Source organism: Caloenas nicobarica, chromosome 25, assembly GCF_036013445.1.
Source record: "Caloenas nicobarica isolate bCalNic1 chromosome 25, bCalNic1.hap1, whole genome shotgun sequence".
In the NCBI taxonomy this organism is placed as follows: Eukaryota; Metazoa; Chordata; class Aves; order Columbiformes; family Columbidae; genus Caloenas; species Caloenas nicobarica.
In genome coordinates this window covers 1,341,083-1,885,032 of record NC_088269.1, presented here as the reverse complement: position 1 = coordinate 1,885,032, position 543,950 = coordinate 1,341,083, and the positions used below count along the sequence as shown (strand labels likewise).

The 543,950-nt window shown below is 57.0% G+C and overlaps 35 protein-coding genes and 8 pseudogenes across 58 annotated transcripts in view; 13 read left to right on the top strand and 30 right to left on the bottom strand.

Moving 5' to 3' along the window:
- SFTPB (surfactant protein B) overlaps nt 1–4,983 on the top strand; it is a 5,707-nt gene extending 724 nt beyond the window's left edge. Inside the window, exons 2-8 of the mRNA XM_065651838.1 lie at nt 109–230; nt 931–999; nt 1,075–1,200; nt 2,192–2,290; nt 3,358–3,690; nt 4,715–4,822; nt 4,903–4,983. Coding sequence (XP_065507910.1) covers nt 109–230; nt 931–999; nt 1,075–1,200; nt 2,192–2,290; nt 3,358–3,690; nt 4,715–4,822; nt 4,903–4,938 — 893 coding nt within the window. The 3' untranslated portion in view covers nt 4,939–4,983. The remainder of the gene's footprint in view (nt 1–108; nt 231–930; nt 1,000–1,074; nt 1,201–2,191; nt 2,291–3,357; nt 3,691–4,714; nt 4,823–4,902) is intronic.
- A 190-nt stretch (nt 4,984–5,173) lies between these two features.
- USP39 (ubiquitin specific peptidase 39) lies at nt 5,174–11,079 on the bottom strand. The gene is made up of 12 exons (XM_065651590.1): nt 10,667–11,079; nt 10,036–10,105; nt 9,861–9,955; nt 9,228–9,364; nt 9,000–9,152; nt 7,628–7,853; nt 7,470–7,547; nt 7,299–7,366; nt 6,885–7,216; nt 5,613–5,748; nt 5,436–5,522; nt 5,174–5,336 (listed from the first exon to the last, which is right to left on the bottom strand). The coding sequence occupies exons 1-12, from the start codon at nt 11,007–11,009 to the stop codon at nt 5,289–5,291; spliced, it is 1,773 nt and encodes a 590-aa protein (XP_065507662.1). The 5' UTR covers nt 11,010–11,079; the 3' UTR covers nt 5,174–5,288.
- A 132-nt stretch (nt 11,080–11,211) lies between these two features.
- On the top strand, nt 11,212–12,818 carry C25H2orf68 (chromosome 25 C2orf68 homolog). 3 transcript variants are annotated; one of them, XM_065651769.1, is made up of 4 exons: nt 11,212–11,403; nt 11,477–11,592; nt 12,388–12,506; nt 12,587–12,818. In XM_065651769.1, the coding sequence occupies exons 1-4, from the start codon at nt 11,309–11,311 to the stop codon at nt 12,671–12,673; spliced, it is 417 nt and encodes a 138-aa protein (XP_065507841.1). In that variant the 5' UTR covers nt 11,212–11,308; the 3' UTR covers nt 12,674–12,818. The 3 variants fall into 3 exon arrangements, with proteins under 3 accessions (XP_065507841.1, XP_065507840.1, XP_065507839.1); XM_065651768.1 differs by having other exon boundaries at nt 12,579–12,818; XM_065651767.1 differs by having other exon boundaries at nt 12,388–12,818.
- A 2,269-nt stretch (nt 12,819–15,087) lies between these two features.
- On the bottom strand, nt 15,088–17,511 carry VAMP8 (vesicle associated membrane protein 8). The gene is made up of 3 exons (XM_065651827.1): nt 17,434–17,511; nt 16,327–16,518; nt 15,088–15,289 (listed from the first exon to the last, which is right to left on the bottom strand). The coding sequence occupies exons 1-3, from the start codon at nt 17,434–17,436 to the stop codon at nt 15,146–15,148; spliced, it is 339 nt and encodes a 112-aa protein (XP_065507899.1). The 5' UTR covers nt 17,437–17,511; the 3' UTR covers nt 15,088–15,145.
- A 128-nt stretch (nt 17,512–17,639) lies between these two features.
- Nucleotides 17,640–30,504, top strand: GGCX (gamma-glutamyl carboxylase). 2 transcript variants are annotated; one of them, XM_065651599.1, is made up of 15 exons: nt 17,640–17,678; nt 17,744–17,968; nt 18,544–18,702; nt 20,059–20,224; nt 21,407–21,485; nt 21,555–21,661; nt 23,135–23,298; nt 24,476–24,738; nt 25,757–25,888; nt 26,697–26,848; nt 28,060–28,248; nt 28,338–28,468; nt 29,216–29,363; nt 29,438–29,633; nt 29,710–30,504. In XM_065651599.1, exons 1-15 carry the CDS (start codon nt 17,663–17,665, stop codon nt 30,469–30,471), a joined length of 2,889 nt encoding a protein of 962 aa, XP_065507671.1. In that variant the 5' UTR covers nt 17,640–17,662; the 3' UTR covers nt 30,472–30,504. The 2 variants fall into 2 exon arrangements, with proteins under 2 accessions (XP_065507671.1, XP_065507672.1); XM_065651600.1 differs by having other exon boundaries at nt 28,079–28,248; nt 29,710–29,943.
- LOC135998607 (5S ribosomal RNA) lies at nt 27,314–27,432 on the top strand (annotated as a pseudogene).
- Nucleotides 30,344–34,483, bottom strand: MAT2A (methionine adenosyltransferase 2A). Its single transcript, XM_065651601.1, has 9 exons — nt 34,318–34,483; nt 32,836–32,913; nt 32,631–32,753; nt 32,443–32,555; nt 32,220–32,363; nt 31,925–32,143; nt 31,668–31,850; nt 31,456–31,589; nt 30,344–31,146 (listed from the first exon to the last, which is right to left on the bottom strand). The coding sequence occupies exons 1-9, from the start codon at nt 34,406–34,408 to the stop codon at nt 31,044–31,046; spliced, it is 1,188 nt and encodes a 395-aa protein (XP_065507673.1). The 5' UTR covers nt 34,409–34,483; the 3' UTR covers nt 30,344–31,043.
- A 1,606-nt stretch (nt 34,484–36,089) lies between these two features.
- On the bottom strand, nt 36,090–40,422 carry LOC135998360 (histone H2A.V). Its single transcript, XM_065651520.1, has 5 exons — nt 40,267–40,422; nt 37,376–37,453; nt 36,860–36,973; nt 36,645–36,774; nt 36,090–36,448 (listed from the first exon to the last, which is right to left on the bottom strand). The coding sequence occupies exons 1-5, from the start codon at nt 40,420–40,422 to the stop codon at nt 36,387–36,389; spliced, it is 540 nt and encodes a 179-aa protein (XP_065507592.1). The 3' UTR covers nt 36,090–36,386.
- Nucleotides 40,423–43,184: 2,762 nt separating this feature from the next.
- On the bottom strand, nt 43,185–46,911 carry PURB (purine rich element binding protein B). The gene has a single exon (XM_065651518.1). It carries the CDS (start codon nt 46,905–46,907, stop codon nt 45,888–45,890), a length of 1,020 nt encoding a protein of 339 aa, XP_065507590.1. The 5' UTR covers nt 46,908–46,911; the 3' UTR covers nt 43,185–45,887.
- Nucleotides 46,912–48,288: 1,377 nt separating this feature from the next.
- On the bottom strand, nt 48,289–50,188 carry LOC135998526 (cytochrome c oxidase subunit 5B, mitochondrial). The gene is made up of 4 exons (XM_065651733.1): nt 50,052–50,188; nt 49,903–49,976; nt 48,659–48,758; nt 48,289–48,579 (listed from the first exon to the last, which is right to left on the bottom strand). Exons 1-4 carry the CDS (start codon nt 50,143–50,145, stop codon nt 48,467–48,469), a joined length of 381 nt encoding a protein of 126 aa, XP_065507805.1. The 5' UTR covers nt 50,146–50,188; the 3' UTR covers nt 48,289–48,466.
- Nucleotides 50,189–51,797: 1,609 nt separating this feature from the next.
- On the top strand, nt 51,798–55,376 carry LOC135998379 (calsenilin-like). The gene is made up of 8 exons (XM_065651547.1): nt 51,798–51,894; nt 52,933–53,057; nt 53,151–53,220; nt 53,309–53,379; nt 54,249–54,356; nt 54,435–54,539; nt 54,624–54,686; nt 54,879–55,376. Exons 1-8 carry the CDS (start codon nt 51,798–51,800, stop codon nt 54,924–54,926), a joined length of 687 nt encoding a protein of 228 aa, XP_065507619.1. The 3' UTR covers nt 54,927–55,376.
- Nucleotides 55,377–55,623: 247 nt separating this feature from the next.
- On the top strand, nt 55,624–57,758 carry LOC135998509 (fumarylacetoacetate hydrolase domain-containing protein 2-like). Of its 6 annotated transcripts, none has more exons than XM_065651699.1 (8): nt 55,624–55,707; nt 56,226–56,412; nt 56,478–56,694; nt 56,774–56,833; nt 56,913–57,072; nt 57,248–57,356; nt 57,428–57,515; nt 57,617–57,758. In XM_065651699.1, exons 2-8 carry the CDS (start codon nt 56,228–56,230, stop codon nt 57,677–57,679), a joined length of 882 nt encoding a protein of 293 aa, XP_065507771.1. In that variant the 5' UTR covers nt 55,624–55,707; nt 56,226–56,227; the 3' UTR covers nt 57,680–57,758. The 6 variants fall into 6 exon arrangements, with proteins under 6 accessions (XP_065507771.1, XP_065507774.1, XP_065507775.1 ...); XM_065651702.1 differs by having other exon boundaries at nt 56,119–56,412; XM_065651703.1 differs by having other exon boundaries at nt 56,104–56,412.
- Nucleotides 57,759–57,814: 56 nt separating this feature from the next.
- LOC135998548 (glycerol-3-phosphate acyltransferase 2, mitochondrial-like) lies at nt 57,815–75,538 on the bottom strand. The gene is made up of 22 exons (XM_065651770.1): nt 75,463–75,538; nt 74,646–74,740; nt 72,156–72,219; nt 71,207–71,320; nt 71,028–71,101; nt 70,040–70,141; nt 69,412–69,540; nt 68,497–68,596; nt 68,282–68,418; nt 67,282–67,363; nt 65,987–66,181; nt 63,371–63,469; nt 62,615–62,688; nt 61,808–61,923; nt 61,598–61,668; nt 60,747–61,011; nt 59,964–60,112; nt 59,815–59,892; nt 59,625–59,735; nt 59,431–59,551; nt 58,007–58,194; nt 57,815–57,931 (listed from the first exon to the last, which is right to left on the bottom strand). The coding sequence occupies exons 3-22, from the start codon at nt 72,156–72,158 to the stop codon at nt 57,815–57,817; spliced, it is 2,325 nt and encodes a 774-aa protein (XP_065507842.1). The 5' UTR covers nt 72,159–72,219; nt 74,646–74,740; nt 75,463–75,538.
- Nucleotides 75,539–78,137: 2,599 nt separating this feature from the next.
- ADRA2B (adrenoceptor alpha 2B) lies at nt 78,138–80,080 on the bottom strand. Its single transcript, XM_065651681.1, has 2 exons — nt 80,016–80,080; nt 78,138–79,563 (listed from the first exon to the last, which is right to left on the bottom strand). The coding sequence occupies exon 2, from the start codon at nt 79,503–79,505 to the stop codon at nt 78,369–78,371; it is 1,137 nt and encodes a 378-aa protein (XP_065507753.1). The 5' UTR covers nt 79,506–79,563; nt 80,016–80,080; the 3' UTR covers nt 78,138–78,368.
- Nucleotides 80,081–81,019: 939 nt separating this feature from the next.
- Nucleotides 81,020–87,250, bottom strand: ELMOD3 (ELMO domain containing 3). 3 transcript variants are annotated; one of them, XM_065651821.1, is made up of 11 exons: nt 87,174–87,250; nt 86,897–87,001; nt 86,306–86,363; nt 85,980–86,045; nt 85,672–85,763; nt 85,401–85,524; nt 84,248–84,370; nt 83,381–83,511; nt 82,859–82,935; nt 82,639–82,766; nt 81,020–82,043 (listed from the first exon to the last, which is right to left on the bottom strand). In XM_065651821.1, exons 2-11 carry the CDS (start codon nt 86,996–86,998, stop codon nt 81,880–81,882), a joined length of 1,065 nt encoding a protein of 354 aa, XP_065507893.1. In that variant the 5' UTR covers nt 86,999–87,001; nt 87,174–87,250; the 3' UTR covers nt 81,020–81,879. The 3 variants fall into 3 exon arrangements, with proteins under 3 accessions (XP_065507893.1, XP_065507895.1, XP_065507894.1); XM_065651823.1 differs by having other exon boundaries at nt 85,980–86,042; XM_065651822.1 differs by having other exon boundaries at nt 87,145–87,204.
- Nucleotides 87,251–89,090: 1,840 nt separating this feature from the next.
- On the top strand, nt 89,091–97,650 carry RETSAT (retinol saturase). The gene is made up of 11 exons (XM_065651785.1): nt 89,091–89,319; nt 90,301–90,483; nt 91,076–91,317; nt 92,375–92,576; nt 92,985–93,182; nt 93,269–93,388; nt 94,366–94,504; nt 94,679–94,788; nt 95,064–95,230; nt 95,505–95,664; nt 96,390–97,650. Exons 1-11 carry the CDS (start codon nt 89,148–89,150, stop codon nt 96,533–96,535), a joined length of 1,839 nt encoding a protein of 612 aa, XP_065507857.1. The 5' UTR covers nt 89,091–89,147; the 3' UTR covers nt 96,536–97,650.
- Nucleotides 97,651–102,596: 4,946 nt separating this feature from the next.
- TGOLN2 (trans-golgi network protein 2) lies at nt 102,597–108,916 on the bottom strand. Its single transcript, XM_065651469.1, has 4 exons — nt 108,791–108,916; nt 106,527–107,695; nt 105,784–105,867; nt 102,597–105,131 (listed from the first exon to the last, which is right to left on the bottom strand). The coding sequence occupies exons 1-4, from the start codon at nt 108,852–108,854 to the stop codon at nt 105,126–105,128; spliced, it is 1,323 nt and encodes a 440-aa protein (XP_065507541.1). The 5' UTR covers nt 108,855–108,916; the 3' UTR covers nt 102,597–105,125.
- A 6,416-nt stretch (nt 108,917–115,332) lies between these two features.
- TCF7L1 (transcription factor 7 like 1) lies at nt 115,333–141,753 on the bottom strand. 3 transcript variants are annotated; one of them, XM_065651468.1, is made up of 12 exons: nt 141,495–141,717; nt 141,355–141,415; nt 140,397–140,527; nt 124,118–124,201; nt 123,862–123,994; nt 121,610–121,712; nt 121,270–121,353; nt 118,010–118,153; nt 117,757–117,916; nt 116,627–116,734; nt 116,288–116,348; nt 115,333–116,212 (listed from the first exon to the last, which is right to left on the bottom strand). In XM_065651468.1, exons 1-12 carry the CDS (start codon nt 141,696–141,698, stop codon nt 115,845–115,847), a joined length of 1,641 nt encoding a protein of 546 aa, XP_065507540.1. In that variant the 5' UTR covers nt 141,699–141,717; the 3' UTR covers nt 115,333–115,844. The 3 variants fall into 3 exon arrangements, with proteins under 3 accessions (XP_065507540.1, XP_065507538.1, XP_065507539.1); XM_065651466.1 differs by having other exon boundaries at nt 123,862–124,201; nt 141,495–141,753; XM_065651467.1 differs by having other exon boundaries at nt 115,333–116,348; nt 141,495–141,753.
- Nucleotides 118,830–118,948, bottom strand: LOC135998666 (5S ribosomal RNA; annotated as a pseudogene).
- Nucleotides 141,754–146,616: 4,863 nt separating the features above from the next.
- Nucleotides 146,617–160,108, top strand: DBNL (drebrin like). Its single transcript, XM_065651552.1, has 14 exons — nt 146,617–146,710; nt 147,725–147,780; nt 149,593–149,705; nt 150,081–150,155; nt 150,595–150,741; nt 151,883–151,960; nt 152,446–152,597; nt 153,270–153,324; nt 154,343–154,417; nt 154,500–154,602; nt 155,881–156,021; nt 156,792–156,898; nt 158,583–158,682; nt 159,069–160,108. The coding sequence occupies exons 1-14, from the start codon at nt 146,628–146,630 to the stop codon at nt 159,206–159,208; spliced, it is 1,425 nt and encodes a 474-aa protein (XP_065507624.1). The 5' UTR covers nt 146,617–146,627; the 3' UTR covers nt 159,209–160,108.
- Nucleotides 160,109–160,853: 745 nt separating this feature from the next.
- Nucleotides 160,854–165,641, bottom strand: CAPG (capping actin protein, gelsolin like). Its single transcript, XM_065651528.1, has 10 exons — nt 165,572–165,641; nt 164,575–164,644; nt 164,340–164,512; nt 164,112–164,266; nt 162,759–162,920; nt 162,028–162,177; nt 161,854–161,946; nt 161,341–161,473; nt 161,178–161,266; nt 160,854–161,106 (listed from the first exon to the last, which is right to left on the bottom strand). The coding sequence occupies exons 2-10, from the start codon at nt 164,595–164,597 to the stop codon at nt 161,041–161,043; spliced, it is 1,044 nt and encodes a 347-aa protein (XP_065507600.1). The 5' UTR covers nt 164,598–164,644; nt 165,572–165,641; the 3' UTR covers nt 160,854–161,040.
- A 1,474-nt stretch (nt 165,642–167,115) lies between these two features.
- Nucleotides 167,116–175,841, top strand: AEBP1 (AE binding protein 1). The gene is made up of 21 exons (XM_065651524.1): nt 167,116–167,367; nt 167,467–167,913; nt 168,150–168,212; nt 168,838–168,909; nt 169,010–169,096; nt 169,776–169,874; nt 170,033–170,119; nt 170,760–170,840; nt 170,919–170,993; nt 171,081–171,190; nt 171,276–171,418; nt 171,506–171,590; nt 171,680–171,824; nt 171,917–172,005; nt 172,464–172,587; nt 172,659–172,855; nt 173,635–173,814; nt 173,886–174,228; nt 174,441–174,580; nt 174,667–174,766; nt 174,843–175,841. The coding sequence occupies exons 1-21, from the start codon at nt 167,136–167,138 to the stop codon at nt 175,391–175,393; spliced, it is 3,450 nt and encodes a 1,149-aa protein (XP_065507596.1). The 5' UTR covers nt 167,116–167,135; the 3' UTR covers nt 175,394–175,841.
- On the bottom strand, nt 175,791–183,447 carry POLD2 (DNA polymerase delta 2, accessory subunit). Its single transcript, XM_065651526.1, has 11 exons — nt 183,367–183,447; nt 182,525–182,778; nt 178,881–179,002; nt 177,820–177,943; nt 177,635–177,749; nt 177,345–177,543; nt 177,170–177,250; nt 176,591–176,748; nt 176,347–176,474; nt 176,158–176,259; nt 175,791–176,080 (listed from the first exon to the last, which is right to left on the bottom strand). The coding sequence occupies exons 2-11, from the start codon at nt 182,742–182,744 to the stop codon at nt 175,923–175,925; spliced, it is 1,407 nt and encodes a 468-aa protein (XP_065507598.1). The 5' UTR covers nt 182,745–182,778; nt 183,367–183,447; the 3' UTR covers nt 175,791–175,922.
- Nucleotides 183,448–185,079: 1,632 nt separating this feature from the next.
- GCK (glucokinase) lies at nt 185,080–192,376 on the bottom strand. Its single transcript, XM_065651527.1, has 10 exons — nt 192,332–192,376; nt 189,660–189,822; nt 189,401–189,555; nt 189,068–189,187; nt 188,882–188,977; nt 188,514–188,613; nt 187,737–187,920; nt 187,355–187,510; nt 186,211–186,444; nt 185,080–185,224 (listed from the first exon to the last, which is right to left on the bottom strand). The coding sequence occupies exons 1-10, from the start codon at nt 192,374–192,376 to the stop codon at nt 185,080–185,082; spliced, it is 1,398 nt and encodes a 465-aa protein (XP_065507599.1).
- Nucleotides 192,377–193,855: 1,479 nt separating this feature from the next.
- YKT6 (YKT6 v-SNARE homolog) lies at nt 193,856–200,779 on the top strand. 3 transcript variants are annotated; one of them, XM_065651735.1, is made up of 8 exons: nt 193,856–194,015; nt 195,072–195,194; nt 197,065–197,147; nt 198,294–198,394; nt 199,307–199,411; nt 199,521–199,586; nt 200,004–200,105; nt 200,419–200,779. In XM_065651735.1, exons 2-8 carry the CDS (start codon nt 195,091–195,093, stop codon nt 200,452–200,454), a joined length of 597 nt encoding a protein of 198 aa, XP_065507807.1. In that variant the 5' UTR covers nt 193,856–194,015; nt 195,072–195,090; the 3' UTR covers nt 200,455–200,779. The 3 variants fall into 3 exon arrangements, with proteins under 3 accessions (XP_065507807.1, XP_065507806.1, XP_065507808.1); XM_065651734.1 differs by having other exon boundaries at nt 193,857–194,057; XM_065651736.1 differs by having other exon boundaries at nt 193,860–193,952.
- Nucleotides 200,780–202,219: 1,440 nt separating this feature from the next.
- Nucleotides 202,220–222,139, bottom strand: CAMK2B (calcium/calmodulin dependent protein kinase II beta). Of its 7 annotated transcripts, none has more exons than XM_065651725.1 (21): nt 222,019–222,139; nt 219,808–219,902; nt 216,381–216,440; nt 215,880–215,934; nt 215,719–215,784; nt 213,944–214,016; nt 213,319–213,421; nt 211,874–211,957; nt 211,194–211,288; nt 210,754–210,876; nt 210,583–210,666; nt 210,303–210,345; nt 209,711–209,785; nt 207,755–207,795; nt 207,597–207,668; nt 205,384–205,428; nt 205,008–205,056; nt 203,994–204,069; nt 203,755–203,849; nt 202,743–202,977; nt 202,220–202,662 (listed from the first exon to the last, which is right to left on the bottom strand). In XM_065651725.1, exons 1-20 carry the CDS (start codon nt 222,081–222,083, stop codon nt 202,745–202,747), a joined length of 1,632 nt encoding a protein of 543 aa, XP_065507797.1. In that variant the 5' UTR covers nt 222,084–222,139; the 3' UTR covers nt 202,220–202,662; nt 202,743–202,744. The 7 variants fall into 7 exon arrangements, with proteins under 7 accessions (XP_065507797.1, XP_065507798.1, XP_065507799.1 ...); XM_065651726.1 differs by having other exon boundaries at nt 207,755–207,792; XM_065651727.1 differs by lacking the exon at nt 205,384–205,428.
- Nucleotides 222,140–223,510: 1,371 nt separating this feature from the next.
- On the bottom strand, nt 223,511–253,003 carry NUDCD3 (NudC domain containing 3). The gene is made up of 6 exons (XM_065651820.1): nt 252,773–253,003; nt 250,269–250,555; nt 236,336–236,468; nt 230,916–231,059; nt 225,082–225,270; nt 223,511–224,539 (listed from the first exon to the last, which is right to left on the bottom strand). Exons 1-6 carry the CDS (start codon nt 252,968–252,970, stop codon nt 224,429–224,431), a joined length of 1,062 nt encoding a protein of 353 aa, XP_065507892.1. The 5' UTR covers nt 252,971–253,003; the 3' UTR covers nt 223,511–224,428.
- Nucleotides 253,004–258,992: 5,989 nt separating this feature from the next.
- NT5DC4 (5'-nucleotidase domain containing 4) lies at nt 258,993–262,932 on the bottom strand. Its single transcript, XM_065651541.1, is given in 19 exon segments — nt 258,993–259,563; nt 259,645–259,746; nt 259,884–260,060; nt 260,161–260,221; nt 260,312–260,363; nt 260,499–260,669; nt 260,738–260,804; nt 260,918–261,027; nt 261,030–261,060; nt 261,062–261,121; nt 261,249–261,332; nt 261,408–261,461; nt 261,585–261,678; nt 261,763–261,820; nt 261,915–262,006; nt 262,110–262,205; nt 262,290–262,407; nt 262,481–262,554; nt 262,868–262,932. Coding segments are annotated over 19 exon segments (1,617 nt in total). The 3' UTR covers nt 258,993–259,512.
- A 1,338-nt stretch (nt 262,933–264,270) lies between these two features.
- SLC20A1 (solute carrier family 20 member 1) lies at nt 264,271–273,027 on the bottom strand. The gene is made up of 11 exons (XM_065651786.1): nt 272,940–273,027; nt 272,301–272,784; nt 272,066–272,206; nt 271,881–271,966; nt 270,315–270,411; nt 268,559–268,678; nt 266,859–267,110; nt 265,996–266,545; nt 265,727–265,912; nt 265,322–265,406; nt 264,271–264,943 (listed from the first exon to the last, which is right to left on the bottom strand). Exons 2-11 carry the CDS (start codon nt 272,617–272,619, stop codon nt 264,782–264,784), a joined length of 1,998 nt encoding a protein of 665 aa, XP_065507858.1. The 5' UTR covers nt 272,620–272,784; nt 272,940–273,027; the 3' UTR covers nt 264,271–264,781.
- A 2,422-nt stretch (nt 273,028–275,449) lies between these two features.
- Nucleotides 275,450–281,261, bottom strand: CKAP2L (cytoskeleton associated protein 2 like). The gene is made up of 9 exons (XM_065651819.1): nt 281,161–281,261; nt 280,317–280,383; nt 279,669–279,735; nt 278,567–279,345; nt 277,949–278,159; nt 276,960–277,115; nt 276,179–276,242; nt 275,812–275,956; nt 275,450–275,727 (listed from the first exon to the last, which is right to left on the bottom strand). Exons 1-9 carry the CDS (start codon nt 281,180–281,182, stop codon nt 275,484–275,486), a joined length of 1,755 nt encoding a protein of 584 aa, XP_065507891.1. The 5' UTR covers nt 281,183–281,261; the 3' UTR covers nt 275,450–275,483.
- A 728-nt stretch (nt 281,262–281,989) lies between these two features.
- Nucleotides 281,990–283,286, bottom strand: LOC135998428 (interleukin-1 beta-like). The gene is made up of 6 exons (XM_065651614.1): nt 283,234–283,286; nt 283,101–283,149; nt 282,828–283,017; nt 282,549–282,719; nt 282,301–282,446; nt 281,990–282,210 (listed from the first exon to the last, which is right to left on the bottom strand). The coding sequence occupies exons 1-6, from the start codon at nt 283,272–283,274 to the stop codon at nt 281,998–282,000; spliced, it is 810 nt and encodes a 269-aa protein (XP_065507686.1). The 5' UTR covers nt 283,275–283,286; the 3' UTR covers nt 281,990–281,997.
- Nucleotides 283,287–285,192: 1,906 nt separating this feature from the next.
- Nucleotides 285,193–317,281, top strand: OGDH (oxoglutarate dehydrogenase). 2 transcript variants are annotated; one of them, XM_065651609.1, is made up of 24 exons: nt 285,193–285,279; nt 288,345–288,594; nt 293,939–294,127; nt 297,389–297,491; nt 301,778–301,822; nt 304,259–304,374; nt 306,006–306,160; nt 307,038–307,184; nt 307,530–307,620; nt 307,944–308,123; nt 309,582–309,710; nt 310,379–310,558; nt 310,993–311,145; nt 311,588–311,690; nt 311,841–311,969; nt 312,757–312,907; nt 313,121–313,248; nt 313,335–313,513; nt 313,640–313,711; nt 314,168–314,290; nt 314,745–314,817; nt 316,576–316,739; nt 316,818–316,972; nt 317,059–317,281. In XM_065651609.1, exons 2-24 carry the CDS (start codon nt 288,373–288,375, stop codon nt 317,177–317,179), a joined length of 3,108 nt encoding a protein of 1,035 aa, XP_065507681.1. In that variant the 5' UTR covers nt 285,193–285,279; nt 288,345–288,372; the 3' UTR covers nt 317,180–317,281. The 2 variants fall into 2 exon arrangements, with proteins under 2 accessions (XP_065507681.1, XP_065507682.1); XM_065651610.1 differs by lacking the exon at nt 301,778–301,822.
- An 886-nt stretch (nt 317,282–318,167) lies between these two features.
- On the top strand, nt 318,168–325,116 carry ZMIZ2 (zinc finger MIZ-type containing 2). 3 transcript variants are annotated; one of them, XM_065651613.1, is made up of 19 exons: nt 318,168–318,243; nt 318,940–319,037; nt 319,135–319,249; nt 319,338–319,540; nt 319,622–319,814; nt 319,896–320,147; nt 320,225–320,398; nt 320,491–320,556; nt 320,735–320,801; nt 321,466–321,610; nt 322,067–322,277; nt 322,362–322,467; nt 323,105–323,262; nt 323,348–323,415; nt 323,502–323,570; nt 323,678–323,922; nt 324,004–324,179; nt 324,286–324,489; nt 324,598–325,116. In XM_065651613.1, the coding sequence occupies exons 2-19, from the start codon at nt 319,006–319,008 to the stop codon at nt 324,703–324,705; spliced, it is 2,592 nt and encodes an 863-aa protein (XP_065507685.1). In that variant the 5' UTR covers nt 318,168–318,243; nt 318,940–319,005; the 3' UTR covers nt 324,706–325,116. The 3 variants fall into 3 exon arrangements, with proteins under 3 accessions (XP_065507685.1, XP_065507684.1, XP_065507683.1); XM_065651612.1 differs by having other exon boundaries at nt 320,630–320,801; nt 324,663–325,116; XM_065651611.1 differs by having other exon boundaries at nt 320,630–320,801.
- A 519-nt stretch (nt 325,117–325,635) lies between these two features.
- On the top strand, nt 325,636–327,928 carry PPIA (peptidylprolyl isomerase A). The gene is made up of 5 exons (XM_065651607.1): nt 325,636–325,786; nt 326,903–326,933; nt 327,062–327,150; nt 327,325–327,497; nt 327,611–327,928. The coding sequence occupies exons 1-5, from the start codon at nt 325,718–325,720 to the stop codon at nt 327,744–327,746; spliced, it is 498 nt and encodes a 165-aa protein (XP_065507679.1). The 5' UTR covers nt 325,636–325,717; the 3' UTR covers nt 327,747–327,928.
- Nucleotides 327,929–332,764: 4,836 nt separating this feature from the next.
- On the bottom strand, nt 332,765–348,713 carry LOC135998457 (ciliary microtubule associated protein 1A-like; annotated as a pseudogene).
- A 1,016-nt stretch (nt 348,714–349,729) lies between these two features.
- On the bottom strand, nt 349,730–363,963 carry LOC135998456 (uncharacterized). Its single transcript, XM_065651635.1, is given in 14 exon segments — nt 349,730–349,810; nt 350,009–350,130; nt 350,317–350,418; nt 350,666–350,802; nt 350,804–350,864; nt 350,951–351,049; nt 351,052–351,143; nt 354,828–354,904; nt 356,464–356,521; nt 357,875–358,013; nt 359,786–359,860; nt 362,444–362,506; nt 362,737–362,844; nt 363,894–363,963. Coding segments are annotated over 14 exon segments (1,284 nt in total).
- Nucleotides 363,964–364,605: 642 nt separating this feature from the next.
- Nucleotides 364,606–368,494, bottom strand: LOC135998454 (ciliary microtubule associated protein 1A-like; annotated as a pseudogene).
- Nucleotides 368,495–380,597: 12,103 nt separating this feature from the next.
- On the bottom strand, nt 380,598–384,574 carry LOC135998453 (ciliary microtubule associated protein 1A-like; annotated as a pseudogene).
- Nucleotides 384,575–397,574: 13,000 nt separating this feature from the next.
- On the bottom strand, nt 397,575–399,104 carry LOC135998452 (ciliary microtubule associated protein 1A-like; annotated as a pseudogene).
- Nucleotides 399,105–460,917: 61,813 nt separating this feature from the next.
- On the bottom strand, nt 460,918–475,217 carry LOC135998451 (uncharacterized). Its single transcript, XM_065651634.1, is given in 16 exon segments — nt 460,918–460,945; nt 460,991–461,052; nt 461,251–461,372; nt 461,559–461,660; nt 461,908–462,044; nt 462,046–462,106; nt 462,193–462,291; nt 462,294–462,385; nt 466,080–466,156; nt 467,716–467,773; nt 469,127–469,265; nt 471,038–471,112; nt 473,698–473,760; nt 473,991–474,098; nt 474,523–474,561; nt 475,148–475,217. Coding segments are annotated over 16 exon segments (1,332 nt in total).
- Nucleotides 475,218–492,395: 17,178 nt separating this feature from the next.
- On the bottom strand, nt 492,396–508,306 carry LOC135998450 (uncharacterized). The gene is given in 15 exon segments (XM_065651633.1): nt 492,396–492,533; nt 493,807–493,887; nt 494,788–494,925; nt 495,122–495,243; nt 495,430–495,531; nt 495,779–495,915; nt 495,917–495,977; nt 496,063–496,199; nt 499,941–500,017; nt 501,574–501,631; nt 502,985–503,123; nt 504,168–504,242; nt 506,800–506,862; nt 507,093–507,200; nt 508,237–508,306. Coding segments are annotated over 15 exon segments (1,506 nt in total).
- A 642-nt stretch (nt 508,307–508,948) lies between these two features.
- LOC135998449 (ciliary microtubule associated protein 1A-like) lies at nt 508,949–512,919 on the bottom strand (annotated as a pseudogene).
- Nucleotides 512,920–525,919: 13,000 nt separating this feature from the next.
- On the bottom strand, nt 525,920–527,449 carry LOC135998447 (ciliary microtubule associated protein 1A-like; annotated as a pseudogene).
- Between the last annotated feature and the right edge of the window lie 16,501 nt (nt 527,450–543,950).

The following is a 543,950-nucleotide window of genomic DNA, read 5'->3' as shown; positions in this document are numbered from 1 at the left end:
GGTTTTGGGGTGGGATGGGGCACCTGGGCGGGTTATTGGGTGGGTGTGCCCGGACGCCTGGGTCCCCGCACGGCCGGGGGGTGTGGCGGGTGCTGACGGTGGCCGCAGGGCTGGGGGCCCCGGGGGGGGGCTGCGGGCTGCCCCCCTCCGCCTGGTGCCAGAGCTGGGAGTCGGCGCTGCGCTGCGGGGCCCTGGGGCGCTGCGCCCTGGTCTGGGCACCCCCCGCCACGGTGAGCCCCACAACCCGTGTGGCCCCACGGCCCCTCCCTTTGTCCCCATAACCCTCCTGTATGTCCCCATACACCCTCCTGTTCTCCATGTCCCCACGTACCCATGTCCCGCATCTCCCAATGTCCCCATGTCCCCATTCCCTCATGTCACCATGTCACGATTCCCCCGTGGCCCCATGTCCCAAATCTCCCCATGTCCCAAAACTCCCCATGTCCCCTGTGTCCCCATGTCCTCATGTCCCCATTCCCCCATGTCCCTCACCTCCCAATGTCCCAGTGTCCCCAGTCCCCCATTTCCCAATGTCCCCATGTCCCCTTGTCCCCTCATTCCCCATGTCCCCATCTCCCAATGTCCCCCATGTCCTCATGTCCCCATTCTCCCATTTCCCCGTGTCCCCATGTCTCCTTGTCCCCTCATCCCCCACGTCCCCATCTTCCAATGTCCCCATTCCCCCATGTTCCCCATCTTCCAATGTCCCTCATGTCCTCATGTCCCCATTCACCCCCATGACCCCATGTCCCCCACCTGCCCATGTCCCCCATGTCCCCATGCCTCACATGTGTATGTCCCCACACTCCATGTCCCCATGTCCCCACCCCACCTCTCCCTCTGCCCCGGAGTTCACGTCCCCACATCCTGCGCCCCACGCTGTATGTCCCCACGTCACACATCCCCATGTCCCTGTGCCACCTCTCGCAGGACGTGTGCGCCGACTGCCAGCAGATCGTCACCCTCCTCATCCGCATGGCCAACGAGTCGGCCACCAAGGTGCCCAGGGGGACGGGGTGGGGACGGGGCGGGTGACGAGTGTCACCGCGGGTGCCACGGTGGCTGTGTGCGCAGGTGGCCGTGGAGGGGTTCCTGCGGCGGGAGTGCGCGGCGCTGCCCGTCCCCACCATGGTGACACCGTGCCAGAGCCTGGTGCACCAGTACCTCAGCCTCCTCCTTGCCGACATCGAGGGCCACCTCGTGAGTGACACCCGGGGGTGCTGGGGCGACTGGGGACATTGTGACAGCTGGGGACACCTTGGGGTCCTGGGGGACACTGTGCCAGCTGGGGACACCTTGGGGTGCTGGGAGGGGGGGTTTGGGGACACTGTGTTGGTTGGAGACACCTCAGGGTGCTGGGGACACTGGGGACATGGCACTGGACAGGGACACCTTGGAGTGCTTGGGGACACCATGCCAGCTAGGGACACTTCAGAGTGCTGGGGACACTGCACTGGCCAGAGACACCTTGGGGTCCTGGGGGACACTGTGCCAGCTGGGGACACCTTGGGGTGCTGGGAGGGGAGGTTTGGGGACACTGTATTTGTGGGAGACACCTCAGGGTGCTGGGGACACTGGGGACTTGGGGTGCTTGGGGACACCTTGGGATTCTGGGGGTTTGGGGACACTGTGCCAGCTGGGGACACCTTGGGGTGCTTGGGGCGGATCAGGGACACCTCAGGGGTGCTTGGGGACACCACACCAGCAGGGGACACCTTGGAGTGCTGGGAGGATTGGGGACACGGCACTGGCCAGGGAAAGCTTGGGGCGCTTGGGGACACTGTGCCAACTGGGGACACCTTGGGGTGCTGGGAGGGGAGGTTTGGGGACACCGTGTTGGTTGAGGACACCTCAGGGTGCTGGGGACATTGGGGACTTGGGGTGCTTGGGGAGACCATGCCAGCTGAGGGGCTGGGGACACTGTGGGGTTCTGGGGGGGTTGGGGACACCATGCCAGCTGGGGACAACTTGAGGTGTTGGGGGGCTCAGGGACACCTTCGGGGTGCCTGGGGACACCTCGGGGTGCTGGAGGGTTTGGGGATGCTGTGCCAGTGGGGGACACCTCAGGGCATTGTGGGGCTTTGGGGACATGTTGCCAGCTGGGGACACCTCAGGGTGCTGGGGCCACTGGGGTGTTGGGGACACCGTGCCCCAGGTCACCCCAGGGTCCCCACGCTGGGTGTCCCCCCAGAAGCCCTCAGCTGTCTGTGCCCGCCTGGAGCTGTGCCCAGGGCAGCTGGGGGGGGACCCGGCCCTGTCCCCGCTGGGGACACTCGGCACCCGCCTGCAGGTACGGGGGCGATGGGGACATCAGCACCGGGGCTGTGGGGCATCATGGGGACATGGCTGGGGACATGGCTGGGGACATGGGTGGTGACACGGGCAGGGATGTGGGCACAGATATGGGTGTCCCCATGGGCATCTCCATGGGCATCTCCACGGACATGGACAACTCTGTGGACACGGACACGGACATGGACACGGACATGGGTGTCTCTGTGGGGATCTACGTGGGAATCTCCACGGACATGGAAAACTCTGTGGGCATCTATGTGGGCATGGACATGGACATCTGTGTCTCTGTGGGGATCTACACGGGCATGGACATGGGTGTCTCTGTGGGCATCTACATGGGCATCTCTGGGCAACTACGTGGGCATGGACACGGCCATCACTGTGGGCATCTCTGTAGGCATGGGCATCTCCATGGGCACGTGCCTCTTGGTGGGCATCTCCATGGGTGTTTCTATGGTCATCTGCATGGGCGACTCCATGGGCTTCTCTATGAGCATCTACGTGGGCATGGGCATCTTCATGGGTGTCTTTGTGGCATCTCCATGGGCATGGGCATCTCTGTGGGCATCTACAAGGGCATGGACATGGGTGTCTCTGTGGGCATCTATGTGGGCATGGGCATCTCCATGGGCACATGGGTGTATCTGTGGGCATGGACATGGGCATCTCTGTGGTCATCCCTGTGGGCATGGACACGTGTGGACTTGGGCATCTCCATGGGAACAGGCATCTCTGTGGACATCTGTGAGGGTGTCTCTGTGGGCATCCACATGGGTGTTTCTGTGGACATGGGTGTCTCTATGGGCATCTCCATGGGCACGGACATAGGTGGCTCTGTGGGTGTCTCTGTGGGCATCTATGTGGGTGCTTCTGTGGGCATCTCCGTGGCACGGACTTCCTCGTGGGCATTGACATGGGCACGTACACGGTGTCTCTGTGGGCATCTCCATGGACATCTGTGTGGGCATCTACGTGAGCATGTGTATCTACGCGGGCGATTCTATGGGCATCTCCATGGGCATGGCCCCACCATTAGGCTCCAGAATGAACGCCCTCCCGCAGGTGTCCTCCCTGCCCATGCCGCTGTGCTGGCTGTGCCGTACGTTCCTGTCCCGCGTCCAGGCCGCCGTCCCCACGGAGCGGGTGGCGGCAGTGGCGACGGGGCTGTGCCGGGTGCTGCCGGTGGCGGTGGCGGGTGCGTGCCAGTGCCTGGCCCAGCGCTACGCGGCGCTGGCGCTGGAGGGGCTGCTGGGCCGCGTGGCCCCCCGGCTGCTGTGCCACGTGCTGCTGGCCTGTCGTGAAGGGGACAGCCCCATGTCACCCCCCCGGCTGGCACCTCCCCAGCAGCACCGCGAGGTCACCGTGGCCGCGCTGGCTGGTTGTGCCGGCAGCGAGGTGAGCGAGGGGACAGGGGACGGGGTGGCACTGGGGTGGCGCGGCAGGGTGAGGGCTGGGGATGTGGCGGGGGGTGATGGTCCCCAGGGGGGTGACAGGGCACCCAAGGGGACATGCTGGGGACCCAAAGGGTGTCACAGGCTCTGGGGACATGTCCTGGGGTGTCACAGACCCGAGGGGACATGCTGGGGATCCAAAGGGTGTCACAGGCCCTGGGGACACAATCTGGGGTGTCACAGACCCGAGGGGACATGCTGGGGACCCAAAAGGTGTCATAGGTTCAGGGGACACAATCTGGGGTGTCACAGCCCCCAGAAACACAGTCCAGATTGTCGCAGCCCCAAGGGACACATTCAGGACTGCCACAGTCTCAAAGGACATGCTGGGGATCTGAAGAGTGTCACAAGCCCTGGGGACACACCCTGGGGTGTCAAGCCCTGGGGACACACTCCAGGGTGTCACAGCCCCAAGGGACATGCTGGGGACACACTCCAGATTGTCACAACCCCAAGGGACACATTCGGGACTGTAACAACCCCAAGGGACATGGTGGGGACCCGAAGGGTGTGACAAGCTCAAGGGACAGGTCCTGGGGTGTCACAACCCCAGGGGACACATCCCCAGGTGTCACAGCCCTGAGGGACACAGTCCAGGCTGTCAAAGCCCCGAGGGACATGCTGGGGACCCAAAGGGTGTCACAGGCCCAAGGGACACATCCCAAGGTGTCACAGACCCAAGGGACATCGTGGGGACTCCAACAGTGTCATAGGCTCAGGGGACACAACCCCAGGTGTCACAGGCCTGAGGGGACATACTGGGGACCCAAAGCGTGTCACAGCCCTTGGGGACCCGTCCTGGGGTGTGACAGGCCCTGGGGACACATTCCAGATTGTCACAACCCCAAAGGACATGCTGGACACCCAACGGGTGTCACAGGCCCGGGGGACACACTGAGGCCACTCCAACCCTGGGCCGGGGGTTCCTGGCGGTGTCCCCACCCTGACCCTTGTGTCCCCCCCCGCAGGACCTGGGCCAAGGCCACCCCATCCCTGCACTGTCCCCAAACTGGGGACCCTGCGCCCTGGGCCCGACCTACTGGTGCTCCAGCCCCGCGGCTGCGCGCCGCTGCCAGGTCAGCTGGGGACACGGCGGGGGACAGAGGGGACACTGGGGGTGGCCGGTCACCCACCTGTCCCCTCCCACTGTCCCCAGGCCCTGCAGCACTGCCAGGAGCACGTCTGGGTGTAGGGGACAACGAGGACTCCCCCGCCCCCCAATAAAGCTTGGAAGCCGCCCTGCCTCAGTTTCCCCAAGTTTTGGGGAGTGCGGGGGGGTGACAGGGTGGGGGTGACAGGGTGGGGGTGACAGGGTGGGGGTGACAGGGTGGGGGTGACATTTTTCTCAGACAACAGGCGGGTTTTGGCACCTGCCGGAAACTGTGAAAACCACGACCCCCCCGCGCCCAAAAAGGAGCGGAAATGGGTGACAAAAATAGAGCGGGGGTTTAATTGGGGAGGTGGGGACACCGGGGGGGAGGTCTTGGTGTCCCCAGGCGGGGTTGGGTGTCCCCAGGGGGTTGGGTGTCCCCAGGGGTGTCCTTAAGCACCTTGTTGGTTCGTCTCGTCCTCCTCGCGGCGCTTCCAGATCTGCAGAATTGTTGGGGTGACAAGGGGACAATTGGGGGAGACAAGGGGACAACTGGGCGGAGGGACAAAGGGGCGATTTGGGAGGGGAACGCGTGTCACCTGGATGTAGGCCTCCGAGAGGGTGATCATCTGGGGCAGGATGTCGGTGACCTGCAGGTCCTGCAGCTCGTACCACTTCCCGGTGCCCTGCGCGGTGACAGCGGGGGTGACAGCGGGGGTGACAGCGGGGGTGACAGCGGGGCCACCCGCCCTGTCCCCGGGGCTGGGGACACTCACATGGTGCAGCACGTGGATGCGGTAGGAGCCCTCGGAGGGTTTCCCGTCGTGCACGATGTTGGCGATCAGGTCGTAGGTGGTGTTGGCGTGGGCGGCCTGCACCTCCTCCGACAGGTACTCGCGCAGGTCCACGTTCCTGGGGACACGGCACCTCAGCGGAACCACCCACACCCCCTCAAAATGCTTCCAAACCCCCCAGATGTTTCCGGCCCTTCCATAGATGCTTCCAACTCCTCCCCAGATGCCCACAACCCCCACAGATGCCTCCAAACTCCTCTAGATGCTCCTAAGCCCCCCCAGATGCTCCTAACCTCCCCCAGATACTTCCAACCCCCCCCAGATGCCTTCACCTCCCCAGGTGCTTCCAAATCCCTTCCTAGATGCTTCCAACCCCCCCCATAATGCTTCCAAAGTCCCCTAGATGCCCATGACCCCCCCAAATGCTTCCAACCCACCATATATGGTTCCAAGCCCCTCCCAGATGCTTCCAAACCCTCCCTAGATGCTCCAAACACCTAGATGCCTACAAACCCCATCCTAGATGCTTCCAAAGCCCCCCTAGATGCTTCCAAACCCCATCCTAGATGCTTCCCACACCTTCTAGATGCTTATAAACCCCTCCTAGATCCTTCCAACCACCCCCAGATTCTTCCACACCCCTCCTAGATGTTTTCAGTCTCTTCCCAGATGCTTCCAAACCCTCCCTAGACACTTCCAACACCTTCTAGATGCTTCCAAACCCCTCCTAGATGCCTTCAGCCTGCCACAGATGCTTCCAACACTTTCTAGATGCTTCCCAACTCCACCTAGATGCTTCCAATCCCGCCAGATTCTTCCAACTCTCTCCTAGATGCTTCCAAACCCCTCCCAGATATTCTCAATCTCTCCCTAGATGATTTCAATGCCCCCCCCCCCCCGATACTTTCAAACTCCTCTTGGGTGCTTTTAATACTCCCCCAAGATGCTTTCAACCCATGACAGATGGTTCCAAACCCTTCCTAGATGCTTCTAAACCCCTTCTAAATGCCTACAACCCCCGTCTAGATGCTTCCAAACACCTTCTAGATGCCTCCAAACCCCTCTTAGGTGCCTACAAACTCATCCTAGATGCCTAGAAACTCATCCTAGATGCCTACAAACCCCTTCTAGATGCTTCCATCCCCCTCCATGTGCTTCCAAACCGCTCCTAGATCCTTCCAGACCCCCAACGGGCTGCAGGGAAAGGGGACGCAGGGACCTCAAGCACCCGCCCCGATGTCCTTCAGCGCTCACGTGATGGGGAAGTTGACGATGGTGGGGTTCTTCTCCACAAAGAAGTTGTTCTTGGTGAAGCGCTTGATGCAGAAGATGAGGTAGGGCGGCAGCTTGGTGAGCTGGAAGCGCTTGAGGAAGTTCTCCTTGTAGGTCTTGTACTCCTTCTCGGTGACGCCGTTGAACTTGGCCAAGATGCTGAAGAGGGGGACCTGGGGGATGATGAGCTGCTCCTTCTCGTCCTTGTAGAGCGGGGCGGTGGGCAGGTCCAGCGTCAGGTACATGAAGGTGGATTCCACCATCATCTCCTGGTACTCGGCGTTCTGCAGGAGCTGCGCCTTCTCCTCGGCCGGCTGCGGGACACGCGGCTCAGGGGGGACCTTGGGGACACCCCCTTGGGGTCAGAACCCCGCCTTGACCCTTCCATGAACTCACCAGATCCGGGTGAGGCAGCTTCTTGGTGAAGATGCGCATGGAGCCCTGGAAGACGTCGGTGACGATGGCTGCGGGGACAGAATGACGTTGTGGGGGGGACACCAGGGGTGACAAGCGTCACTCCAGGGGGTGCCCCAAGGGAATTAGGGGCCTTCATCGCCTTCTGCTCACTCTTCTTCTTCCTCTTGGTGCCGCCCAGAGCCGAGTGCAGCGCGTTGAGGAACCAGGACAGGAATTCCACCCCATCCCCTGAAACCAGAAGGTCCATCAGAACCAGGCAGGGACAGACCCAGCGTGTCCCCCCACACAAATCCCACCCCATTCCACACCTTGCTTGGTGATCTGGAAGTTCTTCTTGCTGCAGAGCACCACGGCCTGCAGCATCTCGTGGGGCGAGACGTGGGCTTTGAAATTCCGCGGGTTCCAGAGCTTCCGCATGAGCTCCCCGAACCGCTGCACCAGCAGGAACATCACGTCCCCGGGCGGGCGCTGGATCTGCCCGTAATTCTCCTCCTCCAAAAAATAATTCCGCAGCGGCGGGACGTTGGACAAGGCCTGTGGGAGAGGAGCCGGGAGCACCCCGGGGTGAGGTTTTGGGGGGTTTTCACCCCAAAAATCAATCCCACAGCTGGGGCTGGTTCTGTTGAATCTCTCTATCAAGGATCTGGATGAGAGGATCGAGTGCACCCTCAGTAATGTTGCAGATGACACCAAGCTGGGTGGAGGGTTGATGTGCGGCAGGGTGGGAAGGTTCTGCAGAGGGATCTGGCCCGGCTGGATCGATGGGCTGAGGCCACTGTCTGAGGTTCAACAAGGCCAAGTGCCGGGTCCTGCACTTGGGCCACAACAACCCCACAAACGCTGCAGGCTGGGGAAGAGCGACTGGAAAAGGAGCTGGGGGTGTTGGTGACAGCGGCTGAACACGAGCCAGCGTGTGTCCAGGTGGCCAAGAGGCCACCAGCATCTGGCTGGTACCAGCACTGGTGTGGCCAGCAGGCCCAGGGCAGTGACCGTCCTGTGCTGGGCTCTGGGGAGGAAAAACCTCGAATCCTGGGGGCAGTTCTGGGCCCCTCAGCTCAGGGCTCAAGATGGCAGCACCAAAATCACCTCAGGGCTCAAGATGGCAGCACCAAAATCACCTCAGGGCTCAAAATGGCGGCACCAAAATCACCTCAGGGCTCAAAATGGCGGCACCAAAATCACCTCAGGGCACAAAATGGCGGCCAGAGCGGTGGCGGGATCACCTCATGAAAGCCCTTGAGGTGCTGGAGCGAGTTGAGAGAAGGGAACGGAGCTGGGGAAGGGGCTGGAGCACAAGTGTGATGGGAGCGGCTGAGGGAGCTGGGGGTTCAGCTGGAGAACAGGAGCTGAGGGGAGACCTTCTGATCTCTGACCTGCCTGAAAGGAGCTTGGAGCCAGGGGGGTCGGGCTCTGCTCCCCAGGAACAAGCGCCAGGACCAGAGGAAACGGCCTCAAGTTGCGCCAGGGGAGGTTGAGGTTGGATCTGGGGAACAATTTCTTCCCCAAAGGGCTGTGGGGCATTGGAACAGGCTGCCCAGGGCAGTGCTGGAGTCACCATCCCTGGAGGGGTTGGACAGACGGACATGAGGTTCTCAGGGACGGGGGGCAGTGCCGGGGGTCGGTTATGGGTGGACTCCATGATCCTGAGAGGCTTTTCCAGCCCCATTGGCCCCACGGTACCTGCAGCACAGCGTTGGCGTAGTCGTTGGCTTTGATGTTGTTGAGCCCCACGATGCCGGGCAGGTACGTGGTGCCGTCGTAGGCGCGGGACAGCTTGGCCTGCCGGTCCAGGTTGGCGATCTGCTGCGCCGTGAACGTCGGCTTCAGCACGTACTGCGGAGAGAACCGGCATCAGGACAACGGGGGGGACACCCGAACCCCCCGGGACACCTGTGTCACCCCCCACACCGTGATGTCCTCCAGCGAGGAGTCAATGATCTCGTAGTTGTCAGGCAGGCAGTAGAACTTGAGGGTGTGCAGGTTGAGGAAGACATGGTGGCTGAGCTGGACGCTGTGGATGTAGGCGTGGGACTTCAGCCCGCGGCCTGCGGGGACAGGGGACACATGGAGGGGAGGTTTGGGGGGCCAGGGGGAGCCCCCAGAAGGAGGGAAGGGGGACAGGGAAGGCACGAGAAGGTGGAGGTGGAACAGAAGTGAATCCCCCCCACCCAAAACTGGGGGTGGCTTATGACTCCCCGAGAGTCCCTGTGTCCCCCCCCAGCAGCACCCGTGTCCCCAGGTGTCCCCCCCAGCACCACCCCTGTCCCTGGGTGTCCCCCATGTCCTCCCCAGCAGCACCGCAGCCTCTGGCTGTACCCAAGTCCCACCCCCACCGGTGGCATCCCTGTCCCTTGGTGTCCCCCCCCCAGCAGCACTCCAGCCCCTAACTGTCCCTACGTCCCCCCCACACCACCCCTGTCCCTGGCTGTCCCCGCCAGCAGCACCCGTCCCTGCTCATCCCGTCCCCAGCACCACCCCAGCCCCTGGGTGTCCCCATGTCCCCCCACAACACCCCTGTCCCCAGATGTCCCCGGGGCTCACCCTGGAAGTACTTCCCGCAGACCAAGCAGGCGTAGACGTTGATGTGGGACAGCGAGATGGAGCAGAGCTTCTCAAAGTCGAAGTCCAGGACGCTCCTGGGGGGGGACACAGCTTGGGGGGGACCCTCGGGGACAGGGAGGACCCTCGGGGACCCCAACCCGCCCCCCACACTCACTTGTTGATGGTGTCCAGGTAGGGGCAGTGGCGGCTGCGCTGGTCCTCCGGGTCAAACCGCCCGTAGCGCACTGGGGGTGGTAATTAACGGGAGGCGTTAATGAACGGGGGCATCGTTAATGAAAAGGGGGTGTCATTAATTAAGAGGGGGAGTATTAGCAAAGAAGTGGGTCATTAATGAATGGGGGGACTGTTAATGAAGAAGGGGTTGTCAACAAATGGGGGGCTCGTTAGCAAGGGGGTGTTATTAACAAATTGGGGGGCATTAATGAAGGGGGGTTATTGGTGAAGAGGAGGGTCGTTACCAAAGAAGGAGATTGTTAATGAAGGGGGGTCATTAATGAAGGGGGTCTCATTAGCAAAGAGGGGATCATTAACGAATAGGGGGGCTCATTAGCAAAGGGGTTCGTTAACAAACGGGGGGGTGTTAATGAGGAGGGTTGGCATTAATGAAGGGGGATTGTTAATGAAGGGGGGGGGGAGGGCACAAGGGGCCCGTTAGCACGAGGCTGACGCCTCGTATCAGAGACAGAGCAAATGTTCCCCCGCCGGTAAGTCCCCCCAGTGCAGCCGCCTCCCCAGGCCGGGATCCCCCGGCTCAGCCCCGGTCCCCCCGCACTCCCGGTCCCCACCGGTGGGCTCGGGCTCCGGGTCGGAGTCGCCATCAGGCTCCCGCTCCCGTTTCACCCGCACGGGGCCGGCGGGGGCGGCGGAACCCCCGGAGGAGCCGGTCCCGGTCCCCGGCTCCCGCTTGATCCGCGCGGGATCCACCGGCAGCGGGAGGGCCTGGCCCGGCTCCGCCGCCTCCCGCCGCCCGCGCTCCCGCTCCGCCTCCCGCCGCCCCCGGGAACGCTCCGTGTCCCCGTCCCGGCGGCTCCGCGACGATCCCCGCGCTGCTGAGGAGGAGGAGGAGGAGGAGCCGCCGCCCCGCGGGGCCGCCCGGGGCTCCCGCTCCCGTTTCCCGCGGCTCGACATCCCGCACGGCGCGCGCCGGGGGCGGGGCCACGCCGGGGGGCGGGGTCAATCCGGGGGGGCGGGGGTCAGACTGCTCCGCGAGACGAAGTGCGCATGCGCTGTCGTCCAACCGGCAGCGCCGCCACTGCCTCCTCGTTAATGCGCATGCGCGCAACCGCCGGGCGGGACCGCGCCCCTCCCGCGCCTGCGCAGTGCGGCGCTCCCCCACCAGCGCGTGCGCGCGGGGCCGCGGCGGCCGGCGGGGCTTTTAAAGGGGCCGCGTCCCGTTTTCGGTGGGGCCGTTCCGGTGGCGGCGGCTGATGGAGGCGAGCGCGGGCTGGCGCTGCCGGCCGGGTGGGCGGCTCGATATGAGTCACGGCTTCGTGCGGCACATCCGCCGCAACCAGATCGCCAGGTACCGGCACGGGCGGGGCTTTCACCCGGTAACCCGGTAAATCCCCCCGTTAACCCTCCCCCGCGGTGCGCAGGGACGCGTACGAGCGGGCGGTGCGGCAGGCGCGGGGGCGGGCGAGGGGGAGGCTCATCCCAACGCCCCCCCGGCCCCGCCGCCCCGACCAGCAGGTGTACCGGCCGCGGCGGCCCGGTGAGCGGGGACCCACGGGCGGGGGTGGGGGGGGTCACTTCTGGGTGGGGGCACCCCAGGGTGGGGCCCCCGTGGGGGGTGGGGATGAGGGGGGCACCCCAGTAAGGGTGGGGGGCAGCCCGGGGGGTCGCCCATGGAGGATGGGAATGGGGGGGCACCCATGGGTGGGGGCACCCGAGGGAGGATGGAGAGGGGGGGTGGCACCCCAGGGTGGGGGGGAACCCTTGGCTGGAGCGGGGGGGCGCTCCCAAGGGGTGTTTGGGGCCTGGGGGGGTCACCCAAGGGTGGGGGAAAATGGGGGGGAACTCAGGGTCTGCTGGGACCTGGGGGGGGAGAGCGCTGGGGCGGGGGGGGGGGGCACCCAAGAGTTGGGGGGGGAAAATGGAGGGGGACTTTGGAGAGGGTGGGGGAGCCAGGACATGGGGGGCACCCTGGGGTAGGGTCCTAAGAGATGTTTGGGACTGGGGGGCCACCCAAGGGAGACCCAGGGGTGGGGAACACCCCGGGGGGGCACCCATGGGTGGGGGGAGAGTGCTGGGGCATGGAGGGGGCACCCATGGGTGGAGTGGGGTCCGAAGAGGTGTTTGGGGTCTGGGGGGGCACCTAAGTGTGAGGGAAAATGGGGGGGACCTTGGGGTGTGCTGGGACATGGGGGGGCACCCCAGGGTGGGCCGGGGCATAGGGGTCACCCAAGAGATGGAGGGCACCCCAGGGTGGGGCCCTAAGAGATGTTTGGAGCTGGCGGGGGGGGGGGGGGGGGGGGCGCTGTCCCCCCTGAGGGTTTGGGTGCCACAGGGGGTTCCGGGGGCGACGCCAGCCCGGGTCCCCCCCCCGGTGACCCGCGCGGGCCCCGGCTCTTCTGCCTGGAGTACGAGGGGGACGACGGGCACGTCACTGCGGTCATCGTGCACCAGGTGGGGACACCCCCACCCCGGGGGGCAGTGCGGGGGGGGCCCTGGGCACCCCCAGGTGACACGGTGTGGCAGGGGGACAGCGCGGAGGACGTGACACGGCGTGTCTGCGCCCGGAGCCCCCTGGAGCCCCCCCTGCGGCGGGCGCTGTGCCAGCGCGTGCAGGATGAGCTCAGCAAGCGCCGGGGGACGGGGTGACGCTGCCGCCCCCGCCCGGGGACAGCGTCACCCCCCTGGGATGCTGCCACCCACCTGGGGACAGTGTCACCCCCGGGGGACGGTGCCAGCCGCTGCCTGGTGACAATAAAGGTGCTGCGAGGCGCCGGTGTGTGGCTCTGCTTGGGGAAACTGAGGCACAGGTTGGGGACATGGGGGTGGGGGGGCCCTTGGGGACCCCAGTGTCACCCCAGGGTCCCCTCCCAGGTCCCCAGTCTTGGTGGCAGGGCCGCAGCCCCCACCTGTCCCCCCACAACCCTCAGGTTGGTGGCACCTGGGGACAAGGCCAAGTGTCCCCAGGACTGGTTGAGCTGGTTTATTATTGTAGGGTCTCCTAAAACAGATCCTGTTGGCCTGTTTTTGTAGAGTCTCTCCTAAAACAGATCCTGTTGGCTTGGTTTTGTAGGGTCTCTCCTAAGCTGATCCTGATGGTTTGTTATTGTAGAGTCTCCCAAAACAAGTCCAGGTGCTTATTTATTGTAGGGTCTCCTAAACAGATCCTGATGGGTTCTTATTGTAGGGTCTCCCCTGAGCTGATCCTGCTGATGTGTTATTGTAGCTTCTCCCTGAACAGATCACCTTGGCTTGTTATTGTAGGGTCTTTTCAAAACAAGTCCTACTGGTTTGTTATTGTAGGGTCTCCCAAAACAAGTCCTGGTGCTTATTTATTGTAGGGTCTCTCCAAAACAAATTCCAATGGGTCGTTGTTGTAGGATTTCCTCAAAGATGCTCCTGCTGGCTTGTTTATTGTAGGGTCTCCCAAAATGAGTCCTGGTGCTTGTTTATTGTAGGGTGTCCCCAAATGGTTCCTGCTGGTTTGTTATTGTAGGGTCTCCCCAGTCCTGTCGGGCTCCCTGTGGTTCGGTGTATGTCCCTATAGCAGCCCCCCAGATCTGCATGTCCCTATAGTGGCCCCCCCAGGGCTATATGTCTCTATAGTGCCCTCAGGGCTGTACCCCCTCTCCCTGGGGCTGTACATCCCTGTATTACCCCTATAGTGTGTGTGTGTGTCCCAGGGCTATATGTCCCTGCTGTGTGCCCCCATAGTATGTGTCCCCAGGGCTGTGTGTCCCTTGGGGTTGTATGTCCCTATAGTGTGCCCCCCTGGGACTGTGTGTCCCTATAGTATCCCTGGGGCTATATGTCCCTATACTGTGTTTCCCCAGGGCTGTGTGTCCCTATAGCTTGTGTCCCCAGGACTCTATGTCCCTATAGTATGTCCTCCCTGGCTATACATCCCCACAGGGACATTGGGGACACAGGGACTGTGGGGAAGGGCGATGGTGGGGACTATGGGGGACCTACAGGGACATGGGGACATGGGGGGCCATGGGGGACATAGGGACTGTAGGGAGGGTGGATGGTGGAGATGTGGGGACCACAGGGACACAGAGACTATGGGGACAGGGGAACTGTGGGGGGACCATGAGGACATAGGGATGTGGGGACTACAGGGATAAAGGGACCATGGGGCATCATGGGGACAATGAGGATATAGGGGACCAGGGGGACAATGGGGACACAGGGACCACAGAGGTATAAGGGGATCATGAGGACACAGGGACCGTGGGGACAAGGGCGCTGGAAGGGAGGGGACACAGGGGGACAATGGGGACAAGGAGACCAGGGGGATTGTGGCACGGTGAGGACATGGGGACACAGGCACCACAGGGAAGTGGGACCATGGGGACAGGGGGACACGAGCACCGTGGGGACATGGCATACAGGGGTGACAGCACTGGGACATTCGGGGACCCTCGGGCTGGCACACGGGGACACAGCAAGTCCTATGCAGGCCACCCCCCGTGACCGTGTCCCTCCCACCGAGGGGTGACGAGGGTGTCCCTTGTCCTCCCCACCCCCGGCGCTCCCCATGGTCCCGGTCCCATCCATGTCCCCTCCCACCCTGTCCCCGCCTGGTGTCCCCCGGGGCCACAGAGCGGGTCCCCATGTGCGTGTCCCCTCCCCGGGTCCGTGTTGCCAGGACCCCCCTGGTCCTCCCTGCTCAGGGTCCACAGGTCCCCATGCCCCCAGACGTTAGTCTCCCCGGGCCCACATGTCCCCCTGTCCCTGGGGACCCCTGTGTCCCCACAGCCCCCCTGCTGCAGTCCCTGCGAGGGTGGCAGTGCCACCACACTGCACCCTTTGTCCCCTGGCACCAGCACCCGCCTGGCACCGCTCCCCCCGGCACAGCACGTGTCTGTCCCCTCCCGTGTTCCCACTCATATCCCCACCATGTCCCCGCATGTGTCCCGCCACCTGTCCCCCTCTGTGTCCCCAGGCCTGTCCCCACTTGTATCCTCCCCTGTGTCCCCGCCGTGTTCCCACACCGCACACATGCAGCCCCACACATCTTGTCACCCCTGTATTCCCAGGGGACAGCGGTGACCGGGGGGGGGGGGTCTCGGCTGGGGGACAGGGTGGCTCTAGGTGGGGATGGTGCCGGTGGCCAGGAGGATGATGAGGACGAGGATGATGACGCCCACGACGCCGAGGATGATGAGCAGCTTCATGTTCTTCCACCAGTAGCGACGGGACACCTTCTGCGATGTCACCTTGAAGTGCTGTGACTGTGGGGACACCATTCAGGGGGACATGGGGACACCCCACTGCCACCCTGGGACACATGCTGTGACCTCAGGGACACCTGTTGTCACCCCAGGGGCACCCACTGCCATCCTGAGGACAATTTTGCCACCCTGGAGACTCCCATTGCCACCCTTGGGGACAGCCTGCTGCCACCCAAGTGTCCTGTGTCCCAACTCCCAGTGCCCAGCTGGACCTGGTGTCCCACAACCCCGTGTCCCCTCTCTGCGGTCCCAGCGCCAGCCTGGGGACCTGGTGCCGCCTCGGGGACCCTGTGCCCACCCTGAGGACACTGTGGCCACCTTGGGGACCTTGTACCCACCCCAAGGACCTTATGCCTGTGGAAGGACTTGGTGTCACCTCAAGGACCCTGTGCCCACCCTGAGGACCCTGTGCCCACCTTGGGGACCTTGTACCCAACTTGGACACCCAATACTCAGCGTGGGGACCCTGTGCACTCCTTAGGGGTACTGAGCCACCTTGAGGACCTTGTGTCCATCTTGGAGACCCTCTGTCACCTTGGGGACCCTGTGGCCACCCTGAGGACCTTGTACCCAACTTGGGGACCCTCTGTCACCTTGGGGACCCTGTGGCCACCCTGAGGACCTTGTACCCAACTTGGGGACCCTCTGTCACCTTGGGGACCACTCCAAGGACCTTATGCCCAAGCAGGGACTTGGTGCCACCTCAGGGACATTGTGCCCACCCTGAGGACCCTGTGGCCACCTTGGGGACCTTGTGTCCATCCATCTTGGAGACCCCGTGCCACTTTAGAGGCCCTGAGCCACCCTGGGGACCCTGTGGCACCTTCAGGACCTTGTACGCAACTTGGGGACCAAGTACCCACCCTGGGGACCCTGTGCCACTTTAGGGGTCCTGAGCCACCTTGAGGACCTTGTGTCCATCTTGGAGACCCTCTGTCACCTTGGGGACCCTGTGGCCACCCTGGGGACCCTGTGCCACCACGGGGTCCTTGTACCCAACCTGGGGACCCTGTGCCCCCCGGTGTCCCTGCACTCACGGTGGCCTCCAGGTCCTGGCTCTTGTCGTGCAGCCGCTCCAGGTTCTCCCCCCGCGCCAGGATCTGCTCCACGTTCCGTGTCATGATGGTGGTGACGCCCTCGACCTCGCGCTGCAGCGCCCGCACGCGCCCGCCAGTCCCGTCACCGCCGGCCCTGTCACCGCCCGTCCCGCTGCCTGCGCCGCTGCTCTCCTGGCAGCACAGGGCAGGTGTCAGGTGGGCACCCAGCCCCCTATAGGGACCCTGTGTATGCCCCATATATACCCCATAGACACCCTATAGAGACCCCATATACATCCTATAGATACCCCCTGGGAACCCCATATACACTCTGTAGGCACCCCATATACACCCTGCAGAGACACCATATACATCCTATAGAGACCGCCTATACGCCCTACAGACACCCCCTGGGAACCCCATATACACCCCATAGGCACCCCCTTGGCACCCCATATACACCCTATAGGCCCCCCATATGTCCCCCAAACCAACACCAAGCACCCAACAGTGCCTATATGCACCTGAGCACTTCCCCAAGCACCCCCAGCCACCCCATATGCACCCTATATGTACCCCAGACCCCCCATATGCCCCCTGGGCACCCCCTATACACCCCCTGACCACCCCATAGGTGCCTGGTGTCCACCCCACACACCCCATAGGCACTTCCTTGTGCACCCTATAGGTGCCATGGGCACCCCCCAGCACCCTATAGCTTCCCCATATGTCCCCCAGCCCCCCACATATGCACCCTGGACGACCCATATGTACCCTGGACCCCCCCAGAGGTGCCCCGTGTCCACCCCACACACCCCATAGGCACTTCCTTGAGCAACCTATAGGCTCCCCGGGCACCCTCCAGCACCCTATAGCCCCCCCCATATGTCCCCCAGGCCCACCATATGTACCCCAGCCCCTCCATATATATCCCAGCCTCCCCATATGCCCCTGGGCACCCCCTATACTCCCCTATACACCCCACGGACACGCCCCATCCGCCCCACAGGTGCCCGTGTCTGCCCCGGAGCCCCCAGGCCCCGCCCCCAGGCCCCGCCCCAGCCCCCCACAGTCCCCCCATGGCCCCCGCGGGTCCCCCGGTCCCACCATGGCCGCTCCCGCCGCCGCCGCCGCCCCCTGATCCCGCCCCCTCGGGGCTTCCGGGAGCGGCGGCACCGGCACGGGGCGGGGCCAGGAGGTGTGGGCGGGGTCAAGGTGTGACAGGGGCGGGGCCGGGGAGGAGTGGGCGGGGTCGGGGCGTGACAGGGGCGGGGCCGGGGAGGAGTGAGCGGGGCCGCTCGGCGTCACGTGATTCCCGGGGGGCGTGGCCGGAGCGATGGCGGCGGCGGAGGGTGCGGAGCGGGGCGGGGGGCTCGGGGCGGTGCGACCCCTGACCCCTGACCTTTGACCCCCGCAGGCTCGGCGCGGCGGAGGCGGCCGGAGCGGGAGGAGGCGGCGGGGCCGCCCCCGGGCCCTTCACCCCCCGGTACCGACCTCAAAACCGGCCCCGGTACCGAGTCTGGGCTGGCCCAGCGCCTCCTGGGCTTCGAGCTGCGGGACCTGACGCGCTGGGACCGGTTCGTGCGGCTGCTGCACCGGCCCACCGACCCCGCGGGGCTGGGGGCCTTCCGGGCCGCCTTCGGTGAGGGATCGGGGAATCGGGGCACCGGAGACACCGGGAAGCTTGTGGGGGGCACCGGGGGTTCCAGGCTCGGGGGGAGCTCAGGAGCCTTGGGAGGGGGGATGGGGATTCTGGGGGACCCAGGCGTCCGGGAGGGTGTCACTGGAGTGACCCTGGTGTTCAGAGGGGACCCAAGTGTCCAGGGGAGAACCCAGGCGTCCGGGGGGACCCAGGCGTCCGGGGAGGGTGTGACTGAGGGGACCCCGGTGTCTGGGAGGGACCCAGGAGTCCGGGGGGGGACTCGGGCATCTGGGGAGGACCCAGGCATCCGAGGGGGTGTCACCGGGGGGACCCAGGCGTCCAGGGGGGACCTTGGTGTTCAGAGGGGACCCAAATGTCCAGGGGAGAACCCAGACATCCAGGGGGGGACCCAGGCATCCGGTGGGACTTGGGCATCCAGAGGGGACCCAGGTGTCCAGGCCGTGACACGTCAGCAGCGGAGCAAAGGCCAAGACAGAGGCTGGGGGGTGGGGGTCGGTGTCCGGCCAGACGCCTGGGTCCCCGTGCGGGTCACCGACCCCCCGTCCCGTCCCCAGGGCTGCTGATGGCGCTGGACGTGCCGCAGGAGCGGGGGCTGGCGCAGCTGGACCGGCGCTTCCTGGACGGGCTGGAGGTTTGTCGGTTCCCGCTGCTGCCGTTCCTGCGGCCGCTGCCCCTCGACTGGATGTACCTGCTGTATGCGGTCATGTTCCTGGGTACGGACAGGGTCCCCAAGGTGACAGAGGGTCTCCAAGATGGACACAAGGTCCTCAAGGTGGCTCAGGACCCCTAAGGAGTGCACAGGGTCCCCAGGCTGGGCACAGGGGCCCCAAGTTGGGCACAGGCTCCCCACATTGGGCACAAGGTCCCCATGGTGACACAGGGGCCCTACATTGGGCACAGGGTCCCCAAGTTGGCCACAAGGTCCTCAAGGTGGCACAGGGTCCCCAGGGTGGCTCAGGGCCCCTAAAGTGGCACAGGGTCCCCAGGGTGGGTACTTGGTCCCCAAGTTGCGTACAAGGTCCTGAAGGTGCCACAGGGTCCCCAGGGTGGCTCAGGGCCTCTAAAGTGGCACGAGGTCTCCAAGATAGATGGACACAAGGTCCCCAAGGTGGTCACAAGGTCCTCAAGGTGGCCACAGGGTCCTCAGGGTGGACACAATGTCCCTGAGGTGGCACCAAGTCCCTGCTTGGGCATAAGGTCCTTGGAGTGGTCCCCAAGGTGGCACAGGGTCCCCAAGCTGGGCACAAGGTCCCCATGGTGGCTCAGGGCCCCTAAGGTGGCACAGGGTCCCCAGGCTGGGTACTGGGTCCCCAATCTGGGTACAAGGTCCTCAAGGTGGCCACAGGGGACACCGGGGGCACAGGGGACAGGAACGGGGGTGGGTACTGTGGTGGGGATAGGGAGTGGGATGGGGGACTGTGAAAGGATGGGGACACAGGTGGGGACAGGGACCAGGAGGGGAAGTGGGGAAGGATGGGGACAAGCAGGGGGTGGCACTGGGACAGAAATGGAGGTGGGATGGGGACACGAGCCGTGGTGGAGACCAGCAATGGGGTGGGAATGGGGAGAGGGATGGGCAGTGGGACTGGGATGGTGTTGGGGACAGGGACTGGGATGGGGACAGGGACATGTACCAGGAGGAGAAACAGGGAAGGGTGGGGACACAGATGGGGACAAGCAGGGGGTGGCATGGGCACAGAAATGGGGATGGGGTGGGGACAGGAGCCATGGTGGGGACCAGCACTGGGGAGAATGGGGACAGGAACTGCGGTGGGGACAGGGACAGGGACTGGGATGGGGACGGGGACTGGGATGGGGACAGGGACTGCGGTGGGGCTGTCACTGAGCTGGGGCACCAGGGCTAAGAGAGGAACCAAGGCAGGCTGGGGACAGGTGGAGGGTGGCACTGGGACAGGGACAGTCCCCATGGTCGGCGTGGGGACAGACACCACCATGGCACAGGGGACAGGGACCGGGAGGCTCTGGGATGGGGGTGGGCAAACCGGGGAGGGCTGGGGACGGGGCCAGGGCCAGGGGACGGTGACAGGGACAGGTGGCGGGTGCCGCAGGGGCGCTGGGCATCATGGCCGGGTGCTGGTACCGCCTGAGCTGCGCCGCCTTCCTGGGCCCCTACTGGTACGTGCTGCTGCTGGACAAGAGCTCCTGGAACAACCACTCGTACCTGTACGGGCTGCTGGGGACACAGCTGGCGCTGCTGGGCGCCGACCGATACGGGTGCGTGTGGCACTGCCGCCGCCGTGGCACCGGGTGGCACGGGGAGCTGGGGGGACACGGGGGGAGATGTTCCAGCTGGTGCTGACGGGCACCAAACAGTACGGGTGGGCACTGGCACCATGGGTGTCACCAGCGCTGCCACCCTGGGGTGTCACCAGAGTCCCCAGGGCACAGAGAGCTGGGGGGAACATGGGGGGACACGTTCCAGCTGGTGCTGATCGGCAGCAACTGATACAGGTGGGCACTGTCACCCAGGGTGGCATCGGCACTGCCACCAGCACCCCAGGGTGTCACTGGGATGTCCCCAGGGTCCCCCAGGGCACGGGGAGCTGGGGAGACACAGGGGGAATGTTCCAGCTGGTGCTGATGGGCACCAACTGATACAGGTGGGCGTTGGCACCATGGGTGTCACCAGCACTGCCACCCTGGGGTGTCACCAGAGTCCCCAGGGCACAGAGAACTCAGGGGGGACATGGGGCGACATGCTCCAGCTGGCGCTGCTGGGCGCGGACTGATAGAAGTGGCCATGGCACTGTCACCATGGGTGTCACCAGGACCACCACTGGCACCCCAGGGTGTCACTTGGATGTCACCAGGGTCCCCAGGGCACGGGGAGCTGGGGGGACATGGGGGGAGATGTTGCAGCTGGTGCTGATTGGCACCAACTGATAGAGGTGGGCACCGTCATCTGGGGTGTCACCAGCACTGCCACCAGCACCACAGGGTGTCCCCAGGGTCCCCCAGGACATGAGGAGCTGCGGGGGGACGTGGGGGGAGATGGTGTCACTGGGGCTGGTGGGTGGCACAGGCTGGGGGCACCGTGGGGTGGGTCACCCGGGGGGTGGCACAGGACCCGGTGTCCTTAAGGCCAGGGTCCCCTGGGTCTGTGTCCCCAGTGGGTGGCACAAGCCCTGGTGTCCCCTGTAGCACCAGGGTCCCCTGGCTGTGTGTCCCCATGGCGTGACAAAGACCCCATAGCACCAGGGTCCCCATGGGGTGGTGGCACAGACCCCAGTGTCCCCCACATCCCTGGGGTCCCCATGGGGTGGCCCCCGTGTCCCCCACATCCCCTGGGTCCCCATGGGGTGACCCCAGTGTCCCCCACAGCACCACAGTTTCCCTGGGACCCTGGTGTCGCTGGGGTGACTGTGTCCTGTCCCCGTGTCCCCCGTGTCCCCGCAGGTCCGTGGACGGGCTGTTCCGTCCCCAGAAGCGCAACGCGCACGTCCCGCTGTGGAACTACGCGCTGCTGCGCGCGCAGGTGGGTCCCCGTGTCCCCCTCCCCCGGACGCCGGGGTCCCCGTGCCCCCCTGACCCCTGTGCCCCCCAGATCTTCATCGTGTACTTCATCGCGGGGCTGAAGAAGCTGGACGCTGACTGGGTGGGCGGCTACTCCATGAACAGCCTGGCCCGGCACTGGCTCTTCACACCGTTCCGGTGAGGAGGAGGAGGAGGGTGGGGGGGATGAAGATGAGGAGGGTGATGGGGACAGAGTCGGGGAGAAGGGGGTGGGGGTGAGGAAGGTGAAGCTGAGGAGGGTGAGGCCAAGGAGGTGCTGAGGAGGGTGGTGGGGACAGGGTGAGGATGAGGAGGGCGACGGGTGAAGACAAGGAGGAAGAGGGTGAAGATGAGGAGGGTGACACGGTGAGGATGAGGAGGGTGATGGGGACAGGGTGAGGATGAGGAGGGTGACGGGGTGAGGATGAGGATGAAAAGGGTGAAGATAAGGGGGGTGGTGGGGACAAGGTGAGGATGAGGAGGGTGGGGGTGAGGAAGATGAAGCTGAGGAGGGTGAGGCTGAGGAAGGGGACGGTGAGGATGATGAGGGTGAGGAAGGTGCTGAGGGGTGAGGTGAGGAGGGTGGGGGTGAGGATGAGGAGGGTGCTGAGGAAGGTGAAGAGAGCAAGGGGTGAAGATGAGGAGGGTGATGGGGTGAGGATGAGGAAGGTGGGGGTGAGGAAGATGAAGCTGAAGAGGATGCTGAGGAAGGTGAGGATGAGGATGATGCTGAGGGCACTGCTGGAGGTGAGGACGATGAGGAGAGCGCTGAGGAAGATGATGATGCTGAGATACTGATGAGGAGAGTGAGGATGAGGGCACTGATGGAAGGTGACGATGCTGATGCTGAGGAGGATGAGGATGCTGATGCTGAGGCACTGGTGAAGGTGAGGATGAGGAAGATGAGGAGGAGGAGCACTGAGGAAGGTGGTGATGCTGATGCTGCTGAGGTACTGATAAGGGTGATGATGAGGAGGGCATTGACGAAGATGAGGATGATGAAGATCATGCTGAGCGCTGATGAAGGTGATGATGATGCTGAGGATGAGGGCACTGATGGTGAGGATGCTGAGCAGTGCTGAAGGTGATGATGACGAGGGTGAGGATGAGGAGCCCTGATGAAGGTGAGGATGATTATGCTGAGGATGAGAGCATGGATGAAGGTGAGGATGGGGATGGTGAGGATGAGGGCACTGATGAAGGTGGGGATGGTGAGGATGAGGGCACTGATGAAGGTGAGGATGAGGAGGGTGAGGAGCACTGGGGAAGGTGGTGATGATGATGATGCTGAGCGCGCTGGTGATGATGATGATGATGCTGAGGATGAGGGCACTGATGGTGAGGATGCTGAGCAGTGCTGAAGGTGATGATGATGAGGGTCAGGATGAGGAGCCCCGATGAAGGTGAGGATGATGATGCTGAGGATGCGAGCGTGGATGAAGGTGAGGATGATGCTGGTGCTGAAGGTGCTGTGAGGAGGGTGAGGATGATGATGCTGAGGTGCTGATGAAGGTGAGGATGCTGCTGTGGGCACTGAGGAGGGTGAGGATGATGAGGATGCTGCTGAGCCCCGCTGAGGGTGCTGTGAGGAGGGTGAGGGTGCGGGTGCTGACGAAGACCCCCCCGTTGCAGGCTGGTGCTGTCGGAGGCGCTGACCAGCCGGCTGGTGGTGCACGGCGGGGGGCTGGCGCTGGATCTCTCCGCCGGGTTCCTGCTCTTCTTCGACGCCTCCCGCCCGCTGGCGCTGCTGCTCACTGGGTACTTCCACGCCATGAACTCCCAGCTCTTCAGCATCGGTGAGACCCCCCCGAGCCCCCCAGACCCCCAAAAAACACCCTCGGACCCCCCCGAGCACCCCCAGACCCCCCAAAAACACCCTAGACCCCCCAGAGCACCCCCAGACCCTCCAAGAAACACCCCCGGGCCCCCAAAACAACTCCAGCCCCCCCAGAGCACCCCCAGACCCTCCAAAACACCCCCCAAACCCCCAGAGCACCCCCAGGCTGAGTAGGGGCACCCAGCCCCACCCAAAACCCCCATAATCTGCACAGAGACCCCCCTAAAACCGCCCTAATCTCCAAATGCCCTCCCCTTCACCCCACACCCCCCTGTGCTGGGGGATCCCTGCCGTGCCCCCCAGGGATGTTCTCGTACACCCCCCAAAAAAAGCCCCGCCACCCCTGGCAGAGCATTCTCGGACCCCCCAAAACTCCCATAACCTGGGCAGGGCACCCCCAGACCCCCCTAAAACAACCCTAATCTGGACAGGAACCCCCCCGAGCTCACTCCACCCTGGGTGGGGGCACCCGGGCACCCTTAAACCCCCCCCAAAAAAAGCCCCCCCCAAGACCCCACCAACACATCCCCAGCCAGTGTGGGGGCACCCAGACCCCCCCAAAACCCCCATAATCTGCACAGAGACCCCCCCAAAACACCCCCAGGCTGGGTGGGGGCACCCAGACACCCTTTAATCCCCCCAAAAGCCCCCCAGGCTGGGCAGGGCACCCCCAAACCCCCCCAAATCCCCCTAATCTGGGCATAGTTCCCCCCCCAAACACCCCTAGGCTGGGTGGGGGCACCCAGACACCCTTAAAGCCCCCCCCTCAGACCCCACTAAAATATCCTCAGCCTGCACAGGGGCACCCAGACCCCCCCAAAACCCCCATAATCTGCACAGAGATCCCCCCAGAACGCCTCTAGGCTGGGTGGGGGCACCCACAGACCCCCCCAAAACCCCCTAATCTGGGCATAGCCCCCTGCAAACACCCCCACCCTGAATGGGGTCACCCAGACACCCTTAAACCCCCCCAAAAAGAGCCCCCCCAAGACCCCACCAACACATCCCCAGCCTACACAGGGGCACCCAGACCCCCCCAAAACCCCCATAATCTCACAGAGACTCCCCCAAAAACCTCCCTAATCTCCAAACACCCCCCCCGCCCGGTGCTGGGGGGTCTCCGCCGTGCCCCCCAGGGATGTTCCCATACACGATGCTGCTGAGCAGCAGCCTGTTCTGCCAGCCCTGCTGGCCCCGCCGCCTGTGCCAGCGCTGCCCCCCCTGGCTGCGGGGGGGGCTCCCCAGCACCCGGCCCCCCCAGCGCAGCCCCGACTGCTGCTACGGCCCGCGGGGGGGGGCCCGGGGGGGCCTTCGGCCTCGCCAGCACCTCGCGGCCGCCTTCACCATCCTCTACGTGCTGGAGCAGCTGTTCCTGCCCTACTCGCACTTCGTCACCCCGGTGGGGGCTCAGGGGGGGTTGGGGACATGGTGGGGGGGCACTTTGGGGGTGGGGGGGTGTAATTTTGGGGACCCGAGGAGCATTTTTGGGGGCATTTTGGAGGATATGGGGGCATTTAAGGAATGTGGAGGGGGTAATTATTGGGGACATGGGGGCATTTAGGGGATGGGAAGGGTTATTTTGGGGACATGGGGGGGCACTTTGGGGGATGGGGGAGGCACTTTGGGGGATGCGGGGGGCATTTTGGGGACCTGAGGAGCATTTTGGGGGGAATTTTTGGAGACATGGGGGCATTTTGGGGACATGGGGGCATTTAGGGGATGGGGAAGGGTAATTTTGGGGACATGGGGGGGCACTTTGGGGGTCGGGGGGTAATTTTGGGGATGTGGGGGGTGCTTTTATGGACCTGAGGAGCATTTTGGGGGGCATTTTTGGGGACCTGGGAGCATTTTGGGGGGGACATGGGGGGGCACTTTGAGGACATGGGGGGGTAATTTTGGGGTATGTGGGGGGTGTTCTGGGGGACACGAGGAGCATTTTTGAGGGCATTTTTGGGGACATGGGGCATTTTTGGGGATGTGGGGGGGTAATTTTAGGGGACATGGGGCATTTGGGGGGGACAGGGCATTTTGGGGACATGGGGGGCTTTGAGGACAGGGGGGTAATTTTGGGGGCATTTTTGGGGGACAGGGGCATTTTAGGAAAGTGGAGGGTCATTTTGGGGCATGTGGGGGGGCATATTGGGAACATGGAGGGGTAATTGTGGGGGACATGGGGAGGGACTTTAGGGGACGTAGGGGACATTTGGGGGTTGGCGGGGGCATTTTGGGGACTTGGGGGGGCTCTTAGGACATGGGGTGGGGGCATTTTGGGGGTGTGGGGTGTAATTTTGGGGGGGGCACAGGGATGTTGGCACCCCCAGGGGTGGGAGGAGGGGGAACAGGGGGGTCCCCATCCCCTTGTCATCGCCGTCTCCCGGTGTCACCCCCCCCGCAATGTGTCCTGTCCCCCCGCCCAGGGCTACAACAACTGGACCAACGGACTCTACGGCTACTCCTGGGACATGATGGTTCATTCCCGCTCCCACCAGCACGTCAAGATCACCTATCGGGATGGGGTGACCGGAGAGCGGGGGTACCTGAAACCGGGGGTGAGCTGGGGGGGCCCCAAACATCCCCCCGAACCCCCCCCCCGAGCACCCCCCGGCTGAGCAGGGGCACCCAGACCCCCTTAAACCCCTCCCAAAACATCCCTGGCCTGGACAGGGGCACCCAGAGCCCCTAAAACCCCCCCAAAACACCCCCAGACTGAGTGGGGGCTCCAAGACCCCCCCCCACCAAAGCCCCCCCCCAATCTGGACAAGGCCCCCCCCAGAGCACCCCCACCCTGTGTGGGGGCACCCAGACCCCCCCCAAAATCATCCTGACCCTGCACACGGGCACCCCCAAAACCCCCCACCCTGGGCAGGGGCACCCAGGCACCCCCAGCTTGGACAGGGCCACCCAAACTCTACCCCCCCACCCCAAAAAAACCACCCCTGCTGTGTATGAAGGCCCCCCCAGACCTTCCCCCCAAAGCCCCCCCCAGTCTGGACAAAGCCCCCCCCAGATCACCCCCCCAAGCCAAACAGGGCACCCAGAGCCCCTTAAACCCCCCACAAAAGCCCCTCCACCCCAAGCAAGGCACCCTCAGACCCCCCAAGCCCCCCTAATCTGCACAAGGGCACCCCCAAAACACCCCCAGGCTGGGTGGGGGCACCCAAACCCCCCCCAGTCTGGACAAAGCCCCCCCCCAGATCACCCCCCAAGCCAAACAGGGCACCCAGAGCCCCTTAAACCCCCCACAAAAGCCCCTCCACCCCAAGCAAGGCACCCTCAGACCCCCCCAAACCCCCCTAATCTGGACAAAGGCCCCTTCCCAGACCCCGCCCTGGGCTCAGGCCCCCCCCGGCCCCCCAGGTGTTCACGCAGACGCGGCGCTGGAAGGACCACGCTGACATGCTCAAGCAATACGCGACCTGCCTGAGCCAGCTGCTCCCGCGCTACAACGTGTCCCAGCCCCGCATCTACTTCGACATCTGGGTGTCCATCAACGAGCGCTTCCAGCAGAGGTGCGGGGGGCCGGGGGGGCTCTGGGGGACTAGAGTGACTGTCAGCAAGTTTGCTGGTGACACCAAACTGGGAGGCGCGGCTGACACTGGGAGGCTGTGCTGCCATCCAGAGACCTGCACAGGCTGGAGAGCCGGGCGGGGAAAAATTGAATGGAATAGAACAAGGGCAAGTGCAGAGTCTTGAATCTGGGCAGGCACAACCTCAGGTTCCAGTATAAGTTGGGGAACGAGCTGTTGGAGAGCAGTGAAAAGGGAGCTGGGGGTCCTGGGGACAGCAGGGTGACCATGAGCCAGCACTGGGCCCTCGTGGCCAGGAAGGGCAATGGGACCTGGGGGGATTAGAAGTGGGTTGGTCAGTAGGTCAGAGAGGTTCTCCTGCCCCTCTCCTCTGCCCTTGGAAAAAGGGTTTAGTTCAGATACTATCAGCATATGCTTGGGGAACATATATATACATACATATATATTATACATAGCCATACCACCCTGAGAATGCCCGATTTCGTCTGATCTTGGAAGCTAAGCAGGGTCAGGCCCGGTTAGTACTTGGATGGGAGACCATCTGGGAATACCGGGTGCTGTGGGCTGGGCCAGCACTGGGCCCTTGTGGGCAGGAAGGCCAGTGGGACCTGACGGGGATTAGAAGGGGGGTGGTCAGTAGGTCAGAGAGGTTCTCCTGCCCCTCTACTCTGCCCTGGTGAGGCCGCATCTGGAATATTGTGTCCGGTTCTGGGCCCCTCAGTTCCAGCAGGACAGGGAACTGCTGCAGAGAGTCCAGCGCAGCCACGGAGATGCTGGAGGGAGTGGAGCATCTCCCGTGTGAGGAAAGGCTGAGGAGCTGGGGCTCTGAGCTGGAGAAGAGGAGACTGAGGGGTGACTCATTCATGGGGATCAATATGGAAAGGGGGAGTGTCAGGAGGATGGAGCCAGGCTCTTCTGGGTGACAACCAGTGACAGGACAAGGGGCAATGGGTGCAAACTGGAACACAGGAGGTTCCACTTGAATATGAGAAGAAACTTCTTCCCAGTGAGGGAGCCAGAGCCTGGCCCAGGCTGCCCAGGGAGGTTGTGGAGTCTCCTTCTCTGCAGACATTCCAACCCGCCTGGACACCTTCTGTGTAACCTCATCTGGGTGTTCCTGCTCCGGCGGGGGGATTGGGCTGGATGAGCTTTCGAGCTCCCTTCCAACCCCTGACACTCTGTGGTCCTGTGAGGTCCCACGCGTCCCCGCAGGCTGGTGGACCCGCGCGTGGACGTGGTGCGGGCGCCCTGGTCCCCGTGGGTGCCCACGCCGTGGGTGCTGCCGCTGCTGCTGGAGCTGTCGCCCTGGCGGGAGCGGCTGCAGGAGCTGGAGAGCCAGCTGGACGGACACACGGACGCCGTCTTCATCGCAGACTTCCCTGGTATGTGGTCATGGGGGGGGTACATACATGGATTTTTTTTTTGGGGGGGGGGGTTTGAACCCTGTTTTTTGTGTCTCCGTCCCCACCAGGGCTGCACCTGGAGAACTTTGTGAGCGAGGACCTGGGGAACACCAGCCTGCGGGTGCTGCGCGGGGAGGTGCTGGTGGAGCTGGTGGAGCAGAACGTCAACCGCTCCCTGCGCGAGGGGGACGGGATGCAGGTGACAGTGCGGGGGGGGGTCTCCAAAAGGTACTGCCAGGGTCCCCAAAGGGTTCTGGGGAGTGTTCCCAAAGGGTGATGTGAGGGAGGTGCTGGTGGAGCAGAACATCAACCACGCCCTGTGTGATGGGACATAGGGGACAAAGTGGGGCTGGGGTGGTCCCCAAAGGTGCTCTGGGGGGTCCCTAAAGTCTACTGACCCCCCCTGTGTCTGCAAAGGGTCCAGTGGGGGGTCCCCAAAAGCTGCTGGGGGTCACCAAAAGGGTGATGTGAGGGCAGAACAGAACCTCAACAATTCCCTGTGACGGGATGTAGGTGACACTGTGAGGGGGGACACAGGGAGGCTGGGGGGTCCCCAGATGGTGCTCTGAGGGTCCCCAGAGTCTACTGACCCCCCCCATGTCCCCAAAATGTGCTGGGGGGGGGGTCCCCAAAAGGTGATGTGAGGGAGGAGCTGGTGGAGCAGAACCTCAGCTGTTCCCTGCACAATGGGACATAGGTGACACCATGGAGGGGGGAACACGGCGGGGGTCCGCAAAACATGCTGTGAGGGTCCCCAAAGGCTTCTGTGTCCCACAAGGGTCCTGTGGCGTCCCCAGAGGGTGCTGCGGGATCCCAATGGGTGATGTGAGGGAGGAACAGAACATGAACTGCTCCCTGTACAAGGGGACACAGGTGACACCACAGGGGACACACAGAGGGCTCCGGGGGGTGGCCCCAAAGGCTGCTGACCCCTCCGTGTCCCCAGCTGCCCGCGGGCCAGTACCACAAGGTGCACACGGTGTCCCCGGAGCCCTCGTGCTACATGTACCTGTACATCAACACCACGGCCGTGACGCTGGAGCGGAACCTGACGCGGCTGCGGGAACTGCGGGACCGGCTGCGCAACGGCACCGGTGAGCGTGGGGGGAGCCGGGGACCCCCCCCCGAACCCCCAAAAACCCCCTGTGAGCCCCCACCATCCCCGCAGAGACGGAGCCGCTGCCCCCGGAGCTGCGGCCGCTGCTGGGGGAGCCCGTTCCCAACGGGGTGTCCGCGGACCCGCTGGTGACGACGTTTCTGCGCTGGGAGCAGCGGCTGGAGCAGCAGAACCGGCGGCGCGAGGCCGGGCTGGCCCCGCGGCTCCTGCGCTTCCTCCGCAGGAAATTCTACCTCTTCCGCCGCAGGTCAGCCCTAAAATCACCTCTTTTTTTTATTCCCCCCTAATTTCATCCCCGAATCATTAACCCGGTCCCCGCGCAGCGCCCTGATGACGATGATCTCCCTGCGCAACCTGGCGCTGGGGCGGCCGCCGCCGGAGCAGCTGGCGCAGGAGGTGACATTTGCCAACTGGCGCGGGGAGGAAGAGGAGGGACGGCCCGAGGACAGTGCCAGGGGGGACCCCGAGCTCTGAACGCCCCCAAAAAACCCCCGTTTTTTAAGCCAACCCACGTACAAACTCAGGCAGGTTTACAGTTAAACCCAGCAGTTTTATTAAGTTTTTTCAACTTTTTTTTTTTTTTTGGAATTGGTGAGATCGAAACGAAATGTAATAAAACCTTATTACAAGAAAGAAATTTAAAAAAAAAAAAAAAAGGAGAAAGCCCCTTGAACCATCACCCCCAAACCCCAACCGAGGCCGTTCTGGGGGCGCCGGCCCCCCCAGGACGGGCAGTAAACAAGCCGGCTTCTCTGTACCACACCGGCCAAATGCGCCACGTCCTGGGGCTGGCGGCCCCAAAAACCCGATTTCCCCCTTTTTTACCCCAATTCAGAGGCTTTTTGAGCCTCTTGGGGCAGGGGGGAAAGTGGGCTGGAGGGGGGTGGGGGTGCTGGGGGGGCTTTCTGGAAAATCCAGAGCTGCCGTCTGAGCCCGGGGGCTTCTCTGTACTCACACCCCTCGCCTCAGCACACAATAAATACACCGCTAGAAAACAAAACAAAACAAAAAGAACGTTCAAGTATGAAGGGCCCAAAAAAATCTCCCCTTTTTCCCCCAAAAATACATGGAGAAAACTCGGCTGAGCCCCCCCCCGCAGCGCTGAGGTGGGAATGGGGGGGGTTGTGCAGTTGTGGAGTCACTTCTGCTTTTTTAGAAAAAGAAAAAAAAAAAAAATAACCATAAAATATTTTTCCTCCGGTACCAAACCTGCACGGGGCAGGGAGGTGGTTTTAACACCACCCCCCCCTTAAAAAAACGTGCATCCTCCAAGAGGTTTAAAATGTGGGTTAAGAACAAAACCAGCACCAGCGAGATCCTGGGGGCAAAGAGGGGGACCCAAATGTATCCCCCCCCTCAGCGGTACAGTGGGGTCGGGGCGGGGAAGCGCTCGGGGGCTTTTTGTCGTCTCTGAGCTCAGACGTCGCACGAGGATTTTTGTTTAAAAAGAAGCCGGAGGGCTCGGCAGGGAGAGGCACGAGGCCGCGCGTGGTCCCCACGCAACCGAAATGATGGCGAGAGACAGAGAAAAGAGAGAAAAACCAGGGTGGGGGGACACGGGGGGGGCCGGGAGCTCTTTCCCCCAGAGCCCGCGAGCTTCTCTGTAGCCTACGCCCGCGGGAATGGGGGGAAAAAGCCTGAACAAGGCGGTTTTGTGTTAATATTTGAGTTTTTTGGGCACTTCCCAGGGGAAGCTGTCCCTGCCGAAGTGGCCGTAGGCAGCGGTTCGCTGGTACAGGGGCCGCTTCAGGTCCAGGTCCCTGCAACGCAACGGGGTGCGGGTCACAAATGGGGGGGCCAGCCGCGGACGCCCTGTCCCTGCTGCCCCCTCCCATCCCCAGGGGGTGGTTTTGGAGCTTCTCCCCCACCCCATAAATTCCAGAGAAGCTCCAATCGGATACTCACCCCCGTCCGCGCCCCAAAGTGCTTTATCCTCCGGCTTTTTTCTGCTCGTCGCGGGGCCGGTTCCAGTCGCACCGGGCGGTGACCGTGGGCTGGGGACCCCCAAATGCTGCCACCACCCTGGCGTCCCCCCAACTGTCTGTGCGTCCCCCCCTACACCCCATTACCTGACGATCACCCCGGGGCGAAGGTCGAAATTCTTCTTGACGATCTCCAGCAGCTCCCGCTCGCTCTTCTGGGAGGTGCCGTAGTGGAAGATGGAGATGGACAAGGGGTGCGACACCCCGATGGCGTACGAGACCTGGGTGGGGGGGCAGCGATTAACCCCAGAGAGCCCCCCTAGAACAGCACAGGGAAGGGGGAATCTCCCCACACCCACCTGCACCAGCACCCGGCGGCACAGACCAGCCTTGATGAGCGACTTGGCCACCCAGCGCGCGGCGTAGGCGGCCGAACGATCCACTTTGGTGTAATCTTTCCCCGAAAAGGCACCGCCGCCGTGGGCCCCCCAGCCCCCATACGTGTCCACGATGATCTTGCGGCCGGTCAAACCGGCGTCGCCCTGCGAAGGACAAGCGTCACGGCCGCGCCACTGGCACCGCGCTGGCCCCGCCACACTGGGAGCGGCACCGGTACCTGGGGGCCGCCGATGACGAAGCGGCCGCTGGGCTGCAGGTGGTAGATGGTGTCGTCGTCCAGGTACTTGGCCGGCACCACGGCCTTGATCACCTTCTCCTTGAGCGCATCCCGCATCTCGTCCAGCGACATCTCCTCGTCGTGCTGCACCGAGATGACGATGGTGTGCACGCGGATGGGGATGACGGCGCCGCGGTCCTGCATGTACTGCACCGTCACCTGCCGGGGACACGTGGGGTCAGGGGGCTCCCGGGAGCGGTTTTGGGGACACGACGAAGCGTCTCGGTGTCCTCACCTGCGTCTTGGAGTCAGGGCGCAGCCAGGGCAGGGTCCCATTCCGCCGCAGCTCGGCCAGTTTGGCATTGAGCTTGTGCGCCAGGACGATGGTGAGCGGCATACACTCCTCCGTCTCGTCCGTGGCGTAGCCGAACATCAGCCCCTGCGGCACAGGGAGGGGGGACGGTGACACCGCCGTTCCTGCGGCTGAATTCGGTGTCTCGGGGGCCGCGGGGACCCACCTGGTCGCCGGCACCAATGTCCTCCTCGCTGCGGTCCAGGTGGACGCCCTGGGCGATGTCGGGTGACTGCTGCTCCAGGGCCACCAGCACGTTGCACGTCTTGTAGTCAAAGCCTGGGGGGGACGGGGATGCGGTGAGCGCGGGTGACAAACCCCGCGGTGACAGTGGGTGACCCCCCCGGCACATACCTTTGGAAGAGTCGTCGTAACCGATGTGCTTGATGGTGTCCCGGACAACTTTCTGGTAGTCGACGGCGGCCCGCGAGGTGATCTCACCCGCCAGCAGGATCATCCCCGTCTTCGCCACCGTTTCTGACGGGAAAGGGGATGACGTCAGCGCCAGCGTCACCAGCCCGGCGCCACTGTCACCCCGTGTCCCCGGGGAGTCACTCACCACAGGCCACCTTGGCGTCGGGGTCCTGCTTGAGATGCGCGTCCAGGACGGCGTCGCTGATCTGGTCACAGATTTTATCTGGGGAGGGGACAGCGGCCGTCAGGGCAGCGCGGCACAGAATGGCACAGACCGGCACGGCCCTTCCTTCCTGCGCCCGGCCCTGGCACTGCCGGGTTGCACTAAGCCGGGATCCAGCACAAGCCTCCCCGGCACACACAGCGCTCGCCTTGTCCCCGCACCGGGTTATTAGCCTGGAATTCCAGGCATTTCCCAGTTAAGCTCCAGTTACAGCTGGGTCAGGGCTCGGGCTCAGCTACCTAAGGCATCGCCAACGGGCACCAGCACCCCTGGCAGCTCCCTCCACATCACCAGAGCCCCCCAGTACCGCGCTGGGTTATTCTGGGAGCAGCAGAGCCCCCTCCTGCTCCCGCACTCCCCAGGGGCCATCGTGGTGATCAGTGGCATCCCCGGCACCGCCGCCGTCCTTGGCCACGACCTTTCAGGCCGGATTTAGGGGAGGATGGGGAAGGCGGCTCCGCCGGCTGCGGCTCGGGGTGAAAGAGCGCGGGATCGGACCTTACACCCGCACGCGGCCGCTCAACTCCTGCTCCTCGCCCCAGCGCGTGATCTCAGGGACGGGGAGTCCTTCAGCGGGGTGGGGAGCTCCAAAGAGCAGCCGCAAGGCTTTGGTGACGCCAACGGGTGTCGTGGCGGGGGATGATGGGGCGGGATGGGGGGTCAGGGTGGGTGCGGGCAGCGGTCCACACGTCACGGGCTGCAGAGCGCTGAGCACAAAGGGATGGGGCTTGGACACAGCCCGGGGGTCCCCAACAGCCCCCATGGGGGTCCCCACCCTCCCGCTGTGGGGGGGGCACGTCTGGGGACCCCCGGGGTGGGGGAGCTCAGGGTGCCCAGCGCTGGGGGAGCACGGGAGATCCCCGTGGGGGGGTCGGGGTGCCCGGAGGGTGGCACCCCGCTGGTCCCTGGCCAGGCGGGGGGAGGGTGTCCCTTCTCCGGGGCTGTCACGGCCCCAGTGTCCCCGGGGGGGGAACCAGAGACAAACCACCACCACCACCACCCCCCACCCCCCCCCCGCCCCGTTCCCGCCGCCCTCAGGTTGCTGCTTAGTCACGGCTGAGTCACGGCGGTCCCCGGCCCGCCTCGTCCTTGCGTCACCCGGTGCGACCCCCCCGTCCCCGCCAGCCCCGGGTGCGCGTCGCGCCGTGTCCGCTCCCCCCCACCCCCCGCCCCCCTACGCGGGAAGCACGTGCGCGCCGGGGCCCGCAATGCGGCGCGCGCGGCCCCGCGCTGCGCGCGCGCCCGGTGGCATCACCGCCCCCCCCCAACCTGTCCGACCCCCCCACCCCCACCCTCCGGGCGCGCCCCCTCCCCTCCCCCCCCGCTCCTCCCCCCGCCCGCCCGGAGGCGGCCCCGCGCCGTCGGGCCGCGCCTGCGCGCTCGCCGCCGCGCCTCGGCCCGCACCTGGGTGCCCCTCGCCCACAGACTCGGAGGTGAAGAGGAAGGTGCCCTCCTCGATGAACACCTCATGGAAGCCGTTGAGTTGCCCGTTCATGGCTGAGGAGGCGGAGCGGCGACGGGCGGGAGTGCGGGCGGGAAGTGCGGCGGGCAACGGGACTCTGTGACGGCCGAAGCGGACTGAGTGGGGCGCCCGCTGCCCAGCCTCCATTTATAGTCTCCTTGCCCCGCCCCGCTGCCCCTTCCTACCAATAGCAGGCGCCGAACGGGCCGCGGGGGCGGGGCGACGGAACCACTGCAGGCCGGCGGGGGAGATGCGTTACGTAACGCCGAGCGAGGCCATCTCCGCCGTGAATGCCTGGTTCCCCCCGCGGCCAACCGGGAAGCGAGCGGGCCTCAGAGGGCGACTGAGCCGTGCTGCCTTCCCTCGGGGCGAGGCGAGGCGGGCGGGAACCGGCGCTTCCTGCCGCTCCCCCCCGGCACGGCCGTGTGGAGCTTCCCGCGCGGCCCGGCAGCGCGAGGCGGCGAGCGCACGCATGCGCAGTGCGTCGCCCGCGGGCGGCGAGGACGGCCCCTCCCTGCCGCCGCCATCTTGCGCGCGGAGCGGCCCGCCATTGTGCGGCGTCCGGGCCCCGGCGCCCCCGCCACCGGCTGCCCGCGCCCCGCCGCCCGCCCCGGGCCGCCCGCCCGGCCCCGCCGCCGCCGCCGCCCACCCCATCCCGCCGCCTTCTGCCCCATCCCGCCGCCTGCCGCCGCCATCTTGTGATAACGGGGCAGCTGCACAGCCGGAGGGCACCGGGCAGGCCCGGGCCCAGCAGCCGGTACCGGGGCTGCGGGTCCGCCCGGGCGCTGCGGCCGGCGGGCGGGGCTGAGGCCGCAGCGGGGCAGGGGCCGCACCCGGGCAGGGGCCGCACCCGGGCAGGCGGCCTGTCGCCCTTTGACACCTGACGCAACTGGGCGCTGGTGTTGCCAGCGCTGGAGCCGCCCCAGCTGCCCCGGGCACACCCGGTGTGGCTGATGGTCACCCCGCAGGGCCAGGACAGACGGACAGGACACATCCCTGTGCCCAGGACAGACAGACACCCAAAGCCGACAAGCACCCAGGACCCCCCTCACCAGGACAGACAGACAGCTGGGACCCACGTGCCCACAACAGATAGACACCCCGCACCCTAATACCCAGGACAGACAGACACCTGACACCCATATGCCCAGGACAGACAGACAACTGGGGACCCAAGTGCTCAGGACAGATGGACACCTAGGACCCACATGCCCAGATCAGCTGGGACACCTAAAACAGACACCCAGTTACCCAGGACAGATGCCCACAGCCAACAAGCACCCAGGACCCATACAGGCCCCACGTACTCAGGACAGACAGACTGACACCCAGCACCCCAGTACAGACAGACACCTGGCACCCATACACTCAGGACAGACAGACAACTGGGGCCCCAAGTGCCCAAGACGGATGGACACCCGTGTCCAGGACACGGGGGAGCCCCGGACATGCGGGGCCAGTGGGCGGAGCCCCGTCCCCTCCTCGCTCATTTGCATAGGGGCGGCACCGCCCGGGTACATTTGCATACGGGGCGGGGCCAAATTTGCATGTTGCGCGGGCCCGCGCTTGCGGACCCAGTCCCGGGCCGGGGGGTCCCCGTTATCACCTCCCCCGGCCCGCCAGGACCCTCCCGCTGCCCCGGGATCCGGTACAACCCTCCGGGGCCTTTCCCCTTCCCAATACCACAGAAGAGGTGGGTTGTTGGTTTTTTTTGTAAAAAATGGTTTATCCATTCCATTTTTGTATAAAACCCAGGGGAGCAGCCGAGCCCTCGACCACCAAAAACCAACCACTGCTGCCTGACAAGGTACAACTTTGTGTCAAAACTTGGAATCTAAACCCCATACCCACATTTTCTTCTCTCTACAGTCAATTGTCTATGCTCTTCCTTTGAACTATTCCTTAAAAAAAACCAAAAAATTTCCACGGATCCCCAAGATTTCTTCTGTCCTGGGTACAGTACGACGACGGGAGGGAGCAGGCCGCTTTTAATTTTTTTTTTTCCTCCTCTCTACGCCGTTTTTTGTTGTCCCTTCTTCCCAATCAGAGACTTGTGGATGTGAGGGATGACACCTGCAGAGAGAAAAGGAAGATTTGTGTCAGATCCTCACATATTTCCCAAAAAAAACACGTAAAAAATCCCCAAATCCCAGCGGAGTTTCACGATAACATTTCCTCCCGCTCCAGAGATCACACCCCGCTGCTCCAGTACCAAATTCCTGTATATTTTCCCTTATTTTTCCCCTTTTCTCACTAAAACTATACTCACCCCCCCCAGCGATGGTGGCTTTGATGAGCGAATCCAACTCTTCATCCCCACGGATTGCCAGCTGCAAGTGACGGGGAGTGATCCGCTTCACTTTGAGATCCTTCGAAGCGTTGCCCGCCAGCTCCAGCACCTGCCGAAAAATCAGGAAAACACTCAAAATCCTGAGAAAACCACATTTCTAGGGGTGTTTTTAGGGATGAAGATGCGGGACCCACCTCAGCAGTGAGGTACTCGAGGATGGCGGCGCTGTAAACGGCCGCGGTCGCTCCCACTCGCCCGTGGCTGGTGGTGCGAGTCTTCAAGTGTCTGTGGATCCGGCCCACGGGGAACTGGGAATAATTAACAGCACCTCATTAACACCTACAGCCCCCTGGATATTTGCATAATTAGGCCGCGTGCCGTTGATTTTGGCCCAAGCGATTCCCCGCCCTGCGTGGCTACGGCTTCGACATGAGACATAGAAGTGACTCAATCCACACGTGGAATTTCACTATATTATTATTAATTATCTAAATTAGTCCTTGCACCCTTTCTGGAGGAGAGATGGATCCTGCTCGAGTCAGGACAAACTGGGAACAAATAGCTCAGAGCTCCTCGTCACTCCAGAATAACAACACATACCCCAAAATATTCAGTTTTCACCCCAAAATCAGCGGTTTTGGGGCAACCCGCCTCCCACGAGGGGCCATTTGACTCCAAATTCACATTTTTACGGTGAAATTGGTGATTACCTGCAGCCCGGCTCTCTGCGAGCGTGACACGGCCTTGGCCTTGGCCTTCCCGCTGTCCTTCCCCGCCTTCCCGCCAGCCTGCGAGGGAGAAACGCGCCTGTTAATTAACCTTAATTAATCCAGAGAGACCTGCTGCACCGTAATCCAGGTGCAGACACGCTCTCTACTGCTGCGGGAAACTTTATGGCCTCTCAAATGACCCAAAATGAGGCGAATTTGAGGGGATTTCGAGGGGCGTGGCGGCGGCTTTATTACTTATTCTCATTTCCCGCTATCGTTATATTCCCGTTATTTTCTAGAAAACACCAAACAGCCCCAAAAAACGTGTTTTTTTGCACAGCAGTTGTGAGAAGTTTTATTCCAGAGGCGTTTTCTCCACTCTGAAGCAGGCGCGGACACAGACGCTTCTGTACGGGGGAATTTGTGGGATTCAAGGGCAATTCCCATCCTGCTGTGAGCAAAAATATCACCAGAAAGTCCAAAAAATGGTGAATTTACTGAAAATTGTGCTGCTGAAGCCCCAAAGTGTGAGAGTTCAGAAGCCACAGAGAAGTGAGGAAGCACCAAACGTGGGTTTGCCGAGATCTCTTGCATCCGCCTTAAAAAAATCGATTGGTTGAAGGGATATTGAAAGAAGCCATGACATCACTAATTAGCTAACGAGAGCCGCCTCTAACGAAGAGCAGCAGGGCAGTCAGAACGAGCCTGCACCTTCTACGCAAAAAATCGCGTCACCAACCCAAAAATCTGGTTCATTTAAGAAACAACAGCAAATATAACCCCTCAAATTGAGTAGCAAAGCCACAGTACAGCCCAAAAATATGCTGAAAACGTAGAATTCCCATTTTTACACCATGTATTGATCCCCAAATCCCCTTTTCCATCTAAAAAGAAGGAATTATGTCTTGCTGTGAGGGATCTGAAAGCTGCCACCAGCCCTTCCCACTCATTTGGAAGGAATCGCAGGATCCCAAGATCCCCAGGAGGCCGAGGTGACGCTAATTAAGTCAATTAATCCTTAAAATATGACACCAGCTTAACGCAAGGATGTCCAAGATCCGTGTCCTGCCCCAGCGAGGTGGGGGTTAACCCCATGGTCTTGCGCCAGCCCATTTCAAACTCAAACGCCGCAAAAAAATAAATCGCAAGAGGAAAATATTTAATTTAGAGGCAGTAAAAGGAGCGTCTTTAGGAGCAGTTTTTGGCAGGAAAGCAGCTGAGGGATGATTTGGAGCGTCCAGAAATACTTTAAAGCACTGACTCGACGGTGGCTTTGCCAGAGTGAAGCGTCAGGAATTATTCAGCAGAAGAAAATATCCCAAGGTAAAACTTGGAAGGGGGATTTGGGGATGTTTCTTTGCTCTAGAAAAAACAGACAGCAAGGGCTTTGATCCCCTAGCTGCGACCTTTCCCACTTCTCCATCAAGTTTTACAGCCAGCAGCTGCCGCTTGATGCTTCTTTATGCAATATTTCACTAAAAAGAGGGAAGAAAAGTCTCGCAGCAGAAGTCCCAAGGTGGTTTGTTTGTTTGGGTTTTTTTTCTATCTTCACCAACATCTAAACCCTCCGCGGGGTTTGCAGAGGAAACGCCACAACAGGTTCCACGGCTGAGCTGCTCCCGCCAGGATCAGGGTCCCTGATGACCAGCACCTTCCCAATGTGGGAATTTCCTTCTCTCACACTCGCAGGTCTCAGTCGGGTGACAGGCAGCAGCGATTTGCTTCTTCATCTGGAGGAGACGTGACGTCTCCTTCCCATCCCAAAACCTCGCTGGATTTAACACGCTGCATCTCTCGCAGCCTCTGAGCAGCTTTTTTTGACTCTTCTTATTGCTTCAAACAGGACTGAGACGCTTCAAAAAGCAACTTTTTTATCTCCTGCTCCAAATCACCGGATATCCTTGAGCGCAAGTTTTCTTTTGCATAATCTCACGGAGCATTTCCTCGTTAACCCTTAACGATCCAGGCCCTTATCCCCTGCTCCGGAACCTCCTAAATGAGTTACAGACCCTCCAGCTGACACTTCCACGAGTTTCAGGCCTCGGACCGAATGCACGAAGCACCAAGGAGGATTAAACTCCAGTTTTGTCCCCTCACGGGATCAGAATTTTCCTTGGGAACCCACCAGCGAGCTCTGCCAAGAGCCAAATGCAGCCAGAGATGTTGGTTAGAGCTGAAAACGTGGGAATCAAAGGCTCCTCGGGGCAGGCGACTGGTGCTTGACAGACGTCCCGGAGGCCGTTCGCTCCTCGTTCAGCGGCTTTTACACCCCTGACAATCGCTTCCTTACTCCACAATCAACTTTTAAAGTATATAAGCACACAAAGTAGCTGTTAAAGTGGCAGTCTCCCTCACAAAGCACCGCCGATGACATCGAGGCACCCACGGGAAAGCTCTGACAGCAAAGGGGAGTCGCTGAACCCTCGGGAAGCGCCACAAAGCCCATCCCGAGGGGCCTCGCACCGAGAGAAAATCGGCGAGAGGCTTCGGTTACACAACGGCGGCCGCCCCGGGGGTGGCGGGGGGTGAAGCGGTTTTGGGCGCGTTTCCAGGCGGCTCGTCCACCGGAGACCCCGGGGAAGCCCCTGGGGCCGGGCGGGAAGCGAGACGTGCCCAAGGTCACGGGTGGTGACAGAGCCCGGCCCGGAGCCGCCCGTTCCGCTCTCCCCGCCTGCCCAGCCTCTCTTGGAGCGGAGCGGCGGCGGTTGGTGACCCCAGGATGCGGCTCCACGCCCCCGCCGCCCCTGTCACCCCCGGGCCCGCGGCCGGAGGCCCCGGCCAGGCCAACCCGCCCAGCCCCAGCCCCCCAGCGGCTCCGGTACCGGTCCCAGAGCCCCCCCGCACCCCCCGGGGAGCCCGGACTGAGCCCGGCCGCCGCCCCCGCCCCTCACCATGGTGCCGCCGCCGCCTCCTGAGCTCCGGTCCCGAGTCCGCGCTGGAGCCGCCTCAGGAGCCGCCAGACAATAACCCGTCCGAGCGCGAGGAGGGAGCCCGGCCTGCCGCGGCCGGCCCGGGCCAATCAAGGCGTCCCATACTAGTTTGAACATCCGGCTGCCGCCAATCGCGGGGCCGTTTCTTACCCCCCTCGCTAGCTCCGCCCCGCGGCCCGTTTAACGGCTGTTTTTCCTTTGCACACGGCACGCAGGGGTGAGGGCGGGGGGCGTGCCCGGCGCTCGAGCCGGTGGGCGGTTGCGGAGGAGTGACGTGACCACCCACCAATAGAAAGATCCGAGCGTTCCGCGAGGGGCGGTGATGAGCAGACAGACAGCTCGCGCAGCCAATGGAAGGAGAGAAGCCTTTCCCGCCCATTCTCTCTCCCCGCCTCCCGTGTTGTTTGTTTGCGCGGAGCGGGGGAGGGGGGGATGCGGCGCTGAGGGGAGCGGCGGGGGTGGCGGTTCGTTCCAGGCGGGGCCCAGGCCGCTTTCCCCGGGCACCGCTGCTGTCAGGGCCGGTGGCCGGTCCCGTGGGTCGGGGCCTTCCCGGGGACCCGACAGGGCCCGGGGGCCACGGTCGCTGTTGGCCTCAGGGCCGCCCCGCACACCCCGGGTCACCCCGACTCCCCATCATCACGCCCCGGCCCACTGAGGGGCTTCGGCCTGAGGTGCAGCTTAGAAAGACTTAAACCCGGGTTACAAATGGACTTGGCCCAGCCGTGGGCAGCCCCGAGGTGAGAGGAACTCCCCCAGGTGCTGCTGAGGCCCGGTCGTGGCTCAAAGTGGTGCCTTTGAGCCCGTCCCTGTGCATTTTTCAGGGGGAAAAAAAACAAAAAAAAAAAGAAAAACAAAACCGAAAGGCTGGTCCTGTCCAATACAAGAAGGGCAGCGGCGGGGAGGTAACACAGATGGTCCCGGCAGCCCCTCGGGGGTTTGGGCTGGAGCTGAAAGGCAAAAAGGATTGTGAGTAACAGCTGGATAAAAAAGCCCCCAAAATTCCCAGTCTGGGCTGGGGTTGGCCCTGTGTTTGGGAAGAGCACATAATGGGAAATAAAAACTCCTAATTTCTCGTGGTGAGACGATTCCAGCATCAAATCAAACCCGATTTTCCGTGACAAGGGTAGTTTTAGAAGAGCAATTTTAGAGACCAAGGGTTGGTGATGAACAGGAGCAGCTCTGGGAGGCCCCAGGATGGTGAAGGAGCCCCCAGCCCCTGAAGTTCGGGGGGGGAGAGGACGGAGGAGGTACAGGAGGAGCAGGGAGGGGACAAGGGAGGCAGCTGGGCTCTGTCACCGTCCCCTCAGGCTCCCCCCGTGCCTCAGTTTTCCTCAGCACCCAGCAGGGGGTGGGGGGCACCCACCCCCCCGCCCCTCGCCTCAGCTGCCACGGGGGGTTTGGGTGACCCCACAGCTGCTCCCAACCCCCCGGGACGGCTGCTCCACCTGCCCCCACAGGCGCCTGCAGCATGGCTGGGCCCCCCCAGCTGTCCCCACAACCCCCAGCTCCCTCACAGCAGCTGCCACCCCGGCATCCAAAGGATGTGTGTGACAGGGTTCCCCCCACCAAGGGGCCAGGATTGCGGTTTGGGGGGATCTGTCCTCCCAGGAGGGGGGGTCTGGCTGCGGTGGCGGCTCGTGGCTCATGCGCAGCGGCTGCCGCCTGTGTCCTCAGATGAGCCCGTGCCCGCAGGGAGCCGCAGAGCTCAATGCGGCGCGGGGCTGCGGTGCCGGTGGCACTGCACGGAGCAGGGGGACGCGGAGGGGACGGTGGCACACGCACCAGCCCCAGCCATGACACACACCAAACTCTGTGCCCTCCCCATCCCCTGAACACCCATGTATCCCCAAACTCCCCGTGGTTACCTCCCCCCCCAGGCTCTGGGGACCCCACGTGTCCCCCCAACCCCTCAGGACACCCGTGTCCACATCCACACGGCAGTGACAACCCCTTCCCGAGCCAGTGACACTCCCTGAAACACCCCCAAGGAGCGAGCCGGGGCCGGGCGGGCTTTTTTCATTCACTTTTCCGCATACTTTTTATTTGTTACAAACATACAATTTTTTAAATATAGACCTTGTAAAACTCCATTTTGCAAAAATCTGCTACGGTGAGGAGTGCTCGGAGCATGAGGAGTTCGTCACATCGGGTGTTCATCTTCGCTAGTGGTCAAATCCAGGACCCGCCGGCGGCAACCGCTCCCCGGCGGCTCCCGAAACCGCCCCGCCGGCCGCAGAGGAAGGGACAGGGGGGACAGACCCCCCCCAGGCGCCGGCAGCCCCGTGCTGGGCCGCCTAAAGTGCATGGTTTGCTTGTATTTTTTCTTTTTCTTAAAAAAATAAGAGGAATAAAACTTTTTTTTTTCTTCTCTCTTCAAGGTACTTTCGGGGTGAAACGTTTGGGGCTCTCAGCAGATATTGGCCAACAACAGTTCTGGATCCAGCTTGTTCCTGCGCCAATGGCTTATTTACTGATGGTTTATTTACCGATATTTCCAGCGCGGAGCCGGGGATGCGAGAGCCGCTCTCGGCCGCTGCGTCGAATCCTCGTGGCCTCTCGTTTTGAGGCCGCAATGCCACTGGCGACGCCAAACGCCAGCACGGGGACTCTGAGGTCTCCACCGCCGCCGCAGTGCAAAGCCACCGCGCTCCTCACTGGCCGTTCCTCTCCCGGCTCTGTCGCAGCACCTGGATTATTTGGATCTCATGAGCAGCGCCGGCTCAACTGGCTCCACGAGAACCGCACCGAGCACCCGGAGCCGCCGCCACGCTGGTTCCGTTTCCCACCGGGAATATCCGCTGAGATCCCCCTGTGTCAGCTCAAGTACCGTCATCGCTCGCTCCCGCTTCTTCTTTTTTTTTTTTTTTTTTTTTTTTTCCATATTTTTTCTATTTTTGCCTTTTTTTTTTTAAAACTTTTTTCTTTTTTAAAAGAGAAGCCGGCAAGGGCTGGTGGGTTTTTTTTAATCACCAACACAAGAAACCGCCATCACCACGGCCCGGCAGCCCCGGGACCAGTTGCTTCCCCCCAAAACAGCTGAAACTACAGCAGGAAAATTCCCATTTTCTTCCAGATTTTTCTCCTGGGGGGGGGGGGGGGCGGAAAAAAAATTGCAGCAGTTTTAACTTTTCATGGAGCCGCCAACGGCTCCCGGCCCGGACGTTTTTTTTTTTAGGGGGGGTATTTACATCGATTTTGGGGCGCTATACAAGATTTACAAGATTTTCTTTTTGTACAGCGAGAAGTCGCGCTCTCAAACCGTCCCTTGTGGGGCAACAGAAATCTGGAAGCTCCAAGAATTTTGGGATTGTTTTTCCCCCTTCCGGTTCAAACCAAAACAAAAAAAAGAGCAATTTCCCCATTTTCTACAGAAAAAAACCCCAAATCTGATATATATACACACACGCACACATATGTGTATATACATATATATATATATATATATATGGGAAGAACCGAACCCGCCAACCCGCTGCCGAATTCCGGTTTTGGCGACGCCGAGACCCCCAAAACTCCCCAAAATCAAGCGTCTCCCCCCGCGCCTCGGCTGCCACTTGGTTCAAAGGTTCCAAAACCTTTTTTTTCGCGTTTTTATCTTATTTTTCGATGTTTTTTGTTGGTCTTCGCCCGACGCCTCCACTCTCCGCACCATGTGCCGCAGGTTTCTGTCCCAGATCCACGGCTCCCGTGGGACAAAGGGTCCGGTTGCGGCTCCGGCTCCGTGGTTTATTGGTTTTTCTTTTTTTTTTGGCGTATTTTGCCTTTTTTCATCTTCCATGTTATTTCCTAAGAGGCTCCCGAGAGCCAAACAGGGCCGGTGGCGACGGCGCCGCTACCCTAGAGTAGAAAATAAGGCTAAATTCTCGCAATTCAGCCAAAAAAAAAAAAAAAAAAAAAAAAGAATATATATATGTATTTTTTTTTAATATATATATGATCCTCTTCAAAAATAAAAGGAGAGGCGCTGCCTGCGTCGGTGCTCCCGGTGAGTCCATTGCGGCTGCGTCTTCCCCTGATCCGGAACCTTCCGCGGCTTTTTTGTTGTTTTTGTCAGGTTTTTTGGGTTGTTTTTTTTTTCCGCGGCAAAGAACCGAAGGTGCGAACGGAACCGTGGTGGGACCAGCAGGACGTCACGGAAAAAGAGCTGCCTGAGGGTACGAAATTACAGTACGGCCGCGGTCGGACATGGAGATCAAACTATTGCTCCCGTGGTGAGTGCGGAACCGCCGGTCCTGGCGACAGGGTTAAAAATGGGAGAAATGGAACAAGTAAAATTAAAAAATCACATTAAAAATCCCTTTAAAAACGAGCGACGGAGGCGGGATGGACGGATGGCGGCGCCCGCGGGTTCCTTGGGGAGACGGATCTGCGAGAATAAATTACGGAGATCAGCGGGCGCCGGCTCCCGAAAAAACAGCGGAAAGAGTTAATTTAAAAAATAAAAAAGTCCTAGAAGTGGAGGTGGTGTTGGAGAAGCTGCAAGTTTGGAATGACGAGCGACGAACCCCGATCGGTTCAGAGTTCCTGGCATAACGTGGCGGAAAAAATATGTTTCGGAAAGGGCAGCACTGACCTGGCTTGATTAAGGAACAAAAAAGCAAAAAATTAAAAAAAAAAAAAAAAACGACGATTTGAGAGCGGAAAAATCCATTTAATGCGAGAGGCAACGCTGAGGGACCCGCTGGCCGGGGCGGCAGAGCTGGAGTGGCCAGGTAGGAAAAAAAAAAGTGAAACAACGAAAAAACCCCAAATAACCTGAAAAAAATCAATTGGGGATGCAGATCCCGCCAGGGCGGCGAGGGGGGGTTAGTAAAGAAAAAAAAATAGAGGAAAAAGGGGCAAATTTGGAATCAATGATCGTAAGGGACCAAAGCAATTCGGTGATTTTGCCGGCGCCGCCTTATTTGGCGTGAAGGGGCAGCCGGTGCGTCCCGGCGGGTTCTCCTTGTGCTTCATGCCCGACCGGCCGCGCTGCCTGCCCCCCGGGGGAGAAAAATATATAGAGAGAGATACAAGAATAGAAGAAATCAGCAAAACCGAGAAAGTTTTCCTTAATTTGCAGGAACCTGGTTCCTGGCGGGGCTGGGGTGGGGGGGGGCACTTCTGGTTTGGGTGCCTGGAGTCGAGCGGTTTGCATCTCAAAAAATAATCTGGAAGGCGAAGGCGGGGGGGCGGGGGGCGGAGAGGAAAATAGAGGAGAAAAAGGAAAATAGAGGGGAAAAAAAAGGAGGAAAATAGAGGAAAAAAAATATAAGAGCGAGCGGCCGTTGGTCCAGGTGCGGCCCCCCCGCCCCAGCGCTCGCTGCCGAAGCCGCCGCTCGCGGCTCCGTCCCCTCCTCGCTCCGTCGCCCCCTGTGAGGGTTTGGTGGCCCCGGCGCGGTGCCGGATGCTGGTTTTTTGGTGGGGGGGGGCACCGCGTCGGAGAGATGGATCCGGGGTGTGAGTGCATGTGTCCCCCGAAGAGGGTGATGAGGGGACGCGCTCGGCGTCGTGGTCGAGCCGGTTTCTCTCTCTCCGGCAGCGGGTTTGGGGGGGATTTTGGGGCAATGGGGATGGGGGGGCCGGCGTCGGGGGTTCGGGGCTCAGTCGTCATCCACGTCGTCGCCGTCGGAGTCGTCGCCGGCACCGCTGCCACTGCCGGGTCCCGGGGGGCCGGCACGTCGGTCGTAGAGCTTGTCCCGCTGGCGCTCCTGGATGTCGCGCATCTCCTCGGCGTAGCGGCAGAAGGCGCCGCCGAACTTGGCCCAGGCCTTGTAGGGGACGGTGATGGCGTTGCGGTACGAGGGCTTCACCTCGCTCACCCGCAGGAAAACGCCGTATTTGTTGCACCCCACGTCGAAGAAAAAGCGTTTGGAGTCCACGGTGATGGAGGTGCCCTCGGGCAGCTCCCCGTAGAGCCCCCCGCCGCCCGGCCCCCCGCCCCCGGGGCCGCCCAGCTCGTCCTCCTCGCCCCCGTAGTCGTCGATGAGCTTGGCCAGGGCGTCGCGGAACTCGATCAGCCCCTGCGCCGGCAGCGCGATGGTTTGGCCGCTCTGCAACCCGGGGGGGCCCCCGGGGAACCCCCCCGGCCCCCCGGGCCCGCGGTTGACGGTCTGGCGGATGCGGAGGAAGCGCCCGCGCTGGTTTTCCTTCAGGTCCAGGTAATATTTGCGGTTCTCCCGCACCAGGAACTCGCTCTTGAGGGCGCGGCGGGGGCCGGGACCGGCGCCGTCCTCCCCGGGGGCCCCGGCGGCCTGGGCGAGCTGCTCGGGGCTGGACGGGCCCAGCTGCGCGTAGTGCTCGATGAAGTCGCCCAGGTAGTCGCGGAACTCGGCGGCCACGGCCATGGAGAGGGTGAGGCGGCTCTTGGAGCCGCCCGCGCCCACCTCGGCGATCTTGAGGAAGCGGCCCTTGGCGTTCTGCTTCACGTCCAGGTAGAAGCGCTTGTTCTGGATGTCCAGCCGCTTCGACGCCAGTTCCTGCGTCTCCTGCTCCGGGCCCGCCCCGCCGGACCCCCCTCCGGACCCGGCCCCGCCGCCGCTCCCTCCTCCGCCGCCTCCTCCGCGGGCGGTGCCGAACCCGCCGCTGCCGCCGCGCTCGCTGCCGCTGTCCCCGTCCGCCATCTTGTCCGCCCGCCCGCCCCGCGCCGGCCCTTCCGCGCGCGGCCGCCCCGCTTCCGGCGCGCGGCCCCGCGCGCCCCCGCCCCGCCCCTCTGCGACAGGGGTGACGTCACCGCCGCACTCCGCGCCGCGCCGCCGCTGGCGCCTTCGCCGCCGAGTCACGTGGGCCGGAGGAAGGCCCTGCCCGCCGCGTCCCCGCGCGCCCTCTGCCGCCGCCGGAGCCACGCCCCGTGGGCGGGGCGCGCCCCGGGATAAGCCCCGCCCCTATGCTAAGCCCCGCCTCTCGGCGAGTCCCGCCCCGCAGCCCCCCCCCCTCCGGGCGCGCGGTTCCCTGAAGCGCAGCGACGTCACCGGCCGCCTGTCAGTCACGGCCGCCGGCGGCTCCCATTGGCCGCGCGCGGGGAAGGCGGGCGAGGAGGCCCAGAGCCCCGCCCCCTCCTGCACGGGGTGAGTGACGTCATGGCCGGGCAGCCTGGCGTCATCGAGCGCGTCGGCGGCGGGAGGGGCCACGCGGGGGATCTGGCAACCTCAGGGGAACTTCCTGGGACCATCTGGGGACACTGCCGAGCGTCGTGGGACCTGCTGGGGACAGCGCGGGGCACCCAGGGACACCGTCTGGGACCCCCCGGCAGGTCCCAGGCCCACCCAGCCCCAGCCCACCGTCACCCAGGAGGTTCAGCCATCACGTGTGTGTGTGTGGCCACCACTGGTGCCACCTGCAGAGTGTCACAAGCCCCTCAGAGCCATGGGGTGTGTGTGTGGGGGGGGGGTCCCTATCTGTGTCACCCAGAGTCCCACGGGTGACCCAGGGGCTGTGCAGCCGGTGCCGGGGGTTTCTGGGACCACGGGGACCTTTGTGAAGGGGGGCAGGGGAAACGGGACCTGGTGGCCACTCAGCCCCACCCTGACTCTGGGGACAGGAGTGACCATGGGGGTGACACGTGAGCGACCCTGTCACCTGTGACAGTGACACATCAGTGACAGATGGGGGGGGGGGATGGGCAGATGTGGGTGCCAGGACCTCAGGGAGCCCCCGACACCCCCAAGGTCCCCACCCTGGAGGTTCCCCCCCCATATGGATGGACAGACCCCCCTGGGGTGCAGAGGGGTTTATTTTGGGGAGGGGGGTCCCCCAGGCCCAAGCAGGTCCCCCCCAACCAGGGGACCCCCCACACCCCCCAAGAGCTCCCCCCAGGGCACAGGGACAGTGAAAATGGGATCCCCTCACCCCAAATCCTGCTCCAAGGTCATGAGCACCCCCTGGGGCATCCCCCCATGTCCCCTCCCTGCTCACGATGCTTTAAATCCACCCCACACCCCTCTGCACCCATGGGTGCTGCTCCCCACCCCCCACCCCCCCCCCCCCGCACAGACAGACTCGGGGTGTCCACACAAACTCTTTATGGGGGGGACACACACAGCGGGGTGAGGGGAGGCAGCTCCTCTCAGCCCAAAAAATGCCCAGTGGGTGCTGGGGGGTTCGGTGTGACCCTGGGACCCCCAGTGGGTGCTAGGGAGGGGTCGGTGTGACCCTGGGACCCTCCACCAGTGCCAGGGGGGGCTCAGTGGGGCAGCTCGTGGGGGATGAGCTTGTAGTGGGCACCGCAGGAGGGGCAGCGCTGGGCCTCCCCCTTGTGCAGCCAGAACCAGATGACGTAGCTGTTGTCCTCTTCACCTGGGCGGGGGGAGAGGAGGGTGGGACGGATGGACGGACAGAGGGAAAGGGGGGTTGGCACGGGGTGGGGGGCACTTACAGACGCAGCCCACGATGCGCTTGTTGGTGATGGAGGGAACGAGGTTGGGGTCCTCCTTGGTCCCCGCGTAGCGCTTGGGCCGGAACATGCTGTAGGGGTCCTGGGGGGGCGGGGGGGTGAGTGGGGGGGGCACCCTCAAATCCCTCCTGTCCCTGAGCTCCCCCACCACCACACCCTGGGGTCTCCTCGAGTGGGGAGGCACCCCCAGACCCTGTCTGCCCCCCCAAGGACACCCTGTCCCTGAATCGGGGGACTCGGGGCCACCCTGGGGTCCCTCCAGCTGCCTGCCAAGTGGAGGGGACACCCCAAGACTCTGTGTCCCCCTCCTCAAGAGACCTTGCCCCTCAGACCTCCCCTACCCCCTTGGGGTCCCCCCAGCTGCCCCCCAAGCAAGAGAGGCACCCCAGACTCCTCCTCCTGTCCCTGACCCGCCCTCCCCACCCTGGGGTCCCCCAGCTGCACCCCGAGCTGGGGGGGGCACCCCCAGACTGTGGCCCCAGCCAGGACACCCTGTCCCTGAGCCTCCCCCCTCCCCTTGAAGTTCCCTCAGCTGCTCTCCAAATGGGGAGGCACTCCAAACCCCTCCTCCTGAGCCTCGCCCCCCCAATCATGGGGTCCCCCAGCTCCACCCCAACCTGGTGGGCGCCCCCAAACCCTGACTCCCTCTCCAAAGACACCCTGTCCCTGAGTGGGGGGGCTCAGGGACACCCTGGGGTCCCCCCAACTGCCCCTTAGTGGGGGGGCACCCCCAAACCCTGCCATCCCCTCAGGACACTTTGTCCCTGAGCCCCCCCTACCACATCCTGAGGTCCCCCAGCTGCTCCCCGACCCGGGGAGCACCCCAAACCCTGCCCCTCCAAGAAGACTCTGCCCCTCAGACCCCTCCACCGTCCTAGGGATCCCCCAGCTGCCCCCCAAGCGGGGACACCCCCCCACCCCCCCCAACCCCCTCCTCCTCCTATCCCTGAGCCCCTCCCACCACACACCCTGGGGTCCCCCCAGCTGCTCCCTGAACTGGGGGGGCGCCCCCAGACCCTGTCCCCACCAAGGACACCCTGTCCCAGAGCCCACCCACCCCGCTTGGGTCCCCCCAGCTGCTCTCCAAACGGGGGACACCCCGGACCCTGCCCCCCCCAGGACACCTTGTCCCTGAGCCCCCCAACTGCAATCCTGGTGTCCCCCAGCTGTCCCTGAGCAGGCGGGGTCACCCCCAGGCCCTGCCCCCGGGGTCCCCCCGCACTCACCAGGCCTTTGTTCATGGCCTCCAGCACCTTCCGCTCCAACCCCGTCGCCTGCTCCTCATCGCTGGCCAGGCCGCCTGCGGGGCAGCGCGGTCACCCCGGGAGGCCGCGGCCCCGTCCCCCCCGCCCCCCTCCCCGGTGTCCCCGCTCACCGGGCACGGCGAGGCCGCGGGCGGGCGCGGCGCGGGCGGAGGCCGCGGGCAGGAGCCGCAGGGCCGTGCTCACCCGCAGTAACCTTGAGGCCATGGCGGAGGCGGCGAGCGGCGCTTCCGGTGGCGGCGGCGGAAGTGGCTGCGCGCGAGGGTGCGGCTAAGCCACGCCCCTTGGGCGGTGGGCGCGCCTCGGCCCCAGCGACCGGGCCCCGCCCTTAGCAACAGGCCCCGCCCATTGGCAGCGACGCCCCGCCCACTGGCAGCTGGCCCCGCCCCTCTGTGCGGCCCTAGGGGTCACTGGGGGGTGATGGGGAGGGGACACCCTGGTGGGATAGGGACAATGTCCCCTGGGGCCTTGGGGACAGGGACACCCTGGGGGAACAGGGACAATGTCTCCTGGGGCCTTGGGAACAGGGACACCCCGGGGGGACACGGACAATATCTCCTGGGGCCTGGGGGACAAGGACACCCTGGGGGGATAGGGACAATGTCTCCTGGGGCCTTGGGAACAGGGACAGCCCGGGGGGACACGGACAATGTCTCCTGGGGCTTTGGGGACAAGGACACCCTGGGGGGATAGGGACAATGTCCCCTGGGGCCTTGGGGACAAGGACACCCTGAGGGGACAGGGACAATGTCCCCTGGGGCCTTGGGGACAGGGACATCTCTCAGGGCTCAGGACAGGCCCGGAGGGGGACAGGGCCAGTGTCCCAGGGACCAACAGGACCAGACAGTGACAGGGGGACAAGGACCCCCTGGCGGGACAAGGACCATGTCCCTAGGGCCTTGGGGACAGGGACACCCCCAGAGGGACAGGGTTGATGTCCCCAGGACCACTGGTGACAGAACACCCCTGGAGGGACAGGGACGGATGTCCCTGGGACCTTGGGGACAAGGCCACCCCTGGGGGGACAGGGACTATGTTCCTGGGGCCATGGGGACAGGACAGCCCCAAGGGGACAGAGACACCCCCAGAGGGACAGGGACAGATGCCTCTGGGGTCATGGGGACAAGGCCACCCCCGGGGGAGACAGGGGCAGTGTCCCCAGGGCCATTGGGGGCAGGACAGCTCCAAAGGCAAGGGGACAGATATCACCACAGGACACAAGGGACAGACGTCCCCAGGGTGATGGGGACAGAATGCCACAGGGCTGGGACACTCCTGGGGGACAGGGCCACCCCCAGGGGATGGGGACAGCCCCTCCGCCCCCCCTGTGCCTCAGTTTCCCCCACGTGTCCCCAGGGAGCCCTTCCTGCTGCTTACTCATCCCCATCGATCGAACCGCTCGTTAGCCGCTCCACGCTAATTAACCCTCGGCGCTAATTGCCCCCCCAGCACCAAACACCCCCCAGGGTGCAGCGGGGGGGGCTGTGACCCCCCCCTCCTCCCACGGAGGGGGCCAAAACAACCTTTTTTTCCCCCAATTTTAAGGCCGGTGCTGGGTTGTCACCCCCTGGTTGGGCTGTCAGGGGCACCCATGGGTGCTGCACCCGCTGTCCTTTGTGTGGGGGGGGTGAGACAAAGAAAAAAAAAAAAAGAGAAAATATAAAAACTAAAGAACTCGTGGTGAGGGTGTGGGGCGGGGGGGGCTGCGTGCCAAGGGGGGAGGGCAGGACGGATGGACAGACGGCCGGACGGCGCAGCCGCCCCTGCGCTGCCCGGGACGGCACCGGCGGTGACGGTGACACCCCCTGCGGTGCCACCCCCGGCGCAGGGGTCCCGCGGTGGGTGTTTTCGGGGGGGGGATGCAGGGCATGGAGCTGTGTGCCGGGGCCGTGCTCGTCCTGCTCTTCATCGCCGTCCTCAAGCAGTTCGGCATCCTGGAACCCATCTCCGCCGAAGGTAAAAGCCCCCAATTAACCTTCGTTAATTCAGTTCATTAATAACAGCTCCTTCCTCAACTTGGGGTGGCCCCATCCTCCCCCCCGCCCCCATTGGGTATGGGACCTGTTGGGCCTGGAAATGGGCACTGGGGGGGAAAAATGGGGGGTGGGGAGGAGGGTTTAGGGGTGCATGGGGGGGGTTGGGGTGCGGGGTGGGCAGGGATCCCCCCACTCCACCCCCCGCACTTGCAGCGTCACAGCCCAGCTTTGTTCTGACCTTCCTGGGGGGTCTGGGCCCCCCAAAAACACCCCAGGGAGGGAACCCCCGTCCATGCACCCCCAAACCCCCCCTCAGGGGGGGTCTCTGCATCCTCCTTAACCCCCAAGAGGAGTGATGGGGACACCCCATCCCAAATGACCCCCCCAAACCCTCCTGTGGGGCCTCCAATCCCCCCCTGACCCTCAAAGTCCCCCTGAGATGGGACACAGGGGGACCCCAAGTCCTGCATTGACCCCCAAACCCCCTCAAGACGCAACACCAGGGAGCCCCAATCTCCCCCATACCCCCAAAACTGAACACTGGGGTCCCCAAACCCCCCAAACAGGCCGCAGGTGCCCCCTCCCCCTCCCAGCCCCCCCCCCAGCAGCACCCCGAGGTTTTCAGGGGGTTCCCCAGTCCCAGATCCCCCATTCCCTCCCCATTTCCCCCCTCCTCAAGTTCCCGCTCGGTGCCGAGCGGCTCCGCAGGGGCTCCCCGAGCTGGAATTATTCATGAGACATCATTTATTAATTCTTAATTATTAATGAGGCATCATTTATTAATTACCTGCTGCACCATTAGCGGCTCCGGGATGTTCTGCACCCCGGGAAGGTGCTGCCGACAGCGGCTCCCGGGGAAACCCCCCCCAAAATCCCCTGGGACGGGGAACCCGGCGCTTTCCCTCCCTCCTCAGGGAATTTGGGGTTTGCTGCCGCATCGGGGGATTTGGGGGTGGGGATGATGCTGGGGGGTCTCTGGGGGGGGGGATCTTTGAGGGGGGGTTTCTGTGTCCCCCAGACGCTGGTGACACCGACCTGGAGCTCTCAGCTGCGCGGCACCAACCGGAGGAGCTGGAGAAGCTGCTGGCACGGACCAAATTCACCAAAGCGGAGCTGCAGGCACTTTATCGTGGCTTCAAAAGTGTGAGTGCAGCGGGGGGGACACAGCGGCCCCGGCCCCCCCGCTGCGGGGACAGGGGGGTTTCGGTGTCACCGGGCACCCAATGTCCCTGACAGGAGTGTCCCAGCGGCCTCGTGGACGAGGAAACCTTCACTGGGATTTATTCGCGGTTTTTCCCCCAAGGCGGTGAGTGGGGAAGGGGTGGGGGGCGGAAATGGTGAATTGTCCCCTGGGGGTGTCACCGGGTCTCGCTGTGTCCTCCCCGGCCCTGCAGACGCCAGTGCCTACGCGCACTTCTTGTTCGACGCCTTCGACGCCGACCGCGACGGGGCTCTGTGCTTCCAGGTGAGCAGAACAACGGGAAATGGGGGGAAACACTGGGGAAAACACCGGGAAAAACACAGGGATTGAGGGGAAAAACACCAGGAAAAACACCAGGAAATGAGGGGGAAAATGCCGGGAAATTAGGGGAAAAACAAAGAGAAATGAGGGGAAAAATGCCGGGAAAACCACTGGGAAACTCTATGAAAAACAATGGGAAAAACACTGGGAGAAACACTGGGAAATGTTGGGAAAAACACCGGGAAATGCTAGGGAAAATACTGGGAAATGACAGGAAAAATGCTGGGAAAAATACGGGGAAAAACACTGGGAAACTCACTGGGAAATGCTGAGAAAATTACTGGGAAATGAGGGGGAAAATGCCGGGAAACACTGGGAAAAACACCAGGAAATGCCAAGAAAAACAGTGGGAAATGCTGTGAAAACACCAGGAAATGCTGGGAAAAATACTGGGAAAAACATGGGGAAATGCTAGGAAAAAAACACCAGGAAAAATACTGGGAAATGCCAGGAAAAACAGCAGGAAGAACCCGGGGAACCACGCTGGGAAATGCGGCACCGGCACCGCACTCCCCGGCAGCTGATTCATCCCCCTCCTTGCCGAGGTAAAAACTCGGCGCATCCCAAACCTCCGGCGTCCTCAGGAGCCGGTGCTGGAGCGTTCCCGGCACTGCGGCAGAGCCGGCAACGCGCTCACCACGATTAAAAATAGTGCCGAGCCGGAATAGAAATGGGATCAATAGGGGAAAAAAAGATGAAACAAGCTCCTGGTCATCCCGCGGTCGATGGCGATGGTGGGGGGGACACGTGGGTTGGGGACACGCGGGTTGGGGACATGCGGGTTGGGGACACTCGTGGGTCTGTCCTGGCAGGACTTTGCCATGGGGCTCTCGGCGTTGCTGCGGGGGACAGTGCGGCAGCGGCTGGAGTGGGCGTTCAACCTCTACGACCTCAACAAGGACGGCTGCGTCACCAAGGAGGTGACAGCGCGGGGGACACGGTGGAGGTGGCGCCGGGGAGGGGGTTTGTCACCCTGCCCCTGCTCTGTCCCCTCCCAGGAGATGCTGCAGGTCATCAAGTCCATCTACGCCATGCTGGGGCGCAGCACCCGGCCCCCGCCGCGGGACAGCGCGCCCGCCGAGCACGTGGAGATCTTCTTCCAGGTGAGACCGGCCCCTCTGTCCCCCCAGCCGTCCCCAGCGCTGGGGACAAGGGCTGTCCCCGCGAGCCCCTGGCTGTCCCTGCAGAAGATGGACAGGGACGGGGACGGCGTGGTGACCCTGGATGAGTTCCTGGACACGTGTCAGCAGGTGATGAGCACAGGGGGGTCGGTGGCATTGTCAACCCCCTCCCCGCCACCCCCTGCGTCCCTTGTTCATCGTCCCGCCCCAAAGTGACACCCCAGGGGTGGCGGGAGAGCCGGGGACAACACCTGTGGTCACCCCGGGGCGCAGGGAACAGAGCGGGGACAGCGGGTGACCCGTCCCTGTGCCCCCGGGCAGGACGGGGATATCATGAGCTCCATGCGGATCTTCGAGAACGTCATTTAAACCGGGACCTCCCCAGGCGGGAGACGGATTTTCTACTATTTCCGAAAGAAGAACCAAATCCTGGTGACGCTGCCGGAGCCGTTTTGGGGACGCAGCCCCCCCAAGTGAGGGTCCCCCTGTCCCGGGGCCCGGCCCTGGGGCGGCGGTTTCGGCCCCACGTTCTGCATGAAGAGGGCGGGTTCATCTTCTCAATAAAACACCTGGCGATGATTTAGGGCCGGAAGGTGCCGCCCAGGGGACGAGCCCGGGGCCACAGCGGGTGACGCAGCTGGGACGGGGGGTTGGGTTATTTGGGTTATTTGGGTTATTTGGGTTATTTTTGCTTTTCTTCTCCTCATGAACAGGCCGGTGAGGCCTCGGCCAGGCCCGTCTCCCGGCCCCCGCCCCGGCGCGGCCCCTTCCCCTTCCTCCTGCTTCTCCGCCGCCTCTCGCTCGCTCACTCACTGCGTGTTTCTGTCAAATAAAAGGGACAAACACCGTCCCGGGCCCGGTTCTCTCCCCGGTTCTCCGGTCGCGGCCTCGGCGCTGTCATGGCGGCAGGGGCGCCATCATGGCGGCCGCTCCGCGTCTCCTGGCAACGCCGCTGCCCCGCCCCTTCCGGCGGCGTGGCTGCGCGCCGCGGGCTCCCATTGGTGGCTCCCTGGCTGTCATTAGCGGCGCGGCCCCGCCCCCTCCGCGTTCCCATTGGTCGGGCCGACGGGGGCGTGGCCTCGGCGCGGGGACCTTCGGGCCGGGGCCGCGGGGTCGGCGCGTGCGAGGGGGGAGTGACGCGGCACGTGACGTAGGTGGGAGCGGGGAATCCCCCCGGGCTGGGGGTTCCCCGGGATCGGGCTGAGCGGGCGCGGGGGGATCCCCGGGATCGGGCTGAGCGGGCGCGGGGGATGGGATCTGCTGGGATTCGAGGGACCCCTGGGATTGGGCTGAGCGGGATTGAGGGGGGGGGTAAATCCTCTGGAATCGGAGCTGTGCGAGATTGGGGGGGATCCCCTGGGGTTGGCGGGATCCTCGGGATCGGGACTGTGTGGGATCGGGGGGGAACCTCCGAGATTGGGGTTGTGCGGGATCGGGAGTTCCCTGAGATCAGGGCTGACCAGGATGGGGGAAGATCCCTAGGATCAGGGCTGTGTGGGATCAGGGGATCTGCCTCCCCCTTCTCCGCTGTGCCCCCTCACTCCAGGATCCCCCGTGCTAGGATCTGCCTCTTCCCCTCCCTCCCTGCTCCGAGATTCACTGGGGGGGTCCCCAGCACCCCCTGGCTGCAGGATCCCCACCAGATCCCCCCGGATCCGCTCCCCGCAGGGATGCACCTGGCAAGGGCCATGCGGCTGGTTCGGTTCCGGGGGCCCGGGGGGGCCGAGCCCCGGCTGGGGCTGGAGGAGGCGCCGGGGGGGGCCCTGGTTGACCTGAGCGCGGCCGAGCCGGCGCTGCCGGGATCCATGAGATCCCTCCTGGAGAGCGGCCCCCCCGCCCTGGCCGCCGCACACAGGTGGGTGTTGTGTCCCCCCCCCACCCCGTGTCCCCCGCGTCCCGTCGCTGAGCGCGGCCCCGCAGGGCGCTGCTGTCCGGCCAGTTCCGGGTGCCGCGGGACGGGGTTCAGCTGCTGGCGCCGCTGGGGGACCCCCAGAAGCTGATCTGCGTGGGGCTCAACTACCGCGACCACTGCGGCGAGCAGGGCGCCCGCGTCCCCACCGACCCCGTCATCTTCAACAAGTTCCCCAGCGCCATCGCCGGCCCCTTCGACGACATCGTGCTGCCCCAGGAGAGCAGCGTGAGGACCCCCCTGTCACCCCGCCCGTCACCGTGTCCCCCCCATACAGCCCAACCGAGTCCCCGTGTTGTCCCCGCAGCAGGTGGACTGGGAGGTGGAACTGGCTGCCGTCATCGGGAAGAAGGGGCGGCACATCGAGGTGACCCCCTGTCCCTGTCCTTTCCCCGCCCTGTGTCCCCCCAGCCCGGGTTAATCAGGTCCCCGTTGTCCCCCTGCAGGAGTCGGTGGCCCTGGACCACGTCGTGGGGTTCATGGTGGCCAACGACGTGAGCGCCCGGGACTGGCAGATGCGCAACGGGCGGCAGTGGCTGCTGGGGAAAACCTTTGACACCTTCTGTCCCCTGGGGCCGGCCCTTGTCACCAAAGAGGCCGTGACAGGTGGGGACACGACGGGGACAAGACAGGGACGTGACGGGGACTCTCAGCTGACACAGGAGGCAGCAGGCGCTGAATTCCCCCAGAATCACCCATGTTTTCCCAAAAGGGGGATGCTGAGGTGGCGCCGCTGTCCCCGTGGCCCCCCCGCTGTGACGTGTCCCCTCTGTCCCCCCAGACGTCCACAACCTGCGCATCCGCTGCAGCGTCAATGGGCAGGTGATGCAGGACAGCAGCACCAGCCAACTCATCTTCCCCCTCCCCAAACTCATCGCCTGGGTCTCCCGGTACGTGCAGGGGGGGCCGGGGGTGTCACTGCTCCCCAGGGGACACAGCTGACACCTCTGTCCCCCCCCAGCTTTGTCACATTGGTCCCCGGGGACATCTTGCTGACAGGAACCCCTGCTGGCGTGGGGTTTTTTCGGAAACCCCCCGTGTTTCTTAAGGTAGGGAAAGGCCTGGGGGGGGCAGAGTGGGGACATAAGGATCCTCCCTCGCTGGGGACAAGGTGGCAGGGTGGCTGCCATCGTGTCCCTGTCCCCCGCAGCACGGGGACGAGGTGCAGTGTGAGATCGAGCAGCTGGGCGTCATCTGCAACCGGGTGGTGTGAGGACGGAGACACCAAATCCCCCCGATTCGGCCGCTATTTCCCCCACCAGGGGTCAATAAAGCCACAAGCCGGGTCAGTACCTACCCCCCCACACTTTATTGTCCCCCCCAATTTATTGTCACCCCCCGGTGCGTGTCACATCTGCACGAACTGCCGCACGAAGGTCTCCAGCTCCGCGCGAGCCGCGGCGCAGCGGAACGGCTGGGTGAGCTGGATCTGTGGCCCCGCGGGGCCCCACAGCTCCTCCAGCACCTGTTTGGGGACACGGGTGTCACCGGGGGGGGACAGCTGGGGTTTATGGGGCTGCGAGACCCCTGTCACACTCACCCCCATGTCCTTGAAGGTCTGGAGCGCGCTGAGGGCCGCGCTGCGGCTGGGGGGCTCTGGGGGGAGAGAAACCCCGCGGGAGCACCTGCAGCCCCTTTGGGGATCTGTGTGTGTCCCCCCGACCCTCGACTCACCGACATCGTCCCCCTCGGCCAGGAACTGCAGCAGCGCCTCCAAACAAACCGCCTCTGGGGTTGGGGACAGAAATGGGGGTCAGATGCCACCACCCCCCAGTTCCTGCTCGTGTTGGTGCTGGGACGATTCAGTGTGAGGGGAAAGGAAGGGTTGAGTGGGGCAGGTCCCGTTACTTTTACAGGGATTTGCACCAAGATTAATGGCTCCTAAAACCAGTTAATTGCAATTATTGTTTAAAAGCAAAGGGGCTGAGGTTTTAGACTCAGGAATCAGCAGTTCTTGCTGGCTGAACTGCCCCCCCTGGCAGGTAAGAAGGGTTTAACTTCGATTTTTAGGCTCATGGTCTAACGTTTGCGTTAAACTCTACTCGCACGAGAGGATCCCAGAGATGAGCTCAGGTTTTAGGACAAGGAGGAGCACGGGGTGATGTGCAGGGCTGGGAGAAGATGTTCTTGTGTGGCTGAGTTTTGAATAGATGTGGGTTGGTAAAGTCCCTCGTTGGGTTATTAGCAGTATAAATAGGGTGTATGAAGGGGTTAACAGGGTGTATGAAGTGGTTAATAGGGTTGCTACTCCAATTAAAATGATCGTTAGGGGTAGATCAGTTGAACAGTGCAGTTATAATAGTCAGTTCTGCTGTTAGGTTAGTTGGCAATGAGATTTGAAATCAGACTGAGCTGGTTATTAGTGCCCCTCGTAGGACTGGGGTGATCAGGGGATGTAGATGGTTGGAAAAGGGGTTTATTAGGAGGGTGACTCGTTATAATCCCATATCTGCCAAGTTTTAGGAGCAGGGCAGCGAGTGGTCGATGCTGTGCTGGAGGTTTGGGTGGTCACAGGTGTGAACCAGACAGGGCTGCTGATGCTGTTAGTGAAGCCAGGGCTGAAATTGGGAAAAAATCCTTCCCCAAAGGGCTGTGGGGCATTGGAACAGGCTGCCCAGGGCAGTGCTGGAGTCACCATCCCTGGAGGGGTTGGACAGACGGACATGAGGTTCTCAGGGACATGGGGCAGTGCCAGGGTGGGTTATGGGTGGACTCAGTGATCTGAAAGGTCTTTTCCAACCAAAACAATTCTGTGATTCTCTGAAAGTTCAGGAATTGTTGCACGTGGGGTGGGTGAGTTTGAGTCTTGTGAGCTGTGAAGTGCCGGTTTGCAGGTGTGAGCGTTCAGACTGGAACCGGCAGCGGAGCCGAAGCGGGTGTAGAACAGCAAACAGAAGTTTGGTTTCCCCAGAAGCCCCGGGCGGGGGTTTGGAAGCGTTTTCCCACCCTGGTGGGGGGTCTCACCGGGCTGGGGCCATTGCGGTCGCTCCAGGAACGTCACTGCGCGGGCGAACGTCCCCAGGATGGGGCTGAGGAGGCGGCAGAGGAAGAGGAGGAAGCCGGGGCAGCCCTGGGGCTCGCTGAGCTGTGGGAGGAAGCACAGGCGGTGACACCAGCCTGTCCCCGTCACTGAGGCAGCTTGGGGACACCCCCGGTACCTTGAAGCAGCGTTTGGGGAGCTCGTCGGCGCTGTCGCTGTCGCTGTCACTGAAATCCATCCTGGCCCAGGGCCGCCGGGACACGTCGCAGGCCCAGCAATCGCCCTCGGGCTGCGGGGACAAAGGGGGGCCGTGTCACCTTGGGTGTCGCCCTGTCCCCGCGGGGTCCCCTCCCAGGGGTGTCACCCACCTCCTCGGCCTCCAGCAGCCCGCACAGGAGCAGCTTGTCCAGGACGTCCCGGCTGCGGCACTCGGGGGGCTGGCAGGGCTGGGAGGGAGGGGACGTTGGGGACGGGTGACCTCGGGGGTGCCGCTGCCACCCGCTGCCACCAGCCCCACCTGCAGCCCCAGCAGGTTTGGGGGCAGCAGCCGCAGCAGCTCCAGCGTCTTGCGCTGCAGCTCGTCCTGGCTCAGCACGATCCCGGGGCGGCCGGCGCTGGATCCCAGGAACGGCAGCAGCTCCAGCAGCAGCGCGCGGATGGCACAGGCTGTGGGGACGTCACCGAGCACCGGTGTCACCACGTCCCCAGCATCACCAGTCCCTGGTGTCAATGAGTCCCTGGTGTCACCGTCCCCCACATCACCAATCCCTTGTGTCAGCAATCGCTGGTGTCACTGAGTCCCCAGTGTCACCAAGTTCCTTGTGTCAATGAGCACCAGTGTCACTAATCCCTGGTGTGAGTCCCTGGTGTCACCAAGCCCTGGTGTCACCACACCCCTGCTGTCATCAGCCCCTGGTGCCACCATTCCCCAGTGTTGCCATGACCCTGGTGCCACCAAGCCCCCAGTGTCACTGATCCCTGGTGTCACTGAGCCCCGGTGTCACCATTTCCCAGTGTCACCATTCCCTGGCGTCACCATTGCCTGGTGTCATTGAGTCCCCGGTATCACCATTCCCTTGTGCCACTGAGCCCCAGTGTCACCGAGTCCCTGGTGTCACTGATCCCTGGTATCACCAATCCCCAGTGTCACCATCCCCTGGTGTCACCAAGTCCCCAGTGTCCCCATTCCCTGTCATCACCGACCCGCAGTGTGACCATCCCCTGGTGTCACTGAGTCCCCACGTCACTGACCCCCCAGTGCCACCGCTCCGCAGCGTCCCCGGTGTCCCCGTCCCCTCACCTCCCACGGCCTCGCAGGCGAACACGGGCAGCACGGCGGCGCTGAGCCGGCGCAGCTCCCCCCGCGCCTCCGCCGAGCCCCCAGGCACCACCAGCGCGTCCCCGCACGGCGCCAGGCGGTGCAGGGTGACACGAGGGGACAGCAGCGCCAGGCTGTGCCACACCAGCACCTGCAGCTGCCCCGAGAAGCCGACGTCGCGCTGGCGCAGCAGGATCTCCTCCAGCAGCCACGCAAAGTCCCGCAGCAGCCGCGACAGCAGCACCGCCTGCCAGGAGAGAGGAGGAGGAGGAAAGGAAGAAAGGAGGAGGAAAGAGGGGGAGAAAGGAAAGGAGGAAGAGGAGGAAGAAGGAAAGAGGAGGAGGAAAGGGGTGGAAAGAGGAGGAGAAAGGAAAGGAGGAAGAGGAGGAAGAAGGAAAGAGGAGGAGGAAGGAGGAAGAGAAAGGAGGGAGGGGGAGGAAAGAGGAGGGAAGAGGAAAGGAGAAGGAAGGAAGGAGGAGGAGGAAAGAGGAGGAGGAAAGAGGAGAAGGAAAGAGGAGGAGAGGGGAGGAAAGAGGAGGAGAGGGGAGGAAAAGGAGGAGGAAGAAGGAGGAAGGAAGAGTAAGGAGAAAGGAGGAGGAAGGAGGCTGAAGGGGGAAGAAGGATGAAGAGGAAAGGACAAGGAGGAGGAGGAGGAAGGAAGCAGGAGGAGGAGGAAGGGGGAGGAAGAAAGAAAAGGAAGAGGAGGAAGAGGAAAGGACAAGGAGGAGGAGGAGGAAAGAGAAGAAGGAAAGAGGAGGAAGGGGGAGGAAAGGAGGAGGAGGAGGAAAAATTCCTCCAAAAGGAAGGCAAATGTGGAAAATTCCCGGTCTCACCCCACGGTGCTTGTGCAGCAGCAGCGCCGACGTGATCTCCACGGCTGTGACGGCGGAGCAGGAGATGGTGTCTGTGGGAGAGGAGGAGGAGAAGAGGAGCTCAGGTATCGGGGATTCGCCCCCCGAGCCCCAGTGGTGCTGGTGACGTCCCAAGGGACCCGCAGCCCAGACAGACGGCCGGACAGACGGCCGGACAGACGGCCCCCTCACCGCTCAGCGCGTGCAGGCCCAGCCGCGTCGCCAGCGTCTCCTCTTCGGTCTCCGGACCAACGGCCACCGTGGGGCCGGGACCCCAAATCGCAGCTTTGTCACCCGGGGGGCTGGGGCTGGAGAAATGGGGGGAAAGGGGCGAGAAAATGGGGTGAGAAAAGGGGACCAAGAGATAATGGGGTGAGAAAAAGGGATGAAAAAAAAGGAGGAAAGGAGAAAACGGTGAGAACGTGGGGTGGAAAAAGGGGTGAGGAGAAAACAGGGTGAGAAAACGGGGGAAGAAAATGAGGTGAAAAAAGGGCACCAGGAGAAAACGGGGCAAGGAGAAAGCAGGGTGAGAAAATGGGGTAAGAAAATGGGGCCAGGAGAAAGTGGGGTGAGAAAAGGGGACCAGGACAAAACGGGGTGAGAAAATGAGGTCAAAAAAGGGGACCAGGAGTTTAAGGGGTAGAAAAAGGGGGTGAGAAAATGGGGAGTGAGGAAACAGGGTGAGAAAAGGGTCCAGGACAAAATGGGGTGAGGAAATGGGGACCAGGAGAAAACAGGGTGAGAAAAGGGGGTGGAAAAAGGGTGAGGAGAAAATGGGGTGAGAAAAGGGGACAAGAAAAGGGGACCAAGAGTAAACAGGGTGAGAAAAGGGGGTGAGGAGACAACAAGGTGAGAAAATGGGGCGAAAAAAGGAGGTGAAGAAAGGGGGTCAGGGCAGGTGTTGGGGTGAGAAATGGGGGTGAGGGCAAAACAGGGTGAGAAAAGGGGCTGAGAAAGGGGGTGAGGACGGGGTGAGCGGGGGGTCCCTGTGGTGCTCACGTGGTGCCCGGTGCCCCCGGCAGCTCCTCCGGACGCGGCTCCGCGCGGATCCACCCGCCCTGGGCCGCGAACTCCTGGGACCAACCGGGGGAGCTGAGCCCTTGGGGACCAGCACCCCCAGCATCCCGGAATGGGGATCCCTGGAGAGCCCCAGACCCCCTGGAGAACCCTGGAGAACCTCAGATCCCTGGAGAACCTGAGGTGCCCAGAGAACCCCACATCCTTGAAGAACCCTGGAGAACTCTGGATCCCCTTGGAGAACCTGAGATCCCCGGGAGATCCCCTGAGAACTCCAGATCCCCTGGATCCCTGGAGAACCCTGGAGAACCTTGGATCCCCTGGAGAGCCCCAGAGAAATCCAGATCCCCAGGAGAACCCAAGAGCCCTGGAGAACTCTGGATCCCCTGGAGAACCTCAGGAGAACCCAAGATCCCCAGGAGAACCCTGGAGAACCCCAAATCCCTGGAGAACCCCAGATCCCTGGAGAACCCTGGATCCCCTGGAGAGCCCCAGAGAACCCCAGACCCCCAGGAGAACCCGAGAGCCCTGGAGAACCCAAGATTCCCAGGAGATCCACTGAGAACTCCAGATCCCTTGGAAATCCCTGGAGAACCGCAAACCCCCAGGAGAACCCAAGATCCCCAGGAGATCCCCTGAGAACTCCGGATCCCTCAGAGAACCCTGGATCCCCCCCACCCCATCACGGACCACCCTGGGATTGGGTGGATCCCAGGATCCGGTGGGGATCCCCCGTACCTGCAGGGAGAAGGGTTGGCCAAAGTCCACGCGGGCGCAGCCGCGATTTCGGGGTCCGGCCCCAAGGGCCACGCGCAGGATCCCAACCAGGCCCAGCGCCTGCGGACACGTGGGACGCACCCCGACATTTGGGTGCTGCACCCCAAGAGCACCCGGGGGACCCCAAAACCCCAGGGCACCCCAAGAGCACTCACTGCACCCCCAAAAATCCCAAGGGCACCCATGTGAACCCCAAGAACACCCCCCATTTGGGTGCTGCACCTCAAAGCACCCAGGGGACCCCAGAATCCCTCTGGGCACCCCGAGGGCCCCAAAGGCACCCAGGGGAACCCCAAAATCTGAAGGGCACCCCAAGAGCACCCCAAAACCCCAAGAGCACCCTAAGGGCACTCATGTGAACCCCAAGAGCACCTCCCATTTGGGTGCTGCACTCCAAGGGCACCCGGGGCACCCCAAAACACCAGGGGCACCCATGAGCACCCCAAAATCCCAAGGGCACCTTAAGGGCACCCATGTGAACCCCAAGAGAACTCCCCATTTGGGTGCTGTACCCCAAGGGTACCCAGAGGACCCCAGAATCCCTTTGTGCACCCCAAGAGCACCCAAGGCACCCCAAAACCCCAGGGACACCCCAAAGCACCCAGGGGAACCCTAAAATCGCAAGGACACCCGAAGGCACCGAGGGGCGCTCATGAGCACCCCAAAAACCCCAGAGCACCCTAAGGGCACCCAAGTGAACCCCAAGAGCACTCCCCCATTTGTGTGCTGCAGCCCAAGAGCACCCAGGGGACCCCAAAATCCTTCTGTGCACCCCAAGAGCACCCATGAGCACCCCAAAATCCCAAGGGCACCCCAAGAACACCCAGGGGCACCATAATGGCACTCAGGGGACCCCAAAATCCCTCTGGGCACCCCAACACCCAGGGGAGCCCCAAACCCCCATGAGCACCCCAAGAGCACCCAAGGGAACCCCAAAATCCCTAGGGGCACCCCAAGAGCACCCATGAGCACCCCAAAAACCCCAAGAGCACCTTAAGGTCACCCATGTGAACCCCAAGAACACCTCCCAATTTGGGTGCCCCTAATGGCACCCAGGGGGCCCCAGAATTCCTCTGTCACCCTAAGAGCACCCAAGGCACCCCAAAACCCCAGGGGCACCCCAAAGCACCCAGGGGACCCCAAAATCCCAAAGGAACCCAGGGGCACCCATGAGCACCCCAAAACCCCATGAGCACCCCAAAGCACCCAGGTGAACCCCAAAATCATTCTACGCAACCCAAGAGTACCCCGAAAACCCAGGGGCACCCAAGGCACCCCAAAATCCCTAAGGACACCGCAAGAGCACCCCAAAAACCCCAAGAGCCCCTTAAGGGCAACCAGGTGAACCCCAAGAACATCCCCCTATTTGAGTGCTGTACCCCCCTGTTTGGGTCCTGCACCCCAAGAGCATGCAGGGGCACCCTAATGGCACCCACGGAACCCCAAACTCCCTCTGGGCACCCTCGGGGGACCTGGGGCACCCCAAAATCCCAGGGGCACCCCAAGAGCACCCCAAAACCCCACGAGCACCCATGTGAACCCCAAGAGCACCCCTCATTTGGGTGCTGCACCCCAAGGCCACCTAGTAGACCCCCAAATCCCAAGGGCACCCCAAGAGCACCCATGAGCACCTCAAAAACCCCAAGAGCACCCTACGAGCACCCGTTTGAACCCCAAGAACACCCCCCAATTTGGCTGCTGCACCCCAAGGACACCCAGGGGCACCCTAATGGCACCCTGGGAACCCCAAAATCCCTCTGGGCAACCTAAGAGCACCCAGGGGACCCCAATACCCCATGAGCACTCCACAATCCCAAGAGCACCCTAAGGGCACCTATGTGAATCCCAAGAGCATCCCCCCCATTTAGGTCCTGTATGTCCCATTTGGGTGCTGCACCCCAAGAACACCCAGGGCCACCCTAATAGCACCCAAGGGATCCCAAAATCACATGAGCACCCCAAAATCCCAATGGGACCCCGTGAGCACCCTAAGAGCACCCAGGGGTACCCCAAAACCCCAAGAGCACCCTAAGGCCACCCATGTGAACCCCCAAAAGCATCCTCTATTTGGGTGCTGACTCTCATTTGGGTGCTGTCCCCCCCATTTGGGTGCCATCGCCCCATTTAGGTGCCATCCCCCTATTTGGGTGCCATCCCCCCATTTGGGTGCCATCGCCCCATTTAGGTGCCATCCCCCTATTTGGGTGCCATCGCCCCATTTGGGTGCCATCGCCCCATTTAGGTGCCATCCCCCCATTTGGGTGCTGTCCCCCCATTTGGGTGCTGACCCCCATTTCAGTGCCATCCCCCCATTTGGGTGCTGTCTCCCCATTTCGGTGCTGACCCCCATTTTAGTGCCATCCCCCCCATTTGAGTGCTGTCTCCCGTTCAAGTGCCATCCCCACTTTGAATGCTGTCCCCCCATTTAGGCGCTGTCCTCCCCATTTGAGTACTGTCCCCCATTTGGGTGCCGTCCCCCCAATTTGGGTGCCGTCCCCCCCATTTGGGTGCTGTCCCTATTTGGGTGCCGTCCTCCCGTTTGGATGCCATCCCCCGCTTTGGATGCTGTCCCCTCACCTGTGTGTCCCCAGGGGTGACATCGTAGGCGATCCCCACGGGCACCACGGTCACGTCGGGCACGGCGCCCTGGCGCAGGGCGAGGCACACGGGGCGCAGCCAGCGCTGGGCGGCGGGCGCTACGACCCGGGGGAGCGCGGGCTCCTCCAGGAACAGCAGCAGCGGCTGCCGGCTGCGCAGCAGCTCCGCCACGTACTGGGGGGACTGGGTTAGACTGGGGAGACTGGGAGCGCCACGTACTGGGGGGACTGGGTTAGACTGGGGGCACTGGGAGCGCCACGTACTGGGGGGACTGGGTTAGACTGGGGAGACTGAGAGCGCCACGTACTGGGGGGACTGGGTTAGACTGGGGGCACTGGGAGCGCCACGTACTGGGGGGACTGGGCTAAACTGGGGAGACTGGGAGCGCCACGTACTGGGGGGACTGGGTTAAACTGGGGAGACTGGGAGTGCCACGTACTGGGGGGACTGGGCTAAACTGGGGAGACTGGGAGCGCCACGTACTGGGGGGACTGGGTTAAACTGGGGGCACTGGGAGCGCCCCAGGATACTGGGGGGACTGGGTCAGACTGAGAGCGCCACGTACTGGGGAGATTGGGGGGACTGGTTCAGACTGGGGGCACTGGGAGCACCCCTGGGGTACTGGGAGGGGAACCGGGTCAAAGTGGGGGTACTGGGAGTGCCCCTGAGGTACTGGGTGGGGGGTACTGGGCCAAACTGGGGGAACTGGGAGCACCCCCTTGATGTACTGGGGAGGGACTGGGTCAAACTGGGGGTACTGGGAGCACCACTTTGACATACTGGTGGGGAACTGGGTCAAACCGGGGGTACTGGGCCAAACTGGGGGTACAGGCAGCACCCCCTTGACGTACTGGTGGGGGAACTGGGAGCGCTCCTGAGGTACTAGGTGGGGGAACTGGGCCAAACTGGGGGAACTGAGCCAAACTGGGGGTACAGGCAGCACCCGACTGGTGTACTGGGAGGGGAAACTGGACCAAACTGGGGGTACTGGGCCAAACTGGGGGTACGGGCAGCACCCCCTTGGTGTACTGGTGGGGGAACTGGGCCAAACTGGGGGTACAGGCAGCATCCGATTGGTGTACTGGGAGGGGAAACTGGGCCAAACTGGGGGTACTGGGCCAAACCGGGGGTCCCGTGGCCGCAGCGGAGCCGCCGTGTCCCTCCCGCATCCACCCTGCGCAGCCCGGCCCCCCGTGTCCCCCCCACCGAGCACTGTCGGCTCTCGGGGGCCGTTCCGCCCCCCAGTACCCGCGCTGAACTGGTTCCAGTCGTACCGCGGCCAGCACGGCCCCCGCCAGCCCCTCGGCCTCGTCCTGCGGCGGCAGGAAAACCCCCCCGAGGCGGGCGAGCAGAGCCCTGCGGGGGGAAATCACAAAATAGCACCCGCCGGCACCCGCTGCGTCCCCTGTGTCCCCAGCACCTCTTACCGCAGGTACTGGGAGGGGTACTGGGTGAAACTGGGGGGACTGGGAGCACCACTTTGACATACTGGTGGGGAACTGAGTGAAACTAGGAGTACTGGGCCAAACTGGGGATACTGGGAGAACCTGTTGATGTACTGGCGGGGGAACTGACTCAAACTGGGGGAACTGGGCCAAACTGGGGGTACTGGGAGCAGCTGTTGATGTACTGGTGGGGGAACTGACTCAAACTGGGGGAACTGGGCCAAACTGGGGGTACTGGGAGCACCACTTTGACATACTGGTGGTGAACTGGGTCAAACTGGAGGTACTGGGAGCAGCCGTTGATGTACTGGCGGGGAACTGGGTCAAACTGGGGATACTGGGCCAAACTGGGGGTACTGGGAGCACCACTTTGACATACTGGTGGGGAACTGGGTCAAACTGGGGATACTGGACCAAACTGGGGGTACTGGGAGCACCACTGACATACTGGTGGGGAACTGGGCCAAACTGGGGGTACTGGGAGCATCCATTGATGTAATGGTGGGGGAACTGGCTCAAACTGGGGGTACAGGCAGCACCCCCTTGGTGTACTGGTGGGGGTACTGGGCCGAACTGGGGGAACTGGGCCAAAGTGGGGGTACTGGGCCAAAGTGGGGGTACTAGGAGCACCCGTTGATGTACTGGTGGGGAATTGGATCAAACTGGGGGTACTGGGCCAAACTGGGGGTACTGGAAGCACCTGTTGATGTACTGGTGGGGAACTGGGTCAAACTGGGGGTATTGGGAGCACCACTTAGACATACTGATGGGGGAACTGGGTCAAAATGGGGGTACTGGGCCAAACTGGGGGAACTGGGGGAGCTCTTACCGCAGCCGGGGGGTGCAGGTGTCACCCCCCAGTGCCACCCGGGGCGCCCCGAGTCCCTGTGAGAACAGCAGCAGCGCCAGCAGCGGCGCGTCCAGCGGCGATTTGTGGGCGCACAGGAAAAGCAGCGGCACGTCGGGCTGGGGGGACAGGGCGGGGGTCACGCTGGTGACACGAGCGGTTCGGGGGGCACACGAGCGGTTCGGGGGGGTCCCCACCGTTCCGGCCGCCCCCTGCACCGTCGCCAGCTGCCCGCGGTGGAGCTGGACGCTCAGGAACAGGCGGCTCAGGAGCTTGAGCAGAACCCAGGCGCAAAATCTGCAGGAAAAGAAGCAAATGAGAAGAGTGAGAACCCCCCAAAAAACCCCCGCCCTGCCTCAGTTTCCCCACCCAGGCAGCTCTTCAAATGTCACTAAACAGCTTTATCATCCATTAAGCTAAACCGCTAGTGCTGGATGTGACAAGACAACAAAAGCCGGAGTGATTTTCCTCCCGCGCTGGTTCCGGGAACGATCCAGCGCTCGGATCCCCTGGGGAATTTTTTCTTCCCTTTAAATACTTGAGGCTGCTCAGAAGGTTCTTTTATTCTGGCTCAATCTGCCGAGCAATTAGGCTGCGATGCGACCTCTAATTGCCAATTGCTCCATGACAGGAGGAGAAAAAGAAAAGCGGAGAGAGAAAGAGAGAAAAGTTCCCTTTGGCTTCGCTTTGATTTCCAGCCCCACCATGTTTGGGGATTTTTCCCCAAGGATCCTGGAATATCTCCCAAAGGATCCATGTGCATTCCCCAAAAGATCCCAGAATATACCCAAAATATCCATGTGCAGCCCCCAAAGGATCCAGGAATATGTTCCAAAGGATCCATGTGCAGCCCCCAAAGGATCCCAGAATATCCCTCCAAAGATCCCAGAATATCCCCCAAAGGATCCGTGTGCATCCCCCAAAGGATCCCAGAACACCCCCTGAAGGATCCATGTGCATACCCAAAGGATGCCAGAATATCCTCCAAAAGATCCCAGTACATGCCCCAAAGGATCCAGGAATATCCTCCAAAGGATCCATGTGCATCCCCCAAAGGATCCCAGAATATCCCCCAAGAGATCCTGGCACATCCCCCGCCGTGGGTCCCAGACCTGAGCAGGGGCCGTGCGAGCGGGGCCTGGATCCCCGCCAGGATCCGCAGGATCTCCTCCTTCCAGCGCCGCTGGGATCCGCTGTCCCCTCCGGATCGCTGGGGCTGCCCGGCAGCGACACCACACACTCTGTGGAGTGGGGCCAGGGGTTAAATCCATAATTACCCCGTAATTACCCCGTAATTACCGTGTACTGGCTTTGTGCCGGCTAATTAGCCGTGAGGAGGTGGGTGACAATTCCCTGACGCGGCCACGTCACCCACGGGACCCTCAGCAGCGCCGGTTCCCCCCACACCCCAAAATGTGGGTGCTGAGCCGGGGACCCCCCACAAAGCCCCTTCCTCGAGGAAGGCCCAGTGCCCCCAGTCTGACCCTGTCCCCCCACTATGTGGTGCTCCCAGTCCCCCCAGTTTCACCCAGTCCCCCCACTACGTGGTGCTCCCAGTCCCCCCAGTTTCACCCAGCCCGCCGCCGAGTACCCCAGGGGTGCTCCCAGTGCCCCCAGTCTGACCCGGTCCCCCCAGTACGTGGTGCTCCCAGTGCCCCCAGTCTGACCCAGTCCCCCCAGGACATCCCCTCGCTGCGGTGACAAAGGGGATGCGGGGACAGGGGTGATGGTGACACCCACCTGCAGCAGATCCTGGTGGCGAGGTCCCTGGGGGTGTCAGGGACGTCCCGGCCCCAAACCGCCAGGATCCCACACACCCTGCGCACCAGCCAGCCCCGGTACCTGCAGGGGACACAGGGACACCCCAGGAACCCCCCCAAAAAAACTGTAAATTTGCAAGAATTTTGAGATTTTCCTCCTCGTTTTACAGCTGGGAAAACGGAGGCGCCAGCAGAGCAACGCTCCGGGCCACCCTGCTCGCGGCATCACACCCGCGATGGCTAAAAACACATGCAAAGGTCCCCAAAATGGGGAATTTTTTCCAAGTCTGCCCCCGAATTAGAGCTAAAAATCACCCCAAAGGGACATAATTGAAGTTTTTGGTATCGTGGAGCGTGTGGTGACCCTGGCCCGAGGGCTGCAGGTGACCAGAGGGGACACAGTGACTTCAGAACTTCACTGGTGACCTCAGCCCCGCATCACTAAATAAATTTTTAAACCATCCTGCAACTCGCCGCTGAGTTATTGAAAGAGTCTGAAAACAAAGAGCTGGGATAATTCAAGCCAAATGGAGTAAAACGACTGGATTTGGGGGAAAAAAAAAATACATGGCCCAATAAAAGGCTAAACCACCAGGGAGCAAAAGGGAGAGAGGAACCGAAGGGCTCCGGCACCTCCGGAATGAAAAGTATATCAGATATTTGGCACGGAAACAGCCGGACTCTTCCCAGCAGCATCGAGATAGCAAAAAAATATAGAAATAACCCCAAATCCTCGATTTTGTGGCCAAATTCTCCAAGCTTGAGCGCAGCGGGAGGCAGAGGCCAAGCCCTCGTTCCTCTGAGTGCAGAGACGTAGCTTCCAGCCTTTCAATATCTAATGAATTTAACTCATCAAAATAATTATGGAGCGAGAGGCATCCCCGCGCTCCCACACAGCCAGGGAAAAGGGATTTGGATAAAACTTGGAGAAAAAAAGGTATTTTTTTCCAGCGTTTCGCCGGCCTCACCGCGTGTCCTCCTCAGTCAGCCGGACGGCGTCGCGGAAGCCGAGGGACGAGAATTTCGTCTGGTAGAAATTGTCCTGCGAGGAGAAGGGGGGGTCAGTCAGGTCCTGGGGGGGACACGAGACCCTCGGGATGGGGTTTGTCCCCTTGTCCCCAAACTCTCATCCCCCCCAGGCTCTTACCCAGCTCTTGGGGGTGCAGGTCTGGCAGCACCGCCCTGCCAAGGGCCGGTATTTGCCCAAAAAAGGGATGAAAATTTCCAGTTTCTGCCCCGAATCGCAGAGCCAGGTTTTCATCTGAGGAGGGAACCGAAGAGAAAAGGGTGGTAGAAACCCCACAAATACCAAACGTTGGGGAATGGTCCCCAAAATGCTGCCTCTGGAGAAAGGAAAGGGGTCGGGGAGAGGTGGGGGTGACATGGGATGGGACCCCAGGGGGCTGGGGGGGGCACCGAGCCCCTCTCCCCACTTTGGACCAGCTCCTCGGTGGGGAAACGGGTGGTTTAGCACAAAAAAGAGGCGAAAAAAATTGAAAAAATACAACAACCCGGCAACCAACGTGCCGAAAGCCCCTGGGATCTGAATTTATTCTCTGTCACGAGCTCCGGTGCTGCCACAATTGATTTTTCCGCCCACACCCCCCAGGCTCCCCCCAGCACAGAGATGCTGATTTGTACCTAAACCCCACAATTTGTATCCAAAAATCCCCAATTTGTACCTGAAAAACCCAATTTGTACCTCAAACCCTCAATTTGTACCCAAATACCCCACGGCCTGCCCCAAAATTCCCAGATCGGACCCCCCCTGCCAGCCTCAAACCCCAAAATCAAGCTGGGGGTACCCGGCGGTGCGGGGAGGGGGGCGGCTTGTACCTCCCCCAGTAAAATATCGGAGGGTTTTAAATCCCCCCCCTCCCTTTTGTGGGGTCGTTTTAAGGTGTTTATTAAGCCAAAAATAAGAGAGGCGGGAGGAAAACAAAAATAGTTTGTTTTTCAATTGTTGCTGGGGGGGGGTGAAGAAAAGGGAGGGAAACCCCAGCAAGGTTTGGGGACCCCACCCAGCGCAAAACCAGGGGGTCACCCCCTGTGTGGGGTGTCCCCTCGTGTCTGTCCCTGTCCCTGGTGTCACCAACCATGGCTGTCGGAGGGGACGCGCTGGGGACGTCAGCGGAGAAGAGAAAGTGGCTGCGCAGGGTCCTGGAAAAGAGACAGAAATGGGCAGAAAGTCGCGTTTTGGAGAGTTTGGGTGCCTGGGAGGGGCAGCTGGCAGGGGACACCCACCCCCTATGGGACCTATAGGGGCTGGGGGGGGGTCACACAGCCCATACAGGCCCCACACACCCTATAGATCCTATGTGGGGGTCACACAGCCCATACAGGCCCCACACACCCTATAGATCCTATGTGGGGGTCACACAGCCCATACAGGCCCTGCACACCCTACAGAGTCTATAGGGGGGTCACACAGCCCATACAGGCCCCGCACCCCCTATAGGGTCTATAGGGGATAACACACCCCATACACCCTATAGATTCGGGGCGGGGGGGGGTGGTACACAGCCCATACAGGCCCCATAACCCTATAGGATCTATAGGGGGTCACACAGCCCACACAGGCCCCACACCCCCTATAGATCCTATGTGAGGGTCACACAGCCCATACAGGTCCCACACACCCTATAGAGCCTATGGGGGGGTCCACACCCCACACACCCTATAGAGTCTATAGGGGGGTCACACACCCATACAGGCCCCACACACCCTATAGATTTTATAGGGGGGTCACACACCCATACAGGCCCCACACACCCTATAGATTTTATAGGGGGGGTCACACACCCATACAGGCCCCACACACCCTGTAGAGTCTATAGGGGGGTCACACACCCATACAGGCCCCACACACCCTATAGAGTCTATAGGGGGGTCACACATCCCATACAGGCCCCACACACCCTATAGAGTCTATAGGGGGGTCACACAGCCATACAGGCCCCACACACCCTATAGAGTCTATAGGGGGGTCACACACTCATACAGGCCCCACACACCCTGTAGAGTCTATAGGGGGGTCACACACCCATACAGGCCCCACACACCCTGTAGAGTCTATAGGGGGGTCACACACCCATACAGGCCCCACACACCCTATAGAGTCTATAGGGGGGTCACACACCCATACAGGCCCCGCACACCCTGTAGATCCTGAGGGGGGGTACAAACCCATAGAGGCCCCGCACCCTATAGGGGGGTCACACACACCCTACAGGGTCTATAGGGGGTCGCGCAGCCCCTCTATGTTCTATAGGGTCCCCCCGCTCACCGGTCCCGCTCCAGGCCCGGCCGGTCCCTCCCGCTCCGCCCCCGGATCCGCCCGCCCGGGGCCGGGCCTGGAGCGGGACCGTGTCCCCGGTGTCCCCCCGGTGTCCCCCCGGTGTCCCCCCGGTGTCCCCCCGGTGTCCCCGGACACCAGCACTCTGGTTCCCCCGCCCCGGCACCCCAGGGACTTCAGCTCCATCCCGGGGTCCCGGCCCCCCCGCAGGTCCCCGACACCTTTGGGGACATCACAGCCCTGTCATAGGGTCCCCTCCCGGGTCCCTGTCACCCCCGGGGCCACCAAACCCCCAGCCCTGGTCCCCAGTCTGGGTCCCCATCACCCTTGGGGACATCAGCCCCATCTCAGGGTCCCAGCCCTTCCCCAGGTCCCTGACACCCCCAGGGCCACCAACCCCCCATCTCAGGTCCCCGACACCTTGGGGACATCACAGCCCCATCATGGGGTCCCCTCTCATGTCCCTGTCACCCCCATGAGCGTCAGCCCCCCTATCCCTGGTCCCCAGCCCTGTCACCGCCAGGGACACCAGCCCCATTCTGGGGTCTCAGCCCCTTCCCAGGTCCCCCACAACCCCAGGGCCACCGGTCCCCCTTCCCAGGTCCCCAACACCTTTGGGGACACCAACCCCAGCCCCAGCCCCATCATGGGGTCCCCTCCCAGGTCCCTGTCATCCCCAGGGCCACCACCCCCATCCCTGGTCCCCAGTCTGGGTGCCCATCACCCTTGGGGACATCAAACCCAGCTCCATCATGGGGTCCCAGCTCCTTCCCAGGTCCCTGTCACCCCCATGAACATCACTCCCCCCATCCCTTGTCCCCAGCCCTGTCACCCCCAGGGCCATCAGCCCCCCATCCCTGGTCCCCATTACCCTTGGGGACATCAGCCCCAGGCCCTTCCCATGTCCCTGTCACCCCCATGGACACCAGCCCCAGCTCCTTCCCAGGTTCCCATCACCCTTGAGGACACCCCAGCCGCTTCCCATGTCCCTGTCACCCCCAGGGGCCATCAGCCCCCCATACCTGGTCCCCATCACCCTTGGGGACACCTGTCCCAGCCCCACCACGGGTTCCCAACCCCTTCCCATGTCCCCATCACCCTTGGGGACATCAACCCCCCCCCAAGTCCCCACCACCCCCAGGGCCATCACCCCCTCCCCTGCTCCCCATCCCTGTCACCCCCAGGGTGACATCGTCACCCCAAAAACCTCCAGGAACTAGCAATGAACTGGGGGGAGCCCCAAAGAGCTGAATCTGCCTGAAAGCGCCCCAAAAAAGGTGACATTTTTCACCTGCCTGCTGAGGCTGATGCTCCCTCACACCCCCGCGGGCTGGCACAGCAAATGTGGCTTTAAGTGCAGCTGAGAGCGTTTATCCCTTAATCGTCCTCCGGCAGGGAAATAATAAGGTGGGGGGGAAAAAAAAGACAAGAAAAAAATAATAAAAAGAAGAAAAAGGAAAAAAAAAATACAAGAAAAAAGGGGGAAAAAAGACAAGAAAAAAGGGGGAAAAAAGACAAGAAAAAAGACAAGAAAAAAGTAAAAAAGACAAGGAAAAAGGGGAAAAACAGACAGGAAAAAGGGGAAAAGCAGACAAGAAAAAGGGGGAAAAACAGACAAGAAAAAGGGGGAAAAACAGACAAGAAAAAAGAGGGGAAGAAAGAAAATACAAGAAAAAGAAAAAAGACAAGGAAAAAAGAAAAACGTAAGGAAAAAAAAAAGAAGAAACGTGTTTACTTGGCAGGGAAGAGGAGGCGGGAGAGCCGGGGGGGTGTGTTGTGATACCTGAGGGATTTGGGGGCTTTAGGGGGCAAGAAATGGGGGTCGGAGGCATTTTGGCCGGATCCCACCTGCCCCGCACCCGTCGTCTCCCAAAATATTCCCACTTACGCTTTTTCTCACTTGTTTTTCCCGACTTTATCTCGTTTTGGGGTTTTTTTTCCCTGCCTTTCTCCTGCTTTCCAGGGAACCCCGAAACCACCGAAGCGCCTTCACCCCTTGAATTATCACCCAAACGGGCCGATTTCAGCCCACCCAACCCGTTTTTTATTCCAATTTTTTCATATTTGAAGCAGAAACCCGCCGCCCCCCCCGCGGTGGCCATGGTTACCGTATCTCCCTTCCCGCCGCTTATCGCGCTGCCATTAAACCCAAAAAACAAATAAAACGCTTTCGCTGCCGTTCCCAGCTCCTCGTTTTTAAATATTTGAACGGGAACGCGCATTTTTACATTTTTACCCCCCGCCCGGGGGAAGAAATAATTTCCCGCTGCCTTCGCGCTTGACCTTTGTCCGCTGGCGAAAGTGGCCAAATTTTGTCAAAACTCTAAAAATAAAATAAAATCTCGCGGGAGGGACCATCCCGGGCGCCAGCGCCGAGGGGTTTTGGCGCATCTGTCGTGTTATTATGACATTTCATCTCATAATTAACCGGTGTTAATTAAAAGGCCCGAAGCCACAGGCTGAGGCCTGGCGGGAACTCGTCGCACCTCATGAGCTCCCGCCAGGTTTTCCTGCACCAGTTTGCGGTGACACCTTCATACTGGTCCCAGTTTGGGCCTTCGGCTCCAAACCGGAGCAGCACTCGGCGGGGAGGATGTCGACAATTAATATTTCGGCTTAATTAACTTCCCCCTCCTGCTGCTTCTCCGGCGCTAACGAGGGGATGGCAATTAATCCGGCGGTGACGACACCAGGCCCGGCGGGTCAGCGGCACCGCGGTGTCACCGGGAGGGTCACCCGAGGGGAAATGACCCCCCCGCCAACACATTTTTAACTTGTTTTAACCATTCTGACGTATTTTCTGGCAAAAATCTCATCCTGCTCGAATTTCTGCGGCCCTTTTTGTGCAGCAAACCTGAATATATGGGGGGGGGAGGAATGAAGGAATCACCATGGCAACGGGTTTGGGGGAATTAGGGGGAAATTCGTGGGGGGTGGGGGGTACCGGGGGGTTTCGGGTCCCACTGGGGACGGGCTGGTCCTGTGGGGCCATGCCCAGACCCACAGAAGTGTATCCAGCCCCATAGAACCATGCCCAGCCCCATAGAACTATGTCCAACCCCATAAGGCCGTGTTCAGCCCCGCAGGACTGTGCCCAGCTCCATAGAATCATATTCAGCCCCATAGAACTATGCTCAGCCCCACAGGACCATGCTCAGCCCCAAAGAACAGTATCCAGCCCCATAGGACCATACTCAGCCCCATAGGACCATGCCCAGCCCCATAGAACTGTATCCAGCCCCATAGGACCATACTCAGCCCCATAGAGCTGTATCTAGACCCATAGAACCATATCCAGCCCCATAGGACCATGCTCAGCCCCATAGAACCATTACCAGACCCGTAGAACTGTATCCAGCCCCACAGGACCATGCTCAGACCCTCATCCCCATGTCCAGCCCCATAGAACAATGCCCAGCCCCATAAGACTGTACCCAGGCCCATAGAACCATGCCCAGCCCCATAGGATCATCTTCAGCCCCACAGAACCATGTCCGGCCCCACAGAACCATTCTGAGTCCCCCAGCCCCGTGCCCAACCCCACAAGATCATTCCAAAACCCCCAGCCCCATGTCACCCCCCTGCGGTGGGTCGCACAGCAGCCGTGGGGCAGCGGCAGCTGCAGGGGGATGTGGGGCAGAGGCCAGAGCAGGTCCAGCCCCCCGGGGCCGCGCTGGCGGGGGGCCAGGGGCTCAGCGTGCGCAGCCCCACAGCCGCAGCCGCATTCGCACGACCTCTCTCACCCCGGTGTCCTCCCAGCGCGCCGGGACGGGCCAGCGGCCACAGGACAGACAGACAGACACGGGACAGTGCTCGGGGGGGACAGAGCAGCTGGGCTGGGAACCGGTGTCCCAAAAACTGGGGCGGTTTGGGGGTGGCGGGGGGTGAAGCCCCACAGGGGGGGTGGGAGGTGGGGCTGACTCTGCCACTGCGGGTGGGATGTCCCTGGGCATGTCCCTCGGCCAGGGGGACACTGTGGGGGTGGTACCGCAGGGTGGGGTGTAGTGTACCGGTGGGGTCACCATATACTGGTGTGGGTCACTGGATACTGGTGGGGGTCATTGTTTACTGGTGTGGTCACTGCGTGCTGGCGTGGGTTATTGCACACTGGTGTGGGTTATTGCACACTGGTGTGGATCACTGTGTACTGCTATGGGTCACCACGTACTGGTGTGGGTTACTGGCTGCTGGTGAGGGTCGCCATGCACCATCATGAGTCTCGGTGCACCAGTGTGGGTCGCAACACCCCAGTGTGGGTCACAACACCCCAGAGTGGGTAATGACCCCCCGGTGTGGGTCACCATGTGCCATCGTGAGTCACAGTGCAGCAGCGCAAGTCACGACACACCAGTGCGGGCCCCAACGCGCTGCCACGAGTCATGACACACCGGTGTGGGTCACGATACCCAGTGTGGGTCACCCTGGTGTGGGGCACAACACCCCAATATGGGGCACAACCCACAAATCCCCCCCATGGAGCTCCCTACCCCCCCAGGCTCTGTCCCCGTCCCCTGTCAGGTTCAACGTCCCCAGGGCCGCCAGCTGCTGAGATTTATTCTTTGGGGTCATTCGGGGCTTTTTTTCCTAATTATCGTTATTTATTCCTTCCCCGGCACTGCCATAAATAACCACCCCCTCCCAGACATCGTGTTCCCGCGCGTTCCTCCAGCCGCGCTGCCGCCCGTCCCGGGCCGCGGCTCCTGTCCCCAACGGTCCCCAGGGACACGGAAACCCCCCGTATCCCCCTCCTTGACAAAAAGTGACATTTCTTTCCTATTACAAAATATATTTTATTGTTAAAAGGCCATGGGGGGTGTGTGGGGAGGGTCTGCCGGGATGTCACCGGGGTGTCCCCGTGCCACGGTGCCATGTGGCCCTGGGTGTCCCCGTGGGAAATCTGGCAGCGAGCAGGCGGAGTGGGGAAAAAAAACCTGTTGTCCCTTTTGCGGGGGGGACTTCAAAACCTCCAAACCCACGGGATGCGGAGGAGGAGGAAGGGGGTGGCTGGAGCCCCTCACCAGGGCGTCGGGGCGCGGCGGCGGCAGAGCAGGCGGCGGAACGCCCGGCGGAAATCCTGGTTGAACACGGTGTAGATGACGGGGTTGAGGGAGCTGTTGCAGTAGCCGATCCAGAAGAAGAACTGGAAGACGCCGTCGGGGACCTTGCAGTGCTGGGGACAGAGCGCGCCCAGGCTGTAGAGGAAGAAGAAGGGGAACCAGCAGAGGACGAAGACGCCGATGACCACAGCCAGGACGAAGGTGAAGCGTTTCTCACGGTTCAGCTGCGTTTTCCTCCGCCACGCGTTCAACGCCGGCACCCGACGCGCCAACACCACCCGCCCCGTCCCGGTGGCCAAAGTGTCCCTGGGGCGTCCCCCGGGCTGCGGGGCCGTCCCCGCCGCGGCGGGCGCCGGGGGCTCCTCGGGGCTCAGCAGCGACGTCCTGTCCGCCGGCGGGCGGGTCCCTGGGGGCTCCGCGCCGGGTGCGGGGGTGACGTTCGGCGTCCCCGAGCGCGGCGGTTTGGTGGTTTGGCGGCGCGAGCGGCGCTTGGCGATCAGGTAGATGCGCAAATAGACGAGGATCATGATGAGACACGGGGCGAAGAAGGAGCCGACGCTGGAGGAGAGCACGTACCAGGCCTCCTCGTTGAGCTTGCACTGCGGCCGCCCCCCCGGCGCCGCCGCTTTCTCCCCCCCCTTGTAGACCAGCGGCGGGAGGGAGATGAGGGCAGCGATGGTCCAGACGGCCACGATGCCGCACTTGACGCGGCGCGGCGTGCGCTGGGCGCCGTACGGCACGGCGCGGCTCACGGCCCAGTACCGGTCCAGGCTGATGGCGCAGAGGTGCACGATGGACGAAGTGCAGAACAGCACGTCCAGCGCCAGGTAGATCTCGCACCACGTCTGCTCAAAGTACCAGTAGCCCAGGAGCTCGTTGGCCAGCGAGAAGGGGATGATGAGCGTGGCCACCAGGATGTCGGCGGCCGCCAGCGACACCAGGAACAGGTTCTGCGGCGCCTGCAGCGCGCGGCTGCTCAGCACGGCCAGGATCACCAGCGCGTTGCCCGCGATGGTGAACAGCACCAGGAAGGTGATGGTGGCGGCGATGGCGGCCGTGGCCGGGGCCGAGTACCCGCTCGCCGCGCCCCCCATGGCGCCACTGTCCCCACGGGGCTCAGGGCTGGCCGGGGGGGGACGAGGTCGGGGGGCGCTGGGGGACGGCGGGGTCACTTGTCATGTTGCCTGTGGGGATGGCTGCCCTGCCTGCAGCCCTGCCTGTGTCCCTGCCTGTGTGTCCCCTGCCTGTGTCCCTGCCTGTGTCCCTGCCTGTGTGTCCCTGCCTATGACCCTGCCTGTGTGTCCCTGCCTGCGTGTCCCTGCCTGTGTGTCCCCGCCTGCGTGTCCCTGCCTGTGTGTCCCTGCCTATGTCCCTGCCTGCATGTCCCTGCCTGCACCCCTGCCTGGGACTCTGCCTGTGCGTCCCTGCCTGTGCCGCTGTCCCGCCCGCACCCTTGTCCTGCCCGTCCCACACCTGCCGGTCCCCACTGCTGCCCGCACCTCTGCCCGCACCTCTGCCCGCACCCTCCCCTGCCCGCGCCGCTGCCCGCGCGTCCCCTCCCCTGCTCGCAGCCCCTTGTGCTGCCCGCCCCTGCCCGCCCGTACCTGCCGCTGCCGGTCCCCGCCCGTCCCCGTCCCCGTCCCCGTCCCGGTGCCGCCGGTCCCGTCGCTCTCGGTCTCTGCGCCGCCGGCGCCGCCTCCGCCGGGTTTTAAGCGGCGCGGGAGGGGCCGAACCGCCGCCCCGGGGCGGGACCGGGCGGCACCGGGGGGGACACGAACGAGGCCGTTGGTGGGGCCAGGATCCGCTCCGGGATCCGCTCCGGTCCCCCCAGTACCCGCGTCACCCCCCGGTACCCGCGTCACTCCCCGGTACCCTCGTCCCTCCTGTGTCCCTTTCCCCGGTAGCTGCATCCCCCCCGGTACCCACATCCCTTCCCCAGTACCTGCATCACCCCCGGCACCCACGTCCCCCCCGGCACTCGCATCACCCCCCAGGCATCCGTGTCCCTTCCCCGGTACCCGTGCCCCTCCTCAGGTACCGACATCCCCCTGGTACCCACATCTCTCTCTGGTACCTGCATCACCCTCTGGTACCCACATCCCTTCCCGGGCATCCGTGTCCCTTCCCTGGTAGCCGCATCCCCCCCGGTACCCAAATCCCGCCCCGATACCCACATCACTCCCTGGTACCCACATCCCCGCCCCAGGAATCCGTGTCCCTTCCCCGGTACCCGTGTCCCTCCCCGGTTTCAACATCAACCCCCGGTACCCGCATCCTTCCCCTGGTACCCACATCCCTCCTGGGCATCCGTGTCCCTTCCCCAGTACCTGCATCCCCCCGCTCCAGTACATGGGTGCCCCCCCAGCACCCACATCCTCCCCCAGCATCCCTACCCCTCCCTGGGACCCCCCAGCACCCAGATCCCACCTCCAGCACCCCCACTCCCCCAGCACCCCCATCCTCCCCGGGGACCCCATGGCCCGCTCCTCACCACAGCCCCAAAAACACCCCAAGGGAGTTTTATTCCCCCCACCCCACCCCTCCACATCATTTACATGATAATTCAGGATTAAAAGAGGGAAAAAAAAAAACATCACCAGCACCCTTTTTGCCCATTTATTCGGTGTTTTCAGCCGGGGGCGGCATTTTCCCACCCCGCTGAGACGGTGTCACCATTTCGGGGGGGTCACAGCCCCCAGCAGCTGCTCGGTGACACATCGTTCTGTTGTCCCCCAGCTCCTCACGTTCAAACGCACCTTTTAGCTCCAAATCGTGGCTTTTTTGCCTTTTTTCCTCTCTTTTTGAGGCCTGAAGGTGTTTTTGGAGCATTTCTAAGCACCCGCTGGCTGTCATGTCGGAGCCGGAGCCGCTGTCACCGCTGCCACTCGTCCCCGCGTGGCACCCAGGGATGGAACTGAGGTTTCACAAAGGGGGAAACTGAAGCACAGAGGGGCAGAAACCATCCCCCCCACCTCCCTGCAGGGATCGGCAACAAATCCAAGTCCAAAAGTCACCGTTGTGGCAAGAAAAGCCATTTTTTCCCTCCTTTTGATAACTTAGAGGTGGTGATGCGCACAGTGACACCCGAGGGGACGAGCAGCCCCCCTGCACAGCGATGGGATGAATTAAAGCTTTGACCCCCGCCCAGGTGCTGCCAGAGCCATGATTTGATTCAGGAGGTGCCACTGGGCTCTGAATTCGGGCTGAGGACAGACGGCAGCGTGGAGTCCGGACAGACAGATGCGCCAGCCTCAAAACCACCCGCTCGACCCCATTTTCTGCCTTCACTCCCGCAGATTCGCAGTGGGAAGGACTGAGCCAACATCTGGGGGGATTTCGAGCAAAATAAATCGACTTTGGGTGGTGTCCCGGGCTCCCAAACCCTTCTCCGCTCTGCACGGGCCACCTTGGCCCTTGCCACGTCCCCAGGGTGGGTGACAGTGGCTCCCGAGCGTCCCTCCATGTGTCTTAAACCAGTCGGGCATCTCCTTCCAGCTCAACATGCAGATCGCAGACACCCGTGAAGTCGATTTCCTCGGCCGAAGAGGGTGAGGAGCGAGGCCGAAGGCTCACGTAGGTCTGCAGGGCCCTCAGCAGCTGCTTCGGTTTCCTTTTGGTGGATAATTCCAGCTCTGGGGAGGAAAGAGCAGAAAAGAGGAGGGAGAGCGAGACCCGGACAGCGTCGGGGGTAAAATGCGCTCGCAGCGCGAGGTTTGGATCTGGGTTTTATTTCTGGCGTCGCGGGAAAGCGCCAAAGTCGCGATTGTTTCGCAAGCGTGAAAATCTCTGCATAAAACCAACCGGCTGAGCTCAGCACCGGCCCGAGCGCCCCAAAAACCACCCCCGGGAGGGAAAACCGCAGCCGAGCGGATTGACGGGGCCTGAGGGCGACAGCTGGAGAGGAGCCGTGAGAACAGCAGCGATGTCGACATCAGGAGGTAATAACCCCGTTGGTTAATTAACGATAAACATGCAGCTCCGCTACAAACCTTACGCAACCCGCCCGGGGAGTCAGAAACATTCCTGTTTGTCACTCAACACAATACAGGACGTTCCCAATGCCACGTGCTCGTCTTTGAGATGCAAAATTTGGGGAAAACCCACCCCACGGGGCATTAAGAGTTGAAGAACTTGGTGTGATGATGAAACAAGGAACGTTTCAGCATTTTCGGGGCGTCATCCCCCCCGGGGTTGGGGACAAAGGTGGCAAGGACGGGGAAATGTCACCTTGGAGGAGGAGAGCAGAGTCGGCGATGGTTTTGTGCTGCCGCTTCCAGACACGGTAGAGCTGCAGGAAGGCGGCGGCGTAGAGGTCGTTGAGCACAGCGATCACCTCCTGCCGCCGGTTGCACACCCTGCAAACCAGAAGAAAACAGCTCAGCCGCCAGAGACCCCGTTTGGAGACCCCAAAACTGGCAGAATTTCACCCAGGATGAGCAGATCTCACCTGGAGAGCCGATCCTCCCGCAGGGCCTGCATGACGATGCGGGTGATGTTGACGGACATGATGCAAAAAGGGAAATTCTGCAAGAGAAGGAGCGTTAGAGCAGCCAGGACGGATCCAGACGCCTCTGACCATTTTCTGCCGCTCAAACGTGTGGGATGGCGACGGATCCGCGTGGCAGAATAATAATACAACTGATCCAGGCTGCTGTGGGGCAAGCCGAGCTTAAATCCAGGCTTAAACCCAACTATATCTGAGACTAAAACACTAAATTTAAGGAAACAAGCTTCACTCGCTCACATTTTCACGTCACGCTTCGCCTGCTTCTCCAGAACTTTTAACCCATGCAAATTCAGCTCCAAGTCAAGAACCTGGAAATGAATCTCTAATCTCCACCGAGATGAGAGAATAAATCCAAGACTTGGAGCTGGGCTCCGGCCTTTGGGCAAAAAGGACTCTGAAGAGAAGGTTTTTGCACTTCTTTTTCCCCAAAAAAGGGTCGATCCTGCGCTAGGGAGGACGTGCCTGAGTTTCATGCTGTGATAGTTTGAAAATGTCGTGAGCCAGAGGCAGCGTCTGCGCGTCCAGGACGAAAAACAGCATCTGCATCAGGCCCAGCATCCCCGTCCCGCGCAGGTCGGTGCCAGGATCCGCACCTGGTGGGGCAGGACCAGCCGCTGTCACCCCCAGTCACCCCCCCCACGTCCCCAAGGGGTTCACACCCCCTTATTGTGGCTCGAAAGCGATGGGAGGGGAAAACTGGGGAGGAATTGGCCTCAGTGGGGACAAACAGGCGCGTCACTGAGCGCTCGCGCTCCCCGATGCGCCCGCTCCCGAAATTTCTCCAGGAATTGGGAATTCTGAGCTCTCCCCACCCCGGGGTGTGTAAATCGATGTTTAAAGCCAGTTCTGTGGGGCAGGATGGAGAAGCAGGAGCCGCTCCCCTCCCTGTGCGAGGTTTAGGCCTCATTAAAACCCGGCTTATTTATCTCGCTGGCCAAGCGGCCCGAAAACACCACGCCTGACGGCGTTAATTGTTAATCGCGCTGTTTTTCTCAACAGAGCCCCGACCAGTGTCTCGTTAATAAACCGTGGAGACGGCTCATTAGGCACAGAGAGCGCTCGCTAATGAGGGGTGTTAATGGGCTGAGCAAGGAACAAGTGACAGAAGAGGAAACGGCCTCAGGTTGAGCGAGGGGAGGTGGAGGTTGGAAATTTGGGAGAATTTCTTCCCCAAAGGGCTGTGGGGCATTGGAACAGGCTGCCCAGGGCAGTGGTGGAGTCACCATCCCTGGAGGGGTTGAACAGACGGACATGAGGTTCTCAGGGACGTGGGGCAGTGCCGGGGGTGGGTCATGGGTGGATTTGATGGTTTTTAAGGTGTTTTCCCACCCTGGAACCCCAGCTCCTCCCAGTGGGGGCCGTAGCGGGGGCAGCTCAGCCGGGAGCGCGTCAGCTGCCTGTAAATGGTCTGGAGGATCCGCATGTGAACCCGCTCGGTGTCATCCAGAGCACCTGGTAGGGAGAAAACAGCCCCCAGCAGGTAGATAACAGCTCTTGGCATCTAAAAAACACCCCTTGGCACCAAAAAACAGCCCTTAGCACCTACGAAACGCCCCTCGGAACCTAAAAACCAGCCCTCGGCATCTAAAAAACTTCCCTCGGCACCGAAAACCAGCACTTGGCACCTAGAAAATGCTTCTCGGCATCTAAACAACAGCCCTTGGCACATAAAAAACCACCCCTCAAGACCTAAAAAACGGCCCTTGGCTCCTAAAAATCTCCCTTGGCAGCTAAAACACACTCCTCGGCACCTAAAAAACACCCTTTGGCACCTAAAAACATCCTTTGGCATCTAAAAACCACCCCTCGGCACCTAAAAACCTCCCCTGGCATCTAAAAGACACTTCATGGCACCAAAAAACGCCCCTTGGCACCTAAAAAACATCATTTGGCGCCTGAAAAACACCCCTTGGCACTTGAAAATTGCCCCTTTGTATCTAAAAGACTCCCCTTGGCTTCTAAAAAACACCATTCAGCACCTAGAAAACACCTCTTGGCACCCAAAAATGGCCTTTGGCATCTAAAAAACACCCCTCGGAACAAAAAAAATGGCCCTTGCGGCCTCAAAATCAGCCTTTGGCATATGAAAAACATCCCTCCGCACCCAAAAAAAGGTCCTTGGTGCCTAAAAAACATCCCTTGGCACCTAGAAAATAGACCTTGGCGTCTAAAACCAACCCTTGGCACCTAAAAACACCCCTTGGCATCTAAAAAACACCCCTCAGCACCTAAAAAATGCTCCTCAGCATCTAAAAAACAGCCCTTGGCACCTAAAAAACAGCCCTTGATATCTAAAAACACCCCTTGCAACGAAAAAACCAGCCCTTTGGCGCCCAAAAAATGGTCCTTGGCGCCTAAAAATCATCCCTTGGATTCTAAAGAAACCCCCCTTGGCAGAAAAACCCACCCCCTGGTGCCAAACCGCACCCCCCAGGACACCCCGCGGTGTTCCCGGTGTTGCGGTGTCCCCAGTGTTACTCACAGTTTGCCATGGCCAGCACCAGCTCCCGCTCCTCCCGCAGCTGCCGCTGCAGCCGGGGGGGCCCCGCGAGGCACCGCAGCAGCGCAGCCAGGCCGTGCGCCCCCCCCGGCACCCGCACCTGCTGCTGCGGGGACAAACACACCAAAAACCACCCAAAATATGATTTGGGACAGTCCTGGCGGGGGGACGGGAGGGAAAGGGGGGAGCGCGGGGCTGTTTTGGGTGGCGCTGCCCCCTCCTACTTACGAAAAGGGCCCCCCCGGGGCCGTACCCTGCACTGGGAGAGGTCGGCGCTCTGGAAGAACTGCAGCGCTTCTTGGAAGGAGATCGGGGGGGGGGCAGTGCCCAACGGCCCCCCCAGCCCTGCGGGGAGGGAGAGAATGGTGCTAAACCCCCCTCCCGGTGTCACCCGTGCCCCCGTTGCAGCTTCTCAGTGCCCAAACGAGCTCCCACCCGACCCCAAAGTGGCCATTGCAGTGCAGGGGGGTCGCTCCCACTGTCACACGGCAATAGGGTGACTGTGGGTCTCCCACTCCCCCCAAAAAATGCCCCTCCACCCGCTGACCCCCAAAGTCGTACCCGCCTGGGTCTCTTCCACCGCCTCCCATTCCTCCTGCGCTCGCTGCAGCTCCTCACTGGTCTCTACTGGGACAGAACTGGAGGTCAGAGCCGGGGAGGGGGTTGTTCCCTCCCCGCAGGGCACAATTTCCCCTTTTTGGGGGAAAACTTCACTCCCAGAGTCCCCTGCGAGGGGAATTTGGGACAAAACGGAGTGAAGGCTTCACCAATTTGGAGCCAGATTTGCCCGTCGGCCCCGCACTGGGACCCTCGGGCTCAATTTGAGCCCCCCAGGGCTCCCCCCCAAGAACCGCCCCCCCGGGACCGGGGCCAAGGGAGTCGCTCACCCGCCGGGTCCCCCTGAACAAGCACCTGCAGGAGCCGGTTCTGTCCCACGGCCGAGACCTGAGCGGGGACAGACGGACACAACTGTCACCCACGGGGACAGAGGGACAGAACTGTCACCCGTGGGGACAGAGGGACAGAACTGTCACCCCCGGGGATAGAGGGACAGAACTATTACCCCAGGGACAGATAGACAGAACTGTCACCCATGGGGACAGACAGACAGAACTGTCACCCTCAGGGACAGATGGACAGAACTGTCACCCATGAGGACAGACGGACAGAACTGTCACCCCAGGGACAGACAGACAGAACTGCCACCCATGGGGACAGATGGACTAAACTGTCACCCCCAGGGACAGACCCCAAAGAGCCGCTCCCGGGGGTGACCCCGAACCCCTGAGCTCGTCCCTCAGGGCCCCCCCCACCCCAGGCACGTTTCGGTGGCATCACCAGCCCCGGTAACAGGAGGAGCGGGTTTGTTACCCCGAAAGAACCTTTTCTAGAGCCAGAAATGGAGAAATAAAGCGATAACGTGTGGGGGTGTTTGACACCGAGGGGCCGGGACACGGGGGTCCCGCAGTGACACGCACCGGGAGGGCCCCGCCGGGCGGGGGGACTCGCTGCTGCTGCTGCTGCTGCTGCTGCTGCTGCTGCTGCTGAGGCCGCTCCGCGCCCCCGGCGGCTCCGCTCATGCCCTGCGGGGAGAACGCAGCGGAGCCTCAGGCGGCGGGACCGGGGGGGGCCGGTCCCGCAGGCCTCACCCGCGGCCTGTCCCCCCGCAGGCCCCAGGCGCGCCGCGCCGCCGTTCCCGGTCACCGACCACCACCCCCCGCCTCACCGCGCCGCTCTGCCCTTTGACCCGCCGACCTTTGACCCCGCGGCCGCCGGAAGCGGCGCCGGCGCCTCCCGGTCCGTCCGCCGGCCCCGCTCCCCGGCGCGCAGTGCGCAGGCGCGGCCGCGCTGCATGCTGGGAGTTGTAGTCCGCGCCGCGGCCCCTCCCGGGACTACAGCTCCCGGCAGGCGCCGCGCTGCGAGATGACGGCGGCGCGGGAGGGTCAAGCCGCGGGGAACGCGGCCGCTCGCCGGGGCCGGGCGGGGCTGCTGGGTGCGGGGACCAGTGACGGCTCGAGTGTCCAGCGCTCGGTACCAGCTCCCGGTGCCCGGCACCAGCTCCCGGTGCCCGGCATCGGCTCCCGGTGCCCGGCATCAACTACCGGTGCCCGGCCTCGGCTCCCGGTGCCTGGCATCAGCTCCCGGTGCCCGGCATCAGCTCCCGGTGCCCGGCACCAGCTCCCGGTGCCCGGCATCAGCTCCCGGTGCCCGGCACCAGCTCCCGGTGCCCGGCATCAGCTCCCGGTGCCCGGCACCAGCTCCCGGTGCCCGGCATCAGCTCCCGGTGCCCGGCACCAGCTCCCAGTGCCCGGCATCAACTACCGGTGCCCGGCACCAGCTCCCAGTGCCCGGCATCAGCTCCCGGTGCCCGGCATCGGCTCCCGGTGCCCGGCACCAGCTCCGAGAGCCCAGTGTCACATATCACCTCCCAGCACTCAGTGCCACCTCCCAGTGTCATCTCCCCGTGCCCAGTGCCAGCTCCCAGCACCCAGCGCCAGCTCCCAGTGCCCGCTGCCAGCTCCCGGTATCAGCTATCGGCTCCCAGCACTCAGTGTCGCCTCCCAGTGTCACATATCACCTCCCAGTACTCAGTTCCAGCTCCCAGTGCTCGGTACCGGCTCCCATGGCCAGATATCAGCTCCCTGTACTCAGTTCCACGTCTCAATCTCGGTACCGGCTCCCAGTGCCACCTCCCAGTGTCATCTCCCCGTGCCCAGTGCCAGCTCCCAGCACTCAGCGCCACCTCCCAGTGCCCGCTGCCAGCTCCCAGTATCAGCTATCGGCTCCCAGTACTCAGTGTCGCCTCCCAGTGTCATCTCCCCGTGCCCAGTGCCACCTCCCAGCACTCAGTGCCAGCTCCCAGCACTCAGTGCCACCTCCCAGTGTCATCTCCCCGTGCCCAGTGCCACCTCCCAGCACTCAGTGCCAGCTCCCAGCACTCAGTGCCACCTCCCAGTGTCATCTCCCCGTGCCCAGTGCCAGCTGCCAGTACTCAGTGCCACCTCCCAGTACTCAGCGCCAGCTCCCAGTGCCCGCTGCCAGCTCCCGGTATCAGCTATCGGCTCCCAGTACTCAGTGTCGCCTCCCAGTGTCATCTCCCCGTGCCCAGTGCCACCTCCCAGCACTCAGTGCCACCTCCCAGTGTCATCTCCCCGTGCCCAGTGCCAGCTCCCAGTACTCAGCACCAGCTCCCAGTACGCAGTGCCAGCTCCCAGTGTCATCTCCCCGTGCCCAGTGCCAGCTGCCAGTACTCAGTGCCACCTCCCAGTGTCATCTCCCCGTGCCCAGTGCCAGCTCCCAGCACTCAGTGCCACCTCCCAGCACTCAGTGCCACCTCCCAGTGTCATCTCCCCGTGCCCAGTGCCAGCTCCCAGCACTCAGCACCAGCTCCCAGTACGCAGTGCCAGCTCCCAGTGTCATCTCCCCGTGCCCAGTGCCACCTCCCAGTACTCAGCGCCAGCTCCCAGCGCCAGATAACAGTTCCCAGTGCCCAGCGCCAGCTCCCAGCGCCAGCTCCCAGCACCCAGCATCAGCTCTTAGCACTCGGCAGCACCTCCCCGTGCCCGCTGCCCGCTCCCGGTGTCAGATATCGGCTCCCAGCGCCCGCTATCGGCTCCCAGCACTCGGCGCCACCTCCCGCCCCGTCCCGCCCCGTCCCGCCCGTTCCCGCGGTCCCGCCCCGCTGCCGAGGTGCCGAGTCCCCGCCGGTGCCGCCGCGGGCAGATCGCGATGCTGGGCCCGGGCGCGCTGCTGTTCCTGGCGCTGCTGCTGCTGCTGCTGTTCGTGCTGCGGCTGCTCTGGGGCCCCGGCAGCGGCCCCAGCCCCTTCGCCGCCGATGCCCGGCGCCCCCCGGCCCCCATCGTCACCGACAAGGCGCTGCGCAGGACGGTGGTGAAGACAGGTACGGGGAACGGGACCCCCGGGAACCGGACCCGCACCCCTGAGCTCTGCCGGAGGCAGCACCCACCGGGGAGCATCGATAACTGATGGGGGCAGCACCCACCGGGGGGCATCGATAACTGATGGGGGGCAGCACCCACCGGGGGGCATCGATAACTGATGGGGGCAGCACCCACCGGGGGGCATCGATAACTGATGGGGGGCAGCACCCACCGGGGGGCGTCACTAACTGATGGGGGGCAGCACCCACCGGGGGGCATCGATAACTGATGGGGGGCAGCACCCACCGGGGGGGCGTCACTAACTGATGGGGGGCAGCACCCACCGGGGGGCATCGATAACTGATGGGGGGCAGCACGCACCGGGGCTGTGTCACCCACCGAGGGGGCATCACTCACCCGGGGTGGCACCCACTGGAGGGGGGGGCATCAATCACTGGGGGGCCAGCACCCACTAGAGGGGGGCATCACCTACTGGGGCTGCGTCACCCACCGGGGAGCTCATCACTAACTGGGGCGGGGGGGCAGCACCCACTGGGGGTCGTCACCTGCTGGGGGGCAGCACCCATGGTGGGGAATCACTCACTGGGTGGGGGGCATCACCCACCAGGGCAGCGTCGCCCGCCCAGGGTGGCATCACCCCCCAGCACAGTGTAACCCCTTGGGGCAGCATGACCCCCCCAGAGTGACATCCCCCCCAGAGTAGCATTGCCCAGCGAGGTGGCATCACCCCCCCAGGGTGGCATCAGCTCCCCAGGGTGACATCCCCCCCGGGGTGACATCTCTTCCACCAGCACATCATCAGCCTCTGGGGCTCTATGACCCCCCCAGAGTGACATCCCCCCCAGGGTGGCATCCCCCAGCAAGGTGCCGTCACCCCCCGAGCGCCATCACCCCCCAGCAAGATTTTGGGGGTCCCACTCGGGGGGTGCCACATCCCACCGCTGACGCTCCCACCTCCCTGTTTCCCCCGCTCCCCGCAGTTTTCTCAGCAGATAAAGTCCCCGAGCGTCTCGATGCCATCGTGGTGGGCAGCGGCATCGGGGGGCTGGCGGCCGCCGCGCTGCTGGCCAAGGCGGGACGGCGCGTGCTGGTGCTGGAGCAGCACGGGAAGCTGGGCGGGTGCTGCCACACCTTCACCGAGAAAGGCTACGAGTTCGACACCGGTAACGGCCCCCCCGCCAGCCGCGCTCCCCGGGGCTTGGGGGCTCAGCCGTAGGGTGGGGGGACAGGGACAGGGGGGGATGCACGAGGTGGGAATCGCATCCGAAACCCAGCGTGGGTGTCGCCGGCACCCACCCCGGGTTGTGTTATACAAGCGCTTTTTCTGCACGACTGATGTTGTATCACACACCCACCCGCGCCCCGAAATCCGAGGTGCTGCCGGTCACACCTCGATAGAATCAGCCCGCACCTGTGGAACCCCCCCCGCCGTACAGGGGGTGCAATTCAGGGCACACCTCCCTTGGCAAATTCCTTCCGGAAACACAAAGTCCTGTTTTGTGCGTCTCTCGAGCTGGGGATTAATTATTTACAATGATATAAAAAAAGAAAAATATTACTAGGTAAGAAAACTCCTAAAAGCTGCTCTATAAGGCCCGAGCGAGCGCCCGGTTTCCCCTTTGACCTGAAGCGGGAGACGCGCGTGTCACGCTTTTCCCTCCTGGGGTGAGGGTGAAGAAATAAGAAGAGGGTCCCAAACACCCCGGGGGTGTAATAAAAGACAAAAAAATCCCGAACTACAAATCCATGTTTCAGGTATCCACTACGTGGGGCGGATGCACGAGGGCTCCATGACCCGGTTCATGGTGGACCAGCTGACCGAGGGGCAGCTCGAGTGGGCTCGGCTCCCCCACGTCTACGACGCCGTCGTTCTGGGGGAACCCGGCAGCAGCAAGACCTACCGCATTTATTCGGGAAAAAGGGAATTTTTCCAAGGTTTGAAGGAGCAGTTTCCCGGGGAGGAGGCGGCGATCGATGAGTTCCAGCAGCTGGTGAAGGTAAAGGGGGATGCGGGGAGGGGATGGGGAGGTTTTTTGGCTCTGCAGGGTCGTGTGGGGAGGAGAAATTCCACCCTACACACACCCCCAGACGCTGGGTAACTGCAGAGAATAACGGTGTTGTGCAGCCTGGCCCCAAAAGTGCTGAGAGACACCCAAGATCTCCCTTTTCTGCCTCAAAACCCCTCCCCCGGAGTTTTAACACCTGTCCCCACGAGACTCGTGGTCCCCCAGGATGTGCCGGGACCCCGCCGTGCTCCCGCTGCTCCCTGTGAGTGGCGGGGATCGTCATCAAACACTGCTCAATTAGCGTTAATTAATTTACGCTTTGGAACCGCCGCACAGTGCCAGCTCCCAGTGTCAGATACCAGCTCCCAGGGCTCTGTACCTGCTCCCAGTGCCCATTGTCATCTCCCAGTGCCCAGTATCAGCTCCCAGTGCTCTGTACCTGCTCCCAGTGCCCACCATCAGCTCCCAGTGCCAGCTCCAGGAGCCCAGTGGCCATTCCCAGTGCCAGCTCCCAGTGCCAGATATCAGTTCCCAGTACTCAGTACCAGCTCCCAGTGCCCATTGTCATCTCCCAGTGCCCAGTATCAGCTCCCAGTGCTCTGTACCTGCTCCCAGTGCCCACCATCAGCTCCCAGTGCCAGCTCCAGGAGCCCAGTGGCCATTCCCAGTGCCAGCTTCCAGTGCCAGATAACAGCTCCCAGTGTCAGTTCCCAGCACCCGGTACCAGTTCCCATTGCCGGTTTCCAATGCCAAACACCAGCTCCCAGTGTCACTTGTCAGCTCCCAGTACTCCGTGCCACCTCCCAGTGCCAGCTCCCAGTGCCCACTGGCACAGGCGCCTCCGCCGCAGGGGGTGTATTTTGGGGGGATCAGTTGCTCCCCTTGCCCGCAACCCCCCCAAGATGCAGCACTTCAGAGATGCCGCCGCCTCTCCGCAGTAAATTTAAGGCGGAAAAGCCACTTTTGAGCATTTTTTGAGCCCGCGCCGGGGTCGTCCACCTTCCTCCGGGGGGTGGCCGCCCGGTGACAGCCTCGTCCCCCCCCGCAGAGTGCCAGCCGCGGGGCCGCGGTGCTGAACGTGCTGAAGGTGCTGCCGCGCGCGCTGGCCGGGATGCTGTGCCGCTCGGGGCTGCTGCTGTGGCTCATCCCCTTCTGCCGCCTGGCCACGCGCAGCCTCCGCGACGTGGTGGACGGACTGACCGCCAACCCTGAGCTCCAAGCCGTCCTCTGCTACATCTTCCCCACCTACGGTAGGTCGCCCGGGGAGGTGATGTTAAAACTCTTTAGGGATGAACATGGAATCATTTTGGGGTCGGAAAAGCCCCTCGAGGTCGTGGAGGCCAAACGTGCACACAACGCTGGTCACGTCAGCGAGGCCATGTCAACCGTTAACCCAGCGCGTGTCCCTAAGAACCTCATCTCATGCCACTGGGCCACCACGTCTGACACCGTCCCTGCTCCTCCAAGTACCGATGACCCGTCGTTCCTCACCCACATGGTTGGACTCGATGATCCTGAGGGTCTCTTCCAACTGAAATGATTCTATGATTCTGTGATTGCAGCTCAGGACAGGCTGTTCTCCGCCCTAAAAACTTCAGTATAAGCCACGAAACCACAATTTGCCACAAATTCACCTTATTCTGCCCCTTTTTTCCCAGGCACGCTGCCCTCCAAGACGTCCTTCTCCATGCACAGCCTCCTGGTCCACCACTTTCTCCAAGGCGCCTGGTACCCTAAAGGGGGGAGCGGGGAAATCGCCTTCCACACCATCAACGTCATCCGCAAAACCGGCGGGAACGTCTTGGGCCGGGCGCCGGTGCAGAAGATCCTCCTGGACTCGCAGGGCAGGGCCTGCGGTGAGCGCCGGCGCGGGACGGGGTTGCCGCATCTTCTCCCAACCGTCGTGTTGCTTTTATAACCACCCCCCGCCTTTCCCTTCCAGGCGTGAGCGTCAAGAAAGGCCAAGATTTGGTGAATATCTACGCCCCCGTTATCATTTCGGATGCCGGGGTCTTCAACACCTACGAACGGCTCCTGCCGGCGGAGGCGCGGGCTCTACCCGGTAAAACGCGGCAGCGTTGGGTTTCGTTGGGGTTACGGCATGTCGAAAAATCAACTTCTTTATAATTATTTGCGAGAAATCAGCAAAACCCAGTGGCTTTTTTCACAACATTCCAAACGCCACACGTTTCTTCACAGGGTTTTCAATCAAAATGAAATTAGTTTGCTGAAACTGGATATAAAATTAGCAAATCACTGGTTTGCTGTGTGATTTCCCTAAACACCACAGTGTAGTGCCCCAAAAATGGTGGAAGTTGGTGAAATGTCCACTTAAAGTTGTGTTTAGTGGTGCCACGAAAGCTCCTTCCTGCTATGGAAGGGGCACGGTTGGGTTTAAGGGGACATAGTTGGTTGGGAAGGGGGCACGGTTGGTTGGGAAGGGGCATGGTTGGGTAGAAGGGGCACAGTTGGTTGGGAAGGGGACACAGTTGGTTGGGAAGGGGCATGGTTGGGTTTAAGGGGACATAGTTGGTTGAGAAGGGGCATGGTTGGGTAGAAGGGGCACAGTTGGTTGGGTAGAAGGGGCACAGTTGGTTGGGAAGGGGGCACGGTTGGTTGGGAAGGGGCACAGTTGGTTGGGAAGGGGGCACGGTTGGTTGGGAAGGGGCATGGTTGGGTAGAAGGGGGCATGGTTGGGTGGAAGGGGACGTGGTTGAGCGAGAGCTTTCTGGGCAATGATATGGTCTTGGTCTACAGTAATTTGACATTTGCATCACATTCAAAACCAAGAAAGTCATTGAATACAGCAAAATCTCAAGCCACACGTCCCCTAAAGCCCCTACAGGCAATCGCGGCACCGCTGCCATCCTTGTGGTTTGCAGGAGTTGCTGTCTCACCCCTTGAGCACACACACTGCAGGTTTCGAGATAAATCTGTTCTACAAGCCAATGTAGATATGAATGGGGCTTCTTCTAGGAGAAACTGCTACTCCGTAGCTGAGGACCCCAGAAAATACTGATTTTCCCCTTCATCTTGCAGGGATCCAGTCTCAGCTTCGCTTGGCAGCACATGGTGAAGGGGGTTTCTCCGTCTTCGTGGGTCTTAATGGCTCGAGGGAAGAGCTGGGGCTGGAGCCCACCAACTACTACCTGTACCTAGGAAATGACCTGGATGAAATGTAGGTTTGGCTTCAACTTAGCCGTGCTTCGTTAAGCGTAGGGAGATGAATTCCTGGGCGGTGACTCAGAAAATGCTCTGGGCAGGTCCTGGCCAGGTGGGCATTGGGCTGTGGCAATGATTCAGGGGAAGGTTTTCACCAAATCCCACCTCAAACCCTCGCATCTCTCTGCAGAATGAATCGCTACCTGAGCGCTTCCAGAGAAGAAGCTGCCAAGCTCATCCCTTTCATGTTTATCACCTGTCCGTCGGCCAAGGACCCCACCTGGGACATGAGGCACCCAGGTAAAGGCTGGAACCCAACCACACACGCTCAGGAGTGGCTTCAAAACTCTTGGGTTTTGGTTCTTTCGATGGCTGCAAATGAGGAGCTTCTCCTCAAAGCCACTGAGGAGGTTGCTCATGGGAAGTGCCCTTCAAGACAACTGGATGAAGGACATGGGACCACAAAGACCTGGGGCCACATGGGGGTTTGCATGGGGAGGTTTGGGTTTGTGGCAGCAAAACGGCGCCATGAGGGTGGGCAGAGGGACAACAGCCCCAACCTTGTCCTGCCGCAGGTAAATCCACCATTTCCGTCTTGACCTTCGCCAAATACGAGTGGTTCGAGGAGTGGAAGGACGAGCAGGTGAACAAGCGGGGAGATGATTACGAGGACCTGAAGAAGGCCTTTGTGGACGTCATCATGCAGGCCGTCTTCAAGCTCTACCCTCGCATCGAGGACAGGGTGAGGAAACCCGGGGTTCGCGGGGCCTCCAGCTCCTCTCCTGGGCCCCGTCTACTCAGGCCCGTCCCATCACCGCTGCCTCCTGACCAAGTGTGGTGCAAGGGGGTTCCGATGGTTCTCCAGGACCATCCTGGCACCAAGCTTGGCCAGAGCCACCAAGCAAAGGTCTTCAAGCAAACTTGGCCCAGCCTGTACCCCAGGAACTCAGCATTCTGGAGCATGAGACGCCCCACCCCACATGCCTGACCACTTTGTCCCCTTGTTACCCCGCCAGATCGAGTACATCTCCGGAGGGACACCCCTCACCAACCAGCACTACATCGCCAGCGCCAAGGGGGAGTTCTACGGTATGGACCACAACATCGCCCGCCTGCAGGCTGAAACCATCGTCACCCTGAGGCCACAGACAGATGTCCCCAACCTCTACCTGACAGGTACCACCATCCAGACACCACGTTCTCGCATGAGAACACCTCTGGGGCAGCAGGAGATGGGGGAGAAAACCTTCAGTCCTGCCATGAAATACAGGGACAAGCCACCACCATGCTATGGGGTGACGCAAGAGCCACTGCAGCACGTCTGAGTGGAATTGCTTGGCCCCAACAGGAGGAGGAAAAGGCTGGGCCTCCTCCGGCTCCTGAGTGTTGTCAGGATGGTCAGGATGAGGTTCTGTCCCTGCTGGGGACAAGGACGGGGTCAAACCAGGAGGGGTTTTGTGGGGCCAGACCCAAGGGTTTGTGTGGGAGCAGCTGGGAGGTGGCTGGTCATTGGGGGTGGTGAACAGTGGTTGGGGCTGGTCAACAGTGGTTGGGGACGGTGAACAGTGATTGGAGATGGTCAGTGGTGGCTGGGGATGGCCAACAGTGGTTGGGGATGGCCGACAGTGGTTGGGGATGGTCAACGGTGGTTGGGGATGGTCAATGGTGGTTGGGGCTGGTCAACGGTGGTTGGGGCTGATCAGCGGTCGTTGGGGATGGTCAGTGGTGGCTGGGGATGGTCAGTGGTGGTTGGGGATGGTGAACAGTGGTTGGGGATGGTCAGCGGTGGTTGGGGATGGTGACATCCAGCAGCGTTGAGGGTCAGCTGGGGACACAGACCATGGGCTGCTCACTGGTCCCCACCACGGCTGCAGCCATCGCCGCCTCCCGCTGTCTTCCAGGGCAGGACATAGGTGTGGCCGGCTTCATGGGCGCCCTGCATGGGGCCTTCATGTGCGCCAGTGCCGTCCTCAAGCGCAACCTCTACCTTGACCTGGTGTGGCTGAAAAGGCGCACGAAGGCCATCAAGTCTACAAAGAAGGACTAACGCCTGGCGTCCCACTGGCCAGGACCTCCCGCTCCCCCCAGATCAGCCCCAATGCCTTATTTTCCGCTCTCAATCACCCGTAGCGTGTCCTGCTCTAACGCAAAGCCAAGACGACAGCCCAGGAAGACGCTGTTCCCCTTTCCAGCTTGCTTGCCTTGGACCTTACCCACCTAGAGCTCCTTCCATTGCCATGTTCACCGCTGACCCCTGGACACCCTTTGGAGGGCAAACCCCTTCTCCTGGTGTAGGGATGAGGGGATCCAAGAGCTGCCATGGGCAGGAGAGAAGTCAAGGCAACCCCAGAACCACCAGAAGGCAAAACCCAACAGCTTCCAGCAGCAACACCCGCGGTCACTTGATCCCCACCAGTGTCCGAGGGCCACGTGGACCATCAGAAGAACATCAACCTCCACCTGCATCCCCCAGACCCGCTGGGCTGAGGGGACTGAGACCTCGGGGATGGTTTCCCCCTCTCAGATAGTGGTTTTCGCACCAAGTTGGGCTCGTAAACCTTCGTCAGGCTCATGAAGCTCCACGTGGGACTCGGCAGCCCCGGGGGTTGTGGCACCTCCCTGAGATGAGACCATGCACGGGCCTCTCCGGGCAGGTTTGGTAAAGCCCTGCCAGGCGCTGGGCGGGAACCAGCTGCATTTAATTGAGGGGAAATTATGCCCAAATCACCCCAATCTCAGCCCCATTGCTGTGTTTTAACAAAGGTGCCCATGGCCATGGTCCCTCGGGAAGGACCCGGCTTCCGGCTCAATGGGGTGGTGGAGTAAGTGGATCCCTACACCAAGGCCAGGCCTGAAGGGATTTAAGCCAGGTTTAAAGCTATTTTAAAGCGACTCAAGGTGCTTGCTAGCTGTGTGGTGCTCTCTAAGCCATGCCTTGTAGAGCAGCAGGACCGGGGTGCCCCGTGATGCTGACAATATTTCGGTGCCGCTTTACCCCCGCCAACACCCAGAGAGGTGTGATGGTGCAAACACTCCCTCCTTCAGCGATTAAAAAGAACAACCTTTCTGTCTGCGGGGATAAGCTTGCGAAAATGATCAAAGCTCTCTCCAAGGGAAGGGAACCGTGTGAAACTAGAAATCAATAAAATCAGAAGAATCGTCTGTGTTTTGGACCCTGTGGTGTGGGGTTGGGGAGCGGCGGGTGAGGAGGTTGGTTTTTGGCACACCAGGTCGGCACGGGAAGGGAAGGGAAGGGAAGGGAAGGGAAGGGAAGGGAAGGGAAGGGAAGGGAAGGGAAGGGAAGGGAAGGGAAGGGAAGGGAAGGGAAGGGAAAGAAGTGCCATAAATCAGAGAATCACAGAATCATTTTGGTTGGAAAAGCCCCTCGAGCTCATCGAGTCCACCCATAACCCACCCTGGCACTGCCCTCTGTCCCTCAGAACCTCATGTCCGTGTGTCCAACCCCTCCAGGGATGGTGACTCCAGCACTGCCCTGGGCAGCCTGTTCCAATGCCCCACAGCCCTTTGGGGAAGAAATTGTTCCCCAGATCCAACCTCAGCCTCCCCTGGTGCATTTTTTCCCACCTGTCAGTCTGGGCACCCCCCCTGACACCCTGAATCGATGCTCGAGGCCTTGTTTTGGCTGCTGGCACAGGGAGGACTTTGTGAGCATCATCTCCAGCCTCACACAGGAGTGGGTTGTGTTGGGCTGCAACTCAAAAGCCGGTTAAGCTGATCCGGATTATTCCAGATTTTATCCTCAGATAAGTGTCCGGTGCCCAAAATACCCCAAATCTTCTTTATCCAGGTAATAACAGCTGCTGGGTGATAATCTGAGCCCTTTTTTTGCCAACTTTGCACAGAACGAGACTGGCACAAGCACGAGGCTTAAAGTTGCAGCCAGTATAAATCTGGTTTAATTGTGAATTTTCCTACATCCATGTGGGAGCTCGATCCTTTTGTCACTCCCCAACTTCCCACCACAACCCTCCAGCTTTTTTTTTCACACTTTCACCAATTTTGTGGGGTTTTTTCTCGCCGCAAACACTCCTCTCACAGCCTTTCATCACCCACGTGCCCTTTCTTGAGGAAACGGCCCCGGATTTCTTCCAGTGTCTCCAACCAGGAGCGTTTCTCCTGATGGTTTGAACCCTCTGGAAAACGAAATTATTTGCCATGATACACAACATTATCGGGAACAAATATCCCCCCCAGACACCACCGGGATGTAGATAAACAAGTAAAAGCCGCCTTCAAATCCCATCGCCGAGACACTTGGGCACAGCAAACCCCTGGGGAAGGGCTGGGAGAAGCCCAGTTTGAACTGGGAGAAGCCCAGTTTGAACTGGTGATGGAGGAAGGGAAAAAAAATAACCCCCCTGAGCTGGTTCTCAAGCAGGGGCAGCGTGAAGGTGCCCGGCAGGGATGGAGCCCTGGAAGCGCGTCCGGATCTGCCGGGATTAGAGCCCTGAGCAAACAGCTAATCCAGCAGCTGGACGGGCACCAGCGTGAGCTCCGCAAATCTTGTGTAAATACACAAATCTTTTCAAGCAGGAATCACTCCCAGCATCGTTTCCTACCACTAAAGGGCTTGGCCGCTGTTCGGGGAGAGGTGACAGCGGGGGACATCCCCAGGACAAGCCGACAAACCCAAAGTCTGGTCTGGGCACCTCGATGAGCTCGAGGGGTTTTTCCGATCAAAACGATTCCATGATTCTAAATCCCTTGCCATGCACTGAGGAAAAAAAAGAGATGTTACAAGAAAACTGCTCTGGAGAGGTGACCGGGGCAGGCTTTAACACGCCAAGTGGCACAAAATCTCCCCCCGGGACCTTCTGCAGCGCAGGAACATTTGATTTCAGCACACGCTGGTGTAACGACACCCAAATGCTCGAGAGCAGCAGCCCCACAGCTCCGGGGGAACGTCAACCTGCTTCTCAACCCGATTTTCTTACATGAAAGGGCTCCGACCTTGCAAATGTATTTTGATTTTTTAAATCTAAACGAACCTCTATAGGCCATAGGCTTTTGTTGTACGGAGGCAAAGCCGGTGTGTTTGCTTGGACAGTGCCCTGCCCGCAGTGAAAACAACTCAAGTTCAAGCTGTTTGTTCATGAGGCTGTTGAAGAACTCAAAGCTTTGAAAAAAACAAAAAAGGGAAATCGCGGGTGATTTGGTGTGTTTGGAGGTTGGCAGGTTAACCCGGACCGGGAGTGGAGGTTGGGGAGCAGATGTGGAAGCGTTGGCTCCAGGTAGCTCAGAGTTCACGAGGGATCTGTGGAGTTCACTGGGTCGCTGTGAGCAAAGGGAGAGCGAAAAGCTGCGGCCGGGACGGGTGGGTTTGGACACCGCGGGGACCTGACGGATTCACTCCGGGTCCTTTCCTCCCGTCACCTCTTTGGTACCAAGAGCACAAAACCCATGTCGCTAAAAAAGCCTGAAGGGCAGAACGCGGGGACGTCCCTGGTCTGTGGGACAGGGGTGAACAAAGGAGTGAGTGCTTGAGAAGGCAAAGATCTCCCACAAAATGTGCTGAGCTTCACCCTTTGCCCGTGCGTAACCCCGTGCCACCCACAGGCTACCGGCCCTGCAGATAAACCCCGGCCATATCGCCGTTCCTCGGCATAGCCCCGAGCAATCTGGCTCCGATAAGCCGAGCCCAACCCAGCTGGCAGATAATTTTCATTGAAGCTTTTATTTTTTCGCTTCCTGGACTTTGGCTCACGGGAGATGTGTGGCACAGTCACCCTGGCACGGCTCGGGATGCTCAGGCTGCCGCTCGCCAGCGAGGGACCCGTGGGGTTTGTCCTTCCCTGGTTTGCTCTGCCTGGAGGAACAAGAGTTTTTGAGACCTTTATAGAACCCTCAAGCCAGGGTGGACATGGGCAAGGGGGTCAAAGAGCTCTCGGAGCAAAGTTCACCCTAAAAACCTGCAGCAGAGTGATGCTCTGATCTCCTCGTGGGAAGACTCAGACAAGGACTCAACCCAACAACCCCATGTGTGGAAAAATGGAGAATTTTCATTTTAATCACAGGATCATTTTGGTTGGAAAAGTCCCTCGAGCTCATGGAGTCCACCCATAACCCACCCCGGCACTGCCCCCTGTCCCTCAGAACCTCATGTCCGTGTGTCCAACCCCTCCAGGGATGGTGACTCCAGCACTGCCCTGGGCAGCCTGTTCCAATGCCCCACAGCCCTTTGGGGAAGAAATTGTTCCCCAGATCCAACCTCAACCTCCCCTGGCGCAACTTGAGGCCGTTTCCTCTGGTCCTGGCACTTGTTCCTGGGGAGCAGAGCCCGACCCCCCCTGGCTCCAAGCTCCTTTCAGGCAGGTCAGAGATCAGAAGGTCTCCCCTCAGCTCCTGTTCTCCAGCTGAACCCCCAGCTCCCTCAGCCGCTCCCATCACACTTGTGCTCCAGCCCCTTCCCCAGCTCCGTTCCCTTCTCTCAACTTGCTCCAGCCCCTCAAGGCCTTTCATGAGGTGATCCTGCCACCCCTCTGGCCACCGTTTTGTGTTTTGAGGTGATTTTGGTGCCCCTGGGGCCGCCATTTTGTGTGCTGAGGTGATTTTGGTGCTGCCATTTTGAGCCCTGAGGTGATTTTGGTGCCGCCATTTTGAGCCCTGAGGTGATTTTGGAGCCGTCATTTAGAGCCCTGAGCTGAGGGGCCCAGAACTGCCCCCAGGATTCGAGGTTTTTCCTCCCCAGAGCCCAGCACAGGACGGTCACTGCCCTGGGCCTGCTGGCCACACCAGTGCTGGTACCAGCCAGATGCTGGTGGCCTCTTGGCCACCTGGGCACACGCTGGCTCGTGTTCAGCCGCTGTCACCAACACCCCCAGCTCCTTTTCCAGCCGCTCTTCCCCAGCCTGCAGCGTTTGTGGGGTTGTTGTGGCCCAAGTGCAGGACCCGGCACTTGGCCTTGTTGAACCTCAGACAGTGGCCTCAGCCCATCGATCCAGCCGGGCCAGATCCCTCTGCAGAACCTTCCCACCCTGCCGCACATCAACCCTCCACCCAGCTTGGTGTCATCTGCAACATTACTGAGGGTGCACTCGATCCCCTCATCCAGATCCTTGATAAAGAGATTCAACAGAACCAGCCCCAGCTGTGGGATTGATTTTTGGGGTGAAAACCCCCCAAAACCTCACCCCGGGGTGCTCCCGGCTCCTCTCCCACAGGCCTCGTCCAACATCCCGCCACTGCGGAATTATTTTTTGGAGGAGGAGAATTACCATTTTGCGTTTTGGGGTGATTTTGGTGCCCCTGGGGCCGCCACGTTGAGCCCTGAGCTGGGGGGCCCAAACCCGACCCCACAGTTCCAGCTCTGCTCTCACCACCGCACCATTTCCAGCCTTTTTTTGCCTCCCCCTCCTCGGTCACCCCGGCCACAGAACAACAAGCGTCTCTGCCCTTCTCCCGTCCCCGCGCCGGCGGCCGCTGGTGCGCGGCCAAGTCGGAGGAGAGTTCACGAGGTTGGACTTTCGCCTTTTAGAGGAAAATGGGGGAAAGGCGAAAGTTTATTTTAGCGCAGGAAGCGGCAGACGCTGCCCAGCAGGGCCCCGGCATCTGCTGCTGATCACGCCACCTCCTCCTCCCCTTTCGCGCCCCGTCACAACGGCCCTAGCGCTTTCCCAGCCTGTCCCAGTTTCGCCCAGTTTGGCGCTCAGGGGTCACTGGGATCTGGGCCGCGTCCTCCTCAGAGCCTCCCTGTGGGTGGAAGGGGAAATACAGGAGAGATCCGGAGAAGAGAGGTTTAAACTCGGGTTTAATGTCAGGTCCTAAACAAACCCCGCTCGCTACCGTCTGGGCGAGGGGCCAAACTGGTCAGGAGGAACTGGGGGAGCGTGAAGCAAACTGGAAACCTCTCAAATCCGCTCCAACCTGCCTCGGCTCCTTCCGTTCGCAGCGTTAATCACGCGAGGACACAGTTTGCATGTGAAAACAGAGCAGAAAAAGCTCCACGCTCGGCTTAAACACAGCTGGTTTTGTTAAACCGTTGGTTTTTTACACAAAGAGGAATGAACCTGCGCCGTTGCTGCCGCGTTTCAAAGCAGATCGTGCAAAGAACACACACAAAATAAATAAAAGAAGTGAAAACTCAATGCTTTATTTATTTTTTAAATCCTTTTATTGACCTTACCACACATTAAAAAAAAAAAAACAACAAAGTACAAAGAAATATAAAAATGCTGATCCTTCAAAGCAAAGTTTGCATTGCACTGCAGCAGAAAACAATTTGCTGATTCAAACGGGCGAGGCAGCCGGTCTAAAAGTACAGACGTTTGGCAAAAAACCTGCGCGCCGACAGATCCTGTCCGCTGGAACACGTCCCGTGGCCAAAGGGAAAAGGTTACGCGCACCTTGACCCCTTCGAAATGCGTCGCGTGAATCGAAATCCCATAAAAATCAAACAACGCGTCGTCATCCCCCAAGGTTTCACCCAGTTGGGACAGTTCCAGCGAGCAGCGCCAGGAATGTGCTGCTGAGTAGGAGGAGATTTTTTGGGGGGAAATCCCCCAGATTTGGCTCTTTCTCTCCCCAAACCCCAACCTGAGGACGTCTGAGGTGCAAGGGTCCCGCTCTCCGGAGAACTTGCTCTGGCGCCATTCGCAGCCGATTCCCAACACACCGGGGGACGATAGAGACCGAAAAGCCTTTGAAAAACACCTCGTGATAGAAAAGCAAAATAATCTTTGTAAATTATTTTTCAATTAAAAAAAAAATAAAAAGGACAAAGCAGGAAAACGGTGCGTATGCTCTAAAAATTCCTGCGTGAGTGGCTCAGAAGCACATGGTGGAATTTGTTTTTATTCCACACCCCCCCCCACCCCGTCTGACATTAAATAAAGTCCGCCACCCGCGTCCCATCCGTAAATCAGTGCTGGATTTATCCTATGGGAGCCCTGAACCAACCAAGTCTGATTTCCCTTTCACAAGGCACATTTCAGCCCAAGGGTTTTGTTCCCCAACTTGTTTTCCTTTCTCTTTCCCCCTCCCGTTCTCCAAAATAGCTCCCGCGAGTAATTTTAGCATCGGAAAAGTTTATCTGTGGAAACAGTGAACACTATTTAAAGGCAGGAGAGATTTTTTTTTTTTTCTGCTTTGTGCTTGCTAACAGGAAAAAGGAAAAATTTTAAAAAAAAAGGATTTGTATTTATTTTTGTTTTAGGAGAGCATCAAGCTCCTTCTCTCCTCTTTTGTGTGGAATGAAATGTTAGGAAAAATAAAAATACAGCTGGAGCTTTGGTGTCCAGACAGGGAAACGTCTTTGTCCTTGTAAAAGATTCTTCCTGTCAGCAAGTCGGGGGAGGCGACTCGGGTGCCTGTGCCAAGAGCGCCGGAGGCCTTGTAACAACTTTTTTCTGCCCGTATTGGAAAAAAAAAACCAACAAAAAGCAGGAGGTGGGTGGTTATTTCAGAAACATCACGTCTCGAATCAACATCTTCGGAGTAGAATGACAAAAATCAAAACAATCTCACAGTCGTAACTTGTGAATCGATGTGTTTTGCAGGCGTAAATACAAGCGGGAAGTCCCAGCCCTGGCTAAGTGTGACATTTAACCACAAACTCTCAGAAATTGCAGCGGCCGAGCCGCGGGGAGCAGAACGAGGTCGTGTTGGTGGTAAAACAAGCCCTTGGTGTTGTCACCTGCTCGGGAGGTGCAGAAATTGTCCCGTGGGGACTCGTGGGCAGCAAACGCGGCGCCCGTGTCGCCGGCAGCGCTCACCGGGGCTTGGCCAGCGGTTCTGAATGCGCCAGAGCCTCGATTTTTGAGGAAAGCATTTTAAAAACTGCAATTTCTGTTCAGCCCAAGCGCTTCGGGGCCACTGCACATCTCACATCACCACAAAACGACGTTTCACAAGGGGCGGGGCAGCGATTTTTTAAGGCCAAGTCTGCGACAGCCGCGCTGCAGCAATTTGGCACAAGCTTTTTAAGCCTCCCTTGCCCTTCACAGCATCGGAACCGTCATCTCTAGTGCAAACCTCGGAATTTGGGGGGTTTGGGAGTGAAAAGAGACACGCAGAGCAGAAGATGCAGGCGAGGAAGGTTTAAGCTATAACCCAAGGGCAGCTCCAACGTGTCCAGAGAAAAAGACTCGATATGTTGACCTCAAGCGTCGCTGTCAGCACAGGGAGAGAGAAAAAGAAAATAAATCAAATTAAATCAGAGAGTCCTTGGCGGATCATTTTTAAACTAGTGCAATCAGTCGCGCTCCAAACTTTTGCATCCAAATACAACGGAGGGAAGAGGGAACGTCAGGCGGCTCATTTCACAGGCGGGTGTTTGTTTTTTTCCCCTCTCGAGAGGAGTCGTCAGTACAGCAGATGGCGAATTCCATTTCATTCGGACACAAAAGTTCCATCAAGCGCTGGGGATTCATTTTTCCCAGGTCACGGAGGCCCGAGCGGAAAATAAAAGTTCATCTTCAGCGGGCGGGGAAGGAGAAAAGCGTTTCGAGAAGTGAGAGTTGGATGTTACCAAGGTGCGGGTGCGAAACCAAAAGCGTCTTCCCCTTTTTCCCCGCCAGTGTCTGAAACCCGAACGTGGTGACAACACTGGGCAGGCGACCCAGTGTTCCTGTGTTTTCATCGTCAGCCATTGGGATTCCACTGAATTTCCAAAGAGGAATCTAGATCTGGAAAGGGGGAAAAAATAAAAGGTTTAAATTATTTGAAAGCTCGGCGTTGGTTTTGTACTCAGACAAAGTGTTGGGGTTTGAGGGTCTCTGATGAGCTTTCAATTGAAAAATGAGATTCTTCTACCGGCCCGGCTGCTTCGCCGCATTTCAGGGACATGTCGGGGAATTCCTGGCGAGGAAATAAATTCCAAAAATATCAGCAAGATTGGTATCCTCTTCTTGCAGAAAATAACCCCAGACGCTTCTGACTTCAAGGACAACAGGTAAAAAAAGTTCCAAGGGGCAGAATGAAGGGATTTCCCCCAAAATCCCACCCTTCTCCCCTAAAAACTTCTTTGAAAAAGTCATTTGAGTTGGCGAGAAACTATTCAGAGCTCAAGTCTCAAATTTCAGCCCCGTGTTACTTCTACCATCATTTCTCAGCGTTACTGCTTCCATTTTGGGGGCAAAACCCCTGTTTCTAGACCAAGAGTGGGATTTTTGCCAAAAAAATACCAACCAAGTTGGGGTTTTGTGACCATTTCTAACGTGAAAGGCCAATATATCTTATTTATAAAGTACACAATATATCGCATTTATAAAGTACACAATATATCGCATTTATAAAGTACACCAGGCCCCATGGCATCCGTTTTGAGGCATGTCTTACCTTTTGATCCAGTCTCTGATAATCGCCAGATTTGGGCCGTCGCCCACTTTTTGATCTTTTTCCTTCCAGCGCAAACGCGATGATCTTGGGACAAAGAAACAGGGACAAGGTGAGGGGACAGTAACCAATAAATCAGCTTTTTCTCACTTTAAACACAGGCGATTTCTAATGAGCAGCTTCACCCCCCTCCTTCTAGTGACCCGATTTCACTTGAAAAAACGCCTGAAACAAAGAAATGCAAATATTTAAACCCAGCTGCGATCAAAAGCAGGCAATAATGAGGTTTGCCTAACACACACAAAATAGTAAGAATTTACTTATTCTTTTTCCTACCTCAAAAAGAGCTTTAGAGGAGGAGAAACCAAAACCAGCAAACGACAATTACATCATTTGAGCTGCCCCCCTCCTGCATAAGGCTATTTAAGGACAAATCTGCAACCTGCTACAAAAAACTCCATGTTGGTGAGAAAACACGGGGTAACTTCGCACATATTTTCCTTTTCACCTCTGAAAATAACTCCTAGAGCCACGGCCACGCAACTTCTGCGGAGATTCGACCACTTTCTAGTCACAACCCCCCAAAAAGTTGCTGGGAAAAGGCTCGGATTAATTTTAACCAAACCCACGTCGCGCAGCGAGCGGGAGGTGTTGGGGAAAAAGGAAAATTCTGAGCGAGGGGAAAACTCTTCAGGCCAGCGGGTCCCGGTTTGGGCGGTGACTGGGGGGATGTCACGGCTGCTCACCTTGCGCTTGTTGTGATACGCGACATAGAGGGCGGCGACGACGATGGCTGTGGTCACCAGGTAGGCGAAGAAGTGGCTGCTCTCAGCCTGGGCCCTGGGGACGGAGGGGACGCTCTTCTCTCGCTCCCCGTTAAAGGAGGTGCCGTCGCCGCCATCCTCACCTGCGTCCTCTTCCTCTTTGGAGCCTCCAGTGTTGTCTAAATAGCTGTTGCCATCAGCAGCAGAGGAACCAGACTGTGGTGATGCGTTTTTGTTTCTCTCCGAGTCCATTTGATTACCCTGGTTGTCCTGGTTCTTGGTGTCACTGCCCTGGTTACTGTCATTACCGCGCTGGTTCTTCTCCTGGTCATTGTCGTTACCGCCCTGGTTCTTCTCCTGGTTCTTGTCCTCATTATCACTGGTAACGCCTCCATTCTTGTCCTCGTTATTGCCATTACTGCTCTGGTTCTTGTCCTGGTTCTCAGTGTTACTGTCCTTGTTGTTGTCCTGGTTATCGCTGGTAGTGCCCTCGCTCGTGGTCTGGCTATCGCCGTTACCGTTCTTGCTCTGGTTATTGCCATTACTGTTTTCGTTCTCCTCCTGTTTCTCGGTGCTGCCGCCCTGTTTGTTGTCCTGGTTGCTGGCGTCACTGCCCTGCTCTGTGCTGCTGCTGCCCTGGTTGGTGCCCGTGTTGTGCTTGTCATCCTTGTTCTGCCCGGTGTCCAAGCTCTGGCCGTTGCTTGGGCTGTGGTTGTCACCCGTGTTCTGGTTGTCACCCTGGCCACTGGGGTTGCTGGCCCCGTTATTGGCGCCGCCGCTCTGCCCGTTACCCTGGTTACCGCCACCGCCGCTCTGCCCGTTACCCTGGTTACCGGCACCGCCACCTTCTTTCTCGGTTTGGGAACTGGTGCTGCTGTCTGGGGCAGCGTCACTCTGGCCACCCGTCTGCGTCTCGCTGCCGTCGCCACCAGACACACCTGTGCTGTTCTGTTCTGTATCTGTCACCTCCGTGTTACTTGTGTGTGCTTTGGAGTCTTTCTTGTCGGGTTGATTCACCTCCGAGTGCGTCTCTCCGCTTGTTCTGGACTCATTCAGCTGCTTCTCCGTGGTGGTTTCCTGCCTGGTACTCACTGTGCTCTGGTGGGCTCTCCCGGCACCATTGGTGTCTGGTTCATTCGGGTTCTGCTCAGCTGTTGGTGAACACAGAGACACTCAGGGCTGTCCCCGCTCGGCTGGTGAGCCCCGAGGGGAAGGAAACTGTGAGATGGGGAACCGAGAGGCAACGCGGGCGGAGGACATGGGCAGGTGACAACAGGGGCCCCGTGGTGCCTCCCGCCCCACACAGGAGCAGCACAAGAGCCCCTGCCAACCCCAGGAACAACCTCAGGTTCCAGTATAAGCTGGGGAATGACCTGTTGGAGAGCAGTGTAGGTGAAAGGGACCTGGGGGTCCTGGGGACAGCAGGATGACCATGAGCCAGCACTGGGCCCTTCTGGCCAGGAAGGCCAGTGGGACCTGGTGGGGATTAGAAGGGGGGTGGTCAGTAGGTCAGAGAGGTTCTCCTGCCCCTCTGCTCTGCTCTGGTGAGACCACATCTGGAATATTGTGTCCAGTTCTGGGCCCCTCAGTTCCAGCAGGACAGGGAACTGCTGGAGAGAGTCCAGCACAGCCACGAAGATGCTGAAGGGAGTGGAGCATCTCCCGTGTGAGGAAAGGCTGAGGAGCTGGGGCTCTGGAGCTGGAGAAGAGGAGACTGAGGGGTGACCTCATTCATGGGGATCAATATGGAAAGGGGGAGTGTCAGGAGGATGGAGCCAGGCTCTTCTCGGTGACAACCAGTGACAAGACAAGGGGCAATGGGTGCAAACTGGAACATAGGAGGTTCCACTTAAATATGGGAAGAAACTTCTTCATGGTGAGGGTGGCAGAGCCTGGCCCAGGCTGCCCAGGGAGGTTGTGGAGTCTCCTTCTCTGCAGACATTCCAACCCGCCTGGACACCTTCCTGTGTAACCTCATCTGGGTGTTCCTGCTCCGGCAGGGGGATTGCACTGGATGAGCTTTCGAGGTCCCTTCCAACCCCTGACATTCTGGGATTCTGTGAATCCGCGTCAGACCCACCCCAGCCCGAGGGCTCAGCCCAACCGCCCCCTCAGCGACCCCATCCCGGCCGCTCCTCCCTCGCCGGCTCCCCCACCCCTCGCCCCGGGGCTCCCGGCTGCAGCCCCCCCTCCAGCGCCGTCCCTCCAGCCCACGCCAGCCCAGCCACCCCGTCCCGGCCTCTCACCCTGGGCCCGGGTGGCGGCGCAGAGCGCGAAGAGCAGCAGGAGCAGGAGCAGCCGCAGCGACATGGCGACCCGGGACGAACGATCGCACTGGCCCGCGCGCCTCCGCTTCCGCGAGGCAGCTGCTACTTCCGGGAGGAGATATCGCGAGAGCGCGGACGCGGCGGGAACGGCTGGGGGTGTGAGGCGAGGGAAGGGGCGGGGCTTTAGGGGCGGGGCTGAGGGGATCGGGCGGGGCTTGGAGAGAGCAGGGGGCGGGGCTTTGTGAGACTCAGGGGCGGGGCCTGTGGGGACAGGGGTGGGGCTTGTGGAGAATCGGGGCGGGGGCTTTACCCTGCTAATTGGGCTGTGCTTATGCAAATTAAGGGCGTTGCTTATGCAAATTAAGGGCGGGGCTTACCGGTCCGTAGTGTGTGCCAGGCCTGGCGGCTGCCTCACCAAAAACTGCCCCATCTTTGGGGTTAAAGCAGCATTTTGATGCAAAACCTCCCGGTTTTGGGTCTGTTTCACCCACAGCTCTTCCGACCGGCAGCACAAAATCAGCTTTTGGCTCCCCAGGGGCACCAGGGAACATCGACCCCTTTTCTCTGGGGATATTTTACCTACTGAAGACTGTTCTGTTTCCCTTCTTTAGATTGAATGTTCGTCTTTTCACTTTTTCCTTCTCCTCTGGGCTTTCTCCAGGCATCCCGCACCTCGAAGGAAACTGCCCAAAGTTGGGACGATCATCCATGTCAGTCAGCAGAACAAACATCAGGATTTCAACATGTTTTACTGATAATCCCACCCATCTCCAACCCCCTGCTTTGCTGCTTGAAACAGAAAACAACCTGAACTTGAGGCAGAGAAAATAAAAGTATAGAAAGATCCTAAATTCCAGCTGTACATCACCCGCTGTGTCCAAAGTTGTCCCCACCCGCTGTCCCAGACCTCCTCGGGGGGTTTCCCTCCAGCCGTGCTCCTTTTCCCAGCAGAGCTGTGGCTTTGGGGGGGTCCTGGTCCAACCAGAAGCTCCAGATGTTCCTCCTGGGTGTTCCTGGTGTTCGTTACTGCCACCCAGTGACCTCGCACGACTCCGTCCCGCCACGTTAGGGACATCGGGGCACGTCGTCCTGCAACAAAGTCTGATCTCCAGCTTTTCCTCTGCTTGTCCTTCCCGAACCTTTGATATCGGTTTTCCAGGTGCAGGGCTTACGCTGTCAAGTCTCTGTAATTTGCTTTATTAGCAACGACCCCAACCTCCCCTCGCTGTTATCTCACTGATTTCCTTTTACATCAATAGGTTTGTCAAGAATGGCCTCATCTCCGCCCAGGAGGGACTTATTGGTGCCGAACTGCTCCAGACTGTGGTTTGGTGTCACCAGAGCTGTCCCATCCGTGATGTGTCACCTGCCGAGTGCTGAACCACCAGCAGCGAAGCCTCAGATCCGCGATAACCTCACCGATTCATTCCCTCCTCCGGTTGGTCCGTTTAACGCTAAAACACAGAAAAATATCACAACATCACCCGACACGCAAACCAAAGGAGTCCCGCGCAGCGATGATACTTCGGGGAATAATCCCGACGTGGCCGCAGAGTGCAATGGATGATGCGGTTGATTTTTCTTCTCTTTTTTTATTCTTTTTTTCCAATCCTCTATTCAATTCAACACATTCCGACAATCTCGGCGGCTTGGTTCTGCCCACGCCTGCCTTTCTGAGGAGACAGAAGAAGATTTAAACCAGACGAACGAGGCTGTTTCTCATGCCCGGCCAGTCCCGCTTTCACTCGCTCCTGGAAGCTGAGAGTCGCTGAACGGCAGCCAAGTTCCTCTGGATTTACAACAATGCATCTGGGAACAGGATTCTGCTCAAACTACCCAGGATGAGGCCGACACCGACTCAGCGCCTGGTGCTTCACGCCAGGCTGGTTTTCCTTCAATAGTTTTTTTTGGCTAAAATGTGACAAATAGGCCCAGCGACCTCATCTGACCCCCGTGGATCGGGACGGTGCCGACGTGGACGACAAGGACGTCGCTTTGGCTTCAGCGCAATCACACGGACACAGACCAGTAGGAGGAAAAGGAGGAGGATTGGGGATTTTTATCTCTGTCCACCGGGAAGCAGAAGGAGGAAATTCTCATTCAGTCCCTTCCCGAGACGGCGGCAGCCGCTCGTCCTGCGTCACGTGAAAAAAACCTCATTTATACCCAAACTTCAGCAAGGTTTTGGGTGGTTTCCTACACCCGCGATGTCACTTTTTGGGGGTGACTTTCTCTGAGAATGGCCAAAAACCAGGCTGGACACACACATCTGGCTTTTAATTTAGCATTTTAACCGGGGTTTTTAGTGCGGTGTCCTGAGGTCTGGTGACAACCCTGCGCTCAGAGATATTAATCAAGATGATAATAAAGTCCTCACCTTGTCAGAAGCGTCTGCATCCCCCATCCCGTCCCTCCCCGCCGCCCCCTGAGGGCTAATCTGGGCAGGATAAAGGATCAAAAGGAGAAAACAATTAGCAAATGGAAGAACTTAATGATGCTAATTAAAATGTATTAAGTGTAGCCGCTGCCTCTGCAGCAGCTGCTTGGGCAGGAGCCGGGAGCCTCACCCCGAAACGGGACATCTGGTGCGTCCCCCCCGGCCTCACGCAAAAAAACAGGTTTGAAAAAACCTTAATTTCATTTGCTGCCGCTCGCCGAGTCCGCGGCGGGGCCCTTAATTAGCTCCATCTCTGCAGGAGACCCCGGGGACCTCATTAGGCGTTTCAATTAGCGACTCGCCAGCGCTGCGGAGGGAGGCGGGGGGCGTTTGGTGGAGATGGCGGCAATTAAGCGGGCGGAGGTGACAGGAGTAACCCCGCTTCCAAAACCGGGGAAAGCATCAAGCTGGCTCCCAGATGCTGTGCCACAAGTTCGCTCTTAACGAGACGTTCGCTCTTAACGAGACGTTCGCCAGCTCCCGGCAATAAAAAGCCCCGTGAAAGCTGTGGCAAGTTTCGGGCTGGGCTCGTCACACAAATGTCACCCTTTAAGGAAGGTTTTGGGCCTTTTTTTTTTTTGCAGTTTCTGGAGCAGGATGGACTGGCAGGCACATTGTCTCCCTGTGCCGTCCCCAGTGTCACCCGTCTGCGGTGACGTTGCCCAGCAATGAACCTCATGTCACCACAGGAATGGCTGGAAATGATGAACGTGCATTTCCCAAGGATACAGCCACCCGTTCCCAAATCCAGCTTGGAAACTGTGTGGCCAGCGGGCCCAGGGCAGTGACCGTCCTGTGCTGGGCTCTGGGGAGGAAAAACCTCGAATCCTGGGGGCAGTTCTGGGCCCCTCAGCTCAGGGCTCAAGATGGCGGCACCAAAATCACCTCAGGGCTCAAGATGGTGGCACCAAAATCACCTCAGGGCTCAAAATGGCGGCACCAAAATCACCTCAGGGCTCAAAATGGCGGCACCAAAATCACCTCAGGGCTCAAGATGGTGGCACCAAACTCACCTCAGCACACAAAATGGTGGCACCAGGGGCACCAAAATCACCTCAGGGCTCAAAACGGTGGCCAGAGGGGTGGCGGGATCACCTCATGAAAGCCCTTGAGGTGCTGGAGCGAGTTGAGAGAAGGGAGCGGAGCTGGTGAGGGGCTGGAGCACAAGTGTGATGGGAGCGGCTGAGGGAGCTGGGGGTTCAGCTGGAGAGCAGGAGCTGAGGGGAGACCTTCTGATCTCTGACCTGCCTGAAAGGAGCTTGGAGCCAGGGGGGGTCGGGCTCTGCTCCCCAGGAACAAGCACCAGGAGCAGAGGAAACGGCCTCAAGTTGCGCCAGGGGAGGTTGAGGTTGGATCTGGGGAACAATTTCTTCCCCAAAGGGCTGTGGGGCATTGGAACAGGCTGCCCAGGGCAGTGCTGGAGTCACCATCCCTGGAGGGGTTGGACAGACGGACATGAGGTTCTCAGGGACAGGGGGCAGTGCCAGGGGTGGGTTATGGGTGGACTTGATCTTGAGGGGCTTTTCCAACCAAAATGATTCTGTGATTCTACGAACGTGCAGCCGCCCGTTCGCAATTCCAGTGCCACCGTCCATGCAGCAGCTCCCGGCTCTCCCCCCCGGCCACATCTCCTGCCACTTCTCAGCACTTTTGATGTGGATTTCCAGTGCTGGAGACACCAGCAAACGCCCAAGGAGCGGGTCCAGCACTTCATCCCCTCCCTGACCTCCACCCTGTGGCTGGATGTGGTTGGGATGCCCCCTGCAAAAAAACCCAACTCATCTACAAAGCAGGAGCAGGGACCAGCGGCAGACACTTTGTTTTCTCAGGACAACCAAAGGAAAAATCAAGAATCTTTAGCCACAACGTTTGTTTTTTGTTACAAGTTTGTAAAAGCGAATTATTGTAACTGGGCAATACTGTAGAGCTCCCCAGGACCTTTATCGAAGTAGCTCCCAGAGTACAAAAAAATGCTGCAAAGGAATTAATTCTCTAATTAACCGGTCTGAACGCAACGTTTTCCTCTAGCCTTATCGCTGCAAGCATGAAGGACGTATAGATACCATAGATACCACGATCAACCCGGTTCAACCAAGCTTCATCGCGGCCATTGGAGACCCAAGAGACACGCCAAAGCCACGGGGGCTTTGGTGGCCAGTTGCTTCTCTTCTGGCAGCGGATCATCCAAGCCCAGCTCGGCTGAGGAGCACCGCGAAAGCACCGAACAGATGTTCCTTTTCGGTATGGGAAAACGCCGAGGAAAACAAAAGAAATATTCTCCTGCTGAAGCCCAACATCTGTTTGAAGCTGTCTGGCTCCGGTTCAGACTTTAATTCTTGTGACAGGTCTCTTCGTGCCTTTAATTTCCCATGAAATCTAATTCAGGGAGTTCGTTTGTCCGCAGCCTGCTCCCGGTGTCGGGGAGAGCGGCTGCGTGCAATCCAGACGTTCCTCGCAGAAAAACCAGTTTCTTGGAATGGCCTTTCTAAAAAAAAAAAAAGCAAAAAAAAAAAAAAGGCGCGACGTTTTGCCTCTTTGAAACGGCGGCCACGCACGTTTTTGGCGACATGCTAATCCTCCCAGACCTCGCACAACCACGTTTACAAATTTGTTCTTTGAAAGGTCTTTAAGCAGTTTTGTGCGTGGAATGGAAGCGCCGGCCGAGTTCGGGGCTGTCTTGAGCGCGATGGTGAATAAAGAGGGTCCAGGCGCCTTCTCGTGCTTGCAGGTTTTGGTGGCGGCCACTGAGAAGCTGGTCTGTGGGTACCGGGACCCCTTTGAGCGATGATTTCAGGAGCAACCACCCAGTGGGATGCTCCAGGCCGTGGATATAAGCCCAGAAGATGATCCTCAGCTGGACAGGAGAAGCTCCTGCTGGTGTCACCGTCACCGTTTCCAGGGTTCACCTGGAGCTTTCGCGTGGTGATGTGAACCGGCGTTTGCCCCAAACGTGTCCCTGGTGCTCATGCGAGGGCTCGAGACACCGCCCGGCTGTGATTTTTTTTTTGGTGTTTCTGCCCAGCTGCAATATGGAAATAGGAATCCTCAGATCCACGTTGTCACCCGCGGGGATTTACAGACACTGTGTCCGTGTCACACGCTCATCTTGCACGTCGGGTAAATGCCGACGCCGTCGTCCGTAAGGACAAGACACCGAGATGGTCCCTTGTCCCCTCTCCCTGCAGATCCATCCTCAGTGACTTCTGACACCAGCTCGGTGCTGGAAAGAAAAAGAAAATTGTCACCACAGGAGGCAAAGGTGTTGTTTGTCCCCTGAAACAAGCAAAAGCTCCTGCCGAACGCAGAGCCAGAGGGCTGGCGGCTGCGGGGAGGGCTCAGCCCATCGCTGAGAGGGACAGCGGGGACGTCACTGGGAGCCTGGGGACACCGTTGTCCCCTGGCACAGGTGGAGAGGAGCCGGACGGGGTCCTGGGGTATCAAAACAGGCCGAGAAATTCAGGAAAGGGAATGAAACATGGCTACAAACACCCCGAAACACCTTTGGGCAAGCGCAGCTCGGAATTAGTTCTGAAACAGAAAACAAAACAGTGACTTTGAACAGGAAAACTTTGAGATATTTTTTTTTCCTGCTAGAAATATAGTGAGATGGAAGAGTCTCCATGAGCTCAAGTGTTGAACCGACCGAGAGCTCCAGATCGGTTGAAAATCCGCTGGGTGGCTTTTGTGCAGGTCCATTTTCACCCGATTCTGTCTTTCCATCCCCGGTTTGGAAGACGTGGGCACAGGGCATCGCGCAGCCACACACCAGTAACCCCCAGTCCTCAGGCACCCCCTCAACTGGTTCTACCTCATCCCCTGTATCTCTCCAGCAAACCGCACACTGCCAGTTTTGTGACGGACACCCCAAAATCGCCCTGTGCCCATGATGAGGGTGTCTGGGCGCTGCTTTCGGTGGGACCCCCGTCCCCAGCTGCTCCCCGGGGACACGGTGACACTCGAGCGCTGGCGACAGGCAGGAGCGAGCGCTCCCCCCACGGACCACGCTCACGCAGCGAGTTGCAGCTGTAGTTTTATTTCCTTTTTTTTTTTTTTTTTTTTTTTTTTTTGTGAAAAATAACAGGGATTCAAGGAGAAAAATAACAAACCCACCCCACCCAGGGCTCAGCCCCAGATCCTGCCCACCCCGGCACGACGGCGGCGCCGCCGGCGCAGCGTCCGCGGGCAGGACCCGGAGCAGCCGGGGGGTCCGGGCGGTACCGACGCTCCTGCTCTCGCCCCGGACGCGGCGCTGGCCCCGACGTGTTCCCGGAGCCCTGGGCCGGCGGCAGCGCCGGGCGCTCGGCTCCTCCTGCCCACGGAGATTTCCATCAAGGGTTTATTTTCTTTTTTTAAGATTTTTTTTTCCTTTTTTTTTTTTTTTTTTAATAAAAACGGTCTTTAGGTCGCCTGCTGGCAGCAGCTCTGAGCAGAAAGCCCCTTCCCTCCAGAGTCTGCTTACAAAAAAAAAGAGTTCAGCAAGGGTCAAATATTGACCAATAATGGTTTTGGCTGCATTCGAATCTTGATTGTGGCTTCTGCAACGTACAGCAGGGAGGGGACAGAGGGGGACAAGGACGAGGGGGGACAAATTTTCCCTTAGTCAGCGGGTTTGGTGACCAGGGACAGCGGCTGCGTCTGCAGCACGGCCAGGGCCGGAGGAGGCGAGGACAGGAGAGCCGTGGAGGAGAAGGGGACGGGTCTGGCGAGGCCGGAGGAGGAAGAAGAGGCGGCTTTGCCCGCGAGGAAGGCGGCCGAGCCCAGCGGAGCCCTCGCCTCCGCCTTGGTGGTGAGCGACAGCGGCTGCGCCTGTTCCGAGTGGGTGGCAGCCGGCGCGGCCGGGGACGCCAGGGCGGCCGAGGGGGTGGCGGGCGAATCCAGCATGCTGCCGTGCGAGGACGCGGGGCTGGCGCACGGCTTCTCAGCCGGCAGGTACGGCACGCACGGCTTCTTGCTCTTGGAAGAGCCTGCGGAGGATGGGGATGCCATGAGCAGCCGAAATCGGGGGGACGGAGGAGGCTGGAGTGGGGGGAGATACTCACTCTCCACGTCGTGGCTTTGCTGCTGCGCCAGCTTCTCGCGCTTTCTCTTCTTTTTCTTGCCCTGTGAAGATATGATCTAGTCCTTTAGGTGTTTTTTCTCCCCCTCAGGGGAGGAGAAATGGGGCAGACAGTGCCCCGGAGCAGCTTGGGGGGATGCGGGAGCTGCTGGTGGCGGCGGAGCATCCCCAAAAACCAACCTCAGAGCAACCTCCACCCTGCCAAACCCCGCGAGGGAGAGGAGGAACCAGCAAGGGGACAGGGGGGACGGGAGGGGACAGGAGGGACAGGAGGGGACAGGAGGGGACAGCTCATCCTGGCCGGTCCCATGGTCACACTTACATAGTTGTCCCGCGCCGACCAGGTCGGGTAGAGCTGCGAGTGCAGCTGCCGCTCCTTGCGCGCCAGCTCGTAGTACTTGGCCTGTTCCTCCCGCGAGAGCGAGTGCCACTGCGGGGACAGACACGCTGAGACCCCAAAATCTCATTGCGGACCCCAAAACCTCCCTGCAAACCCTAAAATCACACTGCGAACCACGAAACCTCGCTGAGAACCCCAAAACCTCGCTGTGAACCTCAAAACCTCACTGTGAATGCCAAAACCTCACTGAGAACCCCGAAACCTCACTGCAAACCCCAAAGTCACTCTGCAATGCCCAAAGTCACTCTGCAATGCCCGAAGTCTCACTGCAAAACCAAAATTCACACTGCAAACCCCAAAGTCACATTGTAAAATCCAAAACCTCACTGCAAACCCCAAAGCCATTGTGCAAACCCCAAAGCGTCACTGCAAACCCGAAAGTCCCGCTGCAAAACCCAAATTCATGCTGTAAACCCCAAAACCACACTGCAAACCTTAAAGTCACAGTGCAAAACCCAAAGCCATTCTGCAAACCCCACATCCACGCTGCAAACCCCAAAGTCTCACTGCAAACCCCAAAACCTCACTGCAAACCCTGGAGCCATTCTGAGATCCCCAAACCTTGCTGCAAAACTCAAAAGTCGTTCTGCAAACCCCAAAGTCTCGCTGCAAACTCCAAAGCCATTCTGCAAACCCCAAATCCACGCTGCAAACCCCAAAGTCTCACTGCAAACCCCAAAACCTCACTGCAAATCCCAAAGCCATTGTGCAAACCCCAAGGACATGCTGCAAACCCCAAAACCTTGCTGCAAACCCCAAAGCCTCGCTGCAAACTCCAAAGCCATTCTGCAAACCCCAAGGACATGCTGCAAACCCCAGGGACATGCTGCAAACCCCAAAGTCAGGTTGCAAACCCCAAAATCACGCCGCAAACCCCAAGGCCAGGCTGCTGGCCCCAGTGACCGCCCAGCCCACCCCATCCCGTCGCCCCCCGGTCCTCCCAGTCCTCTCGTCCCCCTGGGCTGGCGCTGGCCCAGGCCGAGGGGCTGAGCCGGGGGGCGACGGGGCCGAACGTCACTTTTGGGTGACGAGGGAGCAGGCGGTGGCCGTACCCGCCGGCCCAGGATCTGGTTGATGGCCGCGCTCTCCTTCAGCGTGCACTCGGCCACCACCTTGGCCCTCATCTCCTTCATGTACAGCATGAAGGCGTTGAGCGGCTTCTTGATGTGCGGCTTCTTCTCCTCCTCCTTCTTCACGCCGACGGGCGATTTCCTGCAAGGACGGGGCCGGTGGCTCGGGAGCCCTGGGGACACGCTCCCTGGGGACACGGTCCCTGTCCCCGGGGTGTCCCGTCCCCCCACTCACGAGGTGGCCGCGGGGCTGGCGCTGGGCTGGGCAGGTTCCTGCTTGACGATGGGCGAGACGATGGTGGGGTGCGGGATGCCCGAGGGGTGCAGCCCGTGCGCGGGCGGCGGGACCATGTGCGGGGAGAAGCGGCTGGACATCAAACTGCAGCGGGACGAGAGGGACGGGGCGGGTGTCAGCAACCCAGGGCCACACACAGAATCGCAGAGTGTCAGGGGTTGGAAGGGAGCTCGAAAGCTCATCCAGCCCAATCCCCCCGCCGGAGCAGGAACACCCAGATGAGGTTACACAGGAAGGTGTCCAGGCGGGTTGGAATGTCTGCAGAGAAGGAGACTCCACAGCCTCCCTGGGCAGCCTGGGCCAGGCTCTGGCACCCTCACCGGGAAGAAGTTTCTTCTCATATTCAAGTGGAACCTCCTGTGTTCCAGTTTGCACCCATTGCCCCTTGTCCTGTCACTGGTTGTCACCCAGAAGAGCCTGGCTCCATCCTCCTGACACTCCCCCTTTCCATATTGATCCCCATGAATGAGTCACCCCTCAGTCTCCTCTTCTCCAGCTCAGAGCCCCAGCTCCTCAGCCTTTCCTCACACGGGAGATGCTCCACTCCCTTCAGCATCTCCGTGGCTGCGCTGGACTCTCTGCAGCAGTTCCCTGTCCTGCTGGAACTGAGGGGCCCAGAACTGGACACAATATTCCAGATGTGGTCTCACCAGGGCAGAGTAGAGGGGCAGGAGAACCTCTCTGACCTACTGACCACCCCCCTTCTAATCCCCCCCAGGTCCCACTGGCCTTCCTGCCCACAAGGGCCCAGTGCTGGCTCAGCCCACAGCACCCAGTATTCCCAGATGATCTCCCATCCAAGTACTAACCGGGCCTGACCCTGCTTAGCTTCCAAGATCAGACGAGATCGGGCATTCTCAGGGTGGTATGGCTATGTATAATATATATGTATGTATATATATGTTCCCCAAGCATATCCTGATAGTATCTGAACTAAACCCTTTTTCCAAGGGCAGAGGAGAGGGGCAGGAGAACCTCTCTGACCTACTGACCACCCCCCTTCTAATCCCCCCAGGTCCCATTGCCCTTCCTGGCCACGAGGGCCCAGTGCTGGCTCATGGTCACCCTGCTGTCCCCAGGACCCCCAGCTCCCTTTTCACTGCTCTCCAACAGCTCGTTCCCCAACTTATACTGGAACCTGGGGTTGTGCCTGCCCAGATTCAAGACTCTGCACTTGCCCTTGTTCTATTCCATTCAATTTTTCCCCGCCCGGCTCTCCAGCCTGTGCAGGTCTCTGGATGGCAGCACAGCCTCCCAGTGTCAGCCGCGCCTCCCAGTTCGGTGTCACCAGCAAACTTGCTGACAGTACACTCAATTCCCTCGTCCAAGTCGGTGATGAATATATTGAACAATACCGGTCCCAGTACCGACCCTGGGGGCGCTCTACTAGATACAGCCCTCCAGCTGGACTCTGCCCCACTGACCACGACTCTCTGGCTTCTTTCCTTCAGCCAGTTCGCACCCCCCGTGTCGCCGTCCCGCGCGAAGCCACCGCCCAGCTGGTGACTGGTTTGACGCTGGATCCCACCCCGGGTCGCTCAGAACCGATACCGGGAACCGTCTCGGTGGAGAAACTTCGAAAACCAGATGGATTCACGATTTTAGAAGCGAGCCCCCTTCATTGACACACCAGCTCCCACGGGAATTGTTTTGGCTTAGTGGGGGCCCTGAATGATTCCCAGACAAGGTTATATCGGCACGGATCATAAATATCCATTGCATTTCCAAGAAATCCTTTGCATACGCATTCCATCCCGTTGTTATTTAGCTTGTGCTGGTGTCGCCACCTTATTTTCTGAGAGCAAGGGGATCGTCTCCCAACCTTCTCCAGCTTATCTTACCAAATTTAACACCTAACATCTGTGAACCTTATTCTTATTAACTTAGTAAATGCCTAAAATCTATGACCCTCATTCGTATTGACTTATTTTATCACTAATTGCTGATTTTAGGTATCATGAAGGCGACACGGACCCAACCCAAGCGTTGCCCTGAGCCCCCACGGGACACCTTTGGTTTTCCAGGCCACCAAAATATGCAACAAAAACCTTAGGAAGTGCCCAAAGCTGTTACCCTGTTTCCCCGAAAACAAGCCCTACTCCAAAAATAAGCCCTAGTTACCATTCATTAAAAAGTCAGTTTAAACAGTGTCCAGGCACATAAAAAAGTAAAATTAATTGGCAATAGAACGCAGTGGGACAGACAAGGTTTGCAGAGTTATGGTGATGTTCTAGAAGATGACATGACTGTGTTCGAATAAATGTTGATTTTTGTTCAGGAACATGGGTAAATGTAGATTGTTGTACAGGGAAAAAGGAAATAGAGTCACAAGAAATTCAGGACAGAAATCAGGGTTTGGAGAGTTATGATGATGTTCCAGAATGTGATGACATGACTATATTTGAAGAAAAGTTGACTTTTTGGTCAAGAATAAACGGAAAAATAAGACATGCCCTCAAAATAAGACCTAACACATCTTTTGGAGCAGAAATTAATATGAGACCCTGTCTTATTTTCAGGGAAACAGGGTAATTTAGCAGGAATAACGGTGGCAAAAGTTTTGGTGAGCACAAGGGCACCATTAGTACATCTTCCCATTCTTTTAATTGGAAAAAATCAAATTAATATCAACTTCCTGATCAAAATGGGAGAGAGACCAGCTCTAAACGTAACTGTAATAAAAATAAAAATTCAATGATTCTGGGAAGCATTGCGCATCTCGAGGAGGCAACGCTGTGCTCAGGGCGGGTTCGAACTCAACTTCAGTTGCATCGAAAGCAGCAAAAGCAAATGCAAGCACCAAAAAAACCGCGTTTGTATCTTCTCCTGGGGAATTAAACCCGAAGTCTTTGCCTCGACTCTCTAGTTCAGAAAAATAAACCCAAGGTTCCCTGTCAGGAAGGGCCTCGCGTTCCGCGCTCGATGCTCCGAAATCTCACCGGAATGGATTTGACGGCAATAGGCCCGGGAGGGGGTTTGGACCTAATTCCGCAAATTTTTTCACGTCCCCTCCCGTCGCTTTTCCCCACAGTGTCACCCGTGGGCACCGTCTCCACCCCCCGGGGGGATTTTTGGCTGACGAGGCCACCACGGCCCCCCGGAGCCGCTGGGGGTGTCCCCGGGGTGTCCCCCCGACCCCAGGGCAGCGGCCAAAGCCCCGGGACCCCCCGGGAGGGTCCCCCGTCCCCACCGAGACCCACCTGGACATGGAGGCGTTCATGGCGAGCGCGGGGTAGGGGTGCCGAAAGCCGCCGGGGGGGATGGAGTACACGGGCTGGCCTTGCCTGCGGAGACATCACAAACATCCCTCCTCGGTTCGCGGGGACGCTCCCCGGCCAACCTCCGTCCCCAACATTCCCCAGATTTACAGTGTGCCCCCCATCCCGGCCCCCACCACAGCCCTCAGCACCGCCCCGGCCTGGTGGGGGAAGACACGGGTCAAGGGGGAGGACGAGGAGGGGGACGCGGGGACACGCGGGGGTGACGGGATGTGCCCGGGGGACACGCGGAGGGGACGCGGAGCCCCCGGCCCGTCCTTACTGCGGCACGAGCCAGCCCAGCGGGTGCGGGAGCTGCCCCACGGCGCCGGGCGACAGCGGGTAGTAGGGGGGCAGCTCGGGCGGGTGCGGCGGGCGCGGGATCCCTGCGCGGGGAGGGACGCGGGGTCAGGAACACGGACCTGGCAGCGCCCGGGCGACCCGGATCCTCCGAGCGCCCTCTCTTCGAGAGCTCCGTCCTCCTCTAGGCGCCCCTGCTCCGAGCACCCCATCTCCCGCCCAGCGCCCTCCTCTGAGCACCCCACCTCCCGCCCAGCGCCCTCCTCTGAGCACCCCATCTCCCCCCCAGCACCCTCCTCTGAGCACCCCATCTCCCCCCCAGCGCCCTCCTCTGAGCACCTCATCTCCCCCCCAGCACCCTCCTCTGAGCACCCCATCTCCCCCCCAGCACCCTCCTCTGAGCACCCCATCTCCCCCCCAGCGCCCTCCTCTGAGCACCCCATCTCCCCCCCAGCGCCCTCCTCTGAGCACCCCATCTCCCCCCCAGCACCCTCCTCTGAGCACCTCATCTCCCCCCCAGCACCCGACTTTTGAGCACCCCATCTCCCCCCCAGCACCCTCCTCTGAGCACCCCATCTCCCCCCCAGCACCCACCTTTTGAGCACCCCATCTCCCCCCCAGCGCCCTCCTCTGAGCACCCCATCTCCCCCCCAGCACCCGACTTTTGAGCACCCCATCTCCCCCCCAGCACCCTCCTCTGAGCACCCCATCTCCCCCCCAGCACCCGACTTTTGAGCACCCCATCTCCCTCCCAGCGCCCTCCTTTTGAGCACCCCACCTCCCTCCCAGCGCCCTCCTCTGAGCACCCCACCTCCCTCCCAGCGCCCTCCTTTTGAGCACCCCATCTCCCTCCCAGCACCCTGTCTGCTTCTGAGCACCCCATCCTCCTGAGCACCCTGCCTGCCTCCCAACACCCTTCCTCCCAGCACCCCATCTGCCGCTGAGCACCCTCTCTTTGACCACTCCATCTTCTCTAAGCACTCACCTTCCGAGCACCCCATCTCCCTCCGAGCACCCTCACTTCAAGTACCCCATCTGCTTCCCAGCACCCTGTCTTTCTCCGAGCACCCTGTCTGCCTCTGAGCACCCTTCCTCTGAGCACCCCATCTTCCTACGATCACCCTCCCTTCAAGCACCCCATCTTCCTCCCAGCACCCCGTCTTCCTCCCAGCACCCCATCTCTCTCCAAGCATCCCACCTCCTGCTGAGCACCCCGTCTTCCTCGGAGCATCCCCTCTGCCTCTGAGCACCCTGTTTCCCTCCCAGCACCCCATCTCTCTCTGAGCGCCCTCCCTTTGAGCACCCCCTCTGCTTCCCAGCACCCCATCTTCCTCTGAGCACCCTGTCTGCCTCCCAGCACCCCATCTTCCTCCAAACACCCCAACTTCTCCGGGCACCCCGGCTTTCTTCGAGCACCGTCTGCCTCCCAGCACCGTCCGAGCACCCCACCTTCCTCCGAGCACCCCATCTGACTCTGAGCATTCCCACTGCCTCTGAGCACCCTGTTTTCCTCCCAGCACCCCATTTCCCTCCCACCACCCCACCTCTCTCTGAGCACCCCATCTCTCAGCACCCACCACCCCCTGAGCACCCATCTGAAGGTGCAGATGCCCAGACGACCACAACGGAGACCTGCAGGGTCCCCCCACGCGAACCCCAGCTCTGAAACATCCCCCCAGTCCAAATCATCCCCCCAGTCCCAAAACACCCCCCAGCTCTGAGATATCCCCCCAGCCCAAATCATCCCCCCAGCCCCAAAACACCCCCCAGCTCTGAAACATCCCCCCAGCCCAAATCATCCCCCCAGCCCCAAAACATCCCACGGCACCAAGACACTCCCTGGTCCCAAAACATCCCCCAGCTCTGAAACACCCCCTCGGTCCCAAAATATCCTCCAGCCCCAAAACACCCCCTGGCCCCAAAACAACCCCTGAGCCCAAAACACCCCCCAGCTCCAAGACATCCCCCTGCCCAAATCATCCCCTCAGCCCCGAAATATCCCATGGCACCAAAATACACCCTGGTCCCAAAACACTCCCCAGCTCTGAAACACCTCCTCGGTCCCAAAACATCCTCCAGCCCCAAAACACCGCCTGGGCCCAAAACACCCCCCAGCTTTGAAACACCCCCTGGCACGCCCCCAGTTGGCCGCATCCCGCCGCCCGGGGCTGTGCAAACACCCCGGGGTGGCGCCGCCACCGCCCCGGTCCCTCTGCTGTCCCCTCCCCGGCTCACCCGTCTTGGGGTCGATGTCGGGCGAGAGGTGGCCGGGCGGCGAGCCCGGCGAGAAGCGCTCGTTGCTGTAGGTGATGAGCGGCGTCAGCGGGTGCATGTGATGGGCGTGCTGCACCACCGGCACCTTGTTGGACTGCGGGGGACACGGACGGCGTGTGGGAGGGCGAAACAACGGCCGCCCCCCCGCCGAAACCCAGCCGCAGCGGGGCAGCATCCCGGGGGGAAAACGTGTCACCCTGGCTTTGGTGGCTCTTACCAAGTGCGCGGGCGAGGGCGAGCGGCTGTCCTTCAACGTGGCACCCGTGGGGACGTCCAGCAGCGGCCACTTCATCTGCAGGTACTGCCGGAGAGCCGGGCTGAGACCCTCCCCACAGCCCCAAAACACCCCCAGCCCCAAAACCCCCCCAGCTCTGAAATATCCCCCCAGTCCCAAATCATCCCCCCAGTCCCAAAACCCCTCCCAGCTCTGAAACATCCCCCCAGTCCCAAATCATCCCCCCAGTCCCAAAACCCCCCCCAGCTCTGAAACATCCCCCCAGTCCCAAATCATCCCCCCAGTCCCAAAACACCCCCCAGCTCCGAGATATCCCCCCAGCCCAAATCATCCCCCCAGCCCAAATCATCCCCCCAGCCCCAAAACATCCCATGGCACCAAAACATCCCATGGCATCAAAACATCCCCTGGTCCCAAAACACCCCCTGGTCCCAAAACACCTCCCAGCTCTGAAACACCCCCTTGGTCCCAAAACATCCTCCGGCTCCAAAACACCCCCTGGCCCCAAAACAACCCCTGGGCCCAAAACACCCCCCAGCTCCAAGACATCCCCCTGCCCAAATCATCCCCCCAGCCCCGAAATATCCCGTGGCACCAAAATACACCCTGGTCCCAAAACACCCCCCAGCTCTGAAACACCCCCTTGGTCCCAAAACATCCCCAGCCCAGCCCCCCCAGCCCCAAAACTCGCTCCCAGCCCCAAATTGCCCTCCCAGCCCCAAAACACCCTCTGGCCCCAAAACGTCCTCTGGACACCCTCTGGCCCCAAAACTTGCCCCCAACCCCAAATCACCCCCCAGCCCTACATCACCTCCCCAGGTCCAAAACACGCCCCCCAGCCCTGAAACACCCCCCTGGCTCCAGAACATCCTCCAGCCCCAAAACACCCCCTGGCCCCAAAACATCCCCCCAGCCCCGAAACACCCCCCAGCCCCAAAACATCCCCCCAGCACCATAATACGCCCCAGTTCCGAAACGACCCCCAGCCCCAAACACCTCCTGGTCCCAAAACACTCCCCCAGCCCTAAAACACCCCCTGGCTCCAAAACATCCCCCCAGCCCCAAAACGCCCCCCAGCCCTGGCCGGACACCCAGCTGGGGACACCCCAACCCGTGGGGGACACTGTGGGCTGGTGGCAAAGGAGTTTTGGGGGCACACGGGGCTGTTTCCAGCCCAAGAAGCCCCAACGGAGCCCAGAAATGGTGTAAAATCCCCAAATTCTGCCTCAAGTGGTGCAAACCCCCAAATTCTGCCCCAAATGGTGCAAACCCCCAGATCCCAAATCTCTGTCCCTAATGGTATAAAGCCTCAAATCTTAAATCCCAAATCTTTGCCCTAAGTGGTACAAAGCCCCAAATCTCAAACTTCTGCCCCAAATGATGCAAAGCCTCAGATCTCAAAATTCTGCCCCAAATGGTGCAAAGCCCCAAACCCCCAAATTCTGCCCCAAATGTTTCTGTCTTGCTGGGGACCCATGAGCCCCCCCGTCCCCTCCCCACAATTCCTCACCCCCCTGCGTTGACGCTGCCTTTCCCCACCCCCAAAAAAAGGTATTTTTGGGACATGGTGACCCCAAAACCCAGTATTTTTGGGCCACGGTGATGCCTGGCAGAAGCTGTGGGGCTCAGCCCTGGGGGGCCCCTGTGCGGGGGGGTCCCTCCCTGTTCTCAGGGCACCAACACCAACCCCCCATATTGCAACGAGGGGTGACAAATATGAGGCTTTTTTAGGGCCTTTTGTGGCTTTTTTAGGACTTTTCCCCCTCCCGGGGTTAAAGCTCGCTGCGACGCGAGGGTTTGTGTCCCTGGCTCTGGCCCCCGAAAAGAAAGGTGCTTTGTGTGGTGTTTTTCGGGGGGGCCGGAGGCATTTCCCGGCAGACGGCGGGGGGAGGAACGTCCCGCGAGATGCCGGGACTGGGGAATGTGGCCGGGACGGGCGGCAGCTGCGCGCAGGAATTCGCAGGAATTTCCCCCAGCGCGAACCTTCCTGAGCTGGAGCAGCTGGGAGGAAAACCCAGCGAGGAGCTGGGGGAGCTGGGGGGAGCTGGGGGAGCGTTAACCCTTCCAGGGCCAGCCGGACACGTCCCCCCCGCGTTGCCTCCTGCAGCCCCCGCAGTGTCCGTACCGCCCCAGCATCGCCTCCCAACTGCCCCCAGTCTCCAGCATCCCCCTCTGCATCCCCAGTATTCCCCATTCCATCTCCAGTATCCCATCTCCATCTCCAGTATCCCCCTCCTACACTTCCAGTAACCCCTCTCTATCTCCAGTATCGCTCTCCTGCTTCTCCAGTATCCGCATCCTGCATCTCCAGTATCCTCTCTCCATCTCCAGTATCCCCCTCCTACATCTCCAGTAACGCCTGCACTCCATCTCCATTTACCCCCAATGCCATCTCCAGTATCCCACACACTCCATCTCCAGTATCCCCTTCCATCTCCAGTATCCCCCTCCATCTCCAGCATCCCCTTCCACCTCCAGTATCCTCTCCCTGCATTTCCAGTACTCCCCCATTGGCTTCCAGTACCCCCCCCACACCTCTCCAGTATCCCCCTCCTGCATCTCCAGTATCCCCCTCCTGCATCTCCAGTATCCCTCCCCATCTCCAGTACCCCCTCCCTGCATTTCCAGTACTCCCCCATTGGCTTCCAGTATCGCCCCCTCCATCCCCAGTATCCCCCTGCCCTTCCAGTATCTCCCCTCTCCAACTCCAGTATCTCTCCCGCATGTCCAGTATCCCTATCCTACACCTCCAGTATCCCCATTTACACCTCCAGTATCCCCATTCTACACCTCCAGTATCCCCATCCTACACCTCCAGTATCCCCACCCTACATCTCCAGTATCCCCATCTTACACCTCCAGTATCCCCATCCTACACCTCCAGTATCCCCATCCTACATCTCCAGTATCCCCATCTTACACCTCCAGTATCCCCATCCTACACCTCCAGTATCCCCATCTTACATCTCCAGTATCCCCATCCTACACCTCCAGTATCCCCATCTTACACCTCCAGTATCCCCATTCTACACCTCCAGTATCCCCATCCTACACCTCCAGTATCCCCATCCTACATCTCCAGTATCCCCATCTTACACCTCCAGTATCCCCATCCTACACCTCCAGTATCCCCATCTTACACCTCCAGTATCCCCATCCTACACCTCCAGTATCCCCATCCTACATCTCCAGTATCCCCATCTTACACCTCCAGTATCCCCATCCTACACCTCCAGTATCCCCATCTTACACCTCCAGTATCCCCATCCTACATCTCCAGTATCCCCATCCTACACCTCCAGTATCCCCATCCTACACCTCCAGTATCCCCCCACCTCCAGTACCCCCTCCCACTTCTCCAGTATCCCCCTCCAACTCCAGTATCCTCATCGTGCATTTCCAGTATCCCCCCTCCACTCCCAGCACCCCCACAGGGACCCCCCGGCCGCGTCACTGTCCCGATGCCACCAAGATGAGGATTCACCGTCCCCCAACTGTTCCCGCCGCCGCCAGCACAGGGGATCCCCCAAAAACCTGCCTCACCCCCAAACCCGCCACCCCGTGTCTCACCCCTGTGGGACACTCCGGCATCCCGGTGCCCCCGCGTGAGATTTTTGGTGCCACCGGGATAACGGTGGGATGGATCCGTGGGTAGGGAGGAGACGGGAGTGCACGCGGAACACCTGCATCCCCGTCACCCGTGTCCCCGTCACCCGCGTCCCCGTCACCCACGCCGGGACCCGCCGTGCGCCCCGGGACAGTGGGAGCCGCTCCCCAAAGCGCTGGCTGTGCCGCCGCCTCCAGCTCGGGGGATCGGAGCCGCCGGGCTGTGGTGGGGAAGCCCCGGGATCTGGCAGCCGGTCAACCCCGGGCTGGTCCCAAAGAGCCGCTGTCACCGCTGTCACCGCTGTCACCGCCCCGTGTGCCACCGAGCTGCTGCCTCGCGGGGACGGGGAGAGCGTTGTGCGGAGATGCTCTGGAGATGGCGGTGGTGAGGGATGGGGTGACCCGGCTGCCCCATGGCCATGCCGGGGTGACACAGAGGACACCCCAACATCCCCGTGGCCGTGCCAGGGTGATGTACGAGGTGCCCCAATGTCCCCGTGGTCGTGCCAGTGTGACACATGGGACAAGGTCTGCAATATCCCCACAGCTGTGCCACGGTGGCACATTATGGTGCCCTGAGCATCTCCGTGGTGTGCCTGGGTGTCACACGAGGTGTCCCGACATCCCTACGACCATCACAACGTGCCCTGACTGTCCCCATGGCCATGTTTGGGTGTCACACAAGGTGTCCCGACATCCCTACAACCATCACGAGATGCCCTGAGCATCCCCATGGTGTGCCAGGGTGTCACACAAGGTGTCCCAACGTCCCTACAACCATCATGAGATGCCCTGAGCATCCCCATGGTGTGTTTGGGTGTCACACAAGGTCTCTCAACACCCTTATGACCGTGCCCAGGGTGTCACACAAGATCCCCTGAGCATCCCTGTGGTTGTGCTTGGGTGACGCACGAGATTTCCCGATATCCTTATGACAATTACAACATGCCCTGATCGTCCCCATGGTGTGTTTGGGTGTCACACAAGGTGTCCCAACATCCCTACAACCATCGTGAGATGCCCCGAGCATCCCCATGGTGTGTTTGGGTGTCACACAAGGTGTCCCACCATCCCTACAACCATCGTGAGATGCCCCGAGCATCCCCATGGTGTGTTTGGGTGTCACACAAGGTGTCCCGATATCCCTGTGACCATTGTGAGATGCCCTTGACTGTCCCCATGGCCACTTTTGGTGTGACACAAGATGTCCCGACATCCCTACGACCATCACAACATGCCCCTGACTGTCCCCATGGTGTGTTTGGGTGTCACGTGAGGTGTCCCAGCACCCCTATAATCATCCCAACGTGCCACACGAGAGGTACTGACATCCCTACGACCATCACGAGATGCCACAAGTGTCCCCGTGGCCGTGCTTGGGTGTCACACGAGGTGTCCCAACATCCCCAGGACCACCACAACATGCCACGAGTGTCCCCGTGGCCGTGCTTGGGTGTCACACGAGGTGTCCCAACATCCCCAGGACCACCACAACATGCCACGAGTGTCCCCGTGGCCGTGCTTGGGTGTCACACGAGGTGTCCCCACACCCCTGTGACCACCCCAAGACGCCCCGGCACCCGGCGATGCCCGCGGTGTCCCCCACCCCGGCCGTGGTCCCACCGTCCCTGCGGCCGCGCCGGTGACACCCCCAGCCCCGCCGGCCCCCCCGCCCCGGCCCCATCACAAAGGGGCTTTCTGGGCTATTCTGTAAGCGGAGAAGCCGCCGGGGGCCGGGGGCCGGCGCGTATAAAAGGCTGCTTCTCATTTGGAAGCCGCGTCGGGAGGCCGGGGAGGGGAGAGGGAGGGGGGGACCTTTTCAAAATATACAAAGCGGGGGGGCTGGCGAACGGTTCAGTGGTAATGTGGAAAAATGAAGCCCCCCCCCCCCTTTTTTTTCCCCCTTGGCCCCAGCCCGGACACAGCTCCCACTGTCCCACCACGTGCGGGAACCGCGCGAGCGGCAGATTGGAGCTATTAAAAAAAAAAAAAAAAAAAAAAAAGAGGGGAAAAAAAAAAGAAAATAGTTTGAAAATCGGTCGCATTCCAGAGAGATTAGAGCAAGTTCTGGTTCCTCGTTACCAGCCTCCCCCCAATTAAAAGCGGCGAGTTAACCCCTTCCCTGCTGCAGCGGCAGGACCACAATGGAGGCTCCTGTCTGTCTGTCTGTCTGTCCGTCCGTCCGTCCCCTCCCCGGGGTGGGGGAGCCCCCGCGGCCGCAGGAAGGGGTGCTGGTGGTGACGGGGGTGCTGGCGGTGACGGGGGGGCCGTGCTGCTGCCAACGGCGACAGCGATTCGCCCCCGCGCTTGGGGAGGAGGCGCGAACGCCACGGGATCCCCTAATGCCCAATTAGGGGCTGTAATGAGCAGATTTCCTCTTCCGCACGTGGGGCTCGATCCCGGCTGAGCCGTTTTTCCTGGGAAAGGGGGAAAAGCGCCGCTGGGAACATCCCGGCCGGTGCCGCGTGTCCCGGCATCGCGTGGGCTGGTGGTGCTTGTCACACCAACGCGTGTCCCGGTGTCCCGGCGTTGTCTGTCTGGGCGTCGTGTGTGCGGGGTTTATATCTTGGTGTCCCAACATCTCCTGTCCCAACACCGGCTGGCCCGGCACTGCATGTCCCAATGCCGCATGTCCTGGCATCGCGTGTCCCAGAACTTCATATCCTGGGTTTGTGCGTCTCAGCATCGTGTGTCTTGGTGTCGCGTGTCCCAACATCCCATGTCGCGGCATCTCACGTCCCAGGATTGCATGTCCCAGTGTCATGTGTCCTTGCATCACGTGTATCGCGTGTTCCAGAATTTCATATCCTGGTGTTACATGTCCCGACATCTCATGTCCTCCCATCTCATGTCCCCAGATTGCGTGTCCTGGCATCACATGTCCTGGCATCGTGTGTCCCAGCGTCTCAAGTCCCAGCGTCGTGTCTCTTGGCATCGCATGGATCACATGTCCCAGAGCTTCATATCCTGGCGTCACATGTCCCAGCGTCATGTGTCCTGGTGTTGCACGTCCCACCATCTCATGTCCCAGTGTCACACGTCCCAGAGCTTCATACCCTGGCATTGCATGTCCCAGCACCGTGTGTCGTGGCGTTGCGTGTCCCACCACCTCATGTCGCCGCATCACGTCCTGGCATCGCGTGTCCCGGGGTTGCATGTCCCAACGTCACGCGTCTGGCATCACATGTCCCAGTTCTGCATATCCTGGTGTTACGTGTCCCAGTGTCACGTGTCTTGGTGTCACATCTCCCACCATCCCACGTCCCAGCATCCTGCGTCCCAACGTCACGCGTCTTGGCATCGCATGTCCTGAACTTCATATCCTGGCTTGCATGTCCCAGCATCGCGTGTCCCGGTGTCCCGTGTCGCGGCACCACACGTCCTGGCATCGTGTGTCCCAGCACCGCATGTCCCAGTGCCACGTGTCCCACCATCTCACGTCCCAGCACCGTGTCCCAGGGTTGTGCATCCTGGCGTTGCCTCCCCTGACACGGCACATCCCGGCGTTGCACATCCCGACGTGCCCCCATGTCCCACGCCCCAGCATGACCGCGCAGGGTGGCACCGGGCTCCTCTCCGCCGGGCTCAAAGCCCCAGGCTCAGTGGCCACCGGCCTCTCATTTTGGGAGAAAAAAGGCCCATTTGGGACGCGGGCTGACATTTTTCCAGGGCCGAGCAGCCTCTGCGCTGGCTTTTCCCTTCTGGAGACGAGCCCGCGGGAACCACCGGCGCTGCGGAGAAGGTCCCGGCGATTCCGGCGCCGCTGCGTCCCCATCCCCAAAACCCTCGGGCGAGCTTCTGCATCCAGGAAAACATCCCGCGGGCACATCCACGACGTCCATCCCTCCCGCGTCCGTCCATCCCTCCCGCGTCCGTCCATCCCTCCCGCGTCCGTCCATCCCTGGGGCAGCTCCTGGGGGACGGTGCCCCCGAATCGCCCGTCCCCACCGTCCCTTTTCCCAGCCCGAATTCCCAGGGTTTTGCAAAACCTCGGGGCTCGATGAGCCCGAACGCGGCCCCGGCGCAGCCCCCGCCGCCCCCAGCCTGTTTACACAGCTGCCGGTCACTGCCAGCTCTCCCTTCCCCCTCCCGCCTCCGCTCCGGCCCCTTTTCCCCAAAATCCATCCCAAATCTGTGCCGGGGAGAAGGGAATGCCGTGCAGCACGGTGGGAAACGGGCTTTTGCGGGACGTTTAATGAACCCCCCGAAAAATCTTCATCGGGGTGTTGGATGCTCTGGTGCCGCAGAATTCCATGATCACCGGCTTGTTTGGGATAAAACCAGCCGAATTTGGCTCCTCACAGCTCGGGGAGGGGGTCAAAGAGAGATGTGGTTTTTGAGGGAAACGGGTTTTTTAGGCTTGGTGAATTGTCTGATTTGATAAACTCTGTGCCTGGGAGGAAAAAGGTGGAAAATGCCCCAATTTTGCCCGGTGGGAGATCCTGCGGCTGCAAATGTGGGGATGTTACAAAGGAGGAAAGGGGGATGTGGGGGGTGGGTCCCCAAAAATGGGGAAAAAATAGGGGAGGGAGGAAGGAGAACAGGAAAAGGAAACAGGAGAATAGGAAAAGGAAACAGGAGAATAGGAAAAATAGGGGAGAGGGAGGGGGGAAGGAAAGGAGGGTGAGAAAAGGGAAAAAAAGGGACAAAATGGGGGAGATAAAAATGAGGGAGAAAAGTAATTGAGGAGAAAAATGGGGAAAAGGGGGAGAAAGGGGAAATGGGGAGGAAACGTGGGGAAAAAGGAGGAAAATGGGGAAACGGGGACAAAAAGGGGGACGAAGGGGGAAAAAGAGGGGGAAGACGGAAAAAAAGGGGAAAAAGGGGGAAAAGGCGGGGGGAAGGGGAGGGAAAAGAGGGGGGAAAGGGGAAAAAAATCAGGAAAAAGGGGGGAAGCTCCTTCCCTTGGCAGCCCCAGGACGGGGGGAGCAGGAGAGGGAACGGACGGCACGGCCGGGGGTCCCGGTCCCCTCGAGCTGGGGGTGACACAGGGAAGGGGCCGGGGAGACACGGACAGAGGGGCCCGCGTGTCCTTCCAGCTCAAATAAATCACCTTCACACACAAAAATGGGGGAAAAACCCCCCAAAACATCCTGTCCCACAGCCCCACGAGAGGAGCCGCCGCGTTTTGCCTCCCTGCGGATAACTGGGGAGGGAGAAACCCCAAATCTGGAGGATTTACGGTCCGGGAACACGCCGTAAATCCTCATGTCCCCCCCTCCCAGCCAAATAATCTCCTCCAGATGTCGGTTCCCAACGCTGGGACGAGCCCTTTCGGGGGGTCCCCTGTGTCCCCCTGCTCCCCCCAAACATACCTGGGGGGTTATTGCTTTTCCCATTGGGATTTGGGGCTTTTAAAAGGGATAAACGGTTGGGTTGTCCCCACACCCCACCGCGTCCCCTCCCAGCATTTCTAGGGTGACACGAGCCAGGCAAAGGCCACCCCAATGTGGGGACACTGATTTGGGGTGGGGACACTGGAGCTCGCAGCCCCTCGCTGAACGATGCTCAGCCAAACGCAGCCCAAACCCATCAGCACAACCCAGGTGGGAAACGCCAACGGCACCAGGATCCCAACCAGAAAAAAAGGCTTGGGGGGGGTAAGAAATAATTCCCTAAAAAAAAAATATTTGAGATGAGCGGCGCTTAAAACTGACTCCGTCTCGAGACACAGACCCCGCGTCACTGTGCCGGGGGTGCCGGGGGACGTCGGCCCCGGCTCCGGGGAGGGAAGGAAGCAGGATGAGGGTCCCGGGGCTGGAGTGTGGCCAGGACGGTGCTGAGACGCTGCCGGGGACCCCGCGGGCGCAGCCTCTGCCCAAAGTCACCCCGGTCCGGGGGCGTCCTGAGCATCCCATGAGCACCCTGAGCATCCCATGAGCACCTCGAGCATCCCTCACCTATGGGCATCCCAAGCACCCTGTGAGCACCCTGAGCATCCCATGAAGACCATGAGCATCCCTCACCCATGGGTGCCCCAAGGATCCCACGAGCACCCTGAGCATCCTTCACTCATGGGTGCCCCGAGCATCCATCACCCATGGGTGCCCTGAGCATCCTTCGCTCATGGGCACCCTGAGCATCCCTCGTTCCTTGGTGCCCTGAGCATCCCTCATCCATGGGTGCCCCAAGGACCCCATGAGCACCCCAAGCATCCCTCACCCACAGGTGCCCTGAGTATCCCATGAGCACCCTGGGCATCCCTCTCCCATGGGTGCCCCGAGCATCCCATGGGTGCCCCGAGCATCCCACAAGCACCCTGAGCATCCCTCACCTGTGGGTGCCCCAAGGATCCCATGAGCACCCCAAGCATCCCTCAACCACGAGCACCGCTCACCCACGGGGGCCCCGAGCATCCCATGGGCACCCTGAGCATCCTTCACCCGTGGGTGCCCCCAGCATCCCCCCCACGCCCCCCCACCCACCGAACAAGCCCCAAGCGGCACCAGCCGAGCCCCCCGAGTCGCCCCCTGCACCCCGGAGCGGGCGGCACCAAGTTTTCGGCGCTGCCCCGAGGCGTTTGTCTGGCTCCCAGCCCCCTCCAGCCCCTGAATGGCTCCATTCAGCCTGCAGCTGCGCCGGGGGGGTCCCAGTGCCGGGGGGGTCCCAGTGCCGGGGGGGTCCTGGCGGGTGCAAAGGGCTCAGCCCCAGCCCAGTGGAACAAATCCCAGTGGTCGTGACCCCCCCCCCCGGAGCATCCCCGGTTTTGGGGGGGACACGAGATGTCCTGTAATCCCCCACAGCACCCATGGGAGACCTGGGGGTCCTGCACCCCCCCCGAGCAGCACCCGTGGGACATGGGGGGTCCTGCACCCCCCGGCAGCACCCATGGGACATGGGGGGTCCTGCACCCCCCAGCAGCACCCATGGGACATGGGGGTGTTTTGTACCCCCCCTAACAGCACCCATGAGACGTGGGGTCGTCCCATACCCCCCAAACAGCACCCATGGGACATGGGGGGTCCTGCACCCCCCAGCGGCACCCATGGGACACGGGGGGTCCTGCACCCCCCAGCAGCACCCATGGGACACTGGGGGGGGGGTCCTGTACCAAAAAACAGCCAAAAAAATACCCTCAGAAAATACAGAAACCGTGAATCCGCACATCACCATCACCCCTTCCTCCTCCTCCTCCTCTTCCTCCTCCCTGGGGTACCATCCCCAGCCCCATCACACCCCGAACCCCCTCCCCATTTTCCTCCCCGAACCCCGACACGAGACACGGGACACAGGACGAGTGTGACCCCCCCACACCCTTCACCCTCCTCTTCCTCGGCCGGGATGCGCCGGGCGCTTCTCGCCGGGTTCCTCTTCCCCAGCAGCTCCAAGGAAGCAAAAAAAATTAAAAAAAATAAATAAAATCTAATGAAAAGCAGCTGCTGAGAATACCAGAAAGATGATGAATGTGCGCTAAGTCCCCTTAACGAACCCCGGGCTTACGAGCGTCGCCCGGAGCACTTACTTCATCGCTTTAATTTGGGAATCGTGTCGGAAAAGGGAGGAGGAGGGAGAAGTTGGGGGGTTGGAACCTCCTGTAGGACTCATTTAGCCCCCCTAAAAAAAAAAAAAATACAACTCAGGGTAATTAGCCGCATAGCATAATTAAGGAGGAGACATAAAGGGGCCATTGTATGTGAAGGCTCAACAGGATCTGGGTGGGGAAACTGAGGCACGGGGAGGGTCGCGATGGGGCTGGTGGCTGAAAAAGCCAAAAAAAGCGTGAAAAAGCCTTTTTTTTTTTTTTTTTTTTGCCCTGAAAATTTTCCAGGTGGGGGAAGGAAACGTGCGCTGCTGGGGGGGCAAAATCCCAAATAAACCCCAAACAAATCCCAAATAAATCCCACGGAGGAGCCGGACGAAGGATGCTGAGCAGCAAACGAGCCCCCCAGCCGAAAAAAAACCCCAACAAATCCCAAACCCTCCATCCCACGACGCCAAAATCCTTTCCCCGCGCTGCCGGAGCCGCCCCCGGCAAAAACCCGCCCGCTTTTGGGAGCAACCCTTCGTCTTGCCAAAAAAAATCTGGATTTTCATCATTTTTCTTGGCAGGCGGGCGGTTACGCCGATGTATTTTCTTTCCCAGACAGATCCGCCTCTGTATTCCAACCCGCGCGGGGATCGCGAGCTCATCTCGAGAACGGGGAGGGGGAAAAAAAGCCAAAACAAGCCCAGGTTATGGGTTTTATTAATTTTTTTTTTTTTTTTTTCCTCATTCATTTTGGGGCCTCGTTAATTAATTACGGCGGCGCACGGAGCTGTTTGGGTGCCCGGGCTGAATTTCCACGCCCAAGGAAGGTTTGGTTTGATTTAAATATTCGCCTCCAGACTCAAATTCCTGGGGTTAAATTGCTTTTTTTTTTTTTTTTTTTTTTTTTTTTAGGAGGGGGAATAACTCCAATGAGGTTTTTTCCTTCTCCGTCTCCGCTTTGGGGGTGTCGGGGTCCCGCTCGTTGTGCCGGTTGATTTTTCCTTTCCGTTTTTTTGTATTTTTTGGAGCCAAATCCAACCTCGAGGCCGCCGATTCTGGGGGTATTTTTTGGGAAAAATCGGGTTGAAAACGCTGCCCCGAGCGGCAATTCCATCATCAGACGCTGCCAAATTCCTCCACTGACTTCAAGGAGCCCCCGAAAAATCCCACCCTGGCCAGGAATTGCCAGAAAAGTCATATTGGGTGGGGGAAAAACACTAAATTTCAGGGTCGTGTTTGGAAATAACAATTAATTAGGACATTCTAGGAAATATTGGAGCGAAGCGAATTAACCCGGATCAATCAAGAGCACGCGGCGGGTTCGCACAGGGATGAGGCGACTCTCCGGGTTCGGGGTGTGCGAAGGCATCGTTTTGCCCGATTTCTCGCTGTTTTCCAGATTTCTCGCTGTATTTTCCAGATGTATCAATATTTTGGAGCGGAGGGGCGTGAGAGCCTCGGTTTCCCCGCACATTTATCCAGAAAAGCAAAACTCCCCCTGCGGTTTTTCCGCTGCCGGGTCCGTCACCCGCGTCCGACCTTCGCAGCATCTCCCGGCCACGCGGGTTCGTCGGGTTTGGGGTTTTTAAATCCCAATTCTTCCTTTTTTCAAGCGGCAAAGTCACGCGGTTGGACCCGTGGGACGGTGAGGACGCCCCGGTCACCGGGCGGGTGGATCTTGCGGATCAGCACGTTTCCTCCGACGGTTCGGGGGGAAAAAAAAAGAAGAAAACGGGGAAAAAAAGGCTCGTGGGGCTGCTCGGGGCTCCGGCCAGCGCTGAGCATCCAGAGTCGGGTCTTGTCCTGGAGCTGTGGGTGCAGAGCTGGGATCGGGGGATCTGGGACGGGATCGAGGACGCCGCGGATCCCGTATGGAGTTAAGGATGGAGCCAGCGCGGGGTGGAGGATCCTGTGTCTGGACGGATCCGCTCTGGGATCCAGGATGCTGTGCCCGGTACAGGATTGAGGATGCTGTGCCGGGATGGATCCCACATGGGATCAAGGATGCTGTGCGTGGCCCGATCCAGTACAGGATTGAGGATGCTGTGCCGGGATGGATCCGGTCTGGGATTGAGGATGCTGTGCCCAGTCGGATCTTATACGGGATCAAGGATGCTGTGCCCAGCTGGATCCTGTATGGGATCGAGGATGCTGTGCCCGGCGGGATCCGGTCTGGAATCAAAGATGCTGTGCCCAGTATGGGATCGAGGGTGCTGCGCCTGGATGGATCCGACACAGGATCAAGGATGCTGTGCTTGGATGGATCCCATATCGGTTCAAGGATGCCGTACCCGGTCCAGGACCAAGGATGCTGTGCTTGGATGGATCCCATATGGGTTCGAGGATGCCGTACCCGGTCCAGGACCAAGGATGCTGTGCTTGGATGGATCCCATATGGGTTCAAGGATGCCGTACCCGGTCCAGGACCAAGGATGCTGTGCTTGGATGGATCCCATATCGGTTCAAGGATGCCGTACCCGGTCCAGGACTAAGGATGCTGTGCTTGGATGGATCCCATATCGGTTCGAGGATGCCGTACCCGGTCCAGGATCAAGGATGCTGTGCTTGGATGGATCCCATATGGGTTCGAGGATGCCGTACCCGGTACAGATCAAGGATGCTGTGCTTGGATGGATCCCATATCGGTTCGAGGATGCCGTACCCGGCACAGATCAAGGATGCTGTGCTTGGATGGATCCCATATGGGTTCGAGGATGCCGTACCCGGTACAGATCAAGGATGCTGTGCTTGGATGGATCCCATATCGGTTCGAGGATGCCGTACCCGGTCCAGGACCAAGGATGCTGTGCTTGGATGGATCCCATATGGGTTCGAGGATGCCGTACCCGGTACAGATCAAGGATGCTGTGCTTGCTGGACCTGGTCCAGACTCACCAGCACCGCGGTGTCCTGGGATCCGGTGGATCCGGCAGGAGCTCACGGAAAAGGGGATTTTCCCGACGCACGCAGAGCTTGGACACGTTCACCACACGCGCGGCCGCAGGACGCGGCAAAATGGGGCTCCGGGAGCCCCCCGGCTGCACCGAGACACGACGAGCGCCCACAAAACCCCCAGCACCCCAATTCACCCCCGAGCGCCCACAAAACCCCAAATCCACCCCTGCTTGATGCTTCTCACGCACTCGGCACAGAAACGCCTCGATCCGGCGGGATCCGGCCCCGATTCCGGGCTCATCCCACACCCCAAACCCACCAGCTCCTCTCCCAGCCCCTTTTAATTAATCCCCCTTCCTGGGATTCATTAAATCATCGTTAGCGGCCGTTCTTGACGAATCCCAACCCTGTTCACTATTCCTCCTTCCTCGCTGGTGTTTGGGATCGTGCCCAGTCGCGCATCGTCTCCAAAACACAGTAAACCCCCAAAAAAGTGACAAATTGGGCACAAAACCTCTATCCGAACGCGGGGATTTTACCCAGCCCGGCCCCCCCGGCCGGGATTTACACACGACGACCATTCAAACCAGTTGCTTCCAATAAAGCAAAAGCAAGAAACCTCTAAAAATACAGAAAACTCTCTCCGCGAGGCCATGGGAAGGCAGGATCCTGGCCGGGGACCATCTCAATTGCACCAACTTTTGCCATCCTCTCTTTTTATATATATTCCATAGGGTAATGCAGCTTCCCATAGAGCCTGAGCTGAAAACCATCAGGTGTCACCACGGCGGCTCCGGAGTGAGAAAAATACCCAGAAAAGCACAAAACCACCCAGAAAACGGTGACCGTGGCGCGATGCTGCGGCGGGTACCAGGTGCTGCATCCCCCGGGACGGCATCAGGGTACCAGGAGGGGAAACTGAGGCAGGGAAGGGCTGGGTGTGGAATAGTTTATTTCGAAATTAGGCTTATATTGGTAAAATAGGTTTATATTTGTAAAGCAGGTTTATAGTTTTAAATAGGTTGGTGCTCCTAAAATAGGTTTATATTTGTAAAAGAGGTTTATATCTCTAAAGCAGGTTTATATCTCTAAACCAGGTTTATATTTCTAAGCCAGGTGTATCTCTAAACTAGGTTTACATCTCTAAACCAGGCTTATATTTCTAAGCCAGGTTTACATCTCTAAACCAGGCTTATATCTCTAAACCAGGCTTATATCTCTAAACCAGGTACATCTCTAAACCAGGTTTACCTCTCTAAACCAGGCTTCCATCTCTAAAGCAGGTTTATGTTTATAAACTAGGTATATGTCTAAATTGGTTTACATCTCTAAACAGGCTTATACTTTTAAACTAGGTTTATATTTATAAACTAGGTATATCTCTAAACTAGGTTTACATCTCTAAAACAGGCTTATATTTCTAAGCCAGGTTTACATCTCTAAACCAGGCTTATATCTCTAAACCAAGTTTACATCTCTAAACCAGGTTTCCATCTCTAAACCAGGTTTATATTTTTAAACCAGGTATATCTCTAAATTAGTTTACATCTCTAAACAGGCTTATATTTTTAAACCAGGTTTGTATCTCTAAACCAGGCTTACATCTCTAAAACAGGCTTATATTTCTAAGCCAGGTTTACATCTCTAAACCAGGCTTATATCTCTAAACCAGGCTTCCATCTCTAAACCAGGTATATCTCTAAATTAGTTTACATCTCTAAACAGGCTTATATTTTTAAACCAGGTTTATATTTATAAACTAGGTATATCTCTAAACCAGGCTTATATTTCTAAGCCAGGTTTATATTTCTAAGCCAGGTTTACATCTCTAAGCCAGGTGGGTGCTGGGGCTGGTCTGGGTGCACAGAGATGCCCTTGAGGTTTGGGGGGGTCAATCCCTCTCCCCTTTGCCCCCCCCCCATCTAACGCTCGCTCAATTTGCTTAATCAGTTTCTAAAGGCCGAGGAGGGACAGACAATGTCAGCCCATTAAGAGCTTTAAAAAAGTCGAAAGGAGCAGTTTTAAATGAGAAAAGCGGCGCAGCTCAGGGTCAGGTTTCGACACCCCCCCCCCCCCAAAAAAACCCCTCCCCCCCCCAAACCCACTCCCCGCCCCCCCCCCCACCCCCGCGCACCCCCTTAAAGGGACAAAGCAAACCAATTTAAAAAAAAAAAAAAAGGGGGGAATAAACTCAATTTCTTCTGGTTTTTTTTTTTTATCTTTTTCGTTCGGGATGGGGCTGGGGGGGGGGCTGAGCATCCCCAAACAGGGGGTGCCGGGGGGGGCACTTACGGTGCGGGCGGCGCCGGGGGCCAGGGCTCCGTTGGCGAGGTAGGGGCTGCCCAGCTCGGGCAGCATCAGGAACGGGTAGCCGGGGTAGGGGGGGCCCTTAAAAAACCCCCCCTCTTGTTGGCGTCGGACAACTGGGGAGAGAACGAAGGGGGGTCAGGAGGGGGGGGGATGTTCCTATGGGGGGAGGCAAGGATGGGAGCGGGGGGGGGTTGGGGGTGGGTCTGAGCCCCCCCCTCCCCACTTGGGGGGGCCCGGGTAGGTCCCATTGGGGGTGCCCATGTCAATTGGGGGGGGTCATTGGTTGGTTTGGGGGTGGTCCCCACCTGGGGGTGCCCAAGATCCTTGGTTGTTTTTGGGGGGGGTCCCCACTCGAGGGGGTCAAATAGGTCCCTCTGGGGGTCAGCTGGGAGGGGGGTCCTTGGTTCTCCTGGGGGGGGGGGTCCTCACTCGGGGGATCCCGGGTCGGTCCCTCTGGGGGTGCCCATGTCCCTTTTGGGGGGGGGGTGGGGGGTGGGTCCTTGGTTGTTCTGCGGGGTCCCGACTGCGGGAGGAGGGTCCCGGTTGTCGGGGGGGACCCGGGGGCGGTTCCTCCCGCGGGGGGGGGGGTGTCCCGGTGCCGGTCACTCCCGGGGGGGGGGTCCCGAGCCCGGTTCCTCCGTGCGGGGGGGGCACCGATCCGTCCCTAGGGAAGCGATCGGGGGCCGGTTACCGAGGCGGGGGGGCGGGACTTGGGGCGCGGGGGGGTCGGGGGAGGGAGGACACCGGGAGGGGGTTGGACACGGCGTGGGGGGGGGACACGGGGGGAGGACACGGGGGGAGGACACGGGGGGGTCCCGCCCGCAGCCGGGGGCGGAAACAAAGAAGTTGCGAAGTGTCGGATGGTCCCGGGGGATGCGACGGGGACCGGGAGCGGGGAGAAAACCGGGGGGGCGGGGGGGCCCGGGAACGGAGCCGGTACCTTCTGCCAAATAGTCCCGCGGCTTCTGGAAACTTTCCCGGGGCTGGGGGGGTCGCTCCGCCTGCGGGGAGAGGCCGGTGAGCGGGGCCGGCCGGGGGTCGCGCCCCCCCCCCGCCCCAAGCGCCACCCCCGGGCCTCACCTCGGAGTCGGAGCCGGAGCCGGTGCCGGTGCCGCTGCCCCGGTTCTCGGTCTCGCTGACCAGGGACGACTTGAGCTCGTCCAGGTCCCCGTGGGCCGAACCGCGCCCCGCGCCCTTGTCCTGCTCCTCGCCCTCATCCTGGAAAGCGATGAGCTCGTCGGGGGCCCCCAGATCGTCGCCCCCCGCCGGTTCGAGCTGCGGCATGCTGGGGTCCGGCCCCGCCGCCCGCCCCGCTCCGGCACCGCCGGCCCCGCCGCCGCCCGGGAGGGTCGGGAATGCGCGGGGCGGCGGGGGGAGGAGGAGCCCCGGCTGCAAACCGACACCGCGGGGCAGGGCAGGGCTCGGCGCCGCCCCGCGCCCGCCACCGGCTCCGCCGAACGGCCCCGGCCCGCGGAGGAACCTCCCGCTGCCCGCGGGGCGCCCGCCGGGCGGCAACCGACGGCGCGGCCGCGGCCACGGGCTCCCCGGGGCGCCGGGTCCCGTCTGGGTCCGGCCGTGACTCCCAGGCTCTCCTCATCGCACCCGGGGTCCCCCCGTCCCGTCTGGGTGCCCACGTCCCACCCAGCGTCACCCCCATCCAGAGTCGCCCCATTTCACTCACGGTCCTCCTGTCCCACGTGCGGCCCCCACATCCCACCCGGGGTCCCCCACATCCCATCCGGGGTCCCCCACATCCCATCCGGGGTCCCTCCATCCTGTCCGGGGTCCCCCCATCCCGTCTGCATCCCCACATCCCACCCAGCATCCCCCCGTCCCATCCAGGGTCCCCCCGTTCCACCCATGGTCCCCTCATCCCACTCATGGTCCCCCCATCCCATCCAGGGCCCCTCATGCCATCCAGGGTCCCCCTGTCCTGCCCACAGTCCCCTCGTCCCATCTGGGTCCTCCCATCCCATCCAGGGTCCCCCCATTCCACCCACGGTCCCCTCGTCCCACCCATGGTCCCCACATCCCATCCAGGGTCCCCTCATGACACACAGGGTCCCTCCATTCCTACCCACCATCCCCACATCCCATCTGGGTCCCTGCATCCCATCTGGGTCCCTCCATCCCACCTGGGTCCCTGCATCCCATCTGGGTCCCTCCGTCCCACCTGGGTCCCTGCATCCCATCTGGGTCCCTCCATCCCATCTGGGTCCCTGCATCCCATCTGGGTCCCTGCATCCCACCTGGGTCCCTGCATCCCATCTGGGTCCCTCCGTCCCACCTGGGTCCCTGCATCCCATCTGGGTCCCTCCATCCCACCTGGGTCCCTCCATCCCATCTGGGTCCCTGCATCCCATCTGGGCCCCTGTATCCCACCCATGGTCTCCCCAGTGCATCCAGGGTCTCCCCGTCCCACCCACAGTCCCCTCATCCAATCCACGGTCCCCACATCCCATCTGGGTCCCCACATCCCACTCAGCCTCCCCCCATCCCATCCAGGGTCTCTCCATCCCACCCACCATCCCCCCATCCAATGCACAGTCGTCACATCCCATCTGGGTTCCCCCAACCCATCTATGGTCCCCATCATCCTTCCCATGGTCCCTCCATCCCACCTGGGTCACCACATCCCACCCACAGTCCTCTCATCCCATACAGGGTCCCTCCATTCCACTCACGGTCCACACATCCCATCCAGGGGCCCCCCATCCCATTTGAGTTGCTCCATCCTGTCCAGGGTCCCCCTATCCCATCCAGGTCCCCTCATGCCATGCACCCCCTCATCCTGTCCCGAGTCCCCCCACGTCACCCAGGGTTCCTCTACCCCCCCAGGGTGCCCCAGCTGAGGTTCCCCCATCCCATCCAGTGTCCCCTCTCCCATCTTGGTGTCTCCATCCCCCCCAGGACACCCCATCCCATCTGGGTCTCCCCATCCTCTTCGAGTTGTCCCCACCCTGCCCCATACTCTTCAGGTGTCCCCATCCCACCAGGGTGTCCCTGTCCCCTTTGGGTGTCCCCATGGCACAGGAGAAGCCCCATCCCACCCAGGTGACTCTGTCCCTCCCCATCCCACTGAGGTGGCCCCATGTGTCCCACCATACCTGCGTGTCCCCTGTCTGCCCAGGTGTCCCCGTCCCACCAGGGTGTCCCTGTCACCCACATCAGCCCTCAGAGAGGGCTCCCCACCCTGTCCCACACCCGGAGCCGGGTGCCAGCGTCCCCACCATGGTGGCTCCAAGGCAGCCTGGGGGACAGCCCCCTTGGAAAACCCTTTTTCTCCCTTTTTTTGCAGGGTGGGCTCGTTCTCTGGTGACAAGGACCCACGGGTGGGGTGGGCGCTCACCCTGCTGCCCGTCACCCAAGAGGTGACGGCACCAAACGCGGCTTCATCCAGCACCTCCAACCCATCACCCTCACTGTGACCCCCAACCTCCGCCCGGACTTGTCACCTCCCCGTTTGAAGGGACGGTCCCAAACCCCCGGTCCCCCCCTCCCCGCCAGCCCCTCACTCCGCTCCACAAAGCTCCTTCAGTTGCTTTGCCTGAAAAACTTCATGAAAAGGCTTTTGTCACATCGAAATCACTGGTGACCCCGTCCCCCCTGCCCAGGGTTCTCAAGGAACCGGGAGAAGCAGCTGCAGGGGATGGCGCTGCCCCCCCTGCCCCCCCCCCCCCAGATGTTTTATTACCCTGATTTTAATTAACATTTCCAGCCCCAGGCTGAATGGGGAGGTCACATCTGCCCCTGCCCCAGCGGCTCTGGGGTTCGGGGTCTGGACGTGGCCGGGGGGGCTGCTAAAAAATATAAATAATTGCTTCAAGCGTTATTTTTCCTGACATTTTCTCGGGAGGTAAATAACGTGCGGCACCAATCCATGAAGGTGGCTGGTTCCTGGCATGGGACACATGGATGGTGACTGTCCCACGCCACCCAGGTGACCCCCAGCTTTGCAGGACCCCAAAGCAAACCCTGCGAGGTGACAGTGCCGCTGGGTTGGGGTCTTTCCCAACAGTTTTTGTACATTCTACACATCCAGGAGAGCCTTTCTGGTAGGTTTGAAGGTACCAGCAGAAGGCAACTGCTGCAAAACCTCATTGCAATGAATTTCTCAAGATGTTCCCAAGAACCTCCTGCCCCATTAAGTGATTAAGTAATTCCCCGTTAAGTAATTAAGAGCATCCTGGCTGGGTAGGTGGGATGGGAGGTCCATGAGATGATGGAGATGACGGCAGGATGGAAGGTCCATGAGATGATGGCGGTGATGGTGGGATGGAAGGTCCATGAGATGGAGGAGGTGATGGGAGGATGGAAGGCCCATGAGATGACAGAGGGATGAAAGGCCTATGAGGTGGAAGACATGACAGTGGGATGGAAGGTCCATGATATGGAGATGATGGCAGTATGTGAGGTCCATGAGATGGTGGAGGGATGGGATGTCCATGAGATGGAGGAGGTGATGGTGGGATGGAAGGTCTGTGAGATGAGACCATGATGGGACCCTTGGCCACCATAGGACTCTCAGGTACCCCAAGACCCTTGGCCACCTCAGGACCTTCAGCCACCAGGGGACCCTTGGACCCTCAGCCACCCCAGGACCCTTGGTGTCCCCAGGACCTTTGGTCACCCCAGGACCCTTGGCCACCATGGGACCATCAGTTGTCTCTCAACACCCCAGGACACTCAGGTACCCCAGGACCTTTGCTGGTGTCCCCAGGACCTTCGGCCATCCTGGGATCCCTGGCCACCCCGTTCCCCATCTCCCACCCCCGTGTTCCCCCCCAGACTCCCTTGTCCCCTGGTGGCCGGGGACACAGAGGGTGACACCCCCACCCCTCCACCACCTCCCCAACCAAAGCCCGAACCCTCCACGGGACAAATCCCCGCACAACCCTCACTGTCACCAGCACTGGGGACAAACGAGGGGTCCCGGGGGGGGTCATTAAACCAACCTCGCCCCCCTCGGTGGTGACTCTATGGGTGGCTTCTGTCCCCCCCCCGCATTGTCCCCCGAGTCCGCTTGGGTGCGGGTTTGTCCTGGGGACAGGGTTGGGGACACGCGAGCTGCAAATGTCCCATTAGCACGTGTTGGGGGGGGACACCGAGCTGGGCGGGGCTGGGGAGGGGACATCTGCACCCCCCCGGGCCACCTCCTGTCCCTTCCCCGCCCCCCCGCCACCTTTCGTCCCCCCACGGGGGACGGCTCATCTCCACGCGGGGCGGGGGCGGGTTTAGCAAAAAAAAAAGGCAATTTTGGTTCAGTGCTTGCAGTCCTGTCTGACCCCCCCCTTCACCCAGTTTTGGGGTGACTCTTGGCGGGGGCAGGGGAGAGGGACCCCCCGCCGCGGGAAAAATCTTTGTCCTGCAACCCCCCCCATTGCAGAGCGCCACACTCCTGCGTTTCCCGGAAAAAAAAAAAAAAAAAAAGCAGAATTTTGATGATTTGGGGTAAAATTGAGGCGCGTTCGCGGCCCTGAACGCTCCGGGCTCGAAGCTGCTGCCACCCCCAAGCTCCCGTTCCCCCCGGGCTGAGAAATGGGGCAAATCCGCGGAAATCCACGTTTTGGAGCCAGGACCGGGGCGGGGGCGGTGCTGCACCGCCCGGGGGGCGTGGCCGGGGGGGGCGTGGCCGTGTGAGCGGGGGCGTGGTCTGGGGCGTGGCCGGGGGCGCGGGGGCGCGGCTGTGGGCGCGGGAGTGGGCGTGGTCGAGGGGGGGCGTGGTCATGGGCGCGGGGGGGGGGGCGTGGTCTGGGGCGTGGCCGGGGGTGCGGGGGCGTGGTCTTGGGCGAGGCCGGGGCGTAGCAATCCAGAACGAGAGCTGGGACGGGGGCGTGGCGTGATCACAAGGGGGCGTGGCCTTGCTGTTCGGGGGCGTGGCCGTTCGCGGTGGGGCGGCCCGGGGGCGGAGCGTTGAGGCTCGGGGGCGTGGCGTGGCTGTCTAGGGGCGTGGTCTGGCCGATCGGGGGCATGGCACGGCGTCCAGGGGGCGTGGCGTAGCGGTTGGAGGCGTGGTCTAGTCGTCCGGGGGCGTGGCATGGGCAGAGCGGGGCGTGGCGTGGGCAGAAGGGGGCATTTCCGGGGCGGAGCTGCCGGTGCGGCGGGCCGGGCCGGTGGCGGGGCGGTGCCGGAAGTACCGGCGGGGGCGGGGCCGGCGGCGTTGGGTGTGGCGGGGGCGGGGCCCGGCGCGGGGCGGGCCGGGATCGCGCTGCCATGGCGCTGAACCTCAGCAAGAACGGGCGGGCGCTGCAGGAGGCCTACGGGCGGGTGGTGGCGGCGGGGAGCCCCACCGACTGGTGAGGGGCGGGGGGGACCGGGGGCGGGGGGGGAGTCTGCGAGGGGGGGTGGGGTGGGGATGGGAGGGTAGAAGTGAAACTGGGGTGCGGTGGGATCTGGGGATGGGGGTGCTGGGGAGGGGGGTTATGGGGTGTCTGGGGGGCTGCGTGGGGTTTGGGGGGGTCGGGATGCCTGGGGGGCTGTGGGGGGTGTCTAGGGGGGTGCAGGGGGTGTCTGGGGGGACGTGGGGCTGTGGGGGGGTCGGGATGTCTAGGGAGGTTATGGGGTGTCCGGGGGTGCTGTGTGGGGTTTGGGGGGGTCAGGATGTCTGGGGGGCTGTGGGGGTGCAGGAGGTGCCTGGGGGGTTATGGGGTGTATGGGGGACTGTGGGGTTTGGGGGGGCCAGGATGCCTGGGGGGCTGTGGGGGTGCAGGAGGTGCCTGGGGGGTTATGGGGTATATGGGGGGCTGTGGGGTTTGGGGGGGCCAGGATGCCTGGGGGCATCTGGGGATGTGGGGCGGGGCTGTGGGGTAGAAGTGGAACAGGTTTGGGGGGGGTCTGCGGTGGGGGTTGTATGGGAGGTCAGGGCTGTGGGGGGGTCTGGGGGGTGCAGGGGAACATGTGGGGCCGGGGCTGCAATGGGGCCGTTAGAGGGTTTGTGGGTGTCGGGAGGTCAAGGTGGGGGGTGTGTAGAAGAAATAAGGGGGGGATGTATAGAGATTGGGGGGGTGGGGTGTCTGGGGGGGATGTGGGGTGTATAGGGGGGACCAGGGGGGGATCAGGGGGTGTAAGGGGGATGTGGGGTGTATAGGGGGGACCAAGGGGTGTCTGGGCCATGGGGCTGGAGCTGTGTGGGGTGGGGGTATCGGGGGTGTCAGGGTATCAGGGTGTGTGGACACGCCGGTGGGTGCCAGGAGCAGGGGACAGTTTTTGGGGGGCACTGCAGGGGGGCGGGGGGGTCCAGGTGAGCTGCTGGGGGCGGGGGCAGGTTTGGGGCTGGCTGGATCAAACCCCTAATTCTGCCTTTATTTTAGGGCGCTGTTCACCTATGAAGGCAACAGCAACGACCTGCGCGTGGCCGGTTCCGGAGGTGAGTGTGGGGGGGACGTCCCCCCCGAGGCTCCGCTCACGCGCTCTGGCTGCCTTTTGTCACCCGCTGCTTCTGGTGACATCCTGTGACTCCTGTCATCCCTGCGCCCGAGGACACGGGGCCGGGGGCCGGTTCTGAGCGAGGAAAATAGAGAAGAGTCTCGGCGGGGGGAGGCGCCTGCCTGGCTCTGCCGTCTCCTTGCTTTGCGTTTTCCTCGTGTCCAAAATTTGGGTCCTTGTAGTTTTTTACAACCCTGAAGTATTTTAGGTCCCAGCCAGGATGAAGGAAGAACCACAGAATTTGGTCAGCCTGGGGATCCCAGCTCACTGCAGCCAAAGTGCCGCTTCTTTTCCTTCCCTCCTCCACTGGACTTTTAATTTTTTAAATTTCTCTTTGATTCCCACACAAACGCTTCTAAAGCAGGTGGAACACCAAACACGCAGGCAGGTTTCTCCGCTCTCGAGATTTACATCCCCTGGATTCCCTCCCCTCACTCATTTGCAAATCTGAATTTCAATGTGAGCTGCTCAGTGAGTTTCGGGTGGAAATTAGTGTCAATTCGAAGTCCCGCGTGGTTTTTACGCTGGACCACGCTTAGTTAGGCGCAGTTTTAGCCCCGGCCTCTCCGCAGAGCTCTGCTCCTCCCAGCACTTCCCTTTCTGCCTTTCCCTGCCCGCCGCCCTGTTAAATATTGTTAAATATTGTTAAATATTGACCCGGCAAACACACGGCACCGGGGCCCGTCCCAGCTTCAGGCTTCCAGCTTTCGACTTTTCTGCCAGGCTTGGAAACCAGCGTGCCAAATTTAGAGCCAAAGTGTAAATATTTAATAGCGGAGAAGCAAACGATCTCCTTGGGCGCTGCTGCAGCGCGGAGCAGACCCGGCCGCGCCGCCGCTGTCGGGGTTTGATGCTGAGCAGTGCCTCGGTTTCTGCTTTTTAGGGCTTGGGCCCAAGGAGGAGGAACCATGGTTTGTGGGAATTTTTTTGAAATAAGAATACATTTTTTTGGTGTTTTTTTTTATCTCCTTCTCTGGTCGGTTTTCTTCTCCTATGTCCTGTGAGCGTCTACCTGATCACAACCCCTGTGGCCCCGGGGGTTTTACACCAGCGTCGGGGCAGGAGTTTCCTCCGACATTTGCCGAGCGGGACCTTCCCCGGCGTCAGCTTCTCGGTTTCTTCACGACTTCCCGTTTAACGATGCTTGTGGCAGCCGGGGCAGAACAAGGCGCAGCCGGTTCTGCTGCCGCTTCTCGGCACCTTTCCCACCTCCCATCGAGACGTTTTCTCTCCATGGAGGTTCCCACCGCGCCGTTTCTTGTAGGAACCCGTGGGCAGAGTTTGCAGCTGGCTGCTCTGGTTAAATTAAGTCTAATTAAGCCTGGAGCGCTTGAGCGTGTCCTTTCGCTTCTCTGGTGTCACTTGATCGGTGTTATAGACCCAAGATCTTTCCATACGTGAGTTGTGTTTGTCGCAGCGAAGGTCCAGGGCAAACAGGAGATACTCTTGGTGTTGGACGACTCCAAATCTAACAGAATAATCTCTAGGAAATTGTGGAATTAGAGAATAATGGAATAATTTGGGTTAAAGGAACCTTTAAAAGTCATCTAGTCCTGCCATGAGCAGGGACATCTTCACCAGCTCAGGTTGCCCGTCCAGCCTGGCCTGGGATGTCCCCATGGATGGGGCATCCACCGCCTCTCCGGACAACCCATTTAAGAAATAAAGAACCAGGAGGACGCAGATGTGGCCGTTCCCATGGTGTGGCCGGGATCTGCTCATCTCATGGCCTCTCTGTTCTCCCCCGGGGCAGATGGCGGCCTGGAGGAGATGGTGGAGGAGCTCAACAGCGGGAAGGTGATGTACGCCTTCTGCCGCGTGAAGGACCCCAACTCCGGCCTCCCCAAATACGTCCTCGTCAACTGGGTGAGTGGGGAATAAATCAGTCCCTTTGATTCTCTCTGGAATCGTTGTTGCTGAACCCGCCGGGCAGCGGCGAGCGGAGGATTCGCTTCCCTGTCGCGTCTCTTTGGCCGCGCGTCTCGCCCGGGCGGCAGCGGCGCTGCCGGGAAATGGCTCCGAACCCACCTGGGATGGGTTGAATTGAGCACTTGGGGTCAGCAGGAGCCTGGAGCCCTTGCGGTGCAGCGTTGTCCCCAGGGTCGCCATGTCCCCGTGGGAGCGTTTTTCCGCACCAAGCCCCAGTGGAGCCCTCACCGTGGGGACGATTTGCAGGTGTAGACCCAAACCAGCCTTGGTGGGACTCTCGGGTGAGTGGGTGCTGACGTTTTCTCTTTGCAGACGGGCGAAGGTGTGAACGACGTGAGGAAAGGGGCCTGTGCGAACCACGTCAGCACTGTAGCAAACTTCCTCAAGGTCTGTTCTTCTGTTTGTCATAGAATAATTTGGGCTGAAGGGCCCTCCCCAGCTCCCCCAGTGCCCCCCCTGCCACGAGCAGGGACATCTGCACCAGCTCAGGTTGCTCAGAGCCCCGTCCAGCCTGGCCTGGGATGTCTCCAGGGATGGTTCAGCCACCACCTCTCTGGGCAACCTGGGCCAGGCTCTCACCACCCTCAGGGGCAACGATTTCTCATATTCAACCTAAATCTCCCCTCCTTCAGTTTAAAACCATCACCCCTTCTTCTATCGCAACAGGCCCTGCTGGAAGGTCTGTCCCCATCTTTCTGACAAGCCTCCCGTTGTCACCCCAGCCCTTTTCCTTCTCTTGGCAGCGCTGGGATGTGTGAAGCCTCACGGAGGGTTCCGTGTCCCCTGGATTCACCTCTCCCCCTGCTCTGCCCCTCTCCCCGCTCAGGGCGCCCACGTCACCATCAACGCTCGCGCCGAGGAGGACGTGGAGCCCGAACTCATCATGGAGAAGGTGGCCAAAGCCTCCGGGGCCAACTACAACTTCCACAAGGAGAGCAGCAAGTTCCAGGACTCAGGGCCTCAAGCTCCCGTGGTGAGTTGGCTCCGGGAGGAGTTTCTGGTCCCCGGCGCCACCGTCACCCCGTGATTCAAGGGGCTCCCTGTGCTCTGACGTGGCCGTGGGAGCACCGAGGATTTTTGCCCACTTTGTTCCTCTCTCCGATTTGTTGTGGAGCAAATCAGGGCGAGAACAACGCGGTGGTGGCAGCAAACAGAAAGCCCAAGCTCTCCTCTCCACAAACCCGACACCCTTTTTTAAAGCAGGACCAATTTCCCCAGTTCCATGCTGGTTTTTAGAGACACAGAAGCTCCAACTTTTCACATTTGCAGAGTATCTTGCAAAGCTCAGAGCTTCTCTGAGGCGCAGCAACGTTTTAACCTGATTGCAAATGAAAACTGAGGCTTCCCTTGGTCGAGGCCAGAGATCTCAGCACCTTCCCTCCTGTCTCCGTAGAAATATTCTGGAGGAAGGTGCTTTTTTTTTTATAGGAAGATTTTTTTTTTTTGTAGGAAGGTGGAGTGTTTTGTAGGAAGATTTTTTTTTTAACACACTCCCCCAAGCAAACGAGGTTTCTCAGCTGTACAAAGGAGAAGCTCAGCTGCACGTGCTCCCTGGCTCCGAATCGCTCGACCCTGCTCCGAAATGTGAGGAGAGATCAATCCGGAGCTGGTGAGACCCCGGCTGTGCCCCGGCCCCGCTTTGGGTGACAGTGCCACGTGTGCTGGTCACTCCTGTACCGGCCACTCCCGCCTGGGCTCCGGAGACAACTTGATTTTTGCCAGAGGCACAAGGAAAACCACCCCGAAGTCCCCGTTTTTGGCAACGTTCGCATCGCCGGGCTTCAGCCGGCATTTTGTGAAAGTCTGGGGCAAAACATCAAGTTTTGGTAACTTTTAAAAAGACACGGACTGTGCTGAATGCAGGACCACGCTGTTTTGCTGTTATATTCTACTACAAAGTGTCTCTCTCTTTAAATTCTTGTGCTAAATATCGTCTGTTGAGCCTTTCCACCCAACCTGTGGACCCTTGGGGACCGGGGGGAAGACAAAGAGGGGCCGGTGGGTCCCGTAGCAGCAGGAAAAAGCCGTCAGAAAGTGCCCGGGGACACATTTCTGCAAAATTGCGCTTGCTCGGTGACCACTGCTCACGTGTGCTGCTTTGTGTCTCCCCGCAGGGCTCTGTCTACCAGAAGACAAACGCGATGTCTGAAATCAAGAGGGTCAACAAAGATAATTTCTGGGCCAAAGCCGAGGTGGGTCCTGCTGCTTCTTTTCAGCACGAGGAGGACGCGGCGTTCGGATGGAGCTGGGGATTATTTTCCATCTGCACCTTCCCTCTCTAACTCGGGGCTCTTTGCAGAGCTCCCGCTGCCCCGGGGTGCAAGGGGAGGAGAATTCTCATCTGAATTTGGCTCCGGGGCTGCTGGGGCGGGCGCAGGAGGAGAGGCCTGGGCTGCAGGCCCCGTTTTGGGTGGCAGGGCTGGTTTTTGACCTTTTTGAAGGCAGCTCTGCAAGACTGAACATCAGGACAAGGCTGCTCTGTATTTGCTTCCTATTCAGGTTGTTTTACACCAGGGTTTTACCGCGGTTTAGCAATAATTTGTGAACCTTCAGCGTTAGGGGTGCCGCACACGCCGGGAGATGCGCCGTGCCGGCTGACGGCACAGCACAGACCTGGGAGAGGGTTTCTCAGAGCTCTGGGATTATATCCCGTGACTTTTTGCACGTCTCCCATCAGAAAGATGAAGAAAACCGTCGGCTGGAGGAGAAGAGGCGGGCGGAGGAGGAGCGGCAGCGGCTGGAGAGGGAGCGGCGGGAGCGGGAGCTGCAGGAGGCGGCGGGGCGAGAGCAGCGATATAAAGTGAGATCCAACGAGATCGAAGCCCAGAAGTGAGTCCCGGCCGCCGGCGAGTGTTTGTGGCGGTGCCCAGAGCCCGTCCTGCTCACCGGGATTGCTCGGCTTTGCTCTCGGGGGTGTCGTGCCCCTGTCACCACCTCTGTTGGGTGGAAAAGCCCCTCGAGATTGAGTCCAACTGTAACCCACCCTGGCACTGCCCCCAGTCCCTGAGAACCTCATGTCCGTCTGTCCAACCCCTCCAGGGATGGTGACTCCAGCACTGCCCTGGGCAGCCTGTTCCAATGCCCCACAGCCCTTTGGGGAAGAAATTGTTCCCCAGATCCAACCTCAGCCTCCCCGGGTGCAACTTGAGGCATCTTCTCCCCGGCAGAACCACCAACCAGCTTGGCTGCTGGTCCAGTGTCACCCGTGGGTTTCCTGTCCCCAGGATCACGTCGTCCCCTTGCCAGGCGCTTTGGAACGTGTCACTGACACCTGTGGCCGCTGTTTGTGGGGACCCAGAGGTCCAGGGGGCTGCTGGAGGGTGCTGAGCCCCACATGGCTCCTGGGGGGCCTGTGGGTCCTGATCTGTCCCCAGCGGCTGGGGGAAGGTCCTTCCTCTGGTTTTCCCTGTGTAGCTGCAGCAGGAGCAAACGGCTCCTCCTGCCTGTTCGTTAACCCCAATTTGTCGTTTGTTAACCCCGGGTTGTCATTTGTCACCGCAGGAGACTCCAGCAGCAGCAAGAGGCCGAGAACAGGGACAAGGAGCAGCAGCAATGGGTGAGCGTTGTCCCCCATGTCAAGGTGTCCCCACCGTCCCCCTGTGACGGAGAGGACAGGGTGTCGTGGTGCAGGGCAGGGGGGTGACAGAGGAGCATCCCGGGCACTGTCACGGCAGGTGGGGGGATGTGACAGGACCCCCGGGCTCTTGGGTCTCTTGCTCTGTTCTCCATTTCCTTGGATGGGCTTCCATTTCCTTGGATCTCATTTTATATCTCTGCTCACGCCAGCTGCACGTTCCTGACGGCCACTCCGGCCGCAACCTCGGGGAAAACTGAGTTTAAAACTCTTCCTGGGGAAAGCCGAGTTTAAAACTCTTCCTGGGGAGCAGCCTGGGGACACTGGGTGACACCGAGTCCCTGTCCTCAGCCCAGCAAATCTCCCTGGTCTGTGGGTTTTCCTCCCCGTTTGCCGTGTCTGCTCCTTGTTCCTGTCCCTTCTGTCCTGGGGAGGGTGGATGGAGAGGGGTGGATGAGGAAGGGGGGGCTGGATGAGGAAGAAGGTGGGTGGATGATGGAGTGGGGTGGATGAGGAAGAAGAGGGTTGGATGAGGAAGGAGGGGTCCTGATGAAGAAGAAGGGGGGAGGATGAGCAAGAAGAAGGCTGGAGGAGGAAGGAAGGAGCTGGAGGAAGAAAGAGGGGGGTGGATGAAGAAGCGGGGGTGGGTGAGGAAGAATAGAGGTGGATGAAGAAGGGAGGTGGGTGAGGAAGAAGATGCTGGAGAAGGAAGAAGGAGGGTGGATGAAGAAGGAGGGGGCTGGATAAGGAAGGGGAGGCTGGATAAGGAAGAAGAGGGCTCGAGGAGGAAGAAGAGGGGGCTGGATGAAGAAGGGGGTCCGGATGAGGAAGAAGAGGGCTTGAGGAGGAAGGAGGAGGGTGGATGAAGAAGCGGGGGCTGGATGAAGAGGGAGGGGGGTCGATGAGGAAGAAGGGGGCTGGGTGAGGAAGGGGGGGCTGGCTGGGGAAGGGGGGGCTGTGTCAGCCCCCCGGAGCCGCAGCCGCCCCCGCTGTGCCACAGAAGGAGCAGGCGGAGCAGCGCGAGCCCCGGCAGCCCAAAGGCTTCAAGCGCAGCGAGTCGGTGGAGAAAGCCCAGGTACGGCGGCACTGGGGGGGCCACGCCGGCTCAGCCCCCACCGCGGTGCCGTGACCGGCGTTTCGGGGGGCTCTGTGCGCAGGAGGCCGCCTCGCTCATCGCCCAGAGGCCCGTGAACCCCCGCGACATCTTCAAGCAGAGGGAGAAGTCAGCGCCGGCAGACGCGGCGGCGCCTTCCCAGCCAGGTACGGCACCGGTGGTGACACCGGTGACATCGGCCCGGTCCCCGCTGAGCACTGGGGGGTCTTGCCACACCCCTGCTCTCTGCACCGCGACGTCGCAGCTCCGCGGTGGTTGCAATGCTAAAGCTCTCGCTGCGCCAGCTTCTAACAGCCGAGGGTGACGTTTCCAGCACTTCCACTCCACTTGTGAAACTTAAATTTCGTTTATAAAAGCAAAATTCAATATATTAACACTGGAAAGGGACAACTCTTGCAATCTACCCCGATTGCCCTGAATTCCACCCGATTTTTTTTTTTTTTTTTTGAGCCGAGCAGAAGCGCGTCCCTTTAGCAGAGCCTGAGCTGCTGGGTTCAATAGAAACCAGGAAGCTGCGAAAACCAAAAGCTGAAACCACCCGAGGAAGTTGCTGCCAACGTGTGGTATTGCCGGATGAATATCTGCTCCTCAGCCAGCAAAACCTCCTTGAAAGTCACTTGAATTAAGTGAAATAATCGCTTTTATTTTGCGATAGGAGCACAACATACACTTTCTCGGGTGGGCAAAGCCGTCGCTGGGCTGGGATGAAATCCCATGGTGGGAAAATGTCTTTTTTTGCTGATTAAACCCCCTGGGGGAAGGCTCATTGCTGAGGGGGAGAAACCCCTTGGGATTTCCCTCGATTGGGTTGGTATTTTATAGTTTTTAATGGAGGAAAGGATGACAAACGCTCTGGCACCGGTAAAACCCACACCAAGGCAAGTTGGGGTGTTTATTCAGGGGTAGAACTCTCCTGAGAGCTCTCCGGCTTCGCTTTTGTTTGCGTTCGGAGCCCGCGATGGGGAGATAAGGGCGAATAGTCACCGGCTGCCAAAGCAACACGCGCGGCTGCACCCAGTGGAACTGTCCCCCCCGGCTTGTCTGGGAAATCGGGGCGCCCCGAAAATCCCCCTGGAGAACCCGAAAGCAGAACCTGGGTGTTGGTGTCCTCCAGCTACTCTTCCTCCCCCCAAAATATATATATATATTTCTTTTTTTCCTCCCCCAAAATACCTCTATTTTTTTAAATTTTTTTTTTTCCTCGGCTGCAGCTCCTGCTGTAACCAGTCGCCAAACTTGTTTTCCAAAGCCAGTATTAGAGCTGGAAAATCCTGCTTAGGAGGAGAACCGAGCTCCCGAGGCAAAAATCCACCCGGCGCCGCCCGTCGGTGACGCACGGGGAGCCGCGGGGCCGTCACCGCGGGGCTGTCACCGCGGGGCCGGGACCCTCGGCTCCCCCCAGCATATTTAACTCCTTTTTTTAGGCAAACTCCGCAGCCCTTTCCTGCAGAAGGAGGTGAACTCGGCGCCGGGTCCCGTCTCTCCCGCGCGGGACGTCCCCCCCGTGTCCTTCGCCCCCTCCTCGGCCTGGGGGGCATCCGCACCGTCCGGGGGACCCGCGGCAGGTGGGTGGTTTTGCTTGCTCGCCAAAGCTTTTTTTGGTTCACCTCTCCGAATGAGGCCTCAAAATTTGGCACGCTGAGGCCGGGCCCTGAGTTCCTGTTTCATTTTTCAATAGAATCGTTTAGGTCAGAGGAGACCTTTAAGATCATTGAGTCCAACTGTTAACCCGACACTTTACAAACGCAGCAGAGCCGGACGGGTTTAAGACAAATTCATTTTCATATTGTGTTTTGCAAAGGAGAGCTAAAATAATTAGCTTCCCATCCCCCTTAGGCAGTTTGTTCGCGGCCCTTACACAAGAGCAAAATGCAATTTCTTGCTGAAAGCTCCTAAAACCAGCAACAGAAACGCTGGACGTGCTTTGGGGCTTTTTGTTCTCAGGGACATGGGGCGGTGCCAGGATTGGGGTGATGCTTGGGCTCAATGAGGGTCTTTTCCGACTAAGCGATTCCGGGAGCCGGACCGAGCTCGGATGGTGTCCCCGGGCTGCGGCCACCACTAGATGCTGCTCTCGGCCGGGTCCTGCTCCGAGCCGTCCCCGCCAGATTTGCTGCTCAGAAAGATCTTCAGCACCTTCTTCCTTTCCCCGCTGGAGATCCTGGATCTCTCCCTTCTCCTTTGCGTCGTTCCCTAAACCCCTGCTTGCCCCTATTGCCAGACAGGGGACCCAGGGGACATCCAGCTCATCCCCGAAGTTTGGTGGCACTTCAGTCTGGACAAGGCGAGGGGACGGGGAGTTATGGTGTTTAGATAACGTGTGTTTCTTTTGCAGGACAAGACTCTGGGTACAATTCCAGCGTCCCCACGTCCCACGCGGAGGAGGCGAATCTGTACGAGGAGCCGCCGGACGCCTCAGCCATCTATGAAGAACCACCTCAGGTTGGTACATGGGGCCCGGGAGGGACGAGAGGACAGGATCTCATCAGTCTCTTTGCCAAAGCGCTTTCTCCTCTTCTCCTGCTGCTTTGCACGTCCAAAACCGGCTGAGCCGACAAAACCCAGCTGTTCTTGGCGTCAGATTCTCTAGCGTCTAATAGCGGGGTTGTGTCATACCACAGGATTTCCCTCGGTTTCCTCTTCTCTATTCATCTGTCTCATGTCCTGTCCCCCACCTCCCCGCACAAAACCAGAATTATTTCAAACAGACTTAATTTTCTTGTTCTTGAAGTCAGCTGGAAGTGTCCGGCTGGTTCCAAAGGAGCAGGAGATGGGCAACTTGAGGCCGTTTCCTCTGGTCCTGGCGCTTGTTCCCGGGGAGCAGAGCCCGACCCCCCCTGGCTCCAAGCTCCTTTCAGGCAGGTCAGAGATCAGAAGGTCTCCCCTCAGCTCCTGTTCTCCAGCTGAACCCCCAGCTCCCTCAGCCGCTCCCATCACACTTGTGCTCCAGCCCCTTCCCCAGCTCCGTTCCCTTCTCTCAACTCGCTCCAGCACCTCAAGGCCTTTCATGAGGTGATCCTGCCACCCCTCTGGCTGCCATTTTGTGTTTTGAGGTGATTTTGGTGCCCCTGGGGCCGCCATTCTGTGTGCTGAGGTGATTCTGCCACCCCCGGTGCCATTTTGAGCGCTGAGGTGATCCTGGTGCCGCCATTTTGAGCGCTGAGGTGATCCTGGTGCTGCCATTTTGTGTGCTGAGGTGATCCTGGTGCCGCCATTTTGAGCGCTGAGGTGATCTTGGTGCCCCTGGGGCTGACATTTTGTGTTCTGAGGTGATCTTGGTGGCCCGGTGCATCTCCTTCACCTCCTTCACGTCGGAAACGTTGCCGATCTCATTTCTGAATTTTAATTTATAGGCTGATCCATTTCAGCTCTGGTAAGAAATCACGTGGCACCGCCAAACAGCCAGACTTTCCCTTTAAGCCACTCAAATTTTTGATTTGTAAAGTGGCCGCTTCAGTTACTATCACTCTGAGAAGAGTCCCTCCGTGGTGACCTCTGCTTCATCTGCTTATGAGTTGCTAAAATGATGGTTTTTTAGGAATCCTATCATCTAGAAATACCAAACCATGGCCATCTCTGTCCTGTTTTCACAGCTGGGGCAAGTTTTGTCTACTCCAGATCTCCAAATTCTTTATCTTATCTGGCATTTTCAGTCTCTGTAAAAGGATCCATAATATTAAGCTTTAAATAAACTTCCATCAGGTAGTTTTATGATTTAGAATCCTGTATAAATCCCAGATAATTCAACTCAATGATCGTAGTTTCATGTGTAGTAACCTCAAAAAACTCAAACCGTAAAACCCATGAGATTTTTAACACGCAATACTTTTGAAGGATAACTTGCCTTTCGGTTTCTCTTATTTATATTTTATATTAATTCCACTTCAAGCTTTCTCCAGGTCTATAGAGTAAAATGTAGAAACCCCCCGAAGCCACTACTTAAAAAAGAATAAAATAATTGTACTCTGGGTTGTTTTTCCCAAACCCCCAGCAAATTCAGATGTGCAGGCAAAGCACCACAAATCCTTATAATTTTGGCAACAGCGCAGATTAATAACCCATGGAGCCACCGGAGCCACATCCTTCCCAGCGGTAACTCCTTATTTTGCCTCTTTTCTTCCCAAAGGAACGAGTCGACGATGCCAAGTACGATTATTCGGCCGGGTACCAGGCGGAGCTGGCGGGAAAGGGGCTGTGTGCCCGGGCGCTCTACGACTACCAGGCTGGTGAGATTCTCCCTCTGAACTGGGTTTAACTGGGACCAGTCTGGTCCCAGAGAGCTGGAATCCATCGCAGCGGGGTCCCGAGCAGCATCTCCCACCCAAATTTGGGCTGGAAAAGGAAGGAAGGAAGCGGGTGGCTTCTCTTTTTTCCCTTAATAGCTGTTTTTCACTCACCTCCCTGTCTTCCCCCTCTCACCTGAGACTGTTTTTACCCAAATATTCTCATTTTATGATTTACTGGATGCCTGGCCTGTCGCAGTGGCCGCGGGGCTGAGCTGCCTGGGCTTGTCCAGCCCTAAAACCACATTTTTTTTTCTGCGAAAAGCGGCTGTTGAGGGGTTTGGTTCAGGTTGGTTTTAACCCCTCCCCATCACTCCGTCTCCTTCCAGCCGACGACACCGAGATCTCGTTCGACCCGGAGAACATCATCACCAACATCGAGATGATTGACGAGGGCTGGTGGCGCGGCTACGGGCCCGACGGCCACTTCGGCATGTTCCCCGCTAATTATGTGGAACTGATTGAGTAACTGGGGAGCCGGCGCCATTCTGTCCCCACCCCGGTAGCACTTGGCTCCAGCCTAGTGCTTCCAAACGATCTGTGGCTTGGATTTTATCTTTTCTTTTTCTTTTTTTGTTCTCTCCAAGTGAAGTGCCATTGCCTGCCCCCCCCCAGCACCGGCTGCCCCCGGTGCTACCCCCCAACTCTCTCCCACCCTCCTGGGAGAGACGAAGGTTCCATCTCCTCCTCTTCCTCCCTCCGCTTCTCTCGCAGGGCTGAAGGAGGGGGTCACACATCCCTTACCGGGGGGGACATTTTCAGGGAATAAGTTGCCTCTTCCTCCGTCACGCTCCCTCCCACCCCGTGGCCTCAGAATTGGGGTGGTTTTCCCCGTTTTGGTTCTCTCACCCGATCAATCTGAACATCTTGCGGGGTCTGATGTCACCTGAAGAGCCCAAACGTGGCTCCGCAGCGTTGTCACCCCCCGCCCCCCCCCCGAGCTGCCACCACTGTCTCCTCCAAGGGTTTTTTTCTGCCTTTCCCGCCCCCCAACCCCCGTTGCGGGGATTGAAACGATGTGACTGAGCTCCTCGGCGGGGGAGCCCCAGCCAGGCCAAAGTGGGGGGGTTTGGGGTTATTTTTTTAGCAAAAACCTGTGAGTGTGGGATCTGCCCCCCCCTCCCATCACCCCAAATTCACTGTGAACAAGGAAGAGCCCAACCCCCCCCCTGCCCCGTGTTCCCCCTGTTGATTTATTTTCCCTGGTGTTGCTGTAGAATTAGCTGGAGGGGTTGGGGTTTGGGGGGTCCCACCCCTCCTGTGGGTGCTGGGGGATGCGGCAGCTCCTCCGAGCCCCTTCCCTGGGGTCCCCTGAGCCCCATTCCCCCCACAATGACAATAAAAGGGCTTTTCTTTGGTGACAGATGCAGCTGTGCGCTCCCGGGCAGGATTTGGGGTGAAATGTCGGGGTTTTGGTGCAGGGCTCATGTGTTACTAACACCGGGAGCACTACCGAGGAATCTTTTAACGAGGCGACCCCACCCGTGGGAATTGCCGCAATGGGTCATTGTCACCAGGCTCGTGCTCCAGAGAGGGATAATTGGATAAATAATTAGCCCCAGTGTTAATTATTTGAGTCTAATGAGGGAGAGTTGTTGGGAAGAGCAGCTGGAGGCAGCGACGGGGGTGTCGAGAGGCTTTAGGGGGACACTGGGGATTTGGGGACACTGGGGACATGGAGGCTGCAGGCACAACTTGGGGTTGTGGGGACACTGGGGGCTTGGAGACATGAGGGACTTGGGGACGTGGGGACACTGGGGACTTGGGCCTGGCAGCCAGGCGGGTGCCACCTGTCCCAGCCATGTCAGGGTCGGGCGGTCACACAGGCCCAAGGTTCCCTGTCACCCCAGCACCCATGGGTGCTGCCACCCCCCGGGGACATCGCAGGGCAGTGGGTGTCACCTGCTGGGACACTCGTGTCACAGGTGGCCCCACGGGGTCCCATGTGGGCTGGTGTCACACTGGAGACATCTTCCTGCCACCGCCACAGCCCCTGTGCTGCTGTAGTCCTGCTCGTGTCCCCTCCTGTCCCCAGCCCTGCCCCGTGTCCCCTCCTGTCCCCAGGGCAGACACAGGACTTGGCACTGACACTTTATTCGCCAGGGCCTGGGTGCAGGGTGGGGATGGCACAGGGACAGGAATGTCACAGGGACAGGGATGGCACAGGGATGGGGATGGCACAGGGATGGGAGGGGACAGGGGTGTCACGGTGATGGGGACAGCCGGGCAGGACGCAGGCGATGGCAGGGATGTCACAGCCATCACAAGCCCGGTGCCACCGCTGTCCCCACGGCCACCCCCTCACTTCCAGCTGCTGAAGAACTGCTTGAAGAGCGGCGTCTCACGGCCCTGGGGCAGGATCTCCACCTGGGGACAAGCACAGGGACAGGGTGACATCCCCCATGTCCCCCCCGGGTCCCCTGGCCGCTGTCACCCACCTGTGTGTGGGGCGGGTGGCCCATGCGGGCGATCACCTCCTCGGCCACCCTCAGGGCCGCCTGCCGCTCCTGCTCATTGGCCTTGTGCCCTGCGGACGGGGACATCAGTGCCACCCCAGGGGTGGCCCCTGTCCCCCTGTCCCCGTGTCCCCGCCCCGGGCACCTTTCCAGACGTAGACCTTCCCGCCGGCGCTGTGGTCCAGCACAAAGCAGTCATCAGGGCAGAGCAGGTCCTGGCTGAAGGGGCTACTGGTGGCCACTGGGCTCAGGTCCATGCGCCCTGTCGCGTCCGACACCTGCCCGTGGCCGGGATGTCACCGCGGGGCCACCCCGGCGTCCCTCGGCCATGCCCAGCCCTGTGTCCCCTCACAGCCCTGCCCCAGAGCCACCATGGTGTCCCCTGGCCATGCCCAGCCCCATGTACCCCCCAGGGCCACCACAGTGTCCCCTTGTCATGCCCAGCTCCACCTGTCTCTCCTAAGGCCACCACACTTTCCCCAGAGCCACCACAGTGTCCCTTGGCCATGCCCAGCCCCACGTACCCCCCAGGGCCATCACGCCATCCCCTGCCATGCTCCATGTCCCACTTGGGGCTTCCACATCTCCCAGCCAAGCCCAACACCAGGACCACCATGGTGACACTCAGCTATGCCTGGGGCCACCGCGGTGGCCTTGCCTTGTAGAGAATGGCTGCCCCCGCGTTCCTCTGGTCGGCCACGGCGTCCTCCTCGGGGCTGCCCTCCTGCAAGGTGGGCTTGGGGCCCAGCACCTGCCAGGCCAACAGTGTCACAGAGCCACCCCCTGGGGACGCTCGGGTCCCCCTCTCCTGCCATGGGTGGGTCCAGCTCACCTGGAGCATCTCAGGTGGCTCCTCACCATCCACCACAATCTCCAGGCCGGCCTTGCCGCCCCGCTCGCCGTCCCGGATGGCGGCGGCCAACTCCTGCGCCCGGCTGCGCTCCAGCACGTTGGACCGGGCCCCACACCACACAAAGAGGGTCTGGGGACAGGGAGGGGGACAGTGGGGACAGAGCCATCCCATGGTGGGCCCCGAGCCACCTGGCTCAGGTTGAGGATGGAGCAGTCACTGGGGTTGAAGGCGGCCCAGGGAGAAGCCCTGATGGGTGAATGGACACCCAGATGGACAGACAGACACCTCAACAAACACACTATGGGTGGGGGACGTCCCAACAAATTGATGGGCAACCCAAGAGACAGACACCCCTATGGACAGACAGACACCCCTATGGACAGACAGATGTCCCGTGGACAGACAGCCACCTGCAAGGAGACAAACAACCCAACAGACTGATACTCAGAAGAACAGACAGACAGACATCCCAACAGAGAGACACCCAGACAACCAGGCAGATGGATGGACAGATGCTCTGACAGACGGACACCCAGCAAGAAAAACCGCCTGCCCTACGCGTGGACAGACGCCCCGACAAAGAGAGGGACACACTGATGGCCTGAGGGACACCCCAAAGGACAGATGGACAGCCCGAAGGACACACACACCAGATGAGAAGGGTCTGGGGACAAGGAGAGGGGACAGTGGTGACGGGGCCCCGGCCCCACCTGGCCCAGGTCCAGGATGAAGCAGTCGCCAGTGTTGAAGCTGCCCCAGCCCACGTCCCGCTCGCTCGCCCGGATGTTCTTCTTGCCCTTCACCTGGTAGAGTTTGCGCACGGGGCCGGCGCCGGGGCGGGGGGCCCTGAACGCCGAGGCCACCCCCCCCTCCTGCCAAAGCAGGGTGCTGAGCGCCCGGGGCGGGGCAGCACCCAGCGGGGGTCCCCAGCACCCAGTGAGGGTGTTGAGGGCCTGGGGGGGGTCCCCAAAACTCAACAGGGATGTTGAGTGCTCATTGGGGTCCCCAGCACCCAATGCGGGCTCCCAGCACCCAGCAGGGGTGCTGAGCACCATGGGGAGTCCCCTGCACCCAACGAAGAAGCTGAGCGCCCGAGGGGGTCGCCAGCACCGAACAGGGGTGTTGAGCATCAGGGGGGCAGTTCCCAGCACTCAATGGGGGGTCCCAGCACCCAGTGGGGGTGCTGAGTGTTTGGTGGGGTCCCCAGCACCCAATGAGGGTGTTGAGCATCCAGTGGGGTCCCCAGCACCCAAGGGGAGGTGGCAAGCACGCAGCATGTGGCAGAGGTGTTGAGCACCCAGCAAGGCCACTCAGCACCCTCTGGAGCACCCAGCACCCTGAGGGGGTCCCACGTGCTTGGTGGGGAATGAGCAGGGTGGTGAGGGTGCTGAGAGCTCAGTGGGGGTGCTGAGCACCCATCAGGGATGCTGAGCACCTCTTGGGGATGCTGAGAACCTGGCAGGATGCTGAGCACCCATGTAGGATGCTGAGCACCCAGTGAGGATGCTGAGAACTTGGTGAGGATTCTGAGCACCCACCCAGGATGCTGACAGCGTGGTCAGGATGCTGAACACCCATTGGGGATGCTGAGCACCCAGTGGGGGTGCTGAGCACCCAGCAAGGATGCTGAGGACTTGGCGGGATGCTGAGCACCCATCCAGGATGCTGAGCACCCATCAGGGATGCTGAGGACTTGGTGGGATGCCAAGCACCCATCCAGGATGCTGAGCACCCATCAGGGATGCTGAGGACTTGGTGGGATGCTGAGCACCCATCAGGGATGCTGAGGACTTGGTGGGATGCTGAGCACCCATCCAGGATGCTGAGCGCCCATCAGGGATGCTGAGAGCCTGGTCGGGATGCTGAGCACCCATGGGGGATGCTGAGAGTTTGGTGGGAATTATGAGCACCCATCTAGGATGCTGAGCACCCAGTGAGGATGCTGAGCACCCATCAAGGATGCTGCGCACCTACTGGGGATACTGAGAGCTTGGAAGGGATGCTGAGCCCTCATGGGGGGCGCCGAGCACCCCGAGCTGCCACGGGGTGCCCAGCGCCCGTACCTGGTAGGTGACCCCACGCGGGAAGTGCCCCATGAAGGTGTCGGACTCGTGTCCCTGCGCCTCGCGGTGCGTGACCGGGCGCTCGCCCAGCAGCGCGCTCAGCTGGGTGCCCAGGAGGGCACAGGCCCCCTGCTCGTCCTGCGAGGAGTCCCGGCCTGCGGGGACACCCACCGCTGAGCCCCCCGGCCCCAAACCACCCCCCCAGCCCCCCCGCAGCCCCGGGCTCACCCATCCAGAGGTGCAGGTGTGCGCGCTCCTCTGGCCCGTTGTGCAGCACCAGGTACGCGTCCCCCGAGAAGAAGACGCCCCGTGTCCCCTCGGGGACTTCGACCGGCCGCAGCTTCTCCACCCGCCAGATGTGCAGCCCCGGGCGGGTGACATTGGGACCGAACGGGGACCCGCTGTGGGGGGAGGGTGCTGTGAGATGGGGGGGCGACCGGGGGGGAGGGGAGAGGGGTGGTACCTTTTGGGGAGCGCAGTGTACATGGCGTCAGGGGGTGGTGATGGCAAGGGTGATGGGTGGACAGACGGACCTGGGGACGGAGGGACAGCGTGAGGGCGACAGGGGAGCGGACGCTCCGACAGACAAATGGACGCTCGGACAGGTGAACGCCCCAAAACACACACAGATGGGCAGATGGACACCCTGATGGACACCCAGAAGGAAGGACAGGCAGCCAGAAGGACAGATGGACACCAAGAAGAGCAAACAGATGCCCCAATGGATGCCCAGAAAGACAGGTGGACACTACTGATGGACAGACAAACACCCAGAAGGAAGGACAGACACCCAGAAGGAGAGACAGACACCCTGATGGACAGATGAACACCAAGAAGAACAAATAGATGCACCCGACAGACACCCAGGACAGATGGACGGACAAACGGACACTTAGATAAGTGCCCCAAAAGACAGCCAGAAGGACAGATGGACACCCAGAAGGAAGGACAGACACCCAGAAGGACAGATGGACACTCCAACAGGGAGATGGATACCCCGATGGACAGATGGACACCCAGAAAGGTGGACAGACACACAGATGGATGTCCCTATGGACAGGTGGACAGTCCCCGCCCTGGACAGACAGACACCCCAATAAATGGACACCCAGGAGGACAGACAGACAAACACCCCCATGGGCAGGTGTACCCCAACGGATGGCTGGACACTCGGAAGGACAGACAGACACCCCGATGGTAGGGGGACACCTGGAAGGACGGACAGACGCCCTGATGGATGGACACCCCAGTGGGTGAGACGCCCCCAGGACAGACAGACAGACACCACCAAAGGCACATACGCTGTGATGGACAGACAGACACCCCCATAGACACTTGGCCAGACAGATGGACACCCCGAAGGCCACCTGGATGGACAGACAGACACCCCCACAGACATCCCCCCTAGACAGACACCCACACAGACAGACAGCCGCACACCCTGAGGGACAGATAGACACCTTGAGGGACAGACGGACACCGGACAGGCCCTGGCGCAGACGGACAGCGGGACAGACAGACGCCCCAGGAGCTGCCACAGCACCCGGAAGGCGGCGGCTGTGACTCAGGCGCAGGAAAGGGTGGGGACGGGGAGGGGGACACGAGGAGTGACGGGGGGGTGACAGGTCCCGGGGGGGCATGTGGCCTGGAGTGGGACCCGTCACACTGGGGATGGGGACACTGAGCCCTGGGACCCCCCCTCCACTTTTGGGACGGGGGGGGACATACTGAGAAGGGGGGGCTGTGCTGGGTGGGGGGACTATACTGGGAGCTGTACTGGAATGGGGGTTGTACTGGGGGGGGCTGTACTGGGGGGCTATACAGGGGGCTGCACTGGGCAAGGGGGGGTGTGCTGGGGGCTGTACTGGTGGGGCTGCATCGTGGGGGGGTTGTACTGGGAGTGGTGAGGGTTGTACTGGGAGGGGCGTTTGTACTGGGGGGCTGTACTGGGAATGGCAGGGCTGTACTGGGAGGGGGAGTTGTACTGGGGGGCTGTACTGGGAATGGCGGGGCTATACTGGGGGGGGGGGTTGTACTGGGGGGTTGTACTGGGAGCTGCACTGGGCGCGGGGCCGCAGCAGCGGCACTGGGCGGCACTGGGAGCGCTGCCCCCCCGCACATCGCTGGGATGTGACTCACGGGACCCGCGTGTGACCGGAGCGGGGGGGGTTGTGGGGGCCGGGGGGGCCGAGCCGCCACGTGGCCACCGCGCGGCCCGGGGGAGCCTGCGGGACCGGGGGGGTCACGTGTGCAGTGTCAGCCCCACATGAAGTGTCACCCCCCCGTGCACTGTCCCCCGTGCAGCGTCCCCCGTGCAGCGCCAGCGCTGCTGCCGGTGCCGGTTCCAGTGCAGCGCTGCCGCGGTTGGACGGGGCTGCTGCTGCTGCTGCAGTGCCAGCGCCAGCGCAGCCCCCATGGCAGGCAGTGCCGGTGCCGCTCCCTGCAGTGCCGGTGCCGCTCCCTGCAGTGCCGGTGCCATGCGGGCTCCCGGGCAGTCCGGTCCCCGCGGTGCCGGTGCGGCTTCCCGGTTCAGTCCCGGTCCGCGCGGTCCCATTGCCGTGCAGTGCCGCTGCCGGTGCAGTCCCGCTCCGTGCAGTGCTGCTGCAGCGGGCGGTGCCGCTCCCGGTGCAGTGCCGGTGCCGCTCCCGGTGCAGCGCCGTGCAGTGCCGGTGCCGCTCCCGGTGCAGCGCCGGTGCCGGTCCCGGTGCAGCGCCGTGCAGTGCCGGTGCCGCTCCCGGTGCAGCGCCGGTGCCGGTCCCGGTGCAGCGCCGTGCAGTGCCGGTGCCGCTCCCGGTGCAGCGCCGGTGCCGCTCCCGGTGCAGCGCCGTGCAGTGCCGCTGCCGGTCCCGCTCTGCGCAGCCCCGCCGCCGGTACCGGTGCCGTGGGCGTTCCCGGTGCATTCCCGGTGCCCCCGGCCCCTCCGCCGCTCGGTGCCGCCCCCGCCTCCTGCCCCCGCCCCCAGCCCGTCCCTCCCGCCCCCCGCATCCCGGCCGGGCTGTCGGTTCCGGGCCCGGGGCCGGTGCGATGGGGCCGCCCCGCTCCTGCCTCCTGCTGGCGGCCGCGCTGCTGCCGCTGCTGCCGCCCGGGGCCGCTCCCGGGGCCGCCGCCGCGACCCCCGCGCTCACCGACGCCGAGATCGAAGAGTTTCTGCGCGGGTTCCTCGGGCCCCGGGAGGGAGGGGACGGCGACGGGGACAGCGACGGGGATGGCACCGACTTGGGCTTCATCACCGAGCTGGGAACCGGCACCGGCACCGGTGAGCGGGCGGCACCGGGGCTGTCCCGGGGCGGGCAGAGGGAGGTGGGGACCCCCCCAGGCCGGCGGGGCGGCTGATCCCCCCGCCTCGTCCCCCCAGGCTCCCCGGGGCGGCTGTTGGAGCCTGAAAAACCCAAAAAAGGGAAGAAGGAAAAAGGTCCCAAACCCACCAAAAAGCCCAAAGAGAGACCCCGAGGCGCTAAGAAGGACAAGGACAAGGACAGGGACAGGGACAGGGACAGGGGCAAGGACAAGTCCCCCAAGAAGCCCAAGGAAAAGCCACCGAAAGGCTCCGAAAAAGCCCCGAAAGGCTCTGAAAAAGCTCCAAAAGGCGCCGATAAACCTTCGAAAGGCTCCAAAAAGCCCAAGGAGAAGCCACCCAAGGCCACCAAAAAGCCGTCTGGTAAGAAGCCACCAGAGCCACCGACCGTCCCCCCGGAGCCCCCCGGCACCCCACAGCCCCCACGGGGCGAGGACGACGTGGGGACACCCCAGTTCCCGGAGCTGCCTCCGTCCTACGAGGAGGAGGAGGATGGAGGTGGCCGAGGTGAGTTTTTGGGGCCCGTAAGTCACCACCAGCCGGGTTTAGGGGGGGAATTGTCACATCACCGTGTCACCTCCTGTCCCTGGTGGCACCCCATGGCTGGCTGGGCTTCGTCCCCCATGTGGGTCCCCACCGGGGTCACCCCCCTTGTCGCCCCCAGCCTTCCTCCTCGAGGGGGGTTTCTTTTGGCTGGGGGGGCAGGGGGCACCGCCAGCCCCTCTCTGTGTCACTGTCCCCAGGGGAGCCACCAAAGGAGCCCTGGGAGCAGGGACGGGAGGATTGGAGCCCCGAGCCGGAGCCTGGTGAGTGTCCTGCCCCTGCCGCCACCTCCCCGTCCCTGCGGCCACCTGCCTGTCCCCAACACCTCCCTGTGCCTGCACCCACCTCCTTGTGCCCCAGAGCCACCTCCCTGTTCCCAAATGTCACCTTCCTGCACCCCGATGTCACCTTCCTCCTCTCAAATGCCACCTCCCTGAGTGCCAGTGTCACCTCCTGGCATCTTGGGGCCACCTCTCTATCCCCAGGTGCCACCCCCCTGCACCCCAGTGTCACCTCCCTGTGCCCCAGGGCCGCCTCCCTGAGTCCCAGTGTCACCTCCATGCACCCTGGTGACAGCTCTCTGCACCTTGGGGTCACCTCTCTGAGCCCCAGTGTCACCTTCTGGCACCTTGAGGCCGCCTCCCTATCCCCAAGTGCCACATCGCTGCACCCCAGTGCCACTCCCCTGTTCCCCAGCGCCACCCCCTGCACCCCGATGTCACCTCCCCTGCACCCTGGCGTCACCTCCCTGCACCCCAGGACCACCCCCCTGTTCCCCACTGTCACCTCCCCTGCACCCTGGTGTCACCTCCCCTGCACCCCAGTGCCACCTCCCTGCACCCCAGTGCCACCCGCTGTGTCCCTGCCCCACGTGTCCCCTCCCCGCAGATGTCCCCGAGGAGCCGGAGCCACCGACCCTGGACTACAACGAGCAGCTGGAGCGGGAGGACTACGAGGACTGTACGGTGCTGGGGGGGACAGTTGGGGACAGAGGGTGTGTCCCCCCCTTCCCCTCCACCTCGCGCCCCCGAGGTCACTGTCACCCCCTCTCTGTCCCCAGTCGAGTACATCCGGCGGCAGCAGAAGCCCCGCAAACCCCCCAGCAGGAAAAAAACCGAGAGAGTCTGGCCCCAGCCCCAGGAGACACGTCAGTGCGGTGACAGGGGGACAAGGGACAAGGAGGGGGGACAGTCCCCAGCCTCGGGGACCCAGGGGAGCGTCATTTTGGGGCAGCCTGGAGCAGGGGTGGGCGTGGGGACACCACAGAGATGTGGGGACAGCACAAGGGGTGCGGGGGACCCCATAGGGGTGTGGGGATCTCTTGGGGACATGGGGATCCCATGGGGACATAGAGAGATCCTGTGGGGACATGGGGGACCCCACAGGGACATGCTGACCCCATGGGGACACAGGGGACCCCAGTAGGGACACTGGGACCCCACAGTGACATGGGGATACAACAGGGACATGCTGTCTCCATGGGGACACTGGGGACCCTAAAGGGAAATGGGGACCCCATAGGGACACTGGGATCCCACAGAAGTACGAGGGACCCCACAGGGACACAGGGATCTCTTGGGGACACAGGAATCCCATGAGGACATAGAGGCATCCTGTGGGGACATGGGGGTACCCATAGGGACGTGGGGACTCCACAGGGACATGCTGACCTCATGGGGACACAGGAGGCCCTGCAGGGACACAGGGGACCCCAATAGGGACACTGGGATCCCACAGAAGCATGGGGGACCCCATAGGGACCCCACAGGGACATGGGGACACCCCCACCCGCCCCATCCCCATCCTGTCCCTTTCTCCCTCCCCAGCGAAGCCGGAGGTGCCACCCCCACAGCCACCCCCCCAGCCCGTCCCGGTGACCGAAGGGGACTACGAGGACACCTTCGAGCCACCTGACTACGATGACCGTGAGTGACGAGCCAGGGGGATCGGGGCAGCCTGGGACCCCCATCCCTGGGGGGCTCTGCCTGGGATCTCCTCCCTGTGCCCAGCTGGGCTCCGAGCGGTGCCACCCACCCTCCCCTGTCCCCAGAGGGTTGTCCCAGCCCCCTCTTTGTCCCCACAGTGGCGTACGGGCTGCCGCCCCCCCCAAAGCCCAGGAAACACCCGGAGAAGGAGGAGATGGAGACAGACGAGGAGAAACTCAAACCTGGTGAGATGGGGCAAGGGCCAGGTGACATGTCCCCAGGGCAGCTGGCATGTCCCCAGGGCAGGTGGCACGTCCCCGTGGTGGGTGGCATGTTCCTGGGGTGGGCGGCACATCCCCAGGTGGCACATCCCCAGGGTCAGTGGCACGTGTCCAAGGTGGGTGGCACATTGCCAGGGTGGGTGGCATGTCCCCAGAGCACATGGCATGTCCCCAGGGTCAGTGTCACATTCCCAGGGTTGGTGGCACTTCCCTGTGGTGGGTGGCACATCCTTGGGATGGTGGCATGTCCCCAGGGCAGGTGTTACATCCCCAAGGTCAGTGTTACATCCCCAACGTGAGTGGCATGTCCCTTGGCTGGGTGGCACATCGGCAGGGTGGGTGGCATGTCCCCAGGGTCAGTGGCATGTCCCCGGGTGGGTGGCCTGTCCCTGGGGTGGGTGACACATCCCTGAGATGAGTGGCACATCCCCGGGTGGCACATCTGCAGTGTTGGTGGCACATCCCCGTGGTGGGTGGCACGTTGCCAGGGTGGCTGTCATGTCCCCAGGGTCGCTGGCACATCCCCAGGTGGGTGACACATCCTGGGGTGGGTGGCATGTCCCTGGGCGGGTGACACGTCCCCACCAGCTGCTGTCCCTCCCAGGGAAGCCCAAGAAGGGCGGTGGCAGCAAGGAGGAGGAGGAGGAGGATCCTTGGGCAGAGGAGAAGGGAAAGGATGGCAAAGGTGGGTGCCACCCAATGCTGTCCCCGTGCCCTGTCCCCCCGCAAGCTCTGTCCCCCACTTCACGTGTCCCTTTTCCAGGAAAACCCAAAAAACCAGGTGGGAAGAAGTGGGACCCGGACGAAGATGAATGGGCCCCCCCGGAGGAGAAGACAAGTGAGTGTCCCCATGCCCGGGGTGACAGCGGGCACCCCGCTGCGGGGGGATGCTCATAACGCCCCTGCCCCACCCCGCTGTCCCCAGGATGTCCCCCCATCGGCCTGGAGTCCCACCGCATCGAGGACGACCAGCTCCTGGCCTCCTCCATGCTGCGCCACGGGCTGCACGCCCAGCGCGGCCGCCTCAACATGCAGGTGACGGTCACCCCCCCAACCCCCCTGCCCCCCTCAATGCCACCAGACCCCCGCCGCGATGTCCCCATCTCTGTCCCCACCCCAGGCGGGTGCCAACGAGGACGATTTCTTCGACGGGGCTTGGTGCGCCGAGGACGACAGCAGCCGGGCGCACTGGCTGGAGGTTGACACCCGCCGGGCCACCAAGTTCACGGGCGTCATCACCCAAGGACGTGACTCCCAGATCCAGTATGGGGACAAGCGGGAGGGGACGGATTTGGAGACACAGGCCGGGGGGACCACCCCATCCCAACCTGTCCCCCTTTCCTTCCGCAGTGAGGACTTTGTCACCAGGTTCTACGTGGGCTTCAGCAACGACAGCCAGAACTGGGTGATGTACAGCAACGGCTACGAGGAGATGGTGCGGGACCCCGAAACGGGCTGGGGGGAACACGGGGACAATGGGGATCTTGTCATGCCCCCTTGGCTACATCTTGTCCCCCTCGGCAGACGTTTTATGGCAATGTGGACAAGGACACGCCGGTGCTGAGCGAGTTCCCCGAGCCCGTGGTCGCCCGGTACATCCGCGTCTACCCCCGGACGTGGAACGGGAGCCTCTGCCTGCGCCTCGAGGTGCTGGGCTGTCCCCTCTCCGGTAAGGGACACCCCCAAACAGCGGCTGGGGGGTCACGGCAGGTGGTGCCATCTCTGCAGCCCCCGCCGCGGTGTCCCTTGTGCCCTCTGCAGCCATCAGCAGCTACTACACCCAGCAGAATGAGGTGACATCTAGTGACAACCTGGACTTTCGGCACCACTCCTACAAGGACATGAGGCAGGTGAGCACTGTCAGGTGGGATCTGCTGGGGGGTGGGATCCTGCGCGGGGCAGAATCCACGGTGGGGTGGGATCCTCCATGGGGTGGGATACTTCATGGGGTGGGACCCTCTCTGGGGTGGGATCTGCCATAGGGTGGGACCCCCTGTGGAGTGGGATCCTTCATAGTATGGGATCCTCCACAGGATGGGACCCTCTAGATGACGGGACCCGCCATGGGGTGGGATCCTCCATGGGGTGGAATCCTCCTTGGGGTGGGACCCTCTGTAGGGTGGGATCCTGCGTGGGGTGGGACCCTTCATGGAGTGGGCTCCTCCATGGGGTGGACTTCTCCATGGGGTGGTATGCGCCATGGGATAGGATCCTCCACAGGGTGGAATCCTCCATAGGGTGGGACCCTCGGTGGGGCGGGACCTTCCATGGGGTGGGCTCAGCCCCGACCCGCGCCGTGTCCCCGCAGCTGATGAAGGTGGTGAACGAGGAGTGTCCCACCATCACCCGCATCTACAACATCGGCAAGAGCTCGCGGGGGCTGAAGCTCTATGCTATGGAGATCTCCGACAACCCCGGCGAGCACGAGACGGGTGAGTTGGGGACACCGGGGGGACCCCGCGCAGGCGGGGGTGCGGGCAGCACCCTGACCCCCTGCCCGCAGGAGAGCCTGAGTTCCGGTACACGGCCGGGCTGCACGGCAACGAGGCGCTGGGCCGGGAGCTGCTGCTGCTGCTCATGCAGTTCCTGTGCCGGGAGTACCGGGACGGCAACCCCCGCGTGCGCAGCCTGGTCACCGACACCCGCATCCACCTCGTCCCGTCCCTCAACCCCGACGGATACGAGCTGGCGAGAGAGGCGGTGCGGGGCGGGGAGGGGGTGGCGGGATGGGACAGGACAGGGGCATGATGGGATGGTGGGATGGGATGGTGGGATGGAATGGGATGGGATGGTGGGATGATGAGACGGTGGGATGGTGGGACAGCAGGATGGGATGGTGGGATAGTGGGATGGGATGGTGGGATGGGATAGGACAGTGGGATGGGATGATGGAATGGGATGGGATGGAATGGGATGATGGAATGGAATGGGATGGGATGGTGGGACAGTGGGATGGGATGATGGAATGGGATGGGATGATGGAATGGGGTGGGATGATGGAATGGGATGGTGGGATCGTGGGGTGGGATGGTGGCATGCAGTGGTGGAACAGTGGGATGGGGTGGTGGGATGGGATGGGGAGGCCATGGGATGGAATGGTGGTGTGGTGGGATGGGGTGGCTGGGCAGTGGGATGGGATGGTGGGATTGTGGGATGAAATGGTGGGATGGAATGGTGGGATGGGGTGGGATGGAGTGGTGGGATGAGGTTGTGGGGTGGGATGGAATGGTGGGGCAGTGGGATGGAATGATGGGATGGGATATTGGGCCAGTGGGATGGGGTGGTGGGACAGGGTGGTGGGATGGGACATTGGGGCAGCGGGATGGGGCAGCAGAGGAGGAATGGGGTGACTGGGTGGTGGGATGAGGTGGTGGAGCAGGAGATGGGATGGGGCATGGGGGTGGTGGCGTGAGATGGGGTGGGAGGGGTGGGGGTCGGGACACCTCCCCCATCTCACCGCTGCCCCCGGGCTCCCGCAGGGCTCTGAGCTGGGCAACTGGGCGCTGGGCCACTGGACGGAGGAGGGCTACGACCTCTTCGAGAACTTCCCTGACCTGGCCTCGGCGCTGTGGGCGGCCGAGGAGCGGCGCCTGGTGCCACACAAGTTCCCCAACCACCACATCCCCATCCCCGAGCACTACTTGGCCGAGGACGCTGCGGTGAGGCGCGGGACGCGGCACGGGGGCGGCCGTGGGGACGTGGTGGCTCACGCTGCCGTGGCACCACGCAGGTGGCGGTGGAGACACGGGCCGTCGTGGCGTGGATGGAGAAGAACCCGTTCGTGCTGGGAGCCAACCTGCAGGGCGGGGAGAAGCTGGTGTCCTTCCCCTTCGACACGGCACGGCCGCCCAGCGCCACGGCCACCCCGCGCGTGGCACCGCACGACGACTACGAGGACGACAACCCCGAGGTGCAGGAGACACCCGACCACGCCGTCTTCCGCTGGCTCGCCATCTCCTACGCCTCGGCCCACCTCACCATGACCGAGACCTTCCGCGGGGGCTGCCACACGCAGGATGTCACCAACGCCATGGGCATCGTGCAGGGGGCCAAGTGGCACCCGCGGGCTGGCAGTAAGTGGGGGCGGCGCCGTGCAGCGTTGGTCTGTCCGTCCTGTGCTCCCTCCAGCACCCAAAGGTGCGAGCGAGCAGCTGGGTGGGCACTTGGCTGTTTGTCCCATGTGTCTGAACACTGTACAGTGTCAGTCTGTCCAGCCCACGCTCCCTCCAGCACCCAAAGGTGCGAGCGAGCAGCTGGGTGGGCGCTTTGGCCGTCTGTCCTGCAGGTCTGAATGACTTCAGCTACCTGCACACCAACTGCCTGGAGCTCTCCGTGTTCCTGGGCTGCGACAAGTTCCCCCATGAGAGTGAACTGCAGCAGGAGTGGGAGAACAACAAGGAGTCGCTGCTCACCTTCATGGAGCAGGTGGGGTGCGGGCAGGGCGCGGGCAGGGCGCGGGCAGGGCGCAGGCAGCTGCTTGTGACCCTTTTTGTCCCCTTCTCCTTCGGCAGGTCCATCGCGGAATCAAGGGCTTGGTGACGGACCAGCAGGGAGAACCCATCGCCAACGCCACCATCGTGGTGGGAGGCATCAACCACAACGTGCAGACAGGTAGGGTGCAGGCAGGGCACGGGCAGGGTGGCACAGGCAGCGTGTGCCGCCTCCTTCACCCCCTTCCCGCCCGCAGCCAGCGGCGGGGACTACTGGCGCATCCTGAACCCTGGCGAGTACCGGGTGACGGCGCGGGCCGAGGGCTACAACCCCAGCGTCAAGACCTGCAGCGTGTTCTATGACATCGGGGCCACCCAGTGCAACTTCGTCCTCTCCCGCTCCAACTGGAAGCGCATCCGGGAGATCATGGCCATGAACGGCAACCGGCCCATCCGCCGCGTCGTCCCCGGCCGCCCCATGACGCCGCGCGAACGGATGCGGCTGCGGATGAGGCTGCGGCACCGCATGCGGCTGCGGCAGCAGATGCGGCTGCGGCGGCTCAACAGCACCACGGCCGCCAGCGGCCCCACGGCCCCGCCGCCCACCACGGCCCTGCCCTTGACCTTCAGCAGCACCACCTACGCGCCGTGGAGCCAAGAGCCGCCCACCGCTGGCACCTGGGAGATGGAGACCGAAACGGAGGTGGTGACCGAGCTGGTGACGGAGACAGAGGCTTGGGAGCTGGGGACGGGGACGGCACAGCCGCTCACCACAGCCGAGACCTACACCGTGAACTTTGGGGACTAGGGGACGCTCGTCCCCTCGCTCCTGCTGCCAGCCACGGCCAGATGCTCGCGGATGGTTTTGTTTCGCCCGCTGCAGGTTCCAGCATCTGCTTCCAAAGGCTCCCCGGAGCCCCGCTCTGGGCCGGGGGGGCTCCAGCCCCCCACCCACACTGCACCCCAGCACTGCAGGGCACCCCACGCCGACACCCTGAGGGTTGGGCGGCTGCCAAGGGTCCCCCTGGGTGGCTGCCGAGTGTCCCCCTGAAAGGACGTGCTGCCCCGTCCCGTGGGAGGGGGAGCCTGGCAAGGGACAGGGGGAAGCAGGACCCAGCCCTGTCCCCGTCCCCGTCCCCGCAGGGGTGTCAGGGGTGGCCCCGCTCTCCAGGGCAGGGCCCGTACGGAGGGAGGCACAGCCCCTCTCCCCTCCACACAGTTTTTTTTATTACACAAATAAATCAAGTTATATTGGTACGAGCATCTCATCTCTCCCGTGCCCTGGCAGGTCCGTGCCAGCCCCCCCGGGGGTGACACAAAGGTTTATAGAGTCCTGCTCAGTGCCCGACCTCCATGTCCCCGTCATCATCCTCGGCCCCGAAGCCAGAGAAGCTGATGGGTTGGCAGCTGAGGTTGCGCAGGTTGACCAGGCAGGCGGTCTGCGTGGCGCTGAACGCCGGCACCGTCACCAGCAGCACCCGCTGCCCCTCGTCCCCTGCAAGGACAGGCGGGTGAGCCCCCCGGTGACACCCCCAGCAAGGATTGGGGGGTGTCACGGGCTGCGGGACCCACCTTGGAGCAGCTTGGACTGGAAACGGGGAGCATTTCCACAGAAGTAGACGTGAGGGCAGGCAGTGAGGATGAAAGGGTCCGATTTGTAAAAGGGGTAACAGCCTGGGAGGGACAGAAATGAGGAGGGGAACCGGCACCCGCACCCCTTTTTGGGGCAAACGCCCCCCGCCTCGGCGGCCCCTGCCTTACCCAGCGTGTCGGGGGCCGTGGGGCTGATGTGTCCTGCCCGCAGCGTCCACTCCAGGATCTCCAGGTAGTCATCCATGCTGCTGTATTTGAATATATCGCTAATATTTTGCCCTGATGTCCCCAAAAACCTACATTTTTGAGGAAGAAAGGAGAGATTCAGACACCTGTACTTGCCATGATTTGCCCCATGACCCCGCGCCGGCAGCAATTGTCACCGAGCTGGTGATACATGAGGGTTTGTTACCTGACACCATCGATGTCGGCCTGGTAGGGGTTGGTGACAAGGTGCAGCGTGGCGTAGGCGCTGGCCAGGGGCAGCATGCAGCGGTGCAGCGGCTGCTGCGGCAGCGTGTAGTTGGTGGGGTCGAACTCGCCGGGCATCACGTCCACGGGCACAGAGGTCTGCGGGCAGTGCAGGGGTCACCGGGGCGGCCAAACCCCCCGGCCTTACATGGGGCACGGAGCAAAGCCCTGGCTGGAGCTCACTGCTGGCTCTGCCGCGCTTGGTGTCACCACAGAGAATCGTTTTGGTTGGAAAAGCCTCTCAAGATCACCGAGTCCAACCATAACCCACCCCTGGCACTGCCTGTGTCCCTGAGAACCTCATGTCCGTCTGTCCAACCCCTCCAGGGATGGTGACTCCAGCACTGCCCTGGGCAGCCTGTTCCAATGCCCGACAGCCCTTTGGGGAAGAAATTGTTCCCCATTTCTAATGTAAACCCCCCCGGGCGCTGGCAGTGTTGCCTCCCCAGCGTGGGAGCCAGTTTCTCTCCCAGAACGTCCCCAACTCCCCGGCCAAGCCCGTCCCGCTCTAAGCACTCACACAAAGCTGCAGCAGGATCTCATCCAGCATCTTCACGGCCTCCACGCTCGCCGCCTGCGTCTTCTTGGTCAAGTACTTGGCCTGGATCGGTGGGGAGGCAGTGAGGGAATGTCCCCGTGTCCCCTCCAAACCCCAGCGAGCCCAGCCCTGGCCACAGCCCCCGGCCCCGTGGTACCTTGTTGATGGTGTCCCGGCTCTGGGTGTTCTGGCTCAGCAGGTTCCCTGCCAGGACGACGCGGGAGATGTTGGCGGCGCAGCTCTGCCCGCCCTCGGCACCCAGCTGCCCCGTCACCACGTCCACCAGCAGCTGGGTGCCCAGCAGGGACTCGCCGCTGCCGCTGCCCAGCCCCAGCCCCGACACCAGCAGCACGAACCTGCACAGAGAGACGAGTCCCCGGCCGTGACTTCCCTTGGGACAAAGGACACACGACCCCCAGGGCTTGGGGACGCGGTGACAAGACTCACCGGTCCGCGCTGGGGCCGTTCCAGGGCAGCGGCGGCGGCAGGTTGGCGAAGCAGTGATCCTCCACCAGGAACTTGCCATCGTCTTGCTCGCAGCCATACACGGCAAAGATGGTCCCTATGGCACAGAGCGGGCGGTGACATCCCCGGCCAGCGCCTGCCGGGTGGCTCCCACCGTTGTCCCCTACCTGTCACCAGCCGCTGCACCTCGATGGCTCCTTCCAGCTTGATCCGCTGCAGCTCGTCCTCCAGGATCAGCTCGTCCGAGGGGTGGATGTACTTGGACAGGGGGGGCTGAGGCTCCAGGTTGTGCTGGCGGGGACAGGGTGGGATGTGATGGGCACAGTGAGGCTGAGCTGCCCCCAAGGTCCCTTCACCCCCCAACAAACCCCCCACTCCTGTCATCTCCTGGTGAGAGTGTCGGGCTCTGCTCCCCAGGAACAAGTGCCAGGACCAGAGGAAACGGCCTCAAGTTGCGCCAGGGGAGGTTGAGGTTGGATCTGGGGAACAATTTCTTCCCCAAAGGGCTGTGGGGCATTGGAACAGGCTGCCCAGGGCAGTGCTGGAGTCACCATCCCTGGAGGGGTTGGACAGACGGACATGAGGTTCTCAGGGACACGGGGCAGTGCCAGGGGTGGGTTATGGTTGGACTCGATGAGCTTGAGGGGCTTTTCCAACCAAAACGATTCTGTGATTCTGCGCTGCCGCTGTGAAGGGGACACTTTGGAGGCCCCAGCAGCTCTCACCAGATGCTCACCACTCGGCCGAGCTGGTTTCACTTAACGTTTCCCCGCAGCGTCCTGGCAAAGCGAACACCAGCGCAGTTCCCCAGCCGAGGGGGAAGCGGCTCAGCCAGGCTCTGGCTTCGCTTCGGGACACGTGTTTGCGATCACCGGCCAGGCCAGCGCTCCGCTGACTTTGAACCCTTGTGCCGTGACAAGACGGCTCCAAACTTCCCAACGTGCTCTCCAGGAGCTGGTGGGGAGTGGACGGGCCCCGGGACAGCACGGGGACAGCAGAGCTGCCCCGGACAACCCCTCATCCTCCCCCCTGCAGCAGGAAAGGGGCTTTGCTCTCCCAGCCCCACTGGGATTAAACTGGTCAGCCTGAAGAACAGGAGCTGAGGGGAGACCTTCTGATCTCTGACCTGCCTGAAAGGAGCTTGGAGCCAGGGGGGGTCGGGCTCTGCTCCCCAGGAACAAGCGCCAGGACCAGAGGAAATGGGGAAGGGGACCATTCCTGGCGTTACCTCCTCGCTGATCTCCTGCAGGATGGACGGCTGGAGCTGCATCGCCTTGAAGAGCGTCCCCACCACGCAGCACCTCTCGCCCGCCTGCAGCTCGCAGAGCTTCCGCACCGGCATGTCCTGCCCTGCGGGGACAAACGCGGCTCAGCACCTCGGGGATGCCTGCGGGGGCAGGCGAGGCGCCGGGCTTGTGCTAGTTAATATCTACTGATACTAATCGATATCTTAATCAATGACATTCTATCTAGAATGAGGTTCTACAACTGCCTGAAAAGAGCTTGGAGCCAGGGGGGGTCGAGCTCTGCTCCCCAGGAACAAGTGCCAGGACCAGAGGAAACGGCCTCAAGTTGCACCAGGGGAGGTTGAGGTTGGATCTGGGGAACAATTTCTTCCCCAAAGGGCTGTGGGGCATTGGAACAGGCTGCCCAGGGCAGTGCTGGAGTCACCATCCCTGGAGGGGTTGGACAGACGGACATGAGGTTCTCGGGGACATGGGGCAGTGCCTGGGGTGGGTTATAGGTGGACTCGACGAGCTCAAGGGGCTTTTCCAACTCAAATGATTCTGTGATTCTAAGTGCAAGGGCTGGAACCTGGTTCTGGGCAAACCCCGGTATCAATATGGGCTGGGGTTGGAGCAGCCCTGCAGAAAAGGACTTGGGGGCACTGGGGAGGACAGATCAGACACGACCCAGCCACGTGCACTTGCAGTCCCCAAGGCCAATGGCATCTTAGGCTGCATCAAGAGAAATTCAATAAATCGTTGCCCCTGAGGGTGGTGAGAGCCTGGCTCAGGGTGCCCAGAGAGGTGGTGGATGAACCATCCCTGGAGACATCCCAGGCCAGGCTGGACGGGGCTCTGAGCAACCTGAGCTGGTGCAGATGTCCCTGCTCATGGCAGGGGGGGCACTGGGGGAGCTGGGGAGGGCCCTTCAGCCCAAACCATCCTGTGATTCTGTGATTCTGATTCCAAGGTTGGCCGGGACGAGCTGGAAGGCCCTGAAGGTCAAGGACAGCCAGAGGTGGAGGAGCCGCTGCGGAGCCGCTCGCTTTTTGCCGAGGAGCCGAACACACATGTGTTGGCCAGATGGGGCCGGGGCAGCGCCGGAGCCAGCGCCGCTGCGGCATTTCCTCCGCGGTGGGGGGAGCTGGGTCACGCCGGGGTCTGGGGGACCCGCCGGGGTCTGGGGGACCCACAGGTCACAGCCACCCCCAGGACGGGGTCAGGGCTCCCACCAGGCCCACGGGTCCCGCTCTGCCCGCGAATGGGGCTGCAGGCGCTGGGATCGTCCCCCCTGGGGCTGGTGCTGCTGCTCCTCAGGAAATTGGGGACCCCAACGTCCCGCTCGGATGTGACAGGCGGGAGAGATCGTCACCATCCCCAGGTCTGAGCAGGGCCAGATCCTCACCCGCGATCTCCCCTGGGACCCAGGATCCCTCCTAACTTGGGATCCCCATCGCCAGCCGAGCATTTGGGAAGATCCCGGCACAGGCGTGAGCAGGGACCGAACGGATCTCCAGGAGGGAAACCCCTGCCTGCAGCGCCAGCTTTGGGGTGGGAGAGCCTCGAAAGGCACAGGGCAGGGATCCGCAAGGAGATCCAGGCCAAGGGAACCCACAGGATTCTCAGGAGGTGCGAACAGCATCGCAGCCCCTGCACTTCATCGCTTTTTGGCCAGGGAGTGTTTGCAGACAGCAATAAAATGCAGCTCCCGGAGCACGAGACATCTCACCACACCCCGAGGGCTCAGAGATGCCTCAGCCCCGTCCTCTACGTGTCCGTAGGAATTTTATTTCCCCCTCCGTTTAAATCACCCCCGGCTGGGCTGGCGCTGCCAGAGCTGCCGGGCTCCTCTCCCAGAACGTCCCCACCGCGCCGGCTCCTTCGCCAGCTCGTCCCTCCTGCCCATGGGGGACATTTTTCTGTTTTCCCCCCCTCAAAACTGTCCCTTTGCTCCTCACACGCCGGTGGAACGTGACCGCGGGCGGCGGACGCACCCGCTGCCATCACAGACACTCCGGAGCTGCAAACACGACTTTCTCCAGCCCAGGAATGCAAACATTCTGACTCCAAAAAAACAACCCGGTTTTAGTTTCTTATTCTTGGCTTTAACCCCCCAAACGTCTGTGTTTAGGGGGAGGGGGGCTGCTCTCTCCAGATTTTTGCGTGTGGATGTTTCTCACTGGGAGACAAACCCCAGAAATCTCATCCCATCCTGTGACTCAGGGACGTGGAGCTTTATAAAACCGCCGGCTCCCGTCACCCTCGGCAAAACTGAGGCTCACGGCGCAGGGCCAAGGAACGAGCCCGGCGCGGGCTTTGCTTCCCCTCGGCTCAGCACAGCCCACGGGGTCGGGAGAGAGAAAAACACAGATCCAGCCCAAAAACCTCCATAGATGGGCAAAGGCGAAAGCCTGGCTGGGCTGAGAAGGGGAAATTTGGCTTTTACCGCGCCAGGGGCAGCCACGTGCCGAGGCCGGGCAGAGAGCTGAGCTGCTGCGCTTCGTCAGCACCGCTACAGCTTCGGATGGAAACTCTTTAGTGTCGGGATCGCAGCCTCAACCGCTAACGCGCCCCCCAGGCGAGGAAACAGCCCCTGGCCCGACAAACCTGGTGCTGCCGGCGGCGAGCGGGAGCTTCGACCCAGCACGGGGAGCAAAATAAAAAGGGTTTCCCTGCACAGTTGATGTTTAAAGGTGATTTTAGAAATGTTGGCAGAGAAAACATCCCCCAAAATCACCCCTGGGTTACTTGGCCCCTCGTGTGTGAACTTAGGAACTGATGGCCGGGACCTGCTAAAAAATGACCAAAGAGCTTCCAGTGGGCGCCGTGTCGGCTGCGCAGCTTTGGCCCCTTCCCCAAAACGGGAGGTTGTTCCCCAAACTGACTGTGGCTGAACAGGAGCCCAGGTGGCCAAGAGGCCACCAGCATCCTGGCTGGGACCAGCACTGGTGTGGCCAGCAGGCCCAGGGCAGTGACCGTCCTGTGCTGGGCTCTGGGGAGGAAAAACCTCGAATCCTGGGGGCAGTTCTGGGCCCCTCAGCTCAGGGCTCAAGATGGCAGCACCAAAATCACCTCAGGGCTCAAAATGGTGGCACCAAAATCACCTCAGGGCTCAAAATAGCGGCCCCAGGGGCACCCAAATCACTTGGAAACAACAGAACGGTGGCCCCAGGGGTGGTGGGATCACCTCATGAAAGGCCTTGAGGTGCTGGAGCGAGTTGAGAGAAGGGAACGGAGCTGGTGAGGGGCTGGAGCACAAGTGTGATGGGAGCGGCTGAGGGAGCTGGGGGTTCAGCTGGAGAACAGGAGCTGAGGGGAGACCTTCTGATCTCTGACCTGCCTGAAAGGAGCTTGGAGCCAGGGGGGGTCGGGCTCTGCTCCCCAGGAACAAGCGCCAGGACCAGAGGAAACGGCCTCAAGTTGCGCCAGGGGAGGCTGAGGTTGGATCTGGGGAACAATTTCTTCCCCAAAGGGCTGTGGGGCATTGGAACAGGCTGCCCAGGGCAGTGCTGGAGTCACCATCCCTGGAGGGGTTGGACAGACGGACATGAGGTTCTCAGGGACAGGGGGCAGTGCCGGGGGTGGGTTATGGTTGCACTCGCTCCCGAGGGCCTTTTCCACCCAAAACGCCGACTCCACCACTCACCCCACTTCTCCCGCGCCCGCTGCTCCAGGCTGGGCCGCATCCCCATCAGCCGCGCCGCGTACACGTGTGCGTACTGGCGGCCGAAGCTGCGCTCGCCCAGGCTGAAGGGCTGGGAACAGTCGTCGTACGCCGACAGCGGCACCCGCGCGAAGGTGCAGGGCTGGGCGGCCGGGGGGGCCAGCAGGGCCTGCGCCGTGGGGGCCGCCTGCTCCCAGAACATGGCGGGGGGGACGCGGGAGGATGCGACGGTCGGGCTGGGGAGAAAATGGAAAGATTAGGGATTGTGGTAAATCGAGGCACGGTGCTGAGCACACCCGCCACCCTGAGACACCGTGAGCCCCCCCAAAACACACGCCAGACCTCGGTCTAAGCCCCCTAAACCCCACACCCCCATCCAACGCCAGGGCACCCCAAACTCATCGTAGTGCCCCCAAAACCACAGGACCCGCCCCACCCTCCCAAACTGCACCCCAGCATCACAACACGAACTCCCCCCAAAACCCACCCTGGGCACCAGGCCGCCCCGGGACCCCCCAAAATGCACCGAGAGCCTGCACGGGCCCCCAGAGCCCCCCGGCACAGCCCCCCCGGACACCCCTAAACACAACCCTGGCACCCCCCGAGCGCTCGGACCCACACAAACACCAGGAACCCCCACTAGGACACCCCCCCCAAAACACCCCGGCCCAAGACCCGCCCTGGGGCACCAGGACCCCCCGAACCAGCCCCCCCGGGTGCCCCCCGGGCCAGGGCCCCTCAGATCCCCCCAAAAGGCACCAGCCCCCCGGAGCCCCCCCGGTCCCCCCGTTCTCAGCCGCCCCCCCAGACGGCGGGTCACGTACGGGGTCAGAGGTCAGAGGTCGGGGGGGCACCGCGGACCCGACATTTGCGGAGCGGGGGGGTGGGGAAGGAAAAGGCGCGAACGCCGCAAAGCCCGGAAGTCCCGTGGCCGCGGAGCGGAAGTGACGTTTACGCGGCGCGTCGCCATGGCAATAGCTGTGGCGGCTGCGCGGGGCCGTTACCCTGGAAACGGGGGCGGGGCGGGAACACCCGGGACCCCGGAGCGGGCGGGGGGGAACAGGGGGCACGTGACCGACCCTGGGGCCACCGGGACCCGCCCCGGGACAGCCTCAGCCAATCAGAGCGCAGGGAATCCCCTTTTTTTTTTTTTTTTTTTTTTTTTTTAGCCCCAACCAATCAGAGAGCAGGGAATCCCCTTTGTTTGGCCCTGGCCAATCAGAACGCAAAGAATTCCCTTTTATATTGGTCCCAGCCAATCAGAGCACAAGGAGCCCCCCTACTCTTTTTGTAACAGCCAATCAGAATGCAGGGAATCTCCCCCCCCCCCCCCCCCCCTTTTTTTTTTTTGTCCCAACCAATCAGGGTGCAGGGAATCCCTTTTTTTCGGTCTCAGCCAATCAGAGCCCAGGGAATCTCTTTTGTTTGGCCCTGGCCAATGGGAACAGGGAGACTCCTGGCAGCTGAGGGCTGCCACCAATCAGAACTCAAGGATGTCTTTCCCGTGGCAACCAATCAGAGTGCAGGGAATCAGTTGCTGGCCAGGGCCAATGAGCGCAGTGCTGCTGCTGGCCGCAGCCAATCAGAGCACGGAGAATCCTGCTGGCTGCAGCCAATCAGAGCACAGCCCCATCCCTTGGGGTGACCTGGACCCCAAGGGTGCCCCCAACACCCGGGGGTGACCCCGGGGGAGTTCCCGGAGCCCCTGGGGATCCCCAACCCCCCCCGGGTGCCCCAAACCTTCCGCAGAATCCAAACCCCTCGGGTGCCCCAACACCCCACGGTGTCCCCAGCCCCCCCTCCCCACCGGGCTGTCCCCATTTCTGGCTCCTGGGGGGTCCCCAGCCACACTTACCCTCCCCCTGCAGCCCTGGGCTGTGGATCCCCAAATTTTATCCCCCCTTATCACCCCGAGATAAATCGGGGGGCAGATCCGGGTCCCCCAGGTGTCACCAAGACAGGGTGACAGTATTTTCCTCGGGAACGGGGCCGAGCTGTGACACTCCTGTGCCCCAGGGGGGTCACCGTGTGCCCCCCACTTTGGGATCCCCTGGGTTTCGGGGTGCTGCCCTTGGCGGGGGGGTTTATGCCCCCTTTTTTGGGGGCGTTAGCGCTGGGAAGGGGAGGCTGGGGCTGCCCTCAGGCTGTGTCCCCCACCTCGTCCCTGGGAGGGGGGGGACACAAGGCTGGAAGGGATCCCTGAAAATTGGGGGCACCCCAAGTACCCCCAATCAGCCCCTCATCTCCCACCAACCCCCCTGGGGGGGGTCTCGCCCCCAGTGAAAGGGCTGAGGGGGGGACGTGGGGACCAGGTGGCGATACAGGGGACCAGGGGGAGGTGACGCGCGTGGGGTGACCCCCCGGCGGGTGACAAGGAGCTCTGGTGGCCCCGGCAAAGTCCACGCAAACCCCGGTTTATTGGGGGGGGCCGGGAGCCGCCTGCGCCGGCGGCGAATCCCGCGTGTGTCTGCGCTGCGAGCGGGACCGGCGGCCGCCCCCCCACCATCCTCCTCCTCATCTTCCTCCTCTCCTCCTCCTCACTGCCCCATCATGCAGGCCATCTTGCAGGCGACGGCGGAGATGAGGGCGGCCCCGCGCCCGCTGCCTTCCTCCGACTGGATGAAGGTGATGTCGCAGCCGGGCGTCAGCTGCCGCACCGCGGCGTGGAAGCGGTCCTTGAAACTGGGGGGACACGGGCAGAAATGGGGGTCACGGGCTGGGGGGCGAGGGGGAGGAGGAGGGGGTGGTGGTGGGAAGGAGAGGATGGTGGCGGGAGGAAGGGGATGAAGGAGGAGGAGGAAGGGGATGTAGGAGGAGGATGAGGATGGTGGCAGAAGGAAGGGGACAGGGGTGGGAGGAAGAGGACAATGGCAGGAGAGGAAGAGGATGCAGGAGGAGGAGGAAGGGGACGAAGCAGGGGGAAGAGGATGGTGGCAGGAGGAAGAAGATGGTGGCGGGAGGAAGAGGACGGTGGCGGGAGGAAGGAGATGGCAGCGGGAAGAAGAGGACGGTGTTGGGAGGAAGGGGACGGTGGTGGAAGGACGGGGATGGTGGTGGGAGGAAGAGGATGCAGGAAGAGGAGGAAGAGAGTGGTGGCAGGAGGAAGGGGATGGTGACAGGAGGAAGAGGATGGTGGTGGAATGATGGGGATGGTGGTGGGAGGAAGAGGATGGTGGGCAGGAGGAAGAGGATACAGGAGGAGGAGGAGGAAGGGGACGGCAGAAGGAAGAGGATGGTGGTGGAAGGATGGGGATGGTGGTGGAAGGATGGGGATGGTGGTGAGAGGAAGTGGATGCAGGAGGAGGAGGAGGAAGAGGACAGTGGTGGGAGAGGAAGAGGACGGTGGTGGGAGGATGGGGATGGTGGTGGGAGGAAGAGGATGGCAGGCAGGAGGAAGAGGATGCAGGAGGAGGAGGAAGGGGACAATGGTGGGAGGAAGAGGATGGGGGTGGGAGGAAGGAGATAGTGGAAGGAGGAAAAGTGTGGTGGCGGGAAGAAGAGGACAGTGGCAGGAGGAAGGGGATGGTGGCGGAAAAGGATGGAGGAGGAGGAGGAGGGGGACAGTGGTGGAACGAAGAGGACAGGGGCAGGAGGAAGAGGACGGTGGCGGGAGGAGAACGACAGTGACACGAAGAAGGTGTCGGGAGGAAGGCTCGGGGACTCCTCACCTGGGGTGCAGCTTGTAGACGGAGCCGTCGACGCCGACGGTGATCTTGAGCGTGTCCTGGCTGCGGCTCTCCCGCATGCGGTTGATGACGCCCGCCAGCCCGGCCGAGCACATCTGGGCCGCGCGCGTGGACACGCTCTCGCACACCATGCGCACGATGTCACAGTCCGTCCCCGAGGGCAGCAGCTCGAACCCCGTCAGGATGTTGTAGATCTGCTTGCGGTCGCCCGAGTCGCTGGGACGGGGTCAGAGGGACACGTTGGACAGGGGATGGGGGGACATGGCGGACATCGTGTGGGGCAGTCGCGGAGCGTGACAAGACAGGAGACCCCAATATGGGACAGTCAGAGCAGGTTGGTGTGAGGTGACAGGACATGGGGACACCAATATGGGTCACTAGTGTGTGGTGAGGGGACAAGGGACCCCAATATGGGGCTGGTGGGGGATGTTGAGACACAGGGACCGTGATTTTGGACACCCTGTTGTGGGGTGACAGGACATGAGGACCCCAATGATTGGTCATCAATATAGGGTGACAGGACAAGGGACCCCAATATGGGTCACTAGTGTGGGGTGAGGGGATGGGGGACCCCATTATGGGACACTAGTGTGGGGTGACAAGAGAGGGGACCCCAATATGGGACACTAGTGTGGGGTGACAAGAGAGGAGACCCCAATATGGGACGCTAGTGTGAGGTGACAGGACGGGGGACCCCAATATGGGACATTCAGAGCCAGCTGGTGTGAGGTGACAGGACATGAGGACACCAATATGGGTCACTGATGTGGGTGATGGGAGAGGGGACCCCAATATGGGACAATGGGACACTAGTGTGAGATGACAGGATGAGGGACCCCAATATGAGACGCTAGTGTGGGGTGACAGGATGGCGGACCCCAATGCGGCACAGCTGTAGAGGCTTGGTGGGGGCTGACAAGGACAACGGACCCCAATATGGGTCACTAATGTGGGGTGACAGGACGGGGACCCCAATACAGCGCAGTCAGAGCCGGTTGGCGTGAGGTGACGGCACAGGGGACCCCCCGTGTGGCCTGCCCAGCTGTGGGGTGACCACAGGGAGCCCCCACCGCGCTGCGGCACTTTGGGTGTGCCACCCCCCACGGTGTGTCCCCCTGTCCCCCACCTCTCGATCTGGGACACGAATCGTGTCTCGAAGCTCCCGCGGGTCTTGAGCTTCTCGGAGGCCGCCCCGTTGAACAGCAGGTTCTCGTCCACCAGCCGCAGCAGCACCAGCCGCACGATCTCCCCCATGTACTTCCCCCCGATGATCTTCTCGTACCTGGGGACATGGGGACACCGGTGAGGGGGGGGCCACGACCCGTGACACCCCCTCTTTCCTTCCCCCCTCTTTGTGCGTACAGCCGGGGAGCAGCTTTGGGGGTACCTGCCATGAGTCGCTCCTGCCTCAACTGCGCCCAGTGTGGCGCGGGCGGGTGGGGGGGACACGGGAGGGGACAAGGAGGGGGGGACACCCCCAGAGGGACTGGATCTGTCCTAGTCCTTACAGTTGCTGACCGGGGTTAAGCGAGGTCTCGTCCACCACGCGGTCGTACTCCAGCAGGAACTCGTCCAGCTCCCCCGAGGCGCCGAACGCCCCCCACTCCGTGTTGACGCACATCCGGCCCTCGTCGCCTTCCACCAGCTCCACGTTCTGCATCTCCTCCATGTAGCAGGCGTTGCAGCCTGTCCCTGCCCGCGGGGACCCGGGGATGGCACCGCGGGGGTGGCAGGAGAGGGGACAGCGCTGACCCCCAGTGCCCACCTCCCGTCCGAGCTGCGTGTCCCCATCCCCACGGGGACCGGGATGCTCAGCCCTCCCCAAGTGCCTCCCCACAGCTGCGTGTCCCCGGTGAGTGTTGGGGATGGTCACCATGGGGTCCCAGGGGTTCTGTGGCCCTATGGGTGACAGCGTGGGGCTCGGGGGTGGCAGGGGCTGCTCCTGGAGGGGGACAAAGGAGCCTGAGGGGTTCAAAACTGTCCCCACCTCCCTGGTACCAGCCACCTTCTGTGGTTCCCCAGCCATAGCGGAGCCACCAGAGGGACAATGTCCCTTGGGGACAGACCCGTTATGGTGACAGACCCATTACGGTGACCGCCGCGGGTGCCACCAGCATCCCAACCCCAGGAGACCTCCTCAGGGTGCTGCTGCCACCCCCTGTCCTCGCCGCGTTCCCCCCACAAAGGCCAAGTCCTCACTGGCAGCGGGGGGAGCGGGAGCGGGGCCATGGGTCAGTTCCCCCCTCTCACCCCGTGCGTGTCCCTGCGGGAAGGGGACATCTTACCCACAATCATCCCAACCTCACACCGGTGATCTTCGTAGTAGCAGGAGATCATCGTGGCCACCGTGTCGTTCACCATCGCCACCACGTCCATCTCAAAGTCCTGGCGAGGGAACAAGGGACCATCAGGCTGTCACCGGGGCGGGGGCCAGGCTGGGGGGTCCCCAGGGTGAAGACACAGACGTGTATAACGTACACACATATCACACACGCACGTATCACACACGCATGTATCACACACACGCGTGTGCACAGGCATGGAATGACCCCTCCCGGGGACACGCAGGGCATCGTGTGCCTGTCACGGGGACACGCGGCGGTGTCGGGGTGTCTCCCCCCTGGTACCGGCACAAACCGTCCGCTCGTCTCACCCCTCGGCGTTTGATGGCGTCTCTCAGGAGCCCCACCACGTTGTTCCCTTCTGCGCCGGAGGCTTTGAAGCCCTTGGTCCAATTCAGGAGGATGCCCTGGGGTGAGGGGACGACAAAAACAGGGCTGGGGGTGCAGCTGGGACACGGGGACCCCCGAGGCCTTGTGCCACCCGGCCACCCCCTCACCTTGTCGATGTCCTCGTGCCGCACGGGGAAGGAGAAGGTGAAGCCCAGGGGCAGCTTTTTGTGCTTCATTTGGTGCTTGTCCAGGAAATCGGAGATGCACTCGGAGATGTAGTCGAAGAGCTGCAAGGGAGGAGGTTGAGCCTTCGCCAGGGGATGTCGCCCACCCACGGCTGGTCACTGTTCCCGTCACGGGTCCCCTGCCACCCCCTGGTCTCTGCCATCCCCATGGATGGATCCCCATGGTGTCCCCACCAAAGAACAGCGCTGTGTGCCACTGCCCGGTGATGGGGACCACACAGGAGGGGACAGGGTGGCCCCATGTCCCCCGCTCACCATCTCGGCCGTCCCGGTCATGGCGTCCTCGGGGATGGAATACATCTGGTGCTTCGTCTTCACCTTCCACTGGCCTTCCTCCCCCTCGCCCACCTTCACCAGCATCACGCGGAAATTGGTGCCGCCCAGATCCAGCGAGAGGAAATCTCCCACCTCTGCAATGCCGGGGAGGGGACACACAGGGCGGCAATCTCAGGGGGGGTCTCAGGGAGGTCCAGGGAGGAGGTGACATGCAAAGGACCGGGGGTGACACCTGTACCTGAGCCCTCGGGCGTGGAGCGGACGTATGTGGGCAGCATTTTGACGGAAGCTTCTTGGTGCGTCGCCAGCTTGAGCCCTCGGTCCATCTCCTTCTGCATGCGGTGCATCACCTTCTTCAGGTCCTCCTCCCGCAGCCGGAACTCCGCCAGGATCTGCTCCACCTGCGGTGGGACAGACGGCACGACCTGGGGACGGGGACCATGCCACATGGGGGTGGCCCCAACCACCATAAATCATGCAAATTTGCTGCCTCTGGCCGTGGTTTTGCCCATTGGCACAGGGACACCATAGAATCACAGAATCGTTTTTGTTGGAAAAGACCCTCAAGATCATCAAGTCCAATGATTCCCCCACCCCTGGCACTGCCCCGTGTCCCTGAAAACCTCATGTCCGTCTGTCCAACCCCTCCAGGGATGGTGACTCCAGCACTGCCCTGGGCAGCCTGTTCCAATGCCCCACAGCCCTTTGGGGAAGAAATTGTTCCCCAGATCCAACCTCAACCTCCCTTGGCGCAACTTTTTCATTTGCTGCCTTACATCTTTCAGACCTAGGGAGCTACTCCCCCAACTTTTTTATAATTCTTTTTTAGGATAAATAGTAATGCTTATTTCCTATTGGATTTAAGAAATGATGAGCTGCTGTTTTCACAAAAGTCATAATTCCAGCCATGCCTCGTCCCGTCTCTTCGCTCTCCAGCCTCCATCCGAGCAGATGCTCTAGAAAGGCAAATTCTGGCCCCAAATCCTCGCTCACGAGACGCCCGTGGTCAGCACAGGGGTCCCCGCGCCGTCGCCTTCAGCCACTTCATGTCCCCCGGCTCGGCTTTGAACCCGGTGCCATTCCAGGTCCGGTGACCTGGGACATCCCGGTCGCTTTGAACCCGGTGCCGTTTTGCAGGACTCGGGCTGGTGACATGGGACATCCCGTCCTGCGGTGTCGCGGGGTGGCACCAGCGACGCCGTTTCGGAGCCTGGCGGCTCTCGCCGAGGCCGTGAGATCCCTCCGTGTCTGTGACGAGGATCCCTCTCCCCGGATCGCCCTGACAACCTCAAAAATCACTTTCCAGTAATCGAATTCACCACGAACCGTGGCCAAGGGCCGGCGGGGAGGACATGGAGGGTGTTATCGGGAAACGCCACCGGGGAGAAGCGCAGGCCCCGCTCGAGGGAAGCGCCGGCCCGGCAGGACCATGTTTACCCTTCACGTAGCAACCCCGGGCCGGGCGCCGGCACGGCCGCCATTAACCACCGCACGGAGCCGGGAGCGAGGGGTCATTAGTCACCGGGATCTGCTCCCGCCTGCGCTGTCGCTGGCAGACGGATGTTTTCCTCCCGGCTGCTGCTGTTTCCCGAGGTGTTTTGGCGTGGGGGGGTCCGTAAAAGGCTTCGGAGGATCCCGACACAGGGCTCGGCCAAACCCGCGGCCGCTCGCCGTGATCCCCCCTTGGTGCATCTTGATAAATCCCCTGACCGCCGTCCCTCGGCCTCCTCCTGCCCCAAAGCTCCTGCCCCGTGCCCGGGGGGGCCTCAGCCAGCACTGCAGCCGGGGGGGACACAGCATCCTCCGTGGTGCCGAAGTCCAGGAGGTCTGTTAACCCTGAACCCCCCGAGGTGCCGCAGGATGAGACGTCGCTGTGCCGGGGGGTGACACCGGCCCATGGCAGCACCACGGTGGCTTTACTGTGACCCTCAGGGTGTCCAGCTGGAAAAATCCCTGCAGGAAAAGCACTGGGATGTACTCGACCCTCGTGCTGGAGCCGGCAGTCGCAGGCGTTCGGTGCTCCGCCACAGAGAAGCGTCCTGGTGTGCAAATGCCCGATTTGTCACAGCTGCAGGGTCCTTGTCCCTGGGGCTGGCACCTGAGGATTGCACGGAGGGTCCATGTTTTATTTCTCTGAGGTTTTGCTCCATCTCAGGCACCATGGGCTATGACTCGTCCCTTCTCCCTCCTCCGGAACGGCAAGTCTGGCTCTTCCCGGCTGGATTCGGTGCTTCCCATGCGGGTGACGCCGGCGCCCGGCGTCCTGAGGAAACGGTTTGCTCCGACACATCCACGGTGGCCAGTGATACCTGGCGTTGCTGGCCACAAGCTTCTACCCCTGGCACGTGCCATGTCCCCTCGGTGTCCCCTCGGACATCCATGTCCCTGCCGGCAGCATGATCCATCCCAGAGCGGAGATGGGAGCAGCTGCCCCAGCGCCAGCGTTTGGCTGAGGATGAGCCAGGTCTTGCTGTGTGCCTCGGTGACAACCAGCCGAAGGAGGTGACAGGCCCCGTCTCGCCCCAGGGACAGCGACCAAGGGCTGGCAGCAAGATGCTGATGGCAGCAGGATCGTCCCAGCCCGGCACCGCGGTCACACCAACACCCCTGGCTGTGTCCCCAGCCCTCGGTGGCCCTGGGGACACTCTGACATGGCAGAATGCAGAGCCCTGGCTCACAGCGCCATGTCCCCTCCCCAGGGGTGGCCTTGGGGACCCCTGGGGGACATCGAGGCTGGCTCTGTGCTGCACGGCCTTGTTCCCGGAGCTGGTGTCCCCCAGTGGGGACCTTGTCCGGTGGCAGATGCCGTGGGGACACCTGGCAGCCTGGGGAGGCTCCCGCTGGGTGTCCCCAACCCCATGTCCTCCCCACCGCCCCGGGACCCCCCCAGATCCCCCCGGATCTCCTCACCTTCTCCCTCCTGCCGCTGTCCATCCTGGCACGCTGATCCAGCATGGGGACAGCCGTGGGGACCGGCTTTGTCCCCCCCCGCCCAAAAAAAACACCCCGCACTCCCCTGCTGCCGTGGGTCCCTGTCCCCACGCTCGTCCCCCGGTGCCCGGTTGCTCCGTCCCTCGCTCCGCCGCGTCAGCTCATCCAAGGGGGGGTTCCTGGTGTCCCCGTCCCCACCTCCGCACCCTCACGCGGAGGGACACGGAGCGGGGCCCAGCGCCCCGGCCCCTTCCCCCCACATTTTGGGGGTGCTGTCCTTTGCGCCAGCGGGGGACACAGGTGACGCTGTCCCCTGTAAATGGATTTGGTGGTTGTCACCGCGACGAGGGGTCCCGGTGGGTCCCTGCGGGCGGTGGGGACGGCCCGGTGCGGTGACCAGGCTCGGCCGGGACCCCTCCCCGCCGGGGGCCGCTGGCCCCCGTCACACGAAGCACCACGCCCCGGGCCACCCGTGTCCCCGCTCGGGTTGTCATATCAACGGGTCGGTGTCTTGGTGGCGGTGACAAGCACTCCAGCGCTCCCATGGTGACCAGGCAGCCGGTGGCTTGGTGACAAAGGTTCTGGGGGTGACTGGGAAGTGCTCCCTGTCCCCAGGATGGGAAACGCTCCGGCGACACCGGGATGGGTGGCAGGGGCCGCTGGGGACACTGGGCAGCCGCTGGTTTTGGGGGACGGGGACGTGGCATCCCCCTCATGACCCCCGATTGGGGATGTCAGCCAAGTGTTGGTGGCACCTGGCTTATGGAGTCCCTGTGGGGACGGGGATGCTCCCGTCACTCCAAAATCTGCTGGTGTCCCTCTGTGGCGGTGTCCCCTCAGACACGGGGCTGGGGGTGTCCCCTGGGTGGGTGCTGGGGGGGCTGGTGGCCCCATGGGGGACTCAGGGGGCTCTGGGGGGGCACGGTGTCACCCCACGGCACCTTGTCCCCACCCCGTGCTGGGGGACACCCGTGGGCCGGGGAGGGGGAGCTCAGGTATCCCTGCCCCCGCCATGGGCGCCCACCCCTATGGAGGGGCCCCCACCCCACGGGGGGGTCCCGAACTCTCAGGGTGCAGCTGCACCGCAGAGGGACCCCCCATAGAGTGACCCCCTACACAAGGATCCCCCCCCCAGAAGGACTCCCCATCCCATGGGGACAGGGCAGCGCCATAGAGAGACCCCCAGCCCCATAGAAGGACCCACCAATGAGAGACCCCCCAACAGAGGAGCCCCCCCCCCCACAGAGGATCCCCCAAAACTGATGGGCTCCCCGCCCCCCGCGCAAAGCACGCCGGGATACAGCGCCCCCACCGAGCTCCCATGACGTTAGAGCGGCGCTGATTGGTCAGTAAGCTCGGGGGCGGGACGCGAAAGGCGGTGGGCGGGGCCGCAAGGAGGGTCAGGCGCTTATTGGTCAAGGGGCTGCGGGGGCGGGGCAAGGTCAGCGCGTGCGCAGAGCGGGAGAGGCGCCGTGGCAGTTGCCCGGGGCCGGTGTCACTTCCGGTCCCTGCGGTGCTGTTTCCGGGTCGGGCTCGGTCCGCCCCGCCCCTCCCGTCCCCGCCGGCCGCCGCCTCCGCACGGGCAGTTCCGGAGCCGCCGGTACCGGGACGGGCCGGTCTGACCACCGCGGGGGAGACCGGGTGGAGAACTGGGCCTTACTGGGTGGGGACCAGGCTGTACTGGGCTGTACGGGGTTATACTGGGGTAGGTCGGTTATACTGGGAGGGGCTGGGTTATACTGGGTGCAGGGGCTCGGTTAGCCGGGTGATACTGGGACAGGCTGGGCTGTACTGGGGTGGGGGCCTGGGATGGGTGGATTGTACTGGGCGGGGGACTGGGTTATACTGGGGATGAGGGACTGGGTTATACTGGGAGAGGGGCGTCTGGGTTATACTGGGGCATGCTGGGCTGTGCTGGGGTGTACTGGGGGGATTGGTCAGCTGGCGGGGGGACGGGCTGGGTTAAACTGGGGACAGATTGGGTTATACTGGGCCACGTTAGGTGGGTTATACTGGGCGGGCTGGCTTATACTGGGTAGAGGGGCTGTCTTAACTGGGTTGTACTGGGAGTGGGGGCCTGGGTTATACTGGAACGGGCTGGGTTGTACAGGGGTCTCCTGGGATGTACTGGAGTAGGTGGGTTTTACTGGGGTTGGGGGGGTGGCCAGCTGGTGGGGAGGTGGGCTGGGTTATACTGGGGGATACTGGGTTATGCTGGAGAGGGCTGGGTTTTACTGGGAGTGAGGGACTGGTTTATACTGGGGGGGATGCTGGTTTGTACTGGGGCAGGCTGGGTTATACCGGGGGATGTTGGGTTATACTGGGGTGGCCTGGGTTATACTGCGGGGGAGATGCTGGTTTATATTGGGGGGTGGGTTATACGGGGGGGCTGGATTATACTCGGGGCTCTTAGGTTATACTGGGGGATGCTGAGTTATGCTGGGGGGGACTGGGCTAGTTTAGGTGCGGGGTGATTAGCCCAGGGTGGGGGGTTATTGCTGGGGTTGGGAGGGGGTCGGGGGGGGGTCAGAGTGAGGTTGGGGGTCAGGGTGAGATTGGGGGTCAGGGTGGGCCCTGGAGAGTCGGTGGGCGGCACAGGGTGCCGGGTGCCATGTTTGGAGGCCAGGAAAGGGTTTGGGCGAGACAGGGGGGACACCCAGCCAGAGGGGGGCCCTGGGGGGTCCCCACTTCACCCCACCCCCCGTCTCCTGCCCCCCAGCCCCGCGGGAGCCGCCGGGATGCGGCTCTACAGCCTGAGCCTCCTCTACAAAGGGGACCCCAAAGTGCATTTGCTCAAAGCCGCCTACGATGTCTCCACCTTCAGCTTCTTCCAGAGGGCCAGGTGGGTGCCAGCCCCCCCGTGGGGGTAGAATGTCCCTTGGGTGCCGCAGGGCACGGGCAGGACCTTGGGGACAGGCAAAAGCAGCTTTTTGGGGGGGGTTCCCTCCCTGTTGTGCTCTGGGGACACAGTGACAGCGGGAAGAGGGATGAACCCCCTGGAGACGCTTCCTGTGTGCGTTCAGTGCTGTCCCTTTGAGTGTTTTTTTGGCCTCGTTAATGAAGCGAAATATCATTTCCCGGCAGCTTTGGATTCGGTAAATCCTCCACGCGATAAAATTGGGGTGCGGGGAAACATCGGCCGGCTGGTTTCCCCGCGGCAAGTGCCAGAACCCGGAGTCACGGCGGCTCCTGGGCGTGCGAGGCGAGTGGGAGGAGGTTTGGCCTCGTGTCAGACTAACAAAACCTGCCCGGCGCCTCCTGGCACCTTGAGTTAAGCCTTTGCTTTCATCTTAAACTCGGCCCGGGCACAAAACCTCCACTCATGTTGTCCTGACGGCGTCGGGTGAGGCGGTTCAGCCCCAGACGCTGATCCAGGCTCCCGGGCATCCTCTGCCCTGACCTGCAGCTGAGGAGAGCTCCCAAAAACCTCCAAAAATTGTAAAATCAGGTGAAACAGCTTGTTTCCCAGCCCGTGGCTTTAGGAAATCCTCACCAAAAGGACTCGAATTTTTCACCTTCTATCCTTGCCAAGATTTTTCTGGAGCTTGCAGTACGTTTACTTCCGCAATTCCAGCGCTAAGGGGAAAATACTGATTTAAAATTGTCTTAAAAAATACTTTTTTAGCCCAAATAAGTGAGAGGGATGGAGGAGCTGTGCTGGTGCTGCCGATGCGGGCGCTGAAAGTGAAGTAACCTCTCAGCAACCCAAATCGCTTCACTGTTGCAGCTCTCGCTTTCCCAAATCCTGAGAGAATTCCTCACGTGGTTTTGCTGCTGGAAGAGCCGCTTCCTTGGTAGCAGTTTATTTATTTTAAAAAAGTCTTTTGTTGGCTTTTGGGGCCAGCGATGGCTTTTCCAACGTGTCTGTGCACGCCGGTGTCGCGGCTTTTTGGTGTTTAATCCTCATCCTGAGCCGGTTCCCCTCCTGGCTGTGATACTTAAGGTGGGATTAATTTAAGTCTGGCTTAAAAAATCCTGCGTGGATCCTGTGAACTGCTGGAATTTTGGTGGTTTGCAGGGCTGTGTCCCCTCGTTGAGCTGTGTCCCCTCGTTGAGCTGTGTCCCCTCGTTGAGCTGTGTCCCCTCGTTGAGCTGTGTCCCCTCGTTGAGCTGTGTCCCCGTCTCAGGGCTGTGTCCCCTCACAGACTCAGGATCCCCATTGCAGGGCTGTGTCCCCTCACAGGGCAGTGCCCCCTGGAAGACTCGGGGTCCCCCCACAGAGCCGGGTCCCCTCTTGTAGCCATATTCCCTCTCAGAGCTGGTCCAGGGCCGTGTCCCCTCACAGGGCAGTGCCCCCCGGAAGACTCGAGGTCCCCCTGCAGAGCTGTGTCCCCTCCACAGACTTGGGGTCCCCCTTGCCAAGTTGTGTCCCCTTGTCGAGCTGTGTCCCCATCTCAGGGCCATGTCCCCTCACAGACTCTGGGTCCCACATCGCAGGGTCATGTCCCCCCAGCAGGCTTGGGTTCACCCCACAGACTCAGGGTCCCCTCTTGAAGCCATGTCCCCTCTTGAAGCCATGTCCCCCTGCAGAGCTGTGTCTCCTCCGCAGACTTGGGGTCCCTCTGCAGACTTGGGGTCCCCCTCGCTGAGCCGTGTCCCCTCACAGATGAGCCATGTCCCCCCGCAGAGCTGTGTCCCCAGTCTCATGGCCGTGTCCCCTGGCAGAGCCGTGTCCCCTGGCAGCCCCAGGTGACACTGCCGTGTGTTCGCAGCGTGCAGGAGTTCATGACGTTCACCAGCCAGCTGATCGTGGAGCGCTCGCAGCCGGGCAGCAGAGCCTCCGTCAAGGAGCAAGGTGAGGGGACAACGTGGGGACATCGGGCACGGCCGCATGTCCTTCACTCCGTGTCCCTTTGTCATCAAAAACGAGACCTGAACATGTTGTCCTGGCAAGTGACACCAAGGGCGGGAGGCTGCTGAGCGGGACGAGAACACGTGAAGGGGGTTACGGGGGGAACAGGGACCTCCCTGACCCCCACCTGCCGCCCTCTGGCTTTGTAACTCTCCTTGTCACCCAGAGCTGTCCCTCTACTTGTCCCCGTGCTGGTGCAGCCACCCTCCCCTGTCCGCCAAACTCTCCCAGGCGACTCGGGGCTCTGTCCCCAAATCTCCGCCCTGTCCCCAGCCCCCCCATCCCCACGTGTCCCCAGCAGCCCCAGACGCGCAGGGTCACCCCGACGTGGCCACCGCAGCCTCGTTAGTGCCACCCCAGCCTGTTGGCCACTTGATATTTGTTGAAACCGGGCTCAGCACTTTCCCCTCAGGGTTTTTATTTTTTAACTCCGCTGCCCTAGAAAATCAGCGGCGTGTCCTGTGTCCCGCGGCCGGGCTGCGGTGACCTGTCCCAGCACGATTCGGGGTGATTTGGGGGCTCACTTTGATTTTGGCCTGATGTTTGGGGATCGTTTTGGGCCCGGTTTTGATTTTTAGAACTGATTTTAGGCCTGGTTTTGATTTTGGGGCTGATTTGGGGTTTTTTGAGGCCTGATTTTGGGGCTGATTTTGATTTCGCAGTCAATTTTGGGCCTTTGTCTGTGGGACCAATTTTGGGGCTGATACTAGTTTTCTGGGCCAATTTTGGGCTCGGTTTGGGGCCTGATTTTAATTTTTGGGACTGGTTGTGGGCCTGATTTTGATTTTGGGGCTGATTTTGTGCCTAATTTTGCTTTTGGGGTGATTTTGTTTTTGGGGGGGGCTGATTTGGGGCCTGATTTTGATTTGGGGCTGATTCTGATTTTGGGGCCAGTTTTGGGCCTGATTTTGATAGTGGGGCTGATTTTGATCCTTTCTTGAGCTCTTCTCCCTAATGAAATCGTCTGAAACGCTGTTGCTGGGTGAAACCTTCCCAGGCGGTTCGGGGATCCGGGAGGATCTGCGGGGGTGGTGGGTGCTGGGGGGCTCCGGACCTTCCCGTGGGTTCTGACATTAATCCTGCGCCCAGAGTATCTCTGCCACGTCTACGTCCGCACCGACGGGCTGGCCGGGGTGGTGATCGCCGACACCGAGTACCCACAGCGGGTTTGCTTCACCTTGCTGGACAAGGTGAGTGTGCGCGGGGGCGGCTGCTGTCGTGACGTGGAAACAGGCCCTGTCGCGACATGACGGAACTCGAGGTGCTGGAGCGAGTTGAGAGGAGAGAACGGAGCTGGGGAAGGGGCTGGAGCACAAGTGTGATGGGAGCGGCTGAGGGACCTGTGGGGTTCAAAATGGCAGCACCAAAATCACCTCAGGGCTCACAATGGCGGTACCAGGGGCACCCAGGTCACCTCAGGACTCAAAATGGTGGCACCAAAATCACCTCAGGGCTCAAAATGGCGGCACCAAAATCACCTCAGGGCTCAAAATGGCAGCCAGAGGAGTGGCGGGATCACCTCATGAAAGGCCTTGAGGTGCTGGAGCGAGTTGAGAGAAGGGAACGGAGCTGGTGAGGGGCTGGAGCACAAGTGTGATGGGAGCGGCTGAGGGAGCTGGGGGTTCAGCTGGAGAACAGGAGCTGAGGGGAGACCTTCTGATCTCTGACCTGCCTGAAAGGAGCTTGGAGCCAGGGGGGGTTGGGCTCTGCTCCCCAGGAACAAGCGCCAGGAGCAGAGGAAACGGCCTCAAGTTGCACCAGGGGAGGTTGAGGTTGGATCTGGGGAACAATTTCTTCCCCAAAGGGCTGTGGGGCATTGGAACAGGCTGCCCAGGGCAGTGCTGGAGTCACCATCCCTGGAGGGGTTGGACAGACGGACATGAGGTTCTCAGGGACACGGGGCAGTGGCGGGGGTGGGGGAAACAGGTGGACTCGATCATCTTGAGAGGCTTTTCTCTGTGATTCTATGATTTTTTGATTCCTGCTCGGTCGGGGGACATCGAGGCTGAGAAACAAGGAGAAAAATCTCCTTTTTTGTGAGGAGAAGTCCCCGTGGCCGCGCAGGCGGAGCCGCCGGTCACCGCTGTCCCCTCTGGCCGCAGGTGCTGGACGAGTTCTCCCGCACGGTCAGCAGGACCGAGTGGCCCTCGGGGTCCCCGGCCACTATCGCCTACAGCGCCCTGGACGGGTACCTCAGCAAATACCAGGTACAGACCCACCCAGGACCCCGCAGCGGGGGGAGGTGGGAGCGTGGGTGACACCCCAGGGGACAGGGTTGTCCCCGTGGTGGTGCCGACGCCGTCGTGTCTCTCCAAGAACCCCCGTGATGCCGACCCCATGACCCGAGTGCAGGCGGAGCTGGACGAGACCAAAATCATCCTGGTGAGGATGAGGAGGACGTGGGGACCGAGTGGCACATTGCGGGGGCGGGGACATTCTTTTGCGGGGCTGGGACCCCCCAGACGCTGCATCCCTCCTGCCATCTCCATCCCCAGGGACATTCCTGGTGCTGCAGGACCTTCCGCTCCCTCCCCGTCCCTTCCGGGGGACACTGACCCCTCCACTCCCTTCAAACCATGTCACCTCCCTGCGCGGTGTCACCTCCTCGTGCTGTGTCACCTCCTCACTCATCTGCTTCAAATGCCCCATGTGTCACCATCAGCTCTTCCCCCCCCGGTTGCTGCCACTTTCACCGGAGCTGGGGTGGCTGTGGGGACACGGTGGCACCTCCACCTTCTGGGGGAACCCGGGGGGGCAGCGTGGGGAGGTTCAGTGCCCATTCATTTAATTTTTGGGCAGCACAACACGATGGAGTCGCTGCTGGAGCGGGGGGAGAAGCTGGACGACCTGGTTTCCAAATCCGAAGTGCTGGGGGCACAGTCCAAAGCCTTCTACAAAACCGTGAGTGTCTCTTGTCAATGCGGGGGGGACACCCTGTCCCTGAGGAACGCGGGGGAACCCCTGGGGTACAGGATCCTGTGGCTCTGAATGGGGGGTGACCCAAACCCCACTGCGGGTGGAGGGTGACACTGGGTGACACCGATTGTGGCTCTGGGCGGGGAGCACCAGCCTTCGGTGCGGGGACACAGGCTCTTTGCCTTCATGGTGGGACCGTCCTGGTGTCTTCTGGGGGCCCCGGGGGCGCTCCAGTCCCCCTGTCGCTTGGGGGTGGCCGCAGCCAATGTCACGCGTGTTTTTTCTGTCCCCCCCCCAGGCCCGAAAGCAGAATTCCTGCTGTGCCATCATGTGACGCGCAGCCGGGGGGCTCCTGCTCCGGACCCCCCCCCGGCCCCCACCCGGGGCAGAAGCAACCTCCCCCAGGGGGGGTTCCCTGGGCTCAGCGTCCTTGTCCCCACCGGATTATGTGACTTTTTGTCATGATGGGGCTGCCAGCAGTGGTTGGGCCCCCCCGAGGTGGGGGGAACTCTGGAGCCTCCCCCGCCCTCATGCTTTGGAGCAGGGGTGCTGGTTGTGCCCCCCCCTCGCCCTTGAACTTGTAATGGCCGCTGCGGCCCTGGGGGGGCCCTAAGAAGAGCCGGGGAGGTCACTGGTGTATTTGTGTCCTAAGAGTGAGCCTGGGGGGGGGCGGGTTGGGGGGGGAAGGTGCTTTTCCTCATTGTGGGGGGGTCCCTGGGCAGCTCTTCCCAGTGCTGAACTGGGAGCTGTGGATCCAGTGCTGGGGGGGAGCAGGAGGGGAGGCCCTTGTCTCGCTTTGGGGGGGGCTCAGGCAGCCCATGGCCCCCCTGTCCCATTGGCTGGTTTGGGGGAGTCTGTCTCCCACTGGGGGGGTCTGTCCCCTGTCTTGGGGACATCCCTGAGCCCCCCCGCACAGTGACAGGAAGCGCAGGGTGGGGCTGGAAACTGGTGTGGGGCAGGGCTGGGGGGGTCATAGAGACCCCCTCCATGTTCCCATCACCCCGGGGGGGGCTCAGTCCCCGCTGCCTCTTTCTCCTGGGGGGGCCAAAGCTTTTGCTCGAGGTTGTATCGCCATTGGTGTCACCCATCGGGGGGGGATAAAGTTTTTTGGTGGTTGTAGCTGGTTCTGACTCTCTCTGTGCCTTCCTGGGCGGGGGGGGAATCATGCCATGGGGGGGCACAGGTTCGTCTCCCTCCTGCAATTATTTTTTTTTGATCATTTTATTTTTTTTTTCATAATTTATTTGTAGTTTTCCCGAGACAAAAACGAACTCAGAGTCATCTTTTACACTTACAAGGCTCAGAAAGAAAAGACGAAGGGGTTGGAGTGGGGTGGGGGGGGAAATAATGCCGGGGGGAGGCAGGATGGAAAAAATGAGAGAAAAAGGGGGAGGAAGAGAAAAAATTTTGGCAACAATCCACCAGCATTCAGGGGACAGGGACAGCTCAGCTCCTTGACATACAGCGGTAGCGCCCGCGCAAAGGGCATGCAGGAAAAATCATCGTAATTAACCAAAAATTAATTATCCCCCGGCCCCCCCACCCCCCTAGCCAAAAACCAGCCCCCAGCAACACGCGGTTTGAGGGGGGAAAACCCCCGGGAAGGGAGAGATGGGGGGTGAGGGGACACGGGGTCCCCCCGAGCGCTGGGGGGGCGGGGTCGGGGTGGGGGGGACACCCCGTGTGCTCAGGGCGGGGGGGGCGGCAGCGCAGCCTGTGCCCCCTAAGAGACCCGTTCTCTTAGTCTAAAGTGCTTCCGATGCTGCCTCAGCGCTGGCCGGAACCCCCGGACCCCCCCAGCCCAGTTCCGTGGCACCTGCATTTCCCCCCCCCAGAGCCCCCCGCCCTGCCAAAACCCGCAGCACCCAGCACCCCACCTGCCCGGTGGGGGGACAAGGGGGTGCTGGGGGGGGGGGCACCGTCCCGAATGTGCCCCCGTCCCCCCAGGGATCAGCCTCAGTCCCCTGTGGCCATCAACTTCGGGGGCTTTTGGAGGGGGGTGGAATGGGACTGTCCCCCGCCCCATGTTGCACACCCACCCCCTCCGCACACCTTGCTTACCCCCCCCACATCTCACTCACCCCCCCAAGGCCGGGCCCCCCCCGGGAATTCAAAAATAAAGAGCTCTCTCTATGTACAGGGACAGCGAAGCCCAACGCACAACAGCCACCAGCGACAGCGAAACGCCACAAGCACAGCGGGGGGGACACAGCGACCCCCGCCACCCCCCACCCCCCCAGGCAGAGATGGGCGGGGGGGGGGTCAGATCGCGGAGGTGCCCCCCAGCCCCCCCTGCCTGTGGCCGAGCGGCCGGGTTGGTTTTTGGGTGTGTTTGGTTGGGGTTTGGTATTTTTTGCCTTTTTTTTGTTATCGTTGTTTTGGCTTTTTTTTTGTGTGTGGTTTTTTTTTGTTGTTGTTTTCTGCAAACACAGGCACTGGAAGGGGGGGGGATGGAGCAATTTTGAGGTGGGGGGGGACAGGCATGCGGACGCGCGTGCTTCGGCCTCTCCATCGCCGTCTCCATCGCGCTGCAATGACAGCTCTGCCGCGACACCGGGGAGGGGGGGAATGAGCCAAAATTGGGGCTCCCCGACCCCACCGACCCCCGGAGCCCCCCCTCACCTTCACTGCAGCGGGGCCACGGGGGCCCCCGAGCCGTGGAAGTGGACGTTCTGCCACTTGCCGTCGCGGCGGTGCCAGACGCGCGTCTCCTCGGACTGGCTGGTGCGCGGGCGGCCCTGGGCGTCCAGGTACTGGGTGAGGCGGATGTAGGCGATGCAGGCGGCCTCCTCCCCGATGACGTGGACGTGCGGGTTCAGGATGGTCGTGTGGATCGGCTTGTTGTTCTTGGAGAGCACTGCGGGGCGGCGGGGGTCAGCGGGCAGGGGACGGGCAGGGATGGTGGCAGGACGGGGGGATGGATGGTCAAGCGGGTACCGGGGTGAGATGCAGGGAGGGACGCAGGGAGGGGGGTGGGATGGACGGGCAGGGTGGGTGGGCAGGGAGTGGGCAGGGGACGGGCAGAGGCGGTGTCAGGATGGGGGGATGGAGGGTCGAGTGGGTACCAGGATGGGGAGGGTGGGAGGGATGCAGGGAGGGAGGAGGATGGACGGGCAGGTGTGATGTGCAGGCAAGACGGGTGGGAAGAGCGAGACACAGGCAGGGAGATGGGGATGGGCGGGCAGGGCAGGCAGCAGACAGGATGGATGGACGGACAAGCAGGCAGACAGGAGGGATGGGCAGGGGCGGAATAGGCAGGCGGGGGGATGCAGGGAGGGAGGGGTGGATGGATAAGCAGAAGAGAAGCAGCTGGGGACAGGCAGAGCAGCAGCAGAGGGTGGGCAGGGGACAGGCAGGGGCTGGGCAAGACAGGCAGAGGCACAGCAGGGCATGGGTGGGCAGGAAAAGGGCAGGTGGGGGGACAGGGCAGGCAAACAGGCAGGGACGGGATGGGCTGGCAGGCGACCAGGCAGACAGGTAGGACAGGGGGACAGGCAGGACGGGGGAGTGGACAGCGAAACAGGCAGGCAGGGTGGGCAGGAGATGGGTAAGGGGGACAGGCAGGGGACAGTGGTGGTGACAGGCAGAGATAGGATGGATGGGGATGGGCTGGACAGGCAGGACCAGCACTCACAGTTCTCAAAGTAGAAGCGGTGAAAGTCCATCCCCTCCACCAGGTTCCCCAGGGCCTCGGGCTCGAAGGACGTGAGTCCCGGGTCGCAGATCTTCCTGCAGGGGGCGGGTGAGCGGCGGCCACGCCCCACTCGACCACGCCCCGCTCGGCCACGCCCCCGGCCCCGCCCCGCTCGGCCCCGCCCACCCGGCCCCGGCCACGCCCCCCCCCGCCACGCCCCCCCGCCACGCCCCACTCACGCGTAGGCCTCGAAGTCGCCGTTGTTGACGGCCTCGATCAGCTGCTCCGTGATCTTGATGATCTCCTGCTTGCGGGCTGGGGGGACAGTGTCACCGCCCTGTCACCTCCCGTCACCGCCCTGTCCCTGCGCTGGGGCCCCTGGGCGGGGGGAGGGGGACGGACAGATGCCAAGGAGGGGGTGGGATATTTGGGACATGGGGACGTGGAGAAGGGACACGCAGGGACAGACACAGGGACCGTGGGGACAGTCACAGTGTCCCCGCAGCTCTGCCACACTGGTAGCAGTGTCCCCATGGCCCAGTGCCCTCCCAGTGCTGCCCAGTGCCACCCCAGTGCCATCCCAGTATGTCCCAGTGCATCCCAGTGTTACCCCTGCACGTCCCAGTATAGCCCAGTGCCACTCCAGTGCATCCTAATACATCCAGTTCCACACCAGTGCATCCCAGTGCCATCCTAGCGCCATCCCAGCACCCTCCCAGTGCATCCCAGCTCCATCCCAGTATACCCCAGCACCCTCCCGGTACATCCCAGCTACATCCCAGTGCATCCCAGCTCCATCCCAGCAGCCTCCCGCTGCAGCCCAGTGCCATTCCAGTGCATCTCAGCTCCATTCTAGTGCCATCCCAGCTCCAAACCAGTGCATCCCAGTGCCATCCCAGCTCCATCCCAGTGCCATTCCAGTGCATCTCAGCTCCATTCTAGTGCCATCCCAGCTCCAAACCAGTGCATCCCAGTGCCATCCCAGCTCTATCCCAGTGCAGCCCAGTGCCATTCCCGTGCATCTCAGCTCCATCCTAGTGCCATCCCAGCTCCAAACCAGTGCATCCCAGTGCATCCCAGCTCCATCCCAGTACATCCCAGGTCCCTTTCAGTGCATCCCGGCTCCATCCCAGTGCATTCCAGTGCCATCCCAGCTCTATCCCAGTGCATCCCAGTACATCCCAGCTCCCTCCCAGTGCATCCCAGCTCCATCCCAGTGCATCCCAGTGCCAGCCCCCCCGTGGCCCCGTCACCTTTGGTGTCCTCGTCCTCGATGGTGGTGTTGGTGCTGTCGGACGACTCCTGCCAGCGGGACAGCGCCGGGGGGGGGGACACAAACAGAGTGGGTCAGAATCGGGCCTGGGGGGCGGGGGGGCCAGGGGGATGAGCCCTGGGGGGGCTCAGCAGGATTCTTTGTGGGGGGCAGACACCCCCCCACTGTCACCGCGTCCCGTGCACGCTCGTCCTCGCCAGCACGTCAGCCCCCCCGCCCCGCGCCATGGCTGATGCTGGGGAGAGGATGGAGGCGGAAAGGGGGGGGGGGCCTGAATGACCCCGGGGGGGGCCCCGAATGACCCCCGGGGGGGGAACCACGACCGCGGCGAGAGGGGAAGAGAGAAGCAGCGGTACCTTGGTGCCGTCCGCGGGGTTATGAATTACGGTAGTTTGAGGCTCCTATGGGAGAAAGACAGCGGGGGGGGGCGGGGGGGGAAGCGAGAGCCCGGGGGGGTCACACAACGGATTTGGGGGGGGACGACGGAGCGAGCGACACGCGGACGGGGGCGAAGAGAGACCCAGACCGGGTGTGGGGGGGCACAGGGAGGGAGAGAAGCAGAGAGTCGTTAGTGCAGCGCCAGGTTAATGGTTTAATTAACAGAGAGACGAGGGGGGAGTCGGGGAGACGCAGCGGGGACCCCGGGACGGCCAGGAGGAGCCGGGCGGGTCATGGGGGCAGCACCGTGCCCAGTTCTGTACTGGTCATACTGGTCCAGTATCCCTGTGCCTGGATCCGTACTAGCTGGTACTGGTCAGGCATCCCTGTGCTTGGATCTGTACTGGTTGTACTGGTCAAGCATCCTTGTATCCCGTACTGGCTGTACTGGTCATACTGGTCCAGCATCCCCATGCCCGGATCCGCACTGGCTGTACTGGTCATACTGGTCCAGCATCCCCATGCCTGGATCCACACTGGCTGTACTGGTCATACTGGTCCAGCATCCCCATGCCCGGATCCGCACTGGCTGTACTGGTCATACTGGTCCAGCATCCCCATGCCCGGATCCGCACTGGCTGTACTGGTCATACTGGTCCAGCATCCCCATGCCTGGATCCGCACTGGCTGTACTGGTCATACTGGTCCAGCATCCCCATGCCTGGATCCACACGGGCTGTAGTGGTTGGGCATCCCTGTGCCTGGATCTGTACTGGTTGTACTGGCCGTACTGGACATGAGGCCCCATGCCCGGATCCGCAGTGGCTGTACTGGTCATACTGGTCCAGCATCCCCATGCCTGTATCCTGAACTGGTTGTACTGGTCAGGTCCCCCCATCCTGCGCCCCCGTGCCCGGCAGTGCCCCCTGCCTGTCACGTACCTCATGTCAGTGTCACCAGCAGCGTCCACATTGTCACCCCGTGCTCACCCACCTCGCTGTCCCCATGGCGGGGACATCCCCATGGTCACATCCTGCACCCACCTCATTGTCCCCATGGGGGGACATCCCCATGGTCACATCCTGCACCCACCTCATTGTCCCCATGGGGGGACATCCCCATGGTCACATCCTGCACCCACCTCATGTTCCCCATGGTGGGGGTGTCCCCATGGTCACATCCTGCACCCACCTCATTGTCCCCATGGCGGGGACATCCCCATGGTCACATCCTGCACCCACCTCATTGTCCCCATGGCGGGGACATCCCCATGGTCACATCCTGCACCCACCTCGCTGTCCCCAAGGTGGGGGTGTCCCCATGGTCACATCCTGCACCCACCTCATTGTCCCCATGGTGGGGACATCCCCATGGTCACATCCTGCACCCACCTCATTGTCCCCATGGCGGGGACATCCCCATGGTCACATCCTGCACCCACCTCATTGTCCCCATTGCGGGGACATCCCCATGGTCACATCCTGCACCCACCTCGCTGTCCCCAAGGTGGGCGTGTCCCCATGGTCACATCCTGCACCCACCTCATTGTCCCCATGGCGGGGACATCCCCATGGTCACATCCTGCACCCACCTCGCTGTCCCCAAGGTGGGGGTGTCCCCATGGTCACATCCTGCACCCACCTCATTGTCCCCATGGTGGGGACATCCCCATGGTCACATCCTGCACCCACCTCATTGTCCCCATGGCGGGGACATCCCCATGGTCACATCCTGCACCCACCTCATTGTCCCCATTGCGGGGACATCCCCATGGTCACATCCTGCACCCACCTCGCTGTCCCCAAGGTGGGCGTGTCCCCATGGTCACATCCTGCACCCACCTCATTGTCCCCATGGCAGGGACGTCCCCATGGTCACATCCTGCACCCACCTCATTGTCCCCATGGCAGGGACGTCCCCATGGTTGTGTCCTGCACGCACCTCGCTGGTCACATCACCAGAGCCCCCGTGCATGTCTCCTGCACCCACCTTGTCCTCGGCGGGGGGGACACCCCCATTCCCGTGTCCTTCACCCCCCCATCCCTGTCCCTGTGACACCCCCCCGATCCCCAGTGACACCAGGGGCTGTGGGACAGACAGACAGACGAGGCGGGGGGGGCGCATGGCGATGGATGGGATGTGCTGGTGGGATGGATCTGGACGCGGGGGGGGACCCGGGTGGGGCACCTACCAGCGCGGTGGGCGGGAGCGTCCCCTTGGGGCTGGTGACACCGGCGCTGCCTTTGGTGCTGTTGGTCTGAGGCTGTGGGGGGGACAAAAGGGGGGGGCTCAGTGACGTGGGGGGGGTGTGACACCCCCCAAATTCCACCCCCCGCCACGGCCCCTCACCTTCACACCATCTGCCTTCTTGTTCAATAAGCTCTTAGCTGCTGCGGGGGGGGAGAGAGCGTCAGTCACCATCCCCTCCCTTGGGGACAAGGGACACGTGTGTGTGTGTCCCCACCCTGACCCCCCCCCGACCCCCCACCCTGATGTCCCTCTGGGTGCCAGCAGCACCCGGCACCCCGGTGTTGGGGGGGGACACACCCTGGGAAGGGGGTGTCCCCATCCTGGGGGTGTCCCCATCCTAGGGGGGTCCCCATCCTGGGGGTGTCCCCATCCTAGGGGGGTGTCCCCATCCTGGGGGGGTGTCCCCAAGCTGGGAGGGGGGATCCCCATCCTAGGGGGGTGTCCTCCACCTTACGGGGGTGTCCCCAACCTGAGGGGGACACACATGAGCTGGGGGGGGTCCCCATCCTGGTGGCCCCCGCGGGGGGGGCCAGGGCTGGCTTACCTTGGAGAAATGCAGAGAGGAAAGCGAGAGAGAGAGGAGGGGGCGAGAGAGAAACAGGGAGAAAAAGGAGGAAAAAGGGAAAAACATAAAGAAAAACAAACATAAAAAAGGTGAGTTGAGTCTTGGGGGGGGGGCGGCCCCTGTGCCCGCCCCGTGTCAGCCTGGAGGGGGCCGAGGACGGGGGGTGGTGAGCATCTGCCCCTCCTATCGTCACCTCTGGTGTGGGGGGTCAGGGACATGGAGGGGACAAGTGGCCGGGGGGGGCTGTGTCACCTCGAGCATCCTCGTCACTCCTCTGGGCTTGGGGACCCCCCGTCGGCATCACGGGTTGCGGGGGGGCTGTGTGGTGACAAGTTGGGTGGCACAGAGCAGCACCCAGTGTTGGGGGGACAGGGGACACCCCCATGTCCCCCCCCCCGCCAGACCCATGTCCCCACGGGGTCCCTGGCAGAGTGTCCCCAAGGGTCCCGGTCCCTCCTCCGAAAGCAGGCGGGCGCTGGGGGGGGTTTAAACCAGAGCCGAATTGGGGGGGGTCGGGGGGTTGCTCCCCGGTTGGGGGGGGGCAGCTGTACCCCCGGGGGGGGACACGGTTTAAAACCCGCCGAGTGTTTCGCGGCACCACGAACACCGGCTGCAGCGAGCAGAAGCCATGCGGGGGGGACACCGGGGGGGACCCGGGGGGGGACATGGGACATGCGGCCAATTTGTCCCCCCCACCATGCACTGGTGTCCCCCTCTGTGTGCGTGGGGGGGGAATTGCCGTGGGGTGGCAGCAGTGGGGGGGGTGGGCACCCGAAAATGATTCCACATCCCCCCCCGCAGCTCCACGTTGCGGGGGTCCCGTGGGGGTGTCACCATGGTGTGTGTGTGTCCCCCCCAGGGACAAACACCCAGGCAGCCCCATGGGGATTGGGGGGCACCCTAAAATTATTATTATTATTATCATCCCCCCCTCAGCCAGGTCCTCATTGCTGACCCAGGTGAGGGTCCCCTGGGGGTGTCACCATGGTGTGTGTGTCCCCCCCCCAGGGACAAACACCCAGGCAGCCCCATGGGATTGGGGGGCACCCTAAAATTATTATTATCCCCCCCCGGCCAGTTCGTCATTGCTGACCCAGGCAGGGGGGTCCCTGGAGGTGTCACCATGGTGTGTCCCCCCACCCGGGGACAAGCACCCAAACAGCCCCACAGGGGTGGGGGGGACAAGTGCAAAAGGGGCAACCTGGGGGGGGTGACAGCAGAGTGGGGACAGTGACATCTCATGGGGAGGGGGGAGAAGTTGCAGGGGGACAATGCTGGGGGGCGGGGGACAACGTGGGGGGGTTCATGCGTTGTGGGGCGTGCCATGCCGGGGGGGCCATGCGTGCGCTGCCATTTCCGAGGAGGGGACCCCGCAACCCGTCGGGGTGAGGAAGAGGATGGTGAGGACGGGCGGGGTGAAGGATCTGGGTTTGGGGGGGGACACACAGAAACCAAGCGGGGCCAAGGAGGGGGGGCCCGGGGGGGTCTACCTTGTTCCACCAGCCCCAGGGGGGCCCCGGCGGCGGCCGCCGAGATGGTCGGAGGCGCGGTGGTCTGCCGGCCCACTGCGGGCAGGGCCGGAGGAGAGAGCAGAGAGAGGGAGCGGAGCTCCTGTTAGCTGGGGGGCGCGGGGGGGCAGGGCTGCAGCCAGGACCCCGCTTTCCCACTGCCCCCCAAAATGCACTCTCGGGGCGCCCGGCGCTGCGGGCTCAGGGCTGCGCCTGTCCAGCCTGCGGGCGGTGCTGCCGTGCTGTGTCCCCCCCCCACAATGTGTCACCCCCCCGCCTCGCCAGACATTGGAGTTGGGGGGGACACACACACACGGGGACCGGGCACTACCTGCTGCTGCGTGCGTGGGGCGGGGGGGGCCGGATCCTGCGCCCCCCCCTTGGCTAAAACGCCCCCGTCCTCGCCGACAGGGAAAAAATGGGGGGGGGAGGGGGTTTAAAGTTGGGGGGGGGGAGAAAGAGAGAAAGACAGCGACAGAGAGAGGGGAGGGGACAGCGGCCTCGGCGGGGGCTGCGGGTGGGGGGGCTGTGGGCCCCCCCCGTGCCCCCCCGGCCAGCGGGGCCCCCCCCTTACCTGAGAAGTTCCTGGTGGCCAACATGGTGGTGAGGATGGCGCCCTGCAAGGGGGGGCAGGATCAGGCCCTGGGGGGGGCGAGGGGGAGGCAGGATGGGGGGGCAGGATGGCGGCGGGGGGGCAGGATTTGGGGCAGGATGGGGTCTGGTACATGGGGATGGGGAGGGGGGGCAGGAGAGGGGCGGGCAGGATCGAGTCTGGTACCCAGTGGGGGGTGCTGTCCCGGGGGGGGCACACCAGGCAGGGTGGGGGCCACCCCCCCTTAATCCCCCCCCCTCACCTTGAGCTTCCTCCGGGCGTTGAACTTTTTCAGACACTCGACCGTCTCCTGCCTGTGCATCATGGAGGCCACGGTGGAGCGTTGCTGGGGGGGGACAGGGGGGTCAGCGGTGGCCACCGGGCCATGGGGACACCCCGAGGGGACACTGGCCGGGGGGGGCATGGTACTTACGCAGACCCACGGGTGCTTGAGGGCTTCGTGGGCTGTGATGCGCTTGGCGGGGTTGATGGTCAGCATCTGGTTGATGAGGTTTTTCGCTTCGGGGGTCACTGTGTCCCACTCGGGCGAAGGGAACTGTGTTGGGGGGGGACACACACACGGGGGGGGTGACACGTCCCCATGTGTCCCCAACCAACTACTGGAGACACAGCCCAATACCAAACCCCAGGCTCCACCTGGTGGTGATTAGCCAGAGTGGCCCTCAGTAGGTTCCAGAGTGAACAGGGCAGCTGGCTGCAGCGTGGGGGGGTGACATCTGGGGAGGGGGCAGCCCCACAGTGCCTGTGTCGCTCCACCTCCCCACGTGTCCCCAGCCAGCAGAGACGTGGCCCAATGCTGTCCTGCCTGAGTGGCCCTCAGTAGGTTCCAGAGTTAACGGGCCGGGTACTCACGTCGTAGGCACCAGCCTTGATCTGTTGGTAGAGTTTGTGCTGGTCCTCGTCCCAGAAGGGCGGGTACCCAACCAGCAGGATGTACAGGATGACGCCTGGCGAGGGACAGTGGGGTCAGCGCCGGGGGGGACATGGGGACCCACGGCCTCCCTGGGGCTCCCCCAGCCCAGGGACAGCGGGGGGGCCCCAAGGTGTGTCCGAGGTGTCCCCAGGATGGCCGGTCCCCGTGTCATGGGGACAGAGTGGGACCAGGATGAAGGGGACAAGAGCAGGATGGGGACAGGGTGGGACCAGCATGGGACTGGGGTGGGGATCAGGGAACTGGGATGGAGCCGGACAGGGATCAGCAGGGATCAGGGAGGGATCAAGCAGGGACGGGGCAGGGAGCAGGCAGGGATCGGCAGGAATCGGGCAGGGATCCAGTAGGGATTGGCAAGGATCTGGTAGAGATTGGGCAGGGATCAGACAGGGATCAGGCAGGAATGAAGCAGGGATCAGCAGTGATCAGACAGGGATCAGGCAGGATGGGCAGGGATTGGGACGGGAGTGAGCAGGGATCAGGAAGGGGTCAGCGGGAATCAGTGGGAATCTGGTAGGGACCCTGTAGGGATCAGGCAAGGATTGGAAGGGATCGGGCAGGGATCAGCAGGGATCAGCAGGAATCAGGAGAGATCTCTTACCGCAGGCCCAGATGTCCACGGGTTTCCCATAGGCCTCTTTGCGCAGAACCTCGGGGGAGAGGTACCCGGGTGTCCCCGCGAAGCCTGGACAGAGACGGGTGAGACCGCGCGGGGACGGGGACGGGGACACGGCGGGGACGGGGCGGGATGCGGTGGGCAGGGGGACACAGATGTGGCAGGAGGAGACACAGCGAGGACACCAGGCAGGGATGTGGTGGGTGTGGGACAGGGACACAGTGGGTGTGGGACAGGGACAGGACGCGGTGGGCAGGGGACAGGGACGCAGGGGATGGGGACGCAGGGGACAGGGACGCAGGGGATGGGGATGCAGGGGATAGGGACGCAGGGGACGGGGACGCAGGGGACAGGGGACAGGGATGCAGGGGACGGGGACGCAGGGATGCAGGGGACGGGGATGCAGGGGATGGGGACGCAGGGGATGGGGACGCAGGGGACGGGGACGCAGGGGACAGGGGACAGGGATGCAGGGGACGGGGACGGGGATGCAGGGGATGGGGACGCAGGGGATGGGGACGCAGGGGACGGGGATGCAGGAGACAGGGGACAGGGATGCAGGGGACAGGGACACAGGGACACAGGGGACGGGGATGCAGGGGATACGGGACAGGGACGCAGGGGACAGGGACGCAGGGGATGGGGATGCAAGGGATGGGGATGCAGGGGACAGGGGACAGGGATGCAGGGGACAAGGACGCAGGGGGCAGGGATGCAGGGATGCAGGGGATGGGGATGCAGGGGATACGGGACAGGGACGCAGGGGACAGGGATGCAGGGATGCAGGGGATGGGGATGCAGGGGATACGGGACAGGGACGCAGGGGACAGGGATGCAGGGGACGGGGACGCAGGGGACGGGGATGCAGGGGACGTGGGACAGGGATGCAGGGGACAGGGATGCAGGGGACAGGGACGAAAGAGACAGGGATGCCAGGGACGGGGATGCAGGGGATGGGGACGCAGGGGACGGGGACGCAGGGGACGGGGACGCAGCGGACAGGGATACAGGGGACAGGGACGCAGAGGACGGGGACACAGGGGACGGGGTACAGGGACGCAGGAGGCAGGGACACAAGGGACGGGGATGCAAGGGACGGGGATGCAAGGGACGGGGACACAGGGGACAGGGGACAGGAACGCAGGGGACAGGGACGCAGGGGACAGGGATGCAGGGGATGGGGACACAGGGGACAGAAATGCAGGGGACAGGGACACAAGGGACAGGGATGCAGGGGACAGGGACGCAGGGGACAGGGATGCAGGGGACAGGGGACAGAGACGCAGGGGACAGGGACGCAGGGGACAGGGACGCAGGGGACGGGGACGCAGGGGACAGGGACGCAGGAGATGGGGGACAGGGACGCAGGGGACGGGGACGCAGGGGATGGGGGACAGGGACGCAGGGGACGGGGACGCGGTGTCACTCACCGAACCAGGCCTGCTGGTCCCCCTGCACCTCGATGGCCAGCCCGAAGTCCGCCAGCTTCACCGCAGCGCCCTTGCACTTGCTGGCCAGGAGCAGGTTCTCGGGCTGGGGGGGGCAGGAGGGGACGGGGGGACAGGGACAGCGGGGGGGCAGGGACAGGGGTGAGGACGCAGCGAGGACGGGGTGGGACAGAAGGGGCTTTGCAGCCGCTCGTAGCAGCCGCCATGGAGCGGGCCCTGCCCGTCTGCCGGCCCCACTGCCCCCCAGCTCATCCCCCCCCCAGCACGTCCCTGCCCCCACATCCCCCTGGCTCATCGCCCCCCCAGTGCACCCCAACACAGGGGGGGTCACAGGGAACATCTCGGGGGGGTCACAGTGAACACCCCACTTGGCACAGGACGGGGTTGTGACTGGGGTGGGGGGGTCACACACACTCCCAGAAAGGGGAGGGGGCAGCTGGGGACCCCCCCAGTGCCAGGGGGAGCTCAGTGACCCCCCCATGAGGCCCAGGGCCTTGGGGACCCACCAAAGCAGGGTCACTCCCCTCAAAGCTGTGGGAACCCCAAGACATGGGGGGGGACCCCATTGAGGGGACGGACAGAGGGATGCGGGGGGGGACACACTCACCTTGAGGTCCCTGTGCACGACCCCCATTTGGTGACAGTGCAGCACGGCCTCCAGGATCTGCTGGATGCAGTGGCTGCAAATGGCGGGGGGGGGGTCAGGGGCACGCTGCCCCCCCCCAAATATCCCACACCTGCCTGGGGACACCCCCCCCAAACCACCCCCTGTGCCCTGGGGGAGACCCTTCACAAGCATCTCGTATTGGGGGGGGGTTAACTCAGCACACCCCCCCCACTGTGTCCCTGCCTGGGGGGGTCACCCTTGGTGGGGGTCACCCCTGGGTGTGGAGCCAGGGGGGTCACCCTAATGATGCTGCTGTGCCCCCCACACCCCACCATGGGGACCCCCCCGGCCCTGCTGCCGCCCGGACGCCGGGGTCCCCCAGACAGGACTGACGGGGTGGGGGGGGGGAGGACGGGGGGGTGCGGGAACGGCAGATGGAGACGAGACAAGAAAGAAAGAAGGAAGGAGCGGGGGGATGAGAGGCTGAAATGGGGGTGAAGTGGGGGGGCCCCTGCCCGGCTGGGGGTGCTGGGGCGTGAGGGGGGGGCGAGCCTCCCTGCAAGGGGGGAAGGGGCAAAAAAAGGGATGGGGGGGGGCAGAAAAAGGAGGGAGGAGGGAGCCCCACAGCGGGGTCCCGGGAAGCGGGATGCTCCGGCGGGTGGGAGCAGCGCGGGGGGGGGACGCCATGGCCCCCCCCGGCCCCCCCCCGGTTATACTGACCTGCGGCTCCCTCTGCACAGGGGCAAAGTGATGGGTGGGAGAAACGCGTGCGCATAGCTCATGGACACAGTGACTGCAAAACAAAACGGGGGGCCGGGAACGGGGGGCGGGGGCGGGAGGGGGGGGCGGCATGGGGGGAGGGGAGAGAGGATGGGGGACGGGGGGGGCAGGGCGGGGGGCAGGGGGTGGGAAGGGGGGAGCAGGATGGGGGCGAAGGGGTGGGGGGGGCGGGATGGGGATAAGGGGGGGCAAAGAGGGATAAGGGGGGGCAGAATGGGGACAAAGTGGGGGGGGCAGGATGAGTGTAATGGGGGGCAGGACGGGGAGCAGGGGGTGGGAAAGGGGGAGTCAGGATGTGGGGCAAGGAGGGATAAGGGGGGGCAGGATGGGGATAAAGGGGTGGGGGGGCAGGGCGGTGGGAATGGGATGGGAGTGGGGGGGCAGGATGGGGAGTAGGAGGGTGGGGGGATACAGGGGTGGGGGGCAGGTTTGGGGGGGCAGGAGGTAAAACACAGGGAAGGGGTTTGCCGGGGCGGGGGGGGGCAGCGAGCGGAGGGGACAGCGGTGGGACAGACGGACACACAGCCGGACACACGGACACGCACAGAGCCCGAGCGACGCGTGATGGGAGACGGGGCGGGGGGGACACGGGATGGGGGGAAGACGGAGGTGGGGGCGGGAGATGGGGGGGGACGGGGACAGGAGATGGGGGGGAACGAGAGAGGGGGAGAAACAATGTTGTGACAGCCCAGAGACCACGGGGACGGGGACACGGCGGCACACAGGGCGGGGGGGCCCCTCGCCACCTGCCCCCCCGGCACATGTGACGAGAGCGCCAGGCCTCGGCGGGGGGAGCGGGGGGACCCCATTGAGCACCCGGCAGCAGGATGGGGCTGGCGGGGGGGTGATTTGGGGGACACCCCCCCCACCCACTGGGTGCCCCCCTGCCTGCCTTGCGGGAGCTGCCCCATCCCTACGGCCCCTGGGGGGGGGGGCAGCGGGGGACGGGGGTTTGGGGGTGTCCCGGGGGGGTTTTGGGGGGCGCGGGGGCTCACCTGGCGTCGGCTTCGCTGTAGTACTCCCGCGCCACGATGTCCTCGAAGAGCTCGCCCCCGGTCACCCTGCAACGCAGCGGCCACCGCGTCACCCTGGGGGGACGGGACACCCGCCCCGGGACACCCTGACCCCCCCGGGACCCCAACCCAGCCGCACTCACAGGTCAAAGACGAGGTAATGGAACCCCTCCTCTGAGATGCTGTCGTGGAGCCGCACTGCGGGGACAGGACGGGGACAGAACAGGGACAGGACGGGGACAGGACGGGGACAGGACGGGGACAGGATGGGGACAGGCTCAGCCTTGGCCCCAGGAGCCCACGGCCCCTGAGCAGCCCCCACGGGTGACACACGCGTGTCGGTGCCACTCGCAGCCCTCACACCTGCACCTGGCACGTCCCGGGGGGGCAGGACCCAGAGTGTCCCCGGGCGGGGGGGACGCCCAGCAGGACCCCAAGGATGGGACCCCAAATGTCCCCGGGGTGACACCCAGCGTGTCCCTGGGGAGAGAACACCCAGCAGGACCCCAAGGGCGGGACACCCCCACGGTGGCACCCAGCGTGTCCCCAGGGTGACAGCCAGCAGGACCCCAGGGGTGTGACCCCCCATGTGTCAGGTGGCCCCCGGCGCGTCCCCGCGGTGCCGCGTCCCCGGTGCCGCTCACCGATGTTCGAGTGCTTCAGCAGCCGGCAGATCCGCGCCTCCCGCTCCAGCTTCTGGTGGTCTGGGGACACAGGGTCAGGTGGGGCACCCCGGTGTCCCCCCGCCACGCCCCGGCCCCACACACCCCAAAACAGGTCACCTGGCCCGTCCCCAGCCCCATCCCTATTACTGTGTCTGTCCCTGTCCCCATCCCTGTTCCTGTCACCCTCCTGTGTCCCCATCCTTGTTCCTGTCACTCTTCTGTGGTGTCCCCATCCCTGTTCCTGTCACCCTCCTGTGTCCCCATCCCTGTTCCTGTCACCCTTCTGTGTCCCCATCCTTGTTTCTGTCACCCTTCTGTGGTGTCCCCATCCCTGTTCCTGTCACCCTCCTGTGTCCCCATCCCTGTTCCTGTCACCCTTCTGTGGTGTCCCCATCCCTGTTCCTGTCACCCTCCTGTGTCCCCATCCCTGTTCCTGTCACCCTTCTGTGGTGTCCCCATCCCTGTTCCTGTCACCCTCCTGTGTCCCCACCCGGGCTGAGGGTCCCGCTGTGCTGGGGGTGGGTGCGGGTGTGCACGCGTGTGCGGGTGTGCAGGGCTGTGCGTTTGGAGCTGTGCACGCGTGTGCGGCTGTACAGCTGTGCGTGCTGGGGGGTGTGTGAGCGTGTGCGGCTGTACCTGCGGTTGTGCACACGTGTGTGCGGGCGCGGCTGGATGTGGGGTGGGCCGTGGAACCTGCGCCTGTCCTTGCGCACGTGTGTGCAAGTGTGTGGCTGTACCTGCGTGCAGCTGTATCCATGTGCACCTGTACATATGTACACATGCGTACCCACGTGTGCGGCTGTACATCCATATGCTGTACCTGTGTGTGCGTGGCCACACCTGTGTGTGCGGCTGTACCTGTGTGTGCGGGTGTATGTGAGTGCGGCTGTACCTGTGTGTGCGGCTGTACCTGTGTTTGCCGCTAAGTGTGCAGCTGTACCTCCATGTGTGGTTGTACCTGCGTGTGTACTGGGGCGTGCAGCTGTACCACGTGCATGGCTGTACCTGTGTGTGCCGCTGTCCCCATGTGTGGCTGTACCTGAGTGTGGTTGTATGTGTGTACCTGTTATTGCCACTGTATGAGTGTGCGGCTCTACCTGCATGCAGTCGTACCCATGTGCGGCTGTACCTGAGCGTGGCTGTACCCGTGTGCGGCTGTACCTGAGTGGGGCTGTACCCGTGTGTGGCTGTACCTGAGTGTGGCTGTACCCGTGTGCGGCTGTACCTGGTGTGGCTGTACCTGTGTGCGGCTGTACCTGGTGTGGCTGTACCCGTGTGCAGCTGTACCTGGTGTGGCTGTACCTGTGTGCGGCTGTACCTGGTGTGGCTGTACCCGTGTGCGGCTGTACCTGAGCGTGGTTGTACCCGTGTGCGGCTGTACCTGAGTGGGGCTGTACCCGTGTGCGGCTGTACCTGAGCGTGGCTGTACCCGTGTGCGGCTGTACCCGTGCACAGGCTGTGCCCAGCCCCACTGTGCCACAGGCGGCTGTGGGGGGTGGCTGGGCAGGGATGGACACACGGACAGGGTGCGCACCCGCTCACAGCCCCCGCACACACATGCGTGTGTACACACGTGTGCGCCCGTGGTCACACACATTCATGAACACCCCGCTGCTCACGTGTGCGCACACACCCCCCCCCCGTACACATCACATACCTGCGCGCGCACACACGCGGTTACACACACCCTGTGCACATGGTCACACACACAGGCTGTTCACACCTGCACACACCAATCTGTGCGCGCACACACTGTTGCACACATGTGCACAACTGTGCGCACAGTGTCACACCCCTGTGCACACACCGTCACACACACGCTGCTCACACCTGCACACACTCATGCACATGTGCACACACAGCTACACAAACACGCCCCCTGCGCACACAGTTACGCACACAGCTCACACCTGCGCGCACACACACCTGCACACACTCATACTGTTACACACGCACATGCAGCTCACACCTGCACACACACCCCTGTGCACACACACCCCTGTGCACACACACTGTTACACACTTACACACACACTGTTACACACACACTGTTACACACACACTCGGTTACACACACACAGTTACACACACACTCATGGTTACACACACACTCAGTTACACACTGATGGTTACACACATTCACGGCTACACACACTCATGGTTACACACACACTCTGTTACACACACACTCTGTTACACACGCGGTTACACCCACACTGTTACACACACACAGTTACGCACACACTGTTACACACACACGGTTACACGGACAGTTACACACGCACGGTTACACAGACATAGTTATACACACACGGTTACACACGCACACAGTTACACGCACACGGTTACACACGCACATCGTTACACACACACTGTTACACACACACGGTTACATGCACACGGTTACACACGCACATGGTTACACACACAGTTACACACGCACACAGTTACACACATGGTTACACACATGGTTACACACACACACTGTTACACATGCACACAGTTACACACACACAGTTACACACACGGTTACACACGCACACAGTTACACACGCACACAGTTACACACACATGGTTACACACATGGTTACACACACATGGTTACACACATGGTTACACACACATGGTTACACACGCACACGGTTACACACACACGGTTACACACGCACACAGTTACACACACAGGGTTACACACATGGTTACACACACACTGTTACACACACATGGTTACACATGCACACAGTTACACACACACGGTTACACACGCACACTGTTACACACACACTGTTACACACGCACACACGGTTACACACACTGTCACACACACACGGTTACACACACTGTTACACACACACAGTTACACACACGGTCACACACACACACGGTCACACACACGGTTACACACACTGTTACACACACTTACACACACTGTTACACACACACGGTCACACACACAGTCACACACACACGGTTACACACACATGGTTACACGCACACTGTTACACACACGGTCACACACACACTGTTACACGCACACTGTTACACACACGATCACACACACACGGTCACACACACGGTCACACACACACTGTTACACACACGGTCACACACACACGGTTACACGCACACTGTTACACACACGGTTACACACACACGGTCACACACACGGTCACACACACACGGTTACACGCACACGCGGCTGCTGACACACGTGTCCCCGGGGGCCACCGCGGGTCTGTTCTGCCCCAAGGGGCCGCCCGGGGTTGGGGGGAACATCAGGAACATCGCACGGGGCAGCGGGGGGGACACGACAGACCCCCCCCCGGCTGCCACCACGGGTGTCACGGGTGTCATGGGTGCCCCTGTCCCCGGGGCCACCCCCCCGGGGGTGCTGGGGGGCTCCTACCTCTGGCCGAGAGCTTTTTGGTGTTGATGATCTTGGCCGCGTACTCATGGCCGGTGCAGAGCTTGACGCAGCGCCGGACCACCGAGAAAGCGCCCCTGGGGGGGACACGGGCTCAGCGCCCCCCCAGCACCCCCCGCCCTGGGCGCCCACCCGTGACTCAGCACCCCCACGGCTGCGCCCGCCGTGACTCAGCGCCGGGGGGTGAACCCCGACACTGGGGGGGCCCCGACGCCGCTCGGCCCCGCCCCGGCCACGGATGGGGGTGCTGGGGGGGGGACAGGCTGGGGGGGTCTCGGTGGGGCGGGGGACGCCGGGCCTGGCATCACGGGGGGTTCGCGGGAAGGATGTGGCACCGGCAGCCCGTTGCCATGGGGACGGCGGGTGGCCCGGATGGCGGCGGTGGCCATGGTGGCGGCGGTGGCGGCTGTGGTCGAGGTGGCGATGGCGACAGTGGCCGCGGGCATGGGGGGCACGGCGAGCCAGCGAGGACAGGGACAGGGATGGGGACAGGACAGCGTGGCCGTGCCCCCCGGGCAGTGCCACCCCCTCGCCCGCAGCCCCTCCGAGTGCCACCACCTCCTGTCCCCCTCCAAGGACCAACGTCCCTGCCCGTCCCCTGCCTGTCCCCTGCCCGCCAGGGTCCCCAGGGGCAGCGGGTGTCCCCACTGCGCTCACCCATGCCTGGGGGGGCCTCGGGTGGGGACACGGCAGCACACCGGCCCCCCCACGCCGAGGATCCCACAGGGGACACGTGGGCCATGGGACAATTGGGGACGCGCTGTCCCCAGACACCGCGCCGGGCCCCCACATCCCGGGACACTGAGACCCCCGCGCGGGCTGGGACATGGGGGGCGCTGCCACCACCGGGTGACAAGGGGGACCCCCCCGGGGCCTGGCACCCCCGTCCTCCCCAGGGACAGGGGGACACGGTGAGTGGCAGCTCCTGTGGGAGGGACGACTGTCGGGGACCCCCTCCCAGCTGTGCCTCAGTTTCCCCACCAGCTGGGGACAGATGTCCCCAGCGATCCCAGTATGGACGAGGGGACACACACGGTGACGGGTGACACGGAGGGATGGGGGCGAGGGGGGAACCTCGTTGCCATGGCAACCGCGACGGGCTGGATTTTGGGGAAGGTGAGGAAATCGCCCCCAATGGCACCACGTCCTCCCCCCCCGGTAACCCCAAAGGGACCATCCCCCCCTGCAAAATGTCCCCCCGCTATGGGGGGGTCTTTGGGGCAAATGAGCCCCCCTCCCTAAACCAAGTGCCTCCTCAGCCCCCCCCAAAACCCTCCTCGGGGGGGTCATGGACATGGGGGGGGTCTGAGAGGACAGAAGGACGTGGGGGGGGCAGGGGGTCCTTAGGGACTGGGGGGGTCCAGAAGGGCTGGTGTCTATAAGGACCAGCATGGGGGGGGGCGAGCGAATTTGGGGAGTTATATAAGGCCCAGAGGGGTCGAACCGGGGCTGGGGTGGGCACGGAGGATGAGGAGGGTCTATAAGGATCAGAGGGGACATATGGGTGGGGGGGTCTGTAGAGATGGGTGGTGTATAGAGATGGGGGGGCAGGCTGGGGAGATTGGGGGATCCATGGGGTGGGGGGGGCGGGGGGGCCTGGAGGATGGGGGGGTCTATAAGGAGCAGGTGCCTATAGAGACCCAAGGACGGGCTGGAGGATGAGGGGGGTCTATAGGAGGGAGGGGGGGGGCTATAAGGACTGGGGGGGTCTATAGGGATGGGTGACGGGGGGATGTGGAGGGACTGGGGGGGCCTGGGCTGAGCGGGGCTTAGAGAAGGATGCGAGGGGGTGTCAGGAAAGATTGGGGGGGGGTCCATCAGGATGGGGGGGTCCCTGGGGAACAAGGGGCCTGCAGGGGCTGGGGGGTCGATGGGGATGGGACCCGAAGGAACTGGGGGACCCGGGGGGGGGGCTGTAAGGCCCGGGGGTCCCCGCGGCCGGGCGGGGGGGGGCAGGTAGCAAAGCGGGGGGGGGGGCAGGGCCAGTACCGGGGGGAGGGCAGAACGGGGGGGGCGGCTGGGCCGGTCCCGGGGGGCGGGGGGGGGGGGGGCCGGTCCTGGGGGGCGGGGGGGGGGGTGATGCGTCACGTCTGCACCGAGCGGCGGCCGGAGCCCCGGGCAGCGCCCCCCGCCCCCCCGCCCCGCTCCGCGGCCGTGCCCGGTGCCCGGTCCCCGGTACCGGCGGCCACTTACTTGCCGATCTCCTCGTAGAGCTGGTACTCGTCGGTGAAGCGGGTGCAGGGCACGGTGGTGGCCATGCTGCCGCCGCGCCGCAATGAGCCGCCCCGGCACCGGCTCCGCTCCGGCTCCGGCTCCGCCTGGCGCGGGGGGGCGGGAGGAGGCGCTGCCGGGGCCGGGGGAGGCACCGGCCGGGGGAGGCACCAGCCCGGGACAGCCCCCGCCGCCCACCGCCCCCCAACCCGCCCCCCGGGACGGGATCCCCCCCCGCTCCCCGACTCCCCCGAGCTGCCCCCGCGCTGGGGACCCCCCACGATCGCCCCCGGATCGCTGGACCCCGCGGGGATCCCCGTGTCCCCAACCCCGGGTGTCCCCAAGGGCCCCACAACCAGACACCCCCCAGGTGGGGGGGACCTACATCCCCCCATATCCCCCGTGTTCCCCCCCCCCCCAATATCCCCATATCCAGCCCCACATCCCCCGCAAAGGACCCCAAAAGTGCCCCCGATCCCCCTTCCCCCCCCGCACAAGACCCCAGTATCCAGACACCCCCTCCAGGACCCCACCTCTGCCTTCTCACCCTCCCCCGAGAACACCCCCTGTCCCCCCCCCAATACGGAGCCCCCCCCAATGTCACCCCAAACAACCCCTAAAGGCTCCAAGCAAAACACCCAGGAGGGGTCTTGGGGGGGCAAAAATCTCCTCCAAGGGCACCTTGAAGCCCCCCAATACCAGAGGCTTGCTGGGGGGGGGGGGGCAGGTTTTATTTGGGGGGGGGCACACGCACGAGGCTGCCCTGAAGGCCACCAGGGCCTGGCTGGGGGACACCGGGGTCTTTCCCCCCGCCACCGTGGGGACACGTCACCCGTGGGGTGGGGGCTCGTGGGGGGGTGGGTGCCCCCACCCCGGGGTGCGGGTGGGCGGCTGGTGGCTGGCGCTGCCGTTGCCATGGGGACCGTGGGCGGCCGTGGGGGGGCACCGCGCCGAGCCCGCTGCTATTTGTGCATCCACGGAGAAATTTCGGCACCCGGCGCGGGGGGAGACAGCGGGGGGCTGGGGGGAACAGCGGGGTGAGACCCCGAGGTCGGCACCCCCAAAACTGCCATGCACCTGCTGCCCACCCCACCAAATCCACCCCACCCAAAGGACCCCAAAATCCAGCCCCGCCCCGGGATCCCCTATGCACACCACACAATCCAGCCCCCCCGGGGACCTGATATCCACCCCACAATGGACCCCAAAATCGAGCCCCGCCTTGGGGACCCCGTATCACCCCCACAAAGGACCCCAAAATCCAGCCTCCCTGGGGAGCCCATATCCACCCCCAAATGGACCCCAGAATCCACCCCCCACCACCACGTGTGTGGGGCAGGGGACACAAAGGCCACCCGCAGATGTCCCCAGACGTCCCTGTCCTCAGTTTAAGCAGGATGGTGGTGTTGGAGGGGGGGCGGGACACAGGTGTCCCCCCCAGATGGTGGCACCAAATCACTCGCAGCCCCCGCGCTCCAGAAACGTGTTTATTGCAAACCAAGGGGAAGGGCGGGGACAGGGAAGGTGACAGCTGGGGACCCTCACCCTGTGCACCCCAGGGTGGGGGCCAGTGGGAAATTGGGCCTGGGGGGGCCCCATGTCCCCCCTCCCAGACCCCAAAGTGCTGTGTAAGGGAAACCCAGACGTTTTGGGTACGGTGGGGCTGGCGTCCTTGCCGGGGATCCCCCCGCCCCATGGTGGTGTGGGTGACAGCCCCGCCAGTCCCCCGAGATAACGGGGAGCAAACCCTGGGGGCTGAGGGGGTCTCTGCCCACTCTGAGCCCCCTCCGGCGATGGGGTGAGGGGGGGTAAACTGGGAGAAACTCCCCCTCACGGTGCTGGATGGGATGGGTGGGGGCCTGGGGCAGCGCGGCGCCCATGGGAGACGCCAGAGCAGCACCCGGCGAGGGGAATTTGGGGGTGCCTGGTAGGCAGGGCGCAGGCAGGGCACAATATCCCTCCCCATGTGCCCCCCCATCCTCACGGCCTGCACCCAACGCTGCGGAGATTGCAAAGCTGCCCTGTGCTGGGGTGGGATCCGCACCCCCCCAAAACCCCCCAAAAATTAACATCCTGGGATCCGCACACCCAGAAACCCCCAAAATAAACATCCTGAGGCACCAGAAACAATCATTGTGTCACCCAACGAGCTGCGTCTATTCCAGCCGAGGAGCGGAGCAGGGTCCCCGGGTTGCCGTGGTGATGGGACGGAAAATCTGCATTCGCCAGGTTTCCCCGCTCGGCATCCAGGCGGTGCCGGGCGGTGCCAAGGTGCTGGCAGCGGGTGACGGGCGCTGGGTGGTCCCAGGTGGGTTTCTCCTCTCCCCGCTTTGGGTTTGGTTGGTTTTTTTTTTTTTAATTTTTGGCTGGTTTATTTTTATTTGGGCCGCTGTCAGAACTGGACAGCGCCCGGGGAGATGTTGAACATGGAGGGGTCGAACTTCTGGCCGCGGAAGGGGGAGCCCTCGGTGTCCCAGCCCTTCTTCAGCATCTCGTGCACCTTCTGCAAAATGAGGTTCCCCGTGGGGTCAGGGTTCACCCCAAACCTTCGCCTGTGTTCCCCGCCCTCCCCGATCCCCATCCCACAGGCATGGGAGGGGGTTGTGACACCAGGGTGACACACCTGAGGGACAGGATGCCACCCAGAGGGACCTGGACAAGCTGGAGAAGTGGGACTGTGTGAACCTCCTGAGGTTCACCAAGGCCAAGTGCAAGGTCCTGCACGTGGGTCGGGGCAACCCTGGTATTGGTCCAGGCTGGGGATGGAGGGATGGAGCAGCCCCCAGGAGAAGGACTTGGGGACACTGGAGGGCACAGAAATTTTTGGCCCTGAGGGCGGTGAGAGCCCGGCCCAGGGTGCCCAGAGAGGTGGTGGATGAACCATCCCTGGAGACATCCCAGGCCAGGCTGGACGGGGCTCTGAGCAACCTGAGCTGGTGCAGATGTCCCTGCTCGTGGCAGGGGGGGCACTGGGGGAGCTGGGAATGTCCCTTCACCCCAAACTGTTCTGTGATTCTCTGGTGACACGGGGAGGCTGTCACCTACCAGCTCGTGGCTCTGGGGCTTGCCCTGCAGCTTCTGGTGGTAGTCGAAGGTGAGCCGGTCCAGCACGGCGTGTTCCTCCTCGTCCACCGTGGCCATGGAACGCTCCTTGTTGATCTTGTCGATGTCGATCTGCTCCTCGCCCTCCAGGATGGCGTTCCACCAGTACTCGTCCCCCTTGTTCAAGTTGATCTGGGGACAAGGTGTGGGTCAGAGGACACCCCGCCATGGGACGTGTCACCCCCCGCCTGCCCCACACCTCCACGGCGGCGGTGCCATCAGCTGGCGTTGTCGCATCGCTCCGCGGCATGGCTGGGGCTTGGCCACCAGCGGAGGGTCCCACTCCGGCCCCAGGTCCCCCCACATGGGTGACAGGGGGGGACAAACGCTTGTCTCTCCCTCCTTTGGTGGTCCAAGGGCTTTGCACAATCGCACCGCAGCCGAAATCCTGGCCTGTGCCACAGCTGGTGACACCAGCCCACGGGTGACACCTCCCTGTGGGTGACACCATCCCAGGGGTGACAATGTCACCTGCTGCTCCATGCCACCCCTGCTCACCACCACCACCAGCTGTGGAGGGCTGGCCCGAGGACAGGGGACACTCTGAGGACAGGGGACACCACAGGGACAGGGGACACCCACACAGCTGGGGAGGCTGCGCCGGTGCCAGCGTCACCGTGGGGACACCCCCCACTGGGAACCCCCACTTGCTGCTTCTATTTTTTTGCCAGGAGGGGGGTGGGCTCCTTCCTCCTCTATTATTTGAGCAATAATCCCAGCAGCACGGAAGATTTATGGCGTTCGTCGGGCCTCTCTGCAAAATCATCAATAAAGGCCGACAATACAATTTACTCAAACCTCCCTGGAAGCTCCAAACAGCTCTGGAGGGGAAAACACGGGCGGCTGTTCCCGTTCCCGAGCCGAGCGTCTCTCCCCGGTGCAAAAAAAAAGGAACCAATTAATACGGGAGGGGGTGGTTGGGGCTTAATCCTTCTGGGAGAGCAGAGCCGGGAAAATATTCCAGCTCGGGGAAGGCGTTAGTTTTTCCAGCTAGACGGGCGTGCTTGTTCTGAGTTTAATTGCACAGTTCCACTTTCCAGAGGAGGAAAAGCCACCGAGGGTTTTGCTCGTGGGCTTCCCGAGCCTGGGTGGGCGGGGGGGACGGCAAGATCCCCCCGAGTGTCGTCCCCTCGGAGGGGGGACAAGCCCAAACCTGGGCCAGGAGCATTCTCGGGGCTCGCTGCTGCTTCTCCTCGGGGTTTGAAACAAGAGCGATGTCCCCACGGTGCCACCAGCGTGACAGATTCGGCGCGCACGGCATGGCCACCCCTCGGCGCATCCCCACCAGAGCCAGGCTGGCGGCAGAGGGACGAACGGATGCCCAAGGACTTTATCAGTTATCAGACGTCACCCACTGCCACCCCAGAGCACCAGGGGAAGGAAAATTCATCCCTTCCCCCTTGCTCACCAAATCCCCGGCACCCACCTGGTGCAGACTCTGGGGAACCCCCACGAATTAGCTGGGAAACACGCCCAGAGCCCCAAATCTCCCGTGATTCACTAGTTCCCCCCCAGTAAGGGCTGGCGGAGCTGCCGTGGGTGCCAGCCCAGGGATCCTGTCCCCCCCCCGCCCCACGCGTGGCCCCGGCTTTATTTACCACATAATGTTTCCCACCCTGCTGGGAAGAACAGAATTATTCATTTCCTCACCAGCTTTTCGGTGCTGCGCATCGCTCCAGCGCCGAGTGCTTCACAAACAATAATTAATTAACCTCTGCAGCCCGCCTCGTGCGCACAGGGGGAATCTGCTCGATCCCCTTGATTCCAGGGGGAGAGATGCAAAAGAGGGAGCGAGACACTGAAATGCCCATGGGTCAGGGCAAAACTCTCTCTACCACCTTGAGTTTGGGGTTTTGTGGTGCAGGAACAGTTGCCACAGACGGGTCCGACCTCCGGGACGGAGAGCGTGGGCTCAGGTTGATCCTTGGACACGTTTCTGCCAATGATTTTTGTAGATTGAGCCCAGCGCTCGGCTGGGGACATGGGCTACGAGAGCTGGGGGTGATAGAGAGACAGGCTCTATCTTCCCCGAGCGCTTGGGTGCAAGAATCTCTGCTGGGGAGCGGCTGAAGGACCTGGGGGTTCAGCTGGAGAACAGGAGCTGAGGGGAGACCTTCTGATCTCTGACCTGCCTGAAAGGAGCTTGGAGCCAGGGGGGGTCGGGCTCTGCTCCCCAGGAACAAGCGCCAGGACCAGAGGAAACGGCCTCAAGTTGCGCCAGGGGAGGTTGAGGTTGGATCTGGGGAACAATTTCTTCCCCAAAGGGCTGTGGGGCATTGGAACAGGCTGCCCAGGGCAGTGCTGGAGTCACCATCCCTGGAGGGGTTGGACAGACGGACATGAGGTTCTCAGGGACACGGGGCGGTGCCAGGGGTGGGTTATGGGTGGACTCGATGAGCTCGAGGGGCTTTTCCAACCAAAATGATTCTGTGATTTTACAAAGGCCAAGGTCCGGGAGAGCTGAGAGGCTGCGGCAGATCCCTGGGCTCAGCCCTCACCCACGCACAGAGGAAGACTCGGGTGTTTGACCATACAAGGCTGCTCCTCCCTCGGGGAGCGATCCAGGAACCCCAGCTGGGAGCAGGGATTTTTTTTCGCAAGGACAAATCTCGACCTGATTATGTTCAGACAAAGCAAACGCTTTGCCTGTGCTACAAGTCCCCCAGCCAATGGCTCAGCCCGGCCCTCCGGGGTCCCAGAAATGCTGGTGGCTGTTTGCCAGTGGAAGGATTGGGTCCCTGCGGCGTGTCCGGGCTCTCGGTCAAACTTCAGCTCCATTTCTAAGGCTGCGGGTTGCCCAAGGGCCTCCTGGGCTGTTGGGAGATCTTCAATCACCTCCAGAAGGGGTCACAGCCCAGATGAGTGTTTTGGGGTGCACAGGGAGGCAGGAACAGCGGCCGGGAAGGTCACAACCCTTTGCGGTTGGTTCTGGGCTTCTTCATCGCACGAGGCTTCTTCCCCGATCCAAAATGCCTCGTCAGATTTGGGGAGATGCTGCTGAGGGATGTAAGTAGGTCTTGGAAAAAACCACATCTCACCACGTGCTTTTCTCCTGGAACAGCAACCATCACCCCAAAAGTCAGGGGAGATGTTTAGGGGGTACGGCAGAGGCAGCAGGGCAGAGGGAGAGCACCACAGATTATTATGAACTTGGCCTCGTGGCTCACGAGATGACAAGCCGAAGCATGTAATAGCTGTTCGAGGCAGAACTCTGTGACAAAAGCCCAAGCGTGGATAACAAACGCTGGAGAGGAGGAGAAAAAAGACAGGGAATGGGGGGAAAAAGTCCTCCACAACGAAAATAATCCCAAAACGTGTTGTGCACAACACCCAGTGGAGATTTCTAAAAACAGCTCGTGCGGAGCTATTTTAATCTCGCTTTCGACAAGCAAGCGGGTGTGACGGAGAAGGGAGAGCGCAGGGATTACACCCGGGCGCGGGGCTTCGGGACAGGGACACCATCCTGAGCAGGAGGAACCGTGGACAGAGCTCACGTGGTGTGGGATCTGCTTCCAAAATGACACCCGCTGGGTTTCCGCCGCGGCCGGGCTGTCGTGCGAATGGTGAGGGTGCCAAGGACAAGATGGGAAACGCGTTGGAAAGGCGGAGCGGTGTCTGAGGGCTGGGGAAGCCGTAAGAGCAGCCGGGAGAGCAGAGGGATCCCAATGATCGACGTGTCCTGCAAGAGCGAACGGGACCCACCGGCCTCTCTGCGCAGATCTGGGACCGTCCCAGGTGGAGAAGAGCAAGTGGGAGAGATTTCACCTCCTCGGATCGAGCTCTGCCCACAGGGGTTGCCTCAACGTGAGGAAACGGCCTCAAGTTGCACCAGGGGAGGTCGAGGTTGGATCTGGGGAACAATTTCTTCCCCAAAGGGCTGGGGGGCAATGGAACAGGCTGCCCAGGGCAGTGCTGGAGTCACCATCCCTGGAGGGGTTGGACAGACGGACATGAGGTTCTCAGGGACAGGGGGCAGTGCCGGGGGTGGGTTATGGTTGGACTTGATGATCTCGAGGGGCTTTTCCACCCAAACTGATCCGGTGATATGTTCTAACTCACAGACCATGAAAACAAGAGCACGCGCAGGTTATTCTCTGGATGGAGCTGCCGAGGTGCCCCGAGCAGTGACCAAGGCACCAGGATCTCCTCACCGACCCCCACTGGCACTGGGTGCGTTCGGTTTCAACTTTAACCTCACCTGGGGTCTCAGGTGGCAGGTGACACCTTGCAGCATGTCACGGGACACAGACATCCCCGACCGTCATGTTCAGAGCTCACACAGAGCTGCACAACATGTGGATGCACAAACTCGGGTGCAGAATGGGGCCAACTGCCCCATCCGCCCTCCAAGCCAACCCAACCGGCTCCCGTCCTGGCCCCGCGCAGGCGCTTAACGAAGCAACTCATTAACTCATGGCTGGGTGTCGCCTGATGAATGAATCGGGAGGAGCTGCAAACCACTTTTGGCTACTCCGTGCACGGAAACCAGGAGATGCTCTTGGGCAAGAATTACTCACTCTGCTCCAGTTACCTTACAATTCTTCAGAGCGAAATCTCATCCCACCACCAATATGTTGGCAGCCAGCTGGAGATCTTCGGCACCTTGCGCTCGCGCTACTTTGAGGCGAGACCCAGCCCGAGGGTTGGAGGGAACAGGATCGCTCCCTGCGGCCGCTCCAGAAGGCCCCGAGTCTCGCTCCGCCCGCGCCATTCCCGTCCTCCTCCGAAATTCCCTCCCTTGCCGATCCCAGGAACATCCCCAGGGACTCCCATATGCTCCTTGGGTCACCTCTGCATGGGTCTGCTCCTTCCCAGGATTGTTTCTCTTCTCGGGATTGTTCTTCTTCCCAGGATTGTTCCTCTTCCCAGCTCAGCTAATTTTCCAGAAGCTTAAGAACATTTTAAAAACGCGAGTTAACGATGCCACCGCCTTTTTCACAGCGTTTCAATGGCCTAAAGTAGTCGGAGAAGCTTCTCCCGGGGTGCAAAACAGCTTTGATCGCTCCTGAAACTTCTGGGAAAGCCTCTGGGTGGAAAAGGAGAGGGCGAAGGTGGCCAGAGGGGCAAAAACCCCACTCCCAGCACATTCTGGGTCCCAAAACTCGCGCAGGAGTTTGGCAACTGTTTGCCACTCAAGATGCAGGCTGACGGGGAGCAACGCAAACCCCCAGGACAGTTACAGCTGCAGACACGGCCCCCGGCCGGCAGAACTCCCACCCGCAGCCTGGAGCATCCCAGAAACGAGTCTGCATGCTGGGAACCCACCAGGAACATGCTGCCGGGTGGTAACAACCCCCAAACCACCTCGTCGAGGAAGATCTTGGGGCGCAGGCACAGTGCGAGCCACGGGGCCTGATGGAGGCAAACGGAGACGTAGCCACAGCAACCGATTCCAAGAGGAGAAATAAAAACCTGAGGCAGGATGGACAGGAACGGCGGGGACAGGAGTCTGCCGGGATGCTGGGGCCAGGCGAGGACCAGGCGAGGCAGAGGGCAAAGGACACGGTGCCGTGTCACAAGCTCTCTCTGCCGATCAGGGGATGGCGACCACCTCAAGATACCAGATGTGCTGCCACCACCGCAGCTTGGGGACCCTCCTCGCCCAACCCCATGGACGTGCAGCTCTGCCAGAGCACACGGCACACAGACTGAGCTGGACGTCAGATGGGGAAAGCCAGACATGTCTAGATCTGGCTGTTTAAGGAGTTTATCCAGTGTTCCAGGTCAAGCCCAGCAAGGGAAGGCGAGGAGACGCGGCTGGCGCGGAGCAGCCTTACCAAAACGCACTTGCCAGGCTCCAGGCTCCAGAGGGAACTCTCCGTGTTGATCTTGTGGGTGAGTTTCCCTTCCATGAGGACGCGCTGGCTGCTCCCCTCCAGCACCGCCACCCGAATCGCGCCGCTGCTGATATCCACAGACACCTGGAAACACAGAGAGAGACTGAAAATAACACAGCAGGTTCCTGCGTGTCCTCGTGCTAAGCTGGAGTGTGGGGTCAAGTGCACTTGCTGGGGATGAGAGAGAGAAGAGCTTTCAGACCCGTGTGGAAATTCCGCTGTCATGTCAGAACAAACAGCAACAGCTCAGAAAAAGGAAACCTCTCCGGGGAGCGAAAGGCAGCGGGGCCCGGCAGCCCGAGCCCTGGAAGGATTTGGGGCAGCTGGTTCTGCCAGTGCGACTGCCCCGTGCCTCAGTTTCCCCACTGAGAAAAGCAGCAAACCTACAGGGCTCCTCCACGGAGTGTTCGAAGGTTGGGCACCTGCTTGCTGTGACCAAACTCTTTAGGAGTGTCCAGCAAGTGTCCGGCTGTCACCATGACAAGCTGGGCACGGGTGTGCGTGTTCCTGGGTGGTGCAAGCTGGAAATGGGAACAACTTGGGGATTTCTACAGCGACGCGGGCAGCAGTGGCTTGTCCCCACTTCTGCCGCGCACACCAAAATCTCCTCAGCTCCGTTTCCCCTGTCGGAAGCAGCGCTGGGCCCAGCCCAGGCCTCCTGGGGAGGGGACGCTGCGGCACGGCTCCTGTTCGCCCACCGCGGGGGGACGGGGACGCGGCAGCTCCGTCTCCAGAAACGGGGCCAGGTCCCGCCTGAGGCAGCCATATGGGGAACCCTGCTCCAACCTGCCGCGGAGGTGACATGGCTGTCCCCTGGGGTGACGGAGGCCGGCTGCGGCTCGGCTGTGCCGCACGCAGTACCATCGCTCTCCGGAGAGACCATATGTTCTTTTTTTTCCCCATCGGCCCTGAGCACGAGCCAGCCCAAGGAGTTACAGGGGGACCTAGCCAGGAAAGGAGCAGGTTTGTGGCCCCCGGTGCTGCCCCGAGAGGAGGAGACTGCGGTGAGATTTGCCTGCATTCTCTCCCAGAGTTCCCCCAGATCTTCCTCCCGCTCTGCAGATCTCATTTGAAATGTTATTACATTATCCATTACCTAGGAGATTTCCAGCAGCTCACTAGCTCCACGCAGGCAAGAGACAGGCAGAGCTGCTCCAGCCGGGGAGGCACCACGGCTGCGTCTGATGTCACCCAGATAAAGTCCCCAAACCCACCATGTGTGACAAGGAGCAGAGGAGACCCAGCACACACAGCGCAGGGCGACACCGGGACTGAGCTGCGATGCGGGGAGCGGGGCTGTGGTTGCAGGGGGTCAGAGAAGGGACGTTCCGGCTTTGTCAGATGGGAGAGGACAACAGGACGAGAGCGAACGGCCTCAAGTTGCGCCAGGGGAGGTTGAGGTTGGATCTGGGGAACAATTTCTTCCCCAAAGGGCTGTGGGGCATTGGAACAGGCTGCCCAGGGCAGTGCTGGAGTCACCATCCCTGGAGGGGTTGGACAGATGGACATGAGGTTCTCAGGGACATGGGGCAGTGCCAGGGGTGGGTTATGGGTGGACTTGATGAGCTCGAGGGGCTTTTCCAACCAAAACTGTGATTGTATGAGAGGATGCCCAGCTTCCACCTGGTGCATGGCTGCAGACGGCCGCTGAGAATCCCTCCTGGATGGGAAACATCTCCAGAGAGGCTGCGGCACCGAGCAGCTTCCTCTGGACATGTCTGAGGCTTCAGCACAGGGACGAAGTGTGTGGATCACAGAATCACAGGATGGTTTGGGCTGAAGGGCCCTTTCCAGCTCCCCCAGTGCCCCCCCTGCCATGAGCAGGGACATCTGCACCAGCTCAGGTTGCTCAGAGCCCCGTCCAGCCTGGCCTGGGATGTCTCCAGGGATGGTTCATCCACCACATCTCTGGCCAACCTGGGCCAGGCTCTCACCACCCTCAGGGGCAACAATTTCTTGTATTTAACCTAAATCTCCCTCCTTCAGTTTAAAACCATCAGCCCTTGCCCTGTCGCAACAGGCCCTGCTGAAAAGTCTGTCCCCATCTTTCTTCTCAGCCCCTCTTAAGTATGGAAAGGAAGAGGCTCTGCTCCCCGCCGCCACTGACTGTCCTTGTCCCCGGCGCAGCACAGGGTCTGCCCGGAAAGGGTCAAGCGTAAAAAAACAACGTGACCCCCAAGTCACCTTGTGAGGGGCCTTTTTTGGGGTGTGGGGGGCCAGGGATGCTGGAGATACAGATGGCATCTCAGCTGTGGGATCCACAGGGACAGGAGCAATCAAATGTGAGAGGTATTTTACTGCAAGGCGGCTGCAGGAGAGAGCTGGGGGGCTGAGGGACGTCCCCGAGGTGGCTCTGGGACCAGCAGGGCACGAGGAGAGGGAGCGGAGAAACCCAAACGGCAGAACAGACCCAAACCAGGCAGAGTTAACCCAGCCGCTTTGCAAAGCCATCGCAACACCCACATCAACCTGCAGCCAGCAAAAAGGCCACTCTTGGCACACCAGAGGTGACGAGGGACAAGAGGAAAGGCCACACACCAACTTGTGTGGAGAGGAATGTCCGTGAGGACTCACATGGTGGTGCCCAGAGATCGCAGGGTTTGGCACACGTGGCCAACGGCTCCTTCTCAGGTGCCTCGGTGGCAAAAACACTTCTGCTCGGTGTCCCTGCTCCGGCGGAGAGGGTGACCAGGCTCCCCAAGGGGCTGCCCGTCCTCCCTCCGTCCCCTGCACCCCGAATTGTCCAACCACCCTGCGCTCATAGCCGGCAAAACCGGGGTTTGCCAGAACCAGGCACGGACCGGGGAGAAAAAGCGCGATTCCGTGGGAAACGCCGTCCCGGCAGCGCAGCCACAACCAGGGGCACCCCGGATGCTCCCAGGCTGCCTGTCCCCCACCCCGTGCTCCCCACAAAGCTCTCTGCACCCCCAAAAAACACCCGGTTTTCCCAGCACTTGCGAGGAAACCCAGCGCTCAGCTCGCTGCTGCCGTGCCTTTCCACCACAGTAATTTCTGTGCACACTAAAACGCCCACACCCGCCCACGCAAATCAAACAAGCAAAACACAAACCTACGAAGGAATCGAGCTCATCTCCTCTGAGCCAGGCAAAAAAAAGAGGCTCGTTGTCATTATCTCTATTTAAGTGCTTGGGAAGTGCTCGAATCCACAGGCCCCTGTCGCGCCTCTAAGTAGATCAGAGAGGTGGAGACCGCAGAGGAAGATGCTCCCACCTTCCCCGTCGCCCATTCCTGCTCCACGGCCACTTTTTTGGAGCTCCATACAAGGAAACTTGAAGCTCACCCGAGCGAAAATGTGCCATAGCAACAGCCTGAATCCAAAAAAGTGTCATAAGGAAGGTTTTGAGCAGCATTAGAGCTGGGCGTGCTCTGAGCCCAGGGACCAAACAGGGGAGATTTTTAATCTTGCCTTGGCAGGCAGGAGCCAAAAAGCTGATAATTTTTTAAAAAGATGAAGCTGTGTGGTGAATGTAGAGGAATGCACAACCCACCAACAGTGTGTCCAAACTCCATCGAGCTTTAAAACTGCTCTGAACCTTCCTGCTTTGGCCTGTGACCCAGCCTATCTGCTTCCAGTCTCCCGAGGCTGGAACAGGTGGAAATAATCACTTTAAAATGAAAAGTCAGCCACCAAGAGGGGTGGATGAAGCCAAGCCCAGGAGACTCCTCACAAAGGAGAAGGAAAGTCCAATGTCTGAACAATCAATTGCCCCGAGAGGGCAGAAATCAGGACCAGGACAGGCAGAGCTGCGTGGGAAGGAGCTGCCCTGATAATCATCTCCATCGACACCCCGGGGTAGGGCAAAGCCACGATGCTCTTATTTTTTTGGCAAGGACACAAGTCCTCTGGCACAAAGGGCACTTCCCTGGGCAGGGAGAGGCATCATGCTCACAGAGGGATGGAACATTCGTCTGGATGCCCCCGAATCCTTCCAAGAAACAGCCTGGGTTTGTTTTAGAGAGATGCGGCTCCTGGTCCCCTGCTGTCCCCGTGGCAGCCACTCGCTCCCTCACCGCTCTGGTCCGGGTTGCTGCTGCCAATGATGCTCTTTTGGCACAATCGGGAGCTGTGGGGGCTGGAGTCGGTGGACAAACCCAAGTGGGATCATTTCAGCCACCCTGGGCGCAGGAGAACGGGAGGTGGGGGAGTGCGGAGATCCAAAATGGAAAAATACTGGATCAGCTGTGGGGAGGGCAGCACTCGGGAAAGAGCAATGGGGGAAGAGCAGCTGGAAAGCTGCCCAGCGGAAAACAACCTGGGGGTGTTGGTGAGAGCGGCTGAACATGAGCCAGCCCAGGTGGCCAAAAAGGCCAACGGCATCCTGGCTGGTACCGGCACTGGTGTGGCCAGCAGGCCCAGGGCAGCGACCGTCCCTGTGCTGGGCACTGGGGAGGAAAAACCTCAAATCCTGGGGGCAGTTCTGGGCCCCTCACGCCAAGAAAGGCCTTGAGGTGCTGCAGCAACTTGAGAGAAGGGAACGGAGCTGGGGAAGGGGTTGAAGAAGGAGAAGGTTTAGGTTGGAAATTGGGAAAATTCCTTCCCGGAAGGGGCTGTGGGGCATTGGAACAGGCTGCCCAGGGCAGTGGTGGAGTCACCATCCCTGGAGGGGTTGAACAGATGGAGATGGAGATCTCAGGGACATGGGGCAGTGCCAGGGGTGGGGAAACGGTTGGACTCGATGATTTTAAAGGTCTTTTCCAACCAAAATGATTCCGTGATTCTAAAGACAGGAGAGTTCAAACTTCTGGGTCCCACTAACCCCAGCTATGGGGACGCCTCTCTCCAGTCCCTCGCCGGGAGGGAACAGAAGTGGCAAAGGAAAAATGATGTGACAGCTCGTGGCCGTGAGCAGAGATGGAAAGTTCCTGCCTGAGCTGAGGGGGCAGGTGAGACCCCCCCCCGCCCACGCAGGCAGCGGGAGGGTCCCCAGGTCCCTTCCACCCCACGCGGGCTGTGCAGAGGAGCCGTTCCAGCAGCTCCCACTTGCAAACGAAAGGCTCCAAGTCAGCTGGAGTGAGCGGGGAAGGAGTATCCTTCATTCCCAGCCAGGCTTGGAAACCCACAGGGGAGTTTGCAGTCAGTGTAAGCCGGCAGAAAAGCACAGAAAGTGCCAGGGAACCGCGCTGGGGCCAGAGAAATGGGACGCCACAGTCGTAAAGGGGACACGGCCACACTGGGACCATCAGTCCCCACCAGAGCCGGAGAAAAAGGCACAACCGCATCCTGCTCCTTGAGAACGAAGGACAAAGAGCCTTCCCGTTCCAAACACAGCTTCCCGGGAGAGCTGGACACCCCAAGGGAAAGGGAGATGCCCAAAGACACGGCGTTAAGGCTGCCTTACCTGTTTGCCTTTAATGATGTGCTTGGGCACAGGCACTTTAATCTCCAGGTCGCTGTAGTCTTGGGACCAGGCGTAATTCTCTCGCACAGCTCCGTTGTAGCTGTCAGGGTCTGTTTGGAACTGCTCCTGTCTCCTGAGGAGGAAAAAAGGGGTGACATGCCAAATATTGGACAGATTAGAGACTGGAGAGAGCAGGAAACCTGAGAGCGGGGTACGAGGAGCAGAAGAGAGGGCAGAGCCTCTGCTGGGCCATCCTGTGAGATCCCCAACGCTTCAGGCTGATGCTCAGTCCCTCCTGTGCTGTTGGCCCTGTCTAGGAAGGGAGAAGGTTCATAGAATCATTTTTATTGGAAAAGAGCCTCAAGCTCATCGAGTCCAACCATAACCCACCCCTGGCATGAGGGACCCAAAACTGTCCCCAGGATTTGAGGTTTGGCTTCCCCAGCGCCCAGGACCTGGTGCACCAGGAGAAAACAGAGCTGGTTTATCCTCCTCTTAATTTTATCACCGCCCGCCGTTGCAACTGGGGCAGTTGGTGACACAGGTGACAGAGCTGTGGAGCAGGATGCCTGAAGAGCCAGCCTGACGTGGCACTGGAAGGGGACAACTGGGTCACAAGTGACACTTTGAGCCAAAACCAGCCACTTCCAGCTGCAAAATCTCAGGAGAAGAATGAGGAGGCGGCTGTGAGGGCAGGATGGGATTGACCGGATTGATATACGATAATCAAGACAGCATTTCCAGCCAACAGGGAGATCTCTGTCACCCCACGTCCCTTTTAGCCTGCTGAGGATCTCTTCCATCGCACCCTCCTGGGGAGGGCTTTCCAATAAAATCGAACTCTGCCTAAACATAGCTGTGGCGCTAACAAAAGGCAGAGTTGTTTTAAAATGTTTTGATATGCACCTGGTCCTCAATCCAGAGCCGGATAAACACGGGGCTGCAGTAACTTACGTAAGGGGGGGTCCGGTGACGAGTGGCCCCAAGGGGTGGCAGCTGGTGGCCCTGGGGACATCCCTGCGCCCCGTTGCCTCCCCGACACCCCCACAGCGCGGGGCCGTCGCCAGCACCAGGCGGGGGTGGCTGCCAGCAGCGCGGCGCCTTGAGGATTATGTAAGATCCATCAATTTTAATTAAATTAGGCTCTAAGACAATCAGAGGGTGTTGTCGAAGGGGTTGTGTGTACACCCCCCTCCTTTTTTATTTTTTTCTTGGTGTTTTACCTGCCTTGTTACAACCACCCACACCCCGGGGCGGTTTTGATGCGGTTCCGTGGGCAGCACTGGGGTCTGGCAGCGGCCACGGGCTCCCAGCCTCGGGCCAGGGATTTTTCGGGGCAACGGCATCGCTTTTTTTTTTTTTTTGGGCATTTTGGCCTCTCCTGGCGGTCGCCCATTGGGTGCCCATCGCCATGGCAACAGGGTTGGCATGGCAGCACCGAACCGCCGGCGCGGGTTGGTTCCAGCTGTCGGTTTTCCCAACCGCCTCCAGACTGTGGGAGTCAAGCAGGCGGGAGGGCAATGGGGGAACGGAGCGGGGACCGGGGGCTGCGGGTCACCGGGGGCTGCAGGGTCCCGCTCGCACCCCGTGCAAGCAAAGGGGTTCAAACAAGGGAGGGTGCGTCCCTGAGCATTGTCTTGATGATGCTCTGGGGACACGAGTCTCCCTGAGATCACCCTGTATGAGGCACGGGCAGGGAAAAGGGACGTTTCTCCCCTGGTTTCGTCCCCCTGTGCCCCCACAGGATGGGTCCCGGTGTGGGGGACTCTGCTTGGGGACAGCACAGGGACACGATGCTCCTGCCGTGTGTCCCGACCCCCTCGGGCTGGAGCGAGGGTGTAAGTGGCCGCACGGTGAAGCAGAGAACAAACCTGAGCAAGGCTTAAAACCTGCTGGGTTTTGGCGTCCTAAAAGAGGAAAAATTCTCCTTCTAATCAGCGTGGAGCTGGGCAGAGCTCTCCAGGCTCCTCACCAGCCAGGGACCACAGGGAAGGTGTCTCACTGGGAGTCACCATCCCAAGTGTTGTCAGCTCCTGAAGAGCGAGGGAAGAATCAGACAAGAACCAGCAAATCATAGAATCACAGAATCACTTTGGTTGATAAAGACCTTTCAGATCACTGAATCCAACCATAACCCACGCCTGGCACTGCCCCGTGTCCCTGAGAACCTCATGTCCGTCTGTCCAACCCCTCCAGGGATGGTGACTCCAGCACTGCCCTGGGCAGCCTGTTCCAATGCCCCACAGCCCTTTGGGGAAGAAATTGTTCCCCAGATCCAACCTCAACCTCCCCTGGTGCAACTTGAGGCCGGTTCATCCTAGAGAGCTCACATACCCCAGCCAAACCATCCCCATGCTCCACACGGAGTTTTGTGACTAAACCTCCCTCCAGCTGCCGCTGTCCATCCTGGGGACATGGGGACTGTTACTTCTCTGCTCCTCTCCTTCCCCTGAGACCCAGCCCAGACCCCTTCAGCCCTTCCTGCATGTCACCACCACCCATCCCTGCTCCAGCTTCACTACCGACCTTCAAAATCCTCGGATTTGAAACTCATGAGGCAACTTTGTGCCCCAAAACTGGATCACGAGGGGTTGGCAAATTCCTCTGCAAGTTTAACCACCTGCTCTTGCACAAATGAGGATTCGGGGTGACAAACTCAGGCCTCAGCCTCGTTAAGTGCCTCTGACAAACGGCTCCACTATCTCCTGGAGCAGCTCTTCCTTTCCTGGAGGTTTTCCAGCCAAGATCCTCGCCTGGTCCAACTGTGCTTCGCACACACCCCCCTTCACGCCGGCGGCACTCAAGAAATTGGACCTAGCTCCCCGGCCGGGAGGCAGCTGCCCTCCTTGTCCGCAGGAGACAGCCCCAGCTCGGCCAAATCCGCCCCTCGTGTCGCTTCGACAGCTCCACCACGCCGCAGGCAAGAGAATTTCCTGCACCAACACCGTCGCCAGGAGAAATTCCCGGCCCCAGAGCCACCAGGCGAAGACGGAGGCCGGATCCAGCACGCAGGGCGGTTGGATGGGGATTCTCCCGGCAGCACTGGCGATAGCGCGGCTGCTCCCGGCGCGATGGGCAGCTCACCGCGATGCCGAACCGCGTGCCGGGGCAGGTGGTGGCAGGGCTGAGGGAAGGTGAAACAGCACTGGCTTTTAAACGCGAGGGTTTGGCACCGCGTGCACTTGGCTGCCGGGTGGCGGGGACGGTGTGGGTGGTCTGTGTGTTCTGTCTTGTTCTATTTTTTGCAAGCGATGTGTCATTTTGGGGGAGGTGAAACCTTTAACAATGCACCGCCAAGAAGCAGCCGATCTGTTTTCCACATCGCACGGCTGCGCTCTCACCAGTCCCGAAGCCACAGGGCGCGAGGTCAGACCTGACGGCAGCGAGAGGGGGACCCCAAGGAGACGTGGTGGCATCTCCAGGAGATGCTGCTCCAGCGAGGGCCTGAGCCACACACTGAGCCCAATATCCAGATTTCTGGGCATTTCTTATTCTGGGATTTCCAGCTCTGTGGGTGCACGATGAGCCAAGCAAAGCGGGAACAGCGACCGCGCGATCCTCTCCTCTGCGGACACTCAGCTAAAGGCACTTCCATCCTCAGAGCGCGACAGTTCCAGCACCTGCTCTGTAAAAGCAGCGCCAGACACAAACCGAGCGCAGGAAACAAACACCGAAGGATTTGGTTGAATGTTTTATACGAGGAGAAGTAGGGCAGCCCATGGAGTTCCTCTTGACTGAGGATTTTTATGTAAGAACGCAAAAGTTGAGGAAAAGATTGCCTGTAGCATCGAGCTAAGGACGGCTGCTGCTGTGAGGGGGTGCAGAGCGGGGTGAGCACCACAAGACGGAGTTAACATGGGCCTAAACCCAATGGACTTCTTTTTTTTCCTCTATAAAAAAAAGAAAAATATCCAAAGGATTTTCAGAACTACTTAAGGAAACCGACCCTCTCAGCCTGGAGCATCTGGGCTTTCCCATCCTCGGGAAGCAGGCGATGGATGTGTGGGATACGCCGGTTTTGCAGAGTCGAGCGCGGTGCGACGGCTCAGCCGGTGCTGGTTCTTTGGTCGAGCAAAGCGCTGAGCTCAGGGTGGGGGGCTGCACCTCAACGGCACCGCAGATCCCTCCAGTCACTTGGCATTCACCGAGAGCTTCCTCTGGGGCCGGCGCTGCTGTTTGCTCTTAGTCAAGGTGAATTATTTAGGCAGCTGCAATGCAAACGTGTCAAGCCAGTTAAGTGATGTGGAGGTGGGTGGAGAAGAGAAACAACCTCAAGAGCCGAAGCTGAGTGAGCGGGACCAGCCGAGGCCAAAGAGGATGATGTGGGGGGAAAGCCGGGCCGGCACAGCGAAGCCTCATAGAATCACAGAATCATTTTGGTAGGAAAATCCCCTCGAGCTCATCAAGTCCAACCGTTCCCCACCCGTGGCACTGCCCCGTGTCCCTGAGAACCTCATGTCCGTCTGTCCAACCCCTCCAGGGATGGTGACTCCAGCACTGCCCTGGGCAGCCTGTTCCAATGCCCCACAGCCCTTTGGGGAAGAAATTGTTCCCCAGATCCAACCTCAACCTCCCCTGGCGCAACTTGAGGCCGTTTCCTCTGGTCCTGGCGCTTGTTCCTGGGGAGCAGAGCCCGACCCCCCCTGGCTCCAAGCTCCTTTCAGGCAGGTCAGAGATCAGAAGGTCTCCCCTCAGCTCCTGTTCTCCAGCTGAACCCCCAGCTCCCTCAGCTGCTCCCATCACACTTGTGCTCCAGCCCCTTCCCCAGCTCCGCTCCCTTCTCTCAACTTGACACAGAAATGGAGCCCCAGACCCACTCCGCTTCTGCTCCTGAAAGAAGAATTTCTACCATTCCTGCCCTGCTCACGCTCTGCCATCAACACCCCATCCCATCAAGTCCCACTGGCACATCCCAACCACAAAAATCGAGCTTCTCCCTTCTGCGATACCGTCCTCCCTCAGCGCAGGGAAAACGGGTGTTGTACAGAGCCACCCCGCAGCCAAAAGCAGAGAAACTCCCCGCAGCTCCGCGTCCCAACCACCGTCAGAGGCCTCGTGTGATGCACAAAACCTTCTTCAAGCTGGAGAGGTTGCCAAGAATGGAAAGATCTCATTAAGTAATAATGAATTTCCGAGCAAGTAGGAAAAGAGGAAAATCAGGCGCGGCCGTGTGCCCAACCCACATCAACATGCAGTGCGGGGCCTGCCAGGAGACGTTGCGCACGCCGTCAATCCAGCCGGCGGTTATTGCCGCGATCAGACGTTTGGATCCAGGCGGTTGCTCCGTGACAGCAGCCGAGACCGAGCGGCATCCATCAACATAATTAATCCCATGTCCCCGGCGCTGCCACAACTCAAGGAGGCACTGGTAAATCCTAGGAGAGAAGCTCTTGCTGAGACCAAGCGCCACAGGGCTGTACCAGGGGCTTTTCCCCCTGACTTGGTTGGAAACACCTGCCCCGGGGTGGGTTTCACTGAGCCGGATGCCTCCGTCACAGTTCAAAGTGCCAGCGTGTGCCCAGGTGGCCAAGAGGCCACCAGCATCCTGGCTGGGACCAGCACTGGTGTGGCCAGCAGGCCCAGGGCAGTGACCGTCCTGTGCTGGGCTCTAGGAGGAAAAATCTCGAATCCTGGGGGCAGTTCTGGGCCCCTCAGCTCAGGGCTCTAAATGACGGCACCAAAATCACCTCAGGGCTCAAAATGGCAGGACCAAAATCACCTCAGCACACAAACTGGCAGCACCAGGAGCACTAGAATCACCTCAAAACACAAAACGGTGGCCAGAGGGGTGGCGGGATCACCTCATGAAAGCTCTTGAGGTGCTGGAGTGAGTTGAGAGAAGGGAACGGAGCTGGGGAAGGGGCTGGAGCACAAGTGTGATGGGAGCGGCTGAGGGAGCTGGGGGTTCGGCCTGGAGAACAGGAGCTGAGGGGAGAATCAGACAATCATTTGTGGTTGGAAAAGCCCCTCGAGCTCATCGAGTCCACCCATAACCCACCCTGGCACTGCCCCCTGTCCCTGAGAACCTCATGTCCGTCTGTCCAACCCCTCCAGGGATGGTGACTCCAGCACTGCCCTGGGCAGCCTGTTCCAATGCCCCACAGCCCTTTGGGGAAGAAATTGTTCCCCAGATCCAACCTCAACCTCCCCTGGCGCAACTTGAGTCCAAGCTTCTCTCCCCCTGTTCCCACTGCACCAAGGCTGGAGATGTGGAGAGGGGGTTCCCCGGTTCGAGGTGCCCAACGCAGCACCCACACCAGAAGATGCTTTTACCGCCCAACCCACCAGCCAAACAGCAAATCCACCCAACCCACAGAGGCTGGAGTCCCACCAATCCCCCCACACGGGACCCAGACACCCCGTCCCTCTCCCTGTCAGCTCAGAGCTTTGCTCTTTTCCAAGCTCGTGCTCTTCAGGGCAGCTCTGAGCCTTCCCTTTTGCTTCCCAAGTTATTTACGGAGCCATTCGACGGAGCCAACTTACTGACATTAGATGGGTTGAAATGCCAGCGCCAGCTCGTAGGAGAGTTTCGGAGCGTCGGCACCAGAGGGCTGGATTTCACTTACTGCTGGGATATTTAGGTCAAGGACAGCAGGACACGTCACCGTTCGGAAAAGTCCCCCTGGGATCTTATAGCGTTTGCATGGAGCTTATACAACCTTGGATTTCAGAGGTCTCCTCCAAGAGACCTACGCGCAGACAAACCGGGCTGGATTCAATTAAAGCTACCCTGGAAAAAGGGGATAAAGCCAAAGAAATCTAAAGGGGATTTAAATTTGGGGAGCAGGGGACAAGGTGGCTTCTCAGAACCCCACATTACCAACACAACTCGGCCCAAACTCTCCCGGCACCCGACGGCACAACCGGGCTGTGCCGGACCCACGTGCACCGGGTAGTTTTCCATATTATGCTGCTTCCTTTGGTGAACAAGGTGATATTAAAACAAGCAAACAGATATTGCTTTTTTAAATAAGAACGAGGCACAGGCTGTCCCTCGGCCTCCAGCCCTGGGATTTTTCTGCTTGTTAAGAGAAAAAATTTATAGGTTTTAATTTAGTTATTTTTGGTCCTGGGACCTAATTTAGGAGCTCGGTACCTTGGTAGGGCAACCAAAGCCCTGAGCGATTCAGTGCATGATAGGGGAACTGCCGCTCCGCTGCTGATCTCAGCAACACAAGCAGAGGAGTCCGATTCCTTGTGAAAAGCACCGGAAAATTGGGCCCCGACTGATTCCTCGTCAGCCACAAAAAGGCTCGTTACAGTCGAGGGCTGCACCAGACAGAGGGCTGGGGGGGATCTCATCCTCGGCTCGAGCGTTTCAGCCCTTTGAAAAGATGCTTCCCAAGCAGTTGAGTTTCCGCCGCAATGGGAGAAGGTTTATGTGTTAAAATAATTCTCCCAGCAGGAAGCTACAGCCGCTCTCCATTGCAAGAAGAAAGGCTCTGCTTGGCAGCGGAGGACTGAACTTCCAGAGAAGTTTCCCCGCTTCTCCCAGTATAACCTGGACACGTTCCTCCTCAAAACCAAACGTGACAGCGCCACAAATCCAGCACTGCAGCTCCTGAGAGCGAAAGAGCCTTTGCGTGACTCGGCGAGCCAAGAACACGCTGCTGTTCCTCTCCTGGGCACGTCAGAGGATGGAGGTCTGGACGAAATTTGTGTTCCTGGTCGGCACGGGCTGCAGCTCCCACCTGGAATGTCAGAGTCGGGGAGGAAAAGGGTTTAAGTGATGCCGGTTGACTTGGTGGGGGAGACTGTGTGGCTGGAAAAAGGTTTCTTGGCCTCACTGGGATGGCAGGGACAGCCCAGGAGCAAAAAATGGGGTAAGAAGTGGAGAACCCTGGTGGGTTCACACACACGCAGAGCACAGGGACGCCCTGGCATGGACAAGGGATGTTGGAGGATGGTGTAGGACCAGGAAAAGCACGAGGATTCTTAAGGGAGAAACAATCGAACAAATGAGGCCTTTTCGGCCTAAAAATGGGTTGAAATGGGGAAAGGGATGTGACAGGAAAACCCCGCACAGGATGGAGAAGGGAAACAGGGAACCGCTCAGTGCCTCTCCACCCGCACACACGGGTTCCAAAGCTGCACGGCCACGAACCTGCTGCAGGACGTTGCCGTGGAGAGCCCAGGCCTGCGAGGGTTGAAATTCAGAGACAAAAGGGACAAAAATAATCCACCAAGAGACATGAAAGACCAAACGCTCGCTCTGGCTCGTGGTGGCAGGGGGAAACGCCAGAGGAAGCATCGCCGCACACCTCGTTCTGTTCTCCTCCGCTTCCCCGAGCGTCTGCTGCTGGTGGAGATGGGATCCAGGGCCAGATGGAGCTTGGCGGTACCAGGTCAGAGATCTGTCTCGCTGCGGCTCATGACGGGCCGGGGCTGCGCTGGGGGAATTCCCTTTGCGGCACCTCTGCGCAGCTCAGGAATCAGAACCAGGACAGACTCTCCCTTCAAAATACGGATCGGGATCAGCTCTCGTCTTTCTGGGTCAGGCTGGAAGAACAGCACGAACCCCGTGCTGCTGCGGTGAGCTCAGCGGCAAAGCCCACGGGGACACGGGGGATGGAAACCAGTTGAAGTGGCTTCTGGGCCGGACAGATTGCAGCCAGAGCTCCACTCCCTTCCCTGCCTTGTTCTCCTGCCAAAGGCTTGAAAGAAGAAACTTTGGGATAACGCCGCCTCCAAATCAAACCAAACTGGCCCCACAGGAGTGAGTGTGCAGTGATACCTCCTCTCCACAGCCCCGCTCCGGGTGACCAGCAGTGAAATTCCCTTCCCCAGCACCCTGAGGAGGACGAAGCCACGCCAGAAAGCCCATCCTGCACCTCGCAACGAAAATAACAAATCCATATGGGCCTCCAGCAAAGCCAAGCCGTTGCTAAGTCACATTAGATTTACACAGCAGCCTCACAGAAATTTCCCAGGGTTATTTTGGGTATGCTCCCCAGCGCATCCCACAAAGGGTTAACCCTTGGCTGCAGGGGCTGGAGCTCGGAAAAGTCAGTTCAGCAGATTAACACATTTCAGTTCCAGTTTGTTCTGGGGGACGGCGAGCCGGAAAGTACACAAAGGGGTTTTGTAGGACACTGCCGAGCCCTGACACCCTCTGACGGGGATGGCGGAGCGGGGAGCGGCCGGTGCTGGAGCAGAGATCACCGGGATGAGGACAGGACAGGACACAGACAACGCTTCTGCCTGTTTGTTCCCTTCCCCGGTACAACCACACTGGGAGCATCTCCCCCCGCTCACACATGGCAAAAGACAAGCAGGGTCTCCTTTGAGGCCTGATCGGGCAGCAGTGGAGCTGCCAACAGCCCCCTCCTCACCATGGTCCCCTCCTCCAGCCTCCTCTCCCCTCTCTGCGTGGGAGGAACCATAGAACCAGAGAATCATTTTGGGTGGAAAAGCCCCTCAAGATCAGAGTGCAACCATAACCCACCCCTGGCACTGTCCCGTGTCCCTGAGAACCTCATCTCCGTCTGTCCAACCCCTCCAGGGATGGTGACTCCAGCACTGCCCTGGGCAGCCTGTTCCAATGCCCCACAGCCCTTTGGGGAAGAAATTGTTCCCCAGATCCAACCTCAACCTCCCCTGGCGCAACTTGAGGCCGTTTCCTCTGGTCCTGGCGCTGGTTCCTGGGGAGCAGAGCCCGACCCCCCCTGGCTCCAAGCTCCTTTCAGGCAGGTCAGAGATCAGAAGGTCTCCCCTCAGCTCCTGTTCTCCAGCTGAACCCCCAGCTCCCTCAGCTGCTCCCATCACACTTGTGCTCCAGCCCCTTCCCCAGCTCCGTTCCCTTCTCTCAACTCGCTCCAGCACCTCAAGGGCTTTCTTGGCATGAGGGACCCACCATCATGTTCTGGGTGAATCCTTCAATATCTATCTGCTCTCAAAGATCCTTCTCTAGGAGCCCTCCCGGCCAGACAAACTGCTCTTTCCAGCGGGTCGTTATCCCGAGAGCTGAGATGATCTCTACCAGAGCATCCCAAACAGCCCCATCCTGAGCACGCCTGGAGAGACACATGGGCTGGACGGAGAAATATCTGAAGGTGGGACATTCACCACCACACACAGACTTCCAGAGCTGCCACCACCAACCTCCTGCCATGACCTCTTGCCCGCAGACAGCGTGACCCCAGGGATGGGGCTCATGGAACAGGAGGATAAGAGCGTTTCCCCCACTTCATGCTGGGAGAAAGAAAGGAGCAGAATGAAGCCGGGAACAGAGTCATAAAGCGCAAGCTGAGCGCCCAGGCCGTGCTGCGCGGTGTCACACGTGGGCTGCTGGGCTCTATTTTAAATGCTGCAGAGCAAATCTATGCAGGACGAGATCCAGGCTGGGGGAAGGGGAGGGTGCTGGGTGGCGGGGGTGTTCAAAATTAGGAGCTGAGCTCAGGTGAGGACAATTTTGGGGACCAGAGCAGGGAAGAGCCAGAGCCTGCACACACCTCCTGGGATGAGCAGCCCCGTGGTAGGGGACAGGAGGGGGACACGCTCCCCTGGAGAGGTGGGGACAGCGAGGACACCCAGGGCAACTTCGAGCTGGGCTGAGGAGCCGGTTTTGTCAGTGGCACAAAAGAGAGAGCTGGGGTACCCCTCTTGACACGTGGGTCGCCCCAAAGTCACCCCAATGCTCAGCGCGCTCATGGGGCAAAGGGAACTGCACGACCTGCATTTCACGGGATTCGGGGAGAGCAAGGAACCTCCTTGCCCTCGGGCGACCCTCTGCACCCACAAATCTGCCTTGGTTCTGCTTTCCCCTTCAAGATCGACCCCAAAAACGCTGCCACTGTCTCGCCGAGCTTGGCGAGATGCTCCCGAACGCACAGCGAGGCTCTGATGGGAGCTGGCAGATCTGGGATGGTACCTGCCCTACATTTACCAAGCAGCCAGGTTGACAGAATGAGCAAGTTTTTATATAGATTTCGGCGGCAGTGGTTTTCTCTGGCGGGGGTGAGGGAAAGGAGATGGAAAATATTTTCATTTTAAGCTCTTTTCTGCATTCTTGCTGCTGGAGTCGCGCGTTATTCATGCGCCCCTCGGAACCAGGCTGGTGGCTCTGGGTTTTGCTCAGAAGGGGCTGTGCAGACTTAAGCAGTTAAATTATTAATAGGCTGTCGGGGGTGCCCAGGACACCCAGCTCCTGGTCTCTGCTGCTTGTTGGGGGGCTCCAGTGCCCCCCAGAGGTACCAAAACCAACTACAGCCCTTTGACAAACCTGTTGGCTGCTCCTGCCCTACTTACAGTTCACAGACACCTTGTTCTGGCCTGGAAAGAACGGCGCTGCAAAACCTCCCTGGCCAGGTCCTCCTGCGCGTGGTATCACAGAATCGTTTTGGTTGGAAGAGATGCTCAAACACATCGAGTCCACCCGTTCCCCCAGCCCTGGCACTGCCCCGTGTCCCTGAGAACCTCATCTCCGTCTGTCCAACCCCTCCAGGGATGGTGACTCCAGCACTGCCCTGGGCAGCCTGTTCCAATGCCCCACAGCCCTTTGGGGAAGAAATTGTTCCCCAGATCCAACCTCAACCTCCCCTGGCGCAACTTGAGGCCGTTTCCTCTGGTCCTGGCGCTTGTTCCTGGGGAGCAGAGCCCGACCCCCCCTGGCTCCAAGCTCCTTTCAGGCAGGTCAGAGATCAGGAGGTCTCCCCTCAGCTCCTGTTCTCCAGCTGAACCCCCAGCTCCCTCAGCCGCTCCCATCACACTTGTGCTCCAGCCCCTTCCCCAGCTCCGTTCCCTTCTCTCAACTCGCTCCAGCACCTCAAGGGCTTTCATGAGGTGATCCCGCCACCCCTCTGGCCGCCGTTTTGAGCCCTGAGGTGATTTTGGTGCCACCACTTCGAGCCCTGAGGTGATTTTGGTGCCACCACTTCGAGCCCTGAGCTGAGGGGCCCAGAACTGCCCCCAGGATTTGAGGTTTTTCCTCCCCAGTGCCCAGCACAGGACGGTCACTGCCCAGGGCCTGCTGGCCACACTGCTGGTGACACAAGCCAGGACACTGCTGTATCACCCACCACCATGTTTGGGGCAGCTGGAGCAGGCGCAGGCAGGACGAGGAAGAGGAGAAGCCACAGGGGCACCTGTATTTGGCTGCTGGCAGCTTCTTTTCACAGCGGGAGAGCTGCCACACAGGGCTTCATGTTCGATGCCACGGCCACAAAACAGCATCCGAGGACAGACCCCGCAAGGGCTGCGCTGTGAACCTGGCTGAGTGCGCGAGACCATTTTTCCCCACCCGCAGCAGAAACTGTCCCTATCAGACACTCCTGCCCCCACATCGGCCCTCGGCTTCCTTCCTAATCCCTCCGGATTCCTTCCCGCAGCCCTGACATCTGTTTTCAGGCAGATAAATACTGTTTGCACCAGCTGCTGCCCCAACACACGAGTCGAAGTTTCACGGGGCAGAACGCGACGGCCGTGGAGCGCGAGGGGACGCAGCGGCCAGCACTCAGGCCAGCTCACGGCCTCCTGTCTCTCCCCCTCTTTTCCTTTTTGGATAAAGTCGAGATGGAAACACACACATCTGCGCTGTGGCCACGCAGCCCGACCGTACAGACCTGTCACCTCCATCAGAGCTTTGTTTGGCTCGTTAATTTTGTGCCGGGAGAGGCGTCAGACTGACAGCCCCGGGGACAATCGCTCTCTCGCAGGACAGCTCCAGCACAGGCGAGAAGAACACGGCTGTTCAGGTGATTTCATTTTTGGCTTCTGGCTTATTTTTATCCCACGGGATGTGTGTCAGAGCGGTGGATTTAAGCACGAGTCCTTCTCCTCCTCCTCCCCATTGGATCGAGTTACTTGGTTGGCATTTTCCCCAGGCACAGCCAGCACCTTCCCCGTCCATCCCAGGGTTGCCACGGCCATGCCCTCAGCTCCAGGCTCCCACTCCTGCCACTTATCGTCCCACTGTCCCCAAGATTTTGGTCCTCAGAGTGTCCCTTCCACACACCAAGGGCTGAGAGCCCCCAAATAACCTCTCTGCCCCTCAAGGGCAATGGCCACCCCGGTTCTGCTGGGACTTGGGGCTCTCCTGGCCGCTTGCTCTCCCCGTTGATGTGTCTAAACCTGGCCCAGGGGAGGCGAGAAAAAGCACCGACTTGGGCAGCGAGGAGACACGGGAGCTCGAAATGTAGGGGTGTGTGAGGCCCCAGGGGAGGGGGAGACGTCTGCCTCGACAAGGTGACATCAGGGAAAGACGAGCGGAACCTGCACAGGCCCTTGCGCTCATGTAAATGGTTCATAAAAACCGCTGGAGCTCAACTCCCGCTGCTCTGTGACAGAGCCAGGCTGGAAGAGTCACAGATACCCTGGAAGGACCTTGACGCAGGGACATTTTTTATAAAAATCAAGGCTGCTTCACCCTGCTTGAAAGTCTGGTGAAAAAACAGAGCTAAAGAGAAAAATCTCTGCAGCACTTGATTGATCTTCAAAGCTGCCCCTGCTCGGAGCACAGGGCTGGTCCAGGGACCTCCGGATGTCTCCAAACCATTTTTTGCCATCCCTATTTGATACTGTGGCCAGGCCTGCCCATGCCAACCGCAGGCACCGCGGCTCTCTGTGTGAGCTCCTGCCTGGCTGCCAGGATGTCAAAGCACAGCAGGAGGGTCTGACGCTGAATTTCCATGACAAAAGGGTCACAGGATGGTGCCGGGGTGACCATCAGCCTGGCTCTGCGGGGCTGGGCACAGGGACATGCCACCTTCCACGCTCAGAGCAGAAGGGGAGCCACCAAAGCCCCCCTAGAATAACCCCCTGCCCTCCTACAGGGAATTACATGATGCCAGAAAACCTCATGGCCTCCCGAAGGGCCAAGTGCCCGCAGGAAAGAACCATCCCTCCCAAAGAGAGCTGCAGAGCGGGACGGCAACTGCCACCCCGGTGGTTTTGCCTCCTCTCTGACCAGAAACACGAAAAAAATGGAGAGCCTTACGTGGGCAGTGCTGCCGGCTGGGGTTCTGCTGGGGCAGCAGCTCCAGGGGGCTCTGCAGGGCTGGGGGCTGTGTCCTGGGCTACGGTCACCGACTCTGGCGTCCCCGCAGCATCGGGTGCCAGAACAGGCTCTGCTGATGTCTCCACCTCCACCTCCTGCACCGCGGGGGACAGTTGCACGGCCGCGGCGGCTTCCTCCTCCTCCTCCTTCTTCCTCAGCTTGGCTTCCAGCTCTCGGCGCCTCTTTTCATCATCCTGCCGGGCCATTCGATCAAAGACTTTGAAGGCCTGAAAGAGAAAAAGTGAAGTGAGCGGGCGGTTGAGCTGCCAAGAAAAGCTGGGGGAGAAGGAGAGGAGAAACATCGCAGTGTTGGGGCATTTGTTACTGTCTCCCCACTCTCTGGACACCACACGTTCTCCATTCCCGACACAGAGTTGCTTCCATCACCAACAAAACCAGCTGCTGACTATTTTAAAACTCACACAGCCATGTTAAACACACCTGAGGAGGAAGTCTGAGTTCTTGGGAGCCGCTTTGAAACCATTCAAATCCCTCTGCCACTGGGAAAAGGGCTGGTAACTCCAAGGAAAAGCAATGAGCTCTGACTCCTGGCTGGGAAGGGGCTTGGAGGGAGTCATGGCCACCCCAGCCGCCCCTCACCCCATATCCCAGCACCGAGGGGCTGTTTGTGAGCCCAAAGCTCAGCCCAAGCAGGACAAGCTGCCCCAGGAGAAGCTGCAGGATGGCTCACTGACCCGAACAGACTCCGAGCTCTCTCAGCTGGCACAGGAGAAGGAGCAGAGTCACCTCAGGGTGGGTTTTGAGCCAGAATTGAGTGGTTCAGGCCAACAAAACACATGTGCTCAGAGAAAAACCATCCCTCCTCGCCCGCTAAGGTGCGGGGAGGTGAGATGTAACCCCAGCCTGTGGTTTGCTGCCTGCCGTGTCCCTCTGGCACAGCCCGGGGTGAAAAGTTAAACCCCAAAGTGAGGGAACCAGCCGGGACCTGCGCCTGCTCCTCGAAGGAGCTGAAGCTTCTCTCACCCGACCGCCAGGTCATTTGTCACCATAAACATGCGCTGGAAAGGGAATGAGTGTGGAACACGGCCCTCCTGCGCTTCCCGGGAAGATTTCGGAGCCAGTTTCGGTGCTTCCAGTGGGACAGTGACCCTGATCCACACACCGGCCTGTGGTGCCACTCAGTCGAGTCTTCCCCTGCACACGGGAGACGTAACAGAAGCGGCTTTATCACGGTGTGTGCTCAGGCTCCTCACCGTGGGCTTTCTCCCCATGTGGGGACCAGCCCGTGGGACAAGGACAAGGAAGAGGCGAGTGCCGGGCACTGTGCCCCCGGTTCTGTTTGTCTCTTTCTTTGCAATCGCTTTTACCCTGTGTGAAGCCACGGTGCCCGCTCCTGGCTCCTTCTCCGCAGCCACAGCCCGAGCTCCCACGAGCTCCGCACAGATTGACACCTCAAACCCATGTCACCCCCTGGGCTGCGGCCGAGCCGGGATGAGGGACAAGTCCCTTCCAAAGTGCCCCCCATGCTCCAGGGCCCTGCGGCTGCAGCTCCGAGGCCGACCTGGCCAACACCTTTCTGGGGAACAAACGCTGCGGCCACAGTGCTGTCCCCCCCTCCTTATGCCCAGGCCCAAAATGGTCCCCAGGGGGGACACAGGACACATCTGCCACCATCACTGCCCCAAGGTCGAGTGGTTTGGGCTCCATGTTCCCCCCTCAGCAGCCTGAGACCCCCCCAGGCTCCCCACTTGCCTGCGGAGCCCAGTGCCCCCCGCCACGGGGGTGAATCCTGGGACATGGGGGGTTACAAGGAACGCCCTGGTGCCACAGACCACCCCAGGGACAGGGACCTTCTGCCAACCTGTGTTACCCCCAGCCGGCCAGCAAAACTCCCCCGCTCTGGGCAGATCAACACCCCAAATCCAGCCTTACCCCCACTTTTATGAGCTCGTTTCCACCCTGCTATTAAAGCTTAGTGACAGCGCGGAACAGCGCTGAGTCACAGACCATCCAGCCCCACCGCAAAAACAACACGCTGGGGCTTTTGTCACCTCACCCATGATTGAAGTGACCCCAAACCAGCTCCTCCCAGCCGGGGTTCCCCTCTCCATGCTCTCCGGGAGCCCCAGACCCAGCCTGGCTGCCGCCAGGACTGAGCTCTGGCGGGGTATCGCGCTTTCCATAAGAGCCTCACAGTCCCTGCCTGTCCCCGAGGCCCCTCGTCCTGTCTCAGGGTGACACCGCCCACCCTCCGGGCAGGGCCGGTTACCCGGCTCTCGTTCCCGCTCTCCCCGGTTCTCCCCCGGCTGCCAGAACGGGCCGTCCCGCTGTCAAACACCCGCCAGCCCCGGGGACAGGGAGGGGACAAACACCGGTGAGGCCCAGCGACAACACCGGGACGTCCCGCACGACAACCACCACGGCCGGACCTGTCACCGCCACAGCCCGGCGGGTCCGCGGCCCCGGGAGCCCCTGAGCGGTACCTGCAGCGCCATGGCCTGCGCCGCGCCGGGCGGGAAGCCCAGGCGGTCCCCGGGCCGCAGGAGGAGGCGGTAGAAATCGGTCTTGCGGTAGAGAAAGCCGAAGAGGACGCGGAGAAACTCCTCCACGTTCCCGACGTGCTGCAGGATCCCCAGCAGCGCCTGGTCGTACATGTCGGTGAGCGCGGCCGCGGCCTCCATGGCGGCTCCGGGCCCGCTGTCACGGCAACCGCGCTTCCGCTTCCGGTCCCACACCCGGGCCCGCCCGGAAGTCGCCCCGCGCCGCCGCGTTCGGGCCGCCACGCCGGGCCCGATCCGGGGTGAGCGCTGGCACCGGAGCCGCGGCCTCCCCGCGGGTCTCGGGGGTGCCGGTGGTACCAGGGCGGGGACACACGTGTGGCCGGTGGTTTTTGGGCAGGGCGGAGTCTCTGGGGGAGGTTGGAGCTTTTTTCCAAGTGCCCCATGATGGTCGTGGCGGGAAATTGGAATTTTTCTGGTGTTTTGCCTCTTTTTTTTTTTTTGCCTGACAACCAGGAGCTCTGGGTGCGCGTCTTTCCGCGGAGCTGCAGCTGGTGTCTTAGAATAACCATCGGGATGGGTGTGACACGGCCGTGCCCCTTGTCCCCGCCCAGGGCCCTGGATCGGAGAATCATTTTGGTTGGAAAAGACCTTTAAAATCATGGAGTCCACCCATAACCCACCCCGGCACTGCCCCCTGTCCCTGAGAACCTCATGTCCATCTGTCCAACCCCTCCAGGGATGGTGACTCCAGCACTGCCCTGGGCAGCCTGTTCCAATGCCCCACAGCCCTTTGGGGAAGAAATTGTTCCCCAGATCCAACCTCAACCTCCCCTGGCGCAACTTGAGGCCGTTTCCTCTGGTCCTGGCGCTTGTTCCTGGGGAGCAGAGCCCGACCCCCCTGCACGCAGCATTTCGACACCGCAGTGAGTCGGGGGCCGCATCCCAGTGCCACGAGACTCCCCAAAATCTCGTCGCTCCTTTGTCGTTCCCTCCCACCAGCCCACAGAACTGCAGATGATGCTTTGGCCGTTCTGGACACGGCTTTATTAAGCAGACGACGGGGTGAGCAGCAGCAGCACCACCCCCAGGCTGATCTGCCCACGGTGTTGCCACCAGATGCTGAAGCGGAGGCTGCGCAGCTGAGGTGCAGCCACAAGAACAACTGTTTTGGCTCCCCCAGCACCCCCGTCTCTCCAGCAGATAAGACATGGGAGGTTACGAAGACGCTGAAGGGAATGGAGCATCTCCCTTATGAGGAAAGGCTGAGGGAGCTGGGGCTCTTTAGCTTGGAGAAGAGAAGACTGAGGGGTGACCCCGTTAATGTTTATAAATATATAAAGGGTGGGTGTCACGAGGATGGAGCCAGGCTCTTCTCGGTGACAACCAACAGTAAGACAAGGGGTAATGGGTTCAAGCTGGAACACAAGAGGTTCCACTTAAATTTGAGAAGAAACTTCTTCCCGGTGAGGGTGACGGAACACTGGAACAGGCTGCCCAGGGAGGTTGTGGAGTCTCCTTCTCTGGAGATATTCAAAACCCACCTGGACATCTTCCTGTGTAACCTCATCTGGGTGTTCCTGCTCTGGCAGGGGGATTGGACTGGATGAGCTTTTGAGGTCTCTTCCAATCCCTGAAATTCTGGGATTCTGTGTGATTCTGTGATTCAACACGCCCTCACCTGCGGGATGCGTGCCCAGTAAATCCATTTTCCAGAGAATTCCCCCAATACTTGAGGCCGTCTCTCCCGTTTCAGCTCCTACAAGCAAGTCTCCTCCCGCTGTGCAGCCTCGTCCCCCAGCACATCAGCTCATCCCCACGTGCCAGGCACAGAACCGGGGACCGTCAGCAATGGGGACCGGCTCAGGGGGTGTCCCTGGAAGGCCCCCAAAGCCAGCACGGCTCCCACCTGCCCACGCAGGGCTGCAGAGGCCTCCGTGCGGCTGCTGCTTCGACCCCCGCAGCTTCCACATCCAGGGGACAAACACCAACCCGCTGCCACCAGCCACCGCTGCGCTCGGCCACGGTGCCGCTTCTCTTCCGGGTGCTGCCCTGTGGGATCCTGGGGGTTTTTGGGGGGGAACCCCCTGGCCTGGGCAGCCCCTGGGACCCCCAGCACCAACCGCAACACTTCACACCCTACAACCCTCAGGGGAGAGCGGTGGCCCCAGTCCCCTGGGGCTGTCCCTGTGCGTCCCCAGCACCTGGAGGGACAGTTTGCAAGGCTGAGCCTTCACAACACGGACACCCCTGTGGGGACAGTCCCCGGCAACAACATCCCCCCAGGCAGTGACGTCCCCCCAAGCCACTGTGCTGCCCCCCACACCCAAGCCGTTGGGGACCCTCAGGCCACCTTCCTCTGCTGAAGCAGATGCTTCAGGATCACTCCCTGGACCCAGGACAGTCCCAGCAGCGTCCCCAAGCCTGGGGACCCTGGTGGCAGTGGCAGAGCCAACCCCAACCACATCAGCTCATTCTCACTGCCCGTGGAGCCGCTCACCCTCAACTCCAGCGTCCCACAGGCCACCGAAACGGTCCTGAGCGCAGGAGCCGCGGTGGGATGTGGGGAGGGACCTGCCACCACCCCAGGGTGGCATGTCCCAGCCTGGCAGGGGGACAATGAAAAGCTGGGGGGGAAGCAGAAGAGGACTTGGCCAAACCCACCCAGCAAGCGCAGGGCTCTGGCAGCCAGCACGAGGGGCAGAGGGGGAGAATTTTTTTTTTTTTTTCTCTTTTCCATTAAAAGCTCTTTCTCCAGAGCCACCCGGTGTCTGTGGGGGGGGAGGGAGCACAGGGGGCACTGGGAAACAGACCCAAGAGCTGCAAAAGCCCTGCTGAGCCCCAAAGGGCACCGAGCCCCGCCAGAGCCGAGTCACTGCCGCAGGCAATGGTGGAGGGTCCCCTGTCCCCTTCCCCAGGGGAAGCTGCCCTTTGCTGAGGGGACAAGGACAGATGGGTTCCTGCAAGACTCATGGACACAGCCCCACATAGGAAGCAGCATGCAGCCCCTCGGACAAGGACCTGGGGAGCAGGACGGGGACACACAGGTGACAACAAGGGCTGCAACGCCTTCGTCTGGAACACAAGCAGTGTCCCCTCCTGCGGGACAGGGCTCTGGCAAAGCCCTTCAGAGCCTCAGGACAATCAGGCCCTTCCTGGCGTCCCACCGCGCTCAGCTCCAGAGCCTGGCTTTGCTTCCCTGCAGCAGCAAAATAACCCCAAATCACCCCCAGAATGGTGAGGGAGGGAGCTGGGGGTGGGCAGGGACCCTCCTGCCCTTGTCTGGCTGCACCTTGGACAGTGAGAACTGACCACGGCTCCCAGTTCATGCCATGTGTTTCTCATACTGGCTGCGCTGGCTGGATGGCAGGTTCCTTTCTCCTCCACAGGTCCGTGTCCTCAGCACAGAGCTGCCTGAAGGACTGGGACGGGACTGGGATGGGACTGGGACGGGACTGGGACAGTCTTGCAGCCAGGAGAGGAGCTGCGTTTTCACACTCTGCCCTGTTCCAGGCAATACAGATGTTGAACTGTCCCCAGGCATCCAGGCCCAGCAGCCACTGGCTGTACCGCTCATGTCCCCAGATCCCCATCTCCTTCCGTCACACTCTGTCCCAGCTGCAAAGTCCCCAGCAGCCCCGAGCCCACCAAGGTGACCACCAGACAAGTCATTGTCACCCGGGGGCTCTGCAGGAGACGATAATTTCGGATGGTGCCAAGGGCCCAGTCCTGAGCATGGTGGAGAAGACAAGGAGCAGGGGACACGGTTCTGCTGCACAAGACCCTCCTGCTGCAGAGGCCGGTGCCCAACTCATGCTTTCAGAGGAGACACAAGTGTATCTGGTGGAGTCCAAACTCTGCTCTGTCTCTCCGGTGTGTTACCAGTGACGGGGGGGAGCTCTGTGCAGGAGGGCAAGAGCAAAAGGACTCGTCGAGGCAGACAGAAAACTGAAATCCCTGCTTGTAGAGGCCATCGGAGAGTGGCACAGGTGTGTGATCTCGCCCCGTGTCATAGCAAACAGAGATGGGGCAGAGAAGAGACGGGGGACAACTGGGAGTGGCACACGGTGGGCAGAGCCAGGCACGGCGGCAGCGTTAGGGCTGAAGGCCCCAGCACAGCCGGTGGTGATGGCACTGGAGCCTGTGGACAGGCTGTGGGGAGGCCTGTGGGTCCCGCCGGGCCCTGGCGGCACGAGGAACCACCTCTCGGGTGGTGCAGGCAACGTGAGCTGGAGCCCTCCTGCCTGTTCCTCCCACAGTTGGTCACAGAATCACAAAATGTCAGGGGTTGGAAGGGACCTCGAAAGCTCATCCAGTGCAATCCCCCCGCCGGAGCAGGAACACCCAGATGAGGTTACACAGGAAGGTGTCCAGGCGGGTTGGAATGTCTGCAGAGAAGGAGACTCCACAACCTCCCTGGGCAGCCTGGGCCAGGCTCTGGCTCCCTCACCATGAAGAAGTTTCTTCTCATATTCAAGTGGAACCTCCTGTGTTCCAGTTTGCACCCATTGCCCCTTGTCCTGTCACTGGTTGTCACCCAGAAGAGCCTGGCTCCATCCTGCTGACACTCCCCCTTTCCATATTGATCCCCATGAATGAGGTCACCCCTCAGTCTCCTCTTCTCCAGCTCCAGAGCCCCAGCTCCTCAGCCCTTCCTCACACGGGAGATGCTCCGCTCCATCATCTTCGTGGCTGTGCTGGGCTCCCTCCAACAGTTCCCCGTCCTTCTGGAACTGACCCACTCCTGACCCGCCATCTCTCGGCCTGTCGGTTCTGAGAGGGCTCTTCTCCTGCAGCGGGTGGTTCCGAGCACTCACCCTGCGCCCTGCCCGCCCTTTCTCGTGTGGAGGCGGGTGTGCGCCCCGGTGTGCGTCGCACCAAGAGCTCTTTGTGCCCTTCGAAGGGGCGGAGATCTGACAGGGCCCACAGGGGTGGCGCGGCCTCCGCCGTGGCGAGGCCCGCGGGCGCCGTTGCCATGGAGACGCAGTTTTCCGGCCCGGCGCCCGGCGGACTACAGTTCCCAGCATGCCGCGGGGGCCGCGCATGCGCACTGGGCCGGCGCGTCCGCTGGCTCTGCGGCCCAGCAGCGCCCCCTGCCGGCGGCGGGCGGGGCGCCGTGCCCGGGGCGGCGCCGTCACCGGAGGCCCCGGGGCCGTGCGGGGGCGACACCCGAGCGGCACCCGCAGGGCTGCCGCGGTGACTCTGCCCGCTTCCCGGGGAGGCGCTGGGTCTACAGCCAGGGCCAAGAGGGAATTTGTCCCTGCCTGGTAGCGTCCGGTCACCATAAAGCTGTAGAACCGCAGAATCACTTTCATTGATAAAGGCCTTTAAAATCATGGAGTCCACCCATAACCCACCCGGCACTGCCCCCTGTCCCTGAGAACCTCATCTCCGTCTGTCCAACCCCTCCAGGGATGGTGACTCCAGCACTGCCCTGGGCAGCCTGTTCCAATGCCCCACAGCCCTTTGGGGAAGAAATTGTTCCCCAGATCCAACCTCAACCTCCCCTGGCGCAACTTGAGGCCGTTTCCTCTGGTCCTGCTGCCCGTGCGGCCAAGAGGCCGATGGACCCCGGGGGGCACGAGGAAGAGTGTGGGCGGCAGGTCAGGGAGGTTCATCTTCCCGCTCCGCTCTGCCCTGTGAGGCCACGTCTGCAGAACCGGCTCCAGTGCTGGGCTCCCCGGTTCAAGAAGGACAAGGAATTACTGGGGAGAGTCCAGTGGGGGACACGAAGATGCTGAGGGGCCTGCAGCGCCAGGGGAGGCTGAGAGAGCTGGGGCTGTTCAGCCTGGAGAAGCGAAGGCTGAGAGGGAGCTCATTGATGTTGTCAGTATCTCAAGACGACGGACCAGACTCTTTTCAGCAACTGGATGAGGGGCAACGGGCACAGACTGAAACGCAGGAGGCTCCAACAGAATATGACGAGAAACCTTTTTCCTCTGCAGTGCCAGAGCCCTGGGACAGGCTGCCCAGAGAGGCTCGGAGTCCCCGTCTCCGAAGACACTCAAAACCCACCTGAGATGCTGCGTGACCTGCTCTGGTGACCCTGTTTTAGCTGGATGGTCTCCAGATGTCCCTTCCAACCCCAACCATTCCAGGATTCTGCGATTTTTGCCTCCTCCTGACACAGCCACCACGAGCGCTTGGCTCAGCATCTTTATTGAGACCCCTCCACGCTGGGATACGTCCCCAAGCAGGAGCTGGGTGTCCTGGCTCCGCTCCGGGGACCGCGGCAGCCCTGGTCCCTCCTCCCGGGGGCTGGCAGAGCCGGGGGGTCTCGGGCTGGCCCAGGGGCTTGCGCTTGTCCCAGGATTTGGGAATTGCGCTTTGCCTCCCAGGCTCAGGGACAAAGCAGTTTTCCTTTAAAAATAGCTAATTTTACATCTCTGCGGTGCCAGGAGTTTGAGTATCTTTCATAAATAGAAAATGGAAGAGGGTAAAAGGGATTTTTGGGGAGCAGTGGCTGTCTCCAGAGCTTGGATGCCGTCGGGGCAGGAGCTGCTGGGACCAGCGGCCGGTCAAACGGGGCTCCCAGCATCGCCATGGGGAGGTCACGAGTGAAACTGGGGTCACTGACCAGACCAGGGGCTCTGGGGGGACCCTTCTCCTGGCACTGCATGCGGAGATGTGTGACACTGGCCAGGGCCACCAGCCATCCACTGGAGGTGGTGGCAGTGTCAGTGGTCCAGGGGCCACCGAACGCCCTTGTCGGCGCTGGGGTGGGCTCAGGCTTCTCCATCATCCTCCTCCTCTCCGTTGGAGTCCTCCCCAGCAACCTGAGATGGAGAAGGGGGAGCTCTGGGCACCGGAACCCCTGGCATCGTGGTGCTGGGAGCCCTCTGTCCCCTGTCACCCACCTGCTGGCGGGGGTGGCCGTGCCAGGCCAGCCAGGGTGCCAGGGCCGTGCCCCACTCCCCGGCATCCAGGCGGCCGTGCTCCACCGTCGACTCGTGTGCCATCTGTGGGGGGGACAAGGCTGTGGCAGAGAGGGGACAGCACCCTTGGGTGCCCACCGAGCGCCTCCATCCGCTGCCTCACGCAGGGAGGGAAACTGAGGCACGGCGGGTGAGCAAGGTGGGGCCGGGAGCGGCGTTACCAGGACAGGGGGTGCGCGGAAGAGGTAGCTGAAGGGGTAGTAGAGGAAGTTGAGGAAGGAGGCGGCGTAGAGGTCGGCATAGCGCATCAGCTGGCTGGCGAAGAGCGTCTGGCGCGAGCCGCAGCGGAACAGGCTGCCCATCTTCCCGTAGCACATGTCCATCTCGTGGGTGACCTTCTGCGGGTGCAGCGGGGACGCTCAGGACACCCGATGTCCCCCCTCCCCATGGCGGGGATGTGTGTGGGGAGGTGCTGAGCTTTGTGTCCCCGAGCGTCACCTGGATCCGACGCTTGATGGAGCTGATGTCCGGGCGCTCGCTGCTGCCGCTGTCCAAGTGCCTGGAGAGGGGGGGACGTGGCTGGGGGTCACCTGGAGGGTCCCCCATGGGCGTCTGTCCCCCCCACCAGTGCCCCACCAGTGCCACTTACTGGTACAGCTCCGCCAAGAAGAGGTCCAGGCTCCGCAGCTCTTCAAACAGCTCTGCAAGGACACAGGGCGTCAGGGTACGTCCCAGCGGGTGGGCTGGTCACAGTGGGGGACAGGAGGCTCCGGGACACCCCCCAGCTGGGCTGGGCCATGTCCCCATCCAGCAGGGTCCCTGTCACCGCTGCTCACCGCTCTTCTCCGTCCAGACCTGAAGCTCGCGCGCCAGCTCGGGCACCACCAGGAAGGTTCTCCAGCCCTGCCGCTTCTTGGACTTGAGGATGTCCCCAAAGATGTGGTCCCCCATGTACAGGATGTCTTTGCCCTTGACGCCCAGCAGGTCACACACCACGTCCGAGGACCCTGTTACATCCAGACGTCAGGGACACCGTGGGGACGGGGACACGTTCCCCGCCATGCTGGACACTCACCCCCAGAGTAGACGGCGCAGTGCTGGAGCGGCCCCGTGTATGTCCCAATGCGCAGCTTCCCCGTGTCCTGCGGGACAAAAGGACCCCGGGGACAGTGGCTACTGTCACCTGTGCCCAACCAAGGGCAAATCCGTCCCCCCGTGCCCAAACGGTGCCCCTGCGGTGCCGGAGGGTCCCCACCGTGTTGACTTGGCGCAGGACGGTGCCCTCGGCGAAGAAGAGCGGCTTGCGGGTGTCCACCACGATGAGGTCGAAGTAGGATCGCCAGGGCCGCTGCGGGTGGGGGGGTCAGCGGGGGGGTGCCCATGGCACCCTGCACCCCCTCAGCGGGGTCACACCCACCTTGTCCCCATCACCAAAGTCAAACAGGTAGGACATGATGGCCTGCGGGGACACCCGGTGTCACTGCCGCTGTCCCCGGGGAGGGCAGAGCCCCTGCCTGCCATTTGCCCCCCCCCAGCTGAACCCAGAGCCGGGGGGAACAGACACAGCCCCCCCCCCCCCGACTCACATTGGTGTAGTTGTAGTCGCTGTTGGTGGCCAGAAAGACCTTCCCCACCTCCTTCATGCGGCTCAGCAGCAGCGGCACGCGGGGCTGGCGAGGGGCAAATCAGCATGGGGGGCGCACGGGGGGGTCCATGGGGGGACCATGGGGTCTGCGGACACTCACGTCCTTCACCACGTATTTCTCCAGGTTCTCCAACGTCTTCTCCTTCAAGCAGCCCTGGGGGAGGGATGGACGGGGCTGCCCAAAACCCCCCCGGGTGGGGGGGCATCCCCAGCAGCCTCAGCATCACCTCCCCCAGAAAAACACCCCAGGCGGGCTGGGGGGGCCCACGGCACCCACCGAGAGGTGGACGTTGTCCATGGCCTCGCGCACGTCCTGGAACATGCTGCGGAAGGACATGAAGAGGTTCCCGTGCTTGTAGCCGGTGTCGCAGCTGCAATGGTCGGGAAAAATTGGGGGGGGTGAAGACTCCCCCACTCCAAATCCACCAGGTCCAACCCCCCCATCTCCATCTTACTTGATGTATCGGGAGCAGTTGGTGAAGAAGTCCACGAGGCAGGCGTAGAGGTGGGCTTCTGCGGGGGGGGTGAGTGGGGACATGGGGGCCAGAACCCCCCGATGGGGTGGGGGGGGCCGGAGGGGGCAGGCGGGGTGCAGAATTTCACTCACCTGTGAGGTTGAAGAGGGTGTTGAGGATGTGGAAGCGTTTCATGTCATCCCGCTGGATGAACTTGTTAGGGTAATAGTGGAGGATTTCGGCCCTGGGGAGGGAACGATGGAGCTGCAGCCCACGCTGAGGGTGTGGCCCCCCCCACGCTGTGTGTCTGTCCCCCCCGCCCGGGGTTGGGGGGTCCCCAAACTCACCCCTTGAGGAAGCGGAACCCGTGGGCGCAGACCAGCAGGTTCCCGTGAGAATCCACCTTCAGCAGGTTCCCGAACAGAGCGTCGAACACCAACCCCCTGCGCCCCACAGCCCGTCAGCAGGGGGGGGCCCACCCGGGGGCCCACCCACACCCCTGTAAACCCCCCCAAAACCCAACTCACCGGGTGGGGAAGGTGGGGTCGTACTTGTAGGCGAGGATCTCGTGGGGGTACCCGATGGAGACCAGGTGCTCCAGCAGAAGAGCGAACGCCAGCTCTTCGTAATCAGGGGACTTGTACACTGCGGGGGGGAACAGGGCTTGGGGGGGTCCCGCCACCCCACCCTGCCTCAGTTTCCCCCCAAAGAAACGCACTGGCCAGGGTGTAGTCCATGTCGAAGCCGAAGCATTTGATCTTCTCCAGCGCCAGGCTCCGGTTGACGAAAATCCTGGGGGTGATCGGGGGGGGGGGTGTGGGCTGGGGGGGTCTCGGGCACAGAGGAGGGGATGGGGACCTGTCCCCCTGTCCCCTGTCCCGGGGGGGCTGCGCACCCGCCCTGGCCCAGGGGCCCCACTGCGAGTTATTGGAGCAGAAAAATGGGCTTTTGAGCTGGAAATGGAGCCGGGGGGGGCAGGCAGGGCAGGGAGGGGGGTGCTCATGTGCACGGGGGGCGTTCCTCAGGGCCTCTGCCCCCCGCCCCCAGTGTCCCCCCACGGGGTCCCTCCCAGATCCTGCCCCCCCCAGCTCCCCCCCGGCCCCACCGGTGCTGACAGTCCCTGCGCAGCGCCCGCGGGTCCCCCGGGCCCCGCTCCCCCTCGCTGCCCATCGCTGTCGCCTCCGGCCGCCGCCTCCGGCCGCCGCTTTAACGGGGCCCCACGGGACCGCCCCGGCCCGGCCCCCCCCGGCCCGGCCCCCCCGGGGCCCAACAGCCGCGACGGGACCCCCGGCGGTGATTCCCCCCCCACGACGTGTCCCCTCCACAATGGGGCAATACCCCCCCAAGGTGCACTTCAACATGGGGCAATTTCCCCCCCAAATGAGACAAAAGTCCCCTCAAGGTGCACCCCCACATGGGTCAATGCCGCCCCTGTGCAGCCCCAAAATGGGGCAATTTCCCCCCAAATGAGACAGTACCCCCCAAGGCAGCACGCCTCCATAGACCCCCGCAAATGGGGCGGCACACCCCCCTAAAGGGGCTCCCTCCCTCCCTGGGCTGTGCCCCCAGGCCCCACCCCCGTGGTGCCCATACACCCCCAAATGGGGCCGTGCCCCCCCAAAAAGAGGCTCCCCCCGGACGCGCCAGCCGCGGGCCCCCCCGGCCCGCAGCCCCGGGGCCGCTGTTTGCCCAGCGGGGCCACTGGCAGCGCCCGGGGGCGAATCATTAACCGGGGTCAAGGACCAGCCCCGACCCCCCGGTGAAGGGCTGGGGGGTCCAGCACCAGGGGCCACCCGGGCAGGTCACAGCAGAGGGACAGGGACAGGAGGGGGCACCCAGAGCCCGTGGGACACAGCCCGGTCCCGGTGGGAAATGTCCCCATCCCCATGGGACTCTCGGCATCACTGTCCCCTCCCCACGGGGCCCTCCCTGGTGGATCACATCCCCCCCCAGTGTCACACCCCAAACCCCACGGAGCACATTCCCAAGCCCGCGTGTCCCCAGGGGACATGTCCCCATCCCCACGGGGCCCATCCTAGTGGGTCACATCCCCCCGCAGTGTCCCCATCACTGTCCCCCCAGCCAGGGCTCAGCACCCCCAAGGAGCCCCAGGTGTCCCCCCCACCCTGGCCCAGCGCCAGGTCCCACTGCAATCGCCTGTGGCTCTTGCGACACCCCCAGTGCCACCCACTGACGTAGGTCCCCATGTCTGGCCTTGACCAGAGCCAGGCCCCCCAGGACAGGAGGAGCATCGCTGGGACAGCTTGGGGACACAAAGGGGACAGCAGGAGGGCACAGGGCTGGGAACAGGGTCAGGAACTGCCCCCCACCCCCAGCTGTGGGGTGCTGATAACACCCCCACATAGGGCTGGGGTGCCAGTCCCGTGACACGTGGGGACACGTGGGGCTCTTATCAGCTGCCCCAGGCCCAGCTGCCTCCCAGGGCACGTGACAAGGGACAGGGGCCCCCAGCCCCCCCAAAACACAGGCAGCACTGGCGTACGAAGGAAATCTTTATTGGGTCCGAGGTAGCAGCAGTGGGGGGGGGCCAGGGGCTGCCCCCCAGGAACCCCCCACGGGATGGTTGGGCAGCGATGGAGGCAAAGCCGAACGCAGCACAGCCCGTGATGGGGGGAAACACCCCACAGGCCCCCCCGAAGGGGCAAGGACCAGCCCCAGACCTTACCCAAGGAAGGATCACTGCTGGGGGATCTTAATTAAGTCATTAAAAATAAGAGTGGCCACCCATAACTGCTAATCTACAGCTACAGCGCAGCAAGGGGGTCACCCCAGGGGGGCAGGCAAAGCCTCAGCGCTGTCCCCCCCCTCTAGAAACTGAGCGCCAAGACATTTATATTAAAAAAAATTAAAATAAAATAGATACTTCAGTGACAACACTATGCAGAACTGAGGAAGCCCCAGAGATGACGGCAGCCCCATCCCGCCGTGGGACGAGCCCCCCGGCTGCCGGCGGGGAGGGGGCAGCGGGGAAGCGGCAGCAGCGCGGGCCCCGGTGTCCTCACACCCTCAGCACGGCGAACTTGAACACGGCCATGATGGCAGCGCTGATGAGCCCCGAGATGGGCACGGTGACAAACCACGCCATGAAGATGTTGCGGAAGAGGCGCCAGTCCACGGCCTTCCTGGAGCGCAGCCAGCCCACCGAGACCACCGAGCCCACCTGCGTGGGGAGGGGGACACGGCTCAGCACCCCCGCCCCAGGGGACAAGGGTCCGGCCGCAGCCCTCGGGACCCCAGGCAAGGAGCCACCGTCCTGGAGCTGTTCCCATGGCCACTTGGCAAAGTCCCGGGCTCCATCAAAGGGGTTTTGTTCTCCCAGTGTCCCCTTGCCCAGGGACACCCCCCCCCAGCCCTGGGCAGCCGCTGTCACCCCACATTGAGATGCAAATGGCAGAGCTGGGAGCTGAGGGACAGCCAGCAGCCTGGCTTTGGGGACCTCCCGCGCAGCTCAGCTTTGTTAGCACCCGGATTTGCGGGCAGCCAGGCTTGCACTGAGCCAGCACCGCCCCCCTCCTGCCAGCCCTGTCCCCAAATCTACCTTGCAGTGGGTGGTGCTGATGGGGAGCCCAACGTTGGAGGCGATCACCACCGTCAGCGCAGACGCCAGCTCGATGCTGAAGCCGCTGCAGAGAACACAAAGGGTATGAGAGCGCAGGCACTGGACCCCCCGCACCACTCAGCGTGTCAGCCTGGCTCAGCCTGAGCCAGACCTGGGATTGCTCCCCCAGGCAGACCCTGCACCGCGGGGGCAGCTCCTCACTCAGCTCTCCAGCCCCCCAGGGTGACCCCCCAACCCGGCAAGGGATGCAGGAAGGTGTTATGGGGCCACACACCCCCAGCTCCATCACCCGAACAATAAAACCTCCAAGAGAACACAGAGAGCAGCTCCAGGAGCAGGATCCAGCTTTAGGGCTGCCTAAACCTGCCCCAAGTCAGACCTTACCTGGATGGCGTGATGGGAGTCAGGTCCTTCCCCATGGTCTGGATGACTCTCCGTCCCCAGACCCACAAGCCGGTGCAAATCCCCACACCTCCGTAGAGCAACAGCCAGATGGGAGTTGCCACCTTGGTGGCCACGTCACCCGTCTGGTAGACGAGGTAGAGGGCGACCAGGGGCCCGATGGCGTTGCTGGAAGGGAAAGGAGAGCTGGGCTACAGGCCCAGGGCAAAACGGCCACCAACCCCCCTCCCGATCCCACTGCCCCAACTGACCTGACGTCGTTGCCACCGTGAGCGAAGGAGCCGAAGCAGGCGGTGAGGATCTGCAGGAATTGGAAGAGCAGGGACACCTCAGCTTTGTCCTGGTCCTGCCACTCTTCCAGGGAGCCGCTGCTGCCTTTGCGGTCGCTGACGCCCATCTCCACCCGCGCCGTGTTCAGATCCACGTCGGCGGCCGGGTGGGCGTCCGCCACCGCGTTGCAGTAGCTGGTGTAACTGTCCATGCGGACCCTCTTCTTGGTGTCCGCCACGGGCCAGCTCAGCTTCTCCGCCTCCTCGGCGTCCCTGGGGCGCAGGGAGTCCAGGGGCATGCCGCAGATGGCCATGGTGTAGGAGGTGTAGCTGTTGTTCCGCCGCAGGGGTTTGTCCCCAGAGTCCCCCATGCAGTCCCCCATCTTGGCCAAGTGCAGTTTGTGCAGCAGCTCCTTGTAGAGGCCGGAGTCCTTGTGCACTGTGTGGTACTGGTACTGCCCGCTGGAGCTCAGCTGGTGGCCCAGGGACTGGTTGAACTGGACCAGGTTGCCGTTGGGCAACCGCACAGCTCCTGCCAAGAGAGATGGTGGGGGGTTAGTACCTGGAATTGTGGGGGGGACACCCCAGCACCCCTGTATTGAAGAATCAATCTGGGGGAGAAGAATCAATCCGGGGGATGGTTTGGGTTGGAGGGCCCTCCCCAGCTCCCCCAGTGCCCCCCCTGCCATGAGCAGGGACATCTGCACCAGCTCAGGTTGCTCAGAGCCCCGTCCAGCCTGGCCTGGGATGTCTCCAGGGATGGTTCATCCACCGCCTCTGGGCACCCTGGGCCAGGCTCTCACCACCCTCGGGGGCAAGAATCTCTTCCTCAGGTCCAGACTCACCACTGTCGATGCTGGTTTCCTTCAGGTCGAGGCTGGGGACCCTCTCCTGCTCTGGGGTCTCCTCCAGATCCCCCAGGTTGAAGGACACTGTCCTCTCCTCCACCGCTGCCCGGTGCTGGGGCACAACCGACCCCATGTCCCCAACAGGGCTCTTGGCATCACCCAGGGCCACCTTGGGCTCCTCGTGCTCCTCCTTGGGGCTGACATTCTTCTCCATCAAGGGGCTTTCTGAAGGACTGGATTTGATTTCTCCTGCGGGGGGAAGCGGCTGCCATCAAACCCCTTCCCACCGCCAGGAACAAGCCCACACCCCTCAACATTTATGGCAGCTAAATAAACATTTACAGCTTCTCCCTCCCAGCCCTGAACTTTGGAAATTTGGGCAGTCGCACCTTGTCCTGGGCACAGCGGCCAGACCGTCACCAGCCAGCTCATCTCCTATTTTTAGACTCCTCCACCCACACTGGGTGTGGTGAGCACCATTATGGGGCTTTTATACCCACTTTTCCTACAGCGGAGGTTCCTCTTTGCGCCCAGCCCCATTCCCTGCGGCCACAGGATGCTCAGCGCCTGATTTTTGGGGGGGGGTTGTGACCCCTGAATTGCTGCCCAGAAGAGCCCAGCTCCTCCAGCAGCTCATCGGCTCCAGCCTGCGCAGGGGACTGGGCTCCTCGCCAGCTGCCACCAGTGGGTGACACACGGTGACAAACCCAAACAGGAGCCACTTCCCACCTCCCCGGGGCCGCCTGGTTTCCTGTCCCGCCAGCGGAGCCAAACCAGCGGCACCGAGCCCGTTACTCCCCCTCTACCGGGAAAAAAAAAAAAAAAAAAAAATCATGTTTTTCTCCAGGTGAAAACATGAGGTCAGCGCCTTCAGAAGTCTCTCCTTGTCACAAACACTTCCCAGCAGGTTCGCTGGCGTGGGGCCCCCCCGGAGCTCACACCCCCCGGCGATGCTCAGCACCAGGAGCAGCTTTGCCACTTAAGCCGAAGCTCCAAACAGCTGGAAGAATGTCAAGGGCGGCCATAAAGCTGTTAGTCACACCCCAGTTACACCAGTCCGACAAGGACACTGGTTATCCCTTCATCTCCAAGATCCTTAAGCGCCCCAGACTGCACCCAAAATTTATATGCAAGACCACACACAAGCCGCCTGCGCTTTTTGGGAGGCAGAACTCCGGACTGCTCTTTTGGATGCCTTTCAATAGATTTTTTTTTTTTTTGCGCTACAGGAACAGGATTTCATCAGCTCACAGAGCTTCCAACTTGTGATCTGCATCTGCCGGGCCAAAGATTGATCAGCAGGTACACAGAGGATTAAAGGTTACACCGGTTAACAGGCACGTTGTCTCCTTTCCTCTATTAAAATCAGGCTGAGAAGTATTTTTAAATATTGCTTGTTGCCCTGGGCAGCTTAAGGAGAGATCACCCTGCTGAGAAATCCACTGCTCGGCAGCACAACAGCTACTCCAAGGGGGTTTTTTGGGGTGTTTTAGGGTCCCAGGGAGCAGCTTTCCTGCCCGCTGCAACGTGCCCCAGTGACTCAGGGTTTGCAGAGCAGCTTAAGCAATAATGGGCGCTGAGGATCCCTGCTAATCACAGCCCTGCGCCTAATGAGATCTCCCGCCGCGGAAAAAGAGTTGGTTAGTCCGAGCGCGCCCTTCCCCGAAGGATTGCGAGGGTGAGAGGTGATTACTTACGTTCGATTTTCTTCTTCATTCGCGGACACACAAAGAACCAGACGACAAGAGCACAGACAACAGCACTCCCCGCCGAAATGAGGAGGATACCCCACAGAGGAAGTTTGTCAAAGCCCAGCACTAGGAAATAAAACAACGGATCTTTGAAAACCCCCCGGGCAAAAAAAAAAAAAACCAACAAACAACCCTCCTTGATGTACGACTTTTGCTTTTCCCGGCACGGGGATTCCATCACCTGCGACGTCCCTGCGCTAACGTGCCTGCCGGGGAGAAACGCTGTCGGGAAACCATCGCTGACTGCGCCACAACCCAAAGCTCACACACAGAAGCCCCCCCGGTTATAGTTTTATGATTATCCCCATCAAAAGCTAACCTTTCGCACATCCAGACTTTTTTCCCCCCCTCTCACTCACAGGCAAACCCTGCCAGGGACTGGTACGTGCCCTGAGCAGGGACCAGAGGCTCCTCACTTGCTGCAATGTCAAAGAAAAAAAAAAAATTGAAAAAAAATAAAAAAAGCCACCCAGCACGGCTGCAGCAGTGACAGCAGCAGTGACAGCAGCGTGTCCCGCTCGGGAGGGGACACATCTCCAGCAGCCCCGGCTGCTGGGAGGATCATGCTCCTGCTCCACGGGTCTCTCCAGCTCAGGTTTCAAGGTACCCGAGCTGTTACGTGACCCATTTCCAGGGATTCTCACACGCAGCGTGACTTTTCACAGAGGTTTGGTGTTAAACAGACACCGCTCACGGTATCAGGTGCTTGTGACTCCTGTGACCGCTCGGCTCCTGCATTTTCTGCCGCAGGCAGCTTCCTGCTCCTGACGCACCACCAGCAACACTACACACATATTTAGCTATTTTTTTTTTTTTTAAGCCAAACCTGTCTGGCTGAAGGTTACAAACCTGTACTCGAGCACCAGAGCTTGCCCAGCCCTACCGCAGCCAAAAACTCAGGACAACGTGAACCCGCTTAGCAGGGGTGAAGCGATAATGTGATTTTTGGAGTGGCATCGCCGCTGCTTCGCACCCCCTGCAGCAACCCCGCCTTCCCCCGGGCTGGAGAGCCGAGGGGAAGCTGACATCCCTCCCCCAAAATTTTTTCCAGCCGCTGTTTACAGAGCAAAGCCTGCGGAGCCAAGCGCCGATTGCCCTCGCCGCACCGCCGGCAACTCCTCCGCAACAGGAAAGCCGCGCTCGGACCGAAAAAACAGCTCCCGAGTCACTCCGGGGCACGGGGGTCATGGCAAAGCCACCGTCCCTTGTCCTGCCTCCAACCTGTCCCCTGCGCGACAGCCAAACAACCATTTCGATTTGGCTTTTTGAACTCAAATACAAGCTCCTCTTCATGGCAGGAGGTGCCAGCTCTTTTTTGCCAGGGATAATTAGTTTATTCTTAGGGAGGAGGTGACTCAGGAGACACAAGCTCCATCCCTGCTCCCAGCGCCTCTCCAGCGGCAGCCGGGTACCTGAGTTTTAGCACAGATAAGAGAAGGGGATGTCACATTATCTGCCAAGTCCTGTGGAGTCTAAGGAGAAAGGTCTGGAGGGGTTTAGTTTGAGCAGGTCTCTTTGGTTGGGCAACTAGCTTAGCCCAGAACTCAGCGCACGCTAGCCTGCCGCCTTCTGAAACCGGCACAGGCCAGCCGCCTTCTAGGAGATTTCAGCCCTGTAAAGCAAAAAAGGGGTAAATCGTGCATTTAATGGAGGTTTTGTAAAGAATTTTCAAATTAAGGTTGAAGTATTGAGGCGTACTTACGGGGCGCACCGGTATACATGATGGAGAAGAGGTTGATGCCCACGGTGCAGGCGTAGAAGACGGGCAGAGCTCGCAGGCCGTTGGGAACGGGATCCGCCTGCAAGACATGGGCGGGCGCTGTGGGAAACCGGAGCTCGGGGACCGCGGAGCAGCCCCGGAGCCGCCAAACGGCCCCTTCCCAAAAGGGGGGGTTGTGCCCTCGGCTGCCGACAGCGGCTCCGACGCCGCCAAGAGCCGGAGCTCCAACGGCTTTCAGAGAATCGCCTGTGGGGGTGGCTGAGGAGCCGCCACCATGAGGCACCCCAGGGTGGTTTGGGGGGGCAGAGAAGTGGCAGAACATCCCACCGGGCTCCCCAGGACCCGGGGCAGGACCAGCCGTGCGTCCCCCCCTCTAGGGCTGTGCCAGGGGCCCCAGAACCCCAAACCACAGACCCCTCCCGGTCTCCAGCCGCACGTGTTTTCTTCCAACTCCCCAGGCGCTTTCAAAACAAAACCATTTGTCAGACAAAGCTTTTTACCTCTTTACAGTTGACTTGGACAAAATTAAAAAAAAAAAAAGCCTCATTACTCCCAAAGCAGCTTATTTGACCACGTACCTGCCCTGAGCGAGCAGCAGGAGCACTTAATCTCCGCTGCTGCCCGGCAATGGGTACAAACACACCGAGCTTTTACCAAACAGCGAGCAGGAGACAACCGGGCTGCTCAGCACTCGAACGGAGCGTGACGGGGCCGGTTACACAAGGTTACTCTGACAGCGGCAACGCCGAATTGTTTTAAAGGGCTGCTCGGTAGAAACCAGCAGCGATAAGATCTTAACATCTCTTGAAGCAGGAATAGTTAGAGCTAAGAGCTGAAATAATTTGAGTTAACCTCAAATATGCAGAAGAAAATGCCGAGTTGCTCTGCACAGCTGGGCACTGCTGCTCTGGGCTGGCAGCATCCTGCGCTCCAGGGTCACTGTCACCTCAGATGGACGAGGTCTAAAGCTGCCACCTCCATTTCAAGCACCTTTGGGTGCCCCATCCCTCTTCCCGGGCTTTGAGACACCCCCCAACAGTGGGTGCACATCCCCAAAGGCAGCCTGAGCACCCCTTGGTTTGTCTGGGACCCCAGATAGGAGGAAAATGTGCGGTTTCCACAGCACCAGGGACAATTCTGGCCCCCTTGGCTTCAAAAAAAAAGCCCCAGGGTTGCTAGGTCATCACCCTCATGTGCAGGCTGACCCAAGGGGAAGTCCAAGCTTGCAGCAGGAGTTTGGAAAAGCCCCACTCTTACCAATTCTGGGCTATTTCACTACTTGGAAGCTGCAGCTGTTTCTGCTGAGGCCAGGCAGGACACAGCTGGCCCAGATGTTTTGCAGGAGGTGAGCAAAGCCTCCTCACCTCCCCAGCTCCGCTCTGCAGAGTTTTTGTGCCTGTTTTTTCCATCCCTTCAGCTCCTGAAAGGCTCACCCAAGCATCAGCATGAGGATTGATGTGCCTGGAGAAGCTGTGGTGCACACAAGCCAAGCGCCAGGGAACACCTGGGAGCCCCGAGGTGTCAGAAAACGGGGTGACCAGCCCTCACCTTAGAGAGAATGAACCTCCGGACGAGGAAGAACAGGATCGCAGACATGATGCCCGAAAGGAGGGGCGAGATGAACCAGGACAACACTAGGAGAAAAGAGACGTGATGAGCATCGCGCTGCTGGAAGGAGAAACCCACGGAACGGAGAAACACCAGCTCAGGGTGGTGACGTGAGCTGGACTCACCGATCTTCAGCAGTTCAGACCACTTGACGCCTTCTTGCCCTTGGGCCACCAGCGAAAAGCCGATGGTCGCTCCGACAATGCAGTGGGTACCAGAAATAGGGAGCTTCAAGAACGAAGCCACCAGCTGCCACACAGCAGAGCCTGAGGGATAAGAAAGGAGAAGCCTGGTAAGAAAACCATCACCGGGGCACCTCGAGCTGCCCCCCAAATTTTGACACCCCCCCCCATTTCTCACCAAACATGGCACTGATCGAACCGGCCATCAGCAGCCCCTGTGTGGAGTTGTACATCTCCACGTCGATCAGCCCCTTCCGGATGGTCTCGCTGACTTTGGCCCCCAGGAGGACGGAGCCCACGGTCTCGAAGACGCTGGCCAGGACGCAGGCCTGGCGCAGGGTCACCACCCCCGAGCCCACGGCCGTGCCGAAGGAGTTGGCCACGTCGTTGGCGCCCACGGAGAAGGCCAGGACGAAGGCGATGATGAAGCCCAGGATGAGCATCCAGAGGGAGCCCGCCATGGCGACGGGGGGCACCGCGGGGGTCGGGTCCATCATTTTGGGGTTGGGGGGCGGGGCGTCAATAAATTAGGGATGAAATTAATTAAATAAAGGATGGGGGGTGTCGCTATAGGGCACGGGGGGGCCGTGCCATCCTAAAGCCCCGCCGGGGGCAGGGACCGGGGGCCGCGTGTCGCGCCATGGCCTGGGCCGTTCTTCATCCTGCGGGAGAGACGGGGGAGGGAGGTCAGCGTGGGGTGGTACCGGATAACGGCCCTTCCCGCGCGCCGGTAACGGCCGCTCCCGCGCGCGCCACCGCCGCCATGTGTCCGCCCCGCCCCCGCACCCCAAGGCCGCCGCCCAAAGCCACCGCTCACCGACAGGGCCGCGCCGCGCTCGCCGGGAAGCCCCGCTCCGTCCCGTCCCGCTCTGCTCCACCTCCCGCCTTCTCCGCTCCCCGCCGCCAACTGGCGCCGCCGCCCGCCGCCTCCCGCGCTTTAACCGCCGCCCGCCGCCCCACGTGACCGCCGCCCCGCCTGACGCGCGCCGCCGCCCGCGGCGCCCATTGGTCCGCTCGCCGGCGGGGAGGGGCGAGGCCGCGTCGCCATTGGGCAGCGCCGAGCACAGCGCCCCCCCGGGCCCCGCCCCCTCCGGCTGCCGCGCCCCCCGCGCGGGCAGCGCGCCCCGGCACCACGTGCGCGCTCGGAGGCGGCCCCGGCGGGACCGGGCGGCACTGGGCGGCACCGGGCGGCACCGGGCGGAGCGGCTGCGGCCCGGTCCGGGGCGGCTTGGCCCGGCCTAGCTCCATCCAGTTCAGTCTGGCCTGGCCTGGCTCAGCTCATCTCAGCCCGGCTCAGCTCGGCCTCATCCAGTTCAGCTTGGCCTGGCTTGGCTCAGCTCAGCCCAGTTTGGTTTGCCTTGGCCCATTTTGGTTTGGCTCAGCCCACTTCAGCTCAGCCTGGCTTGACTCAGATCTGTTCCACTTGGCCCAACACAGGTGTGGGCTTGGCCCTGGCACGGTCTGGCACAGCCCGGCACGGGTGTGGGCTCAGCTCTGGCATGGTCCAGCGCAGCTCTGGTCCATGTGGGTCTGGCTCAGGTCTGGCACGGTCTGGTAAAGCATCGAGCTCAGCCCCAGCACAGCACCGGCTCAGGGGGACACGGAGCCGCAGAGCACTGGGCTGGCACCACGGTGCAGCTCAGGGCTGCTCTGGCTCTGAATCGGTGTCACACACGGGCCTTGTGCCGGCGCCCAGCAGCAGCACTGGCCCTGGGGGGCACCTGGCCCAGGGTGGGCACCCACCCCACCCCAGCACCAGGGCAGCCCAAGTTTCCCCAGTTCTGGGGAATGAAACTGGTTCGAACCAGGACCACCCAAGGCACCAGCACCCACAGCTAGGTGAGTGTGGTCTGGGGGGACCCTTCAGGGTCCCAGGAGGTTCGTGCAGCCAACGCCCCCAGGCTGGGTGGCACAGCTCGGGGGGGACAGCCCTGCATGCTGCTGGTGCACATGTACACGTACAGCCCCCATGTGCACACGCAGGTGCACACGTGTTTTCCTGGGGGGGGTCGGGCACCACTGCCTGTTCCTGCCCTGGGGTGACCGTTGCCCAGCAGGAACCGCGGCTCGGCAGGCAGAGGGGGGTGGCCCAGCCCCGGGGCAGCGGGTCACCCCGGTCACCCTGGCACAGGAAGCTGAAGTGTCCGGCCAGCACACGGGTCACCAGCTCGGTGCCGGCCAGGACTGGGCCATCGTGGGCCACTGCATCACTGGGCCACTGGTGACGTGGGTCTGCGGATGGCACTGGGTGGGGGGGCGGGAAGTGGCCCAGACCCACTGTCCTGCTGACCCGTGTCACTGAGCCAGAGTCCGTCCAGTGTCCCCTACAGCGTTGTGTCCCCAGCCACACGCAGCACTGGGGGTGCAGAGCCACGGCGTGGCCTCGAGCATCACAGAATCATCTTGGTTGATAAAGACCTTTCAGATCACCAAGTTCACCCATAACCCACCCCTGGCACTGCCCCATGTCCCGGAGAACCTCATCTCCATCTGTCCAACCCCTCCGGGGATGGTGACTCCACCACTGCCCTGGGCAGCCTGTTCCAATGCCCCACAGCCCTTTGGGGAAGAAATTGTTCCCCAGATCCAACCTCAACCTCCCCTGGTGCAACTTGAGGCCGTTTCCTCTGGTCCTGGCGCTTGTTCCCGGGGAGCAGAGCCCGACCCCCCCTGGCTCCAAGCTCCTTTCAGGCAGTTCAGAGATCAGAAGGTCTCTCCTCAGCTCCTGTTCTCCAGCTGAACCTTGCACACTATGCACTAGGCTGTGCTGCACATATGCAGCAAAATTTTATTTGTTTCTCTATTGAAAACAGTGCTTATATATACATTTTATATATTTTTAAAAAGCTTATTATTATGAAACAAGCTGGAAAAGTGGGCCCATATGAACCTCATAAGGTTCAACCAGGCCAAGTGCACCTGGGTTAGGGCAACCCCCGGTATTGATCCAGGCTGGGGATGGAGTGATGGAGCAGCCCTGCAGAGAAGGGCTTGGGGTGCTGGGGGATGGAAGGCAGGACAGAGCCGGTAACGTGCGCTTGCAGCCCACAGGCCAATGGTATCTCGGGCCACATCACCAGCAGCGTGGGCAGCAGGTTGAGGGAGGCGATTCAGCACAGGACAGACCTGGACCTGCTGGAGAGGGGCCAGAGGAGCCACAGAAATGACCCGAGGCTGGAACAGCTCTGCTGGGACGACAGGCTGAGAGAGTTGGACTAGGTGAGCTGGGAAGGTCCCTTCAACCCAAACTGTTCTTTGATTTTATGATTTTATGTGCCACCCCTACACATTTACATCAGTACAGAAGTCAGTGGAGCACACGCACAGGAGAGCCAGCAGCCCCCATCCCACCGCAAGTCGCTCAGCGTTGCTCCGGGGGATACAAACTCAAATCCTCCAGCTCCGGCACCTCTGGCAAAGCCTTGTTTTTCCGGAAAAAGAAACGAGTCTCCTCTTCAGCCTCCAGGATTTCACTGAGGGATGACACCACCGTGTCGTGCTCCTGCAGCACCTCCGGGTAGCAGCTCCAGCCCCACTCTATCCGCTGTGAGCGCCGGACTGGGGTCACGAGTTTCACCTCCTGGCCTTCCAGCAACTCCTTCGCCCTGCGGGGAGGACAAGAGCCTTTTGGTGAATCCCGCAGAGGAGTGTTGGCACAGACAGGGTGCCTGCTGCCAGCTCAGCCTTACCTGGACGCAGACTTAATCAGTAACTTGATAGAGCTGGGCAGGGTCCGGGACCCCGCTGCCATGCAGGGAGTCACTTCCACGTGCTGCCTCTTGCTCGGACAAGGTGTTTTAGGCTCCCAAGGAACGGGCTGCTCAGTATTTTCCCCTGATGGGAGAGGAAAAGGGCAGAGTATTTGCAGAGAGCGGCAGCTGGGAGGTGTGATGGGTTGGGACCGGGCACAGCCCTGCCAGAGGAATCCTGCCCCATTTTTGAGATGAGGATTCCAGACGTTCACAACACTTGGTCTCCAAAGTCAACAGGGACACGAGGTGCTGGGACAGACTGGAAACCACACTGCTTCCCTGCCCGCCCCGATGTGCATGTTACCTTCCAATGTCTGGTATCCAGCCATCAACACATCAAAGATAAATTCTTTGAGCTCCTGGATGGGCTGCAGGGAAAGCAGAACAGAGGTGAGGCCAGGTCTGACTTGGGAACAGAGACTAGAGCTGCAAATCAACAGGAGAAAAGGTTTTTGGTTCGTTAAGACACCCTGTGCAGGAGACAGTGGCAAAAGGGCGTCAGAATTTCCCTTCTTATTGAGAGAGGGGAACGAGTTGGGGAAGGGGCTGGAGCACAAGTGTGATGGGAGCGGCTGAGGGAGCTGGGGGTTCAGCTGGAGAACGGGAGCTGAGGGGAGACCTTCTGATCTCTGACCTGCCTGAAAGGAGCTTGGAGCCAGGGGGGGTCGGGCTCTGCTCCCCAGGAACAAGCGCCAGGACCAGAGGAAACGGCCTCAAGTTGCACCAGGGGAGGCTGAGGTTGGATCTGGGGAACAATTTCTTCCCCAAAGGGCTGTGGGGCATTGGAACAGGCTGCCCAGGGCAGTGCTGGAGTCACCATCCCTGGAGGGGTTGAAAAGACAGAGATGAGGTTCTCAGGGACAGGGGGTAGCACTAGATTTAGGTTAAGTTTGGACTCCATGATCTGGAGGGTCTCTTCCAAACAATATGATTCCATGATTCTATGGGACAAAACCGGACAGGCAGCTTTAAATGGCTTTTACACCTTGTGCTGCTGAACTCATCCCCAAATCCAACCCCTGGATCCTGAGGACACCTCCTGGCGCAGCGGCAGGAACAGGGGCAGGTCCCGGTGCCTCACTCACCACTGCACCAGCGCCGGCTGCCGCGTTATACAACTCCTTCACGTCCAAAGGGCCACTCTGGGTGAGCAGTTTCGCTTTGCAGATCCAGAACTTGGCAAATTTCTCTGCTTGGGGCACCTGGGACAGCATTGCAGAGACCTCCTCTTCCTGGCCACCCTACAAGAAGGGCAAGGTCCCGGAGAAAGGTGTCAGAGGTGTGCGCCAGGGGAGCTCTCAGCATGGAACTGCTTTCCCAGCACTCACCAGGAAAAGGAGAGTCGTAAGAGTTTGTTCTTTTTGCAAGTCTCCTATGTGACCGTGAACAGATAACAGCTTTCCTGCCTCTATTTTTTCCCTTGGTAAAATCAGTTTAGTGTTGCAGAGGGATGGTGAGGGACAGACTTCGCGGTGCTGGCACTAACGGAGACACTAAACTCCAGAGCAGGGTTAGTCATTGGCATTCCCAGAGGCGACACTTTGCAGCAACTGTGAGGGCCACCAAGGACCTACCCCAAGCTGCAAAGTCCACCAGGGACCCACGTCAAGCTGGTTCAACCAGCCGGGGTTGCTGCTGCAGAAATTCCTGCTGCAGACTGTGCTGCCGGGTATCAGGACACTGGCAACAGCACACGCAAACCCTGTGAACAAGTATTGCTCTGTTTTCCCCATTAGCACATCTCCTTGTGTGCCCTAGGCTGATCCGTAACTCCAGCAGGACTTTTACTTTTCCTACGTGTGATAGGACGAGAGGAAACGGCCTCGAGCTGCTCCAGGGGAGGTTGAGGTTGGATCTGGGGAACAATTTCTTCCCCAAAGGGCTGTGGGGCATTGGAACAGGCTGCCCAGGGCAGTGGTGGAGTCACCATCCCTGGAGGGGTTGGACAGACGGACATGAGGTTCTCAGGGACAGGGGGCAGTGCCGGGGTGGGGGAACGGGTGGACTCGATGATCTTGAGGGGCTTTTCCAAGCAAAATGATTTTGTGATCTATGATGCTTCTGTGATTCTCACCTCCTCAACACGCTTCAGACACTCAGTTAATATGTTGTTGATCTTCTCCAGGGAGAGCTGCTCCAGTTCCTCCTGCTTCTCCAGTTGCTCTTGCTTCTCTTTCTCCTTGACATTTCTGCAGGGCAGCTTCACTGCAGTTTTCTGAAGCATCACCATAGGTGGCCGCTTGTACACCCTGCCTTTGGCTGCCACCCATGCCTCCAGCTCTTTCCTGTTAAAGGAGACCAAGAGGTCACTGTCACCACCCAGCAGATCCCCAGCACTTGGAATCTCCCTCTGGCCACTTCAGCTGCTCTGGAATAACCAGTTCACATGTCCTAAAAACGCACCCGAGCTCTAGGCTGGGGAAAAATACCCAAACCTCTCAAGTTTCAGGGTGCCTTGAAGAGAGAACAGGAGAGTGGCCACACACCATCTTCCAGCTTGCTGAATCGGTGGGAGAGGAAGCCAGAGTATCCCCAGGTCTCATCCCCACCCTGTCTTCTGGGGCATCAAGCTCACTGCTAGAGGGACTCTGGACCCTGTTTCCAGCACTTTGATGCTGGTTTGCCCAGTTAAACTCTTCAAACTCTGCTGTCCCTTGGATGCGAGGACGAAGTTGGCCAAGCTGCTACTTACCTGCGGTTGGCGGCCCTGGGGGTCTTGGGAACGCGCCCATTCTGAACTCCACTTGCCCATGGCAGCCTTGGCTTAAAGCCCTCTCTTCTACTCCTAAAATTGCTGTTAATTGCTGGAGTTTCGGAGCCATGTGTGCTGCGAGGCCGGTTTTGGGGGACTGGCACTCGAGATACTGCCACGTGTCTGGGAGGTGCCACCTTCGCCTCCTTCCTATCAGCCCCCCCTTTCACTGCGGGGTTTTGCCATCGCACCGTGCCACCCGCTTGTAGGCTGGATTTCGGGTTTAGGGTCCCTTGAGGTCTGCTGGAGGCCGGCAGCTTTGGGGGAGATCTTTGCAGCTGGGGGGGTCTACTGCTGTTCTTAAGAGCTGCCCCTGGAACTACGCCGAGTGGCTTTCTTGCCGTGTCAGTTTTTTCCTGGTTTGCCCCTGGTTTTTTATGTAGCAAATTAGTCGAAGCAGTAAAAAACCGAGAGGGCTGCAACGGGTGAGTTTCAACGCTTGGTTTTTGCGATGCGCTCTTTGAGCCTGGCACGTTTTTCCAGATTTTACCCTGAATCGGCTTTTCCTCAGCCTGACGGCTCTTAATTCTGTCCCTCGGGCCTGTGACGGCTCCCGACGTCGGCTGTTTCGGACGCAACACGGCTGCCCTCTGGGTTGTTTCCAGAGACTTGTGCCGAGTGGCATGTCCAGTGTGTTCTGTGGATTTGGCACCGAGTTTGCCATCGCCCTGAGCGCTCTTCTCCGCATTTTTGGGAATGTCCTTCTTCTTCCTGTCAACCTGGAGACACAAAGTGAAACCTCAGCCCTGAGGAGAGCTCAGCTTGGTCAAACCCTGACGTCCGAGGGATGTCTCTGTGAAGGCCCGTGGTGGCAAAGCGCTTGTCAGCAGGACACCAACAAAACACCCACCAGCACCTGGGCAGAGGATGAGTCTCCCCCACTAATTTCCTCTGAAAAATAACGAGTTGACTTATTGCCAGCTATTTAGCAATCTGTTGGCTGTGCCCCATCGGGGTCAGGACCTCCCCGCCCTGGTCTGGGTGCTCAGGCTTCGCTTTGAGCATGAAATATAAAACTTAGACTCAAAAGATTTCTGCTTACCTGCTCTAGTTTAGAAACGGGTTCTGAGGGTTGACTCAGACGATTCGTCTGGTCCTTCAGAAAGAGTCTGTAGGAAGTCAAATAAGGTATCAGGTTATTTAACAGCTGTTGCAGCAAAGGTTCAGTACCTAAAACGCTGCTGGTTGTCTCCATCACAGCTTTTGGAAATCAAAGACATGTCAGGGAAGTACCACATAATATTAATTCTTTTTCTTTTGAGTAGCAACAGAGAAGAAACACAAGACATCAAAGTTTGTTATAATCTTATGGCTTCCACTGACAACAAAGCTCAGCATTAGGGAAGATTAATGCCTGCGCAGTTATTCTTCTGTAATGACAGAGTCTGGAGAGTTCGGATATTGTCCCTATTCTACACAAGTGCAGTACCAAGCCATAAAGAGAGATCATGAATCTTCTCCTTTCTACTATATTAGTGAGAAAGATTCACAGACACTCAGAAAATACCCAGAAGAGACAATATCAACCAGCAGGAAATGTCAACACTCAAGCCATCCTTCAGCTCCTGCAGTCGGTAACCACAGAGCGCTGGCGAGCCGGGAATCCAGCTTTACCTCTAGGAATCGCTGCGTGATTTGGGTCAGAAGGGACCTTTACAGATCATCTAGTCCAAGTATTCTCCTGACTTACTTTGCGCTGGAGCATTTCAGATTTTCTTGGGCTGCTCGGTTCTGCTGGAGCCATCTCCTCTGCTCCTCTGCGACAAGATGGGAGGAAAATTCAGCACACGCACCACAACCTCAGCATTTGGAGTGTCGATAAGAGTTTTATTTTACATTCTTTTACATTCACAGCTCTCCCCCGCTCCCCACACAAGCCTGGCGACGCTGTTCCCAGGAGTTCCCAGAGCGTTTCCACACACGTGGTGTTGCCCAGAGGGGGAACAGATGGGAAAAGTGAGGAGTGTCTCAACACGGGAGAGCTCTGACACCCCCAGTTCAGCCGTGGGGCATCTCATGGCAGGGACAGCCCTGCCGTGTCACACCCCCAGGTGACAGCCCACACACCCTGGGGGCACCTCAGTCTCCCCCCACCAGCCCTCTGCCCCCCAACCCCCCCCCTTTCCTTTGATGCTCCGCCCCAAAACTGCCACCGACCCCCCAGCACAGCAACAGGCCACCCCTGAGCGCCCCCGGGCCCCCCAAACCACACCAGCGCCCTCATTTCGTGGGTGAGTCCCTGCACGGACACAACACCCTCATCCCCCCAGCGCTCTCCAAAGTCCCAGCACCCACCCTGTTCCCCCCACCCGCCCCCCAGGACGCGGCCGCCCCTGCCCAGGGCCACCCAAACCCATCTGGGACCACCCCCTGTCACCACAGGGTCCCCGCAGGCCCCTCCCAGCGGGCCGCCCCCACCCCACAGGGCCTCCCGCCCCACAGCGGCCGCCGTTCCCCGTCCCCTCCCGCCCCGCACGGGCCCGGGCGCTCCCCTCACCCGCACCCCCCACCCCATGGGGCCCCCAGCTCCTCACCCGCCGCCCCTGCCCGCTCCATGTGCCGATCGCTCGGCCCCAGCGCGGCCAAGAAGCTCCGAGCACAGACCGGCGGGTCCGCGTCCTTCAAACCAGAGCGGCAAACGGTCGGGGCCGAGAGGGAGGGGCCAGCGGGCCAGGACAGAGCTGTGATTGGCCAGAGGCGGCAAAGGGGGCGGTGACAACGTGCCCGTTCCGACAGCCCCATTCGCTGAGGGGCGGGGCGGGGGCGGGGCGGGGGCGGGGAGGGGGCGGGGCCTGGGGTGGGGAAGGAGGAGGCGGTGCCAGCGGCTGCCCCGTTAATTAAACCCAGTTTCCGTCAATTAGCGTGTGTGGGAGCAGCTGGCGCTGAGATGAAGTTCTCAGGGACATGGGTTAGTGGTTGGGGTAACGGTTGGACTCGATGAGCTTGAGGGGTTTTTCCAAGCAAAATGATCCTCCGAACCAGCAGGATTTTCCTCTCCATAAACCCCTTCACACCAGTAACCCCTACGAGAGTAACGACCTGAGCAATGTCATCCTGGGAAACCTTTTATTTCCATCTCCATCATCAACAAATACCCGCATTCCCGATCACAAAAACCACAATATTTCCAATAAAATGCATGTAAGTTAAAGGCAAGCAGTGGGCACAATAAATAAATATAAAGGCGCTGGCCAGACACAATAAATAAGGATAAATCGGGGTGACTCGGGCCCACGGGGCCCAGAGCTGCTATTTCACCTGAAATAGATGGGGAGAAAGGGGGGGTCCCAGCTCGGGGGGGGTTTGTACTCGGTACATACAGCCTGAAAACCGGTGACTGCCGGTTGGGTTGGGTCGGGCGCGGGGGCTCCTCAGCGCCCGCTCAGCGCGTAGGTGGCAATATTGACCTGGTCGGGCTTGTCGGTGATGCCGACGGGCTGGCGGGGCTGCAGGGACGTGCAGACGAACCAGCCGGGGAAGGCAGCCGACTCGAAGCGGGTTGTCCCCTCGGTCGGGCTGTCCAGGCGGTAGAAGATGAAGCGGGTCAGCTCCACGCTCTCGATGTCCCTCCTGATGTCGGCTTCCTGCAAGCGAGGGGGTGGAAACAGGGTTCAGGGTGGGATGGAACCCCCCCTAGTGCTGTGGGGCAGAGCCGGTGGGAGCCCCCCGCTCACCTCCAGCTGCAGCACGGGCTCAGTGCCGCTCAGCACACACGACATGTAGAGCTGGTAGCCCTTGATGCCCAACGCCACCGGCACCCGCCCGTTCCCCAGGCCATCCTGCGATGACCGTGGACGGTACAGAGCAATGTTGAGCTTCACTGCAGAGAGAAGGGACAGGTTAACGGGTGGTCCCGGGGCTGTGGGGTGGCTCCCAGCTGATCTCGGGACAAGGACATTGGCTCAGGACCGTGTCCCCTCACCTTTCTGCCCGGCGGAGGGTCCCTGCAGGTGCAGGGCCACCAGCTGGGTGGGTGACTCCAGCACGAAGCACTTCTGGGCGATGTCAAGGATGTCGAAGGACTGGGAGCGAGTGTAGCGGTAGACGGGTGCCCCGGCGTAGCTGCTCTTGATCTGGTGGAAGGAGACGGGCTCTGTGGGGACAGAGATGGTCAGGGGGACACCGAGACACACGGGTCCAAGTGCATCCTCCAAGAGCATCCCCCGGCTGGGGTGACATCCCTGACACCACCCCCTCCTACCGAAAATATCATCCAGGAAGTCCCCAAGGTCACTGTCGGCAAAGTCCTTGTGCGCCGGCTGCTTCAGGAGCTTGGTGACGGCCACCATGAGGACAGCGGCGCGGCGAAAGGTCCTGGTGGGGTGTCCCTTGGCCGCCATCACCTGGATGCCCACCCCGGGTGATGTCACCTCCAAGTCCAGGCGGGGTTTCTGGAGAGGGAAGGGGACATGCGGTGAGACCCCAGCCTCACCATCACGGGGTCCCAGGGCCATTCCCACCGCCCCAGTGTTACCTTCTGTGGGCAGAGGCAGTTTGGGCCATAAAATGTCTCTTCGTTCAGGCTGGAAGGAAAGGAGAGATGGTGACACCAGGGCCACTATGGGTGGCATTGTGTCCCCAGCGTCCTCTCTGGCACAGCCTCTTACCTGCCACTCTCCAGTGTGTCCAAATCGGGGACAAACGCCATTTCCACTGCCGACTGCGAAAACCTGTGCAGAAACCTGCTGGTGCCTGTCGAGTGTTGCGGCGCTGGGCTGCCTGCTCCTGCTCCTGCCTGCAGCGTGGCTTGGGCGCTCTGATCCCAGCAGCGGCACGGCGGGTTTTCAAGAGCTGCTGGAAGGAAGCGCTGTCAGAGCGGGATTTCCACCTTTCGCAACTCCCGGGTTCGCCCAGTTCCTCTAGTGAGACTGGGAGGGCTGGGGGGCTGGATGCTCCCGCGCAGCACTGTGGGGCTGGGCATGTGGCAGAGCAGGGGGATGATTGGGGCAGAGCAGGGGGATGTTTGGGGTCGATGTGTGGCATGGGTATTTGGGGTCAACATTTGGGGCAGAGCAGGGGGATGTTTGGGGTAAACATGTGGGGCAGAGCAGGGGGATGTTTGCAGTTGGTGCGTGGGGCAGAGCAGGGGGATGTTTGGGGTTGGTGTGTGGGGTGGGGGCGATATTTGGGGTCAACGTATGGGACAGAGGAGAGGGGTTGTTTGGGGCAAAGCAGGGGGATGTTTGGGGTCATGTGTGGGGCAGAGCAGGGGGATGTTTGGGGCAGAGCAGGGGGATGCTTGGGGCCAACGTATGGGGCAGAGCAGGGAGATGCTTGGGGTCAATGTGTGGGGCCAGTGCTCGCGTGCTGACCCTTGGTGGCCGCGCTGGCCCAGCCCCATCGCGCGGGGGCCGCGATGACGCCCGCCCTCGTCACCTCCCCAGGGCCGGGGACCGCAACTGCCCCGGAAGGGGCCGGTGGCGTAAGCGTGGCCACCCCGCCATTTCCCAAAGCTTCCTCCTGCGCTGCCCAGGCCGGTGGCACCATGTCCCTCTGTCAGCCTTCCTGTCCCCAGTATCCGAGGGTGCAGGACCCCACTGTCCTCTTAGTCCCTTGTGCCCACCTGCGCTGCCCTGGGGATGCAGATTTGGGGACAGTCCTTGTCCCCTCTCTGCAGGACGCCCTGTGTCCACCCGGGGTGCTGGTGGTTGCGCCACGTTGGCCATGCCGGGTACGTGCGTGGCCAGGCTTGCGTGGCCTTGGGCTGTCGGGGTGTTTTCCTGGCGCCCGTTTCACTTCCCGAAAGCGCCGTCCGGCCCCGTGCCGACTCTCGGCTGGTGCGGTCATGACTCACCCGGCAGGAAATTGCCACCAAACCCAAAACCGGGCCCCTCCTGCCCACCCAGCTCTGCCCGCGCCCCTGGCCAGCTCTGCCTGTCACCTGTGGAGGGGCGAGGCCTGACAGCTGTCACCTGTGCCGGGATGTCCTCGAAGGCCTGAGGTCTCCCAGGCCATGGGGTCCACTATACCAGGGGGTCCCCAGGCCATGGTAGGGTCCCCAGGGCATGGTGGGGTCCCCAGGGCATGGTGGGGGTCCTCGGGCCAGTGCAGATGTGCCCAGGTCATGGTGGTGTCCCCAGGCCACGGTGGTGGTCTCCAGGCCACGGTGGTGGTCTCCAGACTGTGGCAGGGTCCTCATGCCATGGTGGGGGTCCTCAGGGCATAGTGGCATCCCCAGGCCATGGTCATGAGCCCCAGGCAATAACAGAGGTCCCCAGGCCATATTAGGCGTCCCCAGGCTGTGGTGTGTGTCCCCAGGCTATGGCGGTGGTCACCAGGCCATGGTGGGGGTCCCAAGGGCACTGCAGGGTCCTCAGGCGATAGCAGAAGGTCCCCAGGCCACTCTGGGGGTCCCCAGGCCCCGCCGCCCAGCCCGAGGCGGAGGCCGCGCCCGGTAACCATGGCGACCGCCCCACCCTGGTCCCTGCCGCCCAAGCCACGCCCCCAGGCTTGGCCCCGCCCCTGAAGAGGTCACCCCGCCCAGCGCGCAGCCGCGCAGGCGCTTTGGGAAGGGCTGGGAGGGGGCGTGGCGGCAGGCGGGGGGCGTGGCGACGCGGTGACGCAGCGTGCGGGGCGGGGCGGGGCAGGGCGGCAGCCTGCGGCTGGGGACCGCTGTCAGAGCCGGGCCACGAGCGGGGCGGACGGGCGTACCGGTAGGAGCCGCGGGGGGGCCGGGCCCGGCGGCGGGACAGGGCCGGGGTGGGCCGGGGCGGGCCGGGGCGAGAGCCAGGGGCGGAGGGGAGCGGGGGCCGCGCCGTGCTAGGGGGGCCGCGGCCGCTCCCCGGTGTCCTTGGCGCCGCCGCCCGGGCGCCTCAGGGCGGGGGAAGGGCGGGACTACGTCTAGAAGGGCAGCCCGGCGCGGCCAATAGGAAGGCGGCTGGGCGCTTCTCTCCACTCCTATAGGCGGCGAGGGGTGCGAAGCCCGGGCGGTGGCCGCGGGTGCTGATTGGCGGGTGTTGGAGCGGGGGCGGGCCTGTCGCGCGCTCTTGTGTGTGTGGGGTCGCGCGCGGCGGGCCGGGGCTCGTTGCCCCCTTTTTCGCGCCCGCCCGCACGTGGGGCCCCCTCAGGGCTCCCCTGGGTCCTACCGCCCGCCCGCCCGCCCGCCCGCCCGTCCGCCCCGCCCGGCGGGTGGGTTCCCCCCGCTCCGACCTGTTGGGGCCGCCCGGGGGAACCCCGGAGGGCTCAGACGCTCGCGGGGGTTCGAGGGGTTCGACGGTGCAGCCCCGGAGAGGGTCAGCGCCGACCTCCCGCTGCCCCGGGGCCTGGTGCTGGAGCGGCTGGGCCAGCAGCCCGGGGGCAGCGCCAGCCCCGCTGCTTCCATTAGCGCTGAATTTCTTCCTGTTTTAACCCAAAATAAAGCACAGTTCTGCAGTAACTGCCCTCTGGGGCAGGTGTCACGGATTCGGGCTGCTGGGGCTCAAATTTAGTACCTTAATCTGCTTAACAGTACGCTCTCGCCTCTCCCAGCCATTAATTGTTACGAATATTCCTGTTGTTTGGTGCAATTTGGGCTGTGATCCAGCTGTCGCCGCGAGAACTTCCTCTCCTGAACTCCTCGGCTGTAACTGCTGCACGAACTTGCTGTTCCCGGGCGACCCTGGTTATCTCAGCCCTTGGCTTCCTACGTCCTTGGTCCCGGTTGTTGTGCATTCGTTTTGATTTTATCTCAGAAACATCCCTACTCCACAGTGCCCTGGCCCATGCCTTCGGGAAGCCAACTCCTGCGAAAGGCCCTCAAAGAACCAGCCGATTCTGCTCATTTTGGGCGAAACGCCGGTATAAATCCTCCTGTTTTTCCAGAGAGGTCACTGGGACTCTGCTGAGCGGTAGCGCTGAAACCAGATACCAAAGCCCAAGATGCTGCCGACACTTTCGTCCTAAAGCTCTTTCCCCGCTGCACGCGTGCCTGCGTGTGACGCCTGCTTCAGTCAGCAATCTAAAATATCTGCGTGTGTTTTGCTACTTTAAATCTGAGCAGGGTAAGCTGGGAAAATGCTGCGCTTGCCGTCCTGCACCTGCCTCCTGCCATTTCTTCCCCGTTACGCTCCCAGTTTGACTGTGGGCAGAAGCGAACAAAGCAGGGTGGAAAGCATGAGCGCTTTTCCTTTCTTCACCCAGGGAAATCTATGAGAAGTCTTGGCTGAATTAGAGTGATCCCGGCTTTTCCTTGGGTTCTTTGGACCAAAATCTTGCGTTTTGAGGTGGGAAGCGTAGCTGAGTGGCCACAACTAGATTCAGCATGGCATATCTGGAAGCCCGGCTGACAAAACGCCGGTAATGAAGGTGTAAATTATTTTTTGTCCGCTGTGAAAATTCATTTTAATCCAGTGAACGCATGTTAGCTGCTTTGACATTGGGCTGCTGCTCATTAAACTGGTCGGGGATGTGGAGCCCAGCCAGTTGGGTCAGGTCCAGCCTCGGGTGCTGCCTCTGGCGGGAGGAGCCCGGTGGAAAGGGCAGCTCTGAGAAGAGCTGGATCTGAGCGCCGGCACTTCCCGGAGATGACCTGGCTCCGATGCTTTCCCTCGGGTTCGGATATGTGTAACGAGGAGCATCGTTAACCCCAGGACATGCAGAGCTGCAAGGTGGAGGTTGCTGGGGGACCTTTGAGAGGTTTCACATCAGCTCTGGGTTATTTTTCTGGGTTCTCTGGGCAGGTGAAAGCCCCTCTTTGGGTCGTTTGACTCCGTTGCCTTCTTGGGTCTGAGTTTTTAAGGAGAAGCAGTGAAGCAGTTTGTCCTGGAGGTACATCTCAGGTGCTTTGCACCACCCTACCTCTGTTTTGCGAGGGATCTTCCCTGTTGGTGGTTTCTTCACAGCTTTATTGTGGCACATGTAACACAAAAACCTCGGCTGAGCAGAGTGGTCGCGGGGTGAGTAATGCAGCAAAAATCGAAGCCAAGACCTTCCACGTGGGAGAAAGAGCAACGGAAAAATCTTCCGAATTGGGTTGGTGTGAGGAGAGTTCTCCTGCGGCTTGCACAGACTGGGGGGAGTGTGTCCCACTGGTCTGGATCAGCTCGATGTGAAGGAAAATGTGACATTCAGCGTTAAAATCCAGCTGATAACCGTTTTTTTCTGGCACCCTTCTGGGCATGGTGCTTGCAAGTGCTTTTCTTTCAACTTGTACATCGCTGCAAATGGGAGCTCAAAGGCCCAAAGTGTCCAACTCCTATTGGAATCTGAGTTTTGTAGAGAGGATTTTCCTGTTTAAAACAAACAAAGAGGATTCTCGGAGGAAGAATCAAAAAGTCAGACGACATCAAAGCATACTTTGTGAATTTATTATTGGAAAAGGAGATGATGTTGGCTAGGAACTAAAGAGGAAAGCACTGGGGGAGCCTGATGTGTTATACTCTTAATCCGGGCTGCGTTTCACCATCGAACATGCCGTATTTTGTATGAAGGTGCATATGTATAAATAATATAAAGATACACAATTAATATAAAGATATAAGAAGATGCGCGTGGCTTTGATGTGTGTTGTTTGAGGCTGGTGTTGGGCACCTCACTGAGCAAATCTGTTTTTCACCCCCATGTCAGGGCAGGTGACGCTGCCCAGCATTTCCCCGGCTGTGGGATGGGGTGGGTGCCTCAATCTGTATTTAAAACTAATCCTGAGCCCGGTTCTCGTGCTCGGGGCGGAGTGGTGGGGTGGTCTCCGCTCTGCGTTCTCCTTCTGTTATTTCTAACCCGCTTTTCCCTTCTCTCCCAACAGGAAAACTGCGTGAGGCGACGGGACAAACATGCTTAACTTAAGGACTTGTGCGGCAAAGCTGAGGCCGTTGACGGCCTCACAGACTGTAAAAACAATTTCCCAACACAGGCTGGCAGCGCCCAGGACGTTTCAACAAATCAGGTGCTACAGCGCACCAGTGGCTGCCGAGCCTTTTTTGAGCGGGACTAGTTCAAACTACGTGGAGGAAATGTATTATGCATGGCTGGAAAATCCCAAAAGTGTACATAAGGTAAGGAGCAACCTTGCCAGGAGATTTTATTGCCTTTGCATCTCTCTGTGTCCGAGCAGCGGGTGCAGGTAAGTGCCGACGGCCCGAGGAGGATTTGTGGATCGTCCTGCCTCGTTTTGCCCAAAAGAAACGTCAGCGATTCCTCGAGCAAGAGCCAAGAGGAATTTTTCCGTTCCAGAGGGAATGCCGTGGGCTTGTGGCAGCATCCTGGATCACAAGCGGATACAAGGAATCTCCTGGGAATCCACCTTCAATGAGCTCCCGATGCTTTATTTCTTCCAGCTCCAATGGCTCATTGGGATTTATTCGGAGTGGAGGATGGGGGGAGGCAGGGAGGGTATTTTTCGCATCTTGTCTGGTTTCCTTTGTGCTTCTGGTGTGGGCGGTGTTGGATGTTTGGGGTGGATGGGCTGTAGTTAAGCTTGACTTTGAGTTCGAGTGCATAAAGCCAGCTTGCTGACCTGCAGCCTGGGGTGAGGGGGCTGGCTCTGGTGGCAGAAAATTTCCCACTGGCTGCTCCCAAACTTAAAATTGGGAAACCAGCCTGGCGGTGGGCTGAGATGTGCCTTGGTCTGAAGGACTGAAGCTCCTCCAGGCCAGTTCTTCAATGCAGAGTCCGGCAGGGAAGAGGATTTCTAAAACGCGACTGCGTTTTTCTCCATACTCAGCATTTCTCAAGGAAAACGTTCCTCTGCTGACTAAATTTTGGCATTACCCAGGGGATTTTTAAGGCGGTTTCATACACGTCCTGCTGCAGAGCAGGGATTTTCATTATTCACGAGCACATGAACAGTTTGCAAACCAGGACGCGATGTTAAAGGAGCAGTGGAGGGCGAGCGAGGAATCTCGCGCCGCAGCGCTTGCGTCAGTCAGCGCTGAGCGTGTTTTTGGTGGCACTGATCCAAAAGGCACAGCCTGTAGGGTGCTGGAAAGGTCTTGAGGTAGGATCAAAGCTGGATTTTCACAAAAAGTGTTGACTTTCTGCTGCTTTCGAGGCAAACGGGCGGCTGAGCCAAGCAATACCGACTCAGCAAACGCAAAGTATGTTGGTTTGGGTTGTGCCTTTTGTCAAATAGTGGCTCAAAGTCTCCCCAGGCACACGCGTGTGGTGCAACCCCGTTCTTCAGCGGCGGGATATTGAATTAAAAGCCTTGAATCGCCGTGCTGGAGTCTCACTTAAAAATGAGTGGGGGTTACACCATGCTCGTCCCGCTGACAGGTCCCAGTTGGGTCTTTGGCAAAGAGTCTTCGTGGTTTGATACCCTTTGATCTGCAGACCATGCCCAGTCTTGAGCAGATGTGAGATGAACCATCAAGACTAAGCGGGGCAGCTGGCTGGGAGGTGGATTGCTGGGTCCTGAGGCCAGACCTCTGGATCTTTTCTGGTCTTGTCTCCTCTTTAACGTAGCCCCTGTAGCTCCACAAGCTCGTCTGGAGGTGGGCAGAGGAGGTCGGCAGTCCTCATGCATGCTTGGCTGAAGAAATTGGAGGAGAATTTAGGTTGGAAGGAGCCTGGCTGCCGTGGAGGTGACGCCCACCTTGGGGGTGACATCCAGCTTTGTGGGCCTTGTGTGGTCACGTTTTGAGCACCTCCAGGGGTGACACCAAACCAGCCGAGTGTGTCACCCCGTCCCCGAGAAGCTTTGGTGTCCGTCCCGTTTGACGCAGGGTTGGGTCTGAGTGTGGAGGTCCCAAAAAAAGCCGGGGTGTCACAGGGACCTGGCTGGGGCTTATCTGCTGCCTGCACGGAGCAGAGACCGGCTGGGCCTGCTCCTGCTGGGGTTTTCTTTTTTAATTTTATTTTCCTTTTTTTTTCTTCCCCTTTTTTCCCTGTTTTTTTTTCTTTTTTTTTTCCTTCCTGTTTTGGTGGGGTTATTTTCCTGTTTTGGTGGGGTTTTTTTCCTGTTTTCTTTTTTCCTGTTTTGGTGGGGTTATTTTCCTGTTTTCTTTTTTCCTGTTTTCTTTCTTTTTTTTTCCCCTGTTTTCTTTTTTTTTTCCCCCTGTTTTGGTGGGGGTTTTTTTTCCTGTTTTGGTGGGGTTATTGTCCCTGTTTGGTTTTTTTTTCCTGTTTTTTTTCCTCCTGTTTTTTTTCCTGTTTTTTTTTTTTACTTGTTTTTTTCTTTCCTGTGGTTTTTTTTTCTTTCCTATTTTTTCCTCTTTTTTTGATCTGTTTTAATATTTTATTTTTTTTCCTTTTTTTTTTTCCTCTTCTTTTCTGGATTTTCCTGTTTTTTCCTGCTGAGGGTAAGACCTTCTGCCAGGGAAGATCTGGGACACGACTGTCCGTCCCCTCTGAGCAAAACGAATTAACTTCCTCCATGCAGACACCAGTGGTTTAAACTGTGAAATAGACTGAAGTGTTTGTCTGGAGAAGGGAAGATTTGGGAAAAAAAAAATTAAAAAAGCAGCCTCTGTGTTTAGGTTGAAGAAATGTAAAGGGGTACAGCTCTGCCTGTACATATGGACATCAAACGGTCTTTAATGTGGACTTCTTAATATGCCAGTGCTTTGATTTTTATTTTTTTTTTAATATTGAGAGAGGTTTTGTGACCACGGTGCGTGCAGAACATGTTGTGTAACCCTTGGCTTCGCTGTCCCTGTGCTGGGCTCTGGGGAGGAAAAACCTCGAATCCTGGGGGCAGTTCTGGGCCCCTCAGCTCAGGGCTCTAAATGGCGGCACCAAAATCACCTCAGGGCTCTAAATGGCGGCACCAAAATCACCTCAGGGCTCAAAATGGCGGCACCAGGGGCACCAAAATCACCTCAAAACGCAAAACGGTGGCCAGAGGGGTGGCGGGATCACCTCATGAAAGCCCTTGAGGTGCTGGAGCGAGTTGAGAGAAGGGAACGGAGCTGGTGAGGGGCTGGAGCACAAGTGTGATGGGAGCGGCTGAGGGAGCTGGGGGTTCAGCTGGAGAACAGGAGCTGAGGGGAGATTCAGAGAATTGTTTAGGTTGGAAAAGCCTCTCATGATCATCGAGTCCACCTGTCTCCTCCACCCCCGGCACTGCCCCCTGTCCCTGAGAACCTCATGTCCGTCTGTCCAACCCCTCCAGGGATGGTGACTCCAGCGCTGCCCTGGGCAGCCTGTTCCAATGCCCCACAGCCCTTTGGGGAAGAAATTGTTCCCCAGATCCAACCTCAACCTCCCCTGGCGCAACTTGAGGCCGTTTCCTCTGGTCCTGGCGCTTGTTCCTGGGGAGCAGAGCCCGACCCCCCCTGGCTCCAAGCTCCTTTCAGGCAGGTCAGAGATCAGAAGGTCTCTCCTCAGCTCCTGTTCTCCAGGTCACTTGGATTAAGGCAAAATCCCCCTCCCCGCGGTGAAGCAGAGTAACTATTGGGGCCGTTCAGCATCTCCCAGGGGATCCATGAGCTCCCCAGGCACCTCCATGGGTCACCAGAAACCCCAGAGGTGACTCTCGAATTCCAAACCACGTCAGCAACTTAAAAGCTGATGTTTTTATAGTGTTTATCAGGGAGCCTGAAATACTCTGTAATTAGATTGGGCAATAAAGCGTTTAGTGAAAGTGCCCGAGCTGAGCCAGCCGGTGCCACACCTTGTTTGCAGAGCTTCAAATGAACTTTTTCTTTCAGGACAGAAGCCAAGTGCATCTCCAAGAGGTGAATACTGTTGAATGTCAGAAGGGAGGAGGTTATAAAGGCAACACCTCTGTCTCCTGGGTCTGCCCCTGTCCCCCCAGCTCCCTGGGGTCGCAAATTCTTGCCTGTCTTTATTTTCCACTACATTAAACAACCTTAAACCACTGAGCAAAGCAGCCAGACGGATTCTTCCCTATCTCAGGGTTCTCATCCCTCCCGTTCACAGGAGCTGGTGGCTTCTGGGACAACTGTGACCCTGGGGACAGGGCTTGGGCTGCCCTCGCCACTGGCCACAAGTCAGGGTTGTACAAAAAGCAGCTTTTCCCCTTTTCCTCTGTCACTTCCTTTAGCACACAACAATCAGAATGAGGTTGGGTGTTTTCTGTCTTTGCTGCTGCTTTTTTTTTTTTTCCTTTGGAGAGCTATTGTTTATCAGTTACGGTGCCAAATTGTTCCTGATTTCATTTATGTTCCTTCAGCGTGACCCGTTTCTAAATTTAATCACCTTGCGCAGCCGTGTGATGGGGCGTTTGGGTAAATCCAGGCTGGAAATAGTTTTCCTGGGGCATGTGATGGGTGCTGGAGCCGGAGGAGCCCCAGTGAAGGGGGAGAGCTGGTGCTCCCCCAGCAAAGGTTGGGTTTTCAGTCCCTTCCACCCTGCAAAATCTGCTTTTTCTGCCCCAAAACACCCCTGCAGCTCCTCTCACAGCTCTTTTTCACTTGGTTTTCACCCGCAGAGATGGGGTTCAGGGGTGTGCAAGGTGCCAGGCTCTCCTGGAGAGACCCTTGGGCTGAAACGAAGGTGCAAACCTGGGATTTGCTGGGTTTGGCTACGTGCGGGTACGCAGACGTCGCTTTTGCAGTTGTCCTCTGCGATTGCTCAGCACGCATGGGAAGGGATGGGGTGGGAACGTGACTGGAGGACATGGTTTGGACTTTGCTCGTGCCGGTCTCTCCCCCAGCTCGTTATGGCCTCTCCAAGTCGATTAATTAGGGTTTTGCCTGGTATGCTTTCAGGCAGTGCTGGATAAGTGCCACAAAGTGACACCAAGTCTGTCAAGGGCTGTTTTGGAGGCTTTGCTTTGTTTTTTTTAACACGGGACAGGAGCAGAGGTGTCATCTGCCTCGCTAAGGACACAGGGGAGCTGGCGCAGGGCTGTCTGCGTAGTGCTGGTGTTGCCAAAAGGATGGGGAAAAACTGAAGCAGGGACAGAAGAAAAGAAAAAGGCCATCGCTGGTTGAGGGCTGGACAACACGGTTTGTGCTGGTCCGTGGGTCTCAGGCCATTCAGACCACGGAAAAGAGGAAGACGTGTATTTGATTACAGGGCAAAAATATTTTTTAGCAAATACTGTGAGTATTTAGAGGGCAGGCTCAGCCCTGGAGGCAAGGAAACGAGAGGCTGGAGACCAGGCTGGGGCTCATTGCTCAGCTGTGGTTTCGAGAGCTGAGCCCTTGTCCCGTCCTGAGCGCGGCTGCTGAGGGAGGGGGGCGCTCGGGATGGTCTCATGCCAAGAGGACCAATCTGAATGGATGGAAAGTAGGATAGTGGTGTAACTGGGATAGCAGGAGAGCTTTATTCAGGGCAGGTGGGTGCCTTCTGCATGGAGCTGGGGTGCGGGGCGGGGGGCAGCTCTGCCCTCCCCATGGTGACAATAGAGCTGAGACCGCCGTAACCTCAAGCGAGAAGGCGTTTGAGTCGCGGGTACTGACCCTGTCCCCTCACTTCTTCCCCTTTTCCTAGTCATGGGACATCTTCTTTCGCAACGCCAATGCCGGAGCTGCTCCAGGCACTGCTTACCAAAGTCCCCTGCCACTGAGCACCAGCCTTTCCACCCTGTCCCAAGCCCAGTTCCTGGTTCAAGCGCAGCCTAATGTGGATAAGCTGGTCGAGGACCATCTCGCAGTGCAATCGCTCATCAGGGCGTATCAGGTAAGGTGACGGGTGCGGTTGGTGCATGTGTTTTTGCGCAGATGTGCCTGGCATGGGAGCTGCTGATCTGTTGGGGCAGGAGCTCAGCTGATGTTTTGCTGGATAATAGGAAGATTAAAGCTATTGTCACCCAAACGGAGCCATTCAGGTGGCAGGGAGGGGGAGGTCTTGTCCACACGGGATGGTTTTCTGGCTTCTGGAATGATGCTCTTGTGCTGCAGGCTCCTGCCACACTCAGCAGTCACATCAGACACCCATTCTGCTTCCCCCACCTTGCTGAGAGAACTTCTGAGGTCCTAAAATAGGTCTTAAAACATTTCCCTATGATTTGGGAGCGGGATGAGGGCTGTGGTGTTGCTGGGCTGCAACTCGGACTGATGCTGCCAAAGTCAAGCTGTCGGGAGAGACAAAGAAGGAAACGTCCTGTGGCCAGGGGATGGCCAGCTGATATTTTAACTCGAGAGAGCACTTAAATGTGTTTCTACATCTGTATCATCCTGTCACCTGTGATTGCACCCTGGTTTGTCAAGTGTGAGGGCTTTAACTGGGGCTGTGGTGAGAAGTTCCCAAACTGGGCTGCGTTGGAGGTGTGACTGTTGTCGTCTCACCTATTCCTGCAAGGAAGCACCCACTCCAGGTCATGTTCCTGTTCAGGTATGGGGAAAATCAAACGTACGAGGCCACAGCTTAAGGCAAGAACTGCAGCGCTGGGCAAGTCCAAAGGTCTGCCCAGCCTTGGCCCTGCTCTGGCTTGAAGACCACGGCCCAGCCCTTCCCTGACCTTATCAGCCAAGGTGCCGACGTCAGCGCTGGGGCACTGCCCTGCTTTTCTTGGAGAAGCTAGGACGTGTTTGTGGGACCTGAGCACCCGGGCAGCTCTCTCCAGCTTGGGCAGATCCTGGCAAGTTGTTTCTAAAGGCCGTGGAGCTCTCGCCGGTGGAACACACGAGTGGACGCCAAGTTCAGACAAGAGATGATTGATGTAGTTGGAGGCAGCAGCTCCAAGTCATAGAATCATTTTGGTTGGAAAAGCCCCTCAGGATCATCGAGTCCTCCTGTTCCCCCAGCCCTGGCACTGCCCCCTGTCCCTGAGAACCTCATGTCCGTCTGTCCAACCCCTCCAGGGATGGTGACTCCAGCACTGCCCTGGGCAGCCTGTTCCAATGCCCCACAGCCCTTTGGGGAAGAAATTGTTCCTAATGTCCAAAGTCAGCAATTCAAACACAAAATCTGTAACCTCTCCTGCATCCCCATCACTTCCTCGGGCTGCAAACAGCAGCGCAGGGGGGTGGTTGCTTCTGGACATATTTTTCTAAGCTGTTTACAGTGAAAATTCCACCTCCCTCCCTGCACTGGTGTCACTGCAGGGCTGTAGCTGCTGTGGGGTGTCCAAAAGAGTAGGAAGTCAGAAGGAAAATCTGCCTGTGATGGATAAGCTACTTAAAACACCAAGCAATTAATTTCTTAATTGGCTCGAGCTGCATTGTCCCTGTAATTATAAATGAGCAGTGACCCTGCTCTGCCTGGCCTGTGTTGCATGTGGAGAATAACAAACCGCATGGCTGCTGCGGAGGGAGAGACCATCCCCTTGCTCCCACGACGATCTGAGGATTCGCTGCGTACCTGCAAACTGTGGAGTTGACCTCCAAGCCACCAGATGCCCAGAGCTCGAAGCTGTTTGCTGGACAAAGTGGCCTCCTGGTCCCGATGAGACCGTCCTGGTCTCGGTGAGGAACGGCACGCTGAGCTTGTGTCCTGCTAAATGACGGGCCAGTCTCCGCGTTTTGTTGCAAGATGGACAAGAAAATACGTCCCAGACAAAGCTGGTCTAGAAGAAGAGATTTCCTTGTGGCCACCAGTGCTTGGGGACACAGTCATCTGGCCCTGCAGAGAGTGTGGAGGGGGATCGGTGCTTTCTTAGCAGTTTGCCTCAACATCAGTGGCTGATTTCAGGCTCTTCGGCTGGTAAAACCACAGAAATCCTTTCCTAAAATCCCCTTGGGATACTCTGAATAGGAACGCCTTGCTGGAAAATAAGGTCATATCAGTACGTCTGGTTTGTACAAGATGTTTAGTGATTTTTAAATGAGCGATTTTTCTAACTGGTAACAGATTTGATGGCCGGGAGTCTGGTTTTCACAGCGCGAAGAAGGCGCGGCAGCCCGCACCGCGGCAGAGCTGAGCCTGGAGCTTCCAGACCAGGAGCTGTCAAGAAACAAGCTGTGATTTGGCCAACTGGAGAGCGCCGAGATGGATTGAATTTGCCCAATGAGACGCAGTGTGGTCCGTCTGTGGGCACCTCCTCCTGTGACGGCAAAAAGCAAAACTCCTCGTTAACCTCTCGTTATTCTCTGGGCCTCCTGATGAGGATTCAAGCCCAGTGTGATGACTGACGGCCTGACCGCCGCCACCGAGAGCCATCAAGGCTCTCTTGGTGCCAAAGCTCTTTGGTATTTTTGCATCTGCATGTCCCAGAAGAGCAACACAAGTGTTCCAAGTCCTGCTGTGGGCTTCTCTCTCCCAAAAGATGCTGTGAGCTGCCAACCCCTCGTCACATAGACAGGCAGATGTTCCTCACACATGTTCCTCTGCCTTTGAGGAGCTATCGCCACTGGTGGCAACATGTGTTTTCTCTGCCACGTTGGCTGGAGAGCAGCTGAATCTGCCAAAATGTGGAAAATTGCCTCTTTGTTTGCTGGAATGCTTAGGAAGAAGCCATCGGTGTGGAGTTATTGCATCTGTAGAGAGGAGCGTGCGCGGGTTGGATACCAGGAAAGTGGTGGAAGACCCTCAGACCTCAGTTTTGGAAGGGGATAGATCACCTTTGCCCTGCCAAAGCCCATCTTTGGGCAGAGCTCAGGGGTCCTTGCAGCACATCTGTGTGCTGCAGTTGAAATTAAACCCAAGTCCTCCAGCCTTTAGTTGCAGAAATTGAGGTGACTCTGCAGAAAATGTAAACTGTGCATTACTTTTTTTTTTTTTTTTAATTTTTAAGGAATGTCCCTTCAACTAACTTGTTTTACTGACTAATCTGTGTTGTTGCTTCCAGGTCAGGGGTCATCACATTGCAAAGCTTGATCCTCTCGGCATTAGTTGTGTAACTTTTGATGATGCGCCTGTAACTGTTTCTCCAAACGTTGGTGAGAATTACTCTGCAAATTAATTCTAATGTAATTTAACTTTTTTACCCCCTCCCCTCTTTTGTTTCTCTCCCTTTCCCCCTCTACCTGTTCTCCTTTCCATTCCTGGCCCATTTCATAGATTCGAGGGCATCATGTAGCACAACTCGACCCACTGGGCATCTTGGATGCAGATCTGGACTCCTCCCTTCCAGCCGATATTATCACATCCACAGATAAACTGGGTGAGGGCTTTGAGAGCAGTTAGTGCTGCATCGCTTGAGCTCCTCTCTCTTTCATGGCTTTCTAGGTAGATCGCTTCACCCGTAACGGGGGAAAGGTCTTAAGTTTCCTTAGTAATGATCACTCTATAAATTTATAGCCGAGCGGCCGCCGTGGAGCGGTTCTGCCCCCCTCCGGCTGTCGCGGTGAGTGGGGCTCGTGCCAAAAACCCGCTCGCTCAGCTCATGTTTCTCCTCCGACTGCTGCCAATTAATTATGTCACTGAACTCGCTTATCCAGGGGTGGAAGTGATTGCGTCTTCTGGAAACGCAAAGCAGGGAGGTTTTGCGCTGGGGAGAGCTGGAGGTTTGTTCCCTCAGCTCCCCTTGCTGCTCTTGGGGACCCCAAGAACGTTGGGGAATGGGCTGGTTTCATCTCCGCAGGGCTGAGGACGTCTCTTGGCGTGCCCCTGCGACGATGCCCTCTCCTCCTTCGCTCCCAGTTTGCTGCAGCATCTGGAAATCCCTTAATTTCCCCCTTTTATCCAAGACTGAGCTATGAGTCCCTGCCGGTGATCATAACAAGGAAGCTTTGGGATGTGTTCCCATCTGAGTCGAGTGGTGGAAACCCTGATACCATTGAGCGAAAGATGCATGAGTGTTGTCCAGAAGCGTGTGTGCTGCCCAGGACTTGAAATCCTAATCCGAAAGTGCTTAAACTCAGCACCTCTCCGTGTGCTTTAGGCCTGATCTCTGTAGTCCGCTGCCATTCTTCTTGCTCGAGCGCAGTCGTGGCGCTGAGCTCTCTCACCTTGCTGGTGCTTTCTGAGGGCTGTGACCCTCCGAGCGCGCAATGGGCATGCTTCTAACCTAGAGTAGAGCGGCGGTGATGATTACTAACCTCGCACAGCTCAAACAACCGATCAGAGCGTACGCTGCATGTCAATGATCTTCATTCCTCGTTCAGCTGCCGGCGCAGGGACACCGGCCCTGGACCTGCTGGACCATCCTGTGGGATGACGTGTACCGGGAGGGGTAGGGAAGGATTAGGTTGTCCCAGGTCGCTGGATGATGGGGAAGCTGCTTTATCCTGAGCTGTGGATTTCTGACGTGCTTGTCCGTAGGATTGAGCCCTGGCTGTGCCTCGGGCGCCGGTCGGCTCTGGGATGGAGCAAACCCCGTGCCTGGGAGGTTTTGATGGGAATCACAGAATCGTTTTGGTTGGAAAAGCCCCTCAGGATCATGGAGTCCACCCATAACCCACCCCTGGCACTGCCCCGTGTCCCTGAGAACCTCATGTCCGTCTGTCCAACCCCTCCAGGGATGGTGACTCCAGCACTGCCCTGGGCAGCCTGTTCCAATGCCCCACAGCCCTTTGGGGAAGAAATTGTTCCCCAGATCCAACCTCAACCTCCCCTGGCGCAACTTGAGGCCGTTTCCTCTGGTCCTGGCGCTTGTTCCTGGGGAGCAGCGCCCGACCCCCCCTGGCTCCAAGCTCCTTTCAGGCGGTTCAGAGATCAGAAGGTCTCCCCTCAGCTCCTGTTCTCCAGCTGAACCCCCAGCTCCCTCAGCCGCTCCCATCACACTTGTGCTCCAGCCCCTTCCCCAGCTCCGTTCCCTTCTCTCAACTCGCTCCAGCACCTCAAGGGCTTTCATGAGGTGATCCCGCCACCGCTCTGGCCACCATTTTGTGTTTTGAGGTGATCTTGGTGCCCCCGGGGCCGCCATTTTGAGCCCTGAGGTGATTTTGGTGCTGCCATTTTGAGCCCTGAGGTGGTTTTGGTGCCGCCATTTTGAGCCCTGAGGTGATTTTGGTGCCCCTGGTGCCACCATTTTGTGTGCTGAGGTGAGTTTGGTGCCACCATCTTGAGCCCTGAGGTGATTTTGGTGCCGCCATTTTGAGCCCTGAGGTGATTTTGGTGCCGCCATCTTGAGCCCTGAGCTGAGGGGCCCAGAACTGCCCCCAGGATTCGAGATTTTTCCTCCCCAGAGCCCAGCACAGGGGGACATCGTCATAGCTGTGGCAAAATCTGGCTAAAGCGATAAAAGCTCAATTTTTCCGGCGGTCACGAGCGCAGCACCGTGGCCCAGCCTGGCTCCCCGCGGCGGGAACCGTTCGGACACGGCTGGTCCGTGGGCATCGGCTGGAAGAGAATCTCAGCTGCCATTTCCAAGTCTGAGCCAGGCGTTAAGTTTAATTTCTCTTCCTTTGTGGCTTTCATACCAAGATCTCTGTCGTTGCAGTTCCTGGTGTTGACTTAATCACCAGGAATCTGTGGATTTGTAGGAAATCACGAGTCCTGGGAACATGCTCCACTGGTATCAGCTGCTGGAGTTGTGTCCCGTGGTAGGATCCCAGGCTGAAATAACTGGGACTCATCAAAGGAGACTTTATTCTCTTGCTGTAAGTATTATTTATGACTGAATAGACTTTCCCCTGGTATCTTGATCCAGGAAAACCTCATCCGATCGATCTTAAAAGACAATTTGTGGAACGCAGCTCTGGCCGAGCCTAAGATCAGGTCTCGTCTGCTCGTGGCAGAGAAAGCCAATTTCAAAGCAGATCCTGCTGGCTTTTAATTTTTTTTTTTTCTTTGAAAGAGTATTTCTTAACGCTTGGCAGAAGAGTTAGTAACAGGAGTGGGTTTGGAACTTGGAAACAATCTTGTTTCCTCTTTCTGAGCAGTGAAATCCTTAAAGGTCAGTTTTTGTGGTGTGAGCTCTGCTGCCAGTAGCTTCAGCTGTGGCCGGGCAGTGCCGTAATTCAAAGGAGCTGGCTGCATGGTTAATCTTGGAAATTCATCTTTCTTCTCAATTGCCTTTTGTTTAGCAACTGGTTTGTGTCTGGTTTGGAAGCTCTTTTTGGATTAAGCAGCGTGAGCTTTGGGAGAAACCCCTATGGGGTGCTCGGTCTGAGGGAGCGGTGGGGCAGGAGCCACCAAATTCCTCTTTCTGTGGTCTTTTCTTAAAAAAACCCCAAATTAATGTCATCCTTATCTGCTGCTGCGGCTGATCTGGCATGGTAAGTGGTGTAAAACAGGGACAGCATAACTGCAGGGACTCGGTGTGACCTGGCCAAGGAAATTAAACCTTAGGAGCTGAAATTGAGGAGGTCCATGGAAGGTGGTGTGTGTGTGAGCATCCTTCCGTCTGTCTGTCTGTCCCTCCGTGGAAGGCAGCTGCTCCTGCCTCTTGCCCAGGGGAACTGATGGAAATTATCCCCATGTCGGGAAGAGCTGGGGACCCCCTGCGGGGCGGTGGGCTCCCCAGTTTGAGACCTCACTAACCGAACATCTCACCTCAATGTGTCATTTCTTTTTTTTTTTTTTTTCCCCTGCTGACCAAAAGCAGAAATTTTTCCAAAGCCATTCTTGTAACCCAGGTGAGATTGAGACACTCGGCTCATCTAACTGAGCCAGGGAGCGCTGGCAGCCCTGACCGCATAGAAGCTCAGAGTCGTTGTGGTTGGAAAAAACCTTTAAAATCATCGAGTCCACCCATAACCCACCCCTGGCACTGCCCCATGTCCCTGAGAACCTCAGCTGTGTCTGTCCAACCCCTCCAGGGATGGTGACTCCAGCACTGCCCTGGGCAGCCTGTTCCAATGCCCCACAGCCCTTTGGGGAAGAAATTGTTCCCCAGATCCAACCTCAACCTCCCCTGGAGCAACTTGAGGCCGTTTCCTCTGGTCCTGGTGCTTGTTCCTGGGGAGCAGAGCCCGACCCCCCCCGGCTCCAAGCTCCTTTCAGCAGCTCTGCCACCATCCCGTGCTCCCGCCTGTGCCGAGCATCCTCAAGAGACCACTGGCATTACGTGTGCTACCTCACCATTGCCATTCCTCATTAAATTCCTGCTCGTTAACACTCTGGCAGCAGCGGTTCCTCCTTGGGGGCGACCTTGGAATCTTCCAGCCGATCAAACCCCTCCGGGCGCAGATGCGGGTGGGTGGCAGCTGCTCCCGTGATGCAGCTCGCTGGGAAGATGCTTTTTGGTGGTGGCTCCGTGCCGGGTGAGAGGAGATCTCAAACCATGCAGCCCAACTGCTCCCCAGTCTCTGATGCCCCGCTTTCCTCCCTTCTCCTCCCTCTTGCCAGATTTTCCACTGGGATTTCTTTTCCTTCTAGTGCGTAGTCATCCTCCATCCCAACCCTTCTGCCTCCGACTATATTTGAAATACCGTATTTTTTTGACTTGTGCTTTCCATGACTCGTTTTCACAGTTCCTGGGTTTGTTTTTTTCTTTTTTTAACTAACTTTGACTGCGTCTCTCTATCTTCTCCCTTTCTGCACCCCCCTCCCTGCCCACCCCAGACCTCGCAGTGTTCAAGGAGCGGCTGAGAGTGTTAACAGTAGGAGGTATGCAATTAATGAGCCTTTAACCCTCTGGAGTGCAGGACTCTCTTTGAATAGGTTATTCTGGGCATGAACTGAGCCGGTAAAGCGGTCCCCTCCCGTCTTGTACCACTCTTGAGTTTTGTGATGACTTTATTTTTAATTTGTCCCGCTAAAAGCCTGGATGTAGGTGCTCGGTTAGTGATGCTTCACCTGTAGAAATTCCCAATTTAGAGCCTCGCTGGCCTTTTCCGTACTGCGTGTTTGCATGCCCGCCTTGCTAGAGTACATGTTTTGTTGTGAATATTCATTTTACGAGGCCTCAATCTCCCCGATCGGTTTGAATCTTCTAAAAATCCAAGCTCTCTTCTCCTTAACTCTGCCCTGGTTTTGTGCCATTGAAAATTTGGCAGCTGCTCCCTTGCCTTTCCCCCTCATCTGATGGTATAAGTACTGTCCAAAAAAGCTGGCAGGCTGCAGCAAAGCAGAAGCAGAGGTGTTTAGAGCCCTGAAAACTCTCTCGTAAAATCCGATACCCTCACAGATTGTGCTTGAGGCTTCAAACTGTGGTGGCACAGCCCTGTGCCGCGGGGCCACGGCAAATTACCAGGGTTTCCCTAAAGCCTCTGGCCAGCAGCTTCTCTGGGATGCTCCATTCAATGTCACCTCTCCCCGGGACATCTGTTGGGACAGGGACCGCAGGGAAGTCCTGGAGACGCGGGGCCAAACCCTCAGCTCCTTCCAGCTCAGTGCTCCCAGTCGCAGCTGCAGAGCTGAGCTCCCCAAAGCCTGGCTTAATTCCTTTGCCTGAGACTAGCAGCATCCAGGAGGGTGATGTGGGCAGAGCAGGGGATGGATGGTGGTGCCAACCAGCAAAACCTCCACTCTGGGTTTGCTGGGGGTGTTTCCAGCCTCCGGCAAGCGCCGTAGAATCATTTTGGTTGGAAAACCCTTTAAAATCATGGAGTCCAACCGTTCCCCCACCTCTGGCACTGCCCTATGTCCTTGAGAACCTCATCTCAGTCTGTTCAACCCCTCCAGGGATGGTGACTCCACCACTGCCCTGGGCAGCCTGTTCCAATGCCTGACAGCCCTTTGGGGAAGAAATTGTTCCCCAGATCCAACCTCAACCTCCCCTGGTGCAATTTGAGGCCGTTTCCTTGATGCTGTGCAGGGAAGAGCCATGACCAGCCCTTTCTCCGACTCATCCTCCGTTCCTGACCAGCAAACAAGGGACAGACTCTTTTGAGATGAAGTTCAAGGTCGGCCACCACTGGAGGGGCCAATTTTTTCCTCCTTTTGCCTGGAGGAGGGTGGGAGGCACTGATGTAACTCTGCCTCCTCCAGTGGGTTAGAAAACACCTTGAAACCCAGCTCTGGTGGGAGTTTTGGGGGGATGAACCCCACTTCCAGCAAAGCTCCCGCTTCTAAAGGGTCTTGGGGACCCTGCAGTCCCTGTCCCGGCTCTGCTTCTGCCTTGCTGCATCGGTTCGGCGAGTTCATTGTCCCTCCTCCTCTGTGCCTCAGTTTCCCCAAAGACAACTGTGAGCTTCAGTGGTCACTGAGGCACCTCCAACGCCATCAGAGGGGTTCCAAAGAATGCTTATCAATATGGTGGTAGGTGCTTTATATATAAAAAAATATATATATTAAAATATATATAAAAAAATATATTTTTATATATACCGTGGAGCTGCTGCAAATGCTGTAACAGCTGCAGGTGGTTGGGGGGGGGTCACCTGCAGCCCTAAAATCTGACGTTTGGCGCCTTCTCCGTGTGCTGTAAGTCGGAGCTGCCTACAAACCCCAAGGTGCCAGCGCCAAAAAGAAGGGGTTTGCTGAGCAGAGCTCGGCTAAACCTCTAATTAAAAGGCTGTTAATTGGGGCTGGCTGCCCTGCTCCCGGGCTGAGCTATTCAGGAGAGTCCGTCGCTGAGCCCTGATGCCATTTTCTTTCTCTTTCTCTCCCTTTTTGGGGTTTGTTTCGTCTGTTTTAACTGTTCCCTTCTCTGCGCTGACTCTTCATTTTTAATTCCCACCCTGTGGCAACACCTCCCTTGTGCTCGGTGACTCCTCGATTCCTCTGTTTCTTTTCTTTCATCTGTTATAATTTGTGGTGTGTTTTTTGTGTTCTTGGGGAAACAAACATCCTGACTCTCACCCTGGATTTTAATTGCCAATTTACATGCATATATGTATTGCTTTGTGTTTTGTTTTCTGTGTTACCTTTCATAATAACCTTGTTGTTCTGTACTTAATGTCTTTTTGTTTAATTACCGCTTGGTTATTATCCATATAAACCTCCTTCATGCTTGTTTTTGGGTTTATGCTGCTTTTTCTTTTGGCCCTTCCCAACTCTCCCAAATGCACCCGGTCCCTGTGTGACGATGTCCCCCCCCGGCCCCTTTTCCTTCCTTCTCTCTCTTGCTTCCGCTTGTCCCACCCATGAAAAATCCCACAGGCTTTTACGGGCTGGATGAATCCGATCTCGACAAGGTTTTCCATTTGCCCACAACCACTTTCATCGGTGGAAATGAATCGGCTCTTCCGCTGCGGGAAATCATCCGTCGCCTGGAGGTGAGGGGGACAGGGGAGCTGTATGAGACCCGTTTGCAGAGAAGTTGTTTTTTGGGAGGTCTTGGGCACTGCTGCTGCCCACAGCTCAGGCTGACCTGTGGATTTAGGTTTTTCAGGTAGGGAGCTGCTCCTCGGCGCTTGTCCCACTCGTTACCTGCTCATCTCTGATCACCTCCAGCTTCATGTTTGGTCTCCCCAAGGTGGAGCAAACCCCAGACAACTAAATATTCATAGAATCACAGAATAGTTTGGGTTGGAGGGACCTTCCCAGCTACCCCAGTGCCACCCCTGCCATGAGGAGGGACATCTGCACCAGCTCAGGTTGCTCAGAGCCCCGTCCAGCCTGGCCTGGGATGTCTCCAGGGATGGGGCATCCACCATCTTTCTTATTGGCCCCTTTTAAGTATTTAAAATATTGTATTTTTTGAAACCTACGTTTTCAACTTTAAAGCAGCAAACGGTGCTGGGGGAGGGCAGGAGGGGCTGGAAGTGGGTGATCCCCCATCTAGGTGGTTCTGCACCCCATGGGGGTCCCTTGGGGTGTCTTGGTGTGGGATCAGCTCCCACCCAGGGCTGGGGGGGTTACAGCTCCTGCAGCCGATTCCCCTTTTCTGCCCAATTTCATACCTGGTCTGAGAGCAGCCGGCTCCTGGGCAAGCTGCAGCATTGCTCAGATGCTCTCTGCCGAGACAGGGTGACCTTGGGAGAAGCAAAACTGCGTCAGTGTCTTGGATAAGCTGCAAGAACAGGCTCAGTATTTGTTGGGGGATGTTGTTTTGCTGATTTTTCTGAAGTGGGGTTGTGGATCTGGTCACAGCTGGTACCACCGAGAGGGAAAAACTCCCCCCTGAGGTGGATGTGAAGGACTCGAGGGTCTGATTCTGTGCCCCTCAGGGAAAGGGGAATAAACATTTTGATGCTGGGTCATGTGCAGTGTCCCAGCTGCCCCGTGGCATCCCGGGATGTCCCATGTGCTGTCTCCTTTTTTGGGAAAACAGCTCAAAGCAGGTGCCCAAAACGGGGCTGGCGCAGTGCTGGCTGCTCGCGGGTCCCCCCATGTTCAGGCAGCACTTACCCATTAAATCAGAGAATGATTTTGGTTGGAAAAGCCCCTCAAGATCATCGAGTCCACCCGTTCCCCCAGCCCTGTCCCTGAGAACCTCATCTCCATCTGTCCAACCCCTCCAGGGATGGTGACTCCACCACTGCCCTGGGCAGCCTGTTCCAGTGCTTTGCAACCCTTTCCAGAAGAAATTCTTCCTTATATCCAACCTAAACCTCCCCTGGCTGCAACTTTTTTATTTGCTATTTTATGTCTTTCGGTCCTAGGGAGCTGTTCCCCCAACCTGTTTGTTATTCGTTTTTAGGATAAATACTAATGCCCATTTCAACGTGGATTTAAGAAATAAGCTGCTGTTTTCACAAAACCCTTAATTCCAGCCACCATAAAAATGGAAAACGAGTGTCTTTAGGTTCTGAAATGTGGTGTTAGTGAACGAAAATACAGTCTTCTCTGGGAGGGAATGAAGGAGCCCCTGGCCCCGTGGTCCCATACATCTTTGAGGTGGGGCAGGGGGGTGTTGGAGCCCTGGCTGCCGTCTCACGGGTCTTTTTTCCGCCCCCCGGCGCAGATGGCGTACTGCCAGCACATTGGCGTGGAGTTCATGTTCATCAACGACCTGGAGCAGTGCCAGTGGATCCGGCAGAAGTTTGAGACCCCGGGCATCATGCAGTTCACTAACGAAGAGAAACGCACACTGCTGGCCAGGCTGGTCCGCTCCACCAGGTACCCCGGGGGGTGTCCTCATCTTCCCTTTGCCTTCCCTTGCTCCCGGGGGGAGGTTTGGTCCCAGCCGGAGCGATGCCGTCACCACCTGAGTCACATCTTGATGTCAACTGTCTCGCTTGGTTTAATCAGCAGAGTGATGCCAGTGAGCTGGCAGGCTCAGGTGCTGGCAAAGAGCCCAAACCCATGGATGATCTTGAAAGAAAAAGGTCTAAAAATAATATTTAAGTGTGGCACAATGTCGTGAGGTGGGGGGAGCGTCCAGCTGGGCTCTGCAGGAGAAGCCTGGGGTGACCAGGAGTCATAGGCACAGAACAGTTTGGGTTGAAGGGACCTTCCCAGCTCCCCCAGTGCCCCCCTGCCATGAGCAGGGACATCTGCACCAGCTCAGATTGCTCAGAGCCCCGTCCAGCCTGGCCTGGGATGTCTCGAGGGATGGTACATCCACCACCTCTCTGGGCACCCTGAGCCAGGCTCTCACCACCGTCAGGGGCAACAATTTCTTATATCCAGCCTGAATCTCCCCTGCTTTAGTTTAAAACCATCACCCTTTGTCCTATCGCAACAGGCCCTGCTAAAAAGTCTGTCCCCATCTTTCTTATCAGCCCTTTTAAGTACAGAAAGGCCACACTAAGGTCTCCCCAGAGCTTCTCTTTTCCAGGTTGAACAGCCCATCTCTCTCAGCCTGTCCTCCCAGCAGAGCTGTTCCAGCCTCTGATCATCTTGGTGGCCTTGGGAAGGCTGTCAGGGTGCTGTGTGACACCTGCTCCAGTGTCCCGTGGTGCTGTGGCTCCCTCGGTGCTGTTCCCGTCCCTCCTTCGGTTTCTGCCCTTGGCTGTAGCCCTGACACTCACCCCACGCTCCCTTTGCCTCCCAGGTTTGAGGAATTCCTCCATCGGAAATGGTCTTCGGAGAAGCGTTTTGGTCTGGAGGGCTGCGAAGTGTTAATCCCAGCCTTAAAGACCATTATTGATAAGTCAAGTGAGAAGGGAGTGGATTACGTGATCATGGGGATGCCCCACAGGTAACCCTGTCCCCCTTCTTGGGAGCATTGGGTTCATACTGGGGGTCACACTGGTTTCTGCCATCAACTCACTGGTGTCGGCTTGTGGTGAAACTCAGCCGGAGAGCTCAGGCTGCTCTCCCGCTCATCGTGGCTCAGAAATTCATCTGGGGAGGGGTGGCAGAGCTGGAATTGCAGAGCAGGATTTGCTGAGGGGTCTGTAGCCTTTTCCTCAGGTGACACCGCAGAGCCCCCTCCCCACTGGTCCCACCTCCTCTGCGTGACAGTGGGGTGACAGGTCACCGTCAGCACTCAGTGTCAGGCTGGCACTGCTGGTTGCCAACAAACCGTCTTGTTTTTTTGCAGGGGACGGCTGAATGTTCTTGCCAACGTGATCAGGAAAGAGCTGGAGCAGATCTTCTGCCAGTTCGACTCCAAGTTGGAGGCGGCTGATGAGGTGAGTCCCTCCTCTGCCTGTGGCAGGTTGCTGTCACCTGTCCCCATGTGGTCCCTGAGGCTGTAGCTGTGCAGAATGAGCCGGATTGTGCCACCGCTTGTTCTGTCACTCGGTGCCGTAAGGATTTCCACGTCGCACACACACCCGTGCAACTGAAGCCTTTGTGTTGGTGCCAGGGCTGGGCTGTCCCTGCCTATCCCAGGAGTGACACGTGCCCTGGTGTCCCCAGCACAGGCTGGGGGGTCAGTGTCTCTCCTGCCTCAGGTCTCTTTCCGTGCCCACAAAGCTGCTCACGTTCCTGGGGTGACTCTTCTCTCCATCAGGGCTCTGGTGACGTGAAGTACCACCTGGGAATGTACCACCGGCGGATTAACCGCGTCACCGACAGGAACATCACCCTTTCCTTGGTGGCAAATCCTTCGCATTTGGAGGCGGCTGATCCTGTTGTTCAAGGCAAGACTAAAGCGGAGCAGTTTTACTGCGGGGACACAGAGGGGAAGAAGGTGAGTGGTGCAGAGACAGTGAAGTGGCCTCGGCTGGACAGGTTTTGGTGGGAAAGCGAGGAAACTCAGCTGTTTTTTTTTTTTGCTGTGCAGCTTCTCTTGCTGTCACCCTGACTTTGCTCCCTCATCATTGAATCAGAGAATCATTTTGATTGGAAAAGCCTCTCGAGATCATTGAGTCCACCTGTTCCCCCAGCCCTGGCACTGCCGCCTGTCCCTGAGAACCTCATGTCCGTCTGTCCAACCCCTCCAGGGATGGTGACTCCAGCACTGCCCTGGGCAGCCTGTTCCAATGCCCCACAGCCCTTTGGGGAAGAAATTGTTCCCCAGATCCAACCTCAACCTCCCCTGGCGCAACTTGAGCCCGTTTCCTCTGGTCCTGGCGCTTGTTCCTGGGGAGCAGAGCCCGACCCCCCTTGGCTCAAAGCTCCTTTCAGGCAGTTCAGAGATCAGAAGGTCTCCCCTCAGCTCCTGTTCTCCAGGCTGAACCCCCCAGCTCCCTCAGCCGCTCCCATCACACTTGTGCTCCAGCCCCTTCCCCAGCTCCATTTCCTTCTCTCAACTTGCTCCAGCACCTCAAGATCTTTCTTGGCATGAGGGGCCCAAAACTACCCCAGGATTCAAGGTTTGGCCTCCCCAGTGCCCAGTCCAGGGGAATTGCCACTGAATGCTGCAGGGAACAGCAGATGCCCAAACCCCTGGTTGGAAAACAGGCAAACGAGGGGCATTTCTGACAGACAACCCAAGCGTCATAGCCAGGAGGGCTCAGCAATAGGAGCCTCATGCTGCAGGATCTCGGTGTGACTGGGGGAACCATTCCTGGGGCTGAGAAAGCTGGAGCGGCAGCAGGAGGCAGCTCTCCACGCCCGGGGGGGTTTATTTGCCGTCTGATTCATCGCAGACCTGTCTCCAACACCAAGAAGTGGAAGGGTGAGATGAAAAGTGCTTCCCATCCTCCTTCATCCCAATGGCTCTATATAAATAGAGAAACTGTCCTTGTCTGACAGGTGACATCCTCAGCCAGCCCTGGGAACGATGGCAAAGTAACGTCACCGGAGCTGGTGAAAGCTCCCAGCCTGGCTGCTGCCCAAAAGCTCTTCTGGGGTGAAAGCCTGAGGGAAAGGGGCATTTTTCTCATCTTCCTCTCGTTAGGAAAAGGCTTCGCTCTGGGAATGGGACTCGCCTCCCGAGTGCTGTGCACCAGGTGCCATCCTGCTGCCCGAGCAAGGTGTCCCGAGCATATGGCACTTGCACAGGGGAAAACTGGTGGCCACATCCCTCTCCCTGGTGGCCATGGGCTCCACTCCCAACCCCTGAGAAAGCATCAGATGTCTTGACAAGCTGCTCCTTGTTCTTTCTGGGATGCTGAAGACTCATGGGGATGAGACATGGCCCTTTCCTGGTGGCTGTCCCTGCTGCTGTCCCCGCAGCTGATCATGGTGGCTTCCCCTCTCCCAGGTGATGTCCATCCTCCTGCACGGAGATGCTGCATTTGCTGGCCAGGGCATCGTGTATGAGACATTCCACTTGAGCGACCTGCCCTCCTATACCACCCACGGCACCGTCCACGTTGTGGTGAACAACCAGGTGAGGAGCAAATCCCTCGCGTCCCTGGGGCATCTCTGCTGGCTCAGATCTGGGTGGCAGCTGTTTCCCAGCCAATATTCCCAGTATGAGCCATAACCGTGGGGTCAGCAGTGGGAATTTTATACCCAGCAGCTTTTGAGTCCAGCCTGGTGCTGAGACAGTGCAACCTGATGTTCAGCATGCAAGATCATAGAATCATTTTGGTTGGAAAAGCCCCTCAAGCTCATCGAGTCCAACCATAACCCACCCCTGGCACTGCCCCCTGTCCCTGAGAACCTCGTCTCCGTCTGTTCAACCCCCCCAGGGATGGTGACTCCAGCACTGCCCTGGGCAGCCTGTTCCAATGCCCGACAGCACACTTGTGCTCCAGCCCCTTCCCCAGCTCCGTTCCCTTCTCTCAACTCGCTCCAGCACCTCAAGGGCTTTTTTGGCCTGAGGGGCTTAAAGCCAAACACCGTACACAGTATTTGAGTATTTGAGGTCACACAGGGCTGCTCTGTCCTGCCCCCACACAAACCAGTTGTCACTGGGGCCAGCCCAGGTGCCCAGGGCACAGGGGATGGACAGGACAGGAACCCCCAGCTCAGCTGCAGCACCCTCAAAGCTGCGTGTGCCGCTTTCCAAATTCTTACCCCTGTGTTGGTCCTGTTCTCTCTCACCTGCTACAGATCGGCTTCACGACAGACCCCCGGATGGCCCGTTCCTCCCCGTACCCCACCGATGTCGCCCGTGTCGTCAACGCCCCCATTTTCCATGTCAACGCGGACGACCCGGAGGCCGTCGTCTACGTCTGCAATGTGGCAGCCGAGTGGCGAAGCACCTTCCACAAGGACGTGGTGGTGGATTTGGTAAGAAATGTGGCATGAGGCTTTATCCGAAAGCCGTGGCTTTGGTGTGGATGCTCAGTGATACCTCTCGGGTTGTATTTTCTGAAAGCCGAGGTCCCCCTTCCCCTTCACCTTCCCCCTCCCCTCTCTCTTTCTCTTCTCTTGTCTTCTCTTGTCTTCCCTCTTCCCCCTTCTTTCTTCTGCCTTCTCTTTTTTGACACGAGGGGACGGAGGGGGTGGTGTAAATCAAGTCAACGAGGCTGCAATAGCACTCAGAGAGGCAACACTGTCTCCATATGGGGCCCTCCCTCACCTCCCGCATCGAGGAGGACACGCTTGGGTCTCTCCTGGGTTGTTCGGACCCTTCCTGGCACAGACACCCCATTATCTCCGACTGCTTTCGGAGCTGCGGGTTGCAAGCAGCTGCTTTCAAAGGCTCTTTCCTTCCCTGGCAGGTTTGTTACAGGCGCAACGGTCACAACGAGATGGACGAACCCATGTTCACACAACCCCTGATGTACAAACAGATCCGGAAACAGAAGCCGGTGCTGCAAAAATACGCGGAGCTGCTGATTTCCCAGGGAGTGGTAAATCAGCTGGAGTACGAGGTACTGTCCCCTGGGGCCTGGGAGGAAAACTGCGAGAAAAACTACTTGTTTGGTTCAGATCTGGGTGTGAAGGATGTGACAGGGCCTGTGCTTGTCACCTGGAGGTGGCAGAGCTGTGCCAGGGTTGGGCGAGCGCTGCAGCCCTGGCAGCGATGGGACTGGGAGCTGAGGCTCATCCTTGGGCTGTGCCAGCGCTGAACAGTGCAGGAACATCGAGTTCAAGGACTGTTCTGTGATCAGTGCAGCACAAGCCAGATGGCATTGAATACGAGTTGTCGATTTGGATGGCAGCAGAGATGTCCCTTGGGGGACAGGGACCCCCAGGCTGAACTGTGGGGACCAGCTGTGACCCTCGCAAGCTCACATTGAGGTCCCCAGGCGCAGCGCCCTTGTCTGGAGACCTCTTGCTAATAATTTCCTGCCTCCTTGTTCTGCCTTTCAGGAGGAAATTGCCAAATACGACAAGATCTGTGAGGAGGCCCATGCAAGATCCAAGGATGAAAAAATCTTGCACATCAAGCACTGGCTGGACTCCCCCTGGCCTGGTAAGTCACTAGGAACATTTTGGAGGTGACTAACAAAGAACTGAGCTTCTTGAGAGCCGTGGCGGCTATTTTCTAGTAAATCAGCCTGGTGAGGAGCTGGGGTGATGCTCTCTACTGCCCCAATGCGCTGGACTGCTCCTCCTCCTGCAGGTTTCTTCACTTTGGACGGCCAACCTCGGAGCATGACCTGCCCTTCCACCGGTTTGAACGAAGAGGATTTGACACACATCGGGCAAGTGGCCAGCTCGGTGCCGGTGGAGGATTTCACTATCCATGGAGGTAGGAGCTTTAGAAGCTGTGCCAGATGAGACATTTTTTCCGCAGAAGATGTGGGGTTGGGTTGGAACGTGGCCTGGAAGGAAGTGACCTGTGACAGAGCTTGGATATGTGTGGCCAGGGGACTCCTCCTCTCTAGTCCACTCTCCTGAGACCCCCATGGAGCTCTGGATCCAGCTCTGGGGTCCTCAGCTCAGGACAGACCTGGACCTGCTAGAGAAGGGCTGAAGGAGCCACAGAAATGATCCAAGCTGGAACAGCTCTGCTGGGAGGACAGGCTGAGAGAGTTGGGGTGTTCAGCTGGAGAAGAGAAGCTCTGGGGAGACCTTAGTGCGGCATTTCTTTGCTTAAAAGGGGACAATAAGAAAGATGGGGACAGGGGCCTGTTGCGATAGGACAAGGGGTGGTGGTTTTAAGCTAAAGTAGAGGAAATTCAGGCTGGATATAAGAAATTTTTGCCCCTGAGGGTGGTGAGAGCCTGGCCCAGGTTGGCCAGAGAGGTGGTGGATGAACCATCCCTGGAGACATCCCAGGCCAGGCTGGACGGGGCTCTGAGCAACCTGAGCTGGTGCAGATGTCCCTGCTCATAGCAGGGGTGGCACTGGGGTAGCTGGGAAGGTCCCTTCAACCCAAACTATTCTATAATTCTGTGGTTCATCCCTCTAGCAGGGCTGGATCCATTCTTCTGCCCCAGGCATTTGTGGGCTGTCACTCTGTGGGCAGGTTGTAGAACAAACACGGCGTTGCTGGAGCTCCCATGCCGGCTACGAACCCGCTTCTGTCCTGACAGGTTTGAGCCGTATTCTGAAAACCCGCGGGGAGATGGTGAAGAACCGGACGGTGGACTGGGCCCTGGCAGAGTACATGGCGTTTGGCTCCCTGCTCAAGGAGGGCATCCACATCCGCCTGAGTGGCCAGGATGTTGAGAGGGGGACGTTCAGGTAAAGTTGGGCTTTTGGTGACTGTAAAGGGGGGACGTTCAGGTAAAACCGAGCTTTTGGTGGCTGTAAAGATGAGGCATTCAGGTAGAGCTGAGCTTTTGGTGTTCATAAAGAGGGGATGTTCAGGTAAAGCTGGGCTTTTGGTGGCTGTAAAGGTTGATTCCAGCCTTCCCAGATGGCTGACGATGGAGTTAACACTTTCATCTCTTCCAGCCATCGCCACCACGTCCTGCATGACCAGAACGTGGACAAGAGGACCTGCATCCCCATGAACCATCTCTGGCCCAACCAGGCTCCTTACACCGTCTGCAACAGCTCGCTGTCGGAGTACGGCGTCCTCGGTGAGCGAGAGCTCTGCCCCTGCCATCCAGGTGGGGTGAGCCCTCTCTGGAGATTAACCCCCCTCGTTTCTCTCCCAATCCCTCAGGATTTGAGCTGGGTTTCGCCATGGCAAGCCCCAACGCCCTGGTGCTCTGGGAAGCTCAGTTTGGGGATTTCCACAACACCGCTCAGTGCATCATCGACCAATTCATCTGCCCTGGCCAGGCCAAGTGGGTCAGGCAGAACGGCATCGTCCTGCTGCTTCCCCACGGCATGGAGGGCATGGTAAAGAACCCTCCAGCTCGTGGGCACCCCAGGGTGCATATTGCCTACACCAGAGGCAAAGCCAAGCTCAGCAGTGGCCGGTAGCCTTGTCCCCTGCTCACTGCCCTCCCTCCTTGGTCCCCGCAGGGTCCCGAGCACTCCTCTGCGCGCCCGGAGCGATTCCTGCAGATGTGCAATGACGATCCTGACGTCTTCCCTGTGAGTGAATCACAGGATCACAGAACAGTTTGGGTTGAAGGACCTTCCCAGCTCCCTCAGTGCCCCCCCTGCCATGAGCAGGGACATCTGCACCAGCTCAGGTTGCTCAGAGCCCCTTCCAGCCTGGCCTGGGATGTCCCCAGGGATGGTTCATCCACCACCTCTCTGGCCAACCTGGGCCAGGCTCTCACCACCCTCAGGGGCAAAAATCTCTTCCTCATGTCCAGCCTCAGTGGTGGCTGCACTGAGCTCAGCCCAGGGTGGGGCACAGACCTGCAGCCTCTCCTGGGTCTCTGTGGGACTCTGGGTGCTCTGTGGGACTCTGGGTGCTCTGTGGGAGGGAGAAAAGGGAGAGGGAAGGGCTGGGTGCTACTCTCCTCCCCGCTGCTGGAGCTGCAAGGCCAAGAAGAATCTTGTGTTTTTCAAAATCTCCCTGGACCGCGCTGGCCGAGACAGAAACTGGACGATTTTGACGTGCGCCAGCTCTATGACTGCAACTGGATTGTTGTCAACTGCTCCACTCCGGCCAACTTCTTCCACGTCCTGCGGCGCCAGATCCTCCTGCCCTTCCGCAAACCGGTCAGTGCCGCAGCTCCACATCCCTGCCGAGCCTGGGGACAGACAGGGACTCGGAGTGGTCTTGTTCTTGGCAGCAAACATGGGCATTTTGCCTCTGCCTGGGCCAAGGACCTCATGATGCTCGGGCTGGCTCGGTACAGGACGTGCTGCCGCGGCTGCCGCCCCTCGTGCTCTGCGGGGAGGTCAGAGATGTTTGGGCTCGTGGTTAGTGGCAAATAACCTGCTCCAGCTGCTCACCTTCAGCTCCAGTGGTGGGACAGGCAGCTCCCCGGCAGCACCTCAGCCTCTTACCTGGGGAAAACCCAGACTGGGAAGGCTGGAGCTGTTGGAAAGCGGTGCCCAACCTGGCAGAGCACGGAACAAATCTGTGTTTGGGCGGGGGGAGCAGGTGGGTGCTTTGGGGAGCTGTTTCTGGTGAGACTGACCCCCTCGCTCTGCCTGTCTTCCCCTCCAGCTGATCATCTTCACTCCAAAGTCGCTGCTGCGTCATCCCGAAGCCCGCTCCAGCTTCGATGACATGCTGCCAGGTACGAGCAGTGGTGGGGTTTGTGTTCCCCCCGGCACCGCTCTGTGGGATGAAGGGTGAAGGGCAGGAGCCGATCACTTGGGGTAAAGTCCGCCTGGCAGCAGAAAGAGCAGCCGAGCGAGGCCGATGGCATCGGCACCTGTGCCAGGAGCTCGGTGCCGCCATGGCGCGTGTCCTGCTGTCCCCTCCAGCGCCGGGGTGGCACAGTTGTCCCTGCCGTGCCCAGGGTGTTGTCCCTAGACTGGGGCTCTTTACCTGGTGTGCATGCAAGTGAGTGAAATCCTGCACATGGACACAAGATCAAGAGGAAACGGCCTCAAGTTGCGCCAGGGGAGGCTGAGGTCAGATCTGGGGAACAATTTCTTCCCCAAAGGGCTGTCGGGCATTGGAACAGGCTGCCCAGGACAGTGGTAGAGTCACCATCCCTGGAGGGGTTGGACACACGGTTCTCAGGACAGGAGGCAGTGCCAGGGCTGGGGGAACGGGCGGACTCAATGAGCTCGAGGGTATTTCCACCCAAAATTGTTGTGTGATTCTATATTGGTTTTATTACAGAGTTGTACAAGTCTGGATGCTGGATCAAACCAGCATCCCAGCAATACAAAATTCTCCATCATTTATACAAAATCACATTACTATACAATATTTTCATACAAATCCTATAACATTATTCTTACTACGCATGCTCAGTGAGTGGGGTCTTCTCCTGGAGCCCAGCAGCCTTCAACAAGGAACTGTGGGTTTGGATTAAAATGATCTGATAATGAGCAAAGTTTACTTTAAGTGAAGCACATCCACAAAATTCAGCAATAATCACTAGATAATTAGCTCTCAATGGTTGACTTCTCAATTCCAGGGTAGCGTTTGTTCTACAATTAAAGATGAGTTGCTGATAGACAGCTCGTTTATTATTTGTATTAAAGTTAAGCTGTGCTAGACATTTCACCTATTATTAGTCCAAAATTAACTTACTAGAAGGCCTCATGATCAGGTCTTCTGGCCTATATGGCACTAAGGGCATCTGCAGGAGTTTGGGATTATCCAAATTTGTCTCATAAAAGCAGTTCTGTATTGAGAACAGTGTCCATAAATGTAATTAATTCACACTACCGAGTTTCCGGGAGCAGCAGGATGGGTGCAGACTGTGCCTGTCATATCAGCTGATACGGTTTCTGAAAATCTGTTTCTTTATTTGAACTTCCTGACCTTTTTTTTTTTTTTTTTTTTCAGTTGAATTGAATTTCACTTTGCTTTTTTGCTCTAGGGAGAAACAGAAACTAATGATTTCTTCTTTAGTTTATTTGGTGGGCTTAGAATTATAGAAGAATTTATGTTGGAGTGGACTGCTGGAGGTCTTTAAGTCCAGCCCCCTTCCCAAAGCAAAGCTTAACTTAAAAGTTAGATCTGCTTGACTTCTGAAATGAATCAAAATTCTATAACTACACAGCTAATTGGAATGTCACGTGTATTTGGTTGGTGCAAAAGTAATTGCGGTTTTGGACCGTGAATTTTAGATCATTATAACTATGCTCAAACGCATCTTTCTTAATCAAAATAGGAACCGTGATGTATTCCAGTATCAAACAGCAAATTTCAACAATGCAAAAACCACGATTAGTTTGGCACCAACTTAACAGCAGTTTTGTACTGGGAACCAGACCCGGTACTGGCTGGTCTGGCGGGGGCTCTGGGGGGTTTGGCCGGGGCCGCGGGTGTCCCAGGCAGCAGCCGGTGACGGCGCCATCCCCTCCCTTGCCAGGCACCCACTTCCTCCGCGTCATCCCCGACGATGGCCCCGCGGCGCAGAGCCCCGAGCGGGTGAAGCGCGTCCTGTTCTGCACCGGCAAAGTTTATTACGACCTGACGCGCGAGCGCAAGGCCCGGCAGATGGAGGCGGACGTGGCCATCACCCGCGTGGAGCAGGTGAGCGGGGTCTCCCCCGTGCCGGGGCTGCCATGGCCCCTGTGACGCCACCGTGACACCGTCCCTTGTCCCCCGCAGCTCTCCCCGTTCCCCTTCGACCTCCTCCAGCGAGAAGCCGAGAAATACCCAGTGGCCGAGCTGGTGTGGTGCCAGGAGGAGCACAAGAACCAGGGCTACTATGATTACGTCAAACCGCGGCTCCGCACCACCATCAACCGCGCCAAGCCCGTCTGGTAGGGACTGCGGGGAGTGGCTGTGATGCTTTGGGGGGAGCTTGTGGGCACAGACCCCCCTTCACCCCCTGCCTTCTCCCCGGCAGGTATGCGGGGCGGGAACCGGCGGCCGCCCCCGCCACTGGCAACAAGAAGACGCACCTGACGGAGCTGCAGCGGCTGCTGGACACGGCCTTCAACCTCGACGCCTTCAAGGACCTGGCCTGAGCGCCAGCGCGGCGGCGGCAGCATGTGCCCGCCCGCCCGTCCGTCTGTCTGTCCCATGCTCGCCCCCCCTCCCTCCTTAACTACAGACCTTGTACAACCCAACGCTGGTGCCTGAGTCCTTGTCCCGCTCGGGCCGGGGTCGGTGCAGCCGCCCCAGGGGGAAAAGGGACCGTGAGGTGTCCTCTCCATCTCCCGGGGGGGCTGGTCCCTGGGGCTTTTCCCTGGGGGTGTCCAGTGGGTCCAGCCCCCTCCCAGTTCCTCCCAGTCCTGTGTCGCAGTGGCCCCTGCAGCTGCTGCCTCTCTTGGGGGGGGCTCAGGCAGCTCTGGGGGCGCTGGTCCCCCCCACCCGGAGCCCCCACAGCTTCCAGGGCACCTGCAGGGGGTTCACCCATCGTGGGGGCACCGTCCCCCCCACTCACCCCCACAGCCGCTTGGCAGCACCTTGTCCACCCATGGGAGTCCTGGGTGGGGGCACGGGGGGGTGACCCCCAAATACAGAGTCCCCCTCGGTGCCACTCAGGTCCCCCTGCCGTGCGGGGTGCACCCACCCCCGGGTGTTTGCGCATCGTGTCACCGGCACACGCGGGTCCGTGTCCCCGCACACGTTGTCACACGCGGCTCTGGGTCCCGCCCCCGCTGTCAGCGCCGCCCGTCACGCTGCCACACGCTGGGTCACCCCCGCGCACACGCGGGTTGTCACACACGCACCTCCCCCCTCCCCCGTGTCACGACAAGACCCGCCCCGCCCCCCCCCCCCCCCCCGCTCTCCCGCTCGGTGCTCGACTGCCCGCGCCTGGCGGGCGGGGCCGTGCACACCGATGAGCTCGCGGGCCCATTGTGCGCGGCGGCGCGAGCTCGGGTGGGGGGCCCGGCCCGGTTCGGCTCCGCGCGCGCCCCGCCCCGCGTGGCCCCGCCCCCCGCGTGGCCCCGCCCCGCCCCCCCGAGGCCCCGCCCCCCGCCGCCATGGAGCCGGGGCCGCGCGCGGGCTGAAAATCCCGCGCAGCTTCCGCGCAGCCGCGCGCGCCCGGCGCCGCCAGGGCCATTTTGGGGCCGTTTCGCCAGCGGTGAGTGCGGGAGCGCCGGGCGGGCGGGTCCCTGCGCGCAGCCACCAACGGGCCCGCTCCCCCCGCTTCCCCGGCGCCGCGCCCGGGGGTGGCGGGGGCAGTTGCCATGACAGCGGCGGGGGGAGCCCGGGCCCGTCCCTGCGGTGCCGCCGGGCCCGGAGCGGGGAGCGGGGGCTTGTCAGCACCGGCGGGTGGTGGCAGCTCCCGGGGGCCGCGCAGGCCCGGCTCCCGCCGCGGGTCAACCCCCCCCCGGCCGTGCCGCCCTCCGCCATGGAACCGAAAGCGCCGGGGTGACCCCGCGGGCCCCCCCCCCGCTGCTGGGCTGGGCTGGAAATACCCCGGGCGGTGCCGGCGGCTCCGGCCGGGGGCGGGGGACGGTGCTGCGGGGGCCCCAGAAAGTCCCCGCGGTTCCCCCCGCGCGGAGGCGGGACCGGGGCGGGGGGGGGTGTCCGTGCCCACGGGGAATTTGGGGGGAAGCACGTGGGGGGGCTCTCGGGGGGACACGGACCCCGCGCCCCGCGGCGGGGCCGGTTCGCGGTGCCAGCCCCGGGCAGGACACCCGGTCCCGCTGCTGGAGGCCGGGAGGGCCGCGCAGGCTCCGGGTCGCCCCCCTCCCTGGGCTCGGCCCCGCCGGGGTCCCCGGTTCCCTCCTGGGGGTGGCCGCCCCCTCACCCGCCGGTTCCTCATCTCCCGCAGCCCCGGTGACGGTGACACTGTCCCGCCGCCGCCTCGGAAGCCCCGTCGTGCGCCCGGCCGCTGCCGATGAGCTCCATGAACCCCATGAAATCCTCCGGGTGAGCCCCTGCACCCCCGGGACCTGCTGCCACCCCAGCCAGTGGCCTCCGTGTGTCCTTCTGTCCTTCGTCTTAATTAATTTGTTTTTCTTTCTAGTGATGGTTCATTTGCATACGAGGCTGTTCCTTGGCAACCGAGCACCAATCAGCCGGCGGGATCCCTCTCCGTGGTAACCACCGTCTGGGGTGTCAGCAACACCTCCCAGAGCCAGGTACCCGCAGCATCCTCGGCCCCCACTCCAGAGACCCCCCCACACCCTGCCTGACCCGCTGCCGTCCCCCACTCCTCACACCCTCCAGGTTTTTGGCAGCCCCATGGGCCCCGGGGGGAGCAGCTCCAGCACCCCGCTGCTGCCCGGTATGGCCGGCACCGGCTCAGGGATGAACTCGCCGCCGTTCCTGCCGCAGCAGCCATTCACCGAGGGGGCACCTGGGAAGGGCTACGTGCAACCGGGCGTCTACGGCCGCGGCGCTTACCCCACCGCGCCGGGCTTCACCGCCAGGTAAGGCCGGTCCTGTGCCCTCCATTATGGCACGTGCTGTGGGGCCACCACACGCCCCTTCCCCATCTCTCTGTCCTCCAGCTACGCCAGCAGCCCCGGCGGCCCCGGCGGGATGGGGCTCCCCTCGCACGCTGGCCGCCCCTCCGCCGACTTCACCCAGGCGGCTGCCGCTGCCGCCGTCGCTGCTGCTGCCGCCACCGCCACGGCCACAGCCACGGCAACGGTAGCGGCGCTGCAGGAGAAGCAGAGCCAGGAGTTGAGCCAGTACGGCGCGGTAAGAGCTCGGCCGTGGTAGAGCCGGGGTGCTGGTGGCCGCCCCTGCCCTGCTGTGACCACCCCCTCTCTCCCACCACAGATGGGCGCCGGGCAGCCCTTCAGCAGCCAGTTCCTGCCACACGCCGGCCCCCGCAGCCCCGCCATGAGCCCAGCCGGCATGGCGGGTGTCATGGCTCCCTCCGGCGTCTCCCCTGTTGGCATGAGCCCCGTGCGGGCGCCTGGCGCAGGGCCCCTATACGGGGGGCAGCGGCTGCCCCAGCACAGCTACCCCGGCCCCGCCCCGAGCCAGCAGCTGCCCCGCCAGGGCCTCAAGCGGGCATATTCCACCGAGGTGAGCATCCGCGCCGGGGTACCGTGGTGTGCCGGGACCGGCCCCTACCGCCAGCGCTGACCCCCCTGGCCCCGCAGGGCTACCCAGCGCAGCCGTACCTCCAGGGCGGGCAGTACGCTGCGGCGGGGGCCCAGTACTCGCTCAGTGCCCCCCAGTCCTCCGCTCCGTCCCCCTCCTACCCCGGGCACAGGCTGCAGCAGGGCATGGGCCAGTACCTCTCCGCCTCGGGCAACACCGGACCCTATTACAAGGTACTGGAGTGGGGGACAGTGGGCACAGGGCGGGGGTGCCAGGCGGCTGCTGTCCCCTGGTGCCACCCACAGGGACATTCCTCCTCCCGCAGCCGGCTGAGCAGTTCAACGGGCAGAGCGGCGGCTTCGGTGGCTACAGCCAGGCGGCCGTTAACGGGGTGAGTCCCGGCGGCGGGTGGGGCGGGGTGGCGGGGCCAGGCCGGGCGCTGAGGGTGCGCGGTGCCTCCGCAGCCGGGCCGGTCGCTGCCGGGGTACCCCAGCTCGCCGCTGGCCGGGAACCCCACGCCCCCCATGACGCCGGGCAGCGGGATCCCGTCCTACGTTTCCCCGGGTCAGGACGTCAAGTCGCCCTTCCTGCCAGACATGAAGCCCAGTGTCACCTCCCTGCACCCATCGCCCGCGGGTAGGTGGGGGTGAGGGGGCTGTCGGGGCCGGGGGGACATCGCAGAGACATCCTGCCCAGGCCCTGGGGTGGGCCCCACCACGTCCAGCCCGGGGTCCATTGCCCCTTTAAGGGCAGGGTGCTGTGGGGAGGAGTTGAAGGAAAGGGGCGGGGCTTCAGCACAGGGGCGTGGCCACTGCCAGGGGTTTGTGGGGAGGGGTTGGGGCGGGACCTTAAAGCCGCTGCCCAATGAGAGAGCAGATAGAGGCAGTAGGAGGGGCTTCCTGGTAAGGGGGAGGGGCTATGAGTAGTGGGAGGGGCTTTTGGAAAGGGTGGGGCCTCAGTGGGAGGGGCTTGAGGCAGGGCCATGGTTGTTTTTGGTGGGCGGGGCTTCCACTGGGAGGGTGGGGCTTCTGGGGTGGGGTGTCCTGAGTGGGGGGGCCTCTTGGGCAGTGGGGGCAGTCGGTGGGAGGGGCTTCTTCCATTGGATGGGCCTCTGAGTGGGAGGAGCCTCTGTCATAGGGGTGGGGCCTCTGCAAGTGGGAGGGGTTTTGCACACTGGGGTGTGGTGTCAGGGAGGGGCTCTGTGGGGCGGGGCTTCCCTCAGGGTGGGGTCTTGGTGGGAGGGGCTCGCCGGGCGGGCGGCGGGTGCGGCCGGGGGTCCCCGCTGACGCTGCCCCCGCAGGGCCGGCCCCCGGCGAGGAGCTGCGGCTGACGTTCCCGGTGCGGGACGGGGTGGTGCTGGAGCCGTTCCGCCTGCAGCACAACCTGGCCGTCAGCAACCACGTCTTCCAGCTGCGCGACTCCGTCTACAAGACCCTCATGATGAGGTGGGGGTGGCGGGGGGCGGTCAGAGCGCGGTCCAGCGCCGCGGTGCATCCCCGGGTGTCACACGGTGCTGCTCGCTGTGGCTGGCCACGGCGCAGCGTTGTGCGGTGTGGTGCCGCGTTAGAGTGCGCGGCAGGGTTTGGCGTGGCGGTGCATGGCGTGGTTCGGCTCAGCGCAGTGCTGTATGTGGGGTGTATGGCACAGCGGTATGCGGCACAGTGCGGTATAGCGCAGTGCTACATGGTGCGTCTTGGCGTGGCGCTGCATGGTGCAGTGGTACACGGCGCAGCTTGGCACAGCACGGCACTGTGTGGTGTGACATGGCACAGTTCGTCGTAGTGTTGTATGGCATAATGGTGCGTGGCTCGGCACAGCGCTGCAGGGCACAGTGCGGTGGTACCCGGTGCGGTGGCTCTTGTGAGGCACCCCCTGCCCACACCCCCCTGCCCACCCCCCAGGCCCGACCTGGAGCTGCAGTTCAAGTGCTACCACCACGAGGACCGGCAGATGAACACCAACTGGCCGGCATCCGTGCAGGTCAGCGTCAATGCCACGCCGCTCACCATCGAGCGCGGCGACAACAAGACCTCCCACAAGCCGCTCTACCTGAAGCACGTCTGTCAGCCGGGCAGGAACACCATCCAGATCACCGTCACTGCCTGCTGCTGCGTGAGTCACCGCGAGGTCCCCGGGGGGGACGTGGTGGCGGTTTGGGCCACGGCTCAGCCCGCCCCCCCCCCGGTCTCTCCGCAGTCCCACCTGTTCGTGCTGCAGCTGGTGCACCGGCCCTCGGTGCGCTCGGTGCTGCAGGGGCTCATCAAGAAGCGCCTGCTCCCCGCTGAGCACTGCATCACCAAAAGTGAGCGGCACCACCAGCCCCCAAAGCCTGCATGGGCTCGGACATCCCAGTCCAGGGGCTCCAGCACAGTGGGGGGGGGACACACCATGGTCTGGGGGCTCCAGCAATGGCGGGGGCGGGCGGGACGGACACACCGTGGTCCAGGGGCTCCAGTATGGCTGGGGAGGACACTCAAGCCTGGGAGCTGCAGCAGTGTTGGGGGGACACCCCAGTCCAGGGGCTCCAGCACAGTGTGGGGGGGACACCGTAGTCTGGGGGCTCTGGTGCGGTTGTGGGGGGGACACCCTAGTCTAGGGGCTCTGGCGCGGTTGTGGGGGGGACACCCTAGTCTAGGGGCTCTGGCGCGGTTGTGGGGGGGACACCCTAGTCTAGGGGCTCTGGCATGGTTGGGGGTGGACATCCCAGTCCTGAGGCTCCAGCACAGTGTGAGGACAACACCCCAGTCCAGGGGCTCTGGCATGGTTGCGGGGGGACATCCCGGTTCTGAGGCTCCAGAATTGTTTGGGATGGGATACCCTGGTCCAGGGGCTCCAGCATGTTGGGGTGATGGGGCACCATGGCCAGATGCCACCATGGTGCCCCCCTGTCCCTGCATCCCCGTTCTGACTCTCGGTGCCTCCCCCTTCTCCCACCCCAGTCAAGCGCAACTTCAGCAGCGGGACCATCCCGGGGACCCCGGGGCCCAATGGTGAGGACGGGGTGGAGCAAACGGCCATCAAAGTGTCCCTCAAGTGTCCCATCACCTTCCGGAGGATTCAGCTCCCAGCCAGGGGCCACGACTGCCGCCACATACAGGTAGGGGCGGTGGTGGCAGGGGGCTGGGGAGTGTCCCCCACCCCATGGCCCCTCCAGCTGGCTCAGCCGCTGCTCTCCCCCGCAGTGCTTCGACCTGGAGTCCTACCTGCAGCTCAACTGCGAGAGGGGGACGTGGCGCTGTCCTGTCTGCAAGTGAGTGGGGGCCCAGCGGGGCTGTGCCTCAGTTTCCCTGTCCGGGGAGGGTTCCCTGCCCTCATCCTGCCTCTCCCTGCCTGCAGTAAGACGGCTTTGCTGGAGGGACTGGAGGTGGACCAGTACATGCTGGGCATCCTGATCCACATCCAGAAGTAAGTGTCCCTGCTCTGTTTGTCTGTGGCCAGCACTGTGCCACCCCCGGGGAGGCAGTGCAGCCGACCCCCACAACCTGACCCCCCCGGCCGTGTGCCGTTCTCAGCTCGGAGCACGAGGAGATCACCATCGACCCGACCTGCAGCTGGAAACCCGTCCCCGTCAAACCTGATGTCCATGTGAAGGAGGAACCGGAGGGGCCGGCACTGAAGCGGTGCCGGACGCTCAGCCCCACGCACATGGTGCTGCCCAACATCATGGAGATGATCGCGGCCCTGGGGCCCGGCTCCACACCCTTCCCGGCGCTGCCACCACCGCCCACGGGTGCCGCTGCCGACTACGCTGCCCCGGGTACGGGAGGGACCCATGGGGGACGGGGGTGGGCCCTGTCTGTGTTCCAACCCCCCCAAATCGCCTCCTTTCCCCCCACAGGTTCCACCTTTCCAGGACCTGGGGGCTTCCCCGAGCCTTTCCCCCCGCCCGGTGCCCCCGGCACGCCGACGCTGAGTGACTTTGCTCCGGGACCTCCCCCCATCTCCTACCAGTCCGACATCCCCAGCGGCCTCCTGGCCCCCGAGAAGCCCCCTGTGCCCCCTCTCTCCGCACAGGTCAGCTGGGCTGTGGGTGGGAGGCTCCCCCCCGCCCAGGCCCCATGTCTCCAAGGGGGTCCCAATTAGGGGAGGGTCTCACTGCTGCGCTCTCCCCCACGCACAGTTGCCCCCGCCAGGGCGGATAGAGCCGTCCCACCCCCCTGTGCAACCTGGGCTGCACAACCCCGCCCTGGGCAGCCAGCCGGCACAGCCCCTGCACCACCGCAGCGCCCCAGCACGGCCCGCCCTGGGCCCCCCCGGCCCGGCACACGCCGCTGATGTCGCCTTCCCCCCCGCGCCCAGTGACGGGTCGGAGCCGGCCCTGGACGTGAGTACCGTGGGGGCAGGGGGCTGGGGGTCCTGCTGTGGGACCCCTGGCCGCCAAGGGGTGGGGGGGGGGAGCTGGGGGGCCGGTGTTCACACGCGCTGCCCCCAGCTCCTGCCTGAGCTGACAAACCCCGACGAGCTGCTCTCCTACCTGGGCCCCCCTGACCTCCCCAGCAGCAGCAACGATGACCTCCTCTCCCTCTTCGAGAACAACTGAGCCATCCCCACCCCCCCACGGGGCTCGGGGTGGGGGGCAGCGCCAGCGTGACCCTGACCCTGCAGAGCTGGGACCCCCTCCACCCCAAACACGGGGTTTTCCCCGGATGGGACAGACAGACAGACAGATGGGCTCAGCCCCCCCAGAAGCACAAGGCTGTACATAGTGTAGAAACACTACTCTGTGTGTGTGTGTGTGTCCCCGAGACTCCCCCCCCCCCGCCCCCCCAAATTTAAAGGCAAGTGCTTCACTGTGGGGCCTGTGCCCCCTGTATAAATGTGCAGATGCTGCTTCCCCGTGTAACACACGTGCCCAGCAGGGTGTGGGGTCAGCCCCCCAGTTGCCCCATGGCCCCCCCAGCTGTGGCGCTCCCTGTACCGTACCCTTGTCTCTGGCTATTAAAGGATTTTGTCTCGGCGGGGCTCACGCGTGTTGCTGGGCAGGTGCCGCCCCCGCGCTCACCCTCGGCGCTTTGTCGCCCCCGGGGTGGGTGTCCCCAGGGTGGCGCTGAGCCGTGCCCGCCGCCATCGATCGCTAACCGCGGGCAGGGCAGCGTGGCCGGGGCTCCTTGCCCGCTGCTGCGGGGGGGGGGTGTCCCTGGGGCTTCTCCAACGCGGGAGCTGCGGCTCGGGGCTGCCCGGGCGCCCCAATAAAGGCCGCAGCGGCCGGTACCGCAAGGCCCGGAGCTGTGCCCCCGCGCCCGCACCGGCCCCGCCGCCGCCATCCCCCTTTCCCCCCAACCCCGCGGGCAGCGCGCACGCGCGCCGCGCCCTTCCCGCCCCCGCCTTCCCCCCCCCCGTTCCAAACGCGTCGCCGCCGATTGGCCGCTCGCCCCGCCACTCCGCCACAAGGCCCGCGGCCGTTGGCCGGTGCCGCGCGGGAGGCGGGCTTTCCCCGGCCCTATATAGAGGGCGGCGGGGAGCTCCGCGCCTTCTGCTGCGCCGCGCCCGCCGCTCGGAGTCGTTGCCGCTGCCGCCGCGCCCCCCCGTCCCCGCTCACGCCGCGCCCCGCCATGGCCAACCCCGTCGTCTTCTTCGACATCGCCGCCGGCGGCGAACCCCTGGGCCGCGTCACCTTCGAGGTGGGGGGGGGCGGCGGGGCGGGGGGGGGGGGGCGGCGGGGCCGCCATTTGTCCGCCGGGGCCGTTGCGGAGGGAGGGGCGGGGGGGTGCTGCGCCTGCGCGGCCGGGGGGCGGCGGGGAGCCCGCGCCAGCTCCACGTGGCTCCCGCGCCTGGGGGGCGAGGAGGCTGGCGGGGCGGGGGGGGGGGCGGTAGCGGCGCTCCGGGGAGGGAACAAAGGAGCCGGCGCGGCTCCGCGGTGGAGGATGCGGCTGCGGAGCCAGCCCGGGGCGTGCCCGCGGCGATCCCCGGCCCCCCGCACCTGCGGGCGTTACCGCCGGGGCCGCCTTTGGCCGGCGGGGGATCCGCTCCGCCCCGGGGGTTTGGCCGCGGCGCCTTCCCCGCCGCAGCATCGGGGCCGCGGCTGCTGCCCGCGCCGCCATTTTGTCCCCGCGCCCCCGGCTCGGAGCGGCGGGACGAGCCGCGTCCGCCTCCCCCGGGAGATGCTCCCGTTGCGCTCCCGGCGCTCGGGCAGCCGGCGCGGAGCGAGAGCGGCCGCAACCCGATCCCCGCGGGATTGTCGCCCGGAAGGCGAGGCACGTTCGCGCCCCGCGAAGCGGCCGCCCTGGGGGGTGAAGCATCCTCGGCACGGCCGCGGCTGCGCTCCAGCTCCGGGCAGGGCCCGCGGGGACCGTGCCCCGCCGTGCGGACGGCGCCTGCCCGCCCGAAATCCTCCCGGAGGCACCGGGACGGAGGCGGGAGCTCTGCTGGGGAAGGCAGGAGTCAGATAGGGTGGGTGCGTTTTTGTTTGTTTTTGGTTGGTTGTTTGTTTGTTTGTTTTTTTTTAATTTATTGTCAAGCAGCAGAACGAATGCGCATCTGCCCCGCTTGGTGAGACGTGCAGCATATTTAAACTCGTTCGGATGCCATGTCTCTTAGTTCAGAGTTTCCAGATGTCTCCAGATGAAAGCGGGAGGCGGGGAATACTCTGCAGGCGCGGCCAGGATGCAGCTCCCGAAGGGGTTACCTGGGCTCTGAGCAGCAAGGGGGGGAGATCCCCAAAACCTGGGGGTGCCCCCGGGGTGGGGGGTGGCCGGTCTTGCCCCCAACCTGACTAACAGCCTCTCCTCTCTTTGCAGCTGTTTGCAGACAAGGTCCCCAAGACAGCAGGTTGGTAAAGCAGTGCTGGCAACATCATGGCCGCACCAAACGCGGATGCTCTCCTGAATGCCGGCCAAAATGAGCCGTTCACGGCGGTTTTCCTCTTTTTTTTTTTTTTTTTTCTTCTTCTTTTTCAGAAAACTTCCGTGCCCTGAGCACCGGTGAGAAGGGATTCGGCTACAAGGGGTCCTGCTTCCACAGAATCATTCCTGGGTTCATGTGCCAGGTGCGTGGCGCTCCCGCTGCAGCGGGGAGGTGGGCGGGTGAGATCTGGTGCTTTTTCTGGGTTTGGGAGTTGGGTGCTGGCAGATTTGGGGCGGGAATGCAGCTCTGCCCGCAGCCTCTGCAGTGTCTGTGCACCTGGTTTGAGAGCCGGTGAGGTGAAATGCCGCTTTTGCAGGGTGGCGACTTCACACGCCACAACGGCACCGGCGGCAAATCCATCTATGGGGAGAAGTTCCCTGATGAGAACTTCATCCTGAAGCACACGGGCCCTGGCATCCTGTCCATGGCCAATGCTGGCCCCAACACAAATGGTTCCCAGTTCTTCATCTGCACTGCCAAGACCGAGTGGTAAGCGGAGGCCTGTGGGGAGGGTGAGCTCGAGGGTCCCCCCGCAGGGAAGTGACGCCTGGTCCTCACATGGGGGTGGCAGATGGCAGATGTGATCAGTGCTTCTCCTGCAGGTTGGATGGCAAGCACGTCGTCTTTGGCCGTGTCAAGGAGGGGATGAATGTGGTGGAGGCCATGGAGCGCTGTGGCTCCAAAGATGGCAAAACAAGCAAGAAGATCACCATCACCGACTGCGGGCAGCTCTCGTAAAGCCTCCTCTCAACAGCTGACCATTCCTTCGGCAGCCCGGGCACCGTGCCCCGCTGCAGCTCACCCCATCCTGCCCCGCTCCTGACATACTGCTGCGTTTCTACTGGGTCTCAGCCCAACGTGCATGGTCCAGCCGGGCCTCAATTACCTTTATGAGTCTAAATAAAACGAGTTAAACCACAGTTGGCCCCCTTTTCTCTGCCTCATTGGGGTGGGTGGGGTGTGGGGCTGGTGGAGAAGGAAGGAGGTGGGTGCTGGGGTGGCTTGAGGATCCCCTGCAGTGAGGTTACAGAGGTCCTCAGTAGGATCCAGAGTGAACAGGTGCTGGCAGTGGGTCCTGGTGCAGAGCTAATCCCTGGGGTCCTCAGTGCTGCAAATGGGGAAGGGTCCCCCTGGCAGCTCCAGGGCTGTGACAACCGCCTACCCTATGCATTGGAGGGGTGGTGCCCCTGCACTTCAGGATGCCTTGTGGTCTGTGTCAACTAGTGACCCTGCTGAGAACACTGGGACCCAAGGGGACCCAAGTGGTCCTAGTAAAGGAGAGGATCCAGCTTGCAGAGGATCCCAGTACTCCCAGTTTAAACAACAGTTATGGGGGAGAGATCCCTGTGGGCAGTCTCAGCTCTGCTAAGATTCCTGGTTTGGCAGAGTCCCATTTTAGGGTAGGGGGTGTTCAGTGCTCCCGGTTCAAGGGTGCCCAGCTCGGGTAATTCCAGTGCTTCTTCCACTTTGGGGACACCTGGGTGGGGGTGGGCTCCAGTACGCTGTGGGCCCAGTAAAGGGGGTCTGGCCTCCAGCCCTGTGGGGTGCACTGACAGCTGCAGCACCACACACCCTCTGGCACTGTGTGGAGGGTCTGTGAGCCTGGCTCTGGTGTGGATGAAATGCCAGAGGAATCAACACTGTGGCCAGCAGGCCCCAGGCAGTGACCGTCCTGTGCTGGGCACTGGAGAGGAAAAACCTCGAATCCTGGGGGCAGTTCTGGGCCCCTCAGCTCAGGGCTCTAAATAGCAGCACCGGGGGGGCAGGGTCACCACAGCACAGAAAATAGTAGGACCAGGAGCACTAGAATCACCTCAAAACACAAAATGGTGGCCAGAGGGGTGGCGGGATCACCTCATGAAAGCCCTTGAGGTGCTGGAGCGAGTTGAGAGAAGGGAACGGAGCTGGGGAAGGGGCTGGAGCACAAGTGTGATGGGAGCGGCTGAGGGAGCTGGGGGTTCAGCTGGAGAACAGGAGCTGAGGGGAGACCTTCTGATCTCTGACCTGCCTGAAAGGAGCTTGGAGCCAGGGGGGGTCGGGCTCTGCTCCCCAGGAACAAGCGGCAGGACCAGAGGAAACAGCCTCAAGTTGCGCCAGGGGAGGTTGAGGTTGGATCTGGGGAACAATTTCTTCCCCAAAGGGCTGTCGGGCATTGGAACAGGCTGCCCAGGGCAGTGCTGGAGTCACCATCCCTGGAGGGGTTGGACAGACGGAGATGAGGTTCTCAGGGACACGGGGCAGTGCCAGGGGTGGGTTATGGGTGGACTCTGATCTTGAGGGGCTTTTCCAACCAGAATGATTCTCTGATTCTAGGAAGTGCAGATCTCTCGTGTCAGAAGAGCTTTGGGTGCTGCCACCTTCTGTCTGGGAGCCCAAGGAGACAAGTAGACTTTCTGGGCGCTGTTCCAGGTGTGGCGATGGTGGAGCAGCCTCAGCAGTTGGTCCTGGACCCAGGGGAAAGGAGGTGACATGGTGGGATCCTTTCAGTATCATCAGGAGGGAGCTCGGGGGAAGAAATTCGGTGCTGCAGCTAGGCAAGAAGTTCAAGCCAGTGGGTGCATCACCGGGTCAGTGAGGGTGAAGTCTTGGAAGCACCACGGCAGGGCAGATGGGGGCTCCTCCTGGAGGCCCCTACAGCTCTCCCTCCTGGCCCAGCTCCGCAGGCCGGTCCCACCAGGGAAGCCGTGTCCCCCCAGCCCGGCGGAGGGTCCCCTGCCCAGCTCCCTGCCCGCTGGCACCGCGGGCATCCACCTCCCTGCGTGCCCCGACATGAAGTTCGGCGCAGAACGGGTGAGTTCCCAGACAAGTGTGCTGCTGAACTGTGTTTATTGCTGTGCCGCGGTCCCAGCTGCCTTGGCCTCGGCCTGGCGGCGCCTGCAGAGAGAAGAGGCTGCTGAGGCCCCGCCGTGGCTGCGGTGCCAGGCGGGTGCGAGGCTGCGGGGCAGCGCTGGGCGCCCCGTGGGGTGCGGGCACCCGGCTGCACGGGGGAGCTGCGGTGGGAGCTGCAGGGACACCCTGGTCGAGGTGAACATCTGGGCTTTACAGCAGCACCCAACAGGGTGATTTTTGCTTCATGGCTCATGGCCGCCATCTGATACAGGAGTTTGACAACACCCCCCGCGCAACAACTCACTTTTGTCTCCTCCTCCAGCACAGCCAGCATGCACAAAACAGCCCCAGCCCAAACAGGATGGAGCCCAAGCTCGCCACGGCAGTTTCTATGCAGTACTTCCTGCAGGTCACAGGATCCGTAGTATTTTTTCTATTCTCGATGCTCCGACCTGGAGGAACAATTCTGTACCTTAGTGTTTTGTGCACACTAAGGGTGATCTCACACGAGGTCTGACAGCTGTTTGGCCAACTGTCCCATGGAGCGAGACAGACAAAACGGCCCCTGTGTCAGGGAATGCCACCCCCAGCTCTCCCTCCCCGGGGGACCCACACCCCAGGAGGACACAGTCCGGCCCATGGGGAGACACCTGAACCTTGCTCCCCCCTTTGCCTTTGCTCCAGCACGGGCACAGCTTGCACGCCCCCCACCTTCAGGACTTGTCTCCCACTTCTGGCCCCTGCAAGGCCACTCCATACCTGGAATCTTGTCAAGAAGGTCTTTGAACCCCGCCTGGCGGGCTTCCCCAGGGTTGGACAGCTCTGCCAAGAATCAGAGAAAGGTAAAGCCTCAGCAGAGGATGCAGGAGAACGGGGCAGGTTCCCCCTGTGCCGTGCTCCATCTCTCAGCTCATCCCTTTGGACCTCAGTGCACAGGAGGGATCCCCTCCCTTGTGCCTGGGGGGACTCACCACAAGAGTTTGGCTGCTGAAGAGCCTGCAGACACAGGGATTTTGGTTTATGACACTGGATGACCAGAGGACAGCAATTACCTGGCATGCCTGGTGATTTCATTGCCAACGTCCCTTCATCGTAGATCGGCACTACCTGACCGCCTCCTTTCTGAAACACCCCGGTCTCCACAGTCTCATGGCCCAGGTCTTTAGAAAGAAACGGAGTCAGTTTAATTAGAAGTAACCTCTTCAAGAACCAATATCCAGTATCTAAACCTCCACTTCCAAAGTCTTCTGCTATAGAGCGATATATACCCACCATGTTCTACTTTGTCCAGTTCCTTCAGGACTTGGGTCAGGACTGATGGATGCCGGGCAGAATTTAGTCTTTCTGCCTTAGGCTTTATTCTTTGAGGACCTTAATTGAAAATATAAAGTTAAATTCCTGAGAAATAAAATACTGAACACGAGTGCTTAGCCCATGAACTCAGCCAAGCCTGAGCACTCACCCTTGCCATGCCAGGTGAGCTGCGGCGCGGGACCCACCCGAGGAGCTGGAAAAGCCCTCCCTGTGCTCACACCTGCAACTGAACAGCCACGAGAATTTTCCATCAGACATTGTGATACACACCACAGAACGGCTCGTTCTGCACAGTCTCGTGGCCCAGGTCTTTAAAAAGAAACTGATTCAGTTTAATTAGAAGTAACCTCTTCAAGAACCAATGTCTTCAGGAGGCAATATTTCTCAAAATACATTGATAACACTCAGAAACAAAGCCTGGGCATTTGAGGGTGTCAGTTCAGTTGGGAAAAGCACCCTTCTAAGAAGCACATGTATCTAAACCTCCACTTCCCAAGTCTTCTGCTCTAGAGCGATATATACCCACCATGCTGCACTTCCTCCAGTTCCTTGAGGACTTGGTTCAGGACTGATGGATGCCGGGAAGTTTTCCGTCTTTCTGCCTTAGGCTTTGCACTTTGATGACCTTAACGGAAAGTAGAAAGTTAAATTCCTGAGAAATAAAATACTGAAAACGAGTGCTTAGCCTGTGAACTCAGCCAAGCCTGAGCACTCACCCTTGCCATGCCAGGTGAGCTGCGGCGCGGGACCCACCGGAGGAGCTGGAAAAGCCCTCCCTGTGCTCACACCTGCAACTGAACAGCCACGAGAAGTTTCCATCACACACTGTGATACCGTCATCACTGAATAGCTTTGAGCTGGCAGCTCCCAAAGGAAGCGAAAAGCCATGACGTACCCATGAGACTGCCCTGAGTGTCAGCCCTGGAAGCCAGCTGGTACCCTGGATATCCATTGCGTGCCGCCATGTCTGCAGACAGACACAACAGAGAAGCTCCCAGGAAATATTTCAATGGACATCTTCAGAATATTAAACCCTAAATGCTCACTCGTTCAAGCAACAGACCTGAGGGATTGCCGCGATGCTTCTGGATGAGAGCCGGCTGCGGAGTCGCGAGTCCATCGGCTACAGGCACATCTGGAATCAAGCACATTCCGTTAGATCTTCTTATCTGCTTCTTTCTCAGAGACCTGCGGTGACTGGAGGGGGTGTCAGTTAATGACGTGGGCCCCAGACGTGGGTGGAGGTTTCCAAAGCTGCAGAGGGGCCGGGGTGACCTGCTTTCTGGCACCTGGCAGCTCTCCAAATACTGTTTGCAGGCCGTGTGTAACACCCGTCAAGGGCTGGATGGCCCAACACACGGATCCTCGGGGATTTCTTACTGGGAGATCTCTGGGCTGAGTGCTGGTCCCCGCCTGCCCGCCTACCGGCTCCCCGTTGTCCGCATGGCGCAGCCCCGACCCCCTGGGCTTGCAGGGCCACGAGGAGGAGGATAAAGAGGAGCGAGGGGTTTATGGGCCCCCACGCCTGCATCGTGGCACTGCCACTGGCTGTGCCACAAGTGCCGCTGCTGCTGCTGTGATCACTGCCGCTGCTGCAGCAAATGCTGCTACTGTCAATGCTGCTGCTGCTGCTGCTTTGGCCACAGCCGCCGCTGCTGCAAATGTTGGCGCTTCCGCTGCTGCTGCAAATGCTGCTGCCGCTGCAAATGCTGCTGCCGCCGCAGCTGCCGCTGCCAGCACTGCCGGAGCGGTGTCCGTGCACAGCACTCCACACCAGGGTGTGACACAGCGCGGCTCTGTGACCTCACAGCCCAAGGTGCAGCCCAGGATACCATGGGCCTTCTGAGCTGCAAGCTCACACTGTCAACTCACATCCAAATTTTCATCCCCCAGGGCTACTCCCTGGTCTCAGAAATTCTCCTCCCTGCACTCCAGGGTGCTCCTGGATTCCTGCAGCTCGCTGTGCAGATGTTGCGGTAGTTCAAGCACCCCAGCAAGACAAGAGCCTGCGAGCACGATGGTCGACTTGAGATATTTGGAATATATCTGTGATCTTAAATCTGGGCAGTTTTATTACATGGGCTTTAGAGTAGTCATGAGTTTTCTTCACACCTGGTTTCAGCATCATATAGATTTATAGATGCCATATTTCAAATGGAGTAAAACTTACAGGAATTGATGCTCCTTGGGTTCACGTTCAAGCCATAGAGTGGAATGTCCCGTTGTACACAGACTTCTTCATTGCTCTGGCATCCTTAAAAATGCTCTTTTCTTGTGTTGGTAGGTGGGGACTTGAGTCAGACAATACCCGCTCCAAAGACCCAAAGGCCTTAGCAAGCAGGGCAGCATAGTGTGGTATGGATCAGTGTCATGGTATAGATCAGTGTTATGGTATAGATCCACTTCATGCCTGCTTCTCAGGAAAGAAAGTTTTGTGCAAGCTGATAGAGAAGTCAGCTGGTAACATCCGATGAATTTGTCGCTTTTCCCAAGGAACAAGCGCCAGGACGAGAGGAAACGGCCTCAAGTTGTGCCAGGGGAGGTTGAGGTTGGATCTGGGGAACAATTTCTTCCCCAAAGGGCTGTGGGGCAATGGAACAGGCTGCCCAGGGCAGTGCTGGAGTCACCATCCCTGGAGGGGTTGGACAGACATAGACGGAGATGAGGTTCTCAGGGACACGGGTTAGTTCATCCGCGCTTGACGGGCCTTTGCGCTTTCTTTGCAAAGGGAACTTGGAGGAATCTTTTTCGAATTTGTAATTCTTTTTCCCTGATCATCAGAATTCCTCTAGATCTTAAACATGTGCATAAAAATATTTACACATTTCCTGTGAAGCTCAGAAGTTTGAAACATGGGAGGAAAAGGTGCGTGAACCTCAGGTGAGGTGTCTCTACCCCAGGGGTGCCTGAGGCAGCAGATGTTCTCAAATGTCTTGAGTTTGCACCGGACACTGGCAGAGGAGACGAACTGGAGCTGTCTCTCTGAGCAACACATTGTTTTATTCAGGACATCCCAAACATCGAGGATCAGGGGAGTCGTGTACACGGAATGGCGCAGTCCAAAGGTGGCTGCAGGCGCCTGGGGCTTGATCAGCTCCACCTGGAAGGGGTAAAGGAGAAAAAGGTGACCATGGGAACTTGTCATCGCTTGTCTGGGTGCCTGTTGCCCTGCCCGTCCCCCTGAGCCCAGTGCCGTTTCTGGACAGTCGCTTTGCGTATCTCTCTGTCTCCTTTTGGTCAGGGCTGGCTGTGGGTGCAGCGGAGTTCAGCGTCCTGACCCAGCAGACTTGTCCTCAGCAACGGCCGTCTGCCAGAACAAGGGTGCCGATGTGCACTGGCCGCTCCTCATCGCACACCGCTGTATGTGTGCCTTGCAGCCTCCAGCTCGCTGCACCTATTGCTGCAGCACGCTTGTTGGAAACCTCAAGTATTAGCAGAGCACTCAAGGTGTCCTGAGGCTGTGATTCATTGGATTTCCTTCACATTTGGGGGATGTATGTGAACAAAAGAGAAAAACAGTTTAGCAGGAGGTAAAAGACATCCATTGAGTTTGTGTTTGCAGACAGTAAAACAAAAACCTAGTTTTCAGCAGCAAACAAACTGAAGAGCTTTTCACAGCTGGTGTGAAAAGCTGAGCTGAGCTGAGCTGGGTCTGAGTCCAGAGGACGTCGAGCTCCAGCCAGACTTTGCTAGATTCCCCTCTCCTCCAAATTTGTCTTCCCGGCATTAGGAAGGCAGGGACCTGTCTGCTTGTCCCTTCTGAGGAGTGGCCTCCTGAAGAGCTCGCAATGTATGAGCCCGTAACATTTGCTGGCTGAGACATCGGAAGGGAAAAGCAGTGTTCCTTGCTTTCCCTCTGCTGGGCTGGGGACAAGGGAAGGGACAGGAGGGCTGTCCTGCACCTTGTCACTACAGCAGGACACTGTGCAGCTCCAGGCAGACCCAGCGGAAGGGGAGATGCTTTGGCAAAGCCGCGCTCAGCAGAAGGCGGCCACCTTACCCTTCCCGTGCGGTAGTCCACCGGCCCTTGTTTGACGGTCTTATCTCGGAGCTGAGTTCGGGTTCCCATGGAGTATCCGGGAGCTCTGGTTTTGAAAATGTCCAGCTCAATCTTCGGGAGCGCCGCTGGCCCTGGGGTCTGTAAGACAGTCAGCGGAGCTGCTGGGTGGAAATGGCCGGTGTTTGTTCTTACGCCTTGCCAGCACGGCATGCGCCAGTTCAGCAAGCTGGGCAAAGGATTTGGGAACCCCACAGCCCTTCTCTTGCAAGTTGGTGGAGGCATGGGCATTGATTTTTGTCTGTGTGTGTCTGCGGCCCTTGGATGTGACTCTCACCTTGGCGAGATCGGCATCATAACGATCCCGCTGACTCCTGCTCTTCATGGAGTAGCACGGGCTGGCAGACGTGTGCGCCGTGTTGGGGCCCAGCACCCTGGGCAAGGTGTAGGTGCCGGGACCTGCAAGAGGAACGGGAAGGGAAGAAACCTCTGGGGCAGAGACAGGCACCCCACAAAGGCTGCTCAGCGCAGCAGGAAGGATGTCTGCCCCCTTTCCCAACTCACTCTGGTTGAAAAGCTGAGCAGCAGATTGTCACTAGAGGCCACCCCAGCTGCAAGGGTTTCCATCTCCCCGCGGTCACTTACCTGGATCGAGGTCGGTTTTCACGCCCCTGTTTCGGAAGCCCATGGACAGCTCAGGCGGGCACTTAAAGACGTGCCGGTTGGACTTCTCTGGGCTGTAATCGCCTAGGGTAGAGGACGACAGCACAAAAGTGGTGAAGTTCTGGCATTTTTCTCAAGCCAAGGAGGCAATTTCACCAGGAGCTGCTCTCCCTAACAGCTGCAGAAGTGCCAGCTGCCAGAAAACAATGACAACTCATTGAAAGGGTGAGCTGAGCCTTTTGTACCCGTCTATCTTTTGTACCACTGTAGCAGGGAAACGTGAAAATGTATTTGCCTTGTCTGAACAATCAACTGGAGGAATGTTACTCACTTGGTCCAGGTGTGATGTCCGTCTTTATCCTGGGAAGTCCAGCGACGGCGTAGGCTGGAGCCACGTACTTCCCAGTCCTGGTCATGGAGGGCTCCACATAATAGCGAGGGCCTGGGGAGCAGCCGCCTTCCGCAGGATCTTGCCCCTCTGCATGTGTACACGGGGGCTTTGACTTTGGTGGGGTTGTGGTTGATGTAACCTAGGAAGAGAAGGGAAGTGGGTTTGTAGCTGATTTTACCACGGGTGTGCTCAACGTGCCACACACCACTCTGATCCTTGTCTTACCCGTTGGGCCCTGGACCGAGTATTTGGGTCCAGGGCTGGTGAACTGGGCTGTGATGGGGCCCCGTGGGCGGTGAGGTCTCCAAGTCCCCAGGAAAGCAGAATCGTGTCTTGGTACTTTGGTTTGTGCCTTAGTAGTTCTGAATCACTGTTCAAATGATTGTGCTGTACAGTAATAGTGAACCTTGCAATGGAACTTTGTTAAATCGCACTTTTCTGACATCATATTAAACCCACTTTTGCTAATACCTTTGACAGTGGTTCTTTAAACGATCTCAGTCACCCATTGGTGACATCTTGGTCCTGTACCATGCAAGTCCTGTCTCATCAGAGAACACCAAACCTCTTGAGAAGAGATTTTGCAATGAGGGTGTCAAGACCCCTTCCCTGGGGCAGTTGTGGATTCCCCCCCACTGGATTTGTTCAAGGCCTGGGGATGCAAATCCCAACGTGCACAATGGAGCTCATGGCTGCTGCTGAGCTATGGCAGGGAAGAAGCAGTCTCAGGACTTCACCTGTCTCAGCCGCGGCAGTCGAAAGGGATGAGGACGGCAATGTCTGCGTCTGCCTCGTCTCTGCGGCACAGAGGGTGGCGAGCAGTGAGGGCAGCCAGAGATGTGGCAAGAGCAGTTGAGGTGGCAGCAGCCAGGGCGCCCTGGGGACAGCCGGGGATCATCCTGGAAATGCTTGGTGACTTTGGGAGGCTTTGCGATTGCATCAGGTGGTGATGCGGGACTCGGGACGTCCGGCCTGCCGGGTCAGATGTTTCTGAGGTCTGCTCGTCCTGTCTCCATGTGTATTTTGAGGGTGCACATGAGACAGATTTTGCACATCAGCAGAGACTGGGGGAGCTTTCCAAAGCACCTGGGTTTTACACTGTCCTTGCGCTCAGTGACAGAGGTGACAAGTGACACAGCGGTCACACAGCACCGCTGGGTAGCAGAGGCTCTGCCTGCTGAGACAAACTAATATTTCCAGATTCATTATTCTATGACTGTTGGATGGCCATTTGGGTTAAAAAGCAGAAGAAAAGCATTTCCACTATACAACCTCAGCCACCACTTCTACAGTTGTCCATGTCAAGGACCCACAACCACTGTATTACAAAAGCTGTGACAGCTATAAAAAGTACCCTATCCTCCCCAATTCATTATTTCCTCATACCCTCCGATTACCGCAGGAATAATCTTGCTCTAATGGCCAAGTCCAACCCTCAGCACAGGTGTCGGGATTCTCAGTCCCCTGTGACTCCCAAGATGCAAACTCTGTCTTCCTTTGCAGTCTGTTCTGTAACAGTGATTACCTCAAAACATGCACCTAACTTTGAGCAGGGAACCTACAAACAGCTCTGATGAAGCGCTGTTTGGTTAAATGAATATTCGGATCTCCTGCAGTTGGGTTTCCCTGGTGTAAGGCACAAGTACATGCACATGTGGCCAGCAGGAGGGAGCAGAGCTGCACAGAGTGAAAGGCGCAACTTTACTGACTGCATTTCACATAATCCTACAGGATTTAAAAAGAAATCCCATCGGCATCATGGGTGTATTTTTGTTGCTGTGAGAAGTTTCTTTGGTGTGTAAGTATCTGACATTTCCTTTTCTTTCACTCATGTACATTTGGCATTAAAACACACATACTAGTGCTAAAATATTTCTTTCCAGTCTCTGCTGGAAAGGGAGTTAAATAGGGAAATGCCAATACCAAACCAGAGCAGGGCATGACGAGAGCTGAAAGATTCTGTTAGGATAGTGTCTAATGACTATCAATAAAGTGAAAATCCCTCCTCAGCTTTGATTCTTGCCTTTTCTGTCATATTTAGCCTCAGCCTGAGTAGAAGGAGAGCTGATGGTGTGTAAGGGGATCCCAAGAACTTGTGTAACAGCAAAAGGAAAGAGATGGGCAGCAACAAGCTCCTGTCTGTCTCCTCTGCAGGGACTGGTGTGTGCTAATGCAGGGAATGCAGCTGCTTTGGCCTGAGATGGGCCGAAGTGAACTCTGTCTCCTCTCCAACTGCTGCAGAATAAACCTCTGGGGATGGGTGAGAGGGGAACAGAAACTGCGGGACCTTGCATGGCTGGTGTTCTGAGAGAGAGACTTGTATTCACAGGGTAACCCAGGGCATCCTGCCATTTTCATTAGAGCAAATATAGGAGTCTAGGAACAGAACAAATCTGTAAATCCTACAAACTAAGACACCTCTTCCCTAAAAACAAGGCAAATTCATTGCATTGTCCTGCTTTTCTTCGACCTCTCGTGCACGTGAAACAAGATTTTGAATGTGAGGCATCTTTCCCTGGACCACACACTGACACTCGCTCTCCTCTATGGCTGCACCCTGTGTCAAGATCAGGCTTTTGAAAGAGCATTTGAAGGGCTCAAAAGGGTAGATACAATCAAACTATGTTTCTGGATGTGCTCGTAGATAATGAAGGGTACAGTAATGAGAAAGTAGCCAGATTCAATCCATGCTAAGGCGCTTTGTTGAAAGCTGTGGTCAACGATTGACCTGTTTCTGCATTAGAATCATCAGGAAGGGAACTCTTGGCAGAGGAGATGCCAGGGAAGAACAGCATGAGGGTTGGCTTTGTGCAGGCGCGATCGGGCATCCGCACGTGGTTCCAGAAAGGTGAGATTTTCAGACCTTGATTTTGGCACAGCAGTAGTTCAGCTGCACAAGATTCAGGGCATTAAGTCTAGTGCAGGCTGCTTCATTGTAGATGGATTGGAGTTCTTTACAAACAAGAAAGGCGGTGTGAAAAGGAGATCGACTGGTGGAGTAACTCCCTGGTGTGCCAGGCAGAAAGGCCCCAAGGGGGAACCCCCCAAAAGGTGATGGACCCCCTGCCCTGTCGGGCAGAGGGGGAAGCCCCGAGACAGTCCCTGCCCTGTCGCTGTCGGGCAGAGGTAGGGGACCCAAAAGCTGAGGAGGGTTGGAAGCAAGTTCCAGTTAGGCGTCACGGGCAACCCCCCTCTCTACCTGCTTTGCTTCCCCAGGTGCCCCTGCGTAATAAGTTTGAGGGCCTGGATATTGAAGAAGATGTAGGTGGGGATGTGGTGCAAGGGCCTCCTACAAGGTCACATAGGAAGAGGCGATTGACTCCACACCTCAAGACTGCATCCGATAAAAAAGAAAGAAGGGTAATTGTATTAGGCAATTCCCTTCTGAGAGGGACAGAGGGCCCGATATGCAGAGTTGACCCTCATCATCAGGAAGTTTGTAGCCTACCTGGTGCCCGGATCAGGGACATCACCAGGGCACTTCCCAACCTGGTGCACCCAATGGACTGCTACCCACTACTGATCTTGAGACAGATGGGGAGGAAGCTGCATCCCGTAGTCTGAGGGAAATGAAGAAAGATTTCAAGGCCTTGGGACGAACGGTGCAAGAGTGTGGGGCTCAAGTTATCTTCTCTTCCCTCTTTCCATTTTCAGGTGATGATGTGGGATGGAATAGAAAAATTAAGTCCGTAAATGATTGACTTCGAGACTGGTGCTACAGGCAGGGCTTTGGATTCTTTGATAACGGCTGGTTTTATAAGACACCAGTCCGGGTGGTGATACGTGGGAAAGGTTTATCCCACAGGGGTAAAAGGATGCTGGGACAGAAATTAGCAGGGCTCATTTGGAGGGCTTTAAACTAGATTTGAAGGGGGATGTGGTTGTAGCTGGGAGTGCATCAGTGGGGCTGCATGCTGGAATCAGTAAAGACCAGGAGGCCCCCCACACCCCTAGGGTGAAATCAGAGTGCTCGGCTCGCTCCCTGAAGTGCCTGTACACCAATGCGCGCAGCATGGGGAATAAGCAGGAGGAGTTAAAAACCTGCGTTCAGTCAGGAGATTCCGATCTGGTGGCAATTACAGAGGCATGGTGGGCCAGCTCACATGACTGGAATGTGGTCAATGATGGCGATGTCCTTTTCAGGAAAGACAGGCCAGCGAAGCGTGGTGGTGGATTTGCTCTTTACGTGAGAGAGCAGCTACAATGTATAGAGTACTGTCCAGGTGCAGTTGAGGAGCGAGTTGAGAGCCTGTGGGTGAGAATTAAGGGGCAGGCTGGCAGGGCTGATACTGATGTGGGTATCTATTACAGGCCAGCAGATCAGGGTGAGGAACTTGATGAGGCCTTCTACGGGCAGCTGAGAGCGGCCTCACAGTCACAGGCTCTGGTTGTTATGGGGGATTTTAACTCCCCTGATGTTTGCTGGAAGGACTACTCAGCCAGCCAGCCACCGTCTAGGAAGTTCCTCCAGTGCATTGATGATAACTTTCTGATGCAAATGGTGGAGGAGCCGACTAGGAGAGGTGTGCTGCTGGATCTCGTCCTCACTAACAAGGAGGGTCTGGTTGAAGCAGTAGAGGTGGAGGGCTGCCTTGGTTGCAGTGACCATGAAATGGTGGAGTTGCGGATCTCGTGTGGCGGGAGCAGAACAGCAAGCAGAATTGCAACCCTGGACTTCAACAGGGCCAACTTTGGCCTTTTCAAACAATTGCTGGGGGAAATCCCGTGGGCAAGGCTGCTTGAAGTTAAAAGGGCCCAAGATAGTTGGTTAACATTCAGGGACTGCTTCTACGAAGCTCAAGATCAGAGCATCCTGACACGTAGGAAGTCAGGGAAGGGAGCCAGGAGACCTGCATGGTTAAACAGGGAACTGCTGGGTAAGCTCAAGTGGAAGAGGAGAGTTTACAAATCATGGAAGCAGGGGCTGGCCACTTGGGAAGAATATAAGGCTGTTGTTAAAGGATGTAGGGAGGCAACTAGGAAAGCTAAGGCCTCCTTAGAGTTAAATCCGGCAAGAGGGGTCAAGGACAACAGAAAGAGCTTCTTCAAATCCATGGCAGATAAAACTAACAGCAGAGGCGATGTAGGCCCACTGATGAGTGGAGTGGGTGCCCTGGTGACAGAAGACACAGAGAAGGCAGAGTTACTGAATGCCTTCTTTGTCTCTGTCTACTCTGCCGGAGGCTGTCCTGAGGAGCCCCGTACCCCTGAGGCTCCAGAGGAAGGCAGGGCAATGGAGGAGTTTGCCTTGGTTGATGAGGACTGGGTTAGGGAGCAATTAAGCAATCTGGGCGTCTGTAAGTCCATGGATCCAGATGGGATGCACCCGTGGGTGCTGAGGGAGCTGGCTGAAGTCATTGCTGGACCACTCTCCATCATCTTTGCCAAGTCTTGGGAAACGGGAGAGGTGCCAGAGGACTGGAGGAAAGCAAATGTCACTCCGGTCTTCAAAAAGGGCAAGAAGGAGGACCCGGGCAGCTATAGACAGGTGAGTCTCACCTCCATCCCTGAGAAAGGGATGGAACACCTCATCCTTGGTGCCATCTTAAGACATATCAAGGATAAGAGGGTCATCAGGGGCAGTCAACATGGCTTCACCAAGGGCAAGTCGTGCTTGACCAACCTCATAGCCTTTTATGAAGACATAACAAGGTGGATTGATGATGGCAGAGCGGTGGATGTGGTCTGCCTCGACATCAGTAAAGCATTTGACACCGTCTCCCACAGCATCCTCACGGCTAAACTGAGGAAGTATGGACCAGAAAATCGGGTAGTGAGGTGGACCGCAAACTGGCTGAAGGAGAGAAGCCAGAGAGTCGTGGTCAATGGGGCGGAGTCTGGTTGGAGGCCTGTGTCTAGTGGAGTCCCTCAAGGGTCATTTCTGGGACCAGGATTATTCAATATATTCATCAACGACTTGGATGAGGGAATTGAGTGTACTATCAGCAAGTTTGCTGATGGCACCAAGCTGGGAGGAGTGCCTGACACGCCAGAAGGCTGTGCTGCCATCCAGCGAGATCTGGACAGGCTGGAGAGTTGGGCAGGGAAAAATTTAATGAAATATAACAAGGGAAAATGTAGAGTCTTGCATCTGGGCAGGAACAACCCCAGGTTCCAGTATAGGTTGGGGAATGACCTATTAGAGAGCAGTGTAGGGGAAGGGGACCTGGGGGTCCTGGTGGACAGCAGGATGACCATGAGCCAGCACTGTGCCCTTGTGGCCAAGAAGGCCAATGGCATCCTGGGGTGGATTAGAAGGGGGGTGGTTAGTAGGTCGAGAGAGGTTCTCCTTCCCCTCTACTCTGCCCTGGTGAGACCTCATCTGGAATATTGTGTCCAGTTCTGGGCCCCGCAGTTCCAGAAGGACAGGGAACTGCTGGAGAGAGTCCAGCGCAGGGCCACGAAGATGCTGAAGGGAGTGGAGCATCTCCCTTATGAGGAAAGGCTGAGGGAGCTGGGGCTCTTTAGCTTGGAGAAGAGAAGACTGAGGGGTGACCTCGTTAATGTTTATAAATACATAAAGGGTGGGTGTCACGAGGATGGAGCCAGGCTCTTCTCGGTGACAACCAACAGTAAGACAAGGGGTAATGGGTTCAAGCTGGAACACAAGAGGTTCCACTTAAATTTGACAAGAAACTTCTTCTCGGTAAGGGTGATGCAAAAGTGGAACAGGCTGCCCGGGGAGGTTGTGGAGTCTCCTTCTCTGCAGACATTCAAAACCTGCCTGGACGCCTTCCTGTGTAACCTCATCTGGGTGTTCCTGCTCTGGCAGGGGGATTGGAGTAGATGATCTTTGGAGGTCCCTTCCAATCCCTAACATTCTGTGATTCTGTGATTCTGTGATTCTGTGAAGAAAAGCAAGCACCAGGACATAAGGTGTTAAATGATCTGTGTGCTCTTTGGCAGCCCTTAATACCAGGCACATCGCACTCGTGTTTTAATCAAATTGAGCCATCTCAAGTACCAAAGCAATGACGAAAGCAAAGCAAGCAGCGAGGGGGTGGAAATGGTGCTGTGTCCAAATGCAACAGCCTGCACCTGATCCGTAGAGCACCTTTGTCATACAGGGTTTGCAGACAATCATCCTGCAGTAAGGTTCCAGTTTATATCAGTTCGTTACAGAGAGAATTCATCTGCTTGTACTCACCGGCAACTGGAGAAGCCACTACGGATGTGGACTCTGCACACGTTGAAGATGTCAGGTCCGTAAATCCTGAGGTCAGGGACAACTGTCTGGCCGAGGACGAATGTGACCACCTGTGTCGGTCGTCCTTGACACTTCAGACCTGAAACACCAAAGAACAGAATGCAGCAAGATCAGTGCCTTGGTCCATTGAATGCTGTGCATGTTCCTGTGTCTGGATGATGACTCGGTGTTTGGTGTTTTCCTCAGCAGTGTATTTAGTGCGGGCTTTTCATCTCCTGGGTGACTCTGGGGCCCTTGGTGAGCGCTGAATTCAGCTCCTGCAGCAGATGTTTCTGAGGGAGTCCAGGTGCAGGGAGGCTAAAGAGAGCACAACTAGTCTCCCTGTACATTTTCTGAACACGCTTGCTCCTTGCCGCTCACCGTGTTGAAGTTCCAAATGTTTTCCCATGTCCCCAATTCGCTCCTTTGCTCAATAACGGCCACGTGCACTTCCCTGTTGATGCTCAGGATTTGGATGCTGCCATTAACCCTGATTTCCCTGGTGACTTGCTGGTTCTGAAACTAGAACACAAAATTAAACAAGACTTTTAGTCTTTCAAGTTAGTCAGTTCTCTCCCCAAAGCTTTAGAAAATTGCTCTTTTAACAGAAGAAATGTGGGTTCACCATAAGCGCCTAGAGTGACCAGAATATTGTTAAAATGACAAATGGTCATCTGGAGGTTTTAGAGGTTTATGCATCAAAGAAGTTTCAGATTTCTCTGTGCCCAAGGGGTGGGACAGAAACAGCAGCAAGGTGTGTGTGAGCTGGTCCCTGTACTCACGTATTGAGCGAGGGCTGGAGTCAGCAAGAGTCTGAGCAGGACCGTCAGTTCTCTCCCCAAAGCTTTATAAAACCACTGCTTACAATAAATAGGCAATTCAACCCTGTGGGGGTCTGTTACTTTAGGTGGCAAGAATAATTTTTTTCACCTTACCTCAGCTTGTTTTCTGTGATGTAGATTCTTATTGAAATCGGTGCTTGTTCAGTGAGGGAGGTTCATGAATACTTCACTTTCGTGTCACGTTGCTCAATTTTCTTTTGTGTGCAAACTAAGCCTGTGGCAGGGACTCTCTGTAAAGACTGCAGAATTACTTGTCACCAGCACATTATTTTAAAAGAGAGGGTTTTCCTGTCCAAACTCACTTTTGCGCAGTCCCGCAAGCGGGCGCAGGGCAGGGGCAGAGGCGGCGGCGGGAGACGCTGAGGGGCCGCCGGGCCCTGAGGGGAGAAAAACGGGCGGGAAAAACGGCGGGAAGAGGCGGCTGAGGCGGCGGCGAGGGCCCCACACCTTTATGGAGTTCCAGCTGGATTAGTTTACAGCAGCTGAAGTATTTTTTTCGCAAAAGACTCTTGCTAGACCTCGTGTTGGTGTCTCGAATGAGAATATCTCTTTTTCTGTTTAAAAACCAAAAAATCCCTCAGAGATCAGGTTGTCTCAGCATCCTGAATGTGAGAAAAGCAGAGCTGAGGAGAAAGCCCTGTGACTTTGGAATGCTAATGGGTGGCCTTTGGAATGGAAATGACAATTTGAATTAAACGAGGGAAGGTGAAGAGCTGTATTTTCCAGGCAGCCCGAGTTACTGAAGTGATGGCTGTAGATCACGGGAGTTGTGTTTAGTGATAAAGCTCAGGTCTCCTCCTTGTTGAGCAGGATCTTTTTTGTAAGGTGAGCAGCTCCCATTTTCTGCGCTGTTAAGAGTATCTATATATCTATGTCCAGACACGGAGAGTTTGAGAGTCCCGGTATTGGTGTCTCTTCAGGTTCAGCAGAGCCTTTGCTGTCATGTCTCTGCTCAGCAACCTCTTTTGGAGTCCCCTTCTCTTCCTCATCAGTCTGAACCTGAATCAATTTAAATCTGAATAATTATGATCATTGTGAAAAGTAACGAGAGCCCCATCAGAGCAAGAAACCTGCCAGAATGCGATATGCCAATTAAATTCCCGTGGTCTGGAAGAAGCAAACACTTTGCTTCATTGGTTAGTGCTGTTGGCTGGAATACGGAACTTCCTTCTGACAGACAATTCAATGCTCAGGAACTTATTTTGATCCTTATTTTGAAATGGATTGTATTTAATCACCCACTACGTGGATACAAAAAGTGCCACTTTCCTGTGGGACCAGTATTACAGCACTCTGACACATGGCATTGGACACATCTCAAAACAAAATCATAAAATATAGTAGTAAATAGAAGCAAATCAATATGAGAAGTCTCCCAGAAATTATATACTTTGAAGTAAAGGTAGCAAAGCATCTTTGTTTCAATGAAACTGAATACTATTGAAAGATTAACAACATCAGCAGACTGCCAGGAAACTACTTTGTTTTAGTGAAAAGGTTTATTTCAATGAAAACGTTTCAGTTAGTGAACAAAGCTGAATAAAGCACTGAAGTTGTTCCCTCGAGGCTTGCAGAAATTAGCATGGCCCGTGATGCAAACATAACTAATGTGGACTTCCTTCATGAGTCTAATTTCCATTTTTCACACGCATACGTATTTATTAATGTGGAATCTAAGAAAGGCAATTTCTCAGGTCTCTTGCTCCATACATTGCAATGACTGACAGAAGGAAATCGCAGCTCATAGAAAGAAATGGCAGCACACGGTTCGGCAGCACGTGGTTCAGCAGTAGTTTCCTGTCTTCTGTCCAGCTTTAATGGTTACTGTAGGACACGCGGTTAATTTAAGCTTCTACTGGAATCAAAAAGCTGGGAGATGCACTAAGCATCATAATGTGTGATGTGATGGTAAAAATGGGAATTGATGGACATGAAGTCCAAGTCATTTAGTGAGAAGCCTCCAAGGTTCCCTCTCTCTGCAGCTCTCCCTCCTGGCCCAGCTCCGCAGGCTGGTCCCACCAGGGAAGCCGTGTCCCCCCAGCCCGGCGGAGGGTCCCCTGCCCAGCTCCCTGCCCGCTGACACCACGGGCATCCACCTCCCTGTGTGCCCTGACATGAAGTTTGGCGCAGAACGGGTGAGTTCCCAGACAAGTGTGCTGCTGAACTGTGTTTATTTCTGTGCCGTGGTCCCAGCTGCCTTGGCCTCGGCCTGGCGGCGCCTGCGGAGAGAAGAGGCTGCTGAGGCCCCGCCGTGGCCGCGGTGCCGGGCGGGTGCGAGGCCGCGGGGCAGCGCTGGGCGGGTGCGAGGCCGCGGGGCAGCGCTGGGCGCCCTGTGGGGTGCGGGCACCCGGCTGCACGGGAAAGCTGCAGTGGGAGCTGCAGGGACACCCTGGCTGAGGTGAACATCTGGGCTTTACAGCAGCACCCAACAGGGTGATTTTTGCTTCCTGGCTCATGGCCGCCATCTGATACAGGAGTTTGACAACACCCCCCGCGCAACAACTCACTTTTGTCTCCTCCTCCAGCACAGCCAGCATGCACAAAACAGCCCCAGCCCAAACAGGATGGAGCCCAAGCTCGCCACGGCAGTTTCTATGCAGTACTTCCTGCAGGTCGCAGGATCCGTAGTATTTTTTCTATTCTCGACGCTCCCACCTGGAGGAACAATTCTGTACCTTAGTGTTTCGTGCACACTACGGGTGATCTCACACGAGGTCTGACAGCTGTTTGGCCAACTGTCCCTTGGAGCGAGACAGACACAAACGGCCCCTGTGTCAGGGAATGCCACCCCCAGCTCTCCCTCCCCGAGGGACCCACACCCCAGGAGGACACAGTCCGGCCCATGGGGAGACACCTGAACCTCACTCCCCCCTTTGCCTTTGCTCCAGCACGGGCACAGCTTGCACGCCCCCCACCTTCAGGACTTGTCTCCCACTTCTGGCCCCTGCAAGGCCACTCCATACCTGGAATCTTGTCAAGAAGGTCTTTGAACCCCGCCTGCCGGGCTTCCCCAGGGTTGGACAGCTCTGCCAAGAATCAGAGAAAGGTAAAGCCTCAGCAGAGGATGCAGGAGAACGGGGCAGGTTCCCCCTGTGCCGTGCTCCATCTCTCAGCTCATCCCTTTGGACCTCAGTGCACAGGAGGGATCCCCTCCCTTGTGCCTGGGGGGACTCACCACAAGAGTTTGGCTGCTGAAGAGCCTGCAGACACAGGGATTTTGGTTTATGACACTGGATGACCAGAGGACAGCAATTACCTGGCATGCCTCCTGACTTCATTGCCAACATGCCTTCATCGTAGATCGGCACTACCTGACCGCCTCCTTTCTGAAACGCCCCGGTCTCCACAGTCTCATGGCCCAGGTCTTTAGAAAGAAACAGAATCAGTTTAATTAGAAGTAACCTCTTCAAGAACCAATATCCAGTATCTAAACCTCCACTTCCCAAGTCTTCTGCTATAGAGCGATATATACCCACCATGCTCTACTTTGTCCAGTTCCTTCAGGACTTGGGTCAGGACCGATGGACGCCGGGCAGATTTTAGTCTTTCTGCCTTAGGCTTTGTTCTTTGAGGACCTTAATTGAAAATATAAAGTTAAATTCCTGAGAAATAAAATACGGAACACGAGTGCTTAGCCCGTGAACTCAGCCAAGCCTGAGCACTCACCCTTGCCATGCCAGGTGAGCTGCGGCGCGGGACCCACCCGAGGAGCTGGAAAAGCCCTCCCTGTGCTCACACCTGCAACTGATCAGCCACGAGAAGTGTCCATCAGACATTGTGATACACACCACAGAACGGCTCGTTCTGCACAGTCTCGTGGCCCAGGTCTTTAAAAAGAAACTGATTCAGTTTAATTAGAAGTAACCTCTTCAAGAACCAATGTCTTCAGGAGGCAGTATTTCTCAAAATACATTGATAACACTCAGAAACAAAGCCTGGGCATTTGAGGGTGTCAGTTCAGTTAGGGAAAGCACCCTTCTAAGAAGCACATGTGTCTAAACCTCCACTTCCCAAGTCTTCTGCTCTAGAGTGATATATACCCACCATGCTGCACTTTGTCCAGTTCCTTGAGGACTTGGTTCAGGACTGATGGATGCTGGGAAGTTTTCCGTCTTTCTGCCTTAGGCTTTGCTCTTTGATGACCTTAATGAAAAGTAGAAAGTTAAATTCCTGAGAAATAAAATACTGAAAACGAGTGCTTAGCCCGTGAACTCAGCCAAGCCTGAGCACTCACCCTTGCCATGCCCGGTGAGCTGTGGCGCGGGACCCACCGGAGGAGCTGGAAAAGCCCTCCTTGTGCTGACACCTGCAACTGAACAGCCACGAGAAGTTTCCATCACACACTGTGATACCGTCATCACTGAATAGCTTTGAGCTGGCAGCTCCCAAAGGAAGCGAAAAGCCACGACGTACCCATGAGACTGCCCCGAGTGTCAGCCCTGGAAGCCAGCTGGTACCCTGGATATCCATTGCGTGCCGCCATGTCTGCAGACAGACACGACAGAGAAGATCCCAGGAAATATTTCAATGGACGTCTTCAGAATATTAAAGCCTAAATGCTCACGCGTTCAAGCAACAGACCTGAGGGATCGCCGCGATGCTTCTGGATGAGAGCCGGCTGCAGAGTCGCGAGTCCATCGGCTACAGGCACATCTGGAATCAAGCACATTCCGTTAGATCTTCTTATCTGCTTCTTTCTCAGAGACCTGCAGTGACTGGAGGGGGTGTCAGTTAATGACGTGGGCCCCAGACGTGGGTGGAGGTTTCCAAAGCTGCAGAGGGGCCGGGGTGACCTGCTTTCTGGCACCTGGCAGCTCTCCAAATACTGTTTGCAGGCCGTGTGTAACACCCGTCAAGGGCTGGATGGCCAAACACACGGATCCTCAGGGATTTCTTACTGGGAGATCTCTGGGCTGAGTGCTGGTCCCCGCCTGCCCGCCTACCGGCTCCCCGTTGTCCGCATGGCGCAGCCCCTACCCCCTGGGCTTGCAGGGCCACGAGGAGGAGGATAAAGAGGAGCGAGGGGGTTATGGGCCCCCACGCCTGCATCGTGGCACTGCCACTGGCTGTGCCACAAGTGCCGCTGCTGCTGCTGTGACCACTGCCGCTGCTGCAGCAAATGCTGCTACTGCCAATGCTACTGCTGCTGCTGCTTTGGCCACAGCCGCCGCTGCTGCAAATGCTTGCGCTTCCGCTGCTGCTGCTGCAAATGCTGCTGCCGCTGCAAATGCTGCTGCTGCTGGAAATGCTGGCGCTTCCGCTGCTGCTGCTGCTGCAAATGCTGCTGCCGCTGCAAATGCTGCTGCCGCCGCTGCCGCCGCTGCCAGCACTGCCGGAGCGGTGTCCGTGCACAGCACTCCACACCAGGGTGTGACACAACGCGGCTCTGTGACCTCACAGCCCAAGGTGCAGCCCAGGATACCATGGGCCTTCTGAGCTGCGAGCTCACATTGCCGACTTGCTGGTTCTGAAACTAGAACACAAAATTAAACAACACTTTTAGTCTTTCCCGGAGTACCCGGGAGCTCTGGTGTTGAAAATGTCCAGCTCAATCTTCGGGAGCGCCGCTGGCCCTGGGGTCTGTAAGACAGTCAGCGGAGCTGCTGGGTGGAAATGGCCGGTGTTTGTTCTTACGCCTTGCCAGCACGGCATGCACCAGTTCAGCAAGCTGGGCAAAGGATTTGGGAACCCCACAGCCCTTCTCTTGCAAGTTGGTGGAGGCGTGGGCATTGATTTTTGTCTTTGTGTGTGTCTGCGGCCCTTGGATGTGGCTCTCACCTTGGCGAGATCGGCATCATAACGATCCCACTGACTCCTGCTCTTCATGGAGTAGCACGGGCTGGCAGACGTGTGCGCCGTGTTGGGGCCCAGCACCCTGGGCAAGGTGTAGGTGCCGGGACCTGCAAGAGGGACGGGAAGGGAAGAAACCTCTGGGGCAGAGACAGGCACCCCACAAAGGCTGCTCAGCGCAGCAGGAAGGATGTCTGCCCCCTTTCCCAACTCACTCTGGTTGAAAAGCTGAGCAGCAGATTGTCACTAGAGGCCACCCCAGCTGCAAGGGTTTCCATCTCCCCGCGGTCACTTACCTGGATCGAGGTCGGTTTTCACGCCCCTGTTTCGGAAGCCCATGGACAGCTCAGGCGGGCACTTAAAGACGTGCCGGTTGGACTTCTCCGGGCTGTAATCGCCTAGGGTAGAGGACGACAGCACAAAAGTGGTGAAGTTCTGGCATTTTTCTCAAGCCAAGGAGGCAATTTCACCAGGAGCTGCTCTCCCTAACAGCTGCAGAAGTGCCAGCTGCCAGAAAACAATGACAGCTCATTGAAAGGGTGAGCTGAGCCTTTTGTACCCATCTATCTTTTGTACCAGTGTAGCAGGGAAACGTGAAAATGTATTTGCCTTGTCTGAACAATCAACTGGAGGAATGTTACTCACTTGGTCCAGGTGTGATGTCCGTCTTTATCCTGGGAAGTCCAGCGACGGCGTAGGCTGGAGCCACGTACTTCCCAGTCCTGGTCATGGAGGGCTCCACATAATAGCGAGGGCCTGGGGAGCAGCCGCCTTCCGCAGGATCTTGCCCCTCTGCCTGTGTACACGGGGGCTTTGACTTTGGTGGGGTTGTGGTTGATGTAACCTAGGAAGAGAAGGGAAGTGGGTTTGTAGCTGATTTTACCACGGGTGTGCTCAACGTGCCACACACCACTCTGATCCTTGTCTTACCCGTTGGGCCCTGGACCGAGTATTTGGGTCCAGGGCTGGTGAACTGGGCTGTGATGGGGCCCCGTGGGCGGTGAGGTCTCCAAGTCCCCAGGAAAGCAGAATCGTGTCTTGGTACTTTGCTTTGTGCCTTAGTAGTTCTGAATCACTGTTCAAATGATTGTGCTGTACAGTAATAGTGAACCTTGCAATGGAACTTTGTTAAATCGCACTTTTCCGACATCATATTAAACCCACTTTTGCTAATACCTTTGACAGTGGTTCTTTAAACGATCTCAGTCACCCATTGGTGACATCTTGGTCCTGTACCATGCAAGTCCTGTCTCATCAGAGAACACCAAAACTCTTGAGAAGAGATTTTGCAATGAGGGTGTCAAGACCCCTTGCCCAGAGCAGTTGTGGATTCCCCCCCACTGGATTTGTTCAAGGCCTGGGGATGCAAATCCCAACGTGCACAATGGAGCTCATGGCTGCTGCTAACTATGGCAGGGAAGAAGCAGTCTCAGGACTTCACCTGTCTCAGCCGCGGCAGTCGAAAGGGATGAGGACGGCAATGTCTGCGTCTGCCTCGTCTCTGCGGCACAGAGGGTGGCGAGCAGTGAGGGCAGCCAGAGATGTGGCAAGAGAGGTTGAGGTGGCAGCAGCCAGGGCACCCTGGGGACAGCCGGGGATCATCCTGGAAATGCTTGGTGACTTTGGGAGGCTTTGCGATTGCATCAGCTGGTGATGCGGGACTCGGGACGTCCGGCCTGCCGGGTCAGATGTTTCTGAGATCTGCTCGTCCTGTCTCCATGTGTATTTTGAGGGTGCACATGAGACAGATTTTGCACATCAGCAGAGACTGGGGGAGCTTTCCAAAGCACCTGGGTTTTACACTGCCCTTGAGCTCAGTGACAGAGGTGACAAGTGACACAGCGGTCACACAGCACCGCTGGGTAGCAGAGGCTCTGCCTGCTGAGGCAAACTAATATTTCCAGATTCATTATTCTATGACTGTTGGATGGCCATTTGGGTTAAAAAGCAGAAGAAAAGCATTTCCACTATACAACCTCAGCCACCACTTCTACAGTTGTCCATGTCAAGGACCCACAACCACTGTATTACAAAAGCTGTGACAGCTATAAAAAGTACCCTATCCTCCCCAATTCATTATTTCCTCATACCCTCCGATTACCACAGGAATAATCTTGCTCTAATGGCCAAGTCCAACCCTCAGCACAGGTGTCGGGATTCTCAGTCCCCTGTGACTCCCAAGATGCAAACTCTGTCTTCCTTCGCAGTCTGTTCTGTAACAGTGATTACCTCAAAACATGCGCCTAACTTTGAGCAGGGAACCTGCAAGCAGCTCTGATGAAGTGCTGTTTGGTTAAATGAATATTCGGATCTCCTGCAGTTGGGTTTCCCTGGTGTAAGGCACAAGTACATGCACATGTGGCCAGCAGGAGGGAGCAGAGCTGCACAGAGTGAAAGGCGCAACTTTACTGACTGCATTTCACATAATCCTACAGGATTTAAAAAGAAATCCCATCGGCATCATGGGTGTATTTTTGTTGCTGTGAGAAGTTTCTTTGGTGTGTAAGTATCTGACGTTTCCTTTTCTTTCACTCATGTACATTTGGCATTAAAACACACATACTAGTGCTAAAATATTTCTTTCCAGTCTCTGCTGGAAAGGGAGTTAAATAGGGAAATGCCAATACCAAACCAGAGCAGGGCATGATGAGAGCTGAAAGATTCTGTTAGGATAGTATCTAATGACTATCAATAAAGTGAAAATCCCTCCTCAGCTTTGATTCTTGCCTTTTCTGTCATATTTAGCCTCAGCCTGAGTAGAAGGAGAGCTGATGGTGTGTAAGGGGATCCCAAGAACTTGTGTAACAGCAAAAGGAAAGAGATGGGCAGCAACAAACTGCTGTCTGTCTCCTCTGCAGGGACTGGTGTGTGCTAATGCAGGGAATGCAGCTGCTTTGGCCTGAGATGGGCCGAAGTGAACTCTGTCTCCTCTCCAACTGCTGCAGAATAAACCTCTGGGGATGGGTGAGAGGGGAACAGAAACTGCGGGACCTTGCATGGCTGGTGTTCTGAGAGAGAGATTTGTATCCACAGGGTAACCCAGGGCATCCTGCCATTTTCATTAGAGCAAATATAGGACTCTAGGAACAGAACAAATCTGTAAATCCTACAAATTAAGACACCTCTTCCCTAAAAACAAGGCAAATTCATTGCGATGTCCTGCTTTTCTTCGACCTCTCGTGCACGTGAAACAAGATTTTGAATTTGAGGCATCTTTCCCTGGACCACACACTGACACTCGCTCTCCTCTATGGCTGCACCCTGTGTCAAGATCAGGCTTTTGAAAGAGCATTTGAAGGGCTCAAAAGGGTAGATACAATCAAACTATGTTTCTGGATGTGCTCGTAGATAATGAAGGGTACAGTAATGAGAAAGTAGCCAGATTCAATCCATGCTAAGGCGCTTTGTTGAAAGCTGTGGTCAACGATTGACCTGTTTCTGCATTAGAATCATCAGGAAGGGAACTCTTGGCAGAGGAGATGCCAGGGAAGAACAGCATGAGGGTTGGCTTTGTGCAGGCGCGATCGGGCATCCGCACGTGGTTCCAGAAAGGTGAGATTTTCAGACCTTGATTTTGGCACAGCAGTAGTTCAGCTGCACAAGATTCAGGGCATTAAGTCTAGTGCAGGCTGCTTCATTGTAGATGGATTGGAGTTCTTTACAAACAAGAAAGGCGGTGTGAAAAGGAGATCGACTGGTGGAGTAACTCCCTGGTGTGACAGGCAGAAAGGCCCCAAGGGGGAACCCCCCAAAAGGTGATGGACCCCCTGCCCTGTCGGGCAGAGGGGGAAGCCCCGAGACAGTCCCTGCCCTGTCGCTGTCGGGCAGAGGTAGGGGACCCAAAAGCTGAGGAGGGTTGGAAGCAAGTTCCAGTTAGGCGTCACGGGCAACCCCCCTCTCTACCTGCTTTGCTTCCCCAGGTGCCCCTGCGTAATAAGTTTGAGGGCCTGGATATTGAAGAAGATGTAGGTGGGGATGTGGTGCAAGGGCCCCCTACAAGGTCACATAGGAAGAAGCGATTGACTCCACACCTCAAGACTGCATCCGATAAAAAAGAAAGAAGGGTGATCGTAGTAGGCAATTCCCTTCTGAGAGGGACAGAGGGCCTGATATGCAGAGTTGACCCTCATCATCAGGAAGTTTGTAGCCTACCTGGTGCCCGGATCAGGGACATCACCAGGGCACTTCCCAACCTGGTGCACCCAACGGACTGCTACCCACTACTGATCTTGAGACAGATGGGGAGGAAGCTGCATCCCGTAGTCTGAGGGAAATGAAGAAAGATTTCAAGGCCTTGGGACGAACGGTGCAAGAGTGTGGGGCTCAAGTTATCTTCTCTTCCCTCTTTCCATTTTCAGGTGATGATGTGGGATGGAATAGAAAAATTAAGTCCGTAAATGATTGACTTCGAGACTGGTGCTACAGGCAGGGCTTTGGATTCTTTGATAACGGCTGGTTTTATAAGACACCAGTCCGGATGGTGATACGTGGGAAAGGTTTATCCCACAGGGGTAAAAGGATGCTGGGACAGAAATTAGCAGGGCTCATTTGGAGGGCTTTAAACTAGATTTGAAGGGGGATGCGGTTGTAGCTGGGAGTGCATCAGTGGGGGAGCATGCTGGAATCAGTAAAGACCAGGAGGCCCCCCACATCCCTAGGGTGAAATCAGAGTGCTTGGCTCGCTCCCTGAAGTGCCTGTACACCAATGCGCGCAGCATGGGGAATAAGCAGGAGGAGTCAGAAACCTGCGTTCAGTCAGGAGATTCCGATCTGGTGGCAATTACAGAGACATGGTGGGCCAGCTCACATGACTGGAATGTGGTCAATGATGGCGATGTCCTTTTCAGGAAAGACAGGCCAGCGAAGCGTGGTGGTGGAGTTGCTCTTTACGTGAGAGAGCAACTACAATGTATAGAGTACTGTCCAGGTGCAGTTGAGGAGCGAGTTGAGAGCCTGTGGGTGAGAATTAAGGGGCAGGCCGGCAGGGCTGATACTGTTGTGGGTATCTATTACAGGCCAGCAGATCAGAGTGAGGAACTTGATGAGGCCTTCTACGGGCAGCTGAGAGCGGCCTCACAGTCACAGGCTCTGGTTGTTATGGGGGATTTTAACTCCCCTGATGTTTGCTGGAAGGACTACTCAGCCAGCCAGCCACCGTCTAGGAGGTTCCTCCAGTGCATTGATGATAACTTTCTGATGCAAATGGTGGAGGAGCCGACTAGGAGAGGTGCGCTGCTGGATTTCGTCCTCACTTACAAGGAGGGTCTGGTTGAAGCAGTAAAGGTGGAGGGCTGCCTTGGTTGCAGTGACCATGAAATGGTGGAGTTGAGGATCTCGTGTGGCGGGAGCAGAACAGCAAGCAGAATTGCAACCCTGGACTTCAACAGGGCCAACTTTGGCCTTTTCAAACAATTGCTGGGGGAAATCCCGTGGGCCAGGCTGCTTGAAGGTAAAGGGGCCCAAGACAGTTCGTTAACATTCAGGGACTGCTTCTACGAAGCTCAAGATCAGAGCATCCCGGCACGTAGGAAGTCAAGGAAGGGAGCCAGGAGACCTGCGTGGTTAAACAGGGAACTGCTGGGTAAGCTCAAGTGGAAGAGGAGAGTTTACAAATCATGGAAGGAGGGGCTGGCCACTTGGGAAGAATATAAGGCTGTTGTTAAAGGATGTAGGGAGGCAACTAGGAAAGCTAAGGCCTCCTTAGAGTTAAATCCGGCAAGAGGGGTCAAGGACAACAGAAAGAGCTTCTTCAAAACCATGGCAGATAAAACTAACAGCAGAGGCGATGTAGGCCCACTGATGAGTGGAGTGGGTGCCCTGGTGACAGAAGACACAGAGAAGGCAGAGTTACTGAATGCCTTCTTTGTCTCTGTCTACTCTGCCGGAGGCTGTCCTGAGGAGCCCCGTACCCCTGAGGCTCCAGAGGAAGGCAGGGCAATGGAGGAGTTTGCCTTGGTTGATGAGGACTGAGTTAGGGAGCAATTAAGCAATCTGGGCGTCCGTAAATCCATGGATCCAGATGGGATGCACCCGCGGGTGCTGAGGGAGCTGGCTGAAGTCATTGCTGGACCACTCTCCATCATCTTTGCCAAGTCTTGGGAAACGGGAGAGGTGCCCTCTGAGGACCGGAGGAAAGCAAATGTCACTCCGGTCTTCAAAAAGGGCAAGAAGGAGGACCCGGGCAACTATAGACCAGTCAGCCTCACCTCCATCCCTGGGAAAGTGACGGAACACCTCATCCTTGGTGCCATCTTAAGACATATCAAGGATAAGAGGGTCATCAGGGGCAGTCAACATGGCTTCACCAAGGGCAAGTCGTGCTTGACCAACCTCATAGCCTTTTATGAAGACGTAACAAGGTGGATTGATGATGGCAGAGCGGTGGATGTGGTCTGCCTCGACATCAGTAAAGCATTTGACACCGTCTCCCACAGCATCCTCACGGCTAAACTGAGGAAGTATGGACCGGAAAATCGGGTAGTGAGGTGGACCGCAAACTGGCTGAAGGAAAGAAGCCAGAGAATCGTGGTCAATGGGGCGGAGTCTGGTTGGAGGCCTGTGTCTAGTGGAGTCCCTCAAGGGTCATTTCTGGGACCAGGATTATTCAATATATTCATCAACGACTTGGATGAGGGAATTGCGTGTACTATCAGCAAGTTTGCTGATGGCACCAAGCTGGGAGGAGTGGTTGACATGCCAAAAGGCTGTGCTGCCATCCAGCGAGATCTGGACAGGCTGGAGAGTTGGGCAGGGAAAAATTTAATGAAATATAACAAGGGAAAATGTAGAGTCTTATATCTGGGCAGGAACAACCCCAAGTTCCAGTATAGGTTGGGGAATGACCTATTAGAGAGCAGTGTAGGGGAAGGGGACCTGGGGGTCCTGGTGGACAGCAGGATGACCATGAGCCAGCACTGTGCCCTTGTGGCCAAGAAGGCCAATGGCATCCTGGGGTGGATTAGAAGGGGGGTGGTTAGTAGGTCGAGAGAGGTTCTCCTTCCCCTCTACTCTGCCCTGGTGAGACCTCATCTGGAATATTGTGTCCAGTTCTGGGCCCCGCAGTTCCAGAAGGACAGGGAACTGCTGGAGAGAGTCCAGCGCAGGGCCACGAAGATGCTGAAGGGAGTGGAGCATCTCCCTTATGAGGAAAGGCTGAGGGAGCTGGGGCTCTTTAGCTTGGAGAAGAGAAGACTGAGGGGTGACCTCGTTAATGTTTATAAATACATAAAGGGTGGGTGTCACGAGGATGGAGCCAGGCTCTTCTCGGTGACAACCAACAGTAAGACAAGGGGTAATGGGTTCAAGCTGGAACACAAGAGGTTCCACTTAAATTTGACAAGAAACCTCTTCTCGGTAAGGGTGATGGGAAACTGGAACAGGCTGCCCGGGGAGGTTGTGGAGTCTCCTTCTCTGCAGACATTCAAAACCTGCCTGGACGCCTTCCTGTGTAACCTCATCTGGGTGTTCCTGCTCTGGCAGGGGGATTGGACTAGATGATCTTTGGAGGTCCCTTCCAATCCCTAACATTCTGTGATTCTGTGATTCTGTGATTCTGTGAAGAAAAGCAAGCACCAGGAGATAAGGTGTTAAATGATCTGTGTGCTCTTTGGCAGCCCTTAATACCAGGCACATCGCACTCGTGTTTTAATCAAATTGAGCCATCTCAAGTACCAAAGCAATGACGAAAGCAAAGCAAGCAGCGAGGGGGTGGAAATGGTGCTGTGTCCAAATGCAACAGCCTGCACCTGATCCGTAGAGCACCTTTGTCATACAGGGTTTGCAGACAATCAGCCTGCAGTAAGGTTCCAGTTTATATCAGTTCGTTACAGAGAGAAGTCATGTGCTTGTACTCACCGGCAACTGGAGAAGCCACTACGGATGTGGACTCTGCACACGTTGAAGATGTCAGGTCCGTAAATCCTGAGGTCAGGGACAACTGTCTGGCCGAGGACGAATGTGATCACCTGTGTCGGTCGTCCTTGACACTTCAGACCTGAAACACCAAAGAACAGAATGCAGCAAGATCAGTGCCTTGGTCCATTGAATGCTGTGCATGTTTCTGTGTCTGGATGATGACTCGGTGTTTGGTGTTTGTGGTGTATTTGGTGTTTTGGGTGTATTTAGTGCGGGCTTTTCATCCCCTGGGTGACTCTGGGGCCCTTGGCAAGCGCTGAATTCAGCTCCTGTGGCGGATGTTTCTGAGGGAGTCCAGGTGCAGGGAGGCTAAAGAGAGCAAGCTGCAAACCTAAACCTTTAAAATTAGGGTGGGGTTTTATCCAAGGGTTATCTACAATGACACAAACCCATTATTTATAAATATATAAAGGGTGGGTGTCACGAGGATGGAGCCAGGCTCTTCTTGCTGACAACCAACAGTAAGACAATGGGTAATGGGTTCAAGCTGGAACACAAGAGGTTCCACTTAAATTTGAGAAGAAACTTCTTCTCAGTGAGGGTGACGGAACACTGGAACAGGTTGCCCAGGGAGGTTGTGGATTCTCCTTCTCTGGAGACATTCAAAACCCGCCTGGACGCCTTCCTGTGTAACCTCACCTAGGTGTTCCTGCTCTGGCAGGGGGATTGGACTAGATGATCTTTGGAGGTCCCTTCCAATCCCTAACATTCTGTGATTCTGTGATTCATTAAAACCCTCCACTGCAAGCACCCTTTTTGATCTCACCCAGAAGCCCTGAACCACTGAGGGAAGTACATCAAAGCTGGGCATCAGGTTTCTGTTCGTTGTGGAAACGAGGCAAATTCTGTCAGACATCAGTTCAGCTGCAACAAAGCCCTGGAAAATAAAGTTATTGAGAACTAGGAATTCAGTTTTTCAATACTTAAGATTGGAATTAAAAATTGCATTCAAATAGTAATAAATGCAGAGGTTTTTTTCCTCAAACTTGGACTCAAAATGTTAAGACTAAAGAAACAAGTCCTGTATTTTGGTCAGCTTTAGCAGAGCTAGTCTCGCTGTACATTTTCTGAACACGCTTGCTCCTTGCCGCTCACCGTGTTGAAGTTCCAAATGGTTTTCCATGTCCCAAATTCGCTCCTTTGCCGGCCACGTGCACTTCCCTTTTGATGCTCAGGATTTGGATGCTGCCATTAACCCTGATTTCCCTGGTGACTTGCTGGTTCTGAAACTAGAACACAAAATTAAACAAGACTTTTAGTCTTTCAAGTTAGTCAGTTCTCTCCCCAAAGCTTTAGAAAATTGCTCTTTTAACAGAAGAAATGTGGGTTCACCATAAGCGCCTAGAGTGACCAGAATATTGTCAAAATGACAAATGGTCATCTGGAGGTTTTAGAGGTTTATGCATGAAAGAAGTTTCAGATTTCTCTGTGCCCAAGGGGTGGGACAGAAACAGCAGCAAGGTGTGTGTGAGCTGGTCCCTGTACTCACGTATTGAGCGAGGGCTGGAGTCAGCAAGAGTCTGAGCAGGACCGTCAGTTCTCTCCCCAAAGCTTTATAAAACCACTGCTTACAATAAATAGGCAATTCAACCCTGTGGGGGTCTGTTACTTTAGGTGGCAAGAATAATTTTTTTCACCTTACCTCAGCTTGTTTTCTGTGATGTAGATTCTTATTGAAATCGGTGCTTGTTCAGTGAGGGAGGTTCATGAATACTTCACTTTCGTGTCACGTTGCTCAATTTTCTTTTGTGTGCAAACTAAGCCTGTGGCAGGGACTCTCTGTAAAGACTGCAGAATTACTTGTCACCAGCACATTATTTTAAAAGAGAGGGTTTTCCTGTCCAAACTCACTTTTGCGCAGTCCCGCAAGCGGGCGCAGGGCAGGGGCAGAGGCGGCGGCGGGAGACGCTGAGGGGCCGCCGGGCCCTGAGGGGAGAAAAACGGGCGGGAAAAACGGCGGGAAGAGGCGGCTGAGGCGGCGGCGAGGGCCCCACACCTTTATGGAGTTCCAGCTTGATTAGTTTACAGCAGCTGAAGTATTTTTTTCGCAAAAGACTCTTGCTAGACCTCTCGTTGGTGTCTCGAATGAGAATATCTCTTTTTCTGTTTAAAAACCAAAAAATCCCTCAGAGATCAGGTTGTCTCAGCATCCTGAATGTGAGAAAAGCAGAGCTGAGGAGAAAGCCCTGTGACTTTGGAATGCTAATGGGTGGCCTTTGGAATGGAAATGACAATTTGAATTAAACGAGGGAAGGTGAAGAGCTGTATTTTCCAGGAAGCCCGAGTTACTGAAGTGATGGTTGTAGATCACAGGAGTTGTGTTTAGTGATAAAGCTCAGGTCTCCTCCTTGTTGAGCAGGATCTTTTTTGTAAGGTGAGCAGCTCCCATTTTCTGCACTGTTGAGAGTATCTATATATCTATGTCCAGACACGGAGAGTTTGAGAGTCCCGGTATTGGCGTCTCTTCAGGTTCAGCAGAGCCTTTGCTGTCATGTCTCTGCTCAGCAACCTCTTTTGGAGTCCCCTTCTCTTCCTCATCAGTCTGAACCTGAATCAATTTAAATCTGAATAATTATGATCATTGTGAAAAGTAACGAGAGCCCCATCAGAGCAAGAAACCTGCCAGAATGCGATATGCCAATTAAATTCCCGTGGTCTGGAAGAAGCAAACACTTTGCTTCATTGGTTAGTGCTGTTGGCTGGAATACGGAACTTCCTTCTGACAGACAATTCAATGCTCAGGAACTTATTTTGATCCTTATTTTGAAATGGATTGTATTTAATCACCCACTACGTGGATACAAAAAGTGCCACTTTCCTGTGGGACCAGTATTACAGCACTCTGACACATGGCATTGGACACATCTCAAAACAAAATCATAAAATATAGTAGTAAATAGCAGCAAATTAATATGGAAGTCTCCCAGAAATTATATACTTTGAAGTAAAGGTAGCAAAGCATCTTTGTTTCAATGAAACTGAATACTATTGAAAGATTAACAACATCAGCAGACTGCCAGGAAACTACTTTGTTTTGGTGAAAAGGTTTATTTCAATGAAAACGTTTCAGTTAGTGAACAAAGCTGAATAAAGCACTGAAGTTGTTCCCTCGAGGCTTGCAGAAATTAGCATGGCCTGTGATGCAAACATAACTAATGTGGACTTCCTTCATGAGTCTAATTTCCATTTTTCACACACATACGTATCTATTAATGTGGAATCTAAGAAAGGCAATTTCTCAGGTCTCTTGCTCCATACATTGCAATGACTGACAGAAGGAAATCGCAGCTCATAGAAAGAAATGGCAGCACACGGTTCGGCAGCACGGTTCAGCAGTAGATTCCTGTCTTCTGTCCAGCTTTAATGGTTACTGTAGGACACGCGGTTAATTTAAGCTTCTACTGGAATCAAAAAGCTGGGAGATGCACTAAGCATCATAATGTGTGATGTGATGGTAAAAATGGGAATTGATGGACATGAAGTCCAAGTCATTTAGTGAGAAGCCTCCAAGGTTCCCTCTCTCTGCAGCTCTCCCTCCTGGCCCAGCTCCGCAGGCTGGTCCCACCAGGGAAGCCGTGTCCCCCCAGCCCGGCGGAGGGTCCCCTGCCCAGCTCCCTGCCCGCTGGCACCACGGGCATCCACCTCCCTGTGTGCCCTGACATGAAGTTTGGCGCAGAACGGGTGAGTTCCCAGACAAGTGTGCTGCTGAACTGTGTTTATTTCTGTGCCGTGGTCCCAGCTGCCTTGGCCTCGGCCTGGCGGCGCCTGCGGAGAGAAGAGGCTGCTGAGGCCCCGCCGTGGCCGCGGTGCCGGGCGGGTGCGAGGCTGCGGGGCAGCGCTGGGCGGGTGCGAGGCCGCGGGGCAGCGCTGGGCGCCCTGTGGGGTGCGGGCACCCGGCTGCACGGGAAAGCTGCAGTGGGAGCTGCAGGGACACCCTGGCCGAGGTGAACATCTGGGCTTTACAGCAGCACCCAACAGGGTGATTTTTGCTTCATGGCTCATGGCCGCCATCTGATACAGGAGTTTGACAACACCCCCCACGCAACAACTCACTTTTGTCTCCTCCTCCAGCACAGCCAGCATGCACAAAACAGCCCCAGCCCAAACAGGATGGAGCCCAAGCTCGCCACGGCAGTTTCTATGCAGTACTTCCTGCAGGTCGCAGGATCCGTAGTATTTTTTCTATTCTCGACGCTCCCACCTGGAGGAACAATTCTGTACCTTAGTGTTTCGTGCACACTACGGGTGATCTCACACGAGGTCTGACAGCTGTTTGGCCAACTGTCCCTTGGAGCGAGACAGACACAAACGGCCCCTGTGTCAGGGAATGCCACCCCCAGCTCTCCCTCCCCGGGGGACCCACACCCCAGGAGGACACAGTCCGGCCCATGGGGAGACACCTGAACCTCACTCCCCCCTTTGCCTTTGCTCCAGCACGGGCACAGCTTGCACGCCCCCAGCCTTCAGGACTTGTCTCCCACTTCTGGCCCCTGCAAGGCCGCTCCGTACCTCGAATCTTGTCAAGAAGGTCTTTGATCCCCACCTGGCGGGCTTCCCCAGGGTTGGACAGCTCTGCCAAGAATCAGAGAAAGGTAAAGCCTCAGCAGAGGATGCAGGAGAACGGGGCAGGTTCCCCCTGTGCCGTGCTCCATCTCTCAGCTCATCCCTTTGGACCTCAGTGCACAGGAGGGATCCCCTCCCTTGTGCCTGGGGGGACTCACCACAAGAGTTTGGCTGCTGAAGAGCCTGCAGACACAGGGATTTTGGTTTATGACACTGGATGACCAGAGGACAGCAATTACCTGGCATGCCTCCTGACTTCATTGCCAACATGCCTTCATCGTAGATCGGCACTACCTGACCGCCTCCTTTCTGAAACGCCCCGGTCTCCACAGTCTCATGGCCCAGGTCTTTAGAAAGAAACAGAATCAGTTTAATTAGAAGTAACCTCTTCAAGAACCAATATCCAGTATCTAAACCTCCACTTCCCAAGTCTTCTGCTATAGAGCGATATATACCCACCATGCTCTACTTTGTCCAGTTCCTTCAGGACTTGGGTCAGGACCGATGGACGCCGGGCAGATTTTAGTCTTTCTGCCTTAGGCTTTGTTCTTTGAGGACCTTAATTGAAAATATAAAGTTAAATTCCTGAGAAATAAAATACGGAACACGAGTGCTTAGCCCGTGAACTCAGCCAAGCCTGAGCACTCACCCTTGCCATGCCAGGTGAGCTGCGGCGCGGGACCCACCCGAGGAGCTGGAAAAGCCCTCCCTGTGCTCACACCTGCAACTGATCAGCCACGAGAAGTGTCCATCAGACATTGTGATACACACCACAGAACGGCTCGTTCTGCACAGTCTCGTGGCCCAGGTCTTTAAAAAGAAACTGATTCAGTTTAATTAGAAGTAACCTCTTCAAGAACCAATGTCTTCAGGAGGCAGTATTTCTCAAAATACATTGATAACACTCAGAAACAAAGCCTGGGCATTTGAGGGTGTCAGTTCAGTTGGGGAAGGCACCCTTCTAAGAAGCACATGTGTCTAAACCTCCACTTCCCAAGTCTTCTGCTCTAGAGTGATATATACCCACCATGCTGCACTTTGTCCAGTTCCTTGAGGACTTGGTTCAGGACTGATGGATGCTGGGAAGTTTTCCGTCTTTCTGCCTTAGGCTTTGCTCTTTGATGACCTTAATGAAAAGTAGAAAGTTAAATTCCTGAGAAATAAAATACTGAAAACGAGTGCTTAGCCCGTGAACTCAGCCAAGCCTGAGCACTCACCCTTGCCATGCCCGGTGAGCTGCAGCACGGGACCCACCGGAGGAGCTGGAAAAGCCCTCCCTGTGCTCACACCTGCAACTGAACAGCCACGAGAAGTTTCCATCACACACTGTGATACCGTCATCACTGAATAGCTTTGAGCTGGCAGCTCCCAAAGGAAGCGAAAAGCCATGACGTACCCATGAGACTGCCCCGAGTGTCAGCCCTGGAAGCCAGCTGGTACCCTGGATATCCATTGCGTGCCGCCATGTCTGCAGACAGACACAACAGAGAAGCTCCCAGGAAATATTTCAATGGACGTCTTCAGAATATTAAACCCTAAATGCTCACGCGTTCAAGCAACAGACCTGAGGGATCGCCGCGATGCTTCTGGATGAGAGCCGGCTGTGGAGTCGCAAGTCCATTGGCTACAGGCACATCTGGAATCAAGCACATTCCGTTAGATCTTCTTATCTGCTTCTTTCTCAGAGACCTGTGGTGACTGGAGGGGGTGTCAGTTAATGACGTGGGCCCCAGACGTGGGTGGAGGTTTCCAAAGCTGCAGAGGGGCCGGGGTGACCTGCTTTCTGGCACCTGGCAGCTCTCCAAATACTGTTTGCAGGCCGTGTGTAACACCCCTCAAGGGCTGGATGGCCAAACACACGGATCCTCGGGGATTTCTTACTGGGAGATCTCTGGGCTGAGTGCTGGTCCCCGCCTGCCCGCCTACCGGCTCCCCGTTGTCCGCATGGCGCAGCCCCGACCCCCTGGGCTTGCAGGGCCACGAGGAGGAGGATAAAGAGGAGCGAGGGGTTTATGGGCCCCCACGCCTGCATCGTGGCACTGCCACTGGCTGTGCCACAAGTGCCGCTGCTGCTGCTGTGACCACTGCTGCTGCTGCAGCAAATGCTGCTACTGCCAATGCTGCTGCTGCTGCTGCTTTGGCCACAGCCGCCGCTGCTGCAAATGTTGGCGCTTCTGCTGCTGCTGCTGCTGCAAATACTGCTGCCGCTGCAAATGCTGCTGCCGCCGCTGCTGCCGCTGCCAGCACTGCCGGAGTGGTGTCCGTGCACAGCACTCCACACCAGGGTGTGACACAGCGCGGCTCTGTGACCTCACAGCCCAAGGTGCAGCCCAGGATACCATGGGCCTTCTGAGCTGCGAGCTCACACTGTCAACTCACATCCAAATTTTCATCCCCCAGGGCTACTCCCTGGTCTCAGAAATTCTTCTCCCTGCACTCCAGGGTGCTCCTGGATTCCTGCAGCTCGCTGTGCAGATGTTGCGGTAGTTCAAGCGCCCCAGCAAGACAAGAGCCTGCGAGCACGATGGTCGACTTGAGATATTTGGAATATATCTGTGATCTTAAATCTGGGCAGTTTTATTACATGGGCTTTAGAGTAGTCATGAGTTTTCTTCACACCTGGTTTCAGCATCATATAGATTTATAGATGCCATATTTCAAATGGAGTAAAACTTACAGGAATTGATGCTCCTTGGGTTCACGTTCAAGCCATAGAGTGGAATGTCCCGTTGTACACAGACTTCTTCATTGCTCTGGCATCCTTAAAAATGCTCTTTTCTTGTGTTGGTAGGTGGGGACTTGAGTCAGACAATACCCGCTCCAAAGACCCAAAGGCCTTAGCAAGCAGGGCTGCATAGTGTGGTATGGATCAGTGTCATGGTATAGATCAGTGTTATGGTATAGATCCACTTCATGCCTGCTTCTCAGGAAAGAAAGTTTTGTGCAAGCTGATAGAGAAGTCAGCTGGTAACATCCGATGAATTTGTCGCTTTTCCCAAGGAACAAGCGCCAGGACGAGAGGAAACGGCCTCAAGTTGCGCCAGGGGAGGTTGAGGTTGGATCTGGGGAACAATTTCTTCCCCAAAGGGCTGTGGGGCAATGGAACAGGCTGCCCAGGGCAGTGCTGGAGTCACCATCCCTGGAGGGGTTGGACAGACGGAGATGAGGTTCTCAGGGACACGGGTTAGTTCATCCGCGCTTGACTGGCCTTTGCACTTTCTTTGCAAAGGGAACTTGGAGGAATCTTTTTCGAATTTGTAATTCTTTTTCCCTGATCATCAGAATTCCTCTAGATCTTAAACATGTGTATAAAAATATTTACACATTTCCTATGAAGCTCAGAAGTTTGAAACATGGGAGGAAAAGGTGCGTGAACCTCAGGTGAGGTGTCTCTACCCCAGGGGTGCCTGAGGCAGCAGATGTTCTCAAATGTCTTGAGTTTGCACCGGACACTGGCAGAGGAGACGAACTGGAGCTGTCTCTCTGAGCAACACATTGTTTTATTCAGGACATCCCAAACATCGAGGATCAGGGGAGTCGTGTACACGGAATGGCGCAGTCCAAAGGTGGCTGCAGGTGCCTGGGGCTTGATCAGCTCCACCTGGAAGGGGTAAAGGAGAAAAAGGTGACCATGGGAACTTGTCATCGCTTGTCTGGGTGCCTGTTGCCCTGCCCGTCCCCCTGAGCCCAGTGCCGTTTCTGGACAGTCGCTTTGCGTATCTCTCTGTCTCCTTTTGGTCAGGGCTGGCTGTGGGTGCAGCGGAGTTCAGCGTCCTGACCCAGCAGACTTGTCCTCAGCAACGGCCGTCTGCCAGAACAAGGGTGCCGATGTGCACTGGCCGCTCCTCATCGCACACCGCTGTATGTGTGCCTTGCAGCCTCCAGCTCGCTGCACCTATTGCTGCAGCACGCTTGTTGGAAACCTCAAGTATTAGCAGAGCACTCGAGGTGTCCTGAGGCTGTGATTCATTGGATTTCCTTCACATTTGGGGGATGTATGTGAACAAAGGAGAAAAACAGTTTAGCGGGAGGTAAAAGACATCCATTGAGTTTGTGTTTGGAGACAGTAAAACAAAAACCTAGTTTTCAGCAGCAAACAAACTGAAGAGCTTTTCACAGCTGGTGTGAAAAGCTGAGCTGAGCTGAGCTGGGTCTGAGTCCAGAGGACGTCGAGCTCCAGCCAGACTTTGCTAGATTCCCCTCTCCTCCAAATTTGTCTTCCCGGCATTAGGAAGGCAGGGACCTGTCTGCTTGTCCCTTCTGAGGAGTGGCCTCCTGAAGAGCTCGCAATGTATGAGCCCGTAACATTTGCTGGCTGAGACATCGGAAGGGAAAAGCAGTGTTCCTTGCTTTCCCTCTGCTGGGCTGGGGACAAGGGAAGGGACAGGAGGGCTGTCGTGCAGCTTGTCACTGCAGCAGGACACTGTGCAGCTCAAGCCAGCCCCAGCGGAAGGGGAGATGCTTTGGCAAAGCCGCGCTCAGCAGAAGGCGGCCACCTTACCCTCCCCGTGTGGTAGTCCACCGGCCCTTGTTTGACGGTCTTATCTCGGAGCTGAGTTCGGGTTCCCATGGAGTATCCGGGAGCTCTGGTTTTGAAAATGTCCAGCTCAATCTTCGGGAGCGCCGCTGGCCCTGGGGTCTGTAAGACAGTCAGCGGAGCTGCTGGGTGGAAATGGCCGGTGTTTGTTCTTACGCCTTGCCAGCACGGCATGCGCCAGTTCAGCAAGCTGGGCAAAGGATTTGGGAACCCCACAGCCCTTCTCTTGCAAGTTGGTGGAGGCATGGGCATTGATTTTTGTCTGTGTGTGTCTGCGGCCCTTGGATGTGACTCTCACCTTGGCGAGATCGGCATCATAACGATCCCGCTGACTCCTGCTCTTCATGGAGTAGCACGGGCTGGCAGACGTGTGCGCCGTTTTGGGGCCCAGCACCCTGGACAAGGTGTAGGTGCCGGGACCTGCAAGAGGAACGGGAAGGGAAGAAACCTCTGGGGCAGAGACAGGCACCCCACAAAGGCTGCTCAGCGCAGCAGGAAGGATGTCTGCCCCCTTTCCCAACTCACTCTGGTTGAAAAGCTGAGCAGCAGATTGTCACTAGAGGCCACCCCAGCTGCAAGGGTTTCCATCTCCCCGCGGTCACTTACCTGGATCGAGGTCGGTTTTCACGCCCCTGTTTCGGAAGCCCATGGACAGCTCAGGCGGGCACTTAAAGACGTGCCGGTTGGACTTCTCCGGGCTGTAATCGCCTAGGGTAGAGGACGACAGCACAAAAGTGGTGAAGTTCTGGCATTTTTCTCAAGCCAAGGAGGCAATTTCACCAGGAGCTGCTCTCCCTAACAGCTGCAGAAGTGCCAGCTGCCAGAAAACAATGACAGCTCATTGAAAGGGTGAGCTGAGCCTTTTGTACCCATCTATCTTTCGTACCACTGTAGCAGGGAAACGTGAAAATGTATTTGCCTTGTCTGAACAATCAACTGGAGGAATGTTACTCACTTGGTCCAGGTGTGATGTCCGTCTTTATCCTGGGAAGTCCAGCGACGGCGTAGGCTGGAGCCACGTACTTCCCAGTCCTGGTCATGGAGGGCTCCACATAATAGCGAGGGCCTGGGGAGCAGCCGCCTTCCGCAGGATCTTGCCCCTCTGCATGTGTACACGGGGGCTTTGACTTTGGTGGGGTTGTGGTTGATGTAACCTAGGAAGAGAAGGGAAGTGGGTTTGTAGCTGATTTTACCACGGGTGTGCTCAACGTGCCACACACCACTCTGATCCTTGTCTTACCCGTTGGGCCCTGGACCGAGTATTTGGGTCCAGGGCTGGTGAACTGGGCTGTGATGGGGCCCCGTGGGCGGTGAGGTCTCCAAGTCCGCAGGAAAGCAGAATCGTGTCTTGGTACTTTGGTTTGTGCCTTAGTAGTTCTGAATCACTGTTCAAATGATTGTGCTGTACAGTAATAGTGAACCTTGCAATGGAACTTTGTTAAATCGCACTTTTCCGACATCATATTAAACCCACTTTTGCTAATACCTTTGACAGTGGTTCTTTAAACGATCTCAGTCACCCATTGGTGACATCTTGGTCCTGTACCATGCAAGTCCTGTCTCATCAGAGAACAGCAAACCTCTTGAGAAGAGATTTTGCAATGAGGGTGTCGAGACCCCTTGCCCAGAGCAGTTGTGGATTCCCCCCCACTGGATTTGTTCAAGGCCTGGGGATGCAAATCCCAACGTGCACAATGGAGCTCATGGCTGCTGCTGAACTATGGCAGGGAAGAAGCAGTCTCAGGACTTCACCTGTCTCAGCCGCGGCAGTCGAAAGGGATGAGGACGGCAATGTCTGCGTCTGCCTCGTCTCTGCGGCACAGAGGGTGGCGAGCAGTGAGGGCAGCCAGAGATGTGGCAAGAGAGGTTGAGGTGGCAGCAGCCAGGGCGCCCTGGGGACAGCCGGGGATCATCCTGGAAATGCTTGGTGACTTTGGGAGGCTTTGCGATTGCATCAGCTGGTGATGCGGGACTCGGGACGTCCGGCCTGCCGGGTCAGATGTTTCTGAGATCTGCTCGTCCTGTCTCCATGTGTATTTTGAGGGTGCACATGAGACAGATTTTGCACATCAGCAGAGACTGGGGGAGCTTTCCAAAGCACCTGGGTTTTACACTGTCCTTGAGCTCAGTGACAGAGGTGACAAGTGACACAGCGGTCACACAGCACCGCTGGGTAGCAGAGGCTCTGCCTGCTGAGGCAAACTAATATTTCCAGATTCATTATTCTATGACTGTTGGATGGCCATTTGGGTTAAAAAGCAGAAGAAAAGCATTTCCACTATACAACCTCAGCCACCACTTCTACAGTTGTCCATGTCAAGGACCCACAACTACTGTATTACAAAAGCTGTGACAGCTATAAAAAGTACCCTATCCTCCCCAATTCATTATTTCCTCATACCCTCCGATTACCACAGGAATAATCTTGCTCTAATGGCCAAGTCCAACCCTCAGCACAGGTGTCGGGATTCTCAGTCCCCTGTGACTCCCAAGATGCAAACTCTGTCTTCCTTCGCAGTCTGTTCTGTAACAGTGATTACCTCAAAACATGCGCCTAACTTTGAGCAGGGAACCTGCAAGCAGCTCTGATGAAGCGCTGTTTGGTTAAATGAATATTCGGATCTCCTGCAGTTGGGTTTCCCTGGTGTAAGGCACAAGTACATGCACATGTGGCCAGCAGGAGGGAGCAGAGCTGCACAGAGTGAAAGGCGCAACTTTACTGACTGCATTTCACATAATCCTACAGGATTTAAAAAGAAATCCCATCGGCATCATGGGTGTATTTTTGTTGCTGTGAGAAGTTTCTTTGGTGTGTAAGTATCTGACGTTTCCTTTTCTTTCACTCATGTACATTTGGCATTAAAACACACATACTAGTGCTAAAATATTTCTTTCCAGTCTCTGCTGGAAAGGGAGTTAAATAGGGAAATGCCAATACCAAACCAGAGCAGGGCATGACGAGAGCTGAAAGATTCTGTTAGGATAGTATCTAATGACTATCAATAAAGTGAAAATCCCTCCTCAGCTTTGATTCTTGCCTTTTCTGTCATATTTAGCCTCAGCCTGAGTAGAAGGAGAGCTGATGGTGTGTAAGGGGATCCCAAGAACTTGTGTAACAGCAAAAGGAAAGAGATGGGCAGCAACAAACTGCTGTCTGTCTCCTCTGCAGGGACTGGTGTGTGCTAATGCAGGGAATGCAGCTGCTTTGGCCTGAGATGGGCCGAAGTGAACTCTGTCTCCTCTCCAACTGCTGCAGAATAAACCTCTGGGGATGGGTGAGAGGGGAACAGAAACTGCGGGACCTTGCATGGCTGGTGTTCTGAGAGAGAGACTTGTATTCACAGGGTAACCCAGGGCATCCTGCCATTTTCATTAGAGCAAATATAGGAGTCTAGGAACAGAACAAATCTGTAAATCTTACAAACTAAGACACCTCTTCCCTAAAAACAAGGCAAATTCATTGCATTGTCCTGCTTTTCTTCTACCTCTCGTGCACGTGAAACAAGATTTTGAATGTGAGGCATCTTTCCCTGGACCACACACTGACACTCGCTCTCCTCTATGGCTGCACCCTGTGTCAAGATCAGGCTTTTGAAAGAGCATTTGAAGGGCTCAAAAGGGTAGATACAATCAAACTATGTTTCTGGATGTGCTCGTAGATAATGAAGGGTACAGTAATGAGAAAGTAGCCAGATTCAATCCATGCTAAGGCGCTTTGTTGAAAGCTGTGGTCAACGATTGACCTGTTTCTGCATTAGAATCATCAGGAAGGGAACTCTTGGCAGAGGAGATGCCAGGGAAGAACAGCACGAGGGTTGGCTTCGTGCAGGCGCGATCGGGCATCCGCACGTGGTTCCAGAAAGGTGAGAGTTTCAGACCTTGATGTTGGCACAGCAGTAGTTCAGCTGCACAAGATTCAGGGCATTAAGTCTAGTGCAGGCTGCTTCATTGTAGATGGATTGGAGTTCTTTACAAACAAGAAAGGCAGTGTGAAAAGGAGATCGACTGGTGGAGTAACTCCCTGGTGTGCCAGGCAGAAAGGCCCCAAGGGGGAACCCCCCAAAAGGTGATGGACCCCCTGCCCTGTCGGGCAGAGGGGGAAGCCCCGAGACAGTCCCTGCCCTGTCGCTGTCGGGCAGAGGTAGGGGACCCAAAAGCTGAGGAGGGTTGGAAGCAAGTTCCAGTTAGGCGTCACGGGCAACCCCCCTCTCTACCTGCTTTGCTTCCCCAGGTGCCCCTGCGTAATAAGTTTGAGGGCCTGGATATTGAAGAAGATGTAGGTGGGGATGTGGTGCAAGGGCCTCCTACAAGGTCACATAGGAAGAGGCGATTGACTCCACACCTCAAGACTGCATCCGATAAAAAAGAAAGAAGGGTGATCGTAGTAGGCAATTCCCTTCTGAGAAGGACAGAGGGCCCGATATGCAGAGTTGACCCTCATCATCAGGAAGTTTGTAGCCTACCTGGTGCCCGGATCAGGGACATCACCAGGGCACTTCCCAGCCTGGTGCACCCAACGGACTGCTACCCACTACTGATCTTGAGACAGATGGGGAGGAAGCTGCATCCCGTAGTCTGAGGGAAATGAAGAAAGATTTCAAGGCCTTGGGACGAACGGTGCAAGAGTGTGGGGCTCAAGTTATCTTCTCTTCCCTCTTTCCATTTTCAGGTGATGATGTGGGATGGAATAGAAAAATTAAGTCCGTAAATGATTGACTTCGAGACTGGTGCTAGAGGCAGGGCTTTGGATTCTTTGATAACGGCTGGTTTTATAAGACACCAGTCCGGATGGTGATACGTGGGAAAGGTTTATCCCACAGGGGTAAAAGGATGCTGGGACAGAAATTAGCAGGGCTCATTTGGAGGACTTTAAACTAGATTTGAAGGGGGATGCGGTTGTAGCTGGGAGTGCATCAGTGGGGCAGCATGCTGGAATCAGTAAAGACCAGGAGGCCCCCCACATCCCTAGGGTGAAATCAGAGTGCTTGGCTCGCTCCCTGAAGTGCCTGTACACCAATGCGCGCAGCATGGGGAATAAGCAGGAGGAGTCAGAAACCTGCGTTCAGTCAGGAGATTCCGATCTGGTGGCAATTACAGAGACATGGTGGGCCAGCTCACATGACTGGAATGTGGTCAATGATGGCGATGTCCTTTTCAGGAAAGACAGGCCAGCGAAGCGTGGTGGTGGAGTTGCTCTTTACGTGAGAGAGCAGCTACAATGTATAGAGTACTGTCCAGGTGCAGTTGAGGAGCGAGTTGAGAGTCTGTGGCTGAGAATTAAGGGGCAGGCTGGCAGGGCTGATACTGATGTGGGTGTCTGTTACAGGCCAGCAGATCAGGGTGAGGAACTTGATGAGGCCTTCTACGGGCAGCTGAGAGCGGCCTCACAGTCACAGGCTCTGGTTGTTATGGGGGATTTTAACTCCCCTGATGTTTGCTGGAAGGACTACTCAGCCAGCCAGCCACCGTCTAGGAAGTTCCTCCAGTGCATTGATGATAACTTTCTGATGCAAATGGTGGAGGAGCCGACTAGGAGAGGTGCGCTGCTGGATCTCGTCCTCACTTACAAGGAGGGTCTGGTTGAAGCAGTAAAGGTGGAGGGCTGCCTTGGTTGCAGTGACCATGAAATGGTGGAGTTGAGGATCTCGTGTGGCGGGAGCAGAACAGCAAGCAGAATTGCAACCCTGGACTTCAACAGGGCCAACTTTGGCCTTTTCAAACAATTGCTGGGGGAAATCCCGTGGGCCAGGCTGCTTGAAGGTAAAGGGGCCCAAGATAGTTGGTTAACATTCAGGGACTGCTTCTACGAAGCTCAAGATCAGAGCATCCCGGCACGTAGGAAGTCAAGGAAGGGAGCCAGGCGACCTGCGTGGTTAAACAGGGAACTGCTGGGTAAGCTCAAGTGGAAGAGGAGAGTTTACAAATCATGGAAGGAGGGGCTGGCCACTTGGGAAGAATATAAGGCTGTTGTTAAAGGATGTAGGGAGGCAACTAGGAAAGCTAAGGCCTCCTTAGAGTTAAATCCGGCAAGAGGGGTCAAGGACAACAGAAAGAGCTTCTTCAAAACCATGGCAGATAAAACTAACAGCAGAGGCGATGTAGGCCCACTGATGAGTGGAGTGGGTGCCCTGGTGACAGAAGACACAGAGAAGGCAGAGTTACTGAATGCCTTCTTTGTCTCTGTCTACTCTGCCGGAGGCTGTCCTGAGGAGCCCCGTACCCCTGAGGCTCCAGAGGAAGGCAGGGCAATGGAGGAGTTTGCCTTGGTTGATGAGGACTGAGTTAGGGAGCAATTAAGCAATCTGGGCATCTGTAAATCCATGGATCCAGATGGGATGCACCCGCGGGTGCTGAGGGAGCTGGCTGAAGTCATTGCTGGACCACTCTCCATCATCTTTGCCAAGTCTTGGGAAACGGGAGAGGTGCCCCCTGAGGACCGGAGGAAAGCAAATGTCACTCCGGTCTTCAAAAAGGGCAAGAAGGAGGACCCGGGCAACTATAGACCAGTCAGCCTCACCTCCATCCCTGGGAAAGTGACGGAACACCTCATCCTTGGTGCCATCTTAAGACATATCAAGGATAAGAGGGTCATCAGGGGCAGTCAACATGGCTTCACCAAGGGCAAGTCGTGCTTGACCAACCTCATAGCCTTTTATGAAGACGTAACAAGGTGGATTGATGATGGCAGAGCGGTGGATGTGGTCTGCCTCGACATCAGTAAAGCATTTGACACCGTCTCCCACAGCATCCTCACGGCTAAACTGAGGAAGTATGGACCGGAAAATCGGGTAGTGAGGTGGACCGCAAACTGGCTGAAGGAAAGAAGCCAGAGAGTCGTGGTCAATGGGGCGGAGTCTGGTTGGAGGCCTGTGTCTAGTGGAGTCCCTCAAGGGTCATTTCTGGGACCAGGATTATTCAATATATTCATCAACGACTTGGATGAGGGAATTGCGTGTACTATCAGCAAGTTTGCTGATGGCACCAAGCTGGGAGGAGTGGTTGAAATGCCAAAAGGCTGTGCTGCCATCCAGCGAGATCTGGACAGGCTGGAGAGTTGGGCAGGGAAAAATTTAATGAAATATAACAAGGGAAAATGTAGAGTCTTATATCTGGGCAGGAACAACCCCAAGTTCCAGTATAGGTTGGGGAATGACCTATTAGAGAGCAGTGTAGGGGAAGGGGACCTGGGGGTCCTGGTGGACAGCAGGATGACCATGAGCCAGCACTGTGCCCTTGTGGCCAAGAAGGCCAATGGCATCCTGGGGTGGATTAGAAGGGGGGTGGTTAGTAGGTCGAGAGAGGTTCTCCTTCCCCTCTACTCTGCCCTGGTGAGACCTCATCTGGAATATTGTGTCCAGTTCTGGGCCCCGCAGTTCCAGAAGGACAGGGAACTGCTGGAGAGAGTCCAGCGCAGGGCCACGAAGATGCTGAAGGGAGTGGAGCATCTCCCTTATGAGGAAAGGCTGAGGGAGCTGGGGCTCTTTAGCTTGGAGAAGAGAAGACTGAGGGGTGACCTCGTTAATGTTTATAAATACATAAAGGGTGGGTGTCACGAGGATGGAGCCAGGCTCTTTTCGGTGACAACCAACAGTAAGACAAGGGGTAATGGGTTCAAGCTGGAACACAAGAGGTTCCACTTAAATTTGAGAAGAAACCTCTTCTCGGTAAGGGTGATGGGAAACTGGAACAGGCTGCCCGGGGAGGTTGTGGAGTCTCCTTCTCTGCAGACATTCAAAACCTGCCTGGACGCCTTCCTGTGTAACCTCATCTGGGTGTTCCTGCTCTGGCAGGGGGATTGGACTAGATGATCTTTGGAGGTCCCTTCCAATCCCTAACATTCTGTGATTCTGTGATTCTGTGATTCTGTGAAGAAAAGCAAGCACCAGGACATAAGGTGTTAAATGATCTGTGTGCTCTTTGGCAGCCCTTAATACCAGGCACATCGCACTCGTGTTTTAATCAAATTGAGCCATCTCAAGTACCAAAGCAATGACGAAAGCAAAGCAAGCAGCGAGGGGGTGGAAATGGTGCTGTGTCCAAATGCAACAGCCTGCACCTGATCCGTAGAGCACCTTTGTCATACAGGGTTTGCAGACAATCAGCCTGCAGTAAGGTTCCAGTTCATATCAGTTCGTTACAGAGAGAAGTCATGTGCTTGTACTCACCGGCAACTGGAGAAGCCACTACGGATGTGGACTCTGCACACGTTGAAGATGTCAGGTCCGTAAATCCTGAGGTCAGGGACAACTGTCTGGCCGAGGACGAATGTGATCACCTGTGTCGGTCGTCCTTGACACTTCAGACCTGAAACACCAAAGAACAGAATGCAGCAAGATCAGTGCCTTGGTCCATTGAATGCTGTGCATGTTTCTGTGTCTGGATGATGACTCGGTGTTTGGTGTTTTCCTCAGCAGTGTATTTAGTGTGGGCTTTTCATCTCCTGGGTGACTCTGGGGCCCTTGGCAAGCGCTGAATTCAGCTCCTGCGGCAGATGTTTCCGAGGGAGTCCAGGTGCAGGGAGGCTAAAGAGAGCACAACTAGTCTCCCTGTACATTTTCTGAACACGCTTGCTCCTTGCCGCTCACCGTGTTGAAGTTCCAAATGGTTTTCCATGTCCCCAATTCGCTCCTTTGCTCAATAACGGCCACGTGCACTTCCCTGTTGATGCTCAGGATTTGGATGCTGCCATTAACCCTGATTTCCCTGGTGACTTGCTGGTTCTGAAACTAGAACACAAAATTAAACAAGACTTTTAGTCTTTCAAGTTAGTCAGTTCTCTCCCCAAAGCTTTAGAAAATTGCTCTTTTAACAGAAGAAATGTGGGTTCACCGTAAGCGCTTAGAGTGACCAGAATATTGTCAAAATGACAAAACGGGCGGGAAAAACGGCGGGAAGAGGCAGCTGAGGCGGCGGCGAGGGCCCCACACCTTTATGGAGTTCCAGCTTGATTAGTTTACAGCAGCTGAAGTATTTTTTTCGCAAAAGACTCTTGCTAGACCTCGTGTTGGTGTCTCGAATGAGAGCATCTCTTTTTCTGTTTAAAAACCAAAAAATCCCTCAGAGTTGAGGTTGTCTCAGCATCCTGCATGTGAGAAAAGCAGAGCTGAGGAGAAAGCCCTGTGACTTTGGAATGCTAATGGGTGGCCTTTGGAATGGAAATGACAATTTGAATTAAACGAGGGAAGGTGAAGAGCTGTATTTTCCAGGAAGCCCGAGTTACTGAAGTGATGGTTGTAGATCACGGGAGTTGTGTTTAGTGATAAAGCTCAGGTCTCCTCCTTGTTGAGCAGGATCTTTTTTGTAAGGTGAGCAGCTCCCATTTTCTGCACTGTTGAGAGTATCTATATATCTGTGTCCAGACACGGAGAGTTTGAGAGTCCCGGTATTGGCGTCTCTTCAGGTTCAGCAGAGCCTTTGCTGTCATGTCTCTGCTCAGCAACCTCTTTTGGAGTCCCCTTCTCTTCCTCATCAGTCTGAGCCTGAATCAATTTAAATCTGAATAATTATGATCATTGTGAAAAGTAACGAGAGCCCCATCAGAGCAAGAAACCTGCCAGAATGCGATATGCCAATTAAATTCCCGTGGTCTGGAAGAAGCAAACACTTTGCTTCATTGGTTAGTGCTGTTGGCTGGAATACGGAATTTCCTTCTGACAGACAATTCAATGCTCAGGAACTTATTTTGATCCTTATTTTGAAATGGATTGTATTTAATCACCCACTACGTGGATACAAAAAGTGCCACTTTCCTGTGGGACCAGTATTACAGCACTCTGACACATGGCATTGGACACATCTCAAAACAAAATCATAAAATATAGTAGTAAATAGCAGCAAATTAATACGGCAAGTCTCCCAGAAATTATATACTTTGAAGTAAAGGTAGCAAAGCATCTTTGTTTCAATGAAACTGAATACTATTGAAAGATTAACAACATCAGCAGACTGCCAGGAAACTACTTTGTTTTGGTGAAAAGGTTTATTTCAATGAAAACGTTTCAGTTAGTGAACAAAGCTGAATAAAGCACTGAAGTTGTTCCCTCGAGGCTTGCAGAAATTAGCATGGCCCGTGATACAAACATAACTAACGTGGACTTCCTTCATGAGTCTAATTTCCATTTTTCACACACATACGTATCTATTAATGTGGAATCTAAGAAAGGCAATTTCTCAGGTCTCTTGCTCCATACATTGCAATGACTGACAGAAGGAAATCGCAGCTCATAAAAAGAAATGGCAGCACACGGTTCGGCAGCACGTGGTTCAGCAGTAGTTTCCTGTCTTCTGTCAAGCTTTAATGGTTACTGTAGGACACGCGGTTAATTTAAGCTTCTACTGGAATCAAAAAGCTGGGAGATGCACTAAGCATCATAATGTGTGGTGTGATGGTAAAAATGGGAATTGATGGACATGAAGTCCAAGTCATTTAGTGAGAAGCCTCCAAGGTTCCCTCTCTCTGCAGCTCTCCCTCCTGGCCCAGCTCCGCAGGCTGGTCCCACCAGGGAAGCCGTGTCCCCCCAGCCCGGCGGAGGGTCCCCTGCTCAGCTCCCTGCCCGCTGGCACCGCGGGCATCCACCTCCCTGCGTGCCCCGACATGAAGTTTGGCGCAGAACGGGTGAGTTCCCAGACAAGTGTGCTGCTGAACTGTGTTTATTTCTGTGCCGCGGTCCCAACTGCCTTGGCCTCGGCCTGGCGGCGCCTGCGGAGAGAAAAGGCTGCTGAGGCCCCGCCGTGGCCGCGGTGCCAGGCGGGTGCGAGGCTGCGGGGCAGCGCTGGGCGCCCCGTGGGGTGCGGGCACCCAGCTGCACGGGGAAGCTGCAGTGGGAGCTGCAGGGACACCCTGGTCGAGGTGAACATCTGGGCTCTACGGCAGCACCCAACAGGGTGATTTTTGCTTCCTGGCTCATGGCCGCCATCTGATACAGGAGTTTGGCAACACCCCCCGCGCAACAACTCACTTTTGTCTCCTCCTCCAGCACAGCCAGCATGCACAAAACAGCCCCAGCCCAAACAGGATGGAGCCCAAGCTCGCCACGGCGGTTTCTATGCAGTACTTCTTGTAGGTTGCAGGATCTGTAGTATTTTTTCTATTCTCGATGCTTCGACCTGGAGGAACAATTCTGTACCTTAGTGTTTTGTGCACACTAAGGGTGATCTCACACGAGGTCTGACAGCTGTTTGACCAACTGTCCCATGGAGCGAGACAGACACAAACGGCCCCTGTGTCAGGGAATGCCACCCCCAGCTCTCCCTCCCCGGGGGACCCACACCCCAGGAGGACACAGTCCGGCCCATGGGGAGACACCTGAACCTCGCTCCCCCATTTGCCTTTGCTCCAGCACGGGCACAGCTTGCACGCCCCCAGCCTTCAGGACTTGTCTCCCACTTCTGGCCCCTGCAAGGCCGCTCCGTACCTCGAATCTTGTCAAGAAGGTCTTTGATCCCCGCCTGGCGGGCTTCCCCAGGGTTGGACAGCTCTGCCAAGAATCAGAGAAAGGTAAAGCCTCAGCAGAGGATGCAGGAGAACGGGGCAGGTTCCCCCTGTGCCATGCTCCATCTCTCAGCTCATCCCTTTGGACCTCAGTGCACAGGAGGGATCCCCTCCCTTGTGCCTGGGGGGACTCACCACAAGAGTTTGGCTGCTGAAGAGCCTGCAGACACAGGGATTTTGGTTTATGACACTGGATGACCAGAGGACAGCAATTACCTGGCATGCCTCCTGACTTCATTGCCAACATCCCTTCATCGTAGATCGGCACTACCTGACCGCCTCCTTTCTGAAACGCCCCGGTCTCCACAGTCTCGTGGCCCAGGTCTTTAGAAAGAAACAGAATCAGTTTAATTAGAAGTAACCTCTTCAAGTATCTAAACCTCCACTTCCCAAGTCTTCTGCTATAGAGCGATATATACCCACCATGCTCTACTTTGTCCAGTTCCTTCAGGACTTGGGTCAGGACCGATGGACGCCGGGCAGATTTTAGTCTTTCTGCCTTAGGCTTTGTTCTTTGAGGACCTTAATTGAAAATATAAAGTTAAATTCCTGAGAAATAAAATACTGAACACGAGTGCTTAGCCCGTGAACTCAGCCAAGCCTGAGCACTCACCCTTGCCATGCCAGGTGAGCTGCGGCGCGGGACCCACCCGAGGAGCTGGAAAAGCCCTCCCTGTGCTCACACCTGCAACTGAACAGCCACGAGAATTTTCTATCAGACATTGTGATACACACCAGAGAACGGCTCGTTCTGCACAGTCTCGTAGCCCAGGTCTTTAAAAAGAAACTGATTCAGTTTAATTAGAAGTAACCTCTTCAAGAACCAATGTCTTCAGGAGGCAGTATTTCTCAAAATACATTGATAACACTCAGAAAGAAAGCCTGAGCATTTGAGGGTGTCAGTTCAGTTAGGGAAAGCACCCTTCTAAGAAGCACATGTATCTAAACCTCCACTTCCCAAGTCTTCTGCTCTAGAGCGATATATACCCACCATGCTGCACTTTGTCCAGTTCCTTAAGGACTTGGTTCAGGACTGATGGATGCCGGGAAGTTTTCCGTCTTTCTGCCTTAGGCTTTGCACTTTGATGACCTTAACGGAAAGTAGAAAGTTAAATTCCTGAGAAATAAAATACTGAAAACGAGTGCTTAGCCCATGAACTCAGCCAAGCCTGAGCACTCACCCTTGCCATGCCAGGTGAGCTGCGGCGCAGGACCCACCGGAGGAGCTGGAAAAGCCTTCCCTGTGCTCACACCTGCAACTGAACAGCCACGAGAATTTTCTATCAGACACTGTGATAACGTCATCACTGAATAGCTTTGTGCTGGCAGCTCCCAAAGGAAGCGAAAAGCCATGACGTACCCATGAGACTGCCCCGAGTGTCAGCCCTGGAAGCCAGCTGGTACCCTGGATATCCATTGCGTGCCGCCATGTCTGCAGACAGACACAACAGAGAAGCTCCCAAGAAATATTTCAATGGACATCTTCAGAATATTAAACCCTAAATGCTCACTCGTTCAAGCAACAGACCTGAGGGATCGCCGCGATGCTTCTGGATGAGAGCCGGCTGTGGAGTCGCAAGTCCATTGGCTACAGGCACATCTGGAATCAAGCACATTCCGTTAGATCTTCTTATCTGCTTCTTTCTCAGAGACCTGTGGTTACTGGAGGGGGTGTCAGTTAATGACGTGGGCCCCAGACGTGGGTGGAGGTTTCCAAAGCTGCAGAGGGGCCAGGGTGACCTGCTTTCTGGCACCTGGCAGCTCTCCAAATACTGTTTGCAGGCCGTGTGTAACACCCGTCAAGGGCTGGATGGCCAAACACACGGATCCTCGGGGATTTCTTACTGGGAGATCTCTGGGCTGAGTGCTGGTCCCCGCCTGCCCGCCTACCGGCTCCCCGTTGTCCGCATGGCGCAGCCCCGACCCCCTGGGCTTGCAGGGCCACGAGGAGGAGGATAAAGAGGAGCGAGGGGTTTATGGGCCCCCACGCCTGCATCGTGGCACTGCCACTGGCTGTGCCACAAGTGCCGCTGCTGCTGCTGTGACCACTGCTGCTGCTGCAGCAAATGCTGCTACTGCCAATGCTGCTGCTGCTGCTGCTTTGGCCACAGCCGCCGCTGCTGCAAATGTTGGCGCTTCTGCTGCTGCTGCTGCTGCAAATACTGCTGCCGCTGCAAATGCTGCTGCCGCCGCTGCTGCCGCTGCCAGCACTGCCGGAGTGGTGTCCGTGCACAGCACTCCACACCAGGGTGTGACACAGCGCGGCTCTGTGACCTCACAGCCCAAGGTGCAGCCCAGGATACCATGGGCCTTCTGAGCTGCGAGCTCACACTGTCAACTCACATCCAAATTTTCATCCCCCAGGGCTACTCCCTGGTCTCAGAAATTCTTCTCCCTGCACTCCAGGGTGCTCCTGGATTCCTGCAGCTCGCTGTGCAGATGTTGCGGTAGTTCAAGCGCCCCAGCAAGACAAGAGCCTGCGAGCACGATGGTCGACTTGAGATATTTGGAATATATCTGTGATCTTAAATCTGGGCAGTTTTATTACATGGGCTTTAGAGTAGTCATGAGTTTTCTTCACACCTGGTTTCAGCATCATATAGATTTATAGATGCCATATTTCAAATGGAGTAAAACTTACAGGAATTGATGCTCCTTGGGTTCACGTTCAAGCCATAGAGTGGAATGTCCCGTTGTACACAGACTTCTTCATTGCTCTGGCATCCTTAAAAATGCTCTTTTCTTGTGTTGGTAGGTGGGGACTTGAGTCAGACAATACCCGCTCCAAAGACCCAAAGGCCTTAGCAAGCAGGGCTGCATAGTGTGGTATGGATCAGTGTCATGGTATAGATCAGTGTTATGGTATAGATCCACTTCATGCCTGCTTCTCAGGAAAGAAAGTTTTGTGCAAGCTGATAGAGAAGTCAGCTGGTAACATCCGATGAATTTGTCGCTTTTCCCAAGGAACAAGCGCCAGGACGAGAGGAAACGGCCTCAAGTTGCGCCAGGGGAGGTTGAGGTTGGATCTGGGGAACAATTTCTTCCCCAAAGGGCTGTGGGGCAATGGAACAGGCTGCCCAGGGCAGTGCTGGAGTCACCATCCCTGGAGGGGTTGGACAGACGGAGATGAGGTTCTCAGGGACACGGGTTAGTTCATCCGCGCTTGACTGGCCTTTGCGCTTTCTTTGCAAAGGGAACTTGGAGGAATCTTTTTCGAATTTGTAATTCTTTTTCCCTGATCATCAGAATTCCTCTAGATCTTCAACATGTGTATAAAAATATTTACACATTTCCTATGAAGCTCAGAAGTTTGAAACATGGGAGGAAAAGGTGCGTGAACCTCAGGTGAGGTGTCTCTACCCCAGGGGTGCCTGAGGCAGCAGATGTTCTCAAATGTCTTGAGTTTGCACCGGACACTGGCAGAGGAGACGAACTGGAGCTGTCTCTCTGAGCAACACATTGTTTTATTCAGGACATCCCAAACATCGAGGATCAGGGGAGTCGTGTACACGGAATGGCGCAGTCCAAAGGTGGCTGCAGGCGCCTGGGGCTTGATCAGCTCCACCTGGAAGGGGTAAAGGAGAAAAAGGTGACCATGGGAACTTGTCATCGCTTGTCTGGGTGCCTGTTGCCCTGCCCGTCCCCCTGAGCCCAGTGCTGTTTCTGGACAGTCGCTCTGCGTCTCCCTCTGTCTCCTCTTGGTCAGGGCTGGCTGTGGGTGCAGCGGAGTTCAGCGTCCTGACCCAGCAGACTTGTCCTCAGCAACGGCCGTCTGCCAGAACAAGGGTGCCGATGTGCACTGGCCGCTCCTCATCGCACACCGCTGTATGTGTGCCTTGCAGCCTCCAGCTCGCTGCACCTATTGCTGCAGCACGCTTGTTGGAAACCTCAAGTATTAGCAGAGCACTCAAGGTGTCCTGAGGCTGTGATTCATTGGATTTCCTTCACATTTGGGGGATGTATGTGAACAAAAGAGAAAAACAGTTTAGCAGGAGGTAAAAGACATCCATTGAGTTTGTGTTTGCAGACAGTAAAACAAAAACCTAGTTTTCAGCAGCAAACAAACTGAAGAGCTTTTCACAGCTGGTGTGAAAAGCTGAGCTGAGCTGAGCTGGGTCTGAGTCCAGAGGACGTCGAGCTCCAGCCAGACTTTGCTAGATTCCCCTCTCCTCCAAATTTGTCTTCCCGGCATTAGGAAGGCAGGGACCTGTCTGCTTGTCCCTTCTGAGGAGTGGCCTCCTGAAGAGCTCGCAATGTATGAGCCCGTAACATTTGCTGGCTGAGACATCGGAAGGGAAAAGCAGTGTTCCTTGCTTTCCCTCTGCTGGGCTGGGGACAAGGGAAGGGACAGGAGGGCTGTCCTGCACCTTGTCACTACAGCAGGACACTGTGCAGCTCCAGGCAGACCCAGCGGAAGGGGAGATGCTTTGGCAAAGCCGCGCTCTGCAGAAGGCGGCCACCTTACCCTTCCCGTGCGGTAGTCCACCGGCCCTTGTTTGACGGTCTTATCTCGGAGCTGAGTTCGGGTTCCCATGGAGTATCCGGGAGCTCTGGTTTTGAAAATGTCCAGCTCAATCTTCGGGAGCGCCGCTGGCCCTGGGGTCTGTAAGACAGTCAGCGGAGCTGCTGGGTGAAAATGGCCAGTGTTTGTTCTTACGCCTTGCCAGCACGGCATGCGCCAGTTCAGCAAGCTGGGCAAAGGATTTGGGAACCCCACAGCCCTTCTCTTGCAAGTTGGTGGAGGCGTGGGCATTGATTTTTGTCTGTGTGTGTCTGCGGCCCTTGGATGTGACTCTCACCTTGGCAAGATCGGCATCATAACGATCCCGCTGACTCCTGCTCTTCATGGAGTAGCACGGGCTGGCAGATGTGTGCGCCGTGTTGGGGCCCAGCACCCTGGGCAAGGTGTAGGTGCCGGGACCTGCAAGAGGAACGGGAAGGGAAGAAACCTCTGGGGCAGAGACAGGCACCCCACAAAGGCTGCTCAGCGCAGCAGGAAGGATGTCTGCCCCCTTTCCCAACTCACTCTGGTTGAAAAGCTGAGCAGCAGATTGTCACTAGAGGCCACCCCAGCTGCAAGGGTTTCCATCTCCCCGCGGTCACTTACCTGGATCGAGGTCGGTTTTCACGCCCCTGTTTCGGAAGCCCATGGACAGCTCAGGCGGGCACTTAAAGACGTGCCGGTTGGACTTCTCTGGGCTGTAATCGCCTAGGGTAGAGGACGACAGCACAAAAGTGGTGAAGTTCTGGCATTTTTCTCAAGCCAAGGAGGCAATTTCACCAGGAGCTGCTCTCCCTAACAGCTGCAGAAGTGCCAGCTGCCAGAAAACAATGACAGCTCATTGAAAGGGTGAGCTGAGCCTTTTGTACCCGTCTATCTTTTGTACCACTGTAGCAGGGAAACGTGAAAATGTATTTGCCTTGTCTGAACAATCAACTGGAGGAATGTTACTCACTTGGTCCAGGTGTGATGTCCGTCTTTATCCTGGGAAGTCCAGCGACGGCGTAGGCTGGAGCCACGTACTTCCCAGTCCTGGTCATGGAGGGCTCCACATAATAGCGAGGGCCTGGGGAGCAGCCGCCTTCCGCAGGATCTTGCCCCTCTGCATGTGTACACGGGGGCTTTGACTTTGGTGGGGTTGTGGTTGATGTAACCTAGGAAGAGAAGGGAAGTGGGTTTGTAGCTGATTTTACCACGGGTGTGCTCAACGTCCACACGCCACTCTGATCCTTGTCTTACCCGTTGGGCCCTGGACCGAGTATTTGGGTCCAGGGCTGGTGAACTGGGCCGTGATGGGGCCCCGTGGGCGGTGAGGTCTCCAAGTCCCCAGGAAAGCAGAATCGTGTCTTGGTACTTTGCTTTGTGCCTTAGTAGTTCTGAATCACTGTTCAAATGATTGTGCTGTACAGTAATAGTGAACCTTGCAATGGAACTTTGTTAAATCGCACTTTTCTGACATCATATTAAACCCACTTTTGCTAATACCTTTGACAGTGGTTCTTTAAACGATCTCAGTCACCCATTGGTGACATCTTGGTCCTGTACCATGCAAGTCCTGTCTCATCAGAGAACACCAAACCTCTTGAGAAGAGATTTTGCAATGAGGGTGTCAAGACCCCTTCTCCGGGGCAGTTGTGGATTCCCCCCCACTGGATTTGTTCAAGGCCTGGGGATGCAAATCCCAACGTGCACAATGGAGCTCATGGCTGCTGCTGAGCTATGGCAGGGAAGAAGCAGTCTCAGGACTTCACCTGTCTCAGCTGCGGCAGTCGAAAGGGATGAGGACGGCAATGTCTGCGTCTGCCTCGTCTCTGCGGCACAGAGGGTGGCGAGCAGTGAGGGCAGCCAGAGATGTGGCAAGAGAGGTTGAGGTGGCAGCAGCCAGGGCGCCCTGGGGACAGCCGGGGATCATCCTGGAAATGCTTGGTGACTTTGGGAGGCTTTGCGATTGCATCAGGTGGTGATGCGGGACTCAGGACGTCCGGCCTGCAGGGTCAGATGTTTCTGAGGTCTGCTCGTCCTGTCTCCATGTGTATTTTCAGGGTGCACATGAGACAGATTTTGCACATCAGCAGAGACTGGGGGAGCTTTCCAAAGCACCTGGGTTTTACACTGTCCTTGCGCTCAGTGACAGAGGTGACAAGTGACACAGCGGTCACACAGCACCGCTGGGTAGCAGAGGCTCTGCCTGCTGAGGCAAACTAATATTTCCAGATTCATTATTCTATGACTGTTGGATGGCCATTTGGGTTAAAAAGCAGAAGAAAAGCATTTCCACTATACAACCTCAGCCACCACTTCTACAGTTGTCCATGTCAGGGACCCACAACCACTGTATTACAAAAGCTGTGACAGCTATAAAAAGTACCCTATCCTCCCCAATTCATTATTTCCTCATACCCTCCGATTACCGCAGGAATAATCTTGCTCTAATGGCCAAGTCCAACCCTCAGCACAGGTGTCGGGATTCTCAGTCCCCTGTGACTCCCAAGATGCAAACTCTGTCTTCCTTTGCAGTCTGTTCTGTAACAGTGATTACCTCAAAACATGCGCCTAACTTTGAGCAGGGAACCTACAAACAGCTCTGATGAAGCGCTGTTTGGTTAAATGAACATTCGGATCTCCTGCAGTTGGGTTTCCCTGGTGTAAGGCACAAGTACATGCACATGTGGCCAGCAGGAGGGAGCAGAGCTGCACGGAGTGAAAGGCGCAACTTTACTGACTGCATTTCACATAATCCTACAGGATTTAAAAAGAAATCCCATCGGCATCATGGGTGTATTTTTGTTGCTGTGAGAAGTTTCTTTGGTGTGTAAGTATCTGACATTTCCTTTTCTTTCACTCATGTACATTTGGCATTAAAACACACATACTAGTGTTAAAATATTTCTTTCCAGTCTCTGCTGGAAAGGGAGTTAAATAGGGAAATGTCAATACCAAATCAGAGCAGGGCATGATGAGAGCTGAAAGATTCTGTTAGGATAGTAACTAATGACTATCAAAAAAGTGAAAATCCCTCCTCAGCTTTGATTCTTGCCTTTTCTGTCATATTTAGCCTCAGCCTGAGTAGAAGGAGAGCTGATGGTGTGTAAGGGGATCCCAAGAACTTGTGTAACAGCAAAAGGAAAGAGATGGGCAGCAACAAACTGCTGTCTGTCTCCTCTGCAGGGACTGGTGTGTGCTAATGCAGGGAATGCAGCTGCTTTGGCCTGAGATGGGCCGAAGTGAACTCTGTCTCCTCTCCAACTGCTGCAGAATAAACCTCTGGGGATGGGTGAGAGGGGAACAGAAACTGCGGGACGTTGCATGGCTGGTGTTCTGAGAGAGAGACTTGTATTCACAGGGTAACCCAGGGCATCCTGCCATTTTCATTAGAGCAAATATAGGAGTCTAGGAACAGAACAAATCTGTAAATCCTACAAACTAAGACACCTCTTCCCTAAAAACAAGGCAAATTCATTGCATTGTCCTGCTTTTCTTCTACCTCTCGTGCACGTGAAACAAGATTTTGAATGTGAGGCATCTTTCCCTGGACCACACACTGACACTCGCTCTCCTCTATGGCTGCACCCTGTGTCAAGATCAGGCTTTTGAAAGAGCATTTGAAGGGCTCAAAAGGGTAGATACAATCAAACTATGTTTCTGGATGTGCTCGTAGATAATGAAGGGTACAGTAATGAGAAAGTAGCCGGATTCAATCCATGCTAAGGCGCTTTGTTGAAAGCTGTGGTCAACGATTGACCTGTTTCTGCATTAGAATCATCAGGAAGGGAACTCTTGGCAGAGGAGATGCCAGGGAAGAACAGCATGAGGGTTGGCTTTGTGCAGGCGCGATCGGGCATCCGCACGTGGTTCCAGAAAGGTGAGAGTTTCAGACCTTGATGTTGGCACAGCAGTAGTTCAGCTGCACAAGATTCAGGGCATTAAGTCTAGTGCAGGCTGCTTCATTGTAGATGGATTGGAGTTCTTTACAAACAAGAAAGGCAGTGTGAAAAGGAGATCGACTGGTGGAGTAACTCCCTGGTGTGCCAGGCAGAAAGGCCCCAAGGGGGAACCCCCCAAAAGGTGATGGACCCCCTGCCCTGTCGGGCAGAGGGGGAAGCCCCGAGACAGTCCCTGCCCTGTCGCTCTCGGGCAGAGGTAGGGGACCCAAAAGCTGAGGAGGGTTGGAAGCAAGTTCCAGTTAGGCGTCACGGGCAACCCCCCTCTTTACCTGCTTTGCTTCCCCAGGTGCCCCTGCGTAATAAGTTTGAGGGCCTGGATATTGAAGAAGATGTAGGTGGGGATGTGGTGCAAGGGCCTCCTACAAGGTCACATAGGAAGAGGCGATTGACTCCACACCTCAAGACTGCATCCGATAAAAAAGAAAGAAGGGTAATTGTATTAGGCAATTCCCTTCTGAGAAGGACAGAGGGCCCGATATGCAGAGTTGACCCTCATCATCAGGAAGTTTGTAGCCTACCTGGTGCCCGGATCAGGGACATCACCAGGGCACTTCCCAACCTGGTGCACCCAACGGACTGCTACCCACTACTGATCTTGAGACAGATGGGGAGGAAGCTGCATCCCGTAGTCTGAGGGAAATGAAGAAAGATTTCAAGGCCTTGGGACGAACGGTGCAAGAGTGTGGGGCTCAAGTTATCTTCTCTTCCCTCTTTCCATTTTCGGGTGATGATGTGGGATGGAATAGAAAAATTAAGTCCGTAAATGATTGACTTCGAGACTGGTGCTACAGGCAGGGCTCTGGATTCTTTGATAACGGCTGGTTTTATAAGACAACAGTCCGGATGGTGATACGTGGGAAAGGTTTATCCCACAGGGGTAAAAGGATGCTGGGACAGAAATTAGCAGGGCTCATTTGGAGGGCTTTAAACTAGATTTGAAGGGGGATGTGGTTGTAGCTGGGAGTGCATCACTGGGGCAGCATGCTGGAATCAGTAAAGACCAGGAGGCCCCCCACACCCCTAGGGTGAAATCAGAGTGCTTGGCTCGCTCCCTGAAGTGCCTGTACACCAATGCGCGCAGCATGGGGAATAAGCAGGAGGAGTTAAAAACCTGCGTTCAGTCAGGAGATTCCGATCTGGTGGCAATTACAGAGGCATGGTGGGCCAGCTCACATGACTGGAATGTGGTCAATGATGGCGATGTCCTTTTCAGGAAAGACAGGCCAGCGAAGCGTGGTGGTGGAGTTGCTCTTTACGTGAGAGAGCAGCTACAATGTATAGAATACTGTCCAGGTGCAGTTGAGGAGCGAGTTGAGAGCCTGTGGGTGAGAATTAAGGGGCAGGCTGGCAGGGCTGATACTGTTGTGGGTATCTATTACAGGCCAGCAGATCAGAGTGAGGAACTTGATGAGGCCTTCTACGGGCAGCTGAGAGCAGCCCCACAGTCACAGGCTCTGGTTGTTATGGGGGATTTTAACTCCCCTGATGTTTGCTGGAAGGACTACTCAGCCAGCCAGCCACCGTCTAGGAGGTTCCTCCAGTGCATTGATGATAACTTTCTGATGCAAATGGTGGAGGAACAGACTAGGAGAGGTGTGCTGCTGGATCTCGTCCTCACTTACAAGGAGGGTCTGGTTGAAGCAGTAAAGGTGGAGGGCTGCCTTGGTTGCAGTGACCATGAAATGGTGGAGTTGAGGATCTCGTGTGGCGGGAGCAGAACAGCAAGCAGAATTGCAACCCTGGACTTCAACAGGGCCAACTTTGGCCTTTTCAAACAATTGCTGGGGGAAATCCCGTGGGCCAGGCTGCTTGAAGGTAAAGGGGCCCAAGACAGTTGGTTAACATTCAGGGACTGCTTCTACGAAGCTCAAGATCAGAGCATCCCGGCACGTAGGAAGTCAAGGAAGGGAGCCAGGAGACCTGCGTGGTTAAACAGGGAACTGCTGGGTAAGCTCAAGTGGAAGAGGAGAGTTTACAAATCATGGAAGGAGGGGCTGGCCACTTGGGAAGAATATAAGGCTGTTGTTAAAGGATGTAGGGAGGCAACTAGGAAAGCTAAGGCCTCCTTAGAGTTAAACCTGGCGAGAGGGGTCAAGGACAACAGAAAGAGCTTCTTCAAATCCATGGCAGATAAAACTAACAGCAGAGGCGATGTAGGCCCACTGATGAGTGGAGTGGGTGCCCTGGTGACAGAAGACACAGAGAAGGCAGAGTTACTGAATGCCTTCTTTGTCTCTGTCTACTCTGCCGGAGGCTGTCCTGAGGAGCCCCGTACCCCTGAGGCTCCAGAGGAAGGCAGGGCAATGGAGGAGTTTGCCTTGGTTGATGAGGACTGAGTTAGGGAGCAATTAAGCAATCTGGGCGTCTGTAAGTCCATGGATCCAGATGGGATGCACCCGCGGGTGCTGAGGGAGCTGGCTGAAGTCATTGCTGGACCACTCTCCATCATCTTTGCCAAGTCTCGGGAAACGGGAGAGGTGCCCCCTGAGGACCGGAGGAAAGCAAATGTCACTCCGGTCTTCAAAAAGGGCAAGAAGGAGGACCCGGGCAACTATAGACAGGTGAGTCTCACCTCCATCCCTGGGAAAGGGATGGAACACTTTATCCTTGGTGCCATCTTAAGACATATCAAGGATAAGAGGGTCATCAGGGGCAGTCAACATGGCTTCACCAAGGGCAAGTCGTGCTTGACCAACCTCATAGCCTTTTATGAAGACATAACAAGGTGGATTGATGATGGCAGAGCGGTGGATGTGGTCTGCCTCGACATCAGTAAAGCATTTGACACCGTCTCCCACAGCATCCTCATGGCTAAACTGAGGAAGTATGGACCGGAAAATCGGGTAGTGAGGTGGACCGCAAATTGGCTGAAGGAAAGAAGCCAGAGAGTCGTGGTCAATGGGGTGGAGTCTGGTTGGAGGCCTGTGTCTAGTGGAGTCCCTCAAGGGTCATTTCTGGGACCAGGATTATTCAATATATTCATCAACGACTTGGATGAGGGAATTGAGTGTACTATCAGCAAGTTTGCTGATGGCACCAAGCTGGGAGGAGTGGCTGACACGCCAGAAGGCTGTGCTGCCATGCAGCGAGATCTGGACAGGCTGGAGAGTTGGGCAGGGAAAAATTTAATGAAGTATAACAAGGGAAAATGTAGAGTCCTGCATCTGGGCAGGAACAACCCCAGGTTCCAGTATAGGTTGGGGAATGACCTATTAGAGAGCAGTGTAGGGGAAGGGGACCTGGGGGTCCTGGTGGACAGCAGGATGACCATGAGCCAGCACTGTGCCCTTGTGGCCAAGAAGGCCAATGGCATCCTGGGGTGTATTAGAAGGAGGGTGGTTAGTAGGTCGAGAGAGGTTCTCCTTCCCCTCTACTCTGCCCTGGTGAGACCTCATCTGGAATATTGTGTCCAGTTCTGGGCCCCGCAGTTCCAGAAGGACAGGGAACTGCTGGAGAGAGTCCAGCGCAGGGCCACGAAGATGCTGAAGGGAGTGGAGCATCTCCCTTATGAGGAAAGGCTGAGGGAGCTGGGGCTCTTTAGCTTGGAGAAGAGAAGACTGAGGGGTGACCTCGTTAATGTTTATAAATACATAAAGGGTGGGTGTCACGAGGATGGAGCCAGGCTCTTCTCGGTGACAACCAACAGTAAGACAAGGGGTAATGGGTTCAAGCTGGAACACAAGAGGTTCCACTTAAATTTGAGAAGAAACCTCTTCTCGGTAAGGGTGATGGGAAACTGGAACAGGCTGCCCGGGGAGGTTGTGGAGTCTCCTTCTCTGCAGACATTCAAAACCTGCCTGGACGCCTTCCTGTGTAACCTCATCTGGGTGTTCCTGCTCTGGCAGGGGGATTGGACTAGATGATCTTTGGAGGTCCCTTCCAATCCCTAACATTCTGTGATTCTGTGATTCTGTGAAGAAAAGCAAGCACCAGGAGATAAGGTGTTAAATGATCTGTGTGCTCTTTGGCAGCCCTTAATACCAGGCACATCGCACTCGTGTTTTAATCAAATTGAGCCATCTCAAGTACCAAAGCAATGACGAAAGCAAAGCGAGCAGCGAGGGGGTGGAAATGGTGCTGTGTCCAAATGCAACAGCCTGCACCTGATCCGTAGAGCACCTTTGTCATACAGGGTTTGCAGACAATCAGCCTGCAGTAAGGTTCCAGTTTATATCAGTTAGTTACAGAGAGAATTCATTTGCTTGTACTCACCGGCAACTGGAGAAGCCACTACGGATGTGGACTCTGCACACGTTGAAGATGTCAGGTCCGTAAATCCTGAGGTCAGGGACAACTGTCTGGCCGAGGACGAATGTGATCACCTGTGTCGGTCGTCCTTGACACTTCAGACCTGAAACACCAAAGAACAGAATGCAGCAAGATCAGTGCCTTGGTCCATTGAATGCTGTGCATGTTCCTGTGTCTGGATGATGACTTGGTGTTTGGTGTTTTCCTCAGCAGTGTATTTAGTGTGGGCTTTTCATCTCCTGAGTGACTCTGGGGCCCTTGGCAAGCGCTGAATTCAGCTCCTGCGGCAGATGTTTCCGAGGGAGTCCAGGTGCAGGGAGGCTAACGAGAGCACAACTAGTCTCCCTGTACATTTTCTGAACACGCTTGCTCCTTGCCGCTCACCGTGTTGAAGTTCCAAGTGGTTTTCCATGTCCCAAATTCGCTCCTTTGCTCAATAATGGCCACGCGCACTTCCCTGTTGATGCTCAGGATTTGGATGCTGCCATTAACCCTGATTTCCCTGGTGACTTGCTAGTTCTGAAACTAGAACACAAAATTAAACAAGACTTTTAGTCTTTCAAGTTAGTCAGTTCTCTCCCCAAAGCTTTAGAAAATCACTGTTTAACAGAAGAAATGTGGGTTCACCGTAAGCGCTTAGAGTGACCAGAATATTGTCAAAATGACAAATGGTCATCTGGAGGTTTTAGAGGTTTATGCATGAAAGAAGTTTCAGATTTCTCTGTGCCCAAGGGGTGGGACAGAAACAGCAGCAAGGTGTGTGTGAGCTGGTCCCTGTACTCACGTATTGAGCGAGGGCTGGAGTCAGCAAGAGTCCGAGCGGGACCCTCAGTTCTGTCCCCAAAGCTTTACAAAACCACTGCTTACAATAAATAGGCAATTCAACCCTGTGGGGGTCTGTTACTTTAGGTGGCAAGAATAATTTTTTTCACCTTACCTCAGCTTGTTTTCTGTGATGTAGATTCTTATTGAAATCGGTGCTTGTTCAGTGAGGGAGGTTCATGAATACTTCACTTTCGTGTCACGTTGCTCAATTTTCTTTTGTGTGCAAACTAAGCCTGTGGCAGGGACTCTCTGTAAAGACTGCAGAATTACTTGTCACCAGCACATTATTTTAAAAGAGAGGGTTTTCCTGTCCAAACTCACTTTTGCGCAGTCCCGCAAGCGGGCGCAGGGCAGGGGCAGAGGCGGCGGCGGGAGACGCTGAGGGGCCGCCGGGCCCTGAGGGGAGAAAAACGGGCGGGAAAAACGGCGGGAAGAGGCGGCTGAGGCGGCGGCGAGGGCCCCACACCTTTATGGAGTTCCAGCTTGATTAGTTTACAGCAGCTGAAGTATTTTTTTCGCAAAAGACTCTTGCTAGACCTCTCGTTGGTGTCTCGAATGAGAATATCTATTTTTCTGTTTAAAAAAGAAAAATTCCCTCAGAGATCAGGTTGTCTCAGCATCCTGAATGTGAGAAAAGCAGAGCTGAGGAGAAAGCCCTGTGACTTTGGAATGCTAATGGGTGGCCTTTGGAATGGAAATGACAATTTGAATTAAACGAGGGAAGGTGAAGAGCTGTATTTTCCAGGCAGCCCGAGTTACTGAAGTGATGGTTGTAGATCACGGGAGTTGTGTTTAGTGATAAAGCTCAGGTCTCCTCCTTGTTGAGCAGGATCTTTTTTGTAAGGTGAGCAGCTCCCATTTTCTGCACTGTTGAGAGTATCTATATATCTATGTCCAGACACGGAGAGTTTGAGAGTCCCGGTATTGGCGTCTCTTCAGGTTCAGCAGAGCCTTTGCTGTCATGTCTCTGCTCAGCAACCTCTTTTGGAGTCCCCTTCTCTTCCTCATCAGTCTGAACCTGAATCAATTTAAATCTGAATAATTATGATCATTGTGAAAAGTAACGGGAGCCCCATCAGAGCAAGAAACCTGCCAGAATGCGATATGCCAATTAAATTCCCGTGGTCTGGAAGAAGCAAACACTTTGCTTCATTGGTTAGTGCTGTAGGCTGGAATATGGAATTCCCTTCTGACAGACAATTCAATGCTCAGGAACTTATTTTGATCCTTATTTTGAAATGGATTGTATTTAATCACCCACTACGTGGATACAAAAAGTGCCACTTTCCTGTGGGACCAGTATTACAGCACTCTGACACATGGCATTGGACACATCTCAAAACAAAATCATAAAATATAGTAGTAAATAGCAGCAAATTAATATGGCAAGTCTCCCAGAAATTATATACTTTGAAGTAAAGGTAGCAAAGCATCTTTGTTTCAATGAAACTGAATACTATTGAAAGATTAACAACATCAGCAGACTGCCAGGAAACTACTTTGTTTTGGTGAAAAGGTTTATTTCAATGAAAACGTTTCAGTTAGTGAACAAAGCTGAATAAAGCACTGAAGTTGTTCCCTCGAGGCTTGCAGAAATTAGCATGGCCCGTGATGCAAACATAACTAATGTGGACTTCCTTCATGAGTCTAATTTCCATTTTTCACACACATACGTATCTATTAATGTGGAATCTAAGAAAGGCAATTTCTCAGGTCTCTTGCTCCATACATTGCAATGACTGACAGAAGGAAATCGCAGCTCATAGAAAGAAATGGCAGCACACGGTTCGGCAGCACGTGGTTCAGCAGTAGTTTCCTGTCTTCTGTCCAGCTTTAATGGTTACTGTAGGACACGCGGTTAATTTAAGCTTCTACTGGAATCAAAAAGCTGGGAGATGCACTAAGCATCATAATGTGTGATGTGATGGTAAAAATGGGAATTGATGGACATGAAGTCCAAGTCATTTAGTGAGAAGCCTCCAAGGTTCCCTCTCTCTGCAGCTCTCCCTCCTGGCCCAGCTCCGCAGGCTGGTCCCACCAGGGAAGCCGTGTCCCCCCAGCCCGGCGGAGGGTCCCCTGCCCAGCTCCCTGCCCGCTGGCACCACGGGCATCCACCTCCCTGTGTGCCCTGACATGAAGTTTGGCGCAGAACGGGTGAGTTCCCAGACAAGTGTGCTGCTGAACTGTGTTTATTTCTGTGCCGTGGTCCCAGCTGCCTTGGCCTCGGCCTGGCGGCGCCTGCGGAGAGAAGAGGCTGCTGAGGCCCCGCCGTGGCCGCGGTGCCGGGCGGGTGCGAGGCCGCGGGGCAGCGCTGGGCGGGTGCGAGGCCGCGGGGCAGCGCTGGGCGCCCTGTGGGGTGCGGGCACCCGGCTGCACGGGAAAGCTGCAGTGGGAGCTGCAGGGACACCCTGGCCGAGGTGAACATCTGGGCTTTACAGCAGCACCCAACAGGGTGATTTTTGCTTCATGGCTCATGGCCGCCATCTGATACAGGAGTTTGACAACACCCCCCGCGCAACAACTCACTTTTGTCTCCTCCTCCAGCACAGCCAGCATGCAGAAAACAGCCCCAGCCCAAACAGGATGGAGCCCAAGCTCGCCACGGCAGTTTCTATGCAGTACTTCCTGCAGGTCGCAGGATCCGTAGTATTTTTTCTATTCTCGACGCTCCCACCTGGAGGAACAATTCTGTACCTTAGTGTTTCGTGCACACTACGGGTGATCTCACACGAGGTCTGACAGCTGTTTGGCCAACTGTCCCTTGGAGCGAGACAGACACAAACGGCCCCTGTGTCAGGGAATGCCACCCCCAGCTCTCCCTCCCCGAGGGACCCACACCCCAGGAGGACACAGTCCGGCCCATGGGGAGACACCTGAACCTCACTCCCCCCTTTGCCTTTGCTCCAGCACGGGCACAGCTTGCACGCCCCTGGCCTTCAGGACTTGTCTCCCACTTCTGGCCCCTGCAAGGCCACTCCATACCTGGAATCTTGTCAAGAAGGTCTTTGAACCCCGCCTGGCGGGCTTCCCCAGGGTTGGACAGCTCTGCCAAGAATCAGAGAAAGGTAAAGCCTCAGCAGAGGATGCAGGAGAACGGGGCAGGTTCCCCCTGTGCCGTGCTCCATCTCTCAGCTCATCCCTTTGGACCTCAGTGCACAGGAGGGATCCCCTCCCTTGTGCCTGGGGGGACTCACCACAAGAGTTTGGCTGCTGAAGAGCCTGCAGACACAGGGATTTTGGTTTATGACACTGGATGACCAGAGGACAGCAATTACCTGGCATGCCTCCTGACTTCATTGCCAACATGCCTTCATCGTAGATCGGCACTACCTGACCGCCTCCTTTCTGAAACGCCCCGGTCTCCACAGTCTCATGGCCCAGGTCTTTAGAAAGAAACAGAATCAGTTTAATTAGAAGTAACCTCTTCAAGAACCAATATCCAGTATCTAAACCTCCACTTCCCAAGTCTTCTGCTATAGAGCGATATATACCCACCATGCTCTACTTTGTCCAGTTCCTTCAGGACTTGGGTCAGGACCGATGGACGCCGGGCAGATTTTAGTCTTTCTGCCTTAGGCTTTGTTCTTTGAGGACCTTAATTGAAAATATAAAGTTAAATTCCTGAGAAATAAAATACGGAACACGAGTGCTTAGCCCGTGAACTCAGCCAAGCCTGAGCACTCACCCTTGCCATGCCAGGTGAGCTGCGGCGCGGGACCCACCCGAGGAGCTGGAAAAGCCCTCCCTGTGCTCACACCTGCAACTGATCAGCCACGAGAAGTGTCCATCAGACATTGTGATACACACCACAGAACGGCTCGTTCTGCACAGTCTCGTGGCCCAGGTCTTTAAAAAGAAACGGATTCAGTTTAATTAGAAGTAACCTCTTCAAGAACCAATGTCTTCAGGAGGCAGTATTTCTCAAAATACATTGATAACACTCAGAAACAAAGCCTGGGCATTTGAGGGTGTCAGTTCAGTTGGGGAAGGCACCCTTCTAAGAAGCACATGTGTCTAAACCTCCACTTCCCAAGTCTTCTGCTCTAGAGTGATATATACCCACCATGCTGCACTTTGTCCATTTCCTTGAGGACTTGGTTCAGGACTGATGGATGCTGGGAAGTTTTCCGTCTTTCTGCCTTAGGCTTTGCTCTTTGATGACCTTAATGAAAAGTAGAAAGTTAAATTCCTGAGAAATAAAATACTGAAAACGAGTGCTTAGCCCGTGAACTCAGCCAAGCCTGAGCACTCACCCTTGCCATGCCCGGTGAGCTGCGGCGCGGGACCCACCGGAGGAGCTGGAAAAGCCCTCCCTGTGCTCACACCTGCAACTGAACAGCCATGAGAAGTTTCCATCACACACTGTGATACCGTCATCACTGAATAGCTTTGAGCTGGCAGCTCCCAAAGGAAGCGAAAAGCCACGACGTACCCATGAGACTGCCCCGAGTGTCAGCCCTGGAAGCCAGCTGGTACCCTGGATATCCATTGCGTGCCGCCATGTCTGCAGACAGACACAACAGAGAAGCTCCCAGGAAATATTTCAATGGACGTCTTCAGAATATTAAACCCTAAATGCTCACGCGTTCAAGCAACAGACCTGAGGGATCGCCGCGATGTTTCTGGATGAGAGCCGGCTGTGGAGTCGTGAGTCCATCGGCTACAGGCACATCTGGAATCAAGCACATTCCGTTAGATCTTCTTATCTGCTTCTTTCTCAGAGACCTGCGGTGACTGGAGGGGGTGTCAGTTAATGACGTGGGCCCCAGACGTGGGCCCCAGACGTGGGTGGAGGTTTCCAAAGCTGCAGAGGGGCCGGGGTGACCTGCTTTCTGGCACCTGGCAGCTCTCCAAATACTGTTTGCAGGCCGTGTGTAACACCCGTCAAGGGCTGGATGGCCAAACACACGGATCCTCAGGGATTTCTTACTGGGAGATATCTGGGCTGAGTGCTGGTCCCCGCCTGCCCGCCTACCGGCTCCCCGTTGTCCGCATGGCGCAGCCCCGACCCCCTGGGCTTGCAGGGCCACGAGGAGGAGGATAAAGAGGAGCGAGGGGGTTATGGGCCCCCACGCCTGCATCGTGGCACTGCCACTGGCTGTGCCACAAGTGCCGCTGCTGCTGCTGTGACCACTGCCGCTGCTGCAGCAAATGCTGCTACTGCCAATGCTACTGCTGCTGCTGCTTTGGCCACAGCCGCCGCTGCTGCAAATGTTTGCGCTTCCGCTGCTGCTGCTGCAAATGCTGCTGCCGCTGCAAATGCTGCTGCTGCTTGAAATGCTGGCGCTTCCGCTGCTGCTGCTGCTGCAAATGCTGCTGCCGCTGCAAATGCTGCTGCTGCCGCTGCCGCCGCTGCCAGCACTGCCGGAGCGGTGTCCGTGCACAGCACTCCACACCAGGGTGTGACACAACGCGGCTCTGTGACCTCACAGCCCAAGGTGCAGCCCAGGATACCATGGGCCTTCTGAGCTGCGAGCTCACATTGCCGACTTGCTGGTTCTGAAACTAGAACACAAAATTAAACAACACTTTTAGTCTTTCCCGGAGTACCCGGGAGCTCTGGTTTTGAAAATGTCCAGCTCAATCTTCGGGAGCGCCGCTGGCCCTGGGGTCTGTAAGACAGTCAGCGGAGCTGCTGGGTGGAAATGGCCGGTGTTTGTTCTTACGCCTTGCCAGCACGGCATGCACCAGTTCAGCAAGCTGGGCAAAGGATTTGGGAACCCCACAGCCCTTCTCTTGCAAGTTGGTGGAGGCGTGGGCATTGATTTTTGTCTTTGTGTGTGTCTGCGGCCCTTGGATGTGGCTCTCACCTTGGCGAGATCGGCATCATAACGATCCCACCGACTCCTGCTCTTCATGGACTAGCACGGGCTGGCAGACGTGTGCGCCGTGTTGGGGCCCAGCACCCTGGGCAAGGTGTAGGTGCCGGGACCTGCAAGAGGGACGGGAAGGGAAGAAACCTCTGGGGCAGAGACAGGCACCCCACAAAGGCTGCTCAGCGCAGCAGGAAGGATGTCTGCCCCCTTTCCCAACTCACTCTGGTTGAAAAGCTGAGCAGCAGATTGTCACTAGAGGCCACCCCAGCTGCAAGGGTTTCCATCTCCCCGCGGTCACTTACCTGGATCGAGGTCAGTTTTCACGCCCCTGTTTCAGAAGCCCATGGACAGCTCAGGCGGGCACTTAAAGACGTGCCAGTTGGACTTCTCTGGGCTGTAATCGCCTAGGGTAGAGGACGACAGCACAAAAGTGGTGAAGTTCTGGCATTTTTCTCAAGCCAAGGAGGCAATTTCACCAGGAGCTGCTCTCCCTAACAGCTGCAGAAGTGCCAGCTGCCAGAAAACAATGACAGCGCATTGAAAGGGTGAGCTGAGCCTTTTGTACCCATCTATCTTTTGTACCAGTGTAGCAGGGAAACGTGAAAATGTATTTGCCTTGTCTGAACAATCAACTGGAGGAATGTTACTCACTTGGTCCAGGTGTGATGTCCGTCTTTATCCTGGGAAGTCCAGCGACGGCGTAGGCTGGAGCCACGTACTTCCCAGTCCTGGTCATGGAGGGCTCCACATAATAGCGAGGGCCTGGGGAGCAGCCGCCTTCCGCAGGATCTTGCCCCTCTGCATGTGTACACGGGGGCTTTGACTTTGGTGGGGTTGTGGTTGATGTAACCTAGGAAGAGAAGGGAAGTGGGTTTGTAGCTGATTTTACCACGGGTATGCTCAACGTGCCACACACCACTCTGATCCTTGTCTTACCCGTTGGGCCCTGGACCGAGTATTTGGGTCCAGGGCTGGTGAACTGAGCTGTGATGGGGCCCCGTGGGCGGTGAGGTCTCCAAGTCCCCAGGAAAGCAGAATCGTGTCTTGGTACTTTGGTTTGTGCCTTAGTAGTTCTGAATCACTGTTCAAATGATTGTGCTGTACAGTAATAGTGAACCTTGCAATGGAACTTTGTTAAATCGCACTTTTCCGACATCATATTAAACCCACTTTTGCTAATACCTTTGACAGTGGTTCTTTAAACGATCTCAGTCACCCATTGGTGACATCTTGGTCCTGTACCATGCAAGTCCTGTCTCATCAGAGAACACCAAAACTCTTGAGAAAAGATTTTGCAATGAGGGTGTCAAGACCCCTTGCCCAGAGCAGTTGTGGATTCCCCCCCACTGGATTTGTTCAAGGCCTGGGGATGCAAATCCCAACGTGCACAATGGAGCTCATGGCTGCTGCTAACTATGGCAGGGAAGAAGCAGTCTCAGGACTTCACCTGTCTCAGCTGCGGCAGTCGAAAGGGATGAGGACGGCAATGTCTGCGTCTGCCTCGTCTCTGCGGCACAGAGGGTGGCGAGCAGTGAGGGCAGCCAGAGATGTGGCAAGAGAGGTTGAGGTGGCAGCAGCCAGGGCGCCCTGGGGACAGCCGGGGATCATCCTGGAAATGCTTGGTGACTTTGGGAGGCTTTGCGATTGCATCAGCTGGTGATGCGGGACTCGGGACGTCCGGCCTGCCGGGTCAGATGTTTCTGAGATCTGCTCGTCCTGTCTCCATGTGTATTTTCAGGGTGCACATGAGACAGATTTTGCACATCAGCAGAGACTGGGGGAGCTTTCCAAAGCACCTGGGTTTTACACTGTCCTTGAGCTCAGTGACAGAGGTGACAAGTGACACAGCGGTCACACAGCACCGCTGGGTAGCAGAGGCTCTGCCTGCTGAGGCAAACTAATATTTCCAGATTCATTATTCTATGACTGTTGGATGGCCATTTGGGTTAAAAAGCAGAAGAAAAGCATTTCCACTATACAACCTCAGCCACCACTTCTACAGTTGTCCATGTCAAGGACCCACAACCACTGTATTACAAAAGCTGTGACAGCTATAAAAAGTACCCTATCCTCCCCAATTCATTATTTCCTCATACCCTCCGATTACCACAGGAATAATCTTGCTCTAATGGCCAAGTCCAACCCTCAGCACAGGTGTCGGGATTCTCAGTCCCCTGTGACTCCCAAGATGCAAACTCTGTCTTCCTTCGCAGTCTGTTCTGTAACAGTGATTACCTCAAAACATGCGCCTAACTTTGAGCAGGGAACCTACAAACAGCTCTGATGAAGCGCTGTTTGGTTAAATGAACATTCGGATCTCCTGCAGTTGGGTTTCCCTGGTGTAAGGCACAAGTACATGCACATGTGGCCAGCAGGAGGGAGCAGAGCTGCACAGAGTGAAAGGCGCAACTTTACTGACTGCATTTCACATAATCCTACAGGATTTAAAAAGAAATCCCATCGGCATCATGGGTGTATTTTTGTTGCTGTGGGAAGTTTCTTTGGTGTGTAAGTATCTGACGTTTCCTTTTCTTTCACTCATGTACGTTTGGCATTAAAACATACATACTAGTGCTAAAATATTTCTTTCCAGTCTCTGCTGGAAAGGGAGTTAAATAGAGAAATGCCAATACCAAACCAGAGCAGGGCATGATGAGAGCTGAAAGATTCTGTTAGGATAGTGTCTAATGACTATCAATAAAGTGAAAATCCCTCCTCAGCTTTGATTCTTGCCTTTTCTGTCATATTTAGTCTCAGCCTGAGTAGAAGGAGAGCTGATGGTGTGTAAGGGGATCCCAAGAACTTGTGTAACAGCAAAAGGAAAGAGATGGGCAGCAACAAACTGCTGTCTGTCTCCTCTGCAGGGACTGGTGTGTGCTAATGCAGGGAATGCAGCTGCTTTGGCCTGAGATGGGCCGAAGTGAACTCTGTCTCCTCTCCAACTGCTGCAGAATAAACTTCTGGGGATGGGTGAGAGGGGAACAGAAACTGCGGGACCTTGCATGGCTGGTGTTCTGAGAGAGAGATTTGTATTCACAGGGTAACCCAGGGCATCCTGCCATTTTCATTAGAGCAGAGGAAATACAGGACTCTAGGAACAGAACAAATCTGTAAATCCTACAAATTAAGACACCTCTTCCCTAAAAACAAGGCAAATTCATTGCATTGTCCTGCTTTTCTTCTACCTCTCGTGCACGTGAAACAAGATTTTGAATGTGAGGCATCTTTCCCTGGACCACACACTGACACTCGCTCTCCTCTATGGCTGCACCCTGTGTCAAGATCAGGCTTTTGAAAGAGCATTTGAAGGGCTCAAAAGGGTAGATACAATCAAACTATGTTTCTGGATGTGCTCGTAGATAATGAAGGGTATAGTAATGAGAAAGTAGCCGGATTCAGTCCATGCTAAGGCGCTTTGTTGAAAGCTGTGGTCAACGATTGACCTGTTTCTGCATTAGAATCATCAGGAAGGGAACTCTTGGCAGAGGAGATGCCAGGGAAGAACAGCATGAGGGTTGGCTTCATGCAGGCGCGATCGGGCATCCGCACGTGGTTCCAGAAAGGTGAGAGTTTCAGACCTTGATGTTGGCACAGCAGTAGTTCAGCTGCACAAGATTCAGGGCATTAAGTCTAGTGCAGGCTGCTTCATTGTAGATGGATTGGAGTTCTTTACAAACAAGAAAGGCAGTGTGAAAAGGAGATCGACTGGTGGAGTAACTCCCTGGTGTGCCAGGCAGAAAGGCCCCAAGGGGGAACCCCCCAAAAGGTGATGGACCCCCTGCCCTGTCGGGCAGAGGGGGAAGCCCCGAGACAGTCCCTGCCCTGTCGCTCTCGGGCAGAGATAGGGGACCCAAAAGCTGAGGAGGGTTGGAAGCAAGTTCCAGTTAGGCGTCACGGGCAACCCCCCTCTTTACCTGCTTTGCTTCCCCAGGTGCCCCTGCGTAATAAGTTTGAGGGCCTGGATATTGAAGAAGATGTAGGTGGGGATGTGGTGCAAGGGCCTCCTACAAGGTCACATAGGAAGAGGCGATTGACTCCACACCTCAAGACTGCATCCGATAAAAAAGAAAGAAGGGTAATTGTATTAGGCAATTCCCTTCTGAGAAGGACAGAGGGCCCGATATGCAGAGTTGACCCTCATCATCAGGAAGTTTGTAGCCTACCTGGTGCCCGGATCAGGGACATCACCAGGGCACTTCCCAACCTGGTGCACCCAACGGACTGCTACCCACTACTGATCTTGAGACAGATGGGGAGGAAGCTGCATCCCGTAGTCTGAGGGAAATGAAGAAAGATTTCAAGGCCTTGGGACGAACGGTGCAAGAGTGTGGGGCTCAAGTTATCTTCTCTTCCCTCTTTCCATTTTCGGGTGATGATGTGGGATGGAATAGAAAATTTAAGTCCGTAAATGATTGGCTTCGAGACTGGTGCTACAGGAAGGGCTTCGGATTCTTTGATAACGGCTGGTTTCATAAGACACCAGTCCGGACAGCGATACGTGGGAAAGGTTTATCCCACAGGGGTAAAAGGATGCTGGGACAGAAATTAGCAGGGCTCATTTGGAGGGCTTTAAACTAGATTTGAAGGGGGATGTGGTTGTAGCTGGGAGTGCATCAGTGGGGCAGCATGCTGGAATCAGTAAAGACCAGGAGGCCCCCCACACCCCTAGGGTGAAATCAGAGTGCTTGGCTCGCTCCCTGAAGTGCCTGTACACCAATGCGCGCAGCATGGGGAATAAGCAGGAGGAGTTAAAAACCTGCGTTCAGTCAGGAGATTCCGATCTGGTGGCAATTACAGAGGCATGGTGGGCCAGCTCACATGACTGGAATGTGGTCAATGATGGCGATGGCCTTTTCAGGAAAGACAGGCCAGCGAAGCGTGGTGGTGGATTTGCTCTTTACGTGAGAGAGCAGCTACAATGTATAGAGTACTGTCCAGGTGCAGTTGAGGAGCGAGTTGAGAGTCTGTGGGTGAGAATTAAGGAGCAGGCTGGCAGGGCTGATACTGTTGTGGGTATCTATTACAGGCCAGCAGATCAGGGTGAGGAACTTGATGAGGCCTTCTACGGGCAGCTGAGAGCGGCCTCACAGTCACAGGCTCTGGTTGTTATGGGGGATTTTAACTCCCCTGATGTTTGCTGGAAGGACTACTCAGCCAGCCAGCCACCGTCTAGGAAGTTCCTCCAGTGCATTGATGATAACTTTCTGATGCAAATGGTGGAGGAGCCGACTAGGAGAGGTGCGCTGCTGGATCTCGTCCTCACTAACAAGGAGGGTCTGGTTAAAGCAGTAGAGGTGGAGGGCTGCCTTGGTTGCAGTGACCATGAAATGGTGGAGTTGAGGATCTCGTGTGGCGGGAGCAGAATAGCAAGCAGAATTGCAACCCTGGACTTCAACAGGGCCAACTTTGGCCTTTTCAAACAATTGCTGGGGGAAATCCCATGGGCAAGGCTGCTTGAAGTTAAAAGGGCCCAAGATAGTTGGTTAACATTCAGGGACTGCTTCTACGAAGCTCAAGATCAGAGCATCCTGACACGTAGGAAGTCAGGGAAGGGAGCCAGGAGACCTGCGTGTTTAAACAGGGAACTGCTGGGTAAGCTCAAGTGGAAGAGGAGAGTTTACAAATCATGGAAGCAGGGGCTGGCCACTTGGGAAGAATATAAGGCTGTTGTTAAAGGATGTAGGGAGGCAACTAGGAAAGCTAAGGCCTCCTTAGAGTTAAATCCGGCAAGAGGGGTCAAGGACAACAGAAAGAGCTTCTTCAAAACCATGGCAGATAAAACTAACAGCAGAGGCGATGTAGGCCCACTGATGAGTGGAGTGGGTGCCCTGGTGACAGAAGACACAGAGAAGGCAGAGTTACTGAATGCCTTCTTTGTCTCTGTCTACTCTGCCGGAGGCTGTCCTGAGGAGCCCCGTACCCCTGAGGCTCCAGAGGAAGGCAGGGCAATGGAGGAGTTTGCCTTGGTTGATGAGGACTGGGTTAGGGAGCAATTAAGCAATCTGGGCGTCTGTAAGTCCATGGATCCAGATGGGATGCACCCGTGGGTGCTGAGGGAGCTGGCTGAAATAATTGCTGGACCACTCTCCATCATCTTTGCCAAGTCTTGGGAAACGGGAGAGGTGCCAGAGGACCGGAGGAAAGCAAATGTCACTCCGGTCTTCAAAAAGGGCAAGAAGGAGGACCCGGGCAGCTATAGACAGGTGAGTCTCACCTCCATCCCTGAGAAAGGGATGGAACACCTCATCCTTGGTGCCATCTTAAGACATATCAAGGATAAGAGGGTCATCAGGGGCAGTCAACATGGCTTCACCAAGGGCAAGTCGTGCTTGACCAACCTCATAGCCTTTTATGAAGACATAACAAGGTGGATTGATGATGGCAGAGCGGTGGATGTGGTCTGCCTCAACATCAGTAAAGCATTTGACACCGTCTCCCACAGCATCCTCACGGCTAAACTGAGGAAGTATGGACCGGAAAATCGGGTAGTGAGGTGGACCGCAAACTGGCTGAAGGAGAGAAGCCAGAGAGTCATGGTCAATGGGGTGGAGTCTGGTTGGAGGCCTGTGTCTAGTGGAGTCCCTCAAGGGTCATTTCTGGGACCAGGATTATTCAATATATTCATCAACGACTTGGATGAGGGAATTGAGTGTACTATCAGCAAGTTTGCTGATGGCACCAAGCTGGGAGGAGTGGCTGACACGCCAGAAGGCTGTGCTGCCATCCAGCGGGATCTGGACAGGCTGGAGAGTTGGGCAGGGAAAAATTTAATGAAATATAACAAGGGAAAATGTAGAGTCTTGCATCTGGGCAGGAACAACCCCAGGTTCCAGTATAGGTTGGGGAATGACCTATTAGAGAGCAGTGTAGGGGAAGGGGACCTGGGGGTCCTGGTGGACAGCAGGATGACCATGAGCCAGCACTGTGCCCTTGTGGCCAAGAAGGCCAATGGCATCCTGGGGTGTATTAGAAGGGGGGTGGTTAGTAGGTCGAGAGAGGTTCTCCTTCCCCTCTACTCTGCCCTGGTGAGACCTCATCTGGAATATTGTGTCCAGTTCTGGGCCCCGCAGTTCCAGAAGGACAGGGAACTGCTGGAGAGAGTCCAGCGCAGGGCCACGAAGATGCTGAAGGGAGTGGAGCATCTCCCTTATGAGGAAAGGCTGAGGGAGCTGGGGCTCTTTAGCTTGGAGAAGAGAAGACTGAGGGGTGACCTCGTTAATGTTTATAAATACATAAAGGGTGGGTGTCACGAGGATGGAGCCAGGCTCTTTTCGGTGACAACCAACAGTAAGACAAGGGGTAATGGGTTCAAGCTGGAACACAAGAGGTTCCAATTAAATTTGAGAAGAAACCTCTTCTCGGTAAGGGTGATGGGAAACTGGAACAGGCTGCCCGGGGAGGTTGTGGAGTCTCCTTCTCTGCAGACATTCAAAACCTGCCTGGACGCCTTCCTGTGTAACCTCATCTGGGTGTTCCTGCTCTGGCAGGGGGATTGGACTAGATGATCTTTGGAGGTCCCTTCCAATCCCTAACATTCTGTGATTCTGTGATTCTGTGAAGAAAAGCAAGCACCAGGAGATAAGGTGTTAAATGATCTGTGTGCTCTTTGGCAGCCCTTAATACCAGGCACATCGCACTCGTGTTTTAATCAAATTGAGCCATCTCAAGTACCAAAGCAATGACGAAAGCAAAGCGAGCAGCGAGGGGGTGGAAATGGTGCTGTGTCCAAATGCAACAGCCTGCACCTGATCCGTAGAGCACCTTTGCCATACAGGGTTTGCAGACAATCATCCTGCAGTAAGGTTCCAGTTTATATCAGTTCGTTACAGAGAGAAGTCATCTGCTTGTACTCACCGGCAACTGGAGAAGCCACTAGGGATGTGGACTCTGCACACGTTGAAGATGTCAGGTCCGTAAATCCTGAGGTCAGGGACAACTGTCTGGCCGAGGACGAATGTGATCACCTGTGTCGGTCGTCCTTGACACTTCAGACCTGAAACACCAAAGAACAGAATGCAGCAAGATCAGTGCCTTGGTCCATTGAATGCTGTGCATGTTTCTGTGTCTGGATGATGACTGGGTGTTTGGTGTTTTCCTCAGCAGTGTATTTAGTGTGGGCTTTTCATCTCCTGGGTGACTCTGGCGCCCTTGGTGAGCGCTGAATTCAGCTCCTGTGGCGGATGTTTCCGAGGGAGTCCAGGTGCAGGGAGGCTAAAGAGAGCACAACTAGTCTCCCTGTACATTTTCTGAACACGCTTGCTCCTTGCCGCTCACCTTGTTGAAGTTCCAAGTGGTTTTCCATGTCCCCAATTCGCTCCTTTGCTCAATAACGGCCACGCGCACTTCCCTGTTGATGCTCAGGATTTGGATGCTGCCATTAACCCTGATTTCCCTGGTGACTTGCTGGTTCTGAAACTAGAACACAAAATTAAACAAGACTTTTAGTCTTTCAAGTTAGTCAGTTCTCTCCCCAAAGCTTTAGAAAATTGCTCTTTTAACAGAAGAAATGTGGGTTCACCATAAGCGCCTAGAGTGACCAGAATATTGTCAAAATGACAGATGGTCATCTGGAGGTTTTAGAGGTTTATGCATGAAAGAAGTTTCAGATTTCTCTGTGCCCAAGGGGTGGGACAGAAACAGCAGCAAGGTGTGTGTGAGCTGGTCCCTGTACTCACGTATTGAGCGAGGGCTGGAGTCGGCAAGAGTCCGAGCAGGACCGTCAGTTCTCTCCCCAAAGCTTTACAAAACCACTGCTTACAATAAATAGGCAATTCAACCCTGTGGGGGTCTGTTACTTTAGGTGGCAAGAATAATTTTTTTCACCTTACCTCAGCTTGTTTTCTGTGATGTAGATTCTTATTGAAATCGGTGCTTGTTCAGTGAGGGAGGTTCATGAATACTTCACTTTCGTGTCACGTTGCTCAATTTTCTTTTGTGTGCAAACTAAGCCTGTGGCAGGGACTCTCTGTAAAGACTGCAGAATTACTTGTCACCAGCACATTATTTTAAAAGAGAGGGTTTTCCTGTCCAAACTCACTTTTGCGCAGTCCCGCAAGCGGGCGCAGGGCAGGGGCAGAGGCGGCGGCGGGAGACGCTGAGGGGCCGCCGGGCCCTGAGGGGAGAAAAACGGGCGGGAAAAACGGCGGGAAGAGGCGGCTGAGGCGGCGGCGAGGGCCCCACACCTTTATGGAGTTCCAGCTGGATTAGTTTACAGTTGTTGATGCATTTTTTTTCGCAAAAGACTCTTGCTAGACCTCTCGTTGGTGTCTCGAATGAGAATATCTCTTTTTCTGTTTAAAAACCAAAAATTCCCTCAGAGATCAGGTTGTCTCAGCATCCTGAATGTGAGAAAAGCAGAGCTGAGGAGAAAGCCCTGTGACTTTGGAATGCTAATGGGTGGCCTTTGGAATGGAAATGACAATTTGAATTAAACGAGGGAAAGTGGAGAGCTGTATTTTCCAGGCAGCCCGAGTTACTGAAGTGATGGTTGTAGATCACGGGAGTTGTGTTTAGTGATAAAGCTCAGGTCTCCTCCTTGTTGAGCAGGATCTTTTTTGTAAGGTGAGCAGCTCCCATTTTCTGCGCTGTTAAGAGTATCTATATATCTATGTCCAGACACGGAGAGTTTGAGAGTCCCGGTATTGGCGTCTCTTCAGGTTCAGCAGAGCCTTTGCTGTCATGTCTCTGCTCAGCAACCTCTTTTGGAGTCCCCTTCTCTTCCTCATCAGTCTGAACCTGAATCAATTTAAATCTGAATAATTATGATCATTGTGAAAAGTAACGAGAGCCCCATCAGAGCAAGAAACCTGCCAGAATGCGATATGCCAATTAAATTCCCGTGGTCTGGAAGAAGCAAACACTTTGCTTCATTGGTTAGTGCTGTTGGCTGGAATATGGAATTTCCTTCTGACAGACAATTCAATGCTCAGGAACTTATTTTGATCCTTATTTTGAAATGGATTGTATTTAATCACCCACTACGTGGATACAAAAAGTGCCACTTTCCTGTGGGACCAATATTACAGCACAGAAGTCTCCCAGAAATTATATACTTTGAAGTAAAGGTAGCAAAGCATCTTTGTTTCAATGAAACTGAATACTATTGAAAGATTAACAACATCAGCAGACTGCCAGGAAACTACTTCGTTTTGGTGAAAAGGTTTATTTCAATGAAAACGTTTCAGTTAGTGAATAAAGCTGAATAAAGCACTGAAGTTGTTCCCTCGAGGCCTTCAGAAATTAGCATGGCCCGTGATGCAAACATAACTAATGTGGACTTCCTTCATGAGTCTAATTTCCATTTTTCACACGCATACGTATCTATTAATGTGGAATCTAAGAAAGGCAATTTCTCAGGTCTCTCGCTCCATACATTGCAATGACTGACAGAAGGAAATCGCAGCTCATAGAAAGAAATGGCAGCACACGGTTCGGCAGCACGTGGTTCAGCAGTAGTTTCTTGTCTTCTGTCCAGCTTTAATGGTTACTGTAGGACAAGCGGTTAATTTAAGCTTCTACTGGAATCAAAAAGCTGGGAGATGCACTAAGCATCATAATGTGTGATGTGATGGTAAAAATGGGAATTGATGGACATGAAGTCCAAGTCATTTAGTGAGAAGCCTCCAAGGTTCCCTCTCTCTGCAGCTCTCCCTCCTGGCCCAGCTCCGCAGGCTGGTCCCACCAGGGAAGCCGTGTCCCCCCAGCCCGGCGGAGGGTCCCCTGCCCAGCTCCCTGCCCGCTGGCACCACGGGCATCCACCTCCCTGCGTGCCCCCGACATGAAGTTTGGCGCAGAACGGGTGAGTTCCCAGACAAGTGTGCTGCTGAACTGTGTTTATTGCTGTGCCGCGGTCCCAGCTGCCTTGGCCTCGGCCTGGCGGCGCCTGCGGAGAGAAGAGGCTGCTGAGGCCCCGCCGTGGCCGCGGTGCCGGGCGGGTGCGAGGCTGCGGGGCAGCGCTGGGCGCCCCGTGGGGTGCGGGCACCCGGCTGCACGGGGAAGCTGCGGTGGGAGCTGCAGGGACACCCTGGTCGAGGTGAACATCTGGGATTTACGGCAGCACCCAACAGGGTGATTTTTGCTTCATGGCTCATGGCCGCCATCTGATACAGGAGTTTGGCAACACCCCCCGCGCAACAACTCACTTTTGTCTCCTCCTCCAGCACAGCCAGCATGCACAAAACAGCCCCAGCCCAAATAGGATGGAGCCCAAGCTCGCCACGGCAGTTTCTATGCAGTACTTCTTGTAGGTTGCAGGATCCGTAGTATTTTTTCTATTCTCGATGCTTCGACCTGGAGGAACAATTCTGTACCTTAGTGTTTCGTGCACTTTAAGGGTGATCTCACACAAGGCCTGACAGCTGTTTGGCCAACTGTCCCATGGAGCGAGACAGACACAAACGGCCCCTGTGTCAGGGAATGCCACCCCCAGCTCTCCCTCCCCGGGGGACCCACACCCCAGGAGGACACAGTCCGGCCCATGGGGAGACACCTGAACCTCGCTCCCCCCTTTGCCTTTGCTCCAGCAAGGGCACAGCTTGCACGCCCCTGGCCTTCAGGACTTGTCTCCCACTTCTGGCCCCTGCAAGGCCGCTCCGTACCTCGAATCTTGTCAAGAAGGTCTTTGATCCCCGCCTGGCGGGCTTCCCCAGGGTTGGACAGCTCTGCCAAGAATCAGAGAAAGGTAAAGCCTCAGCAGAGGATGCAGGAGAACGGGGCAGGTTCCCCCTGTGCCGTGCTCCATCTCTCAGCTCATCCCTTTGGACCTCAGTGCACAGGAGGGATCCCCTCCCTTGTGCCTGGGGGGACTCACCACAAGAGTTTGGCTGCTGAAGAGCCTGCAGACACAGGGATTTTGGTTTATGACACTGGATGACCAGAGGACAGCAATTACCTGGCATGCCTGGTGATTTCATTGCCAACATCCCTTCATCGTAGATCGGCACTACCTGACCGCCTCCTTTCTGAAATGCCACGGTCTCCACAGTCTCGTGGCCCAGGTCTTTAGAAAGAAACGGAATCAGTTTAATTAGAAGTAACCTCTTCAAGTATCTAAACCTCCACTTCCCAAGTCTTCTGCTATAGAGCGATATATACCCACCATGCTCTACTTTGTCCAGTTCCTTCAGGACTTGGGTCAGGACCGATGGACGCCGGGCAGATTTTAGTCTTTCTGCCTTAGGCTTTGTTCTTTGAGGACCTTAATTGAAAATATAAAGTTAAATTCCTGAGAAATAAAATACTGAACACGAATGCTTAGCCCGTGAACTCAGCCAAGCCTGAGCACTCACCCTTGCCATGCCAGGTGAGCTGCGGCGCGGGACCCACCCGAGGAGCTGGAAAAGCCCTCCCTGTGCTCACACCTGCAACTGATCAGCCACGAGAAGTTTCCATCAGACATTGTGATACACACCACACAACGGCTCGTTCTGCACAGTCTCGTGGCCCAGGTCTTTAAAAAGAAGCGGATTCAGTTTAATTAGAAGTAACCTCTTCAAGAACCAATGTCTTCAGGAGGCAATATTTCTCAAAATACATTGATAACACTCAGAAACAAAGCCTGGGCATTTGAGGGTGTCAGTTCAGTTGGGGAAGGCACCCTTCTAAGAAGCACATGTGTCTAAACCTCCACTTCCCAAGTCTTCTGCTCTAGAGCGATATATACCCACCATGCTGCACTTTGTCCAGTTCCTTGAGGACTTGGTTCAGGACTGATGGATGCTGGGAAGTTTTCCGTCTTTCTGCCTTAGGCTTTGCTCTTTGATGACCTTAACGGAAAGTAGAAAGTTAAATTCCTGAGAAATAAAATACTGAAAACGAGTGCTTAGCCCGTGAACTCAGCCAAGCCTGAGCACTCACCCTTGCCATGCCCGGTGAGCTGCGGCGCGGGACCCACCGGAGGAGCTGGAAAAGCCCTCCCTGTGCTCACACCTGCAACTGAACAGCCACGAGGATTTTCCATCACACACTGTGATACCGTCATCACTGAATAGCTTTGAGCTGGCTGCTCCCAAGTGAAGCGAAAAGCCACGACATACCCATGAGACTGCCCCGAGTGTCAGCCCTGGAAGCCAGCTGGTACCCTGGATATCCATTGCGTGCCGCCATGTCTGCAGACAGACACAACAGAGAAGCTCCCAGGAAATATTTCAATGGACGTCTTCAGAATATTAAACCCTAAATGCTCACTCGTTCAAGCAACAGACCTGAGGGATCGCCGCGATGTTTCTGGATGAGAGCCGGCTGTGGAGTCGTGAGTCCATCGGCTACAGGCACATCTGGAATCAAGCACATTCCGTTAGATCTTCTTATCTGCTTCTTCCTCAGAGACCTGCGGTGACTGGAGGGGGTGTCAGTTAATGACGTGGGACCCAGACGTGGGTGGAGGTTTCCAAAGCTGCAGAGGGGCCAGGGTGACCTGCTTTCTGGCACCTGGCAGCTCTCCAAATACTGTTTGCAGGCCGTGTGTAACACCCGTCAAGGGCTGGATGGCCAAACACACGGATCCTCGGGGATTTCTTACTGGGAGATCTCTGGGCTGAGTGCTGGTCCCCGCCTGCCTGCCTACCGGCTCCCCGTTGTCCGCATGGCGCAGCCCCGACCCCCCGGGCTTGCAGGGCCACGAGGAGGAGGATAAAGAGGAGCGAGGGGGTTATGGGCCCCCACGCCTGCATCGTGGCACTGCCACTGGCTGTGCCACAAGTGCCGCTGCTGCTGCTGTGACCACTGCCGCTGCTGCAGCAAATGCTGCTACTGCCAATGCTACTGCTGCTGCTGCTTTGGCCACAGCCGCCGCTGCTGCAAATGCTTGCGCTTCCGCTGCTGCTGCTGCAAATGCTGCTGCCGCTGCAAATGCTGCTGCTGCTGGAAATGCTGGCGCTTCCGCTGCTGCTGCTGCTGCAAATGCTGCTGCCGCTGCAAATGCTGCTGCTGCTGGAAATGCTGGCGCTTCCGCTGCTGCTGCTGCTGCAAATGCTGCTGCCGCTGCAAATGCTGCTGCCGCCGCTGCCGCCGCTGCCAGCACTGCCGGAGCGGTGTCCGTGCACAGCACTCCACACCAGGGTGTGACACAACGCGGCTCTGTGACCTCACAGCCCAAGGTGCAGCCCAGGATACCATGGGCCTTCTGAGCTGCGAGCTCACATTGCCGACTTGCTGGTTCTGAAACTAGAACACAAAATTAAACAACACTTTTAGTCTTTCCCGGATTACCCGGGAGCTCTGGTTTTGAAAATGTCCAGCTCAATCTTCGGGAGCGCCGCTGGCCCTGGGGTCTGTAAGACAGTCAGCGGAGCTGCTGGGTGAAAATGGCCGGTGTTTGTTCTTACGCCTTGCCAGCACGGCATGCGCCAGTTCAGCAAGCTGGGCAAAGGATTTGGGAACCCCACAGCCCTTCTCTTGCAAGTTGGTGGAGGCGTGGGCATTGATTTTTGTCTTTGTGTGTGTCTGCAGCCCTTGGATGTGACTCTCACCTTGGCAAGATCGGCATCATAACGATCCCGCTGACTCCTGCTCTTCATGGAGTAGCACGGGCTGGCAGACGTGTGCGCCGTGTTGGGGCCCAGCACACTGGGCAAGGTGTAGGTGCCGGGACCTGCAAGAGGGACGGCAAGGGAAGAAACCTCTGGGGCAGAGACAGGCACCCCACAAAGGCTGCTCAGCGCAGCAGGAAGGATGTCTGCCCCCTTTCCCAACTCACTCTGGTTGAAAAGCTGAGCAGCAGATTGTCACTAGAGGCCACCCCAGCTGCAAGGGTTTCCATCTCCCCGCGGTCACTTACCTGGACCGAGGTCGGTTTTCACGCCCCTGTTTCGGAAGCCCATGGACAGCTCAGGCGGGCACTTAAAGACGTGCCGGTTGGACTTCTCTGGGCTGTAATCGCCTAGGGTAGAGGACGACAGCACAAAAGTGGTGAAGTTCTGGCATTTTTCTCAAGCCAAGGAGGCAATTTCACCAGGAGCTGCTCTCCCTAACAGCTGCAGAAGTGCCAGCTGCCAGAAAACAATGACAGCTCATTGAAAGGGTGAGCTGAGCCTTTTGTACCCATCTATCTTTTGTACCAGTGTAGCAGGGAAACGTGAAAATGTATTTGTCTTGTCTGAACAATCAACTGGAGGAATGTTACTCACTTGGTCCAGGTGTGATGTCCGTCTTTATCCTGGGAAGTCCAGCGACGGCGTAGGCTGGAGCCACGTACTTCCCAGTCCTGGTCATGGAGGGCTCCACATAATAGCGAGGGCCTGGGGAGCAGCCGCCTTCCGCAGGATCTTGCCTCTCTGCCTGTGTACACGGGGGCTTTGACTTTGGTGGGGTTGTGGTTGATGTAACCTAGGAAGAGAAGGGAAGTGGGTTTGTAGCTGATTTTACCACGGGTGTGCTCAACGTGCCACACACCACTCTGATCCTTGTCTTACCCGTTGGGCCCTGGACCGAGTATTTGGGTCCAGGGCTGGTGAACTGGGCTGTGATGGGGCCCCGTGGGCGGTGAGGTCTCCAAGTCCCCAGGAAAGCAGAATCGTGTCTTGGTACTTTGGTTTGTGCCTTAGTAGTTCTGAATCACTGTTCAAATGATTGTGCTGTACAGTAATAGTGAACCTTGCAATGGAACTTTGTTAAATCGCACTTTTCCGACATCATATTAAACCCACTTTTGCTAATACCTTTGACAGTGGTTCATTAAACAATCTCAGTCACCCATTGGTGACATCTTGGTCCCGTACCATGCAAGTCCTGTCTCATCAGAGAACACCAAACCTCTTGAGAAGAGATTTTGCAATGAGGGTGTCGAGACCCCTTGCCCAGAGCAGTTGTGGATTCCCCCCCGCTGGATTTGTTCAAGGCCTGGGGATGCAAATCCCAACGTGCACAATGGAGCTCATGGCTGCTGCTGAACTATGGCAGGGAAGAAGCAGTCTCAGGACTTCACCTGTCTCAGCCGCGGCAGTCGAAAGGGATGAGGACGGCAATGTCTGCGTCTGCCTCGTCTCTGCGGCACAGAGGGTGGCGAGCAGTGAGGGCAGCCAGAGATGTGGCAAGAGAGGTTGAGGTGGCAGCAGCCAGGGCGCCCTGGGGACAGCCGGGGATCATCCTGGAAATGCTTGGTGACTTTGGGAGGCTTTGCGATTGCATCAGCTGGTGATGCGGGACTCGGGACGTCCGGCCTGCCGGGTCAGATGTTTCTGAGATCTGCTCGTCCTGTCTCCATGTGTATTTTCAGGGTGCACATGAGACAGATTTTGCACATCAGCAGAGACTGGGGGAGCTTTCCAAAGCACCTGGGTTTTACACTGTCCTTGCGCTCAGTGACAGAGGTGACAAGTGACACAGCGGTCACACAGCACCGCTGGGTAGCAGAGGCTCTGCCTGCTGAGGCAAACTAATATTTCCAGATTCATTATTCTATGACTGTTGGATGGCCATTTGGGTTAAAAAGCAGAAGAAAAGCATTTCCACTATACAACCTCAGCCACCACTTCTACAGTTGTCCATGTCAAGGACCCACAACCACTGTATTACAAAAGCTGTGACAGCTATAAAAAGTACCCTATCCTCCCCAATTCATTATTTCCTCATACCCTCCAATTACCACAGGAACAATCTTGCTCTAATGGCCAAGTCCAACCCTCAGCACAGGTGTTGGGATTCTCAGTCCCCTGTGACTCCCAAGATGCAAACTCAGTCTTTTCCTTTGCAGTCTGTTCTGTAACAGTGATTACCTCAAAACATGCGCCTAACTTTGAGCAGGGAACCTACAAACAGCTCTGATGAAGCGCTGTTTGGTTAAATGAACATTCGGATCTCCTGCAGTTGGGTTTCCCTGGTGTAAGGCACAAGTACATGCACATGTGGCCAGCAGGAGGGAGCAGAGCTGCACAGAGTGAAAGGCGCAACTTTACTGACTGCATTTCACATAATCCTACAGGATTTAAAAAGAAATCCCATCGGCATCATGGGTGTATTTTTGTTGCTGTGGGAAGTTTCTTTGGTGTGTAAGTATCTGACGTTTCCTTTTCTTTCACTCATGTACGTTTGGCATTAAAACATACATACTAGTGCTAAAATATTTCTTTCCAGTCTCTGCTGGAAAGGGAGTTAAATAGAGAAATGCCAATACCAAACCAGAGCAGGGCATGATGAGAGCTGAAAGATTCTGTTAGGATAGTGTCTAATGACTATCAATAAAGTGAAAATCCCTCCTCAGCTTTGATTCTTGCCTTTTCTGTCATATTTAGTCTCAGCCTGAGTAGAAGGAGAGCTGATGGTGTGTAAGGGGATCCCAAGAACTTGTGTAACAGCAAAAGGAAAGAGATGGGCAGCAACAAACTGCTGTCTGTCTCCTCTGCAGGGACTGGTGTGTGCTAATGCAGGGAATGCAGCTGCTTTGGCCTGAGATGGGCCGAAGTGAACTCTGTCTCCTCTCCAACTGCTGCAGAATAAACCTCTGGGGATGGGTGAGAGGGGAACAGAAACTGCGGGACCTTGCATGGCTGGTGTTCTGAGAGAGAGATTTGTATTCACAGGGTAACCCAGGGCATCCTGCCATTTTCATTAGAGCAGAGGAAATACAGGACTCTAGGAACAGAACAAATCTGTAAATCCTACAAATTAAGACACCTCTTCCCTAAAAACAAGGCAAATTCATTGCAATGTCCTGCTTTTCTTCGACCTCTCGTGCACGTGAAACAAGATTTTGAATGTGAGGCATGTTTCCCTGGACCACACACTGACACTCGCTCTCCTCTATGGCTGCACCCTGTGTCAAGATCAGGCTTTTGAAAGAGCATTTGAAGGGCTCAAAAGGGTAGATACAATCAAACTATGTTTCTGGATGTGCTCGTAGATAATGAAGGGTACAGTAATGAGAAAGTAGCCGGATTCAATCCATGCTAAGGCGCTTCGTTGAAAGCTGTGGTCAACAATTGACCTGTTTCTGCATTAGAATCATCAGGAAGGGAACTCTTGGCAGAGGAGATGCCAGGGAAGAACAGCATGAGGGTTGGCTTCGTGCAGGTGCGATCGGGCATCCGCACGTGGTTCCAGAAAGGTGAGAGTTTCAGACCTTGGTGTTGGCACAGCAGTAGTTCAGCTGCACAAGATTCAGGGCATTAAGTCTAGTGCAGACTCCTTCGTTGTAGATGGATTGGAGTTCTTTACAAACAAGAAAGGGAGTGTGAAAAGGAGATCGACTGGTGGAGTAACTCCCTGGTGTGTGCCAGGCAGAAAGGCCCCAAGGGGGAACCCCCCAAAAGGTGATGGACCCCCTGCCCTGTCGGACAGAGGGGGAAGCCCCGAGACAGTCCCTGCCCTGTCGCTCTCGGGCAGAGATAGGGGACCCAAAAGCTGAGGAGGGTTGGAAGCAAGTTCCAGTTAGGCGTCACGGGCAACCCCCCTGTCTACCTGCTTTGCTTCCCCAGGTGCCCCTCCGTAATAAGTTTGAGGGCCTGGATATTGAAGAAGATGTAGGTGGGGATGTGGTGCAAGGGCCTCCTACAAGGTCACATAGGAAGAGGCGATTGACTCCACACCTCAAGACTGCATCCGATAAAAAAGAAAGAAGGGTAATCGTAGTAGGCAATTCCCTTCCGAGAGGGACAGAGGGCCTGATATGCAGAGTTGACCCTCATCATCAGGAAGTTTGTAGCCTACCTGGTGCCCGGATCAGGGACATCACCAGGGCACTTCCCAACCTGGTGCACCCAACGGACTGCTACCCACTACTGATCTTGAGACAGATGGGGAGGAAGCTGCATCCCGTAGTCTGAGGGAAATGAAGAAAGATTTCAAGGCCTTGGGACGAATGGTGCAAGAGTGTGGGGCTCAAGTTATCTTCTCTTCCCTCTTTCCATTTTCGGGTGATGATGTGGGATGGAATAGAAAATTTAAGTCCGTAAATGATTGGCTTCGAGACTGGTGCTACAGGCAGGGCTTTGGATTCTTTGATAACGGCTGGTTTTATAAGACACCAGTCCGGACAGTGATACGTGGGAAAGGTTTATCCCACAGGGGTAAAAGGATGCTGGGACAGAAATTAGCAGGGCTCATTTGGAGGGCTTTAAACTAGATTTGAAGGGGGATGGGGTTGTAGCTGGGCTTGCATCGGTGGGGCTGCATGCTGGAATCAGTAAAGACCAGGAGGCCCCCCACACCCCTAGGGTGAAATCAGTGTACTCGGCTCGCTCCCTGAAGTGCCTGTACACCAATGCGCGCAGCATGGGGAATAAGCAGGAGGAGTCAGAAACCTGCGTTCAGTCAGGAGATTCCGATCTGGTGGCAATTACAGAGACATGGTGGGCCAGCTCACATGACTGGAATGTGGTCAATGATGGCGATGTCCTTTTCAGGAAAGACAGGCCAGCCAAGCGTGGTGGTGGAGTTGCTCTTTACGTGAGAGAGCAACTACAATGTAGAGAGTACTGTCCAGGTGCAGTTGAGGAGCGAGTTGAGAGTCTGTGGGTGAGAATTAAGGGGCAGGCTGGCAGGGTTGATACTGATGTGGGTGTCTGTTACAGGCCAGCAGATCAGGGTGAGGAAGTTGATGAGGCCTTCTATGGGCAGCTGAGAGCGACCTCACAGTCACAGGCTCTGGTTGTTATGGGGGATTTTAACTCCCCTGATGTTTGCTGGAAGGACTACTCAGCCAGCCAGCCACCGTCTAGGAGGTTCCTCCAGTGCATTGATGATAACTTTCTGATGCAAATGGTGGAGGAACAGACTAGGAGAGGTGCGCTGCTGGATCTCGTCCTCACTTACAAGGAGGGTCTGGTTGAAGCAGTAAAGGTGGAGGGCTGCCTTGGTTGCAGTGACCATGAAATGGTGGAGTTGAGGATCTCGTGTGGCGGGAGCAGAACAGCAAGCAGAATTGCAACCCTGGACTTCAACAGGGCCAACTTTGGCCTTTTCAAACAATTGCTGGGGGAAATCCCGTGGGCCAGGCTGCTTGAAGGTAAAGGGGCCCAAGACAGTTGGTTAACATTCAGGGACTGCTTCTACGAAGCTCAAGATCAGAGCATCCCGGCACGTAGGAAGTCAAGGAAGGGAGCCAGGAGACCTGCGTGTTTAAACAGGGAACTGCTGGGTAAGCTCAAGTGGAAGAGGAGAGTTTACAAATCATGGAAGGAGGGGCTGGCCACTTGGGAAGAATATAAGGCTGTTGTTAAAGGATGTAGGGAGGCAACTAGGAAAGCTAAGGCCTCCTTAGAGTTAAACCTGGCGAGAGGGGTCAAGGACAACAGAAAGAGCTTCTTCAAATCCATGGCAGATAAAACTAACAGCAGAGGCGATGTAGGCCCACTGAGGAGTGGAGTGGGTGCCCTGGTGACAGAAGACACAGAGAAGGCAGAGTTACTGAATGCCTTCTTTGTCTCTGTCTACTCTGCCGGAGGCTGTCCTGAGGAGCCTCGTACCCCTGAGGCTCCAGAGGAAGGCAGGGCAATGGAGGAGTTTGCCTTGGTTGATGAGGACTGAGTTAGGGAGCAATTAAGCAATCTGGGCGTCTGTAAATCCATGGATCCAGATGGGATGCACCCACGGGTGCTGAGGGAGCTGGCTGAAGTCATTGCTGGACCACTCTCCATCATCTTTGCCAAGTCTTGGGAAACGGGAGAGGTGCCCCCTGAGGACCGGAGGAAAGCAAATGTCACTCCGGTCTTCAAAAAGGGCAAGAAGGAGGACCCGGGCAACTATAGACAGGTGAGTCTCACCTCCATCCCTGGGAAAGTGACGGAACACCTCATCCTTGGTGCCATCTTAAGACATATCAAGGATAAGAGGGTCATCAGGGGCAGTCAACATGGCTTCACCAAGGGCAAGTCGTGCTTGACCAACCTCATAGCCTTTTATGAAGACGTAACAAGGTGGATTGATGATGGCAGAGCAGTGGATGTGGTCTGCCTCGACATCAGTAAAGCATTTGACACCGTCTCCCACAGCATCCTCACGGCTAAACTGAGGAAGTATGGACCGGAAAATCGGGTAGTGAGGTGGACCGCAAACTGGCTGAAGGAGAGAAGCCAGAGAATCGTGGTCAATGGGGCGGAGTCTGGTTGGAGGCCTGTGTCTAGTGGAGTCCCTCAAGGGTCATTTCTGGGACCAGGATTATTCAATATATTCATCAACGACTTGGATGAGGGAATTGCGTGTACTATCAGCAAGTTTGCTGATGACACCAAGCTTGGAGGAGTGGCTGACATGCCAAAAGGCTGTGCTGCCATGCAGCGAGATCTGGACAGGCTGGAGAGTTGGGCAGGGAAAAATTTAATGAAGTATAACAAGGGAAAATGTAGAGTCTTATATCTGGGCAGGAACAACCCCAGGTTCCAGTATAGGTTGGGGAATGACCTATTAGAGAGCAGTGTAGGGGAAGGGGACCTGGGAGTCCTGGTGGACAGCAGGATGACCATGAGCCAGCACTGTGCCCTTGTGGCCAAGAAGGCCAATGGCATCCTGGGGTGTATTAGAAGCGGGGTGGTTAGTAGGTCGAGAGAGGTTCTCCTTCCCCTCTACTCTGCCCTGGTGAGACCTCATCTGGAATATTGTGTCCAGTTCTGGGCCCCGCAGTTCCAGAAGGACAGGGAACTTCTGGAGAGAGTCCAGCGCAGGGCCACGAAGATGCTGAAGGGAGTGGAGCATCTCCCTTATGAGGAAAGGCTGAGGGAGCTGGGGCTCTTTAGCTTGGAGAAGAGAAGACTGAGGGGTGACCTCGTTAATGTTTATAAATACATAAAGGGTGGGTGTCACGAGGATGGAGCCAGGCTCTTCTCGGTGACAACCAACAGTAAGACAAGGGGTAATGGGTTCAAGCTGGAACACAAGAGGTTCCACTTAAATTTGAGAAGAAACTTCTTCTCGGTAAGGGTGATGCAAAAGTGGAACAGGCTGCCCGGGGAGGTTGTGGAGTCTCCTTCTCTGCAGACATTCAAAACCTGCCTGGACGCCTTCCTGTGTAACCTCATCTGGGTGTTCCTGCTCTGGCAGGGGGATTGGACTAGATGATCTTTGGAGGTCCCTTCCAATCCCTAACATTCTGTGATTCTGTGATTCTGTGATTCTGTGAAGAAAAGCAAGCACCAGGAGATAAGGTGTTAAATGATCTGTGTGCTCTTTGGCAGCCCTTAATACCAGGCACATCGCACTCGTGTTTTAATCAAATTGAGCCATCTCAAGTACCAAAGCAATGACGAAAGCAAAGCAAGCAGCGAGGGGGTGGAAATGGTGCTGTGTCCAAATGCAACAGCCTGCACCTGATCCGTAGAGCACCTTTGTCATACAGGGTTTGCAGACAATCAGCCTGCAGTAAGGTTCCAGTTTATATCAGTTCGTTACAGAGAGAATTCATCTAGTTGTACTCACCGGCAACTGGAGAAGCCACTACGGATGTGGACTCTGCACACGTTGAAGATGTCAGGTCCGTAAATCCTGAGGTCAGGGACAACTGTCTGGCCGAGGACGAATGTGATCACCTGTGTCGGTCGTCCTTGACACTTCAGACCTGAAACACCAAAGAACAGAATGCAGCAAGATCAGTGCCTTGGTCCATTGAATGCTGTGCATGTTTCTGTGTCTGGATGATGACTCGGTGTTTGGTGTTTTTGGTGTATTTGGTGTTTTGGGTGTATTTAGTGCGGGCTTTTCATCCCCTGGGTGACTCTGGGGCCCTTGGCAAGCGCTGAATTCAGCTCCTGTGGCGGATGTTTCTGAGGGAGTCCAGGTGCAGGGAGGCTAAAGAGAGCAAGCTGCAAACCTAAACCTTTAAAATTAGGGTGGGGTTTTATCCAAGGGTTATCTACAATGACACAAACCCATTATTTATAAATATATAAAGGGTGGGTGTCACGAGGATGGAGCCAGGCTCTTCTTGCTGACAACCAACAGTAAGACAAGGGGTAATGGGTTCAAGCTGGAACACAAGAGGTTCCACTTAAATTTGAGAAGAAACTTCTTCTCAGTGAGGGTGACGGAACGCTGGAACAGGCTGCCCAGGGAGGTTGTGGATTCTCCTTCTCTGGAGACATTCAAAACCCGCCTGGACGCCTTCCTGTGTAACCTCACCTAGGTCTTCCTGCTCTGGCAGGGGGATTGGACTAGATGATCTTTGGAGGTCCCTTCCAATCCCTAACATTCTGTGATTCTGTGATTCATTAAAACCCTCCACTGCAAGCACCCTTTTTGATCTCACCCAGAAGCCCTGAACCACTGAGGGAAGTACATCAAAGCTGGGCATCAGGTTTCTGTTCGTTGTGGAAACGAGGCAAATTCTGTCAGACATCAGTTCAGCTGCAACAAAGCCCTGGAAAATAAAGTTATTGAGAACTAGGAATTCAGTTTTTCAATACTTAAGATTGGAATTAAAAATTGCATTCAAATAGTAATAAATGCAGAGGTTTTTTTCCTCAAACTTGGACTCAAAATGTTAAGACTAAAGAAACAAGTCCTGTATTTTGGTCAGCTTTAGCAGAGCTAGTCTCGCTGTACATTTTCTGAACACGCTTGCTCCTTGCCGCTCACTGTGTTGAAGTTCCAAATGGTTTTCCATGTCCCAGATTCGCTCCTTTGCCGGCCACGTGCACTTCCCTTTTGATGCTCAGGATTTGGATGCTGCCATTAACCCTGATTTCCCTGGTGACTTGCTGGTTCTGAAACTAGAACACAAAATTAAACAAGACTTTTAGTCTTTCAAGTTAGTCAGTTCTCTCCCCAAAGCTTTAGAAAATTGCTCTTTTAACAGAAGAAATGTGGGTTCACCATAAGCGCCTAGAGTGACCAGAATATTGTCAAAATGACAGATGGTCATCTGGAGGTTTTAGAGGTTTATGCATGAAAGAAGTTTCAGATTTCTCTGTGCCCAAGGGGTGGGACAGAAACAGCAGCAAGGTGTGTGTGAGCTGGTCCCTGTACTCACGTATTGAGCGAGGGCTGGAGTCGGCAAGAGTCCGAGCAGGACCGTCAGTTCTCTCCCCAAAGCTTTACAAAACCACTGCTTACAATAAATAGGCAATTCAACCCTGTGGGGGTCTGTTACTTTAGGTGGCAAGAATAATTTTTTTCACCTTACCTCAGCTTGTTTTCTGTGATGTAGATTCTTATTGAAATCGGTGCTTGTTCAGTGAGGGAGGTTCATGAATACTTCACTTTCGTGTCACGTTGCTCAATTTTCTTTTGTGTGCAAACTAAGCCTGTGGCAGGGACTCTCTGTAAAGACTGCAGAATTACTTGTCACCAGCACATTATTTTAAAAGAGAGGGTTTTCCTGTCCAAACTCACTTTTGCGCAGTCCCGCAAGCGGGCGCAGGGCAGGGGCAGAGGCGGCGGCGGGAGACGCTGAGGGGCCGCCGGGCCCTGAGGGGAGAAAAACGGGCGGGAAAAACGGCGGGAAGAGGCGGCTGAGGCGGCGGCGAGGGCCCCACACCTTTATGGAGTTCCAGCTGGATTAGTTTACAGCAGCTGAAGTATTTTTTTCACAAAAGACTCTTGCTAGACCTCTCGTTGGTGTCTCGAATGAGAATATCTCTTTTTCTGTTTAAAAACCAAAAATTCCCTCAGAGATCAGGTTGTCTCAGCATCCTGAATGTGAGAAAAGCAGAGCTGAGGAGAAAGTCCTGTGACTTTGGAATGCTAATGGGTGGCCTTTGGAATGGAAATGACAATTTGAATTAAACGAGGGAAGGTGAAGAGCTGTATTTTCCAGGCAGCCCAAGTTACTGAAGTGATGGTTGTAGATCACGGGAGTTGTGTTTAGTGATAAAGCTCAGGTCTCCTCCTTGTTGAGCAGGATCTTTTTTGTAAGGTGAGCAGCTCCCATTTTCTGCACTGTTGAGAGTATCTATATATCTATGTCCAGACACGGAGAGTTTGAGAGTCCCGGTATTGGCGTCTCTTCAGGTTCAGCAGAGCCTTTGCTGTCATGTCTCTGCTCAGCAACCTCTTTTGGAGTCCCCTTCTCTTCCTCATCAGTCTGAACCTGAATCAATTTAAATCTGAATAATTATGATCATTGTGAAAAGTAACGAGAGCCCCATCAGAGCAAGAAACCTGCCAGAATGCGATATGCCAATTAAATTCCCGTGGTCTGGAAGAAGCAAACACTTTGCTTCATTGGTTAGTGCTGTAGGCTGGAATATGGAATTCCCTTCTGACAGACAATTCAATGCTCAGGAACTTATTTTGATCCTTATTTTGAAATGGATTGTATTTAATCACCCACTACGTGGATACAAAAAGTGCCACTTTCCTGTGGGACCAGTATTACAGCACTCTGACACATGGCATTGGACACATCTCAAAACAAAATCATAAAATATAGTAGTAAATAGCAGCAAATTAATATGGCAAGTCTCCCAGAAATTATATACTTTGAAGTAAAGGTAGCAAAGCATCTTTGTTTCAATGAAACTGAATACTATTGAAAGATTAACAACATCAGCAGACTGCCAGGAAACTACTTTGTTTTGGTGAAAAGGTTTATTTCAATGAAAACGTTTCAGTTAGTGAACAAAGCTGAATAAAGCACTGAAGTTGTTCCCTCGAGGCCTTCAGAAATTAGCATGGCCCGTGATGCAAACATAACTAATGTGGACTTCCTTCATGAGTCTAATTTCCATTTTTCACACACATACGTATCTATTAATGTGGAATCTAAGAAAGGCAATTTCTCAGGTCTCTTGCTCCATACATTGCAATGACTGACAGAAGGAAATCGCAGCTCATAGAAAGAAATGGCAGCACACGGTTCGGCAGCACGTGGTTCAGCAGTAGTTTCCTGTCTTCTGTCCAGCTTTAATGGTTACTGTAGGACACGCGGTTAATTTAAGCTTCTACTGGAATCAAAAAGCTGGGAGATGCACTAAGCATCATAATGTGTGATGTGATGGTAAAAATGGGAATTGATGGACATGAAGTCCAAGTCATTTAGTGAGAAGCCTCCAAGGTTCCCTCTCTCTGCAGCTCTCCCTCCTGGCCCAGCTCCGCAGGCTGGTCCCACCAGGGAAGCCGTGTCCCCCCAGCCCGGCGGAGGGTCCCCTGCCCAGCTCCCTGCCCGCTGGCACCACGGGCATCCACCTCCCTGTGTGCCCTGACATGAAGTTTGGCGCAGAACGGGTGAGTTCCCAGGCAAGTGTGCTGCTGAACTGTGTTTATTTCTGTGCCGTGGTCCCAGCTGCCTTGGCCTCGGCCTGGCGGCGCCTGCGGAGAGAAGAGGCTGCTGAGGCCCCGCCGTGGCCGCGGTGCCGGGCGGGTGCGAGGCTGCGGGGCAGCGCTGGGCGGGTGCGAGGCCACGGGGCACGCTGGGCGCCCTGTGGGGTGCGGGCACCCGGCTGCACGGGAAAGCTGCAGTGGGAGCTGCAGGGACACCCTGGCCGAGGTGAACATCTGGGCTTTACAGCAGCACCCAACAGGGTGATTTTTGCTTCATGGCTCATGGCCGCCATCTGATACAGGAGTTTGACAACACCCCCCGCGCAACAACTCACTTTTGTCTCCTCCTCCAGCACAGCCAGCATGCACAAAACAGCCCCAGCCCAAACAGGATGAAGCCCAAGCTCGCCACGGCAGTTTCTATGCAGTACTTCCTGCAGGTCGCAGGATCCGTAGTATTTTTTCTATTCTCGACGCTCCCACCTGGAGGAACAATTCTGTACCTTAGTGTTTCGTGCACACTACGGGTGATCTCACACGAGGTCTGACAGCTGTTTGGCCAACTGTCCCTTGGAGCGAGACAGACACAAACGGCCCCTGTGTCAGGGAATGCCACCCCCAGCTCTCCCTCCCCGGGGGACCCACACCCCAGGAGGACACAGTCCGGCCCATGGGGAGACACCTGAACCTCGCTCCCCCCTTTGCCTTTGCTCCAGCACGGGCACAGCTTGCACGCCCCTGGCCTTCAGGACTTGTCTCCCACTTCTGGCCCCTGCAAGGCCACTCCATACCTGGAATCTTGTCAAGAAGGTCTTTGAACCCCGCCTGGCGGGCTTCCCCAGGGTTGGACAGCTCTGCCAAGAATCAGAGAAAGGTAAAGCCTCAGCAGAGGATGCAGGAGAACGGGGCAGGTTCCCCCTGTGCCGTGCTCCATCTCTCAGCTCATCCCTTTGGACCTCAGTGCACAGGAGGGATCCCCTCCCTTGTGCCTGGGGGGACTCACCACAAGAGTTTGGCTGCTGAAGAGCCTGCAGACACAGGGATTTTGGTTTATGACACTGGATGACCAGAGGACAGCAATTACCTGGCATGCCTCCTGACTTCATTGCCAACATGCCTTCATCGTAGATCGGCACTACCTGACCGCCTCCTTTCTGAAACGCCCCGGTCTCCACAGTCTCATGGCCCAGGTCTTTAGAAAGAAACAGAATCAGTTTAATTAGAAGTAACCTCTTCAAGAACCAATATCCAGTATCTAAACCTCCACTTCCCAAGTCTTCTGCTATAGAGCGATATATACCCACCATGCTCTACTTTGTCCAGTTCCTTCAGGACTTGGGTCAGGACCGATGGACGCCGGGCAGATTTTAGTCTTTCTGCCTTAGGCTTTGTTCTTTGAGGACCTTAATTGAAAATATAAAGTTAAATTCCTGAGAAATAAAATACTGAACACGAGTGCTTAGCCCGTGAACTCAGCCAAGCCTGAGCACTCACCCTTGCCATGCCAGGTGAGCTGCGGCGCGGGACCCACCCGAGGAGCTGGAAAAGCCCTCCCTGTGCTCACACCTGCAACTGATCAGCCACGAGAAGTGTCCATCAGACATTGTGATACACACCACAGAACGGCTCGTTCTGCACAGTCTCGTAGCCCAGGTCTTTAAAAAGAAACGGATTCAGTTTAATTAGAAGTAACCTCTTCAAGAACCAATGTCTTCAGGAGGCAGTATTTCTCAAAATACATTGATAACACTCAGAAACAAAGCCTGGGCATTTGAGGGTGTCAGTTCAGTTGGGGAAGGCACCCTTCTAAGAAGCACATGTGTCTAAACCTCCACTTCCCAAGTCTTCTGCTCTAGAGTGATATATACCCACCATGCTGCACTTTGTCCAGTTCCTTGAGGACTTGGTTCAGGACTGATGGATGCTGGGAAGTTTTCCGTCTTTCTGCCTTAGGCTTTGCTCTTTGATGACCTTAATGAAAAGTAGAAAGTTAAATTCCTGAGAAATAAAATACTGAAAACGAGTGCTTAGCCCGTGAACTCAGCCAAGCCTGAGCACTCACCCTTGCCATGCCCGGTGAGCTGCGGCGCGGGACCCACCGGAGGAGCTGGAAAAGCCCTCCCTGTGCTCACACCTGCAACTGAACAGCCACGAGAAGTTTCCATCACACACTGTGATACCGTCATCACTGAATAGCTTTGAGCTGGCAGCTCCCAAAGGAAGCGAAAAGCCATGACGTACCCATGAGACTGCCCCGAGTGTCAGCCCTGGAAGCCAGCTGGTACCCTGGATATCCATTGCGTGCCGCCATGTCTGCAGACAGACACAACAGAGAAGCTCCCAGGAAATATTTCAATGGACGTCTTCAGAATATTAAACCCTAAATGCTCACTCGTTCAAGCAACAGACCTGAGGGATCGCCGCGATGCTTCTGGATGAGAGCCGGCTGTGGAGTCGCAAGTCCATTGGCTACAGGCACATCTGGAATCAAGCACATTCCGTTAGATCTTCTTATCTGCTTCTTTCTCAGAGACCTGTGGTGACTGGAGGGGGTGTCAGTTAATGACGTGGGCCCCAGACGTGGGTGGAGGTTTCCAAAGCTGCAGAGGGGCCGGGGTGACCTGCTTTCTGGCACCTGGCAGCTCTCCAAATACTGTTTGCAGGCCGTGTGTAACACCCGTCAAGGGCTGGATGGCCCAACACACGGATCCTCGGGGATTTCTTACTGGGAGATCTCTGGGCTGAGTGCTGGTCCCCGCCTGCCCGCCTACCGGCTCCCCGTTGTCCGCATGGCGCAGCCCCGACCCCCTGGGCTTGCAGGGCCACGAGGAGGAGGATAAAGAGGAGCGAGGGGTTTATGGGCCCCCACGCCTGCATCGTGGCACTGCCACTGGCTGTGCCACAAGTGCCGCTGCTGCTGCTGTGATCACTGCCGCTGCTGCAGCAAATGCTGCTACTGCCAATGCTGCTGCTGCTGCTGCTTTGGCCACAGCCGCCGCTGCTGCAAATGTTGGCGCTTCCGCTGCTGCTGCTGCTGCAAATGCTGCTGCCGCTGCAAATGCTGCTGCCGCCGCTGCTGCCGCTGCCAGCACTGCCGGAGTGGTGTCCGTGCACAGCACTCCACACCAGGGTGTGACACAGCGCGGCTCTGTGACCTCACAGCCCAAGGTGCAGCCCAGGATACCATGGGCCTTCTGAGCTGCGAGCTCACACTGTCAACTCACATCCAAATTTTCATCCCCCAGGGCTACTCCCTGGTCTCAGAAATTCTCCTCCCTGCACTCCAGGGTGCTCCTGGATTCCTGCAGCTCGCTGTGCAGATGTTGCGGTAGTTCAAGCGCCCCAGCAAGACAAGAGCCTGCGAGCACGATGGTCGACTTGAGATATTTGGAATATATCTGTGATCTTAAATCTGGGCAGTTTTATTACATGGGCTTTAGAGTAGTCATGAGTTTTCTTCACACCTGGTTTCAGCATCATATAGATTTATAGATGCCATATTTCAAATGGAGTAAAACTTACAGGAATTGATGCTCCTTGGGTTCACGTTCAAGCCATAGAGTGGAATGTCCCGTTGTACACAGACTTCTTCATTGCTCTGGCATCCTTAAAAATGCTCTTTTCTTGTGTTGGTAGGTGGGGACTTGAGTCAGACAATACCCGCTCCAAAGACCCAAAGGCCTTAGCAAGCAGGGCTGCATAGTGTGGTATGGATCAGTGTCATGGTATAGATCAGTGTTATGGTATAGATCCACTTCATGCCTGCTTCTCAGGAAAGAAAGTTTTGTGCAAGCTGATAGAGAAGTCAGCTGGTAACATCCGATGAATTTGTCGCTTTTCCCAAGGAACAAGCGCCAGGACGAGAGGAAACGGCCTCAAGTTGCGCCAGGGGAGGTTGAGGTTGGATCTGGGGAACAATTTCTTCCCCAAAGGGCTGTGGGGCAATGGAACAGGCTGCCCAGGGCAGTGCTGGAGTCACCATCCCTGGAGGGGTTGGACAGACGGAGATGAGGTTCTCAGGGACACGGGTTAGTTCATCCGCGCTTGACTGGCCTTTGCACTTTCTTTGCAAAGGGAACTTGGAGGAATCTTTTTCGAATTTGTAATTCTTTTTCCCTGATCATCAGAATTCCTCTAGATCTTCAACATGTGTATAAAAATATTTACACATTTCCTATGAAGCTCAGAAGTTTGAAACATGGGAGGAAAAGGTGCGTGAACCTCAGGTGAGGTGTCTCTACCCCAGGGGTGCCTGAGGCAGCAGATGTTCTCAAATGTCTTGAGTTTGCACCGGACACTGGCAGAGGAGATGAACTGGAGCTGTCTCTCTGAGCAACACATTGTTTTATTCAGGACATCCCAAACATCGAGGATCAGGGGAGTCGTGTACACGGAATGGCGCAGTCCAAAGGTGGCTGCAGGTGCCTGGGGCTTGATCAGCTCCACCTGGAAGGGGTAAAGGAGAAAAAGGTGACCATGGGAACTTGTCATCGCTTGTCTGGGTGCCTGTTGCCCTGCCCGTCCCCCTGAGCCCAGTGCCGTTTCTGGACAGTCGCTCTGCGTCTCTCTCTGTCTCCTTTTGGTCAGGGCTGGCTGTGGGTGCAGCGGAGTTCAGTGTCCTGACCCAGCAGACTTGTCCTCAGCAACGGCCGTCTGCCAGAACAAGGGTGCCGATGTGCACTGGCCGCTCCTCATCGCACACCGCTGTATGTGTGCCTTGCAGCCTCCAGCTTGCTGCACCTATTGCTGCAGCACGCTTGTTGGAAACCTCAAGTATTAGCAGAGCACTCGAGGTGTCCTGAGGCTGTGATTCATTGGATTTCCTTCACATTTGGGGGATGTATGTGAACAAAAGAGAAAAACAGTTTAGCAGGAGGTAAAAGACATCCATTGAGTTTGTGTTTGCAGACAGTAAAACAAAAACCTAGTTTTCAGCAGCAAACAAACTGAAGAGCTTTTCACAGCTGGTGTGAAAAGCTGAGGTGAGCTGAGCTGGGTCTGAGTCCAGAGGATGTCGAGCTCCAGCCAGACTTTGCTAGATTCCCCTCTCCTCCAAATTTGACTTCCCGGCATTAGGAAGGCAGGGACCTGTCTGCTTGTCCCTTCTGAGGAGTGGCCTCCTGAAGAGCTCGCAATGTATGAGCCCGTAACATTTGCTGGCTGAGACATCGGAAGGGAAAAGCAGTGTTCCTTGCTTTCCCTCTGCTGGGCTGGGGACAAGGGAAGGGACAAGAGGGCTGTCCTGCACCTTGTCACTACAGCAGGACACTGTGCAGCTCCAGGCAGACCCAGCGGAAGGGGAGATGCTTTGGCAAAGCCGCGCTCAGCAGAAGGCGGCCACCTTACCCTTCCCGTGTGGTAGTCCACCGGCCCTTGTTTGACGGTCTTATCTCGGAGCTGAGTTCGGGTTCCCATGGAGTACCCGGGAGCTCTGGTTTTGAAAATGTCCAGCTCAATCTTCGGGAGTGCCGCTGGCCCTGGGGTCTGTAAGACAGTCAGCGGAGCTGCTGGGTGGAAATGGCCGGTGTTTGTTCTTACGCCTTGCCAGCACGGCATGCGCCAGTTCAGCAAGCTGGGCAAAGGATTTGGGAACCCCACAGCCCTTCTCTTGCAAGTTGGTGGAGGCCTGGGCATTGATTTTTGTCTGTGTGTGTCTGCGGCCCTTGGATGTGACTCTCACCTTGGCGAGATCGGCATCATAACGATCCCGCTGACTCCTGCTCTTCATGGAGTAGCACGGGCTGGCAGACGTGTGCGCCGTTTTGGGGCCCAGCACCCTGGGCAAGGTGTAGGTGCCGGGACCTGCAAAAGGAACGGGAAGGGAAGAAACCTCTGGGGCAGAGACAGGCACCCCACAAAGGCTGCTCAGCGCAGCAGGAAGGATGTCTGCCCCCTTTCCCAACTCACTCTGGTTGAAAAGCTGAGCAGCAGATTGTCACTAGAGGCCACCCCAGCTGCAAGGGTTTCCATCTCCCCGCGGTCACTTACCTGGATCGAGGTCGGTTTTCACGCCCCTGTTTCGGAAGCCCATGGACAGCTCAGGCGGGCACTTAAAGACGTGCCGGTTGGACTTCTCCGGGCTGTAATCGCCTAGGGTAGAGGACGACAGCACAAAAGTGGTGAAGTTCTGGCATTTTTCTCAAGCCAAGGAGGCAATTTCACCAGGAGCTGCTCTCCCTAACAGCTGCAGAAGTGCCAGCTGCCAGAAAACAATGACAGCTCATTGAAAGGGTGAGCTGAGCCTTTTGTACCCATCTATCTTTTGTACCAGTGTAGCAGGGAAACGTGAAAATGTATTTGCCTTGTCTGAACAATCAACTGGAGGAATGTTACTCACTTGGTCCAGGTGTGATGTCCGTCTTTATCCTGGGAAGTCCAGCGACGGCGTAGGCTGGAGCCACGTACTTCCCAGTCCTGGTCATGGAGGGCTCCACATAATAGCGAGGGCCTGGGGAGCAGCCGCCTTCCGCAGGATCTTGCCCCTCTGCATGTGTACACGGGGGCTTTGACTTTGGTGGGGTTGTGGTTGATGTAACCTAGGAAGAGAAGGGAAGTGGGTTTGTAGCTGATTTTACCACGGGTGTGCTCAACGTGCCACACACCACTCTGATCCTTGTCTTACCCGTTGGGCCCTGGACCGAGTATTTGGGTCCAGGGCTGGTGAACTGGGCTGTGATGGGGCCCCGTGGGCGGTGAGGTCTCCAAGTCCCCAGGAAAGCAGAATCGTGTCTTGGTACTTTGGTTTGTGCCTTAGTAGTTCTGAATCACTGTTCAAATGATTGTGCTGTACAGTAATAGTGAACCTTGCAATGGAACTTCGTTAAATCGCACTTTTCCGACATCATATTAAACCCACTTTTGCTAATACCTTTGACAGTGGTTCTTTAAACGATCTCAGTCATCCATTGGTGACATCTTGGTCCTGTACCATGCAAGTCCTGTCTCATCAGAGAACAGCAAACCTCTTGAGAAGAGATTTTGCAATGAGGGTGTCGAGACCCCTTGCCCAGAGCAGTTGTGGATTCCCCCCCACTGGATTTGTTCAAGGCCTGGGGATGCAAATCCCAACGTGCACAATGGAGCTCATGGCTGCTGCTGAGCTATGGCAGGGAAGAAGCAGTCTCAGGACTTCACCTGTCTCAGCCGCGGCAGTCGAAAGGGATGAGGACGGCAATGTCTGCGTCTGCCTCGTCTCTGCGGCACAGAGGGTGGCGAGCAGTGAGGGCAGCCAGAGATGTGGCAAGAGAGGTTGAGGTGGCAGCAGCCAGGGCGCCCTGGGGACAGCCGGGGATCATCCTGGAAATGCTTGATGACTTTGGGAGGCTTTGCGATTGCATCAGCTGGTGATGCGGGACTCGGGACGTCCGGCCTGCAGGGTCAGATGTTTCTGAGGTCTGCTCGTCCTGTCTCCATGTGTATTTTCAGGGTGCACATGAGACAGATTTTGCACATCAGCAGAGACTGGGGGAGCTTTCCAAAGCACCTGGGTTTTACACTGTCCTTGCGCTCAGTGACAGAGGTGACAAGTGACACAGCGGTCACACAGCACCGCTGGGTAGCAGAGGCTCTGCCTGCTGAGGCAAACTAGTATTTCCAGATTCATTATTCTATGACTGTTGGATGGCCATTTGGGTTAAAAAGCAGAAGAAAAGCATTTCCACTATACAACCTCAGCCACCACTTCTACAGTTGTCCATGTCAGGGACCCACAACCACTGTATTACAAAAGCTGTGACAGCTATAAAAAGTACCCTATCCTCCCCAATTCATTATTTCCTCATACCCTCCGATTACCACAGGAATAATCTTGCTCTAATGGCCAAGCCCAACCCTCAGCACAGGTGTCGGGATTCTCAGTCCCCTGTGACTCCCAAGATGCAAACTCTGTCTTCCTTCACAGTCTGTTCTGTAACAGTGATTACCTCAAAACATGCGCCTAACTTTGAGCAGGGAACCTGCAAGCAGCTCTGATGAAGCGCTGTTTGGTTAAATGAATATTCGGATCTCCTGCAGTTGGGTTTCCCTGGTGTAAGGCACAAGTACATGCACATGTGGCCAGCAGGAGGGAGCAGAGCTGCACAGAGTGAAAGGCGCAGCTTTACTGACTGCATTTCACATAATCCTACAGGATTTAAAAAGAAATCCCATCGGCATCATGGGTGTATTTTTGTTGCTGTGAGAAGTTTCTTTGGTGTGTAAGTATCTGATGTTTCCTTTTCTTTCACTCATGTACATTTGGCATTAAAACACACATACTAGTGCTAAAATATTTCTTTCCAGTCTCTGCTGGAAAGGGAGTTAAATAGGGAAATGCCAATACCAAACCAGAGCAGGGCATGACGAGAGCTGAAAGATTCTGTTAGGATAGTATCTAATGACTATCAATAAAGTGAAAATCCCTCCTCAGCTTTGATTCTTGCCTTTTCTGTCATATTTAGCCTCAGCCTGAGTAGAAGGAGAGCTGATGGTGTGTAAGGGGATCCCAAGAACTTGTGTAACAGCAAAAGGAAAGAGATGGGCAGCAACAAACTGCTGTCTGTCTCCTCTGCAGGGACTGGTGTGTGCTAATGCAGGGAATGCAGCTGCTTTGGCCTGAGATGGGCCGAAGTGAACTCTGTCTCCTCTCCAACTGCTGCAGAATAAACCTCTGGAGATGGGTGAGAGGGGAACAGAAACTGCGGGACCTTGCATGGCTGGTGTTCTGAGAGAGAGACTTGTATTCACAGGGTAACCCAGGGCATCCTGCCATTTTCATTAGAGCAAATATAGGACTCTAGGAACAGAACAAATCTGTAAATCTTACAAACTAAGACACCTCTTCCCTAAAAACAAGGCAAATTCATTGCATTGTCCTGCTTTTCTTCTACCTCTCGTGCACGTGAAACAAGATTTTGAATGTGAGGCATCTTTCCCTGGACCACACACTGACACTCGCTCTCCTCTATGGTTGTGCCCTGTGTCAAGATCAGGCTTTTGAAAGAGCATTTGAAGGGCTCAAAAGGGTAGATACAATCAAACTATGTTTCTGGATGTGCTCGTAGATAATGAAGGGTACAGTAATGAGAAAGTAGCCGGATTCAATCCATGCTAAGGCGCTTTGTTGAAAGCTGTGGTCAACGATTGACCTGTTTCTGCATTAGAATCATCAGGAAGGGAACTCTTGGCAGAGGAGATGCCAGGGAAGAACAGCATGAGGGTTGGCTTTGTGCAGGCGCGATCGGGCATCCGCACGTGGTTCCAGAAAGGTGAGAGTTTCAGACCTTGATGTTGGCACAGCAGTAGTTCAGCTGCACAAGATTCAGGGCATTAAGTCTAGTGCAGGCTGCTTCATTGTAGATGGATTGGAGTTCTTTACAAACAAGAAAGGCAGTGTGAAAAGGAGATCGACTGGTGGAGTAACTCCCTGGTGTGCCAGGCAGAAAGGCCCCAAGGGGGAACCCCCCAAAAGGTGATGGACCCCCTGCCCTGTCGGACAGAGGGGGAAGCCCCGAGACAGTCCCTGCCCTGTTGCTGTCGGGCAGAGGTAGGGGACCCAAAAGCTGAGGAGGGTTGGAAGCAAGTTCCAGTTAGGCGTCACGGGCAACCCCCCTCTCTACCTGCTTTGCTTCCCCAGGTGCCCCTGCGTAATAAGTTTGAGGGCCTGGATATTGAAGAAGATGTAGGTGGGGATGTGGTGCAAGGGCCTCCTACAAGGTCACATAGGAAGAGGCGATTGACTCCACACCTCAAGACTGCATCCGATAAAAAAGAAAGAAGGGTGATCGTAGTAGGCAATTCCCTTCTGAGAAGGACAGAGGGCCCGATATGCAGAGTTGACCCTCATCATCAGGAAGTTTGTAGCCTACCTGGTGCCCGGATCAGGGACATCACCAGGGCACTTCCCAACCTGGTGCACCCAACGGACTGCTACCCACTACTGATCTTGAGACAGATGGGGAGGAAGCTGCATCCCGTAGTCTGAGGGAAATGAAGAAAGATTTCAAGGCCTTGGGACGAACGGTGCAAGAGTGTGGGGCTCAAGTTATCTTCTCTTCCCTCTTTCCATTTTCAGGTGATGATGTGGGATGGAATAGAAAAATTAAGTCCGTAAATGATTGACTTCGAGACTGGTGCTAGAGGCAGGGCTTTGGATTCTTTGATAACGGCTGGTTTTATAAGACACCAGTCCGGATGGTGATACGTGGGAAAGGTTTATCCCACAGGGGTAAAAGGATGCTGGGACAGAAATTAGCAGGGCTCATTTGGAGGGCTTTAAACTAGATTTGAAGGGGGATGCGGTTGTAGCTGGGAGTGCATCAGTGGGGCAGCATGCTGGAATCAGTAAAGACCAGGAGGCCCCCCACATCCCTAGGGTGAAATCAGAGTGCTTGGCTCGCTCCCTGAAGTGCCTGTACACCAATGCGCGCAGCATGGGGAATAAGCAGGAGGAGTCAGAAACCTGCGTTCAGTCAGGAGATTCCGATCTGGTGGCAATTACAGAGACATGGTGGGCCAGCTCACATGACTGGAATGTGGTCAATGATGGCGATGTCCTTTTCAGGAAAGACAGGCCAGCGAAGCGTGGTGGTGGAGTTGCTCTTTACGTGAGAGAGCAGCTACAATGTATAGAGTACTGTCCAGGTGCGGTTGAGGAGCGAGTTGAGAGTCTGTGGGTGAGAATTAACGGGCAGGCTGGCAGGGCTGATACTGTTGTGGGTATCTATTACAGGCCAGCAGATCAGAGTGAGGAACTTGATGAGGCCTTCTACGGGCAGCTGAGAGCGGCCTCACAGTCACAGGCTCTGGTTGTTATGGGGGATTTTAACTCCCCTGATGTTTGCTGGAAGGACTACTCAGCCAGCCAGCCACCGTCTAGGAGGTTCCTCCAGTGCATTGATGATAACTTTCTGATGCAAATGGTGGAGGAGCCGACTAGGAGAGGTGCGCTGCTGGATCTCGTCCTCACTTACAAGGAGGGTCTGGTTGAAGCAGTAAAGGTGGAGGGCTGCCTTGGTTGCAGTGACCATGAAATGGTGGAGTTGAGGATCTCGTGTGGCGGGAGCAGAACAGCAAGCAGAATTGCAACCCTGGACTTCAACAGGGCCAACTTTGGCCTTTTCAAACAATTGCTGGGGGAAATCCCGTGGGCCAGGCTGCTTGAAGGTAAAGGGGCCCAAGACAGTTCGTTAACATTCAGGGACTGCTTCTACGAAGCTCAAGATCAGAGCATCCCGGCACGTAGGAAGTCAGGGAAGGGAGCCAGGAGACCTGCGTGGTTAAACAGGGAACTGCTGGGTAAGCTCAAGTGGAAGAGGAGAGTCTACAAATCATGGAAGGAGGGGCTGGCCACTTGGGAAGAATATAAGGCTGTCGTTAAAGGATGTAGGGAGGCAACTAGGAAAGCTAAGGCCTCCTTAGAGTTAAACCTGGCGAGAGGGGTCAAGGACAACAGAAAGAGCTTCTTCAAAACCATGGCAGAGTTACTGAATGCCTTCTTTGTCTCTGTCTACTCTGCCGGAGGCTGTCCTGAGGAGCCCCGTACCCCTGAGGCTCCAGAGGAAGGCAGGGCAATGGAGGAGTTTGCCTTGGTTGATGAGGACTGAGTTAGGGAGCAATTAAGCAATCTGGGCATCTGTAAATCCATGGATCCAGATGGGATGCACCCGCGGGTGCTGAGGGAGCTGGCTGAAGTCATTGCTGGACCACTCTCCATCATCTTTGCCAAGTCTTGGGAAACGGGAGAGGTGCCCCCTGAGGACCGGAGGAAAGCAAATGTCACTCCGGTCTTCAAAAAGGGCAAGAAGGAGGACCCGGGCAACTATAGAACAGTCAGCCTCACCTCCATCCCTGGGAAAGTGACGGAACACCTCATCCTTGGTGCCATCTTAAGACATATCAAGGATAAGAGGGTCATCAGGGGCAGTCAACATGGCTTCACCAAGGGCAAGTCGTGCTTGACCAACCTCATAGCCTTTTATGAAGACGTAACAAGGTGGATTGATGATGGCAGAGCAGTGGATGTGGTCTGCCTCGACATCAGTAAAGCATTTGATACCGTCTCCCACAGCATCCTCACGGCTAAACTGAGGAAGTATGGACCGGAAAATCGGGTAGTGAGGTGGACCGCAAACTGGCTGAAGGAAAGAAGCCAGAGAATCGTGGTCAATGGGGCGGAGTCTGGTTGGAGGCCTGTGTCTAGTGGAGTCCCTCAAGGGTCATTTCTGGGACCAGGATTATTCAATATATTCATCAACGACTTGGATGAGGGAATTGCGTGTACTATCAGCAAGTTTGCTGATGGCACCAAGCTGGGAGGAGTGGTTGACATGCCAAAAGGCTGTGCTGCCATCCAGCGAGATCTGGACAGGCTGGAGAGTTGGGCAGGGAAAAATTTAATGAAATATAACAAGGGAAAATGTAGAGTCTTATATCTGGGCAGGAACAACCCCAAGTTCCAGTATAGGTTGGGGAATGACCTATTAGAGAGCAGTGTAGGGGAAGGGGACCTGGGGGTCCTGGTGGACAGCAGGATGACCATGAGCCAGCACTGTGCCCTTGTGGCCAAGAAGGCCAATGGCATCCTGGGGTGGATTAGAAGGGGGGTGGTTAGTAGGTCGAGAGAGGTTCTCCTTCCCCTCTACTCTGCCCTGGTGAGACCTCATCTGGAATATTGTGTCCAGTTCTGGGCCCCGCAGTTCCAGAAGGACAGGGAACTGCTGGAGAGAGTCCAGCGCAGGGCCACGAAGATGCTGAAGGGAGTGGAGCATCTCCCTTATGAGGAAAGGCTGAGGGAGCTGGGGCTCTTTAGCTTGGAGAAGAGAAGACTGAGGGGTGACCTCGTTAATGTTTATAAATACATAAAGGGTGGGTGTCACGAGGATGGAGCCAGGCTCTTCTCGGTGACAACCAACAGTAAGACAAGGGGTAATGGGTTCAAGCTGGAACACAAGAGGTTCCACTTAAATTTGACAAGAAACTTCTTCTCGGTAAGGGTGATGCAAAAGTGGAACAGGCTGCCCGGGGAGGTTGTGGAGTCTCCTTCTCTGCAGACATTCAAAACCTGCCTGGACGCCTTCCTGTGTAACCTCATCTGGGTGTTCCTGCTCTGGCAGGGGGATTGGACTAGATGATCTTTGGAGGTCCCTTCCAATCCCTAACATTCTGTGATTCTGTGATTCTGTGATTCTGTGAAGAAAAGCAAGCACCAGGACATAAGGTGTTAAATGATCTGTGTGCTCTTTGGCAGCCCTTAATACCAGGCACATCGCACTCGTGTTTTAATCAAATTGAGCCATCTCAAGTACCAAAGCAATGACGAAAGCAAAGCAAGCAGCGAGGGGGTGGAAATGGTGCTGTGTCCAAATGCAACAGCCTGCACCTGATCCGTAGAGCACCTTTGTCATACAGGGTTTGCAGACAATCAGCCTGCAGTAAGGTTCCAGTTTATATCAGTTCATTACAGAGAGAATTCATCTGCTTGTACTCACCGGCAACTGGAGAAGCCACTACGGATGTGGACTCTGCACACGTTGAAGATGTCAGGTCCGTAAATCCTGAGGTCAGGGACAACTGTCTGGCCGAGGACGAATGTGATCACCTGTGTCGGTCGTCCTTGACACTTCAGACCTGAAACACCAAAGAACAGAATGCAGCAAGATCAGTGCCTTGGTCCATTGAATGCTGTGCATGTTTCTGTGTCTGGATGATGACTCGGTGTTTGGTGTTTTTGGTGTATTTGGTGTTTTGGGTGTATTTAGTGCGGGCTTTTCATCCCCTGGGTGACTCTGGGGCCCTTGGCAAGCGCTGAATTCAGCTCCTGTGGCGGATGTTTCTGAGGGAGTCCAGGTGCAGGGAGGCTAAAGAGAGCAAGCTGCAAACCTAAACCTTTAAAATTAGGGTGGGGTTTTATCCAAGGGTTATCTACAATGACACAAACCCATTATTTATAAATATATAAAGGGTGGGTGTCACGAGGATGGAGCCAGGCTCTTCTTGCTGACAACCAACAGTAAGACAAGGGGTAATGGGTTCAAGCTGGAACACAAGAGGTTCCACTTAAATTTGAGAAGAAACTTCTTCTCAGTGAGGGTGACGGAACGCTGGAACAGGCTGCCCAGGGAGGTTGTGGATTCTCCTTCTCTGGAGACATTCAAAACCCGCCTGGACGCCTTCCTGTGTAACCTCACCTAGGTCTTCCTGCTCTGGCAGGGGGATTGGACTAGATGATCTTTGGAGGTCCCTTCCAATCCCTAACATTCTGTGATTCTGTGATTCATTAAAACCCTCCACTGCAAGCACCCTTTTTGATCTCACCCAGAAGCCCTGAACCACTGAGGGAAGTACATCAAAGCTGGGCATCAGGTTTCTGTTCGTTGTGGAAACGAGGCAAATTCTGTCAGACATCAGTTCAGCTGCAACAAAGCCCTGGAAAATAAAGTTATTGAGAACTAGGAATTCAGTTTTTCAATACTTAAGATTGGAATTAAAAATTGCATTCAAATAGTAATAAATGCAGAGGTTTTTTTCCTCAAACTTGGACTCAAAATGTTAAGACTAAAGAAACAAGTCCTGTATTTTGGTCAGCTTTAGCAGAGCTAGTCTCGCTGTACATTTTCTGAACACGCTTGCTCCTTGCCGCTCACTGTGTTGAAGTTCCAAATGGTTTTCCATGTCCCAGATTCGCTCCTTTGCCGGCCACGTGCACTTCCCTTTTGATGCTCAGGATTTGGATGCTGCCATTAACCCTGATTTCCCTGGTGACTTGCTGGTTCTGAAACTAGAACACAAAATTAAACAAGACTTTTAGTCTTTCAAGTTAGTCAGTTCTCTCCCCAAAGCTTTAGAAAATTGCTCTTTTAACAGAAGAAATGTGGGTTCACCATAAGCGCCTAGAGTGACCAGAATATTGTCAAAATGACAGATGGTCATCTGGAGGTTTTAGAGGTTTATGCATGAAAGAAGTTTCAGATTTCTCTGTGCCCAAGGGGTGGGACAGAAACAGCAGCAAGGTGTGTGTGAGCTGGTCCCTGTACTCACGTATTGAGCGAGGGCTGGAGTCGGCAAGAGTCCGAGCAGGACCGTCAGTTCTCTCCCCAAAGCTTTACAAAACCACTGCTTACAATAAATAGGCAATTCAACCCTGTGGGGGTCTGTTACTTTAGGTGGCAAGAATAATTTTTTTCACCTTACCTCAGCTTGTTTTCTGTGATGTAGATTCTTATTGAAATCGGTGCTTGTTCAGTGAGGGAGGTTCATGAATACTTCACTTTCGTGTCACGTTGCTCAATTTTCTTTTGTGTGCAAACTAAGCCTGTGGCAGGGACTCTCTGTAAAGACTGCAGAATTACTTGTCACCAGCACATTATTTTAAAAGAGAGGGTTTTCCTGTCCAAACTCACTTTTGCGCAGTCCCGCAAGCGGGCGCAGGGCAGGGGCAGAGGCGGCGGCGGGAGACGCTGAGGGGCCGCCGGGCCCTGAGGGGAGAAAAACGGGCGGGAAAAACGGCGGGAAGAGGCGGCTGAGGCGGCGGCGAGGGCCCCACACCTTTATGGAGTTCCAGCTGGATTAGTTTACAGCAGCTGAAGTATTTTTTTCACAAAAGACTCTTGCTAGACCTCTCGTTGGTGTCTCGAATGAGAATATCTCTTTTTCTGTTTAAAAACCAAAAAATCCCTCAGAGTTGAGGTTGTCTCAGCATCCTGAATGTGAGAAAAGCAGAGCTGAGGAGAAAGCCCTGTGACTTTGGAATGCTAATGGGTGGCCTTTGGAATGGAAATGACAATTTGAATTAAACGAGGGAAGGTGAAGAGCTGTATTTTCCAGGCAGCCCGAGTTACTGAAGTGATGGTTGTAGATCACGGGAGTTGTGTTTAGTGATAAAGCTCAGGTCTCCTCCTTGTTGAGCAGGATCTTTTTTGTAAGGTGAGCAGCTCCCATTTTCTGCGCTGTTAAGAGTATCTATATATCTATGTCCAGACACGGAGAGTTTGAGAGTCCCGGTATTGGCGTCTCTTCAGGTTCAGCAGAGCCTTTGCTGTCATGTCTCTGCTCAGCAACCTCTTTTGGAGTCCCCTTCTCTTCCTCATCAGTCTGAACCTGAATCAATTTAAATCTGAATAATTATGATCATTGTGAAAAGTAACGAGAGCCCCATCAGAGCAAGAAACCTGCCAGAATGCGATATGCCAATTAAATTCCCGTGGTCTGGAAGAAGCAAACACTTTGCTTCATTGGTTAGTGCTGTAGGCTGGAATATGGAATTTCCTTCTGACAGACAATTCAATGCTCAGGAACTTATTTTGATCCTTATTTTGAAATGGATTGTATTTAATCACCCACTACGTGGATACAAAAAGTGCCACTTTCCTGTGGGACCAGTATTACAGCACTCTGACACATGGCATTGGACACATCTCAAAACAAAATCATAAAATATAGTAGTAAATAGCAGCAAATTAATATGGCAAGTCTCCCAGAAATTATATACTTTGAAGTAAAGGTAGCAAAGCATCTTTGTTTCAATGAAACTGAATACTATTGAAAGATTAACAACATCAGCAGACTGCCAGGAAACTACTTTGTTTTGGTGAAAAGGTTTATTTCAATGAAAACGTTTCAGTTAGTGAACAAAGCTGAATAAAGCACTGAAGTTGTTCCCTCGAGGCTTGCAGAAATTAGCATGGCCCGTGATGCAAACATAACTAATGTGGACTTCCTTCATGAGTCTAATTTCCATTTTTCACACACATACGTATCTATTAATGTGGAATCTAAGAAAGGCAATTTCTCAGGTCTCTTGCTCCATACATTGCAATGACTGACAGAAGGAAATCGCAGCTCATAAAAAGAAATGGCAGCACATGGTTCGGCAGCACGTGGTTCAGCAGTAGTTTCCTGTCTTCTGTCAAGCTTTAATGGTTACTGTAGGACACACGGTTAATTTAAGCTTCTACTGGAATCAAAAAGCTGGGAGATGCACTAAGCATCATAATGTGTGGTGTGATGGTAAAAATGGGAATTGATGGACATGAAGTCCAAGTCATTTAGTGAGAAGCCTCCAAGGTTCCCTCTCTCTACAGCTCTCCCTTCTGGCCCAGCTCTGCAGGCTGGTCCCACCAGGGAAGCCGTGTCCCCCCAGCCCGGCGGAGGGTCCCCTGCCCAGCTCCCTGCCCGCTGGCACCGCGGGCATCCACCTCCCTGCGTGCCCTGACATGAAGTTTGGCGCAGAACGGGTGAGTTCCCAGACAAGTGTGCTGCTGAACTGTGTTTATTTCTGTGCCGCGGTCCCAACTGCCTTGGCCTCGGCCTGGCGGCGCCTGCGGAGAGAAAAGGCTGCTGAGGCCCCGCCGTGGCCGCGGTGCCGGGCGGGTGCGAGGCTGCGGGGCAGCGCTGGGCGCCCCGTGGGGTGCGGGCACCCGGCTGCATGGGGAAGCTGCAGTGGGAGCTGCAGGGACACCCTGGTCAAGGTGAACATCTGGGCTCTACGGCAGCACCCAACAGGGTGATTTCTGCTTCATGGCTCATGGCCGCCATCTGATACAGGAGTTTGGCAACACCCCCCGCGCAACAACTCACTTTTGTCTCCTCCTCCAGCACAGCCAGCATGCACAAAACAGCCCCAGCCCAAACAGGATGGAGCCCAAGCTCGCCACGGCGGTTTCTATGCAGTACTTCTTGTAGGTTGCAGGATCTGTAGTATTTTTTCTATTCTCGATGCTTCGACCTGGAGGAACAATTCTGTACCTTAGTGTTTTGTGCACACTAAGGGTGATCTCACACGAGGTCTGACAGCTGTTTGACCAACTGTCCCATGGAGCGAGACAGACACAAACGGCCCCTGTGTCAGGGAATGCCACCCCCAGCTCTCCCTCCCCGGGGGACCCACACCCCAGGAGGACACAGTCCGGCCCATGGGGAGACACCTGAACCTCACTCCCCCCTTTGCCTTTGCTCCAGCACGGGCACAGCTTGCACATCCCCAGCCTTCAGGACTTGTCTCCCACTTCTGGCCCCTGCAAGGCCGCTCCGTACCTCGAATCTTGTCAAGAAGGTCTTTGATCCCCGCCTGGCGGGCTTCCCCAGGGTTGGACAGCTCTGCCAAGAATCAGAGAAAGGTAAAGCCTCAGCAGAGGATGCAGGAGAACGGGGCAGGTTCCCCCTGTGCCGTGCTCCATCTCTCAGCTCATCCCTTTGGACCTCAGTGCACAGGAGGGATCCCCTCCCTTGTGCCTGGGGGGACTCACCACAAGAGTTTGGCTGCTGAAGAGCCTGCAGACACAGGGATTTTGGTTTATGACACTGGATGACCAGAGGACAGCAATTACCTGGCATGCCTCCTGACTTCATTGCCAACGTCCCTTCATCGTAGATCGGCACTACCTGACCGCCTCCTTTCTGAAACGCCACGGTCTCCACAGTCTCGTGGCCCAGGTCTTTAGAAAGAAACAGAATCAGTTTAATTAGAAGTAACCTCTTCAAGTATCTAAACCTCCACTTCCCAAGTCTTCTGCTATAGAGCGATATATACCCACCATGCTCTACTTTGTCCAGTTCCTTCAGGACTTGGGTCAGGACCGATGGATGCCGGGCAGATTTTAGTCTTTCTGCCTTAGGCTTTGTTCTTTGAGGACCTTAATTGAAAATATAAAGTTAAATTCCTGAGAAATAAAATACTGAACACGAGTGCTTAGCCCGTGAACTCAGCCAAGCCTGAGCACTCACCCTTGCCATGCCAGGTGAGCTGCGGCGCGGGACCCACCCGAGGAGCTGGAAAAGCCCTCCCTGTGCTCACACCTGCAACTGAACAGCCACGAGAATTTTCTATCAGACATTGTGATACACACCAGAGAACGGCTCGTTCTGCACAGTCTCGTAGCCCAGGTCTTTAAAAAGAAACTGATTCAGTTTAATTAGAAGTAACCTCTTCAAGAACCAATGTCTTCAGGAGGCAATATTTCTCAAAATACATTGATAACACTCAGAAAGAAAGCCTGAGCATTTGAGGGTGTCAGTTCAGTTAGGGAAAGCACCCTTCTAAGAAGCACATGTATCTAAACCTCCACTTCCCAAGTCTTCTGCTCTAGAGCGATATATACCCACCATGCTGCACTTTGTCCAGTTCCTTAAGGACTTGGTTCAGGACTGATGGATGCCGGGAAGTTTTCCGTCTTTCTGCCTTAGGCTTTGCACTTTGATGACCTTAACGGAAAGTAGAAAGTTAAATTCCTGAGAAATAAAATACTGAAAACGAGTGCTTAGCCCGTGAACTCAGCCAAGCCTGAGCACTCACCCTTGCCATGCCAGGTGAGCTGCGGCGCGGGACCCACCGGAGGAGCTGGAAAAGCCCTCCCTGTGCTCACACCTGCAACTGAACAGCCACGAGAATTTTCTCTCAGACACTGTGATAACGGCATCACTGAATATCTTTGTGCTGGCAGCTCCCAAAGGAAGCGAAAAGCCATGACGTACCCATGAGACTGCCCCGAGTGTCAGCCCTGGAAGCCAGCTGGTACCCTGGATATCCATTGCGTGCCGCCATGTCTGCAGACAGACACAACAGAGAAGCTCCCAGGAAATATTTCAATGGACGTCTTCAGAATATTAAACCCTAAATGCTCACTCGTTCAAGCAACAGACCTGAGGGATCGCCGCGATGCTTCTGGATGAGAGCCGGCTGTGGAGTCGTGAGTCCATCGGCTACAGGCACATCTGGAATCAAGCACATTCCGTTAGATCTTCTTATCTGCTTCTTTCTCAGAGACCTGTGGTGACTGGAGGGGGTGTCAGTTAATGACGTGGGCCCCAGACGTGGGTGGAGGTTTCCAAAGCTGCAGAGGGGCCGGGGTGACCTGCTTTCTGGCACCTGGCAGCTCTCCAAATACTGTTTGCAGGCCGTGTGTAACACCCGTCAAGGGCTGGATGGCCCAACACACGGATCCTCGGGGATTTCTTACTGGGAGATCTCTGGGCTGAGTGCTGGTCCCCGCCTGCCCGCCTACCGGCTCCCCGTTGTCCGCATGGCGCAGCCCCGACCCCCTGGGCTTGCAGGGCCACGAGGAGGAGGATAAAGAGGAGCGAGGGGTTTATGGGCCCCCACGCCTGCATCGTGGCACTGCCACTGGCTGTGCCACAAGTGCCGCTGCTGCTGCTGTGATCACTGCCGCTGCTGCAGCAAATGCTGCTACTGCCAATGCTGCTGCTGCTGCTGCTTTGGCCACAGCCGCCGCTGCTGCAAATGTTGGCGCTGCCGCTGCTGCTGCTTCTGCAAATGCTGCTGCTGCCGCTGCCGCCGCTGCCAGCACTGCCGGAGCGGTGTCCGTGCACAGCACTCCACACCAGGGTGTGACACAACGCGGCTCTGTGACCTCACAGCCCAAGGTGCAGCCCAGGATACCATGGGCCTTCTGAGCTGCGAGCTCACACTGTCAACTCACATCCAAATTTTCATCCCCCAGGGCTACTCCCTGGTCTCAGAAATTCTTCTCCCTGCACTCCAGGGTGCTCCTGGATTCCTGCAGCTCGCTGTGCAGATGTTGCGGTAGTTCAAGTGCCCCAGCAAGACAAGAGCCTGCGAGCACGATGGTCGACTTGAGATATTTGGAATATATCTGTGATCTTAAATCTGGGCAGTTTTATTACATGGGCTTTAGAGTAGTCATGAGTTTTCTTCACACCTGGTTTCAGCATCATATAGATTTATAGATGCCATATTTCAAATGGAGTAAAACTTACAGGAATTGATGCTCCTTGGGTTCACGTTCAAGCCATAGAGTGGAATGTCCCGTTGTACACAGACTTCTTCATTGCTCTGGCATCCTTAAAAATGCTCTTTTCTTGTGTTGGTAGGTGGGGACTTGAGTCAGACAATACCCGCTCCAAAGACCCAAAGGCCTTAGCAAGCAGGGCTGCATAGTGTGGTATGGATCAGTGTCATGGTATAGATCAGTGTTATGGTATAGATCCACTTCATGCCTGCTTCTCAGGAAAGAAAGTTTTGTGCAAGCTGATAGAGAAGTCAGCTGGTAACATCCGATGAATTTGTCGCTTTTCCCAAGGAACAAGCGCCAGGACGAGAGGAAACGGCCTCAAGTTGCGCCAGGGGAGGTTGAGGTTGGATCTGGGGAACAATTTCTTCCCCAAAGGGCTGTGGGGCAATGGAACAGGCTGCCCAGGGCAGTGCTGGAGTCACCATCCCTGGAGGGGTTGGACAGACGGAGATGAGGTTCTCAGGGACACGGGTTAGTTCATCCGCGCTTGACTGGCCTTTGCGCTTTCTTTGCAAAGGGAACTTGGAGGAATCTTTTTCGAATTTGTAATTCTTTTTCCCTGATGATCAGAATTCCTCTAGATCTTCAACATGTGTATAAAAATATTTACACATTTCCTATGAAGCTCAGAAGTTTGAAACATGGGAGGAAAAGGTGCGTGAACCTCAGGTGAGGTGTCTCTACCCCAGGGGTGCCTGAGGCAGCAGATGTTCTCAAATGTCTTGAGTTTGCACCGGACACTGGCAGAGGAGACGAACTGGAGCTGTCTCTCTGAGCAACACATTGTTTTATTCAGGACATCCCAAACATCGAGGATCAGGGGAGTCGTGTACACGGAATGGCGCAGTCCAAAGGTGGCTGCAGGCGCCTGGGGCTTGATCAGCTCCACCTGGAAGGGGTAAAGGAGAAAAAGGTGACCATGGGAACTTGTCATCGCTTGTCTGGGTGCCTGTTGCCCTGCCCGTCCCCCTGAGCCCAGTGCTGTTTCTGGACAGTCGCTCTGCGTCTCCCTCTGTCTCCTTTTGGTCAGGGCTGGCTGTGGGTGCAGCGGAGTTCAGTGTCCTGACCCAGCAGACTTGTCCTCAGCGATGGCCGTCTGCCAGAACAAGGGTGCCGATGTGCACTGGCCGCTCCTCATCGCACACCGCTGTATGTGTGCCTTGCAGCCTCCAGCTCGTTGCACCTATTGCTGCAGCACGCTTGTTGGAAACCTCAAGTATTAGCAGAGCACTCGAGGTGTCCTGAGGCTGTGATTCATTGGATTTCCTTCACATTTGGGGGATGTATGTGAACAAAAGAGAAAAACAGTTTAGCAGGAGGTAAAAGACATCCATTGAGTTTGTGTTTGCAGACAGTAAAACAAAAACCTAGTTTTCAGCAGCAAACAAACTGAAGAGCTTTTCACAGCTGGTGTGAAAAGCTGAGCTGAGCTGAGCTGGGTCTGAGTCCAGAGGACGTCGAGCTCCAGCCAGACTTTGCTAGATTCCCCTCTCCTCCAAATTTGTCTTCCCGGCATTAGGAAGGCAGGGACCTGTCTGCTTGTCCCTTCTGAGGAGTGGCCTCCTGAAGAGCTCGCAATGTATGAGCCCGTAACATTTGCTGGCTGAGACATCGGAAGGGAAAAGCAGTGTTCCTTGCTTTCCCTCTGCTGGGCTGGGGACAAGGGAAGGGACAGGAGGGCTGTCGTGCAGCTTGTCACTGCAGCAGGACACTGTGCAGCTCAAGCCAGCCCCAGCGGAAGGGGAGATGCTTTGGCAAAGCCGCGCTCAGCAGAAGGCGGCCACCTTACCCTCCCCGTGTGGTAGTCCACCGGCCCTTGTTTGACGGTCTTATCTCGGAGCTGAGTTCGGGTTCCCATGGAGTACCCGGGAGCTCTGGTTTTGAAAATGTCCAGCTCAATCTTCGGGAGCGCCGCTGGCCCTGGGGTCTGTAAGACAGTCAGCGGAGCTGCTGGGTGAAAATGGCCGGTGTTTGTTCTTACGCCTTGCCAGCACGGCATGCACCAGTTCAGCAAGCTGGGCAAAGGATTTGGGAACCCCACAGCCCTTCTCTTGCAAGTTGGTGGAGGCGTGGGCATTGATTTTTGTCTGTGTGTGTCTGCGGCCCTTGGATGTGACTCTCACCTTGGCAAGATCGGCATCATAACGATCCCGCTGACTCCTGCTCTTCATGGAGTAGCACGGGCTGGCAGACGTGTGCGCCGTGTTGGGGCCCAGCACCCTGGACAAGGTGTAGGTGCCGGGACCTGCAAGAGGGACGGGAAGGGAAGAAACCTCTGGGGCAGAGACAGGCACCCCACAAAGGCTGCTCAGCGCAGCAGGAAGGATGTCTGCCCCCTTTCCCAACTCACTCTGGTTGAAAAGCTGAGCAGCAGATTGTCACTAGAGGCCACCCCAGCTGCAAAGGTTTCCATCTCCCCGCGGTCACTTACCTGGATCGAGGTCGGTTTTCACGCCCCTGTTTCGGAAGCCCATGGACAGCTCAGGCGGGCACTTAAAGACGTGCCGGTTGGACTTCTCCGGGCTGTAATCGCCTAGGGTAGAGGACGACAGCACAAAAGTGGTGAAGTTCTGGCATTTTTCTCAAGCCAAGGAGGCAATTTCACCAGGAGCTGCTCTCCCTAACAGCTGCAGAAGTGCCAGCTGCCAGAAAACAATGACAGCTCATTGAAAGGGTGAGCTGAGCCTTTTGTACCCATCTATCTTTTGTACCAGTGTAGCAGGGAAACGTGAAAATGTATTTGCCTTGTCTGAACAATCAACTGGAGGAATGTTACTCACTTGGTCCAGGTGTGATGTCCGTCTTTATCCTGGGAAGTCCAGCGACGGCGTAGGCTGGAGCCACGTACTTCCCAGTCCTGGTCATGGAGGGCTCCACATAATAGCGAGGGCCTGGGGAGCAGCCGCCTTCCGCAGGATCTTGCCCCTCTGCATGTGTACACGGGGGCTTTGACTTTGGTGGGGTTGTGGTTGATGTAACCTAGGAAGAGAAGGGAAGTGGGTTTGTAGCTGATTTTACCAAGGGTATGCTCAACGTGCCACACACCACTCTGATCCTTGTCTTACCCGTTGGGCCCTGGACCGAGTATTTGGGTCCAGGGCTGGTGAACTGGGCTGTGATGGGGCCCCGTGGGCGGTGAGGTCTCCAAGTCCCCAGGAAAGCAGAATCGTGTCTTGGTACTTTGGTTTGTGCCTTAGTAGTTCTGAATCACTGTTCAAATGATTGTGCTGTACAGTAATAGTGAACCTTGCAATGGAACTTTGTTAAATCGCACTTTTCCGACATCATATTAAACCCACTTTTGCTAATACCTTTGACAGTGGTTCTTTAAACGATCTCAGTCACCCATTGGTGACATCTTGGTCCTGTACCATGCAAGTCCTGTCTCATCAGAGAACAGCAAACCTCTTGAGAAGAGATTTTGCAATGAGGGTGTCAAGACCCCTTGCCCAGAGCAGTTGTGGATTCCCCCCCGCTGGATTTGTTCAAGGCCTGGGGATGCAAATCCCAACGTGCACAATGGAGCTCATGGCTGCTGCTGAGCTATGGCAGGGAAGAAGCAGTCTCAGGACTTCACCTGTCTCAGCCGCGGCAGTCGAAAGGGATGAGGACGGCAATGTCTGCGTCTGCCTCGTCTCTGCGGCACAGAGGGTGGCGAGCAGTGAGGGCAGCCAGAGATGTGGCAAGAGAGGTTGAGGTGGCAGCAGCCAGGGCGCCCTGGGGACAGCCGGGGATCATCCTGGAAATGCTTGATGACTTTGGGAGGCTTTGCGATTGCATCAGCTGGTGATGCGGGACTCGGGACGTCCGGCCTGCCGGGTCAGATGTTTCTGAGGTCTGCTCGTCCTGTCTCCATGTGTATTTTCAGGGTGCACATGAGACAGATTTTGCACATCAGCAGAGACTGGGGGAGCTTTCCAAAGCACCTGGGTTTTACACTGTCCTTGCGCTCAGTGACAGAGGTGACAAGTGACACAGCGGTCACACAGCACCGCTGGGTAGCCAAGGCTCTGCCTGCTGAGGCAAACTAGTATTTCCAGATTCATTATTCTATGACTGTTGAATGGCCATTTGGGTTAAAAAGCAGAAGAAAAGCATTTCCACTATACAACCTCAGCCACCACTTCTACAGTTGTCCATGTCAAGGACCCACAACCACTGTATTACAAAAGCTGTGACAGCTATAAAAAGTACCCTATCCTCCCCAATTCATTATTTCCTCATACCCTCCGATTACCACAGGAATAATCTTGCTCTAATGGCCAAGCCCAACCCTCAGCACAGGTGTCGGGATTCTCAGTCCCCTGTGACTCCCAAGATGCAAACTCTGTCTTCCTTCACAGTCTGTTCTGTAACAGTGATTACCTCAAAACATGCGCCTAACTTTGAGCAGGGAACCTGCAAGCAGCTCTGATGAAGCGCTGTTTGGTTAAATGAACATTCGGATCTCCTGCAGTTGGGTTTCCCTGGTGTAAGGCACAAGTACATGCACATGTGGCCAGCAGGAGGGAGCAGAGCTGCACAGAGTGAAAGGCGCAACTTTACTGACTGCATTTCACATAATCCTACAGGATTTAAAAAGAAATCCCATCGGCATCATGGGTGTATTTTTGTTGCTGTGAGAAGTTTCTTTGGTGTGTAAGTATCTGATGTTTCCTTTTCTTTCACTCATGTACATTTGGCATTAAAACACACATACTAGTGCTAAAATATTTCTTTCCAGTCTCTGCTGGAAAGGGAGTTAAATAGGGAAATGCCAATACCAAACCAGAGCAGGGCATGACGAGAGCTGAAAGATTCTGTTAGGATAGTATCTAATGACTATCAATAAAGTGAAAATCCCTCCTCAGCTTTGATTCTTGCCTTTTCTGTCATATTTAGCCTCAGCCTGAGTAGAAGGAGAGCTGATGGTGTGTAAGGGGATCCCAAGAACTTGTGTAACAGCAAAAGGAAAGAGATGGGCAGCAACAAACTGCTGTCTGTCTCCTCTGCAGGGACTGGTGTGTGCTAATGCAGGGAATGCAGCTGCTTTGGCCTGAGATGGGCCGAAGTGAACTCTGTCTCCTCTCCAACTGCTGCAGAATAAACCTCTGGGGATGGGTGAGAGGGGAACAGAAACTGCGGGACCTTGCATGGCTGGTGTTCTGAGAGAGAGACTTGTATTCACAGGGTAACCCAGGGCATCCTGCCATTTTCATTAGAGCAAATATAGGACCCTAGGAACAGAACAAATCTGTAAATCTTACAAACTAAGACACCTCTTCCCTAAAAACAAGGCAAATTCATTGCATTGTCCTGCTTTTCTTCTACCTCTCGTGCACGTGAAACAAGATTTTGAATGTGAGGCATCTTTCCCTGGACCACACACTGACACTCGCTCTCCTCTATGGTTGTGCCCTGTGTCAAGATCAGGCTTTTGAAAGAGCATTTGAAGGGCTCAAAAGGGTAGATACAATCAAACTATGTTTCTGGATGTGCTCGTAGATAATGAAGGGTACAGTAATGAGAAAGTAGCCAGATTCAATCCATGCTAAGGCGCTTTGTTGAAAGCTGTGGTCAACGATTGACCTGTTTCTGCATTAGAATCATCAGGAAGGGAACTCTTGGCAGAGGAGATGCCAGGGAAGAACAGCATGAGGGTTGGCTTCGTGCAGGCGTGATCGGGCATCCGCACATGGTTCCAGAAAGGTGAGATTTTCAGACCTTGATGTTGGCACAGCAGTAGTTCAGCTGCACAAGATTCAGGGCATTAAGTCTAGTGCAGGCTGCTTCATTGTAGATGGATTGGAGTTCTTTACAAACAAGAAAGGCAGTGTGAAAAGGAGATCGACTGGTGGAGTAACTCCCTGGTGTGCCAGGCAGAAAGGCCCCAAGGGGGAACCCCCCAAAAGGTGATGGACCCCCTGCCCTGTCGGGCAGAGGGGGAAGCCCCGAGACAGTCCCTGCCCTGTCGCTGTCGGGCAGAGATAGGGGACCCAAAAGCTGAGGAGGGTTGGAAGCAAGTTCCAGTTAGGCGTCACGGGCAACCCCCCTCTCTACCTGCTTTGCTTCCCCAGGTGCCCCTGCGTAATAAGTTTGAGGGCCTGGATATTGAAGAAGATGTAGGTGGGGATGTGGTGCAAGGGCCTCCTACAAGGTCACATAGGAAGAGGCGATTGACTCCACACCTCAAGACTGCATCCGATAAAAAAGAAAGAAGGGTGATCGTAGTAGGCAATTCCCTTCTGAGAGGGACAGAGGGCCTGATATGCAGAGTTGACCCTCATCATCAGGAAGTTTGTAGCCTACCTGGTGCCCAGATCAGGGACATCACCAGGGCACTTCCCAACCTGGTGCACCCAACGGACTGCTACCCACTACTGATCTTGAGACAGATGGGGAGGAAGCTGCATCCCGTAGTCTGAGGGAAATGAAGAAAGATTTCAAGGCCTTGGGACGAACGGTGCAAGAGTGTGGGGCTCAAGTTATCTTCTCTTCCCTCTTTCCATTTTCAGGTGATGATGTGGGATGGAATAGAAAAATTAAGTCCGTAAATGATTGACTTCGAGACTGGTGCTAGAGGCAGGGCTTTGGATTCTTTGATAACGGCTGGTTTTATAAGACACCAGTCCGGATGGTGATACGTGGGAAAGGTTTATCCCACAGGGGTAAAAGGATGCTGGGACAGAAATTAGCAGGGCTCATTTGGAGGGCTTTAAACTAGATTTGAAGGGGGATGCGGTTGTAGCTGGGAGTGCATCAGTGGGGCAGCATGCTGGAATCAGTAAAGACCAGGAGGCCCCCCACATCCCTAGGGTGAAATCAGAGTGCTTGGCTCGCTCCCTGAAGTGCCTGTACACCAATGCGCGCAGCATGGGGAATAAGCAGGAGGAGTCAGAAACCTGCGTTCAGTCAGGAGATTCCGATCTGGTGGCAATTACAGAGACATGGTGGGCCAGCTCACATGACTGGAATGTGGTCAATGATGGCGATGTCCTTTTCAGGAAAGACAGGCCAGCGAAGCGTGGTGGTGGAGTTGCTCTTTACGTGAGAGAGCAGCTACAATGTATAGAGTACTGTCCAGGTGCGGTTGAGGAGCGAGTTGAGAGCCTGTGGGTGAGAATTAAGGGGCAGGCTGGCAGGGCTGATACTGATGTGGGTGTCTATTACAGGCCAGCAGATCAGGGTGAGGAAGTTGATGAGGCCTTCTATGGGCAGCTGAGAGCGGCCTCACAGTCACAGGCTCTGGTTGTTATGGGGGATTTTAACTCCCCTGATGTTTGCTGGAAGGACTACTCAGCCAGCCAGCCACCGTCTAGGAAGTTCCTCCAGTGCATTGATGATAACTTTCTGATGCAAATGGTGGAGGAGCCGACTAGGAGAGGTGCGCTGCTGGATCTCGTCCTCACTTACAAGGAGGGTCTGGTTGAAGCAGTAAAGGTGGAGGGCTGCCTTGGTTGCAGTGACCATGAAATGGTGGAGTTGAGGATCTCGTGTGGCGGGAGCAGAACAGCAAGCAGAATTGCAACCCTGGACTTCAACAGGGCCAACTTTGGCCTTTTCAAACAATTGCTGGGGGAAATCCCGTGGGCCAGGCTGCTTGAAGGTAAAGGGGCCCAAGACAGTTGGTTAACATTCAGGGACTGCTTCTACGAAGCTCAAGATCAGAGCATCCCGGCACGTAGGAAGTCAAGGAAGGGAGCCAGGAGACCTGCGTGGTTAAACAGGGAACTGCTGGGTAAGCTCAAGTGGAAGAGGAGAGTCTACAAATCATGGAAGGAGGGGCTGGCCACTTGGGAAGAATATAAGGCTGTCGTTAAAGGATGTAGGGAGGCAACTAGGAAAGCTAAGGCCTCCTTAGAGTTAAACCTGGCGAGAGGGGTCAAGGACAACAGAAAGAGCTTCTTCAAAACCATGGCAGAGTTACTGAATGCCTTCTTTGTCTCTGTCTACTCTGCCGGAGGCTGTCCTGAGGAGCCCCGTACCCCTGAGGCTCCAGAGGAAGGCAGGGCAATGGAGGAGTTTGCCTTGGTTGATGAGGACTGAGTTAGGGAGCAATTAAGCAATCTGGGCATCTGTAAATCCATGGATCCAGATGGGATGCACCCGCGGGTGCTGAGGGAGCTGGCTGAAGTCATTGCTGGACCACTCTCCATCATCTTTGCCAAGTCTTGGGAAACGGGAGAGGTGCCCCCTGAGGACCGGAGGAAAGCAAATGTCACTCCGGTCTTCAAAAAGGGCAAGAAGGAGGACCCGGGCAACTATAGAACAGTCAGCCTCACCTCCATCCCTGGGAAAGTGATGGAACACCTCATCCTTGGTGCCATCTTAAGACATATCAAGGATAAGAGGGTCATCAGGGGCAGTCAACATGGCTTCACCAAGGGCAAGTCGTGCTTGACCAACCTCATAGCCTTTTATGAAGACGTAACAAGGTGGATTGATGATGGCAGAGCAGTGGATGTGGTCTGCCTCGACATCAGTAAAGCATTTGACACCGTCTCCCACAGCATCCTCACGGCTAAACTGAGGAAGTATGGACCGGAAAATCGGGTAGTGAGGTGGACCGCAAACTGGCTGAAGGAAAGAAGCCAGAGAATCGTGGTCAATGGGGCGGAGTCTGGTTGGAGGCCTGTGTCTAGTGGAGTCCCTCAAGGGTCATTTCTGGGACCAGGATTATTCAATATATTCATCAACGACTTGGATGAGGGAATTGCGTGTACTATCAGCAAGTTTGCTGATGGCACCAAGCTGGGAGGAGTGGTTGACATGCCAAAAGGCTGTGCTGCCATCCAGCGAGATCTGGACAGGCTGGAGAGTTGGGCAGGGAAAAATTTAATGAAATATAACAAGGGAAAATGTAGAGTCTTATATCTGGGCAGGAACAACCCCAAGTTCCAGTATAGGTTGGGGAATGACCTATTAGAGAGCAGTGTAGGGGAAGGGGACCTGGGGGTCCTGGTGGACAGCAGGATGACCATGAGCCAGCACTGTGCCCTTGTGGCCAAGAAGGCCAATGGCATCCTGGGGTGGATTAGAAGGGGGGTGGTTAGTAGGTCGAGAGAGGTTCTCCTTCCCCTCTACTCTGCCCTGGTGAGACCTCATCTGGAATATTGTGTCCAGTTCTGGGCCCCGCAGTTCCAGAAGGACAGGGAACTGCTGGAGAGAGTCCAGCGCAGGGCCACGAAGATGCTGAAGGGAGTGGAGCATCTCCCTTATGAGGAAAGGCTGAGGGAGCTGGGGCTCTTTAGCTTGGAGAAGAGAAGACTGAGGGGTGACCTCGTTAATGTTTATAAATACATAAAGGGTGGGTGTCACGAGGATGGAGCCAGGCTCTTCTCGGTGACAACCAACAGTAAGACAAGGGGTAATGGGTTCAAGCTGGAACACAAGAGGTTCCACTTAAATTTGACAAGAAACCTCTTCTCGGTAAGGGTGATGCAAAAGTGGAACAGGCTGCCCGGGGAGGTTGTGGAGTCTCCTTCTCTGCAGACATTCAAAACCTGCCTGGACGCCTTCCTGTGTAACCTCATCTGGGTGTTCCTGCTCTGGCAGGGGGATTGGACTAGATGATCTTTGGAGGTCCCTTCCAATCCCTAACATTCTGTGATTCTGTGATTCTGTGATTCTGTGAAGAAAAGCAAGCACCAGGAGATAAGGTGTTAAATGATCTGTGTGCTCTTTGGCAGCCCTTAATACCAGGCACATCGCACTCGTGTTTTAATCAAATTGAGCCATCTCAAGTACCAAAGCAATGACGAAAGCAAAGCAAGCAGCGAGGGGGTGGAAATGGTGCTGTGTCCAAATGCAACAGCCTGCACCTGATCCGTAGAGCACCTTTGTCATACAGGGTTTGCAGACAATCAGCCTGCAGTAAGGTTCCAGTTCATATCAGTTCGTTACAGAGAGAATTCATCTGCTTGTACTCACCGGCAACTGGAGAAGCCACTAGGGATGTGGACTCTGCACACGTTGAAGATGTCAGGTCCGTAAATCCTGAGGTCAGGGACAACTGTCTGGCCGAGGACGAATGTGATCACCTGTGTCGGTCGTCCTTGACACTTCAGACCTGAAACACCAAAGAACAGAATGCAGCAAGATCAGTGCCTTGGTCCATTGAACGCTGTGCATGTTTCTGTGTCTGGATGATGACTCGGTGTTTGGTGTTTTCCTCAGCAGTGTATTTAGTGTGGGCTTTTCATCTCCTGGGTGACTCTGGGGCCCTTGGCAAGCGCTGAATTCAGCTCCTGCGGCAGATGTTTCCGAGGGAGTCCAGGTGCAGGGAGGCTAAAGAGAGCACAACTAGTCTCCCTGTACATTTTCTGAACACGCTTGCTCCTTGCCGCTCACCGTGTTGAAGTTCCAAATGGTTTTCCATGTCCCCAATTCGCTCCTTTGCTCAATAACGGCCACGTGCACTTCCCTGTTGATGCTCAGGATTTGGATGCTGCCATTAACCCTGATTTCCCTGGTGACTTGCTGGTTCTGAAACTAGAACACAAAATTAAACAAGACTTTTAGTCTTTCAAGTTAGTCAGTTCTCTCCCCAAAGCTTTAGAAAATTGCTCTTTTAACAGAAGAAATGTGGGTTCACCGTAAGCGCTTAGAGTGACCAGAATATTGTCAAAATGACAAATGGTCATCTGGAGGTTTTAGAGGTTTATGCATCAAAGAAGTTTCAGATTTCTCTGTGCCCAAGGGATGGGACAGAAACAGCAGCAAGGTGTGTGTGAGCTGGTCCCTGTACTCACGTATTGAGCGAGGGCTGGAGTCAGCAAGAGTCTGAGCAGGACCGTCAGTTCTCTCCCCAAAGCTTTATAAAACCACTGCTTACAATAAATAGGCAATTCAACCCTGTGGGGGTCTGTTACTTTAGGTGGCAAGAATAATTTTTTTCACCTTACCTCAGCTTGTTTTCTGTGATGTAGATTCTTATTGAAATCGGTGCTTGTTCAGTGAGGGAGGTTCATGAATACTTCACTTTCGTGTCACGTTGCTCAATTTTCTTTTGTGTGCAAACTAAGCCTGTGGCAGGGACTCTCTGTAAAGACTGCAGAATTACTTGTCACCAGCACATTATTTTAAAAGAGAGGGTTTTCCTGTCCAAACTCACTTTTGCGCAGTCCCGCAAGCGGGCGCAGGGCAGGGGCAGAGGCGGCGGCGGGAGACGCTGAGGGGCCGCCGGGCCCTGAGGGGAGAAAAACGGGCGGGAAAAACGGCGGGAAGAGGCGGCTGAGGCGGCGGCGAGGGCCCCACACCTTTATGGAGTTCCAGCTGGATTAGTTTACAGTTGTTGATGCATTTTTTTTCGCAAAAGACTCTTGCTAGACCTCTCGTTGGTGTCTCGAATGAGAATATCTATTTTTCTGTTTAAAAAACAAAAATTCCCTCAGAGATCAGGTTGTCTCAGCATCCTGAATGTGAGAAAAGCAGAGCTGAGGAGAAAGCCCTGTGACTTTGGAATGCTAATGGGTGGCCTTTGGAATGGAAATGACAATTTGAATTAAACGAGGGAAAGTGGAGAGCTGTATTTTCCAGGCAGCCCGAGTTACTGAAGTGATGGTTGTAGATCACGGGAGTTGTGTTTAGTGATAAAGCTCAGGTCTCCTCCTTGTTGAGCAGGATCTTTTTTGTAAGGTGAGCAGCTCCCATTTTCTGCGCTGTTAAGAGTATCTATATATCTATGTCCAGACACGGAGAGTTTGAGAGTCCCGGTATTGGCGTCTCTTCAGGTTCAGCAGAGCCTTTGCTGTCATGTCTCTGCTCAGCAACCTCTTTTGGAGTCCCCTTCTCTTCCTCATCAGTCTGAACCTGAATCAATTTAAATCTGAATAATTATGATCATTGTGAAAAGTAATGAGAGCCCCATCAGAGCAAGAAACCTGCCAGAATGTGATATGCCAATTAAATTCCCGTGGTCTGGAAGAAGCAAACACTTTGCTTCATTGGTTAGTGCTGTTGGCTGGAATATGGAATTTCCTTCTGACAGACAATTCAATGCTCACGAACTTATTTTGATCCTTATTTTGAAATGGATTGTATTTAATCACCCACTACGTGGATACAAAAAGTGCCACTTTCCTGTGGGACCAATATTACAGCACAGAAGTCTCCCAGAAATTATATACTTTGAAGTAAAGGTAGCAAAGCATCTTTGTTTCAATGAAACTGAATACTATTGAAAGATTAACAACATCAGCAGACTGCCAGGAAACTACTTCGTTTTGGTGAAAAGGTTTATTTCAATGAAAACGTTTCAGTTAGTGAATAAAGCTGAATAAAGCACTGAAGTTGTTCCCTCGAGGCCTTCAGAAATTAGCATGGCCCGTGATGCAAACATAACTAATGTGGACTTCCTTCATGAGTCTAATTTCCATTTTTCACACGCATACGTATCTATTAATGTGGAATCTAAGAAAGGCAATTTCTCAGGTCTCTCGCTCCATACATTGCAATGACTGACAGAAGGAAATCGCAGCTCATAGAAAGAAATGGCAGCACACGGTTCGGCAGCACGTGGTTCAGCAGTAGTTTCCTGTCTTCTGTCCAGCTTTAATGGTTACTGTAGGACACGCGGTTAATTTAAGCTTCTACTGGAATCAAAAAGCTGGGAGATGCACTAAGCATCATAATGTGTGGTGTGATGGTAAAAATGGGAATTGATGGACATGAAGTCCAAGTCATTTAGTGAGAAGCCTCCAAGGTTCCCTCTCTCTGCAGCTCTCCCTCCTGGCCCAGCTCCGCAGGCTGGTCCCACCAGGGAAGCCGTGTCCCCCCAGCCCGGCGGAGGGTCCCCTGCCCAGCTCCCTGCCCGCTGGCACCACGGGCATCCACCTCCCTGCGTGCCCCCGACATGAAGTTTGGCGCAGAACGGGTGAGTTCCCAGACAAGTGTGCTGCTGAACTGTGTTTATTGCTGTGCCGCGGTCCCAGCTGCCTTGGCCTCGGCCTGGCGGCGCCTGCGGAGAGAAGAGGCTGCTGAGGCCCCGCCGTGGCTGCGGTGCCGGGCGGGTGCGAGGCTGCGGGGCAGCGCTGGGCGCCCCGTGGGGTGCGGGCACCCGGCTGCACGGGGAAGCTGCGGTGGGAGCTGCAGGGACACCCTGGTCGAGGTGAACATCTGGGCTTTACGGCAGCACCCAACATGGTGATTTTTGCTTCATGGCTCATGGCCGCCATCTGATACAGGAGTTTGGCAACACCCCCCGCGCAACAACTCACTTTTGTCTCCTCCTCCAGCACAGCCAGCATGCACAAAACAGCCCCAGCCCAAATAGGATGGAGCCCAAGCTCGCCACGGCAGTTTCTATGCAGTACTTCTTGTAGGTTGCAGGATCCGTAGTATTTTTTCTATTCTCGATGCTTCGACCTGGAGGAACAATTCTGTACCTTAGTGTTTCGTGCACTTTAAGGGTGATCTCACACAAGGCCTGACAGCTGTTTGGCCAACTGTCCCATGGAGCGAGACAGACACAAACGGCCCCTGTGTCAGGGAATGCCACCCCCAGCTCTCCCTCCCCGGGGGACCCACACCCCAGGAGGACACAGTCCGGCCCATGGGGAGACACCTGAACCTCGCTCCCCCCTTTGCCTTTGCTCCAGCAAGGGCACAGCTTGCACGCCCCTGGCCTTCAGGACTTGTCTCCCACTTCTGGCCCCTGCAAGGCCGCTCCGTACCTCGAATCTTGTCAAGAAGGTCTTTGATCCCCGCCTGGCGGGCTTCCCCAGGGTTGGACAGCTCTGCCAAGAATCAGAGAAAGGTAAAGCCTCAGCAGAGGATGCAGGAGAACGGGGCAGGTTCCCCCTGTGCCGTGCTCCATCTCTCAGCTCATCCCTTTGGACCTCAGTGCACAGGAGGGATCCCCTCCCTTGTGCCTGGGGGGACTCACCACAAGAGTTTGGCTGCTGAAGAGCCTGCAGACACAGGGATTTTGGTTTATGACACTGGATGACCAGAGGACAGCAATTACCTGGCATGCCTGGTGATTTCATTGCCAACATCCCTTCATCGTAGATCGGCACTACCTGACCGCCTCCTTTCTGAAATGCCACGGTCTCCACAGTCTCGTGGCCCAGGTCTTTAGAAAGAAACGGAATCAGTTTAATTAGAAGTAACCTCTTCAAGTATCTAAACCTCCACTTCCCAAGTCTTCTGCTATAGAGCGATATATACCCACCATGCTCTACTTTGTCCAGTTCCTTCAGGACTTGGGTCAGGACCGATGGACGCCGGGCAGATTTTAGTCTTTCTGCCTTAGGCTTTGTTCTTTGAGGACCTTAATTGAAAATATAAAGTTAAATTCCTGAGAAATAAAATACTGAACACGAATGCTTAGCCCGTGAACTCAGCCAAGCCTGAGCACTCACCCTTGCCATGCCAGGTGAGCTGCGGCGCGGGACCCACCCGAGGAGCTGGAAAAGCCCTCCCTGTGCTCACACCTGCAACTGATCAGCCACGAGAAGTGTCCATCAGACATTGTGATACACACCACACAACGGCTCGTTCTGCACAGTCTCGTGGCCCAGGTCTTTAAAAAGAAGCGGATTCAGTTTAATTAGAAGTAACCTCTTCAAGAACCAATGTCTTCAGGAGGCAATATTTCTCAAAATACATTGATAACACTCAGAAACAAAGCCTGGGCATTTGAGGGTGTCAGTTCAGTTGGGGAAGGCACCCTTCTAAGAAGCACATGTGTCTAAACCTCCACTTCCCAAGTCTTCTGCTCTAGAGCGATATATACCCACCATGCTGCACTTTGTCCAGTTCCTTGAGGACTTGGTTCAGGACTGATGGATGCTGGGAAGTTTTCCGTCTTTCTGCCTTAGGCTTTGCTCTTTGATGACCTTAACGGAAAGTAGAAAGTTAAATTCCTGAGAAATAAAATACTGAAAACGAGTGCTTAGCCTGTGAACTCAGCCAAGCCTGAGCACTCACCCTTGCCATGCCCGGTGAGCTGCGGCGCGGGACCCACCGGAGGAGCTGGAAAAGCCCTCCCTGTGCTCACACCTGCAACTGAACAGCCACGAGGATTTTCCATCACACACTGTGATACCGTCATCACTGAATAGCTTTGAGCTGGCTGCTCCCAAGTGAAGCGAAAAGCCACGACATACCCATGAGACTGCCCCGAGTGTCAGCCCTGGAAGCCAGCTGGTACCCTGGATATCCATTGCGTGCCGCCATGTCTGCAGACAGACACAACAGAGAAGCTCCCAGGAAATATTTCAATGGACGTCTTCAGAATATTAAACCCTAAATGCTCACTCGTTCAAGCAACAGACCTGAGGGATCGCCGCGATGTTTCTGGATGAGAGCCGGCTGTGGAGTCGTGAGTCCATCGGCTACAGGCACATCTGGAATCAAGCACATTCCGTTAGATCTTCTTATCTGCTTCTTCCTCAGAGACCTGCGGTGACTGGAGGGGGTGTCAGTTAATGACGTGGGACCCAGACGTGGGTGGAGGTTTCCAAAGCTGCAGAGGGGCCAGGGTGACCTGCTTTCTGGCACCTGGCAGCTCTCCAAATACTGTTTGCAGGCCGTGTGTAACACCCGTCAAGGGCTGGATGGCCAAACACACGGATCCTCGGGGATTTCTTACTGGGAGATCTCTGGGCTGAGTGCTGGTCCCCGCCTGCCTGCCTACCGGCTCCCCGTTGTCCGCATGGCGCAGCCCCGACCCCCCGGGCTTGCAGGGCCACGAGGAGGAGGATAAAGAGGAGCGAGGGGGTTATGGGCCCCCACGCCTGCATCGTGGCACTGCCACTGGCTGTGCCACAAGTGCCGCTGCTGCTGCTGTGACCACTGCCGCTGCTGCAGCAAATGCTGCTACTGCCAATGCTACTGCTGCTGCTGCTTTGGCCACAGCCGCCGCTGCTGCAAATGCTTGCGCTTCCGCTGCTGCTGCTGCAAATGCTGCTGCCGCTGCAAATGCTGCTGCTGCTGGAAATGCTGGCGCTTCCGCTGCTGCTGCTGCTGCAAATGCTGCTGCCGCTGCAAATGCTGCTGCTGCTGGAAATGCTGGCGCTTCCGCTGCTGCTGCTGCTGCAAATGCTGCTGCCGCTGCAAATGCTGCTGCCGCCGCTGCCGCCGCTGCCAGCACTGCCGGAGCGGTGTCCGTGCACAGCACTCCACACCAGGGTGTGACACAACGCGGCTCTGTGACCTCACAGCCCAAGGTGCAGCCCAGGATACCATGGGCCTTCTGAGCTGCGAGCTCACATTGCCGACTTGCTGGTTCTGAAACTAGAACACAAAATTAAACAACACTTTTAGTCTTTCCCGGATTACCCGGGAGCTCTGGTTTTGAAAATGTCCAGCTCAATCTTCGGGAGCGCCGCTGGCCCTGGGGTCTGTAAGACAATCAGCGGAGCTGCTGGGTGAAAATGGCCGGTGTTTGTTCTTACGCCTTGCCAGCATGGCATGCACCAGTTCAGCAAGCTGGGCAAAGGATTTGGGAACCCCACAGCCCTTCTCTTGCAAGTTGGTGGAGGCGTGGGCATTGATTTTTGTCTTTGTGTGTGTCTGCAGCCCTTGGATGTGACTCTCACCTTGGCAAGATCGGCATCATAACGATCCCGCTGACTCCTGCTCTTCATGGAGTAGCACGGGCTGGCAGACGTGTGCGCCGTGTTGGGGCCCAGCACCCTGGGCAAGGTGTAGGTGCCGGGACCTGCAAGAGGGACGGGAAGGGAAGAAACCTCTGGGGCAGAGACAGGCACCCCACAAAGGCTGCTCAGCGCAGCAGGAAGGATGTCTGCCCCCTTTCCCAACTCACTCTGGTTGAAAAGCTGAGCAGCAGATTGTCACTAGAGGCCACCCCAGCTGCAAGGGTTTCCATCTCCCCGCGGTCACTTACCTGGACCGAGGTCGGTTTTCACGCCCCTGTTTCGGAAGCCCATGGACAGCTCAGGCGGGCACTTAAAGACGTGCCGGTTGGACTTCTCTGGGCTGTAATCGCCTAGGGTAGAGGACGACAGCACAAAAGTGGTGAAGTTCTGGCATTTTTCTCAAGCCAAGGAGGCAATTTCACCAGGAGCTGCTCTCCCTAACAGCTGCAGAAGTGCCAGCTGCCAGAAAACAATGACAGCTCATTGAAAGGGTGAGCTGAGCCTTTTGTACCCATCTATCTTTTGTACCACTGTAGCAGGGAAACGTGAAAATGTATTTGTCTTGTCTGAACAATCAACTGGAGGAATGTTACTCACTTGGTCCAGGTGTGATGTCCGTCTTTATCCTGGGAAGTCCAGCGACGGCGTAGGCTGGAGCCACGTACTTCCCAGTCCTGGTCATGGAGGGCTCCACATAATAGCGAGGGCCTGGGGAGCAGCCGCCTTCCGCAGGATCTTGCCCCTCTGCATGTGTACACGGGGGCTTTGACTTTGGTGGGGTTGTGGTTGATGTAACCTAGGAAGAGAAGGGAAGTGGGTTTGTAGCTGATTTTACCACGGGTGTGCTCAACGTGCCACACACCACTCTGATCCTTGTCTTACCCGTTGGGCCCTGGACCGAGTATTTGGGTCCAGGGCTGGTGAACTGGGCTGTGATGGGGCCCCGTGGGCGGTGAGGTCTCCAAGTCCCCAGGAAAGCAGAATCGTGTCTTGGTACTTTGGTTTGTGCCTTAGTAGTTCTGAATCACTGTTCAAATGATTGTGCTGTACAGTAATAGTGAACCTTGCAATGGAACTTTGTTAAATCGCACTTTTCCGACATCATATTAAACCCACTTTTGCTAATACCTTTGACAGTGGTTCATTAAACAATCTCAGTCACCCATTGGTGACATCTTGGTCCCGTACCATGCAAGTCCTGTCTCATCAGAGAACACCAAACCTCTTGAGAAGAGATTTTGCAATGAGGGTGTCGAGACCCCTTGCCCAGAGCAGTTGTGGATTCCCCCCCACTGGATTTGTTCAAGGCCTGGGGATGCAAATCCCAACGTGCACAATGGAGCTCATGGCTGCTGCTGAGCTATGGCAGGGAAGAAGCAGTCTCAGGACTTCACCTGTCTCAGCCGCGGCAGTCGAAAGGGATGAGGACGGCAATGTCTGCGTCTGCCTCGTCTCTGCGGCACAGAGGGTGGCGAGCAGTGAGGGCAGCCAGAGATGTGGCAAGAGAGGTTGAGGTGGCAGCAGCCAGGGCGCCCTGGGGACAGCCGGGGATCATCCTGGAAATGCTTGGTGACTTTGGGAGGCTTTGCGATTGCATCAGCTGGTGATGCGGGACTCGGGACGTCCGGCCTGCCGGGTCAGATGTTTCTGAGATCTGCTCGTCCTGTCTCCATGTGTATTTTGAGGGTGCACATGAGACAGATTTTGCACATCAGCAGAGACTGGGGGAGCTTTCCAAAGCACCTGGGTTTTACACTGTCCTTGCGCTCAGTGACAGAGGTGACAAGTGACACAGCGGTCACACAGCACTGCTGGGTAGCAGAGGCTCTGCCTGCTGAGGCAAACTAATATTTCCAGATTCATTATTCTATGACTGTTGGATGGCCATTTGGGTTAAAAAGCAGAAGAAAAGCATTTCCACTATACAACCTCAGCCACCACTTCTACAGTTGTCCATGTCAAGGACCCACAACCACTGTATTACAAAAGCTGTGACAGCTATAAAAAGTACCCTATCCTCCCCAATTCATTATTTCCTCATACCCTCCAATTACCACAGGAACAATCTTGCTCTAATGGCCAAGTCCAACCCTCAGCACAGGTGTTGGGATTCTCAGTCCCCTGTGACTCCCAAGATGCAAACTCAGTCTTTTCCTTTGCAGTCTGTTCTGTAACAGTGATTACCTCAAAACATGCGCCTAACTTTGAGCAGGGAACCTACAAACAGCTCTGATGAAGCGCTGTTTGGTTAAATGAACATTCGGATCTCCTGCAGTTGGGTTTCCCTGGTGTAAGGCACAAGTACATGCACATGTGGCCAGCAGGAGGGAGCAGAGCTGCACAGAGTGAAAGGCGCAACTTTACTGACTGCATTTCACATAATCCTACAGGATTTAAAAAGAAATCCCATCGGCATCATGGGTGTATTTTTGTTGCTGTGGGAAGTTTCTTTGGTGTGTAAGTATCTGACGTTTCCTTTTCTTTCACTCATGTACGTTTGGCATTAAAACATACATACTAGTGCTAAAATATTTCTTTCCAGTCTCTGCTGGAAAGGGAGTTAAATAGAGAAATGCCAATACCAAACCAGAGCAGGGCATGATGAGAGCTGAAAGATTCTGTTAGGATAGTGTCTAATGACTATCAATAAAGTGAAAATCCCTCCTCAGCTTTGATTCTTGCCTTTTCTGTCATATTTAGTCTCAGCCTGAGTAGAAGGAGAGCTGATGGTGTGTAAGGGGATCCCAAGAACTTGTGTAACAGCAAAAGGAAAGAGATGGGCAGCAACAAACTGCTGTCTGTCTCCTCTGCAGGGACTGGTGTGTGCTAATGCAGGGAATGCAGCTGCTTTGGCCTGAGATGGGCCGAAGTGAACTCTGTCTCCTCTCCAACTGCTGCAGAATAAACCTCTGGGGATGGGTGAGAGGGGAACAGAAACTGCGGGACCTTGCATGGCTGGTGTTCTGAGAGAGAGATTTGTATTCACAGGGTAACCCAGGGCATCCTGCCATTTTCATTAGAGCAGAGGAAATACAGGACTCTAGGAACAGAACAAATCTGTAAATCCTACAAATTAAGACACCTCTTCCCTAAAAACAAGGCAAATTCATTGCAATGTCCTGCTTTTCTTCGACCTCTCGTGCACGTGAAACAAGATTTTGAATGTGAGGCATGTTTCCCTGGACCACACACTGACACTCGCTCTCCTCTATGGCTGCACCCTGTGTCAAGATCAGGCTTTTGAAAGAACATTTGAAGGGCTCAAAAGGGTAGATACAATCAAACTATGTTTCTGGATGTGCTCGTAGATAATGAAGGGTACAGTAATGAGAAAGTAGCCGGATTCAATCCATGCTAAGGCGCTTCGTTGAAAGCTGTGGTCAACAATTGACCTGTTTCTGCATTAGAATCATCAGGAAGGGAACTCTTGGCAGAGGAGATGCCAGGGAAGAACAGCATGAGGGTTGGCTTCGTGCAGGTGCGATCGGGCATCCGCACGTGGTTCCAGAAAGGTGAGAGTTTCAGACCTTGGTGTTGGCACAGCAGTAGTTCAGCTGCACAAGATTCAGGGCATTAAGTCTAGTGCAGACTCCTTCGTTGTAGATGGATTGGAGTTCTTTACAAACAAGAAAGGGAGTGTGAAAAGGAGATCGACTGGTGGAGTAACTCCCTGGTGTGTGCCAGGCAGAAAGGCCCCAAGGGGGAACCCCCCAAAAGGTGATGGACCCCCTGCCCTGTCGGACAGAGGGGGAAGCCCCGAGACAGTCCCTGCCCTGTCGCTCTCGGGCAGAGATAGGGGACCCAAAAGCTGAGGAGGGTTGGAAGCAAGTTCCAGTTAGGCGTCACGGGCAACCCCCCTGTCTACCTGCTTTGCTTCCCCAGGTGCCCCTCCGTAATAAGTTTGAGGGCCTGGATATTGAAGAAGATGTAGGTGGGGATGTGGTGCAAGGGCCTCCTACAAGGTCACATAGGAAGAGGCGATTGACTCCACACCTCAAGACTGCATCCGATAAAAAAGAAAGAAGGGTAATCGTAGTAGGCAATTCCCTTCCGAGAGGGACAGAGGGCCCGATATGCAGAGTTGACCCTCATCATCAGGAAGTTTGTAGCCTACCTGGTGCCCGGATCAGGGACATCACCAGGGCACTTCCCAACCTGGTGCACCCAACGGACTGCTACCCACTACTGATCTTGAGACAGATGGGGAGGAAGCTGCATCCCGTAGTCTGAGGGAAATGAAGAAAGATTTCAAGGCCTTGGGACGAATGGTGCAAGAGTGTGGGGCTCAAGTTATCTTCTCTTCCCTCTTTCCATTTTCGGGTGATGATGTGGGATGGAATAGAAAATTTAAGTCCGTAAATGATTGGCTTCGAGACTGGTGCTACAGGCAGGGCTTTGGATTCTTTGATAACGGCTGGTTTTATAAGACACCAGTCCGGACAGTGATACGTGGGAAAGGTTTATCCCACAGGGGTAAAAGGATGCTGGGACAGAAATTAGCAGGGCTCATTTGGAGGGCTTTAAACTAGATTTGAAGGGGGATGGGGTTGTAGCTGGGCTTGCATCGGTGGGGCTGCATGCTGGAATCAGTAAAGACCAGGAGGCCCCCCACACCCCTAGGGTGAAATCAGTGTACTCGGCTCGCTCCCTGAAGTGCCTGTACACCAATGCGCGCAGCATGGGGAATAAGCAGGAGGAGTCAGAAACCTGCGTTCAGTCAGGAGATTCCGATCTGGTGGCAATTACAGAGACATGGTGGGCCAGCTCACATGACTGGAATGTGGTCAATGATGGCGATGTCCTTTTCAGGAAAGACAGGCCAGCCAAGCGTGGTGGTGGAGTTGCTCTTTACGTGAGAGAGCAACTACAATGTAGAGAGTACTGTCCAGGTGCAGTTGAGGAGCGAGTTGAGAGTCTGTGGGTGAGAATTAAGGGGCAGGCTGGCAGGGTTGATACTGATGTGGGTGTCTGTTACAGGCCAGCAGATCAGGGTGAGGAAGTTGATGAGGCCTTCTATGGGCAGCTGAGAGCGGCCTCACAGTCACAGGCTCTGGTTGTTATGGGGGATTTTAACTCCCCTGATGTTTGCTGGAAGGACTACTCAGCCAGCCAGCCACCGTCTAGGAGGTTCCTCCAGTGCATTGATGATAACTTTCTGATGCAAATGGTGGAGGAACAGACTAGGAGAGGTGCGCTGCTGGATCTCGTCCTCACTAACAAGGAGGGTCTGGTTGAAGCAGTAAAGGTGGAGGGCTGCCTTGGTTGCAGTGACCATGAAATGGTGGAGTTGAGGATCTCGTGTGGCGGGAGCAGAACAGCAAGCAGAATTGCAACCCTGGACTTCAACAGGGCCAACTTTGGCCTTTTCAAACAATTGCTGGGGGAAATCCCGTGGGCCAGGCTGCTTGAAGGTAAAGGGGCCCAAGACAGTTGGTTAACATTCAGGGACTGCTTCTACGAAGCTCAAGATCAGAGCATCCCGGCACGTAGGAAGTCAAGGAAGGGAGCCAGGAGACCTGCGTGTTTAAACAGGGAACTGCTGGGTAAGCTCAAGTGGAAGAGGAGAGTTTACAAATCATGGAAGGAGGGGCTGGCCACTTGGGAAGAATATAAGGCTGTTGTTAAAGGATGTAGGGAGGCAACTAGGAAAGCTAAGGCCTCCTTAGAGTTAAACCTGGCGAGAGGGGTCAAGGACAACAGAAAGAGCTTCTTCAAATCCATGGCAGATAAAACTAACAGCAGAGGCGATGTAGGCCCACTGAGGAGTGGAGTGGGTGCCCTGGTGACAGAAGACACAGAGAAGGCAGAGTTACTGAATGCCTTCTTTGTCTCTGTCTACTCTGCCGGAGGCTGTCCTGAGGAGCCTCGTACCCCTGAGGCTCCAGAGGAAGGCAGGGCAATGGAGGAGTTTGCCTTGGTTGATGAGGACTGAGTTAGGGAGCAATTAAGCAATCTGGGCGTCTGTAAATCCATGGATCCAGATGGGATGCACCCACGGGTGCTGAGGGAGCTGGCTGAAGTCATTGCTGGACCACTCTCCATCATCTTTGCCAAGTCTTGGGAAACGGGAGAGGTGCCCCCTGAGGACCGGAGGAAAGCAAATGTCACTCCGGTCTTCAAAAAGGGCAAGAAGGAGGACCCGGGCAACTATAGACAGGTGAGTCTCACCTCCATCCCTGGGAAAGTGACGGAACACCTCATCCTTGGTGCCATCTTAAGACATATCAAGGATAAGAGGGTCATCAGGGGCAGTCAACATGGCTTCACCAAGGGCAAGTCGTGCTTGACCAACCTCATAGCCTTTTATGAAGACGTAACAAGGTGGATTGATGATGGCAGAGCAGTGGATGTGGTCTGCCTCGACATCAGTAAAGCATTTGACACCGTCTCCCACAGCATCCTCACGGCTAAACTGAGGAAGTATGGACCGGAAAATCGGGTAGTGAGGTGGACCGCAAACTGGCTGAAGGAGAGAAGCCAGAGAATCGTGGTCAATGGGGCGGAGTCTGGTTGGAGGCCTGTGTCTAGTGGAGTCCCTCAAGGGTCATTTCTGGGACCAGGATTATTCAATATATTCATCAACGACTTGGATGAGGGAATTGCGTGTACTATCAGCAAGTTTGCTGATGACACCAAGCTTGGAGGAGTGGCTGACATGCCAAAAGGCTGTGCTGCCATGCAGCGAGATCTGGACAGGCTGGAGAGTTGGGCAGGGAAAAATTTAATGAAGTATAACAAGGGAAAATGTAGAGTCTTATATCTGGGCAGGAACAACCCCAGGTTCCAGTATAGGTTGGGGAATGACCTATTAGAGAGCAGTGTAGGGGAAGGGGACCTGGGAGTCCTGGTGGACAGCAGGATGACCATGAGCCAGCACTGTGCCCTTGTGGCCAAGAAGGCCAATGGCATCCTGGGGTGTATTAGAAGCGGGGTGGTTAGTAGGTCGAGAGAGGTTCTCCTTCCCCTCTACTCTGCCCTGGTGAGACCTCATCTGGAATATTGTGTCCAGTTCTGGGCCCCGCAGTTCCAGAAGGACAGGGAACTGCTGGAGAGAGTCCAGCGCAGGGCCACGAAGATGCTGAAGGGAGTGGAGCATCTCCCTTATGAGGAAAGGCTGAGGGAGCTGGGGCTCTTTAGCTTGGAGAAGAGAAGACTGAGGGGTGACCTCGTTAATGTTTATAAATACATAAAGGGTGGGTGTCACGAGGATGGAGCCAGGCTCTTCTCGGTGACAACCAACAGTAAGACAAGGGGTAATGGGTTCAAGCTGGAACACAAGAGGTTCCACTTAAATTTGACAAGAAACTTCTTCTCGGTAAGGGTGATGCAAAAGTGGAACAGGCTGCCCGGGGAGGTTGTGGAGTCTCCTTCTCTGCAGACATTCAAAACCTGCCTGGACGCCTTCCTGTGTAACCTCATCTGGGTGTTCCTGCTCTGGCAGGGGGATTGGACTAGATGATCTTTGGAGGTCCCTTCCAATCCCTAACATTCTGTGATTCTGTGATTCTGTGATTCTGTGAAGAAAAGCAAGCACCAGGAGATAAGGTGTTAAATGATCTGTGTGCTCTTTGGCAGCCCTTAATACCAGGCACATCGCACTCGTGTTTTAATCAAATTGAGCCATCTCAAGTACCAAAGCAATGACGAAAGCAAAGCAAGCAGCGAGGGGGTGGAAATGGTGCTGTGTCCAAATGCAACAGCCTGCACCTGATCCGTAGAGCACCTTTGTCATACAGGGTTTGCAGACAATCAGCCTGCAGTAAGGTTCCAGTTTATATCAGTTCGTTACAGAGAGAATTCATCTAGTTGTACTCACCGGCAACTGGAGAAGCCACTACGGATGTGGACTCTGCACACGTTGAAGATGTCAGGTCCGTAAATCCTGAGGTCAGGGACAACTGTCTGGCCGAGGACGAATGTGATCACCTGTGTCGGTCGTCCTTGACACTTCAGACCTGAAACACCAAAGAACAGAATGCAGCAAGATCAGTGCCTTGGTCCATTGAATGCTGTGCATGTTTCTGTGTCTGGATGATGACTCGGTGTTTGGTGTTTTTGGTGTATTTGGTGTTTTGGGTGTATTTAGTGCGGGCTTTTCATCCCCTGGGTGACTCTGGGGCCCTTGGCAAGCGCTGAATTCAGCTCCTGTGGCGGATGTTTCTGAGGGAGTCCAGGTGCAGGGAGGCTAAAGAGAGCAAGCTGCAAACCTAAACCTTTAAAATTAGGGTGGGGTTTTATCCAAGGGTTATCTACAATGACACAAACCCATTATTTATAAATATATAAAGGGTGGGTGTCACGAGGATGGAGCCAGGCTCTTCTTGCTGACAACCAACAGTAAGACAAGGGGTAATGGGTTCAAGCTGGAACACAAGAGGTTCCACTTAAATTTGAGAAGAAACTTCTTCTCAGTGAGGGTGACGGAACGCTGGAACAGGCTGCCCAGGGAGGTTGTGGATTCTCCTTCTCTGGAGACATTCAAAACCCGCCTGGACGCCTTCCTGTGTAACCTCACCTAGGTCTTCCTGCTCTGGCAGGGGGATTGGACTAGATGATCTTTGGAGGTCCCTTCCAATCCCTAACATTCTGTGATTCTGTGATTCATTAAAACCCTCCACTGCAAGCACCCTTTTTGATCTCACCCAGAAGCCCTGAACCACTGAGGGAAGTACATCAAAGCTGGGCATCAGGTTTCTGTTCGTTGTGGAAACGAGGCAAATTCTGTCAGACATCAGTTCAGCTGCAACAAAGCCCTGGAAAATAAAGTTATTGAGAACTAGGAATTCAGTTTTTCAATACTTAAGATTGGAATTAAAAATTGCATTCAAATAGTAATAAATGCAGAGGTTTTTTTCCTCAAACTTGGACTCAAAATGTTAAGACTAAAGAAACAAGTCCTGTATTTTGGTCAGCTTTAGCAGAGCTAGTCTCGCTGTACATTTTCTGAACACGCTTGCTCCTTGCCGCTCACTGTGTTGAAGTTCCAAATGGTTTTCCATGTCCCAGATTCGCTCCTTTGCCGGCCACGTGCACTTCCCTTTTGATGCTCAGGATTTGGATGCTGCCATTAACCCTGATTTCCCTGGTGACTTGCTGGTTCTGAAACTAGAACACAAAATTAAACAAGACTTTTAGTCTTTCAAGTTAGTCAGTTCTCTCCCCAAAGCTTTAGAAAATTGCTCTTTTAACAGAAGAAATGTGGGTTCACCATAAGCGCCTAGAGTGACCAGAATATTGTCAAAATGACAGATGGTCATCTGGAGGTTTTAGAGGTTTATGCATGAAAGAAGTTTCAGATTTCTCTGTGCCCAAGGGGTGGGACAGAAACAGCAGCAAGGTGTGTGTGAGCTGGTCCCTGTACTCACGTATTGAGCGAGGGCTGGAGTCGGCAAGAGTCCGAGCAGGACCGTCAGTTCTCTCCCCAAAGCTTTACAAAACCACTGCTTACAATAAATAGGCAATTCAACCCTGTGGGGGTCTGTTACTTTAGGTGGCAAGAATAATTTTTTTCACCTTACCTCAGCTTGTTTTCTGTGATGTAGATTCTTATTGAAATCGGTGCTTGTTCAGTGAGGGAGGTTCATGAATACTTCACTTTCGTGTCACGTTGCTCAATTTTCTTTTGTGTGCAAACTAAGCCTGTGGCAGGGACTCTCTGTAAAGACTGCAGAATTACTTGTCACCAGCACATTATTTTAAAAGAGAGGGTTTTCCTGTCCAAACTCACTTTTGCGCAGTCCCGCAAGCGGGCGCAGGGCAGGGGCAGAGGCGGCGGCGGGAGACGCTGAGGGGCCGCCGGGCCCTGAGGGGAGAAAAACGGGCGGGAAAAACGGCGGGAAGAGGCGGCTGAGGCGGCGGCGAGGGCCCCACACCTTTATGGAGTTCCAGCTGGATTAGTTTACAGCAGCTGAAGTATTTTTTTCACAAAAGACTCTTGCTAGACCTCTCGTTGGTGTCTCGAATGAGAATATCTCTTTTTCTGTTTAAAAACCAAAAATTCCCTCAGAGATCAGGTTGTCTCAGCATCCTGAATGTGAGAAAAGCAGAGCTGAGGAGAAAGTCCTGTGACTTTGGAATGCTAATGGGTGGCCTTTGGAATGGAAATGACAATTTGAATTAAACGAGGGAAGGTGAAGAGCTGTATTTTCCAGGCAGCCCAAGTTACTGAAGTGATGGTTGTAGATCACGGGAGTTGTGTTTAGTGATAAAGCTCAGGTCTCCTCCTTGTTGAGCAGGATCTTTTTTGTAAGGTGAGCAGCTCCCATTTTCTGCACTGTTGAGAGTATCTATATATCTATGTCCAGACACGGAGAGTTTGAGAGTCCCGGTATTGGCGTCTCTTCAGGTTCAGCAGAGCCTTTGCTGTCATGTCTCTGCTCAGCAACCTCTTTTGGAGTCCCCTTCTCTTCCTCATCAGTCTGAACCTGAATCAATTTAAATCTGAATAATTATGATCATTGTGAAAAGTAACGAGAGCCCCATCAGAGCAAGAAACCTGCCAGAATGCGATATGCCAATTAAATTCCCGTGGTCTGGAAGAAGCAAACACTTTGCTTCATTGGTTAGTGCTGTAGGCTGGAATATGGAATTCCCTTCTGACAGACAATTCAATGCTCAGGAACTTATTTTGATCCTTATTTTGAAATGGATTGTATTTAATCACCCACTACGTGGATACAAAAAGTGCCACTTTCCTGTGGGACCAGTATTACAGCACTCTGACACATGGCATTGGACACATCTCAAAACAAAATCATAAAATATAGTAGTAAATAGCAGCAAATTAATATGGCAAGTCTCCCAGAAATTATATACTTTGAAGTAAAGGTAGCAAAGCATCTTTGTTTCAATGAAACTGAATACTATTGAAAGATTAACAACATCAGCAGACTGCCAGGAAACTACTTTGTTTTGGTGAAAAGGTTTATTTCAATGAAAACGTTTCAGTTAGTGAACAAAGCTGAATAAAGCACTGAAGTTGTTCCCTCGAGGCCTTCAGAAATTAGCATGGCCCGTGATGCAAACATAACTAATGTGGACTTCCTTCATGAGTCTAATTTCCATTTTTCACACACATACGTATCTATTAATGTGGAATCTAAGAAAGGCAATTTCTCAGGTCTCTTGCTCCATACATTGCAATGACTGACAGAAGGAAATCGCAGCTCATAGAAAGAAATGGCAGCACACGGTTCGGCAGCACGTGGTTCAGCAGTAGTTTCCTGTCTTCTGTCCAGCTTTAATGGTTACTGTAGGACACGCGGTTAATTTAAGCTTCTACTGGAATCAAAAAGCTGGGAGATGCACTAAGCATCATAATGTGTGATGTGATGGTAAAAATGGGAATTGATGGACATGAAGTCCAAGTCATTTAGTGAGAAGCCTCCAAGGTTCCCTCTCTCTGCAGCTCTCCCTCCTGGCCCAGCTCCGCAGGCTGGTCCCACCAGGGAAGCCGTGTCCCCCCAGCCCGGCGGAGGGTCCCCTGCCCAGCTCCCTGCCCGCTGGCACCACGGGCATCCACCTCCCTGTGTGCCCTGACATGAAGTTTGGCGCAGAACGGGTGAGTTCCCAGGCAAGTGTGCTGCTGAACTGTGTTTATTTCTGTGCCGTGGTCCCAGCTGCCTTGGCCTCGGCCTGGCGGCGCCTGCGGAGAGAAGAGGCTGCTGAGGCCCCGCCGTGGCTGCGGTGCCGGGCGGGTGCGAGGCTGCGGGGCAGCGCTGGGCGGGTGCGAGGCCACGGGGCACGCTGGGCGCCCTGTGGGGTGCGGGCACCCGGCTGCACGGGAAAGCTGCAGTGGGAGCTGCAGGGACACCCTGGCCGAGGTGAACATCTGGGCTTTACAGCAGCACCCAACAGGGTGATTTTTGCTTCATGGCTCATGGCCGCCATCTGATACAGGAGTTTGACAACACCCCCCGCGCAACAACTCACTTTTGTCTCCTCCTCCAGCACAGCCAGCATGCACAAAACAGCCCCAGCCCAAACAGGATGAAGCCCAAGCTCGCCACGGCAGTTTCTATGCAGTACTTCCTGCAGGTCGCAGGATCCGTAGTATTTTTTCTATTCTCGACGCTCCCACCTGGAGGAACAATTCTGTACCTTAGTGTTTCGTGCACACTACGGGTGATCTCACACGAGGTCTGACAGCTGTTTGGCCAACTGTCCCTTGGAGCGAGACAGACACAAACGGCCCCTGTGTCAGGGAATGCCACCCCCAGCTCTCCCTCCCCAGGGGACCCACACCCCAGGAGGACACAGTCCGGCCCATGGGGAGACACCTGAACCTCGCTCCCCCCTTTGCCTTTGCTCCAGCACGGGCACAGCTTGCACGCCCCTGGCCTTCAGGACTTGTCTCCCACTTCTGGCCCCTGCAAGGCCACTCCATACCTGGAATCTTGTCAAGAAGGTCTTTGAACCCCGCCTGGCGGGCTTCCCCAGGGTTGGACAGCTCTGCCAAGAATCAGAGAAAGGTAAAGCCTCAGCAGAGGATGCAGGAGAACGGGGCAGGTTCCCCCTGTGCCGTGCTCCATCTCTCAGCTCATCCCTTTGGACCTCAGTGCACAGGAGGGATCCCCTCCCTTGTGCCTGGGGGGACTCACCACAAGAGTTTGGCTGCTGAAGAGCCTGCAGACACAGGGATTTTGGTTTATGACACTGGATGACCAGAGGACAGCAATTACCTGGCATGCCTCCTGACTTCATTGCCAACATGCCTTCATCGTAGATCGGCACTACCTGACCGCCTCCTTTCTGAAACGCCCCGGTCTCCACAGTCTCATGGCCCAGGTCTTTAGAAAGAAACAGAATCAGTTTAATTAGAAGTAACCTCTTCAAGAACCAATATCCAGTATCTAAACCTCCACTTCCCAAGTCTTCTGCTATAGAGCGATATATACCCACCATGCTCTACTTTGTCCAGTTCCTTCAGGACTTGGGTCAGGACCGATGGACGCCGGGCAGATTTTAGTCTTTCTGCCTTAGGCTTTGTTCTTTGAGGACCTTAATTGAAAATATAAAGTTAAATTCCTGAGAAATAAAATACTGAACACGAGTGCTTAGCCCGTGAACTCAGCCAAGCCTGAGCACTCACCCTTGCCATGCCAGGTGAGCTGCGGCGCGGGACCCACCCGAGGAGCTGGAAAAGCCCTCCCTGTGCTCACACCTGCAACTGATCAGCCACGAGAAGTGTCCATCAGACATTGTGATACACACCACAGAACGGCTCGTTCTGCACAGTCTCGTAGCCCAGGTCTTTAAAAAGAAACGGATTCAGTTTAATTAGAAGTAACCTCTTCAAGAACCAATGTCTTCAGGAGGCAGTATTTCTCAAAATACATTGATAACACTCAGAAACAAAGCCTGGGCATTTGAGGGTGTCAGTTCAGTTGGGGAAGGCACCCTTCTAAGAAGCACATGTGTCTAAACCTCCACTTCCCAAGTCTTCTGCTCTAGAGTGATATATACCCACCATGCTGCACTTTGTCCAGTTCCTTGAGGACTTGGTTCAGGACTGATGGATGCTGGGAAGTTTTCCGTCTTTCTGCCTTAGGCTTTGCTCTTTGATGACCTTAATGAAAAGTAGAAAGTTAAATTCCTGAGAAATAAAATACTGAAAACGAGTGCTTAGCCCGTGAACTCAGCCAAGCCTGAGCACTCACCCTTGCCATGCCCGGTGAGCTGCGGCGCGGGACCCACCGGAGGAGCTGGAAAAGCCCTCCCTGTGCTCACACCTGCAACTGAACAGCCACGAGAAGTTTCCATCACACACTGTGATACCGTCATCACTGAATAGCTTTGAGCTGGCAGCTCCCAAAGGAAGCGAAAAGCCATGACGTACCCATGAGACTGCCCCGAGTGTCAGCCCTGGAAGCCAGCTGGTACCCTGGATATCCATTGCGTGCCGCCATGTCTGCAGACAGACACAACAGAGAAGCTCCCAGGAAATATTTCAATGGACATCTTCAGAATATTAAACCCTAAATGCTCACTCGTTCAAGCAACAGACCTGAGGGATCGCCGCGATGCTTCTGGATGAGAGCCGGCTGTGGAGTCGCAAGTCCATTGGCTACAGGCACATCTGGAATCAAGCACATTCCGTTAGATCTTCTTATCTGCTTCTTTCTCAGAGACCTGTGGTGACTGGAGGGGGTGTCAGTTAATGACGTGGGACCCAGACGTGGGTGGAGGTTTCCAAAGCTGCAGAGGGGCCAGGGTGACCTGCTTTCTGGCACCTGGCAGCTCTCCAAATACTGTTTGCAGGCCGTGTGTAACACCCGTCAAGGGCTGGATGGCCCAACACACGGATCCTCGGGGATTTCTTACTGGGAGATCTCTGGGCTGAGTGCTGGTCCCCGCCTGCCCGCCTACCGGCTCCCCGTTGTCCGCATGGCGCAGCCCCGACCCCCTGGGCTTGCAGGGCCACGAGGAGGAGGATAAAGAGGAGCGAGGGGTTTATGGGCCCCCACGCCTGCATCGTGGCACTGCCACTGGCTGTGCCACAAGTGCCGCTGCTGCTGCTGTGATCACTGCCGCTGCTGCAGCAAATGCTGCTACTGCCGATGCTGCTGCTGCTGCTGCTTTGGCCACAGCCGCCGCTGCTGCAAATGTTGGCGCTTCCGCTGCTGCTGCTGCTGCAAATGCTGCTGCCGCTGCAAATGCTGCTGCCGCCGCTGCTGCCGCTGCCAGCACTGCCGGAGTGGTGTCCGTGCACAGCACTCCACACCAGGGTGTGACACAGCGCGGCTCTGTGACCTCACAGCCCAAGGTGCAGCCCAGGATACCATGGGCCTTCTGAGCTGCGAGCTCACACTATCAACTCACATCCAAATTTTCATCCCCCAGGGCTACTCCCTGGTCTCAGAAATTCTCCTCCCTGCACTCCAGGGTGCTCCTGGATTCCTGCAGCTCGCTGTGCAGATGTTGCGGTAGTTCAAGCGCCCCAGCAAGACAAGAGCCTGCGAGCACGATGGTCGACTTGAGATATTTGGAATATATCTGTGATCTTAAATCTGGGCAGTTTTATTACATGGGCTTTAGAGTAGTCATGAGTTTTCTTCACACCTGGTTTCAGCATCATATAGATTTATAGATGCCATATTTCAAATGGAGTAAAACTTACAGGAATTGATGCTCCTTGGGTTCACGTTCAAGCCATAGAGTGGAATGTCCCGTTGTACACAGACTTCTTCATTGCTCTGGCATCCTTAAAAATGCTCTTTTCTTGTGTTGGTAGGTGGGGACTTGAGTCAGACAATACCCGCTCCAAAGACCCAAAGGCCTTAGCAAGCAGGGCTGCATAGTGTGGTATGGATCAGTGTCATGGTATAGATCAGTGTTATGGTATAGATCCACTTCATGCCTGCTTCTCAGGAAAGAAAGTTTTGTGCAAGCTGATAGAGAAGTCAGCTGGTAACATCCGATGAATTTGTCGCTTTTCCCAAGGAACAAGCGCCAGGACGAGAGGAAACGGCCTCAAGTTGCGCCAGGGGAGGTTGAGGTTGGATCTGGGGAACAATTTCTTCCCCAAAGGGCTGTGGGGCAATGGAACAGGCTGCCCAGGGCAGTGCTGGAGTCACCATCCCTGGAGGGGTTGGACAGACGGAGATGAGGTTCTCAGGGACACGGGTTAGTTCATCCGCGCTTGACTGGCCTTTGCACTTTCTTTGCAAAGGGAACTTGGAGGAATCTTTTTTGAATTTGTAATTCTTTTTCCCTGATCATCAGAATTCCTCTAGATCTTCAACATGTGTATAAAAATATTTACACATTTCCTGTGAAGCTCAGAAGTTTGAAACATGGGAGGAAAAGGTGCGTGAACCTCAGGTGAGGTGTCTCTACCCCAGGGGTGCCTGAGGCAGCAGATGTTCTCAAATGTCTTGAGTTTGCACCGGACACTGGCAGAGGAGACGAACTGGAGCTGTCTCTCTGAGCAACACATTGTTTTATTCAGGACATCCCAAACATCGAGGATCAGGGGAGTCGTGTACACGGAATGGCGCAGTCCAAAGGTGGCTGCAGGCGCCTGGGGCTTGATCAGCTCCACCTGGAAGGGGTAAAGGAGAAAAAGGTGACCATGGGAACTTGTCATCGCTTGTCTGGGTGCCTGTTGCCCTGCCCGTCCCCCTGAGCCCAGTGCCGTTTCTGGACAGTCGCTTTGCGTATCTCTCTGTCTCCTTTTGGTCAGGGCTGGCTGTGGGTGCAGCGGAGTTCAGCGTCCTGACCCAGCAGACTTGTCCTCAGCAACGGCCGTCTGCCAGAACAAGGGTGCCGATGTGCACTGGCCGCTCCTCATCGCACACCGCTGTATGTGTGCCTTGCAGCCTCCAGCTCGCTGCACCTATTGCTGCAGCACGCTTGTTGGAAACCTCAAGTATTAGCAGAGCACTCAAGGTGTCCTGAGGCTGTGATTCATTGGATTTCCTTCACATTTGGGGGATGTATGTGAACAAAAGAGAAAAACAGTTTAGCAGGAGGTAAAAGACATCCATTGAGTTTGTGTTTGCAGACAGTAAAACAAAAACCTAGTTTTCAGCAGCAAACAAACTGAAGAGCTTTTCACAGCTGGTGTGAAAAGCTGAGGTGAGCTGAGCTGGGTCTGAGTCCAGAGGATGTCGAGCTCCAGCCAGACTTTGCTAGATTCCCCTCTCCTCCAAATTTGACTTCCCGGCATTAGGAAGGCAGGGACCTGTCTGCTTGTCCCTTCTGAGGAGTGGCCTCCTGAAGAGCTCGCAATGTATGAGCCCGTAACATTTGCTGGCTGAGACATCGGAAGGGAAAAGCAGTGTTCCTTGCTTTCCCTCTGCTGGGCTGGGGACAAGGGAAGGGACAAGAGGGCTGTCCTGCACCTTGTCACTACAGCAGGACACTGTGCAGCTCCAGGCAGACCCAGCGGAAGGGGAGATGCTTTGGCAAAGCCGCGCTCAGCAGAAGGCGGCCACCTTACCCTTCCCGTGCGGTAGTCCACCGGCCCTTGTTTGACGGTCTTATCTCGGAGCTGAGTTCGGGTTCCCATGGAGTATCCGGGAGCTCTGGTTTTGAAAATGTCCAGCTCAATCTTCGGGAGCGCCGCTGGCCCTGGGGTCTGTAAGACAGTCAGCGGAGCTGCTGGGTGGAAATGGCCGGTGTTTGTTCTTACGCCTTGCCAGCACGGCATGCGCCAGTTCAGCAAGCTGGGCAAAGGATTTGGGAACCCCACAGCCCTTCTCTTGCAAGTTGGTGGAGGCATGGGCATTGATTTTTGTCTGTGTGTGTCTGCGGCCCTTGGATGTGACTCTCACCTTGGCGAGATCGGCATCATAACGATCCCGCTGACTCCTGCTCTTCATGGAGTAGCACGGGCTGGCAGACGTGTGCGCCGTTTTGGGGCCCAGCACCCTGGGCAAGGTGTAGGTGCCGGGACCTGCAAAAGGAACGGGAAGGGAAGAAACCTCTGGGGCAGAGACAGGCACCCCACAAAGGCTGCTCAGCGCAGCAGGAAGGATGTCTGCCCCCTTTCCCAACTCACTCTGGTTGAAAAGCTGAGCAGCAGATTGTCACTAGAGGCCACCCCAGCTGCAAGGGTTTCCATCTCCCCGCGGTCACTTACCTGGATCGAGGTCGGTTTTCACGCCCCTGTTTCGGAAGCCCATGGACAGCTCAGGCGGGCACTTAAAGACGTGCCGGTTGGACTTCTCCGGGCTGTAATCGCCTAGGGTAGAGGACGACAGCACAAAAGTGGTGAAGTTCTGGCATTTTTCTCAAGCCAAGGAGGCAATTTCACCAGGAGCTGCTCTCCCTAACAGCTGCAGAAGTGCCAGCTGCCAGAAAACAATGACAGCTCATTGAAAGGGTGAGCTGAGCCTTTTGTACCCATCTATCTTTTGTACCAGTGTAGCAGGGAAACGTGAAAATGTATTTGCCTTGTCTGAACAATCAACTGGAGGAATGTTACTCACTTGGTCCAGGTGTGATGTCCGTCTTTATCCTGGGAAGTCCAGCGACGGCGTAGGCTGGAGCCACGTACTTCCCAGTCCTGGTCATGGAGGGCTCCACATAATAGCGAGGGCCTGGGGAGCAGCCGCCTTCCGCAGGATCTTGCCCCTCTGCATGTGTACACGGGGGCTTTGACTTTGGTGGGGTTGTGGTTGATGTAACCTAGGAAGAGAAGGGAAGTGGGTTTGTAGCTGATTTTACCACGGGTGTGCTCAACGTGCCACACACCACTCTGATCCTTGTCTTACCCGTTGGGCCCTGGACCGAGTATTTGGGTCCAGGGCTGGTGAACTGGGCTGTGATGGGGCCCCGTGGGCGGTGAGGTCTCCAAGTCCCCAGGAAAGCAGAATCGTGTCTTGGTACTTTGGTTTGTGCCTTAGTAGTTCTGAATCACTGTTCAAATGATTGTGCTGTACAGTAATAGTGAACCTTGCAATGGAACTTCGTTAAATCGCACTTTTCCGACATCATATTAAACCCACTTTTGCTAATACCTTTGACAGTGGTTCTTTAAACGATCTCAGTCATCCATTGGTGACATCTTGGTCCTGTACCATGCAAGTCCTGTCTCATCAGAGAACAGCAAACCTCTTGAGAAGAGATTTTGCAATGAGGGTGTCGAGACCCCTTGCCCAGAGCAGTTGTGGATTCCCCCCCACTGGATTTGTTCAAGGCCTGGGGATGCAAATCCCAACGTGCACAATGGAGCTCATGGCTGCTGCTGAGCTATGGCAGGGAAGAAGCAGTCTCAGGACTTCACCTGTCTCAGCCGCGGCAGTCGAAAGGGATGAGGACGGCAATGTCTGCGTCTGCCTCGTCTCTGCGGCACAGAGGGTGGCGAGCAGTGAGGGCAGCCAGAGATGTGGCAAGAGAGGTTGAGGTGGCAGCAGCCAGGGCGCCCTGGGGACAGCCGGGGATCATCCTGGAAATGCTTGATGACTTTGGGAGGCTTTGCGATTGCATCAGCTGGTGATGCGGGACTCGGGACGTCCGGCCTGCAGGGTCAGATGTTTCTGAGGTCTGCTCGTCCTGTCTCCATGTGTATTTTCAGGGTGCACATGAGACAGATTTTGCACATCAGCAGAGACTGGGGGAGCTTTCCAAAGCACCTGGGTTTTACACTGTCCTTGCGCTCAGTGACAGAGGTGACAAGTGACACAGCGGTCACACAGCACCGCTGGGTAGCAGAGGCTCTGCCTGCTGAGGCAAACTAGTATTTCCAGATTCATTATTCTATGACTGTTGGATGGCCATTTGGGTTAAAAAGCAGAAGAAAAGCATTTCCACTATACAACCTCAGCCACCACTTCTACAGTTGTCCATGTCAGGGACCCACAACCACTGTATTACAAAAGCTGTGACAGCTATAAAAAGTACCCTATCCTCCCCAATTCATTATTTCCTCATACCCTCCGATTACCACAGGAATAATCTTGCTCTAATGGCCAAGCCCAACCCTCAGCACAGGTGTCGGGATTCTCAGTCCCCTGTGACTCCCAAGATGCAAACTCTGTCTTCCTTCACAGTCTGTTCTGTAACAGTGATTACCTCAAAACATGCGCCTAACTTTGAGCAGGGAACCTGCAAGCAGCTCTGATGAAGCGCTGTTTGGTTAAATGAATATTCGGATCTCCTGCAGTTGGGTTTCCCTGGTGTAAGGCACAAGTACATGCACATGTGGCCAGCAGGAGGGAGCAGAGCTGCACAGAGTGAAAGGCGCAGCTTTACTGACTGCATTTCACATAATCCTACAGGATTTAAAAAGAAATCCCATCGGCATCATGGGTGTATTTTTGTTGCTGTGAGAAGTTTCTTTGGTGTGTAAGTATCTGATGTTTCCTTTTCTTTCACTCATGTACATTTGGCATTAAAACACACATACTAGTGCTAAAATATTTCTTTCCAGTCTCTGATGGAAAGGGAGTTAAATAGGGAAATGCCAATACCAAACCAGAGCAGGGCATGACGAGAGCTGAAAGATTCTGTTAGGATAGTATCTAATGACTATCAATAAAGTGAAAATCCCTCCTCAGCTTTGATTCTTGCCTTTTCTGTCATATTTAGCCTCAGCCTGAGTAGAAGGAGAGCTGATGGTGTGTAAGGGGATCCCAAGAACTTGTGTAACAGCAAAAGGAAAGAGATGGGCAGCAACAAACTGCTGTCTGTCTCCTCTGCAGGGACTGGTGTGTGCTAATGCAGGGAATGCAGCTGCTTTGGCCTGAGATGGGCCGAAGTGAACTCTGTCTCCTCTCCAACTGCTGCAGAATAAACCTCTGGGGATGGGTGAGAGGGGAACAGAAACTGCGGGACCTTGCATGGCTGGTGTTCTGAGAGAGAGACTTGTATTCACAGGGTAACCCAGGGCATCCTGCCATTTTCATTAGAGCAAATATAGGAGTCTAGGAACAGAACAAATCTGTAAATCTTACAAACTAAGACACCTCTTCCCTAAAAACAAGGCAAATTCATTGCATTGTCCTGCTTTTCTTCTACCTCTCGTGCACGTGAAACAAGATTTTGAATGTGAGGCATCTTTCCCTGGACCACACACTGACACTCGCTCTCCTCTATGGTTGTGCCCTGTGTCAAGATCAGGCTTTTGAAAGAGCATTTGAAGGGCTCAAAAGGGTAGATACAATCAAACTATGTTTCTGGATGTGCTCGTAGATAATGAAGGGTACAGTAATGAGAAAGTAGCCGGATTCAATCCATGCTAAGGCGCTTTGTTGAAAGCTGTGGTCAACGATTGACCTGTTTCTGCATTAGAATCATCAGGAAGGGAACTCTTGGCAGAGGAGATGCCAGGGAAGAACAGCATGAGGGTTGGCTTTGTGCAGGCGCGATCGGGCATCCGCACGTGGTTCCAGAAAGGTGAGATTTTCAGACCTTGATTTTGGCACAGCAGTAGTTCAGCTGCACAAGATTCAGGGCATTAAGTCTAGTGCAGGCTGCTTCATTGTAGATGGATTGGAGTTCTTTACAAACAAGAAAGGCAGTGTGAAAAGGAGATCGACTGGTGGAGTAACTCCCTGGTGTGCCAGGCAGAAAGGCCCCAAGGGGGAACCCCCCAAAAGGTGATGGACCCCCTGCCCTGTCGGGCAGAGGGGGAAGCCCCGAGACAGTCCCTGCCCTGTCGCTGTCGGGCAGAGATAGGGGACCCAAAAGCTGAGGAGGGTTGGAAGCAAGTTCCGGTTAGGCGTCACGGGCAACCCCCCTGTCTACCTGCTTTGCTTCCCCAGGTGCCCCTGCGTAATAAGTTTGAGGGCCTGGATATTGAAGAAGATGTAGGTGGGGATGTGGTGCAAGGGCCTCCTACAAGGTCACATAGGAAGAGGCGATTGACTCCACACCTCAAGACTGCATCCGATAAAAAAGAAAGAAGGGTAATTGTATTAGGCAATTCCCTTCTGAGAAGGACAGAGGGCCCGATATGCAGAGTTGACCCTCATCATCAGGAAGTTTGTAGCCTACCTGGTGCCCGGATCAGGGACATCACCAGGGCACTTCCCAACCTGGTGCACCCAATGGACTGCTACCCACTACTGATCTTGAGACAGATGGGGAGGAAGCTGCATCCCGTAGTCTGAGGGAAATGAAGAAAGATTTCAAGGCCTTGGGACGAACGGTGCAAGAGTGTGGGGCTCAAGTTATCTTCTCTTCCCTCTTTCCATTTTCGGGTGATGATGTGGGATGGAATAGAAAAATTAAGTCCGTAAATGATTGACTTCGAGACTGGTGCTACAGGCAGGGCTCTGGATTCTTTGATAACGGCTGGTTTTATAAGACACCAGTCCGGATGGTGATACGTGGGAAAGGTTTATCCCACAGGGGTAAAAGGATGCTGGGACAGAAATTAGCAGGGCTCATTTGGAGGGCTTTAAACTAGATTTGAAGGGGGATGTGGTTGTAGCTGGGAGTGCATCAGTGGGGCTGCATGCTGGAATCAGTAAAGACCAGGAGGCCCCCCACACCCCTAGGGTGAAATCAGAGTGCTTGGCTCGCTCCCTGAAGTGCCTGTACACCAATGCGCGCAGCATGGGGAATAAGCAGGAGGAGTTAAAAACCTGCGTTCAGTCAGGAGATTCCGATCTGGTGGCAATTACAGAGGCATGGTGGGCCAGCTCACATGACTGGAATGTGGTCAATGATGGCGATGTCCTTTTCAGGAAAGACAGGCCAGCGAAGCGTGGTGGTGGATTTGCTCTTTACGTGAGAGAGCAGCTACAATGTATAGAGTACTGTCCAGGTGCAGTTGAGGAGCGAGTTGAGAGCCTGTGGGTGAGAATTAAGGGGCAGGCTGGCAGGGCTGATACTGTTGTGGGTGTCTATTACAGGCCAGCAGATCAGGGTGAGGAACTTGATGAGGCCTTCTACGGGCAGCTGAGAGCGGCCTCACAGTCACAGGCTCTGGTTGTTATGGGGGATTTTAACTCCCCTGATGTTTGCTGGAAGGACTACTCAGCCAGCCAGCCACCGTCTAGGAAGTTCCTCCAGTGCATTGATGATAACTTTCTGATGCAAATGGTGGAGGAGCCGACTAGGAGAGGTGCGCTGCTGGATCTCGTCCTCACTAACAAGGAGGGTCTGGTTGAAGCAGTAAAGGTGGAGGGCTGCCTTGGTTGCAGTGACCATGAAATGGTGGAGTTGCGGATCTCGTGTGGCGGGAGCAGAATAGCAAGCAGAATTTCAACCCTGGACTTCAACAGGGCCAACTTTGGCCTTTTCAAACAATTGCTGGGGGAAATCCCGTGGGCCAGGCTGCTTGAAGGTAAAGGGGCCCAAGACAGTTGGTTAACATTCAGGGACTGCTTCTACGAAGCTCAAGATCAGAGCATCCTGACACGTAGCAAGTCAGGGAAGGGAGCCAGGAGACCTGCATGGTTAAACAGGGAACTGCTGGGTAAGCTCAAGTGGAAGAGGAGAGTTTACAAATCATGGAAGCAGGGGCTGGCCACTTGGGAAGAATATAAGGCTGTTGTTAAAGGATGTAGGGAGGCAACTAGGAAAGCTAAGGCCTCCTTAGAGTTAAACCTGGCGAGAGGGGTCAAGGACAACAGAAAGAGCTTCTTCAAAACCATGGCAGATAAAACTAACAGCAGAGGCGATGTAGGCCCACTGATGAGTGGAGTGGGTGCCCTGGTGACAGAAGACACAGAGAAGGCAGAGTTACTGAATGCCTTCTTTGTCTCTGTCTACTCTGCCGGAGGCTGTCCTGAGGAGCCCCGTACCCCTGAGGCTCCAGAGGAAGGCAGGGCAATGGAGGAGTTTGCCTTGGTTGATGAGGACTGGGTTAGGGAGCAATTAAGCAATCTGGGCGTCTGTAAGTCCATGGATCCAGATGGGATGCACCCGTGGGTGCTGAGGGAGCTGGCTGAAATAATTGCTGGACCACTCTCCATCATCTTTGCCAAGTCTTGGGAAACGGGAGAGGTGCCAGAGGACCGGAGGAAAGCAAATGTCACTCCGGTCTTCAAAAAGGGCAAGAAGGAGGACCCGGGCAGCTATAGACAGGTGAGTCTCACCTCCATCCCTGAGAAAGGGATGGAACACCTCATCCTTGGTGCCATCTTAAGACATATCAAGGATAAGAGGGTCATCAGGGGCAGTCAACATGGCTTCACCAAGGGCAAGTCGTGCTTGACCAACCTCATAGCCTTTTATGAAGACATAACAAGGTGGATTGATGATGGCAGAGCGGTGGATGTGGTCTGCCTCGACATCAGTAAAGCATTTGACACCGTCTCCCACAGCATCCTCACGGCTAAACTGAGGAAGTATGGACCAGAAAATCGGGTAGTGAGGTGGACCGCAAACTGGCTGAAGGAGAGAAGCCAGAGAGTCGTGGTCAATGGGGTGGAGTCTGGTTGGAGGCCTGTGTCTAGTGGAGTCCCTCAAGGGTCATTTCTGGGACCAGGATTATTCAATATATTCATCAACGACTTGGATGAGGGAATTGAGTGTACTATCAGCAAGTTTGCTGATGGCACCAAGCTGGGAGGAGTGGCTGACACGCCAGAAGGCTGTGCTGCCATCCAGCGAGATCTGGACAGGCTGGAGAGTTGGGCAGGGAAAAATTTAATGAAATATAACAAGGGAAAATGTAGAGTCTTGCATCTGGGCAGGAACAACCCCAGGTTCCAGTATAGGTTGGGGAATGACCTATTAGAGAGCAGTGTAGGGGAAGGGGACCTGGGGGTCCTGGTGGACAGCAGGATGACCATGAGCCAGCACTGTGCCCTTGTGGCCAAGAAGGCCAATGGCATCCTGGGGTGTATTAGAAGGGGGGTGGTTAGTAGGTCGAGAGAGGTTCTCCTTCCCCTCTACTCTGCCCTGGTGAGACCTCATCTGGAATATTGTGTCCAGTTCTGGGCCCCGCAGTTCCAGAAGGACAGGGAACTGCTGGAGAGAGTCCAGCGCAGGGCCACGAAGATGCTGAAGGGAGTGGAGCATCTCCCTTATGAGGAAAGGCTGAGGGAGCTGGGGCTCTTTAGCTTGGAGAAGAGAAGACTGAGGGGTGACCTCGTTAATGTTTATAAATACATAAAGGGTGGGTGTCACGAGGATGGAGCCAGGCTCTTCTCGGTGACAACCAACAGTAAGACAAGGGGTAATGGGTTCAAGCTGGAACACAAGAGGTTCCACTTAAATTTGAGAAGAAACCTCTTCTACTGGAACAGGCTGCCCGGGGAGGTTGTGGAGTCTCCTTCTCTGCAGACATTCAAAACCTGCCTGGACGCCTTCCTGTGTAACCTCATCTGGGTGTTCCTGCTCTGGCAGGGGGATTGGACTAGATGATCTTTGGAGGTCCCTTCCAATCCCTAACATTCTGTGATTCTGTGATTCTGTGATTCTGTGAAGAAAAGCAAGCACCAGGACATAAGGTGTTAAATGATCTGTGTGCTCTTTGGCAGCCCTTAATACCAGGCACATCGCACTCGTGTTTTAATCAAATTGAGCCATCTCAAGTACCAAAGCAATGACGAAAGCAAAGCGAGCAGCGAGGGGGTGGAAATGCTGCTGTGTCCAAATGCAACAGCCTGCACCTGATCCGTAGAGCACCTTTGTCATACAGGGTTTGCAGACAATCATCCTGCAGTAAGGTTCCAGTTTATATCAGTTCGTTACAGAGAGAAGTCATGTGCTTGTACTCACCGGCAACTGGAGAAGCCACTACGGATGTGGACTCTGCACACGTTGAAGATGTCAGGTCCGTAAATCCTGAGGTCAGGGACAACTGCCTGGCCGAGGACGAATGTGATCACCTGTGTCGGTCGTCCTTGACACTTCAGACCTGAAACACCAAAGAACAGAATGCAGCAAGATCAGTGCCTTGGTCCATTGAATGCTGTGCATGTTTCTGTGTCTGGATGATGACTCGGTGTTTGGTGTTTTCCTCAGCAGTGTATTTAGTGTGGGCTTTTCATCTCCTGGGTGACTCTGGGGCCCTTGGCGAGCGCTGAATTCAGCTCCTGCGGCAGATGTTTCCGAGGGAGTCCAGGTGCAGGGAGGCTAAAGAGAGCACAACTAGTCTCCCTGTACATTTTCTGAACATGCTTGCTCCTTGCCGCTCACCTTGTTGAAGTTCCAAGTGGTTTTCCATGTCCCCAATTCGCTCCTTTGCTCAATAATGGCCACGCGCACTTCCCTGTTGATGCTCAGGATTTGGATGCTGCCATTAACCCTGATTTCCCTGGTGACTTGCTGGTTCTGAAACTAGAACACAAAATTAAACAAGACTTTTAGTCTTTCAAGTTAGTCAGTTCTCTCCCCAAAGCTTTAGAAAATTGCTCTTTTAACAGAAGAAATGTGGGTTCACCATAAGCGCCTAGAGTGACCAGAATATTGTCAAAATGACAAATGGTCATCTGGAGGTTTTAGAGGTTTATGCATGAAAGAAGTTTCAGATTTCTCTGTGCCCAAGGGGTGGGACAGAAACAGCAGCAAGGTGTGTGTGAGCTGGTCCCTGTACTCACGTATTGAGCGAGGGCTGGAGTCAGCAAGAGTCCGAGCGGGACCCTCAGTTCTGTCCCCAAAGCTTTACAAAACCACTGCTTACAATAAATAGGCAATTCAACCCTGTGGGGGTCTGTTACTTTAGGTGGCAAGAATAATTTTTTTCACCTTACCTCAGCTTGTTTTCTGTAATGTAGATTCTTATTGAAATCGGTGCTTGTTCAGTGAGGGAGGTTCATGAATACTTCACTTTCGTGTCATGTTGCTCAATTTTCTTTTGTGTGCAAACTAAGCCTGTGGCAGGGACTCTCTGTAAAGACTGCAGAATTACTTGTCACCAGCACATTATTTTAAAAGAGAGGGTTTTCCTGTCCAAACTCACTTTTGCGCAGTCCCGCAAGCGGGCGCAGGGCAGGGGCAGAGGCGGCGGCGGGAGACGCTGAGGGGCCGCCGGGCCCTGAGGGGAGAAAAACGGGCGGGAAAAACGGCGGGAAGAGGCGGCTGAGGCGGCGGCGAGGGCCCCACACCTTTATGGAGTTCCAGCTTGATTAGTTTACAGCAGCTGAAGTATTTTTTTCGCAAAAGACTCTTGCTAGACCTCTCGTTGATGTCTCGAATGAGAGTATCTCTTTTTCTGTTTAAAAACCAAAAAATCCCTCAGAGTTGAGGTTGTCTCAGCATCCTGAATGTGAGAAAAGCAGAGCTGAGGAGAAAGCCCTGTGACTTTGGAATGCTAATGGGTGGCCTTTGGAATGGAAATGACAATTTGAATTAAACGAGGGAAGGTGAAGAGCTGTATTTTCCAGGCAGCGGAGTTACTGAAGTGATGGTTGTAGATCACAGGAGTTGTGTTTAGTGATAAAGCTCAGGTCTCCTCCTTGTTGAGCAGGATCTTTTTTGTAAGGTGAGCAGCTCCCATTTTCTGCACTGTTAAGAGTATCTATATATCTATGTCCAGACACGGAGAGTTTGAGAGTCCCGGTATTGGCGTCTCTTCAGGTTCAGCAGAGCCTTTGCTGTCATGTCTCTGCTCAGCAACCTCTTTTGGAGTCCCCTTCTCTTCCTCATCAGTCTGAACCTGAATCAATTTAAATCTGAATAATTATGATCATTGTGAAAAGTAACGAGAGCCCCATCAGAGCAAGAAACCTGCCAGAATGCGATATGCCAATTAAATTCCCGTGGTCGGGAAGAAGCAAACACTTTGCTTCATTGGTTAGTGCTGTTGGCTGGAATATGGAATTTCCTTCTGACAGACAATTCAATGCTCAGGAACTTATTTTGATCCTTATTTTGAAATGGATTGTATTTAATCACCCACTACGTGGATACAAAAAGTGCCACTTTCCTGTGGGACCAGTATTACAGCACTCTGACACATGGCATTGGACACATCTCAAAACAAAATCATAAAATATAGTAGTAAATAGAAGCAAATTAATATGGCAAGTCTCCCAGAAATTATATACTCTGAAGTAAAAGCAGCAAAGCATCTTTGTTTCAATGAAACTGAATACTATTGAAAGATTAACAACATCAGCAGACTGCCAGGAAACTACTTTGTTTTGGTGAAAAGGTTTATTTCAATGAAAACGTTTCAGTTAGTGAACAAAGCTGAATAAAGCACTGAAGTTGTTCCCTCGAGGCCTTCAGAAATTAGCATGGCCCGTGATACAAACATAACTAATGTGGACTTCCTTCATGAGTCTAATTTCCATTTTTCACACACATACGTATCTATTAATGTGGAATCTAAGAAAGGCAATTTCTCAGGTCTCTTGCTCCATACATTGCAATGACTGACAGAAGGAAATCGCAGCTCATAGAAAGAAATGGCAGCACACGGTTCGGCAGCACGTGGTTCAGCAGTAGTTTCCTGTCTTCTGTCAAGCTTTAATGGTTACTGTAGGACACACGGTTAATTTAAGCTTCTACTGGAATCAAAAAGCTGGGAGATGCACTAAGCATCATAATGTGTGGTGTGATGGTAAAAATGGGAATTGATGGACATGAAGTCCAAGTCATTTAGTGAGAAGCCTCCAAGGTTCCCTCTCTCTGCAGCTCTCCCTCCTGGCCCAGCTCCGCAGGCTGGTCCCACCAGGGAAGCCGTGTCCCCCCAGCCCGGCGGAGGGTCCCCTGCCCAGCTCCCTGCCCGCTGGCACCGCGGGCATCCACCTCCCTGCGTGCCCCGACATGAAGTTTGGCGCAGAACGGGTGAGTTCCCAGACAAGTGTGCTGCTGAACTGTGTTTATTTCTGTGCCGCGGTCCCAACTGCCTTGGCCTCGGCCTGGCGGCGCCTGCGGAGAGAAAAGGCTGCTGAGGCCCCGCCGTGGCCGCGGTGCCGGGCGGGTGCGAGGCTGTGGGGCAGCGCTGGGCGCCCCGTGGGGTGCGGGCACCCGGCTGCACGGGGAAGCTGCAGTGGGAGCTGCAGGGACAACCTGGCCGAGGTGAACATCTGGGCTCTACGGCAGCACCCAACAGGGTGATTTTTGCTTCATGGCTCATGGCCACCATCTGATACAGGAGTTTGGCAACACCCCCCGCGCAACGACTCACTTTTGTCTCCTCCTCCAGCACAGCCAGCATGCACAAAACAGCCCCAGCCCAAACAGGATGGAGCCCAAGCTCGCCACGGCGGTTTCTATGCAGTACTTCTTGTAGGTTGCAGGATCTGTAGTATTTTTTCTATTCTCGATGCTTCGACCTGGAGGAACAATTCTGTACCTTGGTGTTTTGTGCACACTAAGGGTGATCTCACACGAGGTCTGACAGCTGTTTGACCAACTGTCCCATGGAGCGAGACAGACACAAACGGCCCCTGTGTCAGGGAATGCCACCCCCAGCTCTCCCTCCCCGGGGGACCAACACCCCAGGAGGACACAGTCCGGCCCATGGGGAGACACCTGAACCTCGCTCCCCCATTTGCCTTTGCTCCAGCAAGGGCACAGCTTGCACGCCCCCGGCCTTCAGGACTTGTCTCCCACTTCTGGCCCCTGCAAGGCCGCTCCGTACCTCGAATCTTGTCAAGAAGGTCTTTGATCCCCGCCTGGCGGGCTTCCCCAGGGTTGGACAGCTCTGCCAAGAATCAGAGAAAGGTAAAGCCTCAGCAGAGGATGCAGGAGAACGGGGCAGGTTCCCCCTGTGCCGTGCTCCATCTCTCAGCTCATCCCTTTGGACCTCAGTGCACAGGAGGGATCCCCTCCCTTGTGCCTGGGGGGACTCACCACAAGAGTTTGGCTGCTGAAGAGCCTGCAGACACAGGGATTTTGGTTTATGACACTGGATGACCAGAGGACAGCAATTACCTGGCATGCCTCCTGACTTCATTGCCAACATGCCTTCATCGTAGATCGGCACTACCTGACCGCCTCCTTTCTGAAACGCCACGGTCTCCACAGTCTCATGGCCCAGGTCTTTAGAAAGAAACAGAATCAGTTTAATTAGAAGTAACCTCTTCAAGTATCTAAACCTCCACTTCCCAAGTCTTCTGCTATAGAGCGATATATACCCACCATGCTCTACTTTGTCCAGTTCCTTCAGGACTTGGGTCAGGACCGATGGATGCCGGGCAGATTTTAGTCTTTCTGCCTTAGGCTTTGTTCTTTGAGGACCTTAATTGAAAATATAAAGTTAAATTCCTGAGAAATAAAATACTGAACACGAGTGCTTAGCCCATGAACTCAGCCAAGCCTGAGCACTCACCCTTGCCATGCCAGGTGAGCTGCGGCGCGGGACCCACCCGAGGAGCTGGAAAAGCCCTCCCTGTGCTCACACCTGCAACTGAACAGCCACGAGAATTTTCTATCAGACATTGTGATACACACCAGAGAACGGCTCGTTCTGCACAGTCTCGTAGCCCAGGTCTTTAAAAAGAAACTGATTCAGTTTAATTAGAAGTAACCTCTTCAAGAACCAATGTCTTCAGGAGGCAATATTTCTCAAAATACATTGATAACACTCAGAAAGAAAGCCTGAGCATTTGAGGGTGTCAGTTCAGTTAGGGAAAGCACCCTTCTAAGAAGCACATGTGTCTAAACCTCCACTTCCCAAGTCTTCTGCTCTAGAGCGATATATACCCACCATGCTGCACTTTGTCCAGTTCCTTGAGGACTTGGTTCAGGACTGATGGATGCCGGGAAGTTTTCCGTCTTTCTGCCTTAGGCTTTGCACTTTGATGACCTTAACGGAAAGTAGAAAGTTAAATTCCTGAGAAATAAAATACTGAAAACGAGTGCTTAGCCCATGAACTCAGCCAAGCCTGAGCACTCACCCTTGCCATGCCAGGTGAGCTGCGGCGCGGGACCCACCGGAGGAGCTGGAAAAGCCTTCCCTGTGCTCACACCTGCAACTGAACAGCCACGAGAATTTTCTATCAGACACTGTGATAACGTCATCACTGAATAGCTTTGTGCTGGCAGCTCCCAAAGGAAGCGAAAAGCCATGACGTACCCATGAGACTGCCCCGAGTGTCAGCCCTGGAAGCCAGCTGGTACCCTGGATATCCATTGCGTGCCGCCATGTCTGCAGACAGACACAACAGAGAAGCTCCCAAGAAATATTTCAATGGACATCTTCAGAATATTAAACCCTAAATGCTCACTCGTTCAAGCAACAGACCTGAGGGATCGCCGCGATGCTTCTGGATGAGAGCCGGCTGTGGAGTCGCGAGTCCATCGGCTACAGGCACATCTGGAATCAAGCACATTCCGTTAGATCTTCTTATCTGCTTCTTTCTCGGAGACCTGTGGTGACTGGAGGGGGTGTCAGTTAATGACGTGGGCCCCAGACGTGGGTGGAGGTTTCCAAAGCTGCAGAGGGGCCGGGGTGACCTGCTTTCTGGCACCTGGCAGCTCTCCAAATACTGTTTGCAGGCCGTGTGTAACACCCCTCAAGGGCTGGATGGCCAAACACACGGATCCTCGGGGATTTCTTACTGGGAGATCTCTGGGCTGAGTGCTGGTCCCCGCCTGCCCGCCTACCGGCTCCCCGTTGTCCACATGGCGCAGCCCCGACCCCCTGGGCTTGCAGGGCCACGAGGAGGAGGATAAAGAGGAGCGAGGGGTTTATGGGCCCCCACGCCTGCATCGTGGCACTGCCACTGGCTGTGCCACAAGTGCCGCTGCTGCTGCTGTGATCACTGCCGCTGCTGCAGCAAATGCTGCTACTGCCAATGCTGCTGCTGCTGCTGCTTTGGCCACAGCCGCTGCTGCTGCAAATGTTGGCGCTTCCGCTGCTGCTGCCGCTGCAAATGCTGCTGCCGCTGCAAATGCTGCTGCCGCCGCTGCTGCCGCTGCCAGCACTGCCGGAGCGGTGTCCGTGCACAGCACTCCACACCAGGGTGTGACACAGCGCGGCTCTGTGACCTCACAGCCCAAGGTGCAGCCCAGGATACCATGGGCCTTCTGAGCTGCGAGCTCACACTGTCAACTCACATCCAAATTTTCATCCCCCAGGGCTACTCCCTGGTCTCAGAAATTCTCCTCCCTGCACTCCAGGGTGCTCCTGGATTCCTGCAGCTCGCTGTGCAGATGTTGCGTTAGTTCAAGCGCCCCAGCAAGACAAGAGCCTGCGAGCACGATGGTCGACTTGAGATATTTGGAATATATCTGTGATCTTAAATCTGGGCAGTTTTATTACATGGGCTTTAGAGTAGTCATGAGTTTTCTTCACACTGGTTTCAGCATCATATATATTTATAGATGCCATATTTCAAATGGAGTAAAACTTACAGGAATTGATGCTCCTTGGGTTCACGTTCAAGCCATAGAGTGGAATGTCCCGTTGTACACAGACTTCTTCATTGCTCTGGCATCCTTAAAAATGCTCTTTTCTTGTGTTGGTAGGTGGGGACTTGAGTCAGACAATACCCGCTCCAAAGACCCAAAGGCCTTAGCAAGCAGGGCAGCATAGTGTGGTATGGATCAGTGTCATGGTATAGATCAGTGTTATGGTATAGATCCACTTCATGCCTGCTTCTCAGGAAAGAAAGTTTTGTGCAAGCTGATAGAGAAGTCAGCTGGTAACATCCGATGAATTTGTCGCTTTTCCCAAGGAACAAGCGCCAGGACGAGAGGAAACGGCCTCAAGTTGCGCCAGGGGAGGTTGAGGTTGGATCTGGGGAACAATTTCTTCCCCAAAGGGCTGTGGGGCAATGGAACAGGCTGCCCAGGGCAGTGCTGGAGTCACCATCCCTGGAGGGGTTGGACAGACGGAGATGAGGTTCTCAGGGACACGGGTTAGTTCATCCGCGCTTGCCTGGCCTTTGCGCTTTCTTTGCAAAGGGAACTTGGAGGAATCTTTTTCGAATTTGTAATTCTTTTTCCCTGATGATCAGAATTCCTCTAGATCTTCAACATGTGTATAAAAATATTTACACATTTCCTGTGAAGCTCAGAAGTTTGAAACATGGGAGGAAAAGGTGCGTGAACCTCAGGTGAGGTGTCTCTACCCCAGGGGTGCCTGAGGCAGCAGATGTTCTCAAATGTCTTGAGTTTGCACCGGACACTGGCAGAGGAGACGAACTGGAGCTGTCTCTCTGAGCAACACATTGTTTTATTCAGGACATCCCAAACATCGAGGATCAGGGGAGTCGTGTACACGGAATGGCGCAGTCCAAAGGTGGCTGCAGGCGCCTGGGGCTTGATCAGCTCCACCTGGAAGGGGTAAAGGAGAAAAAGGTGACCATGGGAACTTGTCATCGCTTGTCTGGGTGCCTGTTGCCCTGCCCGTCCCCCTGAGCCCAGTGCCGTTTCTGGACAGTCGCTTTGCGTATCTCTCTGTCTCCTTTTGGTCAGGGCTGGCTGTGGGTGCAGCGGAGTTCAGCGTCCTGACCCAGCAGACTTGTCCTCAGCAACGGCCGTCTGCCAGAACAAGGGTGCCGATGTGCACTGGCCGCTCCTCATCGCACACCGCTGTATGTGTGCCTTGCAGCCTCCAGCTCGCTGCACCTATTGCTGCAGCACGCTTGTTGGAAACCTCAAGTATTAGCAGAGCACTCAAGGTGTCCTGAGGCTGTGATTCATTGGATTTCCTTCACATTTGGGGGATGTATGTGAACAAAAGAGAAAAACAGTTTAGCAGGAGGTAAAAGACATCCATTGAGTTTGTGTTTGCAGACAGTAAAACAAAAACCTAGTTTTCAGCAGCAAACAAACTGAAGAGCTTTTCACAGCTGGTGTGAAAAGCTGAGCTGAGCTGAGCTGGGTCTGAGTCCAGAGGACGTCGAGCTCCAGCCAGACTTTGCTAGATTCCCCTCTCCTCCAAATTTGTCTTCCCGGCATTAGGAAGGCAGGGACCTGTCTGCTTGTCCCTTCTGAGGAGTGGCCTCCTGAAGAGCTCGCAATGTATGAGCCCGTAACATTTGCTGGCTGAGACATCGGAAGGGAAAAGCAGTGTTCCTTGCTTTCCCTCTGCTGGGCTGGGGACAAGGGAAGGGACAGGAGGGCTGTCCTGCACCTTGTCACTACAGCAGGACACTGTGCAGCTCAAGCCAGCCCCAGCGGAAGGGGAGATGCTTTGGCAAAGCCGCGCTCAGCAGAAGGCGGCCACCTTACCCTTCCCGTGCGGTAGTCCACCGGCCCTTGTTTGACGGTCTTATCTCGGAGCTGAGTTCGGGTTCCCATGGAGTATCCGGGAGCTCTGGTTTTGAAAATGTCCAGCTCAATCTTCGGGAGCGCCGCTGGCCCTGGGGTCTGTAAGACAGTCAGCGGAGCTGCTGGGTGGAAATGGCCGGTGTTTGTTCTTACGCCTTGCCAGCACGGCATGCGCCAGTTCAGCAAGCTGGGCAAAGGATTTGGGAACCCCACAGCCCTTCTCTTGCAAGTTGGTGGAGGCATGGGCATTGATTTTTGTCTGTGTGTGTCTGCGGCCCTTGGATGTGACTCTCACCTTGGCGAGATCGGCATCATAACGATCCCGCTGACTCCTGCTCTTCATGGAGTAGCACGGGCTGGCAGACGTGTGCGCCGTGTTGGGGCCCAGCACCCTGGGCAAGGTGTAGGTGCCGGGACCTGCAAGAGGAACGGGAAGGGAAGAAACCTCTGGGGCAGAGACAGGCACCCCACAAAGGCTGCTCAGCGCAGCAGGAAGGATGTCTGCCCCCTTTCCCAACTCACTCTGGTTGAAAAGCTGAGCAGCAGATTGTCACTAGAGGCCACCCCAGCTGCAAGGGTTTCCATCTCCCCGCGGTCACTTACCTGGACCGAGGTCGGTTTTCACGCCCCTGTTTCAGAAGCCCATGGACAGCTCAGGCGGGCACTTAAAGACGTGCCGGTTGGACTTCTCTGGGCTGTAATCGCCTAGGGTAGAGGACGACAGCACAAAAGTGGTGAAGTTCTGGCATTTTTCTCAAGCCAAGGAGGCAATTTCACCAGGAGCTGCTCTCCCTAACAGCTGCAGAAGTGCCAGCTGCCAGAAAACAATGACAACTCATTGAAAGGGTGAGCTGAGCCTTTTGTACCCGTCTATCTTTTGTACCACTGTAGCAGGGAAACGTGAAAATGTATTTGCCTTGTCTGAACAATCAACTGGAGGAATGTTACTCACTTGGTCCAGGTGTGATGTCCGTCTTTATCCTGGGAAGTCCAGCGACGGCGTAGGCTGGAGCCACGTACTTCCCAGTCCTGGTCATGGAGGGCTCCACATAATAGCGAGGGCCTGGGGAGCAGCCGCCTTCCGCAGGATCTTGCCCCTCTGCATGTGTACACGGGGGCTTTGACTTTGGTGGGGTTGTGGTTGATGTAACCTAGGAAGAGAAGGGAAGTGGGTTTGTAGCTGATTTTACCACGGGTGTGCTCAACGTCCACACACTACTCTGATCCTTGTCTTACCCGTTGGGCCCTGGACCGAGTATTTGGGTCCAGGGCTGGTGAACTGGGCCGTGATGGGGCCCCGTGGGCGGTGAGGTCTCCAAGTCCCCAGGAAAGCAGAATCGTGTCTTGGTACTTTGGTTTGTGCCTTAGTAGTTCTGAATCACTGTTCAAATGATTGTGCAGTACAGTAATAGTGAACCTTGCAATGGAACTTTGTTAAATCGCACTTTTCTGACATCATATTAAACCCACTTTTGCTAATACCTTTGACAGTGGTTCTTTAAACGATCTCAGTCACCCATTGGTGACATCTTGGTCCTGTACCATGCAAGTCCTGTCTCATCAGAGAACAGCAAACCTCTTGAGAAGAGATTTTGCAATGAGGGTGTCAAGACCCCTTCCCTGGGGCAGTTGTGGATTCCCCCCCACTGGATTTGTTCAAGGCCTGGGGATGCAAATCCCAACGTGCACAATGGAGCTCATGGCTGCTGCTGAGCTATGGCAGGGAAGAAGCAGTCTCAGGACTTCACCTGTCTCAGCTGCGGCAGTCGAAAGGGATGAGGACGGCAATGTCTGCGTCTGCCTCGTCTCTGCGGCACAGAGGGTGGCGAGCAGTGAGGGCAGCCAGAGATGTGGCAAGAGCAGTTGAGGTGGCAGCAGCCAGGGCGCCCTGGGGACAGCCGGGGATCATCCTGGAAATGCTTGGTGACTTTGAGAGGCTTTGCGATTGCATCAGGTGGTGATGCGGGACTCGGGACGTCCGGCCTGCCGGGTCAGATGTTTCTGAGGTCTGCTCGTCCTGTCTCCATGTGTATTTTCAGGGTGCACATGAGACAGATTTTGCACATCAGCAGAGACTGGGGGAGCTTTCCAAAGCACCTGGGTTTTACACTGTCCTTGCGCTCAGTGACAGAGGTGACAAGTGACACAGCGGTCACACAGCACCGCTGGGTAGCAGAGGCTCTGCCTGCTGAGACAAACTAATATTTCCAGATTCATTATTCTATGACTGTTGGATGGCCATTTGGGTTAAAAAGCAGAAGAAAAGCATTTCCACTATACAACCTCAGCCACCACTTCTACAGTTGTCCATGTCAAGGACCCACAACCACTGTATTACAAAAGCTGTGACAGCTATAAAAAGTACCCTATCCTCCCCAATTCATTATTTCCTCATACCCTCCGATTACCGCAGGAATAATCTTGCTCTAATGGCCAAGTCCAACCCTCAGCACAGGTGTCGGGATTCTCAGTCCCCTGTGACTCCCAAGATGCAAACTCTGTCTTCCTTTGCAGTCTGTTCTGTAACAGTGATTACCTCAAAACATGCACCTAACTTTGAGCAGGGAACCTACAAACAGCTCTGATGAAGCGCTGTTTGGTTAAATGAACATTCGGATCTCCTGCAGTTGGGTTTCCCTGGTGTAAGGCACAAGTACATGCACATGTGGCCAGCAGGAGGGAGCAGAGCTGCACAGAGTGAAAGGCGCAACTTTACTGACTGCATTTCACATAATCCTACAGGATTTAAAAAGAAATCCCATCGGCATCATGGGTGTATTTTTGTTGCTGTGAGAAGTTTCTTTGGTGTGTAAGTATCTGACGTTTCCTTTTCTTTCACTCATGTACATTTGGCATTAAAACACACATACTAGTGTTAAAATATTTCTTTCCAGTCTCTGCTGGAAAGGGAGTTAAATAGGGAAATGCCAATACCAAACCAGAGCAGGGCATGACGAGAGCTGAAAGATTCTGTTAGGATAGTATCTAATGACTATCAAAAAAGTGAAAATCCCTCCTCAGCTTTGATTCTTGCCTTTTCTGTCATATTTAGCCTCAGCCTGAGTAGAAGGAGAGCTGATGGTGTGTAAGGGGATCCCAAGAACTTGTGTAACAGCAAAAGGAAAGAGATGGGCAGCAACAAGCTCCTGTCTGTCTCCTCTGCAGGGACTGGTGTGTGCTAATGCAGGGAATGCAGCTGCTTTGGCCTGAGATGGGCCGAAGTGAACTCTGTCTCCTCTCCAACTGCTGCAGAATAAACCTCTGGGGATGGGTGAGAGGGGAACAGAAACTGCGGGACCTTGCATGGCTGGTGTTCTGAGAGAGAGACTTGTATTCACAGGGTAACCCAGGGCATCCTGCCATTTTCATTAGAGCAAATATAGGAGTCTAGGAACAGAACAAATCTGTAAATCCTACAAACTAAGACACCTCTTCCCTAAAAAAAAGGCAAATTCATTGCATTGTCCTGCTTTTCTTTGACCTCTCGTGCACGTGAAACAAGATTTTGAATGTGAGGCATCTTTCCCTGGACCACATACTGACACTCGCTCTCCTCTATGGCTGCACCCTGTGTCAAGATCAGGCTTTTGAAAGAGCATTTGAAGGGCTCAAAAGGGTAGATACAATCAAACTATGTTTCTGGATGTGCTCGTAGATAATGAAGGGTACAGTAATGAGAAAGTAGCCAGATTCAATCCATGCTAAGGCGCTTTGTTGAAAGCTGTGGTCAACGATTGACCTGTTTCTGCATTAGAATCATCAGGAAGGGAACTCTTGGCAGAGGAGATGCCAGGGAAGAACAGCATGAGGGTTGGCTTTGTGCAGGCGCGATCGGGCATCCGCACGTGGTTCCAGAAAGGTGAGATTTTCAGACCTTGATTTTGGCACAGCAGTAGTTCAGCTGCACAAGATTCAGGGCATTAAGTCTAGTGCAGGCTGCTTCATTGTAGATGGATTGGAGTTCTTTACAAACAAGAAAGGCGGTGTGAAAAGGAGATCGACTGGTGGAGTAACTCCCTGGTGTGCCAGGCAGAAAGGCCCCAAGGGGGAACCCCCCAAAAGGTGATGGACCCCCTGCCCTGTCGGGCAGAGGGGGAAGCCCCGAGACAGTCCCTGCCCTGTCGCTGTCGGGCAGAGGTAGGGGACCCAAAAGCTGAGGAGGGTTGGAAGCAAGTTCCAGTTAGGCGTCACGGGCAACCCCCCTCTCTACCTGCTTTGCTTCCCCAGGTGCCCCTGCGTAATAAGTTTGAGGGCCTGGATATTGAAGAAGATGTAGGTGGGGATGTGGTGCAAGGGCCTCCTACAAGGTCACATAGGAAGAGGCGATTGACTCCACACCTCAAGACTGCATCCGATAAAAAAGAAAGAAGGGTAATTGTATTAGGCAATTCCCTTCTGAGAAGGACAGAGGGCCCGATATGCAGAGTTGACCCTCATCATCAGGAAGTTTGTAGCCTACCTGGTGCCCGGATCAGGGACATCACCAGGGCACTTCCCAACCTGGTGCACCCAACGGACTGCTACCCACTACTGATCTTGAGACAGATGGGGAGGAAGCTGCATCCCGTAGTCTGAGGGAAATGAAGAAAGATTTCAAGGCCTTGGGACGAACGGTGCAAGAGTGTGGGGCTCAAGTTATCTTCTCTTCCCTCTTTCCATTTTCAGGTGATGATGTGGGATGGAATAGAAAAATTAAGTCCGTAAATGATTGACTTCGAGACTGGTGCTACAGGCAGGGCTCTGGATTCTTTGATAACGGCTGGTTTTATAAGACACCAGTCCGGATGGTGATACGTGGGAAAGGTTTATCCCACAGGGGTAAAAGGATGCTGGGACAGAAATTAGCAGGGCTCATTTGGAGGGCTTTAAACTAGATTTGAAGGGGGATGTGGTTGTAGCTGGGAGTGCATCAGTGGGGCAGCATGCTGGAATCAGTAAAGACCAGGAGGCCCCCCACACCCCTAGGGTGAAATCAGAGTGCTCGGCTCGCTCCCTGAAGTGCCTGTACACCAATGCGCGCAGCATGGGGAATAAGCAGGAGGAGTTAAAAACCTGCGTTCAGTCAGGAGATTCCGATCTGGTGGCAATTACAGAGGCATGGTGGGCCAGCTCACATGACTGGAATGTGGTCAATGATGGCGATGTCCTTTTCAGGAAAGACAGGCCAGAGAAGCGTGGTGGTGGATTTGCTCTTTACGTGAGAGAGCAGCTACAATGTATAGAGTACTGTCCAGGTGCAGTTGAGGAGCGAGTTGAGAGCCTGTGGGTGAGAATTAAGGGGCAGGCTGGCAGGGCTGATACTGTTGTGGGTGTCTATTACAGGCCAGCAGATCAGGGTGAGGAACTTGATGAGGCCTTCTACGGGCAGCTGAGAGCGGCCTCACAGTCACAGGCTCTGGTTGTTATGGGGGATTTTAACTCCCCTGATGTTTGCTGGAAGGACTACTCAGCCAGCCAGCCACCGTCTAGGAAGTTCCTCCAGTGCATTGATGATAACTTTCTGATGCAAATGGTGGAGGAGCCGACTAGGAGAGGTGCGCTGCTGGATCTCGTCCTCACTAACAAGGAGGGTCTGGTTGAAGCAGTAGAGGTGGAGGGCTGCCTTGGTTGCAGTGACCATGAAATGGTGGAGTTGCGGATCTCGTGTGGCGGGAGCAGAACAGCAAGCAGAATTTCAACCCTGGACTTCAACAGGGCCAACTTTGGCCTTTTCAAACAATTGCTGGGGGAAATCCCGTGGGCAAGGCTGCTTGAAGTTAAAAGGGCCCAAGATAGTTGGTTAACATTCAGGGACTGCTTCTACGAAGCTCAAGATCAGAGCATCCTGACACGTAGCAAGTCAGGGAAGGGAGCCAGGAGACCTGCATGGTTAAACAGGGAACTGCTGGGTAAGCTCAAGTGGAAGAGGAGAGTTTACAAATCATGGAAGCAGGGGCTGGCCACTTGGGAAGAATATAAGGCTGTTGTTAAAGGATGTAGGGAGGCAACTAGGAAAGCTAAGGCCTCCTTAGAGTTAAATCCGGCAAGAGGGGTCAAGGACAACAGAAAGAGCTTCTTCAAAACCATGGCAGATAAAACTAACAGCAGAGGCGATGTAGGCCCACTGAGGAGTGGAGTGGGTGCCCTGGTGACAGAAGACACAGAGAAGGCAGAGTTACTGAATGCCTTCTTTGTCTCTGTCTACTCTGCCGGAGGCTGTCCTGAGGAGCCCCGTACCCCTGAGGCTCCAGAGGAAGGCAGGGCAATGGAGGAGTTTGCCTTGGTTGATGAGGACTGGGTTAGGGAGCAATTAAGCAATCTGGGCGTCTGTAAGTCCATGGATCCAGATGGGATGCACCCGTGGGTGCTGAGGGAGCTGGCTGAAGTCATTGCTGGACCACTCTCCATCATCTTTGCCAAGTCTTGGGAAACGGGAGAGGTGCCAGAGGACTGGAGGAAAGCAAATGTCACTCCGGTCTTCAAAAAGGGCAAGAAGGAGGACCCGGGCAGCTATAGACAGGTGAGTCTCACCTCCATCCCTGAGAAAGGGATGGAACACCTCATCCTTGGTGCCATCTTAAGACATATCAAGGATAAGAGGGTCATCAGGGGCAGTCAACATGGCTTCACCAAGGGCAAGTCGTGCTTGACCAACCTCATAGCCTTTTATGAAGACATAACAAGGTGGATTGATGATGGCAGAGCGGTGGATGTGGTCTGCCTCGACATCAGTAAAGCATTTGACACCGTCTCCCACAGCATCCTCACGGCTAAACTGAGGAAGTATGGACCAGAAAATCGGGTAGTGAGGTGGACCGCAAACTGGCTGAAGGAGAGAAGCCAGAGAGTCGTGGTCAATGGGGCGGAGTCTGGTTGGAGGCCTGTGTCTAGTGGAGTCCCTCAAGGGTCATTTCTGGGACCAGGATTATTCAATATATTCATCAACGACTTGGATGAGGGAATTGAGTGTACTATCAGCAAGTTTGCTGATGGCACCAAGCTGGGAGGAGTGGCTGACACGCCAGAAGGCTGTGCTGCCATCCAGCGAGATCTGGACAGGCTGGAGAGTTGGGCAGGGAAAAATTTAATGAAATATAACAAGGGAAAATGTAGAGTCTTGCATCTGGGCAGGAACAACCCCAGGTTCCAGTATAGGTTGGGGAATGACCTATTAGAGAGCAGTGTAGGGGAAGGGGACCTGGGGGTCCTGGTGGACAGCAGGATGACCATGAGCCAGCACTGTGCCCTTGTGGCCAAGAAGGCCAATGGCATCCTGGGGTGGATTAGAAGGGGGGTGGTTAGTAGGTCGAGAAAGGTTCTCCTTCCCCTCTACTCTGCCCTGGTGAGACCTCATCTGGAATATTGTGTCCAGTTCTGGGCCCCGCAGTTCCAGAAGGACAGGGAACTGCTGGAGAGAGTCCAGCGCAGGGCCACGAAGATGCTGAAGGGAGTGGAGCATCTCCCTTATGAGGAAAGGCTGAGGGAGCTGGGGCTCTTTAGCTTGGAGAAGAGAAGACTGAGGGGTGACCTCGTTAATGTTTATAAATACATAAAGGGTGGGTGTCACGAGGATGGAGCCAGGCTCTTCTCGGTGACAACCAACAGTAAGACAAGGGGTAATGGGTTCAAGCTGGAACACAAGAGGTTCCACTTAAATTTGACAAGAAACTTCTTCTCGGTAAGGGTGATGCAAAAGTGGAACAGGCTGCCCGGGGAGGTTGTGGAGTCTCCTTCTCTGCAGACATTCAAAACCTGCCTGGACGCCTTCCTGTGTAACCTCATCTGGGTGTTCCTGCTCTGGCAGGGGGATTGGACTAGATGATCTTTGGAGGTCCCTTCCAATCCCTAACATTCTGTGATTCTGTGATTCTGTGATTCTGTGAAGAAAAGCAAGCACCAGGAGATAAGGTGTTAAATGATCTGTGTGCTCTTTGGCAGCCCTTAATACCAGGCACATCGCACTCGTGTTTTAATCAAATTGAGCCATCTCAAGTACCAAAGCAATGACGAAAGCAAAGCAAGCAGCGAGGGGGTGGAAATGGTGCTGTGTCCAAATGCAACAGCCTGCACCTGATCCGTAGAGCACCTTTGTCATACAGGGTTTGCAGACAATCAGCCTGCAGTAAGGTTCCAGTTTATATCAGTTCGTTACAGAGAGAATTCATCTGCTTGTACTCACCGGCAACTGGAGAAGCCACTACGGATGTGGACTCTGCACACGTTGAAGATGTCAGGTCCGTAAATCCTGAGGTCAGGGACAACTGTCTGGCCGAGGACGAATGTGACCACCTGTGTCGGTCTTCCTTGACACTTCAGACCTGAAACACCAAAGAACAGAATGCAGCAAGATCAGTGCCTTGGTCCATTGAATGCTGTGCATGTTTCTGTGTCTGGATGATGACTCGGTGTTTGGTGTTTTCCTCAGCAGTGTATTTAGTGTGGGCTTTTCATCTCCTGGGTGACTCTGGGGCCCTTGGTGAGCGCTGAATTCAGCTCCTGCAGCAGATGTTTCTGAGGGAGTCCAGGTGCAGGGAGGCTAAAGAGAGCACAACTAGTCTCCCTGTACATTTTCTGAACACGCTTGCTCCTTGCCGCTCACCGTGTTGAAGTTCCAAATATTTTCCCATGTCCCCAATTCGCTCCTTTGCTCAATAACGGCCACGTGCACTTCCCTGTTGATGCTCAGGATTTGGATGCTGCCATTAACCCTGATTTCCCTGGTGACTTGCTGGTTCTGAAACTAGAACACAAAATTAAACAAGACTTTTAGTCTTTCAAGTTAGTCAGTTCTCTCCCCAAAGCTTTAGAAAATTGCTCTTTTAACAGAAGAAATGTGGGTTCACCATAAGCGCCTAGAGTGACCAGAATATTGTTAAAATGACAAATGGTCATCTGGAGGTTTTAGAGGTTTATGCATGAAAGAAGTTTCAGATTTCTCTGTGCCCAAGGGGTGGGACAGAAACAGCAGCAAGGTGTGTGTGAGCTGGTCCCTGTACTCACGTATTGAGCGAGGGCTGGAGTCAGCAAGAGTCCGAGCAGGACCGTCAGTTCTCTCCCCAAAGCTTTAGAAATCCGCTGCTTACAATAAATAGGCAATTCAACCCTGTGGGGGTCTGTTACTTTAGGTGGCAAGAATAATTTTTTTCACCTTACCTCAGCTTGTTTTCTGTGATGTAGATTCTTATTGAAATCGGTGCTTGTTCAGTGAGGGAGGTTCATGAATACTTCACTTTCGTGTCACGTTGCTCAATTTTCTTTTGTGTGCAAACTAAGCCTGTGGCAGGGACTCTCTGTAAAGACTGCAGAATTACTTGTCACCAGCACATTATTTTAAAAGAGAGGGTTTTCCTGTCCAAACTCACTTTTGCGCAGTCCCGCAAGCGGGCGCAGGGCAGGGGCAGAGGCGGCGGCGGGAGACGCTGAGGGGCCGCCGGGCCCTGAGGGGAGAAAAACGGGCGGGAAAAACGGCGGGAAGAGGCGGCTGAGGCGGCGGCGAGGGCCCCACACCTTTATGGAGTTCCAGCTTGATTAGTTTACAGCAGCTGAAGTATTTTTTTCGCAAAAGACTCTTGCTAGACCTCGTGTTGGTGTCTCGAATGAGAGCATCTCTTTTTCTGTTTAAAAACCAAAAAATCCCTCAGAGTTGAGGTTGTCTCAGCATCCTGAATGTGAGAAAAGCAGAGCTGAGGAGAAAGCCCTGTGACTTTGGAATGCTAATGGGTGGCCTTTGGAATGGAAATGACAATTTGAATTAAACGAGGGAAGGTGAAGAGCTGTATTTTCCAGGAAGCCCGAGTTACTGAAGTGATGGTTGTAGATCACGGGAGTTGTGTTTAGTGATAAAGCTCAGGTCTCCTCCTTGTTGAGCAGGATCTTTTTTGTAAGGTGAGCAGCTCCCATTTTCTGCACTGTTGAGAGTATCTATATATCTGTGTCCAGACACGGAGAGTTTGAGAGTCCCGGTATTGGCGTCTCTTCAGGTTCAGCAGAGCCTTTGCTGTCATGTCTCTGCTCAGCAACCTCTTTTGGAGTCCCCTTCTCTTCCTCATCAGTCTGAGCCTGAATCAATTTAAATCTGAATAATTATGATCATTGTGAAAAGTAACGAGAGCCCCATCAGAGCAAGAAACCTGCCAGAATGCGATATGCCAATTAAATTCCCGTGGTCTGGAAGAAGCAAACACTTTGCTTCATTGGTTAGTGCTGTTGGCTGGAATACGGAATTTCCTTCTGACAGACAATTCAATGCTCAGGAACTTATTTTGATCCTTATTTTGAAATGGATTGTATTTAATCACCCACTACGTGGATACAAAAAGTGCCACTTTCCTGTGGGACCAGTATTACAGCACTCTGACACATGGCATTGGACACATCTCAAAACAAAATCATAAAATATAGTAGTAAATAGCAGCAAATTAATACGGCAAGTCTCCCAGAAATTATATACTTTGAAGTAAAGGTAGCAAAGCATCTTTGTTTCAATGAAACTGAATACTATTGAAAGATTAACAACATCAGCAGACTGCCAGGAAACTACTTTGTTTTGGTGAAAAGGTTTATTTCAATGAAAACGTTTCAGTTAGTGAACAAAGCTGAATAAAGCACTGAAGTTGTTCCCTCGAGGCTTGCAGAAATTAGCATGGCCCGTGATACAAACATAACTAACGTGGACTTCCTTCATGAGTCTAATTTCCATTTTTCACACACATACGTATCTATTAATGTGGAATCTAAGAAAGGCAATTTCTCAGGTCTCTTGCTCCATACATTGCAATGACTGACAGAAGGAAATCGCAGCTCATAAAAAGAAATGGCAGCACACGGTTCGGCAGCACGTGGTTCAGCAGTAGTTTCCTGTCTTCTGTCAAGCTTTAATGGTTACTGTAGGACACGCGGTTAATTTAAGCTTCTACTGGAATCAAAAAGCTGGGAGATGCACTAAGCATCATAATGTGTGGTGTGATGGTAAAAATGGGAATTGATGGACATGAAGTCCAAGTCATTTAGTGAGAAGCCTCCAAGGTTCCCTCTCTCTGCAGCTCTCCCTCCTGGCCCAGCTCCGCAGGCTGGTCCCACCAGGGAAGCCGTGTCCCCCCAGCCCGGCGGAGGGTCCCCTGCTCAGCTCCCTGCCCGCTGGCACCGCGGGCATCCACCTCCCTGCGTGCCCCGACATGAAGTTTGGCGCAGAACGGGTGAGTTCCCAGACAAGTGTGCTGCTGAACTGTGTTTATTTCTGTGCCGCGGTCCCAACTGCCTTGGCCTCGGCCTGGCGGCGCCTGCGGAGAGAAAAGGCTGCTGAGGCCCCGCCGTGGCCGCGGTGCCAGGCGGGTGCGAGGCTGCGGGGCAGCGCTGGGCGCCCCGTGGGGTGCGGGCACCCGGCTGCACGGGGAAGCTGCAGTGGGAGCTGCAGGGACACCCTGGTCGAGGTGAACATCTGGGCTCTACGGCAGCACCCAACAGGGTGATTTTTGCTTCCTGGCTCATGGCCGCCATCTGATACAGGAGTTTGGCAACACCCCCCGCGCAACAACTCACTTTTGTCTCCTCCTCCAGCACAGCCAGCATGCACAAAACAGCCCCAGCCCAAACAGGATGGAGCCCAAGCTCGCCACGGCGGTTTCTATGGAGTATTTCTTGTAGGTTGCAGGATCTGTAGTATTTTTTCTATTCTCGATGCTTCGACCTGGAGGAACAATTCTGTACCTTAGTGTTTTGTGCACACTAAGGGTGATCTCACACGAGGTCTGACAGCTGTTTGACCAACTGTCCCATGGAGCGAGACAGACACAAACGGCCCCTGTGTCAGGGAATGCCACCCCCAGCTCTCCCTCCCCGGGGGACCCACACCCCAGGAGGACACAGTCCGGCCCATGGGGAGACACCTGAACCTCGCTCCCCCATTTGCCTTTGCTCCAGCACGGGCACAGCTTGCACGCCCCCAGCCTTCAGGACTTGTCTCCCACTTCTGGCCCCTGCAAGGCCGCTCCGTACCTCGAATCTTGTCAAGAAGGTCTTTGATCCCCGCCTGGCGGGCTTCCCCAGGGTTGGACAGCTCTGCCAAGAATCAGAGAAAGGTAAAGCCTCAGCAGAGGATGCAGGAGAACGGGGCAGGTTCCCCCTGTGCCATGCTCCATCTCTCAGCTCATCCCTTTGGACCTCAGTGCACAGGAGGGATCCCCTCCCTTGTGCCTGGGGGGACTCACCACAAGAGTTTGGCTGCTGAAGAGCCTGCAGACACAGGGATTTTGGTTTATGACACTGGATGACCAGAGGACAGCAATTACCTGGCATGCCTCCTGACTTCATTGCCAACATCCCTTCATCGTAGATCGGCACTACCTGACCGCCTCCTTTCTGAAACGCCCCGGTCTCCACAGTCTCGTGGCCCAGGTCTTTAGAAAGAAACAGAATCAGTTTAATTAGAAGTAACCTCTTCAAGTATCTAAACCTCCACTTCCCAAGTCTTCTGCTATAGAGCGATATATACCCACCATGCTCTACTTTGTCCAGTTCCTTCAGGACTTGGGTCAGGACCGATGGACGCCGGGCAGATTTTAGTCTTTCTGCCTTAGGCTTTGTTCTTTGAGGACCTTAATTGAAAATATAAAGTTAAATTCCTGAGAAATAAAATACTGAACACGAGTGCTTAGCCCGTGAACTCAGCCAAGCCTGAGCACTCACCCTTGCCATGCCAGGTGAGCTGCGGCGCGGGACCCACCCGAGGAGCTGGAAAAGCCCTCCCTGTGCTCACACCTGCAACTGAACAGCCACGAGAATTTTCTATCAGACATTGTGATACACACCAGAGAACGGCTCGTTCTGCACAGTCTCGTAGCCCAGGTCTTTAAAAAGAAACTGATTCAGTTTAATTAGAAGTAACCTCTTCAAGAACCAATGTCTTCAGGAGGCAATATTTCTCAAAATACATTGATAACACTCAGAAAGAAAGCCTGAGCATTTGAGGGTGTCAGTTCAGTTAGGGAAAGCACCCTTCTAAGAAGCACATGTATCTAAACCTCCACTTCCCAAGTCTTCTGCTCTAGAGCGATATATACCCACCATGCTGCACTTTGTCCAGTTCCTTAAGGACTTGGTTCAGGACTGATGGATGCCGGGAAGTTTTCCGTCTTTCTGCCTTAGGCTTTGCACTTTGATGACCTTAACGGAAAGTAGAAAGTTAAATTCCTGAGAAATAAAATACTGAAAACGAGTGCTTAGCCCATGAACTCAGCCAAGCCTGAGCACTCACCCTTGCCATGCCAGGTGAGCTGCGGCGCAGGACCCACCGGAGGAGCTGGAAAAGCCTTCCCTGTGCTCACACCTGCAACTGAACAGCCACGAGAATTTTCTATCAGACACTGTGATAACGTCATCACTGAATAGCTTTGTGCTGGCAGCTCCCAAAGGAAGCGAAAAGCCATGACGTACCCATGAGACTGCCCCGAGTGTCAGCCCTGGAAGCCAGCTGGTACCCTGGATATCCATTGCGTGCCGCCATGTCTGCAGACAGACACAACAGAGAAGCTCCCAAGAAATATTTCAATGGACATCTTCAGAATATTAAACCCTAAATGCTCACTCGTTCAAGCAACAGACCTGAGGGATCGCCGCGATGCTTCTGGATGAGAGCCGGCTGTGGAGTCGCAAGTCCATTGGCTACAGGCACATCTGGAATCAAGCACATTCCGTTAGATCTTCTTATCTGCTTCTTTCTCAGAGACCTGTGGTTACTGGAGGGGGTGTCAGTTAATGACGTGGGCCCCAGACGTGGGTGGAGGTTTCCAAAGCTGCAGAGGGGCCAGGGTGACCTGCTTTCTGGCACCTGGCAGCTCTCCAAATACTGTTTGCAGGCTGTGTGCAACACTCGTCAAGGGCTGGATGGCCCAACACACGGATCCTCGGGGATTTCTTACTGGGAGATCTCTGGGCTGAGTGCTGGTCCCCGCCTGCCCGCCTACCGGCTCCCCGTTGTCCGCATGGCGCAGCCCCGACCCCCTGGGCTTGCAGGGCCACGAGGAGGAGGATAAAGAGGAGCGAGGGGTTTATGGGCCCCCACGCCTGCATCGTGGCACTGCCACTGGCTGTGCCACAAGTGCCGCTGCTGCTGCTGTGACCACTGCCGCTGCTGCAGCAAATGCTGCTACTGCCAATGCTGCTGCTGCTGCTGCTTTGGCCACAGCCGCCGCTGCTGCAAATGTTGGCGCTTCCGCTGCTGCTGCAAATGCTGCTGCCGCTGCAAATGCTGCTGCCGCCGCTGCTGCCGCTGCCAGCACTGCCGGAGTGGTGTCCGTGCACAGCACTCCACACCAGGGTGTGACACAGCGCGGCTCTGTGACCTCACAGCCCAAGGTGCAGCCCAGGATACCATGGGCCTTCTGAGCTGCGAGCTCACACTGTCAACTCACATCCAAATTTTCATCCCCCAGGGCTACTCCCTGGTCTCAGAAATTCTTCTCCCTGCACTCCAGGGTGCTCCTGGATTCCTGCAGCTCGCTGTGCAGATGTTGCGGTAGTTCAAGCGCCCCAGCAAGACAAGAGCCTGCGAGCACGATGGTCGACTTGAGATATTTGGAATATATCTGTGATCTTAAATCTGGGCAGTTTTATTACATGGGCTTTAGAGTAGTCATGAGTTTTCTTCACACCTGGTTTCAGCATCATATAGATTTATAGATGCCATATTTCAAATGGAGTAAAACTTACAGGAATTGATGCTCCTTGGGTTCACGTTCAAGCCATAGAGTGGAATGTCCCGTTGTACACAGACTTCTTCATTGCTCTGGCATCCTTAAAAATGCTCTTTTCTTGTGTTGGTAGGTGGGGACTTGAGTCAGACAATACCCGCTCCAAAGACCCAAAGGCCTTAGCAAGCAGGGCTGCATAGTGTGGTATGGATCAGTGTCATGGTATAGATCAGTGTTATGGTATAGATCCACTTCATGCCTGCTTCTCAGGAAAGAAAGTTTTGTGCAAGCTGATAGAGAAGTCAGCTGGTAACATCCGATGAATTTGTCGCTTTTCCCAAGGAACAAGCGCCAGGACGAGAGGAAACGGCCTCAAGTTGCGCCAGGGGAGGTTGAGGTTGGATCTGGGGAACAATTTCTTCCCCAAAGGGCTGTGGGGCAATGGAACAGGCTGCCCAGGGCAGTGCTGGAGTCACCATCCCTGGAGGGGTTGGACAGACGGAGATGAGGTTCTCAGGGACACGGGTTAGTTCATCCGCGCTTGACTGGCCTTTGCGCTTTCTTTGCAAAGGGAACTTGGAGGAATCTTTTTCGAATTTGTAATTCTTTTTCCCTGATCATCAGAATTCCTCTAGATCTTCAACATGTGTATAAAAATATTTACACATTTCCTATGAAGCTCAGAAGTTTGAAACATGGGAGGAAAAGGTGCGTGAACCTCAGGTGAGGTGTCTCTACCCCAGGGGTGCCTGAGGCAGCAGATGTTCTCAAATGTCTTGAGTTTGCACCGGACACTGGCAGAGGAGACGAACTGGAGCTGTCTCTCTGAGCAACACATTGTTTTATTCAGGACATCCCAAACATCGAGGATCAGGGGAGTCGTGTACACGGAATGGCGCAGTCCAAAGGTGGCTGCAGGCGCCTGGGGCTTGATCAGCTCCACCTGGAAGGGGTAAAGGAGAAAAAGGTGACCATGGGAACTTGTCATCGCTTGTCTGGGTGCCTGTTGCCCTGCCCGTCCCCCTGAGCCCAGTGCTGTTTCTGGACAGTCGCTCTGCGTCTCCCTCTGTCTCCTCTTGGTCAGGGCTGGCTGTGGGTGCAGCGGAGTTCAGCGTCCTGACCCAGCAGACTTGTCCTCAGCAACGGCCGTCTGCCAGAACAAGGGTGCCGATGTGCACTGGCCGCTCCTCATCGCACACCGCTGTATGTGTGCCTTGCAGCCTCCAGCTCGCTGCACCTATTGCTGCAGCACGCTTGTTGGAAACCTCAAGTATTAGCAGAGCACTCAAGGTGTCCTGAGGCTGTGATTCATTGGATTTCCTTCACATTTGGGGGATGTATGTGAACAAAAGAGAAAAACAGTTTAGCAGGAGGTAAAAGACATCCATTGAGTTTGTGTTTGCAGACAGTAAAACAAAAACCTAGTTTTCAGCAGCAAACAAACTGAAGAGCTTTTCACAGCTGGTGTGAAAAGCTGAGCTGAGCTGAGCTGGGTCTGAGTCCAGAGGACGTCGAGCTCCAGCCAGACTTTGCTAGATTCCCCTCTCCTCCAAATTTGTCTTCCCGGCATTAGGAAGGCAGGGACCTGTCTGCTTGTCCCTTCTGAGGAGTGGCCTCCTGAAGAGCTCGCAATGTATGAGCCCGTAACATTTGCTGGCTGAGACATCGGAAGGGAAAAGCAGTGTTCCTTGCTTTCCCTCTGCTGGGCTGGGGACAAGGGAAGGGACAGGAGGGCTGTCCTGCACCTTGTCACTACAGCAGGACACTGTGCAGCTCCAGGCAGACCCAGCGGAAGGGGAGATGCTTTGGCAAAGCCGCGCTCTGCAGAAGGCGGCCACCTTACCCTTCCCGTGCGGTAGTCCACCGGCCCTTGTTTGACGGTCTTATCTCGGAGCTGAGTTCGGGTTCCCATGGAGTATCCGGGAGCTCTGGTTTTGAAAATGTCCAGCTCAATCTTCGGGAGCGCCGCTGGCCCTGGGGTCTGTAAGACAGTCAGCGGAGCTGCTGGGTGAAAATGGCCAGTGTTTGTTCTTACGCCTTGCCAGCACGGCATGCGCCAGTTCAGCAAGCTGGGCAAAGGATTTGGGAACCCCACAGCCCTTCTCTTGCAAGTTGGTGGAGGCGTGGGCATTGATTTTTGTCTGTGTGTGTCTGCGGCCCTTGGATGTGACTCTCACCTTGGCAAGATCGGCATCATAACGATCCCGCTGACTCCTGCTCTTCATGGAGTAGCACGGGCTGGCAGATGTGTGCGCCGTGTTGGGGCCCAGCACCCTGGGCAAGGTGTAGGTGCCGGGACCTGCAAGAGGAACGGGAAGGGAAGAAACCTCTGGGGCAGAGACAGGCACCCCACAAAGGCTGCTCAGCGCAGCAGGAAGGATGTCTGCCCCCTTTCCCAACTCACTCTGGTTGAAAAGCTGAGCAGCAGATTGTCACTAGAGGCCACCCCAGCTGCAAGGGTTTCCATCTCCCCGCGGTCACTTACCTGGATCGAGGTCGGTTTTCACGCCCCTGTTTCGGAAGCCCATGGACAGCTCAGGCGGGCACTTAAAGACGTGCCGGTTGGACTTCTCTGGGCTGTAATCGCCTAGGGTAGAGGACGACAGCACAAAAGTGGTGAAGTTCTGGCATTTTTCTCAAGCCAAGGAGGCAATTTCACCAGGAGCTGCTCTCCCTAACAGCTGCAGAAGTGCCAGCTGCCAGAAAACAATGACAGCTCATTGAAAGGGTGAGCTGAGCCTTTTGTACCCATCTATCTTTTGTACCAGTGTAGCAGGGAAACGTGAAAATGTATTTGCCTTGTCTGAACAATCAACTGGAGGAATGTTACTCACTTGGTCCAGGTGTGATGTCCGTCTTTATCCTGGGAAGTCCAGCGACGGCGTAGGCTGGAGCCACGTACTTCCCAGTCCTGGTCATGGAGGGCTCCACATAATAGCGAGGGCCTGGGGAGCAGCCGCCTTCCGCAGGATCTTGCCCCTCTGCATGTGTACACGGGGGCTTTGACTTTGGTGGGGTTGTGGTTGATGTAACCTAGGAAGAGAAGGGAAGTGGGTTTGTAGCTGATTTTACCACGGGTGTGCTCAACGTCCACACGCCACTCTGATCCTTGTCTTACCCGTTGGGCCCTGGACCGAGTATTTGGGTCCAGGGCTGGTGAACTGGGCCGTGATGGGGCCCCGTGGGCGGTGAGGTCTCCAAGTCCCCAGGAAAGCAGAATCGTGTCTTGGTACTTTGCTTTGTGCCTTAGTAGTTCTGAATCACTGTTCAAATGATTGTGCTGTACAGTAATAGTGAACCTTGCAATGGAACTTTGTTAAATCGCACTTTTCTGACATCATATTAAACCCACTTTTGCTAATACCTTTGACAGTGGTTCTTTAAACGATCTCAGTCACCCATTGGTGACATCTTGGTCCTGTACCATGCAAGTCCTGTCTCATCAGAGAACACCAAACCTCTTGAGAAGAGATTTTGCAATGAGGGTGTCAAGACCCCTTCTCCGGGGCAGTTGTGGATTCCCCCCCACTGGATTTGTTCAAGGCCTGGGGATGCAAATCCCAACGTGCACAATGGAGCTCATGGCTGCTGCTGAGCTATGGCAGGGAAGAAGCAGTCTCAGGACTTCACCTGTCTCAGCTGCGGCAGTCGAAAGGGATGAGGACGGCAATGTCTGCGTCTGCCTCGTCTCTGCGGCACAGAGGGTGGCGAGCAGTGAGGGCAGCCAGAGATGTGGCAAGAGAGGTTGAGGTGGCAGCAGCCAGGGCGCCCTGGGGACAGCCGGGGATCATCCTGGAAATGCTTGGTGACTTTGGGAGGCTTTGCGATTGCATCAGGTGGTGATGCGGGACTCAGGACGTCCGGCCTGCAGGGTCAGATGTTTCTGAGGTCTGCTCGTCCTGTCTCCATGTGTATTTTCAGGGTGCACATGAGACAGATTTTGCACATCAGCAGAGACTGGGGGAGCTTTCCAAAGCACCTGGGTTTTACACTGTCCTTGCGCTCAGTGACAGAGGTGACAAGTGACACAGCGGTCACACAGCACCGCTGGGTAGCAGAGGCTCTGCCTGCTGAGGCAAACTAATATTTCCAGATTCATTATTCTATGACTGTTGGATGGCCATTTGGGTTAAAAAGCAGAAGAAAAGCATTTCCACTATACAACCTCAGCCACCACTTCTACAGTTGTCCATGTCAGGGACCCACAACCACTGTATTACAAAAGCTGTGACAGCTATAAAAAGTACCCTATCCTCCCCAATTCATTATTTCCTCATACCCTCCGATTACCGCAGGAATAATCTTGCTCTAATGGCCAAGTCCAACCCTCAGCACAGGTGTCGGGATTCTCAGTCCCCTGTGACTCCCAAGATGCAAACTCTGTCTTCCTTTGCAGTCTGTTCTGTAACAGTGATTACCTCAAAACATGCACCTAACTTTGAGCAGGGAACCTACAAACAGCTCTGATGAAGCGCTGTTTGGTTAAATGAACATTCGGATCTCCTGCAGTTGGGTTTCCCTGGTGTAAGGCACAAGTACATGCACATGTGGCCAGCAGGAGGGAGCAGAGCTGCACGGAGTGAAAGGCGCAACTTTACTGACTGCATTTCACATAATCCTACAGGATTTAAAAAGAAATCCCATCGGCATCATGGGTGTATTTTTGTTGCTGTGAGAAGTTTCTTTGGTGTGTAAGTATCTGACATTTCCTTTTCTTTCACTCATGTACATTTGGCATTAAAACACACATACTAGTGTTAAAATATTTCTTTCCAGTCTCTGCTGGAAAGGGAGTTAAATAGGGAAATGTCAATACCAAATCAGAGCAGGGCATGATGAGAGCTGAAAGATTCTGTTAGGATAGTAACTAATGACTATCAAAAAAGTGAAAATCCCTCCTCAGCTTTGATTCTTGCCTTTTCTGTCATATTTAGCCTCAGCCTGAGTAGAAGGAGAGCTGATGGTGTGTAAGGGGATCCCAAGAACTTGTGTAACAGCAAAAGGAAAGAGATGGGCAGCAACAAACTGCTGTCTGTCTCCTCTGCAGGGACTGGTGTGTGCTAATGCAGGGAATGCAGCTGCTTTGGCCTGAGATGGGCCGAAGTGAACTCTGTCTCCTCTCCAACTGCTGCAGAATAAACCTCTGGGGATGGGTGAGAGGGGAACAGAAACTGCGGGACGTTGCATGGCTGGTGTTCTGAGAGAGAGACTTGTATTCACAGGGTAACCCAGGGCATCCTGCCATTTTCATTAGAGCAAATATAGGAGTCTAGGAACAGAACAAATCTGTAAATCCTACAAACTAAGACACCTCTTCCCTAAAAACAAGGCAAATTCATTGCATTGTCCTGCTTTTCTTCTACCTCTCGTGCACGTGAAACAAGATTTTGAATGTGAGGCATCTTTCCCTGGACCACACACTGACACTCGCTCTCCTCTATGGCTGCACCCTGTGTCAAGATCAGGCTTTTGAAAGAGCATTTGAAGGGCTCAAAAGGGTAGATACAATCAAACTATGTTTCTGGATGTGCTCGTAGATAATGAAGGGTACAGTAATGAGAAAGTAGCCGGATTCAATCCATGCTAAGGCGCTTTGTTGAAAGCTGTGGTCAACGATTGACCTGTTTCTGCATTAGAATCATCAGGAAGGGAACTCTTGGCAGAGGAGATGCCAGGGAAGAACAGCATGAGGGTTGGCTTTGTGCAGGCGCGATCGGGCATCCGCACGTGGTTCCAGAAAGGTGAGAGTTTCAGACCTTGATGTTGGCACAGCAGTAGTTCAGCTGCACAAGATTCAGGGCATTAAGTCTAGTGCAGGCTGCTTCATTGTAGATGGATTGGAGTTCTTTACAAACAAGAAAGGCAGTGTGAAAAGGAGATCGACTGGTGGAGTAACTCCCTGGTGTGCCAGGCAGAAAGGCCCCAAGGGGGAACCCCCCAAAAGGTGATGGACCCCCTGCCCTGTCGGGCAGAGGGGGAAGCCCCGAGACAGTCCCTGCCCTGTCGCTCTCGGGCAGAGGTAGGGGACCCAAAAGCTGAGGAGGGTTGGAAGCAAGTTCCAGTTAGGCGTCACGGGCAACCCCCCTCTTTACCTGCTTTGCTTCCCCAGGTGCCCCTGCGTAATAAGTTTGAGGGCCTGGATATTGAAGAAGATGTAGGTGGGGATGTGGTGCAAGGGCCTCCTACAAGGTCACATAGGAAGAGGCGATTGACTCCACACCTCAAGACTGCATCCGATAAAAAAGAAAGAAGGGTAATTGTATTAGGCAATTCCCTTCTGAGAAGGACAGAGGGCCCGATATGCAGAGTTGACCCTCATCATCAGGAAGTTTGTAGCCTACCTGGTGCCCGGATCAGGGACATCACCAGGGCACTTCCCAACCTGGTGCACCCAACGGACTGCTACCCACTACTGATCTTGAGACAGATGGGGAGGAAGCTGCATCCCGTAGTCTGAGGGAAATGAAGAAAGATTTCAAGGCCTTGGGACGAACGGTGCAAGAGTGTGGGGCTCAAGTTATCTTCTCTTCCCTCTTTCCATTTTCGGGTGATGATGTGGGATGGAATAGAAAAATTAAGTCCGTAAATGATTGACTTCGAGACTGGTGCTACAGGCAGGGCTCTGGATTCTTTGATAACGGCTGGTTTTATAAGACAACAGTCCGGATGGTGATACGTGGGAAAGGTTTATCCCACAGGGGTAAAAGGATGCTGGGACAGAAATTAGCAGGGCTCATTTGGAGGGCTTTAAACTAGATTTGAAGGGGGATGTGGTTGTAGCTGGGAGTGCATCACTGGGGCAGCATGCTGGAATCAGTAAAGACCAGGAGGCCCCCCACACCCCTAGGGTGAAATCAGAGTGCTTGGCTCGCTCCCTGAAGTGCCTGTACACCAATGCGCGCAGCATGGGGAATAAGCAGGAGGAGTTAAAAACCTGCGTTCAGTCAGGAGATTCCGATCTGGTGGCAATTACAGAGGCATGGTGGGCCAGCTCACATGACTGGAATGTGGTCAATGATGGCGATGTCCTTTTCAGGAAAGACAGGCCAGCGAAGCGTGGTGGTGGAGTTGCTCTTTACGTGAGAGAGCAGCTACAATGTATAGAATACTGTCCAGGTGCAGTTGAGGAGCGAGTTGAGAGCCTGTGGGTGAGAATTAAGGGGCAGGCTGGCAGGGCTGATACTGTTGTGGGTATCTATTACAGGCCAGCAGATCAGAGTGAGGAACTTGATGAGGCCTTCTACGGGCAGCTGAGAGCAGCCCCACAGTCACAGGCTCTGGTTGTTATGGGGGATTTTAACTCCCCTGATGTTTGCTGGAAGGACTACTCAGCCAGCCAGCCACCGTCTAGGAGGTTCCTCCAGTGCATTGATGATAACTTTCTGATGCAAATGGTGGAGGAACAGACTAGGAGAGGTGTGCTGCTGGATCTCGTCCTCACTTACAAGGAGGGTCTGGTTGAAGCAGTAAAGGTGGAGGGCTGCCTTGGTTGCAGTGACCATGAAATGGTGGAGTTGAGGATCTCGTGTGGCGGGAGCAGAACAGCAAGCAGAATTGCAACCCTGGACTTCAACAGGGCCAACTTTGGCCTTTTCAAACAATTGCTGGGGGAAATCCCGTGGGCCAGGCTGCTTGAAGGTAAAGGGGCCCAAGACAGTTGGTTAACATTCAGGGACTGCTTCTACGAAGCTCAAGATCAGAGCATCCCGGCACGTAGGAAGTCAAGGAAGGGAGCCAGGAGACCTGCGTGGTTAAACAGGGAACTGCTGGGTAAGCTCAAGTGGAAGAGGAGAGTTTACAAATCATGGAAGGAGGGGCTGGCCACTTGGGAAGAATATAAGGCTGTTGTTAAAGGATGTAGGGAGGCAACTAGGAAAGCTAAGGCCTCCTTAGAGTTAAACCTGGCGAGAGGGGTCAAGGACAACAGAAAGAGCTTCTTCAAATCCATGGCAGATAAAACTAACAGCAGAGGCGATGTAGGCCCACTGATGAGTGGAGTGGGTGCCCTGGTGACAGAAGACACAGAGAAGGCAGAGTTACTGAATGCCTTCTTTGTCTCTGTCTACTCTGCCGGAGGCTGTCCTGAGGAGCCCCGTACCCCTGAGGCTCCAGAGGAAGGCAGGGCAATGGAGGAGTTTGCCTTGGTTGATGAGGACTGAGTTAGGGAGCAATTAAGCAATCTGGGCGTCTGTAAGTCCATGGATCCAGATGGGATGCACCCGCGGGTGCTGAGGGAGCTGGCTGAAGTCATTGCTGGACCACTCTCCATCATCTTTGCCAAGTCTCGGGAAACGGGAGAGGTGCCCCCTGAGGACCGGAGGAAAGCAAATGTCACTCCGGTCTTCAAAAAGGGCAAGAAGGAGGACCCGGGCAACTATAGACAGGTGAGTCTCACCTCCATCCCTGGGAAAGGGATGGAACACTTTATCCTTGGTGCCATCTTAAGACATATCAAGGATAAGAGGGTCATCAGGGGCAGTCAACATGGCTTCACCAAGGGCAAGTCGTGCTTGACCAACCTCATAGCCTTTTATGAAGACATAACAAGGTGGATTGATGATGGCAGAGCGGTGGATGTGGTCTGCCTCGACATCAGTAAAGCATTTGACACCGTCTCCCACAGCATCCTCATGGCTAAACTGAGGAAGTATGGACCGGAAAATCGGGTAGTGAGGTGGACCGCAAACTGGCTGAAGGAAAGAAGCCAGAGAGTCGTGGTCAATGGGGTGGAGTCTGGTTGGAGGCCTGTGTCTAGTGGAGTCCCTCAAGGGTCATTTCTGGGACCAGGATTATTCAATATATTCATCAACGACTTGGATGAGGGAATTGAGTGTACTATCAGCAAGTTTGCTGATGGCACCAAGCTGGGAGGAGTGGCTGACACGCCAGAAGGCTGTGCTGCCATGCAGCGAGATCTGGACAGGCTGGAGAGTTGGGCAGGGAAAAATTTAATGAAGTATAACAAGGGAAAATGTAGAGTCCTGCATCTGGGCAGGAACAACCCCAGGTTCCAGTATAGGTTGGGGAATGACCTATTAGAGAGCAGTGTAGGGGAAGGGGACCTGGGGGTCCTGGTGGACAGCAGGATGACCATGAGCCAGCACTGTGCCCTTGTGGCCAAGAAGGCCAATGGCATCCTGGGGTGTATTAGAAGGAGGGTGGTTAGTAGGTCGAGAGAGGTTCTCCTTCCCCTCTACTCTGCCCTGGTGAGACCTCATCTGGAATATTGTGTCCAGTTCTGGGCCCCGCAGTTCCAGAAGGACAGGGAACTGCTGGAGAGAGTCCAGCGCAGGGCCACGAAGATGCTGAAGGGAGTGGAGCATCTCCCTTATGAGGAAAGGCTGAGGGAGCTGGGGCTCTTTAGCTTGGAGAAGAGAAGACTGAGGGGTGACCTCGTTAATGTTTATAAATACATAAAGGGTGGGTGTCACGAGGATGGAGCCAGGCTCTTCTCGGTGACAACCAACAGTAAGACAAGGGGTAATGGGTTCAAGCTGGAACACAAGAGGTTCCACTTAAATTTGAGAAGAAACCTCTTCTCGGTAAGGGTGATGGGAAACTGGAACAGGCTGCCCGGGGAGGTTGTGGAGTCTCCTTCTCTGCAGACATTCAAAACCTGCCTGGACGCCTTCCTGTGTAACCTCATCTGGGTGTTCCTGCTCTGGCAGGGGGATTGGACTAGATGATCTTTGGAGGTCCCTTCCAATCCCTAACATTCTGTGATTCTGTGATTCTGTGAAGAAAAGCAAGCACCAGGAGATAAGGTGTTAAATGATCTGTGTGCTCTTTGGCAGCCCTTAATACCAGGCACATCGCACTCGTGTTTTAATCAAATTGAGCCATCTCAAGTACCAAAGCAATGACGAAAGCAAAGCGAGCAGCGAGGGGGTGGAAATGGTGCTGTGTCCAAATGCAACAGCCTGCACCTGATCCGTAGAGCACCTTTGTCATACAGGGTTTGCAGACAATCAGCCTGCAGTAAGGTTCCAGTTCATATCAGTTAGTTACAGAGAGAATTCATTTGCTTGTACTCACCGGCAACTGGAGAAGCCACTACGGATGTGGACTCTGCACACGTTGAAGATGTCAGGTCCGTAAATCCTGAGGTCAGGGACAACTGTCTGGCCGAGGACGAATGTGATCACCTGTGTCGGTCGTCCTTGACACTTCAGACCTGAAACACCAAAGAACAGAATGCAGCAAGATCAGTGCCTTGGTCCATTGAATGCTGTGCATGTTCCTGTGTCTGGATGATGACTTGGTGTTTGGTGTTTTCCTCAGCAGTGTATTTAGTGTGGGCTTTTCATCTCCTGGGTGACTCTGGGGCCCTTGGCAAGCGCTGAATTCAGCTCCTGCGGCAGATGTTTCCGAGGGAGTCCAGGTGCAGGGAGGCTAACGAGAGCACAACTAGTCTCCCTGTACATTTTCTGAACACGCTTGCTCCTTGCCGCTCACCGTGTTGAAGTTCCAAGTGGTTTTCCATGTCCCAAATTCGCTCCTTTGCTCAATAATGGCCACGCGCACTTCCCTGTTGATGCTCAGGATTTGGATGCTGCCATTAACCCTGATTTCCCTGGTGACTTGCTAGTTCTGAAACTAGAACACAAAATTAAACAAGACTTTTAGTCTTTCAAGTTAGTCAGTTCTCTCCCCAAAGCTTTAGAAAATCACTGTTTAACAGAAGAAATGTGGGTTCACCGTAAGCGCTTAGAGTGACCAGAATATTGTCAAAATGACAAATGGTCATCTGGAGGTTTTAGAGGTTTATGCATGAAAGAAGTTTCAGATTTCTCTGTGCCCAAGGGGTGGGACAGAAACAGCAGCAAGGTGTGTGTGAGCTGGTCCCTGTACTCACGTATTGAGCGAGGGCTGGAGTCAGCAAGAGTCCGAGCGGGACCCTCAGTTCTGTCCCCAAAGCTTTACAAAACCACTGCTTACAATAAATAGGCAATTCAACCCTGTGGGGGTCTGTTACTTTAGGTGGCAAGAATAATTTTTTTCACCTTACCTCAGCTTGTTTTCTGTGATGTAGATTCTTATTGAAATCGGTGCTTGTTCAGTGAGGGAGGTTCATGAATACTTCACTTTCGTGTCACGTTGCTCAATTTTCTTTTGTGTGCAAACTAAGCCTGTGGCAGGGACTCTCTGTAAAGACTGCAGAATTACTTGTCACCAGCACATTATTTTAAAAGAGAGGGGTTTCCTGTCCAAACTCACTTTTGCGCAGTCCCGCAAGCGGGCGCAGGGCAGGGGCAGAGGCGGCGGCGGGAGACGCTGAGGGGCCGCCGGGCCCTGAGGGGAGAAAAACGGGCGGGAAAAACGGCGGGAAGAGGCGGCTGAGGCGGCGGCGAGGGCCCCACACCTTTATGGAGTTCCAGCTTGATTAGTTTACAGCAGCTGAAGTATTTTTTTCGCAAAAGACTCTTGCTAGACCTCTCGTTGGTGTCTCGAATGAGAATATCTATTTTTCTGTTTAAAAAAGAAAAATTCCCTCAGAGATCAGGTTGTCTCAGCATCCTGAATGTGAGAAAAGCAGAGCTGAGGAGAAAGCCCTGTGACTTTGGAATGCTAATGGGTGGCCTTTGGAATGGAAATGACAATTTGAATTAAACGAGGGAAGGTGAAGAGCTGTATTTTCCAGGCAGCCCGAGTTACTGAAGTGATGGTTGTAGATCACGGGAGTTGTGTTTAGTGATAAAGCTCAGGTCTCCTCCTTGTTGAGCAGGATCTTTTTTGTAAGGTGAGCAGCTCCCATTTTCTGCACTGTTGAGAGTATCTATATATCTATGTCCAGACACGGAGAGTTTGAGAGTCCCGGTATTGGCGTCTCTTCAGGTTCAGCAGAGCCTTTGCTGTCATGTCTCTGCTCAGCAACCTCTTTTGGAGTCCCCTTCTCTTCCTCATCAGTCTGAACCTGAATCAATTTAAATCTGAATAATTATGATCATTGTGAAAAGTAACGAGAGCCCCATCAGAGCAAGAAACCTGCCAGAATGCGATATGCCAATTAAATTCCCGTGGTCTGGAAGAAGCAAACACTTTGCTTCATTGGTTAGTGCTGTAGGCTGGAATATGGAATTCCCTTCTGACAGACAATTCAATGCTCAGGAACTTATTTTGATCCTTATTTTGAAATGGATTGTATTTAATCACCCACTACGTGGATACAAAAAGTGCCACTTTCCTGTGGGACCAGTATTACAGCACTCTGACACATGGCATTGGACACATCTCAAAACAAAATCATAAAATATAGTAGTAAATAGCAGCAAATTAATATGGCAAGTCTCCCAGAAATTATATACTTTGAAGTAAAGGTAGCAAAGCATCTTTGTTTCAATGAAACTGAATACTATTGAAAGATTAACAACATCAGCAGACTGCCAGGAAACTACTTTGTTTTGGTGAAAAGGTTTATTTCAATGAAAACGTTTCAGTTAGTGAACAAAGCTGAATAAAGCACTGAAGTTGTTCCCTCGAGGCTTGCAGAAATTAGCATGGCCCGTGATGCAAACATAACTAATGTGGACTTCCTTCATGAGTCTAATTTCCATTTTTCACACACATACGTATCTATTAATGTGGAATCTAAGAAAGGCAATTTCTCAGGTCTCTTGCTCCATACATTGCAATGACTGACAGAAGGAAATCGCAGCTCATAGAAAGAAATGGCAGCACACGGTTCGGCAGCACGTGGTTCAGCAGTAGTTTCCTGTCTTCTGTCCAGCTTTAATGGTTACTGTAGGACACGCGGTTAATTTAAGCTTCTACTGGAATCAAAAAGCTGGGAGATGCACTAAGCATCATAATGTGTGATGTGATGGTAAAAATGGGAATTGATGGACATGAAGTCCAAGTCATTTAGTGAGAAGCCTCCAAGGTTCCCTCTCTCTGCAGCTCTCCCTCCTGGCCCAGCTCCGCAGGCTGGTCCCACCAGGGAAGCCGTGTCCCCCCAGCCCGGCGGAGGGTCCCCTGCCCAGCTCCCTGCCCGCTGGCACCACGGGCATCCACCTCCCTGTGTGCCCTGACATGAAGTTTGGCGCAGAACGGGTGAGTTCCCAGACAAGTGTGCTGCTGAACTGTGTTTATTTCTGTGCCGTGGTCCCAGCTGCCTTGGCCTCGGCCTGGCGGCACCTGCGGAGAGAAGAGGCTGCTGAGGCCCCGCCGTGGCCGCGGTGCCGGGCGGGTGCGAGGCCGCGGGGCAGCGCTGGGCGGGTGCGAGGCCACGGGGCAGCGCTGGGCGCCCTGTGGGGTGCGGGCACCCGGCTGCACGGGAAAGCTGCAGTGGGAGCTGCAGGGACACCCTGGCCGAGGTGAACATCTGGGCTTTACAGCAGCACCCAACAGGGTGATTTTTGCTTCATGGCTCATGGCCGCCATCTGATACAGGAGTTTGACAACACCCCCCGCGCAACAACTCACTTTTGTCTCCTCCTCCAGCACAGCCAGCATGCAGAAAACAGCCCCAGCCCAAACAGGATGGAGCCCAAGCTCGCCACGGCAGTTTCTATGCAGTACTTCCTGCAGGTCGCAGGATCCGTAGTATTTTTTCTATTCTCGACGCTCCCACCTGGAGGAACAATTCTGTACCTTAGTGTTTCGTGCACACTACGGGTGATCTCACACGAGGTCTGACAGCTGTTTGGCCAACTGTCCCTTGGAGCGAGACAGACACAAACGGCCCCTGTGTCAGGGAATGCCACCCCCAGCTCTCCCTCCCCGAGGGACCCACACCCCAGGAGGACACAGTCCGGCCCATGGGGAGACACCTGAACCTCACTCCCCCCTTTGCCTTTGCTCCAGCACGGGCACAGCTTGCACGCCCCTGGCCTTCAGGACTTGTCTCCCACTTCTGGCCCCTGCAAGGCCACTCCATACCTGGAATCTTGTCAAGAAGGTCTTTGAACCCCGCCTGGCGGGCTTCCCCAGGGTTGGACAGCTCTGCCAAGAATCAGAGAAAGGTAAAGCCTCAGCAGAGGATGCAGGAGAACGGGGCAGGTTCCCCCTGTGCCGTGCTCCATCTCTCAGCTCATCCCTTTGGACCTCAGTGCACAGGAGGGATCCCCTCCCTTGTGCCTGGGGGGACTCACCACAAGAGTTTGGCTGCTGAAGAGCCTGCAGACACAGGGATTTTGGTTTATGACACTGGATGACCAGAGGACAGCAATTACCTGGCATGCCTCCTGACTTCATTGCCAACATGCCTTCATCGTAGATCGGCACTACCTGACCGCCTCCTTTCTGAAACGCCCCGGTCTCCACAGTCTCATGGCCCAGGTCTTTAGAAAGAAACAGAATCAGTTTAATTAGAAGTAACCTCTTCAAGAACCAATATCCAGTATCTAAACCTCCACTTCCCAAGTCTTCTGCTATAGAGCGATATATACCCACCATGCTCTACTTTGTCCAGTTCCTTCAGGACTTGGGTCAGGACCGATGGACGCCGGGCAGATTTTAGTCTTTCTGCCTTAGGCTTTGTTCTTTGAGGACCTTAATTGAAAATATAAAGTTAAATTCCTGAGAAATAAAATACGGAACACGAGTGCTTAGCCCGTGAACTCAGCCAAGCCTGAGCACTCACCCTTGCCATGCCAGGTGAGCTGCGGCGCGGGACCCACCCGAGGAGCTGGAAAAGCCCTCCCTGTGCTCACACCTGCAACTGATCAGCCACGAGAAGTGTCCATCAGACATTGTGATACACACCACAGAACGGCTCGTTCTGCACAGTCTCGTGGCCCAGGTCTTTAAAAAGAAACGGATTCAGTTTAATTAGAAGTAACCTCTTCAAGAACCAATGTCTTCAGGAGGCAGTATTTCTCAAAATACATTGATAACACTCAGAAACAAAGCCTGGGCATTTGAGGGTGTCAGTTCAGTTGGGGAAGGCACCCTTCTAAGAAGCACATGTGTCTAAACCTCCACTTCCCAAGTCTTCTGCTCTAGAGTGATATATACCCACCATGCTGCACTTTGTCCATTTCCTTGAGGACTTGGTTCAGGACTGATGGATGCTGGGAAGTTTTCCGTCTTTCTGCCTTAGGCTTTGCTCTTTGATGACCTTAATGAAAAGTAGAAAGTTAAATTCCTGAGAAATAAAATACTGAAAACGAGTGCTTAGCCCGTGAACTCAGCCAAGCCTGAGCACTCACCCTTGCCATGCCCGGTGAGCTGCGGTGCGGGACCCACCGGAGGAGCTGGAAAAGCCCTCCCTGTGCTCACACCTGCAACTGAACAGCCATGAGAAGTTTCCATCACACACTGTGATACCGTCATCACTGAATAGCTTTGAGCTGGCAGCTCCCAAAGGAAGCGAAAAGCCACGACGTACCCATGAGACTGCCCCGAGTGTCAGCCCTGGAAGCCAGCTGGTACCCTGGATATCCATTGCGTGCCGCCATGTCTGCAGACAGACACAACAGAGAAGCTCCCAGGAAATATTTCAATGGACGTCTTCAGAATATTAAACCCTAAATGCTCACGCGTTCAAGCAACAGACCTGAGGGATCGCCGCGATGTTTCTGGATGAGAGCCGGCTGTGGAGTCGTGAGTCCATCGGCTACAGGCACATCTGGAATCAAGCACATTCCGTTAGATCTTCTTATCTGCTTCTTTCTCAGAGACCTGCGGTGACTGGAGGGGGTGTCAGTTAATGACGTGGGCCCCAGACGTGGGCCCCAGACGTGGGTGGAGGTTTCCAAAGCTGCAGAGGGGCCGGGGTGACCTGCTTTCTGGCACCTGGCAGCTCTCCAAATACTGTTTGCAGGCCGTGTGTAACACCCGTCAAGGGCTGGATGGCCAAACACACGGATCCTCAGGGATTTCTTACTGGGAGATATCTGGGCTGAGTGCTGGTCCCCGCCTGCCCGCCTACCGGCTCCCCGTTGTCCGCATGGCGCAGCCCCGACCCCCTGGGCTTGCAGGGCCACGAGGAGGAGGATAAAGAGGAGCGAGGGGGTTATGGGCCCCCACGCCTGCATCGTGGCACTGCCACTGGCTGTGCCACAAGTGCCGCTGCTGCTGCTGTGACCACTGCCGCTGCTGCAGCAAATGCTGCTACTGCCAATGCTACTGCTGCTGCTGCTTTGGCCACAGCCGCCGCTGCTGCAAATGTTTGCGCTTCCGCTGCTGCTGCTGCAAATGCTGCTGCCGCTGCAAATGCTGCTGCTGCTTGAAATGCTGGCGCTTCCGCTGCTGCTGCTGCTGCAAATGCTGCTGCCGCTGCAAATGCTGCTGCTGCCGCTGCCGCCGCTGCCAGCACTGCCGGAGCGGTGTCCGTGCACAGCACTCCACACCAGGGTGTGACACAACGCGGCTCTGTGACCTCACAGCCCAAGGTGCAGCCCAGGATACCATGGGCCTTCTGAGCTGCGAGCTCACATTGCCGACTTGCTGGTTCTGAAACTAGAACACAAAATTAAACAACACTTTTAGTCTTTCCCGGAGTACCCGGGAGCTCTGGTTTTGAAAATGTCCAGCTCAATCTTCGGGAGCGCCGCTGGCCCTGGGGTCTGTAAGACAGTCAGCGGAGCTGCTGGGTGGAAATGGCCGGTGTTTGTTCTTACGCCTTGCCAGCACGGCATGCACCAGTTCAGCAAGCTGGGCAAAGGATTTGGGAACCCCACAGCCCTTCTCTTGCAAGTTGGTGGAGGCGTGGGCATTGATTTTTGTCTTTGTGTGTGTCTGCGGCCCTTGGATGTGGCTCTCACCTTGGCGAGATCGGCATCATAACGATCCCACCGACTCCTGCTCTTCATGGACTAGCACGGGCTGGCAGACGTGTGCGCCGTGTTGGGGCCCAGCACCCTGGGCAAGGTGTAGGTGCCGGGACCTGCAAGAGGGACGGGAAGGGAAGAAACCTCTGGGGCAGAGACAGGCACCCCACAAAGGCTGCTCAGCGCAGCAGGAAGGATGTCTGCCCCCTTTCCCAACTCACTCTGGTTGAAAAGCTGAGCAGCAGATTGTCACTAGAGGCCACCCCAGCTGCAAGGGTTTCCATCTCCCCGCGGTCACTTACCTGGATCGAGGTCAGTTTTCACGCCCCTGTTTCAGAAGCCCATGGACAGCTCAGGCGGGCACTTAAAGACGTGCCAGTTGGACTTCTCTGGGCTGTAATCGCCTAGGGTAGAGGACGACAGCACAAAAGTGGTGAAGTTCTGGCATTTTTCTCAAGCCAAGGAGGCAATTTCACCAGGAGCTGCTCTCCCTAACAGCTGCAGAAGTGCCAGCTGCCAGAAAACAATGACAGCGCATTGAAAGGGTGAGCTGAGCCTTTTGTACCCATCTATCTTTTGTACCAGTGTAGCAGGGAAACGTGAAAATGTATTTGCCTTGTCTGAACAATCAACTGGAGGAATGTTACTCACTTGGTCCAGGTGTGATGTCCGTCTTTATCCTGGGAAGTCCAGCGACGGCGTAGGCTGGAGCCACGTACTTCCCAGTCCTGGTCATGGAGGGCTCCACATAATAGCGAGGGCCTGGGGAGCAGCCGCCTTCCGCAGGATCTTGCCCCTCTGCATGTGTACACGGGGGCTTTGACTTTGGTGGGGTTGTGGTTGATGTAACCTAGGAAGAGAAGGGAAGTGGGTTTGTAGCTGATTTTACCACGGGTATGCTCAACGTGCCACACACCACTCTGATCCTTGTCTTACCCGTTGGGCCCTGGACCGAGTATTTGGGTCCAGGGCTGGTGAACTGAGCTGTGATGGGGCCCCGTGGGCGGTGAGGTCTCCAAGTCCCCAGGAAAGCAGAATCGTGTCTTGGTACTTTGGTTTGTGCCTTAGTAGTTCTGAATCACTGTTCAAATGATTGTGCTGTACAGTAATAGTGAACCTTGCAATGGAACTTTGTTAAATCGCACTTTTCCGACATCATATTAAACCCACTTTTGCTAATACCTTTGACAGTGGTTCTTTAAACGATCTCAGTCACCCATTGGTGACATCTTGGTCCTGTACCATGCAAGTCCTGTCTCATCAGAGAACACCAAAACTCTTGAGAAAAGATTTTGCAATGAGGGTGTCAAGACCCCTTGCCCAGAGCAGTTGTGGATTCCCCCCCACTGGATTTGTTCAAGGCCTGGGGATGCAAATCCCAACGTGCACAATGGAGCTCATGGCTGCTGCTAACTATGGCAGGGAAGAAGCAGTCTCAGGACTTCACCTGTCTCAGCTGCGGCAGTCGAAAGGGATGAGGACGGCAATGTCTGCGTCTGCCTCGTCTCTGCGGCACAGAGGGTGGCGAGCAGTGAGGGCAGCCAGAGATGTGGCAAGAGAGGTTGAGGTGGCAGCAGCCAGGGCGCCCTGGGGACAGCCGGGGATCATCCTGGAAATGCTTGGTGACTTTGGGAGGCTTTGCGATTGCATCAGCTGGTGATGCGGGACTCGGGACGTCCGGCCTGCCGGGTCAGATGTTTCTGAGATCTGCTCGTCCTGTCTCCATGTGTATTTTCAGGGTGCACATGAGACAGATTTTGCACATCAGCAGAGACTGGGGGAGCTTTCCAAAGCACCTGGGTTTTACACTGTCCTTGAGCTCAGTGACAGAGGTGACAAGTGACACAGCGGTCACACAGCACCGCTGGGTAGCAGAGGCTCTGCCTGCTGAGGCAAACTAATATTTCCAGATTCATTATTCTATGACTGTTGGATGGCCATTTGGGTTAAAAAGCAGAAGAAAAGCATTTCCACTATACAACCTCAGCCACCACTTCTACAGTTGTCCATGTCAAGGACCCACAACCACTGTATTACAAAAGCTGTGACAGCTATAAAAAGTACCCTATCCTCCCCAATTCATTATTTCCTCATACCCTCCGATTACCACAGGAATAATCTTGCTCTAATGGCCAAGTCCAACCCTCAGCACAGGTGTCGGGATTCTCAGTCCCCTGTGACTCCCAAGATGCAAACTCTGTCTTCCTTCGCAGTCTGTTCTGTAACAGTGATTACCTCAAAACATGCGCCTAACTTTGAGCAGGGAACCTACAAACAGCTCTGATGAAGCGCTGTTTGGTTAAATGAACATTCGGATCTCCTGCAGTTGGGTTTCCCTGGTGTAAGGCACAAGTACATGCACATGTGGCCAGCAGGAGGGAGCAGAGCTGCACAGAGTGAAAGGCGCAACTTTACTGACTGCATTTCACATAATCCTACAGGATTTAAAAAGAAATCCCATCGGCATCATGGGTGTATTTTTGTTGCTGTGGGAAGTTTCTTTGGTGTGTAAGTATCTGACGTTTCCTTTTCTTTCACTCATGTACGTTTGGCATTAAAACATACATACTAGTGCTAAAATATTTCTTTCCAGTCTCTGCTGGAAAGGGAGTTAAATAGAGAAATGCCAATACCAAACCAGAGCAGGGCATGATGAGAGCTGAAAGATTCTGTTAGGATAGTGTCTAATGACTATCAATAAAGTGAAAATCCCTCCTCAGCTTTGATTCTTGCCTTTTCTGTCATATTTAGTCTCAGCCTGAGTAGAAGGAGAGCTGATGGTGTGTAAGGGGATCCCAAGAACTTGTGTAACAGCAAAAGGAAAGAGATGGGCAGCAACAAACTGCTGTCTGTCTCCTCTGCAGGGACTGGTGTGTGCTAATGCAGGGAATGCAGCTGCTTTGGCCTGAGATGGGCCGAAGTGAACTCTGTCTCCTCTCCAACTGCTGCAGAATAAACTTCTGGGGATGGGTGAGAGGGGAACAGAAACTGCGGGACCTTGCATGGCTGGTGTTCTGAGAGAGAGATTTGTATTCACAGGGTAACCCAGGGCATCCTGCCATTTTCATTAGAGCAGAGGAAATACAGGACTCTAGGAACAGAACAAATCTGTAAATCCTACAAATTAAGACACCTCTTCCCTAAAAACAAGGCAAATTCATTGCATTGTCCTGCTTTTCTTCTACCTCTCGTGCACGTGAAACAAGATTTTGAATGTGAGGCATCTTTCCCTGGACCACACACTGACACTCGCTCTCCTCTATGGCTGCACCCTGTGTCAAGATCAGGCTTTTGAAAGAGCATTTGAAGGGCTCAAAAGGGTAGATACAATCAAACTATGTTTCTGGATGTGCTCGTAGATAATGAAGGGTATAGTAATGAGAAAGTAGCCGGATTCAGTCCATGCTAAGGCGCTTTGTTGAAAGCTGTGGTCAACGATTGACCTGTTTCTGCATTAGAATCATCAGGAAGGGAACTCTTGGCAGAGGAGATGCCAGGGAAGAACAGCATGAGGGTTGGCTTCATGCAGGCGCGATCGGGCATCCGCACGTGGTTCCAGAAAGGTGAGAGTTTCAGACCTTGATGTTGGCACAGCAGTAGTTCAGCTGCACAAGATTCAGGGCATTAAGTCTAGTGCAGGCTGCTTCATTGTAGATGGATTGGAGTTCTTTACAAACAAGAAAGGCAGTGTGAAAAGGAGATCGACTGGTGGAGTAACTCCCTGGTGTGCCAGGCAGAAAGGCCCCAAGGGGGAACCCCCCAAAAGGTGATGGACCCCCTGCCCTGTCGGGCAGAGGGGGAAGCCCCGAGACAGTCCCTGCCCTGTCGCTCTCGGGCAGAGATAGGGGACCCAAAAGCTGAGGAGGGTTGGAAGCAAGTTCCAGTTAGGCGTCACGGGCAACCCCCCTCTTTACCTGCTTTGCTTCCCCAGGTGCCCCTGCGTAATAAGTTTGAGGGCCTGGATATTGAAGAAGATGTAGGTGGGGATGTGGTGCAAGGGCCTCCTACAAGGTCACATAGGAAGAGGCGATTGACTCCACACCTCAAGACTGCATCCGATAAAAAAGAAAGAAGGGTAATTGTATTAGGCAATTCCCTTCTGAGAAGGACAGAGGGCCCGATATGCAGAGTTGACCCTCATCATCAGGAAGTTTGTAGCCTACCTGGTGCCCGGATCAGGGACATCACCAGGGCACTTCCCAACCTGGTGCACCCAACGGACTGCTACCCACTACTGATCTTGAGACAGATGGGGAGGAAGCTGCATCCCGTAGTCTGAGGGAAATGAAGAAAGATTTCAAGGCCTTGGGACGAACGGTGCAAGAGTGTGGGGCTCAAGTTATCTTCTCTTCCCTCTTTCCATTTTCGGGTGATGATGTGGGATGGAATAGAAAATTTAAGTCCGTAAATGATTGGCTTCGAGACTGGTGCTACAGGAAGGGCTTCGGATTCTTTGATAACGGCTGGTTTCATAAGACACCAGTCCGGACAGCGATACGTGGGAAAGGTTTATCCCACAGGGGTAAAAGGATGCTGGGACAGAAATTAGCAGGGCTCATTTGGAGGGCTTTAAACTAGATTTGAAGGGGGATGTGGTTGTAGCTGGGAGTGCATCAGTGGGGCAGCATGCTGGAATCAGTAAAGACCAGGAGGCCCCCCACACCCCTAGGGTGAAATCAGAGTGCTTGGCTCGCTCCCTGAAGTGCCTGTACACCAATGCGCGCAGCATGGGGAATAAGCAGGAGGAGTTAAAAACCTGCGTTCAGTCAGGAGATTCCGATCTGGTGGCAATTACAGAGGCATGGTGGGCCAGCTCACATGACTGGAATGTGGTCAATGATGGCGATGGCCTTTTCAGGAAAGACAGGCCAGCGAAGCGTGGTGGTGGATTTGCTCTTTACGTGAGAGAGCAGCTACAATGTATAGAGTACTGTCCAGGTGCAGTTGAGGAGCGAGTTGAGAGTCTGTGGGTGAGAATTAAGGGGCAGGCTGGCAGGGCTGATACTGTTGTGGGTATCTATTACAGGCCAGCAGATCAGGGTGAGGAACTTGATGAGGCCTTCTACGGGCAGCTGAGAGCGGCCTCACAGTCACAGGCTCTGGTTGTTATGGGGGATTTTAACTCCCCTGATGTTTGCTGGAAGGACTACTCAGCCAGCCAGCCACCGTCTAGGAAGTTCCTCCAGTGCATTGATGATAACTTTCTGATGCAAATGGTGGAGGAGCCGACTAGGAGAGGTGCGCTGCTGGATCTCGTCCTCACTAACAAGGAGGGTCTGGTTAAAGCAGTAGAGGTGGAGGGCTGCCTTGGTTGCAGTGACCATGAAATGGTGGAGTTGAGGATCTCGTGTGGCGGGAGCAGAATAGCAAGCAGAATTGCAACCCTGGACTTCAACAGGGCCAACTTTGGCCTTTTCAAACAATTGCTGGGGGAAATCCCGTGGGCAAGGCTGCTTGAAGTTAAAAGGGCCCAAGATAGTTGGTTAACATTCAGGGACTGCTTCTACGAAGCTCAAGATCAGAGCATCCTGACACGTAGGAAGTCAGGGAAGGGAGCCAGGAGACCTGCGTGTTTAAACAGGGAACTGCTGGGTAAGCTCAAGTGGAAGAGGAGAGTTTACAAATCATGGAAGCAGGGGCTGGCCACTTGGGAAGAATATAAGGCTGTTGTTAAAGGATGTAGGGAGGCAACTAGGAAAGCTAAGGCCTCCTTAGAGTTAAATCCGGCAAGAGGGGTCAAGGACAACAGAAAGAGCTTCTTCAAAACCATGGCAGATAAAACTAACAGCAGAGGCGATGTAGGCCCACTGATGAGTGGAGTGGGTGCCCTGGTGACAGAAGACACAGAGAAGGCAGAGTTACTGAATGCCTTCTTTGTCTCTGTCTACTCTGCCGGAGGCTGTCCTGAGGAGCCCCGTACCCCTGAGGCTCCAGAGGAAGGCAGGGCAATGGAGGAGTTTGCCTTGGTTGATGAGGACTGGGTTAGGGAGCAATTAAGCAATCTGGGCGTCTGTAAGTCCATGGATCCAGATGGGATGCACCCGTGGGTGCTGAGGGAGCTGGCTGAAATAATTGCTGGACCACTCTCCATCATCTTTGCCAAGTCTTGGGAAACGGGAGAGGTGCCAGAGGACCGGAGGAAAGCAAATGTCACTCCGGTCTTCAAAAAGGGCAAGAAGGAGGACCCGGGCAGCTATAGACAGGTGAGTCTCACCTCCATCCCTGAGAAAGGGATGGAACACCTCATCCTTGGTGCCATCTTAAGACATATCAAGGATAAGAGGGTCATCAGGGGCAGTCAACATGGCTTCACCAAGGGCAAGTCGTGCTTGACCAACCTCATAGCCTTTTATGAAGACATAACAAGGTGGATTGATGATGGCAGAGCGGTGGATGTGGTCTGCCTCAACATCAGTAAAGCATTTGACACCGTCTCCCACAGCATCCTCACGGCTAAACTGAGGAAGTATGGACCGGAAAATCGGGTAGTGAGGTGGACCGCAAACTGGCTGAAGGAGAGAAGCCAGAGAGTCATGGTCAATGGGGTGGAGTCTGGTTGGAGGCCTGTGTCTAGTGGAGTCCCTCAAGGGTCATTTCTGGGACCAGGATTATTCAATATATTCATCAACGACTTGGATGAGGGAATTGAGTGTACTATCAGCAAGTTTGCTGATGGCACCAAGCTGGGAGGAGTGGCTGACACGCCAGAAGGCTGTGCTGCCATCCAGCGGGATCTGGACAGGCTGGAGAGTTGGGCAGGGAAAAATTTAATGAAATATAACAAGGGAAAATGTAGAGTCTTGCATCTGGGCAGGAACAACCCCAGGTTCCAGTATAGGTTGGGGAATGACCTATTAGAGAGCAGTGTAGGGGAAGGGGACCTGGGGGTCCTGGTGGACAGCAGGATGACCATGAGCCAGCACTGTGCCCTTGTGGCCAAGAAGGCCAATGGCATCCTGGGGTGTATTAGAAGGGGGGTGGTTAGTAGGTCGAGAGAGGTTCTCCTTCCCCTCTACTCTGCCCTGGTGAGACCTCATCTGGAATATTGTGTCCAGTTCTGGGCCCCGCAGTTCCAGAAGGACAGGGAACTGCTGGAGAGAGTCCAGCGCAGGGCCACGAAGATGCTGAAGGGAGTGGAGCATCTCCCTTATGAGGAAAGGCTGAGGGAGCTGGGGCTCTTTAGCTTGGAGAAGAGAAGACTGAGGGGTGACCTCGTTAATGTTTATAAATACATAAAGGGTGGGTGTCACGAGGATGGAGCCAGGCTCTTTTCGGTGACAACCAACAGTAAGACAAGGGGTAATGGGTTCAAGCTGGAACACAAGAGGTTCCAATTAAATTTGAGAAGAAACCTCTTCTCGGTAAGGGTGATGGGAAACTGGAACAGGCTGCCCGGGGAGGTTGTGGAGTCTCCTTCTCTGCAGACATTCAAAACCTGCCTGGACGCCTTCCTGTGTAACCTCATCTGGGTGTTCCTGCTCTGGCAGGGGGATTGGACTAGATGATCTTTGGAGGTCCCTTCCAATCCCTAACATTCTGTGATTCTGTGATTCTGTGAAGAAAAGCAAGCACCAGGAGATAAGGTGTTAAATGATCTGTGTGCTCTTTGGCAGCCCTTAATACCAGGCACATCGCACTCGTGTTTTAATCAAATTGAGCCATCTCAAGTACCAAAGCAATGACGAAAGCAAAGCGAGCAGCGAGGGGGTGGAAATGGTGCTGTGTCCAAATGCAACAGCCTGCACCTGATCCGTAGAGCACCTTTGCCATACAGGGTTTGCAGACAATCATCCTGCAGTAAGGTTCCAGTTTATATCAGTTCGTTACAGAGAGAAGTCATCTGCTTGTACTCACCGGCAACTGGAGAAGCCACTAGGGATGTGGACTCTGCACACGTTGAAGATGTCAGGTCCGTAAATCCTGAGGTCAGGGACAACTGTCTGGCCGAGGACGAATGTGATCACCTGTGTCGGTCGTCCTTGACACTTCAGACCTGAAACACCAAAGAACAGAATGCAGCAAGATCAGTGCCTTGGTCCATTGAATGCTGTGCATGTTTCTGTGTCTGGATGATGACTGGGTGTTTGGTGTTTTCCTCAGCAGTGTATTTAGTGTGGGCTTTTCATCTCCTGGGTGACTCTGGCGCCCTTGGTGAGCGCTGAATTCAGCTCCTGTGGCGGATGTTTCCGAGGGAGTCCAGGTGCAGGGAGGCTAAAGAGAGCACAACTAGTCTCCCTGTACATTTTCTGAACACGCTTGCTCCTTGCCGCTCACCTTGTTGAAGTTCCAAGTGGTTTTCCATGTCCCCAATTCGCTCCTTTGCTCAATAACGGCCACGCGCACTTCCCTGTTGATGCTCAGGATTTGGATGCTGCCATTAACCCTGATTTCCCTGGTGACTTGCTGGTTCTGAAACTAGAACACAAAATTAAACAAGACTTTTAGTCTTTCAAGTTAGTCAGTTCTCTCCCCAAAGCTTTAGAAAATTGCTCTTTTAACAGAAGAAATGTGGGTTCACCATAAGCGCCTAGAGTGACCAGAATATTGTCAAAATGACAGATGGTCATCTGGAGGTTTTAGAGGTTTATGCATGAAAGAAGTTTCAGATTTCTCTGTGCCCAAGGGGTGGGACAGAAACAGCAGCAAGGTGTGTGTGAGCTGGTCCCTGTACTCACGTATTGAGCGAGGGCTGGAGTCGGCAAGAGTCCGAGCAGGACCGTCAGTTCTCTCCCCAAAGCTTTACAAAACCACTGCTTACAATAAATAGGCAATTCAACCCTGTGGGGGTCTGTTACTTTAGGTGGCAAGAATAATTTTTTTCACCTTACCTCAGCTTGTTTTCTGTGATGTAGATTCTTATTGAAATCGGTGCTTGTTCAGTGAGGGAGGTTCATGAATACTTCACTTTCGTGTCACGTTGCTCAATTTTCTTTTGTGTGCAAACTAAGCCTGTGGCAGGGACTCTCTGTAAAGACTGCAGAATTACTTGTCACCAGCACATTATTTTAAAAGAGAGGGTTTTCCTGTCCAAACTCACTTTTGCGCAGTCCCGCAAGCGGGCGCAGGGCAGGGGCAGAGGCGGCGGCGGGAGACGCTGAGGGGCCGCCGGGCCCTGAGGGGAGAAAAACGGGCGGGAAAAACGGCGGGAAGAGGCGGCTGAGGCGGCGGCGAGGGCCCCACACCTTTATGGAGTTCCAGCTGGATTAGTTTACAGTTGTTGATGCATTTTTTTTCGCAAAAGACTCTTGCTAGACCTCTCGTTGGTGTCTCGAATGAGAATATCTATTTTTCTGTTTAAAAAACAAAAATTCCCTCAGAGATCAGGTTGTCTCAGCATCCTGAATGTGAGAAAAGCAGAGCTGAGGAGAAAGCCCTGTGACTTTGGAATGCTAATGGGTGGCCTTTGGAATGGAAATGACAATTTGAATTAAACGAGGGAAAGTGGAGAGCTGTATTTTCCAGGCAGCCCGAGTTACTGAAGTGATGGTTGTAGATCACGGGAGTTGTGTTTAGTGATAAAGCTCAGGTCTCCTCCTTGTTGAGCAGGATCTTTTTTGTAAGGTGAGCAGCTCCCATTTTCTGCGCTGTTAAGAGTATCTATATATCTATGTCCAGACACGGAGAGTTTGAGAGTCCCGGTATTGGCGTCTCTTCAGGTTCAGCAGAGCCTTTGCTGTCATGTCTCTGCTCAGCAACCTCTTTTGGAGTCCCCTTCTCTTCCTCATCAGTCTGAACCTGAATCAATTTAAATCTGAATAATTATGATCATTGTGAAAAGTAATGAGAGCCCCATCAGAGCAAGAAACCTGCCAGAATGTGATATGCCAATTAAATTCCCGTGGTCTGGAAGAAGCAAACACTTTGCTTCATTGGTTAGTGCTGTTGGCTGGAATATGGAATTTCCTTCTGACAGACAATTCAATGCTCAGGAACTTATTTTGATCCTTATTTTGAAATGGATTGTATTTAATCACCCACTACGTGGATACAAAAAGTGCCACTTTCCTGTGGGACCAATATTACAGCACAGAAGTCTCCCAGAAATTATATACTTTGAAGTAAAGGTAGCAAAGCATCTTTGTTTCAATGAAACTGAATACTATTGAAAGATTAACAACATCAGCAGACTGCCAGGAAACTACTTCGTTTTGGTGAAAAGGTTTATTTCAATGAAAACGTTTCAGTTAGTGAATAAAGCTGAATAAAGCACTGAAGTTGTTCCCTCGAGGCCTTCAGAAATTAGCATGGCCCGTGATGCAAACATAACTAATGTGGACTTCCTTCATGAGTCTAATTTCCATTTTTCACACGCATACGTATCTATTAATGTGGAATCTAAGAAAGGCAATTTCTCAGGTCTCTCGCTCCATACATTGCAATGACTGACAGAAGGAAATCGCAGCTCATAGAAAGAAATGGCAGCACACGGTTCGGCAGCACGTGGTTCAGCAGTAGTTTCTTGTCTTCTGTCCAGCTTTAATGGTTACTGTAGGACAAGCGGTTAATTTAAGCTTCTACTGGAATCAAAAAGCTGGGAGATGCACTAAGCATCATAATGTGTGATGTGATGGTAAAAATGGGAATTGATGGACATGAAGTCCAAGTCATTTAGTGAGAAGCCTCCAAGGTTCCCTCTCTCTGCAGCTCTCCCTCCTGGCCCAGCTCCGCAGGCTGGTCCCACCAGGGAAGCCGTGTCCCCCCAGCCCGGCGGAGGGTCCCCTGCCCAGCTCCCTGCCCGCTGGCACCACGGGCATCCACCTCCCTGCGTGCCCCCGATATGAAGTTTGGCGCAGAACGGGTGAGTTCCCAGACAAGTGTGCTGCTGAACTGTGTTTATTGCTGTGCCGCGGTCCCAGCTGCCTTGGCCTCGGCCTGGCGGCGCCTGCGGAGAGAAGAGGCTGCTGAGGCCCCGCCGTGGCCGCGGTGCCGGGCGGGTGTGAGGCTGCGGGGCAGCGCTGGGCGCCCCGTGGGGTGCGGGCACCCGGCTGCACGGGGAAGCTGCGGTGGGAGCTGCAGGGACACCCTGGTCGAGGTGAACATCTGGGATTTACGGCAGCACCCAACAGGGTGATTTTTGCTTCATGGCTCATGGCCGCCATCTGATACAGGAGTTTGGCAACACCCCCCGCGCAACAACTCACTTTTGTCTCCTCCTCCAGCACAGCCAGCATGCACAAAACAGCCCCAGCCCAAATAGGATGGAGCCCAAGCTCGCCACGGCAGTTTCTATGCAGTACTTCTTGTAGGTTGCAGGATCCGTAGTATTTTTTCTATTCTCGATGCTTCGACCTGGAGGAACAATTCTGTACCTTAGTGTTTCGTGCACTTTAAGGGTGATCTCACACAAGGCCTGACAGCTGTTTGGCCAACTGTCCCATGGAGCGAGACAGACACAAACGGCCCCTGTGTCAGGGAATGCCACCCCCAGCTCTCCCTCCCCGGGGGACCCACACCCCAGGAGGACACAGTCCGGCCCATGGGGAGACACCTGAACCTCGCTCCCCCCTTTGCCTTTGCTCCAGCAAGGGCACAGCTTGCACGCCCCTGGCCTTCAGGACTTGTCTCCCACTTCTGGCCCCTGCAAGGCCGCTCCGTACCTCGAATCTTGTCAAGAAGGTCTTTGATCCCCGCCTGGCGGGCTTCCCCAGGGTTGGACAGCTCTGCCAAGAATCAGAGAAAGGTAAAGCCTCAGCAGAGGATGCAGGAGAACGGGGCAGGTTCCCCCTGTGCCGTGCTCCATCTCTCAGCTCATCCCTTTGGACCTCAGTGCACAGGAGGGATCCCCTCCCTTGTGCCTGGGGGGACTCACCACAAGAGTTTGGCTGCTGAAGAGCCTGCAGACACAGGGATTTTGGTTTATGACACTGGATGACCAGAGGACAGCAATTACCTGGCATGCCTGGTGATTTCATTGCCAACATCCCTTCATCGTAGATCGGCACTACCTGACCGCCTCCTTTCTGAAATGCCACGGTCTCCACAGTCTCGTGGCCCAGGTCTTTAGAAAGAAACGGAATCAGTTTAATTAGAAGTAACCTCTTCAAGTATCTAAACCTCCACTTCCCAAGTCTTCTGCTATAGAGCGATATATACCCACCATGCTCTACTTTGTCCAGTTCCTTCAGGACTTGGGTCAGGACCGATGGACGCCGGGCAGATTTTAGTCTTTCTGCCTTAGGCTTTGTTCTTTGAGGACCTTAATTGAAAATATAAAGTTAAATTCCTGAGAAATAAAATACTGAACACGAATGCTTAGCCCGTGAACTCAGCCAAGCCTGAGCACTCACCCTTGCCATGCCAGGTGAGCTGCGGCGCGGGACCCACCCGAGGAGCTGGAAAAGCCCTCCCTGTGCTCACACCTGCAACTGATCAGCCACGAGAAGTTTCCATCAGACATTGTGATACACACCACACAACGGCTCGTTCTGCACAGTCTCGTGGCCCAGGTCTTTAAAAAGAAGCGGATTCAGTTTAATTAGAAGTAACCTCTTCAAGAACCAATGTCTTCAGGAGGCAATATTTCTCAAAATACATTGACAACACTCAGAAACAAAGCCTGGGCATTTGAGGGTGTCAGTTCAGTTGGGGAAGGCACCCTTCTAAGAAGCACATGTGTCTAAACCTCCACTTCCCAAGTCTTCTGCTCTAGAGCGATATATACCCACCATGCTGCACTTTGTCCAGTTCCTTGAGGACTTGGTTCAGGACTGATGGATGCTGGGAAGTTTTCCGTCTTTCTGCCTTAGGCTTTGCTCTTTGATGACCTTAACGGAAAGTAGAAAGTTAAATTCCTGAGAAATAAAATACTGAAAACGAGTGCTTAGCCTGTGAACTCAGCCAAGCCTGAGCACTCACCCTTGCCATGCCCGGTGAGCTGCGGCGCGGGACCCACCGGAGGAGCTGGAAAAGCCCTCCCTGTGCTCACACCTGCAACTGAACAGCCACGAGGATTTTCCATCACACACTGTGATACCGTCATCACTGAATAGCTTTGAGCTGGCTGCTCCCAAGTGAAGCGAAAAGCCACGACATACCCATGAGACTGCCCCGAGTGTCAGCCCTGGAAGCCAGCTGGTACCCTGGATATCCATTGCGTGCCGCCATGTCTGCAGACAGACACAACAGAGAAGCTCCCAGGAAATATTTCAATGGACGTCTTCAGAATATTAAACCCTAAATGCTCACTCGTTCAAGCAACAGACCTGAGGGATCGCCGCGATGTTTCTGGATGAGAGCCGGCTGTGGAGTCGTGAGTCCATCGGCTACAGGCACATCTGGAATCAAGCACATTCCGTTAGATCTTCTTATCTGCTTCTTCCTCAGAGACCTGCGGTGACTGGAGGGGGTGTCAGTTAATGACGTGGGACCCAGACGTGGGTGGAGGTTTCCAAAGCTGCAGAGGGGCCAGGGTGACCTGCTTTCTGGCACCTGGCAGCTCTCCAAATACTGTTTGCAGGCCGTGTGTAACACCCGTCAAGGGCTGGATGGCCAAACACACGGATCCTCGGGGATTTCTTACTGGGAGATCTCTGGGCTGAGTGCTGGTCCCCGCCTGCCTGCCTACCGGCTCCCCGTTGTCCGCATGGCGCAGCCCCGACCCCCCGGGCTTGCAGGGCCACGAGGAGGAGGATAAAGAGGAGCGAGGGGGTTATGGGCCCCCACGCCTGCATCGTGGCACTGCCACTGGCTGTGCCACAAGTGCCGCTGCTGCTGCTGTGACCACTGCCGCTGCTGCAGCAAATGCTGCTACTGCCAATGCTACTGCTGCTGCTGCTTTGGCCACAGCCGCCGCTGCTGCAAATGCTTGCGCTTCCGCTGCTGCTGCTGCAAATGCTGCTGCCGCTGCAAATGCTGCTGCTGCTGGAAATGCTGGCGCTTCCGCTGCTGCTGCTGCTGCAAATGCTGCTGCCGCTGCAAATGCTGCTGCTGCTGGAAATGCTGGCGCTTCCGCTGCTGCTGCTGCTGCAAATGCTGCTGCCGCTGCAAATGCTGCTGCCGCCGCTGCCGCCGCTGCCAGCACTGCCGGAGCGGTGTCCGTGCACAGCACTCCACACCAGGGTGTGACACAACGCGGCTCTGTGACCTCACAGCCCAAGGTGCAGCCCAGGATACCATGGGCCTTCTGAGCTGCGAGCTCACATTGCCGACTTGCTGGTTCTGAAACTAGAACACAAAATTAAACAACACTTTTAGTCTTTCCCGGATTACCCGGGAGCTCTGGTTTTGAAAATGTCCAGCTCAATCTTCGGGAGCGCCGCTGGCCCTGGGGTCTGTAAGACAATCAGCGGAGCTGCTGGGTGAAAATGGCCGGTGTTTGTTCTTACGCCTTGCCAGCATGGCATGCACCAGTTCAGCAAGCTGGGCAAAGGATTTGGGAACCCCACAGCCCTTCTCTTGCAAGTTGGTGGAGGCGTGGGCATTGATTTTTGTCTTTGTGTGTGTCTGCAGCCCTTGGATGTGACTCTCACCTTGGCAAGATCGGCATCATAACGATCCCGCTGACTCCTGCTCTTCATGGAGTAGCACGGGCTGGCAGACGTGTGCGCCGTGTTGGGGCCCAGCACACTGGGCAAGGTGTAGGTGCCGGGACCTGCAAGAGGGACGGCAAGGGAAGAAACCTCTGGGGCAGAGACAGGCACCCCACAAAGGCTGCTCAGCGCAGCAGGAAGGATGTCTGCCCCCTTTCCCAACTCACTCTGGTTGAAAAGCTGAGCAGCAGATTGTCACTAGAGGCCACCCCAGCTGCAAGGGTTTCCATCTCCCCGCGGTCACTTACCTGGACCGAGGTCGGTTTTCACGCCCCTGTTTCGGAAGCCCATGGACAGCTCAGGCGGGCACTTAAAGACGTGCCGGTTGGACTTCTCTGGGCTGTAATCGCCTAGGGTAGAGGACGACAGCACAAAAGTGGTGAAGTTCTGGCATTTTTCTCAAGCCAAGGAGGCAATTTCACCAGGAGCTGCTCTCCCTAACAGCTGCAGAAGTGCCAGCTGCCAGAAAACAATGACAGCTCATTGAAAGGGTGAGCTGAGCCTTTTGTACCCATCTATCTTTTGTACCAGTGTAGCAGGGAAACGTGAAAATGTATTTGTCTTGTCTGAACAATCAACTGGAGGAATGTTACTCACTTGGTCCAGGTGTGATGTCCGTCTTTATCCTGGGAAGTCCAGCGACGGCGTAGGCTGGAGCCACGTACTTCCCAGTCCTGGTCATGGAGGGCTCCACATAATAGCGAGGGCCTGGGGAGCAGCCGCCTTCCGCAGGATCTTGCCTCTCTGCCTGTGTACACGGGGGCTTTGACTTTGGTGGGGTTGTGGTTGATGTAACCTAGGAAGAGAAGGGAAGTGGGTTTGTAGCTGATTTTACCACGGGTGTGCTCAACGTGCCACACACCACTCTGATCCTTGTCTTACCCGTTGGGCCCTGGACCGAGTATTTGGGTCCAGGGCTGGTGAACTGGGCTGTGATGGGGCCCCGTGGGCGGTGAGGTCTCCAAGTCCCCAGGAAAGCAGAATCGTGTCTTGGTACTTTGGTTTGTGCCTTAGTAGTTCTGAATCACTGTTCAAATGATTGTGCTGTACAGTAATAGTGAACCTTGCAATGGAACTTTGTTAAATCGCACTTTTCCGACATCATATTAAACCCACTTTTGCTAATACCTTTGACAGTGGTTCATTAAACAATCTCAGTCACCCATTGGTGACATCTTGGTCCCGTACCATGCAAGTCCTGTCTCATCAGAGAACACCAAACCTCTTGAGAAGAGATTTTGCAATGAGGGTGTCGAGACCCCTTGCCCAGAGCAGTTGTGGATTCCCCCCCGCTGGATTTGTTCAAGGCCTGGGGATGCAAATCCCAACGTGCACAATGGAGCTCATGGCTGCTGCTGAACTATGGCAGGGAAGAAGCAGTCTCAGGACTTCACCTGTCTCAGCCGCGGCAGTCGAAAGGGATGAGGACGGCAATGTCTGCGTCTGCCTCGTCTCTGCGGCACAGAGGGTGGCGAGCAGTGAGGGCAGCCAGAGATGTGGCAAGAGAGGTTGAGGTGGCAGCAGCCAGGGCGCCCTGGGGACAGCCGGGGATCATCCTGGAAATGCTTGGTGACTTTGGGAGGCTTTGCGATTGCATCAGCTGGTGATGCGGGACTCGGGACGTCCGGCCTGCCGGGTCAGATGTTTCTGAGATCTGCTCGTCCTGTCTCCATGTGTATTTTCAGGGTGCACATGAGACAGATTTTGCACATCAGCAGAGACTGGGGGAGCTTTCCAAAGCACCTGGGTTTTACACTGTCCTTGCGCTCAGTGACAGAGGTGACAAGTGACACAGCGGTCACACAGCACCGCTGGGTAGCAGAGGCTCTGCCTGCTGAGGCAAACTAATATTTCCAGATTCATTATTCTATGACTGTTGGATGGCCATTTGGGTTAAAAAGCAGAAGAAAAGCATTTCCACTATACAACCTCAGCCACCACTTCTACAGTTGTCCATGTCAAGGACCCACAACCACTGTATTACAAAAGCTGTGACAGCTATAAAAAGTACCCTATCCTCCCCAATTCATTATTTCCTCATACCCTCCAATTACCACAGGAACAATCTTGCTCTAATGGCCAAGTCCAACCCTCAGCACAGGTGTCGGGATTCTCAGTCCCCTGTGACTCCCAAGATGCAAACTCAGTCTTTTCCTTTGCAGTCTGTTCTGTAACAGTGATTACCTCAAAACATGCGCCTAACTTTGAGCAGGGAACCTACAAACAGCTCTGATGAAGCGCTGTTTGGTTAAATGAACATTCGGATCTCCTGCAGTTGGGTTTCCCTGGTGTAAGGCACAAGTACATGCACATGTGGCCAGCAGGAGGGAGCAGAGCTGCACAGAGTGAAAGGCGCAACTTTACTGACTGCATTTCACATAATCCTACAGGATTTAAAAAGAAATCCCATCGGCATCATGGGTGTATTTTTGTTGCTGTGGGAAGTTTCTTTGGTGTGTAAGTATCTGACGTTTCCTTTTCTTTCACTCATGTACGTTTGGCATTAAAACATACATACTAGTGCTAAAATATTTCTTTCCAGTCTCTGCTGGAAAGGGAGTTAAATAGAGAAATGCCAATACCAAACCAGAGCAGGGCATGATGAGAGCTGAAAGATTCTGTTAGGATAGTGTCTAATGACTATCAATAAAGTGAAAATCCCTCCTCAGCTTTGATTCTTGCCTTTTCTGTCATATTTAGTCTCAGCCTGAGTAGAAGGAGAGCTGATGGTGTGTAAGGGGATCCCAAGAACTTGTGTAACAGCAAAAGGAAAGAGATGGGCAGCAACAAACTGCTGTCTGTCTCCTCTGCAGGGACTGGTGTGTGCTAATGCAGGGAATGCAGCTGCTTTGGCCTGAGATGGGCCGAAGTGAACTCTGTCTCCTCTCCAACTGCTGCAGAATAAACCTCTGGGGATGGGTGAGAGGGGAACAGAAACTGCGGGACCTTGCATGGCTGGTGTTCTGAGAGAGAGATTTGTATTCACAGGGTAACCCAGGGCATCCTGCCATTTTCATTAGAGCAGAGGAAATACAGGACTCTAGGAACAGAACAAATCTGTAAATCCTACAAATTAAGACACCTCTTCCCTAAAAACAAGGCAAATTCATTGCAATGTCCTGCTTTTCTTCGACCTCTCGTGCACGTGAAACAAGATTTTGAATGTGAGGCATGTTTCCCTGGACCACACACTGACACTCGCTCTCCTCTATGGCTGC

What these genes read in the sequence shown, in the direction of transcription:
- CAMK2B (XM_065651725.1), bottom strand. Translation starts at nt 222,083, where the DNA reads ATGGCCACCACCGTGCCCTGCACCCGCTTCACCGACGAGTACCAGCTC. An exon ending in CTCTACGAGGAGATCGGCAA is followed by an intron (nt 219,903 to 222,018) that starts GTAAGTGGCCGC and finishes TGTCCCCCCCAG; the next exon opens with GGGCGCTTTCTCGGTGGTCC. An exon ending in TACAGCGAAGCCGACGCCAG is followed by an intron (nt 214,017 to 215,718) that starts GTGAGCCCCCGC and finishes CGCCATTTGCAG; the next exon opens with CCACTGCATCCAGCAGATCC.
- NUDCD3 (XM_065651820.1), bottom strand. Translation starts at nt 252,970, where the DNA reads ATGGAGGCCGCGGCCGCGCTCACCGACATGTACGACCAGGCGCTGCTG. An exon ending in CGCAGGCCATGGCGCTGCAG is followed by an intron (nt 250,556 to 252,772) that starts GTACCGCTCAGG and finishes TTTCTCTTTCAG; the next exon opens with GCCTTCAAAGTCTTTGATCG. An exon ending in ACATCATTAAAGGCAAACAG is followed by an intron (nt 231,060 to 236,335) that starts GTAAGGCAGCCT and finishes CTGTGTTTCCAG; the next exon opens with GTGTCTGTGGATATCAGCAG.
- MAT2A (XM_065651601.1), bottom strand. Translation starts at nt 34,408, where the DNA reads ATGAACGGGCAACTCAACGGCTTCCATGAGGTGTTCATCGAGGAGGGC. An exon ending in CGACGCCAAGGTGGCCTGTG is followed by an intron (nt 32,754 to 32,835) that starts GTGAGTGACTCC and finishes CTTTCCCGTCAG; the next exon opens with AAACGGTGGCGAAGACGGGG. An exon ending in GCCGCCGGGTGCTGGTGCAG is followed by an intron (nt 31,590 to 31,667) that starts GTGGGTGTGGGG and finishes CCCCCCACCCAG; the next exon opens with GTCTCGTACGCCATCGGGGT.
- CKAP2L (XM_065651819.1), bottom strand. Translation starts at nt 281,182, where the DNA reads ATGGAGCGGGCAGGGGCGGCGG. An exon ending in CTGAAATGCTCCAGCGCAAA is followed by an intron (nt 279,736 to 280,316) that starts GTAAGTCAGGAG and finishes GACTTCCTACAG; the next exon opens with ACTCTTTCTGAAGGACCAGA. An exon ending in GTCTGAAGCGTGTTGAGGAG is followed by an intron (nt 277,116 to 277,948) that starts GTGAGAATCACA and finishes CCCTTCTTGTAG; the next exon opens with GGTGGCCAGGAAGAGGAGGT.
- DBNL (XM_065651552.1), top strand. Translation starts at nt 146,628, where the DNA reads ATGGCGCTGAACCTCAGCAAGAACGGGCGGGCGCTGCAGGAGGCCTAC. An exon ending in GCGCGTGGCCGGTTCCGGAG is followed by an intron (nt 147,781 to 149,592) that starts GTGAGTGTGGGG and finishes CCCCCGGGGCAG; the next exon opens with ATGGCGGCCTGGAGGAGATG. An exon ending in CTGTAGCAAACTTCCTCAAG is followed by an intron (nt 150,156 to 150,594) that starts GTCTGTTCTTCT and finishes CTCCCCGCTCAG; the next exon opens with GGCGCCCACGTCACCATCAA.
- PPIA (XM_065651607.1), top strand. Translation starts at nt 325,718, where the DNA reads ATGGCCAACCCCGTCGTCTTCTTCGACATCGCCGCCGGCGGCGAACCC. An exon ending in TTCCTGGGTTCATGTGCCAG is followed by an intron (nt 327,151 to 327,324) that starts GTGCGTGGCGCT and finishes CCGCTTTTGCAG; the next exon opens with GGTGGCGACTTCACACGCCA. An exon ending in TGCACTGCCAAGACCGAGTG is followed by an intron (nt 327,498 to 327,610) that starts GTAAGCGGAGGC and finishes CTTCTCCTGCAG; the next exon opens with GTTGGATGGCAAGCACGTCG.
- LOC135998526 (XM_065651733.1), bottom strand. Translation starts at nt 50,145, where the DNA reads ATGGCCTCAAGGTTACTGCGGGTGAGCACGGCCCTGCGGCTCCTGCCC. An exon ending in CCGCGGCCTCGCCGTGCCCG is followed by an intron (nt 49,977 to 50,051) that starts GTGAGCGGGGAC and finishes GCTGCCCCGCAG; the next exon opens with GCGGCCTGGCCAGCGATGAG. An exon ending in AGGCCATGAACAAAGGCCTG is followed by an intron (nt 48,759 to 49,902) that starts GTGAGTGCGGGG and finishes CCGCCCCCCCAG; the next exon opens with GACCCCTACAGCATGTTCCG.
- LOC135998428 (XM_065651614.1), bottom strand. Translation starts at nt 283,274, where the DNA reads ATGGCGTTTGTCCCCGATTTGGACACACTGGAGAGTGGCAG. An exon ending in CTTCCTGGATGATATTTTCG is followed by an intron (nt 282,720 to 282,827) that starts GTAGGAGGGGGT and finishes CTGTCCCCACAG; the next exon opens with AGCCCGTCTCCTTCCACCAG. An exon ending in AGCCCGTGCTGCAGCTGGAG is followed by an intron (nt 282,211 to 282,300) that starts GTGAGCGGGGGG and finishes CCTCGCTTGCAG; the next exon opens with GAAGCCGACATCAGGAGGGA.
- AEBP1 (XM_065651524.1), top strand. Translation starts at nt 167,136, where the DNA reads ATGGGGCCGCCCCGCTCCTGCCTCCTGCTGGCGGCCGCGCTGCTGCCG. An exon ending in GCCACCTGACTACGATGACC is followed by an intron (nt 169,875 to 170,032) that starts GTGAGTGACGAG and finishes TTGTCCCCACAG; the next exon opens with TGGCGTACGGGCTGCCGCCC. An exon ending in GCTGGGCTGTCCCCTCTCCG is followed by an intron (nt 171,825 to 171,916) that starts GTAAGGGACACC and finishes TGCCCTCTGCAG; the next exon opens with CCATCAGCAGCTACTACACC.
- GCK (XM_065651527.1), bottom strand. Translation starts at nt 192,376, where the DNA reads ATGCTGGATCAGCGTGCCAGGATGGACAGCGGCAGGAGGGAGAAG. An exon ending in TGACCGGGACGGCCGAGATG is followed by an intron (nt 189,188 to 189,400) that starts GTGAGCGGGGGA and finishes CCTCCCTTGCAG; the next exon opens with CTCTTCGACTACATCTCCGA. An exon ending in TGAGGTTGGGATGATTGTGG is followed by an intron (nt 187,921 to 188,513) that starts GTAAGATGTCCC and finishes CCCCGCGGGCAG; the next exon opens with GGACAGGCTGCAACGCCTGC.
- LOC135998509 (XM_065651699.1), top strand. Translation starts at nt 56,228, where the DNA reads ATGCACCTGGCAAGGGCCATGCGGCTGGTTCGGTTCCGGGGGCCCGGG. An exon ending in GCCCTGGCCGCCGCACACAG is followed by an intron (nt 56,413 to 56,477) that starts GTGGGTGTTGTG and finishes GCGGCCCCGCAG; the next exon opens with GGCGCTGCTGTCCGGCCAGT. An exon ending in TGCTGCCCCAGGAGAGCAGC is followed by an intron (nt 56,695 to 56,773) that starts GTGAGGACCCCC and finishes TTGTCCCCGCAG; the next exon opens with CAGGTGGACTGGGAGGTGGA.
- CAPG (XM_065651528.1), bottom strand. Translation starts at nt 164,597, where the DNA reads ATGTACACTGCGCTCCCCAAAAG. An exon ending in TACACTGCGCTCCCCAAAAG is followed by an intron (nt 164,513 to 164,574) that starts GTACCACCCCTC and finishes CTCCCCCCACAG; the next exon opens with CGGGTCCCCGTTCGGTCCCA. An exon ending in GAAGGTCTACGTCTGGAAAG is followed by an intron (nt 161,267 to 161,340) that starts GTGCCCGGGGCG and finishes CCCCGTCCGCAG; the next exon opens with GGCACAAGGCCAATGAGCAG.
- ELMOD3 (XM_065651821.1), bottom strand. Translation starts at nt 86,998, where the DNA reads ATGAGCGGAGCCGCCGGGGGCGCGGAGCGGCCTCAGCAGCAGCAGCAG. An exon ending in CGCCCGGCGGGGCCCTCCCG is followed by an intron (nt 86,364 to 86,896) that starts GTGCGTGTCACT and finishes GTCCCCGCTCAG; the next exon opens with GTCTCGGCCGTGGGACAGAA. An exon ending in CGGGAGGATCGGCTCTCCAG is followed by an intron (nt 82,767 to 82,858) that starts GTGAGATCTGCT and finishes TCTGGTTTGCAG; the next exon opens with GGTGTGCAACCGGCGGCAGG.
- OGDH (XM_065651609.1), top strand. Translation starts at nt 288,373, where the DNA reads ATGCTTAACTTAAGGACTTGTGCGGCAAAGCTGAGGCCGTTGACGGCC. An exon ending in AGGCTGGTCCGCTCCACCAG is followed by an intron (nt 306,161 to 307,037) that starts GTACCCCGGGGG and finishes TTTGCCTCCCAG; the next exon opens with GTTTGAGGAATTCCTCCATC. An exon ending in ACGATCCTGACGTCTTCCCT is followed by an intron (nt 313,712 to 314,167) that starts GTGAGTGAATCA and finishes TGGCCGAGACAG; the next exon opens with AAACTGGACGATTTTGACGT.
- SLC20A1 (XM_065651786.1), bottom strand. Translation starts at nt 272,619, where the DNA reads ATGATGGACCCGACCCCCGCGGTGCCCCCCGTCGCCATGGCGGGCTCC. An exon ending in GTCTGAACTGCTGAAGATCG is followed by an intron (nt 271,967 to 272,065) that starts GTGAGTCCAGCT and finishes CTTTTCTCCTAG; the next exon opens with TGTTGTCCTGGTTCATCTCG. An exon ending in TCAGCACCACCCACTGCAAG is followed by an intron (nt 264,944 to 265,321) that starts GTAGATTTGGGG and finishes CTCCCCACGCAG; the next exon opens with GTGGGCTCGGTGGTCTCGGT.
- LOC135998360 (XM_065651520.1), bottom strand. Translation starts at nt 40,422, where the DNA reads ATGTTCAAACTAGTATGGGACGCCTTGATTGGCCCGGGCCGGCCGCGG. An exon ending in GAGGCGGCGGCGGCACCATG is followed by an intron (nt 37,454 to 40,266) that starts GTGAGGGGCGGG and finishes TCTCCCTCGCAG; the next exon opens with GCTGGCGGGAAGGCGGGGAA. An exon ending in CGCAGAGAGCCGGGCTGCAG is followed by an intron (nt 36,974 to 37,375) that starts GTAATCACCAAT and finishes AATTATTCCCAG; the next exon opens with TTCCCCGTGGGCCGGATCCA.
- TCF7L1 (XM_065651466.1), bottom strand. Translation starts at nt 141,698, where the DNA reads ATGCCGCAGCTCGAACCGGCGGGGGGCGACGATCTGGGGGCCCCCGAC. An exon ending in GCTCCGGCTCCGACTCCGAG is followed by an intron (nt 141,416 to 141,494) that starts GTGAGGCCCGGG and finishes CTCTCCCCGCAG; the next exon opens with GCGGAGCGACCCCCCCAGCC. An exon ending in CCCCCGGCGCCGCCCGCACC is followed by an intron (nt 124,202 to 140,396) that starts GTAAGTGCCCCC and finishes GCTCTCCGGCAG; the next exon opens with TACCTGCAGATGAAGTGGCC.
- LOC135998379 (XM_065651547.1), top strand. Translation starts at nt 51,798, where the DNA reads ATGCAGGGCATGGAGCTGTGTGCCGGGGCCGTGCTCGTCCTGCTCTTC. An exon ending in ACGGGGCTCTGTGCTTCCAG is followed by an intron (nt 53,380 to 54,248) that starts GTGAGCAGAACA and finishes CTGTCCTGGCAG; the next exon opens with GACTTTGCCATGGGGCTCTC. An exon ending in ACGGCTGCGTCACCAAGGAG is followed by an intron (nt 54,357 to 54,434) that starts GTGACAGCGCGG and finishes GTCCCCTCCCAG; the next exon opens with GAGATGCTGCAGGTCATCAA.
- ZMIZ2 (XM_065651611.1), top strand. Translation starts at nt 319,006, where the DNA reads ATGAGCTCCATGAACCCCATGAAATCCTCCGG. An exon ending in TGCCCCCTCTCTCCGCACAG is followed by an intron (nt 324,180 to 324,285) that starts GTCAGCTGGGCT and finishes CCCCACGCACAG; the next exon opens with TTGCCCCCGCCAGGGCGGAT. An exon ending in GGTCGGAGCCGGCCCTGGAC is followed by an intron (nt 324,490 to 324,597) that starts GTGAGTACCGTG and finishes CGCTGCCCCCAG; the next exon opens with CTCCTGCCTGAGCTGACAAA.
- C25H2orf68 (XM_065651767.1), top strand. Translation starts at nt 11,309, where the DNA reads ATGGAGGCGAGCGCGGGCTGGCGCTGCCGGCCGGGTGGGCGGCTCGAT. An exon ending in CGCCGCAACCAGATCGCCAG is followed by an intron (nt 11,404 to 11,476) that starts GTACCGGCACGG and finishes CGCGGTGCGCAG; the next exon opens with GGACGCGTACGAGCGGGCGG. An exon ending in GTACCGGCCGCGGCGGCCCG is followed by an intron (nt 11,593 to 12,387) that starts GTGAGCGGGGAC and finishes TGGGTGCCACAG; the next exon opens with GGGGTTCCGGGGGCGACGCC.
- LOC135998548 (XM_065651770.1), bottom strand. An exon ending in ACCTGCACCCCCCGGCTGCG is followed by an intron (nt 67,364 to 68,281) that starts GTAAGAGCTCCC and finishes TTCCCCCCGCAG; the next exon opens with GGCTCTGCTCGCCCGCCTCG. An exon ending in CCGGGGGCACCGGGCACCAC is followed by an intron (nt 61,924 to 62,614) that starts GTGAGCACCACA and finishes CCATTTCTCCAG; the next exon opens with CCCCAGCCCCCCGGGTGACA.
- YKT6 (XM_065651735.1), top strand. Translation starts at nt 195,091, where the DNA reads ATGCGGCTCTACAGCCTGAGCCTCCTCTACAAAGGGGACCCCAAAGTG. An exon ending in GCTTCACCTTGCTGGACAAG is followed by an intron (nt 198,395 to 199,306) that starts GTGAGTGTGCGC and finishes CTCTGGCCGCAG; the next exon opens with GTGCTGGACGAGTTCTCCCG. An exon ending in ACGAGACCAAAATCATCCTG is followed by an intron (nt 199,587 to 200,003) that starts GTGAGGATGAGG and finishes ATTTTTGGGCAG; the next exon opens with CACAACACGATGGAGTCGCT.
- GGCX (XM_065651599.1), top strand. An exon ending in TGGCTCTTCACACCGTTCCG is followed by an intron (nt 21,662 to 23,134) that starts GTGAGGAGGAGG and finishes CCCCCGTTGCAG; the next exon opens with GCTGGTGCTGTCGGAGGCGC. An exon ending in CTTCATCGCAGACTTCCCTG is followed by an intron (nt 28,249 to 28,337) that starts GTATGTGGTCAT and finishes CGTCCCCACCAG; the next exon opens with GGCTGCACCTGGAGAACTTT.
- ADRA2B (XM_065651681.1), bottom strand. Translation starts at nt 79,505, where the DNA reads ATGGGGGGCGCGGCGAGCGGGTACTCGGCCCCGGCCACGGCCGCCATC.
- POLD2 (XM_065651526.1), bottom strand. Translation starts at nt 182,744, where the DNA reads ATGTTCTGGGAGCAGGCGGCCCCCACGGCGCAGGCCCTGCTGGCCCCC. An exon ending in AACGGCCCCAGCGCGGACCG is followed by an intron (nt 177,544 to 177,634) that starts GTGAGTCTTGTC and finishes CTCTCTGTGCAG; the next exon opens with GTTCGTGCTGCTGGTGTCGG. An exon ending in CCAGTCCAAGCTGCTCCAAG is followed by an intron (nt 176,081 to 176,157) that starts GTGGGTCCCGCA and finishes CTGTCCTTGCAG; the next exon opens with GGGACGAGGGGCAGCGGGTG.
- PURB (XM_065651518.1), bottom strand. Translation starts at nt 46,907, where the DNA reads ATGGCGGACGGGGACAGCGGCAGCGAGCGCGGCGGCAGCGGCGGGTTC.
- RETSAT (XM_065651785.1), top strand. Translation starts at nt 89,148, where the DNA reads ATGCTGGGCCCGGGCGCGCTGCTGTTCCTGGCGCTGCTGCTGCTGCTG. An exon ending in CAGGACGGTGGTGAAGACAG is followed by an intron (nt 89,320 to 90,300) that starts GTACGGGGAACG and finishes CGCTCCCCGCAG; the next exon opens with TTTTCTCAGCAGATAAAGTC. An exon ending in AGTTCCAGCAGCTGGTGAAG is followed by an intron (nt 91,318 to 92,374) that starts GTAAAGGGGGAT and finishes CCCCCCCCGCAG; the next exon opens with AGTGCCAGCCGCGGGGCCGC.
- VAMP8 (XM_065651827.1), bottom strand. An exon ending in GCCAGGACCTGGAGGCCACC is followed by an intron (nt 15,290 to 16,326) that starts GTGAGTGCAGGG and finishes GTGTCCCCACAG; the next exon opens with TCACAGCACTTCAAGGTGAC.
- TGOLN2 (XM_065651469.1), bottom strand. Translation starts at nt 108,854, where the DNA reads ATGTCGCTGCGGCTGCTCCTGCTCCTGCTGCTCTTCGCGCTCTGCGCC. An exon ending in CGCCGCCACCCGGGCCCAGG is followed by an intron (nt 107,696 to 108,790) that starts GTGAGAGGCCGG and finishes GTTCACCAACAG; the next exon opens with CTGAGCAGAACCCGAATGAA. An exon ending in CGTATCACAACAAGCGCAAG is followed by an intron (nt 105,868 to 106,526) that starts GTGAGCAGCCGT and finishes CTTTGTCCCAAG; the next exon opens with ATCATCGCGTTTGCGCTGGA.
- USP39 (XM_065651590.1), bottom strand. Translation starts at nt 11,009, where the DNA reads ATGTCGAGCCGCGGGAAACGGGAGCGGGAGCCCCGGGCGGCCCCGCGG. An exon ending in TACCTGGACACCATCAACAA is followed by an intron (nt 9,956 to 10,035) that starts GTGAGTGTGGGG and finishes GTCCCCCCCCAG; the next exon opens with GAGCGTCCTGGACTTCGACT. An exon ending in CTGCGGGAAGTACTTCCAGG is followed by an intron (nt 9,365 to 9,860) that starts GTGAGCCCCGGG and finishes CTGTCCCCGCAG; the next exon opens with GCCGCGGGCTGAAGTCCCAC.